Source organism: Ambystoma mexicanum, chromosome 11 (assembly GCF_040938575.1).
Source record: "Ambystoma mexicanum isolate Mex_15411 chromosome 11, UKY_AmexF1_1, whole genome shotgun sequence".
Classification (NCBI taxonomy): Eukaryota; Metazoa; Chordata; class Amphibia; order Caudata; family Ambystomatidae; genus Ambystoma; species Ambystoma mexicanum.
In genome coordinates, this window is record NC_090934.1 from 28,972,796 (window position 1) to 29,541,810 (window position 569,015).

At 51.8% G+C, this 569,015-nt stretch overlaps 1 protein-coding gene across 2 annotated transcripts; it reads left to right on the forward strand.

Annotated features, from left to right (window-relative positions):
• The first annotated feature begins 178,879 nt into the window (after positions 1-178,879).
• SYNC (syncoilin, intermediate filament protein) lies at positions 178,880-419,816 on the forward strand. 2 transcript variants are annotated; one of them, XM_069622460.1, is made up of 4 exons: positions 178,880-178,914; positions 320,757-321,540; positions 397,782-397,906; positions 418,998-419,816. In XM_069622460.1, the coding sequence occupies exons 2-4, from the start codon at positions 320,764-320,766 to the stop codon at positions 419,050-419,052; spliced, it is 957 nt and encodes a 318-aa protein (XP_069478561.1). In that variant the 5' UTR covers positions 178,880-178,914; positions 320,757-320,763; the 3' UTR covers positions 419,053-419,816. The 2 variants fall into 2 exon arrangements, with proteins under 2 accessions (XP_069478561.1, XP_069478560.1); XM_069622459.1 differs by lacking the exon at positions 178,880-178,914 and adding an exon at positions 305,132-305,297.
• The last annotated feature ends 149,199 nt before the right edge of the window (positions 419,817-569,015 follow it).

Sequence of the window (569,015 nt, forward strand, 5' to 3'; positions counted from 1 at the left end):
TAAGCGGCATGATGTTGATGCTGGTGCCGATCCCCTTCTTAAATCCAGTCCTTGCTTTCAGGATGCTAGGCGGCATGATGTGATGTTGATGCTGGTGCCGATCCCATTCTTAAATCCAGTCCTTGCTTTCAGGATGCTAGGCGGCATGATGTTGATGCTGGTGCCGATCCCCTTCTTAAATCCAGTCCTTGCTTTCAGGATGCTGAGCGGCATGATGCTGATGCTGGTGCCGATCCCCTTCTTAAATCCAGTCCTTGCTTTCAGGATGCTGAGCGGCATGCTGTTGATGCTGGTGCCGATCCCCTTCTTAAATCCAGTCCTTGCTTTCAGGATGCTGAGCGACATGATGTTGGTGCTGGTGCCGATCCCCTTCTTAAATCCAGTCCTTGCTTTCAGGATGCTAGGCGGCATGATGTGATGTTGATGCTGGTGCCGATCCCCTTCTTAAATCCAGTCCTTGCTTTCAGGATGCTAGGCGGTATGATGTTGATGCTGGTGCCGATCCCCTTCTTAAATCCAGTCCTTGCTTTCAGGATGCTAGGCGGTATGATGTGATGTTGATGCTGGTGCCGATCCCCTTCTTAAATCCAGTCCTTGCTTTCAGGATGCTAAGCGGCATGATGTGATGCTGATGCTGGTGCCGATCCCCTTCTTAAATCCAGTCCTTGCTTTCAGGATGCTAGGCGGCATGATGTTGATGCTGGTGCCGATCCCCTTCTTAAATCCAGTCCTTGCTTTCAGGATGCTAAGCGGCATGATGTTGATGCTGGTGCCGATCCCCTTCTTAAATCCAGTCCTTGCTTTCAGGATGCTAAGCGGCATGATGTGATGTTGATGCTGGTGCCGATCCCCTTCTTAAATCCAGTCCTTGCTTTCAGGATGCTAAGCGGCATGATGTGATGTTGATGCTGGTGCCGATCCCTTTCTTAAATCCAGTCCTTGCTTTCAGGATGCTAGGTGGCATGATATGATGTTGATGCTGGTGCCGATCCCCTTCTTAAATCCAGTCCTTGCTTTCAGGATGCTAGGCGGTATGATGTTGATGCTGGTGCCGATCCCCTTCTTAAATCCAGTCCTTGCTTTCTGGATGCTGAGCGGCATGATGTTGATGCTGGTGCCGATCCCCTTCTTAAATCCAGTCCTTGCTTTCAGGATGCTGAGCGGCATGATGTTGATGCTGGTGCCGATCCCCTTCTTAAATCCAGTCCTTGCTTTCAGGATGCTGAGCGGCATGATGTTGATGCTGGTGCCGATCCCCTTCTTAAATCCAGTCCTTGCTTTCTGGATGCTGAGCGGCATGATGTTGATGCTGGTGCCGATCCCCTTCTTAAATCCAGTCCTTGCTTTCAGGATGCTGAGCGGCATGATGTTGATGCTGGTGCCGATCCCCTTCTTAAATCCAGTCCTTGCTTTCAGGATGCTGAGCGGCATGATGTTGATGCTGGTGCCGATCCCCTTCTTAAATCCAGTCCTTGCTTTCTGGATGCTGAGCGGCATGATGTTGATGCTGGTGCCGATCCCCTTCTTAAATCCAGTCCTTGCTTTCAGGATGCTGAGCGGCATGATGTTGATGCTGGTGCAAATCCACTTCTTAAATCCAGTCCTTGCTTTCAGGATGCTAAGCGGCATAATGTTGATGCTGGTGCCGATCCCCTTCTTAAATCCAGTCCTTGCTTTCAGGATGCTAAGCGGCATGATGTTGATGCTGGTGCCGATCCCCTTCTTAAATCCAGTCCTTGCTTTCTGGATGCTGAGCGGCATGATGTTGATGCTGGTGCCGATCCCCTTCTTAAATCCAGTCCTTGCTTTCAGGATGCTGAGCGGCATGATGTTGATGCTGGTGCCGATCCCCTTCTTAAATCCAGTCCTTGCTTTCAGGATGCTGAGCGGCATGATGTTGATGCTGGTGCCGATCCCCTTCTTAAATCCAGTCCTTGCTTTCAGGATGCTGAGCGGCATGCTGTTGATGCTGGTGCCGATCCCCTTCTTAAATCCAGTCCTTGCTTTCAGGATGCTAAGCGGCATGATGTTGATGCTGGTGCCAATCCCCTTCTTAAATCCAGTCCTTGCTTTCAGGATGCTAGGCGGCATGATGTTGATGCTGGTGCCGATCCCCTTCTTAAATCCAGTCCTTGCTTTCAGGATGCTAGGCGGCATGATGTGATGTTGATGCTGGTCCTGATCCCCTTCTTAAATCCAGTCCTTGCTTTCAGGATGCTGAGCGGCATGATGTTGATGCTGGTGCCGATCCCCTTCTTAAATCCAGTCCTTGCTTTCCAGATGCTAAGCGGCATGATGTGATGTTGATGCTGGTGCCGATCCCCTTCTTAAATCCAGTCCTTGCTTTCAGGATGCTAAGCGGCATGATGTTGATGCTGGTGCCGATCCCCTTCTTAAATCCAGTCCTTGCTTTCAGGATGCTAAGCGGCATGATGTTGATGCTGGTGCCGATCCCCTTCTTAAATCCAGTCCTTGCTTTCAGGATGCTAGGCGGCATGATGTGATGTTGATGCTGGTGCCGATCCCATTCTTAAATCCAGTCCTTGCTTTCAGGATGCTAGGCGGCATGATGTTGATGCTGGTGCCGATCCCCTTCTTAAATCCAGTCCTTGCTTTCAGGATGCTGAGCGGCATGATGCTGATGCTGGTGCCGATCCCCTTCTTAAATCCAGTCCTTGCTTTCAGGATGCTGAGCGGCATGCTGTTGATGCTGGTGCCGATCCCCTTCTTAAATCCAGTCCTTGCTTTCAGGATGCTGAGCGACATGATGTTGATGCTGGTGCCGATCCCCTTCTTAAATCCAGTCCTTGCTTTCAGGATGCTAGGCGGCATGATGTGATGTTGATGCTGGTGCCGATCCCCTTCTTAAATCCAGTCCTTGCTTTCAGGATGCTAGGCGGTATGATGTTGATGCTGGTGCCGATCCCCTTCTTAAATCCAGTCCTTGCTTTCAGGATGCTAGGCGGTATGATGTGATGTTGATGCTGGTGCCGATCCCCTTCTTAAATCCAGTCCTTGCTTTCAGGATGCTAGGCGGCATGATGTGATGTTGATGCTGGTGCCGATCCCCTTCTTAAATCCAGTCCTTGCTTTCAGGATGCTAGGCGGTATGATGTTGATGCTGGTGCCGATCCCCTTCTTAAATCCAGTCCTTGCTTTCAGGATGCTAAGCGGCATGATGTTGATGCTGGCGCCGATCCCCTTCTTAAATCCAGTCCTTGCTTTCAGGATGCTAAGCGGCATGATGTGATGTTGATGCTGGTGCTGATCCCCTTCTTAAATCCAGTCCTTGCTTTCAGGATGCTGAGCGGCATGATGTTGATGCCGGTGCCGATCCCCTTCTTAAATCCAGTCCTTGCTTTCAGGATGCTGAGCGACATGATGTTGATGCTTGTGCCGATCCCCTTCTTAAATCCAGTCCTTGCTTTCAGGATGCTAAGCGGCATGATGTTGATGCTGGTGCCGATCCCCTTCTTAAATCCAGTCCTTGCTTTCAGGATGCTGAGCGGCATGATGTTGATGCTGGTGCCGATCCCCTTCTTAAATCCAGTCCTTGCTTTCAGGATGCTAGGCGGCATGATGTGATGTTGATGCTGGTGCCGATCCCCTTCTTAAATCCAGTCCTTGCTTTCAGGATGCTGAGCGGCATGATGTTGATGCTGGTGCCGATCCCCTTCTTAAATCCAGTCCTTGCTTTCAGGATGCTGAGCGGCATGCTGTTGATGCTGGTGCCGATCCCCTTCTTAAATCCAGTCCTTGCTTTCAGGATGCTAAGCGGCATGATGTTGATGCTGGTGCCGATCCCCTTCTTAAATCCAGTCCTTGCTTTCAGGATGCTGAGCGGCATGATGTTGATGCTGGTGCCGATCCCCTTCTTAAATCCAGTCCTTGCTTTCAGGATGCTGAGCGGCATGATGTTGATGCTGGTGCCGATCCCCTTCTTAAATCCAGTCCTTGCTTTCAGGATGCTGAGCGGCATGATGCTGATGCTGGTGCCGATCCCCTTCTTAAATCCAGTCCTTGCTTTCAGGATGCTAAGCGGCATGATGTTGATGCTGGTGCTGATCCCCTTCTTAAATCCAGTCCTTGCTTTCAGGATGCTGAGCGGCATGATGTTGATGCCGGTGCCGATCCCCTTCTTAAATCCAGTCCTTGCTTTCAGGATGCTGAGCGGCATGATGTTGATGCTTGTGCCGATCCCCTTCTTAAATCCAGTCCTCGCTTTCAGGATGCTAAGCGGCATGATGTTGATGCTGGTGCCGATCCCCTTCTTAAATCCAGTCCTTGCTTTCAGGATGCTAAGCGGCATGATGTGATGTTGATGCTGGTGCCGATCCCCTTCTTAAATCCAGTCCTTGCTTTCAGGATGCTAAGCGGCATGATATGATGTTGATGCTGTTGCCAATCCCCTTCTTAAATCCAGTCCTTGCTTTCAGGATGCTGAGCGGCATGATGTTGATGCTGGTGCCGATCCCCTTCTTAAATCCAGTCCTTGCTTTCAGGATGCTAAGCGGCATGATGTTGATGCTGGTGGCGATCCCCTTCTTAAATCCAGTCCTTGCTTTCAGGATGCTTGGCGGTATGATGTTGATGCTGGTGCCGATCCCCTTCTTAAATCCAGTCCTTGCTTTCAGGATGCTAAGTGGCATGATGTTGATGCTGGTGCCGATCCCCTTCTTAAATCCAGTCCTTGCTTTCAGGATGCTAAACGGCATGATGTTGATGCTGGTGGCGATCCCCTTCTTAAATCCAGTCCTTGCTTTCAGGATGCTGAGCGGCATGATGTTGATGCTGGTGCCGATCCCCTTCTTAAATCCAGTCCTTGCTTTCAGGATGCTAAGCGGCATGATGCTGATGCTGGTGCCGATCCCCTTCTTAAATCCAGTCCTTGCTTTCAGGATGCTGAGCGGCATGATGTTGATGCTGGTGGCGATCCCCTTCTTAAATCCAGTCCTTGCTTTCAGGATGCTGAGCGGCATGATGTTGATGCTGGTGCCGATCCCTTTCTTAAATCCAGTCCTTGCTTTCAGGATGCTGAGCGGCATGATGTTGATGCTGGTGGCGATCCCCTTCTTAAATCCAGTCCTTGCTTTCAGGATGCTAGGCGGCATGATGTGATGTTGATGCTGGTGCCGATCCCCTTCTTAAATCCAGTCCTTGCTTTCAGGATGCTAAGCGGCATGATGTTGATGCTGGTGGCGATCCCCTTCTTAAATCCAGTCCTTGCTTTCAGGATGCTAAGCGGTATGATGTTGATGCTGGTGCCGATCCCCTTCTTAAATCCAGTCCTTGCTTTCAGGATGCTAAGCGGCATGATGTTGATGCTGGTGGCGATCCCCTTCTTAAATCCAGTCCTTGCTTTCAGGATGCTAGGCGGCATGATGTGATGTTGATGCTGGTGCCGATCCCCTTCTTAAATCCAGTCCTTGCTTTCAGGATGCTAAGCGGCATGATGTTGATGCTGGTGGCGATCCCCTTCTTAAATCCAGTCCTTGCTTTCAGGATGCTAGGCGGTATGATGTTGATGCTGGTGCCGATCCCCTTCTTAAATCCAGTCCTTGCTTTCAGGATGCTAGGCGGCATGATGTTGATGCTGGTGCCAATCCCCTTCTTAAATCCAGTCCTTGCTTTCAGGATGCTAAGCGGCATGATGTTGATGCTGGTGCCGATCCCCTTCTTAAATCCAGTCCTTGCTTTCAGGATGCTAGGCGGCATGATGTTGATGCTGGTGCCGATCCCCTTCTCAAATCCAGTCCTTGCTTTCAGGATGCTAAGCAGCATGATGTGGATGATGGTGCCGATCCCCTTCTTAAATCCAGTCCTTGCTTTCAGGATGCTAAACGGCATGATGTTGATGCAGGTGCCGATCCCCTTCTTAAATCCAGTTTGAAAATGATCGTCACATGGAGATTGTTTTGCCCAGAGCAGACTCCCATAGACCTTGCCAATGACATCAAGCAGTGCCACGGGGCAGAAGTTCTTCGGGTCATCTTTACATCCCTTCTTATAGATAGGTACGATCACCCATGTGCTCCATGATGGCGGGATTTTCCTTAGCTTGCCACATCTTTCAAAAATTTGACTCAGCAATTCGGCCCATTCAGCTGTGGAAGATTATAAGATTTTGTTGGTTAGGCCCCGGAGCCCTTGAGTTTTTCAACTTTGATATTGTTGAGAATATGTCAGTGGTGTCATGTAGGTTGACCTAAGGGCCTGTTACTGTACCTATTAGAGGCGTTTGCTTCGGCTCAGGCGATTTGAACAAGTTTAGCTGGAATTGTGTCCATGTAGCCTCCCCAATGCTGTTGGTCAGGGTTGAATCAGTAGCTCTGCCCAGAGGTCTTATCAGCTTCCAGAATTCTCGAGAATTGTGATTGTTGACTTGAATTAACTTAATCTCCGAATCCTGTTGGTAGAGGGTCTGGCGGTATGATCTTAGCCATGACTTGTAACTCTTGGTGGCCTCTTCTGCGCACATTCTATTAAGTTCTGTGTTATGACGTGATGCTGTTCTTGTTGCTTTGTGGACCATGTTACGATTTGACGTCAAAAGGACGTCAAAACTGTGAATATGGCCAGACTCCTTCGTGGCCTTCCTTGCGCAGCAAACGTTGGCCTTTCTAAAAGGATCGAGTAGAAGACGATAGTCCACTGTGGAAGGATTTTTCAAATTCCTGTAAGCTTTTGTTAAAGCTTGAATATTATTTTGAGACAGCTGTAGGCGATTTCTGTTGCCTGCTGGTTCGACTGCCAGATAGTAAGAGTTTAATGGCGTTGTAGCTGACCATTCTAGATGGAGAAGATTATGGTCACTTTGCGAAGTGTGGATGACCTTTAATCCCTTAAGGATGGGAAGCAGAGATTGAGGCGCAAAGATGTAATCAATCGTTGAATGTGATGCACCTCTCTTCCATGTCGTTGTGTTGCACATTGGCATCATGAATGTGGCTGTGTTAAACAGGTTTCTAGCTTCTAGCTCTTCCCACGTAAACTAGCCTGAGTGGCTGAACAGTCTTTTTGGTCATTCGGGCCTATGACATAGGTGATATTTAAGTCGCCACATATCAAGATGTCCACGCTCTTCAGGTCAGATTGTACATCTAGTACAGAAATCACCAGGTCGAGCAACACTTCAGAATGCATTCCCTTAGGGTTCCAGTAGATGTTAATGATCACGAGGAGCGAGGATTGAGGAAAGTTAGATCTCTGAGATCGGCAGGGCCATGAAAGGAGAGCAGCTAGAACAAATGTTGATTCCAGGAGAACTTTTTCCAGCTGAAGACCACTTCCCAGTCGAACTGCAATAACCAGGCCAGAAATAGGTCGGCCTTTGTCACCCGGCAGTGCCGGTGAAAAGGCCAGTCCAAAGCCATCCAAAAGTGGTTTCTCTTTGAGTCAGAGCTCCTGCAGGCATAGTATATCATACTGTCCTAGATTGATGTCTCCCGGAACTGTTAAATGAAGAAAGCATCTGGTGTTCCAGCATGCTAGCGAAAGGGACAACAACGGCGAGTCGTTGGAAGCCTGCATTGGTGGCTATTTGTGGAGTCTTGATTTCAGAGATTTTGGCAGCCACGACCACGATAGTTGCTGTAGATCAGGATTGTGCCGATCGGGTTTGACTGGAACTGTTAAGTCACCTAATACTTCCACAGAATCTTTTGAACTTTTGGCTGTATTTGTTTGACGAGGAGATGGCTCTTTCCTTGTGGTCGATAGATGGCCTGGATCCATTCTAAGACTGCGTGGAGATCCTGCTTGAGGACTGTCCTCTTCAACGTTTACCACCTCTCTGTTTCACCGTAAGGGGGCAACTACCCCGGGGGAGAATCGTCTTCTTCGCTCATGAGGGCGGCTTCGATATTGGTCCTGATCTGAAGACCCCAAATTGTTCTTTTTTTAGGTATATCAGCTCAAAGACTTGCTTGTACAGGTGGTCAGAGGCCTTTCTTAGCAAGATGCCTACCCCGTTAGGCTTTGTATACAAGAGGCACGTTGCTTTTTTCCCCTCGTGAGCCGGTTCAACTGTAGTAAAATCATCTGAATTGATGGATCTGAGCGATGAAAGGCTGTGCATCAGGGTCAGTACTGTTTGTCTATTTAGCACGTTGTATTTTAAGTTTCCTGTTCTCTGCCTTAAACTAAAGGTGGGAGCTGACTTGAACTTATCTCGCTCATGGTGATTAGAGTACCTTTTATGTGTTTTTGATGGAGAAGACCCATGGTAATGCTGGTGGGTACGGCTTTGAGCATTTTGAGATTTAGAGGGTACTTGGCCGTTTTCAGCCCTGGAGTTGGTCAAGTGGACCCTCAATGAATATTTTGCTGATGTGTGTTTAGGTCTGGATTCCATCAACAAGGCAGTTTGGTTGTGCACCATTCTGAGAGACCTGGAGCCATCTGTTGGAGAATCTGGCAGGTTTTTAAATCGATCATTCAACGATTGAAAACTGGAGGGGTCTACTGTAACAGATAGCTCCTGCCGGCGATCACGACTCAGTGATTGCGCCTTGGCTTCTATATGGCTGTCATCAAGACTGTCCAGGTTTTGACTCAAGTCCATCGAATCCTTATGTGCAAGGAATGTGTCCACTGTGTGAGGTGAACGTTGTGTGAAGCAAACAGTAGCCTGAAGCTTCGGGGTTTCTTTAGTTTGTGCGGCAAATAGTTGATCATCACCAGCTTTGATTTTTTGGATGCTCTCTAACGAAGGAGCCACCACCTGCTTAAAGCCTAGGGGGCTGATTTGGTCCCTGTGGCAGTTTTTAAACAGACTTGTGGCGAAATTTTTTTGGCGGTTCCTGAGGGAGTCAACGTTGCACTGCTATTCGTAACTCGTTTTGTCAATGTCGTTTTTTTTGTGTTGAGCTTACTCTCCAATTTTATTTTAGCTGGAAACAGTGGAAAGTCGTCCACACACAGCACCTCGTTGTCCGGGGATGAGATGGGAGAGTGTGATGACTTCTTGACTGGCTGCTCCGCCACACCCCTGTGAGGGCTCTGGAAATCCAATGTCGACCCATCCTTCCTAATCGGGGGGTTTGCATTTTGATTCAACGGCCAAGCTCTGTTTGGGTGCTTATGTCAGTGGATGGCCGCACTCCTCAATATAATTCTTTTGCGGCGTTTCCGCCAGCATCCGTCGCAAGGCTCATTTGCGCCAAGGGGCACGAGTCAGATTTGCGCCGTTCCAGGCGATTTATATACCCCTCCAGGTAAATAAGCTTGGAGTTCATCATTGCGAATATGGAGGTGTGGTCTTTGAGTGAATCGTTGATAGCTTCATATAACTTGTAGAATGGCTCCATGGCTATGGTGATTGATGACATAATAGAAAAGCGGTGTCTTTGACAGTACTGTATGATAACTCGCTCAACCTTCTATGATTGGTGGTTCGCGGGGGCGAAGTTAACAAAGGGGGACAAGAAGAAGATAGCAAAGTCGAGCGCGCGTGGCCAATGGAGGGTACAGCCACTCTAGGTTCTTCAAGAGGCGGATCCAAGATAATGTTAGGAAACCAGGTAGCAGCATCAGAAGAGGTAGAACCATTTATGCGAGGCTGAAGGACCTCCTGGTGCCTAGGACTTGATGCAAATGTGCCTAGAAGCTCCGTACTCTGAGGATTGCTCTCCGGGGGGGAGCTCGTTTGCGATGTTTGAGCTTTCCTCTGGAGCTTCCAGATTAGCTGCATCACCTCTCAGGTCAAGTGGTGGACTAAAGGAGCTCGATAGGTTGGAAGACGGAATATTTCCTATCGACGAATTGGGGGGCTCCTGCCCCTTTGAGAGGTGAGGTGGAGATTTTTGAAGACCTAACAAGGCACAGTACCCCGTCGGCAAAGGTGATTGAAAACCTGGAGGCCGACCAAACTGCCATCTTTGACTCCCCGGCGGCTCTTGAAGTGGGCTTGCACTAATTCTACAGGCTGAAAGGTTGAACTTGAGACCAAAGTGTCAAATAAAACTTCCAGTAGATCAGCGTCTGAGATCTCACCAGGCCCATAATGCCTACACTTAGTTTGTCTTTGAAAAAAGCTTTTGAGAGAATTCTCAAGTAAAGCGGAGGTTGCGTATTACAAAAGGAGACCTTTCTTCTGATGTTTTTTTGTGTATGGTCTTTTGCACTGTGTCGGTTGGTCTTTCCTTGTTAAAGAAGAACCTGAAGAGATGGCATTAAGATTGCGAGTTGGCACACCTCGCTTACCTCCTGTAGTGCCAGTTTTCTTTGCTCCGGGGAATACCTCTCGGGTCGCTGGTCGGCATGGCCAGGATTGAGTGGCTGGAATGGGGTCGCATGAGACTAACTCCGTTAATAGGGGGACCAAGGTCACAGTCAACAATTTGTTAGCAAGTGGTGGAGATTGCACATGGGACTGTGCTCGGTGTTTCGTTCCAGTGCTTGCACTTCCAGCTAGAGCCACCTCCCATGCAGGCTTCGTCGCTCCTGCACTGGCGTCCGCTCTCTGAGCACTCTGAGCGGGTTGTCGGAGTCGATGGTAGGCTCCTGATCCGGGCCGCGGGGCTTGATGAGGTTGCGCCCTCACGACCAGAATCTGCTCTAGTCTCCCTCGATGCAGCCCCCAGCGTTCCAATGGCTGGAGGGGCCGGAGGTCCACTCTCCTTCACATGCATCATGCTTGACTCAGAGGCGCAGATCTCCCCCCTCCTCCGAGGGCTGAGCGCTCTATGCCGACAGCGAGGTGTGGCGCGGCCGCCGGCGCCAGCTCCCAAGACTCCGCTTCCAGAGGATTCGCCTGGATGTTAGGCAGGATGGGCTCCAAGATGATCTCCCGAGGTAAGGGGCCAGCGCGGGGAGGGCAAGTGCCATTTTGCTCAGATGGACCTTTCAGGGACACAGTCTGTGGCAAGATGGTAGCAGGCTGTTTGGGCTTATGTTTGAGTTTATCTGTTTTTCTATAAAAAGCGTTTTCAAGGCTTGGGATTGAGGTACCCCCACTGGGCGTTTGGACGAAGTAGCAGATCCCAAGTGGGGTGAAGATGAGAAAGTCATTGATGTAGTGCCTGACGTACCCGAAGCAACCATAGTAGCTGAGTCAGGACGAGAACTGCGAAGTATTCGCCGATCTTCCTGGAGGGAAGGCAAGGAGGGCATGGGCTCCGGGGGCTCTTGACCGACCACCCCGTCCGCCATTAGACTGCCTCAGACTGCCCACTCTCACGCCACTTTGCATTGGCACCTAGTACAGCTTGATCCTCATCTAACTAAATGTACACAGCATGGGCCACAAATCGTTGTTTACAAGAGCACAAACATTAAGGAACCATCTAAGTCCTTCGCTTCTCCCACATGTAACCGAGAAGCAACCTACTAATTGGCTGACACAAGATAACTTTGGATTCAGGAAGTGTGGCACTTGCTCCATGTGTCAGTATGCACACGAAAAATCAACTAACCTTCGAGAGAATTATGGAAATCAAACAATGATCAGACAGAATATTAATTGCAGAACCAAACATGTGGTGCATGCCATAATCTGTATTTGTCATACAATGCATATTGCAAGCACTATTCGCCAGCTCCGGACACGTATCCGTGAACACTTGTCTGGGATTGGCAGCCCAAATCTGACCTTGCCATTAGCTACACATTGGCAGCAGGAGCACCAATTTGGAGATAAAAAAGACATCCGATTAATTGGATTAAAGCATGTGAGTCTTGGTGGAAGAGGCGGCAATCTTAAAGGTTTATTACAGCTCGGTTAATCTGCCATTATAGAGCCCTCAAGTCGATCTTAACACGGACAGTCAAATGTATTGTTTCTTGTACGTATGTCAATCAGTTCATGATATTGATACATTGGGACGATATGAATTTGCACATATATGTTCGAGACATAACTTTAAAACAATGCACATGGAAAGGAGCCACATACAGTATTACATTTCCCTCAAACGCACATTTGCCAATCTTTCCCACAAACCTGTCAGACCATCAGATGCACTTATGCATGGGTAAAAACTGTAGTTCTGCACCTCTATACGTATGACACATAGGTTAAGTCGAGACAAAATCCAAAATATTCATAATGTGTGATCGCTGGTTTCGAGATCACGTAACTCACACTCTTACATTTTTTCGTTGTTTCAATTTTTCGTAGGTCAGAACGTTCCAGTTGCCAAAATCCCTTTCAACACTAATTGAATGTCTGGCACCAGTGCGCCCGTTTTTTGGTTTTATTGAATTTTGCCCAGGTACGAACTGTGATGGGCACTAAGATATTTCAATCAGGATATGGCTTTGCTGATCTACGTTGTTACAGATCCTACTGTACACATCTATGCGGTCAGGGCACAGGTATGTCTTTGACCTTAATAACATAATATGGCCGACAGGTTCATGGCAACTAGGGAAGGGCAAAACCAGTTGCAATGCCCCCATCTAACACCACCAGCTCCCCGTGCCCATGCATGTAATGGCTGCAATCGGCACGCGAAGCAGCCTAGCAGGCGTGGGAGAGGGGCTGCGTTAAGATGCTTAGGGTCTGGCATGGAATGCATGGAGTATTTGCTTCAGGCGAGCCCCTGCATTACGGGGGGGAGCGCTGTCTTTTTCCAGTTCGTGTATTTAATCATTTCTGACATGTTTACTAACATGAGGTCAGAGCAAGTGAACGTTTAACATGAATGTGACCTTTCCATCGGGCAAGTCCGCGTATTTGCAGTAGGGCATTTAGTGCTATATCACGGGGCGATGTTAGTTAATTGAAGTTATGTTGTATTTAGGGATGTAACCCGGTTATTACTACTTCAACAGACCGCATAACATAAACACGGTTGTCACAGAATACAGGTAAATTAACAATTCAATTCTATGCTTTTCAATGCTAATAGAATGTTTACAATGGAGAAATGGTGGTTCATGTTGGTGCCAATTAACAAAATAGATTAAATGTATCTATACATTTTGACAAAGTCAGCAGGAGTGCATTTAGGATTTTTGAAATGACTATAATCACAGTGGCCAGTAAATTGAAATGTTCCCTGGGGCTTTGATTTCAGCAACAGTTCATTATGCAATGACGCTTTGCCAATGCAGTTGTCATGTATTCTGAATTTAATGTAATGTTTGTGCTTTTCTTTCATTGGCCACAACCATGTCTTGTGACCTTATTATCCCTCACCTTCAGCCATCCTTCTCTTCTCTGCCTCACAATTATGTTCTAATGCATTATATTATCTGACTGTATTTGCTAATGTCTTTTGGTTTTGCATATGTTGCTGATATCCATGGGATTTAAATGTGTTTTGTTTTTGATTTATATATGCTATGTACAGCCCTGGTTTGAGAAAGGCATTTTTAGTTTCTGAAACACATGTTACCATAGAGGGCAATTTGCCAAGACAACTCTAGAATTGAATGTGGCAATAAACTACAGTTCTGGAATCACAGAACCTTACGTGTGGCGCATTTACATGCAGGAGGGTGTTCTATGTTCATTGCATTTTAGAGGTGGGGTCTTAGTGTGACGCGGTCATTGCTATCCAAAACTTTCTAAAGGATCGCAGTGTGTCACGAGTTGGCTTACACTAACCGCCATTTTCCACTTGTATGTAAATACGTTCTCTGTAAAGCGCTTTGGAGTAAAGCGCTATATAAAAATACACATCATTATCATGATACTCTTTTTAAAAGCTTAGCCGTTCCAGCACAGGCTGTCCTGTGCCAGAAGAGGGCGTCTGTTATCTTGCCGAGACTGCCGGGGCTGGCTAGTCCTGGCCCACTTAAGCCCTGGGTGCCCACGACCAGGGGCAGGTGTTTTATTGGAAAGCAAGAGTGTGGTGCTCCTTCTTTTCTCCACCCGCTCTAAGGGAATGGGGAGAGTCAAAGCTCTGCGTGAGTAGACACAGAAGGCGCAGGGATTTCCAGAAGAGGCACACCCTCCAAGATCTCTTCCACCCACCCTTAAGCTTGCCTGCCAAACAGCTGCATACATTCCAAAATGGCCCATTCCATTCGGGAGATGCTAGTCCAGTCCTGGTTTCAACTTTGCCTGCTGTTACCTGTAGTCCTGGATTTCCCCACTATACACCCAGGACTACAAGTCCCAGAATGCAATGTTACAAAAGATAGTCGCATCAGTGGGCACGAGAAAAGTAATCAGCACTCATCCGTCAATACTTGTCTTTAGTTGGCACTGCGCAGCAGCACTGCAAGGGTGACATGACCGCTCCAGCATCTTCTGAGCGGAGGCTGCTGCCGGCACCCGCAGAACAGTGTGGCTCCCTCCACGAAGAACATGGGAGAGCCCATTAGACTGCATGTCCTGACCCTTCCGGGTGCCTTCAGGCCTTAGAGAGGGGTTGAGAATGGGGGGAGGTCGATTTTTAGGTCTGCTGCTCTCCAGATGTTTTGCACTACGACTCCCATGATCCCTCACCATTGACTAGGCTGCCCAATGTTATGGCATGGTGACTTATACCGGGCACAGTTACCATATACGTGGTCTCCAGGTGCGCGCGTGGCTCTGTAAGAAAGAGGGTGGTGGGGGCAGGATAGAGGTTGCGCTCGTCTGTTGATGTGTGCAGAACCAGGAGAAGCTGGCATCTGTGCGTGAAGCTGGCGCCTGTGCGCGAAGCTGGCGCCTGTGCGTGAAACTGGCGCCTGTGCGTGAAGTTGGCGTCTGTGCGTGTGCCAGCTAAGTGTGCTTTGATTGTGTGCACTGACCTTGTTGTGTCCGGAGGGGTATGGTGCAGTGTCTGGGATGTGTGTTGTGGAGGAGGTGTGGTTTGTGCTTTCCGTGTGGTGTGCGCAGGACCCTTGAGGGCGTGTGTGGTACTTGGGAGGTGAGGCAGGGCTCGGAGGGCAGCAGCGCCCTGGTGTCAATACTCAGAAATACAGGTGCAGCGCGAGTCATCTGGGGACCCAGACGTTGAAGGCCCTCCCATGCGTCGCGCCTGTAGAATGTTAGCCTGCCTGTGCAGTGGAAAGGCTGACCATACAGCTGTTTCCCCATCTGGCCGGAGGACCTTCCACGCTCTCCCGTCACCCAGGCAGACCCAAACAGTCTGCAAACACCGGGCTGGGGTGGTTTTTTGGCCACACAGGGGAATCCCAGCTGTGGGACACCCATCCCGTGTCATCCCGTAGAGACTCCTCGCACCATAGATTTCAGGCACCTGAGGTGTTGCCCCCAGAGTCAGCTTTGCCTCACAATCCGGAAGGCAACCTTCCCCCTACAGCCCAAACACATCTCTTTTGTGTGCGGAGTAAATGAAGTCACTCGGATGATGAGTAACTTTCCTTGGGGGAGAGGCCCCTGGCATCGCGCCCTTATTCGCGCTGCCCGCGGGGCCTCCGCAGCGATGTCTAAACCCATTCAGCTGCCATGTCTCTGGGGCCTGCCCTGCAGCTGTCCTGCTCTGCGGATGAAGGTCAGGGCAGCGCTATCCTCAGGGTTTAGGGGAGTGGGGGCGGAGAGAAGGGCATGGGGGCATGTGGGGGGCGGGGGGCGGGCTTTCTGGAGCACTCCAGAATGCTGACAATAGTATGATGAGCTATTCCTGGACACAGCAGTCAGAAGTGGTCCCAAGCCCACCCCAGCTGCACACCCGTGCTGGGAAGGCAGGGATAGCCTGCTAGCCAAGGCAATGGTGCGGGGCGCCCCGCTATCACAGCCGGGGCAGGGACCCCTGTGCCCCTGGCAGGCAGCTGGCGGAAGGCTACGGAGTGGCCTCTGCAGGCAGTGCAGTAACTTTGCTGAAAATGTTGGGGGGGACATGACATCTGATGAAAAGGTGCCCCAGCCAAATGAATGTGGACAAAATGGTGTGCCATGAAAGTTTGGGGGACAAACACCCCTGTGCCCCCTAAAATTACGCCCACGTCTGCAGGGTCCTACGATGGGCTTTGCAGCGCTCTCACGTCCCCATGAGAAAGTTACGCGTCCCTGCTTTTTGTATTGAAATGATGGATCTTTACTAATCCGCGCTGTGTCTTGGGTCTCATCACGAGTTGCGTTCCCGTCCAACCGTCTGGTGGTATTCCTGCCGGATCACGGGTTGGTCGGTAACTGTAAATCCCCATTCCCCATTGTTAGGCGCGATTACCGCTGGAGGTATTAACGCGCAGTAATTGCACTGAAAATCTGCATTTTTCAGGCACTTTTAACCCCAGTTTGGAGCTGGGGGGTAAATGCTGCCAGACTCATGTTTGGACGGACCCTTAAATGGGGTGATCATATAGTTACAGCCGCCTTTAAGCGTTACCTCCCAACTCGTGATGAGCCCCGTTCTTTATAAAGCGGGGGCTGCATCAGAAGACGCCCGTCTTGGTGTTAAATCAGGTGTGGGTGGCGGACGCTATTCTTGGACCAGTTGCAGCTTCCATGGAGTGTTTATGTTTGGTGATTGACACTGCAAGCGAGACACATGCGTTTCAACGACCGAATTTGCTCCCTAGAACGACAAGTGAATCAGAAAGTAAACTTTTATTTTTTTTACTTTGGAATGTTGGGTAGACCAGGATATTTGCTCGTTAAATGCAGGAAAATGTGCTCACCTTTTTGTGGCACTGTACATTTCTTTTCCATCATGCATTGTGACAAGTTGCAAGTCTGTGTCGATCAATGACCAATAGCAGCTGACTTTATTACACTGACTCTTCTGGGCTGTGTCTTTATATCGTAAAAGTTCAAAAACTCATAGGGAGGTTCACAGCCTGTTCTTATGTTATGTTGATTTACACCGCACACTGCTGCCACCCACGCGCAGCCTCCAGAAGAGGGTGTGGTGTTTTAGTGAGGATAGGGTGATAGGATAGGTTCAGAATCAGCAGTAACTGGAGTCTGAGCGTTGTCTTGCATGTGGGGGTTGGTTCGAGAAGCCCCGCGTGTTGCAACCTTAACCGTAGGACTCAGTGCCTCGGATGTGTGCCAGTGTTTGTGTTGGGTGCGTGTGTCATATGATGTTAGAGTGTGGTTTGCGGTCGTGGGCACTGGTTGGTTGTATCCATACGGGTCCAGAGATGCTGATGACTCTTAGGTGTTTGATTGTGTTGTATTGGCGTGCATTTGTGCAGTGTTGCTGGATTTATGGACTATCTGCAAGGGTGTGTTCCTCTAATGTCCTTCCAGAGTCTCAGAGTTGGTTGAGTGCGACGATTAGATTAGTTCTCGGTGTGTCTATGTGCAGTGCAGCTAGCCCCTAGTCATGTATATTGGTGTTGGTTATGTTGGGAGAGCAGGAAAGGGGGGGAAGTAGGTTAGCGAATCGGTTCGTTTGATGATGCCTATTGTGTGGGTCTTCGATTGCCGCTCGATGGTGCCTTCTAATGTTCTTGGTTGTGGTCCATCAGCCAGTCTCGCCTCCTGTCTCCAAGCATGGTGGCTGACGAGTTTGGGGACATTGGGTTGGTTGTACCTAATGTGCTCCTTCTTACTTGGCCAGGTTTAGTCGTAGTGGTTGGGATTGGACCCATTTTTCGATTGACTGCTGAATGGGTGCACAGCTGGTGTTATAATAAATTGAGCAAGTGGTGCTCGACCCGGGCAGCCGTACTTATGTGGGTGGGCAAATGTTCGGGGGATGCTTGGGTTTTGATGCTTTACCTGTCTGGGCTTTTCTGGGTGTATACAATTCCGCATGGGTGTTTTCCCTGAGTCTGCCTGTTGATTGGGCGACTTTTCTTCGTCGATTACTCTCGTACTACGGTAAGGCTGGGGGGCGGGGAATGTGGGCAGTGGGATATTCTGGTCCTCCTTGGTTTTGCCACTGTTAACTGTCACTGTGTCCCTTAGTGTGATTCTTTTGGCCCGCAATGTTTTTGCTGTTGATGTCCCATTGTGCTTGTCATTGTCTGTTGAATAGCCAGGTTTTTAGTCATTTTCAGGCGGCGAGGTGGTCTTCTGTGGTTCTAATTTCCTTGGGCACGGTGTTTCATGGGTTAGCAATTGGGTGTGAGAATACTGTTCCTCCCAATTGCCTCTTTTTGTACTGTTTTGTCTCTATTTGTAGGTCCTCACTTGACCTTAGGTCCCTTCTTGGCTCGTAGCGGCTGATCTTGGCTTGGAGGAATTTGGCTCCTTGTCTGTGTAAGGCCTTGCGGGCGATGCACAGGGCTTTGAATGTGATGCCGTTTTTCTACTGGCAGACAGTGAAGGATTTTCAGAGCTGGAGTGGTAGTTTTTTGACCCGTTGGAGTTTCTTGGTGAGTCTTTCCGGCATTCTTAGGTAGAGGCTGTTGTCGAAGTCAACTCTTGTTAGTATCAGGGATATGACTGTGAGGGTTCTGTGAAGAAAGGAGAGGTATAGAAGCAATCCACTGAGTAGCCTTAGGAGGTAGAAGCACTTTTTAGGGATTGTGTTGACTTGCAGTTCCAGGGATAGTCTGTTGTGCATGAGTATTCCATGGTTATTTAACACGTTGGAAGTGTCCGGTTGTGTTCCCATACCAACCGGCCAGTCCATTTGTGGGTTGGTTGCATTGTATTCTGTGGATGAGAACATTATTTTCTTTTTTGCCCGAGTTCAGTTTGAGGTTGTTTGTTTTCATCAAGTTGTAGATTTCAGTGAGACAGTTGTTGAGGCAGTTGTTTGGTTCCTGAGTCATTGTCGTCTTCACAATCAGTTATGTGTCGTCTGCGTATTTGCAGGTGGTTAGTCTATGGGTTTGAATGATTTTCATTAGGGGGCCATGTAGATGTTGAAGAGCAGGGGAGAGATGCTGGATGCCTGTGGAACTCTGCAGGTGATGTTTTTGGTGTTTGAGATGAAAGGTGGTGGGTAGGTTCTTTTGGTTCGATTTGTGAGGAATGAGGTAAGCCATGTTAGTGCAGATTCCTGTATGCAACATTCCATAAGACTTTTTAGTGCTGTTACATGCCTAATTGTGTGGAAATCCACAAATATGTCCAATAGTATCAGGGCAGATTGGGCGCTGTTATCTGCTTTTATTTTCAGGTCGTCCCATATCGATAGAAGTGCTGATTCTGTTCCTCTAATTAGTCTGAAGCCCACTTGCGAGTGATCGAGTTTTCCGTTTGTTTCAACGTATTTAAGTAGGATCTTGTACACATGGTTCTCCAGGATCTTTGCTGGGTAGGGCAAGTTGGATATGGGTCTGTAGTTGCATGAGTCTTCTGCACTTTCTAATTCCTTTTTTACAAGTGGTTTAATGGTAAAAAAAGATGATTTGAAGGCGGTTGGTACAATTCCTGTTTTAAGTGACGGGTTCATTAGGTTCCAGAAGTGTGTTGCTGGGGTTCTGTGGTTGAGGATTTCTTTAAAGAAGTCCGGGGGCAAGAGTCCATTGGAGATCCTGCAAGGTTGGTGTTCTTGATCAGTGTGGAGAAGATTTCTTCAGTGATTGGTTCCAGGCAGGTGAGTCTTGCTGTGGATGGTATTTCGCCTGTTGTCTGTGGTACAGCGGTTGTGATTGTATTAGCGCGGATGTTGTTGGCGTAGTATTTTATTTTTGCTTTGAGTATTGTATTTATATAGTCTGAGCTGTCGTTGGTATTTTATTTTGTCCCATCTGTTAAACTGTTCGCTCCAGGATTTTTCAATTTTACGGTTGGATTTTTTTAGTTCTTTCAGCTCTTCTATGAACCATTTAGCGACACGTTTTTTTGGTGCGTGTTTGAAAGGTTTTGCTGATTCCAGCTGGTCTAGTGCCTCAGTAATCCAAATGTTGAATGTGTTTTCCGCTACGTCTGGTGTTGTTTCAGCTGGCTCTGTGGTGCTAGGTAGGGTCGAGTCTAGTAAGTTTCTTAAGGACTCCAGATCAAAGCTCTTCCCGTTTATTTTCTTGCTGGCGTGGAGTATTTCCTTTCCGGCCAGTAGGTTGGTTTGTAGTTTGATGTAGAAGTGTATCAGGTAGTGGTAGCTCTATACCATCAGTGTTGGTGGCGCGGACGCGCATAGTGCTTCTGTGCAGAAGATTGCGTCCAGGATATGTCCGGCGTTGTGGGTGGATCCATTTACTATTTGCCTAAAGTGCAGTGGTTCCAGGAATGTGCAGAGTGAGTTCGCTGAGATTTCATTTTCTTTTTCAAACCAGAGGGTGAAGTCTCCCAGTATGACTAGGTTGTCGTGGTAGGTTGATAAAATGGTGATGGAGTCTGCTAGCTTCGTCTCGAAGTTCGGGTTATAGGATGGTGGTCTGTTGATCAGGGGGAACACTATGTTGGTTTGGTCAGTGATTTCGATCTTGATGAGGAGGGATTCACAGTCTTTGCCATCGCTTGAGGTGAGTAGTACAGCACAGATATGCTCTTTGTGTATGATGCGATTCCGCCTCCTCTTTGGTTTTCTCTGTTAGCGTGTATTCATTTGAAATTGTCTGGTATAGCTTCATTCGCGTTGGCTTTGTAGTTCTCAGATAACCAGCTTTCTGTAAGAAAGAGCATGTCTCTGCCTCCTTTGCGTCCTGGGTCATGGATTTCTGTTGAGCCTTTTGCCATGGATCTGACGTTGATCAGGCTGCAGTGTAGTTTGTGTAATTTCCCTTGTCAGCTGTTGGTTGTTCTTTAGTCAGGCAGTGTCGGTGTGTTGTCGGTTGGGTTTCCATTGCTCGTGGTTCTCTCCTGGTTGTGCCTGTTGGGAGGAGTTGTTCTTGAGTGGTCCATCTCTTCCATCTGATTAGAACTGTTCAAAGTAATTAGGAGGAATGGCCATGTGGTTGCGTGGAGGTAATAGGAGGTGCTGCCACTTAGGACATATGGTTTCATGGATGGAGGAAAGGCAGGCAGGGCAAATGGCGGGGGGCAGTACAGTAAAGACGTTGGGTACAGGGTTGGGAACACACCGAGGTAAGGGTATGGGGCCTGAGAGTGGGATATCAGAAGTGCAGCTGAAGAAAAAGCACCTTACATGTTCTATAATACACACAAATGAAATGCACCAAGAAAATCATTACTTTCAAACTTAGGTTTACAGCAGCGAAAAGTATAGAAAATGCGTATTTCACAACTTTCGTTTTTTAGATTTATCTTTCAAACTTTGGTGTATGGACCTTTACGTTTTTAAAATAAACTATTCCCAATATTGATATTCATATTCATATTTCATTTATATTGCGCTCGTACACAAGTGTTTCAAAGTGCGACAAGGCAAAGGGAGGGGAACAGGGGAGAACAAAACAGCGATCATACTAGGCCCAGTGACATTGAGAACGCACAAGTGCATGGGAGAGGGGAGGGGAAAAGTGCATGGGCGAGGAGGAGAAGTGGAAAGTGTGGAGCAAAGGAGAAAACAGATAAACAATAATAAATAAATAATAAAGGCAACAAACCGTGGCAGTGCAGCCAGCAAGTGGCAACTACTGGGTCAAAGGCAGCAGACAGGTTATGTCTGATAAGTGCAGGAAGCAAAAAAAAGGGGAGGGGCTATAAGGGTACATATACAGTCCCTAGTGCAAGGGGAGGCCCAAAGGCAGTGCGGGAGGGTGGCAGGGTGAGCAGGTGCCTGTGCCCGGAGGACAGAGGGTGGCCAGGTGCACAGTGCCGAGAGAGAACAGATCAGCAGGGGAGAGAAGGGGTGCGAAGGCAGAAGCAAAGAGGAAGGTCTTTAGGTTCTTCCGGAACTGGGGATGGTTCTACTCAAGTTTCAGAGTGGCAGGGAGGCTGTTCCAGAGGGGGGTCCCAGCCAAAGATAGAGATCTACCCCAGCTCGTTTCTTTGAAAAACAACTGACCCTGAAGGAGTTAGAGGTAGAAGAGCCAAGAGGTCGAGAGGGAAGGTATTTGCGGAGGGATAGCTGAAAATATATTGTACCCAGTCCCCAGAAGGCCTTGTGGGCAATGCAGAGGGTTTTGAATTTAAACCTTGCATCCACTTGGAGCCAATGAAAAGATTTCAGAGCTGGAGAGATACGATCCCAGGGCTTGAGCCAAGGACAAGTCTCACAGTCCTGTTCTGGATTAGTTGTAAAGGGCGGAGAGTAGTGGCAGGAAGATTTAGAAAGAGGCTGTTACAATACTCCAACTTAGAGAGAACCAGAGCTTGGGAGACAGTGAGCTTCTAGGGGAAGGAGAGGAAAGGAAGAGTGCCTCTGAGGAGGTGCAGTAGGAAGTTTGACTTCTTAGAAACATCAGAGATGTGGGCGGAGAAGGAAAGTGTGGAGATTGAGGGGAAAGGATGCTGAAGGTGTGCCGATGAGGAGGATCTCCGTCTTGCTGGCATTTAGACAAAGATTGTTGGCAGCACACCAATCTTGAATGGCAGTTAGGCAATCAGAGATGAGAGAAGGAGAGGAGGTGGCAGCCTGAAAATGAGTTGAGTGTCTTCAGCGTAGCACTGGAAAATGGAGCAGAAAATGGCAATGCCGTGGGCAAGGGTTGCCAGGTATTGGTAGAATAATCGAAAAATATAGGCTCTGATTCCAAATTAAATTCGACATATGAAATATTGATTTTCACTTTACAGTGGCTGTAATATTTCACGGGGTACAAGAGACCCCAAGAATCTGCCAAGCAGCATGTGGCAATCAAAGGGGTCTCTCCCTTCCTAGGCAGCATCACACATCGCCTCCTGGGGTGGGTGGGGGGGTCCTTGTCCAGGCTGCAGGACCAACCCTTGCTCAGATAGCCTGGCCCGGGATGTACAGAGGAGCGGTCCCTCCATATGGGGCGCGCCTCAACACCCATTGCGTCTTACCGGCACAGTCAGTGGGGAAGGATCTTGGGAGTTGTAGGCTAAAACATCAGCAGTGACTGGACAAGACAGGCCTAGGGTTGGAGATTTGAGTCCCTGGCTTTGCAGATTTTGCACTCCAAGTTATGTTATGACCCAAGCCCTTCAGAGCAGGTGCCCATGCCATTGGTATGACCTTCTAAGGCCACTTTGGGCACAGCGTGCCAGCATGCACCACACTTGGTTTCCGAGTCGGACACAGCATAATAAATGACATTGGGGATGCAATGAAACCTACATTTCGGGGTTGAGGAGGCAAACTGATGATCGGAGGGGCCACTTCAAAAACTGGGTGGGGTTAACTCGGAGGGTCCACCCCCTCTATTCAATCGCAAGGGTTGTGTCAGACAGGCATGGTATCAAGAAAGACACAGACTCATAGCATTAATTTTAAACCCTTTATTTACTAAGTTCAGGGGTGGTGGAATGCCCGACCGGCCCTAACTCTAAAGGGATGGTTCCCTTAACCGATGGTTCTAAAGGCCGTCATTGTCTAATAGTCCAAAATAAAAGTCTGTCTGTGTCGAAACCTATGCTTGCCCTAACACTGTACAAAAATGTGATAGGAAGTCTCTTTAAAAGGAAAAATGGTGGTTCAACAAAAATGGCAGACAACCGAGTTGATTTCGGTTGGTTCTCTTACCAGGCTCAGTTTGGTCAATGTCAAAAATATGATTCCTCAATATGCCCCTCAGGGTTCCCTTCCTGAGGCCCAGCCCTCTTCTAGCTTTCATCACAAAATACAAAGTCAGATTCCTTGATAGGCCTCTCAGGGATCCCTTCCCCCAAGCTCAGGCCTCTTCTAGCTTTCACCACAAAATACAAAGTCAGATTCCTTGATAGGCCTCTCAGGGATCCCTTCCCCCAAGCTCAGGCCTCTTCCAGGTTTCAACACAAAAATACAAAGTCAGACTCCTTGATAGGCCTCTCAGGGTTCCCTTCCCCAAGCTCAGGCCTCTTCCAGGTTTCAACACAAAAATACAAAGTCAGACTCCTTGATAGGCCTCTCAGGGTTCCCTTCCCCAAGCTCAGTCCTCTTCCAGGCTTCAACACAAAAGTACAAAGTCAGATTCCTTGATAGGCCTCACAGGGTTCCCTTCCCCAAGCCCAGGCCTCTTCTAGCTTTCACCACAAAATACAAAGCCAGACTCCTTGATATGCCTCCCACGGTTGGTTCTCACAATTTTCTTGATTATCCCCTCCTCCTCCTCCTCCTCACCGGAATGTCCTTCTTCAGATGATTCGTCCGTGGGAATGTCTCTTCTTTCTCTCCAAGCTGTAGCAGGCTTTTTATTGAGGAATTTAGGAAGGGCTTGTCCGAAGGCCACCTTTGCCTTATGCAATTGCTCGGCAGTGGGGACCTCCAGGGAGACCACACCACAAGCAGGGAAAAGCTTTGCCGAAAAACCCTGTTATTTGTAGAACGATGTTGTTGAGTCTGGAGTTAACTTGAATGAATCCGATTAAGTAGAAAAGTGGTGGAAGTCTTGTTTGTGGAGACTGCAATGACCAGCATGCACTGCAGTGATCTTCGTTCCGGGTAGGTATTGGGGTTTTAGGTGATTCAACATATGATTGAGTGCTCCTTCGGAAAGGCGGAGAGATGGAAGGTAAGTACCAATACCAGGAGGAAACCAAGCAACAGGCACGTCCCCGGTTCCGGGACGTGACTGCCTTGGCAACAAGGGTAAACCGCGAGAAGCGCGGAAAGTTGCTCGTAAACCAGAGAGGCAAAGAGAAAACAAACGTGGAAGGAGGCGTTCCGAGGAGCAGAACCGAAGGACAGCAGGGAAGGGGAAGAAACAGGAGCAGGGAGGAAAAAAACTAGGAAAGGGGCACGAGAGTACGAGGAGTAGCACTCGAACAGTGTGTAAATCCGAAAGCAATGAGGGTTGCAACACGCTGTCGAAAAATGCTGACGCGTGTAAATACACGTCACAATCAGGAAGTAAAAACACTAGAGTGCTGCACCTGCTTCTGCCGTGTAGTAATACGGCTCAACCCTTCCTCCATTGATTCCACAACTTCCAGGGTCTGCGGCTCATGACATGGTTCCCTTCCCCAGGCTCAGGCCTTTTCCAGCCTTCAAAACAAAACACCATGTATCACAGTTCCTTTTGGTTTCACAGGGTGCCTTTCCTCCAGCGTGGGCCCCTCTAGTTCCAAACACCAATTCAGCTGGTCAGGATATGTCTTTTAATTTACACAAAGTCTCTTTTACACATCATTCTCTCATGGGGTAGAATCAGAGGCTATTGAACACACCAGGCTATTTGCTTTTCAGTTCAGATGGCTTTTATTCGATACAAATGGCATCATGCCACAATTACATATATTTAAAAAACGAAGTTACCATGTATTAATACCGTGTAAACACTACAATCACAAGACAATTCATAAATACCAATATTAGAATAACACTTGCTGGAATTCATTATTACAACCTTCGATAACAGTCATACACCAAGAAAAACCATGAAAAGTTCACAATTTTATCTTTTATTTTCCCTTCCTTTATTCTCCCTTCTCCTTCTTCTTCTGTTGTACGATGTGATTACTCATGCATCTTTGCTTTTCCGCAGCGTGACCACTCTGACGGTTACATGTGATTTTACAGAATGAAAAAATAACGAAAAACTTTTTGAAGTAAACATTTGTAATGAAAAAAATACCTAATTTTTAAATATTTTATTGGGGGTCCCCCCAAAACCCCTGTTTCACTTTGTTTATAATCCCACCCTAACCCCCTCCCCATCTGTTTTAACCCCTTAACCCACCCCATATATATATATTTGTTTTAAATGTATATTTTGTTCGTTAAAAATGTTTAGTTAAAAATGTTGTTTGTTAGTTTCCATTTGGCTAAATCACTGCATACCCACTCTGACCCCTCTGCCCCTCTCTCCGTTTATTACATCTTAAGCGTTTTTTATCTTTCGGTGCTTCCTGCACCCCTTTCATGCATTTATTTCCTTTTCTCGTGCTCACTAGCACTGCCTTTTAACCCTCCTCTTGGTCGTGCCTCGTGCACACTTCTCCACAGGCTTCTGGCCCCTTTTTCACGTCCTTTTGCATTCATGCCTCTTGCACCTTTTTCATGGGTTATTTGCCCCTCCTTACACTTTTGTGCCTCTTGAGCCTTTTCCGTGGGCTTCTGGTCCCTTTTACAGTTCAATGTCTGACTTTATCTTACCTATTGCTTCACACACGCACGTCTTTCGAGCTTCACACCGACACTGTTACTTTCATATCGTTGAAGTCTTCCATTTAACTTCACTTAAATACTTAAGCAAATGTGGTCCTCTTTCTTACGCATTTCACATGCTTTGTATCACGTTCTCCACAACCGGCTCTGCAATGCTCTCAGACTCACCGGGCTATCTTTTGCACTTCGGCTTCTCAACAGTTCTTCGTTTCAAGGTCAGGGTCTCACCGCCTGACCCTCGGACACTCCCGGGCTGTCTCACCGGTCCAGGGGAACTTTCATCCACAGTTGCTGCAGGAGACCCGCACGCCCCTCGGCTCACATACGCAGACACTCCTGGGCTCCCAGGAGACACAGCTCCCTCACCACACTTCTGCACTTACGAACAGCAGCTCCTCAGCGTCTCGGCATCCCGGCCTCTGGCCTCTGGTCCTTGGCAGCTCTGGCATCTCGGCTCTCCTCCCAACTCGTTCTTCTGCTTGCTCTCCTGCTCGCTGATCATTTTGTGTGAGACAACACCTTTTATAGCAAAAAGACCAGAGAAGTGGAGTCAGGTATGAATAGTTACTAGTGAATGCCTTTCCCCCATGTTATTCCTATGGGTAATCTTTACTGATCTTAGTTGCCTCTTCCCCGTCTCTGTATTTGTTGGAAGGGGGAGGGGGAGTTGGAGTTAGATTGGATTTGACATTGACAGGCTATACCAGGTGATGTGTAATGAATAGGGGAAGACCCATTAGCCCTAATTTGGTAGACACAAGGGGAATCCTTTTGTATTAAAGAATTCCCAATGTTACATGCCTGCATATACGAGTACTGGTCGGTATAACCCTTCCCATGATCTGAATGGGGGAAAAGACAAACAAATGTTGGAATTCAGATTCTGGGTTTGTCTCTTTCTTGGGTTCTGGTTAACCTACAAAGGATTCTGGGATTTCTCTGCCTATCATCCCATTGGAATACAACCTCTCGCCTAGGGTATTCTCCTGAGGGTTGCCCCAGTCTCCCCTACCCAGGTGATCCTCCCTCGCATGTCCACACCCAGGGTTGGCATCCAAAAGCGATGACCCCCACCCCCCGGGCACCTCAATAGAGGATTCTCGTGGTCCAAATGGGGGAATACCTCTAGGTTTGTCACAGTTGTCTGGCGTGGAGCCCAAGTAAGCGCAATATGCAAGTGAGAATGACCAAGTGATTGGATCCAGAGATAACCTGCACATTTAGTTGCTTTAACAATGTTTATATCTAAAGCCCAGGCATCCAATCAGACATCACCCGTTAAGCAAAAGCGACCAGCAGTGGGCCAGACAGTATTACCGTGTGCCACCTCCTTCTTTCCCCCACAGACCCCCCACATCACCCCAACTCCTACCCTCTATCTGGCAACATCAGCTCCTCGGCCCAGCATTACACATAAGTGCACACACACACATTCACTCACTCATTTAAATATGCCATTCACTTGCGCCACCCATGTCCCACACACTCGCTCATTCACACATTCACCCAGCCCCCATTCATCATGCACTCCTTCACACAATTATATAACACATCTACACACTCCTTGCACACATGCATACATACATGTTGAGCTAACATCCAACAATACTTCCCTCACCTCTCTGCTTAACAAAAAGCAGGTGCGCACATCAGCCCCCTCCCCTTGGATGTGAAGGAGCACACATGAGCCCCCTCCCCTCGGATGTGAAAGAGCACATCAGCCCCCTCCCCTCGGATGTGAAAGAGCACATCAGCCCCCTCCCCTCAGATGTGAAAGAGCACACATCAGCCCCCTCCCCTCGGATGTGAAAGAGCACACATCAGCCCCCTCCCCTCGGATGTGAAAGAGCACACATCAGCCCCCTCCCCTCGGATGTGAAAGAGCACATATCAGCCCCCTCCCCTCGGATGTGAAAGAGCACATCAGCCCCCTCCCCTCGGATGTGAAAGAGCACATCAGCCCCCTCCCCTCAGATGTGAAAGAGCACACATCAGCCCCCTCCCCTCAGATGTGAAAGAGCACACATCAGCCCCCTCCCCTCAGATGTGAAAGAGCACATACATTCCTATATGTTGGCTCACATCTGTGGGGAGGGGTCTGATGTAGGCACTTGGTTTTTGTTAGGCAGAGAGCTGAAGGAAGCCTTTCCTGGAACTAGCAGCTTTCAAGTTTTACTGCATTTGTGCAAATACATTTTTCTGCACAAACACAGTAACACTTTAACGCTGCCAGTATTGGAAAGGCTTCCCTCCCCTCTCTGCTTAACAGAAACCAAGCGCGTACATCGGCAGCACCCTCCCCACTTTTGCTAGCTAACATATAACAATGTTATGTGTTCTTTCCCATCCGAGGGGGCTGGTGTGGGAACTTCAGGGTTCGAAATTAAGATTGGATAAACAGGAGCTAAACGCAGCTCCTGGGCATCCAGCATTAACCTGTGACCAGGAACTACCACTGGGAAACGAGGAGCTAGCACATAGCGTTCCGCAAATCTATCCTCCATCTAAAATGCACATATATAATTGTGTCCATTATCTATGACCCCATATGCTTTAAATGTCATACAGATGTGCCCTAAAGTTGATTTATATGTTGTCGCAAATGCACAGAGGTAAATTCACATAGGTGTGTTTGTTCGGCATCCGTTGGCCTGGGGAGCCAAAAGTAGCTCCTGGTAGATGTTGGGGTCAAGCCAACCTGGCTCTATTAGGCAACAAGCAGGAGCTAAACAGATCCCTGCTCCTCTCCATTTCGAACCATGCACTTGCTTTTTCTTAAGCAGAGAGGTGAGGGAAGCCTGGAAAGCTGCAAGTTTCAGTAAAGGCTCCCCGCCCTGCCCCTCTCTGCACAACAAAAAGAAAGCGTGGAAGCCCCGCCCGTCAACTCACATTTCAGGTGGGGGTGGGTACTGGAGCCCGATTAGCTCAATGGCGTTGCGCCACTGAAGGGCATTGAGTAAAAGAGCGGCCTGCAGCCTGTGGCTCTCCAGAGGTTTTTCACTCCAATTCCCATGGTTCCTCACCATTGACTATGCTGGCTAGGGCTGATGGAAGTTGTAGTCCAAAATATCTGGCTAGCTGAAGGTTGCAGAAGCCTGGAGTTAACCGTTTGTTGTGCCCCTCCCTACACCTTGTAGTTGTGTATGGGAGTTATTTTTACAGAAAGTGAGAGCAGAATGGGTGGGTCTTGGGGAGGCTATGCAGTGCTGCAATGCCTTAGGCTTGGTGACTGTGGGTGAGGGCGCACAGGGTGGCATACACACCTACCCCACCGAAATTTACAAGATTAGGGCCTGGCAATGTACATCTACAAAAAGTGAGGGGGTGGGGGGTGGTGAATGTCATCAGCCTAGAAGGAAAGTACAGAAAGGGGTCTGCGCCTCGCCATGCCATCTCTAGACGCATGTGTGCACACATGTTAACATATTTTGCATGAATGACTTGCTTTCCTTTTCCAGGAAATGTCTTAAATCAAGCCATATTCGCATTTTTTAAAGTTGTTCACTTTGGTTAAAACTATCTTTTATAGAAATATGAAAACACATTTAACATTCATCACATCACACATCCATGCACACTAGATGAATAAATTATCACTAGTTTGCAAATATTCCTAAATTATTAGGTGCTTTCCTAACTGCATATCACATCCACATCCCAGTAAACATGTTAGCCACGCCCTCGCCCATCATTAAGGCCCCCCTGTTGCCACAAGCACTTTTTTTTGTCAAAATCTTTTTATTGAAACATTGATAAACATTGAATTCATTCAAAAGAAAAAGGACAAATCGATAGCAATGCGCAATATCACTTAGTCCCAGGAGTAATTAGCTTCTAAAGTTATTATGCAAAAATTACTTACTCCCAAGCCTAATTAGATAATCAGCTTCACATGTTCATAAGTTCAGCATTTGTCATTATTCTTACAACTCCAACCAATCGTCAAACAATGCATCAACATTTCATTTTAACGTCTTTGTAATTTCTCTTGTGAATCCATTTTGTAATCAACCCTTGGAGGTATAGTATTGCTTTACGTTCTGTAGCGTTCCTAGAAAGGCAAAAAGTGTAAGGAGGAGGGGAAAAAAAACTTTAAAAAAAAAAAACACTCACCATATTTATCCTTGGTTCGCAACTTTGCCCTCAGGGGCCCTGCAGCGTCTCTCCATTTTAAATTCATGCAGGTGGGTGTTTCTATGTTTCAAAGGCTTATCAGGGTTGGAGCAGGTATTTGTCCAGTCTAGGCTGGAAGAACATGTGTTCCTTCTCTGCTACGTGGTCCAGGAAAGGACCCCAGATGTTTTGGAATTTAGCTGTCCGGTTTTCTATTGCAGCCGTCAATTTCTCTACTCCGAGAAGTTCCCAGACCTTGACCCACCAATACGCAATCTGAGGGCCTTCCCTCTCTTTCCAAAATCGAGCTCGCGTGATGCGTGCTGCCATAAGTAGTTGTGTGATTAGTCTCGCTCTGGGACCATATTGAGGATAGGCCCCGTTTTCTGGGGTGTCTCCCAATAGCAGCACTAGGGGGTCCATGGGGAGGAGGGTTCCACAAATATCTTTAATCTTGGACCTGATCTCCAGCAAAAAGGATTGGATGGTCGGGCAATGCCACCACAGGTGCCCCAAGTCTCCTTTCGCTCCACAGCCATGCCAACACACCTCAGGGTATTCTACATTCCTTGCATGCAGTCTATGTGACGAGAAGTACCATCAGTAACATATCTTAAGGGTGCATTCCCTGACCGTAGTGCATCTAGAGGCCTTATGTGCCCTGTCCCAAATTCTCTGCCAAGACTCTGGGGGTATCTCCTTCCCTAGTTCTCTTTCCCATGCTAACATGTAAGGGAGTTTCTCCCCCTCTGGGACATTTTCCAGAAGGCGACAACTTGTCGCCACTCTGTGTGAGCGGTGTCCTTCTGAGACCGTTAACTCTAAGCCTGTGGGGGTCCTAATGGCAGCCTTTGTTACTGTCGGGTTAGAGGCCCAGTGCCCGAGTTGAATGTATCTAAATCTCTCCGTCTACGAGAGGTCAAATTTCTCCTTACATTGAATGAAGGTCAAAGGGCTGCTATCGGCATAAAGCTCTTGTAGTCTTAAGGTCTCCGTTTTTGACCAGTTGCAGTATGATCTGTGTTGGAGTCCCGGAGTGAAGGCTGTGTTCTGGGTGATTGGGGTCAGAGGGCCTAATCCTGGGTGATCCCCTTAGCGTGTAGTGTCTGTCCCAGCAGTGGGGTGTAGCTCCTGTAGTTGGGAGAAGGGGTCTCCGGGAGCCTCGTGTTTCTCGCGGCATAAAGGGGAGGTGGGAAAGGGGAGCATCTGCGAACAGTTGATCAATATCCCGCCATTTGATGGGGGGTCAGATCCGATAGCCCAGTCCAGGATGGGGGCAATTTGGGATGCCCGATAGTATCTCAAGATGGAGGGGAGCCCCACTCCTCCCAGGTGCCTGCGTCTCATGAGGATGTTACGCTGAATTATGGGCGTTTATGCTGCCAAATAAAGCGGCATATTTCTTTCTGTAAGACATGTAGGTCCCGCTCTAAAATTTGGACCGGAAGGGCTTGGAATGTGTAAAGAAGCCGGGGCTGCAAGGTCATTTTAATGGCGTTTATGCGCCTTAACCATGATATTTCTTGGAGGGCCCATTTTTGCAGGGATTCCTTCGCGTCTTTTTTCAGCGAGGGAATGTTGGCTTTCACCAGGCCCGAGTATGTCGGAGTTAAGTTTACGCCCAGGTAAGTGATTTTTGAATTTCCCCAGCTAAGGGCGAAGGTGTTCTGTAGGGAGTTTAGAACCTGTGATGATTCGGATAAGTTCAGGCTCTTTGAATTGGCCTTGTTTATTGTGAAACCCGAGATCTGTGCAAAACGGCCAAGCAGGCTCAAAAGCGGGGGGGGCCGAGGTTTGAGCCGCCTTTAAGAAGCAGAGCACATCATCTGCATAGAGCGCTACTTTGTGACTCTGGTCTTCTACTTCAAACCCCTGGATTTCGGGGTGGAGGCGGATGTGTTGGGCTAATGGCTCCATTGCCAAGGCAAAGACCAATGGCGACACGGGACACCCTTGCCTGGTCCCCCTGCCGAGGGGTATTTGTGGTGTCCAGTGTGCGTTGATTCGTACCCTGGTGGAGGGAATTTGAAAATTGGACAGAACCAGCTTAGAGAATTGTGGGCCAAAGCCAAAACCCTCCAGGACCAGTTGCAGATAGTCCCACGACATGCTATCGAAGGCCCAATGGGCGTCTAGGGAGAGCAGTGAAAAGGGGCCTGGTAGGACGGGGGCTAGAGATATTAAATCAATTGCTCTCCGGATGTTGTCCTGGGCTGCCCGGCCCTGGATAAAGCCTGTCTGGTCCCTATCTATTATTGTAGGTAGCACTTCCCCCAGTCACTGCGCTATGATTTTGCTAAACAGCTTGGCATCCGTGTTAAGTAAGGCTATGTGCTGATAGGATGCACAATCCTCCGGATCTTTCCCCGGTTTTAGGATTAGGGTAGTGTTTGATTCCGCCATGGATTGAGTGACCGACCCGGAATCCCATACAACGTTAAATAATCTTGTGAGACGCGGTATGAGTTCCTTGGCGAAGGTTTTGTAAAACTTGTTTGGAAATCCGTCTGGGCCCGGAGCCTTGCCAACAGGGAGGGCTTTGATAACGCATTCGACTTCTTCCGCGGATATTGGGGCTTCTAAGGGTTCTAATAGCGCCTGTGGCAGCCGGGGCAGGTCTGCCTTAGTTATGAACTCTTTGGCAGACTGTGGGTCTCCTTTATGCGGGGTTGTATGTTCCCTAAAAAATTCTTCTATAATACAGCGTTTACCCTCTTCAGAATAGGTGCTTTTGCCTGATGTGTCCCGCAGAGAATCTATTCTCTTTTGCTTAGTTTGTTTACCCAATTTGGCTGCTAAAAGTTTGTTAGCCTTATTTCCCTTCATATAAAAGAATTGCTTGGTGCGCATCATCCCATAGGCCGCCCTCCCCATGTGATGTGTTTTGAGGGCTTTTTTCGCCATCCTCGGGTCTCGCAGTGCCCGCCGAGAGGGTTTCTTTTTATGCGCTTCCTCTAGTCTCCGGGCTTCCCGCTCTAACTGCTCCTGCAGTAAACCCCAAGCTCTCCCTCATTGTGCTGCTTGTTCTATTAAATGGCCCCTAAGCACTGCCTTGCTTGCGTCCCAGATCATGCCCCAGTTCACCTCCCCGGTGTCATTCACTGCATAGTACAGCTCTAACGTTTCTCTGATGTGGGTGCACACCGCTGGATCGTCTAATAGGAAATCATTCAGTCTCCAGGGGGGTTTTGTATGGGAGAGAGGTTGAGGGGGGGTTATGGACAGTAGGACCGGGGAGTGGTCTGCCAGCGCTTCCGGGAGAATGTCCACCTCTAATACATTTTCAATGAGCGTGTCTGCAATCAAAAACATGTCCAGCCTCGAGAACCCCCCATGAACTGCTGAGAAGTATGTGTAGTTCCTTTCATCTCGATGACAGAATCTCCACACCTCAATCAGGGAATGGTCTTTCAGTAGTGCGATAAGAGCCCTAAAGTTGTTCCTGTCATGGGGTGTTGGGGGCAGTGTTTTATCGACCAAGGGGTTGATCACTGCATTAAAATCCCCCCCTAGTATTACTTCCCCTTCTGCGTGATCAAATATAGCTTTCGAGAGTTTCATGAAAAATCGGTCTTGGTTAGTGTTTGGAGCATAAATAGAGACCAATGTTACCCTTAGGCCATCTAAAGTTGCATTCACCAACAAAAACCTTCCCTCTTCATCTCGGACTGTTCCCAAGGTCTTGAATGCGATCCCCTTGCGGTCCAGGATGGGAACCCCTCATTTTTTCAGCCCACTAGAGGCAAAGAATTTAGTGGGATATGACTTATCATTTAGGTAGAATTCATCCTCCGGTTTTAAGTGGGTCTCTTGGAGGAACAGGAAGGATGTGTCTAGGGATTTCAGTCTGTGGAGGAGAAATTTGCGTTTCAGAGGGGAATTCAGGCCTTGTACATTAAGTGATATGAATTTGTAGTTAAGGGCTGCCATAATGTGGTTGCTCGGGTTTTCGCCTCAAAGCAGTAGGAAACTGCATTAGATCAGTCATTGCGGTCCAGCATGAAAAAGGATTGTGGTGAGTCAAACCATAACATCCCCTCCGAGGCTCCCCGGTAGGGTCATAGACAGTAGATATAAAGAATAAGTAGGATAAGAACAGAAAAAAACAAGTAGATTTGCTACTATCAACCAAAATTGCATATTTTTTCGTCCCTTTGGTAATTTAACCAGATTCAAAGTCTGAAGGGCGCCATCCATTCCGGCGCCCAAGTCAGTTATTAACAACAGAATTTTCTAATACCCAACTCAAACTCAACAAGAGGTGAAGAGCAGCGGGGGTTATCCTAAATTCCCGCGTATTTCCCTTAAGGTGTGGTGGTCCCCCTCTGACCCCTCGGGCCGGGTTACAAAAGAGGCATTCCCGGAGCAACTACCTGGAGGTCCAAAAAGGCGACCATCCACCCTCAGTAAAGAATGTACCTCTCGAGCTCGGGCCACTCAGGTCGCCGCACAACTTTCTCCTTCTGTCGATGCTGGAGTGGAGGTTTCCTCCGAAGCCTCGGTTATTTTCTTGGAACTGGAATCTAGAGGAGATGGGTTTCCTGTGGTTTGTGATCATCGTCGGGATCTCCCCCGTCCCGTTTTTGCTGGAGGGCGTAGGATAGAGCCTTTCACCTCTTGGGGTTGGGGACCAGAATCCGTTTCCTCGGGTGAGTCGGCCATCAAGCTTTTAGCTTCTTCCTCTGAGGAGATTGTATGGTGTTGGTTGTGAAGCTCGAACATCAGCTTGCAGGGGAACCCCCAACGGTAGCGAATCTTTCGGGCTCTCAGCCAAGATCGTACCCTCTGTAGATGCCGTCTGCACGCCAAAGTGTAGGGGGCCAGGTCCTGAAAGAGTTGTATCTTCGCTCCCTGGAATGTTATGGAGTCTGAATCCCTGGCTGCCGCCATGATGTCTTCTTTCTGTCGATAAAAGTGTACGCGGGTAAGCACATCTGGGAGTAGGTTTTTGCTCATTTGGGCTGAAGAATACACACAGTGGGTTCTATCTAATTTTAACTCTTCATTCGGAGGGAGGGCCAGGAGAGCCCTAAACATAGTTTCTACATATTCTGCCAGGTCTCAGTCAGCTATCTGCTGGGGGATCCCTTGAAGACGCACGTTGTTCCGCCTCGACCTGTTTTCTAGGTCGGCCTGTTTCGCCCAAATGTCCTCAAGATGCTCCTCGATGTCCTTTACCCTTCCTGCCAGGGCTTCATTATCATGGGATTGTACACAGGTTACATTTTCAAGGTCATTGACTCTAGATTCCAAACCCCCAAAGTGGGACGTAAGGTCTGCCAGTGATTGAACCAGGGAGTCTTTGGAGGTTTTCATTTCTTTTTTGATTTCCTGGGTGATGCCACGTTTAAACGTCTTTAGCATACCCTCCAGGTCCTCTCTGGACATTGCCATCTTGGAGGTCAGCTTCGGGGTCGGGCCGGGTGGATTTCAGCCGTGGCAATGCGAGCAGAGGGTGGATTCCCCGGCTGTGTTGTTAGATAGGACTGGATGCCGCGTGCTTTCTTTCTCGCCTCTGTTTTGGGCATCCCTTGGTGATATAGAAGGTGTCGCCCACTTGATTATGCTGGATTCCGGGAGTTTCCAAGGTGAGGGGCGTGCAGGGGCTCGCAGTGGCTAAGCGCTGTGGAGTATGGGGAGCCTCAGTGGATTGGATGTTTGGAAAGGCTATTGTGGTCCCATTCCCCGCTCCAGGGTTCTCCTATAATGATCTGGCACCTCTTTGGACGCACTACTCTCGCTCCATGCCCCCAGGCTCAGACACTCACCGGGCTTTGGGTAGGTGCCACTGGGTCTTCTGCCTCGCCTTCAGCGCCTCGCTTTCGGAGTGCCTTCTCCTCGCATGGACCCCCTCCTTCAGGGGGATTTGGTGTTCAATTTGCTGGTGCCCTACGCCCCTCGGGACCTGCTTCACAGTGTGCCGGGGCCCGCAAAGCCACAGAGGTTTTCTCCCTCCCCGGCGTTCCAAGCGGGCCGCTCAACTGATCTCTGGGTCGACGGTGCTCCGAGGGTTGTCGTTTCCTCTGTGTGTTAGGCCGACGGGCTCCTCTTGATCCGCCTGTAGTCAGCACGCTTTCCGTTTCGCTCAAGGGGCTTCCCGTCGCCTCAGTCAGGAGTACTTCGCCGCTGCCCATGACAAACATGACATTTCACTGTCCTTCATACTAAGGAGTGGGAGCTGACTTCAGGTTGACAGAGATGCATATAAAAAATGTGTTGGGTTTCCTGTCCCCTTTGTCAGCCCTCCCCTGATGCCCCTGGGCCGGACGGTGCACGTTATAAATAAACAAAATACAAAATACAAATAATAAAGAGAACCAATAGGCTGGGAGACAAAAACACAGGTAAACATGGAAAATCCCCAATCAATGTGGGGGGTTTCAAGTCAGTTCTGGATACATATCCAGACAGAAACATCAGCCAGATAATTGAGAGGGGCTTCAAAGAGGATTTCTACATTCCATTTAAGGGGAAAGGGCCTTCCAAAATCCCAAAGAACCTAAAATCAGCAAGAGAAATCCCCAAATTATTAGAGAGAAAACTGAGAAAGAGTTGAAATTAGGCAGAATTGGGGGACCTTGGGAACAAATGCCTTTCAAAGAGTACATATCCTCCCTTCTGGGACTGGCGCCCAAGAAAGAACCAGGCAAAATGAGAATGATGCATCATATATCATACCCACAAGGGCAGTCGGTAAATGATGGAGTCCCAGACACAGAAACTGCAGTGACGTACCTGCACTTCCAAGAGGCACTCAGACTAGTCAAGAAATGCGGGAAGCGGTTCTAATGGCCAAACTAGATATCTAGTCAGCCTTCAGACTCTTACCAGAGCACCCAAAATCTCAGCCCTGGTTAGGTTTCTCTTTTGAAGAAAAATGGTATGTGGACAGGTGTATACCCATGGGATGTGCAGTATCATGTGCCTTATCCGAGCAATTCAGCTCATTCTTTCAATGGGCTTTTTAAAACAGTCGCCAAAAGCACAGGTAGTACCCTACCTGGACAATTTCATCTTGATAGGACACCCAGGCACGGGGGAATGCCAGAATGCACTAACAGGAATGGTAGAAATGGCAGCACAATGGGCCATACCATTGGCAGAGGAAAAAACGACCAAACCAGCAACAAGCATAATTTTCTAGGAATAGAAATAGACACCAAGGTGGGAGTCTGCAGGATACCCACCCATGAAGGTAGAGGGCTACTAGAAACAATCAGGGGGCTAAGCAAGAAAGGATAAGGCACAGTGAGAGAAATACCATCTTTGGCTGGGAGTCTACATTTTGCAGCCAGGGCCATACCATAGGGATAGCATTTGCAAGAAGCCTGGAGCTAAGGGCAAGAGGCTGCCAGAAGCCACACTTGCACATTAGACTGGGAGAGGAAGTTAAAAAAGACCTGCTAATATGGGAGGATTTCCTCACAAAGTTCAACAGTACAACCATTTTGGCGTACGCCATTGAACACAATCGATAGAAGAGTGCTCTTTACCGATGCAGCAGGTAGTAAAGGCTTTGGGGCCATTCTGGGAGCTGATTGGTTCGCTGCAGAATGGCCAGACACATGGCATATGGTAGGCTGGACCAGAAATATCACGCTTTTGGAAATCATACCAATCTGGCTAGCACTACACATCTGGGGTGGGCAATTGGCAAACACAGAACTAACCGCTTGGTCAGACAACATGGCGGTGGTGGGGATTATTAATGGAAGAACCACCAACTGCCAGCTAGTATTAAGAATGTTAAGGGCAATAACCAAGATCACACTGTTTGAAAACATTGTGGTAAGAGCGAAACACATCGCAGGAGCCAAATGGCTCCAAATGTGCAGAAAGATATGATGAGTATTCCAAAGGACTGCTGGGATATTCTGACAAACATATAAGAGGGGCATCAATGCCAACCCCGAACGGCCGGGGCCGGGATGCACAGCCATCAACATCACACACCTCAGACACGGGTGAATGCAAGCGGGCACTGCTTGTTAAACCATGTTTGCATAATACCGTCTGATAATGAACATTGGCCTAAGCACATTCGCATTGTGCAGAAAACCGCATCTAAAATGCCCTGAATAGAATTGACTAAAGCCGCCATTTCTGTCCAGAAATGATTAACTGTGTTATCAGCTGTCAATGAGCAGAGTAACCTTTGAGCCTATGTCAACATAAGGACTGCCAAGAGCTGAATGTTTGTTCTGTGCGAAGACCTTGTAATCAAGATGAACTGCCATTCAAAGTGTTATCTGTGTCTACAGCCTCATCTTCATTTAAACAATGGCACGCAATGCAAAGTAACTAAAGCTGTGTGCTTTGGGATGAATCTTTTGTGCACATCTCTTGGAACAGGGCTTACCCTAAAGCTCAGTGAACAAGGAAAGATCCATGCAGCTGACTGCAACAAAGTTTGCCAGCATTGTATCTTTAAGGGCAAGACAACATGGCAGATTTCATTTTTGGTGGTACTAAGCCTCGATATTCCTTGCTGATCTATCATGCCAACGAAAACCACAGACCCTGGAACGGGGTTACTTTTAGAGCTGGCCAAGAAGGCACTGGCGAGCAACACCACAGCACAATTTAGTACGTGTCTGAAAACGGTACTGAATGTTACAGGGTTAACACATGTTGAGTTGATAACGACAAAAGATATCAACACATTCTTGGTTTGGGCTTTCAATCAGGGGGTAAAGAAGGAATGGGCAAAAGGACCTCTGACAGCTGTCGCTTATTTTGCCAATATACAGCGAGGGCCGGACCCGACCCAGTGTGCGTTAATTTTCTTATGCCCTAAAAGGGTGGGGAACATTGTAAGGGCTGCATAAAGATAAAAGGCGCCTGTTAGATTTTCAGAAGTTAGCAATGTTCACAGGACTGTTCGAAAAGATATGCTCACATCCCTTTCAAGACATTATTATTTAAAACAGATTTTTCCTTAGCATTTTTGGGGGCTTTTAGGGTGAGTGAGCTCATAGCATCGAGCACGAAAGCCACCGATTGGCTTAAGGATGATGGACATGAGGGTAAAATCAGACAGAATCACCATTGAAGTCCAGAAATCCAAGACAGGCTGCAAGAGGGTAATAAATATCTATTGTATAGATGATACCATTAATTCCCCAGTGTGCACCGCCAACAAATACATGGTAGAGCGCTCACTAGTGGGGGGCCGGCTTTTGATTCATAGGGACTCATCCACCCTAAGCCAATTCCAATTCAAAGCGGTCCTGATGAAGGCCAGAGGAAAAGCCGGGTGGGAACTTAAAGAATTTGGGACCCAAACTTTTAGAATAGGCGCAGCAACAACCGCCTGGCAAATCGGGCCTTGGGCACAGCGGGTAAAGGAAATAGGGGGATGGAAATAGTGAATATTACAAACGATACATAAGACCGGAAATAATCTGAATTTTTCTTCACAATGAGATTGCGACGGCCCCTCAGATCAGCCTGGATATTACGACATTCTTTCGTGTTCAGAATGGGGAGATGGTCAGAGGAAACAAAGGAGGAAACAGCCTTCCAAAGCACATCACCTCATGGTGGGGCTACTGGGGGCTAACATGGCCCTACATTCATGACAGGCTGGCTGACCTGGTAGCCTACAGGGACCCGCCAGAGTTCCTGATTATACACCTGGGGGGTAACGATTTAGTCACAATGGGAAATAAACAAGTTATTGGCAGAGGCATGCTCTTCCCCAGCGGGCATAGCCCACAACGGGAAAGATACAGAAATGATTTACTCAGCAGTTCTACCCAGGAAAACATGGATAGGGGCAAGAAAGGAAGACATTGAATAGAGGAGTAGAAACATTCTGCACAAGCAGAGGGTTCCATTTCATCATTCACAGCGCAATATCCCAAACAAACCCAGAGCTTTTTCACAAGGATGGGAAGGATCTGTCGAAAAAGGAATGGAACATTTTTACAGAGAAATATCTGACAGTTTAGCGGCAAGGGGTTGTCAGAAGCAACTTTTGGGGGGAACCGGGAAGGCCGGCAACCCATCCAGGTGTGGTGGCACGGGCCAGAGGGTGGAACCTCTGGACCTCGTGCGCAAAAGTATGCATTATGTGTTTTTACAATGATTATGACTGTTTGGTGTATTACTACATAATGTAAAATAAAAAAAAAACAGAGTCCTTTATTGCCAACACTTACACAATGTTTTGTGTGGTACATGGGGGATGATGGGGGCAGTCACGAACCTCTTGGGTCCACTGGTTACAGTCAAGCACAATACTGCCCCCCGAGAATGGCTCAGAAGCAGCCTGTGCCATAATTCCTGCTAGTCTGTGTGACCCTGTGCCCATTTCACTGTGCCTCTAATAATACCATGTTCCACTTGCTGGTGAGCCACCCCCACAACCGCCCCCAGAGGGACTGTCGAGGGAAGCTCTCGTCTCGTGTTCTAGAAAAGTCAAGTGCCAACTGTTGTGAGATTTCCGGGGTGGGGGTGTGGGTGTGGGTGTGGGGCATTGGCCTTACTGCCACAATAAAAACCTGGTAGATGATATTACCCTGAGTGGGAAGGCCATTAAGGGTGCAACAAAGCATGCACTTTTGGTAGAGCATATCATCCCCAGTGAGAAGGGCCTTAACATCAGAATAAAGCCTGAACTTCTGATCGATGAAATCGCCCCAAGTAACAACTGCTTTAATGTCGGGATAAGGCATGTGCTTCTGCTAAAAAATATTGCCCCAGGTGAGAAGGCCTTAACCTTGGAATAAAGCATGTCCTTCTGGTAGAGTATATTATCCCAAGGGTTAAGGGTCTTAATGGCAGGATAAAGCATGTCACATGTCCTAGTGGATGATATTTGCCCGGGAGCTCTAAGGCTTGAATAAAGATGATATCACCTATGGTGAGAAGGGCCTTAGCGGGGGAATGAAGCATGCACTTGTGGTAGACGATATCACCCATGTTGAGAAGGGCCTTAGCGGGGGAATGAAGCATGCACTTGTGGTAGACGATATCTCCCATGATGAGAAGGGCCTTAGTGGGGGAATGAAGCATTTACTTGTGATAGACGATATCACCCATGGTGAGAAGGGCCTTAGCGGGGGAATAAAGCATTTACTTGTGATAGACGATATCACCCATGGTGAGAAGGGCCTTAGCGGGGGAATAAAGCATGCACTTGTAATAGATGATATCACCCATGTTGAGAAGGGGCTTAGCAGGGGAATAAAGCATGCACTTGTGGTAGACGATATCACCCATGGTGAGAAGGGCCTTAGCAGTGGAAAAAAGCATGCACTTGTGGTAGACGATATCACCCATGGTGAGAAGGGCCTTAGTGGGGGAATAAAGCATGCACTTGTGGTAGACGATATCACCCATGGTGAGAAGGGCCTTAGCGAAGGAATAAAGCAGATACTTGTGGTAGACAATATCACCCATGGTGAGAAGGGCCTTAGCAGCAGAATAAAGCATGCACTTGTGGTAGACGATATCACCCATGGTGAGGAGGGCCTTAGTGGGGGAATAAAGCATGCACTTGTGATAGACGATATCACCCATGGTGAGAAGGGCCTTAGCAGCAGAATAAATCATGCACTTGTGGTAGACGATATCACCCATGGTGAGAAGGGCCTTAGTGGGGGAATAAAGCATGCACTTGTAATAGATGATATCACCCATGTTGAGAAGGGGCTTAGCAGGGGAATAAAGCATGCACTTGTGGTAGACGATATCACCCATGGTGAGAAGGGCCTTAGCAGTGGAAAAAAGCATGCACTTGTGGTAGACGATATCACCCATGGTGAGAAGGGCCTTAGCAGCGGAATAAAGCATGCACTTGTGGTAGACGATATCACCCATGGTGAGAAGGGCCTTAGCAGCGGAATAAAGCATGCACTTGTGGTAGACGATATCACCCATGGTGAGAAGGGCCTTAGTGGGGGAATAAAGCATGCACTTGTGGTAGACGATATCACCCATGGTGAGAAGGGCCTTAGCGAAGGAATAAAGCAGATACTTGTGGTAGACAATATCACCCATGGTGAGAAGGGCCTTAGCAGCAGAATAAAGCATGCACTTGTGGTAGACGATATCACCCATGGTGAGGAGGGCCTTAGTGGGGGAATAAAGCATGCACTTGTGATAGACGATATCACCCATGGTGAGAAGGGCCTTAGCAGCAGAATAAATCATGCACTTGTGGTAGACGATATCACCCATGGTGAGAAGGGCCTTAGTGGGGGAATAAAGCATGCACTTGTGGTAGACGATATCACCCATGGTGAGAAGGGCCTTAGCGGAGGAATAAAGCATGCACTTGTGGTAGATGATATCACCCATGGTGAGAAGGGCATTAACGGGGGAATAAAGCATGTACTTCTGATAGACAATATCTCACATGATGAGAAGGGTCTTAGCGGTGGAATAAAGCATGCACTTGTGGTAGATGATATCACCCATGGTGAGAAGGGCCTCAGCGGGGGAATGAAGCATGCACTTGTGGTAGACGATATCACCCATGGTGAGAAGGGCCTTAGCGGGGGAATGAAGCATGCACTTGTGGTAGACGATATCACCCATGGTGAGAAGGGCCTTAGCAGCGGAATAAAGCATGCACTTGTGGTAGACGATATCACCCATGGTGAGAAGGGCCTTAGCGGGGGAATGAAGCATGCACTTGTGGTAGACGATATCACCCATGGTGAGAAGGGCCTTAGCGGAGGAATAAAGCATGCACTTGTGGTAGATGATATCACCCATGGTGAGAAGGGCATTAACGGGGGAATAAAGCATGTACTTCTGATAGACAATATCTCACATGATGAGAAGGGTCTTAGCGGTGGAATAAAGCATGCACTTGTGGTAGATGATATCACCCATGGTGAGAAGGGCCTCAGCGGGGGAATGAAGCATGCACTTGTGGTAGACGATATCACCCATGGTGAGAAGGGCCTTAGCGGGGGAATGAAGCATGCACTTGTGGTAGACGATATCACCCATGGTGAGAAGGGCCTTAGCAGCGGAATAAAGCATGCACTTGTGGTAGACGATATCACCCATGGTGAGAAGGGCCTTAGCAGCGGAATAAAGCATGCACTTGTGGTAGATGATATCACCCATGGTGAGAAGGGCCTCAGCGGGGGAATGAAGCATGCACTTGTGGTAGACGATATCACCCATGGTGAGAAGGGCCTTAGCGGGGGAATGAAGCATGCACTTGTGGTAGACGATATCACCCATGGTGAGAAGGGCCTTAGCGGGGGAATGAAGCATGCACTTGTGGTAGACGATATCACCCATGGTGAGAAGGGCCTTAGCGGAGGAATAAAGCATGCACTTGTGGTAGATGATATCACCCATGGTGAGAAGGGCATTAACGGGGGAATAAAGCATGTACTTCTGATAGACAATATCTCACATGATGAGAAGGGTCTTAGCGGTGGAATAAAGCATGCACTTGTGGTAGATTATATCACCCATGGTGAGAAGGGCCTCAGCGGGGGAATGAAGCATGCACTTGTGGTAGACGATATCACCCATGGTGAGAAGGGCCTTAGCGGGGGAATGAAGCATGCACTTGTGGTAGACGATATCACCCATGGTGAGAAGGGCCTTAGCGGGGGAATGAAGCATGCACTTGTGGTAGACGATATCACCCATGGTGAGAAGGGCCTTAGCGGAGGAATAAAGCATGCACTTGTGGTAGATGATATCACCCATGGTGAGAAGGGCATTAACGGGGGAATAAAGCATGTACTTCTGATAGACAATATCTCACATGATGAGAAGGGTCTTAGCGGTGGAATAAAGCATGCACTTGTGGTAGATGATATCACCCATGGTGAGAAGGGCCTCAGCGGGGGAATGAAGCATGCACTTGTGGTAGACGATATCACCCATGGTGAGAAGGGCCTTAGCGGGGGAATGAAGCATGCACTTGTGGTAGACGATATCACCCATGGTGAGAAGGGCCTTAGCAGCGGAATAAAGCATGCACTTGTGGTAGACGATATCACCCATGGTGAGAAGGGCCTTAGCAGCGGAATAAAGCATGCACTTGTGGTAGATGATATCACCCATGGTGAGAAGGGCCTCAGCGGGGGAATGAAGCATGCACTTGTGGTAGACGATATCACCCATGGTGAGAAGGGCCTTAGCGGGGGAATGAAGCATGCACTTGTGGTAGACGATATCACCCATGGTGAGAAGGGCCTGAGCGGAGGAATAAAGCATGCACTTGTGGTAGACGATATCACCCATGGTGAGAAGGGTCTTAGCGGGGGATTAAAGCATGCACTTGTGGTAGACGATATCACCCAAGGTGAGAAGGGCCTCAGCGGAGGATTAAAGCATGCACTTGTGGTAGACGATATCACCCATGGTGAGAAGGGTCTTAGCGGGGGATTAAAGCATGCACTTGTGGTAGACGATATCACCCAAGGTGAGAAGGGCCTTAGAGGGGAAATGAAGCATGCACTTGTGGTAGATGATATCACCCATGGTGAGAAGGGCCTCAGCGGGGGAATGAAGCATGCACTTGTGGTAGACGATATCACCCATGGTGAGAAGGGCCTTAGCGGGGGAATGAAGCATGCACTTGTGGTAGACGATATCACCCATGGTGAGAAGGGCCTTAGCGGGGGAATGAAGCATGCACTTGTGGTAGACGATATCACCCATGGTGAGAAGGGCCTTAGCGGAGGAATAAAGCATGCACTTGTGGTAGATGATATCACCCATGGTGAGAAGGGCATTAACGGGGGAATAAAGCATGTACTTCTGATAGACAATATCTCACATGATGAGAAGGGTCTTAGCGGTGGAATAAAGCATGCACTTGTGGTAGATGATATCACCCATGGTGAGAAGGGCCTCAGCGGGGGAATGAAGCATGCACTTGTGGTAGACGATATCACTCATGGTGAGAAGGGCCTTAGCGGGGGAATGAAGCATGCACTTGTGGTAGACGATATCACCCATGGTGAGAAGGGCCTTAGCAGCGGAATAAAGCATGCACTTGTGGAAGACGATATCACCCATGGTGAGAAGGGCCTTAGCAGCGGAATAAAGCATGCACTTGTGGTAGATGATATCACCCATGGTGAGAAGGGCCTCAGCGGGGGAATGAAGCATGCACTTGTGGTAGACGATATCACCCATGGTGAGAAGGGCCTTAGCGGGGGAATGAAGCATGCACTTGTGGTAGACGATATCACCCATGGTGAGAAGGGCCTGAGCGGAGGAATAAAGCATGCACTTGTGGTAGACGATATCACCCATGGTGAGAAGGGTCTTAGCGGGGGATTAAAGCATGCACTTGTGGTAGACGATATCACCCAAGGTGAGAAGGGCCTCAGCGGAGGATTAAAGCATGCACTTGTGGTAGACGATATCACCCATGGTGAGAAGGGTCTTAGCGGGGGATTAAAGCATGCACTTGTGGTAGATGATATCACCCATGGTGAGAAGGGCATTAACGGGGGAATAAAGCATGTACTTCTGATAGACAATATCTCACATGATGAGAAGGGTCTTAGCGGTGGAATAAAGCATGCACTTGTGGTAGATGATATCACCCATGGTGAGAAGGGCCTCAGCGGGGGAATGAAGCATGCACTTGTGGTAGACGATATCACCCATGGTGAGAAGGGCCTTAGCGGGGGAATGAAGCATGCACTTGTGGTAGACGATATCACCCATGGTGAGAAGGGCCTTAGCAGCGGAATAAAGCATGCACTTGTGGTAGACGATATCACCCATGGTGAGAAGGGCCTTAGCAGCGGAATAAAGCATGCACTTGTGGTAGATGATATCACCCATGGTGAGAAGGGCCTCAGCGGGGGAATGAAGCATGCACTTGTGGTAGACGATATCACCCATGGTGAGAAGGGCCTTAGCGGGGGAATGAAGCATGCACTTGTGGTAGACGATATCACCCATGGTGAGAAGGGCCTGAGCGGAGGAATAAAGCATGCACTTGTGGTAGACGATATCACCCATGGTGAGAAGGGTCTTAGCGGGGGATTAAAGCATGCACTTGTGGTAGACGATATCACCCAAGGTGAGAAGGGCCTCAGCGGAGGATTAAAGCATGCACTTGTGGTAGACGATATCACCCATGGTGAGAAGGGTCTTAGCGGGGGATTAAAGCATGCACTTGTGGTAGACGATATCACCCAAGGTGAGAAGGGCCTTAGAGGGGAAATAAAGCATGCACTTGTGGTAGACCATATCACCCAAGGTGAGAAGGGCCTTAGAGGGGGAATAAAGCATGCACTTGTGCAACACCATTGAACTAATCAGAGTCCAGTCCCCCCCCAAATGTGAGTTGAGGGCGGGGCATCCACACTTTCTTTTTGTTGTGCAGAGAGGGGTGGGGCGGGGAGCCTTTACTGAAACTTGCAGCTTTCCAGGCTTCCCCCACCTCTCTGCTTAACAAAAAGCAAGTGCATGGTTCGAAATGGAGAGGAGCAGGGATCTGTTTAGCTCCTGCTTGTTGCCTAATAGAGCCAGGTTGGCTTGACCCCAACATCTACCAGGAGCTACTTTTGGCTCCCCAGGCCAACGGATGCCGAACAAACACACCTATGTGAATTTACCTCTGTGCATTTGCGACAACATATAAATCAACTTTAGGCACATCTGTATGACATTTAAAGCATATGGGGTCATAGATAATGGACACAATTATATATGTGCATTTTAGGTGGAGGATAGATTTGCGGAACGCTATGTACTAGCTCCTCGTTTCCCAGTGGTCGTTCCTGGTCACAGGTTAATGCTGGATGCCCAGGAGCTGCGTTTAGCTCGTGCTCCCCTAATCTTAATTTCAAACCCTGACGTGCCCACACCAGCCCCCCCGGATGGGAAAGAACACATAACATTGTTAAATGTTAGCTCGCATCAGTGGGGAGGGGGCTGCCGATGCACGCGCTTGGTTTCTGTTAAGCAGAGAGGGGAGGGAAGCCTTGCCTAAAACTGGCAGCGTTAAAGTGTCACTGTGTTCGTGCAGAAAAATGTATTTGCACAAATGCAGTAAAACCTGAAACCTGCTAGTTTCAGGAAAGGCTTCCCTCACCTCTCTGCCTAACAAAAACCAAGTGCACACAGCCCCTGACCCCCACGGATGTGAGCCAACATATGGGAATGTATGTGCTCTTAAACATCCGAGGGCAGGGGGGGCTGTGGGGAGAGGGGGCTGATGTGTGCTCTTTCACGTTGAGGGGAGGGGGCTGATGTGTGCTCTTTCACATCCGAGGGGAGGGGGCTGATGTGTGCCCTTTCACGTTGAGGGGAGGGGGCTGATGTGTGCTCTTTCACATCCGAGGGGAGGGGGCTGATGTGTGCTCTTTTACATCCGAGGGGAGGGGGCAGATGTGTGCTCTTTCACATCCGAGGGGAGGGTGCTGATGTGTGCTCTTTCACATCCGAGGGGAAGGGGCTGATGTGTGCTCCTTCACATCCGAGGGGAGGGGGCTGATGTGTGCTCTTTCACATCCGAGGGGAGGGGGCTGATGTGTGCTCTTTCACATCCGAGGGGAGGGGGCTGATGTGTGCCCTTTCACATCCGAGGGGAGGGGGCTGATGTGTGCTCCTTCACATCCGAGGGGAGGGGCTGATGTGTGCCCTTTCACATCCGAGGGGAGGGGGCTGATGTGTGCCCTTTCACATCCGAGGGGAGGGTGCTGATGTGTGCTCTTTCACATCCGAGGGGAAGGGGCTGATGTGTGCTCTTTCACATCCCATGGGAGGGGGCTGATGTGTGCTCCTTCACATCCAAGGGGAGGGGGCTGATGTGTGCTCTTACACATCCGAGGGGAGGGGGCTGATGTGTGCTCTTTCACATCCAAGGGTAGTGGGCTGATGTGTGATCTTTCACATTTGAGGGTAGAGGGCTGATGTGTGCTCTTCCACATCCCAGGGGAGGGGGCTGATGTGTGATCTTTCACATCCCATGGTAGGGGGCTGATGTGTGCTCCTTCACATCCGATGGGAGGGGGCTGATGTGTGCTCTTTCACATCCCAGGGGAGGGGGCTGATGTGTGCTCTTTCACATCCGAGGGGAGGGGGCTGATGTGTGCTCCTTCACATCCGAGGGGAGGGGGGTGATGTGTGCTCTTTCACATCCGAGGGGAGGGGGTGATGTGTGCTCTTTCACATCCGAGGGGAGGGGGCTGATGTGTGCTCTTTCACATCCGAGGGAAGGGGGCTGATGTGTGCTCTTTCACATCCGAGGGGAGGGGGGTGATGTGTGCTCCTTCACATCCGAGGGGAGGGGGGTGATGTGTGCTCTTTCACATCCTTCACATCCGAGGGGAGGGGGCTCATGTGTGCTCTTCCACATCCCAGGGGAGGGGGCTGATGTGTGCGCCTGCTTTTTGTTAAGCACAGAGGTGAGGGAAGTATTGTTGTATGTTAGCTCAATATGTATGCATTCATGTGTGCAAGGAGTGTGTAGATGTATTATGTAATTGTGTGAAGGAGTGCATGATGAATGGGGGCTGGGTGCACGTGTGAATGAGCGAGTGTCTGGGCATGGGGGCACACGTGCATAGCATGTTTAAATGAGTGAATGTGTGTGCATGCACTTATGTGTAATGCTGGGCCAAGGAGCTGATTTTCGCCTGTAGAGGGTAGGAGTGGATGGGGGCTGGGTGGGACAGGAGAGGGGGTGGCACACTGTTCTACAGCCAGGTCCCCTGGTGTCGCTTTTGCTTATAGGGTGACGCCTGATTAGATGCCTGGGCTTTAGATATAAACATTATCAAAGCAACTAAATGTGCAGGTTATCTTTGAGTCCACTCACTTGGCCATTCTCCCTCCATCCACGCAGGGCAGCCCTGGGATTGAATAGAGGGGAAGGGGTCTCCAAGTTACCCCCTCACCCCCCATTGAAATGTAGGGTTTGGTGCTCCTCTGCTACTGGTAGATGATATTGCCCCAGAGAAGGCCCTTAATGCCCAAATAAAGCTTGTTCTGTTAGATGATATCGCCCTCGGAAAGAAGGGGCTTAAGGGGCCAAAGACAATGGCCTCCCCTCCCTCCTCCTACCGTTGGACCTCTCTGTGGCCTTCGACTTAGTTGACCACAGCATCCTAACTTCACACCTCACATCAGCTTCCTTCTCACCCAACGCAGCCAAATGGATCCAATCCTTCCTACATGAAACATCCATGAGGGTCTTCTCGGACCCTGCAGCAGCAGACCCATCACCCATTACTTGCAGAGTACCCCAAGGCTCCTGCGTTTCCCCCACACTTTCTAACATCTTTACCAAGATGTTATTTAACCTCCTAGATGAGATGAATGTCCGATAAACCAACTACGCTGATGATACTCAGATCCTCATCACGCTCTCTGCCACCTACGAGACTGACTCTTTCTGTCTCAATGAAATCTACAGCAAAATCCAAGACTGGGTGGCCAAGCACGGGTTGTGTCTCAACAACGACAAAACCGAGCTTCTACTTATTGGCTCCAGGCAACGCCTTTACAAACTCAACCCACAATGCAACTCATTCAATATAAACGGAAATGTCATCAATGTCTCCAAAAACGCAAAAACTTTAGGTGTCTACCTCGATTCCACCCTGTCACTCTCAAGACAAGTAAAGGCCACAGCCTCTTCTTCTGTGCACACCACTAAACTAATAACTGCCTGCAGACTATTCCTGTTCACACTAAAGCTGTATCACACTGGCCAGAGCACTGATACTATCAAAAATCGACTACTGGAGCTCCCTCTATCTAGGTACCAGTAAACAAAATATCCACGAGCTCCAAATCCTGCAAAATAACGCTCTCAGAGCAGCCCTCAATATCCCAGGCTCCTATCACATATCTTATGCCAGACAGACGGCCAACTGGCTCCCCATAAAAGACAGAATCACCTTCAGAACTCTCATGATCACCCATAAGTGTCTCAATAATACCACCCTTAAATACCTGAACGACAAATTCTGTTGGAGGACTACATCGAGACCCACCAGAGACAACTATGCCCACTGCCTTAGCATTCCCAAATTCAGACTCCAAAAAGCAGGTGGGTCCAGCTTCCCGGTGATAGCTGCCAAAACGTGGAACTCACTGCCCCTGCGCTTAGAGATGAACACTCCTTCCGGGCATTCCCTTTCAAAGAGAAATCCTGGCTCCTCACCCCAACCACCTCCTCCTGAGCCACAGCTTCACTACTTCACACTGCTGGTATACTTGTATCCTCCTCCTTAGCCACAGCTTCACTACTTCACACTGCTTGTATCCTCCTCCTGAGCCACAGCTTCACTACTTCACACTGCGTGTATACTTGTATCCTCCTCCTGAGCCACAGCTTCACTGCTTTGTATCCTCCTCCTGAGCCACTGCTTCACTGCTTCACACTGCTGGTATACTTGTATCCTCCTCCTGAGCCACAGCTTCACTGCTTTGTATCCTCCTCCTGTGCCACAGCTTCACTGCTTCACACTGCTGGTATACTTGTATCCTCCTCCTGAGCCCAGCTTCACTGCTTCACACTGCTTGTATACTTGTATCCTCCTCCTGAGCCACAGCTTCACTGCTTCACACTGCTTGTGCACTTGTATCCTCCTCCTGAGCCACAGCTTCACTGCTTCACACTGCTTGTATACTTGTATCCTCCTCCTGAGCCACACCTTCACTGCTTCACACTGCTTGTGTACTTGTATCCTCCTCCTGGGCCACAGCTTCACTGCTTCACACTGCTTGTATACTTGTATCCTCCTCCTGAGCCACAGTTTCACTGCTTCACACTGCTTGTATACTTGTATCCTCCTCCTGAGCCACAGCGTCACTGCTTCACACTGCTTGTATACTTGTCCTCCTCCTGAGCCACAGCTTCACTGCTTCACACTGCTTGTACACTTGTATCCTCCTCCTGAGCCACAGCTTCACTGCTTTGTATCCTCCTCCTGAGCCACAGCTTCACTGCTTCACACTGCTTGTATACTTGTATCCTCCTCCTGAGCCACAGTCTCACTACTTCACACTGCTTGTATACTTGTATCCTCCTCCTGAGCCACAGCTTCACTGCTTCACACTGCTTGTGTACTTGTATGCTCCTCCTGAGCCACACCTTCACTGCTTCACACTGCGTGTGTACTTGTATCCTCCTCCTGAACCCAGCTTCACTGCTTCACACTGCTTGTGTACTTGTATCCTCCTCCTGAGCCACAGCTTCACTGCTTCACACTGCTTGTATACTTGTATCCTCCTCCTGAGCCACAGCTTCACTGCTTCACACTGCTTGTATACTTGTATCCTCCTCCTGAGCCACAGCTTCACTGCTTCACACTGCTTGTATACTTGTATCCTCCTCCTGAGCCACAGCTTCACTGCTTTGTATCCTCCTCCTGAGCCACAGCTTCACTGCTTCACACTGCTTGTATACTTGTATCCACAGCTGCACTGCTTCACACTGCTTGTATACTTGTATCCTCCTCCTGAGCCACAGCTTCACTGCTTCACACTGCTTGTATACTTGTATCCACAGCTTCACTGCTTCACACTGCTTGTATTCTTGTATCCTCCTCCTGAGCCACAGCTTCACTGCTTCACACTGCTTGTATACTTGTATCCACAGCTTCACTGCTTCACACTGCTTGTATACTTGTATCCTCCTCCTGAGCCACAGCTTCACTACTTCACACTGCTTGTATACTTGTATCCTCCTCCTGAGCCCAGCTTCACTACTTCACACTGCTTGTATACTTGTATGCTCCTCCTGAGCCACACCTTCACTGCTTCACACTGCTTGTGTACTTGTATCCTCCTCCTGAGCCCAGCTTCACTACTTCACACTGCTTGTGTACTTGTATCCTCCTCCTGAGCCACAGCTTCACTGCTTCACACTGCTTGTATACTTGTATCCTCCTCCTGAGCCACAGCTTCACTGCTTCACACTGCTTGTATACTTGTATCCTCCTCCTGAGCCACAGCGTCACTAATTCACACTGCTTGTATACTTGTATCCTCCTCCTGAGCCACAGCTTCACTGCTTCACACTGCTTGTATACTTGTATCCTCCTCCTGAGCCACAGCTTCACTACTTCACACTGCTTGTATACTTGTATCCTCCTCCTGAGCCACAGCTTCACTGCTTCACACTGCTTGTATACTTGTATCCTCCTCCTGAGCCACAGCTTCACTGCTTTGTATCCTCCTCCTGAGCCACAGCTTCACTGCTTCACACTGCTTGTATACTTGTATCCACAGCTTCACTGCTTCACACTGCTTGTATACTTGTATCCTCCCCCTGAGCCACAGCTTTACTGCTTCACACTGCTTGTATACTTGTATCCACAGCTTCACTGCTTCACACTGCTTGTATACTTGTATCCTCCTCCTGAGCCACAGCTTCCCTGCTTCACACTGCTTGTATACTTGTATCCACAGCTTCACTGCTTGTATACTTGTATCCTCCTCCTGAGCCACAGCTTCACTACTTCACACTGCTTGTATACTCCTCCTGAGCCACAGCTTCACTGCTTCACACTGCTTGTATACTTGTATCCTCCTCCTGAGCCACAGCTTCACTGCTTCACACTGCTTGTATACTTGTATCCTCCTCCTGAGCCACAGCTTCACTGCTTCACACTGCTTGTATACTTGTATCCTCCTCCTGAGCCACAGCTTCACTGCTTCACACTGCTGGTATACTTGTATCCTCCTCCTGAGCCCAGCTTCACTACTTCACCCTGCTTATATACTTGTATCCTCCTCCTGAGCCACAGCTTCACTGCTTCACACTGCTTGTATACTTGTATCCTCCTCCTGAGCCACAGCTTCACTGCTTCACACTGCTTGTATACTTGTATCCTCCTCCTGAGCCACAGCTTCACTGCTTCACACTGCTTGTATACTTGTATCCTCCTCCTGAGCCACAGCTTCACTGCTTCACACTGCTTGTATACTTGTATCCTCCTCCTGAGCGACAGCTTCACTGCTTCACACTGCTTGTGTACTTGTATCCTCCTCCTGAGCCACAGATTCACTGCTTCACACTGCTTGTATACTTGTATCCTCCTCCTGAGCCACAGCTTCACTGCTTCACACTGCTTGTATACTTGTATCCTCCTCCTGAGCCCAGCTTCACTACTTCACACTGCTTGTATACTTGTATCCTCCTCCTGAGCCACAGCTTCACTACTTCACACTGCTTGTATGCTTGTATCCTCCTCCTGAGCCACAGCTTCACTGCTTCACACTGCTTGTATACTCCTCCTGAGCCACAGCTTCACTGCTTCACACTGCTTGTATACTTGTATCCTCCTCCCGAGCCACAGCTTCACTGCTTCACACTGCTTGTGTACTTGTATCCTCCTCCTGAGCCCAGCTTCACTGCTTCACACTGCTTGTATACTTGTATCCTCCTCCTGAGCCACAGCTTCACTGCTTTGTATCCTCCTCCTGAGCCACAGCTTCACTGCTTCACACTGCTTGTATACTTGTATCCACAGCTGCACTGCTTCACACTGCTTGTATACTTGTATCCTCCTCCTGAGCCACAGCTTCACTGCTTCACACTGCTTGTATACTTGTATCCACAGCTTCACTGCTTCACACTGCTTGTATTCTTGTATCCTCCTCCTGAGCCACAGCTTCACTGCTTCACACTGCTTGTATACTTGTATCCACAGCTTCACTGCTTCACACTGCTTGTATACTTGTATCCTCCTCCTGAGCCACAGCTTCACTACTTCACACTGCTTGTATACTTGTATCCTCCTCCTGAGCCCAGCTTCACTACTTCACACTGCTTGTATACTTGTATGCTCCTCCTGAGCCACACCTTCACTGCTTCACACTGCTTGTGTACTTGTATCCTCCTCCTGAGCCCAGCTTCACTACTTCACACTGCTTGTGTACTTGTATCCTCCTCCTGAGCCACAGCTTCACTGCTTCACACTGCTTGTATACTTGTATCCTCCTCCTGAGCCACAGCTTCACTGCTTCACACTGCTTGTATACTTGTATCCTCCTCCTGAGCCACAGCGTCACTAATTCACACTGCTTGTATACTTGTATCCTCCTCCTGAGCCACAGCTTCACTGCTTCACACTGCTTGTATACTTGTATCCTCCTCCTGAGCCACAGCTTCACTACTTCACACTGCTTGTATACTTGTATCCTCCTCCTGAGCCACAGCTTCACTGCTTCACACTGCTTGTATACTTGTATCCTCCTCCTGAGCCACAGCTTCACTGCTTTGTATCCTCCTCCTGAGCCACAGCTTCACTGCTTCACACTGCTTGTATACTTGTATCCACAGCTTCACTGCTTCACACTGCTTGTATACTTGTATCCTCCCCCTGAGCCACAGCTTTACTGCTTCACACTGCTTGTATACTTGTATCCACAGCTTCACTGCTTCACACTGCTTGTATACTTGTATCCTCCTCCTGAGCCACAGCTTCCCTGCTTCACACTGCTTGTATACTTGTATCCACAGCTTCACTGCTTGTATACTTGTATCCTCCTCCTGAGCCACAGCTTCACTACTTCACACTGCTTGTATACTCCTCCTGAGCCACAGCTTCACTGCTTCACACTGCTTGTATACTTGTATCCTCCTCCTGAGCCACAGCTTCACTGCTTCACACTGCTTGTATACTTGTATCCTCCTCCTGAGCCACAGCTTCACTGCTTCACACTGCTTGTATACTTGTATCCTCCTCCTGAGCCACAGCTTCACTGCTTCACACTGCTGGTATACTTGTATCCTCCTCCTGAGCCCAGCTTCACTACTTCACCCTGCTTATATACTTGTATCCTCCTCCTGAGCCACAGCTTCACTGCTTCACACTGCTTGTATACTTGTATCCTCCTCCTGAGCCACAGCTTCACTGCTTCACACTGCTTGTATACTTGTATCCTCCTCCTGAGCCACAGCTTCACTGCTTCACACTGCTTGTATACTTGTATCCTCCTCCTGAGCCACAGCTTCACTGCTTCACACTGCTTGTATACTTGTATCCTCCTCCTGAGCGACAGCTTCACTGCTTCACACTGCTTGTGTACTTGTATCCTCCTCCTGAGCCACAGATTCACTGCTTCACACTGCTTGTATACTTGTATCCTCCTCCTGAGCCACAGCTTCACTGCTTCACACTGCTTGTATACTTGTATCCTCCTCCTGAGCCCAGCTTCACTACTTCACACTGCTTGTATACTTGTATCCTCCTCCTGAGCCACAGCTTCACTACTTCACACTGCTTGTATGCTTGTATCCTCCTCCTGAGCCACAGCTTCACTGCTTCACACTGCTTGTATACTCCTCCTGAGCCACAGCTTCACTGCTTCACACTGCTTGTATACTTGTATCCTCCTCCCGAGCCACAGCTTCACTGCTTCACACTGCTTGTGTACTTGTATCCTCCTCCTGAGCCCAGCTTCACTGCTTCACACTGCTTGTATACTTGTATCCTCCTCCTGAGCCACAGCTTCACTGCTTTGTATCCTCCTCCTGAGCCACAGCTTCACTGCTTCACACTGCTTGTATACTTGTATCCTCCTCCTGAGCCACAGCTTCACTGCTTCACACTGCTTGTGTACTTGTATGCTCCTCCTGAGCCACACCTTCACTGCTTCACACTGCTTGTGTACTTGTATCCTCCTGAGCCCAGCTTCACTACTTCACACTGCTTGTGTACTTGTATGCTCCTCCTGAGCCACACCTTCACTGCTTCACACTGCTTGTGTACTTGTATCCTCCTCCTGAGCCCAGCTGCACTACTTCACACTGCTTGTGTACTTGTATCCTCCTCCTGAGCCACAGCTTCACTGCTTTGTATCCTCCTCCTGAGCCACAGCTTCACTGCTTTGTATCCTCCTCCTGAGCCACAGCTTCACTGCTTCACACTGCTGGTATACTTGTATCCTCCTCCTGAGCCACAGCTTCACTGCTTCACACTGCTGGTATACTTGTATCCTCCTCCTGAGCCACAGATTCACTGCTTCACACTGCTTGTATACTTGTATGCTCCTCCTGAGCCACACCTTCACTGCTTCACACTGCTTGTATACTTGTATCCTCCTCCTGAGCCACAGCTTCACTGCTTCACACTGCTTGTATACTTGTATCCTCCTCCTGAGTCACAGCTTCACTGCTTGCTTCACACTGCGTGTATACTTGTATCCTCCTCCTGAGCCACAGCTTCACTGCTTCACACTGCTTGTATACTTGTATCCACAGCTTCACTGCTTCACACTGCTTGTATACTTGTATCCTCCTCCTGAGCCACAGCTTCACTACTTCACACTGCTTGTATACTTGTATCCTCCTCCTGAGCCACAGCTTCACTGCTTCACACTGCTTGTATACTTGTATCCTCCTCCTGAGCCACAGCTTCACTGCTTCACACTGCTTGTATACTTGTATCCTCCTCCTGAGCCACAGCTTCACTGCTTCACACTGCTGGTACACTTGTATCCTCCTCCTGAGCCCAGCTTCACTACTTCACCCTGCTTGTATACTTGTATCCTCCTCCTGAGCCACAGCTTCACTACTTCACACTGCTTGTATACTTGTATCCTCCTCCTGAGCCACAGCTTCACTGCTTCACACTGCTTGTATACTTGTATCCTCCTCCTGAGCCACAGCTTCACTGCTTCACACTGCTTGTATACTTGTATCCTCCTCCTGAGCCACAGCTTCACTACTTCACACTGCTTGTGTACTTGTATCCTCCTCCTGAGCGACAGCTTCACTGCTTCACACTGCTTGTGTACTTGTATCCTTCTCCTGAGCCACAGATTCACTGCTTCACACTGCTTGTATACGTGTATCCTCCTCCTGAGCCACAGCTTCACTGCTTCACACTGCTTGTATACTTGTATCCTCCTCCTGAGCCCAGCTTCACTACTTCACACTGCTTGTATACTTGTATCCTCCTCCTGAGCCACAGCTTCACTACCTCACACTGCTTGTATGCTTGTATCCTCCTCCTGAGCCACAGCTTCACTGCTTCACACTGCTTGTATACTCCTCCTGAGCCACAGCTTCACTGCTTCACACTGCTTGTATACTTGTATCCTCCTCCCGAGCCACAGCTTCACTGCTTCACACTGCTTGTGTACCTGTATCCTCCTCCTGAGCCCAGCTTCACTGCTTCACACTGCTTGTATATTTGTATCCTCCTCCTGAGCCACAGCTTCACTGCTTTGTATCCTCCTCCTGAGCCACAGCTTCACTGCTTCACACTGCTTGTATACTTGTATCCTCCTCCTGAGCCACAGCTTCACTGCTTCACACTGCTTGTGTACTTGTATGCTCCTCCTGAGCCACACCTTCACTGCTTCACACTGCTTGTGTACTTGTATCCTCCTCCTGAGCCCAGCTTCACTACTTCATACTGCTTGTGTACTTGTATGCTCCTCCTGAGCCACACCTTCACTGCTTCACACTGCTTGTGTACTTGTATCCTCCTCCTGAGCCCAGCTTCACTACTTCACACTGCTTGTGTACTTGTATCCTCCTCCTGAGCCACAGCTTCACTGCTTTGTATCCTCCTCCTGAGCCACAGCTTCACTGCTTTGTATCCTCCTCCTGAGCCACAGCTTCACTGCTTCACACTGCTGGTATACTTGTATCCTCCTCCTGAGCCACAGCTTCACTGCTTCACACTGCTGGTATACTTGTATCCTCCTCCTGAGCCACAGATTCACTGCTTCACACTGCTTGTATACTTGTATGCTCCTCCTGAGCCACACCTTCACTGCTTCACACTGCTTGTATACTTGTATCCTCCTCCTGAGCCACAGCTTCACTGCTTCACACTGCTTGTATACTTTATCCTCCTCCTGAGTCACAGCTTCACTGCTTCACACTGCGTGTATACTTGTATCCTCCTCCTGAGCCACAGCTTCACTGCTTCACACTGCTTGTATACTTGTATCCACAGCTTCACTGCTTCACACTGCTTGTATACTTGTATCCTCCTCCTGAGCCACAGCTTCACTACTTCACACTGCTTGTATACTTGTATGCTCCTCCTGAGCCACACCTTCACTGCTTCACACTGCTTGTGTACTTGTATCCTCCTCCTGAGCCCAGCTTCACTACTTCACACTGCTTGTGTACTTGTATCCTCCTCCTGAGCCACAGCTTCACTGCTTCACACTGCTTGTATACTTGTATCCTCCTCCTGAGCCACAGCTTCACTGCTTCACACAGCTTGTATACTTGTATCCTCCTCCTGAGCCACATCTTCACTGCTTTGTATCCTCCTCCTGAGCCACAGCTTCACTGCTTTGTATCCTCCTCCTGAGCCACAGCTTCACTGCTTCACACTGCTGGTATACTTGTATCCTCCTCCTGAGCCACAGCTTCACTGCTTCACACTGCTGGTATACTTGTATCCTCCTCCTGAGCCACAGCTTCACTGCTTCACACTGCTTGTATACTTGTATGCTCCTCCTGAGCCACACCTTCACTGCTTCACACTGCTTGTATACTTGTATCCTCCTCCTGAGCCACAGCTTTACTGCTTCACACTGCTTGTATACTTGTATCCTCCTCTTGAGCCACAGCTTCACTGCTTCACACTGCTTGTATACTTGTATCCACAGCTTCACTGCTTCGCACTGCTTGTATACTTGTATCCTCCTCCTGAGCCACAGCTTCACTGCTTCGCACTGCTTGTATGTTTGTATCCTCCTCCTGAGCCACAGCTTCACTGCTTCGCACTGCTTGTATACTTGAATCCTCCTCCTGAGCCACAGCTTCACTGCTTCACACTGCTTGTATACTTGTATCCTCCTCCTGAGCCTAGCTTCACTACTTCACACTGCTTGTATACTTGTATCCTCCTCCTGAGCCACAGCCTCACTGCTTCACACTGCTTGTATACTTGTATCCTCCTCCTGAGCCTAGCTTCACTACTTCACACTGCTTGTATACTTGTATCCTCCTCCTGAGCCACAGCTTCACTGCTTCACACTGCTTGTATACTTGTATCCTCCTCCGGAGCCACAGCGTCACTACTTTACACTGCTTGTATACTTGTATCCACAGCTTCACTGCTTCACACTGCTTGTATACTTGTATCCTCCTCCTGAGCCACAGCTTCACTGCTTTGTATCCTCCTCCTGAGCCACAGCTTCACTGCTTCACACTGCTTGTATACTTGTATCCTCCTCCTGACCCCAGCTTCACTGCTTCACACTGCTTGTATACTTGTATCCTCCTCCTGAGCCACAGCTTCACTGCTTCAAACTGCTTGTATACTTGTATCCTCCTCCTGAGCCCAGCTTCACTGCTTCGCACTGCTTGTATACTTGTATCCTCCTCCTGAGCCACAGCTTCACTGCTTCGCACTGCTTGTATGTTTGTATCCTCCTCCTGAGCCACAGCTTCACTGCTTCGCACTGCTTTTATACTTGTATCCTCCTCCTGAGCCACAGCTTCACTGCTTCACACTGCTTGTATACTTGTATCCTCCTCCTGAGCCTAGCTTCACTACTTCACACTGCTTGTATACTTGTATCCTCCTCCTGAGCCACAGCTTCACTGCTTCACACTGCTTGTATACTTGTATCCTCCTCCTGAGCCTAGCTTCACTACTTCACACTGCTTGTATACTTGTATCCTCCTCCTGAGCCACAGCTTCACTGCTTCACACTGCTTGTATACTTGTATCCTCCTCCTGAGCCACAGCTTCACTGCTTCACACTGCTTGTATCCTCCTCCTGAGCCACAGCTTCACTGCTTCACACTGCTTGTATACTTGTGTCCTCCTCCTGAGCCACAGCTTCACTGCTTCACACTGCTTGTATACTTGTGTCCTCCTCCTGAGCCACAGCTTCACTGCTTCACACTGCTTGTATACTTGTATCCTCCTCCTGAGCCACAGCTTCACTGCTTCACACTGCTTGTATACTTGTATGGATATTGTAAAAAGGCCCACCTCATGATCTTCCACTGCCTTCGACCTGTACATTGCAAAACACCTCGCCGTCTTCCTTTTATTTACTGTAACTTCACCCTGTACTGTCCCATTTCTGGATATTCGCCTGTAACTCTTGTACCTCATTATCGTACCTCATCATGTATAACCTGTATGTAACTCCTCCTCAAGTCAAGCGCCTAGCTACCTCAGGGTCTAGCACGCTATATAAGCAAATAAAATAAAAAAAATCAATATTGGAATAAAGCACGTGTCCCGGCAGGCAAAGGAGGGGAGTGTCATTATGTGGAAGCGGGGGCCAGCCCGTCCGTCCAGCACAGAACATGCTGCCTGGTGGGGTGCAGCATCCAGGGCTTGGGGACCCAAGAGACCCATGGTGTGTGCTGGGCCTGAGAGGTGCAGCATCCAGGGCTTGGGGACCCGAGAGACCCATTCTAAGGCCCATGGTGTGTGCGGGGCCTGGTGGGGTGTGGCGTCCAGGGCTTGGGGATCCCAGAGGCCCATTCAAAGGCCTATGGTGTGTGCAGGGCCTGGTGGGGTGTGGCGTCCAGGGCTTGGGGATCCCAGAGGCCCATTCTAAGGCCCATGGTGTGTGCTGGGCCTGAGAGGTGCGGCATCAAGGGCTTGGGGACCCAAGAGACCCATTCTAAGGCCCCTGGTGTGTGCTGGTCCTGAGAGGTGCAGCATCCAGGGCTTGGGGATTCGAGAGGCCCATTCTAAGGCCCATGGTGTGTGCTGGGCCTGAGAGGTGCGGCATCCAGGGCTTGGGGACCCAAGAGACCCATTCTAAGGCCCATGGTGTGTGCTGGGCCTGAGAGCTGCGGCATCCAGGGCTTGGGTATCCGAGAGGCCTATTCTAAGGCCCATGGTGTGCGCTGGGCCGGACCGGTGCGGCGTCCAAGGCTTGGGGATCCGAGAGGCCCATTCTAAGGCCCAGGGTGTGCACTGGGCCTGAGAGGTGCGGCATCCAGCGCTTGGGGATCCGAGAGGCCCATCCTAAGGCCCATGGGTGTGCTGGGCCTGAGAGGTGCGGCATACATGGCTCGGGGATCCGAGAGGCCCATTCTAAGGCCCATGTTGTGTGCTGGGCCTTAGAGGTGTGACATCCAGGGATTGGGGATCCGAGAGGACCATTCTAAGGCCCATGATGTGTGCTGGGTCTGGTGGGGTGCGGCATGCAGGGCTTGGGGATCACAGAGGCCCATTCGAAGGCCCATGGTGTGTGCTGGGCCTGAGAGGTGCGGCATCCAGTGCTTGGGGATCCGAGAGGCCCATTCTAAGGCCCATGGTGTTCGCTGGGCTTGAGAGGTGCGGCATCCAGGATTTGGTGATCCGAGAGGCCCATTGAAAGGCCCAAGGTGTGCGCGGGGCATGAGCAGTGGGGCATCCAGGGCTTGGGGATCCAAGAGGCCCATTCTAGTGCCCGTGGTATGCGCTGGGCCTGAGAGGTGCGGCATCCAGGGGTTGGGGATCTGAGAGGCCCATTCTAAGGCCCATTTTGTGTGCTGGGCCTGAGAGGTGCGGCATCCAGGGCTTGGGGATCGGAGAGGCCCATTCTAAGGCCCATGGTGTGCGCTGGGCCTGAGAGGTGCGGCATCCAGGGCTTGGGGATCCGAGAGGCCCATTCTAAGGCCCATGATGTGTGCTGGGCCTGGTGGGGTGGGGCATGCAGGGCTTGGGGATCCGAGAGGCCCATTCTAAGGCCATGGTGTGTGCTGGGCCTGAGAGGTACGGCGTCCAGGGCTTGGGGATCCGAGAGACCCATTCTACGGCCCACGGTGTGCGCTGGGCCGGAGCAGTGCAGCGTCCAGGGCTTGGGGATCCGAGAGGCCCATTGTAAGGCCCATGGTGTGCGCTGGGCCTGAGAGGTGCGGCATCCTGGGTTTGGGGATTCGAGAGGCCATTGTAAGGCCCATGGTGTGCGCTGGGCCTGAGAGGTGCGGGGTCCAGAGCTTGGGGATCCAAGAGGCCCATTCTAAGGCCCATGGCGTGTGCTGGGCCTAAGAGGTGCGGCATCCAGGGCTTGGGGATCCGAGAGGACCATTCTAAGGCCAATTGTGTGTGCTGGGCCTGATGAGATGTGGCATCCAGGGCTTGGGGATCAGAGAGGCCCATTCTAAGGCCCATTTTGTGTGCTGGGCCTGAGAGGTGTGGCATACAGTGCTTGGGGATCCGAGAGGCCCATTCTAAGGCCCATGGTGTGCACTAGGCCTGAGAGGTGCGGCATCCAGGATTTGGGGATCCGAGAGGCCCATTGTAAGGCCCAAGGTGTGCGCGGGGCATGAGAAGTGGGGCATCCAGGGCTTGGAGATCCAAGAGGCCCATTCTAGGGCCCGTGGTGTGCGCTGGGCCTGAGAGGTGCGGCATCCAGGGCTTGGGGATCCGAGAGACCCATTCTAAGTCCTGTGGTGTGCGCTGGGCCTGGGAGGTGCGGCAACCAGGGCATGGGGATCCGACAGGCCCATTCTAAGGCCCGTGGTGTGCGCTGGCCCTGAGAGGTGCGGCATCCAGTGCTTGGGGATCAGAGAGGCCCATTCTAAGGCCCATGGTGTGCGCTGGGCCTGAGAGGTGTGGCATCCAGGGCTTGGGGATCTGAGAGGCCCATTCTAAGGCCCATGGTGTGCTCTGGGCCTGAGAGGTGTAGCATCCAGGGCTTGGGGATCCGAGAGCCCATTCTAAGGCCCATGGTGTGTGCTGGGCCTGGTGGGGTGCGGCATCCAGGGCTTGGGGATCCGAGAGGCCCATTCTAAGGCCCATGGTGTGCACTTGGCCTTAAAGGTGCGGCATCTGGGGCTTGGGGACCCGAGAGGCCCATTCTAAGGCCCATGGTGTGTGCTGGGCCTGGTGGGGTGTTGCATCCAGGGCTTGGGGATCCGAGAGGCCCATTCTAAGGCCCATGGCGTGTGCTGGGCCTAAGAGGTGCGACATTCCATGGCTTGGGGATCCTAGAGGCCCATTATACGGCCAGTGCTGTGTGCTGGGCCTAAGAGGTGCGGCATCCATGGCTTGGGGATCCGAGAGGCCCATTCTAAGGCCCATGGTGTGTGCTGGGCCTGATGAGGTGCGGCATCCAGTGCTTGGGGATCCGAAAAGGGCCATTCTAAGGCCCATGGTGTGTGCTGGTCCTGATGAGGTGCGGCATACAGGGCTTGGGTATCAGAGAGGCCCATTCTAAGGCCCATGGTGTGTGCTGGGCATGATGATGTGCGGCATCCATTGCTTGGGGATCCGAGAGGCCCTTTCTAAGGCCCATGGTATGTGTTGGGCCTGAGAGGTGCGGCATCGGGGGCTTGGGGATCCGAGAGGCCCATTCTTAGGCCCATGGTGTGCACTCGGCCTAATAGATGCGGCATCCAGGGCGTGGGGATCCGAGAGGCCCATTCTAAGGCCTATGGTGTGTGCTGGCCCTGAGGGGTGCGGCATTCAGTGCTTGGGGATCCGAGAGGCCCATTCTAAGGCCCATGGTGTGCGCTGGGCCTGAGAGGTGCGGCATCCAGGGCTTGGGGATCAGAGAGGCCCATTCTAAGGCCCGTGGTGTGCGCTGGGCCTGAGAGGTGCGGCATCCAGGGCTTGGGGATCCGAGAGGCCCATTGTAAGGCCTGTGGTGTGCGCTAGGCCTGAGAGGTGCTGAGGCCAGGGCTTGGGGATCCGAGAGGCCCATTCTAAGGCCTGTGGTGTGCACTGGGCCTGAGAGGTGCGGCGTCCAGGGCTTGGGGATCTGAGAGACCCATTCTAAGGCCCATGGTGTGCGCTGGGCCTGAGAGGTGCGGCATCCAGGGCTTGGGGATCCGAGAGGCCCATTCTAAGGCTCATGGTATGCGCTGGGCCTGAGAGGTGCGGCGTCCAGGGCTTGGGGTCTGAGAGGCCCATTCTAAGGCCCATGGTGTGGGCTGGTCCTGAGAGGTGCAGCATCCAGGGCTTGGGGATTCAAGAGGCCCATTCTAAGGCCCATGGTGTGTGCTGGGCCTGAGAGGTGCGGCATCCAGGGCTTGGGGACCCAAGAGACCCATTCTAAGGCCCATGGTGTGTGCTGGGCCTGAGAGGTGCGGCATCAAGGGCGTGGGGATCACAGAGGCCAATTCTAAGGCCCATGGTGTGTGCTGGGCCTTGAGAGGTGCGGCATCCAGGGCTTGGTGACCCAAGAGACCCATTCTAAGGCCCATGGTGTGTGCTGGGCCTGAGAGTTGCGGCGTCCAGGGCTTGGGTATCCGAGAGGCCCATTCTAAGGCCCATGGTGTGCGCTGGGCCGGACCGGTGCGGCGTCCAAGGCTTGGGAATCCGAGAGGCCCATTCTAAGGCCCATGGTGTGCACTGGGCCTGAGAGGTGCGGCATCGAGCGCTTGGGGATCCGAGAGGCCCATCCTAAGGCCCATGGCATGTGCTGGGCCTGAGAGGTGCGGCATACATGGCTCGGGATCCGAGAGGCCCATTCTAAGGCCCATGTTGTGTTTTGGGCCTTAGAGGTGTGACATCCAGGGATTGGGGATCCGAGAGGACCATTCTAAGGCCCATGATGTGTGCTGGGCCTGGTGGGGTGCGGCATGCAGGGCTTGGGGATCACAGAGGCCCATTCGAAGGCCCATGGTGTGTGCTGGGCCTGAGAGGTGCGGCATCCAGTGCTTGGGGATCCGAGAGGCCCATTCTAAGGCCCATGGTGTTCGCTGGGCTTGAGAGGTGCGGCATCCAGGATTTGGTAATCCGAGAGGCCCATTGTAAGGCCCAAGGTGTGCGCGGGGCATGAGAAGTGGGGCATCCAGTACTTGGGGATCCAAGAGGCCCATTCTAAGGCCCATGGTGTGTGCTGGGCCTGAGAGTTGCAGCGTCCAGGGCTTGGGTATCCGAGAGGCCCATTCTAAGGCCCATGGTGTGCGCTGGGCCGGACCGGTGTGGCGTCCAAGGCTTGGGAATCCGAGAGGCCCATTCTAAGGCCCATGGTGTGCACTGGGCCTGAGAGGTGCGGCATCCAGCGCTTGGGGATCCGAGAGGCCCATCCTAAGGCCCATGGCGTGTGCTGGGCCTGAGAGGTGCGGCATACATGACTCGGGGATCCGAGAGGCCCATTCTAAGGCCCATGGTGTGTGCTGGGCCTTAGAGGTGTGACATCCAGGGATTGGGGATCCGAGAGGACCATTCTAAGGCCCATGATGTGTGCTGGGCCTGGTGGGGTGCGGCATGCTGGGCTTGGGGATCACAGAGGCCCATTCGAAGGCCCATGGTGTGTGCTGGGCCTGAGAGGTGCGGCATCCAGTGCTTGGGGATCCGAGAGGCCCATTCTAAGGCCCATGGTGTTCGCTGGGCTTGAGAGGTGCGGCATCCAGGATTTGGTGATCCGAGAGGCCCATTGTAAGGCCCAAGGTGTGCGCGGGGCATGAGAAGTGGGGCATCCAGGGCTTGGGGATCCAAGAGGCCCATTCTAGTGCCCGTGGTATGCGCTGGTCTGAGAGGTGCGGCAGCCAGGGCTTGGGGATCCGAGAGGCCCATTCTAAGGCCTGTGGTGTGCGCTGGCCCTGAGAGGTGCGGCGTCCAGTGCTTGGGGATCCGAGAGGCCCATTCTAAGGCCCATGGTGTGCGCTGGGCCTGAGAGGTGCGGCATCCAGGGGTTGGGGATCCGAGAGGCCCATTCTAAGGCCCATGGTGTGCGCTGGGCCTGAGAGGTGCGGCATCCAGGGATTGGGGATCTGAGAGGCCCATTCTAAGGCCCATTTTGTGCGCTGGGCCTAAGAGGTGCGGCATCCAGGGCTTGGGGATCCGAGAGGACCATTCTAAGGCCCAGGGTGTGCGCTGGGCCAGAGCAGTGCAGCGTCCAGGGCTTGGGGATCCGAGAGGCCCATTGTAAGGCCCATGGTGTGCGCTGGGCCTGAGAGGTGCGGGGTCCAGGGCTTGGGGATCCAAGAGGCCCATTCTAAGGCCCATGGCGTGTGCTGGGCCTAAGACGTGCGGCATCCAGGGCTTGGGGATCCGAGAGGACCATTCTAAGGCCAATGGTGTGTGCTGGGCCTGATGAGATGTGGCATCCAGGGCTTGGGGATCACAGAGGCCCATTCTAAGGCCCATGGTGTGTGCTGGGCCTGAGAGGTGCGGCATACAGTGCTTGGGGATCCGAGAGGCCCATTCTAAGGCCCATGGTGTGCACTAGGCCTGAGAGGTGCGGCATCCAGGATTTGGGGATCCGAGAGGCCCATTGTAAGGTCCAAGGTGTGCGCGGGGCATGAGAAGTGGGGCATCCAGGGCTTGGAGATCCAAGAGGCCCATTCTAGGGCCCGTGGTGTGCGCTGGGCCTGAGAGGTGCGGCAACCAGGGCATGGGGATCCGAGAGATCCATTCTAAGGCCCGTGGTGTGCGCTGGCCCTGAAAGGTGCGGCATCCAGTGCTTGGGGATCAGAGAGGCCCATTCTAAGGCCCATGGTGTGCGCTGGGCCTGAGAGGTGCGGCATCCAGGGCTTGGGGATCTGAGAGGCCCATTCTAAGGCCCATGGTGTGCGCTGGGCCTGAGAGGTGTAGCATCCAGGGCTTGGGGATCCGAGAGCCCATTCTAAGGCCCATGGTGTGTGCTGGGCCTGGTGGGGTGCGGCATCCAGGGCTTGGGGATCCGAGAGGCCCATTCTAAGGCCCATGGTGTGCGCTTGGCCTTAAAGGCGCGGCATCCGGGGCTTGGGGACCCGAGAGGCCCATTCTAAGGCCCATGGTGTGTGCTGGGCCTGGTGGGGTGTTGCATCCAGGGCTTGGGGATCCGAGAGGCCCATTCTAAGGCCCATGGCGTGCGCTGGGCCTAAGAGGTGCGACATTCCATGGCTTGGGGATCCTAGAGGCCCATTATAAGGCCCATGTTGTGTGCTGGGCCTGAGAGGTGCGGCATCCATGGCTTGGGGATCCGAGAGGCCCATTCTAAGGCCCATGGTGTGTGCTGGTCCTGATGATGTGCGGCATCCAGGGCTTGGGGATCCGAGAGGCCCTTTCTAAGGCCCATGGTATGTGTTGGGCCTGAGAGGTGCGGCATCGGGGGCTTGGGGATCCGAGAGGCCCATTGTTAGGCCCATGGTGTGCACTCGGCCTGAGAGATGCGGCATCCAGGGCGTGGGGATCCGAGAGGCCCATTCTAAGGCCCATGGTGTGCGCTGGGCCTGAGAGGTGCGGCGTCCAGGGCTTGGGGATCTCAGAGACCCATTCTAAGGCCCATGGTGTGCGCTGGGCCTGAGAGGTGCAGCATCCAGGGCTTGTGGATCCAAGAGGCCCATTATAAGGACCATGGTGTGCGCTGGCCCTGAGAGGTGCGGCATCCAGGGCTTGGGCATCCGAGAGGCCCATTGTAAGGCCTGTGGTGTGCGCTAGGCCTGAGAGGTGCTGCAGCCAGGGCTTGGGGATCCGAGAGGCCCATACTAAGGCCCATGGTGTGCGCTGGGCCTGAGAGGTGCGGCGTCCAGGGCCTGGGGATCCGAGAGGCCCATTCTAAGGCTCATGGTATGCGCTGGGCCTGAGAGGTGCGGCGTCCAGGGCTTGGGGTCTGAGAGGCCCATTCTGAGGTCCATGGTGTGTGCTGGGTATCAGAGGTGCGACATCCAGTGCTTGGGGAACCGAGTGGCCCATTCTAAGGCCCATGGTGTGCGCTGGGCCTGAGAGGTGCAGCATCCAGGGCTTGGGGATCCGAGAGGCCCATTATAAGGCCCATGGTGTGCGCTGGGTCTGAGAGGTGGGGCATCCAGGGCTTTGGGATCTGAGAGGCCCATTCTAAGGCCCATGGTGTGCGCTGGGCCTGAGAGGTGCGGCATCCAGGGCTTGGGGATCCGAGAGGGCCATTCTAAGGCCCATGGTGTGCACTGGCCTGAGAGGTGCGGCATCCAGGGCTTGAGGATCCAAGAGGCCCATTCGAAGGCCCATGGCGTGCGCTGGCCTGAGAGGTGCGGCATCCAGGGCTTGGGGATCCGAGAGGCCCATTCTAAGAACTATGGTGTGTGTGCTGGTCCTGAGAGGTGCGGCATCCAGGGTTTAGGGATTCAAGAGGCCCATTCTAAAGCCCATGGTGTGTGCTGGGTCTGAGAGGTGCGGCTTCCAGGGCGTGGGGATCCAAGAAATCCATTCTAAGTCCCATGGTGTGCGCTGGGCCTGAGAGGTGCGGCGTCCACGGCCTGGGTATCCGAGAGGCCCATTCTAATGCCCATGGTATGCGCTGGGCCTGAGAGGTGCGGCGTCCAGGGCTTGGGGATCCGAGAGGCCCATTCTAAGGCCCATGGTGTGCGCTGGGTCTGAGAGGTGGGGCATCCAGGGCTTTGGGATCTGAGAGGCCCATTCTAAGGCCCATGGTGTGCGCTGGGCCTGAGAGGTGCGGCATCCAGGGCTTGGGGGTGCGGCATGCAGGGCTTGGGGATCCGAGAGGCCCATTCTTACGCCCATGGTGTGCACTCGGCCTGAGAGATGCGGCATCCAGGGCGTGGGGATCCGAGAGGCCCATTCTAAGGCCCATGGTGTGCGCTGGGCCTGAGAGGTGCGGCGTCCAGGGCTTGGGGATCTCAGAGACCCATTCTAAGGCCCATGGTGTGCGCTGGGCCTGAGAGGTGCAGCATCCAGGGCTTGTGGATCCAAGAGGCCCATTATAAGGACCATGGTGTGCGCTGGCCCTGAGAGGTGCGGCATCCAGGGCTTGGGCATCCGAGAGGCCCATTGTAAGGCCTGTGGTGTGCGCTAGGCCTGAGAGGTGCTGCAGCCAGGGCTTGGGGATCCGAGAGGCCCATACTAAGGCCCATGGTGTGCGCTGGGCCTGAGAGGTGCGGCGTCCAGGGCCTGGGGATCCGAGAGGCCCATTCTAAGGCTCATGGTATGCGCTGGGCCTGAGAGGTGCGGCGTCCAGGGCTTGGGGTCTGAGAGGCCCATTCTGAGGCCCATGGTGTGTGCTGGGTATCAGAAGTGCGGCATCCAGTGCTTGGGGAACCGAGTGGCCCATTCTAAGGCCCATGGTGTGCGCTGGGCCTGAGAGGTGCAGCATCCAGGGCTTGGGGATCCGAGAGGCCCATTATAAGGCCCATGGTGTGCGCTGGGTCTGAGAGGTGGGGCATCCAGGGCTTTGGGATCTGAGAGGCCCATTCTAAGGCCCATGGTGTGCGCTGGGCCTGAGAGGTGCGGCATCCAGGGCTTGGGGATCCGAGAGGGCCATTCTAAGGCCCATGGTGTGCACTGGCCTGAGAGGTGCGGCATCCAGGGCTTGAGGATCCAAGAGGCCCATTCGAAGGCCCATGGCGTGCGCTGGCCTGAGAGGTGCGGCATCTAGGGCTTGGGGATCCGAGAGGCCCATTCTAAGAACTATGGTGTGTGTGCTGGTCCTGAGAGGTGCGGCATCCAGGGTTTAGGGATTCAAGAGGCCCATACTAAAGCCCAGGATGTGTGCTGGGTCTGAGAGGTGCGGCTTCCAGGGCGTGGGGATCCAAGAAATCCATTCTAAGTCCCATGGTGTGCGCTGGGCCTGAGAGGTGCGGCGTCCACGGCCTGGGTATCCGAGAGGCCCATTCTAATGCCCATGGTATGCGCTGGGCCTGAGAGGTGTGGCGTCCAGGGCTTGGGGATCCGAGAGGCCCATTCTAAGGCCCATGGTGTGCGCTGGGTCTGAGAGGTGGGGCATCCAGGGCTTTGGGATCTGAGAGGCCCATTCTAAGGCCCATGGTGTGCGCTGGGCCTGAGAGGTGCGGCATCCAGGGCTTGGGGGTGCGGCATGCAGGGCTTGGGGATCACAGAGGCCCATTCGAAGGCCCATGGTGTGTGCTGGGCCTGAGAGGTGCGGCAGCCAGAGCTTGGGGATCCGAGAGGCCCATTCTAAGGCCTGTGGTGTGCGCTGGCCCTGAGAGGTGCGGCGTCCAGTGCTTGGGGATCCGAGAGGCCCATTCTAAGGCCCATTTTGTGGGCCTGAGAGGTGCGGCATCCAGGGCTTGGGGATCTGAGAGGCCCATTCTAAGGCCAATTTTGTGTGCTGGGCCTGAGAGGTGCGGCATCCAGGGCTTGGGGATCGGAGGGGCCCATTCTAAGGCCCATGGTGTGCGCTGGGCCTGAGAGGTGCGGCATCCAGGGCTTGGGGATCCGAGAGGCCCATGATGTGTGCTGGGCCTGGTGGGGTGGGGCATGCAGGGCTTGGGGATCCGAGAGGCCCTTTCTAAGGCCCATGGTATGTGTTGGGCCTGACAGGTGCGGCATCGGGGGCTTGGGGATCCGAGAGGCCCATTCTTAGGCCCATGGTGTGCACTCGGCCTGAGAGATGCGGCATCCAGGGCGTGGGGATCCGAGAGGCCCATTCTAAGGCCCATGGTGTGCGCTGGGCCTGAGAGGTGCGGCGTCCAGGGCTTGGGGATCTCAGAGACCCATTCTAAGGCCCATGGTGTGCGCTGGGCCTGAGAGGTGCAGCATCCAGGGCTTGTGGATCCAAGAGGCCCATTATAAGGACCATGGTGTGCGCTGGCCCTGAGAGGTGCGGCATCCAGGGCTTGGGCATCCGAGAGGCCCATTGTAAGGCCTGTGGTGTGCGCTAGGCCTGAGAGGTGCTGCAGCCAGGGCTTGGGGATCCGAGAGGCCCATACTAAGGCCCATGGTGTGCGCTGGGCCTGAGAGGTGCGGCGTCCAGGGCCTGGGGATCCGAGAGGCCCATTCTAAGGCTCATGGTATGCGCTGGGCCTGAGAGGTGCGGCGTCCAGGGCTTGGGGTCTGAGAGGCCCATTCTGAGGTCCATGGTGTGTGCTGGGTATCAGAGGTGCGACATCCAGTGCTTGGGGAACCGAGTGGCCCATTCTAAGGCCCATGGTGTGCGCTGGGCCTGAGAGGTGCAGCATCCAGGGCTTGGGGATCCGAGAGGCCCATTATAAGGCCCATGGTGTGCGCTGGGTCTGAGAGGTGGGGCATCCAGGGCTTTGGGATCTGAGAGGCCCATTCTAAGGCCCATGGTGTGCGCTGGGCCTGAGAGGTGCGGCATCCAGGGCTTGGGGATCCGAGAGGGCCATTCTAAGGCCCATGGTGTGCACTGGCCTGAGAGGTGCGGCATCCAGGGCTTGAGGATCCAAGAGGCCCATTCGAAGGCCCATGGCATGCGCTGGCCTGAGAGGTGCGGCATCCAGGGCTTGGGGATCCGAGAGGCCCATTCTAAGAACTATGGTGTGTGTGCTGGTCCTGAGAGGTGCGGCATCCAGGGTTTAGGGATTCAAGAGGCCCATTCTAAAGCCCATGGTGTGTGCTGGGTCTGAGAGGTGCGGCTTCCAGGGCGTGGGGATCCAAGAAATCCATTCTAAGTCCCATGGTGTGCGCTGGGCCTGAGAGGTGCGGCGTCCACGGCCTGGGTATCCGAGAGGCCCATTCTAATGCCCATGGTATGCGCTGGGCCTGAGAGGTGCGGCGTCCAGGGCTTGGGGATCCGAGAGGCCCATTCTAAGGCCCATGGTGTGCGCTGGGTCTGAGAGGTGGGGCATCCAGGGCTTTGGGATCTGAGAGGCCCATTCTAAGGCCCATGGTGTGCGCTGGGCCTGAGAGGTGCGGCATCCAGGGCTTGGGGGTGCGGCATGCAGGGCTTGGGGATCCGAGAGGCCCATTCTTACGCCCATGGTGTGCACTCGGCCTGAGAGATGCGGCATCCAGGGCGTGGGGATCCGAGAGGCCCATTCTAAGGCCCATGGTGTGCGCTGGGCCTGAGAGGTGCGGCGTCCAGGGCTTGGGGATCTCAGAGACCCATTCTAAGGCCCATGGTGTGCGCTGGGCCTGAGAGGTGCAGCATCCAGGGCTTGTGGATCCAAGAGGCCCATTATAAGGACCATGGTGTGCGCTGGCCCTGAGAGGTGCGGCATCCAGGGCTTGGGCATCCGAGAGGCCCATTGTAAGGCCTGTGGTGTGCGCTAGGCCTGAGAGGTGCTGCAGCCAGGGCTTGGGGATCCGAGAGGCCCATACTAAGGCCCATGGTGTGCGCTGGGCCTGAGAGGTGCGGCGTCCAGGGCCTGGGGATCCGAGAGGCCCATTCTAAGGCTCATGGTATGCGCTGGGCCTGAGAGGTGCGGCGTCCAGGGCTTGGGGTCTGAGAGGCCCATTCTGAGGCCCATGGTGTGTGCTGGGTATCAGAAGTGCGGCATCCAGTGCTTGGGGAACCGAGTGGCCCATTCTAAGGCCCATGGTGTGCGCTGGGCCTGAGAGGTGCAGCATCCAGGGCTTGGGGATCCGAGAGGCCCATTATAAGGCCCATGGTGTGCGCTGGGTCTGAGAGGTGGGGCATCCAGGGCTTTGGGATCTGAGAGGCCCATTCTAAGGCCCATGGTGTGCGCTGGGCCTGAGAGGTGCGGCATCCAGGGCTTGGGGATCCGAGAGGGCCATTCTAAGGCCCATGGTGTGCACTGGCATGAGAGGTGCGGCATCCAGGGCTTGAGGATCCAAGAGGCCCATTCGAAGGCCCATGGCGTGCGCTGGCCTGAGAGGTGCGGCATCTAGGGCTTGGGGATCCGAGAGGCCCATTCTAAGAACTATGGTGTGTGTGCTGGTCCTGAGAGGTGCGGCATCCAGGGTTTAGGGATTCAAGAGGCCCATACTAAAGCCCAGGGTGTGTGCTGGGTCTGAGAGGTGCGGCTTCCAGGGCGTGGGGATCCAAGAAATCCATTCTAAGTCCCATGGTGTGCGCTGGGCCTGAGAGGTGCGGCGTCCACGGCCTGGGTATCCGAGAGGCCCATTCTAATGCCCATGGTATGCGCTGGGCCTGAGAGGTGTGGCGTCCAGGGCTTGGGGATCCGAGAGGCCCATTCTAAGGCCCATGGTGTGCGCTGGGTCTGAGAGGTGGGGCATCCAGGGCTTTGGGATCTGAGAGGCCCATTCTAAGGCCCATGGTGTGCGCTGGGCCTGAGAGGTGCGGCATCCAGGGCTTGGGGGTGCGGCATGCAGGGCTTGGGGATCACAGAGGCCCATTCGAAGGCCCATGGTGTGTGCTGGGCCTGAGAGGTGCGGCAGCCAGAGCTTGGGGATCCGAGAGGCCCATTCTAAGGCCTGTGGTGTGCGCTGGCCCTGAGAGGTGCGGCGTCCAGTGCTTGGGGATCCGAGAGGCCCATTCTAAGGCCCATTTTGTGGGCCTGAGAGGTGCGGCATCCAGGGCTTGGGGATCTGAGAGGCCCATTCTAAGGCCAATTTTGTGTGCTGGGCCTGAGAGGTGCGGCATCCAGGGCTTGGGGATCGGAGGGGCCCATTCTAAGGCCCATGGTGTGCGCTGGGCCTGAGAGGTGCGGCATCCAGGGCTTGGGGATCCGAGAGGCCCATGATGTGTGCTGGGCCTGGTGGGGTGGGGCATGCAGGGCTTGGGGATCCGAGAGGCCCATTCTAAGGCCATGGTGTGTGCTGGGCCTGAGAGGTGCGGCGTCCAGGGCTTGGGGATCCGAGAGACCCATTCTAAGGCCCAGGGTGTGCGCTGGTCCGGAGCAGTGCAGCGTCCAGGGCTTGGGGATCCGAGAGGCCCATTGTAAGGCCCATGGTGTGCGCTGGGCCTGAGAGGTGCGGGGTCCAGGGCTTGGGGATCCAAGAGGCCCATTCTAAGGCCCATGGCGTGTGCTGGGCCTAAGAGGTGCGGCATCCAGGGCTTGGGGATCCGAGAGGACCATTCTAAGGCCAATGGTGTGTGCTGGGCCTGATGAGATGTGGCATCCAGGGCTTGGGGATCACAGAGGCCCATTCTAAGGCCCATGGTGTGTGCTGGGCCTGAGAGGTGCGGCATACAGTGCTTGGGGATCCGAGAGGCCCATTCTAAGGCCCATGGTGTGCACTAGGCCTGAGAGGTGCGGCATCCAGGATTTGGGGATCCAAGAGGCCCATTGTAAGGCCCAAGATTGTGCGCGGGGCATGAGAAGTGGGGCATCCAGGGCTTGGAGATCCAAGAGGCCCATTCTAGGGCCCGTGGTGTGCGCTGGGCCTGAGAGGTGCGGCATCCAGGGCTTGGGGATCCGAGAGACCCATTCTAAGTCCTGTGGTGTGCGCTGGGTCTGAGAGGTGCGGCATCCAGTGCTTGGGGATCTGAGAGGCCCATTCTAAGACCCATGGTGTGTGCTGGGCCTGAGAGGTGTAGCATCCAGGGCTTGGGGATCCGAGAGCCCATTCTAAGGCCCATGGTGTGTGCTGGGCCTGGTGGGGTGCGGCATCCAGGGCTTGGGGATCTGAGAGGCCCATTCTAAGACCCATGGTGTGTGCTGGGCCTGAGAGGTGTAGCATCCAGGGCTTGGGGATCCGAGAGCCCATTCTAAGGCCCATGGTGTGTGCTGGGCCTGGTGGGGTGCGGCATCCAGGGCTTGGGGATCCGAGAGGCCCATTCGAAGGCCCATGGTATGCGCTTGGCCTTAAAGGCGCGGCATCCGGGGCTTGGGGACCCGAGAGGCCCATTCTAAGGCCCATGGTGTGTGCTGGGCCTGGTGGGGTGTTGCATCCAGGGCTTGGGGATCCGAGAGGCCATTCTAAGGCCCATGGCGTGTGCTGGGCCTAAGAGGTGCGACATTCCATGGCTTGGGGATCCTAGAGGCCCATTATAAGGCCCATGTTGTGTGCTGGGCCTGAGATGTGCGGCATCCATGGCTTGGGGATCCGAGAGGCCCATTCTAAGGCCCATGGTGTGTGCTGGGCCTGATGAGGTGCGGCATCCAGGGCTTGGGGATCTGAGAGGCCCATTCTTAGGCCCATGGTATGTGTTGGGCCTGAGAGGTGCGGCATCGGGGGCTTGGGGATCCGAGAGGCCCATTCTTAGGCCTATGGTGTGCACTCGGCCTGAGAGATGCGGCATCCAGGGCGTGGGGATCCGAGAGGCCCATTCTAAGGCCTATGGTGTGTGCTGGCCCTGAGGGGTGCGGCATCCAGTGCTTGGGGATCCGAGAGGCCCATTCTAAGGCCCATGGTGTGCGCTGGGCCTGAGAGGTGTGGCATCCAGGGCTTGGGGATCAGAGAGGCCCATTCTAAGGCCCGTGGTGTGCGCTGGGCCTGAGAGGTGCGGCATCCAGGGCTTGGGGATCCGAGAGGCCCATTGTAAGGCCTGTGGTGTGCGCTAGGCCTGAGAGGTGCTGCAGCCAGTGCTTGGGGATCCGAGAAGCCCATTCTAAGGCCCATGGTGTGCACTGGGCCTGAGAGGTGCAGCATCCAGGGCTTGGGGATCTGAGAGGCCCATTATAAGGCCCATGGTGTGCGCTGGGTATGAGAGGTGGGGCATCCAGGGCTTTGGGATCTGAGAGGCCCATTCTAAGGCCCATGGTGTGTGCTGGGCCTGAGAGGTGCGGCTTCCAGGGCGTGGGAATCCAAGAAATCCATTCTAAGTCCCATGGTGTGCGCTGGGCCTGAGAGGTGCGGCGTCAACGGCCTGGGTATCCGAGAGGCCCATTCTAATGCCCATGGTATGCGCTGGGCCTGAGAGGTGCGGCGTCCAGGGCTTGGGGATCCGAGAGGCCCATTCTAAGGCCCATGGTGTGCGCTGGGTCTGAGAGGTGGGGCATCCAGGGCTTTGGGATCTGAGAGGCCCATTCTAAGGCCCATGGTGTGCGCTGGGCCTGAGAGGTGCGGCATCCAGGGCTTGGGGGTGCGGCATGCAGGGCTTGGGTATCCGAGAGGCCCATTCTAAGGCCCATGGTGTGCGCTGGGCCTGAGAGGTGCGGCGTCCAGGGCTTGGGGATCTCAGAGACCCATTCTAAGGCCCATGGTGTGCGCTGGGCCTGAGAGGTGCAGCATCCAGGGCTTGTGGATCCAAGAGGCCCATTATAAGGACCATGTTGTGCGCTGGCCCTGAGAGGTGCGGCATCCAGGGCTTGGGCATCCGAGAGGCCCATTGTAAGGCCTGTGGTGTGCGCTAGGCCTGAGAGGTGCTGCAGCCAGGGCTTGGGGATCCGAGAGGCCCATACTAAGGCCCATGGTGTGCGCTGGGCCTGAGAGGTGCGGCGTCCAGGGCCTGGGGATCCGAGAGGCCCATTCTAAGGCTCATGGTATGCGCTGGGCCTGAGAGGTGCGGCGTCCAGGGCTTGGGGTCTGAGAGGCCCATTCTGAGGCCCATGGTGTGTGCTGGGTATCAGAGGTGCGGCATCCAGTGCTTGGGGAACCGAGTGGCCCATTCTAAGGCCCATGGTGTGCGCTGGGCCTGAGAGGTGCAGCATCCAGGGCTTGGGGATCCGAGAGGCCCATTCTAAGGCCCATGGTGTGCGCTGGGTCTGAGAGGTGGGGCATCCAGGGCTTTGGGATCTGAGAGGCCCATTCTAAGGCCCATGGTGTGCGCTGGGCCTGAGAGGTGCGGCATCCAGGGCTTGGGGATCCGAGAGGGCCATTCTAAGGCCCATGGTGTGCACTGGCCTGAGAGGTGCGGCATCCAGGGCTTGAGGATCCAAGAGGCCCATTCGAAGGCCCATGGCGTGCGCTGGCCTGAGAGGTGCGGCATCCAGGGCTTGGGGATCCGAGAGGCCCATTCTAATAACTATGGTGTGTGTGCTGGTCCTGAGAGGTGCGGCATCCAGGGTTTAGGGATTCAAGAGGCCCATTCTAAAGCCCATGGTGTGTGCTGGGTCTGAGAGGTGCGGCTTCCAGGGCGTGGGGATCCAAGAAATCCATTCTAAGTCCCATGGTGTGCGCTGGGCCTGAGAGGTGCGGCGTCCACGGCCTGGGTATCCGAGAGGCCCATTCTAATGCCCATGGTATGCGCTGGGCCTGAGAGGTGCGGCGTCCAGGGCTTGGGGATCCGAGAGGCCCATTCTAAGGCCCATGGTGTGCGCTGGGTCTGAGAGGTGGGGCATCCAGGGCTTTGGGATCTGAGAGGCCCATTCTAAGGCCCATGGTGTGCGCTGGGCCTGAGAGGTGCGGCATCCAGGGCTTGGGGGTGCGGCATGCAGGGCTTGGGGATCACAGAGGCCCATTCGAAGGCCCATGGTGTGTGCTGGGCCTGAGAGGTGCGGCAGCCAGAGCTTGGGGATCCGAGAGGCCCATTCTAAGGCCTGTGGTGTGCGCTGGCCCTGAGAGGTGCGGCGTCCAGTGCTTGGGGATCCGAGAGGCCCATTCTAAGGCCCATTTTGTGGGCCTGAGAGGTGCGGCATCCAGGGCTTGGGGATCTGAGAGGCCCATTCTAAGGCCCATTTTGTGTGCTGGGCCTGAGAGGTGCGGCATCCAGGGCTTGGGGATCGGAGGGGCCCATTCTAAGGCCCATGGTGTGCGCTGGGCCTGAGAGGTGCGGCATCCAGGGCTTGGGGATCCGAGAGGCCCATGATGTGTGCTGGGCCTGGTGGGGTGGGGCATGCAGGGCTTGGGGATCCGAGAGGCCCATTCTAAGGCCATGGTGTGTGCTGGGCCTGAGAGGTGCGGCGTCCAGGGCTTGGGGATCCGAGAGACCCATTCTAAGGCCCAGGGTGTGCGCTGGGCCTGAGAGGTGCGGGTTCCAGGGCTTGGGGATCCAAGAGGCCCATTCTAAGGCCCATGGCGTGTGCTGGGCCTAAGAGGTGCGGCATCCAGGGCTTGGGGATCCGAGAGGACCATTCTAAGGCCAATGGTGTGTGCTGGGCCTGATGAGATGTGGCATCCAGGGCTTGGGGATCACAGAGGCCCATTCTAAGGCCCATGGTGTGTGCTGGGCCTGAGAGGTGCGGCATACAGTGCTTGGGGATCCGAGAGGCCCATTCTAAGGCCCATGGTGTGCACTAGGCCTGAGAGGTGCGGCATCCAGGATTTGGGGATCCGAGAGGCCCATTGTAAGGCCCAAGATTGTGCGCGGGGCATGAGAAGTGGGGCATCCAGGGCTTGGAGATCCAAGAGGCCCATTCTAGGGCCCGTGGTGTGCGCTGGGCCTGAGAGGTGCGGCATCCAGGGCTTGGGGATCCGAGAGACCCATTCTAAGTCCTGTGGTGTGCGCTGGGTCTGAGAGGTGCGGCATCCAGTGCTTGGGGATCTGAGAGGCCCATTCTAAGACCCATGGTGTGTGCTGGGCCTGAGAGGTGTAGCATCCAGGGCTTGGGGATCCGAGAGCCCATTCTAAGGCCCATGGTGTGTGCTGGGCCTGGTGGGGTGCGGCATCCAGGGCTTGGGGATCTGAGAGGCCCATTCTAAGACCCATGGTGTGGGCTGGGCCTGAGAGGTGTAGCATCCAGGGCTTGGGGATCCGAGAGCCCATTCTAAGGCCCATGGTGTGTGCTGGGCCTGGTGGGGTGCGGCATCCAGGGCTTGGGGATCCGAGAGGCCCATTCGAAGGCCCATGGTATGCGCTTGGCCTTAAAGGCGCGGCATCCGGGGCTTGGGGACCCGAGAGGCCCATTCTAAGGCCCATGGTGTGTGCTGGGCCTGGTGGGGTGTTGCATCCAGGGCTTGGGGATCCGAGAGGCCATTCTAAGGCCCATGGCGTGTGCTGGGCCTAAGAGGTGCGACATTCCATGGCTTGGGGATCCTAGAGGCCCATTATAAGGCCCATGTTGTGTGCTGGGCCTGAGATGTGCGGCATCCATGGCTTGGGGATCCGAGAGGCCCATTCTAAGGCCCATGGTGTGTGCTGGGCCTGATGAGGTGCGGCATCCAGGGCTTGGGGATCCGAGAGGCCCATTCTTAGGCCCATGGTATGTGTTGGGCCTGAGAGGTGCGGCATCAGGGGCTTGGGGATCCGAGAGGCCCATTCTTAGGCCTATGGTGTGCACTCGGCCTGAGAGATGCGGCATCCAGGGCGTGGGGATCCGAGAGGCCCATTCTAAGGCCTATGGTGTGTGCTGGCCCTGAGGGGTGCGGCATCCAGTGCTTGGGGATCCGAGAGGCCCATTCTAAGGCCCATGGTGTGCGCTGGGCCTGAGAGGTGTGGCATCCAGGGCTTGGGGATCAGAGAGGCCCATTCTAAGGCCCGTAGTGTGCGCTGGGCCTGAGAGGTGCGGCATCCAGGGCTTGGGGATCCGAGAGGCCCATTGTAAGGCCTGTGGTGTGCGCTAGGCCTGAGAGGTGCTGCAGCCAGTGCTTGGGGATCCGAGAGGCCCATTCTAAGGCCCATGGTGTGCACTGGGCCTGAGAGGTGCAGCATCCAGGGCTTGGGGATCTGAGAGGCCCATTATAAGGCCCATGGTGTGCGCTGGGTATGAGAGGTGGGGCATCCAGGGCTTTGGGATCTGAGAGGCCCATTCTAAGGCCCATGGTGTGTGCTGGGCCTGAGAGGTGCGGCTTCCAGGGCGTGGGAATCCAAGAAATCCATTCTAAGTCCCATGGTGTGCGCTGGGCCTGAGAGGTGCGGCGTCCACGGCCTGGGTATCCGAGAGGCCCATTCTAATGCCCATGGTATGCGCTGGGCCTGAGAGGTGCGGCGTCCAGGGCTTGGGGATCCGAGAGGCCCATTCTAAGGCCCATGGTGTGCGCTGGGTCTGAGAGGTGGGGCATCCAGGGCTTTGGGATCTGAGAGGCCCATTCTAAGGCCCATGGTGTGCGCTGGGCCTGAGAGGTGCGGCATCCAGGGCTTGGGGGTGCGGCATGCAGGGCTTGGGTAGACGAGAGGCCCATTCTAATGCCCATGGTATGCGCTGGGCCTGAGAGGTGCGGCATCCAGTGCTTGGGGATCCGAGAGGTGCGGCGTCCAGGGCTTGGGGATCCGAGAGGCCCATTCTAGTGCCCGTGGTATGCGCTGGGTCTGAGAGGTGCGGCAGCCAGGGCTTGGGGATCCGAGAGGCCCATTCTAAGGCCTGTGGTGTGCGCTGGCCCTGAGAGGTGCGGCGTCCAGTGCTTGGGGATCCGAGAGACCCATTCTAAGGCCCAGGGTGTGCGCTGGGCCAGAGCAGTGCAGCGTCCAGGGCTTGGGGATCCGAGAGGCCCATTCTAAGGCCCATGGTGTGCGCTGGATCTGAGAGGTGGGGCATCCAGGGCTTTGGGATCTGAGAGGCCCATTCTAAGGCCCATGGTGTGCGCTGGGCCTGAGAGGTGCGGCATCCAGGGCTTGGAGGTGCGGCATGCAGGGCTTGGGTATCCGAGAGGCCCATTCTAATGCCCATGGTATGCGCTGGGCCTGAGAGGTGCGGCATCCAGTGCTTGGGGATCCGAGAGGTGCGGCGTCCAGGGCTTGGGGATCCGAGAGGCCCATTCTAGTGCCCGTGGTATGCGCTGGGTCTGAGAGGTGCGGCAGCCAGGGCTTGGGGATCCGAGAGGCCCATTCTAAGGCCTGTGGTGTGCGCTGGCCCTGAGAGGTGCGGCGTCCAGTGCTTGGGGATCCGAGAGGCCCATTCTAAGGCCCATTTTGTGGGCCTGAGAGGTGCGGCATCCAGGGCTTGGGGATCTGAGAGGCCCATTCTAAGGCCCATTTTGTGTGCTGGGCCTGAGAGGTGCGGCATCCAGGGCTTGGGGATCGGAGGGGCCCATTCTAAGGCCCATGGTGTGCGCTGGGCCTGAGAGGTGCGGCATCCAGGGCTTGGGGATCCGAGAGGCCCATTCTAAGGCCCATGATGTGTGCTGGGCCTGATGGGGTAGGGCATGCAGGGCTTGGGGATCCGAGAGGCCCATTCTAAGGCCATGGTGTGTGCTGGGCCTGAGAGGTGCGGCGTCCAGGGATTGGGGATCCGAGAGACCCATTCTAAGGCCCAGGGTGTGCGCTGGGCCGGAGCAGTGCAGCGTCCAGGGCTTGGGGATCCGAGAGGCCCATTGTAAGGCCCATGGTGTGCGCTGGGCCTGAGAGGTGCGGGGTCCAGGGCTTGGGGATCCAAGAGGCCCATTCTAAGGCCCATGGCGTGTGCTGGGCCTAAGAGGTGCGGCATCCAGGGCTTGGGGATCCGAGAGGACCATTCTAAGGCCAATGGTGTGTGCTGGGCCTGATGAGATGTGGCATCCAGGGCTTGGGGATCCGAGAGGCCCATTCTAAGGCCCATGATGTGTGCTGGGCCTGGTGGGGTAGGGCATGCAGGGCTTGGGGATCCGAGAGGCCCATTCTAAGGCCATGGTGTGTGCTGGGCCTGAGAGGTGCGGCGTCCAGGGATTGGGGATCCGAGAGACCCATTCTAAGGCCCAGGGTGTGCGCTGGGCCGGAGCAGTGCAGCGTCCAGGGCTTGGGGATCCGAGAGGCCCATTGTAAGGCCCATGGTGTGCGCTGGGCCTGAGAGGTGCGGGGTCCAGGGCTTGGGGATCCAAGAGGCCCATTCTAAGGCCCATGGCGTGTGCTGGGCCTAAGAGGTGCGGCATCCAGGGCTTGGGGATCCGAGAGGACCATTCTAAGGCCAATGGTGTGTGCTGGGCCTGATGAGATGTGGCATCCAGGGCTTGGGGATCACAGAGGCCCATTCTAAGGCCCATTGTGTGTGCTGGGCCTGAGAGGTGCGGCATACAGTGCTTGGGGATCCGAGAGGCCCATTCTAAGGCCCATGGTGTGCACTAGGCCTGAGAGGTGCGGCATCCAGGATTTGGGGATCCGAGAGGCCCATTGTAAGGCCCAAGATTGTGCGCGGGGCATGAGAAGTGGGGCATCCAGGGCTTGGAGATCCAAGAGGCCCATTCTAGGGCCCGTGGTGTGCGCTGGGCCTGAGAGGTGCGGCATCCAGGGCCTGGGGATCCGAGAGACTGATTCTAAGTCCTGTGGTGTGCGCTGGGTCTGAGAGGTGCGGCAACCAGGGCATGGGGATCCGAGAGGCCCATTCTAAGGCCCGTGGTGTGCGCTGGCCCTGAGAGGTGCGGCATCCAGTGCTTGGGGATCAGAGAGGCCGATTCTAAGGCCCATGGTGTGCGCTGGGCCTGAGAGGTGCGAGATCCAGGGTTGGGGATCTGAGAGGCCCATTCTAAGGCCCATGGTGTGCGCTGGGCCTGAGAGGTGTAGCATCCAGGGCTTGGGGATCCGAGAGCCCATTCTAAGGCCCATGGTGTGTGCTGGGCCTGGTGGGGTGCGGCATCCAGGGCTTGGGGATCCGAGAGGCCCATTCCAAGGCCCATGGTGTGCGCTTGGCCTTAAAGGCGCGGCATCCGGGGCTTGGGGACCCGAGAGGCCCATTCTAAGGCCCATGGTGTGTGCTGGGCCTGGTGGGGTGTTGCATCCAGGGCTTGGGGATCCGAGAGGCCCATTCTAAGGCCCATGGCGTGTGCTGGGCCTAAGAGGTGCGACATTCCATGGCTTGGGGATCCTAGAGGCCCATTATAAGGCCCATGGTGTGCGCTGGGCCTGAGAGGTGCGGCGTCCAGGGCCTGGGGATCCGAGAGGCCCATTCTAAGGCTCATGGTATGCGCTGGGCCTGAGAGGTGCGGCGTCCAGGGCTTGGGGTCCGAGAGGCCCATTCTGAGGCCCATGGTGTGTGCTGGGTATCAGAGGTGCGGCATCCAGTGCTTGGGGAACCGAGAGGCCCATTCTAAGGCCCATGGTGTGCGCTTGGCCTTAAAGGCGCGGCATCCGGGGCTTGGGGACCCGAGAGGCCCATTCTAAGGCCCATGGTGTGTGCTGGGCCTGGTGGGGTGTTGCATCCAGGGCTTGGGGATCCGAGAGGCCCATTCTAAGGCCCATGGCGTGTGCTGGGCCTAAGAGGTGCGACATTCCATGGCTTGGGGATCCGAGAGGCCCATTGTAAGGCCTGTGGTGTGCGCTAGGCCTGAGAGGTGCTGCAGCCAGGGCTTGGGGATCCGAGAGGCCCATTCTAAGGCCCGTGGTGTGCGCTGGGCCTGAGAGGTGCGGCATCCAGGGCTTGGGCATCCGAGAGGCCCATTGTAAGGCCTGTGGTGTACGCTAGGCCTGAGAGGTTCTGCAGCCAGGGCTTGGGGATCCGAGAGGCCCATACTAAGGCCCATGGTGTGCACTGGGCCTGAGAGGTGCAGCGTCCAGGTCTTGGGGATCCGAGATGCCCATTCTAAGGCCCGTGTTTTACGCTGGGCCTGAGAGGTGCGGCGTCCAGGGCTTGGGGATCTGAGAGACCCATTCTAAGGCCCATGGTGTGTGCTGGGCCTGAGAGGTGCGGCGTCCAGGGCCTGGGGATCCGAGAGGCCCATTCTAAGGCTCATGGTGTGCGCTGGGCCTGAGAGGTGCGGCGTCCAGGGCTTGGGGTCTGAGAGGCCCATTCTGAGGCCCATGGTGTGTGCTGGGTATCAGAGGTGCGGCATCCAGTGCTTGGGGAACCAAGTGGCCCATTCTAAGGCACATGGTGTGCCCTGGGCCTGAGAGGTGCAGCATCCAGGGCTTTGGGATCTGAGAGGCCCATTCTAAGGCCCATGGTGTGCGCTGGGCCTGAGATGAGCTGCAGCCAGGGCTTGGGGATCCGAGAGGGCCATTCTAAGGCCCATGGTGTGCACTGGCCTGAGAGGTGCGGCATCCAGGGCTTGTGGATCCGAGAGGCCCATTCTAAGAACTATGGTGTGTGTGATGGTCCTGAGAGGTGCGGCATCCAGGGTTTAGGGATTCAAGAGGCCCATTCTAAGGACTGTGGTGTGCGCTGGGCCTGAGAGGTGCGGGGTCCAGGGCTTGGGGATCCAAGAGGCCCATTCTAAGGCCCATGGCGTGTGCTGGGCCTAAGAGGTGCGGCATCCAGGGCTTGGGGATCCGAGAGGACCATTCTAAGGCCAATGGTGTGTGCTGGGCCTGGTGGGGTGTTGCATCCAGGGCTTGGGGATCACAGAGGCCCAGTCTAAGGCCCATGGTGTGTGCTGGGCCTGAGAGGTGCGGCATACAGTGCTTGGGGATCCGAGAGGCCCATTCTAAGGCCCATGGTGTGCACTAGGCCTGAGAGGTGCGGCATCCAGGATTTGGGGATCCGATGGCCCATTGTAAGGCCCAGGATTGTGCGCGGGGCATGAGAAGTGGGGCATCCAGGGCTTGGAGATCCAAGAGGCCCATTCTAGGGCCCGTGGTGTGCGCTGGGCCTGAGAGGTGCGGCATCCAGGGCTTGGGGATCCGAGAGACCCATTCTAAGTCCTGTGGTGTGCGCTGGGTCTGAGAGGTGCGGCATCCAGTGCTTGGGGATCAGAGAGGCCCATTCTAAGGCCCATGGTGTGCGCTGGGCCTGGTGGGGTGCGGCATCCAGGGCTTGGGGATCCGAGAGGCCCTTTCTAAGGCCCATGGTATGTGTTGGGCCTGAGAGGTGCGGCATCGGGGGCTTGGGGATCCGAGAGGCCCATTCTTAGGCCCATGGTGTGCACTCGGCCTGAGAGATGCGGCATCCAGGGCGTGGGGATCCGAGAGGCCCATTCTAAGGCCCATGGTGTGCGCTGGGCCTGAGAGGTGCGGCGTCCAGGGCTTGGGGATCTCAGAGACCCATTCTAAGGCCCATGGTGTGCGCTGGGCCTGAGAGGTGCAGCATCCAGGGCTTGTGGATCCAAGAGGCCCATTATAAGGACCATGGTGTGCGCTGGCCCTGAGAGGTGCGGCATCCAGGGCTTGGGCATCCGAGAGGCCCATTGTAAGGCCTGTGGTGTGCGCTAGGCCTGAGAGGTGCTGCAGCCAGGGCTTGGGGATCCGAGAGGCCCATACTAAGGCCCATGGTGTGCGCTGGGCCTGAGAGGTGCGGCGTCCAGGGCCTGGGGATCCGAGAGGCCCATTCTAAGGCTCATGGTATGCGCTGGGCCTGAGAGGTGCGGCGTCCAGGGCTTGGGGTCTGAGAGGCCCATTCTGAGGTCCATGGTGTGTGCTGGGTATCAGAGGTGCGACATCCAGTGCTTGGGGAACCGAGTGGCCCATTCTAAGGCCCATGGTGTGCGCTGGGCCTGAGAGGTGCAGCATCCAGGGCTTGGGGATCCGAGAGGCCCATTATAAGGCCCATGGTGTGCGCTGGGTCTGAGAGGTGGGGCATCCAGGGCTTTGGGATCTGAGAGGCCCATTCTAAGGCCCATGGTGTGCGCTGGGCCTGAGAGGTGCGGCATCCAGGGCTTGGGGATCCGAGAGGGCCATTCTAAGGCCCATGGTGTGCACTGGCCTGAGAGGTGCGGCATCCAGGGCTTGAGGATCCAAGAGGCCCATTCGAAGGCCCATGGCGTGCGCTGGCCTGAGAGGTGCGGCATCCAGGGCTTGGGGATCCGAGAGGCCCATTCTAAGAACTATGGTGTGTGTGCTGGTCCTGAGAGGTGCGGCATCCAGGGTTTAGGGATTCAAGAGGCCCATTCTAAAGCCCATGGTGTGTGCTGGGTCTGAGAGGTGCGGCTTCCAGGGCGTGGGGATCCAAGAAATCCATTCTAAGTCCCATGGTGTGCGCTGGGCCTGAGAGGTGCGGCGTCCACGGCCTGGGTATCCGAGAGGCCCATTCTAATGCCCATGGTATGCGCTGGGCCTGAGAGGTGCGGCGTCCAGGGCTTGGGGATCCGAGAGGCCCATTCTAAGGCCCATGGTGTGCGCTGGGTCTGAGAGGTGGGGCATCCAGGGCTTTGGGATCTGAGAGGCCCATTCTAAGGCCCATGGTGTGCGCTGGGCCTGAGAGGTGCGGCATCCAGGGCTTGGGGGTGCGGCATGCAGGGCTTGGGGATCCGAGAGGCCCATTCTTAGGCCCATGGTGTGCACTCGGCCTGAGAGATGCGGCATCCAGGGCGTGGGGATCCGAGAGGCCCATTCTAAGGCCCATGGTGTGCGCTGGGCCTGAGAGGTGCGGCGTCCAGGGCTTGGGGATCTCAGAGACCCATTCTAAGGCCCATGGTGTGCGCTGGGCCTGAGAGGTGCAGCATCCAGGGCTTGTGGATCCAAGAGGCCCATTATAAGGACCATGGTGTGCGCTGGCCCTGAGAGGTGCGGCATCCAGGGCTTGGGCATCCGAGAGGCCCATTGTAAGGCCTGTGGTGTGCGCTAGGCCTGAGAGGTGCTGCAGCCAGGGCTTGGGGATCCGAGAGGCCCATACTAAGGCCCATGGTGTGCGCTGGGCCTGAGAGGTGCGGCGTCCAGGGCCTGGGGATCCGAGAGGCCCATTCTAAGGCTCATGGTATGCGCTGGGCCTGAGAGGTGCGGCGTCCAGGGCTTGGGGTCTGAGAGGCCCATTCTGAGGCCCATGGTGTGTGCTGGGTATCAGAAGTGCGGCATCCAGTGCTTGGGGAACCGAGTGGCCCATTCTAAGGCCCATGGTGTGCGCTGGGCCTGAGAGGTGCAGCATCCAGGGCTTGGGGATCCGAGAGGCCCATTATAAGGCCCATGGTGTGCGCTGGGTCTGAGAGGTGGGGCATCCAGGGCTTTGGGATCTGAGAGGCCCATTCTAAGGCCCATGGTGTGCGCTGGGCCTGAGAGGTGCGGCATCCAGGGCTTGGGGATCCGAGAGGGCCATTCTAAGGCCCATGGTGTGCACTGGCCTGAGAGGTGCGGCATCCAGGGCTTGAGGATCCAAGAGGCCCATTCGAAGGCCCATGGCGTGCGCTGGCCTGAGAGGTGCGGCATCTAGGGCTTGGGGATCCGAGAGGCCCATTCTAAGAACTATGGTGTGTGTGCTGGTCCTGAGAGGTGCGGCATCCAGGGTTTAGGGATTCAAGAGGCCCATACTAAAGCCCAGGGTGTGTGCTGGGTCTGAGAGGTGCGGCTTCCAGGGCGTGGGGATCCAAGAAATCCATTCTAAGTCCCATGGTGTGCGCTGGGCCTGAGAGGTGCGGCGTCCACGGCCTGGGTATCCGAGAGGCCCATTCTAATGCCCATGGTATGCGCTGGGCCTGAGAGGTGTGGCGTCCAGGGCTTGGGGATCCGAGAGGCCCATTCTAAGGCCCATGGTGTGCGCTGGGTCTGAGAGGTGGGGCATCCAGGGCTTTGGGATCTGAGAGGCCCATTCTAAGGCCCATGGTGTGCGCTGGGCCTGAGAGGTGCGGCATCCAGGGCTTGGGGGTGCGGCATGCAGGGCTTGGGGATCACAGAGGCCCATTCGAAGGCCCATGGTGTGTGCTGGGCCTGAGAGGTGCGGCAGCCAGAGCTTGGGGATCCGAGAGGCCCATTCTAAGGCCTGTGGTGTGCGCTGGCCCTGAGAGGTGCGGCGTCCAGTGCTTGGGGATCCGAGAGGCCCATTCTAAGGCCCATTTTGTGGGCCTGAGAGGTGCGGCATCCAGGGCTTGGGGATCTGAGAGGCCCATTCTAAGGCCAATTTTGTGTGCTGGGCCTGAGAGGTGCGGCATCCAGGGCTTGGGGATCGGAGGGGCCCATTCTAAGGCCCATGGTGTGCGCTGGGCCTGAGAGGTGCGGCATCCAGGGCTTGGGGATCCGAGAGGCCCATGATGTGTGCTGGGCCTGGTGGGGTGGGGCATGCAGGGCTTGGGGATCCGAGAGGCCCATTCTAAGGCCATGGTGTGTGCTGGGCCTGAGAGGTGCGGCGTCCAGGGCTTGGGGATCCGAGAGACCCATTCTAAGGCCCAGGGTGTGCGCTGGGCCGGAGCAGTGCAGCGTCCAGGGCTTGGGGATCCGAGAGGCCCATTGTAAGGCCCATGGTGTGCGCTGGGCCTGAGAGGTGCGGGGTCCAGGGCTTGGGGATCCAAGAGGCCCATTCTAAGGCCCATGGCGTGTGCTGGGCCTAAGAGGTGCGGCATCCAGGGCTTGGGGATCCGAGAGGACCATTCTAAGGCCAATGGTGTGTGCTGGGCCTGATGAGATGTGGCATCCAGGGCTTGGGGATCACAGAGGCCCATTCTAAGGCCCATGGTGTGTGCTGGGCCTGAGAGGTGCGGCATACAGTGCTTGGGGATCCGAGAGGCCCATTCTAAGGCCCATGGTGTGCACTAGGCCTGAGAGGTGCGGCATCCAGGATTTGGGGATCCAAGAGGCCCATTGTAAGGCCCAAGATTGTGCGCGGGGCATGAGAAGTGGGGCATCCAGGGCTTGGAGATCCAAGAGGCCCATTCTAGGGCCCGTGGTGTGCGCTGGGCCTGAGAGGTGCGGCATCCAGGGCTTGGGGATCCGAGAGACCCATTCTAAGTCCTGTGGTGTGCGCTGGGTCTGAGAGGTGCGGCATCCAGTGCTTGGGGATCTGAGAGGCCCATTCTAAGACCCATGGTGTGTGCTGGGCCTGAGAGGTGTAGCATCCAGGGCTTGGGGATCCGAGAGCCCATTCTAAGGCCCATGGTGTGTGCTGGGCCTGGTGGGGTGCGGCATCCAGGGCTTGGGGATCTGAGAGGCCCATTCTAAGACCCATGGTGTGTGCTGGGCCTGAGAGGTGTAGCATCCAGGGCTTGGGGATCCGAGAGCCCATTCTAAGGCCCATGGTGTGTGCTGGGCCTGGTGGGGTGCGGCATCCAGGGCTTGGGGATCCGAGAGGCCCATTCGAAGGCCCATGGTATGCGCTTGGCCTTAAAGGCGCGGCATCCGGGGCTTGGGGACCCGAGAGGCCCATTCTAAGGCCCATGGTGTGTGCTGGGCCTGGTGGGGTGTTGCATCCAGGGCTTGGGGATCCGAGAGGCCATTCTAAGGCCCATGGCGTGTGCTGGGCCTAAGAGGTGCGACATTCCATGGCTTGGGGATCCTAGAGGCCCATTATAAGGCCCATGTTGTGTGCTGGGCCTGAGATGTGCGGCATCCAGGGCTTGGGGATCTGAGAGGCCCATTCTTAGGCCCATGGTATGTGTTGGGCCTGAGAGGTGCGGCATCGGGGGCTTGGGGATCCGAGAGGCCCATTCTTAGGCCTATGGTGTGCACTCGGCCTGAGAGATGCGGCATCCAGGGCGTGGGGATCCGAGAGGCCCATTCTAAGGCCTATGGTGTGTGCTGGCCCTGAGGGGTGCGGCATCCAGTGCTTGGGGATCCGAGAGGCCCATTCTAAGGCCCATGGTGTGCGCTGGGCCTGAGAGGTGTGGCATCCAGGGCTTGGGGATCAGAGAGGCCCATTCTAAGGCCCGTGGTGTGCGCTGGGCCTGAGAGGTGCGGCATCCAGGGCTTGGGGATCCGAGAGGCCCATTGTAAGGCCTGTGGTGTGCGCTAGGCCTGAGAGGTGCTGCAGCCAGTGCTTGGGGATCCGAGAGGCCCATTCTAAGGCCCATGGTGTGCACTGGGCCTGAGAGGTGCAGCATCCAGGGCTTGGGGATCTGAGAGGCCCATTATAAGGCCCATGGTGTGCGCTGGGTATGAGAGGTGGGGCATCCAGGGCTTTGGGATCTGAGAGGCCCATTCTAAGGCCCATGGTGTGTGCTGGGCCTGAGAGGTGCGGCTTCCAGGGCGTGGGAATCCAAGAAATCCATTCTAAGTCCCATGGTGTGCGCTGGGCCTGAGAGGTGCGGCGTCAACGGCCTGGGTATCCGAGAGGCCCATTCTAATGCCCATGGTATGCGCTGGGCCTGAGAGGTGCGGCGTCCAGGGCTTGGGGATCCGAGAGGCCCATTCTAAGGCCCATGGTGTGCGCTGGGTCTGAGAGGTGGGGCATCCAGGGCTTTGGGATCTGAGAGGCCCATTCTAAGGCCCATGGTGTGCGCTGGGCCTGAGAGGTGCGGCATCCAGGGCTTGGGGGTGCGGCATGCAGGGCTTGGGTATCCGAGAGGCCCATTCTAAGGCCCATGGTGTGCGCTGGGCCTGAGAGGTGCGGCGTCCAGGGCTTGGGGATCTCAGAGACCCATTCTAAGGCCCATGGTGTGCGCTGGGCCTGAGAGGTGCAGCATCCAGGGCTTGTGGATCCAAGAGGCCCATTATAAGGACCATGTTGTGCGCTGGCCCTGAGAGGTGCGGCATCCAGGGCTTGGGCATCCGAGAGGCCCATTGTAAGGCCTGTGGTGTGCGCTAGGCCTGAGAGGTGCTGCAGCCAGGGCTTGGGGATCCGAGAGGCCCATACTAAGGCCCATGGTGTGCGCTGGGCCTGAGAGGTGCGGCGTCCAGGGCCTGGGGATCCGAGAGGCCCATTCTAAGGCTCATGGTATGCGCTGGGCCTGAGAGGTGCGGCGTCCAGGGCTTGGGGTCTGAGAGGCCCATTCTGAGGCCCATGGTGTGTGCTGGGTATCAGAGGTGCGGCATCCAGTGCTTGGGGAACCGAGTGGCCCATTCTAAGGCCCATGGTGTGCGCTGGGCCTGAGAGGTGCAGCATCCAGGGCTTGGGGATCCGAGAGGCCCATTCTAAGGCCCATGGTGTGCGCTGGGTCTGAGAGGTGGGGCATCCAGGGCTTTGGGATCTGAGAGGCCCATTCTAAGGCCCATGGTGTGCGCTGGGCCTGAGAGGTGCGGCATCCAGGGCTTGGGGATCCGAGAGGGCCATTCTAAGGCCCATGGTGTGCACTGGCCTGAGAGGTGCGGCATCCAGGGCTTGAGGATCCAAGAGGCCCATTCGAAGGCCCATGGCGTGCGCTGGCCTGAGAGGTGCGGCATCCAGGGCTTGGGGATCCAAGAGGCCCATTCTAATAACTATGGTGTGTGTGCTGGTCCTGAGAGGTGCGGCATCCAGGGTTTAGGGATTCAAGAGGCCCATTCTAAAGCCCATGGTGTGTGCTGGGTCTGAGAGGTGCGGCTTCCAGGGCGTGGGGATCCAAGAAATCCATTCTAAGTCCCATGGTGTGCGCTGGGCCTGAGAGGTGCGGCGTCCACGGCCTGGGTATCCGAGAGGCCCATTCTAATGCCCATGGTATGCGCTGGGCCTGAGAGGTGCGGCGTCCAGGGCTTGGGGATCCGAGAGGCCCATTCTAAGGCCCATGGTGTGCGCTGGGTCTGAGAGGTGGGGCATCCAGGGCTTTGGGATCTGAGAGGCCCATTCTAAGGCCCATGGTGTGCGCTGGGCCTGAGAGGTGCGGCATCCAGGGCTTGGGGGTTCGGCATGCACGGCTTGGGGATCACAGAGGCCCATTCGAAGGCCCATGGTGTGTGCTGGGCCTGAGAGGTGCGGCGTCCAGTGCTTGGGGATCCGAGAGGCCCATTCTAAGGCCCATTTTGTGGGCCTGAGAGGTGCGGCATCCAGGGCTTGGGGATCTGAGAGGCCCATTCTAAGGCCCATTTTGTGTGCTGGGCCTGAGAGGTGCGGCATCCAGGGCTTGGGGATCGGAGGGGCCCATTCTAAGGCCCATGGTGTGCGCTGGGCCTGAGAGGTGCGGCATCCAGGGCTTGGGGATCCGAGAGGCCCATGATGTGTGCTGGGCCTGGTGGGGTGGGGCATGCAGGGCTTGGGGATCCGAGAGGCCCATTCTAAGGCCATGGTGTGTGCTGGGCCTGAGAGGTGCGGCGTCCAGGGCTTGGGGATCCGAGAGACCCATTCTAAGGCCCAGGGTGTGCGCTGGGCCGGAGCAGTGCAGCGTCCAGGGCTTGGGGATCCGAGAGGCCCATTGTAAGGCCCATGGTGTGCGCTGGGCCTGAGAGGTGCGGGTTCCAGGGCTTGGGGATCCAAGAGGCCCATTCTAAGGCCCATGGCGTGTGCTGGGCCTAAGAGGTGCGGCATCCAGGGCTTGGGGATCCGAGAGGACCATTCTAAGGCCAATGGTGTGTGCTGGGCCTGATGAGATGTGGCATCCAGGGCTTGGGGATCACAGAGGCCCATTCTAAGGCCCATGGTGTGTGCTGGGCCTGAGAGGTGCGGCATACAGTGCTTGGGGATCCGAGAGGCCCATTCTAAGGCCCATGGTGTGTGCTGGGCCTGAGAGGTGCGGCATCCAGGATTTGGGGATCCGAGAGGCCCATTGTAAGGCCCAAGATTGTGCGCGGGGCATGAGAAGTGGGGCATCCAGGGCTTGGAGATCCAAGAGGCCCATTCTGGGGCCCGTGGTGTGCGCTGGGCCTGAGAGGTGCGGCATCCAGGGCTTGGGGATCCGAGAGACCCATTCTAAGTCCTGTGGTGTGCGCTGGGTCTGAGAGGTGCGGCATCCAGTGCTTGGGGATCTGAGAGGCCCATTCTAAGACCCATGGTGTGTGCTGGGCCTGAGAGGTGTAGCATCCAGGGCTTGGGGATCCGAGAGCCCATTCTAAGGCCCATGGTGTGTGCTGGGCCTGGTGGGGTGCGGCATCCAGGGCTTGGGGATCTGAGAGGCCCATTCTAAGACCCATGGTGTGGGCTGGGCCTGAGAGGTGTAGCATCCAGGGCTTGGGGATCCGAGAGCCCATTCTAAGGCCCATGGTGTGTGCTGGGCCTGGTGGGGTGCGGCATCCAGGGCTTGGGGATCCGAGAGGCCCATTCGAAGGCCCATGGTATGCGCTTGGCCTTAAAGGCGCGGCATCCGGGGCTTGGGGACCCGAGAGGCCCATTCTAAGGCCCATGGTGTGTGCTGGGCCTGGTGGGGTGTTGCATCCAGGGCTTGGGGATCCGAGAGGCCATTCTAAGGCCCATGGCGTGTGCTGGGCCTAAGAGGTGCGACATTCCATGGCTTGGGGATCCTAGAGGCCCATTATAAGGCCCATGTTGTGTGCTGGGCCTGAGATGTGCGGCATCCATGGCTTGGGGATCCGAGAGGCCCATTCTAAGGCCCATGGTGTGTGCTGGGCCTGATGAGGTGCGGCATCCAGGGCTTGGGGATCCGAGAGGCCCATTCTTAGGCCCATGGTATGTGTTGGGCCTGAGAGGTGCGGCATCAGGGGCTTGGGGATCCGAGAGGCCCATTCTTAGGCCTATGGTGTGCACTCGGCCTGAGAGATGCGGCATCCAGGGCGTGGGGATCCGAGAGGCCCATTCTAAGGCCTATGGTGTGTGCTGGCCCTGAGGGGTGCGGCATCCAGTGCTTGGGGATCCGAGAGGCCCATTCTAAGGCCCATGGTGTGCGCTGGGCCTGAGAGGTGTGGCATCCAGGGCTTGGGGATCAGAGAGGCCCATTCTAAGGCCCGTGGTGTGCGCTGGGCCTGAGAGGTGCGGCATCCAGGGCTTGGGGATCCGAGAGGCCCATTGTAAGGCCTGTGGTGTGCGCTAGGCCTGAGAGGTGCTGCAGCCAGTGCTTGGGGATCCGAGAGGCCCATTCTAAGGCCCATGGTGTGCACTGGGCCTGAGAGGTGCAGCATCCAGGGCTTGGGGATCTGAGAGGCCCATTATAAGGCCCATGGTGTGCGCTGGGTATGAGAGGTGGGGCATCCAGGGCTTTGGGATCTGAGAGGCCCATTCTAAGGCCCATGGTGTGTGCTGGGCCTGAGAGGTGCGGCTTCCAGGGCGTGGGAATCCAAGAAATCCATTCTAAGTCCCATGGTGTGCGCTGGGCCTGAGAGGTGCGGCGTCCACGGCCTGGGTATCCGAGAGGCCCATTCTAATGCCCATGGTATGCGCTGGGCCTGAGAGGTGCGGCGTCCAGGGCTTGGGGATCCGAGAGGCCCATTCTAAGGCCCATGGTGTGCGCTGGGTCTGAGAGGTGGGGCATCCAGGGCTTTGGGATCTGAGAGGCCCATTCTAAGGCCCATGGTGTGCGCTGGGCCTGAGAGGTGCGGCATCCAGGGCTTGGGGGTGCGGCATGCAGGGCTTGGGTAGACGAGAGGCCAATTCTAATGCCCATGGTATGCGCTGGGCCTGAGAGGTGCGGCATCCAGTGCTTGGGGATCCGAGAGGTGCGGCGTCCAGGGCTTGGGGATCCGAGAGGCCCATTCTAGTGCCCGTGGTATGCGCTGGGTCTGAGAGGTGCGGCAGCCAGGGCTTGGGGATCCGAGAGGCCCATTCTAAGGCCTGTGGTGTGCGCTGGCCCTGAGAGGTGCGGCGTCCAGTGCTTGGGGATCCGAGAGACCCATTCTAAGGCCCAGGGTGTGCGCTGGGCCGGAGCAGTGCAGCGTCCAGGGCTTGGGGATCCGAGAGGCCCATTCTAAGGCCCATGGTGTGCGCTGGGTCTGAGAGGTGGGGCATCCAGGGCTTTGGGATCTGAGAGGCCCATTCTAAGGCCCATGGTGTGCGCTGGGCCTGAGAGGTGCGGCATCCAGGGCTTGGGGGTGCGGCATGCAGGGCTTGGGTATCCGAGAGGCCCATTCTAATGCCCATGGTATGCGCTGGGCCTGAGAGGTGCGGCATCCAGTGCTTGGGGATCCGAGAGGTGCGGCGTCCAGGGCTTGGGGATCCGAGAGGCCCATTCTAGTGCCCGTGGTATGCGCTGGGTCTGAGAGGTGCGGCAGCCAGGGCTTGGGGATCCGAGAGGCCCATTCTAAGGCCTGTGGTGTGCGCTGGCCCTGAGAGGTGCGGCGTCCAGTGCTTGGGGATCCGAGAGGCCCATTCTAAGGCCCATTTTGTGGGCCTGAGAGGTGCGGCATCCAGGGCTTGGGGATCTGAGAGGCCCATTCTAAGGCCCATTTTGTGTGCTGGGCCTGAGAGGTGCGGCATCCAGGGCTTGGGGATCGGAGGGGCCCATTCTAAGGCCCATGGTGTGCGCTGGGCCTGAGAGGTGCGGCATCCAGGGCTTGGGGATCCGAGAGGCCCATTCTAAGGCCCATGATGTGTGCTGGGCCTGATGGGGTAGGGCATGCAGGGCTTGGGGATCCGAGAGGCCCATTCTAAGGCCATGGTGTGTGCTGGGCCTGAGAGGTGCGGCGTCCAGGGATTGGGGATCCGAGAGACCCATTCTAAGGCCCAGGGTGTGCGCTGGGCCGGAGCAGTGCAGCGTCCAGGGCTTGGGGATCCGAGAGGCCCATTGTAAGGCCCATGGTGTGCGCTGGGCCTGAGAGGTGCGGGGTCCAGGGCTTGGGGATCCAAGAGGCCCATTCTAAGGCCCATGGCGTGTGCTGGGCCTAAGAGGTGCGGCATCCAGGGCTTGGGGATCCGAGAGGACCATTCTAAGGCCAATGGTGTGTGCTGGGCCTGATGAGATGTGGCATCCAGGGCTTGGGGATCCGAGAGGCCCATTCTAAGGCCCATGATGTGTGCTGGGCCTGGTGGGGTAGGGCATGCAGGGCTTGGGGATCCGAGAGGCCCATTCTAAGGCCATGGTGTGTGCTGGGCCTGAGAGGTGCGGCGTCCAGGGATTGGGGATCCGAGAGACCCATTCTAAGGCCCAGGGTGTGCGCTGGGCCGGAGCAGTGCAGCGTCCAGGGCTTGGGGATCCGAGAGGCCCATTGTAAGGCCCATGGTGTGCGCTGGGCCTGAGAGGTGCGGGGTCCAGGGCTTGGGGATCCAAGAGGCCCATTCTAAGGCCCATGGCGTGTGCTGGGCCTAAGAGGTGCGGCATCCAGGGCTTGGGGATCCGAGAGGACCATTCTAAGGCCAATGGTGTGTGCTGGGCCTGATGAGATGTGGCATCCAGGGCTTGGGGATCACAGAGGCCCATTCTAAGGCCCATTGTGTGTGCTGGGCCTGAGAGGTGCGGCATACAGTGCTTGGGGATCCGAGAGGCCCATTCTAAGGCCCATGGTGTGCACTAGGCCTGAGAGGTGCGGCATCCAGGATTTGGGGATCCGAGAGGCCCATTGTAAGGCCCAAGATTGTGCGCGGGGCATGAGAAGTGGGGCATCCAGGGCTTGGAGATCCAAGAGGCCCATTTTAGGGCCCGTGGTGTGCGCTGGGCCTGAGAGGTGCGGCATCCAGGGCCTGGGGATCCGAGAGACTGATTCTAAGTCCTGTGGTGTGCGCTGGGTCTGAGAGGTGCGGCAACCAGGGCATGGGGATCCGAGAGGCCCATTCTAAGGCCCGTGGTGTGCGCTGGCCCTGAGAGGTGCGGCATCCAGTGCTTGGGGATCAGAGAGGCCGATTCTAAGGCCCATGGTGTGCGCTGGGCCTGAGAGGTGCGAGATCCAGGGTTGGGGATCTGAGAGGCCCATTCTAAGGCCCATGGTGTGCGCTGGGCCTGAGAGGTGTAGCATCCAGGGCTTGGGGATCCGAGAGCCCATTCTAAGGCCCATGGTGTGTGCTGGGCCTGGTGGGGTGCGGCATCCAGGGCTTGGGGATCCGAGAGGCCCATTCTAAGGCCCATGGTGTGCGCTTGGCCTTAAAGGCGCGGCATCCGGGGCTTGGGGACCCGAGAGGCCCATTCTAAGGCCCATGGTGTGTGCTGGGCCTGGTGGGGTGTTGCATCCAGGGCTTGGGGATCCGAGAGGCCCATTCTAAGGCCCATGGCGTGTGCTGGGCCTAAGAGGTGCGACATTCCATGGCTTGGGGATCCTAGAGGCCCATTATAAGGCCCATGGTGTGCGCTGGGCCTGAGAGGTGCGGCGTCCAGGGCCTGGGGATCCGAGAGGCCCATTCTAAGGCTCATGGTATGCGCTGGGCCTGAGAGGTGCGGCGTCCAGGGCTTGGGGTCCGAGAGGCCCATTCTGAGGCCCATGGTGTGTGCTGGGTATCAGAGGTGCGGCATCCAGTGCTTGGGGAACCGAGAGGCCCATTCTAAGGCCCATGGTGTGCGCTTGGCCTTAAAGGCGCGGCATCCGGGGCTTGGGGACCCGAGAGGCCCATTCTAAGGCCCATTGTGTGTGCTGGGCCTGGTGGGGTGTTGCATCCAGGGCTTGGGGATCACAGAGGCCCATTCTAAGGCCCATTGTGTGTGCTGGGCCTGAGAGGTGCGGCATACAGTGCTTGGGGATCCGAGAGGCCCATTCTAAGGCCCATGGTGTGCACTAGGCCTGAGAGGTGCGGCATCCAGGATTTGGGGATCCGAGAGGCCCATTGTAAGGCCCAAGATTGTGCGCGGGGCATGAGAAGTGGGGCATCCAGGGCTTGGAGATCCAAGAGGCCCATTTTAGGGCCCGTGGTGTGCGCTGGGCCTGAGAGGTGCGGCATCCAGGGCCTGGGGATCCGAGAGACTGATTCTAAGTCCTGTGGTGTGCGCTGGGTCTGAGAGGTGCGGCAACCAGGGCATGGGGATCCGAGAGGCCCATTCTAAGGCCCGTGGTGTGCGCTGGCCCTGAGAGGTGCGGCATCCAGTGCTTGGGGATCAGAGAGGCCGATTCTAAGGCCCATGGTGTGCGCTGGGCCTGAGAGGTGCGAGATCCAGGGTTGGGGATCTGAGAGGCCCATTCTAAGGCCCATGGTGTGCGCTGGGCCTGAGAGGTGTAGCATCCAGGGCTTGGGGATCCGAGAGCCCATTCTAAGGCCCATGGTGTGTGCTGGGCCTGGTGGGGTGCGGCATCCAGGGCTTGGGGATCCGAGAGGCCCATTCTAAGGCCCATGGTGTGCGCTTGGCCTTAAAGGCGCGGCATCCGGGGCTTGGGGACCCGAGAGGCCCATTCTAAGGCCCATGGTGTGTGCTGGGCCTGGTGGGGTGTTGCATCCAGGGCTTGGGGATCCGAGAGGCCCATTCTAAGGCCCATGGCGTGTGCTGGGCCTAAGAGGTGCGACATTCCATGGCTTGGGGATCCTAGAGGCCCATTATAAGGCCCATGGTGTGCGCTGGGCCTGAGAGGTGCGGCGTCCAGGGCCTGGGGATCCGAGAGGCCCATTCTAAGGCTCATGGTATGCGCTGGGCCTGAGAGGTGCGGCGTCCAGGGCTTGGGGTCCGAGAGGCCCATTCTGAGGCCCATGGTGTGTGCTGGGTATCAGAGGTGCGGCATCCAGTGCTTGGGGAACCGAGAGGCCCATTCTAAGGCCCATGGTGTGCGCTTGGCCTTAAAGGCGCGGCATCCGGGGCTTGGGGACCCGAGAGGCCCATTCTAAGGCCCATTGTGTGTGCTGGGCCTGGTGGGGTGTTGCATCCAGGGCTTGGGGATCCGAGAGGCCCATTCTAAGGCCCATGGCGTGTGCTGGGCCTAAGAGGTGCGACATTCCATGGCTTGGGGATCCGAGAGGCCCATTGTAAGGCCTGTGGTGTGCGCTAGGCCTGAGAGGTGCTGCAGCCAGGGCTTGGGGATCCGAGAGGCCCATTCTAAGGCCCGTGGTGTGCGCTGGGCCTGAGAGGTGCGGCATCCAGGGCTTGGGCATCCGAGAGGCCCATTGTAAGGCCTGTGGTGTACGCTAGGCCTGAGAGGTTCTGCAGCCAGGGCTTGGGGATCCGAGAGGCCCATACTAAGGCCCATGGTGTGCACTGGGCCTGAGAGGTGCAGCGTCCAGGTCTTGGGGATCCGAGATGCCCATTCTAAGGCCCGTGTTTTACGCTGGGCCTGAGAGGTGCGGCGTCCAGGGCTTGGGGATCTGAGAGACCCATTCTAAGGCCCATGGTGTGTGCTGGGCCTGAGAGGTGCGGCGTCCAGGGCCTGGGGATCCGAGAGGCCCATTCTAAGGCTCATGGTGTGCGCTGGGCCTGAGAGGTGCGGCGTCCAGGGCTTGGGGTCTGAGAGGCCCATTCTGAGGCCCATGGTGTGTGCTGGGTATCAGAGGTGCGGCATCCAGTGCTTGGGGAACCAAGTGGCCCATTCTAAGGCACATGGTGTGCCCTGGGCCTGAGAGGTGCAGCATCCAGGGCTTTGGGATCTGAGAGGCCCATTCTAAGGCCCATGGTGTGCGCTGGGCCTGAGAGGAGCTGCAGCCAGGGCTTGGGGATCCGAGAGGGCCATTCTAAGGCCCATGGTGTGCACTGGCCTGAGAGGTGCGGCATCCAGGGCTTGTGGATCCGAGAGGCCCATTCTAAGAACTATGGTGTGTGTGATGGTCCTGAGAGGTGCGGCATCCAGGGTTTAGGGATTCAAGAGGCCCATTCTAAGGACTGTGGTGTGCGCTGGGCCTGAGAGGTGCGGGGTCCAGGGCTTGGGGATCCAAGAGGCCCATTCTAAGGCCCATGGCGTGTGCTGGGCCTAAGAGGTGCGGCATCCAGGGCTTGGGGATCCGAGAGGACCATTCTAAGGCCAATGGTGTGTGCTGGGCCTGGTGGGGTGTTGCATCCAGGGCTTGGGGATCACAGAGGCCCAGTCTAAGGCCCATGGTGTGTGCTGGGCCTGAGAGGTGCGGCATACAGTGCTTGGGGATCCGAGAGGCCCATTCTAAGGCCCATGGTGTGCACTAGGCCTGAGAGGTGCGGCATCCAGGATTTGGGGATCCGATGGCCCATTGTAAGGCCCAGGATTGTGCGCGGGGCATGAGAAGTGGGGCATCCAGGGCTTGGAGATCCAAGAGGCCCATTCTAGGGCCCGTGGTGTGCGCTGGGCCTGAGAGGTGCGGCATCCAGGGCTTGGGGATCCGAGAGACCCATTCTAAGTCCTGTGGTGTGCGCTGGGTCTGAGAGGTGCGGCATCCAGTGCTTGGGGATCAGAGAGGCCCATTCTAAGGCCCATGGTGTGCGCTGGGCCTGGTGGGGTGCGGCATCCAGGGCTTGGGGATTTGAGAGGCCCATTCTAAGGCCCATGGTGTGCGCTGGGCCTGAGAGGTGTAGCATCCAGGGCTTGGGGATCCGAGAGCCTATTCTAAGGCCCATGGTGTGCGCTTGGCCTTAAAGGCGCGGCATCCGGGGCTTGGGGACCCGAGAGGCCCATTCTAAGGCCCATGGTGTGTGCTGGGCCTGAGAGGTGCGGCGTCCAGGGCTTGGGGATCCGAGAGACCCATTCTAAGGCCCAGGGTGTGCGCTGGGCCGGAGCAGTGCAGCGTCCAGGGCTTGGGGATCCGAGAGGCCCATTGTAAGGCCCATGGTGTGCGCTGGGCCTGAGAGGTGCGGGGTCCAGGGCTTGGGGATCCAAGAGGCCCATTCTAAGGCCCATGGCGTGTGCTGGGCCTAAGAGGTGCGGCATCCAGGGCTTGGGGATCCGAGAGGACCATTCTAAGGCCAATGGTGTGTGCTGGGCCTGATGAGATGTGGCATCCAGGGCTTGGGGATCACAGAGGCCCATTCTAAGGCCCATGGTGTGTGCTGGGCCTGAGAGGTGCGGCATACAGTGCTTGGGGATCCGAGAGGCCCATTCTAAGGCCCATGGTGTGCACTAGGCCTGAGAGGTGCGGCATCCAGGATTTGGGGATCCGAGAGGCCCATTGTAAGGCCCAAGATTGTGCGCGGGGCATGAGAAGTGGGGCATCCAGGGCTTGGAGATCCAAGAGGCCAATTCTAGGGCCCGTGGTGTCCGCTGGGCCTGAGAGGTGCGGCATCCAGGGCTTGGGGATCCGAGAGACCCATTCTAAGTCCTGTGGTGTGCGCTGGGTCTGAGAGGTGCGGCATCCAGTGCTTGGGGATCTGAGAGGCCCATTCTAAGACCCATGGTGTGTGCTGGGCCTGAGAGGTGTAGCATCCAGGGCTTGGGGATCCGAGAGCCCATTCTAAGGCCCATGGTGTGTGCTGGGCCTGGTGGGGTGCGGCATCCAGGGCTTGGGGATCTGAGAGGCCCATTCTAAGACCCATGGTGTGTGCTGGGCCTGAGAGGTGTAGCATCTAGGGCTTGGGGATCCGAGAGCCCATTCTAAGGCCCATGGTGTGTGCTGGGCCTGGTGGGGTGCGGCATCCAGGGCTTGGGGATCCGAGAGGCCCATTCGAAGGCCCATGGTATGCGCTTGGCCTTAAAGGCGCGGCATCCGGGGCTTGGGGACCCGAGAGGCCCATTCTAAGGCCCATGGTGTGTGCTGGGCCTGGTGGGGTGTTGCATCCAGGGCTTGGGGATCCGAGAGGCCATTCTAAGGCCCATGGCGTGTGCTGGGCCTAAGAGGTGCGACATTCCATGGCTTGGGGATCCTAGAGGCCCATTATAAGGCCCATGTTGTGTGCTGGGCCTGAGATGTGCGGCATCCATGGCTTGGGGATCCGAGAGGCCCATTCTAAGGCCCATGGTGTGTGCTGGGCCTGATGAGGTGCGGCATCCAGGGCTTGGGGATCCGAGTGGCCCATTCTTAGGCCCATGGTATGTGTTGGGCCTGAGAGGTGCGGCATCGGGGGCTTGGGGATCCGAGAGGCCCATTCTTAGGCCTATGGTGTGCACTCGGCCTGAGAGATGCGGCATCCAGGGCGTGGGGATCCGAGAGGCCCATTCTAAGGCCTATGGTGTGTGCTGGCCCTGAGGGGTGCGGCATCCAGTGCTTGGGGATCCGAGAGGCCCATTCTAAGGCTCATGGTGTGCGCTGGGCCTGAGAGGTGTGGCATCCAGGGCTTGGGGATCAGAGAGGCCCATTCTAAGGCCCGTGGTGTGCGCTGGGCCTGAGAGGTGCGGCATCCAGGGCTTGGGGATCCGAGAGGCCCATTGTAAGGCCTGTGGTGTGCGCTAGGCCTGAGAGGTGCTGCAGCCAGTGCTTGGGGATCCGAGAGGCCCATTCTAAGGCCCATGGTGTGCACTGGGCCTGAGAGGTGCAGCATCCAGGGCTTGGGGATCTGAGAGGCCCATTATAAGGCCCATGGTGTGCGCTGGGTATGAGAGGTGGGGCATCCAGGGCTTTGGGATCTGAGAGGCCAATTCTAAGGCCCATGGTGTGTGCTGGGCCTGAGAGGTGCGGCTTCCAGGGCGTGGGAATCCAAGAAATCCATTCTAAGTCCCATGGTGTGCGCTGGGCCTGAGAGGTGCGGCGTCCACGGCCTGGGTATCCGAGAGGCCCATTCTAATGCCCATGGTATGCGCTGGGCCTGAGAGGTGCGGCGTCCAGGGCTTGGGGATCCGAGAGGCCCATTCTAAGGCCCATGGTGTGCGCTGGGTCTGAGAGGTGGGGCATCCAGGGCTTTGGGATCTGAGAGGCCCATTCTAAGGCCCATGGTGTGCGCTGGGCCTGAGAGGTGCGGCATCCAGGGCTTGGGGGTGCGGCATGCAGGGCTTGGGTATCCGAGAGGCCCATTCTAAGGCCCATGGTGTGCGCTGGGCCTGAGAGGTGCGGCGTCCAGGGCTTGGGGATCTCAGAGACCCATTCTAAGGCCCATGGTGTGCGCTGGGCCTGAGAGGTGCAGCATCCAGGGCTTGTGGATCCAAGAGGCCCATTATAAGGACCATGTTGTGCGCTGGCCCTGAGAGGTGCGGAATCCAGGGCTTGGGCATCCGAGAGGCCCATTGTAAGGCCTGTGGTGTGCGCTAGGCCTGAGAGGTGCTGCAGCCAGGGCTTGGGGATCCGAGAGGCCCATACTAAGGCCCATGGTGTGCGCTGGGCCTGAGAAGTGCGGCGTCCAGGGCCTGGGATCCGAGAGGCCCATTCTAAGGCTCATGGTATGCGCTGGGCCTGAGAGGTGCGGCGTCCAGGGCTTGGGGTCTGAGAGGCCCATTCTGAGGCCCATGGTGTGTGCTGGGTATCAGAGGTGCGGCATCCAGTGCTTGGGGAACCGAGTGGCCCATTCTAAGGCCCATGGTGTGCGCTGGGCCTGAGAGGTGCAGCATCCAGGGCTTGGGGATCCGAGAGGCCCATTCTAAGGCCCATGGTGTGCGCTGGGTCTGAGAGGTGGGGCATCCAGGGCTTTGGGATCTGAGAGGCCCATTCTAAGGCCCATGGTGTGTGCTGGGCCTGAGAGGTGCGGCATCCAGGGCTTGGGGATCCGAGAGGGCCATTCTAAGGCCCATGGTGTGCACTGGCCTGAGAGGTGCGGCATCCAGGGCTTGAGGATCCAAGAGGCCCATTCGAAGGCCCATGGCGTGCGCTGGCCTGAGAGGTGCGGCATCCAGGGCTTGGGGATCCGAGAGGCCCATTCTAATAACTATGGTGTGTGTGCTGGTCCTGAGAGGTGCGGCATCCAGGGTTTAGGGATTCAAGAGGCCCATTCTAAAGCCCATGGTGTGTGCTGGGTCTGAGAGGTGCGGCTTCCAGGGCGTGGGGATCCAAGAAATCCATTCTAAGTCCCATGGTGTGCGCTGGGCCTGAGAGGTGCGGCGTCCACGGCCTGGGTATCCGAGAGGCCCATTCTAATGCCCATGGTATGCGCTGGGCCTGAGAGGTGCGGCGTCCAGGGCTTGGGGATCCGAGAGGCCCATTCTAAGGCCCATGGTGTGCGCTGGGTCTGAGAGGTGGGGCATCCAGGGCTTTGGGATCTGAGAGGCCCATTCTAAGGCCCATGGTGTGCGCTGGGCCTGAGAGGTGCGGCATCCAGGGCTTGGGGGTGCGGCATGCAGGGCTTGGGGATCACAGAGGCCCATTCGAAGGCCCATGGTGTGTGCTGGGCCTGAGAGGTGCGGCAGCCAGAGCTTGGGGATCCGAGAGGCCCATTCTAAGGCCTGTGGTGTGCGCTGGCCCTGAGAGGTGCGGCGTCCAGTGCTTGGGGATCCGAGAGGCCCATTCTAAGGCCCATTTTGTGGGCCTGAGAGGTGCGGCATCCAGGGCTTGGGGATCTGAGAGGCCCATTCTAAGGCCCATTTTGTGTGCTGGGCCTGAGAGGTGCGGCATCCAGGGCTTGGGGATCGGAGGGGCCCATTCTAAGGCCCATGGTGTGCGCTGGGCCTGAGAGGTGCGGCATCCAGGGCTTGGGGATCCGAGAGGCCCATGATGTGTGCTGGGCCTGGTGGGGTGGGGCATGCAGGGCTTGGGGATCCGAGAGGCCCATTCTAAGGCCATGGTGTGTGCTGGGCCTGAGAGGTGCGGCGTCCAGGGCTTGGGGATCCGAGAGACCCATTCTAAGGCCCAGGGTGTGCGCTGGGCCGGAGCAGTGCAGCGTCCAGGGCTTGGGGATCCGAGAGGCCCATTGTAAGGCCCATGGTGTGCGCTGGGCCTGAGAGGTGCGGGGTCCAGGGCTTGGGGATCCAAGAGGCCCATTCTAAGGCCCATGGCGTGTGCTGGGCCTAAGAGGTGCGGCATCCAGGGCTTGGGGATCCGAGAGGACCATTCTAAGGCCAATGGTGTGTGCTGGGCCTGATGAGATGTGGCATCCAGGGCTTGGGGATCACAGAGGCCCATTCTAAGGCCCATGGTGTGTGCTGGGCCTGAGAGGTGTGGCATACAGTGCTTGGGGATCCGAGAGGCCCATTCTAAGGCCCATGGTGTGCACTAGGCCTGAGAGGTGCGGCATCCAGGATTTGGGGATCCGAGAGGCCCATTGTAAGGCCCAAGATTGTGCGCGGGGCATGAGAAGTGGGGCATCCAGGGCTTGGAGATCCAAGAGGCCCATTCTAGGGCCCGTGGTGTGCGCTGGGCCTGAGAGGTGCGGCATCCAGGGCTTGGGGATCCGAGAGACCCATTCTAAGTCCTGTGGTGTGCGCTGGGTCTGAGAGGTGCGGCATCCAGTGCTTGGGGATCTGAGAGGCCCATTCTAAGACCCATGGTGTGTGCTGGGCCTGAGAGGTGTAGCATCCAGGGCTTGGGGATCCGAGAGCCCATTCTAAGGCCCATGGTGTGTGCTGGGCCTGGTGGGGTGCGGCATCCAGGGCTTGGGGATCTGAGAGGCCCATTCTAAGACCCATGGTGTGTGCTGGGCCTGAGAGGTGTAGCATCCAGGGCTTGGGGATCCGAGAGCCCATTCTAAGGCCCATGGTGTGTGCTGGTGCTGGTGGGGTGCGGCATCCAGGGCTTGGGGATCCGAGAGGCCCATTCGAAGGCCCATGGTATGCGCTTGGCCTTAAAGGCGCGGCATCCGGGGCTTGGGGACCCGAGAGGCCCATTCTAAGGCCCATGGTGTGTGCTGGGCCTGGTGGGGTGTTGCATCCAGGGCTTGGGGATCCGAGAGGCCATTCTAAGGCCCATGGCGTGTGCTGGGCCTAAGAGGTGCGACATTCCATGGCTTGGGGATCCTAGAGGCCCATTATAAGGCCCATGTTGTGTGCTGGGCCTGAGATGTGCGGCATCCATGGCTTGGGGATCCGAGAGGCCCATTCTAAGGCCCATGGTGTGTGCTGGGCCTGATGAGGTGCGGCATCCAGGGCTTGGGGATCCGAGAGGCCCATTCTTAGGCCCATGGTATGTGTTGGGCCTGAGAGGTGCGGCATCGGGGGCTTGGGGATCCGAGAGGCCCATTCTTAGGCCTATGGTGTGCACTCGGCCTGAGAGATGCGGCATCCAGGGCGTGGGGATCCGAGAGGCCCATTCTAAGGCCTATGGTGTGTGCTGGCCCTGAGGGGTGCGGCATCCAGTGCTTGGGGATCCGAGAGGCCCATTCTAAGGCCCATGGTGTGCGCTGGGCCTGAGAGGTGTGGCATCCAGGGCTTGGGGATCAGAGAGGCCCATTCTAAGGCCCGTGGTGTGCGCTGGGCCTGAGAGGTGCGGCATCCAGGGCTTGGGGATCCGAGAGGCCCATTGTAAGGCCTGTGGTGTGCGCTAGGCCTGAGAGGTGCTGCAGCCAGTGCTTGGGGATCCGAGAGGCCCATTCTAAGGCCCATGGTGTGCACTGGGCCTGAGAGGAGCAGCATCCAGGGCTTGGGGATCTGAGAGGCCCATTATAAGGCCCATGGTGTGCGCTGGGTATGAGAGGTGGGGCATCCAGGGCTTTGGGATCTGAGAGGCCCATTCTAAGGCCCATGGTGTGTGCTGGGCCTGAGAGGTGCGGCTTCCAGGGTGTGGGAATCCAAGAAATCCATTCTAAGTCCCATGGTGTGCGCTGGGCCTGAGAGGTGCGGCGTCCACGGCCTGGGTATCCGAGAGGCCCATTCTAATGCCCATGGTATGCGCTGGGCCTGAGAGGTGCGGCGTCCAGGGCTTGGGGATCCGAGAGGCCCATTCTAAGGCCCATGGTATGCGCTGGGCCTGAGAGGTGCGGCGTCCAGGGCTTGGGGATCCGAGAGGCCCATTCTAAGGCCCATGGTGTGCGCTGGGTCTGAGAGGTGGGGCATCCAGGGCTTTGGGATCTGAGAGGCCCATTCTAAGGCCCATGGTGTGCGCTGGGCCTGAGAGGTGCGGCATCCAGGGCTTGGGGGTGCGGCATGCAGGGCTTGGGGATCACAGAGGCCCATTCGAAGGCCCATGGTGTGTGCTGGGCCTGAGAGGTGCGGCAGCCAGAGCTTGGGGATCCGAGAGGCCCATTCTAAGGCCTGTGGTGTGCGCTGGCCCTGAGAGGTGCGGCGTCCAGTGCTTGGGGATCCGAGAGGCCCATTCTAAGGCCCATTTTGTGGGCCTGAGAGGTGCGGCATCCAGGGCTTGGGGATCTGAGAGGCCCATTCTAAGGCCCATTTTGTGTGCTGGGCCTGAGAGGTGCGGCATCCAGGGCTTGGGGATCGGAGGGGCCCATTCTAAGGCCCATGGTGTGCGCTGGGCCTGAGAGGTGCGGCATCCAGGGCTTGGGGATCCGAGAGGCCCATGATGTGTGCTGGGCCTGGTGGGGTGGGGCATGCAGGGCTTGGGGATCCGAGAGGCCCATTCTAAGGCCATGGTGTGTGCTGGGCCTGAGAGGTGCGGCGTCCAGGGCTTGGGGATCCGAGAGACCCATTCTAAGGCCCAGGGTGTGCGCTGGGCCGGAGCAGTGCAGCGTCCAGGGCTTGGGGATCCGAGAGGCCCATTGTAAGGCCCATGGTGTGCGCTGGGCCTGAGAGGTGCGGGGTCCAGGGCTTGGGGATCCAAGAGGCCCATTCTAAGGCCCATGGCGTGTGCTGGGCCTAAGAGGTGCGGCATCCAGGGCTTGGGGATCCGAGAGGACCATTCTAAGGCCAATGGTGTGTGCTGGGCCTGATGAGATGTGGCATCCAGGGCTTGGGGATCACAGAGGCCCATTCTAAGGCCCATGGTGTGTGCTGGGCCTGAGAGGTGTGGCATACAGTGCTTGGGGATCCGAGAGGCCCATTCTAAGGCCCATGGTGTGCACTAGGCCTGAGAGGTGCGGCATCCAGGATTTGGGGATCCGAGAGGCCCATTGTAAGGCCCAAGATTGTGCGCGGGGCATGAGAAGTGGGGCATCCAGGGCTTGGAGATCCAAGAGGCCCATTCTAGGGCCCGTGGTGTGCGCTGGGCCTGAGAGGTGCGGCATCCAGGGCTTGGGGATCCGAGAGACCCATTCTAAGTCCTGTGGTGTGCGCTGGGTCTGAGAGGTGCGGCATCCAGTGCTTGGGGATCTGAGAGGCCCATTCTAAGACCCATGGTGTGTGCTGGGCCTGAGAGGTGTAGCATCCAGGGCTTGGGGATCCGAGAGCCCATTCTAAGGCCCATGGTGTGTGCTGGGCCTGGTGGGGTGCGGCATCCAGGGCTTGGGGATCTGAGAGGCCCATTCTAAGACCCATGGTGTGTGCTGGGCCTGAGAGGTGTAGCATCCAGGGCTTGGGGATCCGAGAGCCCATTCTAAGGCCCATGGTGTGTGCTGGTGCTGGTGGGGTGCGGCATCCAGGGCTTGGGGATCCGAGAGGCCCATTCGAAGGCCCATGGTATGCGCTTGGCCTTAAAGGCGCGGCATCCGGGGCTTGGGGACCCGAGAGGCCCATTCTAAGGCCCATGGTGTGTGCTGGGCCTGGTGGGGTGTTGCATCCAGGGCTTGGGGATCCGAGAGGCCATTCTAAGGCCCATGGCGTGTGCTGGGCCTAAGAGGTGCGACATTCCATGGCTTGGGGATCCTAGAGGCCCATTATAAGGCCCATGTTGTGTGCTGGGCCTGAGATGTGCGGCATCCATGGCTTGGGGATCCGAGAGGCCCATTCTAAGGCCCATGGTGTGTGCTGGGCCTGATGAGGTGCGGCATCCAGGGCTTGGGGATCCGAGAGGCCCATTCTTAGGCCCATGGTATGTGTTGGGCCTGAGAGGTGCGGCATCGGGGGCTTGGGGATCCGAGAGGCCCATTCTTAGGCCTATGGTGTGCACTCGGCCTGAGAGATGCGGCATCCAGGGCGTGGGGATCCGAGAGGCCCATTCTAAGGCCTATGGTGTGTGCTGGCCCTGAGGGGTGCGGCATCCAGTGCTTGGGGATCCGAGAGGCCCATTCTAAGGCCCATGGTGTGCGCTGGGCCTGAGAGGTGTGGCATCCAGGGCTTGGGGATCAGAGAGGCCCATTCTAAGGCCCGTGGTGTGCGCTGGGCCTGAGAGGTGCGGCATCCAGGGCTTGGGGATCCGAGAGGCCCATTGTAAGGCCTGTGGTGTGCGCTAGGCCTGAGAGGTGCTGCAGCCAGTGCTTGGGGATCCGAGAGGCCCATTCTAAGGCCCATGGTGTGCACTGGGCCTGAGAGGAGCAGCATCCAGGGCTTGGGGATCTGAGAGGCCCATTATAAGGCCCATGGTGTGCGCTGGGTATGAGAGGTGGGGCATCCAGGGCTTTGGGATCTGAGAGGCCCATTCTAAGGCCCATGGTGTGTGCTGGGCCTGAGAGGTGCGGCTTCCAGGGTGTGGGAATCCAAGAAATCCATTCTAAGTCCCATGGTGTGCGCTGGGCCTGAGAGGTGCGGCGTCCACGGCCTGGGTATCCGAGAGGCCCATTCTAATGCCCATGGTATGCGCTGGGCCTGAGAGGTGCGGCGTCCAGGGCTTGGGGATCCGAGAGGCCCATTCTAAGGCCCATGGTGTGCGCTGGGTCTGAGAGGTGGGGCATCCAGGGCTTTGGGATCTGAGAGGCCCATTCTAAGGCCCATGGTGTGCGCTGGGCCTGAGAGGTGCGGCATCCAGGGCTTGGGGGTGCGGCATGCAGGGCTTGGGTATCCGAGAGGCCCATTCTAATGCCCATGGTATGCGCTGGGCCTGAGAGGTGCGGCATCCAGTGCTTAGGGATCCGAGAGGTACGGCGTCCAGGGCTTGGGGATCCGAGAGGCCCATTCTAGTGCCCGTGGTATGCGCTGGGTCTGAGAGGTGCGGCAGCCAGGGCTTGGGGATCCGAGAGGCCCATTCTAAGGCCTGTGGTGTGCGCTGGCCCTGAGAGGTGCGGCGTCCAGTGCTTGGGGATCCGAGAGGCCCATTCTAAGGCCCATCTTGTGGGCCTGAGAGGTGCGGCATCCAGGGCTTGGGGATCTGAGAGGCCCATTCTAAGGCCCATTTTGTGTGCTGGGCCTGAGAGGTGCGGCATCCAGGGCTTGGGGATCGGAGGGGCCCATTCTAAGGCCCATGGTGTGCGCTGGGCCTGAGAGGTGCGGCATCCAGGGCTTGGGGATCCGAGAGGCCCATTCTAAGGCCCATGATGTGTGCTGGGCCTGGTGGGGTAGGGCATGCAGGGCTTGGGGATCCGAGAGGCCCATTCTAAGGCCATGGTGTGTGCTGGGCCTGAGAGGTGCGGCGTCCAGGGATTGGGGATCCAAGAGACCCATTCTAAGGCCCAGGGTGTGCGCTGGGCCGGAGCAGTGCAGCGTCCAGGGCTTGGGGATCCGAGAGGCCCATTGTAAGGCCCATGGTGTGCGCTGGGCCTGAGAGGTGCGGGGTCCAGGGCTTGGGGATCCAAGAGGCCCATTCTAAGGCCCATGGCGTGTGCTGGGCCTAAGAGGTGCGGCATCCAGGGCTTGGGGATCCGAGAGGACCATTCTAAGGCCAATGGTGTGTGCTGGGCCTGATGAGATGTGGCATCCAGGGCTTGGGGATCACAGAGGCCCATTCTAAGGCCCATTGTGTGTGCTGGGCCTGAGAGGTGCGGCATACAGTGCTTGGGGATCCGAGAGGCCCATTCTAAGGCCCATGGTGTGCACTAGGCCTGAGAGGTGCGGCATCCAGGATTTGGGGATCCGAGAGGCCCATTGTAAGGCCCAAGATTGTGCGCGGGGCATGAGAAGTGGGGCATCCAGGGCTTGGAGATCCAAGAGGCCCATTCTAGGGCCCGTGGTGTGCGCTGGGCCTGAGAGGTGCGGCATCCAGGGCCTGGGGATCCGAGAGACTGATTCTAAGTCCTGTGGTGTGCGCTGGGTCTGAGAGGTGCGGCAACCAGGGCATGGGGATCCGAGAGGCCCATTCTAAGGCCCGTGGTGTGCGCTGGCCCTGAGAGGTGCGGCATCCAGTGCTTGGGGATCAGAGAGGCCCATTCTAAGGCCCATGGTGTGCGCTGGGCCTGAGAGGTGCGGCATCCAGGGTTGGGGATCTGAGAGGCCCATTCTAAGGCCCATGGTGTGCGCTGGGCCTGAGAGGTGTAGCATCCAGGGCTTGGGGATCCGAGAGCCCATTCTAAGGCCCATGGTGTGTGCTGGGCCTGGTGGGGTGCGGCATCCAGGGCTTGGGGATCCGAGAGGCCCATTCTAAGGCCCATGGTGTGCGCTTGGCCTTAAAGGCGCGGCATCCGGGGCTTGGGGACCCGAGAGGCCCATTCTAAGGCCCATGGTGTGTGCTGGGCCTGGTGGGGTGTTGCATCCAGGGCTTGGGGATCCGAGAGGCCCATTCTAAGGCCCATGGCGTGTGCTGGGCCTAAGAGGTGCGACATTCCATGGCTTGGGGATCCTAGAGGCCCATTATAAGGCCCATGGTGTGCGCTGGGCCTGAGAGGTGCGGCGTCCAGGGCCTGGGGATCCGAGAGGCCCATTCTAAGGCTCATGGTATGCGCTGGGCCTGAGAGGTGCGGCGTCCAGGGCTTGGGGTCCGAGAGGCCCATTCTGAGGCCCATGGTGTGTGCTGGGTATCAGAGGTGCGGCATCCAGTGCTTGGGGAACCGAGAGGCCCATTCTAAGGCCCATGGTGTGCGCTTGGCCTTAAAGGCGCGGCATCCGGGGCTTGGGGACCCGAGAGGCCCATTCTAAGGCCCATGGTGTGTGCTGGGCCTGGTGGGGTGTTGCATCCAGGGCTTGGGAATCCGAGAGGCCCATTCTAAGGCCCATGGCGTTTGCTGGGCCTAAGAGGTGCGACATTCCATGGCTTTGGGATCCGAGAGGCCCATTGTAAGGCCTGTGGTGTGCGCTAGGCCTGAGAGGTGCTGCAGCCAGGGCTTGGGGATCCGAGAGGCCCATTCTAAGGCCCGTGGTGTGCGCTGGGCCTGAGAGGTGCGGCATCCAGGGCTTGGGCATCCGAGAGGCCCATTGTAAGGCCTGTGGTGTGCGCTAGGCCTGAGAGGTTCTGCAGCCAGGGCTTGGGGATCCGAGAGGCCCATACTAAGGCCCATGGTGTGCACTGGGCCTGAGAGGTGCAGCGTCCAGGTCTTGGGGATCCAGGATGCCCATTCTGAGGCCCATGGTGTGTGCTGGGTATCAGAGGTGCGGCATCCAGTGCTTGGGGAACCAAGTGGCCCATTCTAAGGCCCATGGTGTGCCCTGGGCCTGAGAGGTGCAGCATCCAGGGCTTTGGGATCTGAGAGGCCCATTCTAAGGCCCATGGTGTGCGCTGGGCCTGAGAGGAGCTGCAGCCAGGGCTTGGGGATCCGAGAGGGCCATTCTAAGGCCCATGGTGTGCACTGGCCTGAGAGGTGCGGCATCCAGGGCTTGTGGATCCGAGAGGCCCATTCTAAGAACTATGGTGTGTGTGATGGTCCTGAGAGGTGCGGCATCCAGGGTTTAGGGATTCAAGAGGCCCATTCTAAGGACTGTGGTGTGCGCTGGGCCTGAGAGGTGCGGGGTCCAGGGCTTGGGGATCCAAGAGGCCCATTCTAAGGCCCATGGCGTGTGCTGGGCCTAAGAGGTGCGGCATCCAGGGCTTGGGGATCCGAGAGGACCATTCTAAGGCCAATGGTGTGTGCTGGGCCTGGTGGGGTGTTGCATCCAGGGCTTGGGGATCACAGAGGCCCAGTCTAAGGCCCATGGTGTGTGCTGGGCCTGAGAGGTGCGGCATACAGTGCTTGGGGATCCGAGAGGCCCATTCTAAGGCCCATGGTGTGCACTAGGCCTGAGAGGTGCGGCATCCAGGATTTGGGGATCCGAGAGGCCCATTGTAAGGCCCAGGATTGTGCGCGGGGCATGAGAAGTGGGGCATCCAGGGCTTGGAGATCCAAGAGGCCCATTCTAGGGCCCGTGGTGTGCGCTGGGCCTGAGAGGTGCGGCATCCAGGGCTTGGGGATCCGAGAGACCCATTCTAAGTCCTGTGGTGTGCGCTGGGTCTGAGAGGTGCGGCATCCAGTGCTTGGGGATCAGAGAGGCCCATTCTAAGGCCCATGGTGTGCGCTGGGCCTGGTGGGGTGCGGCATCCAGGGCTTGGGGATCTGAGAGGCCCATTCTAAGGCCCATGGTGTGCGCTGGGCCTGAGAGGTGTAGCATCCAGGGCTTGGGGATCCGAGAGCCTATTCTAAGGCCCATGGTGTGTGCTGGGCCTGGTGGGGTGCGGCATCCAGGGCTTGGGGATCCGAGAGGCCCATTCTAAGGCCCATGGTGTGCGCTTGGCCTTAAAGGCGCGGCATCCGGGGCTTGGGGACCCGAGAGGCCCATTCTAAGGCCCATGGTGTGTGCTGGGCCTGGTGGGGTGTTGCATCCAGGGCTTGGGGATCCGAGAGGCCCATTCTAAGGCCCATGGCGTGTGCTGGGCCTGAGAGGTGCAACATTCCATGGCTTGGGGATCCTAGAGGCCCATTATAAGGCCCATGTTGTGTGCTGGGCCTGAGAGGTGCGGCATCCAGGGCTTTGGGATCCGAGAGGCCCATTCTAATGCCCATGGTACGCGCTGGGCCTGAGAGGTGCGGCGTCCAGGGCTTGGGGATCCGAGAGGCCCATTCTAAGGCCCATGGTGTGCGCTGGGCCTGAGAGGTGCAGCATCCAGGGCTTGGGGGTGCGGCATGCAGGGCTTGGGGATCACAGAGGCCCATTCGAAGGCCCATGGTGTGTGCTGGGCCTGAGAGGTGCGGCATCCAGTGCTTGGGGATCCGAGAGGTGCGGCGTCCAGGGCTTGTCGATCTGAGAGGCCCATTCTAGTGCCCGTGGTATGCGCTGGGTCTGAGAGGTGCGGCGTCCAGTGCTTGGGGATCCGAGAGGCCCATTCTAAGGCCTGTGGTGTGGGCCTGAGAGGTGCGGCATCCAGGGCTTGGGGATCTGAGAGGCCCATTCTAAGGCCCATGGTGTGCGCTGGGCCTGAGAGGTGCGGCATCCAGGGCTTGGGGATCCGAGGGGCCCATTCTAAGGCCCATGGTGTGCGCTGGGCCTGAGAGGTGCGGCATCCAGGGCTTGGGGATCCGAGAGGCCCATTCTAAGGCCCATGATGTGTGCTGGGCCTGTTGGGGTGGGGCATGCAGGGCTTGGGGATCCGAGAGGCCCATTCTAAGGCCATGGTGTGTGCTGGGCCTGAGAGGTGCGGCGTCCAGGGCTTGGGGATCCGAGAGACCCATTCTAAGGCCCAGGGTGTGCGCTGGGCCGGAGCAGTGCAGCGTCCAGGGCCTGGGGATCCGAGAGGCCCATTGTAAGGCCCATGGTGTGCGCTGGGCCTGAGAGGTGCGGGGTCCAGGGCTTGGGGATCCAAGAGGCCCATTCTAAGGCCCATGGCGTGTGCTGGGCCTAAGAGGTGCGGCATCCAGGGCTTGGGGATCCGAGAGGACCATTCTAAGGCCAATGGTGTGTGCTGGGCCTGATGAGATGTGGCATCCAGGGCTTGGGGATCACAGAGGCCCATTCAAAGGCCCATGGTGTGTGCTGGGCCTGAGAGGTGCGGCATACAGTGCTTGGGGATCCGAGAGGCCCATTCTAAGGCCCATGGTGTGCACTAGGCCTGAGAGGTGCGGCATCCAGGGCTTGGGGATCCGAGAGACCCATTCTAAGTCCTGTGGTGTGCGCTGGGTCTGAGAGGTGCGGCAACCAGGGCATGGGGATCCGAGAGGCCCATTCTAAGGCCCGTGGTGTGCGCTGGCCCTGAGAGGTGCGGCATCCAGTGCTTGGGGATCAGAGAGGCCCATTCTAAGGCCCATGGTGTGCGCTGGGCCTGAGAGGTGCGGCATCCAGGGCTTGGGGATCTGAGAGGCCCATTCTAAGGCCCATGGTGTGCGCTGGGCCTGAGAGGTGTAGCATCCAGGGCTTGGGGATCCGAGAGCCCATTCTAAGACCCATGGTGTGTGCTGGGCCTGGTGGGGTGCGGCATCCAGGGCTTGGGGATCCGAGAGGCCCATTCTAAGGCCCATGGTGTGTGCTTGGCCTTAAAGGCGCGGCATCCGGGGCTTGGGGACCCGAGAGGCCCATTCTAAGGCCCATGGTGTGTGCTGGGCCTGGTGGGGTGTTGCATCCAGGGCTTGGGGATCCGAGAGGCCCATTCTAAGGCCCATGGCGTGTGCTGGGCCTAAGAGGTGCGACATTCCATGGCTTGGGGATCCTAGAGGCCCATTATAAGGCCCATGTTGTGTGCTGGGCCTGAGAGGTGCGGCATCCATGGCTTGGGGATCCGAGAGGCCCATTCTAAGGCCCATGGTGTGTGCTGGGCCTGATGAGGTGCGGCATCCAGGGCTTGGGGATCCGAGAGGCCCTTTCTAAGGCCCATGGTATGTGTTGGGCCTGAGAGGTGCGGCATCGGGGGCTTGGGGATCCGAGAGGCCCATTCTTAGGCCCATGGTGTGCACTCGGCCTGAGAGATGCGGCATCCAGGGCGTGGGGATCCGAGAGGCCCATTCTAAGGCCTATGGTGTGTGCTGGCCCTGAGGGGTGCGGCATCCAGTGCTTGGGGATCCGAGAGGCCCATTCTAAGGCCCATGGTGTGCGCTGGGCCTGAGAGGTGTGGCATCCAGGGCTTGGGGATCAGAGAGGCCCATTCTAAGGCCCGTGGTGTGCGCTGGGCCTGAGAGGTGCGGCATCCAGGGCTTGGGGATCCGAGAGGCCCATTGTAAGGCCTGTGGTGTGCGCTAGGCCTGGGAGGTGCTGCAGCCAGGGCTTGGGGATCCGAGAGGCCCATTCTAAGGCCCATGGTGTGCGCTGGGCCTGAGAGGTGCGGCGTCCAGGTCTTGGGGATCCGAGATGCCCATTCTAAGGCCCGTGTTTTACGCTGGGCCTGAGAGGTGCGGCGTCCAGGGCTTGGGGATCTGAGAGACCCATTCTAAGGCCCATGGTGTGCGCTGGGCCTGAGAGGTGCGGCGTCCAGGGCTTGAGGTCCGAGAGGCCCATTCTGAGGCCCATGGTGTGTGCTGGGTATCAGAGGTGCGGCATCCAGTGCTTGGGGAACCGAGAGACCCATTCTAAGGCCCATGGTGTGCGCTGGGCCTGAGAGGTGCGGCGTCCAGGGCTTGGGGTCCGAGAGGCCCATTCTGAGGCCCATGGTGTGTGCTGGGTATCAGAGGTGCGGCGTCCGGGGCCTGGGGATCCGAGAGGCCCATTCTAAGGCTCATGGTATGCGCTGGGCCTGAGAGGTGCGGCGTCCAGGGCTTGGGGTCTGAGAGGCCCATTCTGAGGCCCATGGTGTGTGCTGGGTCTGAGAGGTGGGGCATCCAGGGCTTTGGGATCTGAGAGGCCCATTCTAAGGCCCATGGTGTGTGCTGGGCCTGAGAGGTGCGGCTTCCAGGGCGTGGGAATCCAAGAAATCCATTCTAAGTCCCATGGTGTGCGCTGGGCCTGAGAGGTGCGGCGTCCACGGCCTGGGTATCCGAGAGGCCCATTCTTTTTCCCATGGTGTGCGCTGGGCCTGAGAGGTGCGGCATCCAGGGCTTGGGGATCCGAGAGGGCCATTCTAAGGCCCATGCTGTGCGCTCGGCCTGAGAAGTGCAGCCTCCAGGGCTTGGGAATCCTGGAGGCCCATTCTAAGGCCCATGGTGTGCGCTGGCCTGAGAGGTGCGGCATCCAGGGCTTGAGGATCCAAGAGGCCCATTCTAAGGCCCATGGCGTGCGCTGGCCTGAGAGGTGCGGCGTCCAGGGCTTGGGGATCCGAGAGGTCATTCTAAGGCCCATGGTGTGTGCAGGGCCTGGTAGGGTGCGGCATCTAGGGCTTAAGGATCCGAGAGGCCGATTCTAAGGCCCATGGTGAGTGCTGGGCCTGAGAGGTGCCATCTAGGCTTGGGGATCCGAGAGGCCCATTATAGGGCCCATGGTGTGCGCTGGGCCTGAGAGGTGCGGCATTCAGGCTTGGGGATCCGAGAGGCCCATTCTAGGGCCTGAGAACACACGTGAAAGGCCCGAGGGACCACAAAAAGGAAGACAGCCGTGGCCTGATCGTAATCTAGAGAACATTCTGGAAGACAGCGCTTACTGCGTTATTATGGGGTGTTCTTTTGGGCGCTAGAAAGCAGTACATCGTTGGAACACGTGCAACACGTGCGTAAGGAAGTGTGTGCGAGACAGTGGACTCTCCGAAGGTGTCCAAGATGACACGTGTGTCTGTAAAGAGCTGCGACCTGGGATACGCCCACTGCTCATCGAGGCCCAGAAAGCTGGACACGGCCTGGGTGTTGGTCCGCCCGAGATTAGCCCCGGTGGTCACTGTGTACATATTGCCTGGCAGCGAGAAATGCGCACAGAAGAAAATACACAGGGTGGGGCCGCAGCACATGCAGCAGGCCAGCAACTGAGCCACAAAGGGCAGAAGTGGGGGTGGCGCCCAGCCCCAGGCCACCAGCTGCTGAGGCCAGAGGGCGCTCATTACACGAATGCCGGGAGTGGGGCGCGGCGGAGAGGAGGTGAGGGGATACAAAGGCAGGCGAGGGGTAGAGAACCACAGGTGCATAAAGTGGTAGAACCTTAAGGGGGTAAGGGGCCTGGCATTGGTGCATGGGCACAGAAAAAAAAGATCCATAGGGTGAGGCTACTCTTGGTGCATGGGAAGAAAGATCAAGAGAATGGGGGAACTATGGGTGCATGGAAACACAGATCCATAGGGTGAGGGAACTATAGGTGCATGGGACCAAAGATCCATATGGTGGGGGAACCATAGGTGCATGGGAACAAAGATCCATAGGTTGAGGGAACTATAGGTGCATGGGAAGAAAGATCAATAGAGTGAGGGAACTATGGGTGCATGGGTACACAGATCCATAGTGTGAGGGAACTATAGGTGCACAGAGTGGTGGAACTATAAGGGGGCAAGGGTCCAGGCATAGGTGCATGGCCACAGAAAATGATCCATAGGGTGAGGCTACTCTTGGTGCATGGGAAGAAAGATCAAGATAATGGGGGAACTATGGGTGCATGGAAACACAGATCCATAGGGTGAGGGAACTATAGGTGCATGGGACCAAAGATCCATATGGTGGGGGAACCATAGGTGCATGGGAACAAAGATCCATAGGTTGAGGGAACTATAGGTGCATGGGAAGAAAGATCAATAGAGTGAGGGAACTATGGGTGCATGGGTACACAGATCCATAGTGTGAGGGAACTATAGGTGCACAGAGTGGTGGAACTATAAGGGGGCAAGGGTCCAGGCATAGGTGCATGGCCACAGAAAATGATCCATAGGGTGAGGCTACTCTTGGTGCATGGGAAGAAAGATCAAGATAATGGGGGAACTATGGGTGCATGGAAACACAGATCCATAGGGTGAGGGAACTATAGGTGCATGGGACCAAAGATCCATATGGTGGGGGAACCATAGGTGCATGGGAACAAAGATCCATAGGTTGAGGGAACTATAGGTGCATGGGAAGGAAGATCAATAGAGTGAGGGAACTATGGGTGCATGGGTACACAGATCCATAGTGTGAGGGAACTATAGGTGCACAGAGTGGTGGAACTATAAGGGGGCAAGGGTCCAGGCATAGGTGCATGGGCACAGAAAAAGATCCATAGGGTGAGGCTACTCTTGGTGCATGGGAAGAAAGATCAAGAGAATGGGGGAACTATGGGTGCATGGAAACACAGATCCATATGGTGGGGGAACCATAGGTGCATGGGAACAACGATCCATAGGGTGAGGGAACTATAGGTGCATGGGAAGAAAGATTAATAGAGTGAGGGAACTATGGGTGCATGGGTACACAGATCCATAGAGTGAGGGAACTATAGGTGCATGGGAAGAAAGATCCATAGGGTTGGGGAACTATAGGTACATGGGGAACAACAATCCATAGGGTGAGGGAACTGTAGGTGCATGGGAACAAAGATCCATACGGTGGGGGAACTATAGGTGCATGGGAACACAGATCCATAGGGTGAGGGAACTATAGGTGCATGGGAAGAAATATCAATAGAATGGGGGAACTATGGGTGCATGGAAACACAGATCCATTGGGTGAGGGAACTATAGGAGCATGGGAACAAAGATCCATAGGGTGAGGGAACTATAGGTGCATGGGAAGAAAGATCAATAGAGTGGGGGAACTATGGGTGCATGGGAACAACGATCCATAGGGCGAGGGAACTATAGGTGCATGGGAACAAAGATCCATATGGTGGGGAACCATAGGTGCATGGGAAGAAAGATCCATAGGGTGAGGCTACTATAGGTGCATGGGAAGGAAGATCAAGAGAATGGGGGAACTATGGGTGCATGGAAACACAGATCGATAGGGTGAGGGAACTATAAGTGCATGGGAACAAAGATCCATATGGTGGGGGAACTATAGGTGCATGGGAACAAAGATCCATAGGGTGAGGGAACTATAGGTGCATGGGAAGAAAGATCAATAGAGTGGGGGGAACTATGGGTGCATGGGAACAAAGATCCATAGGGTGGGGGAACTATGGGTGCATGGGAAAAAAGATCCATAGGGTTGGGGAACTATAGGTACATGGGTCCACAGATCCATAGAGTGAGGGAACTATAGGTGCATGGGAACAAAGATCCATAGGGCGAGGAAGCTATAGGTGCATGGGAACCAAGATCCATAGGGTGAGGGAACTATAGGTGCACGGGAACAAAGATCCACAGGGTGAGGGAACTATAGGTGCATGGGAACATATATCCATATAGTGAGGACACTATATGTGCATTGGTACACAGATCCATAGTGTGAGGAGGGAACTATAGGTGCATGGCCTACAGATCCATAGAGTGAGAGAACTATCAGTGCATGGGTACAAAGATCCATAGGGTGAGGGAACTATAGGTGCATGGGAACAAAGATCCATAGGGCGAGGAAGCTATAGGTGCATGGGAACCAAGATCCATAGGGTGAGGGAACTATAGGTGCACGGGAACAAAGATCCACAGGGTGAGGGAACTATAGGTGCATGGGAACATATATCCATATAGTGAGGACACTATATGTGCATTGGTACACAGATCCATAGTGTGAGGAGGGAACTATAGGTGCATGGCCTACAGATCCATAGAGTGAGAGAACTATCAGTGCATGGGTACAAAGATCCATAGGGTGAGGGAACTATAGGTGCATGGGAACACATATCCATAGTGTGAGGAGGGAACTATAGGTGCATGGGCCAACATATTCATAGAGTGAGGGAACTATAGGTGCATGGGAACAAAGATCCATAGAGGGGGAACTATAGGTGCATGAGAACAAACATCCATAGAATGAGGGAACTGTGTGTGCATGGGAACAAAGACCCATAGAGTGAGCGAACTATAGGTGCATGGGTACACAGATCCACAGGGTGAGGGAACTATAGGTGCATGGGAAGAAAGTTCAAAAGAGTAGGGGAACTATGGGTGCATGGGGACAATGATCCATCCATAGGGTGAGGGAACTATAGGTGTATGGGAACACAGATCCATATGGTGGGGGAACTATAGGTGCTTGGGAAGCAAGATCCATAGGGTGATGGAACTATAGGTGCATGGGAACAAAGATCCATAGGGTGAGGGAACTATAGGTGCATGGGAAGAAAGTTCAAAAGAGCAGGGGAACTATGGGTGCATGGGGACAATGATCCATCCATAGGGTGAGGGAACTATAGGTGCATGGGAAGAAAGATCAATAGAATGGGGGAATTATAGGTGCATGTTGTTAAGACGGATTTCTGAACTCTGTCCTGGTGGCGCAGATGTTCAGAAGGCCAACCTAATTACTTGGAACAGGGTAACCTCTGGACAAGCCAGACCAATCAAGGTAGCGATCGCGGCGGTCAAGACTAGGTCTCAAGAGGGCTGAGGGTGACTGAAAGCCCGCAATGAGCACACAAAGCAAGGACACTTACAAACTACTCCAAACAGGTGCTATATTAAAAATATATACACATTTATTCCAAGGCCTTTAAAACAATGACCATAGCTAGAAAATCACAATATAACAATAGTAAACCAACACATACCATACCAATACAATATATATACAAATACAACAAGTCTCAAGCGTTATATGCACGAAATGTGTAGTCCACCTAAAAGGGAAGGAAAACAGGCAGTGCGAGATAATGCTTAGACCCAGTCCGCCTTCAGAGGCACCTAACTAAAAGGAAGTCCGAGCCCTGCGAAGAGTGGAGCCTTGTGCTCAAAAGTACCTGCACACGCTGGTGCCAACGGGCAAAAGGGGAGTCTCTTCGAAGGAAATCAGGCAGTTCAGTTTAGTGCACAAATGAAGAAGAACAAGATCCGCGACTCAAGCGCAGCCTCCACTGTGGGCAGAAGCAGAGCGCGAGTACGGAAAAGGGTGCTGTTTTGACACAGCGGGGAAAAGCTATGGGCTCCTGCAGGAGAGCGACCAGTTCCTAGCTATGCTACTCACCGGTCCCCGATGCAAGCAGACCCAGGCTTCTCTGCGTGAGTTTCAGTAGCTGGCAGGTTCAGAAGAGCAGGGAACGTCTCGTCGTCGTGTTGAGTAAAAAGACGTCCCAATCGAAGAAACCCGCACAGTTTGTTACCACAGCAGGGCAACGGAGCGGCCGTGTGTATCTGAGCCAAATATACACTACTCACTTCAGACCTGGGAACGCCAAGTGTACGAAGCGTGTGAGAGTGACAAGGACTCAAAATACTACACAACCTGGCGGCGGTTACAGAGCAAAACTCCCGTGTAAGCTGGTCAGTCAGCTGGATGGCCCAGAGACGCTTCCGAAGGCTTACTGGCAGGAGATGGTGAAGATGCCGAGAATAGCCGTTCCCGCTATTCCAAGGGTGGAAGTACCAGTACAGGCCTTCTGGTTCGATCAAAGGTGAAAAGGGTTTCACAAGGCGACAGCAGTGCAGAGGAGCAGTCCTTCAGCGGGTCACCAGAGATTCCTCGGTCCAGCCTCTTGGTTGCAGGATACTTGGCTCCTGTATTCCTTCGTTCGTGAGATCTCAGGAGATCGACATGGTAGTGGTGTTTCCAGCCCCCTCTTATCCACGGTTCCCTTCGCGCCAAAACGGAGGGGACCCAATGGGAGATCCGCTCATCAACACTCACACCATTCGTGGACCAATCACGGACCACGGTGGTCCCAGGCATTCACACCACCCTAGACTCTCTGGCACCCAGGATGTGTATTGGGACCAGACATCCCAGCCCACATCCTGGAGGCACACATACGGCATGTAGAAACCCGCGAAAGCATCCGTGTTTCACGGGAAAGTACATGCCCAAATAAGGAAGGCCCCGGGTCGGCTAGACCTGGGGAAGGTGAAGGGAGCAAGACGGTCAGTGGACAGGACAAAGGAGCCTCGTGGTCTGGCCATTTTGGGAGCCAGGCCACCATTTTGGGTTAAGCACGAGAAACGCGCTTAGAACGCCAAAAGGAGCTCAAAACACAAGAAACGATCGCTGCCACCATTCCCGTCCCTGAATCACTTGCACCGATCAGATACAATCCTAAACGAGTATCTAGGGCCTGTAGAAGGCTAGAGACCCAAGAGAGCTGTAACTTAGCTTACAGTGCCCTCTTGTGTCATGTTGCACGAAAGCCGCAACATGATGAAAGAAACTACAGAAAACAGCGTTTCCCGGTACTGACTGTCTTAAGGGCATGTCAGTTTCCCCGTAAGAAAGGAGCGAAAGCCCAGAGGAGTGCGGCAGAAGGCTGCACTTCTCTGGCAAAGTCGAGAACAAGGTGAAAAACAACAGCAAAAAGTTTAGGGGTTGCCACATGGAAGGAAAATTACCTACAATTACGAAATCTTTCCTAACACATGTGAACACAGATCCATAGGGTGAGGGAACTATAGGTGCATGGGAACAAAGATCCATAGGGTGAGGGAACTATAGGTGCATGGGAAGAAAGTTCAAAAGAGTAGGGGAACTATGGGTGCATGGGGACAATGATCCATCCATAGGGTGAGGGAACTATAGGTGTATGGGAACAAAGATCCATATGGTGGGGGAATTATAGGTGCTTGGGAAGCAAGTTCCATAGGGTGATGGAACTATAGGTGCATGGGAAGAAAGATCAATAGAATTGGGGAACTATGGGTGCATGGAACACAGGTACATGGGGTGAGGGAACTATAGGTGCATGGGAACAAAGATCCATGGGTTGAGGGAACTATAGGTGCATGGGAATAAAGATCAATAGAGTGAGGGAACTATAGGTGCATGGGAAGAAAGATCAATAGAGTGGGGGAACTATGGGTGCATGGGAACAAAGATCCATAGGGTGAGGGAACTATAGGTGCATGGGAACATATATACATATAGTGAGGGAACTATAGGTGCATTGGTACACAGATCCATAGTGTGAGAAGGGAACTATAGGTGCATGGGCCCACAGATCCAGAGCGTGAGGGAACTATTGATGCATGGGAACAAAGATCCATAGGGTGAGGGAACTATAGGTGCATGGGAACAAAGATCCATAGGGTGAGGAAACTATGGGTGCATGGGAACAAAGATCCATAGGGTTAGGGAACTATAGTTACATGGGTCCACAGATCCATAGAGTGAGGGAACTATAGGTCCATGGGAACAATGATCCATAGAGTGAGGGAACTATCAGTGCATGGGAACAAAGATCCATAGGGTGAGGGAACTATAGGTGCATGGGAACAAAGATCCATAGGGTGAGGGAACTATGGGTGCATGGGAACGTATATCCATATAGTGAGAGAACTATAGGTGCATTGGTAGGCAGATCCATAGTGTGAGGATGTAACTATAGGTGCATGGCCTACAGATCCATAGAGTGAGGGAACTATCAGTGCATGGGTACAAAGATCCATAGGGTGAGGGAACTATAGGTACATGGGAACAAAGATCCATAGGGTGAGGGAACAATAGGCGCATGGGAACACAGATCCATATAGTGAGGGAACTGTGTGTGCATGGGAACAAAGACCCATAGAGTGAGGGAACTATCGGTGCATGGGAACAAAGAGCCATAGGGTGAGGGAACTATAGGTGCATGGGAACAAAGATCCATAGGTTGAGGGAACTATAGGTGCATGGGAACATATATCCATATAGTGAGGGGACTATACGTGCATTGGTACACAGATCCATAGTGTGAGGAGTGAACTATAGGTGCATGGGCCCACAGATCCATAGAGTGAGGGAACTATTGGTGCATGGGTACAAAGATCCATAGGGTGAGGGAACTATAGGTGCATGGGAACAAAGACCCATATAGTGAGGGAACTATAGGTGCATGGGTACACAGAAACATAGAGTGGGGGGAACTTTAAGTGCATGGGAACAAAGTTCCATAGAGGGGGAACTATAGGTGCATGAGAACAAATATCCATAGAATGAGGGAACTATAGGTGCATGGGTACACAGATCCATAGTATGAGGAGGGAACTACTGGTGCATGGGCACACAGGTCCATAGAGTGAGGGAACTATAGGTGCATGGGAACAAAGACCCATGTAGTGAGGGAACTATAGGTGCATGGGTACACAGATCCATATAGTGAGGGAACTTTAGGTGCATGGGAACAAAGATCCATAGAGGGGGAATCTATAGGTGCATGAGAACAAACATCCATAGAATGAGGGAACTATAGGTGTATGGGAACAAACATCCATAGAATGAGGGAACTATAGGTGCATGGGAACAAAGATCTATAGAGTGAGGGAACTGTGTGTGTGTGGGAACAAAGATCCATAGAGTTGGAGGAACTATAGGTGCATGGGCACACAGATCCATAGGGTGAGGGAACTATAGGTGCATGGGCACACAGATCATAGTGTGAGGGAACTATACGTGCATGGGTACACATATCCATAGAGTAGGGGGAACTATGGGCTATGGGTGCATGGGCACACAAGTCCATGCAGTGAGGAAACTATAGATGCCTGGAAACAAAGATCCATAGAGTGAGGGAAGTATAGGTGCATGGGAACAAACATCCATAGAGTGAGGGAACTATAGGTGCATGGGCACACAGATCCATAGAGTGAGGGAACTATAGGTGCATGGGCACACAGATCCATAGAGTGGGGGAACTAAAGGTGCATGGGAACAACGATCCATAGAGTGAGGGAACTATGGATGCATGGGAAGATCCATGGGGTGAGGGAACTATGGGTGCATGGGCACAGATATCCATAGAGTCAGGGGAACTATAGGTGCATGGGCACACATATACATAGAGTGAAGTAAAGAGCACGTGAATGGGCACAGAGATCCATAGAGTGAGGGGACCATAGGTGCATGGGCACAGATATCCATAGAGTGAGGGGAACTATAGGTGCATGAGCACACAGATACATAGAGTGAAGTAAAGAGCACGTGAATGGGCACAGAGATCCATAGAGTGAGGGCACTATAGGTGCATGGGCACAGATATCCATAGAGTGAGGGGACTATAGGTGCATGGGCATAGAGATCCATAGAGTAGGGGTTACTATAGATGCATGGGCACAGTGATCCATAGAGTCGGGGGAACTCTAAGTGATTGGGCACAGAGATATTTAAGCCTCAGGGGGCAATGGATGATAAGGGCTGGGATAACGTAACCATAGGCTGCGAGAGTGTCAAGGTGAAGAAAACCATAGGGTGCGGGGGCAGAGGTGCATAGGGTGCAAGTAGCAGATTTATAGTGTGCAAGAACAGGGGGCAGGAACCTGTAGGGTGTGGGGGACTTGGTCAATGGGGTGCAACCGTCCAAGTAGGAGATCCATGGTGTGCAAGCAGAGCATACAGAAATCCATGAGGTCTGGGTGGGATGGTTCCGAGGGGAGGATTGACAGTTATATAGTGTGCGAGAAGAGGGGACAGAGATCCACAGGATGAGGGCAGACATAGGTCAAAGGAGAGCAAGTGGAAGAGCCAGGGGCGCAAGGAAACCTACATTTCAAGGGGGTGGGGAGGCGCTAACCCTTCATATGCTGGGAGAGGCGCTAACTTCTTTACACATGTTGATGAAACTATTCTAGTGCAGCTTCAATGTTACAATCAGTTAACTCTCTCCTTCACGTCTGAAATCACCCACTTAAGGACTGCTGTGAGAATGATCGGTCTCCTGCCCCCTCTCTATCCTTCCAATTACTCCCCTGGCATGCAAGGACTAACCCCACATCATGATTTCAATTGCCTAAAAAGTATGCAAATGAATGCAGCTGCTAACAGTGAAATGCTTTGTTAGTACCTACAGGGCCTTTGTGCCACCATTTCGGTGGGAGTGATGGGGGGGGTTGGCTGAAGCCCGGTAAGCTTCATGGTGTTGCGCCACTGGGAAGAGCCATAGGGTGCAAGGGGAGGGAACGCCAAATCCAGAGTGCCAAGGCAAAGAACAGAATAGGACATTGCCATTCAATAGGGAGCAAACAGGGACTGGGGGAGAAATCAAAGGACCAAGAGGAACAGGGATCCATGGGGTGTAAATGGACAGAGTTGGGGGCAGGGCGGAGGGAACTGAAGAAGGGGCTAGGAATGCCCCCACAGTTCTCCAATTTCACAAATCTCTCAAAGCATGGCTCTTTCAACAGCACCTGACCAAGGACTCATTCCGATGGATGCACAGTCCTCACAGTACTGTGCTACTGTTAAAAGATGCCAACCCAGTGCTCGCTACCCACATGCTGTGCTCCACTGCTCGCGAGCTAGGAAAGCGCTTTAAACAATAACATTTAATTACATTAAAAAAGTGGGGTGGGGTAGAATGATAGGAGTGGGCTGGAGGGGAGAAGCCAGGTGCAAAATATTTTGCAAGGGATCCAGAGCAATGATATATGATATGAAATGTTAGGTTATTTGTAACGCGCTTAATACCCAGAGGTTTCTAAGCGCGGATGCAGGGATCAAACCTGTGTTGGTCTGCGTCGTCTTGCTTCCAAGGCGAGCACGTTGCCTCTGAGCTATCCTCCAGTGTCAGTCCTTCATTAAGTGCCAACCTCCCTCTAAGTGCCAATCTTGCATTGTATACTAGTATTGCTTTAAGTGCCAGTCTTGTATTGAGTGCAAACCTTGCTCTAAGTGCGAGTCCTGCAATGAGGGCTGCAAAGCAAAGGAGACAATGGCTGGAAAGTTTAGAATGATTCAGTCATTCTTGTCTGATAGGTCGACTAGGGTCTTCGCCCCCTCAGCTGCTGCTGACCCTGTCCCAATCCATTGTGGAGTCCCCAAAGGTTCTCGCATTTCTCCCACACTTTACAACATCTTCACTAAGCTTCTCTTTGGCCGTCTTGACGATCTGGGTGTCAGTTACACTAATTACGCAGACGACACCCAGGGCCTCATCACACTCACTGGGCGCTATGATGAAGACGTTGCTAAACTTAATGAAATTTACTTAGAAATCCAAGCTTGGATGGCTACACATAGCCTCTGTCTTAACGATGACAAGACAGAACTGCTCATCGTAGGCTCGCAAGCACGCCTCAACAAATTGGACACCAGATACCAATCCTTCATCATCGATGGCAACATCATAAAAGTCTCTAAAGAGGTCAAAGCACTAGGTGTATACCTAGATTCCACCCTATCACTGAAAAGACAAATAAAGGCCACCATCTCATCTACCACCTACACCAACAAACGTATGAATGCCTGTAGGCCATTCCTATCCTCCACAAGCTGTCTAACCTTATCCAGAGCATTCATTTTATCCAAGTTAGACTATTGCAACACACTCTACCTTGGCACCACCACCAAAAATCTGAACAGACTCCAGATCTTGCAAAATAACGCCCTTAGATGCGCCCTCAACCTCCCATGCAAAGCTGACATCTCCACAGCCAGTAAGGAAGCCCACTGGCTCCCTATCCGAGACAGAATCAAACTAAGATCCCTTGTAATTACACACAAATGCCTGTCTCTGACTGCCCCTCGATACTTATCTGACAAATTCGCCAGACATATTTCATCCAGACCTACCAGAACACTGTACCTGCACCAACTGCAGATTCCCAAATTCAACCTACAAACGGCTGGAGGTTCTAGCTTCCCAGTTCTAGCCGCCCAATGTTGGAACACTCTCCCTCTGTCTATCAGAGCGGAAACCTCCTTCTGGCCCTTCAGAGCCATGGTGAAATCATGGCTCTCTGTCTAATTCACTTCTAAGCGCCTGCTCGCTGATCTGATCTCTGCAGATCCCCACAGCACATACTAGACTATAAATGATCCGGACTACCCTGTAACCTGGTCCTATACTGCCTATTGCACGCGTATTACTGTTATTCTATGTACCTTTGAATGTATGCACCTTTGTCGCGAAACGATATGTAACTATGTTGTCCACAAGTTTTTTGCACCCAGCTACCTGAGGGTTCGGCCGCGCACTACAAATAAACAATCAATCAATCAATCAATCAATCAATCAATCTTAACCCTTGCATTGCTCTGGGAAACCCTCCAGACCATCGTTCTTAGCCTGGCAAGCCATTACAAAAGGGGAAAACCATATGCAAATCGGTCTTGGTGCCCCCCCAAAAGGGGAGGTCTTCTGCACGAGATCACAAGAATCCCCAAACATGTTTCGCTCTCGTTAAGCCTCATCAGTGAGGAGTAGCTTAGGTCTGTAGGCGCAGCACCCGTCCCACTCGGGGTGACCAAAGCAAAACAAAAGAGGTGATGGCTAGAAGGTTTAGAATAAATCTTAACCTATGCCATTGCTCTGGGCAACCCCCCAGACCATTGGTTTTCGCCTGCCAAGCCATTACAAAAGGGTAAAGACCATATGCAAAGCAGTCTTGATCCCACCCCAAAAGGGGAGGTCCAGACCAAACTGCTTGGTTGCATCTCTTCTGCACCAGACCACAAGCTTCCCCAGACATGTTTCGGCCTCGTTGGTCCTCATCAGTGAGGAGTAGCTTGGGTTTCTAGGCCCAGAAGGCCCGGTACCCATGTCTGGGCATACCCGTTCCACTCGGGGTGACTATAGCAAAAACTCAAGAGGTGATGGCTGGGAGGTTTAGAATGAATCTTAACCGCATTGCTCTGGGCAGCCCTCCAGAGCATAGTTCTTCACCTGCCCAGCCATTACAAAAGGGGCAAGACAATATGCAAATCAAGCTTGGTCCCACCCCAAAAGGGGAAGTCCAGCCCAAACTGTTTGGCCACATCCCTTCTGCACGAGACCACAAGCATCCCTAGACATGTTTCAGTCTTGTTGGTCCTCATCAGTGAGGAGTAGCTTGTGTCTCTAGGAGCGGGGTGGAGGAGGGCAGCCAGGTGCCACATGTTTTGCAAGGGGTCCAGAGCCAGACTTGCTTTAAATGTCAGCCCTGCAACGAGGGCCAGCCTTGCTCTAAGTGCCAGTCCTGCAACGAGGGCCAGCCTTGCTCTAAGTGTCTGTCCTGCAACGAGGGCCAGTCTTGCTCTAAGTGCCCGTCCTGCACCGAGGGCCAGCCTTGCTCTAAGTGCCAGTCTTGCATGCAGTGTCACATCTGCTTTAAGTGCCAGTCCTTGTATAAGCGGTACTCATGTTTTAAAACACTGCCTGTTCTTTAAGTGATAGTCCTGTACTGAGTGCTAACCTTGCTTTACGTGCCAGTCCTGCACTGAGTGCTAACCTTGCTTTAAGTGCCAGGGCTCCATTAAGTGCGAAACGTGCTCTAAGAGCCAGTCCTGCACCGAGAGCCAGCCTTACTCTAAGTGTCAGTGCTGCATGGAGTACCAGCCTTGCTCTAAGTGCCAGTCCTGCATTAAGTGCAAATCTTGCTCTAAGTATCAGAGCTTCATGGAGTACCAGCTGTAGAGGAGGTCCGAGATATGGCCTGCACTCCAGCCACCCATTCTGAAGTACCAGGAACGTACACACCGAGATTTGTGACGTATGATGAGCAAATAAACCAGCAGAGAGCCGCACTAGGGCTCTGCCCAGTGCCCCTCGGAAGAGCAATACCTGTTGAAGTGCCACTAATCAGACAACCATGGGCAGTAGGGTACCCATTGAGACAACTGTACCAGCAGCTGACACGAAATGATGACTACTTACAAACTGTCCCCGAAGAAACCCAAAGGCGAATGGTGACGACACAAAGGCCCGGACAGACTTACAGATGAACGAAACGACAACCAAAAGATGACACGCAAAGACGAAATGTTATGAATAAAGATGTCATGGACTTAGAAGAAGAGGCGATGTTGAAATATAAAGAAACGTAACCATAAAGCAGGATGAAAATATGCAACTAGCTAACGCCTGTAAACAGGCTTGGAACGCAAGAAGCTAAGGAAACAGTACTGCTTGCCATGCTTAGTAGAAGAATAGAGCGGCAAGCGCCAACTATATATCTACCTCAATGAAGCACATTATATAAGTGCAAAGCCACTTTATACAAAAGCAGAATTAACCCAGGTTGCTAGGGGTCAAACAGGCCAGGATTCGTATACCAGCACAAAGCCAGATGAAAGAGTGGAATCAAAACTTAGCAAGAAGCAGCTCATGCCTGGGAATTCGAGGTCAACCCAAGGAAGGGAGGAGAGCAGCAACTTCGAAGAATCGAAACTGAAGAGCATAGCAGCCTGCCCCGTGAAGGTCGCGATAAGGAGGCCCAGGCAGGTGTCAAGGCCGAAGAGAGAATCAAATACGCAAATAGAAGGAAAATGAAACAGATTCACGGTGTACTAACACGTGACCAGCCAGGCCCGGAGAGGTAACAACGTCTGATGTCACCCAAAACCAGAGGATGCCATAACTTTTCCTGATAAGAAGCTACAGTTTCGAGGCCATCCTCTGCCAACGAATTGACACATAGCCCTAAAGTACTGATTGATGGAAGTGAGGCAGGTGAATCTTGGGGCATACAGCATCTGGGTGACCATTCTGCATGCTGCAAATTAAAGTGGAGATTTATGCCTAGGTGTGTAACCAACCCAATCACAATGTATCAAATAATCTTGGGCCCTATAGCTAGTAGAACCAATGAGACGTCGTACTTTTAGTGATGTCTGGCACGAGTGATGTAGAGGGAATGGTGGGTGTCCAGTCAACTCGTCGAAAAAAAACTGGTCGACTGCAATTTGGTCGACGCAATTTGGTCGAAAACCAAATGGTCGAATTTTTTTTTTATTTATATATTTATTTTTCGGGTTTTCGTTTAGTTAAAAAAGGGGTTTTTAGAGAAAAAAAGGGGGTTGGGGGGACTCCCCCAAAAAAAAAAAAAAAAGGGTTAAAATAAAAAAATAATAATTTTCGTCCATTTGGTTTTCGACCAAATTGGTTCGACCATTTGTCTGGTCGACCAATTTTTTTCGACAAAATGTCTGGCAACCGATGGGTGTAGACGGCCACCCGATAAGAGTTATCCAATTCTCACACCCCATTACCATATACAGATATAGCACCTATACTTAGTTACCTTTTCCAACCAATAGAATTGATTGACAAACTTTTGAGTGTTACATGTCAATGATGACACATTTTGACTATAATTATTGCTGTTTGAATGAAGATTGCGAGAGTTGAAGCGAGACAGGCGATCGCATCACTGTTGATTTCTATGTTTCCCTGTTTTTTGTACTTGTCATTAAACGGACTTCCCTTTGCCAAATGATTGAGTTGTCCTTATTGATTGGTGTTGGAGTAAGAGAATCCCGCACCCCATCCACCTCAAGGTGCAGCTATCTCGTCCTAAAGTACTCGAGGGTGAGCTCTGATCCTATGGGCCCATCAGAGGTCACTCCGCCCTCCTGTACACTTGGTAGCGGAGAGGATGGTTTTAACTATCAATTATTGATTATTGAATAAAATAAGACACCTATTGACCATCGACACAAAGTAACTCTAGGTCTTCAGCAATATCACGAGTCCTTCGCCGTTCGGCTGAGTAGACTGTGAAGCTTCCTGTGGACAATGATAGTTTAAATTGATCTAAAACTGCAGTGGGCCTGAAGGGACCCATTTTAAAAACATAACCCTTCCATTCCTACGGGCAGCGGATCAGGTGAAAGACTGAAGGAGGCGGTAACGGAGGCGATGATCCCGAGGGTCCAGAGAGGAACGATGCGAGCGGTGAGTGAAACAAAAATGTTATGCTTTGGCAAATGTCATAGGCATTAAAACAATTAAGGGAAAAGGTAACAGAGGGAGGTGGGAAAAAAATAAAAAAATAATCAGAAGTAGAGAAGACTGTATATATATAAGGGGATAATGACTCGAGAACAATTGAATAAATAGCGGTTACCGGGGTAGACATCCGAGAAGAGAGAGGATGCCGGGGCAGACACCTGAGAAGAGATGGATTACCAGGGCGGACACCTGAGAAGAGAGAGGATACCAGGTCGGACAACTGAGAAAGAGAGAGGATATGCCTTATTCCTGTGCTTTAATATAGCGGTCAGAAGAAACGTGAACTCAGAGCCCCACATACTAGGGAACGACTAGGCTACCACCACGTTTAAAGACGTCGTGAACGGAGTTTGTTTAAACTCCATGTCGGGGTACAAATTAGAGGTAGAGATATTTGTGCCCAGCTGGTGTCTGTCTAGTATGTCAAGTGTCTGTCGTGCGTGTTCTGTTGTGTGTCACATGTAAGGAATTTTGTTGTTTGTTGTTTAGAACTGATTAGGATTTTATGCGATTCTATAGTCAAGAGGGAATTGCACACAAATTGATGTTTTGAGTAAATTGGTGATATAAAAGTTTTGGCGGGAAAAAAAATGGATTGGAGCTTGCAGTGTTTGATGCTCGCTCATATTGTTGACAGTGTTAAAGTTGCATGAGAGCATTGAAAAGTGTTGTATAAGAGGAGAGTAGAACAGATTTAAGCATGGAAGAAATTATACCATTAGCACACTTATGTAAGCAACTGCCGAAAATGCACCCAAGCTTAAGAAATATAGCACTGAGACTGAGTGGGTTACGGGTATTGCCCACAAGATGTTTATGCCATGGCCACAAAATGGGTCCTTATCTAAAGTCGTCTTACAGCATATGATGACTTACTTGCATGCGACATATACAGGCAAGAAGCTAGAGAAACGCCTTGCTGTTCTAGAACTTTGGAAAATGTTCGAAAAGTCAAAGGAGGAAGAGCCACCTGCAGACTGGATATTAAATGTATGCACGGAGGGGGGTGAGACCCCTACCGCACCACCTGCCCCGCCTGAAACAGAAACCGAGAGAAGTAAGCCTGAGAGACTCTACCCGTTAAGGGAGCTTAAAGCAGCTACAGAGTACAGCAACCCCGCATATGAGTCTCCTACATACAGTAGTGATGAAAATCGAGGGAAGGACCAGGACAATAATTTTACCTCTGCAGTCCCAAGGGACAAGGAGAGACGCGATGATGAAAGAAAGGATCAGGCACAGTCAAGTGCATCTCTCGATAAGGAGAGAGAGGGAAAGAAATGGAAAGGAAGTGAAAGCAGAACTGATGAGATGGCATTCGCAAAAGACGAATGGATGGGAGGACAAATATTATTGAAACTCGATGGAAAAGGAAGTGATGACGTTAGACCTAAAGAGAGGTTAGAAGAGGCACAGAGAAAGAAGAAAGAAAAGGAGTTAAGGGACGAAAGGATAAGAAAGAAAGATAGGTTGAGGCGAGAACAGCTATATCGAGAAGAGCAAAAAAAGAAGCTCGACCGCAAACAGAGAGGAGACGGAGTGCGAGACAAAAGTAGAAGGGAGACTGCGCAAAGAGCAGCTCCCAAGGGACAAAGGGGTGCGATGGTCAGACGCTAGTGAGTCCATACCGCGGACATCAGAGTCTGCTGCACAGTCTGACCGGCATGAAGGAACACCCCATGGTCAGAGGGGGGTGTCAGCATCCGCCTATATAGACAGATTGAGGACATTGCCAGGCAGACGGCGATGCGGGAATATTACAACTGCGATAGACAGGAGAGCTATGAGAGAATAGAAAGAAGGCTGCGCATTCCAATTTCCGTTACTAGAAAAGGGAGCATCAAGACGGCAATATATTCCATGGCCACACATGGATCGCGAAAACCTGAAAAATAAGCTTCCAATGCTGACATCGGGAGCCGGGAAGTGGATACATGAGTTAGAAAATATGACGGGGGAGTCACGCTCGCAATAGGGGACATTAAAGGTCTCCTGATCGCCATACTTGGTGAGAGAGCAGACGATATGTGGAAACAGGCAGGGTACCCTGGTGTAACCACAATTAACACTGAACACGACGGAGCGCCATTTAACGATTGCAGAGCAGCAGTATGGAAAGCGCTACGAGTGCTATACCCAGACACTTCCGATATGGGAGCTATAATGACTCAAAAAATGAAGGAGTCAGAAGATCCGTTAATTTATATCCAGAATTTCCAAGACGCGTGGATACTCGAAACGCATGAATCTTGGACGAAATCTATACCTGCGTTTTACTACATATCGTGCCAAGGGTTGCCAGAACCAGTGCAAAAACAGCTCAAGAAATTTGTAGGAGTTGAGGCTAAACCTTGGGCTGAAATACAGTTGACTATCGCACATTACTGTAGATTGTTGCAAGAAAAAAATCGAAAAAAGGAGGCAACTCGAAAGGGCGAGGAAGTGAAGCTGATACAAAAGAAATTGTCAAAGTATGCTCTTGAAAGAGCCATGCTAACTAACCCAGCGGAACAGAACATTCAACAGGTGGCTAATCCACAGCATAACAACCAGGGTAACGTAGGACTGTACCCGAGGGGAAGAGAATTTAGAGGAAGAGGATGGCAGAGTAATGAAGGAGGTTTCCAAAGTAATCAATGAGGCTTTCAAAATGGGCAACCCAGATATGTCAAATGGACAAATAATATGACCACCGTCAGTATGTTGGCTGTGTGGAATGACAGGGCATTTGGCGCGCACGTGCAGAAGTCAAGGCGTGTGGTAGAATAGCCAAGGAATGGGAGCAGGTGCATCGAATCACCCTGCAGTCTCACAGGGCGGTGCACAGAATCACACGGTGCAGCAGCAAGTGGCAGGTGAGCAGCAGGGTGCGCAACAAGGGGTTCAACCACCAAACATGGGAAATTCACCACAAGGGCAATCCAAACAGGCACCGCCGCAAACGTTTCAGGGCACAAACTCCGGAAGGGGAGGCAACCCTTGGAATGGAGAAAACAGACAAGTGTACAGTGGACCGAACTTATATATGAACTAGAACAGCTCACTGGGAACCCTGATGTGCTTTATCCTATCAGTGACACCAGACCCTAATAGGGAACCTAGGGTGAATGTCATCATAGGCGGTAAAGAATATTCCTTCCTAATGGACACGGGTGCAACACGCTCGTACATACGTGGAGGCAAATTTTCCTTGTCCGCCGTGGACATAGATACTCAGAGTTTTACAGGAGCCCACAGTCGAGTTCCCTTTACAGACGCACTCCCAGTCTACGTAAGAGAGTGTGAAATTAATGTACCTTTGTTGTATTCACGGCAGACCCCAGTAAACATTTTGGGTCGAGACTTAATGACAAAATTGAACATGACAATCTCGTCCACGGAGTAGGGCATAGTATGCTCCACTCCAAGAATGCATTATCCAAACGTGTGCGAAATGATTAGAGCATATTCAGGACACATAGCCATGAGAGCTATACCGCTGGAGCCAGATATTTTCGCATATGGCATGCGTGTACTTATGGCGGGATTGCCAGGCCTTGCAGACAAGGTCATGAGAACCCCTGATGAGTTTTTATTCAGACCAAGAATAATGATGGCGCCGAGTTCCCTATAGTCCCTAACCCGTCTACAATCCTATGTAATTTACCCATCGAGGCAAAATATTGCACTGTGACTCACAAGATCTGACGTCATTTACATTCAGACAAATGCGCCTGAAAAGCATGAGGTTGCCACAGGGGTACTGTGAGTCCCCGTCCATTTTCAACAGAGGAGCAATGCAGGCGCGATTCTGTTCAGCTATTGACTATACTGGCTGAGAAAGGTTATAAGGTTGACAAGGAAAAACTACAATATTGTCAACAGGAGGTGCTATACATAGGCCAGCTGATCTCACATGAAGGCAAGAAGGTGACCCCAGAAAGGGCTGAAGCCATATTGAACACGGCTAAGCCACACACGATAAAGCAAATGCAGAGCTTTCTATGCCTGTGCAACTATGTTAGAGCATGGGTTTTCGATTACAGTTCATATGCCAAGCCCTTGCTCCAGGCCCTAAAGAAGGCCAGGTGACAAAGGAAAAGATGGAATGGTCTGAAGCGATGGAAAAAGGGTTTGCAGAACTCAACAGAGCGATTTGTACGGCTCCAGTTCTCGGGATTCCCAATTATGCAGAGGAATTCTACCTGTTTTCACACACAGATGGCAGCGTTATGACGGCAGTACTCGCCCAGAAAACCTTGTTGGGGTACAAGCCCCTGGCATATTACAGTGGGAACCTGGACCCAGTAATGAAAGGCCAATTCCCATGCGAACAAAGTTTAGCTGCTGCAGCGTTCGCCATTGAGAAGGCGACAACCATTGTAATGGGATGTTCCATGACGTTATACGTCAAGCACTCATAATTTGCCATTTTAGAGAAACCAAAGGGCACAGTGACATCCCAGAGAACTTCTGCATATGAAGTGATCATATCTAATTCATCGATCAAAATAGTTCGATGTAAAACAGGGAACCCAGCTACGTTCATAGCAGAGCCAGTAACTGAAGGAGAGCCAATACATGACTGTGCAAACTATGAAGAATTCTATGATGAAATCCCCAGGGTGAAAGAAAATGCCCTGGCGGGACGGGAGATTGTTTTTATGGACGGTTCTTCAAGAATCGATCAAGAAGACGGACAAAGATATACAAGCGCTGCTGTAATGAAACACTTGGCAAACGGAGAATTTCGAGTATGCATCAGTGCACGAATACTATCTCACTATTCAGCGCAGGCTGCAGAATTATTGGCATTGATACTCGCCATTGAGAAACACGCAGACCTGGAAGTAACGGTGTACAGTGACTCCGCCTATGTGACGTCCACAGTGCACGCAGGACTAACGCACTGGAAAAGGAGGAGCTATCTCCGAGCAGGTGTCATGCCAGTGCAGCACGCAGCCTTATTGGACATGCTGATTAAGGCACTACAGCTCCCAGTGGGCATAGCGGTCGTGAAATGCGCCGCCCACACGAAAGGGACAGATTTTGTGTAATGCGGAAATCATGCAGCGGACACGGAAGCCAAGCGTATGGCATCCAAAAGTGAGACGGTCATGGAAGTGGAAGTGGCGTGCACCCATGAGAGAATGATGGTGGCACAAACCACACCTGAAGCCTATAGCAATCTGGGGCAGACACAACTAATGGAGCATCAAGGGGAGGCACCGCAGGACGAGGAGAACTTGTGGAAATGTTGAGGGTGTTCTTTAAACCTATCTGACAGATTGCGGCGGCAAGACAGCACTGGTAAACCAGTAATGCCTGTAGCCCTACTAAAAATAGCATTGGAACAGCTACACTACCCGATACACATGTCAAAAGAAAATCTAGCAGCAACGCTCGCAGAAGACTGGTTTATACCGGATTTAGTAGAGCATGTTGCATTCTTTATGGTGAACTGCATAATCTGCCAGCAATTCACTGCTCGGCACACATTAAAAGTAGTGAGAGGAGTCATCCCCCGGCCAAATGGGCCTTTTCAGCATCTGCGTGTCGATTACGTCGACATGATTCAAGTATGCAACGGGTACAGATACTTCATTGTAGTGGTGTGTCCATTCTCTAAATGGATAGAAGCAGGTCCATGTACACACCCAGACTCTACCTGTGCGGCCAAATTCCTAGTGAGGGAAGTGTTCCCTAGGTGGGGGGTGTGTGAAGTGATGAGATCAGATAATGGGGCTCATTTTGTAAATGCAATCTTTGAAGAGATTAGCTTGTTGCTTGGTATAAAGCACTCGTTCTCATCAGCGTATCATCCAGAAGGTAATGGCATTTGTGAGAGGCTCAACAGCTTGTTAAAGAAAAGGATAGCCAAGTTGAAGCTTACTCTAAAGAAGGGATGGTTGCACTGCCTTCCATTGGCATTGTATGCTCTTCAGAACCAACCCGGCTCCGTCCATCATCTTACGCCGCACAAGATAGTCACAGTGTAAAGGACCAGTAGGGGGTGGTATGTACTTCTGCTCTCTATATGGTAGAGGGGAGGCACAGAGGACCCCAGCCTAGATTCTCTATTCGGTAGCTATGGTCGAGCAATCAAGGCCTAGCTTCTCAGGAGGTGATGCAGGCTGGTTCTTAAGTACAGTGTAGTCCCCAAGCCCCCACAAAGGAATGTCCACACACTGTATTGGTTAGACACAGTCTTTATATAATCAATATTCAAGGTTATGTACACTTATCATAATAACTCACTTTGTACTTGGGAAAATCACTTAGGAAAATCAACAATGGCAAATATATACAATTCTAAAGTGGTACCACCCTTTGTATTAGATATCATTAAAGTGCATCAACAATACTGTAACAATGTCACACAGATCAATAGAGTGAAACCAGCAATAGAGAGAGGAGAGAAAATAAGATGGTTGAGCAATAGGCAGAATACTGGCCCCTACCACTAGACACAGTTCTGTGTGGAGATCCCCCACCTGGGCAACCTGTAAAATAAAGATATAGCACAAGCCCAGTTCATATATTGTTCTGCAAGTCTTATTCCCTCCTATAATGTTTTTACCCCCCCAATGTACCTGGTGGAGTTGAGTTCTTCGAAGAGGCGTCGACAGATCCTTCTTGAGCGACCCCCTTTCAAGCGGGAGTCACGGATCGTCGAGAGGCGTCGAGAAGCGTCGAGGAACTCGGCGTTCGGCGGCGGGGAATCGACGGCCCTTCTTGGATGCCTTTCCTTTCAAGCGGGAGACACGGGGCGTCGAACGTCCGTCGAGGAACTCGGCGTTCGGCGTCGGGGAATCGACGGCCCTTCTTGAATGCCTGCCCTTTAAAGCGGGAGACACAGGTCGTCGAACGTCCGACGGAGAACACGGGTGAACGGCGTCGATGCGGCGGCAGCTTCGTCCGAGCAGTGCTCGTCAGCGTCAGAGCGTCGGCGTCCAGCAAGGAAGAGGCGTGCGGGGCACCTCGACGACAATTGTTCTGGACCGCAAAGATTCGTGAAGACGGGGGCCCAGCAAGGGCGTCGAGTCGTTCGAGTCTTTGTAGTCTTCGGGTGGCGGGAAACCCACTGGCAGGTTTCTCCTCGGCACGTTGGTCATCCTCGACTTTCTCCGGCAGGATAAAGCGGTCGACGATGCGGGCGAGGGAGTCCTTCGATTCGAATGTTCTTAGGCAAGGAGCGGACGGCTCCGGTCGTCGGCGGCACGGCGTCAAGTGGTTCCCACGGCTGGGCAACACAACTTCGACGGGCCTCCAGCGGTTACACAAACCTGCGAACCCTGGTCGACAGCAATGGACTTCGACAGCGGCGATGTCCGGGTGCTTCACTTCGATCTCCTCGGCGGTCCCGTCTCGGGTCGGCAGCCTTTCGAGGGTCTGATTTCCAGGGCGCTTCGGCGAAGATGGAGCGGTGCTTGATGGTCCCTCGGAGCACGGGAAGAGGGCGCCTTACCAGGTCCTCTCTCGGGTCAGTCTTCGACGATTTTCACCAGTGGTGAGAGGTCCCCAGATGTACTATTCTGTCTCTCATCCACACTGCTGGCACACACTCAGCAGCCAATCATACAGAAGGGCATTCATGCAGTCAGTCAGCCAATCAGGCACACAGTGCATTCAGGCCACACTCCTCCCTTTCAGACACTCACAACAAGGAATGTGGATATGGACAAGTACCCAGCCATTCAACACTACACACTGCATTCAGGCCAGTTTCGGGCAGGGCTGTCTCAGTCTTTGTCTCTCATGCCAGAAACCAGACAACCACAACAAGGAGTGTATATTGGTCACACACTCCATTCACCCAGGTCCCACCCACAGGAGGTACCCACAACATACAGTCACTGGGAAGGCTCCAGTCAGTCTAGCTGGGCCTTCACAACAACACCATATATGGAACATCCACCCAACAGCCAGTCAGGGGGAAGGGACAGAGTCAGGGCTTCCCAGGACTTTGGGAAAACAAGGTAACAGGCAATAGAAGGCAAGAGGCCACAGGGGCCATCTTGTTTCCTATCAGGAATCAACTGATCCCAATGGCAGGGCCTGGGTATCCCAAAATGGAGGACACCCAGAGCACCTGTCAAATTCAGCATGGAGCTGCCACCAGCCCATACCCTGCTCTGTGGGCCACCCACAGGTGCCCAAAAACATACACAAGGGGCACAGGGTTGTACCCCTACCCAGGGGTGCCATAAGGGTATCCCATGGGTCTGTTCACCAAACCAAAAGAAAGAGCTGCACTGCCAGGAGTCCCACATTGACTCCTGGGCAGAAAACACAACAGAACACACGATAAAAACAGTAAAGGACAAGGATTCAGAGGCCCTGTCCCTCGGATGCATTTCCAGCATCACAGTCACCCCCCCCCAGACTGAGGTGGAGGGTGTCTAATCTCCCACGGGTTAGACACCCTCATCCAGACGGTCAACATACCTTCTGGAAAGGCCATCTGCATTATCGTGACTCTTCCCTGGTCTGTGCTCTATGGTGAAGTCTAGCCCTTGCAGGCTAATGGACCACCTGAGCAATTTCGGATTCTCACCCTTCATTTGCATAAGCCACTTCAGGGGCTTATGATCTGTTTGGACCTTGAAGGTAGACCCCGTAAGGTAGGGCCTAAAACGCCTAAGGCTCCAAACTATGCTAAAACACTCCTTTTCAACAGTAGCCCACCTAAGTTCTCTACCCTTGAGTTGTCTACTGATGAATATGATAGGATGTTCTCTCCCTTTGTCATCTAACTGGGACAAGACAGCTCCAATTCCGGTGTCGCAGGCATCCGTCTGGACGATAAAGGGTCGGCTGTAGTCAGGCGCACACAACACAGGTGCCCTACACAGACTTTCTTTCAAGCCATCAAAGGCCCACTGACAGTCTTCGGTCCAATTAACCTTCCTAGGCTGTTTGGGTGAAGTTAGAGCTGTCAGTGGTGCAGCTATGGTTCCATAGTCTGCCATGAAATTGCGATAGTACCCAGTGAGGCCCAAAAAGGCTCTCACCTGGGTTTGAGTAGTGGGAGTCTCCCAGTTCTGTACATCCTGTACTTTACTGGAGAGAGGTTGGATTTGACCCCCTCCAACCTCATGACCAAGATAGGTAACTTTCCCCAGAGCTATCTGGCACTTGGTGGCCTTGATAGTGAGGTTAGCCCTTTTCAAGGCCTGCAACACCTTATCCAGATGTGTCAAATGCTCTTCCCAGGTGGAACTGTAGACGGCAATGTCGTCTAAGTAAGCCACACAAAAGGCTTCCAGCCCACTGAGCGCATGGTGGACCAATCTCTGGAAGGTGGCAGGGGCATTCTTCAACCCAAAAGGCATGACCCTAAACTGGTAGAGTCCCTCAGATGTTGAGAAGGCAGTCTTTTCCTTGGCATGGTCCGTCAGAGCTATTTGCCAATAGCCTGAGGTAAGGTCAAAGGTGCTCACAAATTTGGCAGCACCTATGGTGTCCACGAGCTCATCAGCCCTGGGCAATGGGTGCGCGTCAGTTTTGGTGACGGCATTGACTCCTCGGTAGTCCACACAGAACCTCCAATCCTTGGTACCCGCCTGGGAACTTGCCTTGGGGACAAGGACCACTGGACTGGACCAGGGACTGGTTGAGGGTTCAATAACACCCAGATCCAACATCTTGGCGACCTCAGCCTGGATGTGGTTCTTGACGGTATCTGACATACGGTAGCACCTGCTTTTGACAGGCACACTGTCACCAGTGTCAATTTCATGCCTACACCACGGTGTAAGGCCTGGCGTCAGTGAAAACAGAGAGGCATACTGTTGGAGCAAAGCCCTGCAGGCCCTCTGTTGCTCTGTTGTCAAATCCGGAGAGAGATGTACTCCCTCCACTGAGCCATCCTGAGGGTTGCTATGCAGCAAATCAGGAAGGGGCTCACTCTCATCCTCTTCTTGCCCTGAAGCTAGCAAGAGACATGAGACTTCTGCTCGCCGGTGGAAAGGCTTGAGCCGGTTGACATGGAATACCTGAGGGGCTACCCCAGAGGCTCCCATGTCAACCAGATAATTGACTTCGCCCATCTTGGAGATGATCCTGAAGGGTCCAGTCCACTTGTCTGCCAAAGCTCTAGGCTTGGTAGGCTCCATCGCAAGGATTTCCTGTCCCGGAGTCCAATCCACTTGCGAGGCTTTAAGGTCATGCCAGTACTTATTCAATTCCTGGCTGGCCTTGAGATTTGCTGTTGCCTGACCCATCATCTGTGTCATCCTCCGTCTGAGGCCTAACACATAGTCCCCCACTGGCTTGGCGGGACCTGGAGGGGTGGCTTCCAAGCCTTCTCTGATCAAGGCGAGGGGCCCCCTCACAGGATGTCCAAAGAGTAACTCAAAGGGGCTGAAACCAACACCCTCTTGAGGTACCTCTCTGTAAGCAAACAGCAGACATGGCAGGAGGAGATCCCATTTCCTCCTTAGGGGTTCTTCTAAAGCCCCTAGCATGCCCTGGAGAGTTTTATTAAATCTCTCAACCAGACCATTGGTCTGGGGGTGGTAAGAGGTGGAGAACTTGTAGGTTACCCCGCACTCTTTCCACATGGTTTTCATGTAACTAGACATGAAGTTGGATCCTCTGTCAGAGACAACCTCCTTGGGGAATCCAACATGGGTGAAAATGCCCAGGAGAGCCCTGGCAACCACCTTGGCAGTAACAGTCCGAAGGGGTATTGCCTCAGGGTACCTGGTGGCATGATCTACCAAGACCAGGATGAACCGATGTCCACCTGAAGTGGGAGAGTCAAGGGGACCGACGATGTCCATGCCCACCCTCTCAAATGGTGTGCCAACCACTGGCAATGGCTGCAGTGGGGCAATGACCCTGCCTCCAGTCTTGCCAGACAACTGACAAGTTGGGCAGGTCCTGCAGTGGGACTCCACCTCTACTCCCATCCGTGGCCAGTAGAAATGGGCAGAGAGCCTCTGCTTAGTCTTCTTGGTCCCAAGATGACCAGCCAAGGGCACCTCATGCGCCAACTGCAGTAGGAAGGGCCTGTAAACCTGGGGTACCACCAACCTCTTGAGGGCACCAGGTTCAGGCTTAGTGGGCTCACTAACAAGGAGCTCATCCTCCCAATAAATCCGGAATGTCCTAGGCACTTCTCCTTGTGCCTGGGACAGGGCCTGTTTCCTCAGTCCCTCGAGAGAGTGGCACTCTCTCTGTCCCTTACAGAAGTCTGCCCGGGAGGGTCCCCCTTCAGCTAACAAGCATTGAAGGTCGGGATGATCCTCCGGGTTGAGAACCTCTCCCACAGGAGAGTCTTCTGTCTCTTCTCCCACAGGAGTTGAGTTTGGGTTTTCCACTGGACCCAGCCCGACCGGAGCATGGATCCCAATGGGTGCTGTCGGAACAGCAGGAAGAGAAGGTGTTCCCTCCACAGAGGTGGCCTTCTTGGTCTTCCTTCTTCTTGTCTTAGGCCTTGCCTTTGGCTCGGGTACCTGACTCACAGCCAGACCCGGTGTCACCTGGGACCTAGTGACTGCAGCAGCAGTCATGGGAAGACCATCCGAGATCAACCCCAAATCTACTAGATCATTTCCTAACAGAATGTTAGCAGGGACATTGTCCTGAACCAGGACAGGAAGCTTTGCTGTCTTGTCTCCAATCATGAGTGTGACTAAGGCTTCAGGCGATAATTTGGTAGGCCCACCAGCTAACCTGGTGGTTCTCAGAGGAGCACCTACATAGTCCTCTGGCTTGAGCAGGGTCCTGTCCACCACTGTCATGCTTGCCCCAGTGTCTCTCAAACCAGTAGAAGGCTGGCCATTCAAGAGGACACTTCTCAAAAACCCACGGGTGTTCTGTGGGATAGTCGCCAGTACTTCTGCATACTGGTCCCAGGCCCCAAGGGACACTAAGGAAATCTCTACCGGAGCACCAAATGTGATCCCGGTAGAGGAGGGGAGGACAGTGGCCTCCACCTCAGACACGGGGTGAGGGTAGGTCAGGCTGACAGCCTGTACTCCAAGTGCCTTACCTTTACACTTGGAGTCACCCCTTTTGTGATCCAGAGCCCCACAGTCCCAACAAGCGCCAGGAGTGCGGGGTACGGTACTGGAACCACTGGGAGCCTGCTTTGCAGCAGGTGGACCACTACTCTTATTCCCACCCACAGATGACTTATCCCCACTAGATTTTTGGGTCTTGGGAGAGGAAGGTTTAGGTTTACTGCTTGTGGGACTCCTCAGCTTTCTGAGAGGCCCCCTTTTCTTTGTCCTTGTCCTTCCCAATGGAGTCCTTAGGGGACACCCGGTGGGAGACCCACTTGTCAGTCAACCTAGCCAGCTTAAAGGGGTCCAAAATGTTCTGGTCTGCCACATACTGACGCAGCTCTGGTGAACAGGCTTCAGAAAAATGCTCAAAAAACAAGAGGTGGGACAATTCAACAAAAGTCTTAACCTTGTACCCATCGATCCACCCCATCATGTTCATGTGCGCAGCACTCACCCAGTCAACCCAAGACACATTCTCTCTTTTCTTAAAATCCCTGAACCTTCTAAGGTATTGGGTAGGTGTCTTGCCAAACTTGGCAATCAAAGCAGACTTCATGCACTCATACTGACCCCTTTCTTCCACACTCAGCTTCAGAATACAGTCATATCCAGTTTGAGGCACTCTGCTTAACAAACACTTAGCCCAATCTCTTTTATCAACATCGTGAATCGCACAAGCCATTTCAAACGCTTCAATCCATTGGAGGATATCTGAACCCTCCACAAATACACCAACCAAATCTCTCATAAACTTGGTGGCTGGGGACCTGACACTCTCACTGGTTTTAGCTGAAGTCTCCACTCTAGCTTTCTCTAGCTGGATTCTCTGACATTCAGTGTCCTGGCTCTTGAGTTCAAGGTCCTTATTTCTGAGTTCAAGATCCCTATTCTTGAGCTCCACTTGTTGAGCCAACTCCTCTTTCTTAAGTTCAGCATCTATTTCCAACTTGCGGTATTCAAAGGCCAATTTCATCCTTAATAACTCAAGCTCCAAGGAATTGCTGGGGTTTGGAACAGAGGCAGCAGGAATGGCGGCATTCCCAGAAACAGATTCAGCAGAAACCCCAGGGGCAGAGTCCTCATTGGTTGCATTCCCCCCCTCATCAAGAGTTTCACTATCAGTCTGGTAGTCCACCAGGGCAGCTATCAGCTCAGCCCTAGACTTATCCACAAAGTCTAACTCCCTGGCTTCACAAGCACTCTGGAGAGCCTCCAAGCTCATCCGAGTCAATTTGCCATTTGCAATAGACTCCATTGTTTGTAATGCAGTTATCTTGTACACAACTAAACCTTAATTTAATAAAGTGCAGATATTTTGTAAGTGGCACGGTTATACACTGATTCTTAAAACCATAAGCATCCCACCGCTGCCACCAGTGTAAAGACTGGTAGGGGGTGGTCTGTACTTCTGCTCTCTATATGGTAGAGGGGAGGCACAGAGGACCCCAGCCTAGATTCTCTATTCGGTAGCTATGGTCGAGCAATCAAGGCCTAGCTTCTCAGGAGGTGATGCAGGCTGGTTCCTAAGTACAGTGTAGTCCCCAAGCCCCCACAAAGGAATGTCCACACACTGTATTGGTTAGAACACAGTCTTTATATAATCAATATTCAAGGTTATGTACACTTATCATAATAACTCACTTTGTACTTAGGAAAATCAACAATGGCAAATATATACAATTCTAAAGTGGTACCACCCTTTGTATTAGATCTCATTAAAGTGCATCAACAATACTGTAACAATGTCACACAGATCAATAGAGTGAAACCAGCAATAGAGAGAGGAGAGAAAATAAGATGGTTGAGCAATAGGCAGAATACTGGCCCCTATCACTAGACACAGTTCTGTGTGGAGATCCCCTCACCTGGGCAACCTGTAAAATAAAGATATAGCACAAGCCCAGTCCATATATTGTTCTGCAAGTCTTATTCCCTCCTATAATGTTTTTACCCCCCCAATGTACCTGGTGGAGTCGAGTTCTTCGAAGAGGCGTCGGCAGATCCTTCTTGAGCGACCCCCTTTCAAGCGGGAGTCACGGATCGTCGAGAGGCGTCGAGAAGCGTCGAGGAACTCGGCGTTCGGCGGCAGGGAATCGACGGCCCTTCTTGGATGCCTTCCCTTTCAAGCGGGAGACACGGGGCGTCCAACGTCCGTCGAGGAACTCGGCGTTCGGCGTCGGGGAATCGACGGCCCTTCTTGAATGCCTTCCCTTTCAAGCGGGAGACTCGGGGCGAGAACGGCGTTGATGAGGCGGCAGCTTCGATCCAAGCGGTGCTCGTCAGACAGAGGCGTGCGGGGCACCTCGATGACAATTGTTCTGGACTGCAAAGATTGTGAAGACGGGGGCCCAGCAAGGGCGTCTAGTCGTTTGAGTCTTTGTGGTCTTCGGGTGGCGGGAAACCCACCGGCAGGGTTCTCGTCGGCGCGTTGGTCGTCCTCGACTTTCTCTGGCAGGATAAAGCGGTCGACGGTGCGGACGAGGGAGTCCTTCGATTCAAATGTTCTTAGGCAAGGAGCGGACGGCTCCGGTCGTTGGCGGCACGGCTTCAAGTGGTTCCCACGGCTGGGCAACACAACTTCGACGGGCCTCCAGTGGTTACACAGACCTGCGAACCCTGGTCGACGGCAATGGACTTCGACGGCGGCGATGTCCGGGTGCTTCACTTCGATCTCCTCGGCGGTCCCGTCTCGGGTCGGCAGCCTTTCGAGGGTCTGACTTCCAGGGGGCTTCGGCAAAGATGTAGCGGTGCTCGATGATCCCTCGGAGCACGGGAAGAGGGCGCCTTACCAGGTCCTCTCTCGGGTCAGTCCTCGACGAATTCGGCAGCTTTCAGATCGGTCGAACCAAGTGCAACAGCAAGTCTTCTTCTTCCAGCTGGGCGTCGAGGATCAGCAGTTCCAGTTACTCTTAGAGTGGAGACTCAGCTTCTGAACGCTTCTGAACAATTACCAGTGGTGAGAAGTCCCCAGATATACTATTCTGTCTCTCATCCACACTGCTGGCACACACTCAGCAGCCAATCATACAGAAGGGTATTCATGCAGTCAGTCAGCCAATTAGGCACACAGTGCATTCAGGCCACACTCCTCCCTTTCAGACACTCACAACAAGGAATGTGGATTGGGACAAGTACCCAGCCATTCAACACTCCACACTGCATTCAGGCCAGTTTCGGGCAGGGCTGTCTCAGTCTTTGTCTCTCATGCCAGAAACCAGACAACCACAACAAGGAGTGTATATTGGTCACACACTCCATTCACCCAGGTCCCACCCACAGGAGGTACCCACAACATACAGTCACTGGGAAGGCTCCAGTCAGTCTAGCTGGGCCTTCACAACAACACCATATATGGAACTTCCACCCAACAGCCAGTCAGGGGGAAGGGACAGAGTCAGGGCTTCCCAGGACTTTGGGAAAACAAGGTAACAGGCACTAGAAAGCAAGAGGCCACAGGGGCCATCTTGTTTCCTATCAGGAATCAACTGATCCCAATGGCAGGGCCTGTGTATCCCAAAATGGAGGACACCCAGAGCACCTGTCAAATTCAGCATGGAGCTGCCACCAGCCCATACTCTGCTCTGTGGGCCACCCACAGGTGCCCAAAAACATACACTAGGGGCACAGCGTTGTACCCCTGCCCATGGGTGCCATAAGGGTATCCCATGGGTCTGTTCACCAAACCAAAAGAGAGAGCTGCACTGCCAGGAGTCCCACATGGACCCCTGGGCAGAAAACACGACAGAACACACGATAAAAAGCAGTAAAGGACAAGGATTCAGAGGCCCTGTCCCTCTGATGCATTTCCAGCATCACAATCATTCCAAACAGGAATCGTCCCAAACAATCTCAAGGAAGCATGGGTGCAGCCTCTACTAAAAAAGCCCACACTTGACCCAGCGCAACCCAACAACTACAGACCAATAACGACTGTCCCGTTCCTCTTGAAAAGCCTGGACAAAGCAGCTCACAACCAGATCCAGTCATACATAAAAGCTAATTCCATACTAGGTTAAAGGCAATCTGGCTTCCGTGTCGGGCACGGAACAGAATCAGCCTTACTAGACCTAAAAAACAAATCTCACATATCATGGACAAAGGCAAACCTGCCCTGCTCCTCCTTCTCAATCTATCAGCAGCCTTCGACCTGGTAGATCAGCAAACACTCACCACCCACCTCACTCATGCAGCCCATTTCTCTAAACAAGCAGCATCCTGGATCACATCCTTCCTCGAAGGAAGAGCCATGAAGGTCTACTCCGACACAGCTAACGCAGATCCTATCACTATAAACAGCAGTATCCCCCAAGGTTCATGTACAGCCCCCACTCTCTATAACCTCTTCACGAAACCCCTCTTCGACCTACTTGACTCCATGGGTGTTGCATATACCAACTATGCAGACGGTACTCAAGTACTTATTCCCCTATCTGTACTCTATCACCAAGACGCCAAGGCCCTCCACAACATCTATGCCACTATCGAAGCTTGGATGGCAATCAATGGCCTCTGTCTTAAAGGGGAGAAGAATGAAATTCTCATCCTGGGCCAGACAAACACATTATCGAAACTAATCCCCCAATACAACAACTTCAACATAGACAACTCAACCATCTCCGTATCATCCTCTGTCAAGACTCTAGGTGTTCACATTGATGCAAATCTATAAATGAACAGAAAAGTCAGCGCCATAGCCTCTGCATCAGCGTTCAGCGCCAAACTCATCAATGCCATTAAACCCTACTTATCCACCCCCAACCGCTTGGCCATAGCTAGAGCAACTATAGGAGCCAAACTCGATTATTGCAACGACCTCCTAGCTGGCACCTCTGCCAAAAAACATTCACAGACTGCAAACCACACAAAACAATGCCCTCAGAGCCGCCATGAGCATCCCTAGAAGAGACCATATATCCCACGCCAGACGTGAAGCACGGTGGCTCCGGGTCAAAGACCGTATTACTCTGAAAATCCTCACCATCACTCACAGGTGCATCAACAAATCCGCTCCAGCATACCTATCTGAAGCAGTATCAAGGACCACATCCACTCGCCCCACCAGAGCTCAGTACACCAACCAGCTACACATACCACGCATTAAGAGAGCCACAGCGGGAGGTCTAGGCTTCTCCTATGTTGCACCAAAACTCTGGAACTCACTACCTGCCACCCTTAGAGCTGAAACTTCCATCTCTGTCTTCCGCAACAACCTCAAGGCCACTCTCCTCAACTAGCAAGTGGGGGACTGCCTCCTCCACTTCTGCCATGTATACTGTAATATAACAATATTATAACCAGTATATATACTGCTAATGACTATGTAACTATATTGTAACCTGTATATATATTGCTAATGACCATGTAACTAAGCTTTGTACTGTAACAAGTGCCACGATGTCCTCGGGCTATTGTGCGCTATATAAATACGAATAAAACAAACCTTGCTCTAAGTGCCAGTCCTATATTAAGTGTGAACCTTGGTCTAAGTGCCAGTCCTATATTAAGTGTGAACCTTGGTCTAAGTGCCAGTCCTATATTAAGTGTGCACCTTGGTCTAAGTGCCAGTCCTATATTAAGTGTGAACCTTGCTCTAAGTGCCAGTCCTGCATTGAGAGTCAGCTTTGCTCTAAGTGCGCCCTGCCGCCCCCCTCGCCCCTCGGTGGTGGCAGACTCCCAGAGCTGCAGCTCTCGGAGCGCCTATTTCTTAAACCCCTTACAAGGCATGTTGGCCCAGCAGGTTTGACCCCAGCTTTAAGCCTCTGCCAGGCGGGAGCGTTCCCATCCCAGCGCCCCTTCGTGAAAGGGCGGGCATTCCTGCGACGCTGAGTCAAGGGCTTTAATCAAACAGGAGCTCCGGGTGTCCAGAAGAATGCACCGGGTGGCAAAAGAGCTGGTTTTTGGAGAAAAAAAAACACTGACTTTCTTTCCACTCCTTTTAAAGCTGAGCAGGCGGCGGTGTTCCCTTGCAGCAGGGGGCTGGGGGGGAGCGGGCTTAGACTGGGGGAATGGTAACCGGACCCTGGTGCCAATGATGGGGCAAGGTCACTGCCACCCTGACCATCTCCCAGCCAGGCTGGGGGTCCGCCACACTCACACGGGCCGCCTCCGACTCCCAAACTCAGAGAGGCTGCCTCTCTGCCCCCACCCCGGAGGCCCCCGCCACCACATTGTGTCGGGCAAACACAACTTTATAGTTGTCTCCAGTATCCTGCCATAGGAGACACGCCACCATCCATCCGGGTGGTCTCTGCCACCTCCACCCAGGGGGTCTCCAGTACCCCCCACAATCTGCTGACTAACCTGGGGCGCATTCTGCTCTTTATCATGGCCCGTATGTGGGCGGTGGGCACTGACAGAAGGGTGCTGTTCGCAGCTGCTGGCACCGGGGCGCATTCTCACAGCGGGGGCCGAGGGCTGCTTCTTTGAAATGTTGGTGGTTTTCTTGCATGGAAACAGTTTCTTCGTCTTTAACATGTTTGATGTGTTGGTGAGATATTGTAAAGGCATGCAGAGCATGCTACCCCACATACGTCTTGGTTGATGTGGGGTGGTGTGGTGCTGTCCCCAGCCCAGAAGACCTGTTTCATACCCACCCAATGACCCCCTCACGCCCTCACCCATGGAGCGCAGGGGATGGGCAGCAGCAGAGCTGGCATTTAGCCGCGCTCCAGCTGGCAGAGGACCCTGCCAGGAAACGCAGCGCCACCTGGCAGCCGCGGGGGAAGCGTGTCATCACCTAGTAACCACAGGGTGTGGCGTGTGCCACCCACAGTGAGCACAGAGACATGTGCAAATCCGCAGCAGCATGCCACAGAGCACACACAATCATGTGCACTACCGCAGTGACATCCCACAGAAAATACGCAGAGCTGCACTGCACACCCACAGAAACATCCTACAGGTCACACACAGACAGGTGCACTACTGCAGCGACAGCCTACACAACACATACACACACAGACATGTGCACTACTGCAGTGACATCCCACAGAGAACACGCAGAACTGCACACCCACGGAAACATCCTACAGGTCACACACAGACATGTGCACTACTGCAGCAACAGCCTACACAACACATACACACACAGACATGTGCACTACCGCAGTGACATCCCACAGAAAATATGCAGAGCTGCACTGCACACCCACAGAAACATCCTACAGGTCACACACAGACATGTGCACTACTGCAGCGACAGCCTACACAACACATACACACACAGACATGTGCACTACCGCAGTGACATCCCACAGAAAATATGCAGAGCTGCACTGCACACCCACAGAAACATCCTGCAGGTCACACACAGACATGTGCACTACCGCAGTGACATCCCACATAAAATACGCAGAGCTGCACTGCACACCCACAGAAACATCCTGCAGGTCACACACAGACATGCGCAATACCGCAGTGACATCCCACAGAAAATATGCAGAGCTGCACTGCACACCCACAGAAACATCCTGCAGGTCACACACAGACAGGTGCACTACTGCAGCGACAGCCTACACAACACATACACACACAGACATGTGCACTACTGCAGTGACATCCCACAGAGAACACGCAGAACTGCACACCCACGGAAACATCCTACAGGTCACACACAGACATGTGCACTACTGCAGCGACAGCCTACACAACACATACACACACAGACATGTGCACTACCGCAGTGACATCCCACAGAAAATATGCAGAGCTGCACTGCACACCCACAGAAACATCCTACAGGTCACACACAGACGTGCACTACTGCAGCGACAGCCTACACAACACATACACACACAGACATGTGCACTACCGCAGTGACATCCCACAGAAAATATGCAGAGCTGCACTGCACACCCACAGAAACATCCTGCAGGTCACACACAGACATGTGCACTACCGCAGTGACATCCCACATAAAATACGCAGAGCTGCACTGCACACCCACAGAAACATCCTGCAGGTCACACACAGACATGCGCAATACCGCAGTGACATCCCACAGAAAATATGCAGAGCTGCACTGCACACCCACAGAAACATCCTGCAGGTCACACACAGACATGCGCAATACCGCAGTGACATCCCACAGAAAATATGCAGAGCTGCACTGCACACCCACAGAAACATCCTGCAGGCCACACACAGACAGGTGCACTACTGCAGCGACACCCTACACAACACATACATACACAGACATGTGCACTACCGCAGTGACACCCTACACAAGACATACACACACAGACATGTGCACTACTGCAGTGACATCCCACAGAGAACACGCAGAACCGCACACCCACGGAAACATCCTACAGGTCACAGGCAGACAAGTGCACTAGTGCAGTGACATCCCACAAAGAATGCGCAGAACTGCACACCCACGGAAACATCCTACAGGTCACACGCAGACAAGTGCACTAGTGCAGTGACACCCTACACAAGACATACACACACAGACATGTGCACTACCGCAGTGACATCCCACAGAAAATATGCAGAGCTGCACTGCACACCCACAGAAACATCCTACAGGTCACACACAGACATGCGCAATACCGCAGTGACATCCCACAGAAAATTCGCAGAGCTGCACTGCACACCCACAGAAGCATCCTGCAGGTCACACACAGACATGTGCACTACCGCAGTGACATCCCACAGAAAATACGCAGAGTTGCACTGCACACCCACAGAAACATCCTACAGGTCACACACAGACAGGTGCACTACCGCAGTGACATCCCACAGAAAATACGCAGAGTTGCACTGCACACCCACAGAAACATCCTACAGGTCACACACAGACAGGTGCACTACTGCAGCGACACCCTACACAACACATACACACACAGACATGTGCACTACTGCAGTGACATCCTACAGAGAATACGCAGAACTGCACACCCACAGAAACATCCTACAGGTCACAAACAGACGGGTGCACTACTGCAGTGACACCCTACACAACACATACACACACAGACATGTGCACTACTGCAGTGACATCCCACAGAGAACACGCAGAACTGCACACCCACGGAAACATCCTACAGGTCACACACAGACAGGTGCACTACTGCAGCGACAGCCTACACAACACATACACACACAGACATGTGCACTACCGCAGTGACATCCCACAGAAAATACGCAGAGCTGCACTGCACACCCACAGAAACATCCTGCAGGTCACACACAGACATGTGCACTACCGCAGTGACATCCCACATAAAATACGCAGAGCTGCACTGCACACCCACAGAAACATCCTGCAGGTCACACACAGACATGCGCAATACCGCAGTGACATCCCACAGAAAATATGCAGAGCTGCACTGCACACCCACAGAAACATCCTGCAGGTCACACACAGACATGCGCAATACCGCAGTGACATCCCACAGAAAATATGCAGAGCTGCACTGCACACCAACAGAAACATCCTACAGGTCACACACAGACAGGTGCACTACTGCAGCGACACCCTACACAAGACATACACACACAGACATGTGCACTACTGCAGTGACATCCCACAGAGAACACGCAGAACAGCACACCCACGGAAACATCCTACAGGTCACACGCAGACAAGTGCACTAGTGCAGTGACATCCCACAAAGAATGCGCAGAACTGCACACCCACGGAAACATCCTACAGGTCACACGCAGACAAGTGCACTAGTACAGTGACACCCTACACAAGACATACACACACAGACATGTGCACTACCGCAGTGACATCCCACAGAAAATATGCAGAGCTGCACTGCACACCCACAGAAACATCCTACAGGTCACACACAGACATGCGCAATACCGCAGTGACATCCCACAGAAAATTCGCAGAGCTGCACTGCACACCCACAGAAGCATCCTGCAGGTCACACACAGACATGTGCACTACCGCAGTGACATCCCACAGAAAATACGCAGAGTTGCACTGCACACCCACAGAAACATCCTACAGGTCACACACAGACAGGTGCACTACCGCAGTGACATCCCACAGAAAATACGCAGAGTTGCACTGCACACCCACAGAAACATCCTACAGGTCACACACAGACAGGTGCACTACTGCAGCGACTCCCTACACAACACATACACACACAGACATGTGCACTACTGCAGTGACATCCTACAGAGAATACGCAGAACTGCACACCCACAGAAACATCCTACAGGTCACAAACAGACGGGTGCACTACTGCAGTGACACCCTACACAACACATACACACACAGACATGTGCACTACTGCAGTGACATCCCACAGAGAACACGCAGAACTGCACACCCACGGAAACATCCTACAGGTCACACACGGACAGGTGCACTACTGCAGCGACAGCCTACACAACACATACACACACAGACATGTGCACTACTGCAGTGACATCCCACAAAGAATGCGCAGAACTGCACACCCACGGAAACATCCTACAGGTCACACGCAGACAAGTGCACTAGTGCAGTGACGCCCTACACAAGACATACACACACAGACATGTGCACTACCTCAGTGACATCCCACAGAAAATATGCAGAGCTGCACTGCACACCCACAGAAACATCCTACAGGTCACACACAGACATGCGCAATACCGCAGTGACATCCCACAGAAAATTCGCAGAGCTGCACTGCACACCCACAGAAGCATCCTGCAGGTCACACACAGACATGTGCACTACCGCAGTGACATCCCACAGAAAATACGCAGAGTTGCACTGCACACCCACAGAAACATCCTACAGGTCACACACAGACAGGTGCACTACTGCAGCGACACCCTACACAACACATACACACACAGACATGTGCACTACTGCAGTGACATCCTACAGAGAATACGCAGAACTGCACACCCACAGAAACATCCTACAGGTCACAAACAGACGGGTGCACTACTGCAGTGACACCCTACACAACACATACACACACAGACATGTGCACTACTGCAGTGACATCCCACAGAGAACACGCAGAACTGCACACCCACGGAAACATCCTACAGGTCACACACAGACAGGTGCACTACTGCAGCGACAGCCTACACAACACATACACACACAGACATGTGCACTACTGCAGTGACATCCCACAAAGAATGCGCAGAACTGCACACCCTCGGAAACATCCTACAGGTCACACGCAGACAAGTGCACTAGTGCAGTGACACCCTACACAAGACATACACACACAGACATGTGCACTACCGCAGTGACATCCCACAGAAAATATGCAGAGCTGCACTGCACACCCACAGAAACATCCTACAGGTCACACACAGACATGCGCAATTCCGCAGTGACATCCCACAGCAAATTCGCAGAGCTGCACTGCACACCCACAGAAGCATCCTGCAGGTCACACACAGACATGTGCACTACCGCAGTGACATCCCACAGAAAATACGCAGAGTTGCACTGCACACCCACAGAAACATCCTACAGGTCACACACAGACAGGTGCACTAGTGCAGCGACACCCTACACAACACATACACACACAGACATGTGCACTACTGCAGTGACATCCTACAGAGAATACGCAGAACTGCACACCCACAGAAACATCCTACAGGTCACACACAGACGGGTGCACTACTGCAGTGACACCCTACACAACACATACACACACAGACATGTGCACTACTGCAGTGACATCCCACAGAGAACACGCAGAACTGCACACCCACGGAAACATCCTACAGGTCACACACAGACAGGTGCACTACTGCAGCGACACCCTACACAACACATACACACACAGACATGTGCACTACTGCAGTGACATCCTACAGAGAATACGCAGAACTGCACACCCACAGAAACATCCTACAGGTCACAAACAGACGGGTGCACTACTGCAGTGACACCCTACACAACACATACACACACAGACATGTGCACTACTGCAGTGACATCCCACAGAGAACACGCAGAACTGCACACCCACGGAAACATCCGTGTCTGGTCCGGTACCGGTCCGGTACCGGTAAATCCCTACCGCCTTACTACGAGGTCCCTTTGCGGGTTGGGGGATTTAACGCCTGCTTTTTGCAGGCGTTAAAATCCAACCCGCTAAGGGACCTCGGAGCTAATTACAGCACCGCAAAATTGCGGTGCCGTAATTAGCGCCTTCCCCATTCCCATAGAGCCCTATGGGGCAGAAATGGGAATGGGGAAGGGCAATGGCGGAAGGGGGATTTACCGCCCCTCCAACCTTGGAATGGGGCGGTAAATCCCCTTTCCGCCAAGGCGGTGCCGGTATTTTACCGGCATGAGCCATGGCGCTAATAGCGCCACGGCTCACCGCCTACCGTGTAATGAGGCCCTTTGTGTTGTTTTCTATTAAGTGTTAGGGTCAAGAATAGTTTAGTTTCAAGGACGGAGGACAGATCATATTGTTTTGACTTGGATCCTGATGACGAGCACCCTAGTTCGTTTTGGTTAGAGAGGGGAACCCTTAGAATAGGGATGGACAGGAATTATTCCTTAATATTTAAATACTTTCTGAAAATGATGAAAACCGGCCTGTCTCCTTCTTCTGACCTACCAGGCATCCCAAAGATAATATACAGAGATGTTACCTTCACAGTGACATCACAGACAGATCACACAGACATGTGCTGTGAGGAATTCCCCTGACTACTCTTGTTGGTGGTTGGTAAAGTCACTGTGAGGAATTCGACCATCCGCAACGGTGGGTGTTGGCTCGCCTGGGCTTTTTGGAAATTCTAAATGAATTTGAATGATGGTTGATCAACCTCCGGAAAACGTATGGAGCTATCCTGCACACATTTTCCTATGCTCACTGCAGAACATACTGTTGGGAAGGGAGTAAGCCCATCCCACCCCCACCCCCCAGGTGCGACCCATTGAATGAATTGCAATAAACCAGGGGGTCGTCCTAAAAGTCCCTACACAATCATAATATTGTAAGCAAATTAAACATTTAGACATAATGCACGTATATAAGCAAATGCCATTTATGTAGATATTCCTAGCCATAATTAAAGCACAGGGCCTGCGTGGTCATGCAGTATTCAGTGTGTTCAATACAGGCCACGAGCCTGAAGGGGAAATCTGGATAGGCCCAGGTGCTGATGAGAGAGGCCCACGCCACCAACTTCCACAGAAACCCTACTTAGTTTTAAGATTGTTGCCAATTTGTTTTGTCCAAAAATAATGTGCCCTGCAAGGCCACGAGACAGAACTGGTCTCTTTGGTGTAGGTGTTATCACAAACAGGCCAAAGCTGGCCTCTGACCCCCACCCAGCTAACCATGAGTTATAGCCTCTACAACTGCCACAGTCCCGAGGGCCGTCACTTCCAAGCTACCAGTTGACCACAGACCACCAATCATAAACCAATCAACCATAAAGATCTGAGAGTATGGTAGCCACACCTTTATTTCATATTGACATGGTTTGCAGTGTGAGGTACAGGGAGGGATTAATTACAGTTGAAAAGCGATGCTGGAAGCCTTGGGTACGGATGTCATGATCAGGAGTGAGTGAAGGATGTGTGGGTCGGTTTGACCTTCAGATTCCTCCTGTGCCAGTCTTCGAGCCTGCCAGGTGCACCGTATAATGTAGAGTAGTATTGTTCACAAAAGTAGATAATTGCTTCTTCTGTCTTGGTTCCCTTGAGACGATGAGCCCAGCAGAATCCACGTGATGGAAGACGGACTGACTGGGCTGGGACCAATGACCTGGCATTCCTATGGAGCAGGCTAACCATATATCGGGTTTCACCAACCAGTCACGCAGGTTTTTACTGTAGATGATGATGTCATCTATGACGCTGTGTCTTCTTATAAGATTCTCCATGTACCCTTTTTGGAAGAATGTTCCATGACAGCACATTCCTTTGCGAAAGCACCTATTTTTGTAGAAAATAACACTTGTTATCCTTGCAAGAGCTTCTTTGGCATTTTTCCCTAGCGGGTTGTATATTTTCTGGTGGGAGGGTTTAGGAGCGTGCCTTCAAACGGTGACCACGACGTGATACCAGTACCCCCGTTCCCGCAGAGGTCTCCAGGATGCTTCTCCGCAGGGGCAGCACCCACCGACAGCGACCAGTCCTGAAAAAACATGTATTATTGAATGATTTTACAGGAGCCGTCTTTGCAGAATTCCTGTCTGCTCTTTGGAGCGGGGTACTGCTACGAGGAGAATGCAGGCTGGTATTATTGGGACGTCATGACAGAGGAGTTCGGGTGAACACACGCATGTGAGTATACCCTTGCAAGTGATAACTGGAAGGGGACAGATATATGGGAAAGTGTGAAAGTTGTGAACACGCGGAAAGTGAGATTGTTGGTGTGGTGTGGATGTGGTTTGTTTTATTTTTTATCACTATTGATTTTTGTAAGGAGAATATTAAGGAAAAGAAAATGGAATGTTATGGAGCCTTCCCGAGATTGGGGCGAATGTGGCGCCACTCATACTGTGCAACAGAGGAAAAAGGAAACAAGTAGGAGCCCTGCATAATTAGTGTGCTTGGAAATATTAGTTGATGCGGCGAGCTAACAAAGGCTTAAGGGTAGTAAGGTGCAAGGATCATTATAATGGGAGTGGAAACACCCATAGAGTATACGTATGAGGTCCTGCCACATGACAGAATTGAGAAATATCACAAGCAATGGGTGGCGGAGACAAGAGAATGGGGGATACCCCGTCGTGACCAGAGCTGGGCTCCCATAATAAGACTATCCTGAAACACATGCCCATATTTTAACAGCCAAATATAAGAGTAAACAGTTGCAAAAGAGTAGAGAAATATTAGAACTCTGGAAAATGTTTGAAGATATAGAAGATTCTGAGGGAGGAGAAGCAACGCAGAATGATAGCAGAGGCAACTGTTCAGAAAACGAGTGCAGAGTTCCAGGGGAACCTGTGGGAATATATCCATTGACAGCTCACCCGCAGTAGGTTATACTAACCCGACTTGTGGGTCCACCATGGCGCCAGCCCTTCCAAACCCGTATGCATCCCCTTCAGATGTCCTAGTGCATGCCAATATCAATAAAAGAGACCTAGAAGTAGCATTGGCATTGGCACAAACAGAACTAGCCAGATTGTGGGCAGTACAGAGTGGGGTAAAGACAAACAAACCAGCAGAGAAAAGGAGTAGATCAGTGGAAAACAAGAGACTTTTTCTTCAGAATTGATTTCACAGCCATAAAGAATGTGCGTATGGAGAAGGAAGGAGAAGGGCGTGAGCAGGCAGACAGCTTAGGCTACAGGAATTTAGGATCTCACAGAGGAGAGGAAGATGGGTGGAGAAAATTAGATAAGTTTGAGGACGATACAGAAGAGGAAGCAGAGCAAGCACCTGAACAAACTCCCTGGATGGCGAGTTAATGGGGTGGTAGGTTAAGGAGCAGGTTTGGCCGGATGGCAGTATCAAAGAAAAAAGAAAGCAGGAAAAAGAGTGTGATAGGAGTAGGGCACAGATGCAGATGCCCCTTATACACAAGGGGACCGGCAGGCCACAGTATGTGCCATGGGCACGGATGGATCCATATAATTTCATAAAAGTGCTCCCACCCCTCACAGCATGTGCAGGCAAGTGGATTTATGCATTCGAAAAGCATACAGCCGGGGTATGAAATGTTTACTGGTAGCGACTATTGGAGACCAGGCTGGGGACATGTGGGTAAAAGCAGGATATTTGGGAGTCACTTTGGGAAATGATGCACATGATGGAGCATTGTTTAATAAGTTTCGGGCACAAATATGGGACGTGCTGCGGCAAGCGTTGCCGGAAACACCTGACCTACAATCGATAATGCATTGTACTATGAGCGATGATGAAGACCCCTCTCAGTTTATTCTTAAAGTTCAGGAGATGTGGAGAGCAGAGACGGGTGGGTTGTGGGACCAATCAATACCTTTTTTTTACTTTATTGTTAAAAAGGGCATGCTAAAAGAGGTGCAAAAAGCACTAGACAAAATTGTGGGCATCGAGGCGAAGGGGTGGGCCGAGATACAGAGCATAATAATACACCATTGTAAGAGGATAAAAGAGCATGACAAGGAAATGGCCCGGACGCGGAAAGCAGAGGAAGCAAAACTGGTACAGAATAAATTAGCTAAAATTGCTGTCGAAGCGTCAATGTCCACGTCAGTGCAGATTGAGGTGGCAGGAAACGCCCAAGAGTTTGCAAACAATAGAACAGCTGCAGTTTGGTCAGAAGGAGGGCAACGACAGTGCAGCGGGGGTCCACAGTAGCCTGCCAACAGTGGCAACAAGGAGCACAGCAGCAAGGAAGAGGTGGATTTCGAGGAGCAAGGGGAGGAGGTTTGGTGGGAATGGGGCGCAGAGGGGGAGGAATGGGGCCTTTACAATGTTGGAACTATGGGAAGTGGGGGCATTTCTCAAGAGAATGCAGGAGCTGACAAAGGATGGGGTATAACTAAGGCCCATCACCCCAGGCGACCCCACAAGGGGCGATACCCAGAATGACTTCTATACCCTATACCCTACGAGATACACCAGGGCTACACCCAGTTACCCCGACAGATCCCTTGTCCACCAACGCAACAGCACCAAACAGTATAAAAGCACACACCCCAGTACACCTAACAGCAAGGAGGTGGTGCAACCCTGTTCAACGGTGCACCAAATGGTATAGTTGCCTCCTTTCGGGGCACAGCCATGGTAGTGGGAAAACCCTTTTCATTCCCAAAGACAAATACATATCCTGACTAGGACAGCCCACAGAGAACTCTTGCATGTCCGGTCCTGTCAATGACCCTCAACCGCGAAGAGGAACCCTTGCTGGGGGCAGATATAGGAAACAAGCAATTCATGTTTATGGTCAATTCGGGTGCAACAAAATCATGCATCAGTGAGGGGGATTTCCCACTATCGGGAAAAACTCTCCACACGCAGGGTTTCTCTGGGGCTACTTCTGCAGTTCCATACACTGAAGAGCTGGATGTAAAGGTGGGAGACAAGGTGGTGTGTGTTCCCTTATTGTATTCTGAAAGTTCTCCTGTGAACTCGTTGGGCAGAGACCTGCTCAACAAGCTGAACATGACAAGCTCATTCACGGATCAAGGCATTGTTTGTGCCATGCCAGGAATGTGCGCAATGAGAGCAATGGTGGTTATACATGCCATGGCAGTGGAGGTAGTGGTCCGAGCGATACCCGTAGACCCAGATATGTTTATCTACAGAATAACAGTACTTGTGGAGGCAGTGCCACAAATTGCCAAGAACTGTTGGAGAGTTCCGAGAGATTTAATCTTTCGCCCCATGATGTCCCCAGAGTCGGTGGCAGGCACAATACTGTCCCTAAATCTGCAGGGTTTGTTGGTGTCAGCGAAGAGAGTGGTCATACTAGGAACAGACAGTGTTGTGTTTGAGTGGTGCACAGTGCTTTGCATTGACCCTGCTGTACCTCTGAAGGAGGTGACAGATGCAGACTTGTTCAGAAATAATGACAGTGATGGAAAAATAATACTAGAGATTTGCATCCGTTGCAAAATTATGGTGCAGTACCGAAGAGTGCAATGCCCCTGATGGCCATTGGGTCCCCGCACCCCTTCATTGAAGCAGACTTAAAATATGTACCTGAGCGGTTATTGACCACCAATCCACACGATTTCCGGCTTTCACGGGAAGTGATCCCAGTACACATAACGCTGAAAGTAGGGGCAGTGCTACCCCGGGTGAAACAGTACCCACCATCAAGAGAAGCAGAGGAGGGAATTAGAGACACGGTACAGGCCCTGCTCGATCAAGGTATAATGGTGCCACCCACATCCCTAAATAACACGGCTATCTACCCTGTGGAAAAGGCAACAGGGGCAATTGGAGGATGATCCAGGTCTTACAGCCCCTAAATGATATGGTACAGAAGGAATTTCCTGTGGCCCCTAACCACCACCATTCTATGCAGTATCCCCAAGTCGACCACCCACTTTACAGTGGTGGATCTGAAAAACGTCTTCTGTTCAATACCTTTGCCCCCCGATTTGCAGTATCTTACAGCATTTACCCATAGTGGAATGCACTTCGAACACACTAGTTTGCCCCAGGGGTACTGCGCAAGACCAAGCATTTTCAACAGAATATTGCATTCTGATTTAGGAAACATTCAAGTTACCAGTATGATCATCCAGTACGTGGACGATTTGCTTGTATGTAATGACAGTGAGCCTCACTGCTGGAGGAACTCTATCACACTCCTACAACTAGTGGCACGGAAGGGGTATGAGGTTGACAAGGCCAAACTACAGTACTGCCAACAGGAAGTGCTGTATCTAGGTCAGTTAATATCAGTAAACGGCAAAAGGATTATACCAGATCGAGTTGCATCCATGTGCGCCACCCCCGACCCACCACAGTTAAAGACATGCAGATATTTTTAGGGCTATGCAACTACTGCATAGCATGGATTTTAGACTATGCAGTATATACCAGGCAGTTCCTGCAGGCCCTCAAGGAAGCACAAAATAGCAATAACTAGGTTGAATGGACAGCAAATCATGACTGTGTCACATATGAAGGGGAGGAAGATGACATCCCCAAGGTATCTCCAAGGCAAGAGACAGCCCATTGGAGGAGGGGGAGGTTCTCTTTGTTTACAAGTCAGCAACAATTGACCAGGAGATGGGACATGAACATACAGGCACTGCAGTGGTGCATCTTGAGGGAGGTGAATATGAGACATTGGGGGTCATTACGAGTTTGGAGGTAGCCATAGTGCTAATAGCACCATGGCTGCCTCCAAACCTGTGTCCGGGTCCGTGGTGTCGGAATGGGGACTTACCGGGACATCATTCCGACCCATGCGGACCCGGTAAATCCCCATTCCGAATACCATTCCCCATTCCCATTCGAGCCCTCATAAGGCTCAATGGGATTGGGGAAGGAGCTAATAACGGGCCCGTTATTAGCTCCCTGGTACCTTAACGGGTCCTGCTAAGGGCAGCTGGTAAAACCAGCCGGCCCTAGTGGGACCCGTTATGGCACCTCGAAATGCGGCAGTAGGGGGTTAATGGCACCGGCATCCTTACCGGTGCCGTTAACCCCCTACCGCCGTACTCGGAATGGCCCCTATTGATTATAAAAATATTGCTGATGCATTATTTGGCCCATGCAGAGGAGCTCACAGCACTCATTGAAGCATTGTAGGCATCACAGGGGTGGCACGACGTGACCATTTATTCTGACTCGGCATATGTCACGACAATAGTGCATGCTGTCTGTCACAATGGAAAAGGAGGGGCTTCCGGAAAGCGGAAGGCACCCCAGTACAACCTGCTGCACTGCTAGATGTATTGATCTCTGCATTGTCCCAACATGCTGTAGTGGCGGTCGTTAAATGCACCACCCACACCAATAACACAGATGACATTTCACTGGGAAATGCTACTGTGGACACAGCGGCCAAAATAACGGCTTATCTCCTGATACCTACGCCTGCAAATAATCAAGAGAACACCCCATATACAGCAGTACCTATTGCACAACTCATTGAATTGCAGGGTAAAGCACCAAATAAAGAGAAGGAACTATGGGTAAAAAGAGGGTGAAAACAATACCCGACTGATTTGTTGTGGAGATAGGAGTGCACTGGAAAAGCAGTAATACCTCATGAACTGTTGACGATAGCTTTCGACCAACTCCACCACCCCTCTCACGGCTCAAAGCAACACATTGCTGCTGACATACAAGAGGACTGGTTTGTGCCCAATATTCAGGAACACCTCACTAAAATGATCATACACTGCACCATGTGTCAAAATTTCAGCACAGGCATGGTGCTACTAACTTTAAGAGGCACCCTGCCCCCCCCTTCTGGGCCATTCAACGATGTGCACATAGATTACACGGACATGGGGGAAAAGATGCAATGGGTCCCGATATTTGATGGTTGTTGTCTGCCCTTTTTCACAGTGGGTCAAAGCAGGGCCTTGTGCACACACGGATGCCAAATGTGCAGTCAAATTTCTTGTCAGTGAGGTCCGATTACTAATGCAATACTTGGTATTAAGCACTGGTTGTGCTCAATTCATCACCCTCAGCCCAATAGCGTTGTGGAGAGGATCAACGGGCCCCTTAAAAGCAAACTATCTAAGCATTGCACCACATTGAAAAATAATTGGGTGCACTGCTTACCTTGGCCCTCTTCAGCTTACGCACATAACCCAGCAAAGACCACCACTTATCACCCCATGAGGTGGTTACTGGTCGATGCATGAACACACCCATATCCCCCTATCAGGAGAGCATCAGATGCCCACAGGGCAGCAGAATTTTTAGGTGAAGAATTCAAAGAATATTTGTCAACCCTAACATGTGCAATTAAAGGTGTCTCCCGACATATTGCACTGCCCGACCACAGGACACACCAGACACTACAGATCGAACAGCAACAGGCTCCCCACCCACCCAACCGCTGCTGCATGGAGAACTCATTTACGTAAGGAGCTCTGTTAGTAAATAGAATAACCCCAGGTTTCAAGGTCCCTATGAAGTGGTGTTTTCAACCCCTCTCGCAGTAAAAGTGAAGGGGCTTTGCCATTGGATACACCTTTCTGATGGCCACAGGGCACCCCATAACAGTACACAATAGCCTTAGAGGCACCTAACACTGTTAATAAATTTCAGCATTAGTTATATGCTCAGATTGTCCAATTATTTTCGGCCCTTATTTCCTTAGTGTACACTCACAGTTGCTTAAACATAAATATTTTATAAGACTTCTTTCGCTCTGTCTTTTTTTCTCTCACTCCTTTCCCTTTTTCTCATCCCTCTTATTATTTTTACTCTCTCTCTCTCTCTTTTTCCTTCTTCTCTCCTTTTCTCTCTCATTTTCTCTCTATCTCTTTGTGTGCATTATTTCATCTTCCCCTTTTAGGTGCGAAGACGATGGAACCGGCAGCTTCAAATACATCAGTTTATATTAGAAAAGGTGTTATCTATGAGATTGCCCCTAGATGTTCATATTCATATTTGTTTGGTGTGAGAAACCTGAAGGTGTCTCACCCACTAGTCCCCGGGAATATATGATATCCAGGTGGCCAGAACAAGGCCATAGCTTTTGGATCCAGTTCCAGGGGGTGGACAAGTACGGGAGGATCACCTGGGTGAGGGGTCTTCGGGGAGTGGGAGTCGGACACCGGATGGCGAGATGCGGTATCCCCATCCCTGTAACATCTTTACCCCTTCTTACCAGGTAGGATACTTAGGAACTCAGCCCTCCCCCCGCTTACAACACAAACACTTTCCCACGGACAGCTCACTATGAGAGAAAATGGACTAACACCCGAGCTGTGTACCTGACATGTCCCAATACAATGGTTGGCAGGGTCAGGCAATTAGTGACCCTCATATACACCTGACTTCCATTACACTTCCCCACATGGATAAAATGCGGAGCAGAGCACAAGAGCACACTCTGAGCAAGGCAAAACCCACGAGGAAGCAGCAGTTCCAAGATGGCAGTTCAACACGAGGCGAAAGACGGCAAAACAGAAGGGGACCGCAAGGAGGGGAGTGCTCTTGACCTTTATGGCGAGGAACCATTACTATAACGAACCCTTGAGCATAGAAAGCGTAAGACCAGGAAACCAGGCTGAAGAACCCTGTATAGTGCGTTGGAGGTCCCCGGGGCCCTCCCACATCCATAATCAAGGCTGAGCTACTGTCCTTGGCTTCTACAACAAAGCAGTACCAGTGAAATCAACTCAGCCGGTGAGTTGGTGAGACATACCAGACCGGTCTGTGCTGAAGCCAATGTTGCAAGCAGCAACATTGTATGGTGATTGCTGAAGCGAACAGTGTGCTAAAACGCATGTGACAGGAGCTCCTTGCTAGAGTGGAAGCAACCTGTGCACAAATTTTGACAGAGCATATTACAAAGTTGACATGGATTGCAGCAATGAAAAAACCAGTAAAAGGGCACCAAGAGGAAACATATGAACTTTACTTCCACAGTGAAGGAACTATTTTATTTTTGATTTTGATTTTGAGAGATTTATAAAGCGCACCAGACAGAATGAACGTATTCGGGCGCAGATGTTAACTACTGTTGAAGTGTTGGAATACACAGTAAGAGCCGAAGTAGAATTCTAATTCTACCACTTTCCTCCTTATTTAAATAGGAAGGTTTTCAGTTTCTTCATAAATATATCCAGTGTTTCACACATTCTAATTTCAAGTGGGAGTTCATTCAAAACTTTTTAGCCAAAGGCTCCAAAGCTTCTGTCTCCTCTTGATACACATTTAGTTCGAGGAGTACAGATCCGGAGTTTCTCCTTTGAACTTAGGTTCCTTTTAGGATGATATTATGTGATCTTGTCAGCCAAATACGCGGGTGCAAGCCCTTTCAAACATTTAAAATCTAGGCATGCCGTCTTAAACTTAATTCTGTCCTCCACCATCAACCAGTGGATGGATCTCCGCATTGCTGATACATGATCTCGTTTTCTAAGGTTCCTGATTACTATAACTGCTGCATTCTGCGCTTTTTGCAGTCTGTCCATCTGTTTTTGCGGGATTCCCGCTAGCAGGCTGTTACAGTAATCTAGGTGGGGGTTAGTCACTGCCCCTACCACAGCTGCCCTGTCTTCCATTGGAATATAAAGCAGTATACTCCGCAGAGATTGCAATGCAAAGTGTATTGCTTTTACCTTTGCTCCCACCTGACTCTCACTTCCCAAATTTTCCTGCCACCAACAGCCTAAGTTTTTAACTTTTTTAGCATACTGCAGTTGTTCCCCTAAAATCAATGGAGGAAGATTTTGTCTTTCTTGTGATATTTTATTCTTTGGACCAAATAGTATGATTTCTGTTTTTGCTGCATTTAGCTGTAGGTGGTAATCAGTCATCCACTCCTTGAGTTCTTCCATACATTGATTAATTCTTTCGAAGGTATCCTCACTATTCTGGAGTTCCATATAAAGTTGTGTGTCATCTGCATATGAATGAAACAACAAACCATATTTTTTAAATATTCGAAAGACTGGACGGAAGTACAGATTGAAAATGAGAGGAGATAAAGAGGAACCCTGGGGAACCCCGCATTCCAACTCAACCATCTGGGAGATAAATCCATCCAATATAACCTTCTGTGATCTATCTTGAAGAAATGATTCAAAGCATCTCACCACTTCTTTGGATGCTTTTCCCACTTGCCCTATTTATTGTGCCATTATCTTATGATTCACGGTTTCGCCTTTACCAAATCGTCTTGTACGGCCAGCAATGATGACTCCGTACCTTGATTTGGCTGAAAACCCGACTGAAGGTTGTCCAACAGTTCTTCCTTGTCTACAAATGCTTGGAATTGGCAACAAACTACTTTTTCCAATACTTTTGTTGGCCACTTCAAATTTGCCACTGGTCGATAATTCTTCATTATTTCCGGGTCTGAATTGGATTTTTTTAAGAGTGGATTTATTAATGCTTTTTTTAAAGCTTTAGGGACTTGGGAGTCTTGTAAAGACTTCTTCACGAAAGTCCTAATAAATAGTGCCAATTCATTTGCTAAATTTTTTGCCACGTATGCTGGTAATGACAAATCATTAGTGGGTTTTAGTTGGCTCAAGAGCGTGCAGATCGTCTTTTCGTCCACCATTTGGAACTGGAAGACTGTTTCTTCTTGTTTTGTTTCCTCTTGTTCTCTATCTTTCTCAACTTTTTTCTCACATCTGGTGGTCCTTCCTTGTTCTATATTCTCTGAGATGGTAATTATATTTTCTTTAAAATAAGTATTACATTTATCTGCCTGCTCCTGAGAGGCAGCTGTATTAATATCCATTCAGGTTGGTTTACTAAATCTTGAAACCACCTCAGAAATAGCCTTTGATTAGTTACCAGCTTGCTTAATCTCTTTATGCAAGTGGTCCCGTTTTGCCAGAAATAAGGTCGTTTTGTATATTTTTAGGACTGCCTTTGCTCTATCAGCATCATTATTTGTCTTGGTGTGTCTCCAGGTATCGTTAGCCTTACGGAGTTGTTTTCGCAACAAGGCAAGTTCTGGACTGAACCAGGGTTTGGATTTCTTATTTTATTTTTGTTTCGGAGGTGCATATTTGTTGCAGATTTCCTCTAAAATCTCAAAATATTCATCACATGTCAGTGAACAGTCGATTACATTCAGTTTATCCTGCACTTCTCCGCCTGGGATTTTATCCAGGTCGGTAGCAGCGCGTTTCCAGATTAATGGCATTTCTTTCCTTACACCTTTTTGTGACTCCGAGCTGGAGAACGTGAACAGATGGACATGATGGTCTGACCATAATATTGGGCAAATTTCTTTAAAGGTTACAACTTGTCCCCTAGTGGCCTGCATATCCAGACAATGGCCCTCATTACGACCCTGGCGGAAAGTGACTGACCGGACCGCAACAGCGTAAATAGCGTTTCCGCCATTGCACGAAGGAGCAAAGTGCGGCCCATTCCGACCCATCGGGCACGAGCACCACGGCATGGCGGAAGTGCAAAGTCCGCGATGGCGGAAATGACCCCAAAACGGCCCACACCGCCGCCGTACGTCGCCCTAGGTGCAATACCGCCACCCATCACAGCGGACACCGCAGAGTGCGCCTACCGGAAAGTACGGTGACCGGAAATATACGGAAACGGAAGTAAAAACATGGGCCCGGAACGGGAAACATCCCGCCGTACACCTATAAAACCACAAAAACCACACAACCACTAAAAACACTACCCCGAGACACACCCCAACCCGTCATCCACCCTAGCGAAACCAAGAAAAATGGGAAAAGTAGCGAAGAAAGCGTGCGACCGCAAGCGGCAGGTCCACTTCTCCCGTGAGGAACTCACCGTGCTAACAGAGACCCTCCAGGAGAATGCTGCCGTCGTCTTCTCCACGCAAATGACCAGGACGGCACTTGCGAACAAGAAGGCCATATGGGCTCTGGTGGCACAGCGGGTAAGTGCGGTGGGGACCGCACCCACGCAACCCACAGCAATGCCGAAAGCGATGGGACGACCTGCGGATACGCGTCCGCAGCATACTCTCTGCCAACCGCAACATTGCCACAGCCACCGGGGGAGGTCCAGAATCACCCATCAAGTTGACCCCCTGGGAAGAAATCTGTGCCTCCACCATCGGAATGGAGAGCATAGAGGGAGTCGGAGGGATGGAGAAAGGAGTGCAGACATCCGAAGATTCAGGTAGGTGGGCCATATAAAACAATGCTAAATCCACAATGTCCAATCATGTGAACTACCATGTGTCCACATAGTGCAACAGAAACACATGTCCAGGAGAACGTCCACACACATCGCCCTGATAGCGCACTTTAAAACTCACAATAAATACATAAATAATTAAAAACACCTAAAACACCCACTACACGTGCAGCAGGCACACCCTAACTGCAGGCTGCCAAACAACTGCACCCTCACTCCACACACAAATGAAAGCACCTCCAAGGCCCCGACCCAAATCACCCTCAGGTACCACCCCAATGCATGTGATACAATGCCATTCCAATACCCACAGACCCATTATTAACCCTCGCCCTCCTTTACTCCACCACAGGGTCTGATCCAAACGACGAGCATCAGGACACCCCTACCAGCGCACCTGCAAAGAGGGCCAAGACCAACGGCCAAAGACCCTCCACCTCAGCTGCACGCATCAAGACACGGCAGCAGCACACATCAGGTGGCAGCACACAGGAGGGAACATCAACAGGCACCCCAGCAGCCAGCATGCCCACAACACCACCACCACAGGTCCCCCCAACGGATGCCACAGAAGGCACTGCCTCTGGTGGCAGCAGCACCATAGGTGACACCCCATTGATGGCAGCATGCTCCGACACAGAAGACGGGGATGTCGAAGTCAGATCCATCCATGACCTGTCCCATTCCCCCTGTCTGTCCCATCCCATACAACATGAGGATACCACGCAGGGGCACCCACAAGACGACGACTGGCCATCCCCCACAAGCCCTGTGGCAAGGCAACATGAGGTCAACAGCCCCTCTGTGACACCCCCGCAAATGGCCATGGCCCAGCAGAGGCAACAGTCCCTCGAGCAGTTAATCGTGCAACAGCAGCAACTGGCCACGCTCCTCAAGGACCATGCCGATGAATGTGGGCGCACTAAGGCAGACATAGAAACATCAACTGAGACACTCAGGGCAGAAATGGAGAGAAGTACAGAGACACTAAGGGCACAAATGGAGAGTAGCACCGAGAGCCTGAGAGTCCAAATGGAGAGAAGCACCGAGAGCCTGAGGGGGGAACTGCATGCGACGTCCAAAGACGTATGTGCCGAACTTGCCGCAGTGCGCCGTGTGCTCACTGAGCTCTCACAAACCCTTAGGGACATGCATGGACGTGAGCAGGCAGAGACATCATCCGTTGCAAGTTCCGTCCAGGGCAGCCCCCAACGTAGATCTGGGAGGAACCTGCGCTCCACAGGCAGGGGTGCCCCTGACACCCGCAGAGGGGGCTTGCAATAGCGACAGCCCACTGACAATGAGCATCTTTGGACACTGGTGTTCGGGGGGGAGGTAGGAGGGTGGAGGGGGTGTGTTGGGCTCACTTGGGTGGCGGGTCGATAGGGTGTTCAACATGATATCACATATGCCATAAACAGTGCACGATCAACCAATGAGATGTGTGGACAATGATCTTTGTGTACTAGGCCATCATAGGCGTACAGTCCATATTGTGCATGTACCAGACACACACAGTGCCACGAGTCCCATGTCCATGTATCAGCCACCAGGCGTGAGTGCTAGAAGCATGCATCAATGACATGCTGATGAATGTCACGGCCCTCCGGTGCCTCGCAGACTCCTTGAGGTGCTGCCACATCCCCACCCTCATCATGACCATCATCAGGTGCTTGCAGTTCTGCGTCAGGGGGCATGGGCACATTTCTACGTACGCACATGTTGTGGAGCATGACACATGCCATGACCATCTTTGCAACCTTCTCATGGCGGTACAGGAGTGCCCCGCCAGACCTGCTGAGGCAGCGGAAACGAGTCTTCAGTAGGCCGAATGCCTGTTCAATGACTACACGGGTACGTGAGTGGGCATGGTTGTAGTCCTCCTCATGCTGGTCCCGTGGGTTCCGGACTGGTGTGAGGAGCCATCTCTTCAGTGGATATCCAGCATCACCTGTATGTGGACGATAAACGTATGATGTGGAATGCCATTGCTACGTACGCACACCCCCCCCCCTTCCTGCCAGGTCATTGCCGAATGACATACCCCACATCATCATGCATGAAATGAGACTCACCGAGTAGCCAGGATCTGTTCCCTGCGTGTCGCTCCACGTAGCGTGGTATAGTAGAGTTCCTCAAGACCATAGAATCATGGGTTGATCCAGGGAATCTGGCACAACAATGTGTAATGATCCTGTTGGAGTCACACACCATCTGTACATTCAGGGAATGAAATTGTTTTCGGTTGCGGTACTGGGCCTCCATGGCATGCGGGACGACCAATTCAACATGGGTGCAGTCGATGGCACCAATGCAACCCGGTATGCCGGCAAGTGCATGGAATCCCACTTTTGTGTTGGTAATTTCCTGCTCCGAGCGTGGTAGAGAGATGTAGTCGTCTGCGTGCTGCAGGAGGGCATCGAGCACTTGCAATAGTGTCCGTGAGAACAGTGGCTGAGAAATGCCATGCAACTGTCCGACTGTGTGCTGGTAGGTGCCTGTGGCCAGGAAGTGTAGTACAGACACCACCTTAAGTAGGGGTGGGATGGCGGTTGGGCTATCTATCATGCTGACAAGGTCAGCCTGTGTCATGTCCACTATTGCGGCTATGGTGTCCCGGTCCAAACGGTAGAGGGTGTGGATCTGCTCATCAGTGAGGTTGAACGGATGTGCTCGGAGGCGTGGGATTGCGGGCTGCCTGCGTGGTGGTAGTGGCTGTGCTGGCGGCCCTTGCGGGCCCTGCCTTGGCCTCCTCCTCCTCCTGCGTCTCCTCCGTGCGGCCGGTTGTAGTTGGTGTTCGTCTTCTTCTTGGAGTTGGAGTACTTGCAGTGCTATCAGGTCCCCCAGAGCCAACATCGCGAGTCCTGCCGGTAGCATTTCGGAGTGGGTGTGGTTGTGGGAGGAGACTGGGTGTGCACTTTATGTGTTTTCAGGCTGTATGGCCTCCACCTGTGGTGATTCATTCCACCTGTGCAAGCTGCTCTCCCCTTTGGGCGAGCACGTCCCGCACACAACGCTGCTATTCGAGGAATGGCATCTTGCTATTGCAATCATGTATTTGTACCCGATGGCCGTGTAACATTTGTTGATATGTACATTCGGCTATGGTCCCATTGTTTCACATACAATCTTTGCAGTCGCGAACAGACTTGTGATGGGTCAGTTGAACGTAGTACTCGAGTAACGGTGGGCCCTCATGCATCACTGTACCGAGTTGCAACGACGGGCGGGGCGTCCCATTAGTGGGTGATGGCAGTTGCCATTTTCACACACAGCCGCACTAGATGGATTAATTTGTGATTTCAAACGGCCACAGATGCCTTTTCGACGTGATGTTGCAAATGAGGAATTCGAAGGCCGGCGCTTTCGGTTTTCAGCTAGCGGAGAGGAGATGCCCACAGGTCTGACTGCAAATATAACGTTCTATTGTTCAATGTCCTTGAGACAGAGGCCATGGCGAGGAAGCAATGATTGATATGAATAGTTTGGGATGCGCAATAGTGACGTGGCCGATGAGGCCGGACGTTCCCAAATACATGTAACTTCACAACACTGGAATTACGGGCTGGGGCACTGTGGATTTTGCAGGCTGCATAACGCACAGACTCAATGGAAATTTCGAATGTTTTGTGAGTAAATATTCAGGCGTTTTTACAACAGGATGAGGGAATGATGAATGGATGCATGGGCAGGTGATTTGATACAGGGTTTGCCATGTACAGTGCTTCTTGGAATCTATCCGCCTCCCCTGCGCTATGTGATGCAGGGCTGCCATAGTGGGACCATCGTCTATCTGGCCTTGTTGAGCCCTCCCTGTCTCGACGCGCCTTCAGACACTTGTGTCCATGCACGTTAACATTCCCATCTGATGGAATCTGTTTTGACAGACGCATGCACAGGTACACTCGTTTGTGATGGTGTTTACACCTCGATATGGATAGTTATGAGTCGCAAGTGGTTTTGGGGTGGTGATGATCCTTTGGAGTGGGCTAGCATGCATATGGCTGTGGATTTAGTGTGATCATTGAAGTGAGTTGTTTGAATGTAGTTCTGATGGCCATTCTGTTCTTTTTCTTTTCTTTTGGTTGACAGGTATCTCCTCCCCTTTTGCCACTGCCATCTGTATGCCACTCCTGCAGATGGCGTTTACTCCCGACACCTGCTGCTTCGTGTTAATCAGTGGAGCAGCATTACGATCTTATGGGACGATCGCCAATGGGCCACATGCCCTTACGCAGTACTAGTGGCTCGGAGCAACATTTCGGCCTTTCAGTTGGACTAGTGCCTCCCCATTGGGACGGGCCTGCGGTTCTGTGCGCTTCCATGTTGCCTTTTCGTACGTGAATGTGGCTCTGTGTACCATGATGGAACAGGGCGTCACACAAGTAGTAGCTGGTCATTCCTTGCGGATGCAGCCCACAATGGTGATATGTGTTTTGGAGTTCATGGACTAATGGCTGTATGAGCTTGGTGATTTAGTTGTGCATTAAATTTCTATTCTGATATGGGCCGTGTAGCGTTCTTCTTTGCGAGTGATGTGGCATATTCCTATTTGGGGAGCAATGTATTGTGAGGAGATCTGCATTGGGTTCCGGTTTCGGAGTATAGTCACGTGGTACTGTGCTGGGGGCGTTTGCCTACGGAGCCCAGTGAGGTCAGGGATGGGGGCTGCCAATATGACTGTTTGGATGTTGTCATGCTCAGGGGCGGGGGATTGGGTTTTGTGTAACAGACGCCGGTCAGCCAGGTGGACTGGTGGAATGATGTGATTTTCGGAATATTGCTGGTCACAGGTGCCTGTGTTTGCGTGCGTTTCGGGGGGGGGGACTGTGGTCATGTCCATTGGAATGGCTTCTGTATTCGTGCCATCTGTGCCCTGCAGCTCCCATTGGCCCCTCTTGTGAATCTTTTGTTCGTTGGCATGCATGGGTGACTTGTACATTTCACTGGTTGCATTGTGACTTCATTGCACCTACGGGGAGTTGTACTTTGTGGGCAGGGAGCGGTGTACAGGCACTCAGTGGGGCCGTTTACGGTTGATTCGCGATGCCGTACTTCTCACCATGGCGGAATGGTGCTTTCCGCCATGCTTGATGGCGTTAGGTACATGTCCGCTAGGGTCGGAATTCGCGTACCCTTGCGCCATGGTGGTATTTACGGTTTGGCATGGCGCGCGCGCGCGTACTTGGTGCAGTTAGCGTTGGCGTTCACTACGGTGTCGCTAATGGCTTCGTACTTTGCGGTGGCGGGTCATAGTCGCACCGAGCGCTATTCGATGGCGGTATTGCATTTCCGCCATCGTTTTCCGATTTCCGCCAGGGTCGTAATGAGGGCCAATGTCCTTTATAATGAGATGGTGCAGTTGTCAACATTGCCAGTCCATGATTACCCAACATTTCTTTCAAAGCCATTGCATCTGGATTGGTCAGACTTTATCGGCTCAGACAAACGCTGCAATAAGGCCCTCCTGATTCCAGACCTGAAGAGAGGAACGGCGGCTGTGATGGCTTACTACTGAGTCTGCGGCCAACAAGCGTACTTGCCCTGCCCACCATCATGGAGGGGATACTGTCCACTGGCAATGCTGCAATCAGCACTATTAGCAATACCAGAAGATCCAGTACCCAATACAGCCCTGACCATTTCTCCCGCGTTTGAAGAACAGAACCCGTTACCACTGCCAGAGTTTTGCATCCTACCTGGACAAGGGCAATATGAAAAGTTGCGGAGGAAGAAAAGATCAAACTACCTATCTAGAGACTCATCTGCGTTTGCTCGCTGAAATCCCTGATGAATATAGACTTTTCAGCTCAGGGAAAAAGTTCTTCGCTTCACTATTGTTACCCTGCATGCAGGCAGCAGCCAATCCAAAATGGCTGCAAATTGTACGCTGGGAGCTGGTCCAGTTGGCAAATGACACAGAGTATGGGTTCAACATCATAAAGGTGGAGCTGCATACCCTGAGACTGATAACGATGCATAACCGCTACATCCCCGATATGTTGACAGCAATGGAAGGAGGTGTGCCAAAATAAATTGGAGATTCCTGCTGCACATTTGTACCTCCCAACGACGTGGAGAATGGGTCATTGTCTCACATAATTGCAGCTGTACATAGTCTAGGAGTTTGCATAAAGAAAGAAGGAGGAATACAAGGAAATGACTGGTTTGAGGTCACATTCAATTGGGCTCCGTACTGGTTGGGCGCCATCGTGAAGATGCTGGTGCCTGTCATTCTGTTTATCTTGGTCGTCTTCTGCACCTGTCAAATGGGCCTCTGGTGTTGTGCCAGAGCAGTGCCTAATAGCGTAATGGTGATGGTGTCAATTGTGGTTTCAAAGATACCTCACAATACAAAAGACAGTGAAATAGAGACTGACCACCCCATCCCTCACATGATCCCCATCCCCTATGGAGACGAAGTAGACAGATTGTATCACACCATCATTGTTCAACACCTTGACCCTGAGACTTATAACGAAGTATGGGTGGATCTTGCAGGCATTCGGGGATGTGTTTATATGACATGCACACCTGAGGAGTATGCACGCTCAGGGGAGAGTTTACGGTCCTTGTGAAGGGCATGGGTACCAGAAAAGGGAACCCCACCATATGAAGATATGTGAAATGGGAGAATGAGTGAATTATGTGGTGGGGGTTTGTTACTGTAGAAGTAACAAAAGGGGAATGTTGAGAAGGGAGTAAGCCCATCCCATTCCCCTAGGTGCTTTAAGGTGAGGCAAGCCCCATTGAAAGAACTGTAATAGACCAGGGGGGAGGGGGGCGTCCTAAAAGTCCCCACACGATCATAATATTGTATGCAAATTAGACATTTAGACATAGTGCACGTATATAAGCAAAAACCATTTTGTAGATATTAGTATCCATACTGAAAGCACAGGGCCTGCATGGCCATGCAATACTTAGTGTGTTCAACACAGGCCAAGAGTCTGATGGGGTAATCTGGATAGGCCCAGGTGCTGATGAGAGAGGCCCACAGCGCCAACTTCCACAGAAACCCTTCTTTGTTTTAAGATTGTTGCCAATATGTTTGTTTTCTAAAGAATGTGTCCCACAAGGCAACGTGGCAGAACTGGACACCTTGGTGTACGTGTTATCACAAATAGGCCAAAGCAGGCCACCGACCCCCCCACCCAGCTAACCATGAGTTATAGCCTCTACAACTGCCCTCGTCCCTAGACCCCTGAATTCTAAGATCCCAGTTGACCCCAGGCCACCGACCATAAACCAATCAACCATGAAGATCTGAGAGTATGGTCCTCCCACCTTTATTTCATATTGACATTATATGGTAAGTCATTTATAACGCGCCTGTTCACAAGTGTTTCTAGGCATGACAAAACAAGGGAGGGCAGACAGAGGGAGGACAAGGCCAACAATATTACTAGGCCTTGTGACATTCAGATCATGCAAGTGCAAGGGGAAAGGGAGGGGGGAAGTGCAAGGGAGAGGGGAGGAGAAAACAGGGCAGCTATGCTCTGAGTAGGTGCTGCCAGGTCAACACAGCTCTGGGTAGTGCAAGGAGAACAAGGGACTGTGGGGTTACAGTTACAGCCCCTAAGTGTGTGGTAGGCCCAGAGGCATCGCAAAGGTGACTGATCAAGAAAGAGCCTAGTACCCAGTGAGTTTCTGAGTGTAGCCAAGCAACCAGTCGGTACAGCAGACAGGTAGGTCATGTTGGTCAGCAGGGGAGGGAGAGAAAGAAAGCAGAGAAGAGAAATGTTTTGAGCTGCTTCCTGAACTTAAGGTGGTCCGGCTCAGGTTTGAGAGGGGCAGGGAGGACATTCCAGAGGGATGAAGAGGAGGGAGATCTACCCCCCACTCTCTGACTGGAGAAGCATCTAACCCTTAGAGAGTTGGAGGTAGCTAATCGAAGGGCTTGAGAAGAAAGGTATTTTGGAAGAGAGTGCTGGATGTGGTTCTGGCCCCGGCCCAGAAGGCCTTGTGGACAATGCAAAGGGGCATGAACTTGATCCTTGCAGCCACCGGGAACCAGTGGAGAGATTTCAGAGCTGGAGAGATATGGTCCCAGGGCTTGAAGCCAACGATAAATCTCACAGTCCTGTACTGGATTAGTTGCAGAGGGCGGAGAGTAGAGGAAGGCAGATTGAGAAAGAGACTGTTGCAGTAGTTCAGCCTAGAGAGAACCAGGGAAAGTGAGAAAGGGAAGAGTCCCTTTGAGGAGGTGCAGCTTGTAGTGGGACTTCTTAGCAACGTCTGAGATGTGATGAGGAAAGAGAAAATGGAGTCGAAGATTACACCATGTTTTTATGCCTCGCAGGAAGGCGAAGGAAGAGGGCCCAAGGTGGGCGGCCAGAGTGATAGAGGGTAGCAGGGGTCTCAATGAGAAAGATCTCTGTCTTACTGGAATTAAGGCAGAGATCGTTGGAGGCGCACCAACCCTGAATCTCAGATAGACAGTCAGGAATGTGCGAGAGTGGAGAGGAGGCCGAGGGGAGCCCGAAGGAAAGCTGAGTGGCATCTGCATAACACTGAACATTAGAGGAGAGGGTAGAGATCAGGTGGGCCAAAGGGGCCAAGTAGAGGTTGAAATGAAAAACCAGGGTAAGTGGATAGAGCCCTTGGGAATGCCATGGGTAGAGAAAGAGGTGGCAGAGAAAAAGGAACCAAGTTGGACCTGGGAGAGGCGGTCCTAGAGGTAGGAGGTCAGCCACTCCAGGGCCTGATCCGTGATGTCCAGGTTCTCACAGAGTCGATTGATCAGGATTGCATGGTTGACTTTGTTCGAAAACAGAGGAAAGATCAAGGAGGATATGGACAGAAGGAATGCTGGAGTCAAGGTTAGAGAGCAGATCTACACTGTGTTCAGGAGAGCAGTTTCCGTGCCTATGGCAGCTCTGAAGCCAGACTGATGGTCATGGAGACAGCCAACAGATTCGGTGTGGAGAGTAAGCTGGGTAAATTTTGGTAAATACTGTGGTTTCCAATTTGCCAGATTTGGTATAGACATCGACATCTAGAAATTCTATCGATGTTTTACTGGTCTTAGATGTACATTTTATTCTTGTGGCCATTGTGTTCATGTGATCAAAACATTCTGCCATTGCATCTTGGGATCCGTTCCATATGCCAAATAAATCTATGAACCTTACCAGGAATTTTTTTTACTTGTCTAATTTTCAGAAATCTTTGAATTGTCCATACCTGATGAAGGGCAAGTAAGCCCGAAACAAATTGTATAGAGGCAAAGAGATATACTTTGGAATTACCCATTTGTATATTTGGACTTTTCTCACATGATTGGACTCTGAACATTCATGTTCTCACAGAATACAATTTGATTGAGATATGTATGTGAATTCTTGTTTTGAACACAAGCACTGTTTTTTCAGAAGTGTACAATTTACTAAGAAGTGTCGACTGATTTTATGAATTTCATTACTTTTACGTTTATGAATATGTTTACTTAACCATTTATTTATTTAATCCTTTTACTTTATTACACACTATATCCTTTACCATATTGAACTTCTTTTAGCATTTCCTTTTTGTTTTAAAGTGTGCACAGAGCTTTAGTTCCACCGGATATGGTGGCACTCATTTCTTCTTTGTAATTCGTCACTTATCCCCATAGTGGAGCCCTTCCCTGTGAGGCTAGGAAGGTGAGCCCGCTATGCAACATTCCCCCTAGGGGTGGCGGTAAGTGGGACCTCACAGGGAGAGACACCTATCTTGGGAACAGGGAATCCTCTTTCCTGTGAGACCCTGAAGCCCTCAATGTTACAAGTAATCCAACCTGAAGACCCTACTATATGATGTCTTCTTTTGCTCAACCAAGATCTAAAACCACTGAGAAGAGGAAGAGTAAAAGAGGTATGAAGAATAATAATAGGTTGGATCCCAATAGTACTGGGAAGAAGAAGAGGGAAGGAGTAATAAAACAACTCTTTAAATGGAGATAGCCAGTACTGGGAAGAGTTGGCCCCAAGGAGGCATAAAGAATACCTCTTGGAAACAAAGAAAGGACTCTGATCCTCTGCTGGGGAGGTCCCAGCAACACGGGATAAAAAGGACTTGTTGAAAAGAAAAGCCAGCATGAAGCCATCGGAGCCGGGAAACTCAAACCTGGGCAATAGAAGTCCACGGAAGAACGTTCGTCCTCTGTCCAGAGGATGCTGTAGAGTTGACAGAGGAGCAATCCAGGAGCTGCTGAAAGGCCATATCACTCAAAATAATCCTGATGGTGGCGTGTCCTCAAGGAGATGAACTGTGTGGTCCATAAACAGTGCCGGAACCACCAAACCAGGGGATCGGCAGAGCCGCAGAACGAGATGAAAATCTGGGAAGAGAAAAAGGCGTCTACAGGAGACAAGCCAGTCCGCCACCCCAGGGGGTAACGCTGACGTGCATCCGCCGAGTTAGAGGTAGCAGAAGCAGCACGATACCCTGGAGGGGTCTGGGCAATTGTGAAAACCTTAAGAGAAGTCAAGATAACTACAGCAGTAATCCCCCTCATCACAGTGATTGTGAAACACCTAAGAAAAGTCAAACGTGCTGTGAAAGTAATCTCCCTCATCGCATTAATTGTGAAAGCCATAAGAAAACCAAGAGAACTACAGAAGTAATCTTCATCATCAGAGTGAGTGGGGAAACCCTAAGAAAAATCAAGAGAACTACAGAAGTAATCTTCATCATCAGAGTGAGTGGGAAAGCCCTAAGAAAAGTCAAGAGTACTACGGAAGCAAAACCCTGTGTCACAGTGATAGTGAAACCTCTAAGAAAAATCAAAAGTACTACAGGAGTAATCGACCTCATGAGAGTAATTGTGAAAGCCATAAGAAAAACCAAGAGATCTATGGGAGTAATCTCCCTCATCATCGTGAGTGGGGAAACCATAAGAAAAGCCTAGAGTACTACGGGAATAGTCTCCCTTATCATAATAGTCGGAAGAACTGTTTGGTAAACCAGAATGAAGAAACCAGAAGAGAGAGAATATATGAACAACAGTTAAGGCCGGGAGGATAGCTTGTCACTTCTCGTTGACAACGCATAGCAACACAGGTTCGAATCCCGGGTTCGCACTTAGAAACTCGTCACCGGCATAAAGCGTTTTATAAATGAACATTTATAATTATAAGGAAAGGACCACTCTGGGCATTGCGAGCCAATAGTCATTAGACACTTGAGAAAGACTCAAGAAGCCCCCTTGAGGATTTGCAGGAGCTAATCAGAATTAGAATACCCTAGTGCTGTTTACACAAATCTGATTGGCTAATTTGCGGGGTTTACAAACTGGTATAGCCTGCAGATTGAATATAGCCAGGCAACATGCATTGCTGCATACCTCTGCCGCCCGTTATAACCCGCAAACTCATTGCCGCAGTTGCCGCTTTCCTAATCTGCCTGTGTACAATTTTGCACCTGCACCGCCAAGTGTTAACTTTTTGCCTTGCTGTGTGGGCGTACCTAACGTATCCTTCATCCCTGCCCCCTGACGGAAGCGATCGGAAGGAAAGCTTCCTTATCGTAAACTTCACAAGGGGAAGAAACACTGCAACGAGCAGAATTCAAAGCTCCATTAACAAAGGTAAATACACCTTACAAAACGTTTAATCCGAACAGCGCCCATTTACTAAATGTCATTGAAGCACTTGTTTATATTTTTGTATAAATACACGTTATATTCTATTTTTAAAATTCCAACTTTACCCCTGCATTCCCCTGGCTGATTATAACAACAAATAATTACTGACACATGCATTTACTTTCCCATTTAAAAAATCCATTCCCCAATACTAATAAGCTACCTGATTAAAACAAAAAACAACTACTCACACCTGCATTTACTTTACCCATTTGGATACTCCACCCACCCTAATGCTAATACATCTGTGAGAAACCAGAAGGTGTTTCACCCGCTAGTCCCTGGGATCTGTCATCCAGGTGGCCAGGACACAGCCATCACTTTTGGATCCAGTTCCTGGGGCCGGACCAGTGCGGGAGGATCACCTCAGTGAGGGGTTTGGGGGGTGAAAGTGAGATGTGGTATCCCCTTCCCTGTAACACCTTTTCCCCACCCTACCAGGTAGGATACCTAGGAACTCAACTCCCCTTCCCCCCTTTCCCGACACAAACACTTTCTCACGGACAGCTCACCATGAGCGAAAACTGACTAACACCCGAGCCGTATACCTGACATATCCCAATACAATGGTCAGGCAACGTCAGGCAATTACTGATCATTGCAAACACCTGATTTCCATCACAGTTCCCCAAATGGATAAAAGGCAGAACACAAGAGTACACACTGAGCAAGGCAAAGCACACGAGGACACAGCAGTTCCAAGATGGCAGTTTCAATTTAATCCATGTCGCTCCTGCTCTAGGTTCCCCCGTGTCATGTAACGTCAGGGTTTGTGACTTCCAGATACTCAGGCCCCACTTGGTCTTATTCTTCCACGCTCTGATGTTCAGCGCCCTATGTTTCTCTGTCGCTTTCCCTTATCTACTCCTTCTCTCCTCCCTCTTACCTGTCTCCCTGACACTTCCCTTTCTAACCCTCCGGCGTTCCTCTCTACTACCTCCACCCTGTTCTACACACTACTACCCTCCTCTTGTCACACTACTACTACTCTCATCTCGTCTCTCACTACACCCCTCTTCCCTATCCACACCTTACCATACTTCCACCTCTCCTCCCGCTTTACTCCAAATACCAAATACATACCCAGTTTGTTTTCTGATTCTATGCCCTCCCCCCAACCCCCAGCTTTGCCTGGGGTCCAGTCGAGTGCTGGGTATCTCCTTTCTGTTTGGCACAGACAGTCCAAGTCCACTTTCTGGCTGCTCTTAATCCCATTTTCCTGGCTCCGGTTCAGGTTTTCCCAGTTGTTTCCAATTGCTCTGTGGGAATTGTTCTGAAATGGAAAGGAGAAAACAATGCGAGAAACTTTACTGGGAGGTATTCAGTGATAAATAGCGGTACCAGTGGAGACATTTGTGGCACATGGGGCGTGTTCAGATACTGCCCCTCAACCCCGCATGTGGATGGGACAGGGCTGGCTCTGACTTTGGTCCTAGTGAGCCTCCTGCTCAGGTAGCAAAAAGTCCCTATCCCCGCCCTTCCCCTTGACAGGGTCATGAACCGGCCGTGTCCCACTAGGTACCGAACTCCATTTCCATATCTGCTTCAAATTATTCTAATCCTCTTTCATCGTCTCCATTAGACTTCGGCTGGGTACTGGACTTCATTTCCCAGAATGCATTAAATGATTCGAGGCCTATTTCATGGTCAACGTCGGAGTTTGTCTAGGTATTGAACTTTTTTCCCATGGGGTTTTTTTGGACACTGACCCTCATCCCCACATCTGGCTGGGACAGGGCTGGCTCAGGCTTTGGTCCCAGTGAGCCTCCTGCTCAGATAGCAAGCAGTCCCTATCCCCTGCCCTTCAATCCTCGTCATAGCTCGCAGAATATGATGTGCAATCAGGAAGGGAAGACCAGTACGGACTGGGGTACCTCACTTGCTATTTAAAATTGTGGAGGCTCTGTGAGCTACATGTCTGCATTTGTGGCAGTCCCGGGGAAGAGGGAGACAAAACTCCAACCCTAATACATGGGAGGCTCTGAGAGCCAGCTTCTCTTAGAGAGAGCAGCTACCAGTCCTTCCAAGAAACTCCATAGAACACACAGAGGAAGCAGTTGAGCAGCAGTGTTCCTGTTCAGCACCATGCAGGAGTCAGGCAGCTGTACCGCGACTCTGGCTGACTTCAAGATGGCGGATAGACTGTTTATGCCTCCAGTGTCAGATGCCAAAGTGGTCGCGGGACAGAATCACATGTGGGAATTGCAGGCTTCTTCAGTCAGGGCCATTACGAAAACATGCTTCTAATTTGTGCACAGTTGCCTGTACCCATCACAAGCACATGTACACCCACAGTATAAAAAGAAGGTGTAATTGAGAGGGAAGGGTGGGAGGTTGGGGGGCAGGGTAAAAAGCAGAGAGGCCAAGGCGAGGTGAAGGAGAGGTCAGAGTGGAACAAGGATGGGCAGCACCTGCGTTTGGGCTTGGGAGGGCTGAAGTCTTCCCATTTTGAGGCAGAAGGCGTCACTCTGATGCCCGCTCTGACGACAAGAGCCTATCACATTTATCACCTCAGTGTATCTTAACACTCATTAAAGTGATGGCCTGGCGGCAGCAGCAAACACTACAGCAGAGGACAGAAGCATGCTGAGGCAATATCAATAGACCCCAGAGAAGTAACTTTGCTTAAAATGTGTGGGGGACATGAAATCTAAAGGAAAGGGGCCCCTCCCAAATGAGGTGGACAAAATAGTGTGCCACAAATGTTGGGGGGGACAAACACCCTTGCCCCCTCTAAAATTACACTCTTTATGTTCACCCACTGGTCTTGAAAGTGTGGGGGTTGTGATGCTGCCCCTTTAAGGAATTCAGCACGCGGCAGAGTGACGTTGCACTCCGCTGTGTGCCTTTAAATAAAAGGGGCATTTCCCGGCCAGCAGAGCGACCAGGGAGCCCGAACGATACAGACGTGTTCGGAGTGAGTCTGTGGAAGGAGGGGGCTCACAGAACATTGCTGGGCCTCACAGTGCCCCACAACAGTGGCGATGAGACCGGAGTCACGTCTGGGCCCCGACGGTGATGTTGAAAATAATTTTTCACTTCGAACGAGGTGTTGGAACGTCTCGTTCTATGCCGCGGAAAGGGTGTGGACCACGCGGCTGACGGCCATTTTGATGACGAAGGCCTAGGTGGGTCGAGGCACTCTGGGAGGTTTCCTACATGCCATCCAAGCCTAATTTTTGGAAATATTAACAGCGGACAGCTGTTTCTGCAGACACAGCACATCAGATGTGGAAATGTTCGATTTTGATGGCCATTTTCGTCAAATAGAGGTGAGGTGCTGGGGGTGGCCTGCTGTTTATCTGTTGGTCCCCTAGGCCTGGGGGAGGGCCTGGCACCTTCTCAAGGGGGTATGAAGCCCACAGCATGAAGAGCCACCTAAACCATTTAGGCGTATCTGCATTTCAACTGAGGCTCTGTGCATGTTACCCTCAGCGAATGGGCACAAGAATGGAAATAAGCACAGCCTGAAATAAAGTTTCAGGTTCTGTTTATTTCTCAGTTACTGAAGTCCACAGCAGAGTCCCCTGAAAGGAGCACGCTGCTACAACTGATGCTGTTACTAACAGAGTAGAATAACAGTGAAGGGACAGAGGCACCGCAGATGACTCAGAAGCACAGACAGCTGAAGGGAGAAGCAGAACCAATAGGGGGAAGCGTGACAGCCACATACATGTAAGGGGTGAAGGACAGGGGCGAGGGAGATCGAGACAGACGGAAAGAGACAGGATAAGAGGTCAAGGGATACAGAGAGCACTACTGAGAAAGAAGTGAAAGAGCGAGTAACAGAGAGAGAGAGAGGGAGAGAGAGAGAGAGAGAGAGAGAGAGGGAGAGAGGGAGAGAGAGGGAGAGAGAGAGAGAGAGAGAGAGAGAGAGGGAGAGAGAGAGAGAGAGAGAGGGAGAGAGAGAGAGAGAGAGAGAGATGAAACGGAAAAGGTGGGAAATTAGGAATGATAGAGGAGCTATAATGAGTAAGAGCGAGCACAAGGCAAGAGAATGTGAGGGAAGCAAGAGATTGAATGAGCGAAGGGGAGGATGATGGGAGATAGAGACGAAGGGAGTGGGAGAGAGAGAGAGGTATATAGCAGGATGGGTATCTAGAGAGAGAGAGGGAGGGAGAGAGAGAGAGAGAGAGAGAGAGAGAGAGAGAGAGAGAGAGAGAGAGAGAGAGAGAGGGAGAGAGAGGGAGAGAGAGGGGGAGAGAGAGAGAGAGAGAGAGAGAGAGAGAGAGAGTGGGTGAGAGAGAAAGTGGTATATAGCAGGATGGGTATCTAGAGAGGGAGAAAGAGAAAGAGAGAGAGAGAGAGAGGGAAACAGACACAGAGCTATAGAATACGCATGTTCAAGGTCAATGAACCCTAAGTAGATTTTGGACTTTGAGTCCAATACTCGCTGTTTTAGCAGGTTCAGAATAAACAAATTGAGTGATGTTCCCACTCCACTTATGAATCCCGCTTGCCGGGGATCAAGTATACCTGCGTTCATTGCCCAAAATTTTAAGTCCCTCAGTAGTAATGATGCAAATAATTTGCCTATCGAGTCTAATCCCACAATCTCCTTTCTTATAGATCAGTACTATTATTTTGCGTCTTTCCAGGACGATGGCACAGACTGTGTTTTTAGTATCTGAGTAAATAATAGGGTGATGAAATCTCCCCAACTTTCCTTATTTAACTTCAGCATGTAGTTTGATATGCCATCTGGGCCTGCGCCCTTGAAGAGCTTAGCATGTTGATCATCCATATAATTTCATTACGATCACATTTTATCTCCCATCATTTTGATTGTTTGCTACACTCAGATTAGTGGCCTGTTTACTCTTGAAGAGTTTTGTGTAATGATCTATCCAATGCTCTTCTGATACTTGAGCCATGGCGACTACTACGTGGAAATCCTCTCCACCATTAATGATGTCCCATAGATACCTCGGGTTACATGTGCAGACTGCCGCCAGCATTTTTTCAGAATCACATTGGACTCTTTTAGCCCTGGTAGCCCGGAGCCAGTTCTTATAATTTTGTTTACATTGTCTTATCATCTCTAACTTATTGGGGCAGTCTGTTGTTCTTAATGTTCTTAGATTTGCTCTATATGTTTTCCCTCTCGCCACCAATTCCTTGTTGTAGGCGTGTTTCCTTATCACTGTTACTTTTCCGCTGGAATCATTTTTAATTTCAAACACTTTTAATAGCCATCTATATTCCACTATATCTGGATTATCACAGACTTGTCTGTCATGTCTCACAGCCAGATTCTCTGTTTCTTTCTGCCTTATTCTTAATTTGTTTCTCCCCCGGGTTACTTCCACCTGGTCCATATTCGGCCCATCTTTCTTTGTTCCCAACAGTTTCATTTCGATTCTTAATAGGTCATGGTTGCTTGCTTTTTGGTTTTTGATTTCAAATGACTTAATCAATTGTAGAGTATTCCTGGATACAAAACAATAGTCCAAGCACGCACGACTGGTCCCCCTGGCCCAAGTATCAACACCTTGTAAATCTCCCTTAGTCAGACCATTTAACATCCTCATTGCTCTAATTTCCATTTCGTTTGTCCATCTTAGAGCTCTTCCCTCCAGTTGTGATTCAGATTTGGGAGTACCATCTTCGTTTAGCAGTTTGATGTTTAGGTCTCCACAGATCAAAGAAAGTTGGTTATTTTCCTCTAACATCGACCTAGCCACTTCATCCATTATATATTTGATGTATTTCTCCATTGGGCACTTGTTAACATACCAATATGTGTTAATTATTAATATTTTTAAGTCCCGCTTCTCCAGTCGCTTGCGATTCTTATAATCGATACAAATGGATTGGGAATACGATGTTCTACAACCTCCAGGTCACTGTTGATTTTGATCAAGGTTGCTAGACCCACTTAGGGCCTTCCCTTTACTCCTTTTCTTGCTGGGTTAACATATACTTCATAACCTTTGCATATTGGTTTTTGCCTTAACCATGTTTCTTGCAGGCATGGCTCTTCATATTCCACAAGAGAGTTATCCTCATTTGTCTACAGATGTTTGAATCCTCGTGTGTTCCAAGATACACACTCGAGGCTCCCTTTATCCTCCTTCCTTTCATTCTAATATTTCTTATTTCCATCAAGCGCTCCTACCATCCATGACCAATCTAGGTTCTTCTCATCCGTTTGTTGCATAGGTTGTAACACTTTCAATTGATTTCTAGAACTGTCAATAGTAAATTTGAGGGATTTCCCCAGATCTTCAGTGGGTAGTTGGGCAGCTTGGTCCACCTCTTTACTCCTCGTTATTTTTATTCTTTCCCTTTGTTTGATGGGGGACTTCATCTGTTCTTTTCCTTTGGTCTTTGTCTCAAACCTCTATTGGGACCCCTTTTCTTTGTCAAAGGTTTTATTGTCTGACTTTCATGGTTTTCACTTTTTTCAATTGACCCATTTCCTTCACTACGTTAGAGAGACTTTAGGAGTGTCTGGCCTGATCCTTCACATCACTCATCTCATAACCCAACAAGGCAAATGTATCTACCACCTCCATAAATGATTTTTTTTAACCACCAGCAATTTCAGATGGAGGATCACCCAATCCAGCCTTTCTTCATTGATGAATTCTACTATTAGAGGATATACATCTAGTCACAGGGATCTCCTGAAGAAGCTTCACCACTTTCTCTTTGATTAGAATAGACCCTTTCCAGGCTTTGTCCGTTCTCTCCAGTTTTACCTTGTGGACACATTCTTCTCTCTGTTTGTTTGTTTATTAAAACTGCTCTTTCTCGTCGGCTATGAATCAATCTTTATCTTTTTTAATCCCTTTATCGTCTTTTAAAGCCATTTCCTGAACTTTCCTTTTTCGTTCCATAATTCTTTGTGGACTCTTTTCTACTTTCTTTGATAAAGTTTTCAAATGCTCAAATTTATTTTATATTATATATATAATTCTTTAAAGATTCTATTCTTCTTTCTTCCAGTGTTTTAAAGTGTTCTGAATTTTTTTCCTTCCCTAATAAGGCTTGACGATTCTCGTTGATCATATCCTTCTCTCTAGCGTTTTTAGTATTCATCTCCTTTTTCTTATTTGTGGGAGTCGGCTCACTATTTTATTTTGGTGAGAGGTTCTGCACCTGCTTTTCTATTTCTTCCCACTCTGAGGAACTTAAATTGTCCCGTTAATCTTTCTCTTGGTCCTCTTCAATGCATTCTATCACATCACTCAGTCCTGCTTCTGAATTTATGTCCTGAGGATTACAGAAAACCAGGCTTTCCGTTGAAGAGCAAGAGTCATCTAGTACTTATACTTCCACAATCATCATTTCTCTTCTGCCCTTCTTTGCACATTGCTTCATGTCGAGTCTTGGTGGGGTTCTTATATTTCTTAAAAAAGATCTAGATCCATTTACTTTCCTTTTCGGCAATTGTCTCATATCTTTTGATTTTTTTCCCCTCTTTTTTCCTCGTCTGTGGTGGGAGAGAACTCTTCTCGCCCATGTCTTTGATTTTATCCAGTGGCCCTGATCCCTGGAATATTGAGAAACTCGTTTTGTCCAGGTCTTTTATATTTTCCTGCTGTTGAGTTTTCCGTCCTTCTGATTCTTTTGACTTTTTCTTTGGCATGTCAATCGTCTGTAGTTTCTTATTGGCCTTCTCTGTTGATTGTTGAGAGATATCCTTTAGATTTATCGACTTACTTCCTAGGGCCGTTACCGTTGCATTATCCTTGGACACAGAGTTTGCATTCATATTGACTTTATCCGTTGAGTCTGTCAAAGGAACTATCCTCTTTTCTTGTCTGGTGATGCCTACTTCCTTTTTGTGTAGCGATCTCATCCATTTACAGTCCTCTATGATCGCGCCCATCAGTAGCGATTTATCATTCGACTCTCTTCTAGCCAGGTCACATAGACGGTTTTGCCATACCTTAGACGTTTCCGCTTCTTTATCTATTCGCTTTTCAATTTTGTTCAAAAAAAGGCTCTAAACCTTGCATCTGAGCATTATTTCTATGAGACGCAGTTTAGAGGTCTTGTAAGGAGGAGTTAATATTCTCATATACATTTTAAAAGGGTGTGACGGCGACTTTTAATGCTGCCATCACCGTGTTTTAAATATGTGCAAGGTCATCCAATCTATCTTTTTTGGCCTCTTCACATTGTCTTCTTTCCAAATCCCCCTCCACTCTCTTTATTTGGGGAGTAGAACTCATAACTGAAGTTACAGCAACCGAGGGGGGGTCAGCGTTCCCAAACTTATGCAAAAAGACCTGATTCTGGTCTAATGTTAGGTTGGCGAATTAGACCTCGTCTATTCTCCATTTTTTTTTTTCGGCTCCTTTTGCAATGGAGGCAGGACTTTATCTTAAGCCGCATCTTCTCTTTTATAAACGACAGACTGTTGTTTTTCTCCCGGAGAATTTTTCCTGTCAGGGCAAATATGTCCTGTATTCATTTTTGTGCCAGCTCAGATTAGTTGAATTCCTCCATTTTAGCAACATAGTCTTCACGTTAGAGGTGTTAGAAGCCCTTATTATTATTTCCTCATTCACCTCCTGAGCCCGTTTTACCAGAGGGATTTTTCCCCCCTGGAATTTGATTTTCTGCTCATCCTCAAAGTCGTCCTTGCAGTTCGTTGACTCTTGATCATATATGGCTATAGTCGGATTTAAATGAGGCAGGCTAGAACTTTCCTGCCCCACTATTACATCAGGGGATCTCTGTACAACCTCTGTTTCCTCTATTTCATCCATTTCAGCCCGGTAAGGCCTGCCCAAACCTTGTAAGTCACTTGAGCCCTTCACTAAGCTCTCTATTTCTTGTAGGCTAATCTCCTCAGTGAATTTGGATTGAATTTTGATTATCTGGGCAAGCGGTACCCTATGTTTTGAGTTTCTCCAGTGGATCATAGCATCTATCGCTGACAATTGTCTCCCCTTACCGCTTTCCATCAGAATCGGTTGTGTAAGGTGGGTTTCTGTTTTCTTTTCAAATCCGCTGCCTTTGGTGCTTCCCTCGGGTTAGTTAGTCTTTCATCGTTGGTAGCACTGACAACTCCTCTCCTCTCTTCAAGAACAGGACAATTCCCTGTTTCTAACCCAGAGATGACGCTTTGAGGTTGCATTGGCAGGAATACCTCATCACTCTTTGTTGCCGGATCATCCGGTTTCAAGGGATCAACTCCCACTAGATTAGCTGTGAGGCTCTTCATGTTAGCTGGCAGCGATTCCTCCATCAAAGTCTGACTTCCCACGGCTGTTTTGCATATTTCATTCAACTGCCATGGATCAGCTGAATCCCCGTCGTCTGGAGCATCTCAGATGGAGAAAGACCTGCTTGCTGCTCCTTCAACCGATAGAGAGGTACGTTATTTATGCTTGGTCCTATCCCTTCCAGTGGATGCGCTGCAATTTCACTCCTCTGAGCAGCTTCTAGACCGGCAAACGGCTGTTTGACTTCCATCCCTTTGCTCCAAGCTTACAAATGGGAGCATGGCGCTCTCTAGGCCCTCTGCTCTATTTCGGGTCCTATCAGTCTTTGCGACCCTCCCGCAATCTCCTGGACAAGACGCGAGCTAGAATCGCTGTTGCAGCCGTCCATTAACACCGTGCATACGGGGAGGGAGCGGGGGGCGGGAGGGGTGCATGGCATTCTCCTTCCTCTGCTCACTGTCCATGCTGTTATTTTTGTTTTCACTCAAAATCGGAAATAGAATCTTCTCCTGAGACGGGGGGGGCTCACGAGCACTAAATGTCAGACGTGACTGCTTTAAGGTCGAGTTAGCAGACTCTGGGGGCGTTTGAGCTGGAAGAGAGTCACAGGCCGATTCATGGAATAATTAGCGCGGCGCAAGTGGCCAAAAACGTGCGAATCGCAGTGGAATAGCGAAAATCGCAGTGCAAGTGCGAAAATCGCACGAAAAGCAGCGCACATCGATTCATGGAAGGCCGTGCGCGAGAAAACCATCGGATGTGCGATAAAAAAGTGCGCGGCGCACGTTGGCGCACAGGCCATCTAACTGCGTGCGCCAGGTCACAGCGAAAATCGCACAGGTCACAGCGAAAATCGCACATAGCGCGGCGCACGCAACAAAAGTAGGCAGAACACGGGGCGTAACACTCGGAATGGGGAACAACTTGCCAAAATGTGGGCGTCACGGGGGAAGTACAGGGTACAAGAGCGCGGAACGCCCACACGCTCGCCTACAACACGTATTAATGGAATAGAATAGGGCAAAAAAGCGCACGCTCAAACCAGCGCACAGGCACAAACACGACCGCCACAAGAAAGCAGGCGGTAGCGTCTCTGCGCCTGGAAGAAATGTGCGCCAAAAGGTGCGCCAACAAATAGCACCTATATACAGCCATGATGAATGTCCTATACTGTGGCCCTCCAGGCCAAATGACGTGCAAAGGGGTACCCACAAACACGGACACCCGCTGACAAAAAATACGTGTGCGTGTATACCGGGGTGCGCGGGAAGTCCCACACGCGATTTGGCAGGGTATGTGGATTTCAGGGGTGCGCGGGAAGTTCCACACGCGATTTGGCCGGGTACGTGCGCGGGAATTTCCACACGCGATTTGGCTGGGTACGTGGATCTCAGGGGTGTGCGCAAAGACCCACACGCGATTTGGCAGGGTACGTGGATTTCAGGGGTGCGCGGGAAGTAGCACACGCGATTTGGCAGGGTACGTGCGCAGGAATTTCCACATGCGATTTGGCTGGGTACGTGGATCTCAGGGGTGTGCGGGAAGTCCCACACGCGATTTGGCAGGATACGTGGATTTCAGGGGTGCGCGGGAAGTAGCACACGCGATTTGGAAGGGTACGTGCGCGGGAATTTCCACACGCGATTTGGCTGGGTACGTGGATCTCAGGGGTGCGCGGGAAGTCTCACACGCGATTTGGAAGGGTACGTGGATCTCAGGGGTGTGCGGGAAGTCTCACACGCGATTTGGCAGGGTACGTGGATCTCAGGGGTGCGCGGGAAGTAGCACACGCGATTTGGCAGGGTACGTGCGCAGGAATTTCCACACACGATTTGGCTAGGTACGTGGATCTCAGGGGTGCGCGGGAAGTCCCACACGCGATTTGGCAGGGTACGTGGATTTCAGGGGTGCGCAGGAAGTTGCCCACGCGATTTGGCCGGGTACGTGTGCGGGAATTTCCACACGCGATTTGGCTGGGTACGTGGATCTCAGGGGTGCGCGGGAAGTGTCACACGCGATTTGGAAGGGTACGTGGATTTCAGGTGTGCGCGGGAAGTTCCACACGCGATTTGGCCGGGTACGTGCGCGGGAATTTCCACACGCGATTTGGCTGGGTACGTGGATCTCAGGGGTGTGCGGGAAGTCCCACACGCGATTTGGCAGGGTACGTGGATTTCAGGGGTGCGCGGGAAGTAGCACACGTGATTTGGCAGGGTACGTGCGCGGGAATTTCGACACGCGATTTGGCTGGGTACGTGGATCTCAGGGGTGCGCGGGAAGTCTCACACGCGATTTGGAAGGGTACGTGGATCTCAGGGGTGCGCGGGAAGTCTCACACGCGATTTGGCTGGGTACGTGGATCTCAGGGGTGCGCGGGAAGTCTCACACGCGATTTGGAAGGGTACGTGGATCTCAGGGGTGCGCGGGAAGTTCCACACGCGATTTGGCCGGGTACGTGCGCGGGAATTTGCACACGCGACTTGGCTGGGTACGTGGATCTCAGGGGTGCGCGGGAAGTCCCACACGCGATTTGGCCGGGTACGTGCGCGGGAATTTCCACACGCGATTTGGCTGGGTACGTGTATTTCAGGGGTACGCGGGAAATTCTTCACGCGATTTGGCTGTGTGCTCCCAGGTATTCCCTGTACACCCTCCACGGCCCCTGCAGGCAGCCGACACCACAGGGGACTACCCTGCACACCTGCTCATGTCACCCAGCACCCCCACCCCCCAGCAGTGTGGGTCACCCTCCACCAGGCCCCCACTCATGGCCCCTATCACCCGAACCCCCCAGCAGTGCAGGGGCAGCACCACCAGGCCCCCACTCATGTCCACCTGCACCCCCACCCCCCAGCATCCAGGGGCACCCTCCACCAGGCCCCCACACATGGCCCCTATCACCCCCACCCCCCAGCATCCAGGGGCACCCTCCACCAGGCCCCGACTCATGTTTCCCACCACCCCCACCCCCCAGCAGTGTGGGGCACCCTCCACCAGGCCCCCACCCATGTCTCCCACCACCCCCACCCCCCAGCCACCATGGGCATCCCCCACCAGGCCCCCACTCATGTCTCCCACCACCCCCACCCCCCAGCAGTGTGGGGCACCCTCCACCAGGCCCCCACCCATGTCTACCACCACCCCCACCCCCCAGCCACCATGGGCACCCTCCACCAGGCCTCCACTCATGTCTCCCACCCACCCCCACCCCCCAGCCACCATGGGCACCCTCCACCAGGCCCCTACTCATGTCTCCCACCACCCCCACCCCCCAGCCACCATGGGCAGCCCCCACCAGGCCCCCACTCATGTCTCCCACCCACCCCCACCCCCCAGCCACCATGGGCAGCCCCCACCAGGCCCCCACTCGTGTCTCCCACCACCCCCACCCCCCAGCAGTGTGGGGCACCCTCCACCAGGCCCCCACCCATGTCTCCCATCCACCCCCACCCCCCAGCCACCGTGGGCACCCTCCACCAGGCCCCCACTCATGTCTCCCACCACCCCCACCCCCCAGCCACCATGGGCACCCTCCACCAGGCCTCCACTCATGTCTCCCACCCACCACCACCCCCCAGCCACCATGGGCACCCTCCACCAGGCCCCCACTCATGTCTCCCACCACCCCCACCCCCAGCCACCATGGGCAGCCCCCACCAGGCCCCCACTCATGTCTCCCACCACCCCCACCCCCCAGCAGTGTGGGGCACCCTCCGCCAGGCCCCCACCCATGTCTCCCACCCACCCCCACCCCCCAGCCACCATGGGCACCCTCCACCAGGCCCCCACTCATGTCTCCCACCACCCCCACCCCCCAGCAGTGCAGGGGCAGCACCACCAGGCCCCCACTCATGTCCAACTCATGTCTCCCAGCACCCCCAGCCCCCAGCAGTGTAGGGGCACCCTCCACCAGGCCCCCACCCATGTCTCCCACCACCCCACCCCCCAGCAGTGCGGGGGCACCCTCCACCAGGCCCCCACCCATGTCTACCACCACCCCCACCCCCCTGCCACAATGGGCAGCCCCCACCAGGCCCCCACTCATGTCTCCCACTCACCCCCACCCCCCAGCCACCATGGGCAGCCCCCACCAGGCCCCCACTCATGTCTCCCACCACCCCCACCCCCCAGCAGTGCAGGGGCACCCTCCACCAGGCCCCCACCCATGTCTACCACCACCCCCACCCCCCAGCCACAATGGGCAGCCCCCACCAGGCCCCCACTCATGTCTCCCACCCACCCCCACCCCCCAGCCACCATGGGCAGCCCCCACCAGGCCCCCACTCATGTCTCCCACGCACCCCCACCCCCCAGCCACCATGGACAGCCCCCACCAGACCCCCACTCATGTCTACCACCACCTCCATCCCACAGCAGTCAGGGGCACCCTCCACCAGGCCCCCACTCATGTCTACCACCACCCCCACCCCCCAGCATCCAGGGGCACCCTCCACCAGGCCCCCACTCATGTCTACCACCACCCCCACCCCCCAGCATCCAGGGGCACCCTCCACCAGGCCCCCACTCATGTCTCCCACCCACCCCCACCCCCCAGCCACCATGGGCACCCTCCACCAAGCCTCCACTCATGTCTCCCACCCACCCCCACCCCCCAAGCCACCATGGGCACCCTCCACCAGGCCTCCACTCATGTCTCCCACCCACCCCCACCCCCCAGCCACCATGGGCACCCTCCACCAGGCCCCCACTCATGTCTCCCACCACCCCCACCCCCCAGCCACCATGGGCAGCCCCCACCAGGCCCCCACTCATGTCTCCCACCCACCCCCACCCCCCAGCCACCATGGGCAGCCCCCACTAGGCCCCCACTCATGTCTCCCACCACCCCCACCCCCCAGCAGTGCAGGGGCACCCTCCACCAGGCCCCCACTCATGTCTCCCACCACCCCCACCCCCCAGCATCCAGGGGCACCCTCCACCAGGCCCCCACTCATGTCTCCCACCACCCCCACCCCCCAGCAGTGTGGGGCACCCTCCACCAGGCCCCCACTCATGTCTCCTACCACCCCCACCCCCCAGCAGTGTGGGGCACCCTCCACCAGGCCCCCACCTATGTCTCCCACCACCCCCACCCCCCAGCCACCATGGGCACCCTCCACCAGGCCCCCACTCATGTCTCCCACCACCCCCACCCCCCAGCCACCATGGACAGCCCCCACCAGGCCCCCATTCATGTCTCCCACCACCCCCACCCCCCAGCAGTGCAGGGGCACCCTCCACCAGGCCCCCACTCATGTCTCCCACCCACACCCACCCCCCAGCCACCATGGGCACCCTCCACCAGGCCCCCACTCATGTCTCCCACCACCCCCACCCCCCAGCATCCAGGGGCACCCTCCACCAGGCCCCCACTCATGTCTCCCACCACCCCCACCCCCCAGCAGTGTGGGGCACCCTCCACCAGGCCCCCACCCATGCCTCCCACCACCCCCAGCCACCATGGGCATCCCCCACCAGGCCCCCACTCATGTCTCACACGACCCCCACCCCCCCAGCAGTGTGGGGCACCCTCCACCAGGCCCCCACTCATGGCCCCTATCGCCCCTACCCCCCAGCATCCAGGGGCACCCTCCACCAGGCCCCACTCATGTCTCCCACCCACCCCCACCCCCCAGCCACCATGGACAGCCCCCACCAGGCCCCCACTCATGTCTACCACCACCTCCATCCCACAACAGTCAGGGGCACCCTCCACCAGGCCCCACTCATGTCTACCACCACCCCCACCCCCCAGCATCCAGGGGCACCCTCCACCAGGCCCCCACTCATGTCTACCACCACCCCCACCCCCCAGCATCCAGGGGCACCCTCCACCAGGCCCCCACTCATGTCTCCCACCCACCCCCACCCCCCAGCCACCATGGGCGCCTTCACCAGGCCTCCACTCATGTCTCCCACCCATCCCCACCCCCCAGCCACCATGGGCACCCTCCACCAGGCCTCCACTCATGTCTCCCCCACCCCCACCCCCCCAGCCCCATGGGCACCCTCCACCAGGCCCCCACTCATGTCTCCCACCACCCCCACCCCACAGCCACCATGGGCAGCCCCCACCAGGCCCCCACTCATGTCTCCCACCACCCCACCCCCCAGCAGTGCAGGGGCACCCTCCACCAGGCCCCACTCATGTCTCCCACCACCACCACCCCCCAGCATCCAGGGGCACCCTCCACCAGGCCCCCACTCATGTCTCCCACCACCCCCACCCCCCAGCAGTGTGGGGCACCCTCCACCAGGCCCCCACTCATGTCTCCCACCCACCCCCACCCCCCAGCCACCATGGGCAGCCCCCACCAGGCCCCCACTCATGTCTCCCACCACCCCCACCCCCCAGCAGTGCAGGGGCACCCTCCACCAGGCCCCCACTCATGTCTCCCACCACCCCCATAGCTCTCAACTCACCCGCTTTTGGCGGGTGTCACCCGCCCTGTAAAGGGCTGACTCACCCGCCAAGCCTCCTGCACGCCCATTCATTCTAATGGGCGTCTCACCCGCCAAAAACAAAATCGGGTGATTTCACCCGCCTTTGCAACACAAATGGTTGAGAGCTATGCACCCCCACCCCCCAGCAGTGCAGGGGCAGCACCACCAGGCCCCCACTCATGTCCAACTCATGTCTCCCAGCACCCCCACCCCCCAGCAGTGCAGGGGCACCCTCCACCAGGCCCCCATCCATGTCTCCCACCACCCCCACCCCCCAGCAGTGCAGGGGCACCCTCCACCAGGCCCCTACCCATGTCTACCACCACCCCCACCCCCCAGCCACCAGGGGCAGCCTCCACCAGGTCCTCACAATCCCCAATCATGTGCGTTATGGTCAGCCTGCACAGCCAAAAAGCCCTACCAAGTAACCCATTCACCCACATGGAAATGGAAATTACATGTTACACCCCCAATGTTCATAAAGCTAATGAACCCATGTCCGTCACACACAATGGTTGCAATTGAATGGGAAAACACCCAACATGACATGCATGAAACCAATGAGATGATACCACACAGTGAAGTATGAAAACAAAATTGTATTAAAAAAAAAGAATGCAAAAGAAATGAAACAAACTACAATGGCAATGAAAAAAAGATAAGCTGCATGTCTGTTTAAAAAAATAAAAACAGCAAATCCTAATCCAAAAAAATGTTGTCCAAAGTCAAATGAAAAATAAAATCAATCCAATGAAGAACTATGTACAAAACATCCAAGGGTCCATGAGCCCAACTGAACAAAGGAAACCTACAAAAAACCCTAACTAAAATGCAACTATATACAAAAAGTGGAGCAGTGTCCGTCGACTCCAAATCATAAGAACAAACAAAGGAAACCTAAAACTAAAGAACTATATACAAAGGCGGCGGGCAAGTCCAGCGGCTCACTCCGTGGTGTTCCGGGCCAGGGCATCATCGAACTCCTGTTCGATGTCCCGGAGGCGGTCCTGTTCCATGGCCCCGAGGGTCCGCAGGGACGATGCCGTGTCCTCCTCCAACCCCCTGCGGATTGCCTCGAGGCACTCGGCCCGCCTCAGGGCCCTCCGCATGGAGTTCTCCGCCCTGACCATTGTGAGCCGCGCCTCTTCCGCCCGCCGCCGCTCCGCACCTATCTGCTGGCCCAACCGCTGCCACACAGAAGACACACCCCGTCCTGGGTCAACCTGCCCTCCGGCCGATGCCTGCCCCTCCGATGTTGAAGGCCCCGAGCCTTCATGGCTCCCACCACGTTGCTGCTGCTGCTGTGCCTCTGCCCGTGCACTGCCTCCTGCTGCCTGCACATCCTCCGCCGGCTGGGGTGCAGTTGTTGATGTGGCCACCCCTGCTGGACGTCGGACTCCCGACTGTGGCAGGGATGCCTCCTCCACCAGCCTGGCCGCACCGTCAGAGGCAGCTCCACAGGGCACCCAGGTGCGTTATGGTCAGCCTCCCACCCACCTCGTCGGGGAGTGAGGAGTCCGGTGCCGCGTCCCAGGCCGCAGCTGCCGGGGGGAGGTCCAAGAGGCGGAGGTTGGAGTTGGACTCCTCGGCAGCAGAAGGGGCAGCTGGGACCCCACAGGGCCCAACAGGGGAAGATGGCACGGAGTCATCCAGGTTGGTGGGGGTTTGGTGGAGGAGGAGGCCGTGCAAGCACCCGAGACGGGGTCTGGAGGTGGGGATCCCACTGGTGCTAGTGGTGCAGTGCAGGACCAGGGACAGGAGGCAGCACAGGCCGCCGCGGAGGTGCCTGTGTGCAATCCTGTCCCCGATCCTGTCCCTGCATCATCTTGCACCAGCAGGGATGCCTACGTCCAGACCCGTTTTCAGGCAGGGGATGAGCTGACGTCAACTGGCCTTCCTCTGCCTGCGGACGTGGCTATCCAGGTCCGGGTTGAGCCTGTCCTGGCTGGTGTGGCGTTGCGTCAACGGGCCATGCGAGGTGACCTGCAGTCTTTTCATGGAGAGACTGCACGTCATCTCGAATGGCTCGTTGACCACGTCAGCCTGCTGGGACAGGTCACCCAGGCCGGATTCCTCCGTCTGATGGGGCTTGCTCCGACCCCCTCCTCAACTGGACCCCCTACGCGCCAGTCGTCCTCTGTGCCATCTTCCCACCCATCAGTCACCTGGGTGCCCTGTGGAGCTGCCTCTGACGGTGCGGCCAGGCTGGTGGAGGAGGCATCCCTGCCACAGTCGGGAGTCGGACGTCCAGCAGGGGTGGCCACATCAACAACTGCACCCCAGCCGGCGGAGGATGTGCAGGCAGCAGGAGGCAGTGCACGGGCAGAGGCACAGCAGCAGCAGCAACGTGGTGGGAGCCATGAAGGCTCGGGGCCTTCAACATCGGAGGGGCAGGCATCGGCCGGAGGGCAGGTTGACCCAGGACGGGGTGTGTCTTCTGTGTGGCAGCGGTTGGGCCAGCAGATAGGTGCGGAGCGGCGGCGGGCGGAAGAGGCGCGGCTCACAATGGTCAGGGCGGAGAACTCCATGCGGAGGGCCCTGAGGCGGGCCGAGTGCCTCGAGGCAATCAGCAGGGGGTTGGAGGAGGACACAGCGTCGTCCCTGCGGACCCTCGGGGCCATGGAACAGGACCGCCTCCGGGACATCGAACAGGAGTTCGATGATGCCCTGGCCCGGAACACCACGGAGTGAGCCGCTGGACTTGCCCGCCGCCTTTGTATATAGTTCTTTAGTTTTAGGTTTCCTTTGTTTGTTCTTATGATTTGGAGTCGAGGGACACTGCTCCACTTTTTGTATATAGTTGCATTTTAGTTAGGGTTTTTTGTAGGTTTCCTTTGTTCAGTTGGGCTCATGGACCCTTGGATGTTTTGCACATAGTTCTTCATTGGATTGATTTTATTTTTCATTTGACTTTGGACAACATTTTTTTGGATTAGGATTTGGTGTTTTTATTTTTTTAAACGGACATGCAGCTTATCTTTTTTTCATTGCCAGTGTAGTTTGTTTCATTTCTTTTGCATTCTCTTTTTTTTTAATACAATTTTGTTTTCATACTTCACTGTGTGGTATCATCTCATTGGTTTCATGCATGTCATGTTGGGTGTTTTCCCATTCAATTGCAACCATTGTGTGTGACGGACATGGGTTCATTAGCTTTATGAACATTGGGGGTGTAACATGTAATTTCCATTTCCATGTGGGTGAATGGGTTACTTGGTAGGGCTTTTTGGCTGTGCAGGCTGACCATAACACACATGATTGGGGATTGTGAGGACCTGGTGGAGGCTGCCCCTGGTGGCTGGGGGGTGGGGGTGGTGGTAGACATAGGTGGGGGCCTGGTGGAGGGTGCCCCTGCACTGCTGGGGGGTGGGGGTGGTGGGAGACATGAGTTGGACATGAGTGGGGGCCTGGTGGTGCTGCCCCTGCACTGCTGGGGGGTGGGGGTGCTGGGAGACATGAGTTGGACATGAGTGGGGGCCTGGTGGTGCTGCCCCTGCACTGCTGGGGGGTGGGGGTGCTGGGAGACATGGGTGGGGGCCTGGTGGAGGGTGCCCCTGCACTGCTGGGGGGTGGGGGTGGTGGGAGACATGAGTTGGACATGAGTGGGGGCCTGGTGGTGCTGCCCCTGCACTGCTGGGGGGTGGGAGTGCTGGGAGACATGAGTTGGACATGAGTGGGGGCCTGGTGGTGCTGCCCCTGCACTGCTGGGGGGTGGGGGTGCTGGGAGACATGGGTGGGGGCCTGGTGGAGGGTGCCCCTGCACTGCTGGGGGGTGGGGGTGCTGGGAGACATGAGTTGGACATGAGTGGGGGCCTGGTGGTGCTGCCCCTGCACTGCTGGGGGGTGGGGGTGGTGGTAGACATGGGTGGGGGCCTGGTGGAGGGTGCCCCTGCACTGCTGGGGGGTGGGGGTGGTGGGAGACATGAGTTGGACATGAGTGGGGGCCTGGTGGTGCTGCCCCTGCACTGCTGGGGGGTGGGGGTGCTGGGAGACATGGGTGGGGGCCTGGTGGAGGGTGCCCCTGCACTGCTGGGGGGTGGGGGTGCTGGGAGACATGGGTGGGGGCCTGGTGGAGGGTGCCCCTGCACTGCTGGGGGGTGGGGGTGGTGGGAGACATGAGTGGGGGCCTGGTGGGGGATGCCCATGGTGGCTGGGGGGTGGGGGTGGTGGGAGACATGAGTGGGGGCCTGGTGGAGGGTGTCCATGGTGGCTGGGGGGTGGGGGTGGTGGGAGACATGAGTGGGGGCCTGGTGGGGGATGCCCATGGTGGCTGGGGGGTGGGGGTGGTGGGAGACATGAGTGGGGGCCTGGTGGGGGCTGTCCATGGTGGCTGGGGGGTGGGGGTGGTGGGAGACATGAGTGGGGGCCTGGTGGAGGGTGCCCATGGTGGCTGGGTAGTGGGGGTGGTGGGAGACATAGGTGGGGGCCTGGTGGGGGGTGCCCCACACTGTTGGGGGGTGGGGGTGGTGGGAGACATGAGTGGGGGCCTGGTGGAGGGTGCCCCACACTGCTGGGGGGTGGGGGTGGTGGGAGACATGAGTGGGGGCCTGGTGGAGGGTGCCCCTGGATGCTGGGGGGTGGGGGTGGTGGGAGACATGAGTGGGGCCTGGTGGAGTGTGCCCCTGGATGCTGGGGGGTGGGGGTGGTGGGAGACATGAGTGGGGGCCTGCCCATGGTGGCTGGGGGGTGGAGGTGGTGGGAGACATGGGTGGGGGCCTGGTGGAGGGTGCCCCACACTGCTGGGGGGTGGTGGGAGACATGAGTGGGGGCCTGGTGGAGGGTGCCCATGGTCTCTGGGGGGTGGGGGTGGGTGGGAGACATGAGTGGGGGCCTGGTGGAGGGTGCCCCTGCACTGCTGGGGGGTGGGGGTGGTGGGAGACATGAGTGGGGGCCTGGTGGGGGCTGTCCATGGTGGCTGGGGGGTGGGGGTGGTGGGAGACATGAGTGGGGGCCTGGTGGAGGGTGCCCATGGTGGCTGGGGGGTGGGGGTGGTGGGAGACATGGGTGGGGGCCTGGTGGAGGGTGCCCCTGCACTGCTGGGGGGTGGGGGTGCTGGGAGACATGGGTGGGGGCCTGGTGGAGGGTGCCCCTGCACTGCTGGGGGGTGGGGGTGGTGGGAGACATGAGTTGGACATGGGTGGGGGCCTGGTGGAGGGTGCCCCTGCACTGCTGGGGGGTGGGGGTGCTGGGAGACATGGGTGGGGGCCTGGTGGAGGTTGCCCCTGCACTGCTGGGGGGTGGGGGTGCTGGGAGACATGGGTGGGGGCCTGGTGGAGGGTGCCGCTACACTGCTGGGGGGTGGGGGTGGTGGGAGACATGAGTTGGACATGGGTGGGGGCCTGGTGGAGGGTGCCCCTGCACTGCTGGGGGGTGGGGGTGCTGGGAGACATGGGTGGGGGCCTGGTGGAGGGTGCCCCTGCACTGCTGGGGTTGGGGGTGCTGGGAGACATGGGTGGGGGCCTGGTGGAGGGTGCCCCACACTGCTGGGGGGTGGGGGTGGTGGGAGACATGAGTGGGGGCCTGGTGGGGGATGCCCATGGTGGCTGGGGGGTGGGGGTGGTGGGAGACATGGGTGGGGGCCTGGTGGAGGGTGCCCCACACTGCTGGGGGGTGGGGGTGGTGGGAGACATGAGTGGGGGCCTGGTGGAGGGTGCCCCAGGATGCTGGGGGGTGGGGGTGGTGGGAGACATGAGTGGGGGCCTGGTGGAGGGTGCCCATGGTGTCTGGGGGGTGGGGGTGGGTGGGAGACATGAGTGGGGGCCCGGTGGAGGGTGCCCCTGGATGCTGGGGGGTGGGGGTGGTGGGAGACATGAGTGGGGGCCTGGTGGAGGGTGCCCATGGTGGCTGGGGGGTGGGGGTGGTGGGAGACATGGGTGGGGGCCTGGTGGAGGGTGCCCCACACTGCTGGGGGGTGGGGGGGTTGGGAGTCATGAGTGGGGGCCTGGTGGAGGGTGCCCCTGGATGCTGGGGGGTGGGGGTGGTGGGAGACATGAGTGGGGGCCTGGTGGAGGGTGCCCATGGTGGCTGGGGGGTGGGGGTGGGTGGGAGACATGAGTGGGGGCCTGGTGGAGGGTGCCCCTGCACTGCTGGGGGGTGGGAGACATGAGTGGGGGCCTGGTGGGGGCTGTCCATGGTGGCTGGGGGGTGGGGGTGGTGGGAGACATGAGTGGGGGCCTGGTGGAAGGGGGTGGGGGTGGTGGGAGACATGGGTTGGGGCCTGGTGGAGGGTGCCCCACACTGCTGGGGGGTGGGGGGGGTGGGAGACATGAGTGGGGGCCTGGTGGAGGGCTCCCCTGGATGCTGGGGGGTGGGGGTGGTGGGAGACATGAGTGGGGGCCTGGTGGAGGGTGCCCATGGTGGCTTGGGGGTGGGGGTGGTGGGAGACATGAGTGGGGGCCTGGTGGAGGGTGCCCCTGGATGCTGGGTGATGGGGGTGGGTGGGAGACATGAGTGGGGGCCTGGTGGAGGGTGCCCCTGGATGCTGAGGGGTGGGGGTGGGTGGGAGACATGAGTGGGGGCCTGGTGGAGGGTGCCCCTGCACTGCTGGGGGGTGGGGGTGGTGGGAGACATGAGTTGGACATGAGTGGGGGCCTGGTGGTGCTGCCCCTGCACTGCTGGGGGGTGGGGGTGCTGGGAGACATGAGTGAAGGCCTGGTGGGGGCTGCCCATGGTGGCTGGGGGGTGGGGGTGGGTGGGAGACATGAGTGGGGGCCTGGTGGGGGATGCCCATGGTGGCTGGGGGGTGGGGGTGGTGGGAGACATGGGTGGGGGCCTGGTGGAGGGTGCCCCACACTGCTGGGGGGTGGGGGTGGTGGGAGACATGAGTGGGGCCTGGTGGAGGGTGCCCCTGCACTGCTGGGGGGTGGGGGTGGTGGTAGACATGGGTGGGGGCCTTGTGGAGGGTGCCCCTGCACTGCTGGGGGGTGGGGGTGGTGGGAGACATGAGTTGGACATGAGTGGGGGCCTGGTGGTGCTGCCCCTGCACTGCTGAGGGGTGGGGGTGCTGGGAGACATGGGTGGGGGCCTGGTGGAGGGTGCCCCTGCACTGCTGGGGGGTGGGGGTGGTGGGAGACATGAGTTGGACATGGGTGGGGGCCTGGTGGAGGGTGCCCCTGCACTGCTGGGGGGCGGGGGTGCTGGGAGACATGGGTGGGGGCCTGGTGAGGGTGCCCCTGCACTGCTGGGGGGTGGGGGTGCTGGGAGACATGGGTGGGGGCCTGGTGGAGGGTGCCCCTGCACTGCTGGGGGGTGGGAGGGTGGGAGACATGAGTGGGGGCCTGGTGGGGGCTGCCCATGGTGGCTGGGGGGTGGGGGTGGGTGGGAGACATGAGTGGGGGCCTGGTGGGGGCTGCCCATGGTGGCTGGGGGGTGGGGGTGGTGGAAGACATGAGTGGGGGCCTGGTGGAGGGTGCCCATGCTGGCTGGGGGGTGGGGGTGGGTGGGAGACATGAGTGGGGGCCTGGTGGGGGCTGCCCATGGTGGCTGGGGAGTGGGGGTGGTGGGGACATGGGAGGGGGCCTGGTGGAGGGTGCCCCTGCACTGCTGGGGGGTGGGGGTGGTGGTAGACATGGGTGGGGGCCTGGTGGAGGGTGCCCCTGCACTGCTGGGGGGTGGGGGTGGTGGGAGACATGGGTGGGGGCCTGGTGGAGGGTGCCCCTGCACTGTTGGGGGGTGGGGGTGATAGGGGACATGGGTGGGGGCCTGGTGGAGGCTGCCCCTGGTGGCTGGTGGGTGGGGGTGGTGGTAGACATGAGTGGGGGCCTGGTGGAGGGTGCCCCTGGTGGCTGGGGGTGGTGGTAGACATGAGTGGGGGCCTGGTGAAGGCTGCCCCTGCACTGCTGGGGGGTGGGGGGGGGGGTGGGAGACATGAGTGGGGGCCTGGTGGAGGGTGCCCCTGGTGGCTGGGGGGTGGGGGTGCTGGGAGACATGGGTGGGGGCCTGGTGGAGGCTGCCCCTGCACTGCTGGGGGGTGGGGCTGGTGGGAGACATGGGTGGGGGCCTGGTGGAGGCTGCCCCTGGTGGCTGGGGGGTGGGGGTGGTGGTAGACATGAGTGGGGGCCTGGTGGAGGGTGCCCCTGGATGCTGGGGGGTGGGGGTGATAGGGGACATGGGTGGGGGCCTGGTGGAGGCTGCCCCTGCACTGCTGGGGGGTGGGGGTGGTGGGAGACATGGGTGGGGGCCTGGTGGAGGCTGCCCCTGGTGGCTGGGGGGTGGGGGTGGTGGGAGACATGGGTGGGGGCCTGGTGGAGGCTGCCCCTGGTGGCTGGGGGGTGGGGGTGGTGGTAGACATGAGTGGGGGCCTGGTGGAGGGTGCCCCTGGATGCTGGGGGGTGGGGGTGCAGGGAGACATGAGTTGGACATGGGTGGGGGCCTGGTGGAGGGTGCCCCTGCACTGCTGGGGGGTGGGGGTGGTGGGAGACATGGGTGGGGGCCTGGTGGAGGCTGCCCCTGGTGGCTGGGGGGTGGGGGTGGTGGGAGACATGGGTGGGGGCCTGGTGGAGGGTGCCCCTGCACTGCTGGGGGGTGGGGGTGGTGGGAGACATGGGTGGGGGCCTGGTGGAGGGTGCCCCTGGTGGCTGGGGGGTGGGGGTGGTGGGTTTCATGGGTGGGGGCCTGGTGGAGGCTGCCCCTGCACTGCTGGGGGGTGGGGGTGGTGGGAGACATGGGTGGGGGCCTGGTGGAGGCTGCCCCTGCACTGCTGGGGGGTGGGGGTGGTGGGAGACATGGGTGGGGGCCTGGTGGAGGCTGCCCCTGGTGCCTGGGGGGTGGGGGTGGTGGGAGACATGAGTGTGGGCCTGGTGGAGGCTGCCCCTGGTGGCTGGGGGGTGGGAGACATGGGTGGGGGCCTGGTGCAGGGTGCCCCTGGATGCTGGGGGGTGGGGGTGGTGGGAGACATGAGTGGGGGCCTGGTGGAGGGTGCCCCTGCACTGCTGGGGGGTGGGGGTGCAGGGGGACATGAGCAGGTGTGCAGGGTAGTCCCCTGTTTTGTGGGCTGCCTGCAGGGGCCGTGGAGGGTGTACAGGGAACACCTGTGAGGACCCACCCAGCCTAATCTCGTGTGTAACTTCCCACGCACCCCTGTAATACACGTACCAAGCCAAATCGCGTGTGATAATTCCCGCGCACCCCTGTAATACACGTACCTGGCCAAATCGCATGTGAGAATTCCCGCACACCCCTGTAATACACGTACCCAGCCGAATCGCGTGTAAAACTTCCCGTGTACCCCTGTAATACACGTACCCAGCCAAATCGCGTGTGATAATTCCCGCGTACCCCTGTGATACACGTGCCCTGGCTAATCGCGTGTAAAACTTCACGAGTACCCCTGTAGTACACGTACCCTGGCCATTCGCGTGTTAAACTGTCCACGTACCCCTGTAATACACGTACCTGGCCAAATCGCATGTGAGAATTCCCGCGCACCCCTGTAATACACGTACCCAGCCAAATCGCGTGTAAAACTTCCCCTGTACCCCTGTAATACACGTACCCAGCCAAATCGCGTCTGATAATTCCCGCGTACCCCTGTGATACACGTGCCCTGGCTAATCGCGTGTATGACTTCACGCGTACCCCTGATATGCACGTTACCCGCTTTGCGTTCCTTGTTTGGCAGCCCTGTAAACTGGTCCAGGGTTAGCGCAGCCCTTTGCGATGATTTTGCGATTTTGATGGCTTTTCCTTGCGCGAGGCCGTTCTTGGGGGCGTTACTCGCGCTGCTGCAGGGTCGCTGCGATACTCTGCGCCACGGCTGGTTTGGGAGCCTAGAATCCATGAATACGCTGTGCGCGGAAATCGGTTTTAGCGCACGTGCCTGGCGCAGACAATCGCATGCGGACACTCTGCGCCAGCCGCTTGCGACACTTTTCTGCGAAATTCTATGAATTACCCTGTTAATCTGTTGTCTCACCTGCAGTCTGGTTCTCGTTCCCGACAGCTCTCCCTTTGTTTGATGTACAGCACCTTCCAGTCTCTTCATCGTCGTGCAGCTCCTCTAGACTCCAGCAGAAACCGGCAAACACGGTACAACACTACTTGCACACCGCTTTCGGTCCGCTTTCACTGAGGGTTGTGTATTTAAGTGGTTGCTTCAAGCCAGGTCACACGGTCCGGGACACCTCCTCCTCCAGCAGTTAAAGGGCAAGTAGCACAGCCCAATGCCAGACACCGGACAACACCACTAGCATACCGCTTTCATAAACAAAATATGAATCGTGTCACGTGAATCGTGTCACGGTGGCCTCAAGGATACCCTAACTCTCAAAGACGGTTCAAAGGTTTTTAATTTGCAGGATAGTAAAGGACCTCGCTAAGGGCAATTCTTGTCTAGTGCAGGCCATTCCCTCCATAGCCCAGATGTCCTTCAACCCAAGGCTACTATCTAAGAAGCTGCCTGACTGGTTGTGAGGGCCTAAAGGCAAACACATTCTCTCTTTGACTCCCTCTGGGAGTAATCTGTGTGACACTCAGGCCCCACTTGGTCCTTTCCTTCAACACCCCTCTATTCCACTCTCTGTGTCTCTCCTCCCGCTCCATCACACCCTCTTTGCTATCCCTCTGTTGTTTCTCTCTCTACTGCCTTCCTCCATCCAGCAATGTTACCATATAATATGCATGCTTTCTACACAGCAATACTACTCTCCCCTCTCCACATTACAACTAGACCTCTTCTCTCCACTACACTACGACCCTCCCCTTCTACTCTCTACTACTCTCCACCCACACCTCCTTTTGCAATCTGTGGTGGGTCAGAAGAACGGCATGGACTCAGACTTTCCATCTCACAGAGGTTTTATATTAATTGAACAGAAGAAATGCCTATCTCTCCATGCACTAAGGGTTTTGTCACACTCACCTGGGTCTCTGCGGGAGCGATGAAGCGTCCGGACCCCTTCCCTATTTTCCCGGGTTTAGTAGAGTGGTACTATAGGTACCTGTCAAGAGAGAGAGGTGAGATGCTTAGTTTACCTGGATTTGGGCCCCGAACCCTTTTTCTCCCCCTCCCCTTGTGTGTACTGTGATGGTGAAGTGTAGGAGTATGGCTCACCTTTAGGAATGATTAGGTGAACTCTCCATCCTGAACTAGGCAGGGGCGCTGTGTCTCTGGGACCCTCGGATCGGTACTTCGTTAGACCCTGGGTAATTCTCTGTTCTGCCACTCACTGTGTTCCTTCACCCAGTGATGATGTAACTGATAAGTTCGGATTCCAGTTGCTTCACTGGTGCTGTTTGCAGGTAAATTCTGATTTCCAGTTGCTTCACTGAATCCGGTACATTTGCAGGTAAATTCTGGTTATTCTGCGTGTTCGCTGCGAATTCTTACAATGCGGAAGGAAATTGCAAATACTAATTCTAATCCTGTTCTTTCTCCACAGGTTGTTTTCAGAAGAGTCCGCCGAAACAAGACGTGCGTGAGAACTCTGAATGTTGCTTTGAAGTTTCCAAGAAGATCTGGTAAGTGATGCTGCAGATTGCTTGTGCGCTTGCAAGAAGAAGTTGGTTTTCAGCGCAAGCGCTTACTGTCAGGATCCAAGATTGGAAACATTGGAATGGCTGGCGGTTCCGGCGGTGAGTGGTCGAGTCCTCACCCAACATGGCGCCGGAGCTTATATAATCTGGCTCCGCCCACTTCTCGGCACGTTGTATCTGTTGTTTCACCCTCTCAACGCTCCGACTTTTGGATTATCGCCATCCCGTGTATTACTCTTCTAGTCGTTATTCCCCCTGTTCCTTCCCTGTATCTCTTTTCCTTTACCTTTACTGTTGTCTTCGTGCTCGCTAACTTTCTACTTTTTGTTCGAGGTTGCCGCCGCTAATTCTGGTACGGTGCCTCTCCGCTTCCCTGTTCTTCCCTCGCTCTAACTTTCAATCTACCTTTTTTCTTAACGCCACTGCTGCCTGGTCTACATTCTTACTCCGGCCGCGAGGGTGCTTCTTCGCACTGTGCTCCGCGTCCGTGAACAGGAGCTTCCCAGCCGGTCTCGCTATCGGCTGTTCTCTCAGCCTTTCTGTCTGGTGTCTTCTTTCTTTAACGGGCGCGGAGGCGCTGCGCTTTGCCGCTTCTGCGTTCCCTTGAGCCCCTGTTGCTAATCCTACCTTCCTGTCTTTCGACGTGCTGCCTTCCGGCGGGTTGTTCCTTTCTGCTCCGCCGTGGTGGTTCAGCGCTGCTTCTGACTACTTGGGGCATTCCTGCTTTCCTCTCCCTGACTTGGCACAGTAGTCCCTTCCTGTTGTATCTAACTCCTGTGTATCTTTTCTTTACTATACCTTCCCTTACCTACCTTTCTCCCAGGGTCTGATACCCTTCCACTCCGTATCTTGCCATTTGCTTCTTGGATTCCTGCCTTCAGCTACACTGAGTACGTCATCACACCTGGTATCTTGGAACTGCAACCTAAAGATCTGTACCATCTAAAGGACCTATCTTCTGAACCCATCTACGGACTAGGGTTTTTTCTGCCTTTGGGCTTTTTCCCTAGAGCTGAGGCTGGCCCCCTGGGGTTCCCCGGTGACAGGTCCACTCCTCTGTCAAGGTGGCCTCCGGAGGGGCCAGACCTTACCTTCACGAAAAGAAGACCAGAACACCGAAAGGCAAGGGGCCAAGGAGAAGCCCGGCAAGATTGAGACGGACCCTTGCGAACTTACCTCGGAGGAGTCAGGTGAGGAGAAAGGAGAGGTGGACTCGGATCTTGACACTTCCAGGTACTGACTTTCTTGTGATTTCTTTTTCTCTCAGATGCTGAGTTCAGGAAGGTGCGCGCAGAGGTAACCAAGGTAGATGCAGGTCGAGGATCGCAGCGAGCATGTTGCTCGAAGCCACAGATGCAACACGAAGCACGGGTCTGCCTTTGGGCGTGGCTTATATAACCAACCACGCCCAGAGGCTAGAATGCGCTACTGTATTCACAGGGAGGCTGCCAGGGGCCATCTTGAGTGTATAGGAAGTGTTGCTGAACAAATCAGATTCCCCCAAGGGGGCCGGGGCCAACTGTGACGTGTACCTGATTGTGAGAGTGTGGGAAGGAGTGTTGGATGCCTGCAAGGCGTGTTTAGTCTGCCAGTCTCTAACCCATCTTGCCCCTGCCTGCTCTCCAGTATATGTGACAAGTGTTCCCTACCTAACAGAACAAACTAAGGTGCTGATCAGTCGTCAGTGAGGGTCCAAATCAGGATCTGTCCACTGTCCAGACTAACCTATTCTAACACTACCACTATTATAACAAACCCTGGAGAATGACTCCTTTCTCCTATATACTGGTTCTTCACCAAGTTCCGTTTAGTAAGGTATTCTCAAGTAGTTCTGGATAATTACTTTTATCGCGTCCCGCAGTTCTGATACGAGGTTTCTCAGGTTTGTAGTGCTCTCTCCTTATATGAACACTCTTATCTTGTTCGCTTCTTGTTTTATTTTGTGTGCATTTATCCTTTTCCTTTCATAGGGCAATTTTATCCAATACTTCAAATGTTTCCCTTGACTTCTTGGGTTTTCAATCTTTATTTCAGACTTTGGTTTCACTTTGGGTTTGGCGCCTTATTCTCTATTTCAATCTGTTCCTCAAGTTTTCCCCTTTCACAGTGTTTCCATTTCTGTAATATCCTAGGGTCTTCTCCTTCACCTCTTGGAGGGTAAACCTTCCAGTAAGGATTATCAGTTGTCTTATCTTGTCTGGGACAAGTATAAGTGTTCCAGTAATGAGTCTATTTTGCTCTATTTAATGTCAACACTTTGCCTTCATTCACTCTCGATACTTCTCTCGACTGGGACGAGTATGAGTGTTCCAGTAATCATTATTTCTCTTCCTTCAATGCCGATATCTTATCTCGACTCGGACGAGTGTGAGCGTTCCAGTAACAATTTGCTTTCTCTTCATTCAATGTCAATATCTTATCTCAACTGGGACGAGTATGAGCATTCCAGTAATGATTCTCTTTCTCTTCCTTCAATGCCGATATCCTATCTCGACTCAGACAAGTGTGAGCGTTCCACTAATGATTTGCTTTCTCTTCATTCAATGGCAATATCTTATCTCGACTGGGCAAACATGAAAGTTCCAGTAATTATTCTCAGTCTCTTTCCATGGTCTCTCGCTTTCCCCATTACTTGTCGTGCTTAGCGATCGTGTCACCAGGGTTCTTGCCTGTTTGGGACATTCTCGTCCACTCGTCAGGTTGGCCTCTCGTAATTCCTGTGGTTTGGCACAAAATCTCTCTGGCCTCTCATTTGCTGGCATGTTCCATGTTGAAAAGGGATCGGTATCTGCATCATTTCCTGACCCAGCACTGTTCACTGACCCACTAGTCCACCTCTGCTTGATTACGATCACACCCCCACTTATCTTTTGCTCGGGGTGAGGATGCCTTGCATCCACGTTGGCTTCTCTCCTATCTTCATGATGCTGCATGCCTGAACATTCACTCGGGTTCCTCTTTGGCATATGACACGGTACGCCCCGCTTTCCTTCAGCATATGTCTCTGAGCAAGTTCCTAACTCGCGAGTTCTCTCTCTCATTTCCCAGTCTTTTATTACGTTACCATGGGGCTTCCCTGGTGCAGTGTTACAGTCCTTTCTCTCTGTTTGTTTTACACTCTGTATTCCTCTACTGGTTGCACTACAGGTAACCTGGGCGGTGGGATCTCTCTGCTACGATGACAGAAATACTATTAAAATCAATGCCAAGCACGAAAAGATGGGGAGACCGGAGGTAGGAGGACTTAGTATTAGTGTAACCAAATTTTAATAACTACGACAGATATGGTGGAATTAAATCATGTATTGCCGGACTGAGCACAGGATCGTTGTTGGGGTGCTGTAATGAAGTCTTAATTATTAATTTATCTGATCCCCCTGGGCTAGATCGGAATGGGGAAATCATGAGCTGTTTGGAGGCTCTTTTTCGAGGCAACTATCATAGAGATATTCCTGTCAGTATTCTAGGTGACTTTAACACCAGAATTCCCCTTCAGCACTCCTCGCCTCAGCGCCCCTCGCCTCAGCACTCCTCGCCTCAGCACTCCTCACCTCAGTGCTCCTTGCCTCAGTGTGCCTCACCAGTGCGCCTCGCCTCAGCGCTCCTCGCAATAGCGTTCCTCGCCTCAGTGCTCGCCTCAGCGCTCCTCACCTCAGCACTCCTCGCCTCAGTGCTCCTTGCAATAGCGTTCCTCGCCTCAGCACTCCTCGCCTCAGCGCTCCTCGCCTCAGCGCTCCTCGCCTCAGCACTCCTCGCCTCAGCGCTCCTCGTCTCAGCGCTCCTCGCCTCAGTGCTCCTCGCAATAGTGCTCCTCGCCTCATCACTCATCGCCTCAACGCTCCTCACCATCTCTGGGATGATGAGTTTGAACCTGCCTGTAATATTCCTCCGGCCCAATTGAGGCAAACTTCATATAACTCCAAAGGGAAGAAGTGGCAACTCTTCCTTGGTGGCCATGGCTTCATCATGATGAATGGCAGATGTGCCAGAGACATACCAGGCTGCTGCTACACAAGTGCCTCGACACTGGATAATGGCTTCCTTCAGGGCAAGCTTTTTCCATTTAATTGTGGGACTGTGTGTTAAAAGTGGAGCGGGGAGCGTTCACTTTCTTTTGATTCTTTCTTGTAAGAGCCACACTTAAAGGCAATATTTTGACCATTTTGGGACTGTTGCCATTACCTCTGATTCTGACTGAAGTGCATGAGGACCTCCAAAACTAGAAAGAGCCTGTGCTTTATTCGGTGCTCTTTACCCCCACATTGCCAGATTACTTGGTTATTCAGTGCTCTTTACCACCACATTTCTAGATTACTTGCCTTATTCAGTGCTCTTTACCCCGACATTGCCAGATTACTTGCTTATTCGGTACTCTTTACCCCCACATTGCCAGATTACTTGGTTATTCAGTGCTCTTTACCACCGCATTGCCAGATTACTTGCTTTGTTTGGTGCTCTTTATCCCCACATTGCCAGATTACTTGCCTTATTCGGTGCTCTTTACCCCCACATTGCCAGGTTACTTGGTTATCAGTGCTCTTTACCACCACATTGCCAGATTACTTGCCTTATTCTGTGCTCTTTACCCCCACATTGCTAGATTACTTGGTTATTCAGTGTTCTTTACCCTCACATTGCCAGATTACTTAGTTATTCAGTACTCTTTACCACCACATTGCCAGAATACCTGCTTTATTCGGTGCTCTTTACCCCCACATTGCCAGATTACTTGCTTATTCGGTGCTCTTTACCACCACATTGCCAGATTACTTGGTTATTCAGTGCTCTTTACCACCACATTGCCAGCTTACCTGCTTTATTCGGTGCTCTTTACCCCCACATTGCCAGATTACTTGCTTATTCGGTGCTCTTTACCACCATATTGCCAGATTACTTGGTTATTCAGTGCTCTTTACCACCACATTGCCAGATTACCCCCACATTGCCAGATTACTTGCCTTATTTGGTGCTCTTTACCCCCACATTGACAGATTACTTGGTTATTCGGTGCTCTTTCCCACCACATTGCCAGATTACTTGCTCTTTACCACCACATTACCACATTACTTGGTTATTCAGCGCTCTTTACCACCACATTGCCAGATTACTTGGTTATTCAGTGCTGTTTAGCACTACATTGCCAGATTACTTGCTTTATTCAGTGCTCTTTACCCCCACATTGCCAGATTACTTGGTTATTCGGTGCTCTTTACCCCCACATCACCAGATTAAATGTTTATACGGTGCTCTTTACCACCACATTGCCAGCTTACTTGATTATTCAGTGGTATTTACCACATTTCCTGATTACTTGCCTTATTCGGTACTCTTTACCCCCACATTGCCAGATTACTTGGTTATTCAGTGCTCTTTACCCCCAAATTGCCAGATTACTTGGTTATTCGGTGCTGTTTAGCAGACCATTGCCAGATTACTTGCATTTGAGCACAGAATTTGTTTTGGGTTTTCTGGAAAGATCTGGGAGTCTCAGAGAGAATTTCATGCGACAGACTTTGCGTTTTACTCCAAGGAGAGCTAGAAGATTACTCAATCCTCTGGATAACAGAAAACACTCTGCCTCGTTGCATGCGCCTATCAGAGATCGCAAAAGGGAGCTGCGGAAGAAAATCCGTAGAGCTTTGCTGGTAGACACTGGGAGGCCGATGTAGCCTGGCAATGTAAAGAGGCACGAGCTGAATATCATTCCCAAACACATTCCCGAATATCTTTCCCGAATATCATTCCTGAATATCTTTCCTGAATATCATTCCCGAATATCTTTCCTGAATATCTTTCCTGAATATCATTCCTGAATATCATTCCCGAATATCTTTCCCGAATATCACTCCATATTGCATGGCTCCTATAGCTGGGGAATTGCAGAACACCATGTATTCTTCACTACCAACCTTACTGGTCTTTTCCCTGAGACCTGGGCTCAGAGAATCATCACCCCGATGTATAACCAGGGACCTGGAGAGGAGCCTAAAAGCTGCCGAGTACTTACAAAGCTGGACGAACCGGCTAAGATTTCTGCAAGAGTATAGTTCACCGATGAGTGGGTGTCCCAGAAGGACATTTGGCCAACCAATCAAGCAAGCTTTACAATATCCAATTCCAGCCTGGATAATGTCATGGCAGAGGCTGCGCCAGGACTCTGCCTGGATAATATCATGACATAGTCTGCGGCAGGACTCTGCCTGGATAATATCATGGCATAGACCATGCCAGGACTCTGCCTGGATAATATCATGGCAGATGCTGCGCCAGGACTCTGCCTGGATAATATTATGGCTGTCTCAACCTAAGTCTTAACTTGGCCCCCCACAGCACTTTGCCTAACCGTACCAGAATCCTACCCAAACCAACCCACAATACACAAACTCTCACGCACCCTATGCCTCTCCACCTGAGAAATCAAAGGCTAGGCTGCTGCTCTCTCCATCTCTCAGCCCCCACTAGGGCGCACCCTGTAAAGCAGTCCCCTTACCAACCGTCATGAACTGCTACCCCTAAGTCTAAAACATCCAGCAATACCAACACTCTTAAGAGCATCAATGCAACAACCAAATCAGGGAACATCCAGAAAACACAGTCCCAATGTGCTCTTATTAACACTCGCTCGCTGCCAGCACATGCCGCTGAGATTCATGATCTCATTACGGATCTAGACTTGGACATACTAGCCATCACCGAGACCTGGCTACATGAAGCTTCTGGTCCAGCCATCTGCCAAACTTTACCACCAGGGTGCATCATCCTTCGCCAAGACAGAACCTCCAGTAAAGGAGGAGGGGTCACTCTAATCCTCAAGGAAACCCTCAACGCTAGGCAGCTAAAGACTAATCAAGCCGATAACTTTGACACACTATCAGCTAAAATATCTCCCTCACCTAATGACGCCATGACAATACACATCGTCTACCGCCCGCCAGGCCCAACTCTCGACTTCCAATCCAACATCACCCACATTTTAGGGGACAACCTTAAAACAAATTCAAGAGTCATCTTACTAGGAGACCTCAACTTGGGTTTCAAGGATCCAAAAAAAAAGAAAAGCAAAGCCCTCGCCAAAGCCCTCCAAGACTTAGGATTCACCCAGTTAGTGAACGACCCGACCCACACAAAAGGTTGTATATTAGACTGGATTGCGGACCACAACTGTGCGGCCGACATCAGCTCTAACACCCCCCGCCCATGTACTGCCCACCATCTATTACACTTCGTCATAGCCTTAAAATCAGGAGGAAACCCAAACCCACCCAAGCCAGCAACAATGGCAAGATGTCATGATTCCTGCCCCTCATGTCCCCAGCCCTCCAAGATGTCAGGCTGGAGCCAGGCCACGATCACCTACATGGCCCACAAGGGCCTCTCCATCCCTCCAAAGACCCACTTGGAGTCAGACGTGGCGCTTGTGGCACCAGACTCACTCATTCCCATAGGATAACATTGGGGATTGGACTTGTAGTGCATTGATGGGGACAAGATGGATGCCCCCACATATTTCGGTTCCCAGAACTGCATGTGCAGTCTAGTCTTTTGGGTGTGGTTCAGCCCAGAAACACCTGGGATACCCAGAGACTATTTAAGCCACACCCAGGCTGAGAAACATGCTTTGTGTTTTCTGCACCTGCAGCATGACACTCACCGTGTTCGAATCGGTCTCCAGTAGGCCTGCATCTTTCTTCTGCGCTCAGCTCCTGCAAGAACAAGAACACTGTTAGGAACAGCCTTACCTTTCGGCGCCTCTGCCCATCATTCATCGCTTCTTCTGTTCTGCGGGCATCTTCGGCAGTGTCATTCCCATCCTGGCACGCCGCTTCCTAAGGAAGAGGGAAAAGAACAGAAAAAAGGCATTAGTAAGCATTGAGCAAATCTTCGCTTATTTTTAAAGACTGTACGAGCTTCAAACGCTTAACTGAATCTAAGCCGCTCTGGGGGAACTCTGTCTCCAGAACCTCTCATCCATCTGCAAGATGGAAAAAACACTCCAGGTTAGCGTGGAAACATCTAGAGGCGCTGCATGCCGCGCTTACTCACCGCATTTCTTCTTCATAACCGGCATCCATGCTGAAAACGTTGCGGCACCTAAAAGACACAGAAAAAGAACTCAGTTCAATACAAATACGAAAGGGTTGCATCGCGCCCTCACTCACCTTCAGTGCTACTTATCTCAGCAGCACGTCGCCATCCCCAGACGCCGCCCATCATCTAAGGAAGGAAAGGAACGAAGTTAGAGAACTGTTTAAAAGACTCATTATACTTGCTTGTCGGACTCTTGCCAGTGAAGTAAATAGGCAGCAACGAGCCTGCATCAATCAACACGCCCCTGCACTGAAAGCAGGACGGAGAGCACACTTTCCAAGAAAACAAGGTGAGCTGTGGATCAAAGGGAAGGGTTGGACCCCGGGTAAGAAGGGGTTCAAGCACACAGAGGCAATAGGGAGTTAAACTCTACCAATCCTGTGTTTCAGGCCCAGTCTCCAGTCGAGTAGACTCCAGGGAAGGGTTCAAGGTTGTAAGAGGTCGGAACAGGCTGAGTAATGGCTTGGCAGGCGAGAACGATGGTCTGGAGGGTTGCCCCGAGCAATGCCAGTGGTTAAGATTCAGTCTAAACCTTCCAGCTATCACCCCTTTGTTTTTGCTTTGTCACCCCGAGTGGGACGGGTATGCCCAGACGTGGGTCCCGGTCCTGCTGGGCCTAGAGACCCAAGCTACTCCTCACTGATGAGCCCCAACAAGGGCGAAACATGTTTGGGGATGCTTGTGGTCTCGTGCAGAAGGGATGTGACCTAGCAGTTCGGGCTGGACTGCCCCTTTTGAGGTGGGCCATGCCTGATTTGCATATGGTCTTTCCCCTTCTGTAATGGCTTGGCAGGCGAAGAACGATGGTCTGGAGGGTTGCCCCGAGCAATGCCAGTGGTTAAGATTCAGTCTAAACCTTCCAGCCATCACCCCTTTGTTTTTGCTTTGTCACCCCGAGTGGGACGGGTATGCCCAGACGTGGGTCCCGGTCCTGCTGGGCCTAGAGACCCAAGATGCTCCTCACTGATGAGCCCCAACAAGGGCGAAATATGTTTGGGGATGCTTGTGGTCTCATGCAGAAGGGATGTGACCTAGCAGTTCGGGCTGGACTGCCCCTTTTGGGGTGGCCCATGCCTGATTTGCATATGGTCTTTCCCCTTCTTTAATGGCTTGGCAGGCGAAGAACGATGATCTGGAGGGTTGCCCCGAGCAATGCCATTGGTTAAGATTCAGTCTAAACCTTCTAGCCATCACCCCTTTGTTTTTGCTTTGTCACCCCGAGTGGGACGGGTATGCCCAGAAGTGGGTCCCGGTCCTGCTGGGCCTAGAGACCCAAGATACCCCTCACTGATGAGTCCCAACAAGGGCGAAACATGTTTGGGGATGCTTGTGGTCTCGTGCAGAAGGGATGTGACCTAGCAGTTCGGGCTGGACTGCCCCTTTCGGGGTGGGCCATGCCTGATTTGCATATGGTCTTTCCCCTTCTGTAATGGCTTGGCAGGCGAAGAACGATGGTCTGGAGGGTTGCTCCGAGCAATGCCAGTGGTTAAGATTCAGTCTAAACCTTCCAGCCATCACCCCTTTGTTTTTGCTTTGTCACCCACAGTGGGACGGGTATGCCCAGACGTGGGTCCCGGTCCTGCTGGGCCTAGAGACCCAAGCTACTCTCACTGATGAGCCCCAACAAGGGCGAAACATGTTTGGGGATGCTTGTGGTCTCGTGCAGAAGGGATGTGACCTAGCAGTTCGGGCTGGACTGCCCCTTTTGGGGTGGGCCATGCCTGATTTGCATGTGGTCTTTCCCCTTCTGTAATGGCTTGGCAGGCGAAGAATGATGGTCTGGAGGGTTGCCCCGAGCAATGCCAGTGGTTAAGATTCAGTCTAAACCTTCCAGCCATCACCCCTTTGTTTTTGCTTTGTCACCCCGAGTGGGACGGGTATGCCCAGACGTGGGTCCCGGTCCTGCTGGGCCTAGAGACCCAAGCTACTCCTCACTGATGAGCCCCAACAAGGGCGAAACATGTTTGGGGATGCTTGTGGTCTCGTGCAGAAGGGATGTGACCTAGCAGTTCGGGCTGGACTGCCCCTTTTGGGGTGGGCCATACCTGATTTGCATATGGTCTTTCCCCTTCTGTAATGGCTTGGCAGGCGAAGAACGATGGTCTGGAGGGTTGCCCCGAGCAATGCCAGTGGTTAAGATTCAGTCTAAACCTTCCAGCCATCACCCCTTTGTTTTTGCTTTGTCGCCCCGAGTGGGATGGGTATGCCCAGACGTGGGTCCCGGTCCTGCTGGGCCTAGAGACCCAAGCTACTCCTCACTGATGAGCCCCAACAAGGGCGAAACATGTTTGGGGATGCTTGTGGTCTCGTGCAGAAGGGATGTGACCTAGCAGTTCGGGCTGGACTGCCCCTTTTGGGGTGGGCCATGCCTGATTTGCATTTGGTCTTTCCCCTTCTGTAATGGCTTGGCAGGCAAAGAACGATGGTCTGGAGGGTTGCCCCGAGCAATGCCAGTGGTTAAGATTCAGTCTAAACCTTCCAGCCATCACCCCTTTGTTTTTGCTTTGTCACCCAGAGTGGGACGGGTATGCCCAGACGTGGGTCCCGGTCCTGCTGGGCCTAGAGACCCAAGCTACTCCTCACTGATGAACCCCAACAAGGGCGAAACATGTTTGGGGATGCTTGTGGTCTCGTGCAGAAGGGATGTGACCTAGCAGTTCGGGCTGGACTGCCCCTTTTGGGGTGGGCCATGCCTGATTTGCATATGGTCTTTCCCCTTCTGTAATGGCTTGGCAGGCGAAGAACGATGGTCTGGAGGGTTGCCCCGAGCAATGCCAGTGGTTAAGATTCAGTCTAAACCTTCCAGCCATCACCCCTTTGTTTTTTCTTTGTCACCCCAAGTGGGACGTGTATGCCCAGACGTGGGTCCCGGTCCTGCTGGGCCTAGAGACCCAAGCTACTCCTCACTGATGAGCCCCAACAAGGGCGAAACATGTTTGGGGATGCTTGTGGTCTCGTGCAGAAGGGATGTGACCTAGCAGTTCGGGCTGGACAGCCCCTTTTGGGGTGGGCCATGCCTGATTTGCATATGGTCTTTCCCCTTCTGTAATGGCTTGGCAGGCGAAGAACGATGGTCTGGAGGGTTGCCCCGAGCAATGCCAGTGGTTAAGATTCAGTCTAAACCTTCCAGCCATCACCCCTTTGTTTTTGCTTTGTCACCCCGAGTGGGACGGGTATGCCCAGACGTGGGTCCCGGTCCTGCTGGGCCTAGAGACCCAAGCTACTCCTCACTGATGAGCCCCAACAAGGGCGAAACATGTTTGAGGATGCTTGTGGTCTCGTGCAGAAGGGATGTGACCTAGCAGTTCGGGCTGGACTGCCCCTTTTGGGGTGGGCCATGCCTGATTTGCATATGGTCTTTCCCCTTCTGTAATGGCTTGGCAGGCGAAGAACGATGGTCTGGAGGGTTGCCCCGAGGAATGCCAGTGGTTAAGATTCAGTCTAAACCTTCCAGCCATCACCCCTTTGTTTTTGCTTTGTCAACCCGAGTGGGACGGGTATGCCCAGACGTGGGTCCCGGTCCTGCTGGGCCTAGAGACCCAAGCTACTCCTCACTGATGAGCCCCAACAAGGGCGAAACATGTTTGGGGATGCTTGTGGTCTCGTGCAGAAGGGATGTGACCTAGCAGTTCGGGCTGGACTGCCCCTTTTGGGGTGGGCCATGCCTGATTTGCATATGGTCTTTCCTCTTCTGTAATGGCTTGGCAGGCGAAGAACGATGGTCTGGAGGGTTGCTCCGAGCAATGCCAGTGGTTAAGATTCAGTCTAAACCTTCCAGCCATCACCCCTTTGTTTTTGCTTTGTCACCCCGAGTGGGACGGGTATGCCCAGACGTGGGTCCCGGTCCTGCTGGGCCTAGAGACCCAAGCTACTCCTCACTGATGAGCCCCAACAAGGGCGAAACATGTTTGGGGATGCTTGTGGTCTCGTGCAGAAGGGATGTGACCTAGCAGTTCGGGCTGGACTGCCCCTTTTGGGGTGGGCCATGCCTGATTTGCATATGGTCTTTCCCATTCTGTAATGGCTTGGCAGGCAAAGAACGATGGTCTGGAGGGTTGCCCCGAGCAATGCCAGTGGTTAAGATTCAGTCTAAACCTTCCAGCCATCACCCCTTTGTTTTTGCTTTGTCACCCCGAGTGGGACGGGTATGCCCAGACGTGAGACCCGGTCCTGCTGGGCCTAGAGACCCAAGCTACTCCTCACTGATGAGCCCCAACAAGGGCGAAACATGTTTGGGGATGCTTGTGGTCTCGTGCAGAAGGGATGTGACCTAGCAGTTCGGGCTGGACTGCCCCTTTTGGGGTGGGCCATGCCTGATTTGCATATGGTCTTTCCCCTTCTGTAATGGCTTGGCAGGCGAAGAACGATGGTCTGGAGGGTTGCCCCGAGCAATGCCAGTGGTTAAGATTCAGTCTAAACCTTCCAGCCATCACCCCTTTGTTGTTGCTTGGTTCAAGCACACAGAGACAATAGGGAGTTAAACTCTACCAATCCTGTGTTTCAGGCCCAGTCTCCAGTCGAGTAGACTCCAGGGAAGGGTTCAAGGTTGTAAGAGGTCGGAACAGGCTGAGTGACGTCCCCGTGGATACCAGGTGAGCGTTACACAAGATCCAAAAAACTGTTTACTGCAGACAGGATACTCCCCCCTCCTCGAAACCTCTACACTGGCCCGTCCCACATCTAACGACCCAACCATACTAGTCGAGATCTACAACACCACTCTTAAAAATGCACTCGAGGCCATGGACAAAGGCAAGTCCTCACTCACTCCTATTCTTAGATCTCTCAGCGACCTTTGACTTGGTTGACCACAAGATTCTATGTAAACATCTTACTGATACAGCCCACTTCTCCCAAGAAGCTACTACTGGGATAACATCCTTCCTGGACGGTCGCGCCATCAGAGTCTTTTCTTATCAGGCATCTGCCTCTCCATCACCCACAGGTGGTAGAGTCCCACAGGGTTCGTGCACCTCCCCTACCCTCTATAATCTACTCACTCTCCCCTTATTCAGCGACCTAGAAGATTTCGGCATAGCCTTTACCAACTATGCCGACGACACACAAATTCTTCTCCTGCTAACAGGGAACTATGAGCAGGACCTCAACACCCTCCAAGACACATATGCACGCATCCAGGTCTGGATGGCAGCCAATGGCCTATGTCTAAATGGGGAAAAAAAACGAAATACTACTGGTAGGACCCAAAGAATCCCTAAAAAAACTGGACGACAAATACAGCTCCTTCAACATAGAGAACACTGTCATTACTACCTCTGCTGCAGTGAAAACCCTTGGGGTCTACCTGGACTCCACCCTATCAATGGACAGGCAAGTCAATGCCATATCATCATCAGCAGCTCTCACTACTAAAATCATAAATGCTGTGAAAACCCCACCTATCACTAGAGAACAGCCTCAACATCGCGAGAGCCTCAATTGGCGCAAAATTGGATTACTGCAACATCCTACTCCTGGGCACATCCGCAAATAACATCAACAAACTGCAAACTGCACAAAACAGCGCCCTTAGAGCTGCCCTCAGCATCCCCAGGAGAGAGCACATCTCCCAGGCAAGGAAAGATGCCCACTGGCTCCCGGCCAAAGAGCGCATTACATACAAAGCCCTCACAATCATGCACAGATGCCTTGCCCAGACCGCAACAGCCTATCCAGCGGAAAGTACACACAGGATTCTGCCTGGATAATGTCATGGCAGAGGCTGCGCCAGGACTCTGCCTGGATAATGTCATGTCAGAGGCTGCGCCAGGACTCTCTGCCTGGATAAGGACATGGCAGAGACTGCAACAGGACTCTGCCTGGATAATGTCACGGCAGAGGCTGCGCCAGGACTCTGGGGCCAGCCCATGTACATGACAGAGGAGAGGCTGCGCCAGGACTCTGCCTGGATAATGTCACGGCAGAGGCTGCGCCAGGACTCTGGGGCCAGCCCATGTACATGGCAGAGGAGAGGCTGCGCCAGGACTCTGCCTGGATAATGTCATGGCAGAGACTGCACCAGGATTCTGCCTGTATAATGTCATGACATAGCAGAGGCTGCGCCGGGACTCTGCCTGGATAATGTCATGGTATAGACTGCGCCAGGATTCTGCCTGGATAATGTCATGGCAGAGACTGCGCCAGGACTCTGCCTGTGCGCCAGGACTCTGCCTGGATAATGTCATGGTATAGACTGCGCCAGGACTCTGCCTGTATAATGTCATGGCAGCGGCTGCGCCAGGACTCTGCCTGTGCGCCAGGACTCTGCCTGGATAATGTCATGGCAGAGGCTGCGCAAGGACTCTGCCTGGATAATGTCATGGCAGAGGCTGCGCCAGGACTCTGCCTGGATAATGTCATGGCAGAGACTGCGCCAGGGCTCTGCCTGTATAATGTCATGACGTAGGCTGTGGCAGGACTCTGCCTGTGCGCCAGGACTCTGCCTGGATAATGTCATGGCAGAGACTGCGCCAGGACTCTGCCTGGATAATGTGATATCAGAGACTGCGCCAGGACTCTGCCTGGATAATGTCATGGCAGAGACTGCGCCAGGACTCTGCCTGTATAATGTCATGACATGGCAGAGGCTGCGCCAGGACTCTGCCTGTATAATGTCATGACGTAGGCTGTGGAAGGACTCTGCCTGTGCGCCAGGACTCTGCATTGATAATGTCACGGCAGAGACTGCACCAGGACTCTGCCTGTATAATGTCATGACGTAGGCTGTGGCAGGACTCTGCCTGGATAATGTCATGGCAGAGGCTGCGCCAGGACTCTGCCTGTATAATGTCATGGCAGAGACTGCGCCAGGACCCTGCCTGTATAATTTCATGACGTAGGCTGTGGCAGGACTCTGCCTGGATAAGGACATGGCAGAGACTGCAACAGGACTCTGCCTGGATAATGTCACGGCAGAGGCTGCGCCAGGACTCTGCCTGGCTAATGTCACGGCAGAGGCTGCGCCAGGACTCTGGGGCCAGCCCATGTACATGGCAGAGGAGAGGCTGCGCCAGGACTCTGCCTGGATAATGTCACGGCAGAGGCTGCGCCAGGACTCTGCCTGGATAATGTCATGGCAGAGACTGTGCCAGGACTCTGCATTGATAATGTCACGACAGAGGCCGCGCCGGGACTCTGCCTGGATAATGTCATGGCAGAGACTGCGCCACGACTCTGCCTGGATAATGTCATGGCAGAGGCTACGCCAAGACTCTGCCTGGATAAGGTCATGGCAGAGGCTGCGCCAGGACTCTGCCTGGATAATATCATAGTAGAGACTGTGCCAGCCTGGATATTGTCATGGCAGAGACTGCGCCACGACTCTGCCTGGATAATATCATGGTAGAGACTGTGCCAGCCTGGATAATGTCATGGCAGAGACTGTGCCAGGACTATGTCTGGATAATGTCATGGCAGAGACTGCGCCAGGACGCTGCCAGGATAATATCATGGTAGAGACTGTGCCAGCCTGGATAATGTCATGGCAGAGACTGTGCCATGACTCTGCCTGTGCGCCATGTCATGGCAGAGGCTGCGCCAGGACTCTGCCTGTGCGCCATGTCATGGCAGAGGCTGCGCCAGGACTCTGCCTGGATAATGTCATGGCAGAGGCTGCGCCAGGACTCTGCCTGTGCGCCATGTCATGGCAGAGGCTGCGCCAGGACTCTGCCTGGATAATGTCATGGCAGAGGCTACGCCAAGACTCTGCCTGGATGAGGTCATGGCAGAGGCTGCGCCAGGACTCTGCCTGGATAATATCATGGTAGAGACTGTGCCAGCCTGGATAATGTCATGGCAGAGACTGCGCCACGACTCTGCCTGGATAATATCATGGTAGAGACTGTGCCAGCCTGGATAATGTCATGGCAGAGACTGCGCCAGGACTCTGTCTGGATAATGTCATGGCAGAGACTGCGTCAGGACTCTGCCTGGATAATGTCATTGCATGGTAGAGACTGCGCCAGGACTCTGCCTGGATAATATCAGGGTAGAGACTGCGCCAGCCTGGATAATGTCATGGCAGAGGCTGCGCCAAGACTCTGCCTGGATGATGTCATGGCATGGCAGAGGCTGCGCCAGGACTCTGCCTGGATAATGTCATGGCAGAGACTGCGCCAGGACTCTGCATTGATAATGTCACGGCAGAGGCTGCGCCAGGACTCTGCATGGATAATGTCATGGTATAGACTGACTCTGCCTGGATAATGTCATGGCAGAGGCTGCACCAGGACTCTGCCTGGATAATGTCATGGCAGTGGCTGTGCCAGGACTCTGCCTGTGCGCCAGGACTCTGCCTGGATAAAATCATGGCAGAGGCTATGCCAAGACTCTGCCTGAATAAGGTCATGGCAGAGGCTGCGCCAGGACTCTGCCTGGATAATGTCCTGGCAGAGACTGTGCCAGGACTCTGCATTGATAATGTCAAGGCAGAGGCTGCGCCGGGACTCTGCCTGGATAATATCATGGTAGAGACTGTGCCAGCCTGGATAATGTCATGGCAGAGACTGCGCCAGGACTCTGCCTGGATAATGTCATGGCAGAGACTGCACCAGGACGCTGCCAGGATAATATTATGGTAGAGACTGTGCCAGACTGGATAATGTCATGGCAGAGACTGCGCCAGGACTCTGCCTGGATAATGTCATGGCAGAGGCTGCACCAGGACTCTGCCTGGATAAGGTCATGGCAGAGACTGCAACAGGACTCTGCCTGGATAATCTCATGGCAGAGGCTGCGGCAGGACTCTGCCTGGATAATGTCACGGCAGAGGCTGCGGCAGGACTCTGCCTGGATAAGGTCACGGCAGAGGCTGCGCCAGGACTCTGCCTGGATAATGTCACGGCAGAGGCTGCGTCAGGACTCCGCCTGGATAATTTCACGGCAGAGGCTGCGCCAGGACCCTGCCTGGATAATGTCATGGCAGAGGCTGTGCCAGGACTCTGCCTGGATAATGTCACAGCAGAGGCTGCGCCAGGACTCTGGGGCCAGCCCATATACATGGCAGAGGAGAGGCTGCGCCAGGACTCTGCCTGGATAATGTCACGGCAGAGGCTGCGCCAGGACTCTGCCTGGATAATGTCCTGGCAGAGACTGTGCCAGGACTCTGCATTGATAATGTCAAGGCAGAGGCTGCGCCGGGACTCTGCCTGGATAATATCATGGTAGAGACTGTGCCAGCCTGGATAATGTCATGGCAGAGACTGCGCCACGACTCTGCCTGGATAATGTCATGGTAGAGACTGCGCCAGGACTATGCCTGTGCGCCATGTCATGGCAGAGGCTGCGCCAGGACTATGCCTGGATAATGTCATGGCAGAGGCTACGCCAAGACTCTGCCTGGATAATGTCATGGCAGAGACTGTGCCAGGACTCTGTATTGATAATGTCAAGGCAGAGGCTGCGCCGGGACTCTACCTGGATAATATCATGGTAGAGACTGTGCCAGCCTGTATAATGTCATGGCAGAGGCTGCGCCACGACTCTGCCTGGATAATGTCATGGTAGAGACTGCGCCAGGACTCTGCCTGTGCGCCATGTCATGGCAGAGGCTGCGCCAGGACTATGCCTGGATAATTTCATGGCAGAGGCTACGCCAAGACTCTGCCTGGATAATGTCATGGTAGAGACTGTGCCAGCCTGGATAATGTCATGGCAGAGACTGCGCCAGGACTCTGTCTGGATAATGTCATGGCAGAGACTGCGCCAGGACGCTGCCAGGATAATATCATGGTAGAGACTGTGCCAGCCTGGATAATGTCATGGCAGAGACTGCGCCAGGACTCTGCCTGTGCGCCATGTCATGGCAGAGGCTGCGCCAGGACTCTGCCTATGCGCCATGTCATGGCAGAGGCTGCACCAGGACTCTGCCTGGATAATGTCATGGCAGAGACTGCGCCAGGACTCTGCCTGTGCGCCATGTCATGGCAGAGGCTGCGCCAGGACTCTGCCTGGATAATGTCATGGCAGAGGCTACGCCAAGACTCTGCCTGGATAAGGTCATGGCAGAGGCTGCGCCAGGACTATGCCTGGATAATGTCATGGCAGAGACTGCGCCATGACTCTGCCTGGATAATATCATGGTAGAGACTGTGCCAGCCTGGATAATGTCATGGCAGAGACCGCGCCAGGACTCTGTCTGGATAATGTCATGGCAGAGACTGCGCCAGGACGCTGCCAGGATAATATCATGGTAGAGACTGTGCCAGCCTGGATATGTCATGGCAGAGACTGCGCCAGGACTCTGCCTGTGCGCCATGTCATGGCAGAGGCTGCGCCAGGACTCTGCCTATGCGCCATGTCATGGCACAGGCTGCACCAGGACTCTGCCTGGATAATGTCATGGCAGAGACTGCGCCAGGACTCTGCCTGTGCGCCATGTCATGGCAGAGGCTGCGCCAGGACTCTGCCTGGATAATGTCATGGCAGAGGCTACGCCAAGACTCTGCCTGGATAAGGTCATGGCAGAGGCTGCGCCAGGACTCTGCCTGGACAATATAATGGTAGAGACTGTGCCAGCCTGGATAATGTCATGGCAGAGACTGTGCCAGGACTCTGTCTGGATAATGTCATGGCAGAGACTGCGCCAGGACGCTGCCAGGATAATATCATGGTAGAGACTGTGCCAGCCTGGATAATGTCATGGCAGAGACTGAGCAAGGACTCTGCCTGGATAATGTCATGGCATGGCAGAGGCTGGCCAAGACTCTGCCTGGATAATGTCATGGCAGAGACTGCGCCAGGACTCTGCATTGATAATGTCACGGCAGAGGCTGTGCCAGGACTCTGCCTGGATAATGTCATGGTATAGACTGACTCTGCCTGGATAATGTCATGGTAGAGACTGCGCCAGGACTCTGCCTGGATAATGTCATGGCAGTGGCTGTGCCAGGACTCTGCCTGTGCACCAGGACTCTGCCTGGATAATGTCATGGCAGAGGCTATGCCAAGACTCTGCCTGAATAAGGTCATGGCAGAGACTGTGCCAGGACTCTGCCTGGATAATATCATGGTAGAGACTGTGCCAGCCTGGATAATGTCATGGCAGAGACTGCGCCAGGACTCTGCCTGGATAATATCATGGAAGAGACTGCGCTAGGACGCTGCCAGGATAATATTATGGTAGAGACTGTGCCAGCCTGGATAATGTCATGGCAGAGACTGCGCCAGGACTCTGCCTGGATAATGTCATGGCAGAGACTGCGCCAGGACTCTGCCTGGATAATATCATGGTAGAGACTGTGCCAGCCTGGATAATGTCATGGCAGAGACTGCGCCAGGACTCTGCCTGGATAATGTCATGGCAGAGACTGCGCCAGGACGCTGCCAGGATAATATTATGGTAGAGACTGTGCCAGCCTGGATAATGTCATGGCAGAGACTGCGCCAGGACTCTGCCTGGATAATGTCATGGCAGAGACTGCGCCAGGACTCTGCCTGGATAATATCATGGTAGAGACTGTGCCAGCCTGGATAATGTCATGGCAGAGACTGCGCCAGGACTCTGCCTGGATAATATCATGGTAGAGACTGCGCCAGGACTCTGCCTGGATAATGTCATGGCAGAGACTGCGCCAGGACGCTGCCAGGATAATATCATGAAAGAGACACTGCCAGCCTGGATAATGTCATGGCAGAGACTGCGCCAGGACTCTGCCTGGATAATGTCATGGCAGAGACTGCGCCAGGACGCTACCAGGATAATATCATGGTAGAGACTGTGCCAGCCTGGATAATGTCATGGTAGAGACTGCGCCAGGACTCTGCCTGGATAATGTCATGGCAGTGGCTGTGCCAGGACTCTGCCTGTGCACCAGGATTCTGCCTGGATAATGTCATAGCAGAGACTCCGCCAGGAATCTGCATTGATAATGTCACAACAGAGGCTGCGCCAGGACTCTGCCTGGATAATGTCATAGCAGAGACTCCGCCAGGACTCTGCATTGATAATGTCACGGCAGAGGCTGCGCCAGGACTCTGCCTGGATAATGTCATGGCAGAGGCTGCGCCGGGACTCTGCCTGGATAATGTCATGGTATAGACTGCGCCAGGACTCAGCCTGGATAATGTCATGGCATGGCAGAGACTGCGCCAGGACTCTGCCTGTGCACCAGGATTCTGCCTGGATAATGTCATGGCAGAGGCTATGCCAAGACTCTGCCTGAATAAGGTCATGGCAGAGACTGCGGCAGGACGCTGCCAGGATAATATTATGGTACAGACTGTGCCAGCCTGGATAATGTCATGGCAGAGACTGCGCCAGGACTCTGCCTGGATAATGTCATGGCAGAGACTGTGCCAGGACTCTGCCTGGATAATATCATGGTAGAGACTGTGCCAGCCTGGATAATGTCATGGCAGAGACTGCGCCACGACTCTGCCTGGATAATATCATGAAAGAGACTGTGCCAGGACTCTGCCTGGATAATGTCACGGCAGAGGCTGCGCCAGGACTCTGCCTGGATAATGTCATGGCAGAGACTGCGCCAGGACTCTGACTGGATAATGTCATGGCAGAGACTGCGCCAGGACGCTACCAGGATAATATCATGGTAGCGACTGTGCCAGCCTGGATAATGTCATGGCAGAGACTGCGCCAGGACTCTGCCTGGATAATGTCATGGCATGGCAGAGGCTGCGCCAGGACTCTGCCTGGATAATATCATGGTAGAGACTGTGCCAGCCTGGATAATGTCATGGCAGAGGCTGCGCCAGGACTCTGCCTGGATGATGTCATGGCAGAGGCTGCGCCAGGACTCTGCCTGGATAATGTCATAGCAGAGACTCCGCCAGGACTCTGCATTGATAATGTCACGACAGAGGCTGCGCCAGGACTCTGCCTGGATAATGTCATAGCAGAGACTCCGCCAGGACTCTGCATTGATAATGTCACGGCAGAGGCTGCGCCAGGACTCTGCCTGGATAATGTCATGGCAGAGGCTGCGCCGGGACTCTGCCTGGATAATGTCATGGTATAGACTGCGCCAGGACTCAGCCTGGATAATGTCATGGTATAGACTGCGCCAGGCCTCTGCCTAGATAATGTCATAGCAGAGGCTGCGCCAGGACTCTGCCTGTGCGCCAGGACTCTGCCTGGATAATGTCATGGCAGAGGCTGCGCCAGGACTCTTCCTGGATAATTCATGGCAGAGGCTGCGCCAGAATTCTGCCTGGATAATATCATGGCAGAGGCTGCGCCAGGACTCTGCCTGGATAATGTCATAGCAGAGGCTGCGCCAGGACTCTGCCTGTGCCCCAGGACTCTGCCTGGATAATGTCATGGCAGAGGCTGCGCCAGGACTCTGCCTGGATAATATCATGGCAGAGGCTGCGCCAGGACTCTGCCTGGATAATGTCATGGCAAAGGCTGCGCCAGGACTCTGCCTGTGCGCCAGAACTCTGCCTGGATAATGTCATGGCAGAGGCTGCGCCAGGACTCTGCCTGGATAATATCATGGCAGAGGCTGCGCCAGGACTCTGCCTGGATAATGTCATGGCAGAAGCTGCGCCAGGACTCTGCCTGGATAATGTCATGGCATGGCAGAGGCTGCGCCAGGACTCTGCCTGGATAAGAGCATGGTAGAGACTGTGCCAGCCTGGATAATGTCATGGCAGAGGCTGCGCCAGGACTCTGCCTGGATGATGTCATGGCAGAGGCTGCGCCAGGACTCTGCCTGGATAATGTCATAGCAGAGACTCCGCCAGGACTCTGCATTGATAATGTCACGACAGAGGCTGCGCCAGGACTCTGCCTGGATAATGTCATGGCAGAGACTGCGCCAGGACGCTACCAGGATAATATCATGGTAGAGACTGTGCCAGCCTGGATAATGTCATGGCAGAGACTGTGCCAGGACTCTGCCTGGATAATGTCATGGCATGGCAGAGGCTGCGCCAGGACTCTGCCTGGATAATATCATGGTAGAGACTGTGCCAGCCTATATAATGTCATGGCAGAGGCTGCGCCAGGACTCTGCCTGGATGATGTCATGGCAGAGGCTGCGCCAGGACTCTGCCTGGATAATGTCATAGCAGAGACTCCGCCAGGACTCTGCATTGATAATGTCACGACAGAGGCTGCACCAGGACTCTGCCTGGATAATGTCAATAGCAGAGACTCCGCCAGGACTCTGCATTGATAATGTCACGGCAGAGGCTGCGCCAGGACTCTGCCTGGATAATGTCATGGCAGAGGCTGCGCCGGGACTCTGCCTGGATAATGTCATGGTATAGACTGCGCCAGGACTCAGCCTGGATAATGTCATGGTATAGACTGCGCCAGGACTCTGCCTGGATAATGTCATAGCAGAGGCTGCGCCAGGACTCTGCCTGTGCGCCAGGACTCTGCCTGGATAATGTCACGGCAGAGGCTGCGCCAGGACTCTGCCTGGATAATGTCATGGTATAGACTGTGCCAGGACTCAGCCTGGATAATGTCATGGCAGAGGCTGTGCCAGGACTCTGCCTGGATAATATCATGGCAGAGGCTGCGCCAGGACTCTGCCTGGATAATGTCATGGCAGAGGCTGCGCCAGGACTCTGCCTGTGCGCCAGGACTCTGCCTGGATAATGTCACGGCAGAGGCTGCGCCAGAACCCTGCCTGGATAATGTCACGGCAGAGGCTGTGCCAGGACTCTGCCTGGATAATGTCACGGCAGAGGCTGCGCCAGGATTCTGCCTGGATAATGTCATGGCAGAGGCTGTGCCAGGACTCTGCCTGGATAATATCATGGCAGAGGCTGTGCCAGGCCTCTGCCTGTGCGCCATGTCATGGCAGAGGCTGCGCCAGGACTCTGCCTGGATAATGTCATGGCAGAGGCTACGCCAAGACTCTGCCTGGATAAGGTCATGGCAGAGGCTGCGCCAGGACTCTGCCTGGATAATGTCATGGCAGAGACTGCGCCAGGACTCTGCCTGGATAATATCATGGTAGAGACTGTGCCAGCCTGGATAATGTGATATCAGAGACGGCGCCAGGACTCTTTCTGGATAATGTCATGACAGAGACTGCGCCAGGACGCTGCCAGGATAATATCATGGTAGACACTGTGCCAGCCTGGATAATGTCATGGCAGAGACTGCGCCAGGACTCTGCCTGTGCGCCATGTCATGGCAGAGGCTGCACCAGGACTCTGTCTGGATAATGTCATGGCAGAGACTGCGCCAGGACGCTGCCAGGATAATATCATGGTAGAGACTGTGCCAGCCTGGATATGTCATGGCAGAGACTGCGCCAGGACTCTGCCTGTGCGCCATGTCATGGCAGAGGCTGCGCCAGGACTCTGCCTATGCGCCATGTCATGGCACAGGCTGCACCAGGACTCTGCCTGGATAATGTCACGGCAGAGGCTGCGCTAGGACTCTGCCTGGATAATGTCATGGTATAGACTGTGCCAGGACTCAGCCTGGATAATGTCATGGCAGAGGCTGCGCCAGGACTCTGCCTGGATAATGTCATAGCAGAGACTCCGCCAGTACTCTGCATTGATAATGTCACGACAGAGGCTGCACCAGGACTCTGCCTGGATAATGTCATAGCAGAGACTCCGCCAGGACTCTGCATTGATAATGTCACGGCAGAGGCTGCGCCAGGACTCTGCCTGGATAATGTCATGGCAGAGGCTGCGCCGGGACTCTGCCTGGATAATGTCATGGTATAGACTGCGCCAGGACTCAGCCTGGATAATGTCATGGTATAGACTGCGCCAGGACTCTGCCTGGATAATGTCATAGCAGAGGCTGCGCCAGGACTCTGCCTGTGCGCCAGGACTCTGCCTGGATAATGTCATGGCAGAGGCTGTGCCAGGACTCTGCCTGGATAATATCATGGCAGAGGCTGCGCCAGGACTCTGCCTGGATAATGTCATGGCAGAGGCTGCGCCAGGACTCTGCCTGTGCGCCAGGACTCTGCCTGGATAATGTCACGGCAGAGACTGCGCCAGAACCCTGCCTGGATAATGTCACGGCAGAGGCTGCGCCAGGACTCTGTCTGGATAATGTCATGGAAGAGGCTGCGCCAGGATTCTGCCTGGATAATGTCATGGCAGAGGCTGTGCCAGGACTCTGCCTGGATAATATCATGGCAGAGGCTGTGCCAGGCCTCTGCCTGTGCGCCATGTCATGGCAGAGGCTGCGCCAGGACTCTGCCTGGATAATGTCATGGCAGAGGCTACGCCAAGACTCTGCCTGGATAAGGTCATGGCAGAGGCTGCGCCAGGACTCTGCCTGGATAATGTCATGGCAGAGACTGCGCCAGGACTCTGCCTGGATAATATCATGGTAGAGACTGTGCCAGCCTGGATAATGTGATATCAGAGACTGCGCCAGGACTCTTTCTGGATAATGTCATGGCAGAGACTGCGCCAGGACTCTGCCTGGATAATGTCATGGCAGAGACTGCGCCAGGACGCTACCAGGATAATATCATGGTAGAGACTGTGCCAGCCTGGATAATGTCATGGCAGAGACTGTGCCAGGACTCTGCCTGGATAATGTCATGGCATGGCAGAGGCTGCGCCAGGACTCTGCCTGGATAATATCATGGTAGAGACTGTGCCAGCCTATATAATGTCATGGCAGAGGCTGCGCCAGGACTCTGCCTGGATGATGTCATGGCAGAGGCTGCGCCAGGACTCTGCCTGGATAATGTCATAGCAGAGACTCCGCCAGGACTCTGCATTGATAATGTCACGACAGAGGCTGCACCAGGACTCTGCCTGGATAATGTCATAGCAGAGACTCCGCCAGGACTCTGCATTGATAATGTCACGGCAGAGGCTGCGCCAGGACTCTGCCTGGATAATGTCATGGCAGAGGCTGCGCCGGGACTCTGCCTGGATAATGTCATGGTATAGACTGCGCCAGGACTCAGCCTGGATAATGTCATGGTATAGACTGCGCCAGGACTCTGCCTGGATAATGTCATAGCAGAGGCTGCGCCAGGACTCTGCCTGTGCGCCAGGACTCTGCCTGGATAATGTCACGGCAGAGGCTGCGCCAGGACTCTGCCTGGATAATGTCATGGTATAGACTGTGCCAGGACTCTGCCTGGATAATGTCATGGCAGAGGCTGCGCCAGGACTCTGCCTGTGCGCCAGGACTCTGCCTGGATAATGTCACGACAGAGGCTGCGCCAGAACCCTGCCTGGATAATGTCACGGCAGAGGCTGCGCCAGGACTCTGCCTGGATAATGTCATGGCAGAGGCTGCGCCAGGATTCTGCCTGGATAATGTCATGGCAGAGGCTGTGCCAGGACTCTGCCTGGATAATATCATGGCAGAGGCTGTGCCAGGCCTCTGCCTGTGCGCCATGTCATGGCAGAGGCTGCGCCAGGACTCTGCCTGGATAATGTCATGGCAGAGGCTACGCCAAGACTCTGCCTGGATAAGGTCATGGCAGAGGCTGCGCCAGGACTCTGCCTGGATAATGTCATGGCAGAGACTGCGCCAGGACTCTGCCTGGATAATATCATGGTAGAGACTGTGCCAGCCTGGATAATGTGATATCAGAGACTGCGCCAGGACTCTTTCTGGATAATGTCATGACAGAGACTGCGCCAGGACGCTGCCAGGATAATATCATGGTAGAGACTGTGCCAGCCTGGATAATGTCATGGCAGAGACTGCGCCAGGACTCTGCCTGTGCGCCATGTCATGGCAGAGGCTGCACCAGGACTCTGTCTGGATAATGTCATGGCAGAGACTGCGCCAGGACGCTGCCAGGATAATATCATGGTAGAGACTGTGCCAGCCTGGATATGTCATGGCAGAGACTGCGCCAGGACTCTGCCTGTGCGCCATGTCATGGCAGAGGCTGCGCCAGGACTCTGCCTATGCGCCATGTCATGGCACAGGCTGCACCAGAACTCTGCCTGGATAATGTCATGGCAGAGACTGCGCCAGGACTCTGCCTGTGCGCCATGTCATGGCAGAGGCTGCGCCGGGACTCTGCCTGGATAATGTCATGGCAGAGGCTACGCCAAGACTCTGCCTGGATAAGGTCATGGCAGAGGCTGCGCCAGGACTCTGCCTGGACAATATAATGGTAGAGACTGTGCCAGCCTGGATAATGTCATGGCAGAGACTGTGCCAGGACTCTGTCTGGATAATGTCATGGCAGAGGCTACGCCAAGACTCTGCCTGGATAAGGTCATGGCAGAGGCTGCGCCAGGACGCTGCCAGGATAATATCATGGTAGAGACTGTGCCAGCCTGGATAATGTCATGGCAGAGACTGAGCAAGGACTCTGCATTGATAATGTCACGGCAGAGGCTGTGCCAGGACTCTGCCTGGATAATGTCATGGTATAGACTGACTCTGCCTGGATAATGTCATGGTAGAGACTGCGCCAGGACTCTGCCTGGATAATGTCATGGCAGTGGCTGTGCCAGGACTCTGCCTGTGCACCAGGACTCTGCCTGGATAATGTCATGGCAGAGGCTATGCCAAGACTCTGCCTGAATAAGGTCATGGCAGAGACTGTGCCAGGACTCTGCCTGGATAATATCATGGTAGAGACTGTGCCAGCCTGGATAATGCCATGGCAGAGACTGCGCCAGGACTCTGCCTGGATAATATCATGGAAGAGACTGCGCTAGGACGCTGCCAGGATAATATTATGGTAGAGACTGTGCCAGCCTGGATAATGTCATGGCAGAGACTGCGCCAGGACTCTGACTGGATAATGTCATGGCAGAGACTGCGCCAGGACTCTGCCTGGATAATATCATGGTAGAGACTGTGCCAGCCTGGATAATGTCATGGCAGAGACTGCGCCAGGACTCTGCCTGGATAATGTCATGGCAGAGACTGCGCCAGGACGCTGCCAGGATAATATTATGGTAGAGACTGTGCCAGCCTGGATAATGTCATGGCAGAGACTGCGCCAGGACTCTGCCTGGATAATGTCATGGCAGAGACTGCGCCAGGACTCTGCCTGGATAATATCATGGTAGAGACTGCGCCAGCCTGGATAATGTCATGGCAGAGACTGCGCCAGGACTCTGCCTGGATAATATCATGGTAGAGACTGCGCCAGGACTCTGCCTGGATAATGTCATGGCAGAGACTGCGCCAGGACGCTGCCAGGATAATATCATGAAAGAGACACTGCCAGCCTGGATAATGTCATGGCAGAGACTGCGCCAGGACTCTGCCTGGATAATGTCATGGCAGAGACTGCGCCAGGACGCTACCAGGATAATATCATGGTAGAGACTGTGCCAGCCTGGATAATGTCATGGCAGAGACTGCGCCAGGACTCTGCCTGGATAATGTCATGGCAGTGGCTGTGCCAGGACTCTGCCTGTGCACCAGGATTCTGCCTGGATAATGTCATAGCAGAGACTCCGCCAGGAATCTGCATTGATAATGTCACAACAGAGGCTGCGCCAGGACTCTGCCTGGATAATGTCATAGCAGAGACTCCGCCAGGACTCTGCATTGATAATGTCACGGCAGAGGCTGCGCCAGGACTCTGCCTGGATAATGTCATGGCAGAGGCTGCGCCGGGACTCTGCCTGGATAATTTCATGGTATAGACTGCGCCAGGACTCAGCCTGGATAATGTCATGGCATGGCAGAGACTGCGCCAGGACTCTGCCTGTGCACCAGGATTCTGCCTGGATAATGTTATGGCAGAGGCTATGCCAAGACTCTGCCTGAATAAGGTCATGGCAGAGACTGCGCCAGGACTCTGCCTGGATAATATCATGGTACAGACTGTGCCAGCCTGGATAATGTCATGGCAGAGACTGCGCCAGGACTCTGCCTGGATAATGTCATGGCAGAGACTGCGGCAGGACGCTGCCAGGATAATATTATGGTACAGACTGTGCCAGCCTGGATAATGTCATGGCAGAGACTGCGCCAGGACTCTGCCTGGATAATGTCATGGCAGAGACTGTGCCAGGACTCTGCCTGGATAATATCATGGTAGAGACTGTGCCAGCCTGGATAATGTCATGGCAGAGACTGCGCCACGACTCTGCCTGGATAATATCATGAAAGAGACTGTGCCAGGACTCTGCCTGGATAATGTCACGGCAGAGGCTGCGCCAGGACTCTGCCTGGATAATGTCATGGCAGAGACTGCGCCAGGACTCTGACTGGATAATGTCATGGCAGAGACTGCGCCAGGACGCTACCAGGATAATATCATGGTAGCGACTGTGCCAGCCTGGATAATGTCATGGCAGAGACTGCGCCAGGACTCTGCCTGGATAATGTCATGGCATGGCAGAGGCTGCGTCAGGACTCTGCCTGGATAATATCATGGTAGAGACTGTGCCAGCCTGGATAATGTCATGGCAGAGGCTGCGCCAGGACTCTGCCTGGATGATGTCATGGCAGAGGCTGCGCCAGGACTCTGCCTGGATAATGTCATAGCAGAGACTCCGCCAGGACTCTGCATTGATAATGTCACGACAGAGGCTGCGCCAGGACTCTGCCTGGATAATGTCATAGCAGAGACTCCGCCAGGACTCTGCATTGATAATGTCACGGCAGAGGCTGCGCCAGGACTCTGCCTGGATAATGTCATGGCAGAGGCTGCGCCGGGACTCTGCCTGGATAATGTCATGGTATAGACTGCGCCAGGACTCAGCCTGGATAATGTCATGGTATAGACTGCGCCAGGCCTCTGCCTAGATAATGTCATAGCAGAGGCTGCGCCAGGACTCTGCCTGTGCGCCAGGACTCTGCCTGGATAATGTCATGGCAGAGGCTGCGCCAGGACTCTTCCTGGATAATTCATGGCAGAGGCTGCGCCAGGATTCTGCCTGGATAATATCATGGCAGAGGCTGCGCCAGGACTCTGCCTGGATAATGTCATAGCAGAGGCTGCGCCAGGACTCTGCCTGTGCCCCAGGACTCTGCCTGGATAATGTCATGGCAGAGGCTGCGCCAGGACTCTGCCTGGATAATATCATGGCAGAGGCTGCGCCAGGACTCTGCCTGGATAATGTCATGGCAAAGGCTGCGCCAGGACTCTGCCTGTGCGCCAGAACTCTGCCTGGATAATGTCATGGCAGAGGCTGCGCCAGGACTCTGCCTGGATAATGTCATGGCAGAAGCTGCGCCAGGACTCTGCCTGGATAATGTCATGGCATGGCAGAGGCTGCGCCAGGACTCTGCCTGGATAATATCATGGTAGAGACTGTGCCAGCCTGGATAATGTCATGGCAGAGGCTGCGCCAGGACTCTGCCTGGATGATGTCATGGCAGAGGCTGCGCCAGGACTCTGCCTGGATAATGTCATAGCAGAGACTCCGCCAGGACTCTGCATTGATAATGTCACGACAGAGGCTGCGCCAGGACTCTGCCTGGATAATGTCATGGCAGAGACTGCGCCAGGACGCTACCAGGATAATATCATGGTAGAGACTGTGCCAGCCTGGATAATGTCATGGCAGAGACTGTGCCAGGACTCTGCCTGGATAATGTCATGGCATGGCAGAGGCTGCGCCAGGACTCTGCCTGGATAATATCATGGTAGAGACTGTGCCAGCCTGGATAATGTCATGGCAGAGGCTGCGCCAGGACTCTGCCTGGATGATGTCATGGCAGAGGCTGCGCCAGGACTCTGCCTGGATAATGTCATAGCAGAGACTCCGCCAGGACTCTGCATTGATAATGTCACGACAGAGGCTGCACCAGGACTCTGCCTGGATAATGTCATAGCAGAGACTCCGCCAGGACTCTGCATTGATAATGTCACGGCAGAGGCTGCGCCAGGACTCTGCCTGGATAATGTCATGGCAGAGGCTGCGCCGGGACTCTGCCTGGATAATGTCATGGTATAGACTGCGCCAGGACTCAGCCTGGATAATGTCATGGTATAGACTGCGCCAGGACTCTGCCTGGATAATGTCATAGCAGAGGCTGCGCCAGGACTCTGCCTGTGCGCCAGGACTCTGCCTGGATAATGTCACGGCAGAGGCTGCGCCAGGACTCTGCCTGGATAATGTCATGGTATAGACTGTGCCAGGACTCAGCCTGGATAATGTCATGGCAGAGGCTGTGCCAGGACTCTGCCTGGATAATATCATGGCAGAGGCTGCGCCAGGACTCTGCCTGGATAATGTCATGGCAGAGGCTGCGCCAGGACTCTGCCTGTGCGCCAGGACTCTGCCTGGATAATGTCACGGCAGAGGCTGCGCCAGAACCCTGCCTGGATAATGTCACGGCAGAGGCTGCGCCAGGACTCTGCCTGGATAATGTCATGGCAGAGGCTGCGCCAGGATTCTGCCTGGATAATGTCATGGCAGAGGCTGTGCCAGGACTCTGCCTGGATAATATCATGGCAGAGGCTGTGCCAGGCCTCTGCCTGTGCGCCATGTCATGGCAGAGGCTGCGCCAGGACTCTGCCTGGATAATGTCATGGCAGAGGCTACGCCAAGACTCTGCCTGGATAAGGTCATGGCAGAGGCTGCGCCAGGACTCTGCCTGGATAATGTCATGGCAGAGACTGCGCCAGGACTCTGCCTGGATAATATCATGGTAGAGACTGTGCCAGCCTGGATAATGTGATATCAGAGACTGCGCCAGGACTCTTTCTGGATAATGTCATGACAGAGACTGCGCCAGGACGCTTTCAGGATAATATCATGGTAGAGACTGTGCCAGCCTGGATAATGTCATGGCAGAGACTGCGCCAGGACTCTGCCTGTGCGCCATGTCATGGCCGAGGCTGCACCAGGACTCTGTCTGGATAATGTCATGGCAGAGACTGCGCCAGGACGCTGCCAGGATAATATCATGGTAGAGACTGTGCCAGCCTGGATATGTCATGGCAGAGACTGCGCCAGGACTCTGCCTGTGCGCCATGTCATGGCAGAGGCTGCGCCAGGACTCTGCCTATGCGCCATGTCATGGCACAGGCTGCACCAGGACTCTGCCTGGATAATGTCATGGCAGAGACTGCGCCAGGACTCTGCCTATGCGCCATGTCATGGCAGAGGCTGCGCCAGGACTCTGCCTGGATAATGTCATGGCAGAGGCTACGCCAAGACTCTGCCTGGATAAGGTCATGGCAGAGGCTGCGCCAGGACTCTGCCTGGACAATATAATGGTAGAGACTGTGCCAGCCTGGATAATGTCATGGCAGAGACTGTGCCAGGACTCTGTCTGGATAATGTCATGGCAGAGACTGCGCCAGGACGCTGCCAGGATAATATCATGGTAGAGACTGTGCCAGCCTGGATAATGTCATGGCAGAGACTGAGCATGGACTCTGCCTGGATAATGTCATGGCATGGCAGAGGCTGCACCAGGACTCTGCCTGTGCGCCATGTCATGGCCGAGGCTGCACCAGGACTCTGTCTGGATAATGTCATGGCAGAGACTGCGCCAGGACGCTGCCAGGATAATATCATGGTAGAGACTGTGCCAGCCTGGATATGTCATGGCAGAGACTGCGCCAGGACTCTGCCTGTGCGCCATGTCATGGCAGAGGCTGCGCCAGGACTCTGCCTATGCACCATGTCATGGCACAGGCTGCACCAGGACTCTGCCTGGATAATGTCATGGCAGAGACTGCACCAGGACTCTGCCTGTGCGCCATGTCATGGCAGAGGCTGCGCCAGGACTCTGCTTGGATAATGTCATGGCAGAGGCTACGCCAAGACTCTGCCTGGATAAGGTCATGGCAGAGGCTGCGCCAGGACTCTGCCTGGACAATATAATGGTAGAGACTGTGCCAGCCTGGATAATGTCATGGCAGAGACTGTGCCAGGACTCTGTCTGGATAATGTCATGGCAGAGACTGCGCCAGGACGCTGCCAGGATAATATCATGGTAGAGACTGTGCCAGCCTGGATAATGTCATGGCAGAGACTGAGCATGGACTCTGCCTGGATAATGTCATGGCATGGCAGAGGCTGGCCAAGACTCTGCCTGGATAATGTCATGGCAGAGACTGCGCCAGGACTCTGCATTGATAATGTCACGGCAGAGGCTGTGCCAGGACTCTGCCTGGATAATGTCATGGTATAGACTGACTCTGCCTGGATAATGTCATGGTAGAGACTGCGCCAGGACTCTGCCTGGATAATGTCATGGCAGTGGCTGTGCCAGGACTCTGCCTGTGCACCAGGACTCTGCCTGGATAATGTCATGGCAGAGGCTATGCCAAGACTCTGCCTGAATAAGGTCATGGCAGAGACTGTGCCAGGACTCTGCCTGGATAATATCATGGTAGAGACTGTGCCAGCCTGGATAATGTCATGGCAGAGACTGCGCCAGGACTCTGCCTGGATAATATCATGGAAGAGACTGCGCTAGGACGCTGCCAGGATAATATTATGGTAGAGACTGTGCCAGCCTGGATAATGTCATGGCAGAGACTGCGCCAGGACTCTGCCTGGATAATGTCATGGCAGAGACTGCGCCAGGACTCTGCCTGGATAATATCATGGTAGGGACTGTGCCAGCCTGGATAATGTCATGGCAGAGACTGCGCCAGGACTCTGCCTGGATAATGTCATGGCAGAGACTGCGCCAGGACGCTGCCAGGATAATATTATGGTAGAGACTGTGCCAGCCTGGATAATGTCATGGCAGAGACTGCGCCAGGACTCTGCCTGGATAATGTCATGGCAGAGACTGCGCCAGGACTCTGCCTGGATAATATCATGGTAGAGACTGTGCCAGCCTGGATAATGTCATGGCAGAGACTGCGCCAGGACTCTGCCTGGATAATATCATGGTAGAGACTGCGCCAGGACTCTGCCTGGATAATGTCATGGCAGAGACTGCGCCAGGACGCTGCCAGGATAATATCATGAAAGAGACACTGCCAGCCTGGATAATGTCATGGCAGAGACTGCGCCAGGACTCTGCCTGGATAATGTCATGGCAGAGACAGCGCCAGGACGCTACCAGGATAATATCATGGTAGAGACTGTGCCAGCCTGGATAATGTCATGGCAGAGACTGCGCCAGGACTCTGCCTGGATAATGTCATGGCAGTGGCTGTTCCAGGACTCTGCCTGTGCACCAGGATTCTGCCTGGATAATGTCATAGCAGAGACTCCGCCAGGAATCTGCATTGATAATGTCACAACAGAGGCTGCGCCAGGACTCTGCCTGGATAATGTCATAGCAGAGACTCCGCCAGGACTCTGCATTGATAATGTCACGGCAGAGGCTGCGCCAGGACTCTGCCTGGATAATGTCATGGCAGAGGCTGCGCCGGGACTCTGCCTGGATAATGTCATGGTATAGACTGCGCCAGGACTCAGCCTGGATAATGTCATGGCATGGCAGAGACTGCGCCAGGACTCTGCCTGTGCACCAGGATTCTGCCTGGATAATGTCATGGCAGAGGCTATGTCACGGCTCGCTCCCTTCGCTCCCGTTCCCGCCACTTGGGGGCATGTTTTGGGGTTTATTCGCTACTGGACATTTCCTTCGAACCCTATGCTACAGTGTTCTGATGAATTGGGAACGTTAAACCCTTATATTCCAAGTTACTTCCCTTCCGGATCCATTCCAGGTTTTTGGCAGCCAGCATGTTACTTACATCAAATGACTATGTTTCCCGGAATGCCTTGGCTCACTGCTTCACCTCCTGCTTCCCAGAATGCCTGGCTCACTGCTTCATCTCCTCTCTGGCAGCCAGCATGTTACTTAAATCAAATGACTATGTTTCCCAGAATGCCTTGGCTCACTGCTTCACCTCCTGCTTCCCAGAATGCCTGGCTCACTGCTTCGTCTCCTCCCTTGCAGCACAAGGCTGGGTGGAGGATAGGCAACACCTGTGGCTGCAGGTGCAGCAGGCGGCACGCCTGAGGGGTGTGCTCGTTTAGCAGCTTTAAAAGCCTCAGTTTGCTTCAGTCCGGCGCTGGTCATTGTAGCAGTGTTTCTGTTGTGACTAGTCTCCTGTTCCTTGTTCCTTGTTCCTGGTTTCTGTGCCTTGTACCTAGTTCCAGTCCCTAGCTTTTGTGCCCAGTTCCTTAGCTCCTGTATCTTGTTCCTCTGCCCTGGATTTCGGATTATGTGCTATTTGATTTATGCTTTCTGAATTTCCCTTTCTGTCTTCCTCTGTCTGCAGACAGCCTTTCTCTGTGCTTAACTCTTAGTTGCAGCCCAGGTTTCCGGTGCGTTCTGTCTCTTTATGCTGTCCTGGTTACTGAAAAGCTTGATGCATTAATCTTACCTTAGTAGTATTTATTTACTACCTTTTTCCCTTGGTTGGGTGGGATAGGTTTCCTTTTGTAATAGCGTTTCCCCTGCTCCTGATCCTACTTCATTCAGAGTCCATTCCATATCTTCCATTGCACCTCTGCATTTACTTTCCATCGAATATTAGGTGTGGGTGTTGTTGTAACATGTTCCAGTGTGTATCCCCCTTTGTTTTCCTCACAAGTTAACATCACAATTCATACTTTCCCCTGACTAAGGTTTTATGTATTTTGTTATCTTTAACCCTTTGCTTTTACAGCCTTCTGGGTTCCTGTTTGATCTACAGGGTTCGTGATATTACTGACATTCTAGTGGTCTTTCCGGTCCTCGTGAGTACTGTTTGAATGTTCCTTATTCAGTATTTTACAGAGTGTCAGTTCACAGAATCTGTCCTTGCTTGCCCGCTACGTGGGTTTAGCGCTGTCAGTATCTGTAAGAGCATAGTGGGTAAAGAGTTTGCAGACTTTCCTTTCAGTTATAAGGAGGTCTTAAGTGTTTACCCTACATTCCTTTATTGTATATTGGTAATACTTTATTTGCACTCCTGGGTTATACATACACACGCCTTGGGTATTTTATGCACGTTGTTAGATCCTAAGTTGTTCCCTGTGCAATTCTGTGCACTTTACCCCTTGCCATAGGCAAGGCCTTCTTCCTTTCTTAACAGAATGACCAGCCATTATTCCCGTCTGAATAGGGCCAGTTTAAGAAAGAAAGGCAGCAAGGTCACTAACAAGTTAGTACAGAAGGTTTCCCCTAAGTCTTCCTGTGACAATCAAATCATTGATCCTGACTTAAAGGAACTCCTTGATACAAATGGGTATTTACGTGCTGAGTATTTTTTCCATAGGATGGCCCATCGTACATTGCCTGATTCTAGTTCTGTCTTTAATTTCGATCCAGATATGTCCGCACAAGCCTTAGCAGCGGAAAATAAAACACTGTTAGATTTACTAAATACGAGTACATCTGTTGTTGAACCCCATGATTCCGGTTGTGCTTTACCTCAGATTGAACAGTTTCATGATTCAAACATAAAGAATGAAGGGGTTCATTACATATCTTCTGTTTTCAGCCCTCAGTCAACTGCTTACTCCTCTGCACAAGTACTTACTGTAGTCCCTAATGTCAAGAGGTCTGATGTCAGTAGTTTACTTAAGGGTAACACAGACCAAGTCGGTAGGAGAGAGTATAGATCACAAGACTTGCAAGCAGTAAATGACAATGTACAATCAATAAACGTCCGTATGACGAGGGTAGGATCCAGCCCTGATGTCACCATGCCTTCCCTTGTGCCTACTGATAGGGATGTACAGTTAAGCCTGGGCATGCTAAAAGCTGAATTTGAGGAGTTAAAACGAGAATACATCAGTTTACTAGAGGAGAATAAAACTTTACGATTTTTTCTGACTACACCTCAAACTTTATCCGTTGATGAAGTGAAGACTGTTCCATCTCTGAGTGAGGGGGTTTTAGTAGGTCATGATACTTGTCAATACGAAAAATCTATTGGAAGTGAAAGTCCTCTTTCTTGCACAGCACTTATTCAGAGCACAGACTCTGACAATTGTTCTACCGTTTGTCAGGAATTGCTATCAGTTGAGGATTTACAAGTCACTCCTTTACCTAAGATTTCCTCTGTAGCAGTCAGTCATAATTCAGAGTTTGAACACATACATGCTTCTGGTTCCCAAACATTATCCACAATGGTGGCATACACAGAATCAGTCACTACCGTAGGCTTAGGTTCTGCCCTTGATCTAGCTGCTGAGACTGAAGTAAACATTCAAGCTGATGTGGAAAACGATGCTACCTCTGTGTTCATTCCTTCTTCTGCCAAATTATGTCACAATGAACAATCAAAGACAGTACATAATTCTTGTTTTGATGAACTCATTCCACAGTATACTAAAACAAAGACCCGGCAGGCGATTCCTGAACTGTTGATTGATAATCTGCCACCTTCAGAAGTTGAGACAAAGCAATGGACATTCGACGAAATCCTGATTAACAGAGACTTTACTATGGTGATCCCTCTGGTTGATTTTGATTCTTACAAAGGAAGAGACTCTGTGTCATCCACTAAGGAGAGGGACGGCATGGTTACAGCTCAGTCTTTTGTTATTGGTGCCAAGGAGTCAACCGCCCTAGAGGTGCATTCCATTCCTGAGCCACAAATGTGTTTGTTGACTTCTGGGACTTCTGTTTGTCCTCCTACAACCATTGACTCTTCGATTATCCAGTCCACGGCTCTGCAGTCATCTTTGTCTAACGTGTCTTCAATCAATGAACAATTGCTATGTCTGCCAATCACTCAAGAGCCTTCACCATGTACGTGGTCAGAGTCAAAGACTTTGACAAGTTTGTCATCAGCTAACGTGACGGCTCCAGCTTGCATGCCCTCAGCCTCTGAATTTCCTCTGGCATGCCTGTTTTCGGCTACAGTGACTCATCCAGCAGATTATCCTTCAGCCACGGAGCCTCCGGTAGCACATCCTGAGTGCCTGTCTTCGGTCCCTGAGCCTACTGCTAGTTTGGCTCCAGCTCATGAAAAACCTGTATCCTGTTCAGCCTCGCTGCCAACATCGGAGGTGCACCTGTCTGCTCTGTTTGATCGTGTTGCAGATTCATCTACTTCAGAGCTACCTCCTAAATCACAACCATTTTCGGATGAACGTCCAATCTGCCCTTCTTATGCTTCAGGAGGATCACCAGAAGGTCTGCCTCTTACACAAGTTAATACTCCCAACTGCTTGACTGTAGAATCAGCACCTCCCGCATATGCTACATCTGAGTCTGAATCTTCTGCCAGAAACATCAAGCTGGATCACGACTCGGGAGGGTCTTACATACAAGGCCGTTGGTCTTGCCTGGAGTGTTACAATTGGGAGACGGATACCATCCGCCATGGCCCAGACATCGAACAAGTAGCCAACCAGGATAACGGGCTGGACGGTTCACATTTGGGGACCGGTTTGGATCAGCCGCTTGACAGCCTTTTTGTTGCCGGATCACACATGAGCCTGAAGGAAGGGACGGGCACGGCCCCCCAACTGCTGCACCATTCGGGTGCTAGCAGCCAAAGGAAGGACATTACTGCTGCAGTTCAAGACGTGCCCGTTATTACTCCTGCTGCGAATGTGCCTGATGTGCCAAGTACTGCGTCTATCACTCCTATCGGTATGCCAAACGTTCCTGCGGTTGTGTTCCATGAGCAACAAGGTGGCTACATGACTGACATCAGGAGTGCCAACCTCGTACAACCCATTGGACTTCCAGGTCCCCAAGGCGTGGGACAGATGCAGTCGAACCTTGGTCACCCTCAACCACAGGCCTTTACTCAAATGGATGATGGGAGAAGATCCGAACCTCTACCTCGGCCGCCACCTTCTTTGTCTGAACATGAACGTTTCCTGAAACCTGCTGATTTCTAACCTCCTGTGTGTCCGCTCACAGCAGGGGGGCTACCAGAGCATCAATCATTGTCCAAAGCATGTCGCACCAGCCTGCCTCCCTCCTCAATGTGGTATAAGTGTTCGCTTCCAGAGACTGAGCTTCCTGGACCTTCCAAATCTGCTTCAGGTCCTGCAAGTCCTTCGTGTCTTTCTTCGATCCATGAGTCTCTTCCTCACCGAAAATCTGCCTATGGCTCTTATAGACTGCGGCCTGATTCTATTCACTCCAGTCCTTCTGCTTCTGCCCGTGGGTCATCGTCTCCGTCAGTGCCACTTCTGAAGCCGAAGCGCTCCTGTCGTGGAAAGAGGACGTTTTGTGCGAGTAACGGCTGCCTGGAGTCGGCCGTGGGAGGGGGTGTAGTGTCACGGCTCGCTCCCTTCGCTCCCGCCACTTGGGGGCATGTTTTGGGGTTTATTCCCTACTGGACATTTCCTTCGAACCCTATGCTACAGTGTTCTGATGAATTGGGAACGTTAAACCCTTATATTCCAAGTTACTTCCCTTCCGGATCCATTCCAGGTTTTTGGCAGCCAGCATGTTACTTACATCAAATGACTATGTTTCCCGGAATGCCTTGGCTCACTGCTTCACCTCCTGCTTCCCAGAATGCCTGGCTCACTGCTTCATCTCCTCTCTGGCAGCCAGCATGTTACTTAAATCAAATGACTATGTTTCCCAGAATGCCTTGGCTCACTGCTTCACCTCCTGCTTCCCAGAATGCCTGGCTCACTGCTTCGTCTCCTCCCTTGCAGCACAAGGCTGGGTGGAGGATAGGCAACACCTGTGGCTGCAGGTGCAGCAGGCGGCACGCCTGAGGGGTGTGCTCGTTTAGCAGCTTTAAAAGCCTCAGTTTGCTTCAGTCTGGCGCTGGTCATTGTAGCAGTGTTTCTGTTGTGACTAGTCTCCTGTTCCTTGTTCCTTGTTCCTTGTTCCTGGTTTCTGTGCCTTGTACCTAGTTCCAGTCCCTAGCTTTTGTGCCCAGTTCCTTAGCTCCTGTATCTTGTTCCTCTGCCCTGGATTTCGGATTATGTGCTAATTGATTTATGCTTTCTGAATTTCCCTTTCTGTCTTCCTCTGTCTGCAGACAGCCTTTCTCTGTGCTTAACTCTTAGTTGCAGCCCAGGTTTCCGGTGCGTTCTGTCTCTTTATGCTGTCCTGGTTACTGAAAAGCTTGATGCATTAATCTTACCTTAGTAGTATTTATTTACTACCTTTTTCCCTTGGTTGGGTGGGATAGGTTTCCTTTTGTAATAGCGTTTCCCCTGCTCCTGATCCTACTTCATTCAGAGTCCATTCCATATTTTCCATTGCACCTCTGCATTTACTTTCCATCGAATATTAGGTGTGGGTGTTGTTGTAACATGTTCCAGTGTGTATCACCTTTTGTTTTCCTCACAAGTTAACATCACAATTCATACTTTCCCCTGACTAAGGTTTTATGTATTTTGTTATCTTTAACCCTTTGCTTTTACAGCCTTCTGGGTTCCTGTTTGATCTACAGGGTTCGTGATATTACTGACATTCTAGTGGTCTTTCCGGTCCTCGTGAGTACTGTTTGAATGTTCCTTATTCAGTATTTTACAGAGTGTCAGTTCACAGAATCTGTCCTTGCTTGCCCGCTACGTGGGTTTAGCGCTGTCAGTATCTGTAAGAGCATAGTGGGTAAAGAGTTTGCAGACTTTCCTTTCAGTTATAAGGAGGTCTTAAGTGTTTACCCTACATTCCTTTATTGTATATTGGTAATACTTTATTTGCACTCCTGGGTTATACATACACACGCCTTGGGTATTTTATGCACGTTGTTAGATCCTAAGTTGTTCCCTGTGCAATTCTGTGCACTTTACCCCTTGCCATAGGCAAGGCCTTCTTCCTTTCTTAACAGGCTATGCCAAGACTCTGCCTGAATAAGGTCATGGCAGAGACTGCGCCAGGACTCTGCCTGGATAATATCATGGTACAGACTGTGCCAGCCTGGATAATGTCATGGCAGAGACTGCGCCAGGACTCTGCCTGGATAATGTCATGGCAGAGACTGCGGCAGGACGCTGCCAGGATAATATTATGGTAGAGACTGTGCCAGCCTGGATAATGTCATGGCAGAGACTGCGCCAGGACTCTGCCTGGATAATGTCATGGCAGAGACTGTGCCAGGACTCTGCCTGGATAATATCATGGTGGAGACTGTGCCAGCCTGGATAATGTCATGGCAGAGACTGCGCCACGACTCTGCCTGGATAATATCATGAAAGAGACTGTGCCAGGACTCTGCCTGGATAATGTCACGGCAGAGGCTGCGCCAGGACTCTGCCTGGATAATGTCATGGCAGAGACTGCGCCAGGACTCTGACTGGATAATGTCATGGCAGAGACTGCGCCAGGACGCTACCAGGATAATATCATGGTAGCGACTGTGCCAGCCTGGATAATGTCATGGCAGAGACTGCGCCAGGACTCTGCCTGGATAATGTCATGGCATGGCAGAGGCTGCGCCAGGACTCTGCCTGGATAATATCATGGTAGAGACTGTGCCAGCCTGGATAATGTCATGGCAGAGGCTGCGCCAGGACTCTGCCTGGATAAGGTCATGGCAGAGGCTATGCCAAGACTCTGCCTGAATAAGGTCATGGCAGAGACTGCGCCAGGACTCTGCCTGGATAATGTCATGGTACAGACTGTGCCAGCCTGGATAATGTCATGGCAGAGACTGCGCCAGGACTCTGCCTGGATAATGTCATGGCAGAGACTGCGCCAGGACTCTGCCTGGATAATATCATGGTAGAGACTGTGCCAGCCTGGATAATGTCATGGCAGAGACTGCACCACGACTCTGCCTGGATAATATCATGAAAGAGACTGTGCCAGGACTCTGCCTGGATAATGTCACGGCAGAGGCTGCGCCAGGACTCTGCCTGGATAATGTCATGGCAGAGACTGCGCCAGGACTCTGACTGGATAATGTCATGGCAGAGACTGCGCCAGGACGCTACCAGGATAATATCATGGTAGCGACTGTGCCAGCCTGGATAATGTCATGGCAGAGACTGCGCCAGGACTCTGCCTGGATAATATCATGGTAGAGACTGTGCCAGCCTGGATAATGTCATGGCCGAGGCTGCGCCAGGACTCTGCCTGGATGATGTCATGGCAGAGGCTGCGCCAGGACTCTGCCTGGATAATGTCATAGCAGAGACTCCGCCAGGACTCTGCATTGATAATGTCACGACAGAGGCTGCGCCAGGACTCTGCCTGGATAATGTCATAGCAGAGACTCCGCCAGGACTCTGCATTGATAATGTCACGGCAGAGGCTGCGCCAGGACTCTGCCTGGATAATGTCATGGCAGAGGCTGCGCCGGGACTCTGCCTGGATAATGTCATGGTATAGACTGCGCCAGGACTCAGCCTGGATAATGTCATGGTATAGACTGCGCCAGGCCTCTGCCTAGATAATGTCATAGCAGAGGCTGCGCCAGGACTCTGCCTGTGCGCCAGGACTCTGCCTGGATAATGTCATGGCAGAGGCTGCGCCAGGACTCTGCCTGGATAATGTCATGGCAGAGGCTGCGCCAGGACTCTGCCTGGATAATATCATGGCAGAGGCTGCGCCAGGACTCTGCCTGGATAATGTCATGGCAAAGGCTGCGCCAGGACTCTGCCTGTGCGCCAGAACTCTGCCTGGATAATGTCATGGCAGAGGCTGCGCCAGGACTCTGCCTGGATAATATCATGGCAGAGGCTGCGCCAGGACTCTGCCTGGATAATGTCATGGCAGAAGCTGCGCCAGGACTCTGCCTGGATAATGTCATGGCATGGCAGAGGCTGCGCCAGGACTCTGCCTGGATAATATCATGGTAGAGACTTTGCCAGCCTGGATAATGTCATGGCAGAGGCTGCGCCAGGACTCTGCCTGGATGATGTCATGGCAGAGGCTGCGCCAGGACTCTGCCTGGATAATGTCATAGCAGAGACTCTGCCAGGACTCTGCATTGATAATGTCACGACAGAGGCTGCGCCAGGACTCTGCCTGGATAATGTCATGGCAGAGACTGCGCCAGGACGCTACCAGGATAATATCATGGTAGAGACTGTGCCAGCCTGGATAATGTCATGGCAGAGACTGTGCCAGGACTCTGCCTGGATAATGTCATGGCATGGCAGAGGCTGCGCCAGGACTCTGCCTGGATAATATCATGGTAGAGACTGTGCCAGCCTGGATAATGTCATGGCAGAGGCTGCGCCAGGACTCTGCCTGGATGATGTCATGGCAGAGGCTGCGCCAGGACTCTGCCTGGATAATGTCATAGCAGAGACTCCGCCAGGACTCTGCATTGATAATGTCACGACAGAGGCTGCACCAGGACTCTGCCTGGATAATGTCATAGCAGAGACTCCGCCAGGACTCTGCATTGATAATGTCACGGCAGAGGCTGCGCCAGGACTCTGCCTGGATAATGTCATGGCAGAGGCTGCGCCGGGACTCTGCCTGGATAATGTCATGGTATAGACTGCGCCAGGACTCAGCCTGGATAATGTCATGGTATAGACTGCTCCAGGACTCTGCCTGGATAATGTCATAGCAGAGGCTGCGCCAGGACTCTGCCTGTGCGCCAGGACTCTGCCTGGATAATGTCACGGCAGAGGCTGCGCCAGGACTCTGCCTGGATAATGTCATGGTATAGACTGTGCCAGGACTCAGCCTGGATATGTCATGGCAGAGGCTGTGCCAGGACTCTGCCTGGATAATATCATGGCAGAGGCTGCGCCAGGACTCTGCCTGGATAATGTCATGGCAGAGGCTGCGCCAGGACTCTGCCTGTGCGCCAGGACTCTGCCTGGATAATGTCACGGCAGAGGCTGCGCCAGAACCCTGCCTGGATAATGTCACGGCAGAGGCTGCGCCAGGACTCTGCCTGGATAATGTCATGGCAGAGGCTGCGCCAGGATTCTGCCTGGATAATGTCATGGCAGAGGCTGTGCCAGGACTCTGCCTGGATAATATCATGGCAGAGGCTGTGCCAGGCCTCTGCCTGTGCGCCATGTCATGGCAGAGGCTGCGCCAGGACTCTGCCTGGATAATGTCATGGCAGAGGCTACGCCAAGACTCTGCCTGGATAAGGTCATGGCAGAGGCTGCGCCAGGACTCTGCCTGGATAATGTCATGGCAGAGACTGCACCAGGACTCTGCCTGGATAATATCATGGTAGAGACTGTGCCAGCCTGGATAATGTGATATCAGAGACTGCGCCAGGACTCTTTCTGGATAATGTCATGACAGAGACTGCGCCAGGACGCTGCCAGGATAATATCATGGTAGAGACTGTGCCAGCCTGGATAATGTCATGGCAGAGACTGCGCCAGGACTCTGCCTGTGCGCCATGTCATGGCAGAGGCTGCACCAGGACTCTGCCTGTGCGCCATGTCATGGCCGAGGCTGCACCAGGACTCTGTCTGGATAATGTCATGGCAGAGACTGCGCCAGGACGCTGCCAGGATAATATCATGGTAGAGACTGTGCCAGCCTGGATAATGTCATGGCAGAGACTGTGCCAGGACTCTGCCTGTGCGCCATGTCATGGCAGAGGCTGCACCAGGACTCTGCCTGGATAATGTCATGGTAGAGACTGCGCCAGGACTCTGCCTGGATAATGTCATGGCAGTGGCTGTGCCAGGACTCTGCCTGTGCACCAGGACTCTGCCTGGATAATGTCATGGCAGAGGCTATGCCAAGACTCTGCCTGAATAAGGTCATGGCAGAGACTGCGCCAGGACTCTGCCTGGATAATATCATGGTAGAGACTGTGCCAGCCTGGATAATGTCATGGCAGAGACTGCGCCAGGACTCTGCCTGGATAATGTCATGGCAGAGACTGCGCCAGGACGCTACCAGGATAATATTATGGTAGAGACTGTGCCAGCCTGGATAATGTCATGGCAGAGACTGCGCCAGGACTCTGCCTGGATAATGTCAAGGCAGAGACTGCGCCAGGACTCTGCCTGGATAATATCATGGTAGAGACTGTACCAGCCTGGATAATGTCATGGCAGAGACTGCGCCAGGACTCTGCCTGGATAATGTCATGGCAGAGACTGCGCCAGGACGCTGCCAGGATAATATTATGGTAGAGACTGTGCCAGCCTGGATAATGTCATGGCAGAGACTACGCCAGGACTCTGCCTGGATAATGTCATGGCAGAGACTGCGCCAGGACGCTGCCAGGATAATATCATGAAAGAGACTGTGCCAGCCTGGATAATGTCATGGCAGAGACTGCGCCAGGACTCTGCCTGGATAATGTCATGGCAGAGACTGAGCCAGGACGCTACCAGGATAATATCATGGTAGAGACTGTGCCAGCCTGGATAATGTCAAGGCAGAGACTGCGCCAGGACTCTGCCTTTATAATATCATGGTAGAGACTGTGCCAGCCTGGATAATGTCATGGTAGAGACTGCGGCAGGACTCTGCCTGGATAATGTCATGGCAGTGGCTGTGCCAGGACTCTGCCTGTGCACCAGGATTCTGCCTGGATAATTTCATGGCAGAGGCTATGCCAAGACTCTGCCTGAATAAGGTCATGGCAGAGACTGCGCCAGGACTCTGCCTGGATAATATCATGGTAGAGACTGTGCCAGCCTGGATAATGTCATGGCAGAGTCTGCGCCAGGACTCTGCCTGGATAATGTCATGGCAGAGACTGCTGCAGGACGCTGCCAGGATAATATTATGGTAGAGACTGTGCCAGCCTGGATAATGTCATGGCAGAGACTGCGCCAGGACTCTGCCTGGATAATATCATGGTAGAGACTGTACCAGCCTGGATAATGTCATGGCAGAGAATGCGCCACGACTCTGCCTGGATAATATCATGAAAGAGACTGTGCCAGGACTCTGCCTGGATAAAGTCACGGCAGAGGCTGCGCCAGGACTCTGCCTGGATAATGTCACGGCAGAGGCTGCGCCAGGACTCTGCCTGGATAATGTCATGGCAGAGACTGCGCCAGGACCCTACCAGGATAATATCATGGTAGAGACTGTGCCAGCCTGGATAATGTCATGGCAGAGACTGCACCAGGACTCTGCCTGGATAATGTCATGGCATGGCAGAGGCTGCGCCAGGACTCTGCCTGGATAATATCATGGTAGAGACTGTGCCAGCCTGGATAATGTCATGGCAGAGGCTGCGCCAGGACTCTGCCTGGATGATGTCATGGCAGAGGCTGCGCCAGGACTCTGCCTGGATAATGTCATAGCAGAGACTCCGCCAGGACTCTGCATTGATAATGTCACGACAGAGGCTGCGCCAGGACTCTGCCTGGATAATGTCATAGCAGAGACTCCGCCAGGACTCTGCATTGATAATGTCATGGCAGAGGCTGCGCCAGGACTCTGCCTGGATAATGACATGGCAGAGGCTGCGCCGGGACTCTGCCTGGATAATGTCATGGTATAGACTGTGCCAGGACTCAGCCTGGATAATGTCATGGTATAGACTGCGCCAGGACTCTGTCTAGATAATGTCATAGCAGAGGCTGCGACAGGACTCGGCCTGTGCGCCAGGACTCTGCCTGGATAATGTCATGGCAGAGGCTGCGCCAGGACTCTGCCTGGATAATTCATGGCAGAGGCTGCGCCAGGATTCTGCCTGGATAATATCATGGCAAAGGCTGCGCCAGGACTCTGCCTGGATAATGTCATAGCAGAGGCTGCGCCAGGACTCTGCCTGTGCGCCAGGACTCTGCCTGGATAATGTCATGGCAGAGGCTGCGCCAGGACTCTGCCTTGATAATATCATGGCAGAGGCTGCGCCAGGACTCTGCCTGGATAATGTCATGGCAGAGGCTGCACCAGGACTCTGCCTGTGCACCAGACCTCTGCCTGCATAATGTCATGGCAGAGGCTGCGCCAGGACTCTGCCTGGATAATGTCATGGCAGAAGCTGCGCCAGGACTCTGCCTGGATAATGTCATGGCATGGCAGAGGCTGCGCCAGGACTCTGCCTGGATAATATCATGGTAGAGACTGTGCCAGCCTGGATAATGTCATGGCAGAGGTTGCGCCAGGACTCTGCCTGGATGATGTCATGGCAGAGGCTGCGCCAGGACTCTGCCTGGATAATGTCATAGCAGAGACTCCGCCTGGACTCTGCATTGATAATGTCACGACAGAGGCTGCGCCAGGACTCTGCCTGGATAATGTCATGGCAGAGACTGCGCCAGGACGCTACCAGGATAATATCATGGTAGAGACTGTGCCAGCCTGGATAATGTACTGGCAGAGACTGCGCCAGGATTCTGCCTGGATAATGTCATGGCATGGCAGAGGCTGCGCCAGGACTCTGCCTGGATAATATCATGGTAGAGACTGTGCCAGCCTGGATAATGTCATGGCAGAGGCTGCGCCAGGACTCTGCCTGGATGATGTCATGGCAGAGACTGCGCCAGGACTCTGCCTGGATAATGTCATAGCAGAGACTCCGCCAGGACTCTGCATTGATAATGTCACGACAGAGGCTGCACCAGGACTCTGCCTGGATAATTTCATAGCAGAGACTCCGCCAGGACTCTGCATTGATAATGTCACGGCAGAGGCTGCGCCAGGACTTTGCCTGGATAATGTCATGGCAGAGGCTGCGCCGGGACTCTGCCTGGATAATGTCATGGTATAGACTGCGCCAGGACTCTGCCTGGATAATGTCATAGCAGAGGCTGCGCCAGGACTCTGCCTGTGCGCCAGGACTCTGCCTGGATAATGTCACGGCAGAGGCTGCGCCAGGGCTCTGCCTGGATAATGTCATGGTATAGACTGCGCCAGGACTCAGCCTGGATAATGTCATGGCAGAGGCTGTGCCAGGACTCTGCCTGGATAATAGCATGGCAGAGGCTGCGCCAGGACTCTGCCTGGATAATGTCATGGCAGAGGCTGCGCCAGGACTCTACCTGTGCGCCAGGACTCTGCCTGGATAATGTCACGGCAGAGGCTGCGCCAGGACTCTGCCTGGATAATGTCACGGCAGAGGCGGCGCCAGGACTCTGCCTGGATAATGTCATGGCAGAGGCTGCGCCAGGATTCTGCCTGGATAATGTCATGGCAGAGGCTGTGCCAGGACTCTGCCTGGATAATATCATGGCAGAGGCTGCGCCAGGCCTCTGCCTGTGCGCCATGTCATGGCAGAGGCTGCGCCAGGACTCTGCCTGGATAATGTCATGGCAGAGGCTACGCCAAGACTCTGCCTGGATAAGGTCATGGCAGAGGCTGCGCCAGGACTCTGCCTGGATAATGTCATGGCAGAGACTGCGCCAGGACTCTGCCTGGATAATATCATGGTAGAGACTGTGCCAGCCTGGATAATGTGATATCAGAGACTGCGCCAGGACTCTGCCTGGATAATGTCATGGCAGAGACTGCGCCAGGACGCTGCCAGGATAATATCATGGTAGAGACTGTGCCAGCCTGGATAATGTCATGGCAGAGACTGCGCCAGGACTCTGCCTGTGCGCCATGTCATGGCAGAGGCTGCGCCAGGACTCTGCCTGTGCGCCATGTCATGGCAGAGGCTGCACCAGGACTCTGCCTGGATAATGTCATGGCAGAGACTGCGCCAGGACTCTGCCTGGATAATATCATGGTAGAGACTGTGCCAGCCTGGATAATGTGATATCAGAGACTGCGCCAGGACTCTGCCTGGATAATGTCATGGCAGAGACTGCGCCAGGACGCTGCCAGGATAATATCATGGTAGAGACTGTGCCAGCCTGGATAATGTCATGGCAGAGACTGCGCCAGGACTCTGCCTGTGCGCCATGTCATGGCAGAGGCTGCGCCAGGACTCTGCCTGTGCGCCATGTCATGGCAGAGGCTGCACCAGGACTCTGTCTGGATAATGTCATGGCAGAGACTGCGCCAGGACGCTGCCATGATAATATCATGGTAGAGACTGTGCCAGCCTGGATAATGTCATGGCAGAGACTGCGCCAGGACTCTGCCTGTGCGCCATGTCATGGCAGAGGCTGCACCAGGACTCTGCCTGGATAATGTCATGGCAGAGACTGCGCCAGGACTCTGTGGCCAGCCCATGTACATGGCAGAGGAGAGGCTGCGCCAGGACTCTGCTGGATAATGTCATGGCAGAGGCTGCGCCAGGACTCTGCCTGGATAATGTCACGGCAGAGGCTGCGCCAGGACTCTGCCTGGATAATGTCACGGCAGAGGCTGCGCCAGGACTCTTCCTGGATAATTCATGGCAGAGGCTGCGCCAGGATTCTGCCTGGATAATATCATGGCAGAGGCTGCGCCAGGACTCTGCCTGGATAATGTCATAGCAGAGGCTGCGCCAGGACTCTGCCTGTGCGCCAGGACTCTGCCTGGATAATGTCATGGCAGAGGCTGCGCCAGGACTCTGCCTGGATAATATCATGGCAGAGGCTGCGCCAGGACTCTGCCTGGATAATGTCATGGCAAAGGCTGCGCCAGGACTCTGCCTGTGCGCCAGAACTCTGCCTGGATAATGTCATGGCAGAGGCTGCGCCAGGACTCTGCCTGGATAATATCATGGCAGAGGCTGCGCCAGGACTCTGCCTGGATAATGTCATGGCAGAAGCTGCGCCAGGACTCTGCCTGGATAATGTCATGGCATGGCAGAGGCTGCGCCAGGACTCTGCCTGGATAATATCATGGTAGAGACTTTGCCAGCCTGGATAATGTCATGGCAGAGGCTGCGCCAGGACTCTGCCTGGATGATGTCATGGCAGAGGCTGCGCCAGGACTCTGCCTGGATAATGTCATAGCAGAGACTCTGCCAGGACTCTGCATTGATAATGTCACGACAGAGGCTGCGCCAGGACTCTGCCTGGATAATGTCATGGCAGAGACTGCGCCAGGACGCTACCAGGATAATATCATGGTAGAGACTGTGCCAGCCTGGATAATGTCATGGCAGAGACTGTGCCAGGACTCTGCCTGGATAATGTCATGGCATGGCAGAGGCTGCGCCAGGACTCTGCCTGGATAATATCATGGTAGAGACTGTGCCAGCCTGGATAATGTCATGGCAGAGGCTGCGCCAGGACTCTGCCTGGATGATGTCATGGCAGAGGCTGCGCCAGGACTCTGCCTGGATAATGTCATAGCAGAGACTCCGCCAGGACTCTGCATTGATAATGTCACGACAGAGGCTGCACCAGGACTCTGCCTGGATAATGTCATAGCAGAGACTCCGCCAGGACTCTGCATTGATAATGTCACGGCAGAGGCTGCGCCAGGACTCTGCCTGGATAATGTCATGGCAGAGGCTGCGCCGGGACTCTGCCTGGATAATGTCATGGTATAGACTGCGCCAGGACTCAGCCTGGATAATGTCATGGTATAGACTGCTCCAGGACTCTGCCTGGATAATGTCATAGCAGAGGCTGCGCCAGGACTCTGCCTGTGCGCCAGGACTCTGCCTGGATAATGTCACGGCAGAGGCTGCGCCAGGACTCTGCCTGGATAATGTCATGGTATAGACTGTGCCAGGACTCAGCCTGGATAATGTCATGGCAGAGGCTGTGCCAGGACGCTGCCTGGATAATGTCATGGCAGAGACTGCGCCAGGACGCTGCCAGGATAATATCATGGTAGAGACTGTGCCAGCCTGGATAATGTCATGGCAGAGACTGCGCCAGGACTCTGCCTGTGCGCCATGTCATGGCAGAGGCTGCACCAGGACTCTGCCTGTGCGCCATGTCATGGCCGAGGCTGCACCAGGACTCTGTCTGGATAATGTCATGGCAGAGACTGCGCCAGGACGCTGCCAGGATAATATCATGGTAGAGACTGTGCCAGCCTGGATAATGTCATGGCAGAGACTGTGCCAGGACTCTGCCTGTGCGCCATGTCATGGCAGAGGCTGCACCAGGACTCTGCCTGGATAATGTCATGGTAGAGACTGCGCCAGGACTCTGCCTGGATAATGTCATGGCAGTGGCTGTGCCAGGACTCTGCCTGTGCACCAGGACTCTGCCTGGATAATGTCATGGCAGAGGCTATGCCAAGACTCTGCCTGAATAAGGTCATGGCAGAGACTGCGCCAGGACTCTGCCTGGATAATATCATGGTAGAGACTGTGCCAGCCTGGATAATGTCATGGCAGAGACTGCGCCAGGACTCTGCCTGGATAATGTCATGGCAGAGACTGCGCCAGGACGCTACCAGGATAATATTATGGTAGAGACTGTGCCAGCCTGGATAATGTCATGGCAGAGACTGCGCCAGGACTCTGCCTGGATAATGTCAAGGCAGAGACTGCGCCAGGACTCTGCCTGGATAATATCATGGTAGAGACTGTACCAGCCTGGATAATGTCATGGCAGAGACTGCGCCAGGACTCTGCCTGGATAATGTCATGGCAGAGACTGCGCCAGGACGCTGCCAGGATAATATTATGGTAGAGACTGTGCCAGCCTGGATAATGTCATGGCAGAGACTACGCCAGGACTCTGCCTGGATAATGTCATGGCAGAGACTGCGCCAGGACGCTGCCAGGATAATATCATGAAAGAGACTGTGCCAGCCTGGATAATGTCATGGCAGAGACTGCGCCAGGACTCTGCCTGGATAATGTCATGGCAGAGACTGAGCCAGGACGCTACCAGGATAATATCATGGTAGAGACTGTGCCAGCCTGGATAATGTCAAGGCAGAGACTGCGCCAGGACTCTGCCTTTATAATATCATGGTAGAGACTGTGCCAGCCTGGATAATGTCATGGTAGAGACTGCGCCAGGACTCTGCCTGGATAATGTCATGGCAGTGGCTGTGCCAGGACTCTGCCTGTGCACCAGGATTCTGCCTGGATAATTTCATGGCAGAGGCTATGCCAAGACTCTGCCTGAATAAGGTCATGGCAGAGACTGCGCCAGGACTCTGCCTGGATAATATCATGGTAGAGACTGTGCCAGCCTGGATAATGTCATGGCAGAGTCTGCGCCAGGACTCTGCCTGGATAATGTCATGGCAGAGACTGCTGCAGGACGCTGCCAGGATAATATTATGGTAGAGACTGTGCCAGCCTGGATAATGTCATGGCAGAGACTGCGCCAGGACTCTGCCTGGATAATATCATGGTAGAGACTGTACCAGCCTGGATAATGTCATGGCAGAGAATGCGCCACGACTCTGCCTGGATAATATCATGAAAGAGACTGTGCCAGGACTCTGCCTGGATAAAGTCACGGCAGAGGCTGCGCCAGGACTCTGCCTGGATAATGTCACGGCAGAGGCTGCGCCAGGACTCTGCCTGGATAATGTCATGGCAGAGACTGCGCCAGGACCCTACCAGGATAATATCATGGTAGAGACTGTGCCAGCCTGGATAATGTCATGGCAGAGACTGCACCAGGACTCTGCCTGGATAATGTCATGGCATGGCAGAGGCTGCGCCAGGACTCTGCCTGGATAATATCATGGTAGAGACTGTGCCAGCCTGGATAATGTCATGGCAGAGGCTGCGCCAGGACTCTGCCTGGATGATGTCATGGCAGAGGCTGCGCCAGGACTCTGCCTGGATAATGTCATAGCAGAGACTCCGCCAGGACTCTGCATTGATAATGTCACGACAGAGGCTGCGCCAGGACTCTGCCTGGATAATGTCATAGCAGAGACTCCGCCAGGACTCTGCATTGATAATGTCATGGCAGAGGCTGCGCCAGGACTCTGCCTGGATAATGACATGGCAGAGGCTGCGCCGGGACTCTGCCTGGATAATGTCATGGTATAGACTGTGCCAGGACTCAGCCTGGATAATGTCATGGTATAGACTGCGCCAGGACTCTGTCTAGATAATGTCATAGCAGAGGCTGCGACAGGACTCGGCCTGTGCGCCAGGACTCTGCCTGGATAATGTCATGGCAGAGGCTGCGCCAGGACTCTGCCTGGATAATTCATGGCAGAGGCTGCGCCAGGATTCTGCCTGGATAATATCATGGCAAAGGCTGCGCCAGGACTCTGCCTGGATAATGTCATAGCAGAGGCTGCGCCAGGACTCTGCCTGTGCGCCAGGACTCTGCCTGGATAATGTCATGGCAGAGGCTGCGCCAGGACTCTGCCTTGATAATATCATGGCAGAGGCTGCGCCAGGACTCTGCCTGGATAATGTCATGGCAGAGGCTGCACCAGGACTCTGCCTGTGCACCAGACCTCTGCCTGGATAATGTCATGGCAGAGGCTGCGCCAGGACTCTGCCTGGATAATGTCATGGCAGAAGCTGCGCCAGGACTCTGCCTGGATAATGTCATGGCATGGCAGAGGCTGCGCCAGGACTCTGCCTGGATAATATCATGGTAGAGACTGTGCCAGCCTGGATAATGTCATGGCAGAGGTTGCGCCAGGACTCTGCCTGGATGATGTCATGGCAGAGGCTGCGCCAGGACTCTGCCTGGATAATGTCATAGCAGAGACTCCGCCTGGACTCTGCATTGATAATGTCACGACAGAGGCTGCGCCAGGACTCTGCCTGGATAATGTCATGGCAGAGACTGCGCCAGGACGCTACCAGGATAATATCATGGTAGAGACTGTGCCAGCCTGGATAATGTACTGGCAGAGACTGCGCCAGGATTCTGCCTGGATAATGTCATGGCATGGCAGAGGCTGCGCCAGGACTCTGCCTGGATAATATCATGGTAGAGACTGTGCCAGCCTGGATAATGTCATGGCAGAGGCTGCGCCAGGACTCTGCCTGGATGATGTCATGGCAGAGACTGCGCCAGGACTCTGCCTGGATAATGTCATAGCAGAGACTCCGCCAGGACTCTGCATTGATAATGTCACGACAGAGGCTGCACCAGGACTCTGCCTGGATAATTTCATAGCAGAGACTCCGCCAGGACTCTGCATTGATAATGTCACGGCAGAGGCTGCGCCAGGACTTTGCCTGGATAATGTCATGGCAGAGGCTGCGCCGGGACTCTGCCTGGATAATGTCATGGTATAGACTGCGCCAGGACTCTGCCTGGATAATGTCATAGCAGAGGCTGCGCCAGGACTCTGCCTGTGCGCCAGGACTCTGCCTGGATAATGTCACGGCAGAGGCTGCGCCAGGGCTCTGCCTGGATAATGTCATGGTATAGACTGCGCCAGGACTCAGCCTGGATAATGTCATGGCAGAGGCTGTGCCAGGACTCTGCCTGGATAATAGCATGGCAGAGGCTGCGCCAGGACTCTGCCTGGATAATGTCATGGCAGAGGCTGCGCCAGGACTCTACCTGTGCGCCAGGACTCTGCCTGGATAATGTCACGGCAGAGGCTGCGCCAGGACTCTGCCTGGATAATGTCACGGCAGAGGCGGCGCCAGGACTCTGCCTGGATAATGTCATGGCAGAGGCTGCGCCAGGATTCTGCCTGGATAATGTCATGGCAGAGGCTGTGCCAGGACTCTGCCTGGATAATATCATGGCAGAGGCTGCGCCAGGCCTCTGCCTGTGCGCCATGTCATGGCAGAGGCTGCGCCAGGACTCTGCCTGGATAATGTCATGGCAGAGGCTACGCCAAGACTCTGCCTGGATAAGGTCATGGCAGAGGCTGCGCCAGGACTCTGCCTGGATAATGTCATGGCAGAGACTGCGCCAGGACTCTGCCTGGATAATATCATGGTAGAGACTGTGCCAGCCTGGATAATGTGATATCAGAGACTGCGCCAGGACTCTGCCTGGATAATGTCATGGCAGAGACTGCGCCAGGACGCTGCCAGGATAATATCATGGTAGAGACTGTGCCAGCCTGGATAATGTCATGGCAGAGACTGCGCCAGGACTCTGCCTGTGCGCCATGTCATGGCAGAGGCTGCGCCAGGACTCTGCCTGTGCGCCATGTCATGGCAGAGGCTGCACCAGGACTCTGCCTGGATAATGTCATGGCAGAGACTGCGCCAGGACTCTGCCTGGATAATATCATGGTAGAGACTGTGCCAGCCTGGATAATGTGATATCAGAGACTGCGCCACGACTCTGCCTGGATAATGTCATGGCAGAGACTGCGCCAGGACGCTGCCAGGATAATATCATGGTAGAGACTGTGCCAGCCTGGATAATGTCATGGCAGAGACTGCGCCAGGACTCTGCCTGTGCGCCATGTCATGGCAGAGGCTGCGCCAGGACTCTGCCTGTGCGCCATGTCATGGCAGAGGCTGCACCAGGACTCTGTCTGGATAATGTCATGGCAGAGACTGCGCCAGGACGCTGCCATGATAATATCATGGTAGAGACTGTGCCAGCCTGGATAATGTCATGGCAGAGACTGCGCCAGGACTCTGCCTGTGCGCCATGTCATGGCAGAGGCTGCACCAGGACTCTGCCTGGATAATGTCATGGCAGAGACTGCGCCAGGACTCTGTGGCCAGCCCATGTACATGGCAGAGGAGAGGCTGCGCCAGGACTCTGCTGGATAATGTCATGGCAGAGGCTGCGCCAGGACTCTGCCTGGATAATGTCACGGCAGAGGCTGCGCCAGGACTCTGCCTGGATAATGTCACGGCAGAGGCTGCGCCAGGACTCTTCCTGGATAATTCATGGCAGAGGCTGCGCCAGGATTCTGCCTGGATAATATCATGGCAGAGGCTGCGCCAGGACTCTGCCTGGATAATGTCATAGCAGAGGCTGCGCCAGGACTCTGCCTGTGCGCCAGGACTCTGCCTGGATAATGTCATGGCAGAGGCTGCGCCAGGACTCTGCCTGGATAATATCATGGCAGAGGCTGCGCCAGGACTCTGCCTGGATAATGTCATGGCAAAGGCTGCGCCAGGACTCTGCCTGTGCGCCAGAACTCTGCCTGGATAATGTCATGGCAGAGGCTGCGCCAGGACTCTGCCTGGATAATATCATGGCAGAGGCTGCGCCAGGACTCTGCCTGGATAATGTCATGGCAGAAGCTGCGCCAGGACTCTGCCTGGATAATGTCATGGCATGGCAGAGGCTGCGCCAGGACTCTGCCTGGATAATATCATGGTAGAGACTTTGCCAGCCTGGATAATGTCATGGCAGAGGCTGCGCCAGGACTCTGCCTGGATGATGTCATGGCAGAGGCTGCGCCAGGACTCTGCCTGGATAATGTCATAGCAGAGACTCTGCCAGGACTCTGCATTGATAATGTCACGACAGAGGCTGCGCCAGGACTCTGCCTGGATAATGTCATGGCAGAGACTGCGCCAGGACGCTACCAGGATAATATCATGGTAGAGACTGTGCCAGCCTGGATAATGTCATGGCAGAGACTGTGCCAGGACTCTGCCTGGATAATGTCATGGCATGGCAGAGGCTGCGCCAGGACTCTGCCTGGATAATATCATGGTAGAGACTGTGCCAGCCTGGATAATGTCATGGCAGAGGCTGCGCCAGGACTCTGCCTGGATGATGTCATGGCAGAGGCTGCGCCAGGACTCTGCCTGGATAATGTCATAGCAGAGACTCCGCCAGGACTCTGCATTGATAATGTCACGACAGAGGCTGCACCAGGACTCTGCCTGGATAATGTCATAGCAGAGACTCCGCCAGGACTCTGCATTGATAATGTCACGGCAGAGGCTGCGCCAGGACTCTGCCTGGATAATGTCATGGCAGAGGCTGCGCCGGGACTCTGCCTGGATAATGTCATGGTATAGACTGCGCCAGGACTCAGCCTGGATAATGTCATGGTATAGACTGCTCCAGGACTCTGCCTGGATAATGTCATAGCAGAGGCTGCGCCAGGACTCTGCCTGTGCGCCAGGACTCTGCCTGGATAATGTCACGGCAGAGGCTGCGCCAGGACTCTGCCTGGATAATGTCATGGTATAGACTGTGCCAGGACTCAGCCTGGATAATGTCATGGCAGAGGCTGTGCCAGGACGCTGCCTGGATAATATCATGGCAGAGGCTGCGCCAGGACTCTGCCTGGATAATGTCATGGCAGAGGCTGCGCCAGGACTCTGCCTGTGCGCCAGGACTCTGCCTGGATAATGTCACGGCAGAGGCTGCGCCAGAACCCTGCCTGGATAATGTCACGGCAGAGGCTGCGCAAGGACTCTGCCTGGATAATGTCATGGCAGAGGCTGCGCCAGGATTCTGCCTGGATAATGTCATGGCAGAGGCTGTGCCAGGACTCTGCCTGGATAATATCATGGCAGAGGCTGTGCCAGGCCTCTGCCTGTGCGCCATGTCATGGCAGAGGCTGCGCCAGGACTCTGCCTGGATAATGTCATGGCAGAGGCTACGCCAAGACTCTGCCTGGATAAGGTCATGGCAGAGGCTGCGCCAGGACTCTGCCTGGATAATGTCATGGCAGAGACTGCACCAGGACTCTGCCTGGATAATATCATGGTAGAGACTGTGCCAGCCTGGATAATGTGATATCAGAGACTGCGCCAGGACTCTTTCTGGATAATGTCATGACAGAGACTGCGCCAGGACGCTGCCAGGATAATATCATGGTAGAGACTGTGCCAGCCTGGATAATGTCATAGCAGAGACTGCGCCAGGACTCTGCCTGTGCGCCATGTCATGGCAGAGGCTGCACCAGGACTCTGCCTGTGCGCCATGTCATGGCCGAGGCTGCACCAGGACTCTGTCTGGATAATGTCATGGCAGAGACTGCGCCAGGACGCTGCCAGGATAATATCATGGTAGAGACTGTGCCAGCCTGGATAATGTCATGGCAGAGACTGTGCCAGGACTCTGCCTGTGCGCCATGTCATGGCAGAGGCTGCGCCAAGACTCTGCCTGTGCGCCATGTCATGGCAGAGGCTGCACCAGGACTCTGCCTGGATAATGTCATGGTAGAGACTGCGCCAGGACTCTGCCTGGATAATGTCATGGCAGTGGCTGTGCCAGGACTCTGCCTGTGCACCAGGACTCTGCCTGGATAATGTCATGGCAGAGGCTATGCCAAGACTCTGCCTGAATAAGGTCATGGCAGAGACTGCGCCAGGACTCTGCCTGGATAATATCATGGTAGAGACTGTGCCAGCCTGGATAATGTCATGGCAGAGACTGCGCCAGGACTCTGCCTGGATAATGTCATGGCAGAGACTGCGCCAGGACGCTACCAGGATAATATTATGGTAGAGACTGTGCCAGCCTGGATAATGTCATGGCAGAGACTGCGCCAGGACTCTGCCTGGATAATGTCAAGGCAGAGACTGCGCCAGGACTCTGCCTGGATAATATCATGGTAGAGACTGTACCAGCCTGGATAATGTCATGGCAGAGACTGCGCCAGGACTCTGCCTGGATAATGTCATGGCAGAGACTGCGCCAGGACGCTGCCAGGATAATATTATGGTAGAGACTGTGCCAGCCTGGATAATGTCATGGCAGAGACTGCGCCAGGACTCTGCCTGGATAATGTCATGGCAGAGACTGCGCCAGGACGCTGCCAGGATAATATCATGAAAGAGACTGTGCCAGCCTGGATAATGTCATGGCAGAGACTGCGCCAGGACTCTGCCTGGATAATGTCATGGCAGAGACTGAGCCAGGACGCTACCAGGATAATATCATGGTAGAGACTGTGCCAGCCTGGATAATGTCAAGGCAGAGACTGCGCCAGGACTCTGCCTTTATAATATCATGGTAGAGACTGTGCCAGCCTGGATAATGTCATGGTAGAGACTGCGCCAGGACTCTGCCTGGATAATGTCATGGCAGTGGCTGTGCCAGGACTCTGCCTGTGCACCAGGATTCTGCCTGGATAATTTCATGGCAGAGGCTATGCCAAGACTCTGCCTGAATAAGGTCATGGCAGAGACTGCGCCAGGACTCTGCCTGGATAATATCATGGTAGAGACTGTGCCAGCCTGGATAATGTCATGGCAGAGACTGCGCCAGGACTCTGCCTGGATAATGTCATGGCAGAGACTGCTGCAGGACGCTGCCAGGATAATATTATGGTAGAGACTGTGCCAGCCTGGATAATGTCATGGCAGAGACTGCGCCAGGACTCTGCCTGGATAATGTCATGGCAGAGACTGCGCCAGGACTCTGCCTGGATAATATCATGGTAGAGACTGTACCAGCCTGGATAATGTCATGGCAGAGAATGCGCCACGACTCTGCCTGGATAATATCATGAAAGAGACTGTGCCAGGACTCTGCCTGGATAAAGTCACGGCAGAGGCTGCGCCAGGACTCTGCCTGGATAATGTCACGGCAGAGGCTGCGCCAGGACTCTGCCTGGATAATGTCATGGCAGAGACTGCGCCAGGACCCTACCAGGATAATATCATGGTAGAGACTGTGCCAGCCTGGATAATGTCATGGCAGAGACTGCACCAGGACTCTGCCTGGATAATGTCATGGCATGGCAGAGGCTGCGCCAGGACTCTGCCTGGATAATATCATGGTAGAGACTGTGCCAGCCTGGATAATGTCATGGCAGAGGCTGCGCCAGGACTCTGCCTGGATGATGTCATGGCAGAGGCTGCGCCAGGACTCTGCCTGGATAATGTCATAGCAGAGACTCCGCCAGGACTCTGCATTGATAATGTCACGACAGAGGCTGCGCCAGGACTCTGCCTGGATAATGTCATAGCAGAGACTCCGCCAGGACTCTGCATTGACAATGTCATGGCAGAGGCTGCGCCAGGACTCTGCCTGGATAATGACATGGCAGAGGCTGCGCCGGGACTCTGCCTGGATAATGTCATGGTATAGACTGTGCCAGGACTCAGCCTGGATAATGTCATGGTATAGACTGCGCCAGGACTCTGTCTAGATAATGTCATAGCAGAGGCTGCGACAGGACTCGGCCTGTGCGCCAGGACTCTGCCTGGATAATGTCATGGCAGAGGCTGCGCCAGGACTCTGCCTGGATAATTCATGGCAGAGGCTGCGCCAGGATTCTGCCTGGATAATATCATGGCAAAGGCTGCGTCAGGACTCTGCCTGGATAATGTCATAGCAGAGGCTGCGCCAGGACTCTGCCTGTGCGCCAGGACTCTGCCTGGATAATGTCATGGCAGAGGCTGCGCCAGGACTCTGCCTTGATAATATCATGGCAGAGGCTGCGCCAGGACTCTGCCTGGATAATGTCATGGCAGAGGCTGCACCAGGACTCTGCCTGTGCACCAGACCTCTGCCTGGATAATGTCATGGCAGAGGCTGCGCCAGGACTCTGCCTGGATAATATCATGGCAGAGGCTGCGCCAGGACTCTGCCTGGATAATGTCATGGCAGAAGCTGCGCCAGGACTCTGCCTGGATAATGTCATGGCATGGCAGAGGCTGCGCCAGGACTCTGCCTGGATAATATCATGGTAGAGACTGTGCCAGCCTGGATAATGTCATGGCAGAGGTTGCGCCAGGACTCTGCCTGGATGATGTCATGGCAGAGGCTGCGCCAGGACTCTGCCTGGATAATGCCATAGCAGAGACTCCGCCTGGACTCTGCATTGATAATGTCACGACAGAGGCTGCGCCAGGACTCTGCCTGGATAATGTCATGGCAGAGACTGCGCCAGGACGCTACCAGGATAATATCATGGTAGAGACTGTGCCAGCCTGGATAATGTACTGGCAGAGACTGCGCCAGGATTCTGCCTGGATAATGTCATGGCATGGCAGAGGCTGCACCAGGACTCTGCCTGGATAATATCATGGTAGAGACTGTGCCAGCCTGGATAATGTCATGGCAGAGGCTGCGCCAGGACTCTGCCTGGATGATGTCATGGCAGAGACTGCGCCAGGACTCTGCCTGGATAATGTCATAGCAGAGACTCCGCCAGGACTCTGCATTGATAATGTCACGACAGAGGCTGCACCAGGACTCTGCCTGGATAATGTCATAGCAGAGACTCCGCCAGGACTCTGCATTGATAATGTCACGGCAGAGGCTGCGCCAGGACTCTGCCTGGATAATGTCATGGCAGAGGCTGTGCCGGGACTCTGCCTGGATAATGTCATGGTATAGACTGCGCCAGGACTCTGCCTGGATAATGTCATAGCAGAGGCTGCGCCAGGACTCTGCCTGTGCGCCAGGACTCTGCCTGGATAATGTCACGGCAGAGGCTGCGCCAGGGCTCTGCCTGGATAATGTCATGGTATAGACTGCGCCAGGACTCAGCCTGGATAATGTCATGGCAGAGGCTGTGCCAGGACTCTGCCTGGATAATAGCATGGCAGAGGCTGCGCCAGGACTCTGCCTGGATAATGTCATGGCAGAGGCTGCGCCAGGACTCTACCTGTGCGCCAGGACTCTGCCTGGATAATGTCACGGCAGAGGCTGCGCCAGGACTCTGCCTGGATAATGTCACGGCAGAGGCGGCGCCAGGACTCTGCCTGGATAATGTCATGGCAGAGGCTGCGCCAGGATTCTGCCTGGATAATGTCATGGCAGAGGCTGTGCCAGGACTCTGCCTGGATAATATCATGGCAGAGGCTGCGCCAGGCCTCTGCCTGTGCGCCATGTCATGGCAGAGGCTGCGCCAGGACTCTGCCTGGATAATGTCATGGCAGAGGCTACGCCAAGACTCTGCCTGGATAAGGTCATGGCAGAGGCTGCGCCAGGACTCTGCCTGGATAATGTCATGGCAGAGACTGCGCCAGGACTCTGCCTGGATAATATCATGGTAGAGACTGTGCCAGCCTGGATAATGTGATATCAGAGACTGCGCCAGGACTCTGCCTGGATAATGTCATGGCAGAGACTGCGCCAGGACGTTGCCAGGATAATATCATGGTAGAGACTGTGCCAGCCTGGATAATGTCATGGCAGAGACTGCGCCAGGACTCTGCCTGTGCGCCATGTCATGGCAGAGGCTGCGCCAGGACTCTGCCTGTGCGCCATGTCATGGCAGAGGCTGCACCAGGACTCTGTCTGGATAATGTCATGGCAGAGACTGCGCCAGGACGCTGCCATGATAATATCATGGTAGAGACTGTGCCAGCCTGATTAATGTCATGGCAGAGACTGCGCCAGGACTCTGCCTGTGCGCCATGTCATGGCAGAGGCTGCACCAGGACTCTGCCTGGATAATGTCATGGCAGAGACTGCGCCAGGACTCTGTGGCCAGCCCATGTACATGGCAGAGGAGAGGCTGCGCCAGGACTCTGCTGGATAATGTCATGGCAGAGGCTGCGCCAGGACTCTGCCTGGATAATGTCACGGCAGAGGCTGCGCCAGGACTCTGCCTGGATAATGTCACGGCAGAGGCTGCGCCAGGACTCTGCCTGGATAATGTCATGGCAGAGGCTGCGCCAGGATTCTGCCTGGATAATGTCAAGGCAGAGGCTCTGCCTGGATAATGTCATGGCAGAGGCTGTGCCAGGACTCTGCCTGTGCGCCATGTCATGGCAGAGGCTGCGCCAGGACTCTGCCTGGATAATGTCATGGCAGAGGCTACGCCTAGACTCTGCCTGGATAAGGTCATGGCAGAGGCTGCGCCAGGACTCTGCCTGGATAATGTCATGGCAGAGACTGCGCCAGGACTCTGCCTGGATAATATCATGGTAGAGATTGTGCCAGCCTGGATAATGTCATGGCAGAGACTGCGCCAGGACGCTGCCAGGATAATATCATGGTAGAGACTGTGCCAGCCTGGATAATGTCATGGCAGAGACTGCGCCAGGACTCTGCCTGTGCGCCATGTCATGGCAGAGGCTGCGCCAGGACTCTGCCTGTGCGCCATGTCATGGCAGAGACTGCGCCAGGACTCTGGGGCCAGCCCATGTACATGGCAGAGGAGAGGCTGCGCCAGGACTCTGCCTGTATAATGTCATGGCAGAGGCTGCGCCAGGACTCTCGGGCCAGCTGATCTGCCCCGCTCCCCAAAAATGCCATCACTGCGCCCCCTCCCACACACATTCGAAACACTGAAACAAGCACACCTGCTATTTATGGGAATGTGCGGTGCAGTGCACTGACCTGCAAGCTTCAACTTCTTCCTACACTTATTTTAAAAACGAAACCATTCCAGAACGGTGTCTTTTTAAAAGAAAAGTATAGGAACAATTAAACTTAAAAATACAAAGTATGGGAGCACCGCTCCCGACCGCTCCCCTCCCCCCTGACCTCTGAGAGACTACGCCAGGACTCTGCGGTCGGCCTAATCGAGATATGCCACAAATTGGACGAGTGGAGCCTGCCCAGTGCCGTATTAAAGAGGGGTGTTGATTCCTTGCCCGCCGGTACAGGCATGAACCAGGCGTGCAGACTGGCACCGCGGCGAGACAGATCTCTCACCCTAGTGGGCCTCACATCAATCTAATCCGCCTAAATTAGGCGCTACCAAATCATCGTGGCTGAGCTACGCAGACGATCTCATTATTACCTGTGCATCTGGCGAGCCCTGACAAGTAGCTGCATCTGCTGACACCTGAGCAACTGGTGAACCCCACAAGTAGCTGCAGCTGCTGACCTGTGCATCTGGCGAGCCCTGACAAGTAGCTGCGTCTGCTGACACCTGAGCAACTGGTGAACCCAACGAGTAGCTGCAGCTGCTGACACCTGTGCATCTGGCGAGCCCTGACAAGTAGCTGCGTCTGCTGACACCTGAGCAACTGGTGAACCCCACAAGTAGCTGCAGCTGCTGACAACTGTGCATCTGGCGAGCCCTGACAAGTAGCTGCGTCTGCTGACACCTGAGCAACTGGTGAACCCCACAAGTAGCTGCAGCTGCTGACCCCTGTGCATCTGGCGAGCCCTGACAAGTAGCTGTGTCTGCTGACACCTGAGCAACTCGTGAACCCCACAAGTAGCTGCAGCTGCAGCTGCTGACACCTGAGCATCTGGCGAGCCCTGACAAGTAGCTGCGTCTGCTGACACCTGAGCAACTGGTGAGCCCCCACAAGTAGCTGCAGCTGCTGACACCTGTGCAACTGGCGAGCCCTGACAAGTAACTGCGTCTGCTGACACCTGAGCAACTGGTGAACCCCACAAGTAGCTGCAGCTGCTGACACCTGTGCATCTGGCGAGCCCTGACAAGTAGCTGCACCTGCTAACAAGTGTGCAACTGGTGAACCCACACAAGTATCTGCAGCTGCTGACACCTGTGCATCTGGCGAGCCCCGACAAGTAGCTGCACCTGCTGACACCTGTGCATCTGGGGAGCCCCGCAAGTCGCCTGTAGCTGCTGACACCTGTGAAACTGGTGAACCCCCACTAGTAGCTACACCTGTGCAACTGGGGAGCCCTGACAAGTAGCTGCACCTGCTGACACCTCTGCAACTGGGGAGCCCTGACTAGTAGCTGCACCTGCGGACACCTGTGCAACTTGGGAGCCCTGACAAGTAGCTGCACCTGCTGACACCTGTGCAACTGGGGAGCCCTGACAAGTAGCTGCAACTGCTGACACCTCTGCAACTGGGGAGCCCTGACAAGTAGCTGCACCTGCTGACACCTGAGCAACTGGGGAGCCCCCACAAGTAGCTGCACCTGCTAACACCTATGCAACTGGGGAGCCCCCACAAGTAGCTGCAGCTGCTGACACCCGTGCATCTGGCGAGCCCTGACAAGTAGCTGCGTCTGCTGACACTTGAGCAACTGGTGAGACCCCACAAGTAGCTGCAGCTGCTGACACCCGTGCATCTGGCGAGCCCTGACAAGTAGCTGGGTCTGCTTACACCTGAGCAACTGGTGAGCACCCACAAGTAGCTGCAGCTGCTGACACCCGTGCATCTGGCGAGCCCTGACAAGTAGCTGCACCTGCTGACACCTCTGCAACTGGGGAGCCCTGACTAGTAGCTGCACCTGCGGACACCTGTGCAACTGGGGAGCCCTGACAAGTAGCTGCACCTGCTGACACCTGTGCAACTGGGGAGCCCTGACAAGTAGCTGCACCTGCTGACACCTCTGCAACTGGGGAGCCCTGACAAGTAGCTGCACCTGCTGACACCTGAGCAACTGGGGAGCCCCCACAAGTAGCTGCACCTGCTAACACCTATGCAACTGGGGAGCCCCCACAAGTAGCTGCAGCTGCTGACACCCGTGCATCTGGCGAGCCCTGACAAGTAGCTGCGTCTGCTGACACTTGAGCAACTGGTGAGACCCCACAAGTAGCTGCAGCTGCTGAAACCCGTGCATCTGGCGAGCCCTGACAAGTAGCTGGGTCTGCTTACACCTGAGCAACTGGTGAGCACCCACAAGTAGCTGCAGCTGCTGACACCTGAGCATCTGGTGAGCCCTGACAAGTAGCTGCGTCTGCTGACACCTGAGCAACTAGTGAGCCCCCACAAGTAGCTGCAGCTGCTGACACCTGTGCAACTGGCGAGCCCTGACAAGTAGCTGCATCTGCTGACACCTGAGCAACGGGTGAACCCCACAAGTAGCTGCAGCTGCTGAAACCTGTGCATCTGGCGAGCCCTGACAAGTAGCTGCGTCTGCTGACACCTGAGCAACTGGTGAGTCCCCACAAGTAGCTGCAGCTGCTGACACCTGTGCAACTGGTGAGCCCTGACAAGTAGCTGCGTCTGCTGACACCTGAGCAACTGGTGAGCCCCCACAAGTAGCTGCAGCTGCTGACACCTGTGCATCTGGCGAGCCCTGACAAGTAGCTGCGTCTGCTGACACCTGTGCAACTGGTAAACCCCCACAAGTCGCTGCAGCTGCTGACACCTGTGCATCTGGCGAGCCCTGACAAGCAGCTGCGTCTGCTGACACTTGAGCAACTGGTGAGCCCCCACAAGTAGCTGCAGATGCTGACACCCGTGCATCTGGCGAGCCCCGACAAGTAGCTGCACCTGCTGAAACCTGTGCATCTGGGGAGCCCCTTAAGTCGCCTGTAGCTGCTGACACCTGTGAAACTGGTGAACCCCCACTAGTAGCTGCACCTGTGCAACTGGGGAGCCCTGACAAGTAGCTGCACCTGCTGACACCTCTGCAACTGGGGAGCCCTGACTAGTAGCTGCACCTGCGGACACCTGTGCAACTGGGGAGCCCTGACAAGTAGCTGCACCTGCTGACACCTGTGCAACTGGGGAGCCCTGACAAGTAGCTGCACCTGCTGACACCTCTGCAACTGGGGAGCCCTGACAAGTAGCTGCACCTGCTTACACCTGAGCAACTGGGGAGCCCCCACAAGTAGCTGCACCTGCTAACACCTATGCAACTGGGGAGCCCCCACAAGTAGCTGCAGCTGCTGACACCCATGCATCTGGCGAGCCCTGACAAGTAGCTGCGTCTGCTGACACTTGAGCAACTGGTGAGACCCCACAAGTAGCTGCAGCTGCTGACACCCGTGCATCTGGCGAGCCCTGACAAGTAGCTGGGTCTGCTTACACCTGAGCAACTGGTGAGCACCCACAAGTAGTTGCAGCTGCTGACAACCGTGCACCTGGCGAGCCCTGACAAGTAGCTACACCTGCTGACACCTGTGCAACTGGTGAACCCCCCACTAGTAGCTCCACCTGCTGACACCTGAGCAAATGGGGAGCCCTGACAAGTAGCTGCACCTGCTGACACCTCTGCAACTGGGGAGCCCTGACAAGTATTTGCACCTGCTGACACCTGAGCAACTGGGGAGCCCCCACAAGTAGCTGCACCTGCTAACACCTGTGCAACTGGGGAGCGCCCACAAGTAGCTGCAGCTGCTGACACATGTGCATCTGGTGAGCCCAGACAAGAAGCTGCACCTGCTGACACCTGTGCAACTGGTGAGCAAGCACAAGTAGTTGCAGCTGCTGACCTGTGCATCTGGCGAGCCCTGACAAGTAGCTGCACCTGCTGACACCTGTGCAACTGGTGAGCCCCCACAAGTATCTGCAGCTGCTGACACCTGTGCATCTGGTGAGCCCTGACAAGTAGCTGCATCTGCTGATATGTGTGCAACTGGTGAGCCCCCACAAGTAGCTGCAACTGCTGACACCTGTGCATCTGGCAAGCCCTGACAAGTAGCTGTGTCTGCTGACACCTGTGCAACTGGTAAACCCCAAGTAGCTGCAGCTGCAGACACCTGTGCATCTGGCGAGCCCTGACAAGTAGCTGCGTCTGCTGAAACTTGAGCAACTGGTGAGCCCCCACAAGTAGCTGCAGCTGCTGACACCCGTGCATCTGGCGAGCCCTGACAAGTAGCTGCACCTGCTGACACCTGTGCATCTGGGGAGCCCCGCAAGTCGCCTGTAGCTGCTGACACCTGTGCAACTGGTGAACCCCCACTAGTAGCTGCACCTGCTGACACCTGTGCAACTGGGGAGCCCTGACAAGTAGATGCACCTGCTGACACCTCTGCAACTGGGGAGCCCTGACAGGTAGCTGCACCTGTTGACACCTGTAAAACTGGAGAGCCCCCTCAAGTAGCCTGTAGCTGATGACACCTGTGCAACTGGTGAACCCCCACTAGTAGCTGCACCTGCTGACACCTGTGCAACTTGGGAGCCCTGACAAGTAGCTGCACCTGCTGACACCTGTGCAACTGGGGAGCCCTGACAAGTAGCTGCACCTGCTGACACCTCTGCAACTGGGGAGCCCTGACAAGTAGCTGCACCTGCTGACACCTGAGCAACTGGGGAGCCCCCACAAGTAGCTGCACCTGCTAACACCTATGCAACTGGGGAGCCCCACAAGTAGCTGAAGCTGCTGACACCCGTGCATCTGGCGAGCCCTGACAAGTAGCTGCGTCTGCTGACACTTGAGCAACTGGCGAGACCCCACAAGTAGCTGCAGCTGCTGACACCCGTGCATCTGGCGAGCCCTGACAAGTAGCTGCGTCTGCTGACACCTGAGCAACTGGTGAGCACCCACAAGTAGCTGCACCTGCTGACACCTGAGCAAATGGGGAGCCCTGACAAGTAGCTGCACCTGCTGACACCTCTGCAACTGGGGAGCCCTGACAAGTAGCTGCACCTGCTGACACCTGAGCAACTGGGGAGCCCTGACAAGTAGCTGCACCTGCTAACACCTGTGCAACTGGGGAGCGCCCACAAGTAGCTGCAGCTGCTGACACATGTGCATCTGGCGAGCCCTAACAAGAAGCTGCACCTGCTGACACCTGTGCAACTGGTGAGCACGCACAAGTAGCTGCAGCTGCTGACCTTGTGCATCTGGTGAGCCCTGACAAGTAGCTGCACCTGCTGACATGTGTGCAACTGGTGAGCCCCCACAAGTAGCTGCAGCTGCTGACACCTGTGCATCTGACGAGCCCTGACAAGTAGCTGCGTCTGCTGACACCTGTGCAACTGGTAAACCCCAAGTAGCTGCAGCTGCAGACACCTGTGCATCTGGCGAGCCCTGACAAGCAGCTGCGTCTGCTGACACCTGAGCAACTGGTGAGCACGCACAAGTAGCTGCAGCTGCTGACCTTGTGCATCTGGCAAGCTCTGACAAGTAGCTGCACCTGCTGACACCTGTGCAACTGGTGAGCCCCCACAAGTATCTGCAGCTGCTGACACCTGTGCATCTGGTGAGCCCTGACAAGTAGCTGCACCTGCTGACATGTGTGCAACTGGTGAGCCCCCACAAGTAGCTGCAGCTGCTGACACCTGTGCATCTGGTGAGCCCTGACAAGTAGCTGCACCTGCTGACATGTGTGCAACTGGTGAGCCCCCACGAGTAGCTGCAGCTGCTGACACCTGTGCATCTGGCGAACACTGACAAGTAGCTGCACCTGCTGACACCTGTGCATCTGGGGAGCCCCGCAAGTCGCCTGTAGCTGCTGACACCTGTGCAACTGGTGAACCCCCACTAGTAGCTGCACCTGCTGACACCTGTGCAACTGGGGAGCCCTGACAAGTAGCTGCACCTGCTGACACCTGTGCAACTTGGGAGCCCTGACAAGTAGCTGCACCTGCTGACACCTGTGCAACTGGGGAGCCCTGACAAGTAGCTGCACCTGCTGACCCCTGAGCAACTGGGGAGCCCCCACAAGTAGCTGCACCTGCTAACACCTATGCAACTGGGGAGCCCCCACAAGTAGCTGCATCTGCTGACACTTGAGCAACTGGTGAACCCCACAAGTAGCTGCGTCTGACACCTGAGCAACTGGGGAGGCCCCACAAGTAGCTGCAGCTGCTGACACCCGTGCATCTGGCGAGCCCTGACAAGTAGCTGCGTCTGCTGACACTTGAGCAACTGGTGAGACCCCACAAGTAGCTGCAGCTGCTGACACCCGTGCATCTGGCGAGCCCTGACAAGTAGCTGGGTCTGCTTACACCTGAGCAACTGGTGAGCACCCACAAGTAGCTGCAGCTGCTGACACCCGTGCATCTGGCGAGCCCTGACAAGTAGCTGCACCTGCTGAAACCTCTGCAACTGGGGAGCCCTGACTAGTAGCTGCACCTGCGGACACCTGTGCAACTGGGGAGCCCTGACAAGTAGCTGCACCTGCTGACACCTGTGCAACTGGGGAGCCCTGACAAGTAGCTGCACCTGCTGACACCTCTGCAACTGGGGAGCCCTGACAAGTAGCTGCACCTGCTGACACCTGAGCAACTGGGGAGCCCCCACAAGTAGCTGCACCTGCTAACACCTATGCAACTGGGGAGCCCCCACAAGTAGCTGCAGCTGCTGACACCCGTGCATCTGGCGAGCCCTGACAAGTAGCTGCGTCTGCTGACACTTGAGCAACTGGTGAGACCCCACAAGTAGCTGCAGCTGCTGACACCCGTGCATCTGGCGAGCCCTGACAAGTAGCTGGGTCTGCTTACACCTGAGCAACTGGTGAGCACCCACAAGTAGCTGCAGCTGCTGACACCTGAGCATCTGGTGAGCCCTGACAAGTAGCTGCGTCTGCTGACACCTGAGCAACTAGTGAGGCCCCACAAGTAGCTGTAGCTGCTGACACCTGTGCAACTGGCAAGCCCTGACAAGTAGCTGCATCTGCTGACACCTGAGCAACTGGTGAACCCCACAAGTAGCTGCAGCTGCTGACACCTGTGCATCTGGCGAGCCCTGACAAGTAGCTGCGTCTGCTGACACCTGAGCAACTGGTGAGTCCCCACAAGTAGCTGCAGCTGCTGACACCTGTGCAACTGGTGAGCCCTGACAAGTAGCTGCGTCTGCTGACACCTGAGCAACTGGTGAGCCCCCACAAGTAGCTGCAGCTGCTGACACCTGTGCATCTGGCGAGCCCTGACAAGTAGCTGCGTCTGCTGACACCTGTGCAACTGGTAAACCCCCACAAGTAGCTGCAGCTGCTGACACCTGTGCATCTGGCGAGCCCTGACAAGCAGCTGCGTCTGCTGACACTTGAGCAACTGGTGAGCCCCCACAAGTAGCTGCAGCTGCTGACACCCGTGCATCTGGCGAGCCCCGACAAGTAGCTGCACCTGCTGAAACCTGTGCATCTGGGGAGCCCCGTAAGTCGCCTGTAGCTGCTGACACCTGTGAAACTGGTGAACCCCCACTAGTAGCTGCACCTGGCAAACTGGGGAGCCCTGACAAGTAGCTGCACCTGCTGACACCTCTGCAACTGGGGAGCCCTGACTAGTAGCTGCACCTGCGGACACCTGTGCAACTGGGGAGCCCTGACAAGTAGCTGCACCTGCTGACACCTGTGCAACTGGGGAGCCCTGACAAGTAGCTGCACCTGCTGACACCTCTGCAACTGGGGAGCCCTGACAAGTAGCTGCACCTGCTTACACCTGAGCAACTGGGGAGCCCCCACAAGTAGCTGCACCTGCTAACACCTATGCAACTGGGGAGCCCCCACAAGTAGCTGCAGCTGCTGACACCCGTGCATCTGGCGAGCCCTGACAAGTAGCTGCGTCTGCTGACACTTGAGCAACTGGTGAGACCCCACAAGTAGCTGCAGCTGCTGACACCCGTGCATCTGGCGAGCCCTGACAAGTAGCTGGGTCTGCTTACACCTGAGCAACTGGTGAGCACCCACAAGTAGCTGCAGCTGCTGACAACCGTGCACCTGGCGAGCCCTGACAAGTAGCTACACCTGCTGACACCTGTGCAACTGGTGAACCCCCCACTAGTAGCTCCACCTGCTGACACCTGAGCAAATGGGGAGCCCTGACAAGTAGCTGCACCTGCTGACACCTCTGCAACTGGGGAGCCCTGACAAGTATCTGCACCTGCTGACACCGGAGCAACTGGGGAGCCCCCACAAGTAGCTGCACCTGCTAACACCTGTGCAACTGGGGAGCGCCCACAAGTAGCTGCAGCTGCTGACACATGTGCATCTGGTGAGCCCAGACAAGAAGCTGCACCTGCTGACACCTGTGCAACTGGTGAGCAAGCACAAGTAGTTGCAGCTGCGGACCTGTGCATCTGGCGAGCCCTGACAAGTAGCTGCACCTGCTGACACCTGTGCAACTGGTGAGCCCCCACAAGTATCTGCAGCTGCTGACACCTGTGCATCTGGTGAGCCCTGACAAGTAGCTGCATCTGCTGATATGTGTGCAACTGGTGAGCCCCCACAAGTAGCTGCAACTGCTGACACCTGTGCATCTGGCAAGCCCTGACAAGTAGCTGTGTCTGCTGACACCTGTGCAACTGGTAAACCCCAAGTAGCTGCAGCTGCAGACACCCGTGCATCTGGCGAGCCCTGACAAGTAGCTGCGTCTGCTGACACTTGAGCAACTGGTGAGCCCCCACAAGTAGCTGCAGCTGCTGACACCCGTGCATCTGGCGAGCCCTGACAAGTAGCTGCACCTGCTGACACCTGTGCATCTGGGGAGCCCCGCAAGTCGCCTGTAGCTGCTGACACCTGTGCAACTGGTGAACCCCCACTAGTAGCTGCACCTGCTGACACCTGTGCAACTGGGGAGCCCTGACAAGTAGATGCACCTGCTGACACCTCTGCAACTGGGGAGCCCTGACAGGTAGCTGCACCTGTTGACACCTGTGCAACTGGAGAGCCCCCTCAAGTAGCCTGTAGCTGATGACACCTGTGCAACTGGTGAACCCCCACTAGTAGCTGCACCTGCTGACACCTGTGCAACTTGGGAGCCCTGACAAGTAGCTGCACCTGCTGACACCTGTGCAACTGGGGAGCCCTGACAAGTAGCTGCACCTGCTGACACCTCTGCAACTGGGGAGCCCTGACAAGTAGCTGCACCTGCTGACACCTGAGCAACTGGGGAGCCCCCACAAGTAGCTGCACCTGCTAACACCTATGCAACTGGGGAGCCCCACAAGTAGCTGAAGCTGCTGACACCCGTGCATCTGGCGAGCCCTGACAAGTAGCTGCGTCTGCTGACACTTGAGCAACTGGCGAGACCCCACAAGTAGCTGCAGCTGCTGACACCCGTGCATCTGGCGAGCCCTGACAAGTAGCTGCGTCTGCTGACACCTGAGCAACTGATGAGCACCCACAAGTAGCTGCACCTGCTGACACCTGAGCAAATGGGGAGCCCTGACAAGTAGCTACACCTGCTGACACCTCTGCAACTGGGGAGCCCTGACAAGTAGCTGCACCTGCTGACACCTGAGCAACTGGGGAGCCCTGACAAGTAGCTGCACCTGCTAACACCTGTGCAACTGGGGAGCGCCCACAAGTAGCTGCAGCTGCTGACACATGTGCATCTGGCGAGCCCTAACAAGAAGCTGCACCTGCTGACACCTGTGCAACTGGTGAGCACGCACAAGTAGCTGCAGCTGCTGACCTTGTGCATCTGGTGAGCCCTGACAAGTAGCTGCACCTGCTGACATGTGTGCAACTGGTGAGCCCCCACAAGTAGCTGCAGCTGCTGACACCTGTGCATCTAGTGAGCCCTGACAAGTAGCTGCACCTGCTGACACATGTGCAACTGGTGAGCCCCCACAAGTAGCTGCAGCTGCTGACACCTGTGCATCTGACGAGCCCTGACAAGTAGCTGCGTCTGCTGACACCTGTGCAACTGGTAAACCCCAAGTAGCTGCAGCTGCAGACACCTGTGCATCTGGCGAGCCCTGACAAGCAGCTGCGTCTGCTGACACCTGAGCAACTGGTGAGCACGCACAAGTAGCTGCAGCTGCTGACCTTGTGCATCTGGCAAGCTCTGACAAGTATCTGCAGCTGCTGACACCTGTGCATCTGGTGAGCCCTGACAAGTAGCTGCACCTGCTGACATGTGTGCAACTGGTGAGCCCCCACAAGTAGCTGCAGCTGCTGACACCTGTGCATCTGGTGAGCCCTGACAAGTAGCTGCACCTGCTGACATGTGTGCAACTGGTGAGCCCCCACAAGTAGCTGCAGCTGCTGACACCTGTGCATCTGGCGAACCCTGACAAGTAGCTGCACCTGCTGACACCTGTGCATCTGGGGAGCCCCGCAAGTCGCCTGTAGCTGCTGACACCTGTGCAACTGGTGAACCCCCACTTGTAGCTGCACCTGCTGACACCTGTGCAACTGGGGAGCCCTGACAAGTAGCTGCACCTGCTGACACCTGTGCAACTTGGGAGCCCTGACAAGTAGCTGCACCTGCTGATACCTGTGCAACTGGGGAGCCCTGACAAGTAGCTGCACCTGCTGGCACCTCTGCAACTGGGGAGCCCTGACAAGTAGCTGCACCTGCTGACACCTCTGCAACTGGGGAGCCCTGACAAGTAGCTGCAACTGCTGACACCTCTGCAACTGGGGAGCCCCCACAAGTAGCTGCAGCTACTGACACCTGTGCATCTGACGAGCCCTGACAAGTAGCTACACCTGCTGACACCTGTGCATCTGGTGAACCCCCCACTAGTAGCTGCACCTGCTGACACCTGAGCAAATGGGGAGCCCTGACAAGTAGCTGCACCTGCTGACACCTGAGCAACTGGGGAGCCCCCACAAGTAGCTGCACCTGCTAACACCTGTACAACTGTGGAGCCCCCACAAGTAGCCTGTAGCTGCTGACACCAGTGCAACTGGTGAACTCCCACTAGTACCTGCACCTGATGACACCTGAGTGTTATAGAGTGCGTCACGAGGACGTTGCGTACCTGTTCGTCTGGTTGAAGACCTTGATGATGATGCCAGGCTGTCAGGAGACCTGCGTGGATGTGGTTGATGACGCGAGAAGCCAGCCCAGCTCCCGCCCGAATGGAACCGGGTTGGAGATGAACCAGCTCCCAACGCCACGAGTCTGCTCACCCCTGATTAACGTGGCGTCAGGACAGTGCAAGCACTGACAGGGGGAGCCTTTCCAGATGACGATACTGAGTCCCAAGGAAGACTGGATCCGGAAGATGGAAGTCCCAAGGAAGACTGGATCCGGAAGACGGAAGTCCCAAGGAAGACTGGATCCGGAAGATGGAAGTACCAAGGGAGAGGACACAGTGGAGATTGGTAGGAGACAGGATCCGGGAAGGAAGGTAGAAGAATGGCTCACAAGGTTGAAAGTGCAGGCAGACAAGGTACAAGGGCAAGGACCAACTAATAACCTCAGGGGAACCACCCAACTCAGAAGGGGGGAAAAGGGAACCACCCTACCACAGGACAAGGGAAGGAAGGACAAGGCAAGGCAACTGCAGATGTACCCGAGGGTACCAGGAACAAGGAGGACAGGAGTCAGGTAACAGGTAAGGACCCGAGGGTACCAGGAACAAGGAGGACAGGAGTCAGGTAACAGGTAAGGACCCGAGGGTACCAGGAACAAGGAGGACAGGAGTCAGGTAACAGGTAAGATAGGCACAAGGAACCGGCGAGGAAACACGATCCTCATCAAACCGCGTTGAGACGCAGTTTGAATGAACGACCCGGCTCCTTAAATAGGACTGCCAACCCCTAGGAGGCTTGGAACGCAAGCCGAGCCGATTCCCAAGCGTTGGTTGGCTCGGAGAGAGGCGTGGACCGCAAGGTCCGCCAAAGCGAGTACTCCGTGCAGCGCGCATGCGCGAAGAGCGCGGAATGGCCGCCCGCGCATGCGCTGACCAACCTGCCCAGGAAACCCGGAAGCGCGCGATGACCAGAACAACCCAGGAACCCCTAAGCGAAAGCGCGGGTACAGCCTCCAGGACGGGGCGCGCCGCTTCAAGTAAGTGGACCCCAATACGGGCGGCGTGACACTATGCCCCCTCCCAGAAAGACCCGGAGCCCCCGGCTTCCAGGGACAACGAAGGAAAAAGTCACGAACCAGACGGGGCGCATGCACATGACAGCGGGGCTCCCAAGTGCGATCACAAGCAGGGTAACCTTTCCAGTCAACAAGGAATTGGAGCACGCCCCGACGAATCCGTGAGTCACATATTTCCTGTACCTCAAATTCAGGGACCCCCCGTACTTGAATGGAGGAAGGCCGAGGACTGGAACGCCCAAAGACGTCCTTCACAAAGGGTTTCAAAAGGGAGACATGAAACACTGGATGCACTCGCCAAGATTGGGGTAACACCAGTCGAAAAGCAACTGAGGACAAACGTTTGGAAATCCTGAAAGGCCCATAGAATCGGGGTGCCAATTTGGTGGGCAGATTGCGTACTGGCAGGTTCTTAGAGGACAACCAAACCAGATCGCCCACCTGGAGATCCGGCTCCGTAGTCCGACACTTGTCTGCCTGCTCCTTCATGCGCTTCCGTGTCTCAACCAGGGTACCCCGGGCCAGGTCGTGCTGCTTTTGGATGTCAGAAACCAATTGATCCGCCGAAGGAACAGCACTAGGTAGTATTGGAGTAAAAGGAACCAACTTGGGATGTAGTCCAGTAGAGCAAAAGAAAGGGCTGATACCCGTAGCAGTATGCGTTGCGTTGTTATAGGATACCTCAGCCAAATCAAGATTCTTCACCCAGTTGGATTGTGTAGCATTGGAATAACAGCGTAGGTACTGCTCTAGGGTTTGGTTAGTTCTCTCCGTCTGTCCGTTTGTGTGCGGATGATAACCAGAACTCAAGGCTCTGCGGATACCAAGATGATTGCACAATTGATGCCAAAACGAAGAGAGAAACTGCGAGCCACGATCAGAGATGATCTTCTCCGGTAACCCATGTAGCCGGTAAATGTTGTGTAGAAATGCCAGAGCCATCTGAGAGGAGGTAGGTATCTTAGAAAAAGGGATAAAGTGAGCATACTTCGTGAAACAGTCCACTACTACCATAATGCAAGTATTGCCCTCAGAAGGCGGAAGCTCGACAATAAAGTCAGTGGCGATGGTGTGCCATGGGTAAGGCGGTGTTTCAGTAGGCTGAAGCAATCCCAAAGGTTTTCTTCTTGGCGTCTTAGTTTGAGCGCAAACTGGACAACTCTCCACATACCGCTTGACCTCCTTGGCCCAACCCGGCCACCAGAATTGTCTGGAAATCAGCTCTTGAGTGGCCTTGACGCCACGATGACCACCAACATGTGAATCGTGTAAACCTTGAAGGATGTCTAACCGGAGTGAACACGTCGGTAAGTACAGACGTTTCAAAAAGAACAAAAGACCGTTGTGTTCAGTGATCTGTGGTCGCTTCAGAATGTCGGCTCGATCAGGGTCCACCGATGTTTCTTGTACTATTCTCTGCAGATGAGGAGAAATCGTCAATAGAAAATGCTTAGGAGAAATCAATGGAGTGTTCCGACTGCAATCCATCTCTTCCTTCTCCAGAGAGCGCGATAAGGCGTCAGCCTTCAGGTTCTGAGAGCTGGGGATGTAAGTAATGTTGAAGTCGTAGTGAGAAAAGAAAAAAGCCCACCTGGCCTGGCGAGCGGTGCGACACTGCAAGGATCGCAAATATTGCAGGTTACGGTGATCAGTGCGGACTTCTACAGAAAAACGACCTCCCAGCAAGTGGTGCCTCCACTCCTCGAACGCAGTCTTTATGGCCAAGAGTTCCTTCTCTATGACAGCGTAGTTCTGTTCGCTCGGAGCGAGCTTTCGTGAGAAATAGGCCACCGGGTGTTCTTCGTTAGATATAGGATGCTTCTGTAGGAGAACAGCGCCAACAGCGAAGTTGGAAGCATCAGCCTCAACGATGTAAGGCATCTCGTCGTTGGGATGACGTAAAACAGGAGCTGTACTGAACGCCGTCTTCAAACGGTTGAAGGCTGCTAATGCCTCTGAATCCCAAAGGAACGGAGTCTTAACGCTGGTCAAACGTGTCAACGAGGCCGTGATACGGGAAAACTGAGGAATGAAGCGCCGATAAAAATTGGCGAATCCCAGGAATCTTTGGAGGGACTTCAAGTCATGAGGTTGTTTCCAGTCTCGGATTGCTTGTACTTTATCAGAATCCATGTGGATTCCAGCCTCGCTGATTACATACCCCAGGAACTCCATCTTGTTCCGATGAAATGAACATTTTCCAGCTTTGGCGAACAATTGATACTGTGATAAACGTAGAAGGACCTCTCGTACATGTGAAACGTGTTCCTCCGGATTTCCTGAGAAGATCAGGATATCATCCATATAAACCCAAACCGAGATGCCAATCAAGTCGCTGAAGATGTGATCCATGAACCGCTGGAAGACGGCCGGGGCATTACACAACCCGAAGGGCATTACCCTGTATTCGTAATGCCCAAATGGAGTCTTAAAGGCCGTCTTCCACTCGTCGCCCTCCTTGATTCTGACCAAATGGTAGGCTCCGCGAAGGTCTAGTTTGGTGAACTCCCTGGCTGACCGTAATGACTCCATGATGTTTCGAATCAAAGGTAACGGGTACCTGTCTTTAAGGGTGATGTCATTCAATTGACGATAATCGATACATGGCCGTAGAGTGCCCTCCTTCTTCTTCACGAAAAACAGCGGGAATCCCGCGGGGGATTTAGAAGGTACGATGTATCCTTTCTTGACACATTCATCCAAGTAGTTCCGAAGTACCAGTCTTTCGGTCTGGGTCAAGGAATAAACCTTCCCATGTGGGATCACCGCACCCGGGATCAGGTCAATGGAGCAATCAAAAGTTCTGTGAGGTGGAAGGGGTATGTCTCCAGGTTCAGAAAATACTGTCCTCAGGTCAGCATACGCATGTGGAATCAGGGACAAGGAGCACAAACCAAGCGGGTTCTTACCGGTGGTAAGAGAGGTTGAGGTAGGTGGCTTCAATGACGTGCCGGAACCACAACATTCCTGAATACAAAGAGCAGAGGTAAACACTAGAATACGAGACTCCCAATTGATCGAGGGATTGTGTCGCTGAAGCCAAGGTAATCCCAACACCACTTGATATGAAGGCGATTTGATGACATCGAGAGCGATCTCCTCCTCATGAGCCTCGATTCGCAATAGCATGCCAACAGTATGCAATCGAATAGGTCCGGAAGACAAAGGTGTACCATCAATGACCTCCACAGGTATCGCATTTCTTCTGGTGAGCAATGGTATGCCGTTGTTGATGGCGAATTCCTTGTCGATATAATTACCGGAAGCCCCACAGTCCAATAATCCATGGACATCAATTGTCTTCTCCTGCCACTTCAGACTGATTTGCAAAATCATCAAGACGGCTGGCTGCATAGGCGGAAACGCCGTACTGGCACAAGAAAGGACTTGTAGCAAAGAAGAACCTGTCGTGGCCTTTCCAATAGACGACAGGCCTCCTAGTTTCCCCCTTTCTTGATAGGGCGCAAAGGACAGGTACTCAGATAGTGACCGGCAGCTCCACAGTATAGACACAATCGCAGTCTTCTTCTGCGCTTCTTCTCTTCTTCTGATAAGGGACCCCTTACTGCGCCTAATTGCATTGGTTCGGTAGAGGAATCCGAAGGTACTGGCAATCCAGTCGGTAGGGTTGATGGCCTGGGGAACACCTTCTCAAACCGACGTCTCTCACCCTTTCTCTCGGCCAATCTCTGGTCTATCCTCAAAACCTGTTCAATAAGTTTCTGTAGATCTTCGGGTTCAGGAATGTGCAACAACTCGTCCTTGTATTCCTCTCTTAATCCCCGGCGAAACAAGGTCTTCTGTGTTATCTCTGGCCATAGGGAATCAGTCGCTAGTTGACGAAAACAGCTGATATAAGTTATTATATCGGAATTTGCCTGTTGAAAGTCCATCAATAGATTCTGTGCTGTGGAAGCCAGATTAGGAGACTGAAAAACATCCAAGAACGCTTTTTCAAAGGCCAAGAAATCGCCAAGAATGGGGCTATTAGTCACAACCAGGGGTGTAGCCCAAGCAAGAGCATTCCCAGATAAATTGCCCAAAATGTAGCCGATCTTGGCTTTATCATTGTTGAAATGAGTCGAACGGTAGAGGAAATGTATCCGACAATGATTGCAGAATTCACCCACACGTCTGGGGTCTCCATCGAACTTGATGGGTGCGGTGTGGGCCATGGTGTTTTCAGACTGTGGAGATGCCCCTATGTTCTGTGTCACCATTTGACGTAAAGCCACGTTCTCCTGACGGAGTGCTGTCATCTCAGCACGAAGAGCTTGTACTTCAATACGAAGACCTGGGTCCTCTTCCATCTCAGTGTCCGAAGTATCCGAAGGCAGGCGTCTCAATCTGTTATAGAGTGCGTCACGAGGACGTTGCGTACCTGTTCGTCTGGTTGAAGACCTTGATGATGATGCCAGGCTGTCAGGAGACCTGCGTGAATGTGGTTGATGACGCGAGAAGCCAGCCCAGCTCCCGCCCGAATGGAACCGGGTTGGAGATGAACCAGCTCCCAACGCCACGAGTCTGCTCACCCCTGATTAACGTGGCGTCAGGACAGTGCACGCACTGACAGGGGGAGCCTTTCCAGATGACGATACTGAGTCCCAAGGAAGACTGGATCCGGAAGATGGAAGTCCCAAGGAAGACTGGATCCGGAAGACGGAAGTCCCAAGGAAGACTGGATCCGGAAGATGGAAGTACCAAGGGAGAGGACACAGTGGAGATTGGTAGGAGACAGGATCCGGGAAGGAAGGTAGAAGAATGGCTCACAAGGTTGAAAGTGCAGGCAGACAAGGTACAAGGGCAAGGACCAACTAATAACCTCAGGGGAACCACCCAACTCAGAAGGGGGGAAAAGGGAACCACCCTACCACAGGACAAGGGAAGGAAGGACAAGGCAAGGCAACTGCAGATGTACCCGAGGGTACCAGGAACAAGGAGGACAGGAGTCAGGTAACAGGTAAGGACCCGAGGGTACCAGGAACAAGGAGGACAGGAGTCAGGTAACAGGTAAGATAGGCACAAGGAACCGGCGAGGAAACACGATCCTCATCAAACCGCGTTGAGACGCAGTTTGAATGAACGACCCGGCTCCTTAAATAGGACTGCCAACCCCTAGGAGGCTTGGAACGCAAGCCGAGCCGATTCCCAAGCGTTGGTTGGCTCGGAGAGAGGCGTGGACCGCAAGGTCCGCCAAAGCGAGTACTCCGTGCAGCGCGCATGCGCGAAGAGCGCGGAATGGCCGCCCGCGCATGCGCTGACCAACCTGCCCAGGAAACCCGGAAGCGCGCGATGACCAGAACAACCCAGGAACCCCTAAGCGAAAGCGCGGGTACAGCCTCCAGGACGGGGCGCGCCGCTTCAAGTAAGTGGACCCCAATACGGGCGGCGTGACACTGAGCAACTGGGAAGCCCCCACAAGTAGCTCCACCTGCTGACACCTGTGCAACTGGTGAGCCCCCACAAGTAGCTGCAGCTGCTGACACCTGAGCAACTGGGGAGCCCAGACAAGTAGCTGCACCTGCTGACACCTCTGCAACTGGGGAGCCCTGACAAGTAGCTGCACCTGCTGACACCTCTGCAACTGGGGAGCCCAGACAAGTAGCCCACCTGCTAACACCTGTGCAACTGGGGAGCCCCCACAAGTAGCCTGTAGCTGCTGACACCTATGCAACTGGTGAACCCCCACTAGTAGCTGCACCACCTGAGCAACTGGGTAGCCCTCACAAGTAGCTGCAGCTGCGGACACCTGGGCAACTGGCGAGCCCTGACAAGTAGCTGCACCTGCTGACAATTGAGCAACTGGGAAGCCCCCACAAGTAGCTGCACCTGCTGATACCTGAGCAACTGGGGAGCCCCCACAAGTAGCTGCAGCTGCTGACACCCATGCCTCTGGTGAGCCCTGACAAGTAGCTGCATCTGCTGACACTTGAGCAACTGGTGAACCCCACAAGTAGCTGCACCTGACACCTGAGCAACTGGGGAGGCCCCACAAGTAGCTGCACCTGCTGACACCTGTCCATCTGGCGAGCCCTGACAAGTAGCTGCGTCTGCTGACACCTGAGCAACTGGTGAGACCCCTCAAGTAGCTGCAGCTGCTGACACCCGTGCATCTGGAGAGCCCTGACAAGTAGCTGCGTCTGCTGACACCTGAGCAACTGGTGAGACCCCTCAAGTAGCTGCAGCTACTGACACCCGTGCATCTGGCGAGCCCTGACAAGTAGCTACATCTGCTGACACCTGTGCATCTGGTGAACCCCCCACTAGTAGCTGCACCTGCTGACACCTGAGCAAATGGGGAGCCCTGACAAGTAGCTGCACCTGCTGACACCTGTGCAACTGGTGAGCCCCCACAAGTAGCTGCAGCTGCTGACACCTGAGCAACTGGGGAGCCCAGACAAGTAGCCCACCTGCTGACACCTGGGCAACTGGCGAGCCCTGACAAGTAGCCCACCTGCTAACACCTGTGCAACTGGGGAGCCCCCACAAGTAGCCTGTAGCTGCTGACACCAGTGCAACTGGTGAACTCCCACTAGTACCTGCACCTGCTGACACCTGAGCAACTGGGGAGTCCCTCCCCCACAAGTAGCTGCACCTGCTGACACCTGTGCAACTGGTGAGCCCCCACAAGTAGCTGCAGCTGCTGACAACTGAGCAACTGGGGAGCCCAGACAAGTAGCCCACCTGCTGACACCTGGACACTGGCGAGCCCTGACAAGTAGCCCACCTGCTAACACCTGTGCAACTGGGGAGCCCCCACAAGTAGCCTGTAGCTGCTGACACCTGTGCAACTGGTGAACCCCCACTAGTAGCTGCACCACCTGAGCAACTGGGGAGCCCTCACAAGTAGCTGCAGCTGCGGACACCTGGGCAACTGGCGAGCCCTTACAAGTAGCTGCACCTGCTGACACTTGAGCAACTGGGAAGCCCCCACAAGTAGCTGCAGCTGCTGATACCTGAGCAACTGGGGAGCCCCCACAAGTAGCCTGTAGCTGCTGACACCAGTGCAACTGGTGAACTCCCACTAGTAGCTGCACCTGCTGACACCTGAGCAACTGGGAAGCCCCCATAAGTAGCTGCACCTGCTGATACCTGAGCAACTGGGGAGCCCCCACAAGCAGCCTGTAGCTGCTGACACCAGTGCAACTGGTGAACTCCCACTAGTAGCTGCACCTGCTGACACTTGAGCAACTGGTGAACCCCACAAGTCGCCTGTAACTGCCGACACCTGTGCAACTGGTGAACCCCCACTAGTAGCTGCACCTGCTGACACCTGAGCAACTGGGGAGCCCCCACAACTAGCTGCACCTGCTGACACCTCTGCAACCGGTGAGCCCCCACAAGTAGCTGCAGCTACTGACACCCATGCATCTGGTGAGCCCCACAAATCGCCTGTAGCTGCTGACACCTGTGCAACTGATGAACCCCCAATAGTAGCTGCAGCTGCTGACACCTGAGTAACTGGTGAGCCCCCACAAGTAGCTGCAGCTGCTGACACCCCGTGCATATGGGGAGCCCCACAAGTCGCCTGTAGCTGCTGACACCTGAGCAACTGGGGAGCCCCCACAAGTAGCTGCACCTGCTGACACCTGTGCAACTCGGGAGCCCCCACGAGTAGCCTGTAGCTGCTGACACCAGTGCAACTGGTGAACTCCCACTAGTACCTGCACCTGCTGACACCTGAGCAAATGGGGAGCCCCCACAAGTAGCTGCACCTGCTGACACCTGTGCAACTGGTGAGCCCCCACAAGTAGCTGCAGCTGCTGACACCTGAGCAACTGGGGAGCCCAGACAAGTAGCCCACCTGCTGACACCTGGGCAACTGGCGAGCCCTGACAAGTACCCCACCTGCTAACACCTGTGCAACTGGGGAGCCCCCACAAGTAGCCTGTAGCTGCTGACACCTGTGCAACTGGTGAACCCCCACTAGTAGCTGCACCACCTGAGCAACTGGGGAGCCCTCACAAGTAGCTGCAGCTGCGGATACGTGGACTCGTGCTGTGCCTTATAGTCGCCAATAGACTACAATTGACCTGTTCCTCAATCTGTGCTGTACCCTATGGTTGCCATTAGACTTTACCTGATTTGTGCCTCAATTTGTGTTGTGCCTTATAGTCGCCAATAGACTACAATTGACCTGTGCCTCAATCTGTGCTGTGCCCTATGGTTGCCATCAGACTTTACCTGATTTGTGCCTCAATTTGTGTTGTGCCTTATAGTCGCCAATAGACTACAATTGACCTGTGCCTCAATCTGTGCTGTACCCTATGGTTGCCATCAGACTTTACCTGATTTGTGCCTCAATTTGTGTTGTGCCTTATAGTCGCCAATAGACTACAATTGACCTGTGCCTCAATCTGTGCTGTGCCCTATGGTTGCCATCAGACTTTACCTGATTTGTGCCTCAATTTGTGTTGTGCCTTATGGTCGCCAATAGACTACAGTTGACCTTTGCCTTAATCTGTGCTGCTGCAGATAGTACTTCACCTGACTTGTGCCCCTGCCCTATGGTTGTCATTAGGTATAACACTGCCCTAGCCACTTTATATACTTCAATGTGCTTCTAGTCGCCCTGACACACTTAGGTGACACACTACCTAGCTAGCCTTCTACACTTGCCTATTTTGCCACTGCTTTGCCCACATAGAACCTAGCCTGGTTCTCGCCTAGATCACCTAACTGCCAATATACAGGTCTCTTTACAGACTGCTCAGACCTCTCTGGCACCGAACCACCAGCTACACGCCCTTGCATGCAACCTAGTCCACGCCCTTAGTTTGAACCTGGACTTTCCCACCCTCTCATCCCTGTCCACTACCAGAATGAAAATCACCCATTACCAATCTCTACACATTGCTCTGAGCCTCCTTACCACCATGGCATTTGCAACCGCGGACTCACACCCTGCTAAAGACAGAAACATGAGACTGAGGGCAAGACTGTCCTGTCTTCATGAACCATCTTCCTACCACAATCACAGAGGATATATCGATCTAGCAAACAAACGTTCGCAATACCCCAAACCTACCACCCCTCGCCCTGTTCCTATATCTACTAACCAGCCACCGTCACAAAGAGTTGCCCCCACTAAAAATAAACAACCCCCCTCGACTCAACCAACTAGTACCTTATCAATAATTGGATCTCTCATTAATGCAAGATCCATGGTCGCCCATGCTACTGAGATCTCGGACACCCTAACTAATGAAAACTTAGACCTATTAGTCATAACCGAAACATGGCTCCATGACGCGGCTGGCCCTGCCATCATGCTAGCTATACCAGACGGCTACCAACTACTAAGAGTCGATAGACCTAACACTAAAGGTGGCGGCCTAGCCATCATTCATAAAGCTACCTTACCTATCAAACTAGCTACTACCCTGATATTCTCATCTTGTGAACTCCTTACTGCCAAATTGCACCTCTCTTGCAACCGGACTCTCACCTTGCATGTTATCTACAGACCTCCTGGACCATTGGGAACCTTTGAAGACGACATAACCAGTATCATAACCAACAATACTAAAGACCATGCTCAAATACTATTACTGGGAGACTTTAACCTGGGCTTTAATGACAGCAACGACAAACATGCCCTATCTGTCGCCTCACTCCTGAATGACTACGCCCTATCTCAAAAAGTCTCCTCTCCTACTCATGCCAAAGGTAGAACCCTAGACTGGGTTGCTGATCGGAACTGTAACATCAGCATTACCAACATAATACCACAATCCTGGACCGACCACCACTTAATTGTATTCAATGCCTCACTAGACCTTATCCGGCCCAAACCTATACTCATGGCCCCGCCACTTCCCACCAGAAGTAAAAAAGACATCACATCAGAACAACTCCTACCCCACCTTCTCCCTACTCTCAATAACTTAGACAACATCACAGACCCTACGTCGCTTGTAGAAGCTTACAACAGCTCTATGATCAAGGCACTTGACTCGATTGCCCCTACCAAGCTGCGCAAAAGCAAACAACTCTGTCACCTTAACAACTGGTTCACGCCATACCTGAAAGACCTTAGAATCCAAAAAAGAAAGTTGCAGTCTATCTGGCAACACTCACCCACTGAGGAGAACAAAACCAAATTAGCCACCCTCGCCAAACAGTATAAAAAGGAAATCAAAAGCACTAAAAGAAACACCTTCAATGACAGAATCTCCAAAGCCAAATCAGACACTAAGGAGCTATTTTCCATCCTCCGTGAAATGGAAACACCCATAACCCCACCTGACAACATTCCTAAAAACAAGCCCTGGTGCACTAATATACAAAATGCCCTGGCGGATAAAATCAGCCTGCTCCAATCTAAAATTGCTAACAAAAAAGCTTCCTTGCTACTGCCTACAGAACCCATATTGCAACCTCAGCTCCTCCCAAACCAATCTAACACCCCTCACCCATTTAGCTTCAGAAAAATATCCATATTGGAGACAGAAAAAATCATACTATCTCTAAAACCCTCCAACTGTAAAGGTGACAACTGTCCGGCCCAAATTATAAAAGATGCAGCTCGAGACCTAGCACCCTTCATTTCGAAACTCATTAATGCATCCTTTAAGTCTAATCTAGTACCTAACAACCTCAAACAATCCTGGGTGCTTCCCTTGCTAAAAAAACAAACACTTGACCCTGCTATACCAACTAACTACAGACCCATCACTACTGTCCCTTTCTTACTTAAAATTATAGACAGAGTAGCATACCTGCAAATCCAGGACTACTTAGAAACTAACAATTTACTAGGATCACGGCAATCTGGCTTCCGTCCCCTTCATGGCACTGAAACAGCCTTGATTGACCTCAAGACCCAAATTGACGAGTTGAAGGACAATGGTAAAACAGCGATGCTACTCCTCCTTGACCTATCTGCGGCCTTCGACTTGGTAGATCATGCAGTCTTATGCAATCACCTAAGCTCAGCCGCTCATTTCTCAAGTGATGCCATAACCTGGGTACAATCCTTCCTTGCAAACCGGACAATGAGAGTCTTCTCCCCCTCAGCAGCCGCTGATCCCATACAAGTTTCATGCGGTGTCCCCCAAGGATCATGTGTTTCTCCGACGTTGTATAACATCTTTACTAAGCCCCTGTTTGATAAGCTGGACAGACTGGGTGTTGTCTACACTAATTACGCAGATGACACTCAGATTCTAATCCCCCTTTCGGGTAACTTCTTGGAAGACACAGACTTAGTAAATAAGATATATCTCCTCATTCAGGCTTGGATGGCATCCCATGGCCTCTGCCTGAACGACGACAAGACTGAGCTACTGATCATTGGCTCAGCGTTGGCTATCAAAAAACTTGACCCTAACTATGCCTCATTTAACATCGACAATAACGTCATCAAAGTGATGCCTGCAGTCAAAACCCTCGGGGTTTATCTTGACTCAACGCTCACCTTCAAAAAACAAACAAACTCTCTAGCATCCTCCACGGCATATACTTGCAAATTGATCCGAGCATGTAGACCTTTTCTAACTGAGACTAGCTGCATCACATTAGCCAATGCTCTCATCATATCCAAGCTGGATTACTGCAATGCCCTCTATGCAGGCTCTAACAAGTATATCCTTGACAAACTACAAACTCTCCAAAATAACGCTATCAGAGTAGCTTTAAATATTCCTAACAGAGCCCACATCTCCACCTTTAGGAAAAATATCCATTGGCTAAAAATCAAAGACAGGATCACCCTCAAAATACTCTCCCTCACATCCAAATGTCTTAACAACATTGCCCCCCTTATCTGGCCAATAGAATCCACAGGAGAACCTCAAACCATCCCACTAGACTGACCAACACCTTCACCTTAGTGATGCCTAGATACAAAAAGAGTACAGCCGGCGGCTCTAGTTTCCCAATCATAGCTGCGCAAACTTGGAACAAACTCCCTTTGGATCTCAGAATGGACCAACCTTACTCTAGTTTCAGGCGAAAAGTCCTCACTTGGATCCATGCCAATGACACTTAGCTTGACCTTCCCCCCCCACATAGACACTAGACGTCTGCAACCAGCTGAATGACATCCGATCAACTAGACTGAACCGTAGTTCCGCATTTTTTCTTCTTTTCCTTCTGCTTTCCTTCTATACTTACCTTTGATCTAACGTGAACTGTATAAACTGCACTTTTCTTGATTTAACTGCGAACTGCATAAATTGTATTTCTCCTGTAACTAAGTTCTTAAGTAATCTTGTACTGTTTGCGCCCAGCTACCCCTTCGGGTTTGGTTCTGCGCTATACCAAATAAACAAACAAACAAACAAACAAACTGGCGAGCCCAGACAAGTAGCTGCACCTGCTGACACTTGAGCAACTGGGAAGCCCCCACACGTAGCTGCACCTGCTGATATCTGAGCAACTGGGGAGCCCCCACGAGTAGCCTGTAGCTGCTGACACCAGTGCAACTGGTGAACTCCCACTAGTACCTGCACCTGCTGACACCTGAGCAAATGGGGAGCCCCCACAAGTAGCTGCAGCTGCTGACACCTGAGCAACTGGGGAGCCCAGACAAGTAGCCCATCTGCTGACACCTGGGCAAATGGCGAGCCCTGACAAGTACCCCACCTGCTAACACCTGTGCAACTGGGGAGCCCCCACAAGTAGCCTGTAGCTGCTGACACCTGTGCAACTGGTGAACCCCCACTAGTAGCTGCACCACCTGAGCAACTGGGGAGCCCCCACAAGTAGCTGCAGCTGCGGACAACTGGGCAACTGGGGAGCCCAGACAAGTAGCCCACCTGCTGACACCTGGACAACTGGCGAGCCCTGACAAGTAGCCCACCTGCTAACACCTGTGCAACTGGGGAGCCCCCACAAGTAGCCTGTAGCTGCTGACACCTGTGCAACTGGTGAACCCCCATTAGTAGCTGCACCACCTGAGCAACTGGGGAGCCCTCACAAGTAGCTGCAGCTGCGGACACCTGGGCAACTGGCGAGCCCTTACAAGTAGCTGCACCTGCTGACACTTGAGCAACTGGGAAGCCCCCACAAGTAGCTGCACCTGCTGATACCTGAGCAACTGGGGAGCCCCCACAAGTAGCCTGTAGCTGCTGACACCAGTGCAACTGGTGAACTCCCACTAGTAGCTGCACCTGCTGACACCTGAGCAACTGGGAAGCCCCCACAAGTAGCTGCACCTGCTGATACCTGAGCAACTGGGGAGCCCCCACAAGTAGCCTGTAGCTGCTGACACCAGTGCAACTGGTGAACTCCCACTAGTAGCTGCACCTGCTGACACTTGAGCAACTGGTGAACCCCACAAGTCGCCTGTAACTGCAGACACCTGTGCAACTGGTGAACCCCCACTAGTAGCTGCACCTGCTGACACCTGAGCAATCGGGGAGCCCCCACAACTAGCTGCACCTGCTGACACCTCTGCAACTGGTGAGCCCCCACAAGTAGCTGCAGCTACTGACACCCATGCATCTGGTGAGCCCCACAAGTCGCCTGTAGCTGCTGACACCTGTGCAACTGATGAACCCCCAATAGTAGCTGCAGCTGCTGACACCTGAGTAACTGGTGAGCCCCCACAAGTAGCTGCAGCTGCTGACACCCCGTGCATTTGGGGAGCCCCACAAGTCGCCTGTAGCTGCTGACACCTGAGCAACTGGGGAGCCCCCACAAGTAGCTGCACCTGCTGACACATGTGCAACTGGGGAGCCCCCACGAGTAGCCTGTAGCTGCTGACACCAGTGCAACTGGTGAACTCCCACTAGTACCTGCACCTGCTGACACCTGAGCAAATGGGGAGCCCCCACAAGTAGCTGCAGCTGCTGACACCTGAGCAACTGGGGAGCCCAGACAAGTAGCCCACCTGCTGACACCTGGACAACTGGCGAGCCCTGACAAGTAGCCCACCTGCTAACACCTGTGCAACTGGGGAGCCCCCACAAGTAGCCTGTAGCTGCTGACACCTGTGCAACTGGTGAACCCCCACTAGTAGCTGCACCACCTGAGCAACTGGGGAGCCCTCACAAGTAGCTGCAGCTGCGGACACGTGGGCAACTGGCGAGCCCTGACAAGTAGCTGCACCTGCTGACACTTGAGCAACTGGGAAGCCCCCACAAGTAGCTGCACCTGCTAACACCTATGCAACTGGGGAGCCCCACAAGTAGCTGAAGCTGCTGACACCCGTGCATCTGGCTAGCCCTGACAAGTAGCTGCGTCTGCTGACACTTGAGCAACTGGCGAGACCCCACAAGTAGCTGCAGCTGCTGACACCCGTGCATCTGGCGAGCCCTGACAAGTAGCTGCGTCTGCTGACACCTGAGCAACTGGTGAGCACCCACAAGTAGCTGCACCTGCTGACACCTGAGCAAATGGGGAGCCCTGACAAGTAGCTGCACCTGCTGACACCTCTGCAACTGGGGAGCCCTGACAAGAAGCTGCACCTGCTGACACCTGAGCAACTGGGGAGCCCTGACAAGTAGCTGCACCTGCTAACACCTGTGCAACTGGGGAGCGCCCACAAGTAGCTGCAGCTGCTGACACATGTGCATCTGGCGAGCCCTAACAAGAAGCTGCACCTGCTGACACCTGTGCAACTGGTGAGCACGCACAAGTAGCTGCAGCTGCTGACCTTGTGCATCTGGTGAGCCCTGACAAGTAGCTGCACCTGCTGACATGTGTGCAACTGGTGAGCCCCCACAAGTAGCTGCAGCTGCTGACACCTGTGCATCTGGTGAGCCCTGACAAGTAGCTGCACCTGCTGACACATGTGCAACTGGTGAGCCCCCACAAGTAGCTGCAGCTGCTGACACCTGTGCATCTGACGAGCCCTGACAAGTAGCTGCGTCTGCTGACACCTGTGCAACTGGTAAACCCCAAGTAGCTGCAGCTGCAGACACCTGTGCATCTGGTGAGCCCTGACAAGCAGCTGCGTCTGCTGACACCTGAGCAACTGGTGAGCACGCACAAGTAGCTGCAGCTGCTGACCTTGTGCATCTGGCAAGCTCTGACAAGTAGCTGCACCTGCTGACACCTGTGCAACTGGTGAGCCCCCACAAGTATCTGCAGCTGCTGACACCTGTGCATCTGGTGAGCCCTGACAAGTAGCTGCACCTGCTGACATGTGTGCAACTGGTGAGCCCCCACAAGTAGCTGCAGCTGCTGACACCTGTGCATCTGGTGAGCCCTGACAAGTAGCTGCACCTGCTGGCATGTGTGCAACTGGTGAGCCCCCACAAGTAGCTGCAGCTGCTGACACCTGTGCATCTGGCAAACCCTGACAAGTAGCTGCACCTGCTGACAACTGTGCATCTGGGGAGCCCCGCAAGTCGCCTGTAGCTGCTGACACCTGTGCAACTGGTGAACCCCCACTAGTAGCTGCACCTGCTGACACCTGTGCAACTGGGGAGCCCTGACAAGTAGCTGCACCTGCTGACACCTGTGCAACTTGGGAGCCCTGACAAGTAGCTGCACCTGCTGACACCTGTGCAACTGGGGAGCCCTGACAAGTAGCTGCACCTGCTGGCACCTCTGCAACTGGGGAGCCCTGACAAGTAGCTGCACCTGCTGACCCCTGAGCAACTGGGGAGCCCCCACAAGTAGCTGCACCTGCTAACACCTATGCAACTGGGGAGCCCCCACAAGTAGCTGCAGCTGCTGACACCTGTGCATCTGGCAAGCCCTGACAAGTAGCTGCGTCTGCTGACACCTGAGCAACTGGTGAGCCCCCACAAGTAGCTGCAGCTGCTGACACCCGTGCATCTGGCGAGCCCTGACAAGTAGCTGTGTCTGCTGACACCTGAGCAACTGGGGAGACCCCACAAGCAGCTGCAGGTGCTGACACCCATGCATCTGACGAGCCCTGACAAGTAGCTGCGTCTGCTGACACCTGAGCAACTGGTGAGCACCCACAAGTAGCTGCAGCTGCTGACACCCGTGCATCTGGCGAGCCCTGACAAGTAGCTACACCTGCTGACACCTGTGCAACTGGGGAGCCCCCACAAGTAGCCTGTAGCTGCTGACACCAGTGCAACTGGTGAACTCCCACTAGTACCTGCACCTGCTGACACCTGAGCAAATGGGGAGCCCCCACAAGTAGCTGCAGCTGCTGACACCTGAGCAACTGGGGAGCCCAGACAAGTAGCCCACCTGCTGACACCTGGGCAACTGGCGAGCCCTGACAAGTACCCCACCTGCTAACACCTGTGCAACTGGGGAGCCCCCACAAGTAGCCTGTAGCTGCTGACACCAGTGCAACTGGTGAAATCCCACTAGTAGCTGCACCTGCTGACACCTGAGCAAATGGGGAGCCCCCACAAGTAGCTGCACCTGCTGACACCTGTGCAACTGGTGAGCCCCCACAAGTAGCTGCAGCTGCTGACACCTGAGCAACTGGGGAGCCCAGACAAGTAGCCCACCTGCTGACACCTGGGCAACTGGCGAGCCCTGACAAGTACCCCACCTGCTAACACCTGTGCAACTGGGGAGCCCCCACAAGTAGCCTGTAGCTGCTGACACCTGTGCAACTGGTGAACCCCCACTAGTAGCTGCACCACCTGAGCAACTGGGGAGCCCTCACAAGTAGCTGCAGCTGCGGACACCTGGGCAACTGGCGAGCCCAGACAAGTAGCTGCACCTGCTGACAATTGAGCAACTGGGAAGCCCCCACAAGTAGCTGCACCTGCTGATATCTGAGCAACTGGGGAGCACCCACAAGTAGCCTGTAGCTGCTGACACCAGTGCAACTGGTGAACTCCCACTAGTAGCTGCACCTGCTGACACCTGAGCAACTGGTGAGACCCCACAAGTAGCTGCAGCTGCTGACACCCATGCATCTGGCGAGCCCTGAGAAGTAGCTGCGTCTGCTGACACCTGAGCAACTGGTGAGACCCCACAAGTAGCTGCAGCTGCTGACACCCGTGCATCTGGCGAGCCCTGACAAGTAGCTACACCTGCTGACACCTGTGCATCTGGTGAACCCCCCACTAGTAGCTGCACCTGCTGACACCTGAGCAAATGGGGAGCCCTGACAAGTAGCTGCACCTGCTGACACCTGAGCAACTGGGGAGCCCCCACAAGTAGCTGCACCTGCTAACACCTGTACAACTGTGGAGCCCCCACAAGTAGCCTGTAGCTGCTGACACCAGTGCAACTGGTGAACTCCCACTAGTACCTGCACCTGATGACACCTGAGCAACTGGGAAGCCCCCACAAGTAGCTCCACCTGCTGACACCTGTGCAACTGGTGAGCTCCCACAAGTAGCTGCAGCTGCTGACACCTGAGCAACTGGGGAGCCCAGACAAGTAGCTGCACCTGCTGACACCTCTGCAACTGGGGAGCCCTGACAAGTAGCTGCACCTGCTGACACCTCTGCAACTGGGGAGCCCAGACAAGTAGCCCACCTGCTGATACCTGGGCAACTGGCGAGCCCTGACAAGTAGCCCACCTGCTAACACCTGTGCAACTGGGGAGCCCCCACAAGTAGCCTGTAGCTGCTGACACCTATGCAACTGGTGAACCCCCACTAGTAGCTGCACCACCTGAGCAACTGGGTAGCCCTCACAAGTAGCTGCAGCTGCGGACACCTGGGCAACTGGCGAGCCCTGACAAGTAGCTGCACCTGCTGACAATTGAGCAACTGGGAAGCCCCCACAAGTAGCTGCACCTGCTGATACCTGAGCAACTGGGGAGCCCCCACAAGTAGCTGCAGCTGCTGACACCCATGCCTCTGGCGAGCCCTGACAAGTAGCTGCATCTGCTGACACTTGAGCAACTGGTGAACCCCACAAGTAGCTGCACCTGACACCTGAGCAACTGGGGAGGCCCCACAAGTAGCTGCACCTGCTGATACCTGTCCATCTGGCGAGCCCTGACAAGTAGCTGCGTCTGCTGACACCTGAGCAACTGGTGAGACCCCTCAAGTAGCTGCAGCTGCTGACACCCGTGCATCTGGCGAGCCCTGACAAGTAGCTGCGTCTGCTGACACCTGAGCAACTGGTGAGACCCCTCAAGTAGCTGCAGCTACTGACACCCGTGCATCTGGCGAGCCCTGACAAGTAGCTACATCTGCTGACACCTGTGCATCTGGTGAACCCCCCACTAGTAGCTGCACCTGCTGACACCTGAGCAAATGGGGAGCCCTGACAAGTAGCTGCACCTGCTGACACCTGTGCAACTGGTGAGCCCCCACAAGTAGCTGCAGCTGCTGACACCTGAGCAACTGGGGAGCCCAGACAAGTAGCCCACCTGCTGACACCTGGGCAACTGGCGAGCCCTGACAAGTAGCCCACCTGCTAACACCTGTGCAACTGGGGAGCCCCCACAAGTAGCCTGTAGCTGCTGACACCAGTGCAACTGGTGAACTCCCACTAGTACCTGCACCTGCTGACACCTGAGCAACTGGGGAGTCCCTCCCCCACAAGTAGCTGCACCTGCTGACACCTGTGCAACTGGTGAGCCCCCACAAGTAGCTGCAGCTGCTGACACCTGAGCAACTGGGGAGCCCAGACAAGTAGCCCACCTGCTGACACCTGGACAACTGGCGAGCCCTGACAAGTAGCCCACCTGCTAACACCTGTGCAACTGGGGAGCCCCCACAAGTAGCCTGTAGCTGCTGACACCTGTGCAACTGGTGAACCCCCACTAGTAGCTGCACCACCTGAGCAACTGGGGAGCCCACACAAGTAGCTGCAGCTGCGGACACCTGGGCAACTGGCGAGCCCTTACAAGTAGCTGCACCTGCTGACACTTGAGCAACTGGGAAGCCCCCACAAGTAGCTGCAGCTGCTGATACCTGAGCAACTGGGGAGCCCCCACAAGTAGCCTGTAGCTGCTGACACCAGTGCAACTGGTGAACTCCCACTAGTAGCTGCACCTGCTGACACCTGAGCAACTGGGAAGCCCCCACAAGTAGCTGCACCTGCTGATACCTGAGCAACTGGGGAGCCCCCACAAGTAGCCTGTAGCTGCTGACACCAGTGCAACTGGTGAACTCCCACTAGTAGCTGCACCTGCTGACACTTGAGCAACTGGTGAACCCCACAAGTCGCCTGTAACTGCCGACACCTGTGCAACTGGTGAACCCCCACTAGTAGCTGCACCTGCTGACACCTGAGCAACTGGGGAGCCCCCACAACTAGCTGCACCTGCTGACACCTCTGCAACTGGTGAGCCCCCACAAGTAGCTGCAGCTACTGACACCCATGCATCTGGTGAGCCCCACAAGTCGCCTGTAGCTGCTGACACCTGTGCAACTGATGAACCCCCAATAGTAGCTGCAGCTGCTGACACCTGAGTAACTGGTGAGCCCCCACAAGTAGCTGCAGCTGCTGACACCCCGTGCATATGGGGAGCCCCACAAGTCGCCTGTAGCTGCTGACACCTGAGCAACTGGGGAGCCCCCACAAGTAGCTGCACCTGCTGACACCTGTGCAACTCGGGAGCCCCCACGAGTAGCCTGTAGCTGCTGACACCAGTGCAACTGGTGAACTCCCACTAGTACCTGCACCTGCTGACACCTGAGCAAATGGGGAGCCCCCACAAGTAGCTGCACATGCTGACACCTGTGCAACTGGTGAGCCCCCACAAGTAGCTGCAGCTGCTGACACCTGAGCAACTGGGGAGCCCAGACAAGTAGCCCACCTGCTGACACCTGGGCAACTGGCGAGCCCTGACAAGTACCCCACCTGCTAACACCTGTGCAACTGGGGAGCCCCCACAAGTAGCCTGTAGCTGCTGACACCTGTGCAACTGGTGAACCCCCACTAGTAGCTGCACCACCTGAGCAACTGGGGAGCCCTCACAAGTAGCTGCAGCTGCGGACACGTGGGCAACTGGCGAGCCCAGACAAGTAGCTGCACCTGCTGACACTTGAGCAACTGGGAAGCCCCCACAAGTAGCTGCACCTGCTGATATCTGAGCAACTGGGGAGCCCCCACAAGTAGCCTGTAGCTGCTGACACCAGTGCAACTGGTGAACTCCCACTAGTAGCTGCACCTGCTGACACCTGAGCAAATGGGGAGCCCCCACAAGTAGCTGCACCTGCTGACACCTGTGCAACTGGTGAGCCCCCCACAAGTAGCTGCAGCTGCTGACACCTGAGCAACTGGGGAGCCTAGACAAGTAGCCCATCTGCTGACACCTGGGCAAATGGCGAGCCCTGATAAGTACCCCACCTGCTAACACCTGTGCAACTGGGGAGCCCCCACAAGTAGCCTGTAGCTGCTGACACCTGTGCAACTGGTGAACCCCCACTAGTAGCTGCACCACCTGAGCAACTGGGGAGCCCTCACAAGTAGCTGAAGCTGCGGACACCTGGGCAACTGGGGAGCCCAGACAAGTAGCCCACCTGCTAACACCTGTGCAACTGGGGAGCCCCCACAAGTAGCCTGTAGCTGCTGACACCTGTGCAACTGGTGAACCCCCACTAGTAGCTGCACCACCTGAGCAACTGGGGAGCCCTCACAAGTAGCTGCAGCTGCGGACACCTGGGCAACTGGCGAGCCCTTACAAGTAGCTGCACCTGCTGACACTTGAGCAACTGGGAAGCCCCGACAAGTAGCTGTACCTGCTGATACCTGAGCAACTGGGGAGCCCCCACAAGTAGCTGCACCTGCTGATACCTGAGCAACTGGGGAGCCCCCACAAGTAGCCTGTAGCTGCTGACACCAGTGCAACTGGTGAACTCCCACTAGTAGCTGCACCTGCTGACACTTGAGCAACTGGTGAACCCCACAAGTCGCCTGTAACTGCCGACACCTGTGCAACTGGTGAACCCCCACTAGTAGCTGCACCTGCTGACACTTGAGCAACTGGTGAACCCCACAAGTCGCCTGTAACTGCCGACACCTGTGCAACTGGTGAACCCCCACTAGTAGCTGCACCTGCTGACACCTGAGCAACTGGGGAGCCCCCACAACTAGCTGCACCTGCTGACACCTCTGCAACTGGTGAGCCCCCACAAGTAGCTGCAGCTACTGACACCCGTGCATCTGGTGAGCCCCACAAGTCGCCTGTAGCTGCTGACACCTGTGCAACTGATGAACCCCCAATAGTAGCTGCAGCTGCTGACACCTGAGTAACTGGTGAGCCCCCACAAGTAGCTGCAGCTGCTGACACCCCGTGCATATGGGGAGCCCCACAAGTCGCCTGTAGCTGCTGACACCTGAGCAACTGGGGAGCCCCCACAAGTAGCTGCACCTGCTGACACATGTGCAACTGGGGAGCCCCCACAAGTAGCCTGCAGCTGCTGACACCCGTGCATCTGGCGAACCATAACAAGTAGCTGCACCTGCTGACACTTGAGCAACTGGTGAACCCCACAAGTCGCCTGTAACTGCCGACACCTGTGCAACTGGTGAACCCCCACTAGTAGCTGCACCTGCTGACACCTGAGCAACTGGGGAGCCCCCACAACTAGCTGCACCTGCTGACACCTCTGCAACTGGTGAGTCCCCACAAGTAGCTGCAGCTACTGACACCCATGCATCTGGTGAGCCCCACAAGTCGCCTGTAGCTGCTGACACCTGTGCAACTGATGAACCCCCAATAGTAGCTGCAGCTGCTGACACCTGAGTAACTGGTGAGCCCCCACAAGTAGCTGCAGCTGCTGACACCCCATGCATATGGGGAGCCCCACAAGTCGCCTGTAGCTGCTGACACCTGAGCAACTGGGGAGCCCCCACAAGTAGCTGCACCTGCTGACACCTGTGCAACTGGGGAGCCCCCACGAGTAGCCTGTAGCTGCTGACACCAGTGCAACTGGTGAACTCCCACTAGTACCTGCACCTGCTGACACCTGAGCAAATGGGGAGCCCCCACAAGTAGCTGCACCTGCTGACACCTGTGCAACTGGTGAGCCCCCATAAGTAGCTGCAGCTGCTGACACCTGAGCAACTGGGGAGCCCAGACAAGTAGCCCACCTGCTGACACCTGGGCAACTGGCGAGCCCTGACAAGTACCCCACCTACTAACACCTGTGCAACTGGGGAGCCCCCACAAGTAGCCTGTAGCTGCTGACACCTGTGCAACTGGTGAACCCCACTAGTAGCTGCACCACCTGAGCAACTGGGGAGCCCTCACAAGTAGCTGCAGCTGCGGACACGTGGGCAACTGGCGAGCCCAGACAAGTAGCTGCACCTGCTGACACTTGAGCAACTGGGAAGCCCCCACAAGTAGCTGCACCTGCTGATATCTGAGCAACTGGGGAGCCCCCACAAGTAGCCTGTAGCTGCTGACACCAGTGCAACTGGTGAACTCCCACTAGTAGCTGCACCTTCTGACACCTGAGCAAATGGGGAGCCCCCACAAGTAGCTGCACCTGCTGACACCTGTGCAACTGGTGAGCCCCCACAAGTAGCTGCAGCTGCTGACACCTGAGCAACTGGGGAGCCCAGACAAGTAGCCCACCTGCTGACACCTGGGCAACTGGCGAGCCCTGACAAGTACCCACCTGCTAACACCTGTGCAACTGGGGAGCCCCCACAAGTAGCCTGTAGCTGCTGACACCTGTGCAACTGGTGAACCCCCACTAGTAGCTGCACCACCTGAGCAACTGGGGAGCCCTCACAAGTAGCTGCAGCTGCGGACACCTGGGCAACTGGCGAGCCCAGACAAGTAGCTGCACCTGCTGACACTTGAGCAACTGGGATCCCCACAAGTAGCTGCACCTGCTGATATCTGAGCAACTGGGGAGCCCCCACAAGTAGCCTGTAGCTGCTGACACCAGTGCAACTGGTGAACTCCCACTAGTAGCTGCACCTGCTGACACCTGAGCAACTGGTGAGACCCCACAAGTAGCTGCAGCTGCTGACACCCGTGCATCTGGCGAGCCCTGACAAGTAGCTGCGTCTGCTGACACCTGAGCAACTGGTGAGACCCCACAAGTAGCTGCAGCTGCTGACACCCGTGCATCTGGCGAGCCCTGACAAGTAGCTACACCTGCTGACACCTGTGCATCTGGTGAACCCCCCACTAGTAGCTGCACCTGCTGACACCTGAGCAAATGGGGAGCCCTGACAAGTAGCTGCACCTGCTGACACCTGAGCAACTGGGGAGCCCCCACAAGTAGCTGCACCTGCTAACACCTGTACAACTGGGGAGCCCCCACAAGTAGCCTGTAGCTGCTGACACCAGTGCAACTGGTGAACTCCCACTAGTACCTGCACCTGATGACACCTGAGCAACTGGGAAGCCCCCACAAGTAGCTCCACCTGCTGACACCTGTGCAACTGGTGAGCCCCCACAAGTAGCTGCAGCTGCTGACACCTGAGCAACTGGGGAGCCCAGACAAGTAGCTGCACCTGCTGACACCTCTGCAACTGGGGAGCCCTGACAAGTAGCTGCACCTGCTGACACCTCTGCAACTGGGGAGCCCAGACAAGTAGCCCACCTGCTGATACCTGGGCAACTGGCGAGCCCTGACAAGTAGCCCACCTGCTAACACCTGTGCAACTGGGGAGCCCCCACAAGTAGCCTGTAGCTGCTGACACCTATGCAACTGGTGAACCCCCACTAGTACCTGCACCACCTGAGCAACTGGGTAGCCCTCACAAGTAGCTGCAGCTGTGGACACCTGGGCAACTGGCGAGCCCTGACAAGTAGCTGCACCTGCTGACAATTGAGCAACAGGGAAGCCCCCACAAGTAGCTGCACCTGCTGATACCTGAGCAACTGGGGAGCCCCCACAAGTAGCTGCAGCTGCTGACACCCATGCCTCTGGTGAGCCCCCACAAGTAGCTGCAGCTGCTGACACCTGTGCAACTGGGGAGCCCTGACAAGTAGCTGCACCTGCTGACACCTGTGCAACTGGGGAGCCCTGACAAGTAGCCGCACCTGCTGACACCTGAGCAGCTGGGGAGCCCCCACAAGTAGCTGCAGCTGCTGACACCCGTGCATCTGGCGAGCCATGACAAGTAGCTGTGTCTGCTGATACCTGTGCATCTGGCGAGCCCTGACAAGTAGCTGCACCTGCTGACACCTGAGCATCTGGCGAGCCCTGACAAGTAGCTGCACCTGCTGCTGACACCTGGGAAACTGGTGAGCCCCCACAAGTAGCTGCAGCTGCTGACACCTGTGCAACTGGGGAGCCCTGACAAGTAGCTGCACCTGCTGACACCTGTGCAACTGGGGAGCCCTGACAAGTAGCCGTAAATGCTGACACCTGAGCAGCTGGGGAGCCCCCACAAGTAGCTGCAGCTGCTGACACCCGTGCATCTGGCGAGCCCTGACATGTAGCTGCGTCTGCTGATACCTGTGCATCTGGCGAGCCCTGACAAGTAGCTGCACCTGCTGACACCTGTGCAACTGGGGAGCCCTGACAAGTAGCTGCACCTGCTGACACCTGTGCAACTGGGGAGCCCTGACAAGTAGCCGTAAATGCTGACACCTGAGCAGCTGGGGAGCCCCCACAAGTAGCTGCAGCTGCTGACACCCGTGCATCTGGCGAGCCCTGACATGTAGCTGCGTCTGCTGATACCTGTGCATCTGGCGAGCCCTGACAAGTAGCTGCACCTGCTGACACCTGTGCAACTGGGGAGCCCTGACAAGTAGCTGCACCTGCTGACACCTGTGCAACTGGGGAGCCCTGACAAGTAGCCGTAAATGCTGACACCTGAGCAGCTGGGGAGCCCCCACAAGTAGCTGCAGCTGCTGACACCCGTGCATCTGGCGAGCCCTGACATGTAGCTGCGTCTGCTGATACCTGTGCATCTGGCGAGCCCTGACAAGTAGCTGCACCTGCTGACACCTCTGCAACTGGGGAGCCCTGACAAGTAGCTGCACCTGCTGACACCTCTGCAACTGGGGAGCCCAGACAAGTAGCTGCACCTGCTGACACCTGGGCATCTGGTGAACCCCCACAAGTACCTGCACCACCTGGGCAACTGGTGAGCCCCCAGATGTAGCCGCACCTGCTGACACCTGAGCAGCTGGGGAGCCCCCACAAGTAGCTTTACTAGTGCTTAACTGTGCCACTGGGGGGCTTTGCGAGTAACTGGGGGGCCCCTTGCAACTGGACGTTTCTTGTGTAACTGGAAGCCCACTCCCCCCCCCTTGGAAATGGGGGCATTCTTATATAACTGCATTAGGTCTCCGGAGACCCCCCCCCCCAGGTAAATAAATAAAGGGCCCTATTATGTAGAGGGAGGCCACCAGGATGGGTAGACTGAGACCCCCCCGCCCCCCTAATTAAATAGTATGATGAAATATGATATGGCATTTATAACGCGCCTGGACACAAGTGTTTCTAGGCGCGAAATGTGCTGGGGGTGGAGGGGGGCACCGTTGGAGCGTATTCTCGTGTTGCTTGGGCACCCACTTGTGTGATTGGGGGGCTACGATGAAACCCGAGACCCCTCTCCTGTAAGTGAAGCCCCCCCCCCCAGGGCCCCCGTGTAACTGGAGCCGCTGTGAAATCCGCTCGCCGGTCCCCGCTCCCCGGGGGCTTCGCCCCCCCCCTAAGCTGCGCGTGGCTGAGGGGCACCAGGTTTCTATAAATGATCCGATGAGGCAGGATCTGGGCCCTGGCCGGGGAGGGGCCCGGGGACAGCTGGCACCGCAGCTGGCCCAGGGCCCGGGGAGGGCTCCAGTTACTCGCGGTCCTTATTAGTTCCAGCGGCCCAGCCGGGGAGCCAGCATGTCCGGGCCGGAGCAGGGCGCCGAGGGGCCCGGGGGGCAGAGGTAAGGGGGATCAGGGGGCCTGGGGGGGGCAGAAGAAAGGGAGACGGGGGACGGCAGAGGTAAGAGGGGCCCAGGGGTGTGGGGGGCAGAAGAAAGGGGGGCCCGGGGGGCAGAGGTAAGGGGGATCGGGGGCCTGGGGGGGGGCAGAGGAAAGGGAGATCTGGGGGGCAGAGGCAAGGGGGATCAGGGGGCCTGGGGGGGCAGAGGGAAGGGATATCGGGTGGCAGAGGTAAGGGGGATCAGGGAGCCTGGGGGGGCAGAGGTAAGGAGGCTTCGAGGGTATGGGGGCAGAGGAAAGGGAGACCGGGAGGGGCAGAGGAAAGGGGGACGGGGGAGCTGAGGTAAGGGGGGCTGGGGGGGGCAGAGGCAAGGGGGGCCCGGGGGTGTATGGGGGCCGAGGAAAGGGAGACGGGGACGGCAGAGGTAAGAGGGGCCCAGGGGTGTGGGGGGCAGAAGAAAGGGGGGTCCGAGGGTGTGGGGGGCAGAGGAAAGGGGAACGGGGGAGCTGAGGTAAGGGGATCTGGGGGCAAGAGGTAAGGGGGATCGGGGGAGAGAGGTAAGGGGGATCAGGGGCAGAGGTAAAGGGGGGGCAGAGGTAAGAGGGGGACGGGGGAGCTGAGGTAAGTGGGACCAGGGGTCTGGGGGCAGAGGAAAGGGGGATCAGGGGCCAAGACGTTGACACTCAGAAGCGTGAGTGTGTGTGTGTGGGGGGGGGGGTGATGGAGACCCGCGGGATGGGAAAGAGGCCCGCCTGATTGGTGTTTGTGGAGGAGAACCCGCGGTAGATGGGGGAGGGGTGAGGGGGTAAAGGGATGGGTCGAGATAGTCCCAATTGATGGGACCCTGCACACTGGAGGGCAGAGAGAGAGCGGGGGGGGGCTATGTAGGCATGGGGATCACTGGGCGGGGGCGCCTGCAGAAGTAGCACTTGTGGGAGAGAATGCCATCAACATTACTGGGCGAACGGCCGGCTGGCCAGTGGCATACATGCTTCCGGGGGCGGGCACCCGGTAATTTAGGTCGATTTCACTGCTGTGATGATGGGAACCCCACTACCCCCTCCCCCCACACACCTGCACACGAGTGTGCCCAGCAGAGAAGGTCCCCGACTGCGTGTGCCACTCCACAGCACCCCAGAGCTGGTGGGGGGGCAGGAAGAACGGCCTAGCGAGTGCCCCCAAGGCTGGGTGAAGAAGGGGGGGGGGCAGGGAGCCTGGGGGTGAGACGCGTGGAGACCAGGCAATGCAATAAGCGAGGGTGTGTATATAATGCCAGGAATAGGGGGGGGGGGGGGTTCTTCTTCTTAGTCCGATTGGCTTGGACTACCAACCTCAGCAACTAACACCAGGCACCAGGATCCAGGGAGTCTAATATAATAGGAGCGGGTGCAGGTGAAGAAGGAATAGTGCATCTTGGGTAATGCCATGAAGAGCACTTCCGGGTATGATCACCGAGGCAAGAGGCAGTGATGGGTCAAGCATAGTCTTCATCTTCTCCATCCGGGTCAAAGCTATTGAATGACCTCGGACCTCGGAGTAAATGTTCTCACACCATTTGAGCAAGGAGGACAGCTCTGAGCTAAGGGCTGCACGTGAGTGAGGGCCCTGTTCCCTGAAATCTGGCGAGGAGTCTAACATTTCACTCAGTGGACCACCCTGTAGCGGAGGAGAAAGACCATGCTTCAGGGACCTCTTACAGCTGATTTACCCCCTCTACACATTCGACCAGTTATAGGGTGATAGAGGCAGAGTTCAAAATGGAGCCGCCTAAATGTTCAGACAAAGTGGAGGTTTGGTGAGGACCAGGTGGCGCAGCCAATGGTGATCCAGGAGATACATTGTTGAGTGATTTAGGTGGTTCATTGGCACCATCACAAGGTCTCTCCACCGATCACCCTTTGCATTCACAGTGGAAAAAGTCAGTGACGTTGGCTCGGCCCTCCTTGTAGACTGGTGGTGAGGAGCGGAGGAAGTCTGCAGTTCAGCGGAAGTGTGAGGGTGATGAGAGGGGAGGTGGTATAAGGAGGTGCTGCGACGTCCGCATGATATGTTCATTAGATCGTGAATTGTTCAAGCAACAGACAATTACTTCCCCTTCATACACCACGATTATAAAGGTAGCGAAAGGCAAACCCAAGACGCGGGCTAACGGCTATAACAATAGAAAGGCACTCACACGATATCTACGCCTACCTGTCAATATTGGTGGCAGGTCAAAGTCAGGCTAAATGTTGAACCGAAGATGTTTTAGAGCACAGATGCTTCCCCTCCACCGCAGCAGCCGCAGACTGCCACCGACTGCATTTGAGACCACACTTTGTCCACATAGGGACGGGTGTTTTAAACACACAATTCTCCAAACACAGCAGAGGTGATGGCTCTGACACACAGGGCCTCATTACGAGATGGATGGTAGCCATGGTGCTACTAGCACCATGGCTGCCTCCCAAGTCCGGTCTTGTTCAATGGGGACTTACCGGTGCATTCCGATCATGGAGGGACTGGTAAGTCCCCATTGAACAAACCATTCCCATTTGAGCCCCCATAGGGCTCAATGGGAATGGGGAGGGCGCAAATAACAGGCTAGCGAATGGCAAGCCTGTTATTTGCGCCCTGGTCCCTTAGCGGGACCCGTAAAGTATGTGTTTTCCGACCACACGTCCCTTACGGTTCCCGCTAAGGGACCTCGGAATTGGGCAGTAGGGGATTACTGGCACTGGTCTCCTTACCGGTGCCGGTAATCCCGTACTGCCCACTTTGTAATGACCCCCCCAGTCTCTGAAATACCTCCCAAAGACTGCCGCTGACTGTGTCCACACTTTGTCCGTGGAAATTCATTTGCAGCTGACAGGTGTTTCGCGCACACCTACACTTTCCCAAGGCTGTGTGTCTCTTTTACGACTTCTTGGATCTTGAGCCTTGGGTGTCTGTGGGGGTGTAGTGATATTAAATAGTAGGATTAAGGCCTATCTGACACTAGTAGTGGGTATTCCCTACCTGTATGAATAACTAAGGTGCTGGTCAATTGTCAGGAAATGTCCAAAATGTCCAAAATAAAGTCCGCCGTCCGAGTTCTAACCCTAACTGACCTACCATTAATCTAAAACACTAAGGTCCAGAGACTGACTCCCTTCTCCTGAAGGTGTAATGATAATCTTTCACTTTCAGAGTTCCTCTCGATATCCAATCTTTAAATAGTCTCTAGTCACCTTCCGTACCAACACTTGTCATTCTCTCAGAATATATTTTTTTTTTCGCTTTATCTTTACGTACTGTTGTGAGGTGTCAGCAATGAGAGCGGACAACTTTTGGATGATTGTGCAAAATATGTCATTTTGTTAAATTATAAATGTTATTGAACGCCTCACTATCCCAGCTCTGACGAGGATTTCCCTGCCTAAAAAAACTAGAGGGAAGCACTCTGACACAGGATGTCTGGCCCTCACACTTCTTGATAACCTCTCAATAACCAAGGTGAGCTCCCCTTCCCGAGGATCAAAGGTAAATCCAACTTCAGTGGTCAGCAAAAAGAAACAAGGAAATCCGCCCGAGCCCTATGGGGGCTCAAATGGGAATGGGGAATGGATTTTTCAATGGGGACTTACCGGTCCTGCAAAGGTCGGATTACACCGGTAAATCCCCATTGAACCAAGTCGGAGTCGGTACTGGTATGGGAGGTAGTCATGGCGCAAATAGCGCCATGACTACCTCCATACTCAGAATGAGGCCCAATGTCTCCAGAGCTCTGCTCCTCTCTGGGCTGGACTACGACAACAGACTCTTCTCTTCCTCAATCTTCCTAAATCTTCCCTTTGCCCCCTTCAACTATTCCAGAATATGACTGCAAGACTTATCCTTGGCCTCAAGCCCAGGGACCACATCTCTCCAGCCCTAAAATCTCTCCACTGGCTCCTGGTTGCTGCAAGGATCAAATTCAAGAACCTCTACATCACCTATAAGGCTTTCTGGTGGCTGGGACCCCGCTACATCCAACTCTCTCTCCCTAAATACCTCCCCGCTAGAGACCTTTGGTCTTCTAGCTCCAACTCTCTGCAGATCAGACGCTTCTCTAAGCAGAGAGTGGGGGGTAGATCCCTCTCCGCCACAGGAGCCTCCCTCTGGAATGGTCTCCCTGCCCCTCTCAGGCTTGAGCCGGATCTCCTTAAGTTCCGGAAGTTCCTCAAGACCCTCCTTTTCTCTTCTTTCTTCCCTCTCCCCTCCAGTACTAACACCCCCATCTGCCTCAGTGACTGGCTGCCTGGTTCCTTCTGAGTTCTACAGGCCACCGGCCCCCATCCTCGCACTTAGCATGTGGACCCTCACCACATGCACCCCATGCAATTTCCTAGCACTCGCCTAGCCCGTTGCCCTTCCCCCTCATTCTCCCCCCCTCTCCTGCACGCTCTCCTATTTACCCTGCACTTCCCTTCCCACCCTAGCACTTTGTGTTCATGCAGACTGGCACTTCCCCCAGCCCCCTCTCCCTCGCACTTCTTGTTACCGCACTTGCACAATCTGCATGCCACAAGGTCAGGTAGCACTGTTGTTATCTTTCTCCCTTGCAGCCCCCTTTTCTCTTGTGGCGCCTTGAAACACCATTTGTTGTATAGGCACCTTACAAAAATCCAATACATGAATACATGTATGTAATACAGTCGCAATCCAGTTCTTGATGGTTCAATGTCAAAGTAGAGTTTCATTAACCAAAGTTCCAACAACAGAACATCTTCTCCTCTTGGTGATACGACTTTCCACTTCATCAAAATAGCATCAATGTCATTCCCAGCCGCGATGCTTTGCCACCACTTCCAGTTTTCCAAGGAGAATTGGCACAGTTCAAAGGGAAGACACCTTCTGTAAATGTTAGTGAAACACAGACCTTGTTTAACAGTCTATGTCTCTCTTTAGAAGATTAAGATTCACAGTAAATATCTTTGTGAGGATGACTTTGCAGCACTTCAACTTCCACTTCAACTTCTACAAAATTTTACCATGAGAGCATATTCTCTTTGCCTCATAGTATTCCACCTTCATTTGTGCTACTGATGTCTTAAATCTACTAACAACCAAATATACTACCACAGATTCAGTACTTTGTGACAGCACTACAGCTTCAGTACTTTGTGACACCACTACAGCTTCAGTGACTTTAAATAGATTTTGGTTTTGACAAGGTTCGCTTTCGGGTACTGCAACATCTTCAAGTAGACAAGGTACTCTTCCTCTCAATATCCCTTTTTCCAAAGATGCAGCCTCTTTGGTCATTCTGCAACCAACAAAAACCTAGAATTGCCTTTGTGACACACGTCTCTATTTCTCCTAGTCTTTGGCAATGTAGGTTGTGACAACTTCCAGGAATGTTTATCAGTAGCAGGTTTCCCTTCTCCAACCTTGCCTTAATCCTTCTGGCCACTGTTAGCTAGGAATAATACCCAGAAGCTTGGTTGCCACTCTGTTGGCTTCAGGTAATGCTTGCACACTTTTATCTTGGGCAATGCTGCAGTTCTATTTGTGTCACAGTGCTGTTTCAACTGTTTTCTGGCTTTGGGAAAGGCTGGGTTCTGTCTTAACTGGGGAATACTTTGTTCACTCTTGGCTTGGGCAATGCCTGCTCTCTTCTAACTAAATTAACCATGTTTCAACTCTTGACTTCTCTTTGTCAGCAATTGTTGACTGTTTTCATAAAGATTCAGAAGTCACTATTCTCTGAATCAAAATTAGGCACACACGACCACTTCTTCAAGTACTTGATAAAGTTGTAGGTTTAACAATTGCTTTTCGCAGTGTTTGCTCTTCACGTGAGTGAAAGAGACTACCCAATCACACGCGAGTGCAACATTTCAAGTGTCCCATTGTTAAAGACTCAATGAACAACTTAATCTTGCTTCTACTCTTACGCAAGTGATTGATTATTAAGCTGGATACTGTTGCCCGCAGTACACGCACAAGGAATCAGAACGCCTTGTTTAACGCACCGGCGTCTGTGTTCCTTTCTCCATGTGTTGCACAACTTCTGGCTTCACTTGGGACCCACAACCTTCCTCGCTGAAGATGTCTCCAGTCTGGCCACTCAATCAAGGAGCTCTTTCCGCTCTTTTCCAAACCACTGCTTCATGATGGCTGCTCACCACGGTCTCCGACACGCTTCCTGCTACACAATCACTGCAATTAGGCCCATGTGGGGTAGGTAGACCTCCTGCACACCTGCTGCTGCACAGCCTCTGCACACCAGAGTTTGGGGAAACAGGAGATCTCTGCTGCATCAGAGTCCAGGCATCGTATTGGTTCTCCCACTTCTAGCTGGATTGGCAACACTGTGCCTTCCTCCTTCTGCTACTAGTGCATACACTGCAGCCACAGTTCCAGCTCCCTCCCATTGCCAGTACCTCAGGAGGCCTTTTAAGCCTCTCAGCTTTCCTCTGCTGTGGACCTTCAGGCTTAATTGCCTGACATTTACTAGAGCATGAATCTTCAGCCCTCTTCCTCGTCCCATTACTTATGCAATTATGGGAGTTGTAGTCCCCAACACCAATCAGCTCTTTTTAGTACCTTCTTGGTTTTAAGGGTAGATTTATTTCCCTTAGAGTCATTTAAGGATGAACCATAAGAATTTGTTGTTACAGAGGAAGATCATTTATTTAGGGCAATATTTCTAAATTACTTTCCATAATACCTTTGGGAGTAGGGAGGATTTTTATCCTGAAGTACTTTGAATGGTCTTTCTGTTGCTAAGGCTTGTTCAGGTTTTATGTTTTTTGCAACGAGAGCCAGAGATCTTATATGTGGTTCAGACATATCATAATGACAATCGGCAATTAACTGTTTTGGCCGCTCTGATAGGTAGTCCCATTTAGAGGACAAATAGTGTGTCCCCTCACCACCCTGGGCCTTGCTCCTCCCAGGTGATCCTCCCACAGCATACCACTCCTAAGGTCAGGATCAGGAAGCGTCTGCTTTTCTCTGGCCACCCGGAGCAGACTTAAGGCTGGGGTTTAGTGAGGGATCTGTAGGATTCGTGACACTGTCCTCTATAAGTCCTTTCTTGGACTTTGGGCCATTCTTGGTTCCAGTCTATTTGGTCTTCTGTATTTTGGCAAGATATTCTCTCCTAGGTGATGTACCTTTTCTTGTTTCTTTTATGTCATAGGCTTCTCTTGCCTCCACTTTGTAGTATTCTCTCTGCCATAGGCTATACTCAGACGTTCTTGCAAAGGCTATACTCAGATGTTCTTGCAAAGGCTATACTCAGATGTTCTTGCTTAGGCGGGTCTCAGCCCCTTTTAACTCGCAGATGCTTGTTTCTCTTCCACGTGGAATACAATGCATCTATTTGAGGCAGAGAGAGATAGAAAGAGACAGATAGTTGAATTGACATGTGGTATTGTGAGCCCGAGAAATGCAACCTCTCTGCAAACTGCCAGGGATAGGAGTGCAGGATTGCAGACTGTTTTGACTTTTAAGGCCCACTTCCTCCTTTCCCCAACTCACAGACTCGCCTCTAAGATCTCCTACCACCTTATACTACTTACACAATCCCCACATCCCCACAGAAGGCTGACACATGCCTAGCCATAGCGCATCAACACATACCCCAAATCAGGACTAAGCTCTCCTCTGTAGCCCCATCACACTCCCTCACATCAGCGGCTACTCGGACCCAAAGCGCTGCAGTCTATCCGATCTTGGGCTCTTCCCTCTGGATAACATACTCTACTTTTATTCGATGTTCTGTTGTTGTACTATTGTTATATGTGATGTGTGTGCATTTATGGATAGGAGTTGGTTATCATAATGAAGCTAATTCTGATCAGATACTTCCAAGCTTCTCGGACAAACCCACAGAAAGAAGATGGGAACTCAGGAACCGGGTGCTTCCGACCTGCACCCCTCAACACCACACGTTTTGCATTTGCCTCTTCCACTGTTCCACTAATGCCCTGCACTCTCCTTCATTCTTACAGAGCCATGCTCAGTGAGACTGCCAATAGTGGCAAAGGGCGCTATACAAGACCCCTTACAATAGATTCCATCTCACGATATCGCACCTGCACCCACCCGAGTCGCGGCCACTGAACCTAACCGTCCACTCTGTGCTCTCTCGCAATATAATTTCGTCACCCTCCTGGCTCCTCACCGCTGGAACGCCCTTCCCTAAAGATGAAGAATAGATCAACAGTGACTGGCTTCAAGTTCGCTCTTAAGAATCACCTGTTTCCCATGAGGGGGTCCCAGAGTCTTGTAGAGCCATCACCCACTACCCCATTTAAAGTCCTTCTTGTGCGCTCCGCTTCATGGTCTCCAGCTCCTTTCCCACCAGCAGGGGGCTTAATATATCATCTGCTTCCTCAAACCCACCAATGGGACACTCCAGCAATCCATGTGCCCCTGGTCCAGCGCTTGCGGGCAGACATTTTATTTCCAACAGATAAAAATATCAATTTCACTATCAATTTTCAATAGATACAAACAAATACAAATCCTAACTCCTGCCCCCGCTGGCCAGGTTTCCATGAGGGACGCGCTACAGTGTAATAGAAAGGCAGATATTGGGCCTCACTCCGAATATGGTGGTAGTCATGGCGCTATTTGCGCCATGACTACCTCCCATACCGGTACCGACTCGGGTTTGGTGAGATGGGGATTTACCGGTCCAGTCCGACCTTGGCGGGACCGGTAAATCCCCATTCACCAAACCATTCCCCATTCCCATTTAAGCCCCCATAGGGCTCAATGGGAAGGGGGAAGTAGCTAATAACGGTACCGCAATTTGCGGTACCATTATTGGCTCTGATTTCCCTTAGCGGGTCCCGTCCTTAACACCTGGTAAAACCTGGTAAAATGAGGCGGTAAGGGAGGGACCCTCTAAGGGAAATCGTAGTAGGGCAAAAAGGGATTACCGGCACCAATGTCCTTAACAGTGCCCGGTATCCCTTTGCGCCCTACTCGGAATGTGGCCCATTGACTTGCCGTCAGCGAGTCATTAGCTGCAGTCCTGGTTCCCCAAAGACTGTACTGAGGATGTGCAGAGGGGGCCCTGGCCACTGTTACACATTAAATATAGAAAGGACGCGACACCGGGCTAGAGCAGGACCTTCAATTTACTCCTCTCCTTGCCGTACCATAAAGGAACTGAGTCTTGACCTATCCCTCTAACCCCAACTTCTCCCTTTCCTCCCACTTCCCGCCTGGTCTCCTCCCTGTGCCTTAAAGGCACAGAGTCGTGTAACAGCCACCAGAACGAAAATGGAGAAATGGTGCAAAAATAAAGGGCCGAGGATACATCAAAGATGTAACCCAGACAACTCGCTGGAAAGAAGAGCCCAGGCGGCTTCTGCACTCCAACCTCAGCGACCCAAAAGACTAAGCAAGAGATGATGTCATTTGAGGAAAGATCAGGGCCACATGCGTGCCGACCTGCCACTACAGGAGTAACATGCTACAGGGAAATCAAAGGGACACATTAGACAAACAAATGAACAGTTCAGCAGAGAACAGAGACAGGCCAGGCAGGCACCAGGGAAGTCAGCCAGTTAATTAGAGGTGTTTAAGAAGTTAAAGAAAATATCTGGACAAAAAGCAAACCAGCAAGGAGGTGAAAGGGCACCAAGGAGCAACTCTAGAGGATTAAGGATTTCCGGCCCACAGGGCATAATCAGGGACTCAATCTGAGGCAGTAGCAGGCAGTGCCCAGGGGGAGCAGGAACACAGCATTACGGCATGACCAGGCAGATGGTCAATTCTCAGGATGCGCCAGCCACATGGAATATCTGGGAGAGGGACATGCTTGCTAAAGGACAGCTAAGGCAAGGCTGGGGAACTTCATAATCACCAAGAAGACCTGAAGGAGAACAGAGAAGGCAGCTCAGGCAAGGCTGGGGAACTTCATAATCACCAAGAAGACCTGAAGGAGAACAGAGAAGGAAGCTCAGGCAAGGCTGGGGAACTTCATAATCACCAAGAAGACCTGAAGGAGAACAGAGAAGGAAGCTTAGGCAAGGCTGGGGAACTTCATAATCACCAAGAAGACCTGAAGGAGAACAGAGAAGGAAGCTCAGGCAAGGCTGGGGAACTTCATAATCACCAAGAAGACCTGAAGGAGAACAGAGAAGGAAGCTCAGGCAAGGCTGGGGAACTTCATAATCACCAAGAAGACCTGAAGGAGAACAGAGAAGGAAGCTCAGGCAAGGCTGGGGAACTTCATAATCACCAAGAAGACCTGAAGGAGAACAGAGAAGGAAGCTCAGGCAAGGCTGGGGAACTTCATAATCACCAAGAAGACCTGAAGGAGAACAGAGAAGGAAGCTCAGGCAAGGCTGGGGAACTTCATAATCACCAAGAAGACCTGAAGGAGAACAGATAAGGAAGCTCAGGAAAGGCCGGGGAACTTCATAATCACCAAGAAGACCTGAAGGAGAACAGAGAAGGAAGCTCAGGCAAGGCCGGGGAACTTCATAATCACCAAGAAGACCTGAAGGAGAACAGAGAAGGAAGCTCAGGCAAGGCCGGGGAACTTCATAATCACCAAGAAGACCTGAAGGAGAACAGATAAGGAAGCTCAGGAAAGGCCGGGGAACTTCATAATCACCAAGAAGACCTGAAGGAGAACAGAGAAGGAAGCTCAGGCAAGGCCGGGGAACTTCATAATCACCAAGAAGACCTGAAGGAGAACAGAGAAGGAAGCTCAGGAAAGGCCGGGGAACTTCATAATCACCAAGAAGACCTGAAGGAGAACAGAGAAGGAAGCTCAGGCAAGGCCAGGGAACTTCATAATCACCAAGAAGACCTGAAGGAGAACAGAGAAGGAAGCTCAGGCAAGGCTGGGGAACTTCATAATCACCAAGAAGACCTGAAGGAGAACAGAGAAGGAAGCTCAGGCAAGGCTGAGGAACTTCATAATCACCAAGAAGACCTGAGTGAGAACAGAGAAGGAAGCTCAGGAAAGGCTGGGGAACTTCATAATCACCAAGAAGACCTGAAGGAGAACAGAGAAGGAAGCTCAGGCTAGGCTGGGGAACTTCATAATCACCAAGAAGACCTGAAGGAGAACAGAGAAGGAAGCTCAGGCAAGGCTGGGGAACTTCATAATCACCAAGAAGACCTGAAGGAGAACAGAGAAGGAAGCTCAGGAAAGGCTGGGGAACTTCATAATCACCAAGAAGACCTGAAGGAGAACAGATAAGGAAGCTCAGGAAAGGCTGGGGAACTTCATAATCACCAAGAAGACCTGAAGGAGAACAGAGAAGGAAGCTCAGGCAAGGCTGGGGAACTTCATAATCACCAAGAAGACCTGAAGGAGAACAGAGAAGGAAGCTCAGGAAAGGCTGGGGAACTTCATAATCACCAAGAAGACCTGAAGGAGAACAGAGAAGGAAGTTCAGGCAAGGCTGGGGAACTTCATAATCACCAAGAAGACCTGAAGGAGAACAGAGAAGGAAGCTCAGGCAAGGCTGGGGAACTTCATAATCACCAAGAAGACCTGAAGGAGAACAGAGAAGGAAGCTCAGGCAAGGCTGGGGAACTTCATAATCACCAAGAAGACCTGAAGGAGAACAGAGAAGGAAGCTCAGGCAAGGCTGGGGAACTTCATAATCACCAAGAAGACCTGAAGGAGAACAGAGAAGGAAGCTCAGGAAAGGCTGGGGAACTTCATAATCACCAAGAAGACCTGAAGGAGAACAGAGAAGGAAGCTCAGGCAAGGCCGGGGAACTTCATAATCACCAAGAAGACCTGAAGGAGAACAGAGAAGGAAGCTCAGGCAAGGCCGGGGAACTTCATAATCACCAAGAAGACCTGAAGGAGAACAGATAAGGAAGCTCAGGAAAGGCCGGGGAACTTCATAATCACCAAGAAGACCTGAAGGAGAACAGAGAAGGAAGCTCAGGCAAGGCCGGGGAACTTCATAATCACCAAGAAGACCTGAAGGAGAACAGAGAAGGAAGCTCAGGAAAGGCCGGGGAACTTCATAATCACCAAGAAGACCTGAAGGAGAACAGAGAAGGAAGCTCAGGCAAGGCTGGGGAACTTCATAATCACCAAGAAGACCTGAAGGAGAACAGAGAAGGAAGCTCAGGCAAGGCTGGGGAACTTCATAATCACCAAGAAGACCTGAGTGAGAACAGAGAAGGAAGCTCAGGCAAGGCTGGGGAACTTCATAATCACCAAGAAGACCTGAAGGAGAACAGAGAAGGAAGCTCAGGCAAGGCTGGGGAACTTCATAATCACCAAGAAGACCTGAAGGAGAACAGAGAAGGAAGCTCAGGAAAGGCTGGGGAACTTCATAATCACCAAGAAGACCTGAAGGAGAGCAGAGAAGGAAGTTCAGGCAAGGCTGGGGAACTTCATAATCACCAAGAAGACCTGAAGGAGAACAGAGAAGGAAGCTCAGGCAAGGCTGGGGAACTTCATAATCACCAAGAAGACCTGAAGGAGAACAGAGAAGGAAGCTCAGGCTAGGCTGGGGAACTTCATAATCACCAAGAAGACCTGAAGGAGAACAGAGAAGGAAGCTCAGGCAAGGCTGGGGAACTTCATAATCACCAAGAAGACCTGAAGGAGAACAGAGAAGGAAGCTCAGGAAAGGCTGGGGAACTTCATAATCACCAAGAAGACCTGAAGGAGAACAGATAAGGAAGCTCAGGAAAGGCTGGGGAACTTCATAATCACCAAGAAGACCTGAAGGAGAACAGAGAAGGAAGCTCAGGAAAGGCTGGGGAACTTCATAATCACCAAGAAGACCTGAAGGAGAACAGAGAAGGAAGCGCAGGCAAGGCTGGGGAACTTCATAACCACCAAGAAGACCTGAAGGAGAACAGAGAAGGAAGCTCAGGCAAGGCTGGGGAACTTCATAACCACCAAGAAGACCTGAAGGAGAACAGAGAAGGAAGCTCAGGCAAGGCTGGGGAACTTCATAATCACCAAGAAGACCTGAAGGAGAACAGAGAAGGAAGCTCAGGCAAGGCTGGGGAACTTCATAATCACCAAGAAGACCTGAAGGAGAACAGAGAAGGAAGCTCAGGAAAGGCTGGGGAACTTCATAATCACCAAGAAGACCTGAAGGAGAACAGATAAGGAAGCTCAGGAAAGGCTGGGGAACTTCATAATCACCAAGAAGACCTGAAGGAGAACAGAGAAGGAAGCTCAGGAAAGGCTGTGGAACTTCATAATCACCAAGAAGACCTGAAGGAGAACAGAGAAGGAAGCTCAGGCAAGGCTGGGGAACTTCATAATCACCAAGAAGACCTGAAGGAGAACAGAGAAGGAAGCTCAGGCAAGGCTGGGGAACTTCATAATCACCAAGAAGACCTGAAGGAGAACGGAGAAGGAAGCTCAGGCAAGGCTGGGGAACTTCATAATCACCAAGAAGACCTGAAGGAGAACGGAGAAGGAAGCTCAGCCGAGGCTGGGGAACTTCATAATCACCAAGAAGACCTGAAGGAGAACAGAGAAGGAAGCTCAGGAGAGGCTGGGGAACTTCATAATCACCAAGAAGACCTGGAGGAGAACAGAGAAGGAAGCTCAGGAAAGGCTGGGGAACTTCATAATCACCAAGAAGACCTGAAGGAGAACAGAGAAGGAAGCTCAGGCAAGGCTGGGGAACTTCATAACCACCAAGAAGACCTGAAGGAGAACAGAGAAGGAAGCTCAGGCAAGGCTGGGGAACTTCATAACCACCAAGAAGACCTGAAGGAGAACAGAGAAGGAAGCTCAGGCAAGGCTGGGGAACTTCATAATCACCAAGAAGACCTGAAGGAGAACAGAGAAGGAAGCTCAGGAAAGGCTGGGGAACTTCATAATCACCAAGAAGACCTGAAGGAGAACAGATAAGGAAGCTCAGGAAAGGCTGGGGAACTTCATAATCACCAAGAAGACCTGAAGGAGAACAGAGAAGGAAGCTCAGGAAAGGCTGTGGAACTTCATAATCACCAAGAAGACCTGAAGGAGAACAGAGAAGGAAGCTCAGGCAAGGCTGGGGAACTTCATAATCACCAAGAAGACCTGAAGGAGAACAGAGAAGGAAGCTCAGGCAAGGCTGGGGAACTTCATAATCACCAAGAAGACCTGAAGGAGAACGGAGAAGGAAGCTCAGGCAAGGCTGGGGAACTTCATAATCACCAAGAAGACCTGAAGGAGAACGGAGAAGGAAGCTCAGCCGAGGCTGGGGAACTTCATAATCACCAAGAAGACCTGAAGGAGAACAGAGAAGGAAGCTCAGGAGAGGCTGGGGAACTTCATAATCACCAAGAAGACCTGGAGGAGAACAGAGAAGGAAGCTCAGGAAAGGCTGGGGAACTTCATAATCACCAAGAAGACCTGAAGGAGAACAGAGAAGGAAGCTCAGGCAAGGCTGGGGAACTTCATAACCACCAAGAAGACCTGAAGGAGAACAGAGAAGGAAGCTCAGGCAAGGCTGGGGAACTTCATAACCACCAAGAAGACCTGAAGGAGAACAGAGAAGGAAGTTCAGGAAAGTCTGAGGAAGTCAGTAATCGCTAAGAAGATCTGAAGGGGAGCAGAAAAATAAGCTCATCAAAGTCTGAGGAAGTTAGTAATCGCCAAGAAGACCTGAAGGGGAGCAGAAAAAGAAGCTCAGGAAAGATTGCGGGACTTAGTAATCATCAGGAAAATCTGAGGGGATCAGAAAAGGAAGCTCAGGAAAGATTGAGGGACTTAGTAATCATCAGGAAGATCTGAAGGGATCAGAAAAGGAAGCTCAGGAAAGTCCGAGGAACTTAGCAATCACCAAAAAGTTCTAAAGGGGAGCAGAAACTGAAGCTCAGAGAAATGTGAAGAACCTTGCCAAGAAGTTTTAAAGGGGAGCAGAAAAGGAAGCTCAGGAAAGTCTGAGGAACGAAGGTCTAAAGTGAGCAGAGCTGCGGTCTAAATGCAAATAAAGGCTTGTGATCAGTTTTGGCCTTAAATAGCAGAAGCAGCTTGACAACAACAGGGTATATCAAATGAGCAGGCTCTGGTGCTCTGCCACAGGTGCTACAGTGCTACCAGCTTCTTGAGGTGTGGATTACAGCTGACCAAAAGAGCCTGTGGGATTCTCCTTATAGTAGTTTTGCACAGAGTATATAGAAATGGATAATTTCTGGGACAGGACTATGTAGGAGACCGAAGCAAATCTACGAAGAGGGCTCCCATGAATTCTCCCTGTCTTTCAAATCCTGGCCCAGGAGTATTTAGTGGTAGTGTTTAGGGGTGAAGTAAAATAAACACATATTGACAGTCTGATATATCAACATTTCAAGGTAGGCTAAAAAGAGTGCATGTGAGGAATTCTGTGTGCCCATAGTGTGTATCCGGTGCAGCGGGTGTGTGGCCCATCCAGGCGAGGTATAACTTTCATGCACAGCTCTTGGCACCACAGGGTCAAGGGTACAAGGACCTATGGGAAAGTGGTGCCTTTCTTGGGGTTTGGTTTAGCCTCATTCTCAACCAACTGCTCTCTCTTTGCAGGAACCAAATGATGTCGGACGATGGTGCAGACCCGCATCCAGAGGATGGTGCGCAGAGCCCGGGCCTGGAGGACCTGGGGGACCGCTTTGAGTTCTGCATACAGGCTGTGGAGGAGCTTGAGGCAGAGAGGGAGGAACTCATCCGGGAGATGAGCCTGCTGACCGAGCCCAAGCTGGAAGAGGTTCGAGGCGCCCACGAGGACATCCTGAAGGCCTACAGGCTGGAAGCCCAGGTGATGGTGGAGCGGAACAGCCTGAGGCAGGAGATCAGGGCCGTGAAGCGCAAGCTCTTCCAGGTCACTAGGGAGTGCGTCGCTTGCCAGTACCAGCTGGAGAACCAGCGCCACGATGTAGCCCAGTTTGCCATCAGCAAGGAGGAGCTGCAGAGCAAGGCCACTCAACTCTCAGAAGAACTGTCCAGCCTGAGAGAAACCTGTGCCCAGAGGAAGCAGGCACTCCTACAGTGCCTGGAGGCGCCGCAAAGCCGGCGGGGCAGTCGCTACCTCCAAGAGAGCAGGCGTCTCTCTGCAGAGTTTGAGAACTTTATGTTTGAAAGCCGGCACTTCCTGGATGCGGAGTACGAGCCAGTGTTTGTGCGGCTGCTGGAGAGGGGAGCGGCGACGGTCAAGGCGCTACAGCAGACTCAGGAGGAGGTGAACAGGCAGAAGGAGGTGCTGCGTCCCCTGCAGGCCCAGGCCAGCGGGCTACAAATGACCAAGAGGATGATGGAGCAACACATCGAACTCATAAAGCAGAAACGGGACGAGGAGGTGCTCCAGTTTCGGGTATTGTTGACCACTTCATATCCCTTTTTTCCATGGAGGGGGTGTGGGACGCTAAGGGCAGCCACTGACTGAGTCACGGGATATAAGTATCTAGTGCAGGAAACCTACACTTCTTCCATTGCAACGGTTCTATTTAATTCCAGCGCCAGGTTCTCTTTCACTGAGTTTTTTGCCCGAAATAAAATGTATCGCATTGTTTTATTTCGGGATTCCCCCAATCTACCCTTCTTAGTTTTTTACTATTCCCCACACCACCTTCCCCTTATATCCTTTTACCCATCAAACCCATATGTTTCGATTCATTTGATTCCGCCAAAAAATCGGCGCCAAAAAAACAGCGAAAAAAACCCTGGCAATGAATGAAAGTTGTACCATTGCAACCTAAAGGAAGCCATGTACATATCAAGCAGCACAAAGCCACATGCAGTGTGGAGCCAGAGCCACCCACAGGCTTCTTCCTGAGAGTCAGTGCATGCATCCTGACACATGCATGCGCCCTGCCCCAGTGGAGAAACACCTTTGATCAGTGGAGGAAGCTCCCACTGAGCCATGCCCACACTTTGCTCCCACAGTCAAACACAACCTATTATAAGAGAATGCACCTACTGAGTCATGCATTGCTCACACTGTGCACCAAACAGAGTCATGCTCACACTATGCACCCACTGAGTCATGCACAAACTGCCAAAGCACCAAACGACCCATTATCAGAGGAGTATGCATCTGCTGAGTCATGCTCACACTATACACCTGCTAAGTCACGCAAACAACCAAAGCACCACACATGACTAATTATCAGAGAAGAATGCATCTACTGAGTCATGCTCACACTATGCACCCACTGAGTCATGCACAAACTGCCAAAGCACCAAACGACCCATTATCAGAGGAGTATGCATCTGCTGAGTCATGCTCACACTATACACCTGCTAAGTCACGCACACTACCAAAGCACCACACATGACTAATTATCAGAGAAGAATGCATCTACTAAGTCATGTTCACACTATGCACCCACTGAGTCATGCTCACACTATGCACCCACTGATTCATGCACAAACTGCCAAAGCACCAAACGACCCATTATCAGAGGAGTATGCATCTGCTGAGTCATGCTCACACTATAACCTGCTAAATCACGCAAACTACCAAAGCACCACACATGACTAATTATCAGAGAAGAATGCATCTACTGAGTCATGCTCACACTATGCACCTGCCGAGTCATGCACAAACTGCCAAATCACTATGCCACATTATCAGAGTAAATTGCACCCGAGTTATGCACACAGTTATTCACAAACTGCCCCGCACCAAAGACGACCCATTATCAGAGGAGAATGCAGCTGCCGAGTCATGCTCAAACTGCCACAGCACCAAACATGTTGCATACTCAGAGTAAAATGCACCGGACATCATGCATTATCACTGAGCTATGCACCTAGTGAGTCATGCAGACACGCTGCCAATTGCTAATGTAGGTTGCATCTGCTAATACATGCACACATTTCTGCAGTGCCACACACTACACATGAATAAGATATGCAGAGTCCTGTACACCATGCTCCTACTGTCTCCAGAGCACACTATCCGCGCTGCCGCAAACTTCGATCTCCCGCTAATCACGCTACTTACGTCTCCTATCACACTCTCTACGACAACTGCATTAACTCTGCTAAAAGCTCCTATTTCTCAGATCTTCTCCATAGTCAATCCACTCACCCTTCCCTGCTTTATGAACAAACACACACTCTGGAGGACTACATGCCATGCTTTATGTACAGACACTCACACTCTGTAGGACTACATGCCATGCTTTACGTACAGGCACACACACTCTTGATGAATACATGCCATGCTTCATGTACAGGCACACACACATTCAGTAGGACTACATGCCATGCATTATGTACAGGCAGACATACTCTTGAAGACTACATGCCATGCTTTATGTACAGACACACACACTCTGGAGGACTACATGCCATGCCTTATGTACAGGCACACACACTCTTGAGGACTACATGACATGCTTTATGTACAGGCACACACACTCGGGAGGACTATGTGCCATTCTTTACGTACAGACACACACACTCTGGAGGACTGCATGCCATGCTATATGAACAGGCACACACTCTGGAGGACTACATGCCAGGCCTTATGTACAGACACACACATTCTGGAGGACTACACTTCATGTTTTATGTACAGGCACACACACCCTGGCGGACTACATCCCATGCTTTATGGACAGACACACACACTCTAGAGGCCTACATGCCATGCTTTATGTACAGGCACACACACACTTGAGGACTACATGCTATGTTTTATGTATAGACACACACACTCTTGAAAACGACCTGCCATGCTTTATGTACAGCCTCACCCATATCATGGAGGACTACATGCAATGCTTTATGTACAGACCCGCCCATGTCATGGAGGACTATATGCAATGCTTTATGTACAAACACACACACTCTGGAAGAAAACATGCCATGCTTTAAGTACAGGCACACACACTCTTGAGGAATACATGCCATGCTTTATGTACAGGCACACACACTCTGGAGGACTACATGCCATTCTTTATGATCAGGCAAACACACTCTGGCAGACTACATGCCAGGCTTTATGTACAGACACACACACTCTGGAGGACTACATGCCATGCTTTATGTACAGGCACGCACACTCTTGAGGACTACATGCCATGCTTTATGTAGATACACACACTCTGGAGGCCTGCCTACATGCCATGCTTTATGCACAGACACACACACTCTGGAGGACCATGTGTCATGCTTTTTTTACAGACACACACACACTGGAGGACTACATGCCATGATTTATGACACACACACACACACTCGGGGGACTGCATGCATTGATATATCAACAGACACACACTCTGGAGGACTACATGCCATGATTTATGTACAGACACACGGACTCTGGAAGGACTACATGCCATGCTTTATGTACAGACACACACACTCTGGAGGACTACATGCCAGGCTTTATGTACAGACACACTCTGGAGGACTGCATGCCATTCTTTATGTACAGACACACACACTCTGGAGGACTACATGCCAGGCCTTATGTACAGACACACTCTGGAGGACTGCATGCCATTTTATATGTACAAACACACACTCTGGAGGACTACATGCCAGGCTTTATGTGCAGACACACACACTCTGGAGGACTGCATGTCATTCTTTATGTACAGACACACTCTGGAGGACTACATGCCAGGCTTTATGTGCAGACACACACACTCTGGAGGACTGCATGCCATTCTTTATGTACAGACACACACTCTGGAGGACTACATGCCAGGCTTTATGTACAGACACACACACTCTGGAGGACTACATGCCATGCTTTATGTACAGGCACACACACTCTTGAGGACTAGATGCCATGCTTTGTATACAGGCGCACACACTCTTGAGGACTACATGTCATGCTTTATGTACAGACACACACACTCTGGAGGACTGCATGTCATTCTTTATGTACAGACACACTCTGGAGGACTACATGCCAGGCTTTATGTGCAGACACACACACTCTGGAGGACTGCATGCCATTCTTTATGTACAGACACACACTCTGGAGGACTACATGCCAGGCTTTATGTACAGACACACACACTCTGGAGGACTACATGCCATGCTTTATGTACAGGCACACACACTCTTGAGGACTAGATGCCATGCTTTGTATACAGGCGCACACACTCTTGAGGACTACATGTCATGCTTTATGTACAGACACACACACTCTGGAGGACTACATGCCATGCCTTATGTACAGGCACACACACTCTTGAGGACTACATGACATACTTTATGTACAGGCACACACACTCGGGAGGACTATGTGCCATTCTTTACGTACAGACACACACACTCTGGAGGACTGCATGCCATGCTATATGAACAGGCACACACTCTGGAGGACTACATGCCAGGCCTTATGTACAGACACACACATTCTGGAGGACTACACTCCATGTTTTATGTACAGGCACACACACCCTGGCGGACTACATCCCATGCTTTATGGACAGACACACACACTCTAGAGGCCTACATGGCATGCTGTATGTACAGGCACACACACACTTGAGGACTACATGCTATGTTTTATGTATAGACACACACACTCTTGAAAACGACCTGCCATGCTTTATGTACAGCCTCACCCATATCATGGAGGACTACATGCCAGGCTTTATGTACAGACACACACACTCTGGAGGACTACATGCCATGCTTTAAGTACAGGCACACACACTCTGGAGGACTACATGCCATTCTTTATGATCAGGCACACACACTCTGGCAGACTACATGCCAGGCTTTATGTACAGACACACACACTCTGGAGGACTACATGCCATGCTTTATGTACAGGCACGCACACTCTTGAGGACTACATGCCATGCTTTATGTAGATACACACACTCTGGAGGCCTGCCTACATGCCATGCTTTATGCACAGACACACACACTCTGGAGGACTACATGCCATGATTTATGACAGACACACACACACACTCGGGGGACTGCATGCATTGCTATATCAACAGACACACACTCTGGAGGACTACATGCCATGATTTATGTACAGACACACAGACTCTGGAAGGACTACATGCCATGCTTTATGTACAGACACACACACTCTGGAGGACTACATGCCAGGCTTTATGTACAGACACACTCTGGAGGACTGCATGCCATTTTATATGTACAGACACACACTCTGGAGGACTACATGCCAGGCTTTATGTGCAGACACACACACTCTGGAGGACTGCATGTCATTCTTTCTGTACAGACACACACTCTGGAGGACTACATGCCAGGCTTTATGTACAGACACACACACTCTGGAGGACTACATGCCATTCTTTATGTACAGACACACACACTCTTGAGGAATACATGCCATGCTTTATGTACAGGCACACACACTCTGTAGGACTACATGCCATGCTTTATGTACAGACCCACCCATGTCACGGAGGACTATATGCAATGCTTTACGTACAGGCACACACACTCTTGAGGAATACATGCCATGCTTTATGATCAGGCACACACACTCTGGCAGACTACATGCCAGGCTTTATGTACAGACACACACACTCTGGAGCACTACATGCCATGCTTTATGTAGATACACACACTCTGGAGGCCTGCCTACATGGCATGCTTTATGCACAGACACACACACTCTGGAGGACCATGTGTCATGCTTTTTTTACAGACACACACACACACTGGAGGACTACATGCCATGATTTATGACAGACACACACACACACACACACTCGGGGGACTGCATGCATTGCTATATCAACAGACACACACTCTGGAGGACTACATGCCATGATTTATGTACAGACACACGGACTCTGGAAGGACTACATGCCATGCTTTATGTACAGACACACACACTCTGGAGGACTACATGCCATGCTTTATGTATAGACACACACTCTGGAGGACTGCATGCCATGCTTTATGTATAGACACACACACTCTGGAAGACTACATGCCAAGCTTTATGTACAGACACACACACACTCTGGAGGACTGCATGCCATGCTTTATGTATAGACACACACACTCTGGAAGACTACATGCCAGGCTTTATGTACAGACACACACACATTCAGTAGGACTTCATGCCATGCTTTATGAACAGGCACACACACTATTGAGGACTACATGCCATTCTTTATGTATAGGCACACACACTCTTGAGGACTACATGCCATGCTTTATGTTCAGACACACACACTCTGGAGGACTACATGCCATGCCTTATGTACAGGCACACACACTCTTGAGGACTACATGACATGCTTTATGTACAGACACACACACTCTTGAGGACTACATGCCAGAGGACAACATGCCATGCTTTATGTACAGACAGATACACTCCTGAGGACTACATGCCATGCTTTATTTACAGACACACACACCCTGGAGGACTACATGCCATGCTTTATGTACAGCCACATACACTCTTGAGGACTACATGCCAAGCTTTATGTACAGGCACACACACTCTTATGGACTACATGCCATGCTTTATGTTCGGACCCACCCATACCATGGAGGACTACATGCCATGCTTTATGTACAGACACACATACTCTGGAGTACTGCATGCCATGCATTACGTACAGACACATACACTTGGGAGGACTACATACCATGCATTATGTACAGACAAACATGCTCAGGAGGACTGCATGCCATACTTTAGGTACAGACACACACACCCTCTTGAGGACTACATGCCATGCTTTATGTACAGACACACACACCCTTGCGGACTGTATGCCATAGGTTATGTATAGACACAAACACTCCAGAGAACTACATATCATGCATTATGCACAGACCCAACCATATCATGAAGGACTACATGCCATGCTTTATGTACATACATACACACTCTGGGGGACAACATGCATAGTTTATGTACATGCACACACACACTCAGAAAGACTACATGCCATGCTTTATGTACAGACACACACACTCTGGGGGACTACATGCATAGTTTATGTACATGCACACGCACTCTTGAGCACAAAGTGCCATGCTTTATGCACAGACCCACCCATATCATGGAGGACTACATGCCATGCTTTAGGTACAGACACACTCCCTCTGGAGGACTGCATGCCATACTTTATGTACAGACACACACCATGGAGGACTACATGGCATGCTTTATGAACAGACAGACACACCATGGAGGACTAAATGCCATGATTTATGATTGTAGGCTCCTTGCTGGTGAGTGGTCAGCTGCTGGCAGTGCTTGCCTAATGGTTCTGCGTTTGGGCTTCATCTCTGGGGATGGTGGATCTGCAGGCTCCTTGCTGGTGAGCGGTCAGCTGCTGGCAGTGCTTGCCTAAGGGTTTTGCGTTTGGACTTCATCTCTGGGGTCGACGGATCTGCAGGCTCCTTGCTGGTGAGCACTCAGCTGCTGGCAGTGCTTGCCTAAGGGTTCTGCTTTTGTACGTCATCTCTGGGGATGGCAGATCTGCAGGTTCCTTGCTGGTGAGCGGTTAGCTGCTGGCAGTGCTTGCCTTAGGGTTCTGAGTTTGGTTTTCATCTCTAGTGATGGCGGATCGGAACAGTCCTTGCTGGTGAGCGGTCAGCTGCTGGCAGTGCTTGCCAAGGGTTCTGCGTTTGGACTTTATCTCTGGGGATGGTGGATCTGCAGGCTCCTTACAGGCACGCACACTCTGGAGGACTACATGCCATGATTTATGTATAGACTTGCTGGTGAGCGGTCAGGTGCTGGCAGTGCTTGCCTAAGGGTTCTGCCTTTGGACTTCATCTCTGGGGATGGCCCATCTGCAGGCTCCTTGCTGGTGAGCGGTCAGCTTCTGGCAGTGCTTGCCTATGGGTTCTACATTTGGACTACATCTCCGGAGATGGCAGATCTGCAGGCTCCTTAAATGTGAGTGGTCAGCTGCTGGCAGTGCTTGCCTAAGGGTTCTGCATTTGGACTTCATCCCTGGGGCTGGTGGATCTGCAGGCTCCTTGCTGGTGCAGAGCCTGCTTACGCAGGTTCGAATCCCGGCGGGGCCAAACTCAGCCTTTCATCCTTCCGAGGTCGATAAATGAGTACCACACACCGTGGGTAATAATAAGAGGCGCTCAGATACCTGAGGGTTCGTAGCGCTATATAAATGCCAAATTATTATTATTATTATGGTGGATCTGCAGGCTCCTTGCTGGTAAGCGTTCAGCTACTGGCAGTGCTTGCCTAAGTGTTCTGCGTTTGGACTTCATCCCTGGGGATGGTGGATCTGCAGGCTCCTTGCTGGTGAGTGGTCAGCTGCTGGCAGTGCTTGCCTAAGGGTTCTGCATTTGTACTTCATATCTGGAGATGGCAGATCTGCAGGCTCCTTGCTGGTGAGCGGCAGCTGCTGGCAGTGTTTGCTTAATGGTTCTGCGTTTGGACTTCATCTCTGGGATGGTGAATCTGCAGGCTCCTTGCTGGTGAGCGGTCAGCTGCTGGCAATGCTTGCCTAAGCTTCTGCATTTGGATTTCATCTCTGGGGATGACTGATCTGCAGGCTCCTTGCTGGTGAGCGGTCAGCTGCTGGCAGTACTTGCATAAGGGTTCTCCATTTGGACTTCATCTCTGATGATGGCAGATCTGCAAGCTCCTTGCTGGTGAACAGTCTGCTTCTGGCAGTGCTTGCCTAAGGGTTATGCGTTTGGACTTCATCTCTGGGAATGACTGATCTGCAGGCTCCTTGCTGGTGAGCGATCAGCTGCTGGCAGTGGTTGCCTAAGGGTTCTGCGTTTGGACTTCATCTCTGGGGATTGGGGATCTGCAGGCTTCTTGCCGGTGAGTGGTTGGCTGCTGGCAATGCTTGCCTAAGGGTTCTGCATTTGGACTTCATCTCTGGGAATGGTGGGTCTGCATGCTCCTTGCTAGTGAGCACTCAGCTGCTGGCAGTGCTTGAATAAGGGTTCTGCGTTTGGAATTCATCTCTGGGATGACTGATCTGCAGGCTCCTTGCTGGTGAGCGATCAGCTGCTGGCAGTGGTTGCCTAAGGGTTCTGCATTTGGACTTCATCCCTGGGGATGGGGTATCTGCAGGGTCCTTGCTAGTGAGCGGCAGCTGCTGGCAGTGTTTGCCTAAGGGTTCTCCATTTGGACTTCATCTCTGAGGATGGCGGATCTACAGGCTTCTTGCTGGTGAGCACTCAGCTTCTGGCAGTGCTTGCCTAAGGGTTCTGCGTTTGTTCTTCATCTCTGGGGATGGCAAATCTGCAGGCTCCTTGCTGGTGAGCGGGCAGCTGCTGGCAGTGCTTGCGTAAGGGTTCTGCATTTTCACTTCATCTCTGGGGATGACGGATCTGCAAGCTCCTTGCTGGTGAGCGGTCAGCTGCTCGCAGTGCTTGCCTAAGGGTTCTGCATTTTCACTTCATCTCTGGGGATGACGGATCTGCAGACTCCTTGCTGGTGAGCGGTCAGCTGCTGGCATTGCTTGCGTAAGGGTTCTGCATTTTCACTTCATCTCTGGGGATGGCAAATCTGCAGGCTCCTTGCTGGTGAGCGGTCGGCTGCTGGCAGTACTTGCATAAGGGTTCTCCATTTGGACTTCATCTCTGATGATGGCGGATCTGCAGGCTCCTTGCTTGTGAACAGTCTGCTGCTGGCAGTGCTTTCTGCGTTTGGACTTCATCTCTGGGGATGACTGATCTGCAGGCTCCTTGCTGGTGAGCGGTCAGCTGCTGGCAGTGGTTGCCTAAGGGTTCTGCGTTTGGACTTCATCCCTGGGGATGGGGGATCTGCAGGCTCCTTGCTAGTGAGTGATCAGCTGCTGGCAGTGCTTGCCTAAGGGTTCTGCATTTGGACTTCAGCTTTGGGGATGGCAGATCTGCAGGCTCCTCTTGGTGAGCGGGCAGCTGCTGACAGTGCTTGCCTAAGGGTTCTGCATTTCTACTTCATCTCTGAGGATGGCAGAACTGCAGGCTCCTTGCTGGTGAGTGGTCAGCTGCTGGCAGTGCTTGAATAAGGGTTCTGCGTTTTGAATTCATCTCTGGGATGACTGATCTGCAGGCTCCTTACTGGTGAGCCGTCAGCTGCTGACAGTGCTTGCCTAAGGGTTCTGCGTTTGGACTTCATCCCTGGGGATGGGGGATCTGCAGGCTCCTTGCTGGTGAGTGGTCAGCTGCTGGCAGTGCTTGAATAAGGGTTCTGCGTTTTGAATTCATCTCTGGGATGACTGATCTGCAGGCTCCTTACTGGTGAGCGGTCAGCTGCTGGCAGTGCTTGCTTAAGGGTTCTGCGTTTGGACTTCATCCCTGGGGATGGGGGATCTGCAGGCTCCTTGCCGGTGAGCGGTCAGCTGCTGGCAGTGCTTCCCTAAGGGTTCTGCATTTGGACTTCATCTCTGGGGATGGCGGATCTGCACGATCCTTGCTGGTGAGCGGTCAGCTGCTGGCAGTGCTTGCCTAAGGGTTCTGCGTTTGGACTTCATCTCCGGGAATGGCGGATCTGCACGATCCTTGCTGGTGAGCGGTCAGCTGCTGGCCGTGCTTGCCTAAGGGTTCTGCGTTTGGACTTCATCTCTGTGGATGGTGGAACTGCAGGCTCCTTGCTGGTGAGCGGGCAGCTGCTGGCAGTGCTTGCCTAAGGGTTCTCCGTTTGTACTTCATCTCTGGGGGTGGCAGATTTGCAGGCTCCTTTCTCATCATAAATATCACTGGACAGTGACATTGCGATGATGCTTGTGATGCGGGAGACTCCCAGATGCCAGCCCCCGGTTCTAGGGCTTGCATCTCAGCCATACACTGAGCATTAATTGGATCTTAAACGGGAGCTTACTTCTGAACTGGATTTACCTGGAGTAATCGCCCTTTGGTCCACTGACCAGTAGCACTGTAGACCCAAGGGGAAAGGCCCAGGACAGCCGCTGCATCAGTGATTCCAAGTGGGAGCTTCCTCACAACCGAAACCAGACATGAGAAGACATCCAAGCAGACCAGTCTGTGCAGGAAATTCCTGTCTGTTCATCTAGGGTGTGAGCAAGGCGGCATGCCCCTCTTTCCTGCTCTGCAAGCACGCTGATGCTACTCTCTGCCCTTTGGCCACATCAGAGCTGCATGCCACTGTTAGGTGACCTTGGAGCTCACCGGGGCTACATACCTCTTTTTGGTAGCTTTAGCCCATAAACATGCTACAGATGGCTGTTTAGCAACCTTGAAGCATACCAGGTCAATAGGCTATGCTTTGGCAGGTTGGGATCACACCAGGGCCACAGGCCACTCTTTGCCAGACCCAGAGTACACCAGGGCTACAGCATTGGAATACACCAGAGTTACAGGCCGTTTTCTGGTAACCTCTTGGACACTGAGTCACAGGCTGCTCTAATTGGCAACCTCTGAGGACACCAGAGTTACAGGCTGCTCTTTGAAAGGGGTGTATTCTGTTAGCATGGGCGTTCTCCAAGTGTACAACTATGGTTAAGAGGTATTTGACTGGGCTGTTAGGGAGAATTCTAATTTCTGTGCTAATTCCCTTCAACCTTAGAGACACTCTGCTCTTTTGCTGGACATTAGAATTTTTAAATTTTAACCCTTGAGTGAGTTAGCCCTTTTTCTCACTCTGTCATGTTATTTTGACCTGATTTGGATTATGAGTTTCCTCTGTTTTTGGAATCTGACAAACTCCATAGGCACCTGCTTTTTGTATGGTGATACACAGCAACTTCAGTGCAGTGTCACAGATAAATCCTTTAGATTTCTCAGAAGGTTTAAATATCTTTTCTTGTGAGAACTACAGTTCCAAAGAATAGTAAAGTGAAATTGACTTTACTTACCTTTCCTCTTTGTAGGTCCAGCACCCACCATCTTATGTGGAGTGCTGGGGATGTTACCTCGTAGCCCCTAATCCTGCATTCTCGTGTAAAAAAAATGTATGTTACTCTCACTGGTTTAAATGGGTGGAGGCAGTGGTTTAATGTTCCTACTATTGTGCTTTTCTACCACAGGCTGAATCCTCAGCTGCAGTACAGCACGCATGGGTGACCATTTTGTCAAAATGGCCACGGTTTTCTTTTTTCGATATTTTCTGTTTGCGCTGTCTTTCTTGGGTTTTACTCTGCACGTTGAGCCAGGTTTGAGCCCTTTGTTCATTTGGCCTTTGGCGGGCTTCATCCCTGAAGCCCGCCTCTGGCTCCAGTGTGTCTGGAAAGGCAGGATGTGAGGGAGGTTCCCAAAACTCCCCTGTCCTTTATCTATAGGAGTGCCTGAATGCAACTAGTCCTGATTGGCTGGCTGGCTATCCTTTCCGGACAGTTATCCTGCTGTGTGATTGACAGCCTAGGCTGTGCATGAATGGGAGAAAACTGCTGAATGCAAAGGGTTTTAGGACTAGAGACACAGTCGACCACTGGGAGAAAGACCAGACGAAGAAACCTTGAAAAAAGCTTGCTGCATCCTCCTGGACCTTTGAATTGCCCGGTGAAGCCCTGCTGCTGTGGTGAAACTCCTTTTTCTGATCGTCAAGAGTAGCTCCAGAAGGGACGACTTCTTCCCTTGGGTTAGTGGGACCAACTAACCCTGAGACCAACTCCACTGGACCATCTTCCCCAACTGGCTGTACTTCTTCGCTGCTGCAGGAACCGAGTGCCAGGGGTTGAGAAATCTGTAGTCGAGTGCAACGCCTGAAATCCATCCAGAAGCTCCAGGAGTCTCCTAAGGACCCTCCAGAAGCAGGACCACCAGAGCTCGAGTCCCATCACCAGAGTGCAGGACTCGAGGAGTGAAGCAAGCTCGCTAATCCAAAAGAGTCCATAGCTGCCGATGACCTTCAAACTGCCGCTGCAGGCGTCCCTCAGACGTATTCCATCTTGTCCCCAGGACTGAGACTGAGGAACGCTGAGGCTCAGGAACCCTGGGTCTGCATCGCTGCAACAGGACAGAATCCAGCTGGACCACTCTTCTTTAAACCAGAGGTACTGTTTAGACTTGGGGTACTTACCTCAGTGTCTTTGCGCTGTGCTCTTCTCATTTGAGACTTGCAGTGGCTTACCCTTAGAGCTGATTCCAACTCTGCTTTTCACAGGCTTTACAGCTCGTGACCCTACAAGTGATTTCTACAAAACACTTGAACTTTGTGCAAGACTTTTCTATGGACTAAGTGCCTCAGCTCCATTGACTGTGCTCCAATTGACTTTGGCTGTCCTGGCTCCCTGCAGACTCTTATAGCCCATTGACTTTGATATTTCTGTCCCTCATAGGTGGTAACTTATTTAAGACTGTTATTGCTGGGAAAGGCTTGTCTAGACTTCATCAGAAGATTTAATTGTCCGCACCTATACTGAGAACCTGTTCAACCTTTTTCCTTCCTTTAACGTTTCCTTTCTGCATCCTCAGAATCATCAAAGTGTACTAGTGATATATAAACGGCATTACTGTCCTTGTGAATGAAGTCGCCTAAGGGTGTAGGAAGTGTGTAAAAAGCATCTCTACTTGTGCAGACCCTGAAAAGTAGTTTAAAGTATATTTGATTGCTACATACATTGCCCTTTTTAAAGAATGCGTATTTAAAAATTGGGGTTGAGAAGCAACCCTATGTCTTTGTGAATAATTCAGAAGCATAAACTGAAGCCATCGTTGCAGTTAAAAGGATAACAATGGTGGTGAAACTCCAAGGAGAGCAGTCGCTCAAGCGCCCATTTCATATAGAACGGGTTGGTCCCCCAAAGACTTGTGTAGTGCCCCTACCAGGCCTGGCCACACCAGGACATGGGAATGTGGGACAAGAGAAAAGAATTGGATTTTACTCCTAAGCATTTGTGGTGTTCTTGGAAGGAATTCACCCACATTAAATGATGTTCCGTAAGTCAGGTATGAGTATCACCAAGGAAGTTTCTTTATATCATCAAGATTATTTTCCCAAATAATAGTAATGAGTTGCTGAGGCTCATGGCTTTTGTGGTTATGGGTTCCTTCTGATTGGTCAAGTGGCTCCCGGCCTTGTTCCTCGTGGGTCTGAATTAATTTCCTGTTGGATTCCCGTTCTTCATTACGCTGGAGTGTAGCTATGCTTTTTACGTTTCATCTCTTTCCATCTTCAGTGACTATATAGCCAGTGCCACTCTGTCTGCTCATACTGGCTGCTTACTGTGCTTGGAGAGAGCCACTCTGTCGGCTCATACTGGCTGCTTACTGTGCTTGGAGAGTGTCACTCTGTCGGATCATACTGGTTGCTTACTGTGCTTGGAGAGTGCCACTCTGTCGGCACGTACTGGCTGCTTACTGTGCTTGGAGAGTGCCACTCTGTGAGCTCGTACTGGTTGCTTACTGTACTTGGAGAGTGCCGTTCTGTCGACTTGTACTTGGAGTGCCGCCCTGTTGACTCGTACTGGCTGCTTACTGTGCTTTGAGAGTGCTGCTCTATCGGCTTGTACTGGCTGCTTACTGTGCTTGGAGAGTGCCACTCGGTCGGCTCATACTGGCTGCTTACTGTGCTTTGAGAGTGCCGCTCTGTCGGCTTGTACTGGCTGCTTACTGTGCTTGGAGAGTGCCGTTCTGTCGGCTTGTACTGGCTGCTTACTGTGCTTGGAGAGTGCCGCTCTGTCGGCTTGTACTGGCTGCTTACTGTGCTTGGAGAGTGCCGCTCTGTCGGCTTGTACTGGCTGCTTACTGTGCTTGGAGAGTGCCGCTCTGTCGTGCTTGGAGAGTGCCACTCTGTTGACTCGTACTGGCTGCTTACTGTACTTGGAGAGTGCCACTCTGTCGGCTCATACTGGCTGCTTACTGTGTTTGGAGAGTGCCACTCTGTCGGCTTGTACTGGCTGCTTACTGTGCTTGGAGAGTGCCGCTCTGTCGTGCTTGGAGAGTGCCACTCTGTTGACTCGTACTGGCTGCTTACTGTGCTTGGAGAGTGCCACTCAGTTGGCTCGTACTGGCTGCTTACTGTACTTGGAGAGTGCCACTCTGTCGGCTCATACTGGCTGCTTACTGTGCTTGGAGAGTGCCACTCAGTTGGCTCGTACTGGCTGCTTACTGTGCTTGGAGAGTGCCACTCTGCTTACTGTGCTTGGAGAATGCCACTCAGTTGGCTCGTACTGGCTGCTTACTGTGCTTGGAGAGTGCCGTTCTGTCGGCTCGTACTGGCTGCTTACTGTGCTTGGAGAGTGCCGCTCTGTCGGCTTGTACTGGCTGCTTACTGTGCTTGGAGAGTGCCGCTCTGTCGGCTTGTACTGGCTGCTTACTGTGCTTGGAGAGTGCCGCTCTGTCGTGCTTGGAGAGTGCCACTCTGTTGACTCGTACTGGCTGCTTACTGTACTTGGGAGTGCCACTCTGTCGGCTCATACTGGCTGCTTACTGTGCTTGGAGAGTGCCACTCGGTCGGCTCGTACTGGCTGCTTACTGTGCTTGGAGAGTGCCACTCGGTCGGCTCGTACTGGCTGCTTACTGTGCTTGGAGAGTGCCGCTCTGTCGGCTCGTACTGGCTGCTTATTGATCTGGATTTTGATTAGGTCTTCTGGCTGGAAGCCACTGTGGTGTTACTGGCATCATCCTTCTTTTCTCCTGGCCTGCTTCTTGGCATCTCCTGGTACAACCTGTGTGGTATATCTTTCATGTCTGAGAGCCACGTTGGCATGTGTTGTTTACCTTTCTCCCTCTCATTAATTCAAATGGAGATGCCCGTGAAGCTGTTGGGAGTGACCCTATGAGCAGGCATTTCTTACCTTTCATTCCGGAGGCAGCACCTAGCTGTAGGCTTTCCTTTATACGTCGGTTTGCCCTCTCCACCTGCCCATTGGCCTGCGGCTGATGGCATTCTGCGTTGCATGTCTTGCGTTGTCAGTTGAACTCCATTGGCGGTTACTAAGTGAGAGGGACAACCCGCTCTCCCAAACAGCTCATAGAAGAACTCTATAGTGGACTTCAAGGTGATATTAGAAACTAACTTCACCTCGATCCATTTAGACAAGTATTCCACCACAACAAGGCCATATTTATTGTCGTCATCCATTGTCTCAAGGGGACTGATGAAGTCCAACCCCGCTCTCTTCTATGCTTGCTCTGCGAGATCAATGTCCCTCAATATCACCTGTCTCATGTCCAGGCGTGTGTCCTTATTCCCCATACGGGACTTCCAGATTGGCTTGTGGGGATAAGCACCTTGCAGCATCTTGGCACAGTGTTGGCCACTAGGGTGCCAGAATCTGCGACAGGGCAGCCATTTTGAATTTCTCCAGCTAGAGTTGTTGCTAGGGGAAGCATGCTTGCAAAGTCAGTGTGGTTGAGAAGCAGCCCTGACGCACCTGCCCTCTTTAGATGCCACAGACATATTACAAGCATGTCTTAGAACTAGGATAAATACTCTAAAACAGCGGACACTGAGAACAGAAGTACAAAAGGGCGATGGGCGATTTGAGGGAAAGAGGAAGCAAACTGAATCCAGCATGGAAGACTGTTACAAACACAGTAGGGCTTGGCTGTGAACCCACGACTATACACACAACCACGAAGAGTCCTAACCCACGACTACATACTCAGCCCTACTGTGACAAGTCCACACAGACCATGCACAATCCAAACCTACGACTACGCACTCAACCCGAGAGGATGGGGTAATGAGGCTCAACCGGAGAGGATGGAGTAATGAGGCTCAAGTCTCAGTAGAGAGAATGCAGTAATGAGGCGCAACACTCAACCCGAGAGGGTGTAGAAATGTGGCTTAACACTCAACCGAGAGGATGGAGCAATGAGGCTCAAGCCCCAGCCCGAGAGGACGGAGAAATGAGGCACACCACTCAACCTGAGAGGATGGACCCGAGAGGATGGAGTAATGAGGCTCAACCCGAGAGGATGGAGTAATGAGACTCAACAGTCAACCCAAGAGGATGGAACAATGAGGCTCAAGCCTCATCCTGAGAGGATGGAGTAATGAGGTTCAACACTGCACCCGATAGGATGGAGCAATGAGGCTCAAGCCTCATCCTGAGAGGATGGAGTAATGAGGCTCCAACCTCAGTAGAGAGGATGGAGTAATGAGGCTCAACACTCACCACCCCGAGAGGATGGAGCAATGAGGCCCAAGCCACAGCCCGAAAGAATGGAGTAATGAGGCTCAACACTCAACCGAGAGGATGGAGCAATGAAGCTTAACACTCAACCAGAGAGGATGGAGTAATCAGGCGCAACACTCAACCTGAGAGGATGGAGTAATGAGGCTCAACACTCAACCCAAGAGGATGAAGTAATGAGGCTCCAGCCTCAACCCAAGGGGATGGAGTAATGAGGCTCAACACTCAACCCGAAAAGATGCCGTAATGAGGCTCAACACTCAACCCGAGAGGATGGAGTAATGAGGCTCAACTTTCAACCCGAGAGCATGGAGTAATGAGGCTCAACACTCAAACCGAGAGGATGGACCCGAGAGGATGGAGTGATGAGGCTCAACAGTCAACCCAAGAGGATGGAGCAATGAGGCTCAAGCCTCAACCCGAGAGGATGGAGCAATGAGGCTCAAGCCTCATCCTGAGAGGATGGAGTAATGAGGCTCCAACCTCAGCAGAGAGGATGGAGTAATGAGGCTCAAGCCTCATCCGAGAGGATGGAGCAATGAGGCTCAAGCCACAGTCCGAGAGGATGGAGTAATGAGGCTCAACACTCAACCCGAGAGGATGGACCCGAGAGGATGGAGTAATCAGGCTCAAGCCTCAACCCAAGGGGATGGAGTAATGAGGCTCAACAGTCAACCAGAGATGATGGAGTAATGAGGCTCAACACTCAAACCGAGAGGATGGACCCGAGAGGATGGAGTAATGAGGCCCAACACTCAACCCGAGAGGATGGAGTAATGAGGCTCAAGCATCATCCTGAGGGGATGGAGTAATGAGGTTCAACACTCAACCCGAGAGGATGGAGCAATGAGGCTCAGGGCTCATCCTGAGAGGATGGAGTAATGAGGCTCCAACCTCAGTAGAGAGGATGGAGTAATGAGGCTCAACACTCAACCAGAGAGGATGGAGTGATGAGGCTCAAGCCTCAGTAGAGAGGATGGAGTAATGAGGCTCACGTTTCAGTAGAGAGGATGGAGTAATGAGGCTCAACACTCAACCCGAGAGGATGGAGTAATGAGGCTCAGCACTCAACACGAGAGGATGGAGCAATGAGGCTCAAGCCTCATCCCTGGGGGATGGAGCAATGAGGCTCAACACTCAACCCGAGAGGATGGAGGCTCAACACTCAACCCGAGAGGATGGAGCAATGAGGCTCAACTCTCAACCCGAGAGGATGGAGCAATGAGGCTCAAGCCTCAGCAGAGAGGATGGAGTAATGAGGTTCAACGTTCAACCCAAGAGGATGGAGTGATGATGTTGGAGTAATGAGGCTCACCCTTTGGTAGAGAGGATGGAGTAATGCTGTTCAAGCCTCAGTAGAGAGGATGGAATAATGAGGCTCAAGCCTTGGTAGAGAGGATGGAGTAATGAGGTTGGAGTAATGAGGCTCAAGCCTTGGTAGAGAGGATGGAATAATGAGGCTCAAGCCGCAGTAGAGAGGATGGAGTAATGAGGCTCAAGCCTCGGTAGAGAGGATGGAATAATGAGGCTCAAGCCTCGGTAGAGAGGATGGAGCAATGAGGCTCAAGACTCAACCCGAGAGGATGGAGTAATGAGGCTGAACACTCAACCCGAGAGGATGGAGTAATGAGGCTCAAGCCTCAGTAGAGAGGGTGGAGTAATGAGGCTCAACCCGAGAGGATGGAGTAATGAGGCTCAAGTCTCGGTAGAGAGGATGGAGTCATGAGGCGCAACACTCAACCCGAGAGGACAGAGCAATGAGGCTGAACACTCAACCCGAGAGGATGGAGCAATGAGGCTCAAGCCTCATCCCAAGAGGATGGAGCAATGAGGCTGAACACTCAACCTGAGAGGATGGAGCAATGGGGCTCAAGCCTCATCCCGAGAGGAAGGAGTAATGAGGCTCAAGCCTCAGTAGAGAGGATGGAGTAATGAGGCTCAACTCGAGAGGATGGAGTAATGAGGCTCACGCCTCGGTATCAGGGCTGCCCTGTGCACTTTATAGAGAATTTGAGTTGGAAGCCGAGGCAGCAGGAAGGGGGTCATTTCCTCGGTGAATCGGGGCTGCTGTGACCCTTTCCTGGACCTCCGCTCCACCTCATTTCTGGGAATTATCAACTGAGCCCCTTAATATAGTGCCCGCCCCTCAAATTCCCTCCACCCCAGGCTTTGGGAATCATAGGGACGTTTAGGGAAGTTTCCACGTGACTCCAGGCTGATAGCGCTCGCACGAGTAGAAATGTAAGTGGAGTTGAGAGCAGCCGTCCTTAAAGACAGGTGCCCGGCCTCAGCCCCCTCCCTAGCAACGCCTCCGAGCTGCCCCCAAACATCCGACCCCGTGGCTCCAAGTTCAACAGGTCAAAGCAACAGTGGGAAGGAAGGAGTGTTTAGTTTAGGTCCTGGAAAGATGGGTGGCAAGAACACAGCCATGATTAATCACCTGCAGTAGGCATTAGCAGGGCCCCCGCCCCCTGTGCCAAGCCACACCACTAAAGAATACACGATGACACTGCTTTTAGGCCTGCCCCAGGGAGTGAACCCCCCACCCACCTCACACCCTGGCCCTGCTGGGTGCAGCCTCTGCTTTGCTCGTGGCCACGTGTCTTTAGCAATCATGGCCACGTGGCTTCCAGCCTTGGAGCGAAGGGTCGTTTCTGTGAACGGTTATAGCCCCCTGTCCTTGCTAGAAGGGTGTATTCAGGCCCTCGCTAGCAAGCCTCATCTAGATCCTGATGTGGGCCAACCTGGAAGGGTGCACCACTTGTGTTGAATGCCAGACACGTCACAACAAACCCATAGAGGCCATTCAGACAGGTCTCATGGGCTGAGCTTTGAGTCAGCGGGGGCCTGTGCCCAGAGCATCATGGGACCACATTATAAAGGCATCAACATCTGCCCTCCATGAGTGAAAGGAACACATGCGTTGATGAAGCAAGGAACGTAGCCCCCTGTGCCCTAGGGGCAGCCTGCCAACCCCTTTGGGACAAGGGAGGTGAGCCCACTCAGCTTAATACCCCCGAGGAGATAAGACAAGCAGGATCCCACTGGAGGTGACCCCTGCTCCCCTTCGATTACAGGAGATCACTAGAAAGAGAAACGACTTACCCCCCACCCCTGCCCCCATATCCCCAATGCCTCTTTGTTGGCTACACAGGATTTAAAATGTATAACTGGAAACTTCCTGTAAGGATGGTTGCTGTGGTCTGTAAGCCTCTGTGTGCACAGGGTCAGCTGGGATTGAGAGAGCCGTGGAAAGTTCCACCCCCCAACAGAGGGATGAGTCAATCAATGTTAGAATGAGGAGAGTGACATCCACAGAGTTTGAGAATTGTGGAGCCTCCCCCCTGGGGAGGTGTGGCATGAAGAGTAAAGCGTACGTCAAGCGTGGCAGCCCTGACCGAGGCCCAGCCCGCGGAACGCTCACAGCCCCGCCAGAGGAACCAGGAACGACCGGCCAAGAGCACCAGTGCAGAACTCCAGCCATGCAACGACATGCAGGTTGAAGAACGGACACCGGAGAGCAACCGAAAGCCCGCTGCAGAGAGGCACAATCTCTGCCTGAAGAGGAGAACCCAGAAGACGCTGAGGAGCCTGCGACACCTACACCAATCTCCCTCATCCTCCCGAGGTGCACTGCAACCAAAGGGAGGCGGTAGCTCCGGGGGACCAGAAAGGCAAGGCCCAGTCATCCCCCAGGGGCAGGATGAGAGCAACCATAGCCCACCCCAGAGAAGCAAGAAAAAAGCAAGACTCCAAGGTGGGGTGTGAGAAACCATACCCCAGGGGCAGGATGAGAGCAACCATACAAGGGGGGGGGGGGAGCACATAAACCACATCCCTTAGGCAGGATGCTATAAACCAGACTCCAAGATAGGGTGAAATCCAAGAGCTGCCTCAAGAACAAGAAAGCAAGGAACTTCCTTGGTAAAGAATACACTGGGGATACCCGCATTGCAAGGGCGGAAGGACACGGGCCAGACAGTCCCTAGAAGGGAGAAAAGATAAACAGAGGCTTTTGTGGAGTTGTTGGAACTGCATAAAAGAAAGTCCGACTGAAAAGACATTCAGCCTTAGACTGTGTGACAGGGGTAAGGAGCCCTATTGAGAAAGACATACCAGGGTGGCGGTCTGAAACAAGTCGCCATTCCATTGCAAAGGCCAAAAGGTCTAAGTGTATCTTTAGTTAAGACGGACCAGGAACGTCCCAAATTACCCAGAGAACTTGGAGTCAATCCAAACCGGGCTCAAAGACGAAGTAGGCAAAGTGCACGGCAAAATCCAGCTTTATTACCATCCAGATAATGTAGGGACAGCAGACAAGCATTCAAGTCTTGTTTCTCTCAGCGCGTCCATTACAAACAACAATTTATGTAATAAAACTTCATTATAAATGACATAGTCACATGTTACCAGTTTACAAAAACCCACGGGTAATGGGGATTGGTTAGTGGCAGTGGCTACATATACACTCTATAGGGTTCAAACATCGAATTGGGTTATGCTTGTCTGATGGCTCCCCCTGAGACCAGCCCTATATAGATCAAGTTAAAACTATGTCATCTCTACAACAGGAAATTGGTTGGCACCTTGCTTCATGGGCGGTTTAACATTGGGGTTTCTAATTGGTTGGCTTCTTGCTAACCAATCTTGGACACTTGACAGGCCGTCAAGACAGGAGCCGGACAAGGGAGAGATACTATGGGCTGTTCATTGACCATTAAAGAAGTTACCATCCCTCATTCCTAGGCCATGAGACCAGGCAATCTCTGTGTGTTTGACCTTGTGTGCTGTTGGTGGCTTCAGTTTGATATACATCGTGGGCTGAGCTTTGGTGTGAGTATCGGACCGGGCGAGACCATGTGCGCTGTTGGTGCTGTTCATGTGTTGTTTGTTTGTTGATGATGCGGTTTGGTAAAGTGCGTGCAGTTTGCTGGGAGAGAGATGGTTGTGTGAATTTTTGGGTGGGTTACGTTTGCAGAGATTTGAAAGTTGGGTTAGTGGGGTGTGTATCCTGGTTCTAGTACATCTTGTTCCATTTAAATTGTATTCCTATGGGTGGGGTTATTGCTGCTTTCCTTTATTGGTCATCTGACTGTTGTGTGTGGTGGTGTGGCGTGCTCCCAGTTGTATTCTAATGAACATTGTATAATGTGATTGGGTATGTCTATTTCTCCCCCTCTGGTGTAGGAGCTGAGGGTAGGATGCTCCCTATTCCCTTGCCATCTATTGTGACATAGGTCTGTTGGAGCTTGGGTGGGGTTTGGGGTCAGGGTGCTATTGATGGATCGTCCTAGTCCTTCCGTCTTGTTCTGCCTATGTATTCGGTCGTTTGTGTCCTCCTATCATGGCTATCTATTAGTTATTATTTCGGTATGTCGTGGAGTGTCTTCCTTAGATTCTATTTTTATATGATTGTTGCGAATCTGGATCTGTGTCTTCATTCATCATTGTTTTAGTTGTGTGTGTGTCCCTGTGGGCGGTCTTCTAGTTACGAAGTGTAGAGCCAGGATTTGAGCAGTTTCCTGAATAGTAGGTGGTTTCTTGTGTTGCGTATGTTCTTTGGTAGGTCGTTCCAAGTTTTCGGTGCCTGGTAGGAGAAAGAAGATCCTCAGAGTTTTCTTTTATTGTAGGGTTTAGGTTCCAGGTGGATGTTGTTGCTTGATCTGAGAGTTCTTGTTGGTTGATGTAGGCGTAATTTGTCTCTCAGGAACTCTGCGCCTTGGTTGTGTATATCTCTGTGCGTGATGCACATTGTTTTGAATTTTATTTGTTGTTTTATTGGTAGCCAATGTAGTGTTTTTAGAAGAGGAGTGATATGTTCTCTTTGGGGTAGTTTGAGAAGCAATCTGGCTGCCGCATTTTGTATGCGTTGTAGTTTTTTTTTAAGCCGTTCAGGCATACCCAGGTATAGGCTATTGGCGTAATCCACTCTGGACATGTCGAGAGCGATGATGGTGAATGACAGGAACGGAAGGATCCTTTTTGCTGCTCGCAGGAGAAAGAAACATTTCTTGAGTAGAGTGTTTACTTGTGGCTCTAGAGTAAGATTGTTGTCCATCAGGACCCCCAGGTTTCTTACAATTGACAATGGATCTGGGGTTGTACCGAGTTCCCTTGGCCAAGGGATGTAGTGGTTGTCTCCTCTGTTTTTGTGACGATTATTATTTCTGTTTTGCTTGGGTTGACTTTAAGGTAGTTCGAGTACATCCAGTTGAATACATCACAAAGGCAGTTCTCTAGTGTTGAGTTTTCTTCTTGAGTGTCTTATATTTTGAAGATTATTTGTGTGTCGTCAGCATAGTTGTAGCAGGCGAGGCCGTGTCTTTTGATGATTTTAATTAGTAGAGATAGGTAGATGTTGAATTATAGTGGGGAGAAGGATGATCCTCGTGGTACTCTCCATGCAGAGTCTCTTGGGTTGGATTTGAAAGGTTTCATCCATATGGTTTCCGTTCTGTTTGTTAGGAAGGATTTTATCCATAGTAGGGAGGTGTCTGTTATTCCTAGTCCTTCCAGTTTCTTTATGAGGATGTCGTGGTTGACCGTGTCGAAAGCTGCGGCTAGATCAAGGAGAATCAGGGCGGTACTGTTGTCCGAGTCTGCGTTTGTTTTTAGGTCGTCCCATATTGACAGGAGAGCTGATTCCGTTCCTCTCATTAGTCTGAAACCAACTTGTGCCTGGTCTAGTAGGCAGTGCTTTTCTATGAATTCTTGGGTTGTTTTGTATATGTACGTTTCAAGCAGTTTGACTGGTTACGGGATGTTAGAGATGGGTCTGTAGTTGGAGAGGTCCTATACGGTTCCCGCTGTATCTTTGAGTAGTGGCCTGATGTACGCCGATTTGAAGGAATGTGGCACTTTCACTGTCGCGATTGAAATGTTGAGAACATTCCTCTGATATTCCATGGGAGTTACTTGTTTAAGAATTGATTTGTAAATGTCTGGGTGGCAGGGGTCCTGAGTTTTTGCTTTCATTTACCAGTTTGATGAAAGTCTCCACTGATTGTTAGGCAGAATCCTATGCAGTTCCCTTTGGGAGCACTACAGAAGATTAAGACTACAGGTATATGGAATAAATCCCCTTTGGCATCAGTCTGTACTACAAAGATTTAGTTGGTAGCTGTGGCTGAGCAGTCAGACTTATCTCAAGAGGGAGATGAGCAGTATTCAGGGTTTACACAATAGGACTACAATACTAGGGAACAAGGAAACACTGACCAAAGCTTTGTATCAAAAAGAATATATATTTATTTTACACACTCTGATGTTCTCACACAAATCACTATTACTAAAGTAAATTAAAACAGTCAGGAAAAGTATACACAACTCCCTATTTAACTTGTAGACAAGTTTGAGCAAGAGTGAAAACTGAGCAAAACGGCAATGTTAAACCAAGCAGAAATGGCACTCTAACAATTTCTTCAGAGGGAGGGAAAGAACAAGTTATATAGGGTTAGACTCCTCAACACACCAGCAACACTTCCCAATTGGATTGTGAACAAGTTAAGCAAAGCAGTACTTTAGCATCAGCAATACTTGGGTGAAAACCAAGCAAAATGGCACTTCAGCAATATATAAAGGGGAAGGAAATGTGGTTATAAGCGTTTAGGTGCACCAACACATTTCTTGATGAGAAACAATCTAGAGAAGGCAGTTGTAACAGATGCCGCCAAGAACTCCAGATTTGCTCCAGGTTTTGGCTTTGTGAATCCAGTCTAGGTGCAGTAGGTGTAAATCGGAGATGCTCACGGGCATTTGTGATTTGCTCCAGGGAAAATGTTTGAGAATCAGACCCATTGTTTTCAAGTTGGAGCAAGAAAATCTGTTCAATATATATTCCTTAAAGGTTCCACTCTTCCTATTGGTCTTCACATTAGGTCTGACTGCTTGAATGCCATATCTCCTCTATTTGATGGAATCTCCAGGCAGGGGGTGCAAACATCCATTGCCCTCCTCCCCTTTGAGTCCAGCCCAGTCAGGCTGTAAATGGGCTTCTAATACTGAATGCCAATGTCCCAAGGGGCACACCGCTAGGACCATTAGTAATGGTCGCCATTCTTCAGGGAATAATTGTGACCAGTAGAGTTATGAAAGACCAAAGGGAAAGGTCTCTCAAGAGGTACCTCAACTACCCACACAATACTGATTAACTGGTCGTGCATTAAATGATCTCATAACAGAATTATTGATGAAAAACAAATTAGACAGGAAAAATTGGAACAATTACATAAAAAAGCACGAGGAGAATTGCAGGGAATTCTGGGAGGAGTTTCAGAAAGTTCGAGCTGAGCCAAAACCGTACCCAGTTGCAGCATCTGACTAGTCCTAAAAGGAAAAGGTTACTCCCTGTGGCAACTAATGTAGCCCTAGTCCAATGTCCCATTCCCCCCATACAAGCCCAAGCACGCATCCCCTTTCAAAAAGTAGAAAGAGTGCAGATGAAGGGTGCATGCGTGTAACGCAACTATGCCCTGAACCCAGTCTCTGATCCACCAAGAAGACTGGGACAACTTGTGTAGCTAGGTTTAGGTGGAGGGCAGGTGTATGGAGGAAAGGGGCATTGGACTAGGAGTACAGTAGCTACTATGGTGAGTAACTTTTCCTTACTCCTACATCCCGCCCCCTTTCCTCCATGCTTATGGAAAGAGTATAGAACACTACTCTGTCCCAGCGAGGATGGCATTAAACTGTTGCAAAAATATTTCTGAGGACTGCCGGTCCGAATTGGGCATCAGCCGTGAAGATGGAGTCCAGCACGTAATGTTTGCAAAAAGCCCAGGGAGAGGCCCATGTGACAGCCATGCATAAGGCTCGTAGTCCGGTATGAGATGAAAGACCCTCAGGAACAGTGTCCCTGGTGCAAGCCTTGTCAGGAACTGAAATCCCCTCGGGCAGGAGCCCGGTATCGGACTCTTGCGAGTACTTGCCCAAGGAGCCGGTAGAAGTCTCCCGAGAGGCTTCAAGGTGGCTAACTGCAACAGGCCCCGTAGGCGCTCTCCTGCTTTGCTTAACCCCAGGAAGAGAGTCCCTGGAGCGGTGTTCGAAAGTAAAAAAAAAGCTATACTCACCCTTTTGGACATGATGTAATTCTTAAGGTGATCTGGAGCAGTTGTCCGAAAGATGTGCCCCCCCCAACATGTCCGTCGACTCCCGAGTGCTTTGAAATAGAGTGCATCACAGAGCGCACAGGCATCCCAGCGATGAAGCAGGCCCAAACGCTCTAAACAAACAGTGAGGGTCTGCCACCGAGAATGACCTTTAACACCCAGTGCACACTGAAAGCTCTGCTTTGTCCGGCATGGAATGGGAGGGAGCAACAGAGAAGCAGTAAATATAGAAATGTAAGTTACCGCAGGGAATTAGTGAACAGAAGGAATACGTTACCTACCCATGACTCCTGTTCTCCAGCATTGGTATCTTTGATAGATTCACATGCTGTGAATATTCCCTGTCGTCAGGCTGGGAATCCTCGGTAACATTAAAGCAGTTTACACTTAAACTGAAACTTTCAGTCACGTTTATGCTCTACCTTAGTCACTTATGGGTCATAATGCCCACAGCCAATAGGGACACCTCCCCTCCCCTGTCGGCCATCTCCTGATTTGGCAGCGCACGTGAGTGACAGTAACAGCCAAAAGATGAGCCATGCAAGGTGGGTGGAAGGATCGCATGTGAATCTATGAAAGATACCAATGCTGGAGAACAGGGGCTAAAGTTAGGTAACTTATTCCTTCCCCAGCATTGAATCTTTCATAGATTCATATGCTGTGAATAGATTACAAAGCAGTATTACAATACCCATGGGTGGAGGCAAGCTCCCAGCATAACTAACCACTGGAGACTTACACACCTCACGCAAAACGGTTCCGCAGAACCGATTGGCCGACTCTAGATTCTTCTGCAGAATGTCTGTCGACACAATAGAAACTGGTGAACGTATGCACCGATCTCCAGGTGGCTGCACTGCAGGTGTCAGGCAGCGGAATTCTGGAGAAAAAAGCTGTGGTTGCATACACCGCTCTGGTAGAATAAGCCGGGGGCCTGCCGGGAAGTGGTTTGCCGGCTTGCTGATGGCAGAACGAGATACAGGTAGCAATGGAGGACTTCGAGAGAGCCTTCCCAGGATCAGACAGTCCAAATGAAACAAACAACTGATCTGTTGTGCAGAAAGATTTTGTTTGTTCCTCGCAGTACATGAGGGCATGCTCCACATCCAGCGTGTGTAGAATATGTTCCGCTGGAGACGTTGGTGTGGCAAAGAATACAGGCAAAACCACCTGCTGGTTTAGGCGGAAAGCAGATGGCACCTTCGGCACAAATGTTTGGTTGTTACGTAGAATCGCCTTGTCCTTATGAAACTTTAGAAAGGGCGGTTTCACAGAAAACACCCGGATTTCACTCACTCATCTGGCTGGGGTTATAGCCACCAAGAATGCAGTTTTCCAGGAAAGGTGTTTACTAGATGCTTGGTGCATGGGCTCGAAGGGTGGCTTCATATGTCTTGTGAGTAGCTTTTCCAAGCTGGTGCCGGGCGCCGGACCGTTGGAAAAGACCAGAAGAGCCCCCATAAAAAACCCTTAACTAACCAGTGAGACCACAGGGAAGGCACACGCGCCAGTACCTAGAATTCGCTGCTAGGTGCACCTTTATGGAGGAATGCATTAACCCAGATTGAGCCAGGGACAGTAGATATGGCAAGAGCTTGTCCGGTCAGATGGTTTGAGGTTGCTGTCATTGGCTTCTGCACCATACTTGAAATCGTTTCCACTTGCTTTTGTAACATTTTAAGGTGGACGGGGCTCTAGCCTTGGCCAGGACAGCTTGGTAGTCTTGCGGAAGGGACAGGGCCCCGAAATCTAAGAAGACAGGAGTCATGCCATCAGATTGAGAGAGGCCAGGTAATGGTCCCTGATTCCTGGACAGGTGTGCTTGGTGAGAAAGCAGCTTGATCGGTGGGGCTGACGTGAGGGCAAGGAGGTCTGAGTACCAAAACTGTCTCAGCCACGCAGGGGCCACTAATATCAGTTTGCATCGTTGCAGTCGGAAGGTGTGCAGGACTCGAAGGACCAGAGGAATGGGGGGGGGACACGTATAAGGAAATGTACCTCCCCATGGAATTGCAAAGGCGTTGCCCCCGCTTTCCGGATGGGGAAAGTGGCTGGCAAATGTCTTGCAGTGCCTCTTCTCATGGGTTGCAAAGGGGCCAATCTCCGAAGTGCCCCACGTCTGAAACAACAGGTGTAGCTGGTCATTGTGCAGTTCCCACTCATGGCAGGAGCGTAACTCCCTGCAAGAGAGTCTGCCAGAGTGTTCTGAAACCCCGGTAGATGGAGGGGAATGAGAAACATACAATGGTGTAGGGTCCATCGCCAGAGGGATTGGGCCTGCTTGGAAAGCTGTGGGGACCATGTTCCTCCTTGCTTGCAGGCAATTAAACATTGACAGTGTGTTGTAGTGTAAATGTGCACCACCTTCCCCTTCAGGAGGTGGAGAGAAGACTTCAGGGTTCACAGTGGGCACCCCAGCCCTCCAGTGAAGCATCCGTCGTGACGGTTGCCTGGTGGTCCGGCAGTCTGAAGGGGGAGCCCTGCACCGGGTGTTCCCTTACGGACTACTAGCAAAGGCTTTGTCTGAAAACTGGAGCTAGGGTAATGCGGTTGTCCCAGGAATCCGAGGACTGGACCCCGTGGGCATCCAGGAATTCCAGAACCAGTCTCAATGACGACTGGTGCCTGAATATTCAGAATGCCATGGCCAATAAACTTAATGGTATCTGAGAAATCATAGCCACCAAAAAAAGTGCACTTGACACACAGGACACCCACATGGCCAATAACACCTTTACCAGGGATCCAGACATCCCCATCTTTGACTTTGTTGCCATATCAGAGGTGGAGCATGCCTCCATTATCGACAAACTCAAAGCAACTAATTGCACAGGTGATCCATGTGCCTCTACTATCATTAAAACGTGCCCCCCTACTCTGGTACAGGCTATATGTAAATGTGTTAATGCTTCACTTCGGAGTTGTACGGTTCCAGATGACCTGAAACAAGCCTGGGTTACTCCATTATTGAAAAAAATCTAATTTAGATCAAGGAATACCCACTAATTACAGGCCAATAACTAATACCCCGTTCCTATTAAAGATATTGGATCGGGTTACTTATATTCAGTTGGCTCAACACCTTAGCTCGCACCCTATTCTCAATTCCTTCCAGTCAGGGTTTAGACAAGGTTTCAGCACCGAAACCTCATTATTGGATCTCAAGTCACAACTGCTCCAAAGAATGGACAATCAGAAGGTCTCCCTTCTCATCTCTTTGGACCAATCGGCAGCGTTCGACCTTGTCGACCATATCATACTGGCAGAAAGGCTTATGTCAGTAGCCAACTACTCATGGTCTGCCACTAATTGGTTACTCTCCTTTCTATCTAATAGATCTAGTAGAGTATGCGCTCATGATGCCAAGGCTCCTGCTATTAAGATACACTTTGGTGTACCTCAAGGAGCCAGCTTTTCACCTTGCATATATAATATTTTCATGACTCCCTTCTTTGCTCACCTAGCCCAGGAGGGCATTTTATTCTCCAATTACGCAGATGACACACAATGTGTCATCCCCCTCACTGGTCAGCACAATCAGGACGAAAGAGAACTAAATTGCATATTCACATCATCGAACACTAGATGATGCTGAATAATCTCGCCTTAAACCGAGGAAAGACGGAACTCATGATTGTGGGATCTGACAGCATTTTGTCTAAACTAGACCCAGTGTATAAACATTTTCAGCTGGGAGATGCTCTCATTCCCTCTCTTTCCAAAGTTAAGATCCTGGGGGTGGTTCTGGACCAATCGCTTACTATGAAATTTTATGTGGCTAGCACTGTGTCCTCGCCCACCTACTATATTAAACTGTTATCCCACATGCAACCATTTATTTCTCAACCCAATGCAGATTCCATTGCTCGTGCCATCATAGGTTCTAAATTGGACTATTGCTGCAGTCTCTTAGCAGGTGCTAGCAAAAAGACCGCCAGTCGCCCTCAGGTGGTGCAGAACGGAGCGGTCAGAGTTATTTCCAGTCTGGCCCATAGAGCACATGTTTCTGAGGCACGTCGCGCTTAGCACTGGCTGCCCGTGGATGCGCGTATTACCTTCAGACTCATGGTTATTACCTTTAATGTCTCAAGGGCACCATGCCCACTTACCTTCAAAGGTATATAGGAATAAAATCCAATCGCAGAAATCTTCGCTTCAACAATCAGAACCTGCTTCACCAGCCCAAAGTTAAAACCAAAAAAGCACAATGGGGTGCCTTCGCCTTTGTGGCACCAGCTATCTGGAACACCCTACCAGTTCAGTTGAGATTCTCTGTAGCCCTGAGCAACTTCAAGAAGGATTTAAAAACCTTCCTTTTTAAGTAGTAGTACACGATCCTCAGTCTCTCCTCCTGCTTCCGGATCTACTAGTATTTTTGAACTTTTTGTGTTGTCTGCGCCCTCACACCTATGGGTTTATGTTTGCACAATATAAATGTAGTAAAGTAAAAGTAAAATGTGTAATTGGCAGTTGGAGTCTAACGGGATTCATGATGACAACATCCCCAGCAGGGATTTGTAGTTGCCGACTGGCGTCACTCAGACCCGTTCATCCGAGGTTTCTGGCATTGCAGGTTTGGGTGTCGAGTGTTGCTCTGAGATAGAGCGTCTACTGCGATGGAACCAGGCATGACTTTGGGAAGTTGATGGAAAACCCCACTTACCTTAGACACCGGATGGTGACAGCGGTGTTGGTTTCTGCAAGTGAAAAGGAGGGGGCCCTTACCAGCCAGTTGTCCAGGTACGGGTAGACGTGGACGCCCATCTGCCGCAGTTGAGCCACCACTAGTACAAGACACTTGGTAAATACTTGCAGGGCAGACTGCAGGCCGAATGGAAGAGCTTTGAACTGATAATGTACACCTGACACCACGAAGCATAGGTATTGCCGGTGTGAGAGTCAAATAGAGATGTGGAAGTAGGCGTTGTCTAGGGACGCCAAGAAATCTCCCTGTTGTAACACCTGCTGTAGCGTGACCATGCAGAATGTTTGTGACTTTAGGAACTTGTTGAGCACCCTTAGTTCTAGTATGGGTCTCCAACCCCCTGGTTTGTTGTGCAGTGCCTTTTACCTTACCAGGAAGCAGCGGGAGTAAACTCCTGTGCCCTGCTCGCTTCTGGGAACCTTCTACACTGCGCCCTTCTGCTGCAGCGATTGCACTTCTTGAAGCAAGAGGTGTCGTAGTCTTTCTGGTTTCTGTTTGGTTGGAATGTCTGGTGATTCCACGTATTCCAGCAAGTGGCCCTGCTGGAGAAGGGATAGCACCCATTTGTCGGTTGTGATTAGTGTCCATTCGTCAACAAACTTTAACAGGCATCCACCCACTGGGGTGCCTAAGCGGGAGGGCCTGACCCTGGGCTGGTCATGCTTGCTTGCCGGACTGGCCCCTTGACTGGGCTGAGCCACAGCGTCACTGTGAACCCTTGTAAGACTGGGATTGTTTCCTGTACTGATCGCCTGATGAATATGGGGTCTTGTAAGACGAGAAAGACTAATACGTGGTGCGGTTATCCCACAAAGTCCTGCCATAGCAACCTATTCCCGAACGAAAGGACTAGCACCTTTGTTGAAGCGTGCCCAATGAGCGAGTGGTTTGTGTGTACATTTTTATGGACTGCAGGGCCTCATCCAACTTTTTCCCCAGAGAGGTCAGATCCATCGAAAGGGCATATCTACGGCCCTAGACTGGACGTCTGGTCAAAAATCTGTCACCTTGAGCCAACCCTGCCGGCGCAGGACCACTCCATTCCCTAGCTGGCAAAAACAAGATGTCTGCGATGTCTACAGAGACCGTAATGGCATGGTCGGAAGCCAACTCGCCTTGATGGAAAATATCTAAGGCTTCTTGTCGTCTGGTAGGAACTGCAGCAAGGGACCCAATTTGTACCACAGCTCGCAATCGTAGCGTGCAAGTATGGCCATTGCATTTTCTGCCCTGATAGTCGCTGCAGTGGTGATGACTTTCTCACCAACGGTGTCAAGGCGTTTTCCTTCCTTGTCTGGGGGGACAGAGAAGCATGAGGATGAAATAGCCGACCTTTTCCTGACAGCAGCTGAGACAACCGATTCTTGTGTGGGTTGAGTACGGAGGCCACGCTCTCCGGGGCTCTGTATTTCTTGTTGAACCGGCCTTTTTTCGCCAGTGCAGTTGCATGATGTGGTAAGGTGATTAGGCCATCGTCCCAGGCATCTTCCAACAGCGGGATAGACATGATGGATTTCCTTTGCTGTTGTCTGTGCTGGTACAGAACACTTTCCTTTCGCTGTTCCTCCGGCACAAAGCCGATCATTGTGGTCGCCCTGGACATGAGAGCGTGGAAGGCTCCTACCTCATCCAGGGGTGAGTCTTTGAGTGGAACGTCATTGGCTCCCATTCGGCTGCGATGAAATCATCAAATTCATCTGTCTGGGTCGTGAGTGTGGAGGCCACATGGCGGGTTCTCTGTCCGTCCCAGTATCCAAAAGCCACTGTGACACAGGCTGGTGCTTACCCCCTTGGTGTTTATCCCTCCTTGGGGGGATGTTGTCCATCTCCCTCGAAGGGCCAGGGTTATCAGTGTGAGGTTTCCTGACCAGAGCTGTAACCAGGGCTGGTGCAGGCAGATGTTGCTGTAGGGTTGCCACTAGAGTGGTGAGAGTAGATAAAATGTCTAAAGACATGTCTCTTTGTGTAGGAGGAGTGATGGCTTTGTCTGAATGCAGAGTGGGTAAAGGTAGTAGCCGAATTCGGCTTGCCTCCCCTGCCTTCTGGAAGGTGAGGACCTCTGCTCAGGAGAGGACGGCAGTAATATGATGGCCCCTTCCTCTTCCTCCTCCGCTCCGATTGGGAAGAGCTGGCACTGACACAACAATGCCACCCAGCACCAAGGCTACCCCAAGGTTAGGAAAAGATGCTCTTGGACAGGCAGTCAATGAAGACACTGTACTGCTGTCTGAAACACCAGTGACGATGGCCGTGGTTACAATGGCCTGCTGGTCATTTTTGTACGTCGAGGAAGTCGAAGAGGTTGTGGTCGACGATTGTGTGCCAGCCGTGGACGAAGATACCGTCTACGGGATTGCTTGTGGTCTGGGTAGTAGTTGACAAAATGGTAGTCATAGCCGATGACGGCTTAGCTGATGATGAGGTAGTCGTGGTCGTTGACGGCTTCATTGATGGGTATGATGAGGCAGTCCTGGTCCTCAACAGTTTAGTTGACTATTGCGATGAGGTAGTCATGGTTGTGGCCGTAGACGGTTTAGTTGACGGTCGCTGCGAGGCAATCGTGGTTCCACACGGTGTGGAAGGCCTCGGGGTAGACGAGCTTGAGTGAGGCTTGTTCATCAACAATGGCGTTTTCATCGCAGATTTAGAGAACAAAGAGCTTGTCTTTGACCCTGAAGATGAATAGTGGCCACCAGATTTGGATGTGGACTTAGGGGAAGTTACGTCCTTGGGCCGATGGAAGAAACTTTGGCTCTCATCCCCTGTTGACACCCCTTGGGCACTGACCTTTGTCGAAGAACGGACCTTGTGCGAAGATCCGGGCTCGTTGGTTGAGGAATCCTTGTGAGTGGCCCCCAGATTTGGACATGGATTTAGGGGAAGTTATGTCCTTGGGGCGATGGAAGAAGCTTCGCCTCTCATCCCCTGTTGATACCCTTTGGGCACTGACCTTTGTCGAAGAACGGACCTTGTGCGAAGATCCGGGCACGTTGTTTGAGGAATCCTTGTGCCTCTTCTTGGAGGCCTGGACTTTATGCAAACCTAGAGGTGGTTCGCTGGGCCGACCTGCCTCGGCCTAACGAAGCATGACACTGTACTGAAGCAGAGTCAGAGGCCCCGCCAGCATCCTCGAGCCAAGCGACAAGACAGCGATAACGATTACTCAGCGTCTTGTTGGAGAGCGACTGGTACATTTCACAGTCCTTGGTGACATGGTGTGGATGAAGGCAGTAGAGGCAGTCGTCGTGGTTATCCTCTATGTAGAAATTCTTCAGTCCATCGAGTGCACCGGTCTTGAGCAGGATTTTCCCTCATGGATTCTACACAAACAAAGCATCATCGAACAATACCGGTGGTTGAGCGGTCAATGTTTGCTGTCACTGCTAACACTGGTCATCGAGTAGATGGCGAAAAATATCTATTTTTCGTGACAAAGATGTTCATTTTATAATTTTATCGTTGAAAAGTTGAAGAGATGATTATTGAGGACTCCCTACACTAAGGTGCAGTAATAAATCTGAAGATGGCCAACAGGGGAGGAGTTAAGGGGGGGGTTTCTATTGGCTGTGGGCAGTATGACCCAAAAATGACTATGATAGAGCATAAAAGTTACTGAAAGTTTCAGTTTAAGTGTAAACTGCTCTATGTTACTGAGGATTCCCAGTCTGATGACGGGGAATATTAACAACATGTGAATATATGAAAGATCCAATGCTGGAGAAAAAGAAAGAATTAAGAGAAGACTTTGTCTGGCGTCCGACCCCAGGAACAGGACTGGTGAGTGAGTTGGTGGGTGGGAGGCATGGGAGAAGCAGCACGAGAGGCAGAGTTTAAGGAATGGTCCCACTACGCATACATGTCTCGCTACCGCACGCTCTAAATTCTTAAAAGGAAAGCATGCTTGGGCTTGCCATAGATTCAGTCCCAACCCTGCTCTACAACAGCTCCCATAGGCATGGAGGAAAGTGAACAGGACAACGGAGTACATTGGTTCTTTGCATTAGCTTTCACCCTTTCCAGTTTGGCCTGTGAGAAAAACGGTATCCCTACAAACTAAAGAGACTAGTATTATTTGTCAGATTTTACTACTGAAGCAGTGGAGGGCAATTTTGGATCTCAATCCATCCCGGGCTCCAAGCCCAATGGCTTGGCCACAGCTGACATTAAGGTGACTCTTTTATGGTTGACAGCCACCTATAGCCCTGTGTGCCTGAGCCCACCATTGGCAGCATTCCAGACTCATGGAATGGCGGCATTCCAGACTCATGGAATGGCGGCATTGCAGTCTCATGGAATGGCAGCATTCCAGACTCATGGAATGGCAGTGTTGCAGACTCATGGAATGGCGGCGTTGAAGACTCATGGAATGACAGCAATGCAGACTCATGGAATGGCAGCGTTGCAGACTCGTGGAATGGCGGCGTTGCAGACTCGTTGAATGGCGGCGTTGCAGACTCATGGAATGGCAGCATTCTGATACACGGTCACGGCACAGACTGGTTGCCTGGGAAAGACACAGGAATTCAGTACGCTTGCAAAGGTGAAATGGAAGCAATTAAAAGCTTGGGCTGAGAAATCTACTTTGATCACACACCCCTCCCTGAGTTTCCAAAGATAACAGCTGCCTTATTCTTATTCTAAGAATACTTGTCAATATTGCTTTATCTTAGATTAAGTCTATTGTCGTTATTGACTGCTTTTGATTCTGTGAATCACGCTCCACAGCGGCACTAACTACATCAATGTTGGGACACATTGCATGGAATATTTCAGAAATGTTGATTTACGTTTATGCCAATACCTCGATTAGACTCTAGGCCCAAACGGACAATGTACACATTAGGTCCACTGAGCGAGGATTAAAAGCAGGCCTGCATCCTGTTTTCAATGCCTTTTAATATAGGCATTACAGAGCTTCATGATATCGTTGAGAAACCTCTCTGATTTCTGACAAAATTAGGATATTTCAAATTACAGTGAGGATCCAGCCTTGATGGAGCAAACCCTGAATGGTCATGCGGGGATGAGCCCTCGACTTCAGAAGGTGTGTGTGGACCTCCATGTAGCAGCCCTGCAGATGTCCAGCAGGGGCACACCAGACAGGAACACAGTCATTGCAGCGATCGCTCTGGTGGAATGGGCTCTGGGACGGCCGGGCAGCGGTCGGTTGGCCATCCGGGCAATGGAAGCCTTGGACAATGCCTTTCCATGGTTCACAGGATCAAAGTTCACAAACAGTTGAGACGTCTTCCGTAAACTCTTGGTGAGTGCCACATAGAACTTCAGGGCACAAGCAACATCCAGCGAGTGCAAGGCCCTTTCAGCCGGTGACAAAGGCTTTGGAAAAAACACAAGTAACACCAAAGGCTTGTTGAGGTGGAATTCCGACGGAACCTTTGGCATGAAGGAGGGGTGTGTCCGTAGCACCACCCTGGATTTGTGGAAAGTCAGATATGACTGTCTGCAGCACAGGGCCTTGATCTCTCCCACCCTCCTGGCAGAGGTGATGCCCACAAGGAATGCCATTTTCCACAAGAGGAACTTGAGAGGGGCCTGATGCATAGGCTCGAAGAGAGTTCCCATGAGCCTCGTCGGCACCACATTGAGTTCCCACGCCTGGGTTGGCGCCTTCACCGGTGACAAAGATCGAAACAGTCCTTTGAGGAACTCCTTGACGAGACAATGGGACCAAAGAGAAGATCTTCCAGGAGACCTGGTGGAGTGGGAGATAGCCGCCAGATGCACCTTGACATAGGCATGTGCCAGCCCCACCTTGGCCAAGGACAAGTATGGAAGGATCTGCGGGGCCGTGACCCTCAGAAGGGTGATCTTCTGCGACTGGCACCACATAGCAAAACGTTTCCACTTGTGACCGTAGCATTAAAGAGTTGATGAAGCGCTGGCCACCTTGCAGTCCGCCGGCCACTCGTATCCAAAGGATTACGCCTCCTTCTCTGGTGAGCAGATCCGCGACCACTGGTAGCTTGATCGGAGGCTATGCTGACAGGCTGAGAAGGTCCAGGTACGAAATCTGCCTCGGCCAGGCCGGGGCGAACGAGTATCATCCTGCATCGGCACTGTTTGAGTTGACTGATGACCTGCAGCAGGAGCAGCAACGGAGGAAATGCATACAGAAACAGGCCTTCTCGCAGAAAGGAGAACACGTCTCCCATGCGCCTCGGCTGGTGGAACCTGCTGGTGAATCTCTAGCATTTGGAGTTTGCCGCCATCGCAAACAGATTGATCTGCGGGCCTGCACACTGATGAGGATGCGGTCCACCTGGTTCTGCCGAAGATCCCAGTCATGGCAGGAGCACAAATCACTGCTGAGGGAGTCGGCAATGGTGTTCTTGATTCCCGCCAGGTGAAAGGGGATGAGGAATATCTCTTGTCCGACAGCCCAGTGCCACAAGATCTGCAGAGCGCTGGAGATCGGGTGCCCCCCTGCTTCCTGATGCTTCCTGATGTAGAACATTGTGGTGCTGTTGTCCGTGAAGATCCTCACCACCTTGCCCTTCAGGGACATAAGGAATGACTTGACGGCCCAGAACACTGCCCGCAGCTCCGGGATATCTATGTGGAGATCCTTCTCCTCCGGCAGCTACAGGGCTCTGGCGTGCAGCCGTCCAGTGTGGGCACCCCAGCCCTCCAGGAAAGCATCCATGGTGACCTTCTCCTTGTATGGGGGGTTTTGAAATCCTGTACCCTGGGCGATGTTGAGGTGTACGCCGCACCAACTCACCACCTGACGGAACTCCTCCTCAAGTGGGATCTTGTCCGTGAAGCTTCCAGACACTTGTATTCATTGTGAGGAACTCATGGTGGCAACAAGTAAGACAGACACAAGTGATCACAGTTCAAGGGTGTTTATTGAACAATTAATGCGGTATGCAGGTTGGAAAAACACCTAATCTAAACCTATATCTAAGAGGCGCGCAAGTGTCGATCATCAAATGAAAAATAAGGCAGTCATAGTGGCGATGTGTCAAAATAAAAAGGGCCTATACTAAGAAACCTATTGCCAAACCTCACAACTAATACAAACAGGGGTGTGGGATAGTTATCAAGAAAACAAAGAAGCATTCTCAAATAATATGTTAGGATGCAGTAGCCTGGATCTCCCTTACCCACCTTTTGGACACTGGGTCAGATGGGAGCTTGGAGCACAGTACAATCTTGGGCTTCTTCAGCACGAGACTACAGTCCCAATGGCAGCATTCAGGACACACTCTCGAGCTTTTCTAGCATGATATGACAGTTCAGCTTTTAACTCTCAAGCTTTTCTAGCATGAGATGACAGTTCAGATTTTAACTCTCGAGCTTTCAGCTATCAGGGCCGTCGATGGCCAAGTCCCGTTCCACTTGAAAGTCTCTTGCCTTCGAGAACCTGACTTGTTAACAATACCAAAATTCCTTTAACAAATGAAAAGTTTGTTTCCAATGTTCGCTAGGTAATGGGTTCACCCCTTGGTCCCCCTCTTCTGGGCACTGACCCTCCTCAATTGTTTATCACTCAATTTATATGTCAGTTCTTGGGTGAGGCTTCACCCCTGGATCTCCCTCGGTCGTGCTCGGATCCCTCTTGACTTTATTTCTTGGGTTATGGCTTCACCCCTGGAACTCCCTCTGTCGGGCTCGGACCCCTCTTGCCTTTTGAAGGATTTCTCCTCCCTCAATTTCTCAATTTTTACCCTCACTGTGGGATTCACTTCCCTTTCTCTCACACTGCTTGTAGATCCAAGTCTTTCAATTGCACAGGGATTTTGCTTGACCCTCTGTATGACCACTTTGACCTATTTTTCTGGCCCTGCTACGGCCTTCTGGTATCTGTAGTTTCTCTCATATGGGGCTCCACCACAGTCCCTTGAGTTAGCACCCACGTGGTGCCAGTTTCCCTCTGCACCTGGTCTCCCCTTCACACTTTTCACAGTTCAAAGTTCATCAGCTTTGGTACAAAACTTGCCACTTTGCGATTCTCCCTCAACACAGCCCGTTTCTTATCGGTTCTCCCCTCGACTCACTGGCTGTGATTAACCACTTGGCCTTTGGCTTCTCTGCAGTCAAGGCCGGAACCACGGTCGCAGGAGCTTCCTCCGCTCTTGCTTATCGGCATAGGTTTGCCCTGTGTACTGTTGACATCTGCTGCAGGACACTTGTGATATTGTTCGCAGTCTTAGGCTCTCTTCCACAAAGGTTCTGTGAGTCTGGGATGAAAAGGGCAAGGTCACTTCTCTCCTGCCGTGCCTGATTAGCCGTCTCGTCGTGCTGTCTGTCGTGCTCGCCTTGCTCGTACTGTGCTCTTTTGTCCACCTTTTATCCCTATTGGGAGAGGAAAGAGCGGTCAGGTGTGTGTGTGTGTGCGATTTTGATTGATTGCCTGACTTTGCCTGCCCCTTGTATTGGGGCATGTCAGGTAAACGGCTATGGTGTTAGTCCGTTGTCCTTTGTGTTGTGCGAAATTGCTAGAGATGTAAAAGGGGAAAGTTTGAATTCAGAGCACCCTACAGAGTCGGAAGGGAAAGAGGTGTTGTATGGCGTCATATTCTTTGGATTTGGGGTGCTCTCTGAAAGGTAGGTTTTGGAGGGTTTGTTAAATGGACGAGAATGACCGGGATGGAGAACAGAACAGAGGGGATTGTGGGAACGGTAGTGTTCTATCATAGAGGATTGGGTATTCGGAAAATGGCAATCATATGGACGGGATTGGTAGGGTTTGTGGGGCAAATGGGAATAGCTGGGATTGTGAATTAAACAAGGGGGATTGTGGGAACTGTAGTTTTCTATCTGAGCAGGTTGGGAGTGCGGAAGATAGCAGTCAGAGGGACGGGAAGAAGGATGTGGAGTATTCAAATGGAGACTGGTGAAACAAGGATTCTGGGGGTTATGCTTTTTGGAAGAATAAAGGAATTTGGGATCCTAGGGAATTAGCTATATATGGGAGGGTTGTATATAGGATTTGGTACAGCCTATAAAGGCACCATAGACCTCGTCTTCCTCGTCCCTCTTGCCAGTATAATACCACGTCTCACCTGGGGTATCCCCCACCCCCAAGTATGACCCTGGGTTCCTTTACCCAGGTGATCCTCCCTCGCTCATCCACCCCCAGGGTTGGGATCTGAGAGCACCAGCCCTCCCCTGGCCACCTGAATAAGGGCTTCCCAAGGTCTACCTGGGAGAATACCCTCAGGTTTCTCACACCAGTGAGCCGCCAGGAACTCCTGAAAAGGCTGCATCCGCAACCTGCATATCGGGATAAGGTAGATGCACAACGGCATCATGCCGAGCAGCGACCTGATGGTCCGCACTGTGGCGGTCTTCAGTGACAACAACCATTGCACCTTGCCCACCAGGGCCGCTATCCTCTCATCTGAGAGCGCCGCTGACCGTGTTGAGCCTGGCTCCCAGAAACAGTGCGTTCTGCAATGGTATCAAGCAGGACTCTGGATAATTGACAGAGAATCCCAGATCCGTCAGCAGCTGGACGGTCCTCTCCGTTTGTTCGACGGCTACCTCTCTTGAGTCGGCCCAGATGAGCCAGTCGTCGAGGTACGGGTACACATGTATCCCTCGTAGACGTAGATGGGTCGCCACTGGTGCCAGGCACTTTGTGAACACCCTCAAAGCAGACTTTAGGCCGAAAAGAAGGGCCTTCAATTGGTAGTGCCTTCCCTGCACCACAAAGTGTAGGAATTTTCGGTGCTTCCTGTGAATGGGGACGTGGAAGTAGGCATCCTCCAGATCCAGTAACGTCAAGAAGTCTCCTTCCTTCAGTTGGCTGAGCATGTGCTGCAACATGCCCATCCTGAATTTCTCAGACTTACGGTACTTGTTGAGATGCCACAGGTCTAGAATGGGCCTCCAGCCCCCAGTCTTCTTTTTGACTAAGAAGTATTGGGAGTAGACTCCGGAGCCCCAGAGTCATCTTGGGACTAGCTCTATTGCCCCCGTCCATAGCATGGCCCATACCTCCTGCTGGAGCTGAGGGATGTGCTGCTCCAGCCGGGACCCGCTGACACTTTTGTTGACACTCCAGGATATGTCTGTGGGCAAGAGCATCCAGCACCCATCTGTCAGTGGAGATCTATTTCCACTCGCTGATGAACTCTGTCAGCCGGCCTTCCACCGGGGTGCATGGGTGGGGGCCCAACATCCTGGCTGGTTCAGTCCTGCTTTGGCACCTGGGTTCCTGCCTTGGTGGCGACGACCGCGCTGACCACCTCCACCGAAAGCCTTGGAACAGCCTCTGTAGGCCTCCTGGGTCATGGACTGGGAGGGTTGATGGTACAACGAGGAGCCGCCACTAAAACCTTTCGTTTATATGCTCGACGTGCTATTGGAGAGTACTCAGCGCAAGAACCGGCTCCGTATCCGTCTTGATGGCCTGCAAGGACTTGTTGACAGCCTTCCCGAAGAGGTTATCCCCATCAAAGGGCATGTCCAGTACCCTCATCTGGACCTTCTGACGGTAATTGGTGGCCTTCAGACAGCCACAACAATGAAGACAGACACCGTTACCCATCTGTCGGAAACCCGTGTCAGCGATGTCCATGGTCACCGTGATGGCATGGTCCGAAGCTTCTTCCCCCTCCTGAAGGAGTGCGACCGCCTCCACCCGCTTGTCATCGGGGCAGGAACTCCAGAATCGAGGCCAGTTTGTACCACAGTTCCGTCGTACCTGGCCAGGATTGCCAGCGCATTGGCCACTTTGATAGTTGACACTGCAGAGTTGATGACCTTTCTCCCCATGGTGTCCAACTTTTCCCCTTGCTGTCTGGAGTCCGACGAAGGTTGCGACCATAGGCACCGGGGAGCGGACTCCGATACCCATTACTTTTTCTCTAGCCTATCCCTCTTGGCTGTGCTGTGGCAGGATTCTTCAGCAGGGCAGGCCTTCCTCCCACACCTCGTCCAGTAGGGGCACCATCATGATGGTCTTCCTCTTGGCCTCACGCCACTGGTAGAGGAAGCCTTCATTTCTTCCTTTTTGGTCTCCTCGGGTGTCAATTGGAAGAGCTCCAACAATGGCATTAAACGATCCCACCTCATCCTTTGGGGATGCCCTTGTCTGCGGCGAACCACATGCTATGACGATGTGATTGTCATTGTCACTGTGGCCGTGTTTGTCCCTGTGTCCGGGTCCCTATGGGGGAGGGCTGTGGGTGTGGAGGTTGAAGCGGTGGCGTTGTATGGTGGTTCCTATTTTTCAGAGAAGGTTGATCCGGGGCCACCGGAGCAGGGCCGGCGGCATCCTTTTCTGGATTGCAGACACCAACGTGTATAGGGTTGAAAGGATGTCCAGAGATACATCTCTCGGCAGGGTCGGACGGTAGGCATACTAGGCCCTGCGCTGTCGTCGCCATCAGCGTTTACGCCGTAGTCATCCACATCCTCGTGAATCGTGTGTACAGACTCCTGGTCCTCCTCATCGAGGAATAAACATCCATGTCTTGCGGTAAACAGCCTGTGGCTGGCCTGGGACCTCATCGCCCCCACCCCCTTTTTTGCACCCTGAGGGGTATCCGCCGGGCTAAGCAACGGCATCCTCTTTTCTGCTGTCTTCGCCCCCGCCCCAGCCGAGGCCTCCCGCCTTGGGGGTAGGGACACAGTGGGCACAGTCAGGGCTATCTTGACAGGGTCAGCCCCTTTGTCCTTCGAGAGAGCGGCCGCAACCATCTCAATCATCGACAATGATTTTTCCTGCGCCGCCTGAGCTTTCTTGGGCAGGTCGGCAGCCTTTTCTTCCATCCTAGGCTTCTCGGGCTTCTCCCGCAGTTTAGCCGGGTTGGTCAATTTCCTTTTTGAAGAGGAACTAATTTTATTGAACAAAAGCCGTCCTTGAATCCAGAGGTTTTGTTTCACTTCCACTCTATTTCCCAAGCACATGACATTCTGCAGCAATAGAAAGCGGTTTTCCACCCTGCCAAAGGGAACACAGTGGGCCTCATTACATGTTAGGCGGTAGGGGGTTAACGGGCTGGTAGAGCTGCTGGCCCTGTTAACCCCCTACCACCTCATTACGAGGTCTCCTCGCGGGACCCGCTAAGGACGCCTGGTAAAACCAGTGGCCTTAGCGGGTCCGGCAAGCAGACCAGGATGCAAACAACGGGTCCATCATTAACGGGCCCGTTGTTTGCATCCTCCCCATTCCCATTGAGCCCTATGGGGGCTCGAATGGGAATGAAGATGTACCGGGTCCTGGTTCCCTGAATTGGGAAATACCGGGCCCTCCAAGGTCAGAATGGCCTGGTATTTCCCCATTCAGGGAACCAGTACCCAGCTTGGGGGTAGCCATGCCGCAAAAAGCAGCATAGTTACCTACAGGGTCGTAATGAGGCACAGTGAGTCCTCGTTAGCATCCTGGATCACTTGCAGGAAAATGCTGATGCAGATGGGACGCCAGAACTGATCCTTCGGGACGTGTTAGCGGGTTTCAAAATGGTGAACGACTGTCTTGTCCTGGACATAGACTCCATCAGCAGGGTCTTAGTAACACAGTACCAAAATGGAGTTGAACCATGTGCAGTGCATGGCTGTGGGCCAATAAGAATACATAAAGTCTGTCTGACCTGTGGTGTCCCCCAGGGCCTGGCAAGGTTGCTGCTATTTAACCTTTTTGTGACACCACTGGTCGAATTCCTTTACAGTCCAAAGGTGCCGGGTTTTACACTCACTGAGATCTTCTTTTGCTTGGAAAATAACAGCAGTGAGATAGCTCAAAGGTTTACATTTTGTCTGGTAGCCATCAACAGTTTTTTATGAAAGACACCATAAGTTCAACGGAAATTGGACAGCTAACTGGTAAACAGTTCTTTCGCTGGTGGACAAAAAGAAGTAGGGAGCTGGAATTGAGCACCTCTCTGGTCCTTAGCAGGGACTCTCCGCCAATAGAAAGTCCTCTGCAGGAGAGAGCAAGAGAGTGGCTTCCTGGTTCTGAGTGCGAGAGTGACTTCCTGGTTCTGAGCGAGAGTACTTCCTGGTCCTGAGCGAGTGACTTCCTGGTACTGAGCGAGAGTGACTTCCTGGTTCTGAGCGAGAGAGTGACTTCCTGGTTCTGAGCGAGAGAGTACTTCCTGGTTCTGAGTGAGCGAGTACTTCCTGGTTCTGAGCGAGTGACTTCCTGGTACTGAGCGAGAGTGACTTCCTGGTTCTGAGCGAGAGAGTGACTTCCTGGTTCTGAGCGAGAGAGTACTTCCTGGTTCTGAGTGAGCGAGTACTTCCTGGTTCTGAGCGAGTGACTTCCTGGTACTGAGCGAGAGTGACTTCCTGGTACTGAGCGAGAGTGACTTCCTGGTTCTGAGCGAGAGAGTGACTTCCTGGTTCTGAGTGAGAGAGTGACTTCCTGGTTCTGAGCAAGAGTACTTCCTGGTACTGAGTGAGCGAGTACTTCCTGGTTCTGAGTGAGCGAGTACTTCCTGGTTCTGAGCGAGTGACTTCCTGGTTCTGAGCGAGAGAGTGACTTCCTGGTTCTACGCCTTGATGGTACCTGTGGGCATGAAGCCTTAGATGACTATGATGGTAACTTAAATGTAGTACGCCCAGCAGAGCTCAGCAACCGGTGGCGTGCTTCTGCAACCGCTGAGACCACCAGACAGAATTGAGGCGAATGCACTGAAAACAAACGCTTCCTTACTTAGGTCTGTGAAGTGGGGTGCTCTGTGGCTTTCTCAGCAGTGAAGAAGTGCTCTTTGACTCACCACTGAAAGGAAAGTATGTGTGTAATATCCTGTCACACGTGGTACCCCAGAATGAACCATAAGCAAGAGGCAAGCATGGATCCGGGGAGGATGACCACAGCAGCAGGCCAAGAGCCAAATACATGGTGTGATGGGAACGGTTCCGGGTGAAAATAGCTGAAACCTAAAGAGCAGCTCTCCAAATAGCACAAGTCCATTAACAGATCTCAAAATAGCTCAAGAAAACGCTAATGTTTACAGTCGCTGCTCCGCGTGAACCGACTCCATCGCCAAGCCTTCTAATGCTGTCTGCACACTCCCTTCCGGGCATGAAACTATTCCATGGAGGAACTACAGAGCCTGTGAGGCACTATCGTGACGTCAACAATATGTTCCTCTCCACACCCAGTTCTTCTCAGGGGGCCCCCGGACCCAGAACTTCACCTGAGCATCTGCATTACACTGCCCTGCCCTGCTGCACCAGTGCAGGGCAGCCTTGCCATGGTGGCTGTGCTGAAAAGGCCAGCAGCCCCAAAGATGGCGGCACAAAGAGGGGAGAAGGAAAGCGCAGGGGGAATCAGAGTACTGTCAGTAATGTGTTCCTCTCCACACTCGGTTCTTCTCAGGGGGCCCCCGGACCCAGAACTTCACCTGAGCATCTGCATTACACTGCCCTGCCCTGCTGCACCAGTGCAGGGCAGCCTTGCCATGGTGGCTGTGCTGAAAAGGCCAGCAGCCCCAAAGATGGCGGCACAATAGAAAGAGGGGAGAAGGAAAGCGCGCGGGGGGAATCAGAGTACTGTCAGTAATGTGTTCCTCTCCACACTCGGTTCTTCTCAGGGGGCCCCCAGACCCAGAACTTCACCCCAGTATCTGCATTACGCAGCCCTGCTGCTGTGCACAGCAGCCGTGCCATGGAGGCTGTGCTGAAAAGGCCAGCAGCCCCAAAGATGGCGGCACAATAGAAAGAGGGGAGAAGGAAAGCGCGCGGGGGGAAGGGGGGCTCAGAGTACTGTCTCCTAAAGGTAAAAGCAGCATATGAACGCGCAGAAAACTAAAATAAAATGCATTTTTCAGTCACTGATTTTTTACATAATTAGAAAGTGGCTCAAAGGTGACATTTTAAAAAAAACGATTACAAACATTGTATTAATATAAAAAGTCTCTTTAATGTTTCTATGGGTTACATCCACACATTGCAAACAGCGAGGGGTGTGTAGCATCGGGGGGGGAGGCTAAACTTAGGCGGGTTTCTGCCGTCATTGGCTGCCTCTCCACACTCAGAGAGTGTTCACACAGGTGTCCTCTCTACTGACAGCAGCAGCTGCAGTGTTTGGCAACCAGGAGGGGCAGGAGCATTCCCGAGACACCTGCTGGAATCCAACTCATTCCAAGAGCCACGGGTTGCCATCAGCAGTGGGTATGCACGAGTCAAACAATACCAACAGCATGCCGTCATAGCAACACTTTGCTGAAATATAAAACTATATCTACTTCGATACCGTGGCATGGGAGGAAATGCAGTTACAACGGACGCCCCTTGAGCAGCAAAGCCACTTGTGTGCTGTTTGGAGGCACACCCAGAACAGAGGATGGACCCGCTCAAGATGGGGTGTATTCTCAGCTGCGAAGGCTTGACACCTTCTTGGCAAAGAAGCACACAGCTCCTCCAGGGGTAGGGAAGAGGGCTGGGAGCTACAAAGGCCCCTTTGCAACACAATCGGGAAGTCACACTGGGGAGCTAATAAAGATGACCCCTGCTAACTGCGCAGGGAGTATTAATTCTATTAAAGACTGGAGGCGAGCATTATGCTTCAATTCTTTCATTACTACTCCTCAGCAGTTCAACATATATTTAACAACACAGAAATGTTAAAAGTGCTCCACTGTAACTTTTCCATCTTAAAACTACAATCCCCATAGTCTCTGTAGTCCAACTCTCTCTAACCCCTCTATGACACACTTCCTGTCCCTGGGCTCCTCCTCTGCTTTTACGTGCTCTGAACTGTCTTTAAGATCCATAACTTGTCCCGCCAGCTGTGCAAAGACTCTGAAACTTGTGCGCTTAACAGGCGATGTGCTCTCGGTTCTTTAGGCTAACTTGCTCCTTCCTTCTGCCGTCAGCTATTCTTCTGTTCATCTCCAATGAAACACACAATAGAGACATTCAGGGTGGTGGCCATGTACGTTTCCAAATCCATACATTACACTACTTATTAGACACTACATGATCGGGTGGGAATGTAATGCTCGCCTCCTAGACTTTAATAGAATTAATACTCCCTGTGCAGTTAGCAGGGGTCATCTTTATTCTATGACAAGACTGGAGACGAGCATTATGCTTGTTCAAAGCTTCTCAAATAATGTTCCTGCCAAACTTTCAGTAGGTTTAAAGTAAAGCTCTTTAAATACACGATCACTCGACCAATCTGCTGCTAGCATAATCTCTCTCGGGGCACTCCTGTCATAAGGGCCTTGGAGGCCATTGCTTCTCTCACTGAATGCGCTCCCACATTCACACCTGCTGCGAGCATCACTTCTTTAACCCATCCTGCAATGGTGGCTGTCGCAACTGCGTGAAAAGGTTTCCTACATGCTATTAATAACTGTGTCGTACCTGCTGGCCTACTTTCTGCTGTTCTCCCCTCATATTCCTTAATACATTCTACTACACACCAATTAGCCTTTCTCGTCCCTGTCTTAGTCCTCTTAGCTATCGAGAAGGTTACACCTTCTGGCCCAAAAGATTGCCTGTTAATCTCTAATGCTCCAACATCCGCTACTCGTTTGCAAGGTACAAGACATAACAGCATTGCTAGTTTGTCTGACAGCTGTTTCAGGGATAGGTATCTATTTGATGGCCAGTCTTCTAACAAACGGAGAACCGTTGTCACATTCCACATAGTATTATACATCGGTTCTGGTGGTACTTTGTTCTTTGCTCCTTTGATGAGCCTCACTACTGCTGGGTGTTCCCCAGCTGGGATTCCCTCTATTGGCAGATGTCCTGCAGAAATTGCTGATCTGTACACTCCTATTTTAGAAATGCTTTGCGGTCTTGCAATAAATGTGCTAGAAAATGTAATATTGCTACTACAGGAGCTGAAACGGGATCAAAACTTCTCCGTTTAGACCAGTTAGTCCACTTCGCCCAAACCGCGTCGTAGCTCCTCCTAGTGGAAGGTGCCCAGGAATCCGCGATAAGCTCTGCAGCTTCCGTTGTAATTCCTGGCAGAAACCAGCGTCTCCTGATATCCTGCACGCGACTAGCGGGAGCGTCCCTCTCACTCTCAGAGGATGACACAACCTATCTGGGTCCGTGAGCAGTTTGTCTCCTTCGGGGTGGACTCTCGGGAGGTCTATTGACAGTTCCATCAGTGTCGGGAAGCACACTTGCGATTTCCATAATGGTGCTACTAAGATCAATTCTGCCTTCTCCCTCCGACATTTTGCTAGAACTCTGCTCAACATCACGAAGGGGGGAAATGCATAATGTGGACCGCCGGACCAATCTGGTAAGAAAGCATTGGTCCCCTGTGCTCCCTTGTCTAGTCTCCAACTGAAGTACTCCTTTGCCTGAGCATTGTGCCCGGATGCAAAGAAATCTATGTGCACTGGGCCCCATCTCGTGTTCAGAACCTGAAACACTGCTGGATCCAGTCTCCAGTCGCTGGAGTCCGTAAGGTATCGCGAGTTCCAGTCTGCTACTACATTCAAGGTTCCGGGCAGGTATTCTGCTGTCACCGATGTCTCCGATTGCAGGCAGAAGTGCCATAAGTCCTTCATTAGCTCCGCTAACAATTTGGACTTTGTCCCTCCGAGATGGTTTATGTATCGGACTGCTGATATGTTGTCCATTTTCAACAGTACGCATAACTTCATCTTTCCTCTTGTAAATGCCTTGATTGCAAAAGAGTCTACTAGGAGCTCCAGGCAGTTTATATGAAGGCGAAGCTCTTCTTTGCTCCATTTCCCTCCGTCTCCAGAGTCCCACATCTTGCTCCCCTGCCTTTGCGGCTGGCGTCTGACTCGATTACCGATCTGGTTGGGGTCCAAAAATGGCTTGCCCATTCCAGGCGTCCATATTCTTCAACCACCATTGCAGTTCTGTAATGGATTCCTGATCGGTGTCCAGTTAAATGATCGAATACTAAAGGATCGAATGCCAAAGGGTCGACGCAATTTGACCTAAAACCAAAGGGTCGAATTTTTTTTTTTAAATATTTATTTTTTGGGTTTTCGTTTTGTAAAAAAAAGTGGTTTTTACCAAAAATAAATGGGGGTTTAGGGGGAGACCCCTCAAAAAAACTTTTAAAAAAAACTTAAAAAAAAAAAAAAATATTTCGACCCATTGGTTTTAGGTCCTTTTGATCCGACCCTTTTGGCATTCGATCCTATGTTTTTGATCCTTTGACCTATAACCTTCCTGATCCAGTGGAACTAGCTGGTGGTAGCTCAGACCTTGCTGTAGGTGCCTTATCTTCAGTCTCTGGAGGGCTCGGTAGTGCAAAGGACCTGGGAATATGGCTTGAATGGATGCCGCTAACAATCCCACTATTCTTGCTAACACTCTGAACGAGACTTGCTATTTGCTTAAGCACGCTCTGATCTCTCTCTTGATATCCCTTATCTTTCGAGCAGGAAGTTCTAATGTAGCTTTCTTGGTGTCTAACACAAATCCTAGAAAATCTAGTCTCTGTGCTGGCGTGGTATCTGACTTTTCTGTACTCACTAGAAACCCCAGTGACTGTAGCAGGCTTTGCACCCAACTCGTCTGATAGACTAACGCCTCTCGGTCTTCTGCTAGGAACAGTAGATTGTCTAGGTCAGCCTGATGCCCTTCTCCCGAATCGCTGCAGCTACTGGCTTCATCAATTTCGCGAACGCCCAGGGAGCCGATGCAAGACCGAAGGGCATTGTCCTGAATTGCCAGAGCTTTCTGTTCCAGCAAAAAGCTAGGAACGTCTTGTATTCCTCTTGTATAGGAATCGTAAGGTATGCATCTTTCAGATCTAAACGTGTCAGCCAGTCCCCCTCCCTCAGGGAGTCTCTGAGCTGATGGATGCCCTCCATCTTGAAGTGTCGGCACACAATCCACCCATTCAGCTCCTTGAGATTTATAACTGGCGTACTTTCTCCTTCCTGCGTACTAGGAACATATTGCTCACAAATCTGGGGGTCGCTGTGCATCTTTCTCTTGCGCCTTTCTGTTCTAGCTGTGCTAGCTCGCTGTCTAAGCATTTCTGCTCTGCTAGTGCTAATCTCTGCTGGTGTGCCCAATACTGTTGGGTCGGTGCCTCAACAAAATCTAGTTGCAGACCTCTGACGGTCTGCAATATCCAAGTGTTGCTGGAAAGCGCGCGCCTATTGCTCCAAAACATGCGCGTTCTCCCCCCAACCGGAGGGTATACTATTGCTCTCACCTGAGGTGAATCCTTGACCTCGTCCCGATCCTCTGGGTCTGCAACCTCTGGGGAAACGTCCTCTGGAAGAGAAGAACGTGTCCTGCTGTTTATTTTCCCAGTATTGTGCTCTGGGATTAGAGGGTCTTCTTCTTCCCTGGTCTCGACCGGCTGCACGACCCCTGAAGCGGCCGGTCCCACCAAAAACTCTGCTCAGAAAGATCTTTCGAATGCATGCCTGTACTTTTTCTAAGGAGGTATATGTGCCAACAAATCGGCCCATCTCTTTCCCAAAGGTCTCCACGAAGAGGAGCCCTTGCGCTGCTTCTCCGGCCTGGTAGGATGCTAAGTCGCTCAATTTTGGGTCGATCTTTAGAAGCAGGCCTCTCCTTCTTTCTGATGCTATTGCGCAGTTTGCGTTTCCCAAAAGCCATACTGCTCTTTGCGCCCAGCCGGCTAGTGCGTTGGGGTCCACTTCCTCCCCTGTGTCTTTCGCCCTCTCTGCTAGGTCCATGATCTTAGCGAGGTGCCCAGCTAAGTCTAGCACCTTTTCCCGGCAACTCCTCCATGACCTGTCGATTCCTTTGTGGGGCTCCTTGCTGGTTTTCCCTACGAATGTTAGCATCTTGGAGTCTAGCTTGGGGGTCTCTGCCACCTTTCCTGGGAGGTCTGGACGCGGGCATTCCGCCCGTAGGCGCTGCCTCACTTCCTTGTCGAGGGCCTTACTTAGTCTTATTGTCATGTATAGTGTTACCCTCAGGGATAGTTTCCACTCCGTGGACCTTGGGTTCCTGATACTCTCAGGATCAAACATGTCCTCCTAAATTATTACAAACCTGTGTCCTGTCTCGTCCTAACTATTGCGTCTTCCAGCCAAGGTTCTTCTTCCGCTACATTCTGTTCCTCATTCAGCAGACTGATTATTGTTTAAATCACCATACTCCCCCAAATATCTCCCCTCCCTGATTCAACGCCGCTGGCTCTCAATTACATCCAGACTTGAGCTTCACTTTTATTGTTTAGTGTTTCAACGTGTTCATGCCTTGGCTCTACACATTTTTTATCTCCTTAAATCGACCTCTTTGAGTTCTTCTCAATTTCTTCTTTCTGTTCCTCACCCCCACACCCCATGCCTCTTCTCGCTTTCGTTCTTTTCAATTACTTGCTGCTAATCTATGGAATTCTCTTTCGCTTGGCATTCCTTCTTGCTCTGATCTTCTTCAATGTAAGAACAATCTCAAGACTCATCTTTTGTAGTCTGCCTTTCCCCATCACATGTCCTCATGACTTTCCTCTACCCTTTCGTGCTTTAAATCGTCATACTGCATTATTTGTTTCACTATGTAATGGATAAAGGCGTTAAATAAATAACAAATAAATAGCCCTGCTTGAGCTAGGAGTGGATGCCCAAGCTACATTATAGGCTGGTGGATTGTCAAAATGAACGTGTGGAAGCAGGAAAAAGCTTAAGACGCGGATAGAAAACACGATTATCCATGAAATAACTGGAAAAAAAAAAAGACCTAATTAGAAATTACAAATTTCTTTGGGTCGAACAACAAGTTACTTTGGGGCTTTTTGCCCCTTTATTTTTAATAATGCGGGGGGAGAACCCCACACCTCCCCCACCTAGACTTACACCCTTAGCCCATTTTATAAAACAGTACACAAATCCCTAACAAATTCGACCACAAAAATGTTGCCATTTCTTCTCAGGTATTTTCGCATTCGATTTTTTCTAGGGGTACCAGTAAACACTAGCCATGACGAGGTGCGCACCTAAACCCCCATCATCCAGAGTCCAGGAAAGCGTTGGGAATTAAATGGACGTGTGTACCCTGCACCCGTCCGAAGGGGGAGCCAGAAGGTTTAGGCGGATACTTGTGTGAGCTTGTGAACAGCAAGGTGCCCTGGCTCCAAAGAATTCAATCCAAGAAGTTCATGCTTGGGGAGACGGAGGCTGGCGTGTTGCTTATGTCATGCGAGCCCGGGAATGCAAAGCAATTAGCTTTGCGGGGAGAAGGAAAGGAAGGGGGGAGGGAGTCAGCCAGATCCACATCATGGGGGCAGAAGAAAAAACTGCCACGTGTTGAAAATGGGAGGAGAGATATTGGGGGGTGAGATTTAAGGCGAAACAGGTTGAAGTAAGGGAGGTGCTCTTGCGTCGAGTAAGGGAAAATGGTAGGAAGTGTGGCCTAAGGAGAAGGTTGGATAAAAACAGGAGTAAACATTAAAAAAAAGGTTTGGGATGAAAAGGTGTTAGGGAGAATTCTGAAGAATGTGCTACTTTCCCTTACCTTTCCCTTACCTTTTGAGACCCTCAGCAACTTTGCTGGATTTCTAGGATTTGATTTTTTTACCTGGATTTAGTGTGAGCCTTTTTTTCCCCACTCTTCCATGTATTTTGATGTGTGTTTTACTTTTGTGTTCTTTGGTTATGGAGTTTTAAAACAACTCCATAGGCATAACTTTTTTTCTGTGTGTCACACAGCACTTTCAGTGCAGTGACACAGGTGTGTCTTTCAGACTCCCCAGGTTTAAATACCTTCTCTGGGGCTGACTTCTGTCTCCCAGTGCATGTACAGTTAAATTGACTTTACTAGTCTCTTTAAATTTACAGACCCAGCACACACCATCTTCCTATAGAGTGCTGGAGGGGTTGCCTAGCATCCCCTGAGTCAAAACACTCATGTAACAGTCAAATGTTACCCTTTCCTACTTTAAATGGCTGGTGGCAGTGGTTTAGATCAAACTACCATGATTTTTCCCGACCGCGAACAACGGTAGCTAAAAATCGGTTCAGCCATGTTTTCCAATATGGCGCCCAAGACCTATCTGTAAAAACAGACTCTGGTCAACTTTTTTCACCATTTCTTTTAGGAAAGGTCCTTCTTGTGTTTGTCTCTGCACGCCAAACCAGGTTTGGTCCTTTTGTTTGTTGGCCTTTGGCGAGCTTCAGTGCTGAAGCCCTCCTCTGGTGCCTGAGTGTCTGGGATGGACAGGATGTGAGGGAGGTGCCTGAAACTCCCTGTGCTTAGTGTCCTAGGAGAGCTGAATGCGTGCGTGATTGGCTGACTAGCAAGGACAGCCACCCTGCTGTGTGAGTGACATCCAGCCTGGAATGAATGGGGGAAAACTGTTTAAAAGCAGGTCTCTGGGACTTGGAAAGGAAGGTCGACCACTGGAACAAAAGAACCGAAGACGAGCTGAAGGAAGAGGACTGCTGCAACTCCTGGACGACCGGTGAAGCCCTGTTGCAGGTCCGAATTGCCTGAAACTTCATCGACAGAGAAGCCCTTCAAGGTTAACTTCTTCTCTTGAGTTTGGTGGGAACAACCAACTCGCAAGCCACCTGGATACCGTCCCCATCCTGGTCAAATTTACTTCAGAGTGCTGTTGAAAACCGGACAGCCAGGGGGAAGGAAACCAGCTTGTGGACTTTAAGGCACTCACACCTTAAACCAACATTTTGCCAAGATTGTGGCCTCTTCCCTGGGCAGTGCAGGAACCTCCTTCTTGTCCCCATGACTGAAGCTCAGGAACAGCAAGATCTGCTCGAACTGCCAGGAACAACTGCCTCAGATAGAGCTCTTCTTCACTTTAAAGATACTGTGCAAACGCGGTCCGGAAATCTTTTTGGCCACAGGGAAAGTTTGTGAAACTTTCCCGACTTCGAAGGCTTGTCCTTTCCTAAACATTTGTCTAAGTTTTCGCCTGACCAAATTCTTCTAAGATCCATGGTAAAGACTTAACCGTTTACTACCAGAACTGTGCTATCCTATACAAAGACTCTGAACCAATGACTCTGGCCCAGGCCCATGAACTGAATTGCTGGTTGTAGTTAACTGAAACCCTTTGCCCTGCCTATGAAAGTATTTGTGCTGTTGATTTTTATAACCTTGTCTTTTTATCCCTTTTTAAAGTATCGGAAGTGCCATTTTGCTCCCACTTCAGGGGAGCTAAACTTGTTCAGTAACTTATTGGTTTTGTATTTGTAGTATTTTAGTACATGATATTGAACTGCTCTTGCTAGTGTAATGTTTTCAAACTGACTGTGTAAATAAATGTATATTCTTTTACCAAGAAACCTTGAGTAAATGTTTGTTTGAATCACTATATTTGTTGGTCCTTTGTGTAACCTGTTCGACTGCTCACTTTACTCTTGAGATAAGTCTGGCTGCTCAGCCACTGCTACCACATTACCGTGTAGTACAGGCTTGTACCAAAGGTGAAATTGTACTGACACTTGTAGTCTTAATTGTATGTAGTGTTCCCAAAGGGTACTGCATGTGATTCTGCCCAACAAAAGGTGATTTAGCCCAAAGGATAAAAGCTGTGGGATAGGGGCTGGGGTGAAGGGAATGTGGAATAAGGTAGAAGGATAAAAGCTGTGGGATAGGGGCTGGGGTGAAGGGAATGTGGAATAAGGTAGAAGGATAAAAGCTGTGGGATAGGGGCTGGGGTGAAGGGAATGTGGAATAAGGTACAAGGATAAAAGCTGTGGGATAGGGGCTGGGGTGAAGGGAATGTGGAATAAGCTACAAGGATAAAAGCTGTGGGATAGGGGCTGGGGTGAAGGGAATGTGGAATAAGGTACAAGGATAAAAGCTGTGGGATAGGGGCTGCGGTGAAGGGAATGTGGAATAAGGTACAAGGATAAAAGCTGTGGGATAGGGGCTGGGGTGAAGGGAATGTGGAATAAGGTACAAGGATATAAGCTGTGGGATAGGGGCTGGGGTGAAGGGAATGTGGAATAAGGTACAAGGATAAAAGCTGTGGGATAGGGGCTGGGGTGAAAGGAATGTGGAATAAGCTACAAGGATAAAAGCTGTGGGATAGGGGCTGGGGTGAAGGGAATGTGGAATAAGCTACAAGGATAAAAGCTGTGGGATAGGGGCTGGGGTGAAGGGAATGTGGAATAAGGTAGAAGGATGAAAGCTGTGGGATAGGGGCTGGGGTGAAGGCAATGTGGTATAAGGTACAAGGATAAAAGCTGTGGGATAGGGGCTGCGGTGAAGGGAATGTGGAATAAGGTACAAGGATAAAAGCTGTGGGATAGGGGCTGGGGTGAAGGGAATGTGGAATAAGGTAGAAGGATAAAAGCTGTGGGATAGGGGCTGGGGTGAAGGGAATGTGGAATAAGCTACAAGGATAAAAGCTGTGGGATAGGGGCTGCGGTGAAGGGAATGTGGAATAAGCTACAAGGATAAAAGCTGTGGGATAGGGGCTGGGGTGAAGGGAATGTGGAATAAGGTACAAGGATAAAAGCTGTGGGATAGGGGCTGCGGTGAAGGGAATGTGGAATAAGGTACAAGGATAAAAGCTGTGGGATAGGGGCTGGGGTGAAAGGAATGTGGAATAAGGTACAAGGATAAAAGCTGTGGGATAGGGGCTGGGGTGAAGGGAATGTGGAATAAGCTACAAGGATAAAAGCTGTGGGATAGGGGCTGTGGTGAAGGGAATGTGGAATAAGCTACAAGGATAAAAGCTGTGGGATAGGGGCTGCGGTGAAGGGAATGTGGAATAAGGTAGAAGGATAAAAGCTGTGGGATAGGGGCTGCGGTGAAGGGAATGTGGAATAAGCTACAAGGATAAAAGCTGTGGGATAGGGGCTGCGGTGAAGGGAATGTGGAATAAGCTACAAGGATAAAAGCTGTGGGATAGGGGCTGGGGTGAAGGGAATGTGGAATAAGGTAGAAGGATAAAAGCTGTGGGATAGGGGCTGGGGTGAAGGGAATGTGGAATAAGGTACAAGGATAAAAGCTGTGGGATAGGGGCTGCGGTGAAGGGAATGTGGAATAAGGTACAAGGATAAAAGCTGTGGGATAGGGGCTGGGGTGAAGGGAATGTGGAATAAGGTAGAAGGATAAAAGCTGTGGGATAGGGGCTGCGGTGAAGGGAATGTGGAATAAGCTACAAGGATAAAAGCTGTGGGATAGGGGCTGCGGTGAAGGGAATGTGGAATAAGCTACAAGGATAAAAGCTGTGGGATAGGGGCTGCGTTGAAGGGAATGTGGAATAAGCTACAAGGATAAAAGCTGTGGGATAGGGGCTGGGGTGAAGGGAATGTGGAATAAGGTACAAGGATAAAAGCTGTGGGATAGGGGCTGCGGTGAAGGGAATGTGGAATAAGCTACAAGGATAAAAGCTGTGGGATAGGGGCTGGGGTGAAGGGAATGTGGAATAAGGTACAAGGATAAAAGCTGTGGGATAGGGGCTGGGTGAAAGGAATGTGGAATAAGCTACAAGGATAAAAGCTGTGGGATAGGGGCTGGGGTGAAGGGAATGTGGAATAAGCTACAAGGATAAAAGCTGTGGGTTAGGGGCTGGGGTGAAAGGAATGTGGAATAAGCTACAAGGATAAAAGCTGTGGGATAGGGGCTGGGGTGAAGGGAATGTGGAATAAGGTGGAAGGATAAAAGCTGTGGGATAGGGGCTTGGGTGAAGGGAATGTGGAATAAGGTAGAAGGATAAAAGCTATGGGATAGGGGCTGGGGTGAAGGGAATGTGGAATAAGCTACAGGATAAAAGCTGTGGGATAGGGGCTGGGGTGAAGGGAATGTGGAATAAGCTACAAGGATAAAAGCTGTGGGATAGGGGCTGGGGTGAAGGGAATGTGGAATAAGGTAGAAGGATAAAAGCTGTGGGATAGGTGCTGGGCTGAAAGGAATGTGGAATAAGCTACAAGGTTAAAAGCTGTGGGATAGGGGCTGGGGTGAAGGGAATGTGGAATAAGCTACAAGGATAAAAGCTGTGGGATAGGGGCTGGGGTGAAGGGAATGTGGAATAAGGTAGAAGGATAAAAGCTGTGGGATGGGGGCTGCGGTGAAGGTAATGTGGAATAAGCTACAAGGATAAAAGCTGTGGGAGAGGGGCTGGGGTGAAGGGAATGTGGAATAAGCTACAAGGATAAAAGCTGTGGGATAGGGGCTGGGGTGAAAGGAATGTGGAATAAGCTAGAAGGATAAAAGCTGTGGGATAGGGGCTGGGGTGAAGGGAATGTGGAATAAGGTACAAGGATAAAAGCTGTGGGATAGGGGCTGGGGTGAAGGGAATGTGGAATAAGGTAGAAGGATAAAAGCTGTGGGATAGGGGCTGGGGTGAAGGGAATGTGGAATAAGCTACAAGGATAAAAGCTGTGGGATAGGGGCTGGGGTGAAGGGAATGTGGAATAAGGTAGAAGGATAAAAGCTGTGGGATAGGGGCTGGGGTGAAGGGAATGTGGAATAAGCTACAAGGATAAAAGCTGTGGGTTAGGGGCTGGGGTGAAGGGAATGTGGAATAAGCTACAAGGATAAAAGCTGTGGGATAGGGGCTGGGGTGAAGGGAATGTGGAATAAGGTAGAAGGATAAAAGCTGTGGGATAGGTGCTGGGGTGAAAGGAATGTGGAATAAGCTACAAGGATAAAAGCTGTGGGATAGGGGCTGGGGTGAAGGGAATGTGGAATAAGCTACAAGGATAAAAGCTGTGGGATAGGGGTGGGATGGGGTGAAGGGAATGTGGAATAAGGTAGAAGGATAAAAGCTGTGGGATAGGGGCTGGGGTGAAGGGAATGTGGAATAAGGCAGAAGGATAAAAGCTGCGGGATAGGGGCTGGGGTGAAGGGAATGTGGAATAAGGTAGAAGGATAAAAGCTGCGGGATAGGGGCTGCGGTGAAGGGAATGTGGAATAAGCTACAAGGATAAAAGCTGTGGGATAGGGGCTGGGGTGAAGGGAATGTGGAATAAGGTACAAGGATAAAAGATGTGGGATAGGGGCTGGGGTGAAGGGAATGTGGAATAAGGTACAAGGACAAAAGCTGTGGGATAGGGGCTGTGGTGAAGGGAATGTGGAATAAGCTACAAGGATAAAAGCTGTGGGATAGGGGCTGCAGTGAAGGGAATGTGGAATAAGCTACAAGGATAAAAGCTGTGGGATAGGGGCTGGGGTGAAGGGAATGTGGAATAAGGTACAAGGATAAAAGCTGTGGGATAGGGGCTGCGGTGAAGGGAATGTGGAATAAGGTACAAGGATAAAAGCTGTGGGATAGGGGCTGGGGTGAAAGGAATGTGGAATAAGGTACAAGGATAAAAGCTGTGGGATAGGGGCTGGGGTGAAGGGAATGTGGAATAAGCTACAAGGATAAAAGCTGTGGGATAGGGGCTATGGTGAAGGGAATGTGGAATAAGCTACAAGGATAAAAGCTGTGGGATAGGGGCTGCGGTGAAGGGAATGTGGAATAAGCTACAAGGATAAAAGCTGTGGGATAGGGGCTGGGGTGAAGGGAATGTGGAATAAGGTACAAGGATAAAAGCTGTGGGATAGGGGCTGCGGTGAAGGGAATGTGGAATAAGGTACAAGGATAAAAGCTGTGGGATAGGGGCTGGGGTGAAGGGAATGTGGAATAAGGTAGAAGGATAAAAGCTGTGGGATAGGGGCTGCGGTGAAGGGAATGTGGAATAAGCTACAAGGATAAAAGCTGTGGGATAGGGGCTGGGGTGAAGGGAATGTGGAATAAGGTAGAAGGATAAAAGCTGTGGGATAGGGGCTGGGGTGAAGGGAATGTGGAATAAGGTACAAGGATAAAAGCTGTGGGATAGGGGCTGCGGTGAAGGGAATGTGGAATAAGCTACAAGGATAAAAGCTGTGGGATAGGGGCTGGGGTGAAGGGAATGTGGAATAAGGTACAAGGATAAAAGCTGTGGGATAGGGGCTGCGGTGAAGGGAATGTGGAATAAGGTAGAAGGATAAAAGCTGTGGGATAGGGGCTGCGGTGAAGGGAATGTGGAATAAGCTACAAGGATAAAAGCTGTGGGATAGGGGCTGGGGTGAAGGGAATGTGGAATAAGGTAGAAGGATAAAAGCTGTGGGATAGGGGCTGGGGTGAAGGGAATGTGGAATAAGGTACAAGGATAAAAGCTGTGGGATAGGGGCTGCGGTGAAGGGAATGTGGAATAAGCTACAAGGATAAAAGCTGTGGGATAGGGGCTGCGGTGAAGGGAATGTGGAATAAGCTACAAGGATAAAAGCTGTGGGATAGGGGCTGGGGTGAAGGGAATGTGGAATAAGGTACAAGGATAAAAGCTGTGGGATAGGGGCTGCGGTGAAGGGAATGTGGAATAAGCTACAAGGATAAAAGCTGTGGGATAGGGGCTGCGGTGAAGGGAATGTGGAATAAGCTACAAGGATAAAAGCTGTGGGATAGGGGCTGGGGTGAAGGGAATGTGGAATAAGGTAGAAGGATAAAAGCTGTGGGATAGGGGCTGGGGTGAAGGGAATGTGGAATAAGGTACAAGGATAAAAGCTGTGGGATAGGGGCTGCGGTGAAGGGAATGTGGAATAAGCTACAAGGATAAAAGCTGTGGGATAGGGGCTGGGGTGAAGGGAATGTGCAATAAGCTACAAGGATAAAAGCTGTGGGATAGGGGCTATGGTGAAGGGAATGTGGAATAAGCTACAAGGATAAAAGCTGTGGGATAGGGGCTGCAGTGAAGGGAATGTGGAATAAGGTACAAGGATAAAAGCTGTGGGATAGGGGCTGGGGTGAAGGGAATGTGGAATAAGGTAGAAGGATAAAAGCTGTGGGATAGGGGCTGCGGTGAAGGGAATGTGGAATAAGCTACAGGGATAAAAGCTGTGGGATAGGGGCTGGGGTGAAGGGAATGTGGAATAAGGTAGAAGGATAAAAGCTGTGGGATAGGGGCTGGGGTGAAGGGAATGTGGAATAAGGTAGAAGGATAAAAGCTGTGGGATAGGGGCTGCGGTGAAGGGAATGTGGAATAAGGTACAAGGATAAAAGCTGTGGGATAGGGGCTGCGGTGAAGGGAATGTGGAATAAGGTACAAGGATAAAAGCTGTGGGATAGGGGCTGGGGTGAAGGGAATGTGGAATAAGGTAGAAGGATAAAAGCTGTGGGATAGGGGCTGCGGTGAAGGGAATGTGGAATAAGCTACAAGGATAAAAGCTGTGGGATAGGGGCTGCGGTGAAGGGAATGTGGAATAAGCTACAAGGATAAAAGCTGTGGGATAGGGGCTGGGGTGAAGGGAATGTGGAATAAGGTAGAAGGATAAAAGCTGTGGGATAGGGGCTGCGGTGAAGGGAATGTGGAATAAGGTAGAAGGATAAAAGCTGTGGGATAGGGGCTGCGGTGAAGGGAATGTGGAATAAGGTACAAGGATAAAAGCTGTGGGATAGGGGCTGGGGTGAAGGGAATGTGGAATAAGCTACAAGGATAAAAGCTGTGGGATAGGGGCTGGGGTGAAGGGAATGTGGAATAAGGTAGAAGGATAAAAGCTGTGGGATAGGGACTGGGGTGAAGGGAATGTGGAATAAGGTAGAAGGATAAAAGCTGTGGGATAGGGGCTGCGGTGAAGGGAATGTGGAATAAGCTACAAGGATAAAAGCTGTGGGATAGGGGCTGGGGTGAAGGGAATGTGGAATAAGGTAGAAGGATAAAAGCTGTGGGATAGGGGCTGGGGTGCAGGGAATGTGGAATAAGGTAGAAGAATAAAAGCTGTGGGATAGGGGCTGCGGTGAAGGGAATGTGGAATAAGCTACAAGGATAAAAGCTGTGGGATAGGGGCTGCGGTGAAGGGAATGTGGAATAAGCTACAAGGATAAAAGCTGTGGGATAGGGGCTGGGGTGAAGGGAATGTGGAATAAGGTAGAAGGATAAAAGCTGTGGGATAGGGGCTGCGGTGAAGGGAATGTGGAATAAGCTACAAGGATAAAAGCTGTGGGATAGGGGCTGGGGTGAAGGGAATGTGGAATAAGGTAGAAGGATAAAAGCTGTGGGATAGGGGCTGGGGTGAAGGGAATGTGGAATAAGGTACAAGGATAAAAGCTGTGGGATAGGGGCTGCGGTGAAGGGAATGTGGAATAAGGTACAAGGATAAAAGCTGTGGGATGGGGGCTGGGGTGAAAGGAATGTGGAATAAGCTACAAGGATAAAAGCTGTGGGATAGGGGCTGGGGTGAAGGGAATGTGGAATAAGGTAGAAGGATAAAAGCTGTGGGATAGGGGCTGGGGTGAAGGGAATGTGGAATAAGGTACAAGGATAAAAGCTGTGGGATAGGGGCTGCGGTGAAGGGAATGTGGAATAAGCTACAAGGATAAAAGCTGTGGGATAGGGGCTGCGGTGAAGGGAATGTGGAATAAGCTACAAGGATAAAAGCTGTGGGATAGGGGCTGCGGTGAAGGGAATGTGGAATAAGCTACAAGGATAAAAGCTGTGGGATAGGGGCTGGGGTGAAGGGAATGTGGAATAAGGTACAAGGATAAAAGCTGTGGGTTAGGGGCTGGGGTGAAGGGAATGTGGAATAAGCTACAAGGATAAAAGCTGTGGGATAGGGGCTGGGGTGAAGGGAATGTGGAATAAGGTAGAAGGATAAAAGCTGTGGGATAGGTGCTGGGGTGAAAGGAATGTGGAATAAGCTACAAGGATAAAAGCTGTGGGATAGGGGCTGGGGTGAAGGGAATGTGGAATAAGCTACAAGGATAAAAGCTGTGGGATAGGGGTGGGATGGGGTGAAGGGAATGTGGAATAAGGTAGAAGGATAAAAGCTGTGGGATAGGGGCTGGGGTGAAGGGAATGTGGAATAAGGCAGAAGGATAAAAGCTGCGGGATAGGGGCTGGGGTGAAGGGAATGTGGAATAAGGTAGAAGGATAAAAGCTGCGGGATAGGGGCTGCGGCGAAGGGAATGTGGAATAAGCTACAAGGATAAAAGCTGTGGGATATTGGCTGGGGTGAAGGGAATGTGGAATAAGGTACAAGGATAAAAGATGTGGGATAGGGGCTGGGGTGAAGGGAATGTGGAATAAGGTACAAGGATAAAAGCTGTGGGATAGGGGCTGTGGTGAAGGGAATGTGGAATAAGCTACAAGGATAAAAGCTGTGGGATAGGGGCTGCAGTGAAGGGAATGTGGAATAAGCTACAAGGATAAAAGCTGTGGGATAGGGGCTGGGGTGAAGGGAATGTGGAATAAGGTACAAGGATAAAAGCTGTGGGATAGGGGCTGCGGTGAAGGGAATGTGGAATAAGGTACAAGGATAAAAGCTGTGGGATAGGGGCTGGGGTGAAAGGAATGTGGAATAAGGTACAAGGATAAAAGCTGTGGGATAGGGGCTGGGGTGAAGGGAATGTGGAATAAGCTACAAGGATAAAAGCTGTGGGATAGGGGCTATGGTGAAGGGAATGTGGAATAAGCTACAAGGATAAAAGCTGTGGGATAGGGGCTGCGGTGAAGGGAATGTGGAATAAGCTACAAGGATAAAAGCTGTGGGATAGGGGCTGGGGTGAAGGGAATGTGGAATAAGGTACAAGGATAAAAGCTGTGGGATAGGGGCTGCGGTGAAGGGAATGTGGAATAAGGTACAAGGATAAAAGCTGTGGGATAGGGGCTGGGGTGAAGGGAATGTGGAATAAGGTAGAAGGATAAAAGCTGTGGGATAGGGGCTGCGGTGAAGGGAATGTGGAATAAGCTACAAGGATAAAAGCTGTGGGATAGGGGCTGCGGTGAAGGGAATGTGGAATAAGCTACAAGGATAAAAGCTGTGGGATAGGGGCTGGGGTGAAGGGAATGTGGAATAAGGTAGAAGGATAAAAGCTGTGGGATAGGGGCTGGGGTAAAGGGAATGTGGAATAAGGTACAAGGATAAAAGCTGTGGGATAGGGGCTGCGGTGAAGGGAATGTGGAATAAGCTACAAGGATAAAAGCTGTGGGATAGGGGCTGCGGTGAAGGGAATGTGGAATAAGCTACAAGGATAAAAGCTGTGGGATAGGGGCTGGGGTGAAGGGAATGTGGAATAAGGTACAAGGATAAAAGCTGTGGGATAGGGGCTGCGGTGAAGGGAATGTGGAATAAGCTACAAGGATAAAAGCTGTGGGATAGGGGCTGCGGTGAAGGGAATGTGGAATAAGCTACAAGGATAAAAGCTGTGGGATAGGGGCTGGGGTGAAGGGAATGTGGAATAAGGTAGAAGGATAAAAGCTGTGGGATAGGGGCTGGGGTGAAGGGAATGTGGAATAAGGTACAAGGATAAAAGCTGTGGGATAGGGGCTGCGGTGAAGGGAATGTGGAATAAGCTACAAGGATAAAAGCTGTGGGATAGGGGCTGGGGTGAAGGGAATGTGGAATAAGCTACAAGGATAAAAGCTGTGGGATAGGGGCTATGGTGAAGGGAATGTGGAATAAGCTACAAGGATAAAAGCTGTGGGATAGGGGCTGCGGTGAAGGGAATGTGGAATAAGGTACAAGGATAAAAGCTGTGGGATAGGGGCTGGGGTGAAGGGAATGTGGAATAAGGTAGAAGGATAAAAGCTGTGGGATAGGGGCTGCGGTGAAGGGAATGTGGAATAAGCTACAGGGATAAAAGCTGTGGGATAGGGGCTGGGGTGAAGGGAATGTGGAATAAGGTAGAAGGATAAAAGCTGTGGGATAGGGGCTGGGGTGAAGGGAATGTGGAATAAGGTAGAAGGATAAAAGCTGTGGGATAGGGGCTGCGGTGAAGGGAATGTGGAATAAGGTACAAGGATAAAAGCTGTGGGATAGGGGCTGCGGTGAAGGGAATGTGGAATAAGGTACAAGGATAAAAGCTGTGGGATAGGGGCTGGGGTGAAGGGAATGTGGAATAAGGTAGAAGGATAAAAGCTGTGGGATAGGGGCTGCGGTGAAGGGAATGTGGAATAAGCTACAAGGATAAAAGCTGTGGGATAGGGGCTGCGGTGAAGGGAATGTGGAATAAGCTACAAGGATAAAAGCTGTGGGATAGGGGCTGGGGTGAAGGGAATGTGGAATAAGGTAGAAGGATAAAAGCTGTGGGATAGGGGCTGCGGTGAAGGGAATGTGGAATAAGGTAGAAGGATAAAAGCTGTGGGATAGGGGCTGCGGTGAAGGGAATGTGGAATAAGGTACAAGGATAAAAGCTGTGGGATAGGGGCTGGGGTGAAGGGAATGTGGAATAAGCTACAAGGATAAAAGCTGTGGGATAGGGGCTGGGGTGAAGGGAATGTGGAATAAGGTAGAAGGATAAAAGCTGTGGGATAGGGACTGGGGTGAAGGGAATGTGGAATAAGGTAGAAGGATAAAAGCTGTGGGATAGGGGCTGCGGTGAAGGGAATGTGGAATAAGCTACAAGGATAAAAGCTGTGGGATAGGGGCTGGGGTGAAGGGAATGTGGAATAAGGTAGAAGGATAAAAGCTGTGGGATAGGGGCTGGGGTGCAGGGAATGTGGAATAAGGTAGAAGAATAAAAGCTGTGGGATAGGGGCTGCGGTGAAGGGAATGTGGAATAAGCTACAAGGATAAAAGCTGTGGGATAGGGGCTGCGGTGAAGGGAATGTGGAATAAGCTACAAGGATAAAAGCTGTGGGATAGGGGCTGGGGTGAAGGGAATGTGGAATAAGGTAGAAGGATAAAAGCTGTGGGATAGGGGCTGCGGTGAAGGGAATGTGGAATAAGCTACAAGGATAAAAGCTGTGGGATAGGGGCTGGGGTGAAGGGAATGTGGAATAAGGTAGAAGGATAAAAGCTGTGGGATAGGGGCTGGGGTGAAGGGAATGTGGAATAAGGTACAAGGATAAAAGCTGTGGGATAGGGGCTGCGGTGAAGGGAATGTGGAATAAGGTACAAGGATAAAAGCTGTGGGATGGGGGCTGGGGTGAAAGGAATGTGGAATAAGCTACAAGGATAAAAGCTGTGGGATAGGGGCTGGGGTGAAGGGAATGTGAAATAAGGTAGAAGGATAAAAGCTGTGGGATAGGGGCTGGGGTGAAGGGAATGTGGAATAAGGTAGAAGGATAAAAGCTGTGGGATAGGGGCTGGGGTGAAGGGAATGTGGAATAAGGTAGAAGGATAAAAGCTGTGGGATAGGGGCTGCGGTGAAGGGAATGTGGAATAAGCTACAAGGATAAAAGCTGTGGGATAGGGGCTGCGGTGAAGGGAATGTGGAATAAGCTACAAGGATAAAAGCTGTGGGATAGGGGCTGGGGTGAAGGGAATGTGGAATAAGGTACAAGGATAAAAGCTGTGGGATAGGGGCTGCGGTGAAGGGAATGTGGAATAAGCTACAAGGATAAAAGCTGTGGGATAGGGGCTGGGGTGAAGGGAATGTGGAATAAGGTACAAGGATAAAAGCTGTGGGATAGGGGCTGGGTGAAAGGAATGTGGAATAAGCTACAAGGATAAAAGCTGTGGGATAGGGGCTGGGGTGAAGGGAATGTGGAATAAGCTACAAGGATAAAAGCTGTGGGATAGGGGCTGGGGTGAAAGGAATGTGGAATAAGCTACAAGGATAAAAGCTGTGGGATAGGGGCTGGGGTGAAGGGAATGTGGAATAAGGTAGAAGGATAAAAGCTGTGGGATAGGGGCTGGGGTGAAGGGAATGTGGAATAAGCTACAAGGATAAAAGCTGTGGGATAGGGGCTGGGGTGAAGGGAATGTGGAATACGGTAGAAGGATAAAAGCTGTGGGATAGGGGCTGGGGTGAAGGGAATGTGGAATAAGCTACAAGGATAAAAGCTGTGGGATAGGGGCTGGGGTGAAGGGAATGTGGAATAAGGTAGAAGGATAAAAGCTGTGGGATAGGTGCTGGGGTGAAAGGAATGTGGAATAAGCTACAAGGATAAAAGCTGTGGGATAGGGGCTGGGGTGAAGGGAATGTGGAATAAGGCACAAGGATAAAAGCTGTGGGATAGGGGCTGCGGTGAAGGGAATGTGGAATAAGGTACAAGGATAAAAGCTGTGGGATAGGGGCTGGGGTGAAGGGAATGTGGAATAAGGTAGAAGGATAAAAGCTGTGGGATAGGGGCTGCGGTGAAGGGAATGTGGAATAAGCTACAAGGATAAAAGCTGTGGGATAGGGGCTGGGGTGAAGGGAATGTGGAATAAGCTACAAGGATAAAAGCTGTGGGATAGGGGCTGGGGTGAAGGGAATGTGGAATAAGGTAGAAGGATAAAAGCTGTGGGATAGGTGCTGGGGTGAAAGGAATGTGGAATAAGCTACAAGGATAAAAGCTGTGGGATAGGGGCTGGGGTGAAGGGAATGTGGAATAAGCTACAAGGATAAAAGCTGTGGGATAGGGGCTGGGGTGAAGGGAATGTGGAATAAGGTAGAAGGATAAAGGCTGTGGGATAGGGGCTGCGGTGAAGGGAATGTGGAATAAGCTACAAGGATAAAAGCTGTGGGATAGGGGCTGGGGTGAAGGGAATGTGGAATAAGCTACAAGGATAAAAGCTGTGGGATAGGGGCTGGGGTGAAAGGAATGTGGAATAAGCTACAAGGATAAAAGTTGTGGGATAGGGGCTGGGGTGAAGGGAATGTGGAATAAGGTAGAAGGATAAAAGCTGTGGGATAGGGGCTGGGGTGAAGGGAATGTGGAATAAGCTACAAGGATAAAAGCTGTGGGATAGGGGCTGGGGTGAAGGGAATGTGGAATAAGGTAGAAGGATAAAAGCTGTGGGATAGGGGCTGGGGTGAAGGGAATGTGGAATAAGCTACAAGGATAAAAGCTGTGGGTTAGGGGCTGGGGTGAAGGGAATGTGGAATAAGCTACAAGGATAAAAGCTGTGGGATAGGGGCTGGGGTGAAGGGAATGTGGAATAAGGTAGAAGGATAAAAGCTGTGGGATAGGTGCTGGGGTTAAAGGAATGTGGAATAAGCTACAAGGATAAAAGCTGTGGGATAGGGGCTGGGGTGAAGGGAATGTGGAATAAGGTACAAGGATAAAAGCTGTGGGATAGGGGCTGCGGTGAAGGGAATGTGGAATAAGTTAGAAGGATAAAAGCTGTGGGATAGGGGCTGGGGTGAAGGGAATGTGGAATAAGGTAGAAGGATAAAAGCTGTGGGATAGGGGCTGGGGTGAAGGGAATGTGGAATAAGGTAGAAGGATAAAAGCTGTGGGATAGGGGCTGGGGTGAAGGGAATGTGGAATAAGGCACAAGGATAAAAGCTGTGGGATAGGGGCTGCGGTGAAGGGAATGTGGAATAAGGTACAAGGATAAAAGCTGTGGGATAGGGGCTGGGGTGAAGGGAATGTGGAATAAGGTAGAAGGATAAAAGCTGTGGGATAGGGGCTGCGGTGAAGGGAATGTGGAATAAGCTACAAGGATAAAAGCTGTGGGATAGGGGCTGCGGTGAAGGGAATGTGGAATAAGCTACAAGGATAAAAGCTGTGGGATAGGGGCTGGGGTGAAGGGAATGTGGAATAAGGTAGAAGGATAAAAGCTGTGGGATAGGGGCTGGGGTGAAGGGAATGTGGAATAAGGTAGAAGGATAAAAGCTGTGGGATAGGGGCTGCGGTGAAGGGAATGTGGAATAAGCTACAAGGATAAAAGCTGTGGGATAGGGGCTGCGGTGAAGGGTGAAGGGAATGTGGAATAAGGTACAAGGATAAAAGCTGTGGGATAGGGGCTGCGGTGAAGGGAATGTGGAATAAGCTACAAGGATAAAAGCTGTGGGATAGGGGCTGGGGTGAAGGGAATGTGGAATAAGGTACAAGGATAAAAGCTGTGGGATAGGGGCTGGGTGAAAGGAATGTGGAATAAGCTACAAGGATAAAAGCTGTGGGATAGGGGCTGGGGTGAAGGGAATGTGGAATAAGCTACAAGGATAAAAGCTGTGGGATAGGGGCTGGGGTGAAAGGAATGTGGAATAAGCTACAAGGATAAAAGCTGTGGGATAGGGGCTGGGGTGAAGGGAATGTGGAATAAGGTAGAAGGATAAAAGCTGTGGGATAGGGGCTGGGGTGAAGGGAATGTGGAATAAGCTACAAGGATAAAAGCTGTGGGATAGGGGCTGGGGTGAAGGGAATGTGGAATAAGGTAGAAGGATAAAAGCTGTGGGATAGGGGCTGCGGTGAAGGGAATGTGGAATAAGGTAGAAGGATAAAAGCTATGGGATAGGGGCTGGGGTGAAGGGAATGTGGAATAAGCTACAAGGATAAAAGCTGTGGGATAGGGGCTGGGGTGAAGGGAATGTGGAATAAGGTAGAAGGATAAAAGCTGTGGGATAGGTGCTGGGGTGAAAGGAATGTGGAATAAGCTACAAGGATAAAAGCTGTGGGATAGGGGCTGGGGTGAAGGGAATGTGGAATAAGCTACAAGGATAAAAGCTGTGGGATAGGGGCTGGGGTGAAGGGAATGTGGAATAAGGTAGAAGGATAAAAGCTGTGGGATAGGGGCTGCGGTGAAGGGAATGTGGAATAAGCTACAAGCATAAAAGCTGTGGGATAGGGGCTGGGGAGAAGGGAATGTGGAATAAGCTACAAGGATAAAAGCTGTGGGATAGGGGCTGGGGTGAAGGGAATGTGGAATAAGCTACAAGGATAAAAGCTGTGGGATAGGGGCTGGGGTGAAGGGAATGTGGAATAAGGTAGAAGGATAAAAGCTGTGGGATGGGGGCTGGGGTGAAAGGAATGTGGAATAAGCTACAAGAATAAAAGCTGTGGGATAGGGGCTGGGGTGAAGGGAATGTGGAATAAGGTAGAAGGATAAAAGCTGTGGGATGGGGGCTGGGGTGAAGGGAATGTGGAATAAGCTACAAGGATAAAAGCTGTGGGATAGGGGCTGGGGTGAAGGGAATGTGGAATAAGGTACAAGGATAAAAGCTGTGGGATAGGGGCTGGGGTGAAGGGAATGTGGAATAAGGTAGAAGGATAAAAGCTGTGGGATAGGGGCTGGGGTGAAGGGAATGTGGAATAAGGTACAAGGATAAAAGCTGTGGGATAGGGGCTGGGGTGAAGGGAATGTGGAATAAGCTACAAGGATAAAAGCTGTGGGATAGGGGCTGGGGTGAAGGGAATGTGGAATAAGGTAGAAGGATAAAAGCTGTGGGATAGGGGCTGGGGTGAAGGGAATGTGGAATAAGCTACAAGGATAAAAGCTGTGGGATAGGGGCTGGGGTGAAGGGAATGTGGAATAAGGTACAAGGATAAAAGCTGTGGGATAGGGGCTGGGGTGAAGGGAATGTGGAATAAGCTACAAGGATAAAAGCTGTGGGATAGGGGCTGGGATGAAGGGAATGTGGAATAAGGTAGAAGGATAAAAGCTGTGGGATAGGGGCTGGGGTGAAGGGAATGTGGAATAAGCTAAAAGGATAAAAGCTGTGGGATAGGGGCTGCGGTGAAGGGAATGTGGAATAAGCTACAAGGATAAAAGCTGTGGGATAGGGGCTGGGGTGAAGGGAATGTGGAATAAGCTACAAGGATAAAAGCTGTGGGATAGGGGCTGGGGTGAAGGGAATGTGGAATAAGGTACAAGGATAAAAGCTGTGGGATAGGGGCTGGGGTGAAGGGAATGTGGAATAAGCTACAAGGATAAAAGCTGTGGGATAGGGGCTGGGGTGAAGGGAATGTGGAATAAGGTACAAGGATAAAAGCTGTGGGATAGGGGCTGGGGTGAAGGGAATGTGGAATAAGGTACAAGTATAAAAGCTGTGGGATAGGGGCTGGGGTGAAGGGAATGTGGAATAAGCTACAAGGATAAAAGCTGTGGGATAGGGGCTGGGGTGAAGGGAATGTGGAATAAGGTACAAGGATAAAAGCTGTGGGATAGGGGCTGGGGTGAAGGGAATGTGGAATAAGGTACAAGGATAAAAGCTGTGGGATAGGGGCTGGGGTGAAGGGAATGTGGAATAAGCTACAAGGATAAAAGCTGTGGGATAGGGGCTGGGGTGAAGGGAATGTGGAATAAGCTACAAGGATAAAAGCTGTGGGATAGGGGCTGGGGTGAAAGGAATGTGGAATAAGGTACAAGGATAAAAGCTGTGGGATAGGGGCTGGGGTGAAGGGAATGTGGAATAAGCTACAAGGATAAAAGCTGTGGGATAGGGGCTGGGGTGAAGGGAATGTGGAATAAGGTACAAGGATAAAAGCTGTGGGATAGGGGCTGGGGTGAAGGGAATGTGGAATAAGGTACAAGGATAAAAGCTGTGGGATAGGGGCTGGGGTGAAGGGAATGTGGAATAAGCTACAAGGATAAAAGCTGTGGGATGGGGGCTGGGGTGAAGGGAATGTGGAATAAGGTAGAAGGATAAAAGCTGTGGGATGGGGGCTGCGGTGAAGGGAATGTGGAATAAGGTACAAGGATAAAAGCTGTGGGATAGGGGCTGGGGTGAAGGGAATGTGGAATAAGGTACAAGGATAAAAGCTGTGGGATAGGGGCTGGGGTGAAAGGAATGTGGAATAAGCTACAAGGATAAAAGCTGTGGGAGAGGGGCTGGGGTGAAGGGAATGTGGAATAAGCTACAAGGATAAAAGCTGTGGGATAGGGGCTGGGGTGAAGGGAATGTGGAATAAGGTACAAGGATAAAAGCTGTGGGATAGGGGCTGGGATGAAGGGAATGTGGAATAAGGTAGAAGGATAAAAGCTGTGGGATAGGGGCTGGGGTGAAGGGAATGTGGAATAAGCTACAAGGATAAAAGCTGTGGGATAGGGGCTGGGATGAAGGGAATGTGGAATAAGGTAGAAGGATAAAAGCTGTGGGATAGGGGCTGGGGTGAAGGGAATGTGGAATAAGCTACAAGGATAAAAGCTGTGGGATAGGGGCTGCGGTGAAGGGAATGTGGAATAAGCTAGAAGGATAAAAGCTGTGGGATAGGGGCTGGGGTGAAGGGAATGTGGAATAAGGTAGAAGGATAAAAGCTGTGGGATAGGGGCTGGGGTGAAGGGAATGTGGAATAAGCTACAAGGATAAAAGCTGTGGGATAGGGGCTGGGATGAAGGGAATGTGGAATAAGGTAGAAGGATAAAAGCTGTGGGATAGGGGCTGGGGTGAAGGGAATGTGGAATAAGCTACAAGGATAAAAGCTGTGGGATAGGGGCTGCGGTGAAGGGAATGTGGAATAAGCTAGAAGGATAAAAGCTGTGGGATAGGGGCTGGGGTGAAGGGAATGTGGAATAAGCTACAAGGATAAAAGCTGTGGAATAGGGGCTGGGGTGAAGGGAATGTGGAATAAGCTACAAGGATAAAAGCTGTGGGATAGGGGCTGGGGTGAAGGGAATGTGGAATAAGCTACAAGGATAAAAGCTGTGGGATAGGGGCTGCGGTGAAGGGAATGTGGAATAAGCTAGAAGGATAAAAGCTGTGGGATAGGGGCTGGGGTGAAGGGAATGTGGAATAAGGTAGAAGGATAAAAGCTGTGGGATAGGGGCTGGGGTGAAGGGAATGTGGAATAAGCTACAAGGATAAAAGCTGTGGGATAGGGGCTGGGGTGAAGGGAATGTGGAATAAGGTAGAAGGATAAAAGCTGTGGGATAGGGGCTGCGGTGAAGGGAATGTGGAATAAGGTAGAAGGATAAAAGCTGTGGGATAGGGGCTGGGGTGAAGGGAATGTGGAATAAGCTACAAGGATAAAAGCTGTGGGATAGGGGCTGGGGTGAAGGGAATGTGGAATAAGGTAGAAGGATAAAAGCTGTGGGATAGGGGCTGGGGTGAAGGGAATGTGGAATAAGGTACAAGGATAAAAGCTGTGGGATAGGTTCGTGGATTGGACCTTCTCTTTCAGGGAAAGTATAATGCATCTTCAGCCCGGCTGTGTAGTGAACTGTAAGGTTTATTTTCAGCCTATAGATGGTTGTCGGCCCTTTTAAGCACATACTTTAATGTGGATGTGAACATTGACTATATGAGTTAGGGCTCCTGTGCTCATGCGGTTGCAGCGAGTGTTTGGCATATGTCCCCTTCTTATGGCGTGGGTTTGTGTTCGGTGGAAAGTCCTCTTTTTACCTGCTGTGGAGTTCTCTGTATTTTTGTTGTGGCCTTTCTTTAGGACACCTTGATATCCATAGATAAAGCTGGTTGCAGCTTTTCTTTATGCAAAAGACCTACCCCTGTAGAACCAGTTACTCTAGGCGGGGTCCTTTTTGAACCACTCCTCCGGGTCGCCAAATGTTTCAATGTAGCTTGGTGTGGCCTCCCACGGCCCCTCATGGCCTGCTGCTACTACATAAACCTGCACACATGGAAGGCCTGCTGCTCTAGGAAGGGGCCACGCTCTGCAGCAGCCTCTCAAGCACTCCAGGAAATGAGAGTGCGAAGCTCAGAGCAGATTGCGATGCTCCTTCCCTCTGATTCGCTATGGACAGCGGATTACCTAAGCAGCATCGGCCTGGAGCTCCAGGCCTTCCCTTCTTCATGTGTACCTGCAGCAGGCGCCTCTTTGCTGGTCCTCTCCAGCCTACACTGCAGGAAGGGCCTGAAGCCCCTACTCCTCAAAGAACACCCTGCTGCTCAGTTCTAGATCCTCATCTCTGGGTCCAAGGGTGTGCCATCCTTTCAACCCACTTGAAAGAATGGGGACACAACTGGTAGGGATTTTCACAACCCAACACGCTTTACTGCTCGCCTTGACCACTCTCCCCTTTGGTTTCCAGTGAACTAGATTTTCCTTCACTTTCTGGAAAGTTAGGAACCCATAAATGTGTTTCTCTAGCCCTGAAAAGCTCTGTACCGGACTACCCAGGTTTTAGGCACTTGCCATTGGTAAATTTCCGCTTTCCCTTGACGGGAAAGATGACATTTGTGTAAGAATATATTGTTTAGAGCATCTTTAGTGTGGGTCTATTCGAGTGCCTTTTTACCAAGCTGTTGGCCTCCAGCTCGGCCGCACTACCCCTGGAGGAGCCGGTTGTACACAAAGCCTGTGACCTAGGTGAACTAAATGCATCTGGGCCCTGGAAACGGGGCCCAAGGAAAATACACAAACATTGTGTCCACACAAAAAGTCTCTCTTTATGGAGGCTGATGCGCAATCTATAGGGGAATCTTGCGTTGAAATAATTTTTAACTGTTTCCCATCATCTAGTTTCCCAATATCAAGTTTTTCAGCAGCTGAAGTTTCAGGGCCAGATTCGATGGCACTGACTGCCTTCCTGGCGTGTTTCAGGCATGCTCTTGCTTTTCATAGGTTCTTCACTGATGTGTAAATTAGCACCCTTTCTCCTAGAAGTAGTGTTCCCCTCCCTTCCTGTGGCCCTCCCTTCTTTTTCCTCAAGGTAGTGTTCCCCTCCATTCCTGTGGCCCTTTTTCATAGAGGTGGTGGTCCCTCCATTCCTCTGGCCCTTCTTTTACCTAGAGGTAGTGTTCCCCTCCACTCATGTGGCCCTTTTTCCTAGAGGTACTGTTCCCCTCCATTCTTGTGGCACTTCTTTTTTCCTAGAGGTAGTGTTCCCCTGCATTGCTGTGGCCCTTTTCCCTAGAGGTAGTGTTCCCCTCCACTCCTTTAGCCCTTTTTCCTAGAGGTAGTGTTCCCCTCCATTCCTGTGGCCCTTCTTTTTTCCTAGAAGTAGCATTCCCCTCCATTCCTGGGTCCCTTCATCCTAGAGATGGTGTGCCACTCCAGTGCTGCGGCCTTCCCTTTTTCATAGAGGTAGTGTTCCCCTCCGCTCCTGTGGCCCTTTTTCCTAGAGGTAGTGGTCCCCTCCATTCCTGTGGCCCTTTTTCATAGAGGTAGTGGTCCCCTCCATTCCTGCGGCCCTTCTTCCTAGAGATAGCATTCCCCTCCATTCCCGTGGGCCTTCTTTTTCCTAAAGGTAGTGTTCCCCTCCGCTCCTGTGGCCCTTTTTCATAGAGGTAATGGTCCCCTCCATTCCTGCGGCCCTTCTTCCTAGAGGTAGCATTCCCCTCCATTCCCGTGGGCCTTCTTTTTCCTAAAGGTAGTGTTCCCCTCCATTCCTGTGGCCCTTTTTCATAGAGGTGGTGGTACCCCCTGCACTCCTGTGGCCCTTCTCTGCATGTGTGCACTGCACACTGCCCTGCTTGCTACCCTTCAGTGTGAATTTGGCAGCTTCTCTGTGATCTGGATCTTTGGGTGCCCTCTAACTTGAGAGTCTGGTCCGATTCAGCGTCTTCTTGGTTTGGTACTTTCCTGTCTCCCGACCACTTGATATCCCCTGCAGCCCCCACAGTACAAACCGCCCCGCATTATTGCCCTCTGCTCTAGGATTGGGTCTAAACCATAGGCAGGCTTTACACAGTTCCATATGCCAATGGCATACAATGGGTGCACACATGATGGATGTCTGCAATGGTCCCCATATCAGCTGGCAGGTTTCTTTCTGCCCCTCAATTCCTGTAGCTGAAGCAACACAAAACAAATTTGAGGGCTTTGAGGCTACCCCTAAATCAGTGGTCTTCAAACTGTTGCACTGCCCCCGCCCCACTTATGTCAAATATGTCAACAACGGCGCAAGTCTCTAAGACAGGAGAACACCGACTGCCATTAATAGAAAATATAAGCAGTTCTGGATTGTGCAGGAATGGGGCTGGAAACAAATTCTTTGCATACCACTGCCATAAATGTGGGCAAGGTATAGTAGGAAAGGAACTCACCCGTTGACAGGTATCTTTTATTTTACAGTAAACAACTTGCAATACTCCAAATCACCCACTGGATGGCGAACTATGCATAGCCCTAAACAGATACAAACACCAGAAAGACCATTACCTACCAGTAACGTTATGTATTACATACAATGGCTGCTCTCTGAAGTGGTTTTCAAAAAGAACATTATTCCCTTGAGTTCTTCTTTAAACAACTGTCCCCCTGCACTCCCCCCGCGCCCCTGAAAGGAGGAACCTACAAGTTAGATTCTACTTGCACAGTGCAATCAGCAGGCACAGCATAGGGCTCTAAACAGACCCACAACCCGAATAAATAAATGCATCTGCATGAAAAGAAAAGGTATTGACCCCTGAAAAGGGAATTATGAACAATGCACTTGGCTTTCTTCAGGTGATCCCGAGCCTAGCCACATGACACATTCTGCATGTATTCACCTAAAGGGAAACATTGCATCTAGTGACATTGTGCCCGAATGTCTTGTAGTTAAAACAGAGCTCACACACATATTGTGCAATTTACATTAACCTGTTTCCTTCTTTCGCTTGTTCATTGAATTTATTTCCCACACATTCACTTGTTTGCCGTCACATTATCTTGGTCTCTTTTTTAACACTTTGCTCCTTTTTCATAGCGGTGCACCTTACTTTAATCGCTTTTTCGCAAAGAATATTTAAATTGCATTAGCTTGGAAGGCCTGATGGCGCTCGTTTTCACTTCTCTTTTCGGAAGGGAATTCAGAGGCGTTATGGAGTCTCACACTGGGGGGAACCTGCTAAAATAATTGTGTTTGGGCCACTGGGGTGAGCACATGTTGGAAGTCTAAGGGATTGGATCGCTTCACGCATGTTCTAGAAGCACTAGTGCTATCCCAGAAGACCTCACTTCCCTAAATGCTGGTGAGAGACCCCAAAGACCAGCCTGGCCTTGCTCCTCAGCAGATCTTTATAAGAAGACGGAGGGAAAACTACACCTTCCAAAAGGGTGTTGGAGGTCAAAGTCCCCCTGCCTGGAGAGAGCCACACTGGACCATGTGAAACAAAAGCACCATTACTAAGTGGCTGTAGGTATTGCAGGGAAGGAAACATCAAACGCAACTCTTTCAATATAAGAAAGTACCTCTACGATCGGTCCTTCCCTGACATGCTTGTGTTTGGGTACCCAAACCGGGGCCAATTGCATCTTCAGACATCAATGGCATATTTGCTAAGTGGCTGTAACACTGTAGACCCAATTCCCATTTCCCGCAGTCTGATGTCAGCACATCTGCCCCCATGCTTTTCAAGAGTGGCTGTAACACTGTAGACCCAATTCCCATTTCCCGCAGTCTGATGTCAGCACATCTGCCCCCATGCTTTTCAAGAGTGGCTGTAACACTGTAGACCCAATTCCCATTTCCCGCAGTCTGATGTCAGCACATCTGCCCCCATGCTTTTCAAGAGTGACTGTAACACCGTAAACGCCATTCCCATTTCCCGCAGGCTTTGATTTCAGCACATCTGCCCCCATGCTTTTCAAGATCAGCTGTAACACTGTAGACGCCATTCCCATTTCCCGCAGTCTTTGATTTCAGCGCATCTGCCCCCATGCTCTTCAAGAGTGGCTGTAACACTGTAGACCCATTTCCCGCAGTCTTTGATTTCAGCGCATCTGCCCCCATGCTCTTCAAGAGTGGCTGTAACACTGTAGACCCATTTCCCGCAGTCTTTGATTTCAGCGCATCTGCCCCCATGCTCTTCAAGAGTGGCTGTAACACTGTAGACCCATTTCCCGCAGTCTTTGATTTCAGCGCATCTGCCCCCATGCTCTTCAAGAGTGGCTGTAACACTGTAGACCCATTTCCCGCAGTCTTTGATTTCAGCGCATCTGCCCCCATGCTCTTCAAGAGTGGCTGTAACACTGTAGACCCATTTCCCGCAGTCTTTGATTTCAGCGCATCTGCCCCCATGCTCTTCAAGAGTGGCTGTAACACTGTAGACCCATTTCCCGCAGTCTTTGATTTCAGCGCATCTGCCCCCATGCTTTTCAAGAGTGGCTGTAACACTGTAGACCCATTTCCCGCAGGCTTTGATTTCAGCACATCTGCCCCCATGCTTTTCAAGATCAGCTGTAACACTGTAGACCCTATCCACATTCCCAGCTTTTCAAGCAGACTTAAAAATGCACGTTCTCTTTCTAGCTGAGCAATCTGTCAGAAAAGTCCAATTTATCAGTTCTATTTGGGGGCTCCAGGACATACCCACAGGCAAGGTCTGTCCCATGAAAGTCAGGGTACCCGCAGGTAATTGACTTACCACAGATAAAGCACCACTTGCACCCAGTCTGTGAATCGCTGCCATTCCTGCCCTCATAGGCCACATGGCCCAATATGTTTTACTATTTAACCTATATATTTTTTTTGTCCACAGACAAAGGTAGACGAGTTGGAAACCAATATCCGTGAAATGAAGATTGAGGTGCAGCTCCAGCAACGAAGGAATCACGAGCTAGAAGAGTTGCGGACCAGCCTCGCACACGAACTCGCCATTTATAAGTACATAACACGGCTCTTTATGGTTCCTCCTAATAAGTGAGGGGTTACCCAGCCGAGGGGGCATACTCTGAGGGGAAGGGAGGAAGGGGGTGGGTATCCAGGGGGCAGTATCCAGGGTACAGAGGACATAAAATGAGTCACGGCATGAAGAGCACAGAGGGCAGTGCAGGGGGTGCAGGGTACCAAGGGGGTAAGGAGGACATACAGGGGGAAGGGGCGTTAAGGGCAGGTAATCCAGAGAGGGCAAGAAGCACCTACCAGAGGCACAGTGTCCTGGGAGGGTATACTTAAGTGGGGGTAGGAAGGGTATTCTAGAGGCGGAAGGGTATTCTAGAGGCGGAGTATCCAGGGAGGGCAGATAATGTCTTAATCCAACTACAATAAACTTAAAATAAAAGGTCCCGGACCAAAGTCTTTGATTAGAAGCATTTCCATGACCCTACTTAAGTGACCAGGTGACATCCAGATTGTGCCCCAATGCATAGAATAAGGTTACACATGTTTATGTCCAACTATCTAAACACTGTTTATCATAACATTGGGGAACTTGCGCACTTGCCTTGAAAGGGAGACACATCAGAAGTCTGCACCCTGGTTCTAGTCAGAACTTAAAGATGAGCCAATGGCCTTCATGATTCTTAAAGGAACTGGCGACACAATTCCTCCCACGCCTTCAAGCCCTCTGGGCTGCATGCAAACAAAAGTGCAAAGGGAACATAATAGATGCAACAGCGGCCCACGTTGGCATTCCCAAGAACAGTCCCAGGAAAATGAGGTGGTAAAACATATCACCACCCATATACTGCAAGCGGTACTCTGCCAGCGAAAAAGGCCAGTATTTCACAAATATGTAGAATTGGGATTGAAATCGAAGCTAGCAGAAGCCACAATGAGATCAGTTCTGCCATGCCCAAAACTCAGACAAATTGCGTAAAGAAACAAACTCTACGGTGTCCTGAGACGCAGGTAGAATGGATTTCTAAACTCTGGCCTGGTGGACAGGTGATTAGGAGGCCACCCTACTTCTAGTGTACAAGGAGCACTTCTGGGAGTGTAGCCAAACCAATCAAGGTAACATGGCAGTGGTCAAGGCTAAGTTTCAGGAGAGGGGAGGGTGGTCAGCGGTCCACAATGAGTCCACACAGTGAAATGCACAAGGATTACACTTAGTAAGTATCAAAAATACTCCATTTATGATAGGCCCCAAAACACCAGGAAAATGAATGGAACAGGCAATGCTATCACACAATACCACTACTATAAAACATATACCTCTCTGCCTCAATGCCAGTAAGACTGATATTCTCCTCATCGGCACACCTGCTACCTCGTTTCCTGTTGCTCTCTGGCCGGCCTCTCTTGGCCCTCTTTCTTCTCCCACTTGTGAGGCCAAAAACCTCGGTGTCATCTTCGACTCCACTCTCTCCTTCTCTCCTCACCTCTCTGATGTCTCTAAAAAGTCACACTACCAGCTGCACCTCCTCAGAGGTATTCTTCCTTTCCTCTCCTTCCCCCAGAAGCTCATTGTCTCCAGAGCTCTGGTTCTCTCTAGGCTGGACTACTGCAACATCCTCTGTAGCCATGCAGAGCATCACAGGACTGCAGCAAGAGTTGGTCACCAGGCCTTTTCGGGACGCTTCCACAGATCGTCCTTCTCCATGGATACACATGATACTTGGCTCCCCTTTAGATCTGCTGGAATGGCTACATGACCCCTCTTATCCAAACTCAGTACAACCAATAGAAGATCTATAATGCCATGCAGTCCGCCTCATCTCGACACTCAAGCAGAGGCCCCTGCTGGCTGTGTCGATATGGAAGACCGTAGACTCCATCAGAACATGCACAACCATGCAAAACCATGCTCGTCTCCGCTAGGCCCGCTTTGAAGGAGGCCTGATGCTCCACAGGGAGCGAGGAAGGAATTCCACCAACTTGAGCCATAACGTCTGGTTTGCCACCGCGAGGATGGAGTCAGTGTTGGCCTGGCATAGACGATTGCTGGCATTGAGGTGACTTTTCCAAAAGAGGAAGACTGAGTAAAAAGGAGCCACGACTTAAGAATGTGGTTGAGGGCGTGACATCAGTAGGACAAGCTCCCCATCCAGGATCCGAAAATGGCCATCCATCTTGTTAATCTGGGCGCTGGAACATGGTTTCTCCCAAATCCTCTTAGCCACAGAGCGCATATCCTTTTGTTAGGGAATGTCTGAGCGTGTCTTGGCTTGCAAAGCCAGAACTTCCACCAGAATGCCTGGGGGGCCTGCTCCAGGTTGGGCACCCCTAGGAACTCTGCTAGTCCCTGAAGCGGATTGTGAAACGCCTTGACGAACCACTCCTCATCCTGTGCGTCGTCATCCTCCACCCCCCAGCCCCTATTCTGTCAGGCGGGGAGGTTGGAGGGGGGTCTGGGAGACCAGGTCCTGCTGAGGCAGAGGCAGATGGGACCCTCCCAGGGTCTGCCACTGGAGAAGGCAGCAGAACAACCAGTGTCTGCGAAGGGGTGGAGGAGGTGGAAGAGGCGGAGGGGCTGCTAGAGCCTGAGGAGTTGGAGGAGGAGGGATCCGGACCAGAGCTATGACAGGTTGTGGAACCAGGACCCCCCAGCAGGATGGGAGGGGGGCCCAAAGGGGGAGGGCCATGTGGGCACCACCTCCTTAATGAGATCCTTGAGGAACCCCACCATCTGCGGAGAGCACATCAGCAAGAGCAAGCGCTCGAAAAAACGATCCACACAGGCGGCCGAGTCGTGATGGAGCACAGCCCTCTGATGCACTGGGCCTCTTGTCCTGCTCGAAGTGCCGAGGAACCTGTGAAGGGTATGCGTATGGTTGGGTAGCATAGATAGAACCATGTGGGGACCACCTTGGGGCCCGACCACTCCCCAAAGGAAGAGGGCTGGAACCCCGCTGTGCTGCCCATTCTGATGGCGATGGGACCGTAGGAGGCCGAACGTTGGAATCCAAAATGGCCACCGACCATACAGACTCAGTCATGTGCCTATCTGCCATATTGGGAGCCTGCGCTGCGCCCTGTGAGGGAGGGCGCGACGGCACTGAACCCCGAGCTATGTCGGACATAGGTGAGGACGGTTTGTGCCTCAATCCTGAAGCAGAAGCGCCGATCTCGGAGAGGGCTCCGGTAGGCCTGGGACCCTCAGCCAGCGGGCTGGAAGTGGAAGGGCCCCCTCACCCCCTGTGTTACAACCTCGGAGTGGGTTCTGAAAGGCTTCTCACCCTCAGCCGCCAGACTGGTAGTCGTACTGTGGAAACAGAAAAATAATATGAGGCCGGGAAGCCCAGAAAGAAACACACCAACACAGGTTACAAAGAACATACAAATGCTTTATTTAAAAGCTACAACAGTTACCAAGTCAATTGACAAACGGATAGCTATTCGGCTCTCAGAGTAACATAAAGAACTTCAACGAGGGTTTGATGTGTTAGTGAGAGAGACCGCACATTGAAATACCTGGGTCTTTTATACAGTTTGTCCAGCCCTTAGCCAACCCTCTCGTGGGTTAACCATTCTATGAGCCGGGCCTATGGGTTCCTTGCCAGGTCAATCCTGTAATATATGCATTTCGATTAGTTTCACTGATATAGTTGTACATTTACATATTGGTCAACGGTAGGACAAGGTCTCAGTTCGCGACCCCGACAAGTGGCCTGCAGGCATATTAATTATTCATGTGTACGGAGGTCACAACGGCCAGAATCTTACTCCGAATGTCATTCGGCCTCCATTTTGATGTTCAGGGTGACTTCCATATAACAAGAGAACCTAAAATGGCGGCTTAATCCAAGATGGCGACTTACATTACTTTCTCTAAGGTCAAGACCTTGCCGTGGAGTTTGTTCGCATATGATGTTTAGACAACTTGGCGTAGGCCAATATACATACAATTGGTGCGATAGGAGGCATAATATTGTTTCAATTCCGACAAACCCTCCTTTTGGCCTATGCCAAGTGCTAATATCATTTCTAATATCTTTGTAAATAACTCCATGCATTGTCGTTCATACATCCTGAATCACTATCTGTAATATCTATAGCCATTAGGTCGTTCATCAGAACCTCTTGTAACACAAACTCTTTAGATGCTGTATCTGGGGCATACATTTTGTGCCCTATTGTGCTCACTGCTTGAGCACAACATCCCCCTAGAATTGCACATATACTAGGTAGACATTGGAAACAGCAGCAAAGGAATAGCAGGATTCCCAAAATAACCAGTATAACAGAAAGCACCTTCCAACCCCAGGATCGTAGAGAATCCCAGAACCAAGCACTAATACTCCAATCTCCCACAGGAACATGCACTTCTGAACTAAGGATGTGCAAGTTCTGAATTGCTTTGAAAATTGTCGGTGAGGAATCTGGTACGAAAACACAGCAAGCGGACCCCACTAATTTGCATACTCCACCACGTTCTGCCAGGATGACATCTAATGCCATCCGATTTTGGAGTGCTACCAATCTTATTGCTTTCTGTTCTAGTGTCATATTGTAGAGTATATCCGTGGTCCGATTGATGGTTCTCTCCAGTACCCTTGCTAGCCCCCTAATATTTTCAGAATTTGCTATCTGTCCCCAAAATGGCACAACTGATTTTGCTATATCTCCCAATACTTGCCCAGGGGTATCTCCGTTCTCGTCCCGCCGTGGGAGAGCCTTAGAAACTTCCAATGTACTAGTTTAGTTTAGTTTAGTTTATTATTTGTATAGCGCCGCCTGGCCCTAGGGCATCCAGGCGCTTGCGATGAATACAGCAAGAGTAATACAACAGAAATGTACAAACCGATTACATATTTACAAATTTACAGTCTTGGTGCATGCTAGTAAGGTAGGGCTAGGCAGTTTACGTTTCTTTGGATAGAAGCCAGATTTTGGTGTTGTGTCTAAATCTGTGAAAGGAAGGTTCTGATCTCAGCTCGAGTGGAAGTGAATTCCAAAGTTTGGAGGCAAGCACGGGGAAGCTGGAGCCACCTGCTTTTTGGAGCTTAAATCTTGGGATATTTAAGCAATGTGTTTGAGCTGATCTGGTAGGGCGCGCTGGGGTGTGGTGATTGAGATTGTCGGATAGGTATCTGGGTGCTTGGTTAGCTAGGCATTTGTGTGTGAGTGAGATGGTTTTATATTCAATTCTTTGTGGTATGGATAGCCAATGGCAGGTGCGTCTGGCGTCCGAAATGTGTTCATGTTTGGGTATGTTCAGGGCTGCTCGCAAGGCATTGTTTTGTATGACTTGTAGTTTGTTGATGTTTTTCTGACTGGTTCCCAAGTATAACGCATTGCAGTAGTCAACTTTGGAAAGGACTAGCGCTCTGGCTAAGGTGATGCAGTTGGATGGTGAGAGGAAAGGTCTGCTGGCATTGATGAGTTTACAGGTGTAAGCAGTGGCTGATGATATGGAATTGATCTGTCTTGTCAGTGTGAGGGAGGAGTCGAGGTAGATTCCTAGGGTTTTGACGCTGTTAGAGACGATGATGTTATTGCCGTCTATAGTGAATGCTTGATAGAGTTTGTCGAGTTTATTAAGTCTGGGTTGGGAACCTAGGAGAAGAAGTTCGGTCTTGTCGTCATTGAGGCATAGGCCATGCTTGGCCATCCATTCTTGGATAATGGAATAAATGTTGTTGAGAGCAGTGAGGTCGGTGGAGTAGTCGCCTGTTAAAGGGATCAGTATTTGGGTGTCATCTGCGTAGTTGGTGTAGATGACACCCAAGCGGTCCAATATGTCAAAGAGGGGTTTCGTGAACACATTATATAGAGTGGGGGAGACGCAGGAGCCCTGGGGGACACCGCAAGTGACTGGGGCTGGGATGGCAGAGGCTGTGGGTGCGTAGACTCTCATGGATCTGTTGTTAAGGAAGGAATGGATCCATGCGTTGGCGTTATCTGAAAATTTGGCTGCTGAGGATAGATGTTTGCAGAGGATGTCGTGGTTGACCAGGTCGAAGGCGGCCGATAAGTCAAGAAGGAGAAGGATGGCTAGTTTACCATTGTCTTTAATGTTGTCCATCTGTATCTTAAGGTCAATCAAGGCGGTCTCAGTGCCGTGTTTGGGGCGGAATCCTGATTGTCTGAGTCCTAGTAAGTTATTTTTCTCAAGGTGGTTCTGTATCTGAAGATAGGCAGCTCTGTCGAGGATTTTTAGTAGGAAGGGTACGGTCGTAATGGGTCTGTAGTTGGTGGGGACATTAGGGTCAAGGGTGGGCTTCTTAAGTAAAGGAAGAACCCAGGAGTCCTTGAGGTTGTTGGGCACTATGTTGGAGGTGAAAGATGAGTTGATGAGGGAAGTGATGAAGGGGGCAAGTTGTTTGGCTGCATCTTTAATGACTGGGGCTGGGCAGGTATCGCCTTGGCATTTGGACGGTTTAAGAGAGTAGATTATTTCTTCAACCTCTTTGATGGTTATGGTGGAAAACTCAAAGAGGTTATTGTCATCATTTTGGGGGGTGGTGTGGGTGTGTGTAGAGGGGGTGATGTTATCAGTGAGGGTGAGGCTTTCTTTCTTTGTCAGGATTTTGGCTTGTAGTGTGGCAATTTTGCCTAGGAGTGCTTCCTGGATGCTCGTGCACCAGTGGATGTCTTTGTTACAAGTGTCTGGAGTGGGGGAGGGTGATTCGAGTTCTCTCAGGATATTGAAGAGCTCTTTGGTATTAGATTTGGCGTTGCTGATTCTATCATTGTACATGTTTTTTTTAGACTGGATGATGGCTGATTTATAGATGTTCGATGCCAGTGCGTAAGATGTCTTATTAATAGTGGATGGTGACTGTTTCCATGCTAATTCAGCTTGTCTTTTGGATTTGCGGAGTGTTTTTAGTTTGGGGGTGAACCAAGAATTGAGCTATAAGAATATAAGAATACTAGCTATAAATACCCCAGGTAACAGGATTCCCAAATAACAGGTTCCCTGCCAATCCTTGGGCAATCAGGGAAATGCTGTACTACCACAAACGAAATAGACAGGCCCCCCCACATACAGAGGCCTGTTCTCCCCGGTCAAATTTACAATGTTCACACAACCTTCAAAGTTTCCCATTGACCGAGTGCCATTTCTTTGTACACAAAAGGGGACTGAATCGGGGCTATGATTAATAGAGTGGGAAGGAGGCACAGCGTCCTTATTGCCTATCAGAGCCATTTTAAAGGAAATTAGAGTTTGAAAAGGAAGAGATAGTTTATCAGATGGCCTAATAGAAGCAACATTAGGTTTACTTCTATTTGCAAAAAGCGAGCATCCCAGGGGAGTCAATTCACATTTCTCAAAATCATTTAAATTAGTTCCATCAAAGTTCCCTGAGATGCTATCATTCCAAAGGCCAAAGAATAGTGCTCTAAGAGAGGCACAGCAAGCAGTCGTTAAAGGTAAAGGGTGAATATACCATCCTAGCCCCTTCTTCCCATGTTGCGGTAAATGGGTGCAAATCCAGCAATTACTCTTATTTAAAATGGCATGCGTTGAATTCATTATTATCATTAAAGTGTTATTATGGTACTTTCGTCTATGCTGGGAGTCTCTAGGTGACAAAGTATGAAGGTGTACAGAGGGAGTCAAAGCAGTAGGTACAATCTCAATTGGCAGTAGAGGTTTTAGAGGGTAAATTTCTTCGAAGTACCAAAGTCCCACAGCAGTAACTATACAAATTCCAATTATTATTAACACAACACAGCAATACGTTTTCGGGGCCCAGGCACATTGTTCGTTGTCCGAGTTCGTCACCCCCTTATTTACAAGTCCAATGCGAGCAGCAGCGATGGAGGTGGCAGGCATCGTAGTTTCTCAATCGACGACCCCAATGTTCGTTGCTTGCGACGCTACGGTCGCGCGACTTCTTAGTCCTTCCCCAACCCTAGCCAGCAGAATCCCTTTTTTCCTTTTTTTTCAAAAAACTTCCTTTTGCAAGAGAAAAACTCTCAATAACTTTCTTTCCAGATGCACAGGAAAAACCCGTGCCGTAGTTCTATTTTCTTCGTCGAAGGTCGTACCTGGTGGTACCCAGTACTTTTTGATCCGGAAATGGGGTAACGTCACTTTCTGAGGGAAGCAACGTATCAGAGGCAACGGAAGTCGCAGAACTTGAAACAGTGTTTTCCGGAAAAGACCTTTTCAAAGAGTGCGGAGACGAAATGGACTGCTCCCCAAGCTCCACGGGCTCAGAGAAATTCTCCGACACACTCACAGCGCTGTTTGCAAATCCAGGATCAGAGATTGTAGCATCAGCGAGGGGTTCTGCTTCTTCTGTAACGTGTGGTGTCGGGTGAGGAAGTTTCTTGATATGCGTCGCGTGGATACAATGCTTCTTTCCAGCCACCCGCACTGCTGTCTGGGTGACCAACAGCAGCTGATAGGGTCCCCGCCAGCGAGGCGCGAGACAGGAAGACCTTTCGTAGGCCTTCACTAGGACCCAATTTCCAGGCTGAATGTTGTGTCCTGGCCCCGTAAACCGTACAGGTAAAGCTGATTGGACCTGATGATAAATGAGATACATATTTTTAGTCAACTGGTTACAGTAGTCTACAAGCAATACATTTTCGACCTCCCTCCGAGTTTTGGGCTTCGGAAGGCCCCAAATGTTAGCAGGTCTCCCCATCACTACCTCAAATGGAGAGAGCCCAGTCTTAGTTTGAGATGTGGTACGCATGGCTAACAATACAATAGGTAAGGCATCTGGCCATTTCAGTTTGGTGCCGGCACATGTTTTTGCAAGCTTATTCTTTAGGATACCGTTATGTCTCTCTACCAACCCAGCACTTTGAGGATGTCTAGCCGAGTGAAATCGCTTTTCAATGTGTAACGCTGTGCATATCTGCAAAATTACTGCTGCAACGAAATGGGGACCGTTGTCCGACCAAAATACCCTAGGTAGCCCAAATCGTGGAAAGAATTCCTTTACCATAGTCTTTGCAGTGGTCATGGCAGTAGCATCCTTAACAGGGAAAGCCTCAACCCATTTACTAAAGGCACAAATAATCACAAGAACATATTTTAGATTGTTACACCGTTCCATCTCAATAAAATCAAAGTGGATGACCTCGAAGGGAACAGAAGGGGGCCCAAAGCTACCCCTTTGAGTTACTGTCCCCTTCCCCACATTGTGCTGTAAGCAAATCATACAATTCTGAACATGTCGCTGTGCAATCTATCTTCAAAATTTTATCATTCACCCAGACTTGTTCTAACATTTTCGTGATCTGTTGAGCACACACATGCGTAGGACTGTGTGCCATCGTAACCATTGCCAGCACATATGAATCAGGTAGCAACCATTTCCCTTCAGATGTATCCACCCAACACCCATCGGCCTCCAGTTTCCCCATCCCTTCGGCCCACCTTTTAGATTCTTCTATTGTGGCATCAGTTTGGATATCTCGCACAGACCCAATACCCTCATCCATTACATAGGCATCTTTTGTTTCCTTTAGAGCATACATGTCTGCGCTAAGGTCTGTGGCCGTTTGCCTGGCTATCTGGTCAGCAAAAGCGTTCCCTTTTCCCACATCATCTATGACCTTACGATGTGCTGCACATTTCATGATCGCTAACTGCCTAGGGAGTGAGAGTGCCGAGAGCAATTGCACTATCAGGGGACCATGCTGAATCTTGGTCCCATGTGAGGTTAGGAACCCTCTTTCCGACCAGAGCCTCCCAAAGTTGTGAGCCACCCCAAAGGCGTACTGGCTATCAGTATATATGTTTACTGTATGCCCTTCGGAGAGTTCACAAGCTCGGGTCAACGCTATAATCTCTGCGGCCTGCGCGGAGTTATGCGGAATTCTCTTCGTTTCAACAACCATACTCAACGTAGTAACTGCGTAGGCAGCTGTAGATGTACCATCTGGGAGTTTAAAGCAGGAGCCATCACAAAACAGCTCCCCTTCCGCATTGCCCAAAGGAGTATCTATAAGGTCTATCCTGCCCTTCGTTTCCTGCTCAGTAGTATACAGGCAGTCATGTAATTCTTCGTCACCGCAAACAGTATTTTGCGGGAGAGGTAGGAGTTCAGCCGGATTAAGAACACAACACCTCTTAATTTGAATGTGAGGGGCAAACAGAATTAATTCATACCTTGTCAGCCGTGCAGAGGTGAGGTGTTGCGTTTGGGTTTTATTCAATAGGACATCTACAGAGTGAAGTACCATCAAAATTAAATCATGGCCTAGGACCAATCCCTCACTCTGTTTTACAGACGCGGCAGCAGCAGAGACAGCTCGCAAACATCTTGGCAAAGCGCATGCGACAGGATCAAGGGCGGAAGAGTAGTAGCCGCACGGCCTATTCTTCCCTCCGTGTTCCTGTGTTAACACAGCCAAAGCACATCCATCACATTCATGCACAAACAACACAAAGGCCTTGTCATAATTTGGAGTACCCAGAACCGGTGCAGAGCATAACGCAGTTTTGAGAAGCTCAAATGATCGTTGATGTTCCGATTTCCATGGCAGCGGCGAAGAAATGCCCTTCTTTGTCAAAGCCAACATCGGTTTTATCACTAGTGAGAAGTTCGGGATCCACAACCTACAGTAAGAAGCCATACCTATTAAGGCTCTGACTTCCTTCTGTGTATTTGGAACAGACATGCCAGAAATGTGTTTTATTCTTTCAGGTGTCAATCTTCTCCCCTCCTTTGACAGGAGGTAGCCTAAACAGGCGACCTCCTGACAACAATATTGACATTTTTTGAGCGAAGCTTTATGACCGTTTTCAGCCAGATGAATAAGCAACAATACAGTGCCTTCTTTACAAGCACTTTCAGAATCTGCAGCTAAAAGTAAGTCATCGACCTACTGAAGCAATGTACAAGTAGGTGGCAATTCAAGGGTATCAAGCTGCTCTTTCAAAGCCCTACTATAAATGCTTGGACTTTCAGTATACCCTTGAGGTGCACGAGTAAATGTGAACGAACGTCCCCCCAAAGTGAACGCAAACATATCTACTCTCCTTGTGTATAGGAATACTAAAGAAAGCATTCTTTAGATCCACAACACTAAAGTGCGTAGCTGTAGCAGGGATCATTGTTAGTATCGTTGTTACATCAGGCACAATTGGAAATTGTGGGGCGACAACTTTGTTAATAGCACGTAGATCAATTATGAAACGGTATGGGATTGCATTGTCGCCTTTCTTGTATACAGGCAAAATCGGGCTGTTACATAAACTACCTGCAATCTCTTCAATCACTCCTCGATGCACAAAATCGGAGACAATGCACTTCAAAGCACGTTCGCCCTCAACTGATATTTTATATTGCGGAATGCGTGGTAGTTTAACTCCATGTTTCAAAACTATTTTAACGGGTTTGATCTGTAGCACCCCGACATCAATATCGTCAACCGCCCACAAACATTCCGGAACAACACTAAACTCAGGAGGCAATGGTCGAGTCAAAAACTGAGAATTGGGAAGTTGCTGTGGTGAAACCGTCAGTCGCACTCCGTCAGAGGAACAATGAATTACTACATTCAGTTTCTTCAACAAATTTAACCCCAGCAAATTCTCTCCACAGTTCGAAGTGAGGAGGAAGGGACAGTGGTCCATGAAGGGACCCAAAGAAACAGACACCGGCGAAGAAACCGGGCAAGCAATTGGTATGCCAGAAAACCCTACAGAAACATTTGTTTGCCATGACAGTGGAATGTTTGGAACCCGGGAATGATCAATGGAGCACTTCTGTGCTCCAGTGTCTATCAAAAACTGATGTTTCCTATTCCCCACTAACAATTCAACGTAGGGACCTTTCTGATTAACGGGAATAGGTGAAGGTTCCAAACCCTGCTTCGGGCAGTCCTAACGAAATAAAATGTCGTCGGAAGGAAGCTCTTCAGAAAGGTAGGCAGCAGAAGGGTGATCAAATATGTTTCTCATGTCCACACTCGAAGTCTGATTTTCCAGTGAAAAAGGTTGCTGAGGATCTTGCGAGAACTGACTTCTATCAGGGCCCCCCGCTCCGGGGCGACCTCTATGTCGTCTACTCATACTCCTAAATACATTGTTTGACCTTTGGCGAAGGACGGGGCACTGTGCTCGCCAATGACCTTCCTGGCGGCAATATGCACATTGGTTAACATTCACAGGACCCAAAGGAGCGTTTCCTTTTGGGACATACTGACCTCTGGTCTGTGAAGTACCTCCTCTGGGATTTCTAACAATTTGTTGTAACAATACTTTAGTCTTCAAATCTCCTTTCCTCTTCTCTATTTTCTCTTTTTCATTATTAACACGGTTCCCATAATACTGAGCCATGTGCAAAACTTCAGATTGGGATTTCGCCTGCCAAGCGCTCTCAGAGGACATAATCTGGGACAGGATGTCGGGCAACAATCCACGTACAAATTTGTCCACAAACAACCTTTTCCCAGACTCTGTGCCCAAGTCCTGTCCACTGAGGTCAGAGAATACTTGTTCGAATCTATTAAAGAACTCGGTGGCACCTTCAGTTTTTCCTTGAACACAGGCCGTAAGCTTGTCCCAAATAATTCTTTTCTCAGGAATTATGGTTTTCAATTTTGTGACAATTCTATCAGGCAAAGTAAGTATTACCTGAGGTGGTTTCTCACCAGCTGGTCTTTCCCCATCAAACCTAGTCATGTTAGCCCACGTATCTCCCAACCCTGGCACATCGTCTATTGTTCGAACCTGCTTCCATAAATCTACGGGCAGGAGTACAAGGAATAGCAAGTCAATATCACTTAAGGTGAACACAGAGGACTGCAAAACTGACTCTATCTCTTTGTAGAATCCGGTCGGGTTTTTCCTAATATCAGGAATTAATTGTCTACTAGTGTTCACTTCCTGTCGTGAAAACGGGACGTGAACAAATTGCGATACATAATGTGCAGGGATGTCCACAGCAGGTGCACCAGTCCCAGCGTTAGCGGGAATCTCAACCTTTGGGACAAATGTCGGAGGAACCTCTCTCATAGGCAACTGAGATATAGGTAACTGACCGCTTACTAAGCAACAGAGCCAGGTCGAGCGCTAAGGCAGCTGAAGAAGTGTCGGGCGAAAAAGCCCTCTTACAAATACCCAATAACTCTATAGGACAACTAACCTTCTTCCTTACACATTCATCCTGCAGGTACTGTACCATTACCTGAATCACCTTCCTCTGCATTTCTACTGTATACTGACTATACGTGTCATATACTTCATCCGGCGGTATCGATGAATCCGAGATCCATCGAATCGCATCTTTGGTACAAATTCGTACTTCCTCAGATGCCGATCTACGACACGGAAGGAACTGTTTCTGCACATACATACTGTCGTCTTCACCATCCTCATCCCGTAATTTTTCAAAGTCCCTCCTATACTCAAATAACCTCTCAACATGACCATGTACTTTCTCCTCTGTGTCCCTCGAAAGCGCCAAAGTATTTAGATCCCTCACCCCTTGTGGGAGATCCGTATTATGTAATCTACCCCACATTACACATAAATGAGTCCCCAAACCTTCGATAAAAACATTTTTCTCGGGAAAATTGCCCATAATTGATAATGTGGAAAAAACGTTAGCTTGATCACCTCTCTCCATACAGTGCTTAGCCCATGCAAATAATTCCCGTTTCTTGTCTGCAGAAACAGTATTTCGAGTGACAATCTTTGACCCCGCACCCCGATCAACTTCAGTCAATACAGAACCACTCGGGAGCGGAGGTGTGGGCAAATTCAATGAGGGTGCAACTATCGGCGCAAGAGGAAGGGGTGGTTGGATAGGTGGAGGAACAACAACTGGAGGAATAGGAACAGTAGGTTGTACAGGGGGAACAGGAATAACAGCAGGAATAACAACAGGAATGGGCAGAGCACCAGGGAGAGGATCATACGGAGGTGGCGCAGAGGCACCAGGCCTGCGTTCGTTTAACAATTTTTCAATAAATTCTTCAGAAGCATGGAAATCTTCAGAGGGATACATTTTCTGGATACCGAGTGAGAAAGCCCTATCCATATTTTTTACTGACTCCGAATGTTTTTCCTTATCATATAACACCGCCTTTTCGGCATTTGTTTTATGACGGCGTGCAGGTTTATCCCTACTTTTAAGCTGCTGCAACGCTTCTTTTTTCCAATTCTGCAAAACATCAAATGCTGCAGGTCTGGCCGCCTTTTTTAGCAAGACCGATTCTAGGTATTCAATACGGGGGATCTCGAAACTACCATTGATTGGCCACTGAAAGTCTGAGGCGTGTCTGGTTTGTCTGTGCCAAATATCATTAAATACTATACTTCCAATGCCATACTTACAGTACATAGTACATGCCGGCGACCCCTCCTGTGGTGCCGGGCGGCTAAATTCCAAAGATTGTCGATCGCTGCAGAACAGAGCCCTAAGGCAGCTAGACAATTTCCCAGGCATTTCACAAAAAAATGGTGTTACCTGGTCAATAATTGTGTCTGCAGATACAATACGCCAAATTCAAATTGTCAGGGTTAAATTAAGAGTCGGGTCACGACTGCACCTGACCAAACCTAAGGAGGACCGTACGGTTTACCAAAGAACTTACCTAACGAATTTTACCTTGTGTTTGGTGGTTTCGACAAATCTGCCCGCCTCGAAAATGGACCCTCGTCAAGATGCCGTGTCAGACCACACAACTATCGTCCAAGGATCGGATCGTGCAGCGCTGCCGAGGTATCGCGTCTCGTTCGGTCGGGCCCACAGTATCACACCGTCCGATCCCGGTTCGATAGTCTGCGTCAACCTTCAATGATCCGGCATCAATCTTGAGGGTCCCTATTCGGGCGCCAACTGTGGAAACAGAAAAATAATATGAGGCCGGGAAGCCCAGAAAGAAACACACCAACACAGGTTACAAAGAACATACAAATGCTTTATTTAAAAGCTACAACAGTTACCAAGTCAATTGACAAACGGATAGCTATTCGGCTCTCAGAGTAACAAAGAACTTCAATGAGGGTTCGATGTGTTAGTGAGAGAGACCGCACATTGAAATACCTGGGTCTTTTATACAGTTTGTCCAGCCCTTGGCCAACCCTCTCGCGGGTTAACCATTCTATGAGCCGGGCCTATGGGTTCCTTGCCAGGTCAATCCTGTAATATATGCATTTCGATTAGTTTCACTGATATAGTTGTACATTTACATATAGGTCAACGGTAGGACAAGGTCTCAGTTCGCGACCCCGACAAGTGGCCTGCAGGCATATTCATTATTCATGTGTACGGAGGTCACAACGGCCAGAATCTTACTCAGAATGTCATTCGGCCTCCATTTTGATGTTCAGGGTGACTTCCATATAACAAGAGAACCTAAAATGGCGGCTTAATCCAAGATGGCGACTTACATTACTTCCTCTAAGGTCAAGACCTTGCCGTGGAGTTTGTCCGCATATGATGTTTAGACAACTTGGTGTAGGCCAATATACATACAATTGGTGCGATAGGAGGCATAATATTGTTTCAATTCCGACAGTACGGACATCGCTTGTGCCTGGAACTAGAGTTCGAAAGCTCCTCGAACCCTGGTGCGGAAGAGCTGGATCGCCCCCTTGGTGGCCTGCCGGTAAGAGCACCTGGACCCCTCGGCTAGGGAACCGGTAGAGCTGATATGATATATGATATGATATGGCATTTGTAACGCGCCTATACACAAGTGTTTCAAGGCGCGACAAGGCAGGGAGGGGGGAACAAGGGGAAGACAGACAACGATTCTACTAGGCCAGGTATCATTCAGACCGCGCAAGTGCAGGGGTAGGGGTAGGGGAAGGGAAAAGTGCAAGGGGAAGGGGAGGGGGAAGTGCAGTACAAGTAAGTAGAATAAAAATAAATAAATAAATAGGGCCAGCTGGTGCCAAGTGCAAGGTAAGTGCAGACAAGTGCTGGGAAGGGGGGGGGGCTGTAGGGATACAGAGACAGTCCCACAGTGCAGGGGATGCGAGGGTGGCAGTGCAAGTGGAGAGTGGCTGGGCCCAGGACCGAGATCGGTGAGAGTGGCCCAGTTGCAGATTCAGTGCAATTTCAGTGTAGAATTTAGCAGGGGAGAGGGACAGAGAAAGCAGAAGCAAAGAGGAAGGTTTTGAGGTGCTTCCGGAACCGGAGATGGTGCTCCTCAAGTTTCAGGGAGGCAGGAAGGCTGTTCCAGAGGGAGGCCCCTGCCGCGGAGAGAGATCTACCCCCAGCTCGTTGCTTTGAGGAGCGGCTGACCCTGAGGGAGTTGGAGACGGATGAGCGAAGGGCTCGGGAAGGAAGATATTTAGGAAGAGAGAGTTGAAGGTATTTTGGCCCCAGGCCCCAGAAGGCCTTGTGGATAATGCAGAGGGTTTTGAACTTAATCCTCGCAGCCACTGGGAGCCAGTGTAGAGATTTCAGTCCTGGAGAGATACAGTCCCTGGGCTTGAGGCCAAGGACAAGTCTCGCAGTTCTGTTCTGGATGAGTTGCAGAGGGCGGAGAGTGGAGGCAGGCAGATTAAGATGGAGGCTGTTACAGTAGTCCAGCTTCGAGAGAACCAGGGCTCGGGAGACAGTGAGCTTCTGGGGGAAGGAGAGGAAGGGAAGAATACCTCTGAGGAGGTGCAGCTGGTAGTGTGACTTCTTAGAGACGTCAGATATGTGAGGGGAGAAGGAGAGTGTAGAGTCGAAGATGACCCCGAGGTTTTTAGCATTGCAGGTGGGAGCAGGAAGAGGGCCAAGAGAGGCCGGCCAGAGAGCTGTAGGGAAGGAGGGAGTGGGTGTGCCGATGAGTAGAATCTCAGTCTTACTGGCATTAAGGCAGAGGTCATTGGCGGCACACCATTCCTGGATAGCAGACAGACAGAGATGAGGGAAGGAGAGGAGGAGGCCGAGGGTAGCCTGAAAATGAGCTGGGTATCGTCCGCATAGCACTGAAAGTTGGGGCAGAGGGCGGCGATGCAGTGGGCAAGGATTGACAGATACTGGTTGAAAAGCCAGGGAGAGAGATTAGATCCCTGGGGAACACCACAGGTGGAGAAGAAGACGTCAGAGAGGAAGGACCCAAGTTGGACTTGGGAGGGTCGATTGGAAAGGAAAGAAGTCAGCCACGCCAGAGCCTGACCAGTGATACCCAGGTTATCACGGAGACGGTTGAGCAGGATAGCATGGTTGACAGTATCAAAGGCAGAAGAGAGATCGGGCAAAATGAGAACACAAGGAGTGTTAGAGTCAAGGTTGGAGAGCAAGTCTTCACGGATGTTCAGGAGAGCAGTTTCCGTGCTTCTGGCAGCTCTGAAGCCAGACTGATGGTCATGAAGGCTACCAACAGATTCAGCATGGAGGTTAAGCTGCGAGATGGCCAGTTTCTCCAGGAGCTTGCCCAGGAAGGGAGTGATGGAGATTGGGCGATAGTTAGGCGGGCAGGAGGGGTCGGAAGAGGGTTTCTTAAGAAGAGGGTGCACAAGGGAGTGCTTGAGGGGGGATGGGAAGACTCCAGAGGTGAAGGAGTGGTTGCAAAAGTCAGCCAGGGCGGGAGCCAGGGAGTCGATGTGGTCCTTGATAGTTTTGGAGGAACAGGGGTGAACCTGTTTAGACGAGACTTTCATAGATCGGACTTGTCTGGAAACCTCGTCAGCAGAAAAAAGGGGAAAGGCAGAGAAGGAGGGAGGAGGGGTGGCTGCAGAAGGGCCAGAGGAAGAGCCGGGAAGAGAGGGAGGGAGGTGATAGGAGGAGAGTGAGGACAGGATGTCCTGAGTTTTAGAGATGAAGGGGGCCAGGCTCATTGGGCCCATCACCAGTGCCACAGTCCAAGGGACCCATCCACGCCAGAGCGCCCAGGAAGGACTCTCCGTGCTGGGGGGCCTTATTGAAGAGTGGGCCTACGTTGTCTTGACGCAAGGTCTTGGCTACGAAGTCCTTTAGATGACCGGGTGAAGAAGTGTGGAAGATCTCTCTCCAGCGGGGAAAGCTGATTCTTCAACAAACGATGACCGAGAGAGCTGCAAGCCATGCATGTGTCCCAACGGGGATCGGGCCCCAAGCACTGAAGGCAGAGCTCAAGGGGATCCGAGGCTGGAAACAACTGATCGCAGGATGCACATCTCGTGAAGCCTCCTGCTGCTGGCATGCGCCAGGGGAGGCAAGGCAAGGCACAGAAGGGAGGTAAAAAAAATGTGATAAGATAAGAGGAGCAAGAGCGCCGATCAAAAAAGTGACTGTGCTTAGCTGCTAGGTCCGACACCTGTGTGGAAAAAGGGATTGGGGTGAGGTGCCAGAGGGAGGGGCCTCAGGGGCGTTCCTACGACAGAGGACCACGTCCCTGTACATTATGCTAAATTTAAAGGGTTAGCTCACCTTTTAGCTGCCAACGGTTCTGGTACTGTGCCCTTGTGGAAGTCAGACACCAACAAGGATGGAGGAAAGGGGACGGGACATGAGAGTACTGCATTCATGACTTCCTGTCCGGGTCTCCAATGCCCGCATGAGCCTGGTCCACAATTAAGACTATGAAAGAAAATAAAGGGGTGGAGGGGGAGGAAGTCTACTGGAGGTGGGTTTCCGCCTCTTTCTCTAGGAAGTATGAAATACAGGCGTCTACAATGCACCTCATCATTACTAGAGACACAGCAAGCAGAGTCCTCCAGATGGGAGTGATAGGGGAAATAACAGCCAGGCGCATAAGGAAAGGGAGAATTTGTAGGGAGCCTTTCAAGATGGGTTAGTAATAAGAGTTGCCTGGTGTTAGGAGGAATCCTGGGCAGTGCCCTTAGGGACCACTACACACAATTACGACTACAAGTGGTAATACAAGTTCACCTTTGGTACAAGCCTGTACTACACTGTTAAAGTGGTAGCAGTAGCGGAGCAGCCAGGCTTATCTCAAGAGCAAATGAGCAGTAATAGAGATTAAACAAAGGACCACAATTACTGTGACTCAAGCAAACACTGACTCAAGGTTTTTGGTTACAAAAGTAAAAGTACATTTATTTTTTGACCATCTATTTGCAAAACACTTCACGGCTATTAAAATTAAAACCACACGTAAAATACACTACACACCCAATTCACTTTGGATAAGGCAACTCAAGGTAAGTAACTTAGGATTTGACGGACCGGTGTGCAACAAAGACGTTACCGAGAATACATATGCGATCACTTTTTGACAGTATTGACAGTTCGGTCTTACTAAAGATACTTGTACCCGTGGGAAGAAATGTTACCAGGGTAAAAACACACTTAGCACCTGAGTTAACCAAAGAGAGTTGGGGGCGAAAATCATCAACAATACTTTTGTCAAGGCAGACAGAATCAGAGAACACTTTCTAACCCACAGATAAAAGTCAATAGGCCTGCGCCAGTGTTAGGTGGAACAGGGTTCCTGTTGTCGAGGATCACACAGAAAGTTCACGGTTCAAGGATGCCAGGAGTACTTGGATATTGTCAAAAGAGGAAGCAAAAGTTATAAGAAGGAGAAAAGACAAGGACGAGCCTTGGATGAGGAGAAAAGGGGTTCACCCTAGTTCGTCGAAGTTGGACACAGTACCTTATTCTCTGATGAAGCTGGTGCCACGGCAGTTGTTCCTGGTAGTTTCCTTCAGACTCACAGTTCCTGGTTCTTCAGTCGTGGGGACAAGAAGGAGGACGTCTGGAGTGAGCTGCACTACCCAGGGATGAGGCCAGCAGCAGCGATGGAGGATAAAAGGTGCGCTCCTTTAAAACAGGAGAGGCTCTTCAGATGGCTATCCGGACCACTACATCAGTGTGCAGCGATTTCGACCACGAAGAGGATCCTCTGGCTGTGGAAGAGGAGCTGGTTGACCCAACCAGTCTCAAGGGAAGAAGACTCAGACTGGATCTTCTCTGGTCGTCGAAGGGTAGATAGTTTAGGACTGCAGCAGGGCTTCACCGGGACTTGGTAGTTGCAGCAGCCGTCTTCTTCTCCACTTCTCTTCGGTTCCTTGTAGTTCCAGTGGCGACTCTGACTTCCAGCCCAAGAGTCCTGCCTTTTATACGAAAATCCCCCATTCACTCAGCCTGGCTGTCAGTCATGCAGTAGGGGGGTTGTCCGGCCTGACAACCACCTCAGCCAATCATGACAAAGTGCAACTTGGGTTTCAAAAGATACCCTGTGCAGGGGGTGAGTACACCCCTCCCTCACATTCAGCCCACCTAGACACCCAGGCGCCAAGAGGTTTATATATAATATAATCGCGGTAGAAAAGTTAGGATAGATACCACTGCCACCAGCCAAGTTTAAATGTTAAAAGAGCAAAACAAAGCTCAGAGAGGCACAGACAAAAAGGGATAGGAATTCCAGTACTCCATGTAAGATGGTGTGTACTGGGTCTGTAGTTTTAAATGACTAAATAAAGTTAATGGCAACTTTACAGGTTTCTGGGGGACAGTAGTCAGCCCCACAAAAATGGAGTCAGAGGGAAGTCTCAAAGACGACCCTGTGTTACTGCACTAAAGGTGCTGTGTAACACACACAAAGTGGGGCTCTTGGAGTAGTGTGCTCCAGAGCCCAAGATCACACAAACAGTCGAAATACACATGGCAAAACACTGGTAAGAGTGAGAAAAAGACTCACACTCTCACCAAGTGGTAAAAATAAACTCCAGAAATCCAGCAAAGCTGCTGGGGGGCTCACTAGGCGAGGGGAATTAGCCATAGAATGAGAATTCTCACTAACACCTGGGGGTACACTACACGGGCCCCTGTAATTACTTGTAAATATGTAAATTTACATCTATACTCACCTGTATATACTTATCTATGCATTGTATATATTTCTCTATGTGCTTTAACCAAGCTATAAGTAACCTGTTAATACCCTGCAACTATGTTAATTGTAAACTAACCTGCACCTGAACGTATTCATTGCAACTAAGCTGTACATAATCTTGATATGTTGCGCGCCCAGCTACCCAAGGGTTTTAGGGCACCCTATAAATAAATAAACAGACACTGGGAGTAAAGGGGTAAGGCGTGAGTAGAAGTGGGTGAGTCATTCTTACAGCGGTCTTCACGCGTCTGGGTGGCCAGAGATTACCCAGGTGTTGAGCAATTGCGCTGCCGCGTTGCCGCGTTGCATGCCTCCATAGCCAATGAGAATGAACCAGCTACCTGCTGCTCTACAGACACTATGACCGTTTCCTTTCTTGCACCCACAGGAGCTGCCTGGAGCTATATGGACAGTTATGCACGACCGATGTCACATCCAGATGAGTGTCCAGTTGGGGCAGAGCTGCAGAGGTCAGAAGGGCTTGTGCAGGATACCAGATCCAGAGGGCACCAGGAGGGTCTCGGTCCCAGACCAGGACTATGCCATACAGGTCTTATGCTCTTTGAAGCATTATTTCAGTAGATTCCCTTACAGGTGACACCACCATAAAGGTAGTCAGGGAGAGGGCCTCTTCTAGGTCAGACATGGCACGTCACAGAACCCAGTCAGCCTTAAGCCAACCATCCCTTTAAAGACCCTGCCTTGGGGTAAACATCTGAATGCCTTGTGGGCAAGCCAAGGCACTAGCGCCCGCCCCTTTGCGGTGGTCTCATTACTGAAGGAATCTATCTGGGTTTGTGCTGGCACGGTTCGCCAGTGCCTCAGCAGGATTCAGTAGCCTGCCCTCTACTCTGCCCTCTACTCTACCTAATAGAACAAGCCTCTCTCCGTGGTCAAGAATCCATGAAAAATCGGCAGATCCAGAACCATCAATGGGAACAGATAGGTTTACCCCGCAATGCCAGGTGGTGCCCACAATGTTGACACAAGACATGCATGCGCCAGTCCACTGGGATTGAAAAAAGAATAATCCCAATGCCTAGTTTACAATTACCTGTAATTTTACTTGTTTCAAGATCCTGTTTAACTGCACATTCTATTCAGATTGTATTTTTGTAATTACTGTAGTGTTAGGTCAAATGTTTTTGTACTCATTTAAGGATTGCCTTAACATGAATAAAGGTTTTCTGGTGACAAATTATTAAAATGTGTGACTCAAAGTGCAGGACTCAAATATCACCAGGAATATGGAGACAATGTGTGTAGGAGCGTGCAGAGAGGACACGCAAAGTCCTACAAAACGAGCGAACACACCAACAGCGCCTTCCTGTCTGATCATGCAGAGAGGACATGCAAAGTCCTACAAAACGACCGAACACACCAACAGCGCCTTCCTGTCTGATCATGCAGAGAGGACATGCAAAGTCCTACAAAACGAGCCTACACACCAACAGCGCCTTCCTGTCTGATCATGCAGAGAGGACATGCAAAGTCCTACAAAACGAGCCTACACACCAACAGCGCCTTCCTGTCTGATCATGCAGAGAGGACATGCAAAGTCCTACAAAACGAGCAAACACACCAACAGCGCCTTCCTGTCTGATCATGCAGAGAGGACACGCAAAGTCCTACAAAACGAGGGAACACACCAACAGCGCCTTCCTGTCTGTGATCATGCAGAGAGGTCACGCAAAGTCCTACAAAACGAGCAAACACACCAACAGCGCCTTCCTGTCTGATCATGCAGAGAGGACACGCAAAGTCCTACAAAACGAGGGAACACACCAACAGCGCCTTCCTGTCTGTGATCATGCAGAGAGGTCACGCAAAGTCCTACAAAACGAACGAACACACCAACAGCGCCTTCCTGTCTGATCATGCACAGGACACGCAAAGTCCTACAAAACGAGCGAACACACCAACAGCGCCTTCCTGTCTGATCATGCACAGGACACGCAAAGTCCTACAAAACGAGCGAATAACACCAACAGCGCCTTCCTGTCTGTGATCATGCAGAGAGGTCACGCAAAGTCCTACAAAACGAGCAAACACACCAACAGCGCCTTCCTGTCTGATCATGCACAGGACACGCAAAGTCCTACAAAACGAGCGAACACACCAACAGCGCCTTCCTGTCTGTGATCATGCAGAGAGGACACGCAAAGTCGTACAAAACGAGTGAACACACCAACAGCTCTTTCCTGTCTGATCATGCACAGGACACGCAAAGTCCTACAAAACGAGCGAACACACCAACCTGTGTCCTGGCCCGAGTGCTCACACAAAGCAAATGCCTTTCGGGGCACGAAACACAGGAGGAGGAAGACCACTGTAGACCAGAGATAGCCGTGCATGATACTTCAATAAAGGGTATGCTCAAGGCCACATCCCTTCCATGGGACCCCAAGCACCCCATTACCCACATCCACTGATGCAGGACCTTAATGGCAGGTGCACCTTGCGCTATAGCCAATCGAGGGTCATAGCGTGACCCGGATCAGACTGCTGTCACACTCCCTCCAGACAGGGCCTTCCTGGCAAGTACTCCCTCCAGACAGGGCCTTCATGGCAAGCACGCTTCTACCTGCAGCTAGACCACAGATCATGCGCAACATGGCAGACACAGAACAGTACAGACAGCAGACAGGCTACTAGTATTACATGCCGTTTATTCTCATGTCCCCAATACACTATCGACTGCCCTGTGCAACATGATGCCCTTTCTAGCCTAGAGCCCGGAATTGGCATCACTGGTGATGCAGTCAAATAAAGACTTGGTTTTCTAACAGCCATTCAACATTCCCACTTATTTAGAGCAAGGGTACCCCGAAAGCTAAGAATATATTACTCACATCTTCTAACCCTGGTCAAGACAGGCCCCATTCCAGTCCAGGAGACACCAGGAGTGTATGGCCTCCACTCACTTCCTGGTGGACAGTCACTAGAATCACACATCAGCACAGCCTGGGCACCACCACCTAGAAGAGACCATCTGGGAAGATGGCAGATTTTGAGACGCTCATGAATAGAGCATTTCCGGCAGCCATGAGCGAGCACTGAGAACTCTACTACAGTCAGGCATTTTTCGACCAGAAGAAAAGGCTGGATCTTTTTTCACAAATCTAATTAGAAGAACGCAGATAGCGCTTTTTCCTCAAGATGGCCTTGAACGTGTGTATTGTGCTGATGAAGAAGCCTGAAGACGTGGCCCCCTTTGAGAAGATGAGCTGGAAGGAATTTCCAAGGGCATCGGCCAATCCTGAATGTCTCTGCGTCTTCCCTCCAGTAGGCATCAAGCTGAAGAGTGTCTTCAAGGGATTTGACAAGCCGGTGTCTCAGGTGGTGTATATATGTAGTAGTCTCTCATCCGTGTATGGAGACTCTACGACGACTACTCCCCTCCATGTGTCACCAGATCTCCGAGCAGCTCTACATGCAGGCTAAAAGCTACGGCAACAATATCGGATCCTGAGGCACCCCGCAGGTCACAGGTAGGGGGAGGGTGCCTATACGATTCCATGTGGACAAACCAAGTCCTGTAATATATTGCACCCTCCCACAGAGGAGCCATCTTGATAGATAAGCTGTTAACACACAGATTCAGAAGTGAGCATATTGTAGCTCAGAGCCGATCATCTCCAACCATCTGCACCCTAGTTTTCAGACAAGTCATTGCCACCCTATAAATGGATCACACTGGCCCCAATGACCTCATTACCCATGGGCACTTCTCAGGAATCCGCGATACTTTTTTTACTGCACAATCATGCCCAATCCTTGAGGATTTAACTGCTGCAGGGACTGCAATGCTAATATGTCCCCAACCAACCCACTCAATATGTGCAGTGTTTCGGGCGAGACACGACATGGAGCAATGCTGTTCCTTCCACTCAAATCCCAAGGCTCGCCAAGAACAGGATAAAAAATTGTGCATAGTACACCCTCCCTTAAAGTCCTACACCTGTCTCAATGAAGGGCTACAGATGAGGATCAAACTACTTGGGAGGGGAAAAAAAATCCCACTCACGTAGTGCATTGCATCAATTTTGTATTCTAAGCATGATTCCAAGCAAGAGTTGTAGGGGTTCTAAGGCTACGCCTTCGGCTTTGGAAACTGATGCAGGAACATGCTGAGCCCACTCTGACCTATAAAAGTGCTCTTTAAGGAAGAAGCCACATGCACACAACGGCTTTTCCCACTTCGGCAAAAGGCCACTTCCTGCCCTAAAAACTCTGCACTAACCTCAGCCCGTAGACTACAGACGATAGAGTGCGACGCCCCCAAGTTTAGGGCTCCATTTGTTTAGAGAGCATGAAATCCATTTTTGATGGCAGCAACCCTAAACACAACGCACCGCCAACACCACCTACCCCCCCCCATACCACTCACCTGGATAAGATCCTCACTCGATACTGGCCTTGTTGGCTTCAACAGATTTTATAGAGGACTAGGCAGATGTTCTGTACCCGGCAGCAGATTTGGGAGATCATTCGCCAAGTTTTGATATACACGAGGTAGCTCTCAATAGACACCCTAAAGCAAACGATCGTGCCCTTGGACACCACTCTGAAATATGATCTGATGGACATCCTGGGGAGGGGGCCACAGAGGGACACTGCCACATCGGCCTAATACTGTTGTAAAAAAAAGAAGCCATCACAACAGGATCACATTTTCCTCTTGAGGCACCCAACACCAGTTACCATTAAATCTTGCTAATACTTTCCAACACTGCCCCCCCCCATAGGGACAGTAAGAAGGAGGGATGCAAAAACATGGATTCAGACACTTTACCTCCTTCGCTCAGAGGAGGGGCAGAAGTTGCCTCTACCAACCGTGCCCAGTGAGGTTACATCCACCCCAGCAGGGAAGCACAGAACCAATCCCAGACCGCTTCGGTGCTTGTGGCACTGTCATCATCCAAGCCTCCAAGGTTCCACCCCTCATTCGGATCCTATTGGGGGTGCTCGCATAGCAAGGTTTGTTAGAAAGTAGCAGGCTACCACTTCCGACGCTTGGGTGCTACAATTAGCCAAGCAGGCTACTGCCTTCCTTACATCAAAGAACCTCCAAACATGTAATGCTACTGTTGGATTCAATGGCGGGTCTGGAGGCAGAGCTCCTAGAAGAACTAGCTTCTCTTCCAACCAAAGGAGGCGTGCAGCTGGTTCCTTCTTCCGCGACTGGAGCAGCATGGCATTCTCAATACTTCTTGGTTCGACAAAAAAGGGGACGGTTGCATCAGATCCTGCAACCCAGGGACTTGAACAAGTTTCTGAGGAAGGACAAATTCAAGATGTTAACGCTTTCCCCACATAAAACCTCTGGAGAGTGACAGTCAGTCCGACTAGCACAGACCGTCTTCATTCCCCGCGATATGGAGGGGGGGGGGGGCACAATCATGTATCAACAGAGTGGCCAGGTATTACATCAACAAGAGGGAGTGTTCGGTCCTCACCTCTGTGCAGGAAGATATGCAGCTATGGTTCTAGGCAATCAAGCACAGCATTTCTATCTCAGCGGCTCATCTGGTCAGGAAAGAGACTTCATTTTTATTGCATTTCATTTATTTGTAAAGCACCAAGAGGCCCGAAGGCATAAAGGCGCTAGCCCCCTAAGGGGCGCAAACAAGAGCATCATTACAAACAATGCTACACACAAATAATAGCAAGACAAAATACACTATAGGCCATGGCGTAGAATATAGCGCAGGACTCTGGTAAAGAGGCGCGCTTTCAAATTACGTTTCAGAAATCCCCAGTGATTCGATACTTCTACAATTCGGGGGCAGAGCGTTCCATGGCCTCGGTGCTGCAGCAAAAAAATGCACTTCTTTCTACTATAGTTTGTTTCGCCCTTGGGACCGTGAGCAGGCTGGGGTCATTGGTTCTTAATGACCTCTGTTTTTTTTTTAAACCCAGCTTTCGAGCAGCTACTCTGGGTAGTATTTATGAGTTATCGCAAGCAGACCATGTGTGATTCTGGATTCCACAGGCAGCCAATGGAGCTTTCTCCTGGCTCGAGACACGTGTTCTTTCCTGGTGAGCCCTTCTGCCACTCTCACCATGCTATTCTGGATTACCTGAGGTTTTGACAAGTCGCTCTTATTAATGCCCACCAGGAGACTGCTACAATAATCCATTTTTGAACCGATAATGGCCCTAGTTACGGTGATACAATGTGTCTTGGACAAGAATGGTCGAATCTGTGTCAGTAATTTGATATGTTAAGCGGACGTGGAAACTATGCTATAGAACCGGGAGCGCATAATTATGGTTTGATCCAGGTGGACCCCTAGTGTCTCAACCTTAGCTCACGTGTCGATCTTACAACCTGTTATCACCAAGTGCTGATATTCAGGACTCAGGCTACATAACCTGGCCCTGGTACCAGCAATCATGAGCTCTGTCCTGTCGTCATTAAGAGTGAGCCCAATCTTCACCATCCAGGCCTGGATCAGTAAATAAAACTCGTTCATATTTTGCAGGTCCTCTTGATGTACTCCAGACAAGGGAATTACGCACTGCGCATCATCTGTGTAGTTTGTAAATGCAATGCCCTTGTCCTCCAACAGATGACATAGTAGTAGGGTAAAGATCTTAAAGAGAGATGGAGAAAGATAGGCTCCTTGTGGAACCCCATACAGAACCCTAACTGGGGATGCCTCTGCGGTACCACTGCAAACTCTTGCTGACCAATTTTCCAAAATCTATTTTACCCAGGCAACCGATGAGTTAGAAAAACCAGCCACCTTCTGCAGTCTGTTAGTCAGCAGGGAATGGTCCAGCAGTGGACAGATCTAACATAAGTGATACCAACTGACCCCTGTCAAAAGATCACAAAAGTGATGGGTGGAAGGTTTCGAATGAATCTAAACCACTGGCAATTGCTCTGGGCAACCTTCCTCACCACCGTTTTATAGCCCGTCTGTGCCATTGCAAAAGGGGACCAGCCATGTGCAAATCAGTCAGCAGCTGCCGTCACCGAAGGTAGCAGCCCAGCCCGAACTGCTAGGCCAGGTCCCCTCTGCACAGAAAACCAAGCAACCCCAGACATGTTTCGGCCTTGTTGGACCGCCTTAGTGAGGTGCAGCGAGCAAGGGACCCACGTCTGGGCATACCCTCTCTCACAAGGAGAAACAAACTGACCACAAAAGTGATGGGTGGAAGGTTTCAAATGAATCTAAACCACTGGCAATTGCTCTGGGCAACCTTCCACACCACTGTTTTTTAGCCCGTCTGCATATTGCAAAAGGGGACGCTTGTGGTCTCGTGCAAAAGGGATGTGACCTAGCAGTTCGGGCTGGACTACCCCTTTGGGGGTGGGACCAAGCCTGATTTGCATATGGTTTTTCCCCTTTTGTAATGGCTTGGCAGGCGAAGAACGATGGTCTGGAAGGTTGACCAGACCAATGCCAGAGGTCAAGATTTATTCTAAACCTTCCAGCCATCACCTCTTTTGTTTTGCCCCTGTCAAAGGATTACAAAATATTCAGCTCCGAACGCGACAGGGCTGTCTCAGTACCATGGGCCGGTCTGAAGCCAGACTGTCACTTACTCAAAACGTTGTCACTCGCCAAGCGATCCAAAACTTGCAGCTATGCCTCCCGGTTGAGTATTTTTTAACAAGAATAGCATATTCGTGATAGGCCGGTAATTGGCTGGTAGTAGTGGGTCAAGATCTGTTTTTTTATTTTAAGTAGTGGTGCGATCCACGCATTCTTAATACATTCTGGCACCACGCACTCCTCAAATGACAGATGAACACATTTTGTTATAGTGGCAATCAAAGATGGCAGACAGGCCTTGACTGTAATAGCAGGATATGCATCTCCTCCACAACTAGCAGGCTTCAGTTTCGTGGTGAGAACCCCTCCCCATCTCCCCTTCTGTTACTGAGCTGAAGCTAACCTCATCTGGCTGGGCTCCCCAAGAATCTACGTTTTCACCTGGATCTCCCTCTATCCCATCCCCTGTATTTAGCAGGCTACTCTTGCTCGTTAAACCTTCTTTGCGTCTATGGAGTTTACAGAGTTTGGCGTCTTGAATTGAAGCACACAAGGCACGGTCCTTCACCCTTGCCGTTCTTTTGGGACATGGGTTCTCCAGCCCCTGTAGTATTTTGATCAGTTCCGGCGACTCGTGTCCTGCACTGGAGATCCTGGTCTTAAGCATAGATTGCCTCCTTGTATATCGTCTGCCCTTAAATAAGCTTCCTCATCTCCCAGTGCTTTAGATTCAAACCAGATGTTAAAAGGTTTCCTTTTGATTACTTTGAACCTCTGCAATTCCAACATGTACCATACATTCAATTTTATCTTTTACGGGAACTAGTCTGGTCTTGGATGCAGGAACAACATTAGATAGCACATCTTGATACAGAAGGGCTACATCCACGACTGAGTTTGCCTCAGTAATGTCCACCATCAGTGCCGATATAAAGCCCTCCATATCTGCAGGAGTACATTGCATAAGGGCTACATCCACGACCGAGTTTGCCTTAGTAATGACCACCATCAGGGGCGATATAAATTCCTCCATATCCGCAGGAGTACATTGCATAAGGGCTACATCCACGACCGAGTTTGCCTTAGTAATGACCACCATTAGGGGCGATACAAAGCCCTCCATATCCGCAGGAGTACATTGCATAAGGGCTACATCCACGACCGAGTTTGCCTCAGTAATGACCACCATCAGTGCCGATATAAAGCCCTCCATATCCGCAGGAGTACATTGCATAAGGGCTACATCCAGGACCGAGTTTGCCTTAGTAATGTCCACCATCAGTGCCGATATAAAGCCCTCCATATCCGCAGGAGTACATTGCATAAGGGCTACATCCAGGACCGAGTTTGCCTTAGTAATGACCACCATCAGTGCCAATATAAAGGCCTCCATATCCGCAGGAGTACATTGCATAAGGGCTACATCCAGGACCGAGTTTGCCTTAGTAATGTCCACCATCAGTGCCGATATAAAGCCCTCCATATCCGCAGGAGTGCATTGCATAAGGGCTACATCCAGGACCGAGTTTGCCTTAGTAATGACCACCATTAGGGGCGATATAAAGCCCTCCATATCCGCAGGAATACATTGCATAAGGGCTACATCCACGACCGAGTTTGCCTTAGTAATGACCACCATCAGTGCCGATATAAAGGCCTCCATATCCGCAGGAGTACATTGCATAAGGGCTACATCCAGGACCGAGTTTGCCTTAGTAATGTCCACCATCAGTGCCGATATAAAGCCCTCCATATCCGCAGGAGTACATTGCATAAGGGCTACATCCAGGACCGAGTTTGCCTTAGTAATGTCCACCATCAGTGCCGATATAAAGCCCTCCATATCCGCAGGAGTACATTGCATAAGGGCTACATCCAGGACCGAGTTTGCCTTAGTAATGTCCACCATCAGTGCCGATATAAAGCCCTCCATATCCGCAGGAGTACATTGCATAAGGGCTACATCCAGGACCGAGTTTGCCTTAGTAATGACCACCATCAGTGCCGATATAAAGCCCTCCATATCCGCAGGAGTACATTTTCTAAGATTACTTGTCGTCGTCATGATTCCGATTGTTTCAAGCCTAGTTAGTTGCTTGGGCAGTATTACGCAACAATGACAAAACAGCGCTCTGACCAGGGGCAGGGCAATGCATTGGGTTCAGTAATTGGTATGTTAAGTGTTCCAACCCAATCTAGTGTATGACCTTAAGAATGGGTGGCTTGATCTGTCTGCTGGTTAAAACCCAATTCATTAAGCAATGAATCGACTCCCACGGCGGAAGCATCGTCACTTATTAAAGTTACCCTTAAGAATGAGATTAAAAGTGGGTTTAAGCAGAGGGACCAGTCTATGGTTCCATGTCTTTACAACGACACCCTAAATAGCTACATACTTTTAAAATAACACCTGAATAAGGAAAAGTCGGTTTACTTTTTTTGGGGCGGGGGTATCCACCAACCCGCCATTTCTACTGCTTTAAAACGACCCCCACCCTATATATACTTTTACACAAAAAAATGACTTTGTCGTTATTTGGGTGTCGTTTAAAAAGTGCATACCCAATATATGGGTCAATTGATCTGCAAATTCTGGCATAAGCGTTGGTGGTCGTCCACTAGGGGGACGGAAGGTAGTGTTTGCCTCAGTACGGATGTTGTGCGCATCATCTCTCAGCCCTCCAGGCTGGACATTTCTGCTTCCCAAACTTGCAGGTCCGACTGGTACATGAAAGCTACTCCACCTCCTTTCCCACTTCCCACTGCGTCTGTCTGGAATAGATCACATCCTGCCAGGACTGCCAATGCCAGCAATGGACCAGCGGCTTTATGCCCTCCCTTTCCGGGAAACATGTATCGATCTCTATCGACATAATCCACTACTTCCGGCCCATGTTTCAACAATGATCTAGCATTGAGGAGCACGACTTCTTAATTGCCCCTTTTTACTTAGTCCAACTTACATGGTTTGCGATCCCATCTTCCTCTATGACCAGCACGTCACAAGTATTAGTGTCTCCCGGCTGCTGGCCACCTACGGGCAACACCCCATTTATTTCCAGGCGAGGTAAAACATTCTCCTTGGAGCTAGTATTACTAGGATCATTGACGACCTCCCCTAAGAGGTTCTCCTTCGTGAAGCCCCCCAATGAATCGGTTATTTGTACCATTTATTTATTGTGCACTTGTAAGGCGCTTATACAGCAAGTCATTTCTGATTCAAAGCGCCCACAGGGCAACGGGAATTGAAAAAACAATGAATACAGTGGAAGATAAAGACAGGCCTACTATGCCCTGTGAGCATCCAGAAGGTGCAAGTGCAGCAAGAAGCGGGGAAATGGGGGGGGGGGGGTGGGAGGAAGATGTATTGCCCCCGGGCTCGTTGCTGGAAGAGGGTCCATGTGCTTGGCATTATTCAGAGACCTGAAACATGGATGTTTGCCCACCATCCTCCGAACATCCCTGCTTAAGCTCGTGTTCTCTTCACAACATGATACCCCTCGCCAGTGAGAATATGACTGCTCTTTCCACCTGTGAGAAGGCAGGAAAGACGGGAGAATGTAACCTCTTCTATAATTCACCCCCCCACAGGTACACTCGCATGACTCCATGAGTGGACAGTCTCTGGGGTTCTCGTGGCCCCCTCTTGCCCCTTCCCAGTCCAGCTAAGCCCTCCTTCCAATCCTGCATTGGCGGTAGATTGTGCCGATGCCACTGATCGGTATTGTGGCAGTATTAGTGGTATCAAAAGGAACCTGTTGCCTTCTTTTCTTTGCACTCCCACTAACTCAGCAGTCTTGAAGAAAGGTTAGACACATGAAAGGCTTCGAGTCATGCGGCTAGGACATGCTCCTCCTGCCAGGACAAACCGAGCTTGCTTGACTTTGCTCAGGCTGATTGGGCAAAGTGGTTTCTCAGCACACCACCTCACGCCGCTACTGCTGCACATCGCAGAGTTCTATGATAAAGGAGGGACCACAAGGCCTGAGGACTCAATCTTCTAGAGTAGCAGCCTCACAGAAAGTGGAGGCTGACAGACATCTGTGCTGCTGCCAACATGGCAGTCTTTGCATGCATTTCCAAACATGACTGCTTGGGCTAGATTGCAGGAAGGACCCTAGATTTGGGAGGGAAGCACTTTAAGGTTTGTTTTGAAGGGACTCATGCTAGTTACCCTCCTCCAGTGTTGTGTACCGTTTTGCTGGTCTATTTAGATCAGGAATCAGTAGAAGGGTGCATCCGAAAGAAACATTATTTAACCCCTTAACTGCGGAGGGGTTAGCTCCCTTTGCAGAGCCCTTTTTTGTACATTTCAGTAGGTTGCATTCGATCCCTTGTAAAAATGTTATTACAAGTGCTATCCCAGCCAAATGTGCACCCTTTTCTTCCCACATATAGGTGGTCATGACGTTACCAAGGATTGCTAGTTTGCTGTAGGGGGTGTGAGAAAATAACAAAAGTATGACTACATTTTATGGTTTTTCAGAAAAGGCTAAAAGAAAATGAATATTGTGAGCAGTCTCTCTACTCTTTTCCTTGTGGGAGGACCCACTTATACCTGGTATACACCGCGGAGCGGTGAGCGGAGCCGTGTGCTGAGGCTTGTGCAGTCTGCAGCAGTCTCTCTACTCTTTTCCTTGTGGGAGGACCCACTTATACCTGGTATACACCGCGGAGCGGTGAGCGGAGCCGTGTGCTGAGGCTTGTGCAGTCTGCAGCAGTCTCTCTACTCTTTTCCTTGTGGGAGGACCCACTTATACCTGGTATACACCGCGGAGCGGTGAGCGGAGCCGTGTGCTGAGGCTTGTGCAGTCTGCAGCAGTCCGCAGCTGTCTGCGTGCCTGTCCATATGGAGCCTACGGAGCCTGTCGAAACTACAAACTCATTTCCTGAGTTCTCCGACCTGACGACTCCTGCTGAATCAGTTTTGGAAGTACGAAGACTTAGGAGCAACCGCAAGGTTTTGGAACCCCACGTACTCCTTGCACAGAAGTCTTTAACCAGAAAGGTGAAGGAGATAAGGACTGGTATCAACCCGCCTTCCACTATAAACATTTCACCAAACAAAGCGACAGAAATGGTAAGACCACAGTTTGACTTTGAAAACCCTTTCGATATTACTCGGCGCTCCCCATTTCTGTCCCCCATTAATTCCTCCATCGATCCGACCATGCCCCCGATCCTTCCCATTTCACCTGTATCGCGGGCCGTGGCGCTGGAGGCGTTGGAGACGTGCCCCTCCCCCGGGGGAGCATGCGAGCCGCGCCTGAATCCTGCGGCGCCGATTCTCTCTTCCTCCCCCTGTGCGACCTCTCCCGCCCAGCTTCGGCGCCAGCCCTCCGGGGTGGCGAGTGGAGCGGAGGCCGTGACTGTCGGAGGACGGCCGACCGCCGCCCTTGAGCTGGTCTCCGAGCTGGTCGCCCTGTCGGGGGAGCGACGTGACATCACGGCTGCCGGAGTACAAGTCTCGGGCCGGGAACCAACGAAGACCAGCGGTTGGAGGGCTCCGCCAAGGGAGGTGGATCTCCCCTCCCCCGCTGCAACTAAACCTAATCACCCCCACCAGCTACAAACCATGAAGGACTTGACTGAAGGCTTACAAAGCCGTCGCCAAAACGTCTCTCCTACCAGCAGTACTAACGTGGGACAAGTAAGCACGATGGTTACAGCACAAATCCATGTATCTAGAAGTCCCAGTACGGACTCGCAAAAGCAGAACAACGAAGGCCTGCAGATAGAAATCGAAAACATGGGCAACAATACACCATCGGGGAAGTCTTTGACCCCATCTCTGGAACCACATAGAAACAAGGAAATAAATGTCCACAATGTGCTAATACTCAAAGAGGTGCCTTCTACCAGACAACTATCGACAGAAAAAGAATCAAGCGATAATATAGAAGTAGATTGTTCGGTGATACAAAACATCAAAACTCCCAAAAAACAAAAGTTAAAAAAACTACCCTCTTGTGACAAAGTCGACAAAGCAGTAAAATCATCGCGTCAAAAATCGTCAAAAGAACTCAGTTTGAGTTCACAGAATAAACAAACTTCAAAACTCAAAAAAAAACCATTAACAAAAAAAACCCTCCCACAACCGCTTCTTTCAGTTGCACTTAAAGACTTCTTTAAAAATCAATGTAAAAGAAAACTGGACCAAGTACACGAACTTTCGGACGCCGAGATCCTCGAAACCATCCAAGATCTCCCCCCAGTGTCCAAAGTAAGGAAAGTGAGAGAAACAACAAAAGAAAAGTCATTTGGTTCATGCATAAACGAAAAACCTACATTGGAAAAAACGCTGGACTCTAAAGGAGTTTCAAGACCTTTGGACGCTCAAAACTCGTCCATAGTTAACCTTTCTAGAGAGACGATGGAATATGATTCACCAATAAAAACGATTCCAGGAGGATCGCCCAAAACAAATCTAACACAACCAGAATTGCAATCACAAACACTCAGTAGTATTAAAGCCACAGCAGACCAAGTCTTGAATGGTTCTGTGCAATCCCGAGCCGTGGAGAGCACATCAAAAGATACATCATCCTCAAGAGCAACTTTGGTATTGTTGCCACCCGCCATTCACCATCGACCTCCTGGCTGTCCATTTACTGACCACTCGGATCCTGATAAATCTATGCCACAACCAACATACTTGAAAAAAGCAGTTCAGACAGATGAATGTTTTGAAATATCTATGCCATCATCACCGCTCAGATTAAGGGATCGGTCACCACCTAAAAATAGGAGGCTTAGCGAAATATCTACGCCTTGTACTAAGGAAGCAACTCCGAAAAAACCTGACCTTACAACTATCATGTCCGCTATAACAATAGCATTGGCACCTTTTGGGAAACTGTACGAGAATATTAGCGATTCTTTAAAAGACCACATTACAGTTACAGCAATGATGCACACTAAATTGAGCTTTGTCGAAGGCTTTATAACTGCCCTGGACCAAAGGAACAAGATACATAGCGACACCTGGGACTTAAAACTGGCCATGCTAGACGAACAGATTAACTTTTTAAAATCTATTACCAGAGCTAAAAAAAGCTCGATTAATAAAGAAGCCCAGACAACGCTGCTCCCTACACCCATAGAACTCGCGCCGGTGTTTGCAAGACTAATTGACAAACACCCGCGCACACCAAATAAAGCACCTAATCTTGCTCCACCCAGTGAAGGGCCCCAAAAAGCGACACCCGTAGGGGAACATCATCCTGTGCTGAAACTTGCTCTGGGTGCCCAACAAGATAATTCCCATCTGAAAACAGTGTCTGCTCTTGACCTAGTGTTAGCATCAAAAAAATCGCCAAAAAACAAACGAAAAACGCTAGATGGAAACCTGGCTACACTACATCGGAGTGAAAACAACGCCAACATAGAGCCTGATTCTATGCCGTCCCCCAGGACCTGTGAGGAATTTATGTCTCGAAGTCCTCTGATCGATCTAACGCACATTGGGATACAATAGAAAACATAGAACAACAAGTAGAAAGTGTACCAAATTCTAAGAACGAAATATCAAATGCACTCCCTGGCTCTAAGAATGACAAATCCACGATGACATCAACTAATCTCAATTCGGAGAGTAGAGCTAAAATCACAACAGCATTCCCCTTACCTTCTCCGAACCTACACCAAAAGGAGATCTCAAAACACGGGGAAATCTTTTCTGAGCAAGGATACACAAAAAAACTAAAACTGTCAACTACAAAACTAGAGACGCTCCAAAGTTCCCATGTTTCCGTAACTAGAGCTACCCGCCTATTCAAAATTGAACAAAAAACCACAGACGACCGCTATATGATTTTGAATAGAAGAACAGTACTTAAGATCCTAAAACAAGTTGCTACTCTCCGGTCCTTAAAATCAGATGACTTCATCTTAATTGAGCCGTATCACAGGTCCAAGCAAGCAAAAGCATACCTCCACATTAAGTCATCGGCAATTCGTGAAATTTCAGAAGGTGTCTACATGGAGCTAGAACAGTCGGGATTTATACTTACTGAGATCCCGGTCCAGAACTCAAGTAATAAGGATGAAGAAAACTCCAAGATCTCACCCAGTAAAAAAAACAGATTTAAATCCCGCACGGAGGATTTATATGGCTCAGCAGGACGGAGAAAAACCTCACCCCATCGGAGAGAATTCAACTACAACCTTACTAGACCAAATAGGGATCGATCTAGTACTTGGGATAAGCCTAGACATGATGAATCGGAAAACGAAAGAACAAAAACTAAAAGAGAGCCTAGAAGCCATAATGACTATGGGAGGTTCCAAACTCGCCGATACTCCACTAGAGTACGACACCAAGATCGTCGACTCTCTCCACTCCAAGAAACTGAAAGCAGGAAAAACCCATCACACTCTTTGACAACTAACCTGGACAGTGTGCCAAAAAAGGGTCGCTGGTCTTGGATACGAGACGTCTTAACATCAGAACTCAAAAAATAGCAGCAAACGGGGGGGGCCACTCCATCTCTTCAACCCCCCCGGCTGAGCCAAAAGGATCTCCAAAACTCACTTTTGTCCATAGCATCATGGAACACCAGAGGCCACATGCACTTAACTGAACACGACAGCTACAACGTGGGAACCCACGACATCATTTGTCTTCAGGAAACCTGGCTATTGGACAAACCGGCTCTGGATGGTTACATCATAGAGATCTCTCCGGCCCATAAAGGCCCCCTCGGCCGCCCATCATCTGGCCTACTTACAGCCGTCCGTATAGGCTCAGGGATACATATCTCTAAGAAAATAGAAGCATCTTACGGACTGCTGGTAATTCTGGCTACATGGCCGGAGAAATCCTTGCCAAGAGGTAAAATCTCCTCTGAACCGCTCGCCATTATTAACACATACTGGAACCCCCAAAAAACATCACCAGAAACCTTTTGTGATGCCGCCTCTAACATCATCGATGAAATTAGAATTAAGCATCAGACTTCGAATATCGTTATCTGTGGGGACCTAAATGCAAACTGCGTGGCTTCAAATGTGCCAAAAACAAACGCACTATCCAGTACTATGGCAGAGAGAAGAGGTAAAATCTGGCTAACATTAATGAGCTCTAGAAATTTCCACAATGCTGCCAATGTAACACAGAGCCAAAATTTGATCCCTACTTGGGAACGCGACAACTCATCGGCCACCCTTGATTATATCTTTGTTTCTGAACAAATCTACCAGCGCATAACCACCTTTGAAATAATTAGAACCAAGGCGAGTGACCATAACCTTTTGAATCTTTTGTGCAAAACCGCTGCTCATGATCAGCAATTCTACAAACAATCGATCGAGACAAATTCCCAGGCAACCCGCCTTTGTATGTCTACCAAGGACATTAAATCATTGACTGCTAACTATAAAATGTTAACCTCCGCCATCGATATTGATGACGTCACTTTTAGAGACAGCTATATCCCACTACTTCGACCGTTCAAAAAACCACGGAAATTTCCTAATGATTCTGCGCTTCAATACAACCACGTCTACAATACTAATTTGGTAATTAAACGTAGGACGCTAAGGAAAGCAAAGAAAAAAGCCGCTGCTTTAAATACAACTACCTCATGGGAAATTTATCTTACAGAAAAGAGGAATTATAAACAATGGCTGAGACATGTTCGGAGTTCTCTCTATCAGTCTGATGCAGAAAATATGCTCAAGGTGTTAGCTTCGAAAAAATCGCGGGATTTCTGGACTATGATAAATCAAACAAACCATCATCCGAAAGCTGCTATGACCAACTCAGTCACAGAAAAAAATTGGGTCAAACACTTCTCTGTCCTTTTTGAGCCACCCCCCACAACCATCACTCTTCCAAAGCAATCATCAGCGAGAAACTGGGTGGACCTTTCTGACGAAGATGTGATAAAAAAAACCATCACAAGATTAAAATTATCCCGAGCCCCAGGTCCGGACGGACTAGCAAACTCGGACCTTAAACAAAACCCCGACGAGTGGGCAGCAGTAATGAGCTTAATCTTCAAAGACTGCAGAGATCAAAAGATAATACCAGACTCCTGGACTCAGGCGGTCATTGTTCCAATTTTTAAAAAGGGCATCAGGGAGGACCCCTCAAACTATCGTCCTATAGCCTTGTTGGACGTTATAGGCAAGGTCTTCGCTACTTTGCTTTTGAATTGCTTCCAGAGCTGGGTAAGGCTATCCCCCTCGGCAGACCCACTGCAAACTGGCTTTCAAAAAAACGCAAGTACGGCAGCTAACATAATGATCTTGAGCATCATCAAAGACAAAGTCTTGTCGGGAGCACCAAGAGTCTTCCTAGCTTTTGTTGACCTTTCCCAGGCGTTCGACCGAGTCGACAGGTCGAAATTGTGGAAAAAATTGAAAGCGTGGAAATGTCCCGAAGACATCCTGGACCCTATAATCGCCCTTCATTCGAACACCAGGGTGGCCGTCCGCCTGAACAACCAAGGACTCCTATCAGATCAAATTCCCTCTCATCGTGGGGTGAAACAGGGATGTCCGCTGGCCCCCGCACTCTTTATATCCTTCTTAGGCGACTTTAAAGATTCCCAGGATGCGATCAGGTCATTTCCACCTAAAGTCGGCAATGTAGGGGTCAGCCGGCTCCTATACGCCGACGATCTGATAATTTTGGACCACACGCAGGTTGGACTCCAGCGACAACTCGACAACCTTGCCCAATACACAAAGGATAATAACCTGGAGATAAACAAATCAAAAACTAAAATCCTGATCTTCCAAAAACAGGGGACTAAAAAAAAGAAAGAAAATCTCCAGTGGTTCCTTCACCAGACAAAAATTGAAGTTGTAACAACATTCAAATACTTGGGAGTTGAAATTGACAGTTCTAAGAACGCTAACACAATGCAACAAACTCTATGGACAAAGGCGAAACATCTAACATCTCAACTTCGGGCAGTTCATAGAAAATATGGCAAATTCAGCCTCCTACCTTCTATCCATTTCTATAAAGCTAAAGTAATCCCGTCTCTAACATACGGTATGGACGCAACACCAACTATCCCGTCGACCCTCTGGACCAAACTAGAAGGCCATATCTGGCGAACAGTACTTGGACTTCCTAAATCTACATCTTCTGCAGCAATAAGACGCGAACTAGGTCTGCTCTCTATAGCTGCAGTGGTGGCACAAAGTAGGATTCAGTTATTCAGAAAAATAAGACACCCAGAGAGCCTTCAAATATACCGTATGATCAACGAAGAAATCAGCAAGGGAAACAACAAGCTACTTAAAAACTGGGTTGAAACTCAGCAACAATCCCTGCAGGCGATAGCCTGCTCAGAAGATGAACTAATCGAGAATCCGTTAAGAATAAAATCAAAAATGGAGTGGTTAGATTGGACAAATACGAATGAAAAAGCAACATCAAACAAGCTGCTAACCCATCTACCACCCATCTTTAACAAACTTAAAGAGCCTATGGAATACTGTAAAAAATATCCCAGTAAGCTGTCAATGAAAACTCTACTGAAAGCTCGTCTTAATTTGTTTCCTACAAAAGAAATTCTAGCTATCCGAGCTGCTACTAATGAGAAATCATGTCTCTGTAAAAATTCTGAAATTACAGAATCCATAAGACATCTCCTGATGGTTTGCCCTGCGATCGCACAGGAAAGGGACGTTTTTTTTGGTCCCTTGTTTACAAACTCTTATATCAACGATGAAGATATGTGGTGGAACCGCCTAATTACAGGAGCCCAAACTAGATGGCTAATCCCGACGACAAAACTACTGAACATCATTATGGAAAAGATTAGCCATCTCTGACATTTCTGACATCTAACGAGAAAAGCCAATTAATCTTGATAAATTTTGGATGGTGTAAACACTAACACTAACAATCTTCTAAAACTTCTATTAGTACGTAACTTTCAACACTTTAACATTTCCTATGTCAGGGATACGAGAACTCCTTTTGTAAAAATCTAATATAGATTATATACAAAAAATAAAAAAAATAAAAAATAAAAGAAAATGTACAAAGAAGCCTGTTTTTTCTTTGTAAAGGCTAGGAACAAATGGTATGCTGTTTTGAATGGACAATTTTCCAGGATTTCAATAACAAGTTGAGTGTAAACAAATAAAATAAGGTTACAATTAGTTTTGTGAGAGGTAGACAATGTTTCCCTTTTCTTTTTCCAATAGGACATGCTTGGACCGAATGGAAGAGGAGGGTAGGAAAGCTGAATGGGGAAACAGAAAGGCATACATTTCTGAAAAGTAGACAGAATTCCAAGTTCAATAAAGGGTCATTTGTGCAGGTCAGGCAACAACTAGGTAGCTATGATTCCCATAGTTTGGGAATGAAAAATTGAAAATGTCAGGATAAAAAAGCTATGTGCTGGATAGGTTTGCACTTGTAGGTAAATTATAAGTTACTCACCATAGTGACTAACGTACTCTTAGTCCCCTTTCCTCCATACTGCATGGGCATCCCTTGCGAGATACGGGAGACGGAATCTTTTTCACCAGAAAAAACCTTCTTCCCCTTTAAATTTAGAGGCACGTAGGGGTGCAGCCTAGGGAGCATGTGCTGCCCTGACTCCGCCCTCCGGCGCCACACCTCAGTCCCCATTGACGCGTAGACAATAGATTTAACATTGCCTAATGACACCAGTATTATTAGGGGGGAGGTTGGTGGGACGTACAGAGGAAAGGGGACTATGGACTAGTAGTACGTTAGTCTCATACGGTGGATAATTTATAATTACTCTTACGTCCCATCCCCTTTCCTTCACACTGTATGGGTGATTACAACTGATTGTTGCCCCAGGGTGGAGAGGAGACCCTCCTTAAGTGAATAGGTTCCTGAGAACCACCTGTCCGAAAGCCCCATCAGATCTAGAGCCGGCATCCAAACAGTAATGCTTGCAGAAAGCCAAGGGAGAGGCCCAAGTAGCCGCCCTGCTTATGACTTGCCAAGGGACATAGCGCTGGAATGTGATGGCTGTTGCCTTGGCCCTGACTACGTGGGCATGCATGTTGCTCGGGAGCGGCTTGTGCTGGCCCTCTTACCCTTCTTTGATGGCAGAGACCATTCAATGGGATATGGAAGCCGTAGAGGCTGGATAGCCCGGTCTTGAGCCTCCACAAGTGACAAACAGGGAGTCCAATTTGCGGAAGCCCTTGGTCCTGTCAAAGTAGAATTTCAGGGCACGCCTGACATCCAGGCAGTTCAGCATTCTCTGTGCTTCATCCTTGGGATTGGGGAAAAACGTAGGACTATTTCCTCGTTCAAGTGGAAAGCAGACAGAACCTTGTGCAGAAATGCTGGGTGCGTCCGCAGGACTACATTGTCCATGTGAAACGTGGTATATGGCTCTGAGGCGACCAGCGCCTGGATCTCACAGACTCTACGAACCGAGGTAAGGCAGACTAGTAAGGCAGTCTTGATGGTGACCAGCCTGATGTCCACGGACGCCATTGGCTCGAACGGTTTGTGCGCCAGTGTGTCCAAGACTATGTTAAGGTCCCGCACCAGGTGCAGTCTCTTGACAGGGGGTAGGGGAGGGGTAAGAGCCTTGCAAGACCCGTCAGATGTTTCTTGACGATAGGGTTGGAGGAGGAGAAAATGCCTTCCTCTGAGTTCCTGTAAGCCCCAATGGCTGCAGGGTATGTGCGGCAGGTGTCCACCTGCCCGCCTGGATGAGCGAGGAGAGCCGAAAAGGAGAGCATGTCGTCCAAAGTGCACGCCAAGGGGTCGATTCCCTTGGAGTTTGCACAGTGGCACAATCTGGTCCATTTGCTTTTGTACTAGGCCCTGGTAGCTTTGCTCCTGGCGCCCTGTATGATCTCCAGATTGGCTTGTGAGAGGCTAAGGTGCTGAAACATTATCTGCTCATGTACCACACTGTGAGGGCTAGTTTCCCCGGTGCAGGGTGGATGACTCTGCCCCCCGAGCCAGAAGATGTGCTGGCCCCATCGGAAGATGGATTGGGGGAACCTCTGAGAGGCCGAGTAGTTCCGAAAACCATGGCCTGGCTGGCCACCATGGAGCTCTTGGAATGATGAGGAGTCGGCGAGACTCCTTGATCTTGCAAATTAGCCTGTGGATCAGGGGAGTGGGCGAAAAGGCATAGGCTTTCATGCCGGTCCACTGGGGGTGAAATGTGTCGCTCAGAGAGCCGGGCCCTGACCTTGCTAGGGTGCAAACTGTGGACACTTACTTATTGTGCCAGGTGGCAAAAGATATCCACATGGGGGTGACCCCACCTGTTGAAGATCTCCTGAATAACAAAGTTGTTTAGCTGGCACTCGTAATTGTCCACTCTCAGCCTGCTGAGACTGTCCGCTTCCAGTTTGGATTCACCAGGGAGGTGGACTGCCGTAAGGTAAATGTCATTTTCCAGGGCCCACTCCCACAAGCTGATCGCCAGTCTGCACAGAAGAAGGGATCTGGTGCCTCCCTGTTTGTTGACATAGTACATGCAGGTCGAGTTGTCTGTCTGGATGAGGACAACATTGCCCCTGAGAAATGGTAGGAATGCCCTGAGCGCTAGCCAGATGGCGTTCAGTTCTAGCCAATTGATGTGGCATTCCTGCTCCTGTCGAGTTCAGGTGCCGAGGACCGAGAGATCCTGCAGGGTGGCTCCCCAGCTCTCAAGCGAGGAATCTGTGGTGATGCTGGCCTGCGGAGTGGGCGGCCGGAAGGGCTTGCCTGTCCGCAGGTTGCAGTCTCTCGACCACCAAGTCGGGTCCGGGGCGGAGAGATGGAGGAACATTGATCACCTCGGAATGAGAGCCCCGTCCCTGGTTCCATGAGGCTGCGAAGTGCAGCTGAATCCTCCTCATCCTTGGTCTCGTGTGCAGCACTGCTAATGGACCGCTGCCAGAAGACCCAGGAGATGTTGGTACCACCATGCCGAGGTCACGTCTCTGCTGAGGAAGTGGCCGGTGGCCCTCTTGATGGCCGAGATTTTGTCCTTTGATGAAAATACCTTCTCGGAGCATGTGTCCCAGATGAGGCCCAGGAATGTCAGCGATGACTTCCTGAGATTGAGCGAGAAGCCCAGATTGTGCAGTGTGTTCATAAGGGCATGGGAAGAGTGGTGAACCGCTTCCGGAGATGTAGCCCTGACGAGCCATTCATCGAGGTATGGGTAGATGTGGAGGCCCTGACTTCTGAGGAGCGCCACCACTGCATTGGCTGGGATAGAGAGGTGGTACCCCGTGGAGACTACAGAGAGGATCTAGGGGTCAACGAAATTCTGCCACCAAAAATGTGCATGGAGAGCAAGCGTGCCCCTCACTGGAGACGTGTGGACCCAGAGGGGCGTGTCATGCCTTCTTTCCCTCTGAGGCTGCTGCGGGGGAGGGGGACTGGAAAAAGCCTTTTCTCCCCCCCTTTTTGTTGTTTGCACCGATGCTAGGACGGCAAACGGTCAGGCTGCCTGGACCTCCACTCTTGGAAGCTGCGGAAACTGCCATATGTACGCCCCTTCTCAGAACGTTGCTGTGACTGGGTGTACGGTTTGGGCCTGGTCTTTATAAGAATGGATAAAAGAATTGGCCGTTTGAGAGCGGTTTTTCTTTTTATCCAGCTCCTCGTCCCTTCGAACAGAAGATCCAGTATGCGTTCCTGGATATCTGGGTTGAATTTCATAGCACGGAGCCAGGCCGTTCTTCTCATGTCTGTGGCAATACAGATGGCACGGCCAGAGGTGTCAATGTGGGCCACTGAGGACTCCCATGATGTCCTGCGCCACGATCTTGGCCTCTGCCAATCCTGCCTTGAATCGTGATTGGCTCTGAGTCAGAAGTTCTGGGAAGAAATCCGCAATTTCCCACCAGAGCCTCTGGTTACCCACTGCCAGCATGGCATCCGCGTTGGCTTGACGTAGGTGCAAGGACGTGTTGGAATACAGCTTCTTCCCATACGCCTCCAAGATCTTTGCCTAGCAGCGCCGCAGAGGAGGAGGCTGAGGATGACTGAGGCTTAGAGTACAGTGATGCCGCAGCGATCACCAAGGAGTGTGGCTGAGGATAGGCCGATAGCAAGAGTGTATCCCCCTCCATCTGCCTGTACTTGGCGTGTATTCAGCAGCTGGGCTGAGTGGGGCTTGAGCCAACCCTTCTTGGCCAACGCAACGGTGTCCTTCTGCATCGGAATCCCCGTTCTGGCAAAGGGACGTAGGGTGAGGACTTCTGCGAGGACCCACTCTGCTGGTTGCTCAACCTTGGGCTGAGGAAGGCCCAAGTACACTGCCAGACGTTTGTGGAAGGCCTTGGCTGAAGACGGCGTGTCAGCATCCTCCTCCTCATCTTTGTCCACCTGCAGATCAAAACGGTCCGGCACCAGAGGGGGGAGTGCTAGGAGCCAGGGGCTGCGGTAGGGGGACCGAAGCCAGAGGCTGCGGCGGAGGCTGGTGTGGAACCGCCTGTGCAATCAGCTGGGGGGCCGGAGTGGGCTGCTGAGGCTGAACAGGGACGGGAAGAGCCTGTACTGGGGCCTGAGGCGCCAGCGTGACAATTGGAAGGGGCAAGTCCCTGTGGATGACCCCCCATCTGTGGAGATTTCATGAGCCTGAGGAATTTTTCAAAGATCCTGTCCTCACAGGTTGGATTGGTGGTAGGCAATATTGACGGGTAGCGGGCAGCTGCTGGAGCCGTTGCGTGCCCTACCCATATTGACGCAGCAGGAACCTGCCTTGTGCAAAGGAAGGATAAACTGTAGGCCACATACCTGCTTGACACCAGCACCACCTCGACACACGGTCCTCCGCCTGCCTTCCCTGGAGGGGCGTCGGCAGGATGTCTGGATTTTCTGGTGCTGCGGCAATGTTGTCGAGCTGCCTTCCACATGCCTGCGTCGTGTTGCTCGGCTCACGGGGCCCGCCCCATACAGGACTCTTGAGTGTGGATCATGGGGCCTACCCTGCTCCTCAGGCCTAGACCCGGTAGTCCTCATGCCCTCAGAGGATCTGCCGGTAAAACTGCGTGAAGGCACCCCCTCGGACATGATGCTGTTACAAGGACGTAGCCCCTCGGGTGAAGACCCGGTAGAAGGACCTTCTTATCCCTCAGCACCCTCACCAGGAGGAACTGCAGATCCCTCAGCCTCTTGGCCGGGAGCTGATACAGCCTAGGTACTTGTGCTGGTACGAGGAACTGGGCGGTCAATCCCATGCAGGCGAGTCCTTGGGAAGGAGTCTCCCTTGCGGGGTGTGCTGGAAAAGAGCAGACCTACCTTGGGCTTGGATCGATGATAGACGAAGTCCTTTAGGTCCTCTGAAGGCAATCTGTGGAAGAGCTCCCTCGACCTGGCCAGTATGTTCATCACGAGGAAAGAGCATTGCACGCGGTACAAGCTTGCCAGCCGTGGTCAGGGCCCAGGCACCGTAGGCAGAGGGCATAGGGTTCTTTAGTCGGGAAGACCCTGTTGCAGGATGGACACCTGCTGAACCCTGAAGTCAACATGCGCTGGGGAGGAGCGCGACACCTGAGGACCGAGTACCTGAATGATAAAAAGACAAAGAAGAAGTGTCCGCGCATAGAATTACATGGTCGAAGCCAAACCCAGGAGCGCTGGTGAATTCGGCCCGCTCCCGTCGACGTGGAAAAGGGGACTGGGGTGTGGCGCCGGAGGGCAGAGTCAAGGCAGAGCATGCTCCCAGGGCCGCGCAGCTCTAAATTTAAAGGGGAAGAAGGTTTTTTCTGGTGAAAATGGTTCCTTCTCCCGTCCCTCGCAAGGGACGCCCATGCGGTATAGAGAAGAGAGGACGGGACGTAAGAGTAAGACTTCTATGAACATTGAGAAAACCAATGTACTGCTACATTCCCTCCTCCCTGCAGACTCTTCCGGTTAGGAAATCACACATTATTTGTAATGTTTCACAAAACAAGCAATACCACAAGCTAAAAACAAAGCCATGGTACACAGGATTTTTTTGCTGACGGCCTAAACAGATGTAATTAGCATTTGAAAATGAATGTAGTAAAGAAGGGCAAGCATACATTTTTTCAAAGATCACAGGCAGACCTTTTGAAGGATAGGGAACATGTGCAGGTTACAAAAGCGTACAGTGCATAAAACAGAGACTAACTGTGGGTTACATTTGGGAAATAAAAGGGTTGTGTAACAAAGTACAGTAGGAAATGTATATAAACGTTATCCAAACCAAGTCAAAACAACAAATGTCCCACCTTCACATATTCCCATAGGTGTCCCGATAGAAATGGTACCTCACATGGGTCAGTGCACTGACCTGGGCGCAAAGGTAAAGGCTGTCGCAGGCTGTCTGTGGCTGTGTTGGCTGTTGCTGGATTCTCTGGAGCCCTCAGCCCGTTTGGCCATCCCCCCTTTTTGACATGAATTCGAGTGAGGAGGAAGAGGAGGGTACAAAAGCCACCAGTACTCACCCTTGCGGCAGAAGCCCACAGGTGAAGGGCACAGGCTGCCTGTGGCTGTCTGTGAAAGCATTGGACATATCACGGTGGGGCAGAGTCTCCTGAAGTCAACACAGTCTGTGCGGGAGGCAAAACAGTCCACCTCCCTGTGTTTGAACCCACGGTTACTGCCCTCGGAGTCACATTTAACACACTGCTGAATCTACAGGACTGGTTTTAACTCGGCTGGTGTGATTTTGATTTTTTTTTATTTTGATTCATTTCTTACGCGCACCGGGCAGATAACTGCATTCGGGCGCAGATGTTAACTAGAGGTTGACCATTTCACTGTGGGGAGTTTTAAGTGGTAGCGGCCCTAAGGCAGGGAATCATTTAGATAGGAAGGTTTTCAATTCCTTTCTGAATCTTCCCAGCGTGTTACAAGCTCGGGTGCTAAGGGGCAGCTGATTCCAGAGCTTAGGCCCAAATACAGAGAACCTTCGGTCTCCTTTTGAGATACATTTTGTCCTCGGGACACATAGCAGCAATTTATCTTCCGAACATGCCCCCAGCCCCCATGTTTTCTCCAAACACATGCTGCAAATACATTGGACTGGATTGGTGAATAATTGAGAAACCACCTTTCGGGGAGACTTCCTGCATAGCATTGAGGCAGTGTTGTTGCTGGAGACAAATAATAATAATAATAATTTGGCATTTATATAGCGCTACGAACCCTCGGGAATCTGAGCGCTGCTCATTACCACCCACGGTGTGTGGTGCTCATTTATCGACCTCGGAAGGATGAAAGGCTGAGTTAAACCTGCGTTAGCAGGCTCTGCACGGATGTCAAAGCGGGCGCTCTACCCGCTGTGCCACTTGACTTGACTACAAACCAAGTAGGTGGAGTATGTGACTTGAATTGACTAATTCGTCCACCTGTGGGCCTCACAATGTATACGGCTCTCACCGCGACGTCTCGCCTACATAGGCTGATCTTTTTATCCGTGCAGCTTTGAGCCGGGCACGGTCACTCTCTGGAATAGGGGGTTGTGGTTTCCATGTTGCGCAGCCGGTGCGTGGGGACTTTCCTGGGACACTTCGCGCCTGGGCTGGATTGGCTTCTATTGATTCATATTGGAACTTTCAGTTGAACTTGCTTATTGCTGCATTGGGGAGGAGGCGGAGACGGACTTTGGATGCCCCCTTAGCCTGTCAGGCGTTCCTCCACCTCACATCGTATGCCGGACTTACATACACATTGTAGGATAACGTGCAAATCATAGGCCAGCGTGCAATGGGGGCAAGATTGTCTCTTTGTACTGCCCGATTGTGCATCTGTTTGACTTTTAAAAGGCCACATGTTTAGTGTTTTAAACTTTTTTGTCTAATCTGCTTAACTGTTCAACTGTGTAGTGTTCTCTTATCTTTCGCATCAGTTGCAATCCACATGCTCATTGTTGAAGTGTGTAAAATAACTCATTTCATTGCTGTAAATTACAGAGTAATTTCTTGAGCGCTAACTGCTGGGAACCTAGCCACTAAGTAGGGCGGGGGGTGTGAATGGTGTAACACGAGAATAATTGCAACCTCCCACCATTATGCTGCAAATAAAGGCTACAACGGAGATTTTTCAGGGAGGTGGGCCAAAGAAAATGTTTAAAATATTTAAACCGATACGGGATGTTAATGTGCCGATTTCAGAAAACGAGGGGCTATTACATGATATAGGGGATGGCCCACCTGTTCTTAAAGCCAAATCTAACTGCGTGGTACAGGATCATGCAATAGTTATTACTGAGATCCCCGACTGGCCCCACAATTATTCCATCACAAAGTAATCCTATGGGGAAACCAATACCCCTTTCGCAGGAATCTCTGGATGCGTTTGTGGCTGAGAAAATGCCAGGTAAACAGGGGGGCAAATTGTATAGGCTGGTGGCAGGGAGCTGTGATTCAGGAAAAGGAATTGCACTTTGTGTAATTGAAGAGATTCCCTTCACGAAGAAGGGAGTATCTGGGGTGCCCAGACCTAGCCCCGCTAGGGCGGTAGAGCAGCTCCATCACCAGATGGCCAAGGGGAAGCTTGCACCCTCGGGGGGGGGGGGGGGGGAGAGGGAAGGAGAGGGGAGTGAGGGAGATGGAATCCTAGTTGGGCACATGCCTTACCAACAGGGGGTTTGTACTAGTAATAAATACGAGGTCCTGGCTAACTTGGGTCAAGTTATGACTACGAACCCGGGTGGGGCATTGTTGATGGGCCAGTATGACCTAGTCTCCCCCCCACCTCATGCCCCATCTTTGACAGGGGGGCCCCAGCTGATTGATATCATGGGTAAGGGCAATACGGCAAAGAGGGGCTGTGAGGGTTGGTTGTAAGCATGTCTTTTGGAGCTCATGTGGGAAGAATACGCATAGCTCAAGAGCGATATACGCAAGCTGGCTAAATTGGTGGAGGGTTTGATGCTACCAGTTCCCAATCCCCTGGGGCGCCCGAGGAAACAAGGGTTTGTAGGGGGGGGGGGGGAGTGAGGGAGGAGGAGGAGCAGGATGAGGGATTACGGGAGGCTAATGGTCTAAGCATTCCACCCAAAATACTTCTACATCCTGCAAATAGTGTGGTCTCTTCCTAGCCAAATAGAGCTCCTCCTCACTGTCAGGGTGGTGGAGGGCAGGGTGGGGTCGAAGGGAGCTCAGACCCCGCTCATAAGATTTTTGGTCCTGAGAACCGGGAATGGTTCCATCTTATGAATGTCCTGAAAAATCAGACCACCAGGCATGAACAGGGTGATAGCCTGCTGAATGTCAGTCACTGGCTAAGGCATAAGAAGGGTTGTCCATCGTTGATTCACAGTAGCCTAGCTTCCTGCGAGAGACTAGTAGGCCCAAAGGTGGTGGATTCCCGTTTCGTAAAGGGTCTCCTGGAAATGGAGCAGCAGGCCCTTCCCCCTGCTCACCAACAGATCTCTAGTCGAATGTCGCCCCACCAAGTGGTTATTGAGTTCCCAGCCGGGTGGGTTGAAGTATGTCCCTGGCGGCCCGATTGGACCTTATCGCATACCACAGTCTCGTCTTGGGAAGGCACCCACCACCTGGCCTTATGCCAGGAGCCCACTTGGATCCTATTGTACACCAGGAGTTCAGCACCAGTCTTGCAAGCTTACCACCCAGTCATGTATTGGGAGTCGCCCAGGGGGAATGGAATGCTGGAGAAGGCCTGCTAGTTAGGTCTGCCAGAACAATGTGAAGATAAAGCAGCGTCTCATTTGCATCAGTGTAAACCAGGGGTGGAGGGACAGCACTTGAAGTGTTGGGCACCCTGAGCACGGTTGGAGTTCTATTTCTTCTGCTCTTTAAGGGGCTCCTGAGGGACCCTCGAATGTGGAAACAAGGCACAATCACCCCACACGAACTGATAGGCCAGACACAAGGTTGTATTCCCAAAATCTAGGGTTCATTGCAAAAACAAATAGTCCCAGTTGGCCAAATGGTCCCACGCCCCGCGACGTGTGTCTAACAGACCTCGGGGGACGCAAGAGAGCGAAAGTTGTACATCAGTTACATATATACAAAATGAGCATCTTACAAACAGTAATGACACATTTGACACATTCGATGCCGCCCCTAATTCATTCCCTTTGAAGTGGAGGCGGTGATTGACAATGGTGATGAATATGACATTTTAGATCACCATATTTAGTAACAGTTTGCAATCTCGAATTTACAGACACTATTCTTTATTTGCGAGAACACAGCGCTTCTGTTTTCATGGACAAGCTGTGCGTAGGGGGACTGGCACATTCCAGGCCTTACTATCTCCTGGTTTCGATTCACGCTCTAGAGGTCAGCTTGCTTTCTGGGGCTCACAGTGCTCAAAAGGGGGGGCCGTAAAGAAGAACATAATTCAAACTCTTTAATATTAGTTTCGTGCATTGCTATTCTTTTAAGGAGACTCACTGGCATCCGTGTACTGATAAGAATGCCTTGCTCCCTGCTTCCAAGGATATGTGAAGGAGGGAAACAGGCTTTTCTGTCTGGCTCCTCGCGCAATGTTTTAACATGTCTTTAATAACCTTGGACCATTGAAGCGAAATAATATCTACAGCAAAGCAGTTTTACATGAGGCAAAAGTGGCGATGTTAAAGAGAAACATACAGAAAACAAAATGGCGATTCTGGTTACCTTAAAATGGCCGTACTCTACTTATTACGTAGCTATTGGTTTAACTAATGAGCATATATTCTTATACTTTAAATGAGGCGGTTGGTCTTTGGCCAACCAATTATCTTGCATAAGCCTTCTGTTGGAGGGTTGTCTACTTTTCTAGACTGACAAACCCTCCTTTTGGCTGTATGCCAAACGCCTCATCCATACATTGCATCTTCCTCCGACTAAGTGTTTAGATCAGGCTCGGAATCTGATCCGGACTCTGACTCATATACGCTCTCAGATTCCTCCTTTTCATCATCGATATTAATTGCCCTGAATTCTTTAATTGTTTTCGATTCATTATAATTGTGGGTATTTGGTCTAGTAATGTGTTTTCGTTCTACCATTTGAACACATTCCTCACTAATTTCTGTGCATACTATGGGGAGACAATGTATGCAACAACAACATGTCACGAATATTCCTAGGATTGCTACTAGGATTGTAAATAGTTTCCATCCCCAGGATCGCAACACTTCCTAGAACCAGGAGCTTATGTTCAATTCCCAACCGCCTTCAGGGGGGTGAAGATCAGAACTTAACACATGCAATTTACTTATCGCCTCAAAAATAGTGGGGGAGGAGTCACTTACAAATAGGCAACACGCTGATCCCACGATTTTGCAAACACTGCCGCGATCAACTAAGATTATATCCTGTGTCATTCTATTTTGTAGTGACATTAATCTAATTCCTTTTTCTTCAAGAGTTGTATTATATAACATATCAGTGGTTCCATGTATTGTTTCTTCTAATATCCTAGACAGTCGTCTTATGTTATAAGAGTTTATCGCCTGGCCCCAAAATGGTATGAATGATTTTGCTATCTCCCCTACAATCAACCCGTCTTCAATATTACGGCAAGGTTGTGACCTAGTCAATTTGGTTATATCTGATGTTTTTAAAAGAAACACCCCAGGAAACTTAAATCCCAAATAACACGTACCTCCCCAGTTCCTAGGTAACCAAGGATATGCTTTTTCTCCACATATGAAATACACAGGATCTCCCACATATATTGGTTCCACTTCTTTATCAAGAAATGCTATGTTCCTGCATCTGGTAAATGTTCCTACCTGGAAAGAACCCTTTTTCTTTAAACAGAATGAGGGTTATAATTCACTGTATATGAAGGGGGTTCCGCATCCTTATTCCTCTGTGGGTTCATGTGGAACGTGATCACAGAAGTTTTATAAGGTACAGACCTTATAAAATCATCTACAAAATCAAAGACACCGATGCCGACCACTCAACCCTAACCGACTGTCTAAAAGAAGTCTTCAACTGGATGGATGCCAACAACCTGAAAATCAACCCAGGAAAGACAGAAATTATGATCATATCCAAAGACCAAGAGAACGAAACTACCATCCCATGGCCCACGGAAATGGGAAACACACCAACACCATCGAAGGTAGTAAAAAATCTGGGATTCCTAATGGACAACACCCTAACCCTGGAACCACAAATAAATGCAACAGTGAAGAGATGCTATTTCCTCCTCCACATGGCGAGAAGAATTCTACCTTTCCTCTCCTTCACGCACAAAACACTCACTATTGTCGCCCTAATCATGTCAAAAATCGACTACGCAAACAGCCTCTACCTCGGAATACCAGAATACCTCTTGAAGAAACTGCAACGGACCCAAAACGCAGCAGCAAGACTACTCCTCAAACTATCCAGAAGAGAATACATCACTCCAGCGCTAAAAACACTACACTGGCTCACAGTAAAACATTGCATCACCTTCAAAACAATGTGCATAACGCACAGGGCAATCAGCGGACAAGGAGCAGAATTCCTACAAAAGAAAATAACAGTCTACAAGACCCCTCCGATCAAGCAACGAAATCCGCCTGGAACTAAAACCATACCTTAAGAAAAAACTTGGAGGCACCTCCTTCTACCACTTAGCTGCAAAAACCTGGAACAACATCCCAAAAGAAATAAACACTGAAGATCACCTAAAATTCAGGAAATCACTAAAAACCTGGCTCTTCAACACCACAGACTAAATCTGGAAACCAAAACCAAAAAAAGGGTGACTAAACCGGAAAGGAGACAGACATCCCCGACCGAGAGGATAACTCACACGACACCTGGACGGGTGACACCGGACAGACTGAAACACAGACGGCACGCACGGAGACTGAGTCAACTACCTCAGACAATCCCACCAACACCTCGTCTACCCTTAGTTACCGCCAGGTACCATAGTGGTATGGAATTGACGAGATATTGACAATCACCACACTACCTAAGAGGTTGACATTGGCAGATTCACTTCCCACAGGAGTATTAAAGGAGAATAAGGGGAGCACAGAGAGCATGTTAGAGGTGGGGGACTGAAGAGTAAGGAACCTTATATGCCAGTCGGATCCAGATCCGAACAGAGCCGCATCAGGGGAGACCACGCAAACCGAGCGCCTCAACTCAGGATAGAGACGCAAACTAACCAACCCTACTAACAATTTCCCTTTCTGCATACACCTCTCAAACGCCAAACCAAACACAACCAAACCTACAGCACAACAAACCGCACAAACTTCACTACAACAACGAAACTAAAACACACATAGTCGTGCACAACAGTACACAACGTCTACCAGCCGCAAACACCCCAGGCCCAGCCAACGGACCCACCGGGCTGAGGCTGCCAACAGCACATCACTGCTCTCTTGCACTTTTCCTGCTTCGTCCCACTAACTCATCCTCCCCTCCTTTTTCAGAACCGCCAGAGCGCCAGGGTACCACTCTGGTGGTGATAGTGCGCGGTACAAATGTCCTTTAACATTAACAATCTATCCTGTGGCATTATTGCTGGTGTAATTAATCGTCTTTTATGGAATATGGAGCAACCCACCGGTTTCATAATCACTTCCTCGAATTCATTCATGTTTGTTTTGTCTAATTGACCAGTTTCACTTTCGTTCCATTTCCCATAATATAAGGCACTTGGAGAAGCATAACATGAAGAAGCTAATGGCAGGGGCTGTACATACCATCCTATTCCCTAACCACCATGCTACGGCAGGTGGGCACAGACCCAACAGTTGTTCTTTCTTAGTATTGAGTGTGTCATATTCATTATCAATAGTAATGTGTTGTTTCCATATCCTTCCCTATGTCTCTCTTCCATTGGGGACAATGTATAGGAAATCACATGGACTGGACTTTCCGTCGTGGAAATGTTCACAGTAGGCAACAGTACTTCAAGGGGGTGCACTTCTTCTAGGTACCATAATACTGATATGGTCAATATTGGGGCTAATATACTCTTTATACACATTATTATCGTTAAACCCAACACAATTCTTTCGACCATGTCCCTTTTCACCTTTCTATGTACTGCGTTTAACTCGCTATCAGCACTGGTGCAGAAGGAGACGTTGGCTGGCTCCGGCATCTTCCCTCATTGTTCTACTCTCACCGTGTTCGTCGTGAATATCTCCTGCCGACGCGCTTGTTGGGATGTCAGAGTTCGATAAATGTTTACAGTCCTTCCATGCCAGTTCTCATTCAGCCTGGATTGCTTATCTGTTTGGTAAGATTCCCGTGCATTTGCACATTGATCTAGAGTTTCAGAGCAGCTGCCTTTGTACCATGTGCGCCCCGCTTGTCCACTCGGGTTCCGGACACATAGATTTAGCACCGAGGAGTTGCATTTATTGAGCTGTCTGGCTTGTACAACTCTCACACCACTCTCCTCTAGGCCTCCGGTTCCTACTTCATCCGAGAATAGGAAACAGAGGCAATAAAATAACAAAAAGCTGAAGATGTGATCACTCCTTTTTTCTGCTCCGCAGGTTATACCGATTTGCTCCCGGTATCGTGTGGTCGACAAATAGTGCGGGTGCACTTCCGGTCTCAAGCTTGGAGTCAGCCTGGGGCACAACGGCAGATGAATGCCCAGGCGACGATGCAGGCTACGACGCAACAGAAGAAGGTGGGCGCCACAGAGGTATACGCTTGATATCGGCCAGCAGTGATGCAGAATCTGCTGGACAACGTTGGGGCGCCCTTTGCCCTTCCTCTCTTATGGCAATCTCATCAGGTTTTATTTCAGGATCAGGCAGTTTTTGTGGCAAAGAACTGGCAATTGCATTTTACGTTTCTGGAGCCGCTGCTGTCTCTTTCCGGTCTTTGTCCCGATCAGTCGAAGTGTCAAATGGCGGTGGGACTTTCTTGGTGTGCGTGGCGTGAATCCACGCTTTCCGCCCATCCACGTGTATCGCTGTCTGCATGGTCAAAAGGATTTGGTAGGGCCCACACCACCTGGGTGCCAGCAATGTTTTCCATTCATAATTTCTGATCAGCACCCAGGTTCCTGGCTCCAATGCATGTCCTGGGCCAGTGTACCTCACCGGTAATGCCTCCTGCACCTGCTGATGAATCAAACTGTTTTTTTTACTAACAAATTACAATAAATGCTGAGTACAGGGTATTCTACCTCTCTCATTCTTTTCGGCTGGGGTGCACTCCACACATTCGCCGGTCTTCCCATTATGATTTCGTATGGGGAGAGACCAGTTCTGGCTTGCACCGATTTTCGCATACACAGTAACGCTATTGGCAATGCATCTACCCAACTTAGCTTGCTGCCTGCACAAATCTTACTTATTTTGGATTTCAGGATGCCGTTATGACGTTCAATAAGTCCGGCACTCATGGGATGCCTGGAGCAATGGAATCGCTTATCGATCTGGAGACCTGCACAAATCTGTGATATTACTGCACCTACAAAATGGGGACCATTGTCCGACCATATGACACGGGGCAGACCGAAGTGAGAGAAATACTCTTTTAGCATTACTTTCACTGTGCTCATGGCTGTGCAGTCTTTCAACGCATACACTTCCACCCATTTGCTGAATGCACATATGATCACCAGAATATACTTCAGGTTTTGGGATCTCTCCATTTCTATGAAGTCAAAGTGAATCACTTCGAATGGCATAGAGGGAGGTCCGAAACTTCCTGTTGGAGTCACCGTTCCCTTCCCCACATTGTGCTGTAGGCACGTTATGCAGTTCTGTACTAGCCTTTCGGCATTCTTTTTTATGAGGATTTTCCCAGACAGTGGCCAAATGTTGGACTATTTTCTTCGCACAGATGTGGGTGGGACTGTGAGCCATTGTTACCATCGCATTTACATAAGCATTCGGCAACATCCAATTCCCGCTCTTCTCGTCCACCCAACAACCCTCCAAGTCTAGTTCTGCAGAGCCCTTGGCCCATCCCTGTATTTCGTCGGTGGTAGCTTCCGCCTGCATCTCTCTAACAGTAACAATTCCATTTTCTATCATACAGGGTACTTCCTTCGATTGTGCTGTTAACATTTTTGTATTCAAATCAGTGGCAGTTTGTTTCGCAATTCTATCTGCAAATGCGTTTCCTTCTCCCACTTTGGATATCACCTTTTTATGCGCCTCGCATTTCACTATCGCCAGGTGCTTTAGACACGTAAGTGCAGACAGTAATCGTACAATCAAAGGGCCATTTTGAATTCTAGCCCCATGTGATGTTAGGAACCCTCTCTCGGCCCACAGTCGTCCGAAGTTATGAACCACGCCAAAGGCGTACTGGCTATCAGTGTAGATATTTACGTTCAAGTTCTCTGAAATTTCACAAGCCCTTGTTAAAGCAATTATCTCTGCTGCTTGGGCAGAGTTGTATGGGATTCTTTTACTCTCCACTATGCTTTTTAACGTGGTGATAGCATATGCGGCGGTTGAAGTGCCGTTAGGTAATTTAAAGCAAAAACCATCACAAAACAGTTCTCCATCTGGTTCGTTTAGTGGCGTATCGTGTAAATCAATTATCCCTTTTGTTTCTTTCTCAGTAACCATTAAGCAATCATGAGGAGGCGATTCAGTCTCATCAATGTTTTCCCCAGGCATTGGCATTAATTCTGCTGGATTCAAAGCGCTACACCTCATGATTTGGATGTGGGGGGCAAACAATACAATTTCAAATCTAGTCAATCTAGCAGAGGTGAGGTGTTGCGTCTGCGTTCTATTAAGTAGAACATCTACAGCATGTGGCACCATTAGAATTAAAGAGTGCCCCAATACCATCCTTTGTTTGTTTTACTGACGCAGCAGTTGCTGCAACAGCTCGCAAACATCGTGGCAGCGCTTGCGCTAAAGGGTCCAGCGCGGAAGATAACTGCACGGCCTATTTCTTCCACCTTGTTCCTGTGTTAGGACAGACAATGCACATCCTTCGCTCTCATGCACAAACAGCCTAAAAACCTTTTCATAATTAGGTGTGCCCAAAACTGGACCAGAACTCAAAATAGTTTTTAGCGAGTCAAATACTCTGACATTCTTCACTCCACTGCAAAGGCATCACAGCATCCTTTTTTGTCAATTCCACCATTGGTTTTACAATTAAGGCGAAGTTCACAATCCACTGACGGCAATATGAAGCCATGCCAATTATAGCTCTCACTTCCTTCTGCGTCTTTGGAATAGGCATACCAGAAATGCTCTCTATCCTTTCTGGCGTTAATCTTCTCCCTTCCTTTGAAAGTAAGTAACCTAAATAAGCCACTTCCTTCTGACAGTACTGGAATTTCTTTAAGCTCGCTTTATGGCCATGCATAGCTAGATGGGTCAATAATAAGACAGTGGGCCTCATTACAAGTACACTGGTCCGGAGTTAACGCCGCCGGTAAAACCATACCGGCACCGTTTCCACGTCCGCCCAATCATGACCCGTGGCCCTGGAAATAGCACCTCCCCCAACCGCCACCGTGGAGTTAAGGGTCCCGTAAAGTCCACCTGCACGGAAACCCCTCCGTTACCGGCAATACGAAACACCGCAAGCATCACAACTAGCGTGGACACGGAAACACCGCCAAAAAAATGGCGTTAAAACCGTGATCACGGTGCCGGTACCGCCGCCACCGCGAACATGACGTTAAACAGTGCCTGCTGAACTGAATCAGGGCACAGGTGCACCAAATCAGCCCAGCTGGACCCAGCAGCACACTAGGAGCCTACAAAAGGGCCACACCCAGCCCAACACAACACAGAACCATGCAGGCAGCAGCTCTAGTAGCACTTGGACTGGGCCTACTCAACCAACAGGCAGCACTGCACATGATGGCAGTAATGGTGCAGAGGAGGCGGAGGCGCCAACCAGCCAACCCTGCACCTATGGCAAACCCCATTGTCCAGCCGGCACAACCCCGCAGGCAGCCTGCAATACCACGCATCAGGGCCTCACCCTGGAACCTTACCCCAGGACAGATCCACACACTATACCGGCTGGACCGTCCAACAATCCTGTACATCACTGCTGCCATGATTGAGGACAACATCAGCAGCCACATAGACACCCCCACCGCCACCCCCCCCCCTCCTGAAGGTTGTGTCTGTGCTGCATTTCCTTGGCACTGGCACCTATCAGCACACGGTCGGTGAGCTGCACGGCATATCACAACCCTGTTTTTCAAAAATCCTGGTACAGGTACTGGATGCCTTGTTGCGCCATGTGTCGGAACACATAGCCCTACCCCCTACCCTCCCCGAGGTCATTGCCACCAAGTTGGCCTTCCATGCCATAGCAGGCATGCCAAATTGCATAGGTGCAGTTGACTGCACCCACATTGAGCTGACAGTACCGCGTGCAATTGAGATGTTGTTCCGCAATAGGAAACAGTATCACTCGTTGAATGTACAGATGGTATGTGATGCCACGCTACTGATTACACACTGCTGTGCACGTTTCCCAGGCTCAACCCATGACTCAATGGTACTGCGGAATTCCACGTTGCCAGGTACATGGAACGCTATGCTGGACAAACCACATGGCTATTAGGTGAGTACAGCTGACCTGCTCCAACCCTTTTGAAGTGGTGTGTGTCTCTCCAGGCCAATGAGCAGTGCGAGTGTTCCGCTGTGACCGCACATGCATCAATCCCCCATGCCATCAACCAAATAGACAGCGGATCCCAAACATCACAAAGGAAGACATGACAAGTCAACACAGTGTGCCCGTACACACCCTGCCACATGACACACACAGCCGATACGGTCACTGTCCCATACACCTTGTGCCACTGCAAACACCCACCCACAAATGGAACACTGCCCTCCCAATGCACATGATGCCTGTAAATGAGATGTCCTGCATTAACTACTTCATTACAGTGGAGTGACTCTGCCATGTGTGCACATCACTGCACTATGCCATACTCACAATCAAATGTCACCCACAGGGCAGAGTACACATGCACGTAAATGTGTAAGTCAATATCCATTTGGCTACATCCACTGTGATGGCCAATAAACACTTCCAACCACTACATGGCACACATGCATGAATGAACAATGATACAAAATAGCACAGCATCAGATGAAGACTGACATGTCCCCCCCATCTACATCCCATGTAGGTGATGCTGGATATGCACTCATGCCATGGATGATGACACCTGTACGGAGACCAAGGAACAGGCATGAAGAGGCGTACAATAGGGCACATGTCCGCACACGTGGAATGATCGAGAGGACATTCGGACTGCTGAAGGCCCGCTTCCGCTGTTTGAGCAGATCTGGCGGATCACTGCTGTACAGCCCAGTGAAGACGGGTAAAATCACGCTCGTATGTGCCATGATGCACATTCTCTGCCTGCGCAGGAACATCCCAATGCCCCCAGACGCAGATGTAGAAGACGGGGATGGGGATGGAGATGGGGATGGGATGGCACCACCTCCCCCTGGGGGTCCACTTGGTGGCCAAAGAGCACGGGATGAACTGGTTCGCATTTACTTTTTAGACACAGCACATTCACAGCAATGCATGGACATGGTGATGACAATAAATTATTTGTTGTACTGCAAATGAAATGATAGATGTCCACACATGTATGTTTGGATTTCAAATGATGATATATTGATGAATTAACAGGGAAGGAGGTGCAATGGTTAGGGAAGCTGTACAACCATGCCCACCCACCACCCAAACGTACCCACCCCCACCCAGGCCCCAATGTTCAAACACCTGAAACAACCTCCCCCACCACCCAAACGTAGCCACCCCTCACACCCTTCAAGTCCACGTGTGTCCTGCAGGGCCCCACACACTTGCCATCACTTCCGTGTGCGCTTCTGTGCCTGTGCATCCTTGCCCGAGAGCCCCATTAGCCGACTCGAGCGCCTCCTTGGACTGGCAGTAGTGGAGCTGGATGGGGTGGTGGTATTGGATGGCACAGAATCAGGTATAGGTGGCATACGTGCAATATTTGCCTGTTGCCCAATCAACATGGACTCTATGAGCCTGGAGGTGTTGTCATTACCCTCCCGCGCATGGTGTGCCAGGGTGACAATAGTGCTGGCAAAGCGCCCAATGGACCTTGATAGGCGATGCACTGACGTGCTGTAGCACTCCCTCTGCAGCCTAGATTCCTCGAGCTGCCTCTCCACCAGCTGGGTGAGGGTAGCCTGCTGCTCCTCCATCCGCTGCATGCGGGAATTAAGCTCTGCCATGGATGGGGTGGGTGATCTCATGGGACTTCGGAGTGATGTGGGTCTAAACTCCGGCTGACGGAAGGATCCCATGTCATCAAATGTGGGCATCTCCCCCTGTGGCCCAGTATCAGAGTGCTCTGCCGGGGCACTGTTGTCACTACAGGCCGCCTCCTCTGCAGTGCAGCTGCCTTCTGTGTTGGTTTGGGTGGGCATGATGGGTTCCCGTGGCACCTGTGTTAACTCAGGCAGCGTGGAGATGCTGGGGATGTTGGTGGTGGTGGCCGGCACATTTACTGCAGTTGGTACTGGGTGCAGAGATGCCGAACTGCTGGCAGCATCCTCTAGTGCAGGGGCGGTGGCTTGGACACGTGCCGATGCAGATTGCCTGGCCTGTTGTGCAGTATCACTGTCACTTGATACGGCTGTGGGGACACAGAGGACATGCAATCAGTGTTGTGGTGGTGGCTGATGGGTGCATCACATGCATCATACAGGTTGATCATTCAATAGTGTTAGTTAGATGCATCTGATTGTTGAGGGTATGCATTGTTGTGATATTGGTTGCCATACGGATCATGATGGGTCCTTTGGCCCAGTCATGCACTGCTTGGGGGGGTGGGGGGGTTGTTAACGGGTCCTTTGGCCCAGTCATGCACTGCTTGGGGGGGGGGGTTGTTAATGGGTCCTTTGGCCCAGTCATGCACTGCTTGGGGGGGGGTTGTTAATGGGTCCTTTCGCCCAGTCATTCAACACTTACCAGCATCTGCAGGTGGGCTCACTCCTGCCTCAGCCTCCCCGATCCCATGGATGCCCTCAAGGTGGAGGACACTGCTGCAACGCTCCTCCCATGCTTGCAGCCTCATTGGGGAAGGGGGTCCTCCACCTGTCCCACTGCTGCGTTGGCGGTGTGTGGAGATCAGGTTCCGAACCCTCAGCCTGAGGCCGTCCCACCGCTTGTGGCAGTCCTTGACGCTCCTCCCAGTCACGGCCACAGCAGTGCACTTGCGTGCTGCTTCCGCCCACACTTCCTTCCTCCGCTGCTGTGTGGCACACCGTTGATCGGCACTGAACAGCATCTCTGCATGCTCCACTATATGCTCCACCAGAACAGTTAGCTCCGCCTCACTAAAGCGCTGTTTGCGCTGCCTCCGAGCTGGAATCCTGGCAGACATGCTGGTGGTCCCTTTTGCCTTCTCACAGTGTGGATTCTGCTTGTGCTGACTCTGGATGGCAATGGATTGTGCTTTATATGATGGCCGCCTCTCCGTTTCCTGTTTTGGCGATCATGGTATTTCCGGTTCCGTGTCCGCGGCGACGGACACGGTTTTTGCGCTATTTGTGGCAGCGCTATGTCCATTTCTGTGGCTTTTTCCGTGATGGCGGTAACAACGTTTCCGCATCCGTGTGGTGCGCGCGACCGACAGCACGTAATCGGACAGTCTTTCCGCAACCTTGCGGACACAGAAACTTTGTTAATCCCGTCACGGAATCACCGCGGTCCAAGCCTGACAGGTTGTAATGAGGCCCAGTACCTTTTTTTACAAATTTCTTCTGAGTCAGCAGCGATTAACACATCGTCAATGTATTGCGACAAGACACAGTCTGCCGGTAATTCTAACATGTCTAGCTGTTCTTTCAATGCTCTACTGTATATGCTCGGACTTTCAGTATAGCCTTGTGGAATGCGTGTAAATGTGAATGATCGTGCTCCTAAAGTGAAAGCAAATAAATACCTGCTTTCTCTGTGTACTGGAATGCTAAAGAAAGCATTCTTCAAATCGATAACACTAAAATATTCTGCCGATGCAGGGATCATTGTCAATATCGTAGTGACATCTGGCACTAACGGAAATTGGGGATCTACTACTTTGTTTAGTGCACAGAGATCAATTATGAAACGGTACGGTACCTCATTACCCCCTTTCTTATACACATAGGAAGAAATGGGCTGTTGCATACACTGCCTGTAATTTCTTCAATCACTCCCAATTTCACCAAATCAGAAACAATACTTTTAAATCCTTTCTCTCCTTCTGCTGAAATTTTATACTGTGCAATACGTGGTAACGTCAGTCCTCCTTTCAAAACAATTTTCACTGGCACTATTTTCAAGCATCCCACATCATTGTCATTTACGGCCCGAATACAAGTTGGCACCTCGCTCAATTCCCCTGTTAAAGATTTCGTCACAAATCCAGAAGTCAGCTCAATATGAGGAGAAAGGGTCAAAAATACCCCATCTGGTGTGCAGTGAATAACCGCGCTTATCTTTTTCAATAGATTCAATCCTAGGAGGTTTTCCCCACAATTCTCTGTCAAAAGAAATGGACAATGTTCAGTAAAAGGCCCTATTGTCACTGCTACTGGTTTGGACTCAGGATTTATTACTGGGGTGCCTGCAAACCCTACTGAGATATTTTGTCACCCTGACAGAGGTATATCTGGAACCAAGTGATGATCTATCGAGCACCTCTGTGCCCCCGTGTCTACGAGGAATCTATGCTCTTCATTCCCAACTTTCATTTCTACATAGGGTCCTTACTGATTCACGGGAATGGATACTGGTTCTGACCCCTGTCCTGGGCTGTCCTATTGGGGTAACACATCATCCGAGGTGTAATCATTACTATTACTATAGTATGCACCTGTCTGAGCATCAAAAATATGTCCTCCTCTTCCTCTGTTTCCACTTTGTTTGGCCTGATGATTTTGACTCTGAGTAAAAGCATTTTGATTTGGCGCCTGGCCCCGATTTTGTGCACCATTCCCTTGACTATTCTGGTGCTGCTGCATATGGTTTCTATTATGGCCATTTGTTCCTGGATGCCCTCTGTGCTGTCTCCTCTGACCATATCCGCCTCTATTTTGCAAGTGTGGGCATCCTTCCTCTCTACAATATGCACATTGGTTTAACCCCAGAGGCCCTGCATGCATATTCAAATTGCCCCTGCTCCGCATATTTCCGCTTCCCCTGCTATGTCCTGCTACCTGCTGAAGTAACACTCCCACTATTGTTCGCAGGGCTTCTATTCTTATTTGTAAAGGGTACTCATTACATATCTCATTTATTTCACCCACAGAAATCCCTGGGCTTGACATCCATCTCATTGTTTCCCGCATACACACTCGCAATCTTTGCCTATCACCTATCTGTCCCGGTGGTGGCAAGGATTTCTGCATATAAAACCCTGTTGCTTTCTTCCTACTCCTCTCAATCTCTTTCCTCCTGTACCCCGGTGTGGCAAGTATTTCAGAATATTCTTCATCAAGTTCATTCTTTAATTCAAACAAACAGTCGCTTCACATGCTCTTCTATTTCCTCATCTCTCCCTCTACAACGGGCCAATGCATTCAAATCCAACAATCGCTGAGGTGGTAACTTCCAAACTAACTTTTTCCATTGCGCCAACAAATATTCCCCCATGCATTCCAACAATCCCTTTTTTTTCGTTGCTCTTCCTGAAGTCATTTATTGACGCTAATGTGGCCGTTCCATCGTTCTCGTCTATATACATTTCCGCCTGTTCTTGCAGCTCACGCTTTCTCTCCTTGCTAATCGCGCTGCGGGTCACTCTCATACACTCGCTTTGTTCTAATTCGCTTATGGGGGGCACTGTGGACACAGAAATACCCCCTTGAGTGGAAGGTGTGGAAGGGGCAGTGGGCACGGGAGAAATCGCTGGGGCTGTGATGGTTGTGAAACACTCGGGGCTGGCTGACTAGAGGGCGGTACCATTACTAACGCTGCCCGTGTCTGTATTGGAGTTGGGACAGGTTGAGCAATAGGAGGGGGTTGATGACAGCTACTGACGTAATCTTCTTAGTTTCACTTCTCAGGCCTTGTTTTGTCTCAGTTAGTATTTTGTTTATTAATTCGTCTGATGCATGTAACTCTCTCTGTGGATATATTTTTTCAATATTCAACTGGTCGCGTCTATTTGCCTTTCTCAAACTATTGCTCCAATCCTCCTCCTCTTTTTCCTCTGCTCTCTCTGCTTTTGGCTTATGCCTGCGCGCACGTTTCTCTCTACTTCTAAATCGGAGCATTGCTTCCCTTCTCCAATCCCTATGGATATCAAGTGCCGCAGGATGCGCTTTCTTACTTATCAAAACCTTTTCCAGGTTATCTATCCGATCCATCTCAAAACTACCATTCCTCAGCCACTGAAGGTCTTCCTGCTTTCTGGTTTGCTTATGCCAAATTTCACAAAACATTATCGCTCCCACACCATACTTGACATACATATAAGCCGGCGTTCACCCCAGAGGCGCAACCTGGCCAGTTTCCAAAGATTGTTCGCCGCAGCGGAAAATACCTGCTAAGGTGGACAATATCCCAGGCATGTTTTAACCTTACCCTTGGCTAATCAAACTTACTCTGGGCGTTTGATTTTGCAAAATCAACTCTCAACCAATATTAGGATCACTTTCGAATCGGGGCACGACTCACCTGATTAGACAATTTGTCTTTTCAAGACAATTCATCCGTATACTGATGCAACCAATGACGTTGTGTCTGCGTATCTCGGCACTGCCTCGTTTCGGGACCCTCGCCCCCTTGTTCGCTGACCAGGCACGCCTATCAGGGATCAGCTGTGTGCAGATCTGCAAAGGAGTCTCATCACTTTCGCAGGACGCCCCGGACACCTCTTGATCCCGGCTCGATCGCTCCCGTCCTAGCCGTTCTTGTCGCCTTCATAAGTTTGCAACGTACACGATGGAACAAGTGGGGGAGGGCGCCATCTTGAAGGGGCCCCTGAGGGACCCTCGGATGTGGAAACAAGGCACAATCACCACACACGAACTGATACGCCAGACACAAGGTTGTATTCCCAAAATCTAGGGTTTATTGCAAAAACAAGTAGTCCGAGTTGGGCAAATGGTCCCACGCCCCGTGACGTGTGTCTAACAGACCTCGGGGGACGCAAGAGAGCGAAAGTTGTACATCAGTTACATATATACAAAATGAGCATCTTACAATCAGTAATGACACATTTGATGCCGCCCCTAATTCATTCCCTTTGAAGTGGAGGCGCTGATTGACAATGGTGACGAATATGACATTTCAGATCACCATATTTAGTAACAGTTTGCAATCTCGAATTTTCAGACACTATTCTTTATTTGCGAAAACACAGCGCTTCTGTTTTCATGGACAAACTGCGCGTAGGGGGACTGGCACATTCCAGGTCTTACTATCTCCTGGTTTCGATTCACGCTCTAGAGGTCAGCTTGCTCTCCGGGGCTCACAGCACTCAAAAGGGGGGGGGGGCCATAAAGAAGAACATAATTCAAACCCTTTAATATTAGTTTCGTACATGGCTATTCTTTTAAGGAGACTCACTGGCATCCGTGTACTGATAAGAATGCCTTGCTCCCCGCTTCCATGGATATGTGAAGGAGGGAAACAGGCTTTTCTGTCTGGCTCCTCGCGCAATGTTTCAACACCTTGGACCATTGAAGCGAAATAATATCTACAGCAAAGCAGTTTTACATGAGGCAAAAGTGGCGATGTTAAAGAGAAACATACAGAAAACAAAATGGCGATTCTGGTTACCTTAAAAAGGCCGTACTCTAGTTAAACCAATAGCTACGTAATAAGTAATGAGCATATATTCTTATACTTTAAATGAGGCGGTTGGTCTTCGGCCAACCAATTATCCTGCATAAGCCTTCTGTTGGAGGGTGGTCTACTTTTCTAGACGGACGCTCTCACCCAGGAAGTGGACGACAGGGTGCTGCGAGCGAATCCAACCCAGGGTGTGGTAGAGTTTCCACCAGACACATTGGCCAGTGTGCAGGTCCTATCCTGGAACATAGCTGGGGTCGACAAACATCTTATTGACGAGGACTGGCATTTGTTCATTAGGGGGTTCGAGGTGGTTTCGCTGCAGGAAACCTGGGCCCTGAAATCAACAATTCTGGAGGGCTATGCAACCTTTTTTTTACCTGCACTCAAAGGACCAAGGGGACGCCCGTCCGGGGGCCTGGTGATATGGGTCAAGGACTCCCTTTGCATAGCTGTCACAGTGCTGGATATGAATTCTCCCTATGTATTAGCCCTGAACTTGGAATTGTGGTATAACACCCATGTCCTAGTTAATTTTTACAGCAGGGGCATTCCTGGGGGAGGGTTGTCATTCCTAGAGAAGATTACGAAGGAAGTTATGGCATGGAGGGGGCGCTCCTCCGGACTTCCAAAAATGTTGATTATGGGGGATCTCAATGCCCAGATTGAGCCGGTGTCCACTTTGTTTGATGCCACGACAGAGGAGGATGTCGTCTGCGGTGTGATTCCCCCACTTACTCGCCCCCAAGGAGGCAGTATGAGGCAGTGGATGAGATGGTTATCCTGTTAGCCTCGGTTAATCTTAGGGCATGTAATAACCGTTTTGCGGGCAACCACCCTGCGGCGCATACTTTTGACAATGGTCGGTCATTTAGCAAAATTGATTATATGTTTGTCAATCTGGAGATTTAATGAGGCATTTGCAATCACCAGGAGGGTGGAGAGTGACCACCACCCCCGATTTATGACGGTGAGTATGGATTTCTGGGGGAATATAGGAGGGAGTAAGGGCAGCCAAGATGACATAACACTTGCCCTGATTTATTGGACCAGGCGAGAAAGAAAGCTAGGTGGGGTCACTTGGACCTGGAAGGGGTTCTCCCACAGGTGCCTGCTGCAGTTTGCCCTGTTTGAGGACTTTGCAAGGTCAGACTCGAGAGATGTTGCAGCCTTGAAAAAGTTCCATGAGGAAATCTTGCAAGGTCAGACACGAGAGATGTTGCAGCCTTGAAAAAGTTCCATGAGGAAATCATGGGAACAGTAGGAGCCTTTTGTTCTAAACCTGCGACCAACACCTATAAACCTAGGGAGAAAGCAACACCCTGGTACAACAGGGAGTGTCGGGAAGCCAAGGGGTGCCTTATAGCTGCTTTCAAGTGTAAAGGGCCCCTGATACGTGTTGTGGTTAAACAGGCAAGATCTGCTTACCGCACACTGTTGAGCAAGAAGAAAAGGGGCTGGCACGAGGAGCTAAGGGGATAGGGGGGGGGGTCTCCTGGAAGCAATTACCCATGGAGATTCTAGGGGACTTTGGTCCAAGATGGGGGGTGTACACCAGGGGAGACAAACCCAGCTGTATGGTTCAATTCTGGAAACAGTATGGGCAGATTATTATGGTACCCTTTACCGCGAGGACCCTGCGACTTCGATGGAGTTCTGCACTGATGGCGATTGCCCTTTGCTGGCCCCTGGCTCTACCCCCATGTCCCTCACAGAGTCCCAGGTGGAGCGTGCGTTGGAGCCCCAGAAGCTGGGCAATGCCCCGGGCCTAGATAGAGTCCAGATAGATTTTTGTCAGGAAAGAGTCTTCAATATGGGTGCCCTATTTGACCAAGATATAGAACGCTGTGTTGGCCAGCACTATGGTTCCGGGGTCTTGGACTGGGGCTGAAATAGTCCCAATACATAAAAAAGGGCACGCGCATTGACCCTGTCAACTTTAGATCGATTACCTTGCTAGATGCTGGGGGAGAAGACGTTTGCCAGGGCACTTTTATTCAACTTGGATGAGTGGGTATTGAACTCCGGTGTAATTGATCATAGTCAGGCAGGATTCCGTGAGGGTCTTGGCACAATAGACCAAAGACTTCGGGTGCGCTTCATCTGTGAAAAGTGTTCTGTTCTGAGAAAGGTCAGCGTCTATGCTGTGATTTTGGACCTTCACATGGCTTTTGATACAGTTTCACGAGGATGTTTGTGGAAGGTCCTGGAAGACCTTGGGATCCCTGTGGCTCTGCTTTCAGCAATTCAAAGTCTTTACACAGAGAACTCGGCGGTGGTCTGCTGGAGCCAAGAAGGAAGCACTTCCTGTAGTATTGCTATACAGAAGGGAGTCTGCCAGGATTGTGTGTTTGTGCCAAGGCTGTTCTGCATTTATTAATGAAGTTTTAAAGAGGTTGTTGGCCGCCCAGACCAACGCTACTTTGCTAGCAGGCAACAAGTTTCCTGCATTATTGTTTGTCAATGATGCGGTGCTCCTCTCTCTTACGCTGGCCGGTGTGTACAAACAGATGGAGATTTTTGTGTCTTTCGCATAGAAGAATGGGCTTGCCATGAATATCAAAAACCCAAGGCTATGATCTTCAATGCCAATTCCAAGAAGAAGCACAAGCCCTTATCTCTCTTGGTAAAGGGGGGTGGAATTGAGCAGGTTCAGTCCTATGATTATCTAGGTCTGAGTTATGGCATCATGCAGTGGAAAATGCAAATTAAGGTCAACCTCACCTTGGCTAGATATAGGGGGCCCTCACTAGATTTGCCAACGAACATGGGAATGGTGCGGGTCTCGCTGGAGGCCTACAGAGCACAAGCACGCCAGGCAGCATTGTTTGGGGCAGAACTCCGGGGGCATGTGAAGACCAAGCCCCTTGCAGTGGCTGAGACCCAATTTCTGAAGAATATCCTTGGGTTGCCCACTGCAGCCCCAAACATCCCAGTGCTTTTGGAAACTGGATTGGAGGGGTTTGAGATGATCTGCAAGTTGCGCCCGGTCCTTTACTGGGCTCGCCTCTGGTCTAATCCTCACCTTCCTAAATATAAAGAGGCGGTTAGATGTTTTGTCCCAGCAGGGGGGCAGCTCCTTAAAGTGGGCTGCCCATGTGAAAGGATATCTGGGTTTGCTGGGTCTGGAGGAGTATTGGTCAAATCCCTCAATCATCACACCGGTTGCAAAGGAAGCAATCAAGAGCGCAACAGGGGCAAAGGCGTGGGAGGACACCCGGGGAAGATCCAGGGCTTCTGAGCAGCTGGCTGGATATCTTTCAATAAAGACAAGAGCAGGCTGCGAAGAATACCTGGACTATGTCTTGCCAGGTGGGAAAGAGCATTATATTTAAAAGTTCCATATTGGAATCTTACCGACTGCTGTATGTCGGCATAGATGGAATATTGCTGTCTGGCCACCATGCCTCAGAGGAAGCGCTCCCTGAAGCCTCTGTTCTTAAGTCGTGGATGTAGGTCCCTAGCTGATGCTATGGTAATTTGCCTGGACACCGCGTATACAGAGGTTGTGCTTGCCACTACAAGTTATCTGAAGTGGGCAAGAAAAATGTATATGAGGAAGGCTAAGTTGCCTAACAGTGCTATGGGGTAAAGACATTTCTGTATTAGCTGCTATTGTCTGTATAATATTGATATGTTTTTATTTGGTTTTACAGTAAAGCACCGATTATGTAATTTTAGTGGAGTAATTATTAGCTAAGTGATTGTGACAATGCAACTAATGTGTTTAACTTTTCTATGAACTGCTTTTATGACTATTCTGTTGAAATAAAGCAGTAAAAGTAAAGTAAGTAAAAGGCTAAACCACTGGTACATCAAACGCCCTGGGGGAATACTGGATTGGGCCGTCTGGACAACCCACAGATTTGTGCCTGCGGTGTCGCAGCGACCAAGGAAAACAGGGAACCCCATGCATTTCTAAAAATAAGACATCTGTGGGAATCCAAAGAAGTCTGACTTTCACAAATCGCCCTAGAATCTTTTACCCACAAGGCCCGACAAAATCCAAAACTTAGGGAAAGAAAACACAATTTGCAGACATTTTGCCACCAGCAAACCACTGAAACAGCCCCACAACTCCACATGTTCTATCTTGCCACGTTCCCGCAGACGTCCCAAGAAAAACAGTACCTCATACATGTGTGGGTGCACTGACCTGGGCGGAAAAGAAAACATGAACCTTCCAAGTCCAGCAGCAGTCCCAACAGGCCTGGAGGGAAAAGCTGTTATGCAGGCCAGCCAGAGCTGTGGGACAGCCGGGGGTGCAGCCTTCAAACTTGGACGCCTGGCTCCCTTGTTGGTCGACCATCCCCAAGTTCAGCGGTTGCAGAGAGCACTGGCAGGGTCCCCATCTCTACCCTGAGGGAAAAGCAGTAACGCAGTGCAGCTAGACCTCCACGACTGTCGTGGTGATGTCCCCAGCCATGAGTGCATGTCCCCCTTGTGGGTAGACCATCCGCAAGCCCAGCAGCAGTCCCAGGGAAGCCCAGCAGGGTCATCATCCCTACCCGGAGTGAAAAGCTCTAATGCAGCGTAGCTAGAGCTCCACAACAGTCGGGGTGATTATTCCCAGCCATGGGCACCTGTCTCCCATGTGGGTCGATCATCCCCAAGCTCAGCGCCAGTCCCAGGGAGCCCCGGCAGGGTCCCCATCCCAACCCGGAGGGAAAAGCTGCAATCATCAACCCACAAGCACCCATGGCCAGGGACAACACCCCCTCCCCAACCCCAACCCCACCTCCACACCCCCTCCTGGAGCTCTGGCTGCGCTTCATTAGAGCTTTTTCCCTCTGGGTAGGGATGGGGTTTTAGCATCGAGTTACCCACCAGGTAACTCAGAATTTAGTAGGGAAGGGCACAATATTAGTTTTCTTCAAGTTGATAGAGTCCAGCTTTGGTTAGGGCTGCAAATATTGGATACAGGTGGGTTTCCTAGCTAGAGAGCTGCACATTCCTATAGAATTTAAATAGGCCAAAGCATATGGATGTTGTTTCTGTAGTATTTTGTTCATGAGCTACTAAAAATGTGGCCAGCGCCCCGTTTAGGCCAAAAGGGAGTACCGTGAAATGGTATAAGCCTCATGGAGTGGCAAAGGATGTCTATCCTCTTCTTGTAAGGGGATTTGCCAATACCCTTCATCCAGCTCAAGGGGGTGATGCATCTGGCCTTTCCCAATCAGTCTAGCAGGCCCTCAATGCATGGCATGAAGTGCGCCTCAAAGCAGGAAATACAATGAAACTTCAGAATTCCATACCCAAAGCTGATGGTAGCATCTGGTTTTGTAAGACTATTGGAGACCGCCATTGGCTGGTGGATGGTTACATGAATCCCAGGGTTAAACTCCTTTACACTCTTACGTCCCGTCCCCTTTCCTCCATACTGTATGGGCGTCCCTTCCAAGGGACGGGAGACGGAACCATTTTCACCAGGAAAATCCTTCTTCCCCTTTAAATTTAGAGGTGCGCAGGAGTGCAGGCCAGGGAGCATGCGCTGCCCTGACTCCGCCATCCGACGCCACACCTCAGTCCCCTTTTCTGCACCGACGGGAACGGGCCGAATTCACCAGCACTCCTGGGTTTGGCTTCAGCCATGTAATTCCACGCGCGTATACTTCCTCTGTCTTTTTTTTTGTCTTAACTATCATTTAGGTACTGCCTCCCCGGCGCATGTCGACTTTTACAGGGCTCAGCAGGTGCCCATCCTGCAACGGGCTCTTCCCCACTTCAGACCCCCATGCCCTCTGCCTACGTTGCCTGGGCTCAGACCACGGTTGGCAATCATGTTCGGCGTTTGACTCGCTGTCCTCGAAGGTGCTGAATAGACTAGCCAGTTGGACGGAGCTCTTCCAGAAGTCGCCTCCAGAGAATCTTAAGAACTTCGTGAAGCATCGAACCAGGGCGAAGGTAGGGCCAATATTTTCTAGCGCACCCCACAAGGGAGACTCCTTCCCAGGGACTCTCCCGCGCAGGAGGGACCGGCCAGGCTCTTCTACCGGCACGTGCCCCGAGGCTGCTACAGCTACCAGCCTTCGGGTCGAGGGGTCCTTGGATCATCCCGGGCACAGTGTCGAGAGAGGGACCCGAAGGTTCTTGTACCGGGTCTATACCAGAGGGGCTACGCCCCGTTACCGGCATTATGGCAGAGGGGCTACACCCTGTTACCGGCAACACGTCTGAGGGACTATGCCCTATTACCGGCAGTACGTCCGAGGGGGCGCCTAAACACAGCTCTACCGACCCCCGGGTCAAGGGTGGCACACCTACCGGGTCGAAACCCGAGGAGCAGGGTAGGCCTCGTGATTCACACCCAAGAGTCTTGGACGAGGTCGGGCCCAGCAGGCCGAACAGCACCTCGCAGGCGCGTGGCAGGCAACTCGACAAAATGGCCGCCACACCAGAAAGGGGCACCCATCCGACACCATTCCACAAATTTGCCAAAGAACGAGTGTCGAGGTGGGACTGGCCTCAACCAGGTACGTGACCTACAGTCTACCCTTCATTTGCACAGGGCAGCTTTCCTTTGAGCCCATATGGACAGGGTATGCAGCAGCTCCAGCAGCCCCCTGCTACTCTGTCGGTACCCTCTACCACCTCTCTGGCCAGTGAGGAGGTGCTCTTCAAGATGTTTCTCAGCCTCATGTGGTCTCCGCAGATGGTGGGTCATCATCAAAGACGCAGTCAGGGAAGTCCTCCCCACCATGCTAGAGGCACCACAGACGCCTTCATCGGGCCCCCTGGACCCGGTGCAGCTGCCTCCTCTGGCTCCACAGCCAACTCTGCAACCTCCGCTGCCTCTTCAGCCTCCGACTGCGGTCCCTGTACCCCAGCCGCTGGCACCATCTACCCCTCCTCCTCCTCCTCAAAGATCTGTAGGATACAGACGAGGAGGAGGATCCAGACATGCCATCCTCAGCCAGGGCCTTCCATGAAAGACTTGCTGGCCTGGCGGAGCACCTCAGCCTCCCCCAACCCAAGGTCAAGTAGCCCGCAGAGGGGGTTCTGGCTGAAGTCCTCACTAGACGCTCCTCTGCCAACACGGGGATTCCACTGCAAACCGATGTCTCCCTGGCCAAGAAGGGCTGGCTCAAGCCCCACTCGGTCCAGCCGGTCAATGGACGCCTGGACGCCAAGTACAGGCAGATGGAAGGGGATACACTCTTGCTCTCGACCCATCCTCAGCCACGGCATAACTATACTCCAAGCCTCAGTCGGCCTCAGCCTCCTCCTATGCGGTGCTACTAGGCAAGGAGGAGAGGATCTTGGAGGCGTACGGCAAGAAGATCTACTCCAACGCCTCCCTGCACCTGCGTCAAGCCAATGCAGATTGCCACCAACCAACAGTTATGGTGGGAAATTGCAGACTTCCTCCCGAAACTCCCCACCCAATGCCAATCACACTTTAAGGCGGGGCTAGCGGAAGCCAAGCTCGTGGGGCTTGACCTCAAGGAATCCACAGTGGCTCATATCGAGACCTCAGGCCGTGCAATCTGAATTGCCACAGACGTGAGGAGGACAGCCTGGCTCCGGGCAACGAAGTTCAACACGGATGTCCAGGAGCGCATTCTAGATCTTCCGTTCAAGGGGGTGAGGGGGACCTCTTCCACTCCTCTACGGACAAAGAGCTGGACAAAAAGAAGAACAGCTCACAAACGGCAAAGTCTTTATCCATTCTTACTAAGACTACGCCCAGATCGTATACCCAATCTCAGCAGCGCTCGGAGAAGGGTCGTACCTATGGAGGGTTCCGCGACTTCCAGGAACACAGATCCAGGCACCCGGACCGCTCGTCGTGTCAGAACCAGCGCAAACAAAAAGGGGGTGGGGGAGAGAGTAAGGGCTTTTTCCAGTCCTCCTCCTCAGCCTCAGCGGGAAAGAAGGCCTGACACGCCACTTTGGGTCCACGTATCTCCGGCGGGTGGCAGGCTTGCTCTCTATGCACAATTCTGGCACCAGAAATGTGCGGACCCCTGGATCCTCTCTGTAGTATCCACGGGGTACCGCCTTCCTATCCCAGCCTCTCCTCTCTCCTCCCCTCCACTCCCACAAGTTGGGACAGCAACTCTTTTGGAGGAGATCCGGGTGCTCGTAGAGAGCCAGGCAGTGGAGGAAGTTCCAGCCTCCCAGCGAGGCTTCGGCTTTTACTTCAGGATTTTCGCCATTCAGAAGAAAAACCAGGCGGGCCTGAGAGTTGTGCTGGACCTTTCCACCCTCAACTTCTCCTTACCTCTGCAAAATTTCAAGCTGGTTATGCCAACTTTTATAGCAGAGACATTGGACAAGGGAGACTGGATGTTCTCCATGGACCTGAAGGACGCGTACCTACACGTCCCGATTTTGCAGCCCCACTGTTCTTTCCTACGGTTCAGCATCATGGGTTACCATTTTCAATACAAAGTAATTATTTTTGGCCTCAACTCAGGCCCCAGGGTCTTTACCAGACTCATGAACGCTGTAGCGGCCCTCCTCAGAGAGCAGGGCCTCCACATCTACCCATACCTCGATGACTGGCTCGTCAGGGCTACATCTCCAGAAGCGGTTCACCGTTCTTCCCATGCTCTTATGAACAAACGGCACGATCTGGGCTTCTCACTCAACCTCAAGAAGTCACAGCTGCTCCCTACGAAGACTGACATTCCTGGTACTCATTTGGGACACATGCTCCAAGAGGGTCCTTCCGTCGGAGGACAAGATCATGGCCATCAAGAGGGCCGCCGCCCACTTCCTCAGCAGAGAGGTGACCTCAGCATGTTGGTACCAACATCTCCTGGGTCTACAAGCGGCGGTTCTGTTACCTGTTCTGCACACAAGACTAAGGATGAGAAGGATTCAGCTGCACTTCGCAGCCTCATGGAATCCGGAGCGGGGCTCGCAATCCGAGACGATCAACGTTCCTCCATCTCTCCACCCGGACCCAACTTGGTGGTCCATGTACTGCAACCTGCGGACGGGCAAGCCCTTTTGGCCGAACCTCTACGCATTCCACCATCACCACAGACTCCTGGGTCAAGGGTTGGGGAGCCACCCTGGACGATCTCTCGGTCCATGGCACCTGGACTCGACAGGAGTAGGAATACCATAGCGCTCAAAGCATTCCTACCACTTCTCAAGGGCAAGGTTGTCCTCATCCAGACAGACAACTCGACCAGCATGTACGTCAACAAGCAGGGAGGCACCAGATCCCCTCTGTGCAGACTGGCGATCAGCATGTGGGAATGGGCCTTGGAAAACGAAATTTTCCTCTGCAGTCCACCTCACAGGGCAATCCAACCTGGAGGCAGACAGGCTCAGCAAGCTGGGAGCGGACAACTACGAGTGGCAGCTAAATGACCTCATTATTCAGATGATCTTCAACAGGTGGGGTCACCCCCAAGTAGGTCTCTTTGCCACCTGGCACAACAATAAGTGTCCACAGTTCACATCCTGGCAGGGAGAGGGACCCAGCTTTCTGGGCAATGCATTTTTACCTCCAGTGGACCCGGCATGAGGGCCATCGCCTTTCCACCCACTCCCCTGATCCACAGGGTAATTTGCAAAATCAAGGAGTCGCAGCGACTCATCATTCTGATTGCTCCATGGTGGCCGGCCAGATCATGGTTTTCAGAGCTCCTCAGCCTATCGGAGGTGCCCCCTATACACCTCCCGACAGGCTCAGCAAATCTTCTGGCACAGCAAGGGGGGGGGGGCAGAATCGTCCACCCCGCGCCAGGGAAACTAGCCCTCACAGCGTGGTACCTGAACAGGTAATGCTTCGGCACCTTAGTTCTCCCAGGCCAATCTGGAGATCATACAGGGCACTAGGAGCAAAGCCACCAGGGCCCAGTACAAGAGCAAATGGACCAGGTTCTGCCACTGGGCAGACTCCAAGGGAATTGACCCTTTGGCCTGCAATTTGAATGACGTGCTCTCCTTTTCGGGGCACCTCGCTCATTTTCAGCATACAGGTGGACACCTGCCGTACATACCTTGCAGCCATTGGGGCGTACAGGAACTCGGAGGAGGGCACTTGCTCCTCCTCCAACCCCATCGTCAAAAAACATCCGACTGATTTTGGTAGGCTCTACCCGCCCGTCAAGAGACCACACCCCATGTGGGATCTTAACATAGTCTTAGGCGCCCTGGCGCACAAACCATTCGAGCCCATGGCGTCCGTGGACCTCAGGCTGGTCACCATCAAGACGGCCTTACTAGTTGGTCTTACCTCGGCTGGCAGAGTCATCGAAATTCAGGCGCTGGTCGCCGCTGAACGGTATACCACCTTTCACAAGGACAAGGTAGTCATGCAGACGCACCCGACATTTCTGGCCAAGGTTCCATCTGCATTTCACTTGAATGAGGAAATAGTCCTTCCGACATTCTTTCCCAACCCCAAAGATGAAGCACAGAGTGCTGCACTGCCAGGACGTCAGGCGTGCCCCAAGATTCTAGTTGGACAGGACCAAGGGCTTCCGCAAGTCGGATGCCCGGTTTGTCACTATAGGCGGCTCGAAGTCAGGCTATCAGGCCTCTAAGGCTTCCATATCCCAGTCGATGGTCTCTGCCATCAAGGAAGCGTACGGGGGCCAGCATTAGCCGCTCCTGGCCAACATGCATGCCCACGCAGTCAGGGCCAAGGCAACGGCCATCACATTCAAGCACCATGTCCCTTGGCAAGTCATAAGCAGGGCGGCCACTTGGGCCTCTCTCTCGGCTTTCTGCAAGCATTACTGTTTGGATGCCGACTCTAGATCTGATGCGGCTTTCGGACAGGCAGTTCTCAGGAACCTACTTGCTTAGGGAGGGTCTCCTCTCCACCCTGGGGCTGCAATCAGTTATAATCGCCCATACAGTATGGAGTAAAGGGGACAGGACTTAAGAGTAATAAGTTACTCACCGTAGTGACTAACATACTCTTAGTCCAGTCCGCTTTCCTCCATACATCCCACCAACCTCCCCCTAATAATACTGGTGTCATTAGGCAATGTTAAAACTATTGTCGAGGCGTCAATGGGGACTGACGTGTAGTGCCAGAGAGCAGAGACAGGGCAGCGCATGCTACCTGGGCCACGCCCCCACGCGCCTCTAAATTCAAAGGGGAAGAAGGTTTTTTCTGGGGAAAAAGGTTCTGTCTCCCTCCGTTGGAAGGGACGCCCATACAGTATGGAGGAAAGGGGACTATGGACTAAGAGTACGTTAGTCACTATGGTGAGTAACTTATAATGATTTCCTCGACCACCTTGACTTGGGCCTCTGGAATCCTTCAAGGTCTCAACCAGACTATCCGACCCAGAAGGGTGTAGATGGCATGATGTGTTTTGCTAGTACGACCTGGGATGGAAGAAAAGGAGGACTCAAACTGGTGTACTAGCGTCTATGCCCTCTGAAAGTTCCAGGGTGCATTTCCGCACCATCTTGGGGATCTCTGGTGATCATGGTAAGGTCAACAGGAATTTCTTCCCATCCCTTCAGTAAATTAATGTGGTATGTCAGTTCTTGACACCTCCTGTTCACTTGGTGTACTGATATGAGACCTGCCTCATGCCTTTGGTATGGTATAGTGGCCTTTCCACAGTGCAAGCAACTTGTTTTCTGTTAAGGGGAGCAACACCAACACCTGATCTCCCAGCTGAAAAGTGATATGATACGATAGGTTATTTATAACGCGTTTAATACCCAGGAGGTTTCTAAGCGTGGACCAGGGGATCAAACCTGTGTTGCCCTGGGTCGTCTTGCTTCCAAGGCAAGCACATTGCCTCTGAGCCATCCTCCCGAGAGACATCACTTTGTTGTAGTACTTTTCCAGGACTCTTTGGGCATTTTGTAGGTTTTTCTTGGCAAACCTCTTTTAATATCTCTACATAGTGGGCCAGGCCCTAAGAATAATCCATCATGATTATCTCCGGAGAGGGTTGTTTCTCCCAGTCTTCCTTCAGTATATCCAACAAGGACCGGGTTCCCTTACAAATAACTGGTATCTAGCAAAACAATAGAAATGCACTGAAAACACATTACTAAAGACACAGAACCCAATAACTCAAAACAGAGTGCATATTTGTGGATGATTGTGGGGTGTTTCTCAAGTTAATTACCTTCAGGGGAAGAAGGCAATCACAATCCATTTTTTTAGGTTTGATGGTCTTCTGCAGCATTTGCTTGATCACCTGGTTATACTGCTCTACTAGAACATCTGTGTGAGTGATATACCACTGTTTTAGAGGTTTGATAAGTGGAGTTTGGTAGACTTGTCGGAAGTTTTAAGTCAAATTGGCTCACTGGTCTGTTACAATTTATCATTGTATGCCCCACTTTCACTGATAAGACCCCTTTAGAGGCAACACCTCAGGTTAACAGTTGGCAAAGTGCACTATAACCAGAAGGTAGCAATGGCCTCTGCTGGATGGATCTATGGGTCCAACTACATCCATCGCTATGCAACGGAACATCTCTTTTATGAAGGGCAGTTGGAGGAGTGGCCAGGGTAGGTTTGTTCAGTTCCAGAGCTGGCAACGGGAACGTTGTTCGCAGGACCGGGTGGTTTCACTTGTCCGTACTAAAAAAATAGAGCCCACATCCATGCCTGTGTCTCGCAGTCATCTAACAACTTGGCCGAACTCTTTAAAATCTGCATGGAGCAGACCAATCCTGCTGCAGTTTCTACCTATCCTGTCGCCTCCCAGGCCCTTTGTACGGCCCTTGCCTCTCACTTCAAATCTAAAACCCCGGACATCCTGTCCACCCTCTCTTCCTCGCCTCCTCTTCCCCCCTTTTCTCTCTCCACTACCTCTGGCCCTCCTGCAGCTGCCCCCTCCCTCTTTCTCTTACTTTCCTCTGTTCTCTCCTGACGAGATTTCCAGACAAGTCTGATCTATGAAAGTCTTATCAACACAGGTTCTTCCTTGTTCGTCCGAAACCATCAAGGACCACATTGACACCTTGCTCCTGCCCTGGCTGACCTTAGAAAACTCTTGTTCACCTTCCCTCTGAAGCACCCTCTTCTCAAGAAACCCACAGCTGACCCTTCTTGCCCAGCTAACTATGACCCAATCTCCATCACTCCTTTCCTGGGCAAACTCCTGGAAAAGTTAGCCATCTCGCAGCTTAACCTTCACACTGATTCTGTTGGTCGTCTCCATGACCATCAGTCTGGCTTTAGAGCTGCCAGAAGCACGGACATTGCTCTCCTGAACATCTGTGAAGACCTGCTCCCCAACCTTAACTCCAACATCCCTTCTGTCCTCATCCTACTCGATCTCGTTTCTGCCTTCGACACAGTCAACCATGCCAACCTGCTCATGACAACCTGGGTATCACTGATCAGGCTCTGGCCTGGTTGACTGCTTTCCTCTCTGATCAACCCTCCCAGGTCCAACTTGAGTCCTTTCTTTCTTCTATCTCTCTCTCTCTCTCTCTCTCTCTCTCTCTCTCTCTCTCTCTCTGTGGTGCTCCCCATGGGTCTAACCTCTCTCCCTGGCTTTTCAACCAATACCTGGCACCTCTCACCCACCGCATTGCCACTCTCTGCTCCAATTTTCTTTGCTATGCGGATGACAATTCATTTTCAGAATTCCCTCTGCCACCTCTTTTTCTCTCATCTCGGACTGTCTGTCTGCTATCCAGGAATGGCGTGTCGCCAATGATCTCTGCCTTAATGCCAGTAAAACAGAGATTCTCCTCATCAGCACACCTGCACCCTCCTTTTCCGTCACTCTCTGGCCAGCCTCCCTTAGCCCTCTTCCTACACCCACCTGCGGGGCTAAGAACCTCAGGGTCATCTTCGACTCCACGCTTGCTTTTCTGCCCACATCTCCGATGTCTCTAAAGAGTCAAACTTCAAACTGCACCTCCTTATAGGTATTCTGCCTTTCCTCTCCTTCCCCCAGAAGCCTACTCTCTCTCAAGCCCTGGTTCTCTCTAGTCTGGATTACTGCAACAGCCTCTTTCTAAATCTACCTGCTTCTACTCTCCGCCCTTTGCAACTCATCCAGAACAGGACTGCAAGACTTGTCCTTGTGCTCAAGCCTGGGATCGTATCTCTCCAGCCCTGAAATCTCTTAATTGGCTCGCAGTGACTGCAAGGATTAAATTCAAGACCCTTTGCATTGTCCACAAGGCTTTCTGGAGCCTGGGTCCAAAATACCTTCAACACTCCCTCCGTAAATACCTTCCCACTCAAGCTTTTCACTACACCGCCTCCAACTCCCTCGGGATCAGTAGTTTCTCCAAGCAACAAGCTGGCGGTAGATCTCCATTTTCTGCTGGAGCCCCTCCCTCTGGAACAGCCTCCCTGCCACTCCGAAACGTAAGGAGAACGATCTCCAGTTCCGGAAGCACCTCAAGACCTTCCTCTTTGCTTTTGCCTTCTCTCCTCCTCTCCCCTGCTGATCTGTCTGCGTCAGCACCGTGCACATGGTTACCCTCTGATTTCAGGCTGAGGTACATGTCCACCCTGCCACACACCCGCACTGTCTCCTGGAAACCCTCGCACTTGGGTCTGTATCTGTAACCCTACAGGCCCCTTCCCTGCACTTATCAGACACGCCCTGTCTAGCCTAAAACCTAGCATTTGACACCTTGCTGGCTGCACTACCACTTGTTTTTTATCATTGCTCAGCACTTTTCTCTTCTCACCTCCACCCCTGCACTTTCCTTCCCCCTCCCTCTCCCATGCACTTGCACGTTTTCAAAGTCACTGGGCCTAGTAAGATAGTTTTGTTCTCCCTTGTTCCCCTCCCTGGCCTCATCGCGCTCTGAAACACTTGTGTATGAGGGCAGTACAAATAAAATATCATAGCATCACTTTCGGGTTCCATTTCAGTTTGTCTTTGTTTCTCTTTCCTGCTTTGGTGGTACTCTTTGCTTGAGTCTGCCATAAAGAGCCTGACTTTGCCAACCTTCGATTTTCTGAATGACTTCAGTAAAGCAGGGGCCATCAGATTCCAGGATGTAAAGGTCCTCCTCACAATCTTTATATTAACATCTGTGAGGAGGTAGTGCTTGAAGCATCTCCATCTCCCCCATGTACATACCCGACCCTTACGATAGCCCCTGCTTTTTCTACATTCCCCAACAATAGGGCACATACAGCGGTTTGGATGTTGCCGGAATTATTCACTGCTCTTGTGGTCTTCTCCCTCTATGGCTTCACAGGTATAAGGATACATTGGGGTTGTTCGGTACTAAAGTTCTTTTCCCGGGATTCTCTCATAACCCTGCATCCATGGGTTCCAGCTTCATCCATTACATCATTTTTAGTGCAAAATTTGCTCCCAGTCCCAACACTCGATGCACTGTGGTTATTTCATTGGGAAGGTTGTGGTTTGCCCACCTCGTGGACTGCTGATCTCTTGGTCTATGTGAACAGGGAATGGGGTACTGCTTCAGGGTATCCCCAGTGGTGGGAAATACAGAGGTGCAGTCATACAGCCCTTCCCCTGCATTATAAATAGGCCATGGCAATAGACTAGGACTGTTGTGTTGTCTCGCCCATCTCTGTATTGGCGCATGGAGGACTTCCACAGAGTTGGATTCTGTCAGCCATTGGGTCACTGGTGGTCTGTAACCACTGCCAGTTAAGACTCTGTAAAACAGTTGTTGTATCAGATTAAATTCAGACTCCCCGACTCAAGATACCGCACCCTTTCAAGGACTGCTTTCTTAATATCAACAGAGGGCACATCTCCCGTTTGGTTTGAAACTTGGTAGCAACTTTGCAGGTCCCCCATCAAAGGAAGAATGTACTGACCCCATCTTTCTAGCAGCTACAGGGCATTGTAGGCTACTCTTAAAAGTTAACAGAAAAAGCAGCGACTTCTACAGTATATTTTTTGTTGGACTTGTGCTTGATGTCTGGCTGTTGTGGCATCCACCATCTGGCCGTTTTGCATATGTATACCTTTTTGGCATGCTAATCTATCAGCTTGGGCCTGCTAGCTCTCCAATTGGAGGGCATTGTTGCTGTCATTTAGTAAGGGCTTTGAGTAGGTTCTCCATGGCATTCATCACTCATCCCACTACTGCCACCACGTGAGACCATATACAACACTGGACCAACACAATTCAGTCATCAAGGTTACTTGTTTTCTTTTATCTTTAGCTTGTGGATTAGCAACGATTTCCCTTTATTGCTACTAGTCTCTTAAAGCGTGTTCATTTCCTAGGGAGTCTTCCAGTTGATCCCTCCTGAATTTCCCCCCCTCTTCCTCAGGGAAGGGGGGGGGTCCTTCTTGTCCGGTTAGTAAACCCAGGTGTATTCTCACTCCACAGCTCCCCCTTCTGATGCAGTCTGTAAGAATAAGGGGGAAAACTTAGCATGAACAGTTTTCTATTTCCCTAGTCCCCTCCTGATTTGTTCTCTGCGTGTCCCCTCCTCTCCCAGGCCTGTCTGCCCATCAGTTGTTGAAAGGGTTGCGTTCCCTTGCTGCTGTATTCATTCAGTCCCCTGGCTCGGACCCCAAGGGTCGCTCCTGCTATAGGTTTCTCCATCAATGGTGCCCAGACATTTGCTGCGGTTTGGAGGGATGCCGGAGTCGGCTCCGTTTCCTCTCATCCCATCTACTCCCAGACAAGATGGCCTCAGCCTCACCTTCCACTGGTTCCTTTGTCTAAGTCAGCGGTACTCTCCAAGCCCATCCTTGCTGTACCGCATCCAGTTTAAGTCCTCTTGGCACTGGTGGCCAGTATGGTCTCTACGGCAACACCCATCCCTCCACTGGGTACCTGTGGACCAACCGAGTGCAAACTCTACATTCATACACCTATCAGGGTAGTCCTTCCCACAGCTTCGCTGGGCTGTGTGTGCGCTCAGACTGCCTCATTTTTAAGAAGATCTAAGACAATTGAACCACAAAAAATGATCCATCCATCCATCCATTCTAAAAATGACTGTCGCAGCAAAGGACAACACTTATTTAGATAAAACAACCCCCTTTCGCATGGGTAATACACTGTTGAATATCTAAGGTCAACAATACTGTTTCCAACTGTTCTTTTAATTTCTAATGTGGTGATGGACTCCAATAAATTACAATCACTCAGTATTCTAGCGCACTGAACCCAAAGGTATCTAGGCACTTTTACTTAGATGAACAACAGTTGTTACATAGTGGCATTAATATTACAGGAACACACAGTGTTCTAATACAATTGACAAGATACATAGAATTTACAGTATTGGCAATAGCCATATGTTACAGGCCGAACTATGATCATTGCTGAGATCTGCGCTATTCTGCATCCAGCAGTGCCTTGTGCATTAAAGGCAGAGGAGGGAAGGCATAGAGTTTTGTTCAACCATTTTACCCTGAATGCATCTACTAGGGAATTGTGTACCCATCTTAAAAAGAGGCATCATCGAGACAGCCCATTGTACCGCATTGCAAGCCAATTCACCAATGGAAATCCACATTGAGATACAACATGTTTGCCAAAACTTAACAGTCAGAAAGATAGTTCTGGTGGGACAAGACCAAATTCGTTTTGCTAGAAAAATGATCAATTTAGACAAAAAGAATCCCCCTTAAGTACCTTGTATTTAGAATCCAGATATTATGAAACCACTGAATCTGGAGGAGGCCAGTGTCTGCATCGGAGACATGTCAGACTCTTTATTTTGAGTAATTGAAGTTATATCTTCACAAGTAGAGGACTCTGCTGGCGGAATAGCCTCTGGGCCCATTTCTCGTTAATCCTTTGTGCCAAAACCTAGAGAAAGGGCTCTGAAAGCATTGCGACCAAAACACCTGCAGTTATTTCCATTACCATAATGGAAGGCTCAACATGACCATCTTCTGACCACACAAGGGATGGGGGAAAACTCAACGGGAACCCGAGAGAGAAAATATCAAAAACACTGGGTATGGGGACCTGCATATTTATGGGGGGTACTCACTAGCTCATGAACCTGGCTTACATAGGGGAAATCTGCAGTTTTAGAACTAGCTGGAGTACTAAAAGGGTTCCTCATGTTTCTCCTGGATGCGTCTGTTAGGCGATCCAGAACTCTGAGCTGATCAAGAGTGAGACTAGTCTCTCGTGATGGGGAGACTGCCAGCTTTTTACAATACCCAGACATAGATGAAGCGGCACTAGCAACAGAATCACAGGCAATACCAGTACAGAGCACTGACCCTGCTGGAACTAAAGATGCATAGCTGTGCATGCCCGCTCGCTGATCCAAGGTAGCAGATACCCAGTAAGGAACAAGTTACTTACCCGTAACTATTGTTCCCCAGCATGGATTCACATGCTCAGGAATATTCCCGGTCGTCAGGCTGGGACTACTCTGTAAAAGAAAAAAAAAATAAAGCACTTACAAACTGTATTTCTCCTTTAGACCAATCACTGTCCTCTGGGTCATACTGCCCCCCAGCCAATGACTGCCCTCTACCTAAGCTCCTCCTCTGGCAGCCATCTTCAAATTTGGTAGCACGTAAAGTGGCAGTAGGACCAAGAGAAGAGCCGCAGAGGGGTAGGCGGGAGGGTTCGCATGTGAATCCATGCCAGACCCATGCTGGAGAATAACAGTTACAGGTAAGTAACTTGTTCCTTCTCCATCATGGGGTCTGGCATGGATTCACATGCTCATGAATAACAAATACCTAGCAGTACAACATTATACAACCACGGGAGGTGGCAAGGTTCAACAGAAGCGATTAACTGTTACCTCTGGAACAAACTCACCTCAGGCGAACAAGTCACGTAGCACTGTTTGGCCTCCTCCCTGGAATCCCCATCAACGCAGTAGAACTTCGTGAAGGTGTGCATGGAGCTCCACGTTGCAGCCCAGCTGATGTCCAGCAGGGGCACACCAGACAAGAACACCATCATTGTAGCGATCACTCAGGTGGAGTGGGCTCTCGGATGGCCAGGCAGCAGTCGGTTCACCAACCGATTACAGTGCATGTTGCAGCCAGAGATCCGCCTTGAGATGGAAGCCTTGGACAAGGCCTTCCCATGGTTCACAGGACCAACATTCACAAACAGTTGTGAAGTCTTCCGAAAACTCTTTGTGCGTGGAACGTCAGTGCACAAGCAACGTCCAGCAAGTACAAGGCCCTTTCAGCCGGTGACTAAGGCTTTGGAAAACAAAACCGGTAACACCCAAGGCTCGTTGAGGTGGAATTCCGATAGAACCTTCAGCATAAAGAGGGGTGCGTCTGCAGCACCACCCTCGAATCGTGCAAAGTCAGGTAGGGTTGCTTGCAGGATAGGGCCTGGATCACGCCTACTCTCCTGGCACAGCTGATGGCCCACACCAGGGCAGAAGCCAAACCATTCCTTTGAGAAACTCTTTGAAGAGTCAGTGAGACCAAAGTGAAGATCTCCTGGAGACCTGGTATAGCAGGAGATAGCCACCATATGTGCCTTGATGGAGGTGTGCACCAGTCCAGCCTTGGCCAAGGATGGCAAGTAAGAACTTGCTGGGCCGTGACCCTCCGAGGGATAATCTTCTGCGACCGGCACCACATAGCGAAACGCTTACACTTGTGACCATAGCACTTCTAAGTCAACAACGCCCTGGCCTTGGCAAGGACCTCCCAGCAGTACGCAGGCAACTCATATCCACCAAACTCTAGGGCTGCAAGAGCCAAGCCGTCAGGTTCAGCGATCCCAGGTCATGATGAAGGATTGAGCATCTTTCTCTGGCGAGAATATCCGGAACCAGCATTGACAGACTACGAAGGTCCAGATACCAAATCTGCCTCAGCCATGTAGGGGCAATGGTTATCACCTTGCACGGATGCCACCCGAGTGTGTCGATGACTTGTAGCAGGGGAGGTAAACAGGGGGCTGTGGGCGGTGGGGGGAGAACAGGACACGTTCAGGGACAGCCCTTGCCATGGGAAGGAGAACACCTCCCACAGGCTCCTCAGCTGGTGGAACCTGCTGGCAAATTTCCGGTGCTTGGAGTTCACCGCCATCGCAAACAGATCTATCTGGGGCACAGTTTCCTGCCAAATGAGTATGCAATGGTGTTCTTGACTCCTGCCAGGTGAAGAGGGACAAGGAACATCCCCTGTTCAACGGCCCATCGCCACAAGTGCTGCGCTTCCTTGGAGAGCACCGGAGATAGAGTGCCTCCTGCTTCCAGATGTAAAAAATTGTGACGGTGTTGTCCGTGAAGATCCTCACCATCTTGCCTTTCAGAGACAGGAGGAACAACCCGAAGGCCAACACTGCCCGTAGCTCCAGGATGTTGATATGAAGATCCTTCTTCTCTGGCAACCATATGCCTCGGAGACGTCCAGTATGCGCTCCCCATCCCTCTATGGAGGCGTCTGTAGTGACAGTCTCCTGGTATGGTGGGCTCTGGAATCCCGTGTCTTTGGCAATGTTGAAGCGAACGCCCCCACCATACGATCGCTCGACGGAACTTGTCATGGAGCAATATCTTGTCCGTGAAGCTTCCAGACACATTTATTCAGCGGCCGTCCAGGAACTCTTGGAAGGGTCGCATTTGCAGCCTGCAGAGCCAGATGAGGTAAATGCAAGACAACATCATGCCCAGTAACGACTTGATGGCCCGCACCGGAATGTCTTCGTCAACAACAGCCACTGCACCTTCCCCAGAACAGCTGCTATCCTCTCCTCCGAGGGAGACCACAAGCAAGACACTATTGAATCTGGTGCCCAGGAGCAGCGCGTTCTGTGATGGTGTTAAAGGAATAGTGCGCTCAAAAATGTCATTGTCCCGAGCTTTCAGGCATGTGGTTTTAAGCAAACTGATCGATCGTGAAAACATTTCCTATGCACCTTACCTTAGTTTTATTCACATTTACACATGCAAAAACAACAAGTCGGGTGCAGCCAATCTGTGGATCCATCACCCTAAGATCGATCACTCTGCACCACTAAATCATATCACCCGCCCCTGAAGTTGACATCACTATTCCGCAGAGTCCTTGGCGTCTGGGAAGCTCTGCCTGCGTGTTCCCTTGTGAGCGTCCCTGCAAGGGATTAACTTTTCTGCCTGGCGAGGAGGAGGTGGGTTCACCAGCACAAAAACCCCCGGAAGCGCGCGGAGCCCGCAGTCCTTGGTGTCTGGGAAGCTCTGCCTGTGTGTTTCTCTTGTGAGCGTCCCTGCAAGGGGTTAACTTGTCTGCCTGGTGAGAAGGAGGTGGGTTCACCAGCACAAAAACCCCCGGAAGCGCGCGGAGTCCGCAGAGTCCTTGGTGGCTTTGGGTGTGGGAGCAGTCCGCTCTTGTTGCCTGCGCTGCCATGCACTGATCTGCCCGCACTGATTTGCAACTTCAGCCCTCTGTCCACAGATTTTCGCTTTATTAAACCCGCACGCACGCAAGGTACGCTGTTTGCTGTAAGCTGTATGCTGTGACTTCCTACCATATATCGTGGTTCACTCGTCTACAATTAAGGCTTGCTGGAGGGGTGGGTGGGAGAGACGGACTACGGCAGCTCCTTAAGCTGTCGGGCGTTCCCCGCCCTCCAGCCCATGTGACTTTTTGTGCAGTGTGTCTGTGAGCCCCCTGGGCCTTTGAACGGCTCTGCAACCCTCGTCATTGTCTTTGAGTCTTGTTACTGCATTCACAAACCCTGTTCTTATATTTATCTGGAAACTTCTTTTGACTTTGTTGCGGAAGAAAAAGTTGTGCTTTAAGCCTCTGCCATTGACTCTTGTAAGGGTGGTAAAGCATTCTGCTAACCATACGTTTGGGTCCTTACTTGCCCTTACCTGCCTACGGTCTCTCCACCACCTATCTACTCAATTATTTATTCATGGTTTGGGGACCGTGAACCCCCTTGTTCTATTTAGTACTATCTTATTTTCCATCTAATGGTTTTAATCTTGTATAATATTTGCTCAATTGCACTTAATCCATTTTAATATTTATATATATATTTACATTTATTGCGTATTATTTGGGGTTTCAATAAGAGTGTAATTTTCTTCTTATAGTGTTTAGTACTTAGTGCTTACTTCTGAAGAGAGTGTGAGGGGGCTGCGAGATTTTCCTTTCTCTCCCCCTCTTCTCCAATTATTGCCTTATACTTGGCTTTTACTGGCTTATCCGGTTTTCAGCCTTTTTTAATTTTGTTTTTTTTTAGGAGCTGGCCACGGGGTGAGTTACCTTCCTAAATCTACCCATTTACCTATTCTATTCTATGGGGAAGAGAAAAGCAGGGGAGGGAGGGGTTGGGGTTGCTAGTAAAAGGGCGAAAAAAACCTAAAAATGTTACTTCTACCCAAAATCACCAAACCCCCAAAAGCAGCAACTAAAGCTAAAACCCTTCCAAACACTGGTGTAACCCCATCCCAGAGATCCTTGGACTTTTATTTGGATGCTATGGCAAACAAAATAGTTAACTGTATGAATGCGGTTGAACCCGCCTCTAGAGAGGTTGTTCCCCGGGGCGAGGGATTGGGCTTGGAGGATTTGGAGGGACAGGGGGATGTTGATAGTGGCGTTATGACTAGGGGGGATGCGACTGTCTCTAGTGTGGTGACGGGGAATTGCCCGACGCCTCCACAATTACTGTCACAACCTATGCACCCCGTGGAGGGGGCCCCCAGAATTAATGATAGGATCCTGGTAGAAAGGGAATCTGGGTTACTAGACTGCTCCACCGCCAGTGGGAGCGATAAAGAATGGTTGGAGGCCTTACTGGAGGAGAAGCTTAAGCCTTTACAGCTGTTAAACTCTTTGAAGGGGCTTAAAGAGGGGGTTTTAAACACCTTGGCCATTATGGATGATTCCATTAGGGCTGTATCTCTTAAACTGTCTGACCTGGCCGTTATTGTTGAGGAAAGGGGTTTAGAGGACAGGCGGTGTAAGTGCCCATTAACCGCCCCCTTATCTAGTGAAACCTCTTCCAATGGTAAGAAGGATTTACCTCCACAAGGGTGCTGCCATGAGGTGTTGATCATAGAAGCCCAGAACCACGTACCAGGGGCCAAAAGGAGGCCAAATGGGCCCATGAGGGATAGGGAGAGTGGTAAACAAGAAATAACTAAGTGAAAAGGGGCTGGGGAGTGGGTTGGGGACCAATATAATTCTGAACCAACCCTGGAAGCGGTCCCCTTTGTGGGGATTATTACTGGTCTGCCCGGGCTGCCAACGGGAAGTTTTGAATCCACTCTCTCTGATTAACAAGGCCTCGTACTGGATCAACTCGAATCTGATGGGGCCTAAGATTGACCCCAAAATGATTCGTATGGCCAGGCGAGTGGGATGGGTGGGGAATAGACCTAAGAATCTGAGTGGGGACTGTGTGGTAATCACCTTTTCTGATGCTCAGATTTCGGATTATCTTCTGAATACCAATTTAGCCCCGGGCCTTAAGCCCAATGGCAACAAACTGTCCAGTAAATTACTCCCTTTGGATTATTTCTACATCCCAGGCGGGGGAAGGAGGCTGCCGATTCAAATGTTGGGAAGTAGGCATGGTGGAGGTTTCGGAGATCTAAACACCAATACGAGTCGAAAGCTACCGATTAATATTGCCTTGGACGGTTGGAGTACAATCTCTTCCAACAAGGGCCAGCGTAATGCCCCGGTAAGGAACGTTCCAGCACCCTTGCCTCTGGAAAACCATTTTGAGATCTTGACATCCTGTAAGGATGTGGATTGACAAGAGGTTGTCATCGAGGCCGGGGTAATGGTGTCGACCCCTTTAGTATCCCACGGGAGTTTGGCCAAAGATAGTCTGCAATTGCGCCTGCTTTCTTGGAATATAGCCGGCGCAACGAGGAAACTAAAGCTGGGGCCAGTGATGGAACTCCTTCAAGCTAACTCTATAGTCCTACTTCAAGAAACCTGGGCTCTAGAACCCCCACACCTAGATGGCTTTATTTCGTTTCATATTCCAGCCAATAAAAAACCGAGAGGTAGATTCTATGGTGGTCTGTGTATTTTGATTAAGGCTGCTCAGGAATGTGGGATTGAGGTGATCCCAACAGGGCTGGACTTTTTGCAGGTAGTGTCTTTAACAACTAGGATGGGGAAGGTAATCTGTATCATCAACTTTTATAATAGCCCTCATATCTCTGATTTGGAGAGACAATCTAAGGTCAAAAGGTTTGAGAACCTGTTGTCCAAGGAAAGAAGGAAGTTCACCTCCTATATCTGGGGTGGGGATTTCAATTTAAAAATGGGGGGGGTTGGACCTGGTTGTTCTAGACCCCCTTGAGGATCAGGTAGAAAACATTCCGCCTAGGAGTATGAGAGATGGGAGAGTCTGTCCAAAGGGCCTTCAGTTTAACTCTTGGTTGCTGGAATGGGGGTTCCGTATTGTTAATGGCCGAAAGGCACCAGACATACCAGGGGAGGGGACGTTCAAGAATCATCAAGGCTGTTCAACAATTGATTACTTTTGCATCTCAGTAAACCTCTGGGAACGTGTAGTAAGCTTTGAGGTGCAGGCGGACACCCATAGCGACCATCTGCCCATCTGTCTTACTCTTAAGGGCTTGTTGGGGGAACGGGAATCGCTGGCCACAGCCCCCAGCCCACGGCTGGGAGTACCCTCTGGCTCTAGAAGAATTAAATGGGGCACTATCTTAGAGGAGGGGCGACACTATATCTCCTTAAGTGAGAATAATTTGCTCGTGATGGACATATTGGGCAATCATCAATCTGCATATGTAATTGTAGAGAAATTTGTAGAATCATTGGCTGCATTAACATCAAAATTCTCTAAAACCATAAAGGCCAATGGTAATGTACTAAAAAGAGGATGGTTTGATGAGGCTTGCAAAAATGCAAAGAAATCGCTGCTGAGAACCCTAAAGGACCCAATTAGCTGCAGATCGAAGATCGCACAAGACAGGAAAACCTACCAGCAGGAGATAAAGAGAAGGAAACTGGAGAAAGAACAGGTAGCCTGGGGAGGTTTTTTGAATGCCGCCATGAAGGGGGATCAGAAGGCTTTTTGGGCATTTGTAAAAAGCAGCCCGGAGGGGTGTTGGTCCAACGTGGGGAGTGGCACCCATGTGGAAGAAGGAGCATGGTTGGCGCATTTTGGTAGCCTGTGTGGGTCTGAACAATCAGAAGTCGAGTCAGACTTTAGTGGCCCCTGCCTGACGTTTGAGGTGGAGGAGATTGCTAAGGCAATCAGGCTTCAAGCGCATAACCGTGCCCCTGGCACGGACATGATACCCTCGGATCTGTTCCAGGACCCAGTTGATTTGTGGGGCCCACTTCTGACCGTGGTGTTTAACGCCTGTCTAAAAGCGAGGAAATATCCTCCCTCGTGGAAGAGGGCGATAATATTCCCTATCTTTAAAAAGGGAGACTTGTCCAGCCCTGGTGCATATAGGCCAATTTCTTTGCTAGACTCCTCGTTCAAAATGTTTGGGAGAATACTGCTGGCCCGAATTGAATCCTGGCTTTGGGAACAGTCAGTTCTTTCCTACATTCAATTTGGGTTCCGCCCTGGAGTGGGCACTACAGAACAGTCTTAACTTGTATTTGCTGGTGGCTAACTCTGTGTTTTGTCAGGGCGAGGCAGTTTATCTAGCTTTTAAGGACCTAAGCACTGCCTTTGATAAAGTAGATAGAGCTAAGCTCTGGGCAGTGCTTGGGTCCTTAGGGTGCCCAGGGGAAATTTTACAGGCTCTGGTTGACCTCCATACGGAAAACGAGGCCTGTGTACGCAGTGGCTCTGGGGGGCACTGCACGGCTTGCTTTCAGGTGGGGTGTGGTGTGAGGCAGGGTTGTGCACTGGCCCCCATTTGCTTCTGCCTCTACATTAATGGCCTCTCACAGGACCCGAATGGTGTATTGGCTGATTTTCTAGTTTTGGGAGGAAGGGGGTTCCCAGTATTGACCTTTGCTGACGACACTGTCCTTCTTGCAAGAACACCTAGGGCCCTACAGGTATTGATCAATGCCTATTCAACGTTCATGGACAATTTGGCCTAAAAATAAATTCTAAGAAATCTGCAGTAATGGCGTGCGTGGGTAGAAAACCTCCTGTGCCCATGAAACCCATGCTATGTGCAGGTGAAATCATCCCCAGAGTTAAGACCTTTGACTACCTTGGAATAGGTTTTTCGGAGGCCTTAAATGGCAAAGACCATGTGGCCAAACAATCTGTTAAGATGAGTCAACAGATAGGCAGAATCTTTCGGTTTATGTCGAAGTGTAGGGGCCGGCCTTTGGATGTGATCCTTAAGATTTATGGCACCCAAACTGCGGCTTCCACCCTGTACGGTGCAGCTATCTGGGGCTTCCAGAATGTGGCGGAAATCCAGAGTAAGGAGAGCAAATTCTTTAAAAACCTGCTCGGGCTCCCGTCCAGTGCATCTGGAATAGCCGTCCACAGGGAGTTGGGTGTGGAGTTTTGGGAAGATCAGTGGGCGCTGGCCCCTCTTTTATTCTGGGTCAGGCTGTGGGCTAATGAGCATGCTTCCTTGTGTCATACCATTATACGCACTGTGCTGGGCAAATGTGGCTAGCGTATGTCTTTTCAACTCTGGGTGAAGCCAACTTAGGTGCCCTTTTTCCGCCTGATACTCTCTTTTCTAAGAGTGAGGGGACTGTTTACAAAGCTATGTTGGGTGAAACCATAGTAAGAAAAAGAATTTTGCTAGAGTATGGCCATAGAAATGGCGAATTTCACTCAAGCATTAGCTGCCTAACTGGAATCCAATCTTACCTGCTTTGGAGCACGTTAAAAAAGGACAGGTGGATGAGCACAAGGGCACGGTTTGATTGCCTTCGGCTGCAAGGTAACACTCATAAGTGGAAGGGTTTTCCCGACACAGCTGGCTGCCCGGTTTGTGGACACTGTAGAGAGGATCTCTCTCATTTGCTTTTCTTCTGTACAGGGTATGTTGGTATACATAAAGCGACCCTGATTCTTGCCCTTAAGAAGACGATGATCCGCACACATAGGGCTGCTCTTGTGTTTCTTTTGAGTGCCGAAACAGTTTACACCGCATGGGCTCTTTTGACGTTCTTGAAAAGAGCGATGTATTTCAGAAATAGCATTCTGAAACTGCAAGGTGGTGAAGGTCTGTAATAAAGCATAATAGCACCCGTAATGGGTTAAAGGTTTTTGTACTGCTTTTTGTATGACCCCTCACTAAACTATCTTTTAATGTAGCCATGATGAGGTAACCATTCGACTGTTAATTGTACTTGTATGCTGCCTTTGGAAATGTTTATCGATTCTATTGTTATGGAAATGTAATTTTAAGAATTTGTAATTTGGATTTGTGCAATAATGTGTTTATTTGTTGTTTAATGGTTGTTTTTATACATCCGAATAAACTTGTTTGACTGACTGGCATATCACCCGCCCCTGAAGTTGACATCACTATTCCTAGCAATATTCTCCACCTATTCCCAGGACGTTAGTGGGCTGCGCAGCCAAACGCACCCAGTCATCACCTATGTCTTAACATCAGTTGACGCAGAATATCAACACACACATCCTTTCATAGAACAGCGCGCCCCGAATGGGAAAAGAAAACATTTTTAAAGGAAACAAATACTCTGCAACTTATAAGGGAGTAGTTTCTTACCTGTAACTCCATTTCTCCAGCGTTGGTATCTTTCATGGATTCACATGCTGTGAATATTTCCAGTCAGGCTCGGAAACCTCGGTAACTTTAACCTAGCGTTTTCCTATGGAAAACATTGACACCTTAGTGTCCTATCAATGTCTTTTTTCGGTGCTTTAGGCTACCCAATAGGACGTTTGGTATAAATAGCCCCGCCCCCGCAGCTTCCATTTAGATTTTAACCTCCAAATTAGAGTAAACCCGAAACACGGTTTGCCTGCAGAGGGGAGGCCGGCGGGCGCATGTGAATCCATGAAAGATACCAACGCTGAAGAATGTAGTTACAGGTAAGAAACTACTCCCTTCTCCAGCATTGATCTTTCAAGGATTCACATGCTGTGAATAGATTACACAGCAGTACAAACAACCCTTAGAGGTGCATGACAGGCAAACCAACCACATGCCCCCAGGCCATAACCACGAACATAATCGAATAACATCCAACATCATGCATGATAACAGAACCAGCAATTGATAGAGTAAAACACAAACCCCAGAAAATGCAGGACTTGCCTTATTGAAACAGGCATTGAAGTACCACCCATCCCACCTGTACATCTTCCACATGTTGCTAACCCAGACAATGTCTGGTGAAGGTATGGAGCACCGCCCAAGAAGCCTCCTGGCAAATGTCAATGAGCAGGATTCAAGCCCAGTGTGCCGCAGACAACGGCGTGGATCTTGTAAAACGGGCTTTAGGAGTGCGCCCCTCAAGGGCTTGCCATCCTTCTCATGGCAAAATCAAATTGTGGACGAGACCCAACAGGAAAGTACTTGCTTGGAAATGGATCGTTCCTTGCTGGAGGGACCAAACCGCTGTTTCGACTGCCTGAAGTCCTGAGTACGGGTCAGATAAAACTTTAGCGCCCTATTAACATCCAGAGACTGCAGGGCTCTTTCCGCCGGCGTGGACGCCTTAGCAAAGAACGAGGGCAATGTAACTGTAGCGTGTTTGTGAAACTCCAAAGGCACTTCCGTTATGAAGTGCAGATTAGTAGACAGGAGAACCCGGTCCCTCATGAATCGCGGGTACGGTGGGTCAATGACCAGCGCCTGAAGCTCGGAAATCCTCCTGGCAGATGTGAGTGCCAGTAGAAACCCGACTATCCATGAGAGGAACTTCAAGGACGCCTCAAAGGGCGGTTTCAGGAGAGCAGCGAGAACCACATTAAGAATCCATACCGGAGCCAACTTTCTCTCCGGGGGAACTGTCTGAAAAAAGACCTTTCAGAAAATGCTTAACCAATCTGTCACTAAACAGAGGAGTAGCATGGCGCTGTCAGGTGAATCTGGAAATGGCTGCCAAATGTACCCTGACTGAAGACAACGCCAGGCCCCCCTACACCAGATGCAGCAGGTATGGAAGAACCTGGGCTGGTGTAACCTCCAATGGCCGCACTCCCGGCTTCTGTTCACACCAGGCACAGAATCTCACCCATTGTCTACTGTAAGAGACATTCGTGGAAGGGGCCCTTGCAGCAATCCAGCATCCTACGGCACTCCTGTGAAATACTAAATGACCAAACTGGTCAGGAGCCATGCTCAGCGATCCCGGATCGTGATGCCATACTCCCTTCGTCCTGCGATAGGAGATCCTGTTCCGCCCCCAGACAAAGCGGTTCTTTCACCACTAGATGAAGGAGATCTGAGAAACACGTCTGCCTGGGGCAGAATGAGGGGACTAAGATTATTCTGCACGGGTATCTAAGCACCCACTGGATCGTCCCTCGAAGCAGCATGTAGAGGAGGTCCCAAGCACGACCCGCACTCCAGCCATCCATTTTGAAGTGCCAGAAATAATCATGCCGAAATATGTGACGTATGATGAACAAATAAACCAGCAGAGAGTCACAGTGGGGCTCTGTCCAGTACCTAACAGACTGACAGCACCGATTGAAATACCGACACCCATTGAGAAAACCACATCGACAAATGAGACAGAATGATGATTGTCAGAATGCAATACCCGAAGAAGCCAAAAAGATACTAAAAGACAAATGATGACATAAGAACCCGGACTGACTCACATATATAAGATATGACGACCTATGAATGATGAAAAGAGACGAAGCACCATGGATAAGTGACATCCTGAGTTTAAAGTAAAACAATTGATGTCAAATGTAAGAAACTTATGCCATAAGCGTGATGAAGATATTCAGCCAATTTACACGTGTACATATGCATGGAACCGCAAGAAGCTAAGAAAATCATGAGGCTTGCTAAAGCTTAGTAGTAAAATAGATTGCGGCAAGCGCCACCTATACATATCTGCAGGATAGCTGGGCAAGGTGAGTTCCCCCCAGAGCCCTGGCCCAGATGCCCCCCTAACTACCTAAAACACTGTAAAAGTGTTTAAAATGGCATTTGTCCAGCGCACTCGGCGCTCGAGTCCCCTTCCTCCTTCCCCCTCCCTCGGCAGCCCAATCCCACCTCCCAACCCTCCCCTCGCACCCTGATTGGTCCACGGGCCAAATAGAAAACTTACAGGAGCGTGGCATCCTCGCCGGCACCATCACTTGCAGGAAGCTGGGCAAGGCGAGTTCCCCCCCCCAGAGTCCTGGCCCAGATGCCTCTCCCTCCTTCACCCCCCCACCCCCCCAACTACCTAAAACACTGTAAAAGTGTTTAAAATGGCGTTTGTCACGTGCACTCGGCGCTCGAGTCCCCTTCCTCCTTCCCCCCTCCCTCGGAAGCCCGATTCCGCCTCCCAACCCTCCCCTTGCACCCTGATTGGTCCACGGGCCACATATCACCAGCCCTCTGCCCGGCAGCCCCTGTGGCTAAGGGCCCAAGGCCAAGGGCGGCTCCAACATTGGTGGTTCCAAGATGTGTCTGCAGGTGTCAGCAGGGGAAGTCAATGAAGCCACCAGACACCGACAAAACTAAGTGCTGGCATGGGCGGGGGGTAGAGCAATTACTCTGCTCCAGAAAGCTCCTGCCACTCTAACTTACCTTTCAATGGCCTAGACGGCTAGACCTACACCATGCATTATTAGAGAGATATGTGACCACCAGCCTAAACCCATTCATGGCTGGACAGCAAACACTGCCTGCAGTATAATGTTAACTAGTACCATACCCCGAGAGAACCACAAAGATTAGCCTGCGCCAAATCTAGACAGAAATTTGATTGCTAGCATATGCCACACCTAGATGGAATTTCAGAAATGTGATTGTTAGCATATGCCACACCTAGATGAATTCTCAAGTTTAGTCCGCGCCAAATCTAGACAGAAATATGATTGTTAGCATATGCCACACCTAGATGGAATTCTCAAGCTTAGCCCGCGTCGCATCTAGAGAGAAATGTGATTGTTAGCATATGTGATTCTTAGCAGGCACCACACTTAGAATTCTGAACCTAGCTTGCGTCGCATCTAGATAGAAAGGTGACCGTTAGCATGTGCCACACTAGTATGGAAATCTGAACTTAAGCTCGCGTCGAATCTAGATAGAAATGTGACTGTTAGCATGTGCCGCACTAGTATGGAATTCTGAACTTAAGCTGGCGCGGCATCTAGATAGAAATATGACTGTTAGATCAGATAATAAACACGATCGCCCCTCCCCTCCGGCCAAAATACTTTCCAAACTAATCCAACAGTTGCAACTCAGTGATCTATGGAGGGTCCAGCACCCGGAGCAACGCGAGTATTCCTTCTACTCCCCACCTCACGCCATACACACCAGGCTGAACTATATTTTTCTCAGCCTAACACAACAGTCCATATTTGTTGATGCGCGCTACCTGCCTAGGGTACTGTCTGATCACTCTCCCCTATTGGTGACCTGGGAGGTGTTCCTGCCTAAACCCCATGTACCCACATGGAGGCTGAGGGCTGAGGCCCTTCTTGACACTGCATTCCAGGAACGCATAAAAGATAGTACTGAGGAATATTGGCAAAATAACTTGCATAGCGTTAAATACTTGAGCACAACTTGGGAAGCATACAAGGTGGTCATGAGGGGCGAGATGACCGCAGCAGTTGGGGGTGCTCAAAGATCCATTACATCCTTGCTAGAGCGCGCAGAGAGAGACCCGAATATGCTCGAAGGCAGGGCTGACCCATCCCCTGACCAATTACAAAAAATGGCCGAACTTAGACAAACCTGCCTAACTCATTGGGAAACCCTCGGTACACTGAGCTACGTCAAGCACACAGAGAATCCATGCTCTGGGAGACAAGCCAGGGAAACTCTTAGCTTGGCTCTATAAAAGGGAGACCCCCAGGCAACCCATTTGCCACATACTCACACCCAACGGCACTGCCGTACATACCCAACAAGAAATTAATTCAGTTTTTACCGACTTCTACCGTAGCCTGTACTCCGAAGCCCAGCCCCCCTCCGACACCAGGATCGAGGACGCCCTTGACGTCATTGACCTACCTAAATTAGACTCTCAAATGGCTGAGACCCTTGACGAGCCCGTTACCCCGACGAGGTCAGGGTGGTAATTAGATCGCTACCAGCTGGGAAAACCCCAGGTTTGGATGGTCTCTCGGGGGAATTTTACAAGACCTATGATGAAACATTCGCCGCAATACTGGCCCAGGTCTTTAATGAGGCCTTCGAGCGTGGAACCCTCCCGGACTCCATGAGTGAGGCCGCGATTATACCCTTACTTAAACCAGGGAGGGACGGGGCAGTTTGTGGTTCATACAGGCCCCTCTCTATGCTAAACGTAGACTGCAAGATCCTTACTGCCCTGCTTGCTAATAGACTGTGCAGAGTAATCCCACTGTTGATCCATCAAGACCAAACTGGATACGTCCCGGGGTGTTCCATCACTGAGAACCTGCACAGATTACATCAGGTCATTTATAGTACTGAGGGAAGGCCACAGAAACTTGGAGCAGCGTCATTAGATGCCACCAAAGCATTTGATTCAGTGAGGTGGGACTGGTTATATGCCACCATGGCCAAAATTGGAATATGCCATGTATTTCTAAAGTGTACCCAGCTAGTTTATGCTAACCCCACCGCGAGAGTTTGCACCAACAAAATCTATTCCGCTAAATGGTCCCTACACAGGGCCATCCGCCAGTGGTGCCCTATGTCCCCCATGTTATACATTCTTGCCGCTGAACCAGTGGCGGCCTACCTGAGACAGGAATACGGGGTGGGAGGCATTAAGATAGACGGGGTGACCCACCTCATCTCCATATACGCTGACAACACCCTTTTGTACCTTCAAGATCCCGAACACCTCCTACCCTACATCTTGGAAACCCTGGACTGCTTCCACAAACTCACCGGGATCCAGATCAATAGGAGCAAATCTTGCCTTTACCCCATTGCAGCACTTTATAGTGATGAATACAGATCCCTCCCCCCTCTTGATCTCGAATGGCAGGCAACATCTTTCAAATACTTGGGGATAACCATACACCGTAACCCCGGCACAGAACATATCCTTAATACCGTAAGAGCCAAAGACTCACGAAATCCATGGAATTCTGGGGTCGGCTCCCACTTTCGATGGCCGGGAGGGCTGGTCTCCTTAAAATGGTCGCCCTTCCCAGCCTACTACATAATTTCACTAACATCCCCTTCAACACCCCCCCCTTATTCTTCAAAGATCTCAACAAACTCTGTAGGGGCTTCCTCTGGCAGGGAGGTAGGCACAGGGTGGTGTTGGAGACTCTCCAAAGACCATACGAAAGGGGCGGACTGAAGATCCCCAATTTTGAGCTTCATTTCCTTGCTAGCCAGCTGAGACATGTCACACAATGGATGGCCGATGAGAGCACGACGGACACTCGCCTCCGCCAAACGGCCCTTCCCCGGTTGTTACTAAGAGACATACTGTGGGCCGGGGAGGGTGCTATGAGACACTGCCCTTGCCTCGCTAAGCTCGGGATCCGGATTTGGAAAAGGTCCTGCAAGCTGGTTGGGTCGGATGACCCGTTCTCCCCACAGATTCCCATTGCTGCACTTATGGCTAATCACACTTGGGGGCAACTTGAAACACGCACACAATGGGAGCCCCTCGGGGTGGCCACACTTGGGGACTTGATTCAAGAACAGGAAATCTTAACTTTCTCGGAACTCTGAGGCCACGGGCCTTCCGGCAGGACAGTTCCTGTTGCACAGGGTGGTCGTACAGACTTTGAACAAGAGATGGCCGGTCGTTCGCCGACCTGACTGAGGAAAATGAATGCATTGAAACGATACTGAACTCTGCTGAGGGGGGGCCATGAAACCTCACAAATCTACGAGGCCCTGTTGTGGGGTACGACCAGGGGAGACCTTAAATGCAGGAGTAAGTGGGAAACTGAACTGGGCCTTGTTTTTGAAGACAAAGATCGGGGTGATATAACCCACTACCATAAGAAGGTTTCCAGAAACTCTAGGTGGACGAGCCTACGGCCTGTATCCTGGGCAGATATAGGCGAAACAGGAAGAACAAACCCCTAGCCAAGCTCACAGATCTTATATACATACCAAGCTCACAGATCTTATATACATAACGGCCAAAAGACGTATTGCCATGGGGTGGAAAAGCCCCAGAGGTCCACATATGTCCCTATGGTGGGGAGACCTTACGAAATGGATTACAGCTGAAACTGCGGCGTGGGAAACGGCTATCCATGTGCAAAGACTAGATTCCAGCGAGGAACTACACCGCTGGGTGGCCCTGACGGTGCCCTTGCTCCACCCCGAGGTGGAGGATATTGAGCGGAGTGGAGAGGGTTGCCCGGGCACGGACTAGAGAGAAACAGTGAACTAACCGTGGTCTCGGGGTGGGGTAGGGTTGTTATTATTACCTTGATATGTTATGCTTGACCAATCTCCAATGATATCAGCTTTTTGTTAACTCATGTTATTAAACCAATAAACAAATTTAAAGGAAAAAAGAAATACGACTTAGCATGTACCGCACCCAGATGGAATCCCACAATTGCAAGGACAGCAATGACAACTAACCAACCAACCAACAATTCCATCCCTCTGCATACACCTCTCAAACTATAACCAAACACAACCACAAGCCTAAAAAGCAGCAATCCGCACAAACTTCACAACAATGCAACAACAAAACAAACCACACAGACTTGAACAGCACACGACGACTACGGACCATAAAACACCCCAAGCCCAGCCAACGGACCCACCGGGCTGAGGCTGCCAACAGCACATCACTGCTCTCTTGCACTTTTCCAGCTTATTCCCACTAACCCACTCCTCTCCTCCCCTTTTTCAGAGCCGCCAGAGCCGCCAGGGGACCACTTCGGTGGTGATAGTGCACGGTACAAATGTCCTTCAACATTAACATCTACCTCAAGAACACACTATATAAGGAACAAGTTACTTACCTGTAACTTCTCCAGCATGGGTCTGGCATGGATTCACATGCTCATGAATATTCCCCGTTGTCAGGCTGTGAATCCTCAGTAAAGAAAAAATCAGTATCAGTTTTGTTTCTGATCTGTCTTTCTTAGTAGTAACCAATCACTGATCTCTGGGTCATACTGCCCCCAGCCAATGACTGCCCTCTTCCCAAGCCCCGCCTCTGGCAGCCATCCTCAGATTTGGTAGCACGTAAAGTGGCAGTATGACCAATGAAGAGCCGCAGAGGGGTAGGCGGGAGGGTTCGCATGTGAATCCATGCCAGACCCATGCTGGAGAACAACAGTTACAGGTAAGTAACTTGTTCCTTGTCCAGCACGGGGTCTGGCATTGATTCACATGCTCATGAATAAAAATACATAGCAGTACACACATGCACAACCACGGGAGGTGGCAACAGGCTCAACATTAAGAAATACAACAACTCAACATTAAGCATCTCTTACCTCCTCACCAGGCTCACCTTAAGCGAACAGGTTGTGCAGCACTGCTTGGCCGACCCTGGACTCCTCCCTGGAGTCCCGATCGACGCAGTAGAATCTTGTGAAGGTGTGCGTCGACCTCCACATAGCAGCCCTGCAGATGTCCAGCAGGGGCACACCAGACAGGAACGCCGTGGTAGCAGCGATCGCTCTGGTCAAATGGGCTCTCGGACGGCCGGGCAGTGATCGGTTTGCCAACCGGTGCCAGTGCATGATGCAGCCGGAGAGCAGTCTTCGAGAGAGCCTTCCCTTGATTCACAGTCCCCAAGTTCACAAACAATTGCAACGTCTTCCGAAAACTCTTCGTGCGGTCCACGTAGAACTTCAGCGCTCTAGCTACATCCAGCGAGTGCAAAGCCCTCTCGGCCGGCGTCGAAGGCGACGGGAAGAAAACTGGTAACACCAAGGGCTCGTTGAGGTGGAAGTCTGACGGCACCTTGGGCATGAAGGAGAGGTGCGTCCTCAGCACCACCCTCGTCTCGTGAAAAGTCAAGTATGGAGGCTTGCAAGATAGGGCCTGGATCTCTCCCACTCGTCGTGCGGAGGTGATGGCCACGAGGAAAGCCGTCTTCCACGACAGGAGCTTCAAAGGCGCCGAATGCATAGGCTCGAATGGGGCCCCCCATTGAGCCTGGTCAGCACCACATTAATCTCCCACGCCGGGGCAGGAGCCTTCACCGGCGGGAACGATCGGAATAGCCCCTTCATAAATTCCTTCACCAGGCGATGAGACCACAAGGATGCCCGTCCCGTAGTCCTGGTATATCGGGAGATGGCCGCCAGATGTATTTTGATGGAGGCGTGAGCCAGTCCAGCTTTGGCCAGCGACAGTAGGTACGGCAGCACTTGAGGGGCCGTAATCCGCAGAGGGTTAATCTTCTGTGCACGGCACCAGACAGAGACCCTCTTCCACTTATGTCCATAGCACTTGAGGTTGGAGGACGCCCTGGCCTTTGCAAGAACCTCTCTGCAATCAGCCGGGATATCGAAACCTCCAAACTCTAGTGCTGCAGGAGCCAGGCCTGCAAGTTCAGCGACTGCGGATCATGATGGAGAATGGTGCCTCCTTCTCTGGAGAGAAGATCCGCGTCCGCCGGCAGCTTGACTTGTGGGGACGTTGACAAGTCCAGAAGGTCCGGGAACCAGATCTGCCTCGGCCACGCCGGTGCGACGAAGATCATCCTGCACCTGGACTTCTTGAGCTGGTTGATGAGGCGGAGCAGCAAAGGCAATTGAGGGAATGCGTATAGAAACAGTCCGTCCCAAGGGAACGAGAAAGCATCGCCAATGCTCCTCGGCTGTGGGAACCTGCTGGCGAACCTCTGGCACTTGGATTTCGTCGCCGTCGCAAACAGGTCGATCTGGGGTTTGCCCCACCGTCGGAAGAGTCGATATGCTTGATCCTGGCGCAGTTCCCACTCGTGGCACGAGCGCAGCTCCCTGCTGAGTGAGTCGGCAATGGTGTTTTTTATTCCTGCCAGGTGGAAGGGAACCAGAAACATCCCCTGGGCGACTGCCCAGTGCCACAGATCCTGGGCCTCCTTGGATAGGATTGGGGATCTGGTGCCTCCTTGCTTCCGTATATAGAACATCGTGGTGGTGTTGTCGGTGAAGATCCTCACCACTTTGCCCTTGAGGGACGGAAGGAACGACTTGAGAGCCCAGAACACTGCTCAGAGCTCCAGAATGTTGATGTGGAGAGACCTCTCCTCTGTGAGCCAAAGGCCTCTTGCGTGGAGGTCTCCGGTGTGGGCCCCCCCAACCCTCCAGAGAGGCGTCCGTCGTCACCGTCTCCTGAAACGCCGGGATTTGAAATTCCGTGCCTGTTCGGTGAGCACAGATGCCCCACCATGATATCGCCCGACGGAACTCCTCATCGAGAGGGATCCTGTCCTCGAAACAGCCCCTCGCCTGAAGCCAGTGGGCGTCGAGGAACTCCTGTAGCGGACGCATCCGACGTCTGCAGAGGGGCACAAGATAGATGCATGAGGACATCATCCCAAGGAGGGACTTGATGGACCTCACCCCTGCCACGTCCGTGGCTAGCAGGCACCGCACCTTGCCCAGGATGGTCTTGGTCCTCTCCTCCGAAAGGGAGGCCAATTGCCCCACTGTATCGAGCTTCGCTCCCAGAAACAGTGCTATCTGCGATGGGGCCAGGTGGGATTTGGGGTAGTTGATGGCGAACCCCAGCTCCGTGAGCAACCGGACGGTCCTCGCCGTGTGCTCGACGGCGAGTTCCCTTGTCCTTGCCCGGATTAGCCAGTCGTCCAGGTAGGGGTAAACATGGATCCACTGCAGGCGCAGCCGCGCCGCCACTGGTGCCAGGCACTTGGTGAAAACCCTGGGTGCCGACTTTAATCCGAACGGTAGGGTTCTGAATTGGTAGTGGCGTCATTGAACCACGAACCTGAGGAACGTCCTGTGCCTTTTTAGAATAGGGATGGTGAAGTATGCATCCTCCAGGTCCAAAGACGACAGGAAGTCGCCTTCCTCCAGCTGTCCCAGCACGTGCTGGAGGGTGACCATCCTGAATTTCTGCGCCTTGATGTACTTGTTTAAGCGGCACAGGGCCAGGATGGGCCACCAAATGCCTGTCTTCTTCCTGACTAGGAAGTACCTTGAATACACCCCGGAGCCTTCTGGAGACGAGCTTGATGGCACCTTTCTTGAGCATCGCCCTTACCTCCAACAGCAGTTGAGGGACGCTATTTACCTTCCTGGCCACGGAAGGAATGCAAGGGCACTTCTTTAGGAATTCCAGCGAGTGCCCGTTGGCCAGGGTGTCCAACACCCAACGGTCGGTGGAGATGGACTCCCACGCGCTGACGAACTTCGTCAGCCGGCCTCCCACCGGGGTGCTTCGGTGGGGGCCCGACAACACGGCCGGGTCAGTCTTGCTGGGAGGCGGCCTTGCCGCCTTGGCCTCCTTGGTGACGACGGCAGGATCCCCCCTGCTTGCCGTGACCTCTGTAGGCCTCCTGGGAAGAGGAGCGGGCCGTCTGGCGGTAAGTGGAGGAGCCACCGCTGGAACCTTTGGAGGCACCCTGTCTGCCTCCGGAGCTCCGAAAGGGCTGTCGCTGTTGAAGCACCCCTAGGGCCCGGGCCGTCTCCGAGTCGGTCTTGATGGCCTGTAGAGACTCGTCCACCGCCTTACCAAAGAGGTTGTTGCCGTCGAACGGCATGTCCAACACTCTGGTCTGGACGTCCTGGCGAAAGTCTGTCGCCTTCAGCCATCCTTGTCGTCGGAGGCAAACTCCGTTGCCCAGTTGGCGAAAACCGGTATCGGCAATGTCCGTTGCCACCGTAATGGCATGATCCGACGCCACCTCGCCTTCCTGCAGAATTTCTAGGGCCTGTCGTCAGGTAGGAAGTCTAGCAGGGGAGCTATCTTGAACCAGAGCTCCCTGTCGTAGCGGGCCACGATCGCTAAGGCATTGGCCGCCTTAATCGTCCTCGCCGCCGACGAGATGACTCGTCGTCCCATGGAGTCCAACTTCTTGCCCTCGCTGTCTGGCGGGGAAGTGGAAGTTGAAGCTGCCGCCTTCTTAACCGCTGCCGAGACGACAGAGTCCGGCGTGGGCTGGGCCTTGAGGCATAAGGGGGTGGTGTCGGGGACTCTGTACTTCTTCTCGTACCTCTCCCTCTTGGCAGGTGCCGTGGAAGGGTTCCTGAGGACCACAAGCCCCTCGTTCCAGACGTCGTTGAACAAAGGCACCGCGAGGACCGTCTTCCTCTTGGCCTCTCGTAGTTGGTATAGAAACCCTTCCTTTTTTTGTTCCTCTGGGCAGAGCTGGAAGAGCTTGGATGCCCTGGTTATCATGGTGTGGAAAGAGCCAATTTCATCGGCTGGGGCACCCCGCGGGGGGGGGGGGATGATGACGGGATGTCTGCTGTGTCATCGGGCTTCCAAGTCCTGTGAGGGCGCCCCGGCGACGGGGGCCCAACAGAAGGCCAAGCACCGCGAGTCCGCAGGCACCGGGAGCGCCGAAAGGTCGGGCTCTTCGGCTGCCAGGCAGGGCGCTACTTCCCCAGCATGTTCGACCATGAGCCAGCGCTCTGGTTCGGGGAAGAGGAAGTCTGAGAACCCTGGTAAGCCGCTGGAGCGGACCCGGTCGATCTTGAAGGGGGAGCGAGGTGCTGACTCCCCCCCCCCCCCCAAGGTGAAGGCCCAGGACACACCTAAGGAGGTGATGGCTTTGATCCATCCGGCAAAGGCCTCTGCTGAAGTGGTCGCTGCGACCCTGGCAAAGCCGGATGAGACTACGCCAGTGGAAACGGCCTCTGGGCCCAGAGTATCCCTGCGACCGCGGAGGGAATCCTCTTTCCAGCCCATCGTTAAGACCCCTGTGAAGCCCCCGGCGGAAAAAGAGGGGGGGGGGGCGGTGACCATTACAGACTCAGAATCAGCCTCTGAGGAGGAGCTGGTAGAAACCGAGAAAGGCCTCAACGAGAGGTCCATAGGCCTCAACGAGAGCATAGGCCTCAAGGAGAGGTTCATAGGCCTCAACGAGAGGTTCGAGAGGGTTCGATCCCAGCGGGCGGCCCCTGCTGACATGATCGAGGATAGCGACGATGGCGACGTAGTGGGACCAGTGGAACGGCCATCCCGTCTGTCCGCAGCCATTACCCGAGCCACAGGATAGCTCGGCGGCCATTTTGTTGGCAATCCAATCCTTATGTACCGAGATAAGGACGAGATTACCATGGACCCCGATGGAGGATCCAGAACCGGGCCTGTCGGGAAACCCTCCGAACAAGCGGAGGAGAGTCCACCCCGCTCTGCCCTTTGTGCCTGCGAGACCTGTGGACCCCTCGTCCTTGCCAGACCCCAGAGAGGATACGGCGACGGACACAGCGACGGGGACCGTCTTCTCACCTGCTGTGCCCTTCTCCAGCAAGGCAGCGAGGCGGGAACAACGATGTGGTTTGGTCCGTTCCGAAAGGTTCTTGCAGAACGCACAGTCCTTTTCCACGTGCATCTTGTCCTCATAAAGACAGTAGAGACAACGCGAGTGCTCGTCCTCCTTGAAAACGTTCTGCAATCCGCATCCAGGGCAGAACCTGAACAGCTTGGATCCGGGCGTCAAGCTTCCCTTGTCCTGGGCCATGTCCGTTGAGGTAGGCCGCAGATCTTCCGGAATCCTCCAAGAAGTGTAAACTCGACGAAAACTTCACCCTTGAGGGGCATAGAAGAATTCCGAAACGTCTACCTGTTGTCGGAAGTAGAAACGGTGGAGCTTGAGGCTCGAATAAACCGAAAAAATGAGAAAATCTCCTGAAAAAGCGTGAAAACAGTAAAAAACTCGCAAGCTAAACACGAGGACTCCCAACACTTGAGCGTGCGGTAAAAATCTGAGGATGGCTGCCAGAGGAGGGGTTTAGGGAGAGGGCAGTCATTGGCTGGGGGCATTACGACCCAGAGATCAGTGATTGGTTACTACTAAGAAAGACAGACCAGAAACGAAACTGATACTGATTTTTTCTTTACCGAGGATTCCCAGCCTGACGGGGAATATTCATGAGCATGTGAATCCATGCCAGACCCCATGCTGGAGAAGTATACTTCTACTATGCACAAGAGCAGAAGCGACCAAAGATTACTTAAGGTCTCAAGAGGAGAGCTTCGCAGCAGGACAATCGAGAATTGAGGACAGAAAAAACTCAGACAAAGGCAAGTCATGCCAAGAAGCCAAGGTCGTATCAGATGAAATAGACCAACAGTGGATACAGTTAATTAAGAGAAGAACAGAGTATCCTATTCAGAAAGGTTAAGATAGGCCACAGAAGGCAAATGGCTGGCAAAATTAAATCAAATACACGAATTGCATGACGAATAAGACGATTTCACAGTGTCGAAATCACGCAACTGAGCAAGCAGAAGGGATGAAACTTTCACACCTACGCATGGATTTGTGCCATGCCCAGACGCCTTAACTTTTACAGACCAGGAAGCAGTCTCAAGGCCAAAATACAAAGTATTGACATACGACCACTGAAGTGATGATTGGTTGTTGCAATAATTGGAGGGAGGCTGGGGGTGCAGACACACTCCCTGCACCTGGCCAGCTATTCTGCACGCTGCTAAGCTAGTGGAAAAGTATGAGTGGGGTCATTGCCAACCCAATCATAGTGGAGCAAGTAATCTAGGGTCCTATAGTGAGTAGAACCAATGAGACATCATACTTTTAGTGATGTTTACACTAGCCATTTTGAAGGTAGGGCTTAGATGCCCCACCCTGACAGTGTTTATCCAATCCCCTCACTCCGTTATCATAGGATATAGTACCTATATTAAAGTTACCTTCCCATAACCAATAGAATTGCATGCAACATTTTAAGCGTTACACGTCAGTGACAACCAGTTTTTAGTATAAATTATGTTTTTATGAAGTTTGTTGGAGTTGTTGAAGCGAGAAGGAAGATCGAGCAATTGCTGATATTCATGAACTCCCTGTTTTTGGTACTTCAGACTCCCTTTGTCAAACTGTTGAGTTGTCATTATTGATTTGATGCTAGAGTATTAAACTGCATCCCCATCTATCTCATAGGTGCTGCTACTCATCTTAAAGTGCTATTGGGCAACCCCCAGCTTTATGGGCCAGTTGGGGTCCTAGGGCACAAGCGGAAACAGAGGGAATGCATACCCGAAGAAGCCCGCCCATGGGAACGAGAATGCATCGCCTTTTGACCCTGGATGAGCCACTCTCCTGGCAAACAATGGGCACCGCTTGTTCTCTGGCGTGGCAAACAAGTCGAGAAGGGGGGGACCCCCACTTCCTGAAGATCTTGGTCACCTGCTCCTCCTTCAGCATCCACTTCGTGCAACTGCACCCCGTTTCTGCTCAGAGCGTCTGCCTGCACATTCTGGACCCCCGGCAGATGGTAAGCCGCAATGTGAATGCCCTGAGCAATGGCCCAATGCCACACCTCCTAAGCCTCTCTTGACAGGAGTAGAGAATGTGTGCCCCCCCCCCCGCTTTCTCAAGTAGAACATTGTGGTGGTATTGTCCATCAACACTCGAACCACTGCGACCCCGGATGGGAGGGAGAAAGGATTTTAGGGCCCAGTGCACCGTTCGCAACTCCAGTACGTTGATGTGCAATCCTGCTTCCTCCCGAGACCACTGGCCTGGACCTGCGACTGGTTGAGGTGCAACCCGCAAACCACCTGGGAGGATTCTGCCACTATCGTGAACTGAAAATCCGGCTCCAGCAGGGGGATGCCTCATACCAAATTGTCTGTGCATGACCACCATCGCAGGGCTTCCACCAGTCCCTCAGAGATGACCACCTTGTCCGACCATAACCCTCGACTTTGGGACCACCTGTTGGAGAGAAATTCCTGTACCGGTCGCATGAACAAGCGACAGTTTGGGATAAGGGGTGGTGCAGGACGCCATGGACCCCAGCAGTGACATGTAACTGTGGACTGAGACCACTGTTCATCGGCCCCATTCAGCCGCTCTGGACTGCAACTTCACCGCTCTTTCTTCAGACGGCTTCACCAGATTGTCCTGTGTGAGAAAATGGGCAGCGAGAGAAACTAACTCCCTGGAAGGCATCAGTTATTGCTGAGTTTACTGCGAAGCCCAGCCGTTGTAACAGGTGCATGGCCGCCTGGAGAGACGCCAAAGATCTTTCAGGTGACAGCCCCCATACCAACCAGTCCAGATACGGGTACACATGATGCCCCTCCATGCGGTGGAAGGCGGCCGCTGGAGCCAGGCATTTTGTGAATATTCTGGGCGCCGACTTAAGCCCAAACGTTAGGACACGGATCTGGTAATGGTCGTCCCCGACCAGAAACCGCAGGAACTTGCGATGGTTTGCCCTCATAAGGATGTGTAAGTAAGCATCCTCCAAATCGAACGACAAACTCCCCCGGCTGCACCACCCGGATCACATCCTGCAGCGTCAGCATCTGTTCAGGTGTTGCAGATTCTTGTTCAATGGCCGAAGATTCAGAATAGGCCTCCACTTTCCATTGGGCTTTTTTTATGACAAAATACCGGGTGTACACACCCTGGCCCCGTTCAGACACTGGGACTGGTTCCATCGCCCCTTTCGCCAGCATAAGTTCGACCACCTGCCGCAAGACAGGCAAGTGCGGCTGCACCATGTGCCCAGGTGCAATTGGGAGTTGCGGACGCTGAAACTCTGAGTGGCCAAGACGTACCGTATCCAGTACCCAGCAGTCTGTAGTAATAAGATCGACACTCTTCCCAAGTTAACTGCCCACAAGCCAGTCATTGGTGAGACTTAGATTGCCGTCCCTTAGCCGCTGATGAGGCAGGACCCAGGACCCTTCTTACGTTGCGCCCGGTAGTCTTTGCTTTTCTGAGCTGCTTGGAACGAGCGCCTGAAACCATGGGAAGAGTAGCCTGGGCAACTGTAACCTCGGTCGCGGGAGGCTGCAAATCTGGCATTACCAGAGGCCCCTCGAAACGCGCAAAAAGAACTTCCTGTTTGCAGAGCCCCTAGGGACTTCACTGCTGGACTTTCGGATGAAAGTCAGTGCAGCGCAACCACGCCTGCCACCAGAGAACATCATTATTTGTTTCCGCCAAGTCCACCGCAATGTTGATGGTGTGGATTGAGGCCTCCTCCCCCTCTCGAACGAGCAGCATAGCCTCCTTGTGTTGTTGGTCCGGGAGATGTCCCAAGAGCGGGGCCAACCGGTGCACATCTCCCTGTCATACCTGGCCATAATAGCCAAGGAATTTGCCACCTTCACTGTCGTAGTGCCCACCGGGAGGACTTTCTTCTCAAAAGCGTCTTGTTTTTTACCCTCACTGCACGGTTGCGTAACACACTTGTGTTGGCTCCTCACCTTCCGACTCGCCACCGCCGAAACCACAGACTCTGCTGTGGGCTGAGACATGAGGCACTTTGGAGAGTAAGTTTAAGGCACATGATTCGACCCCAGACGTCCCTTCACGGCTGGTTCCGAAAAAGGATTGGCGCATCGTGCACAGGCCCTCCTGCCACGCATGGTCCAAAATGGGGACAGAGCAGACTGCCTTCCGTCTCTTCCCCAAGTGGTCAAAAAGAAAAAAAGAAAAAAAAAAGTCTTGCCGCTCCTCCTCAGTAGCAAAGCCAAATTCTTGGCATGCCTTCGCCATCATGGCATGAAACACCCCAATATCCTCCACCTGGGACTTCTGAGCAGGGCTGCTAGGCGGTTCCACCTCCGGGTCTGTATCCGACCTATCATCTCTCCTGGGCAACGAGGACACAGTCGACAACGTGTCATGAGGCCTGCTCTCCTGATCCGAATCGATCAGCTGTCCTTCCTCTGGATGACTTCTGGGAAGGCCCAACCCCACCGGTGATGGCACCGTCAGCCGCACCAGAGGCAAATTCCTGGGGAGGCTCGGGCAGGGGTCCTCAACAGGCATACTACGCACCACTAGAGGCATTGGGCTCAGAGCCGCTGAAAGACATGCAACTAATTGTTCCAACAGCGACTGGAGCATACTGAACACCTGCATAGGCCGCAGAGAGTGAGGGTTCACCAACGGGTACAGGGCCACCCGAGCCCCACTCGATGTAGACAGACCTGTTAGGCAGAATCATCTGCAGTACTCTTAGGGAACATTACAGACAATTAAGACTACAAATGATAGTACAATTTCACCTTTGGTACAAGCCTGTACTACACAGTAAAGTGGTAGCGATGGCTGAACAGCCAGACTTATCTCAAGACCAAATGAGCAGTAATTGGAATTACACAAAGGACTACAATTATTGTGACTCAAGCAAACACGGACTCAAGGTTTTTGGTTAAAAAATATAAGTACATCAATTTTTAAGCCATCTGTTCACAAAACACTTCACTTCTATTAAACAAAACCAGACTTTAAATATACTACACACAACCAATTCCTCTTGTTCAGGTCAATTCAAGGTAAGTACATTAGGATTTGACAGACCAGTGTTTTGAAACAAAGGCGTTGCCGTGGGATCTTACGCGATCACTTTTTGACAGTTCGGTCTTACAAAAGAAAAGCATACCCGCGGGGAGAAATGTAACCGTAGTCAAACACACTTGGCACAAAGATTTAAAACAAGGGAATAATGGATAAAAATCATCGGCAATACTTTTGTCAAGGCAATAGAATCAGAGGACGCGGTCTAAGAGGCAGATACAAGTCAATAGGCCTACGCCAGTGTGAAATGGAGCAGGGCTCTGTTGTCGAGGATCACACAGTGAGAACAGTTCAAGATTAACATTGCCAGGAGTACTTAGATATTGTCAAAGGGAGGCAAAAGTTATAAGACGGAAGGAAGAAAGGACAAGCCTTCGGAAAGGAAAAGGGTTCACCCCGATTCCTCAAGGTCAGACGGAGAGAATGACCAAATGGACACAGTACCTGATTCGGATGAAGAAAGCTGGTGCTACGGCAGTTGTTCCTGGTAGTTCCTGCAGACTCACGGTTCCTGAAGCTTCAGTCGTGGTGACAAGAAGGACGACGTCTGGAGCGATCTGCACTACCCAGGGATGAGGCCAGCAGCAGCAAAGCAACGATGAATTAAAGGTGCGCTCTTTAAAAACAGGAGAGGGCTCTTCTGATGGCTATCCGGACCACTGCAGCTCAGTGCAGCGATTTCGACCCAGAAGAGGATTCTCTGGATGTAGAAGGTGAGCTGGTTGATCCCACCAGGCTCAAGGGAAGACGACTCCGGACTGGATCTTCTCTGTCGTTGAAGGGTAGATAGCTCAGGACTGCAGCAGGGCTTCACAAGGATCCAAGAGTTGGTGCAGCTGTCTTCTCCACTTCTCATCGGTTCTTGTAGTTCTTGGCGACTGACTTCCAGCCCAAGAGTTCTGCCTTTTATGCCAAAATCCCCCATTCACACAGCCTGGCTGTCAATCACAAAGCAGGGGAGTTGTCCGGCCCAGACAACCACCTCAGCCAATCGACACAGAGTGCGACTTGGGTCTCCAGGGAGACCCTGTGCAGGGGGTTACTAAACCCCTCCCTCACATTCATCCCACCAAGACACCCAGACGCCAAAGGAGGGCTTCTGTGCAGAAGCCCACCAAAGGACGGCGAACCCAGAAACCAAACCTGGTTTGGTGCGAAAAGCAAACAAGAAGGACCTTTCCAACACGAAATGGCGAAAAACCACGCTAGGACCCACAATAAAAACGATATGGGGTAGCAGGTTTTATGTTCGTGTCGGTCACCACAGCCAGAACATTAAAACGAGAATCCGCGTAAAAATTATAGTTTTTTCCCCCCTTCCCGACTTGACATGGCTGCCACCAGCCATGTCGAGTCGGGAAGGGGGACACAAAGTGCCCCTTGAGTTACAGAAGGACAGGGGAAAGATATTACCCTCCAGTAATCCATTGTAAAATGGTTTGTACTGGATCTGTATTAAAAAAAAAAAAAAGACGAGTAAAGCCAATGGTGACTTTACATGTTTCTGGGGGACAGTAGTCATCCCCAGAAATGGAGTTCACAAGGGAAGTCTAAAAGACATCCCTGAGTCACTGTACTAAAAGGAGCTGTGTGAGACACAAGTAAAAAGATGATGCCTAGGCAGTTGATGACACTCCATAGCCCATGAGCACAAACAGAACAACACACAAAAAAGGCTCACACTCTTACCAGGTGGAAAGAATGAACCCCAGAAATCCAGCAAAGCTGTTGAGGGACTCACTAGGTAAGGGAAATTTGCCATAAATGAGAACTCTCCCTAACACCTGTCTCCCACAGACCCAGGGCCGATGGATGGAAACCTGGTTCATACCCCTACTCCAGACTCGATGAGACCGAATACGAAGCCGGATCCTGTTGGAGAATGTCCACCGGGAGCAACGGCCCAAAGCCGGCCCCAGACTGCCACAAATCTCCCATCGGTAACAAACCACCATCCGCTTACAGCTACTTCGTCGACAGCAATTGCGGACCACTGACAGTTACGGCCATAAACTGTGCTGATGACACCCCCGTCAACGAAGGGAGTGAGGATTGCACCACAATAGTCAACAACGGAACCTCAGTTGACGACCTAGTCGACGACACCAAGGCCTCCACTAGCCTGGCCTTCTCTGGCGACGGCGTGGTTGAAGTGCCGGAATGGTGTTTGGACGAGTCTCGGCTGGAAGAGGTCCTATGCCGGTCCTTCGACGAGTGCTTCGAAGAGAACTCTCCTTCTCCCCCGGTGCAGACTTATGCGCTGACTTCTCGGGCCGTTCACACAATCCCTTGCACTTGTCCGGTCTTGCCGACCGGGAGAGCTTAGAGCCGCTCGCACCTCTAGACCTTTTCCCACCGCAGATGCTGTAACCACTGTGCGTTGCTTCTTTGCAGGGGGTTCGACAGACATCACCCGCCAGAGCAGAGGACTTGCTTCTCCAGGACGAAACCTCTGAACCCTGGTAAGTGCCCTCGTTAAGCCAAGCAATCACCCGGCGGTTGCGGTCTTTCAGCGTTTTCTGAGAAAACCCACAACAGATTTCACAGGCATCCGCCGAATGATTTGGGTAAAGGCAATACAGGCAATCTGCAAGGCTGTCCCCCTCGAAAACATTCTTTAGGCCGCCGTTAGCACAAGGCCTAAACAGTGTTTTTTCTGGGCCACAGATGACATACTGGCCAATAGTACGAAAAGCACGTGTAGAACACGAAGGTGATGCCAACTGTTGGGAGACGGTTGAAATCTGAAGGGAAGCTGCAGGGGCGGGGCTATTTATACCGAACATCCTATTGGTTCCTAAAGCACCCTAAAAGGACATTGATAGGACACCAAGGTGTCGAAGTTTTCCATAGGAAAACGCTAGGTTAAAGTTACCGAGGTTTCCCAGCCTGATGACGGGAAATAGTCACAGCATGTCAATCCATGAAAGATCCAATGCGGATGAATGTGCTTTTATTTCACAAAAAAACGCTCCAAGAACATCCGCTGATTTTGATTAACCACCAATCTTTGAATGTCCTTGGGTTAGAGCAAACTTTATCATGAGGCACACAAGTGTTCCTTTCGGGAGAAGATGTACATTTGTCGCAGCTTGAATCGTATGGCTTCGGCATCAGCTTCTTGCTAGACCGTAAACTATGACAGGTTGCTCCTTGTCGCTGGTACTGCCAAAGGGCATATTAGTCCCAGGGAATCGTCCCACATCAGCGTAATGTAAATCCATCCGTTTAGGCGTATCTGCCACTGCTGGCTGAAGAAACCATCCGTCAGTATCTGGAAACTATGGCATTCGCAGAACGGCACAATGTAGCTGGTAGAAAATATATTTTAGTAGCCGTTCTTTATTCAAATTCATCCATTTACCCTGTAATTCTGCACCGGGTGAAACCTAATAACGAGCACAAACAAACAATGGAAACACACAGAAAACAATCGGGGAAAGGCTGAAACACGTGTATGGGGTTTGCTGTAGGTACTCTTGATTAGAAGGGAATTTCCATAGCATTTCAGTGCTGGACTGCCCATGTGGGCGGGACAAAGACCGATATGCAAATAGTAATATTTCCCCATCTGTAAAAGGTACATTGAACGAAAGGCAAAGGCTGCGGAAACTCAACATGTGGGAAAAAAAAAACACATACCAGGTTATCATGCCATGTTCTTTCGATAGAGGGGCGACTACTACCTGGTTTAAAAATGTTAACTGAACTGGCAACATTATATTTGGCCAAGTGAGCCAAGTCCCCTTGGAAAATGTTCTGCACCCGGCACACCCAACAATACAACATTCATAGCATACCCTGATATGCCATGGGACAAAGTGGTTTAGATATCACTAGCCTGCATACCGGTTGTATTAGCGGGTCGAATAATCGTCACAATATGGTCCAACTGAGAACCCATAACAATGTAAGCAAGCAAGCAATACTGGTCAGAAAATGAAACCTTTACTCATTTGTCTTTAAACTGTATACACATAAATTATTATTAGACTTATAAACAGCCCGAGAGTTACAGGATTGCTTTTTTAAATATGTTGTGTTATAAATATAATCTACAGAATAAATTGTGCATATTTTTTTCGTCAAATGGCATATTCACACGTCGTTGAATTGTTCCATAAGCATATAGCCTAAATGCTGTTTCGAATCGCAAAAAAAATATTTGGTAGTTACATACTCTTGGCGTAACGCAGTGTCCGCTCAGAACAACGGTTTGCATAGATTGAAAGTAAATGTTATAATGTCCAGTTTCAAAATAGTGAATGTCATCATTTCTGCCGGTATTCAACACCTTCTGTCCTTCAGGCCATGGCGATTCCTCCCTTTCGTCCAAGGTCGAATAACAATTGAACCTTGTCTAGAGCGTGTATGCCTGGTAGCTTTTGTTTCAGTGAAGGAAAGCCACAAAAGCTAAAATATACCATACAAGACGGGTCGGAGTGAACGCCCCACAAGCAACATCACACAAAGTGACCTTCACTCCATGGAGCGATGAGCCCAGCTGACCAACATTGCATTTGAAATATGCAAGAAAAATAAAACGAATGGATTGCTGGCATCCACCAATGCCGCGCGATCATGAATACTTTAACCATCAATAGTGCTAGTGATTGTTATTTTTGAACAACAGTTACATTGAAGGTAATGATATCTTATTTTGATTGATTGCATTTATAACGCGCCTATGCACAGGTGCATCAAGGCGCGACGAGGCAATGCAGGGGGACCAGAGGGAAGACAGAGACCGCACTCTTACTAGTGTTGGGAAGGAGATGATCCTTGCCCGCCCCTTCCCCTCTTTCGTCACTCTTGAAACATATGTAATTACCAAGGGGGGAGGCGTAGCCAACCCCCGCGACATTCCGTTACACCCCACCCCATCGCGAATAACACACTACAGTTTCTAGCCCAGTATTAGGAAACCATTTTGAAATAGCTTGAATGACATCTTTCTACTAGGCCCGAAAATCCACTCAGTACAAATGCAGCTCTCACATCCCCAGCACCTCACTCAGCCAGCCCACACCATCGCCACCTCTGCGCAAGCCCTGTTTTCATAGAAGCATGTGCTCTGTGGAGAACGTGAGACACTGACAAGTGATAAACCCAAGTGCCCATGCATCTCCACTAAACTTGCCGTGCAATCACAGCATCCACCCCGCCATGTTAGAACCCACCAGCTCAGACCCTGCAGTTACTTTCATGCTGATATTCATCTGACCCTCCCGTGCCCTGATCAGTCAAGGACCCACATCACAGTCCTAATCCCATGTAGTAATATATTCTCCCAAAAAGCAACACACGTCTACCTATATCCTGAGGACCCAAGCAGGACCGATGGCAGATCAAACCTTTAGGGTGTACACCTGGGTACAGAGTTTGTGGTATCAAATATATTCCAAAGGGTAGAGGTTAGAATTCCAAAATATTAGCTCATGTCACCGAAGTACCCCTATTCATGCAAGATTGGTCTGCCATTATTTATGCATTATAAGTTTGTTTAGTTTGATAGATGCATTGCTCCCTTGCCCCGACATTCACACCGCGTAGATGAGCCCAGCTGACCCACGTGTGCCAAGAGCAAAGGAGAGACCTTGAGATTGCGCAAGTCCAGTGGAAGGGGGAAAGTGCGTGTGTGGATGTGGTTTGTGTCTAGCAGAGGGATTTACAGACACCAAGCCTTAGTGTACCTTTGCCTGATGGCAAATATACATTTGTCGATCAATAATTCAGAAACCGAAACGGGCAGTGTTGCACCGATGTGCTAGTGAAATTCTATTTTGTAATGTATCACTAATAGCAACCACATACATGTGTCTTATCGATCGAGGACCAGTAATATAAATGAAGGGAATGCAAAAAGATATAAATAAATGAATCCTACACCGGATTAAATCAGCATAATTAAATACATCAATACTTTTTATAACATTGAAATTCAAGTTAAATAGCATTCGATTGTTGATGTACAAACATTGGGGAACATATAATGTTAAATTGAGCATATTAAGAACACTGCTGCAAACCATTTATACCGAGAAATCAACTGTTCAACAAGTTCAGCTTTAGGTGGACAGGGCTCGTTTGCAATGTTTTGTGGCATTGTATGTATCCTAGGAACAAAATCAGGATCAATTCCATGAGTATGCAAAATCAAATTCCATTTCCTAGTATACTGGCTTGGCTAGCCATTTTTTGCTTTTTTTTTGCAAAGGCCAAGGTGTAACGAAGCATACCAAAGTTTCCAACAGTTCTCCATTGTTCTCTCCCCAAGTTCTCGTTGTGTGCTAATACAGCCAGTAATGTTCAGGCCTGCATACAGTATATGCCGAAATGTACCCTTTTGGCCATGTACTTTAGGCATATATTGTGGAACATCTCCAAATCTCTAGTGTGACAGAATTCTTGTGTGTCCCTTTAGGTCTCTTGATAAGAGTTTTATCGTACATGATCTTCTCAAGAGCTTTGTGTGAAGTTGAACATAGCACCAACCACTTCTTCTTGCGTTCCTGCTCCTCCGATAAAGGTCCATGTGCACATTGTGAAAATGTTGGTTTTCTGTCCATGAGTGAACGTTGGAATAGTGGTGCATCAATGAGCGCCATTTTTCAAGTAGAATTTCCACAGACCCATCACAAGTTTTGGAGCTCCACCAAAGAGGGTTGCTGAAAGACAGACCACTGTAAAATATTTTCCGAACCTTTTTTTACCAGCAGCTGTAATTTCTTCGATTTGGCAACGTGCCATACATCAAATTTATGATGAATGTTTGGAAACTGCTCTTGCATGGCCTTGGCTAGTGAAACATGTCAGTCAGTGGCTATGAGGTCTATTTACATTCCCTTCAATTGAAGATGTTCGAGGGATTTGATGAAACTGTTTCTCAATGGCCACAGAAGAAGTACATTCAGACACCTGCACAATCTCCGAACTCACAATTATTTTACTTTCCATGTCTTGAAAGTGATATGTAGAGTACTTTGCTGAAAATACGGGGCTGTCACACTGTCTGTCGCCAGTTAGCCAGAAACGTTTGCCAGAGAATGTGCTTTCGATTAACATCTGTTCAAGTTTCCAGGCTTGACTAATAGCAGGGAATAAGCATTCCCTTTGATATTTGCAGTAATGGGTTTTTAGCAAGGAACTGAACTCCCACAAACTGATAGAAACTGCACATCTTACTGAAAGTTGTGCCACTAAAAAGTAAAGCTGCTGAACATAGATTTCCAGCTGGCACTTTGCCCAGCATCTGTTGAGCGGACCATTATCATGGAGGTTGACACAGCTAGCTTGGATTTTCAGGTTAGTGTCTTGTAATACATGAGACATATTCACCAATTGTTCCCCGCATATTTTCCCCTTATATGTATGGACACATTTCAGCATTAGTATAATCTCTACCAGGCAGCTATCAAATACAATGCATTTTGGCTCCTTTATTAGCCAATCATCCTGCATGAATGTGGTTTTTGACTGAACTGTGGTGGAGAAATCACCCAAACTAGGCATAGTGTAGTCGAGATCTTTGGCAAGTTCCTCAGTAAATTGCGTTGAAGCTTCAGTCTGTTAGTTTGTCTTGTTTTATTTGCACACAAATTGGAGAAACCGTCAATATCTAATGTTTATTGGGTGGACCTTTTTTTGTGAGTGTAGATTGTGTCACGTGGTCTGCGAGGAATTCAAATGCATCTTCATTACATTCAGTTTCATCTTGGAGAGTTATCACATTGTACCAATGGTCGAAGAACACTTTTCTGGCCTAGCCGGTCACATTCTATTTAGTTTCAAGCCATTGGGCATAAGCATCACAAGTCTGCTTATTGACTGGACCACGCTGCATCGCAAATAGTAGTTGCTCCATGGTGAAATCTGTTTGGCAAGCAACATCTTTGGTTTCATTTGTTGTCTGTGTCTTCCTTCTGGGCCTCTAGGAGACGTGTTGTAAAAACATGTTCAATGTACAGCACCCATACAGCAGAAAACACCAGCCCAAAACACTTTTAGAAAACGAAATTGTTACTTACCCTTGTTTACTTGATTTTCTGTGAAACCGTGGTCTTCTCTTTCACAACCACACCAGCAAGCTGAAAATAAAACCGTTTATATGGTTTAAATCAAGCACATTTCATTTACACACAAACATATTAAAATGTCTACAAGCAGAAACAATTTGATTGAATAAAAAAAACACACTACATAAAAATGTATTACAAATGCGATGTGATGTCCAATTGCATACAATAGTAGTTTGTTGACCTCTGATCCATGTGCCTACACTTCTGATTCCACACCTTGTTTAGATTTCTTGAATAGAAAATTAATTTAAAAAAGTCAATATTAGATATTAAAATCTATCACACAGCGCTTCTACACATACCCTCACACACAGTGTATGTTATTTAGTCAAAATATACATTTCAAATTTTACCTGACTGCCATCCAAGATGGCAAGTATACTTGATCAGAGATCACTGTGCAAAACATACTGATTGTAATGTTTCCCCCAAACATTTTGCAATGTATTCTGCATTATGGAGGAAGTGTAACGTTAGAAATGAAATCATAAAAGTTTGAAACACTGCATGTTTATATGCATGTCAGTGTCTAATAGTATCCTATTTAGGATTTACTTTCTTTCAAGGAACTGTAAATATGCATACCTCATACTCTGGACCAGCTGCAAAGGATGATTTAATTGTATTCGAAGTACCAGCATCCCACTGTAACACAGTACTTGCTTTGGTACGGATGAAAACAGCGAAATGGAACTGAGACCATGGGATGCAGACAATGGTACATATAAAGATAAATCAATTAATGCCACCTAGTGTAAACAACGGACAGGATACTGTGGGATGTATTTACCCATGCATCCTAGCCCTACCTCAAAACTGTGCAGTACTGACATGGAAAACCTCATGATGGCCAGAGCTTCCCAGAAAATGCACAGGGAAATGGGTTGCCAAAGGAAAAACAGTAGCGCCGGTTAGCTTCAAAGCGCTTTAAAATCACCATTGGACTACCCGCACAGTAGTCTGAAACCATTGGGAATGGCAATGCTGATTGCCAAATGCAACCTAGAATTGTTGGGAATTCATTTTCTTAAATCCCAAAAATGGGTGCAGTACCAGTACTCACCACTATCCAAAAGCCGGCAGTTTAAAACCACCCTGTGTTTTTCTGAAGGCAAGCAAAATGCCTATTTCAAACCTTGCAACATGTGCAAAATATTCACTGAACACCAGCAGACATTTGGCAGAATGGAGTTTTGTGTGCCTACAAAATCTGGGAAATGAAGAGCCCAAAAACAATGCTTATAACAAAAATGCTATGGAGTCAGCAGCTTAAGCCTAACTGCAACTGGATTTAAAACCACCAAAATCGAAAATGTTAAATTAAATGAGTGACCTATGTTTGGTGTCACATGCCTTTGTAACTGTTGAAATGTCATAGTTTTGCACTTAGAATCAGCATTCTAGCTGCATGTGTAAAATTACAAGTTATTTTAAAAGCAACAAAAAGTTAGCTGAAGGTCTGGCTTAAGGAACTTGATTTTGCCTAGCAACGGATCCCATCAGGAGTGAAACTTGAGTCACAACTATGTTCCCAGGCCAATGCTCCTTTTGCTGCCCATACTAAGGATATGCCATCTATCTGATAATTGAATTTCCTGTGCTCTGCCAGAGAGTGAACAAAGCCCTCTCCACTCAGGCAAAGGTTTTTATTACAGACGTCGTAAAAAGTGGCTTCCTCCGGGAGAAGCTGGGAGGGGCACTGCCTGTGAGAAGCAAGCTGGCTTGGCAGAAACTGGAAAGACTGGTTTCTGTACCATGTGACCTGAAAAGAGACACCCCTGCAGCAAGGATATGGTTTTATAAAAAGGGGGATAATTCATAGTGCGGACATGTGAAAATTTTATAAATGATACCATAATTCTTGTGATTTTTCTGCCCACAGTTTAAGACGTGGTAGGAACCGGTGGTATGTTCAGGGGGGTTTTAGCGGAAAAGTGGATATTACTCTAAATGTGTGCATGTTAAAAATCTGAAACTTCATCAGTTAATGTCCCTACCCCCTGCACACATGTATGTAAAGTTGGGTCCATGTCGGAAATTGAAAAAGCAGTTAAAAAGTCAATTATGTACACTCTTTGAATGCAAGCTCCGAGAATGAGCAGATTTGGACATAGACATGGCTAAATTCAGCCACACCATGTATATGTAATTTCAGACAACTGTGTAACTCTGAAGTATGGATTTTGATCATATATATATTTGGGTGCACAGATGATAAGGGAGGATGTTTCAAGAGATCATAAAATGACATCAATCTGACTCACAGTTCAGTTTGCCAATCAAGCGGAGGAATGGAAGCCTGACCAATGACGAATGAGAGGGGCAAGTCTAGTGATGCAACACACACACCCATTCTCAAGAAACAGATAAAAGCAGAGAGTCAGGACACATAGGGGGATTCAATTTCATCTGCCGCTGGAAGCCCTGCCGGAAAAATCCATACTTACCTCCATCAAATTCCAGAAAGCCAAACTAGAGACTTCAATCTATCCAGAGCAGAGACCAGACCAGAGAGAAAGCAGTGCTGTGCCTAGCAGAGACCAGACCAGAGAGAAAGCAGTGCTGTGCCTAGCAGAGACCAGACCAGAGAGAAAGCAGTGCTGTGCCTAGCAGAGACCAGACCAGAGAGAAAGCAGTGCTGTACCCAGAGAGACCTGACCAGACTGAAGTCCGTGACCAAGTCGCTTTCCTGTTTAAAATCTCTTGTGAGTACCGCCAAACTGTACCAAACCAATCTCTTAGTTTAAATTCATCTAATTCAATCTATTTAACCTAAGTAGAACTGCCTCCTAGCTGTCACCTGTCAATTCTAGTAAAATTTGTCCCTTGTCAAAGTGTGCGTTTAAAATTGGCAAAACCAAAAACGACCTTTACTAAATTGCTCATATCTCCGCAACCGTTTGGGCTAGAGACTTGCAATAACTTTCATTTGGAACCTGAGATCCTAGGCTTTCCTAGGACCCCAAAACGGTAGAGATAGTCCTTGCGGTTCCTCTGTAATAGCGCTCGGCGCATCCGCGAATTTTGCCGCGATTTGCAATTTCTTCACATGTAAAAAAACTGCTGCTGCCTGATTTCATTTGCCAGAAATTCGTTTAACCTGTTAACTATCCCTGCATCATTGCTAGTGTGAGCCTGGACTAATATTAACTAGATACCACTCACCCTGAACCTCTAAAAGGGAATTAAAAGCGTTTCCAGCATATTTCTCATTCATTGCCAGCACATATCAAAGCAATTTGGGCCGGTGATTTCAAAACTCCTACCTGTTTTCTGTTGTCTAATCTTGCGGGATTGAACTGATTACATTGATTGCATTTCTGAGAACTGTGTGCTTTCCTCCCATTCCCTTGCATTGCATAAAGAGGGGGGGAGTGAACAGCCAGAGAAAAGTGATTACATTGTTTGGTTGAAATCATATTGAGTATTTTCTGTACTGCATTCATTGAATATTGCATCCACCTGAGCTTACATAAAGCATCCTCTACCACATTATACTTTTGTTCCTATTTACCAGTGTGCTACCTTATCCATTTCATGTCAACTCATTAGTGATTAAAGAAGTGTGCTAGTGCCAGATTCTCCGTTGTTAATATTTACCATATCAGATTAAGTGTGATATTCAATTATTAATTTATTAAAAAGTGGGATATATATACCTATTGTTTAAATTATCAAATAAACCTTTTAAACTTGCAAAACAGAATTACTTCTTGGCTCAGTGGGGTCAGGGGGATTCCAAGAGAGGGGTGTTATACAAGGGTAGTCATCCAGAACGCATGAACTGGACCTAAAGATATATCAATAAGGGTTTTCATTCAGTATTCTAGACTAGGCGTTAACTTGGCTGTAGTGCTGAATTGAATCCTCTTACAATACATACAAGTTTGCATATTATTTGAAATTCCAAGCAGAATACATTCTCGTAAATGAAAAGTGAAATAAAATGACCTAATATGCGCTTGAAGTTGTTGACTACAAGAACAGAAATGGATGCAGATTCTTGCTCCTTCATTTTCAGTGCATTGTCATAAAGTGGTCCAAAGGAAAATTAGATTTGCATTAAATATTTGGGAAGATCAGACTGTCGAGAATATAAACTTCGGCATGTCTGTAGGGCTCACCATTCGTGTACTGGACGTGTCGGTGTCATCACTTTTGAGGGTCTGTGCTTCTGTCAGTACATTCTCCTAAAGAAGTGGACATGTCAAGCAACAGATTAGGAAAACCTTATGCTTCTTTTGAAGGCCACTATGGCATTGTTTCCTATGGTTATAATTACTTCATTTGAGGCTCCATAGACCAGGGACAGATGTATAGTAAAATGTGGTATACATAAAATTAATACAATCTGGTAAATATGCAAACTTTAGTAAGACACATTTACACCGAAAGCACCAAGTTACATGAAGTTACCTTTTCAGTACCACACCACCTACAGCTAATTCATCAACCGTGACTCACCTGAGGCCGCGTGTGCATCAAGAGTTGGAAATGCATTTGATAGCAATTTACGAGACATTCTAGGTCAACGCTTTGTGTACTTCGATTGGTCGTACATATCGTCTGTAAAGTACAGGCTGCGGAATCGATTGGACCTCACGTCATCCAAGACACATAGTGCTCTACTTTCAATCTCGTCTACTGCAAAACCTCAATATCGAATCCATCTTCTTATTAAATCAATATTCCTCGGTAATGTATGCAGGACTGTGCCCTGACTTTTGACATGGCTCCTAGAAGGGCAACGGAAAACCATACAAGCAGGCATTCTTGAAAGATCTTAAGATCTGTGAAAGTGAGCATCCCCCAAAAAGGCATCAACTCCCCAGAGATAGTCAATGATGGACACACCCCAGATGGGACTGAGACCAAGACCAAGTGTGGGTGGAGTCAAAAAGTAAAAGTTTATCCAAACCAATATAGAGCAAGCAGAGAACTCTGCAAACTGGGGCATGGCTTGGCAGCCATGGAATAGGCTGGAAACCCTGTGAGCTCTGTGATCCGACAACTTGATCCAACCAAGAAACGCATATTTTTTTGATCAACAGCAGCCCAAAAAGTATGTGCAGGTGTGGGAAGGCACAGAGCAGAGCATGAGCAGGCTGACTGCAAATTTACAGCGGAGGAACGGTCGTATTGTTACTTTGTACTTAGAGGCCGGCCGCGGACGGGACATCAAAATGGCCGCGGACGAGAACAAAGATCCCGAGGGGCGCACCCCTGAGACAGAGGAGCTGTCTCCGTTCGACAACAGCAGAGGAAGATCGCTAGTGATACGAAATAATCATCACATTGCCCAGTCTGGGTGGCCGCGGTGAAAAAAGCAATGGGAGAGATGCTGGTGGAGTGCCCGGAGCGGAGCGTGGACGATCGAAAGAACCAGCAGATATCATCGGCCCTTTGAGGATAGCAAGAACCCACTTTTGCTGGGACTGAGGACCACGGCTGAAAGGGCTGACCCACGACTCAGACACAGCGCCATGTCTAATAACCCCCCCAAGATTGAAGAGTAAGCAACCCACATTAGAGGAATACACTAAGACGCCACCCGGCCCGGAAGGACCCAGGAACAAAGACCAAGCCCAAGTTGGGAGCAGTGCCACCATGGGCGCGAATCAGGAGGTCCTTGAGGCGATCGCCGATCTGAAGGCGGATTGGGAGACCAAGCTCGAACTGGCGGTGACAGAACTAAAAACAGCGCTGGAGCTCCAGGTTGGGGAGCGCAAGAGGATGTGAATCTGCTACGGCAAGACGTTAGGTCTCTGGCAGAGCGCACAGAGAATCTCGAGAAGGCGATGGGCCCTAACACGGCGGACTGTGCTTCCCACCGGTCGGAGCTTCACGCCCTGGTACAAAGAGTAGGTAATCTGGAGAGCAGAGCGGAGGAAGCGGAAGGACGAGCCCGGAGAAATAATATCCGTATTGTTGGACTACCAGAAGGAGCAGAAGGCCATAACCCCACGGAATTCGTTGAACCAATGTTGCTACAAGGAATCACTGGAGGAGTGCTGTCTCAGGGGTTCACGGTGGAAAGGGAGCACAGGGCCCTAACGAGGAGACCGCCGCCAGGAGGCTCACCTAGGCCGGTGATCGCCAAGATACTCAACTACAGGGATTGAGAAAGGATCCTAGAACACTTCCGCAAAGGTGGGACAATACAAAGAGGGTCGGCAAACATAACGGCTTACCCGGATTATACCCTGACGGTGCAGCGGAGCAGAATGAACTTTGGGGCAGTCAAGAGAAGATTGCGAGAAGCGGGTCATAAGTACATGCTGCTTTACCCGGCTAAACTGAAGGTTTTTCACAAGCACAGAACTTTGTTTTTTGAAACTCCGGAAGAAGCTATGGGATGGCTCGACACGCAGGGATGCCCCCAGGAGTCGGACGTTCGGACAGGAGAAGGAGGTGATGCGGATAAGTAATGAACAAGAGGGGCACCGGGGGGTGTCAGAACTTAAGACTATGGGACTTGAATATAGTCACTAAAGTAGCTTGCGGAATGGTGTGATCAGGCTGGGAGAAACGCATGATCCGCAAATATTGCGATTAAGACTTTGACTAGGAGCCTTGCAGGACCAACCTGTACATCCCCCATTTAGAGTTTAGTTAGGTCGCTGATAGTGTGGTGACACCCTGCTGGGGTCTTGCCCGGGGTATCAGGGTAGGCCCAAACGCAGGGGAGCCTCTGATCCAGGGATGGAGCTGGGCAACTGTTGGGGTTGGGGGTAGGGTAGGGAGGAGGGAGTTAAGGGGTTGTGTGCTGTGGTTTGTTATAGTTGGGGAAGAGTTATGGGGTGAGCCTACACTTCACGGAAAACGAGATGAACCATGGGAGACCTTAAGATAGTCACTTGGAACGTTAAGGGGCTCAATAGTTATCTGAAGCGGAACAAGGTAATGATGTACCTACGCAGACAGAAAGTGGATATAGCCCTGTTACAAGGAACTTATTTAACGAAAGAAACTAGAAGTGGTACGGAAAAAATGGAGAGGGACAGTGGTGGGGGCAACATACACTGCCTATGCAAGAGGGGTAATCACATGGGTGGCCCCACATGTTCCGTTTCAGTTGCTGAGCTCGCAGGTAGAGGCGGATGGTAGGATGGTGATCATGAGAGGGATGGTGGAAAATAGAGAGATCTGCATTGTGAATACTTATGCCCCGAACCAAGATACAGCTGCGTATTTTAGGACCCTGTATAGTAAACTAAGTGGCAGCGTGGGGGGAGCTATATTGTGGGGGGGGGGGGGGAGACTTCAATTGTGTGTTGAACCCCACCATAGATAGATCAGACACTAAAATAGTTTGACCCACCACGGCTGCAAAGGCACTACATGCACTATTGGCGGATTATGGGCTGACAGATGCATTGAGAACACGTCATCCGCAGGATAGACACTATTCACATTATGCGGCCCCACAGGGCCTACATACAAGACTGGACTATGTATTTGTCATGCAGGAGTTACTGACCGAAATACCGCAGGCGGAATACAAAGCTAGAGTACTCTCAGACCACTTGCCACTGCTGCTAACATGGCAATACCGACCCCCCCAGGAGAAGGATACCCACATGGCGATTGCGTGCAGAAGCGCTTAAAGATAGCGTATTCAGATAAATACTGGCAGTGTCAAGACAGCGGGCACACTCTGGGAAGCCTTTAAAGTGGTAGTGAGAGGAATTGCCATAGCCAAGTCTAAAGGAATGCAGGATGGTATTCTGACCGAATTACAGGACTCTGAAAAGGAATTGGAGAGGGTATTGGAACGAGGCAGCAACACTAAGCCAGATACAGAAATGGCTCTGGGCCTGCAGCAGAAATGTGCAGGATATTGGGAGAGATTATGTAATCTTAATTATAAAAAGTACATAGAAAGACAACATGCTGGAGGCGACAAACCAGGAAGACTCCTTGTGTGGCTCTACAAAAATGAGACTCCCAGGCCACCAATCAGAACAATAGTGAAAGATAATGGCGACGTAGTGAATACGCAAGAGGGGGTTAATCAAGAATTTGCAGACTATTATAGACGCTTGTACGGAGCCGAGACGGGAAGCAAAAGGGGGGACATAGGAGACATACTGGAAGACATTGGGCTACCCCAAATTAGCGTGGAAGAGAGGGAGGAGCTAGATGCCCCGATCACTCTAGAAGAGCTAGAAGAAGTGGTGAGGCAGCTGCCCACGTGTAAAACCCCGGGAACTGACGGACTCCCAAGCGAATTTTATAAGGCATATAAAGCAGAGATTCTCCCCCCCACTGCTGGAAATGCTTAACGAAGCATATGAAGTTGGGAGACTACCGGAATCACTGCACGAAGTGGTTATTATACCACTCCCCAAGCTCAACAGGCCTGGTAGTGACTGCGGTTCCCATAGGCCCCTATCGATGTTAAACCAAGATAGTAAGATTCTAACAGCGGTTCTAGCAAACAGATTAAAGAAGGTCATAACCAAACTAATTCATCCTGATCAAACAGGATATGTCCCAAATAGGAATATCTCGAATAATTTGAGGCGACTCCATCGAGTGATCGAACATACTGAAGAGGACACTAGCGAAATGGCGATAGTGTCGCTGGATGCGATCAAGGCATTTGACTCGGTCAAGTGGCCCTGGCTGAAGGCGGCCCTAGCCAACTATGGTATGGGACCAGGATATCTTCACTGGGTAGAACTCCTATATAGTGAGCCATTAGCGAGAGTGAAGACAGGAACTGTGATCTCTGAAAGGTGGCAACTTGGTAGAGGGACTAGACAGGGATGCCCCTGGGTCCCCCATGTTGTATATTCTGGCTTTGGAGCCTCTGGCGATTTATTTAAGGCAGCAATATGACGCAATAGGCATTGTTGTTGGGGAAACATCACATTTAATTTCACTATACGCAGACAACATGTTATTGTATATGCGCTACCCAGAGAAGAATCTGCAGTATGTGTTAGAAGTGGTTGAGAGGTTTGCTGAACTCTCAGGTATAGCCGTGAACCCAAGTAAATCCTGTGCGTTCCCGCTGGGCAGATATAGAGGGCTCTTGGCAGAGAATTTGCCGGTACTCCAGATACCGTGGGAGGCCACAACCTTTAGGTATCTTGGGATAGATATATATCATACAGTAGAAGCCGAACATAGGCATAATACAGAAAGAACGGTTCAGAAACTGGAAAACAGCATGAAGCTCTGGGCGAAACTCCCCTTGGCAATGATGGGACGTGGGGCGATGCTCAAGATGGTGGCATTGCCCAGACTGTTGCATTGCTTCATGAACATCCCATACTCCATACCCCGGCAATTCTTTATTAAGCTGGACAGCATATGCAGGGAATTCCTATGGTACGGGATGAGGAACAGGGTATCCCTGTGGAAACTCCAAAACCCGCATGAGAAAGGAGGCATCACATTACCTAACTGGGAAGTATATTATGTAGCGAGCCAGTTGCAACATGTAGCCAAATGTCTCTCTGCGGAGCCTACCTTAGAGCATAGGCTGCATCACCGAGATTGCACCCCATATTTCTTTAGAGAAATTATATGGTTACCCAAGCGGGAGCTAAGAGGTCGTCTGGGGATGTTGGGTCTTGGGTGGGGGATGTGGCAGAGGGCGTGCCAGTTGATGGACAAGCCGGCCCTGTGCTCTACGCAAATCCCACTGGTCACAATGATGGGAACAGAAAAGCAACTAAGGTTAATGATTAGGAAGTATTGGGAACCGGTAGGAATAGCAACATTGGGGGATGTGTGGCAAGAGGGGAAAATATTGGAATTTGAGGAGCTGGTGGAACAAACGGGGTGGAGTACTGGGCAATATATTACGTATGATGGGATGGTGCAAAGAATTAAAGATACCTGGTCCGAGGTGGAACTTGCAGAGGAACCGGACACCACACTATATGTGATATATGATATAGCAGAAGAAGGGCATGAAACGTCTAGAGTGTACGAGATGATGATGACTCAAGTGGGCAAGGAAGTGGTGCAACTTAGACTGGACTGGGAGGAGGAAGTAGGGGATGTGATGAGTGACAGGATGTGGGAAAGGGCTCAGGGGTATCATACAAAAGTATTGAGAAATGCTAGGCTGCAACAAATACAGTTGTATACAACTCACAGAGCATATCTGACGCGACTAAAGATAGCCAAATTTAAGAACGCCGGAAGCCAAGTGTGTCCCAAATGCAATGAGGGAAATGCAGGAATGGTGCATATGTTCAAGGCATGTCCACTGATAGCGAAATATTGGAGAGATATAACACAGAAAATGGAAGACCAGGGAATCCGCATGAAGGTGGATACGGTGTGGGCTTGCTTGTTGGGAGGGTTCCCCAGACAGCGGAAGCTTAAACATGTCAGTAAATTGAAAGATCTGGCATATGTACTGGCGAAGAGAAGGTTTGCAATGGGATGGAAAGCGTTCCACAAGCCCAAAGTGGAGATGTGGTGGAAGGACTTGCAAAAGTAGGCGGAGGCAGAAACAGTGGCATGGCAGGAAACGTGTAAAGGGGACATAGAGGGTGAAGCCGGAGCCCTAGCGGGTTGGAGACAACTAATAGCAGAGCTATTTGGGCCTTCGTATGATGGACCAAGTGATGATGATGATGATTCAATAAGCGTGGCGGGAGAGGTCTCCCCACCACAAGAGGTGGAGACTAACAATGGGAGAAAGTAGGCTTGGGAGGGGGGTGGGCCGGGAAATGCAGTGGGCGAAAAAGTAACAATGTAAGTGCATTTATGAGCAATATATGAACCACTGTAAGTTGGGTTTGTTATTTGTTGTTTGAATAAAATTAATAAAATTGTTTAAAAAAAAAAAAGCAAACTCCCAGAACGCTCTGCCAAACATCAGCAAACATTCATTTTTTGTTACAAAACCACGTCACCCATGACGTGGGAGCGAAGGGATACATGAATCTATGAGATTGGGCAGTGGGGAAGGGCACATATAGATGTATAGGGGTGAAGCTTCATGATTGGCGAGGCTCCTTGCTGTGTCAGGGGGATGCTTGTAGGCCAGCTGAACTCGTCAGGTTGGAGCTCTGGTCAAACTATGGTTGATTGATGCATCTTGACTACTCTAACATTTGCCCTTGTGGCCACACATGCTCGTTCAGTGTTAATGGTAGTTCATGATGCCCTGCAAATCCTACACATCGTTATTCTATCATCACAAGACATAACATAACTCTAGTATGTTAGTACAAGAACATATATATGGTTTCTATGATCAGTCGGGGTTAGGGTGAACTGGGATACTATCTGGTCAGAGGGCACTTAGCTGGTACATCAAGGAGGAGGTAGGATGAGAAGCTTGTTGCCCATATTTCTTTCAATCCGAGTCTGGGAGCTTAGGAGGGTGCTCGCTAGGTGCAAGCACAAGGGAAGGGCGAGGGGTTACAATTATAGCATCACATCATCCGTAGGGCCAGGGCTTTATATCTGGTACCTAAGAAGGGAGAAAAAGGCTCTGTAGCCTGTTGGGCCATATATTGTTTATGTTGCAGAGGGCACACATGGAGCATACAAACGAGGTAGAACTAGGTTAGCGTGTATACTGGTACGTTTAAAACGTGTGCAAAGTCCTGCTTACAATATGGGGTGCATGGTTCAATGCTCAGGGGTTATACATGTTACAAAGGAAACTATCATACAGTCGACACGTCATAATTAACTATACATATTGTGGTACTATTTGAATACATTCAAAATCATACATTTTTAGAAAGTCATTGAATATATATTGATGTCATACATTTCTTTGTGTATTCTTTAACAACCAATAATCCTTGCTTGGTGATCAAAAAAGACTTAAACATACAATTCATGGCTCTGGTGTGGAAGATGGGATGGGTGAGGGTCACCTTATTTCAATTTTTTACAATCAATCTCGTGGCATACAACAGAAGTGAATTTATAGTCCCTTCAGAGGGATTAGCTGTGGCACACGGGCTATGTATGCGTATCTGGCACTTCAAACGGGGAACAGAGTTAGGGGGTTATCTACAGCATATGCCATAAATGTGGGATCTGCGAGGGGACAGGACAGGTTTTATGGAGATCGATTGTTTTTCTCAAACCCCAGCCTTGGCCCGGTCATCTGCGGGTCGATTATGGACTGAGGAAGGTGAAAGATAGTCTTTGTCCTGTAACTTGTTTGCGCCTAGTCTCCTGTGAGAACAGGCCCGCTGCAGGGACGCCGAGGGGAGGGCAAGGGAAGTGCCTTGCTCGCTGTGCGCCATCAGGAGGGGAGTCTGGTACCCTGCTGTTGGCTGAGTGTTGCAGCCACATGTGTCGATCCACAGCCATCCTGCATCCCTGGCCACAGGTGCATGGGTTGCTGCTAGACGAGTCATAGTCTGCACGTTGGTGAGAATGTAGGGGAGGGAGGTCCTTGAAGACCTTTCCATCCATACATCTGTATGAAAAAAATAGAAATTACAAAAGAAATTGTACTGTATGCATGAGATTGATGCAAGAAAGCAAAAAAGATTCCATTCTATTACAATGACATTGATTAAATAAGCTATACAGCGAGATCAAAACACTTGAAAGATTAGACAATGGTACAGTCATTGAGACGAATGAACATTACACTACCGGGTATGTTCAGTCAAAATAGATAGAACATTTGAGATCAGAAATAGATAAAATATAGAGACGTTAATAGGTGACCTGCCCTTACCCTGACTAACAAACAAGATTCAGAAAGCAGAGGATCGAGTAGCAGGAGAACAGGTAGCACGATAAAGAGTTGCCTTCCAGTGCTCAGACATTTTGTCCGGCAAAATATCAAGGGGTTTATAAAGGATTAGAAAAGTGGGTGTGTATGTGAATGTGTGACATGTTTCAGGCGTGGTCTGCTAGAGGGGAGCCTGGAGAGACTGGGTCTGCGGAGGCCATGTGAACAATGGCCCCTGTGTGGAAGATACCTTTGTAGTGTACATGGTATTTGGCACCTTGGCTGTTCCCATCCAACCACCCAGTACTGTAGTGGGTTATAATGGAGGGGGATAGATTGTTGTGGCGAACATGACGTCGGACTTGCGGGAGCCCTTGGTCCTGTCCAAGTAGAATTTTAGGGAACGCCGGACATCCAGGCAGTGCAGCACACTCTGTGCATCATCCTTGGGATCGGGAAAGAACGTAGGGAGGACTATTTCCTTGTTCAGGTGAAATGCAGTTGGAACCTTGGGCAGAAATGCCGGGTGCGTCTGACCACTTTGTCCTTGTGAAAGGTGGTATATGGTTCAGAGGTGACCAGTGCCTGAATTTCACTGACTCTGCGAGCTGAGGTAAGACCGACTAGTAAGCCCGTCTTGATGGTGACCAGCCTAATGTCCACGGACACCATTGGCTCGAATGGTTTGTGCGCCAGGGTGCCCAAGACTATATTAAAGGTCCCACACAGGGTGGGGCCTCTTGACGGGCAGGGTAGAGCCTAGCGAGACCCATCAGATATTTGACGATAGGGATGGAGGAGGAAAAAATGCCTTCCTCTGAGTTTCTGTATGCCCCATTGGCTGCAAGGTATGTACGGCAGGCGTCGACCTGTACTCCCGAATGAGCGAGGTGCGCTGAAAAGGAGAGCATGGGGTCAATTCCCTTAGAGTCTGCCCAGTGGCAGAACCTAGTCCATTTGCTCTTGTACTGGGCCCTTGGTGGCTTTGCTCCCGGCGCCCTGAATTTCACTGACTCTGCGAGCTGAGGTAAGACCGACTAGTAAGCCCGTGCTTATGATCACCAGATTGGCCTGGGAGAGGCTAAGGTGCCGAAGCGTTACCTGCTCAGGTACCACACTGAGAGCTAGTTTCCCTGGCGCGGGGTGGATGATTCTGCCCCTTGCTGTGCCAGAAGATGTGCTGGGCCCGTCGGAAGGTGTATTGATGGCACCTCCGAGAGGCTGAGTAGCTCCGAAAACCATGGCCTGGCCGGCCACCATGGAACTATCAGAATGATGCGGAGTCAGTGAGACTTCTTGATCTTGCAAATTACTCTGTGTACCAGAGGAGTGGCCGGAAAGGCGTAGGCTTTCATGCCGTTCCACTGCAGGTGAAATACGTCGCCCAGCGAGCCGGGGCCCTGCCCTTGCCAGGATGCGAACTGGGGGCACTTCTTGTTTGTTTGATTTGCTTATATAGCACGCTGAACCCTGGGATAGCTAGGCGCTTAGTTTTATGGATGGCTACATACATGTATATTTACAATAAATACAAGAATTTACAGGCATGTTTAGTGTGCAAAAATTACATACATGCGAATATCAAGATGATAGGAACAGTTATAATATTAAAACAGTAGGAACATTAAAGGATAAGCAATAATTATGTACACGAAAGTAAGGATATTTACAGATAGAAAGGGCTGAGATGGGCAGTGAAGCTGATTTTGTTCCGGAGCTTGCTGAATAGTGGTGGTTATATGGGAGGTAGTGTTGTTGTGCCAGGTGGCAAAGAGATACACGTGGGGATGACCCAAGCTGCTGAAGATCTGAGTAATTGTAACTCGTAATTGCCCGCACCCAGCCTGCTGAGTCTGTCCGCCTCCAGGTTGGATTCCCGTGGGCGGTGGTGGACTGCCGAGAGGCAAATTTCGTTTTCCAAGGCCCATTCCCACCTGCTGATCGCCATTCTGCACAGAGGAGGGGATCTGGTGCCTCCCCGCTTGTTGACGTAGTACATGCTGGTCGAGTTGTCTGCCTGGATGAGGACAATCTTGCCCTTGAAGTGTGGAAGGCATGCTCCAAGCGCTAGCCAGATGGCATTCAGCTCCAACCAATTGATGTGGAATTCCTGCTCCTGTCGAGTCCAGGTGACGTGGACCGAGCGATCGTCCAGGGTGGCTCTCCAGCCCTCGAGCGAGGCGTCTGTGGTGATGGTGGCCTGCGGAGGGGTCAGCCGAAAGGGCTTGCCTGTCCGTAGGTTGCAGTCCATGGACCACCAAGTTAGGTCCGGGTGGAGAGATGGAGGAACGTTGATCATCTCAGATTGTGAGCCCCACTCCTGATTCTATGAGGCCGTGAAGTACAGCTGAATCCTTCTCATCCTTAGGCTCGTGTGCAGTTACCTCCCCCCACCCCCTTTTTGTTGTTTGCGCCGGCTCTGGGACGGTGAGTGGACCGGCTGCCTGGATCTGCGTTCCTGCAAGCCACGGAACCCTCCATATATACGACCCTTCTCTGAGCGCTGGTGAGATTGGGTGTAAGATTTGGGCGTGGTCTTTGAAGGAATTGACAAGGACTTTGCCATTTGTGAGCTGTTCTTCTTGTCCAGCTCTTCGTCGATAGAGGAGTGGAAGAGAACCCTCTCCCCTCTCGAACGGCAGATCTAGGATGCGCTCCTGGACGTCCGGGTTGAATTTCATCGCCCGGAGCCAGGCCGTGCGCCTCATGTCCGTGGCAACGCAAATGGCACGGCCCGAGGTATCAATATGCGCTACTGTGGAGGTCGTGCGCCACAAGGTTGGCCTCCGCTAACCCCGCCTTAAAGCGAGATTGGCATTGGGAGGGGAGTTCCGGGAGGAAGGCTGCAATTTCCCACCATAACCGTTGGTTGGCGGCAGCCAGCATGGCATCTGCATTGGTCTGACGCAGGTGCAAGGAGTTGTTGGAGTAGATCTTCTTGCCGTAAGCCTCCAAGATCTTCTCCTCCTTGCCTAGCAGCGCCGCTGAGGAGCCGGAGGATGACTGAGGCTTTGGGTATAGTGATGCCGCAGCGATCGAGAGGAGGATGGGTCGAGAGCAAGAGTGTATCCCCCTCCATCTTCCTGCACTTGGCGTCCAGGCGTCAGTTGACCGGCTGGACTGAGTGGGGCATGAGCCAACCATTCTTGGCCAGGAAGACTACATCGGTTTACAGTGGAATCGCCGTGTTGGAAGAGGGGCGTCTTGTGAGGACTTCAGCCAGAGCCCACTCTGCCGGTTGTTCGACCTCAGGCTGAGGGAGGCCCCAGGTACTCCGTCAAGCCAGCAAGACGTTCATGGAAGTTCCTAGCTGAGGATGGCATGTCCGGATCTTCCTCCTCGTCCGTGTCCTGCAGATCCGGAGGATGAGGGGTAGATGGAGCCAGAGGCTGGGGTACAGAGACCGCAGCCGGAGGCTGAGAAGGTTGTGGAGTTGGCTGTGGAGCCGGCTGCACCGGGTCTGGGGGCCCAATGAAGGAGTCTGTGGTGCCTCTAGCATGGTGATAAGGACTTACGACTGCGTCCTCGATGATAGCCCCCATCTGCAGAGACCTCATGAGGGTGAGGAATTCATCGAATGACGTTGGACGGGCGTTCCAGATTGGTGAAGCGGCAATTTTGTCAAGCTGCCTGCCACGTGCCTGCGATGTGATGCCCAGCCCGCTGGGTCCAGCCTCGTCCCAGACTCTCGCATGTGGATCACTGGGCCTACCCTGCTCCTCGGGTCTCGGCCCAGGGGTCGATAGAGCTACGTATAGGCACCCCCCCTGACATATTGCCGGTATTAGGGCATAGCCCCTCAGATGTATTGCCGGTATTAGGGCGTAGCCCATCGGCCATCTCGCCGGTAAAAGGCAGAGCTCCTTCGGTGTAAGCCCGGTACAAGAACCTTCCGGTTCCCTCAACACCATCTGGGAGGATCCAAGGACCCCTCGACCCGAGGGCCGGTAGCTGTAGCAGCCTCAGTGCACATGCCGGTAGAAGGACCTGGCCGGTCCCTTCTATGCGGGATAGTCCCTGGGAAGGAGTCTACCTTGCGGGGTGCGCTGGGAAATATCGGCCCTACCTTGGACCTGGTACGATGCTTCACAAATTTCTTGAGATCCTCTGGAGGCGACTTCTGGAAGAGCTCCCTCCACCTGGCTAGTCTGTTCGTCAAAGCTTTCGAGGACAGAGAGTCACGGGCCAAACATGATTGCCAACCATGGTGTGGGCCAAGGCAACGTAGGCAGAAGGCGTGGGGGTCTGAAGCTGGGAAGAGCCCGTTGCAGGATGGACACCTGCTGAACCCTGTAGAAGTCGACTTTTGGCGGGGAGGAGAGCGACACCTGAGGATCGAGTACCTGAATGATAGATGAGACAAAAAAGGGAAGTATCCGTGTGTGGAATTACATGGCCAAAGACAAACCCAGGAGCGCTGGTGAATTCGGCCCGTTCCCTTTGACGCAGAAAAGGGGACTGGGGTGTGGCGCTGGAGGGCTGAGTCAGGGCAGTGCATGCTCCCTGGGACACGCCCCTGCACGCCTCTAAATTTATAGGGGAAGAAGGTTTTTTCTTGTGAAAAAGTTTCCGTCTCCCGTCCCTTGGAAGGGACGCCCCTACAGTATGGAGGAAAAGGGGAAGGGACTTAAGAGTAACGTAGACATTTTCATTTCTTGTGAATGGGGACATGGAAGTAGGCGTCCTCCAGGTCCTGAGACATCAAGAAGTCTCCTCTTTCCAGTTGGCCGAGCACATGTTGCAACGTGACCATCCTCCATTTTTGTGACTGGAGGTATTTGTTCAGACATCGCAGGTCTAGAATGAGCCTCCAACCCAGTCTTCTTGCTGACCAGAAAGTATCTAGAATGGACTCTGGTGTCGTTGGCGAACTAGCTGTATCACCCCTTTTCACAGCATGGCCCATACCTCTTCCAGGAGCAGATGGAAGTGCTGCTCCTGACGGGCAACCAGAGGGATCAGCGGGCACCTGTGTTGGAACTCCAGGGTATGTTCTTGGGCGAGAGCATCTAGCACCCATCTGTCAGTGATCTTTCTCCACTCACAAACCTAGCCAACCTCCCACTGGGATGCACAAGTAGGGGCCCGACGTCCTGGCCGGTTCAGACTTGCGTCGGCGCCAGCATCCTGCCCTGCGGGATGCTGTCCTCCGCTACCGTAGACCTGGGAACGTCCTCTTTAAGCTTCCTGAAACGTGGATCTAGAAGGCTGACGGTCTGACATGGAGAAGCCTTTTGAAGTCCTGTTTGACTTTCCCCCCAGAGGAGCATAAATAAGAGTGGTTTCTGCTGGAGGGTGTCCAGCAAATGGGCCGTCTCCATATCCTCTTTGATGGCCTGGTCGACGACCTTCCCAAATAGGTAATCTCTGTCGAAGGGCATGTCCACCACCTTCGCTTGGACATCATGGCAGAAATCTGTGGTCTTCATCCAGCCTTGGTGACAAAGCCAGACTCCGTTCACCATTACCCAGAACCCTGTGTCAGCGACATCCAGTCCCCACTGTGATGGCGTGATCAGACGCTACCGCCCCTTTCTGGAAGAGAGCGATTGCCTCCATCAACTTAAAAAATGATTACGTTTATTTAAATCTATTTCAAACACCATTATGTTTGTACAGATTTGGATTTAGAAATATCCTTGATTTCCCGGTCCTCTACACGTCAACAGTACGTAGAATGCTGGCTCATCAGGAGGAAATGGATGGATGGTAGAATTTGTAATGCTAATAGATTTCCGACTTGTTAGCAATTTCCCAAGAATCACTAAAAGAACAGATTCACCAACAAATCCCAGCTGTCGGAAGATAAAGCGCACACAGGATCCTTAGAAACAAAAATAGAACTTTTTTCCATATAAAACCACAAATAGCCTACAGTACAAATAGCTTAGAGTACAAACTCAATGACTTCCAACACTGATGCGTTCAGTAAAAATCTAAGATGGCTGCCAGAGGTGCACGAGGAGAATAAGGTCATTGGATGGGGCAGTATGACCCAGAGGACAGTGAATGGTTTTAAGTAGAACAACAAATTACTTACCAACTGGTAACGTTCTTTCGACTGGATGTTCCTCCAACGTATCCCTCATCTTTGACATGTAATGTCCAGCTTCAGAAAATGTATTCGGCAGAGGGCGCCCTCCGTCGAGCCGATGTCCCTCAAAGCCCTCCGTCGAGGGTGACATATGTTATAAGTAGCACGCACATCACCCGTTGGCCGCCGTTCTGTTTTTCCCCTCCTCGTGTTAACAAAAATGCCCATAATCACGGAAGGACAGCACTCAGCCTTGTTGGAACGAAAGCTGTAATAACACATGAAATTCTACTGAGGGGTAGGTTGGAAGGGCGATGAGGAATATGTTAGAGGAACATCCAGTTGAAAGAAAGTTACCAGTTGGAAAGTAACTTGCTCTTCAAATGGATTGTCCTCCAACCTATTCCTCATCTTTGACAGACTCCCAAAGCAGTATCCATGTTTGGAGGTGGGTGAAAAATTTAGATGTACAAAGAGTTAAAGGGCAGAGTAAAGCCGTGCCTTACCAAAAGGGACATTAGGAGCATGGGCAGTATCCACAGAATAATGCTTAGTAAACGTGTGGATTGATGACCACGTTGAGCGTCAGATGATTTTAATAGGTACACCCCTTTGCAGGGCTGTGGAAGAGGCCATAGAATGTGCACGCCTCAGGAGGGTCCTTTCCTGCCAGTCTGTAGCATTCAAAAATAGTGAGGATGATCCACCTAGACAAGGTCTGTTTGGAAACAGCCTGTCCTAACTTATGTCCAGTATATCCTACAAAGAGCTGGTCATCCACTCAACTTGGATATCATGGAAAAATACTTAATGCTCTACTAAGGTCCAAGCTATGGAGCCTTTCCTCTTCCTTACTGGGATGCGGAGGAGGATGTCAGCAGGACAATTTTCTGACTTAAGAGAAAGTCCGACACCACCATAGACAGGAAGTAGGGTCTAACCCTCAACACAACCCTGTCGTGGAATATAGTAAGGGTGGCATGGAAGAAAGTGCCTGCAACTCGCTCACTCTACGTGCAGATGTTAGAGCAACCAATAGTATTGTCTTAAAGGTTAACCTCAACAGACATGTGTGCAAGGGTACAAATGGCGCACACATTAGTAATTTTAACACCAGGTTGAGGTCCCAAACCCGAACCTGAAAAGCAGAATGTGGGAACACATTCATGAGACCTTTTCGAAATTGAGTCACCAGTAGGATTTTGAAAAAAGGAGCATTGCTCAGATGAGCGCTTGAAGATGGAAAGGGCTGCCAGGTAACCTTTAATGGTTCCAACCTGAAGACCTTTGTAAGCAGAAAGGATAGAACATCCTGATTTACACATTGAAAAGGATCAAAATTCCTTTCCCGGCACCAGTCGCAAAATGTATTCCAATGGCAACGGTACATAGACTTTGTTGCTGGCCTTCTGGCCGAAAGCAAAACCTTCATCATGTCATACAGGAGGTCCCAATCATTCTACCTCAACCTTTAAGAAACCAAGTGTATAGGTTGAGTGTGTGGACCTCTGGATGGAGAACCCAACCCTCCTCTTGTGACAGAAGATCCTCTCTTTGTGGAAGACTTATCGGAGGACAGATGGACATGTCCAGAAGGTCCAGGTACCATGTTCTCCTGGCACAATCCGGGGCAAAGAGGATCATGTGTCTCCCGAAACGTCTCAACCGCCCGATTACTTAAGGAATGACGGGGACTGGAGGAAACTAGTACAACAGTGGGAATTCCCAATCCACCACAAACTTGTCTCCTAGAGCTCCTCTCAGGGGAAATTGATTTGAGCCGTAGCGCTCGCACAGATCCACTTGAGGGTTTCTCCAAACGGGTGAAGATCTCTTGAAGGACTTCCTGAGCTAACTCTCACTCGTGGGAAACAGTCTTCTGCCTGTTCAGAGCATCTGCTGGTGCGTTCTCCTACCCAGCTAGGTGAACAGCCGACAGGGAGATTCCTTCTTGACTAGCCCAATACAATACCAGAGCTGCATTGCCTCTCTGCACAGTGGTAATGACCCTACGCCTCCTCATGTTGAGGTAGTGCATGGCCACCACAGTGTATTGTCTATCATCAGTCCATGCCTTCCCCACAAAGACGGCAGAAAAGCCTTCAGCGCCAGTCTGATTGCTCTAAGCTCCAAAAGATTGATGTGTAGTTTGGACTCCGATGGAGACCAACAACCACTGACTGTCAAATCATTGGCGTGAGCTCCCCACCCTGTGAGTGAGGCTTTCATCACTACAGTTATCTCCAGCCATGGTTGCCAAAAATGTTCTCCCTTCGGAGTATTTTCCTCACAGGCCCTCCACAGAAGATCCTGAGACACTCTGGTCGGGATCTGAAGTTGGTTCGACATCCGTCCCGAGAGCCCACTGAATCGACTTCATCCGCAGGCAGGCCTCTGGCACCAGAAAAATGCAGGATGCCAGGAGGCCGAGCAACCTCAAGAATTCGAAAGCCGGGAGACTGGGCATTCTGGAATTTTGTTACCATCTGGAGAATGTCTTCAGCCCTCACCTTGGGTGGCGAGTACTTTCCCAAGGACGTGTCCAAGACAGCCCTGATGTACTGGAGCTGTTGGGGAGGTGTCATCTGCGACTTCTTGAAATTGAGGGAGAAGCCCAGCCTGTGAAGGGAGTGGCAGGTAACATTGAGATGATCCAAAGCTTGTACCACAGAACGCGCCCTGATCAGACAACCGTCCAGGTAGGGATAGACGTGAATTCCCCCCTCTCTGGAAAAGCGTTGCCACTACCGCCATCAGTTTGGTGAACACCCTGGGGGCAGAGGTCAACCTGAATGGCAGGACTCGAAACTGAAAGTGTGAGCCGCCAACAGCAAAACCTCAGGTATTTCCTGTGGTTGAGATGGCTCGACACACGAAAATAAGCATCCTGAAGGTCCAATGACACCAACCAATCTTGCAATTGGAGGGCCTTAAGGATGTGAGAAAGAGCCACGATATGCCCTTCCTGAGGAACTTGTTCAAGTATCTCAAGTCCAAGAGGGGTCTCAGTCCTAAATATGGGGAATACCAGCCCTTGTTCCTCTCCGCTACAGGCACTGGTTCTACAAACGTTCAGATCAGCAGACACTGATGGCAAGGAGGCTGTAACTTGAGCTGGCTTGGCACCTCTAACTCGTCCACCACAAGGACATTTTTGTTGGCCTCTGACTAGCCATTCCTCCCGCCCTTCCAAATGAGGAGTAGTAACGAAAACATCAACCCATCCAATGTCTGCTGGGACGAAAAGGCTGAGGTTGCCTAACAGCGGCACCTAAAGACTTGGCTGCCACCTTAGAGGTCTGCAACCTCAAGGCCCTTGTCAGCCTTGCGGCCAAAATGAGATCCGTCAAATGGCAAGTTGAGTAGACAAGCCTGCACATCAGGTGCAAACCCAGACTTCTGCAACCAAGCAAACCTGTGCATCACAGTGCTCGTAGGCACACCAGACTGAAGGGGCTCACACATAGTTTCCTTGCCATCCTTAATAGCCAAGAAGCCATTCCTTTCATCCCCTTCTGGAATATGCTCCGCCGCCATAGATATGCACCCACAGAGTGTACGAAAATTTTGCCAAGGCACAGGTTGAGTTGGCCGACTTCAGCACCATCCTCCCTGCTGAAAATATCTTATGAGCCCATCCATCCACACACACACTTCTCGTCCCCATCAGAAGGGATGGTATGGTCTGCTGCCTTGTTAGAGGTAGCCGTAGCTGCCTGGACCACCACTCTCGGGAGTTGCGTGTTTGGACAGGTAGCCGGGGGTCGCTTCTGGAAGGGAGGAATTTTCTTGTAAGAGATTTGTCGACCGCCAGATTAGTCTCCGGGGTCTCCCAATTCCTGGCCACCCTTTTTTGAAGAGCCACATGGAAAGGTAACACGACCCAGGTCCAAAATGTAGGTGAGATCATCACAATCAAAATGCACTGAAGGTCTAGACCAGCCCAAATATTCAACAAGTTGCCGGTAGGAGGAGCCAGCATGCTCAGCTGGTTCCAGTTTGCCGAATTCCAGCTCAGGAGCGGTGTCAATACCACTAGCGTTATGCAAAGTGTCAAAGATCTTGCATCCTACTCTCCTCTGAAATGAGACATTCAGGCACATTAGGGGTCCCATAATGGAGACCGAAAGGGGCATCTTCCTCACCTGAATGCTGCTGCTCCTCAAAAATGGAAGCACAGGACTTAAAAAGGGGCAAACATTTTCTCTGGTGCGGAACCCAGAGGCTTTGAAACAGTCGAAGGTGTCGATGTTGACTTAGCCAGTGCCTTTTTTGGAGGCTCCACAGGCCCTGTGGGCTGTACTGACATAAATCGACCAAGCCGGCGTCAATGTCGATAATGGCATTGAAGGCCTGACAGGGGGTCAAGGACCCGATGGGTTCTATCGACTGTTTTGGCATCGACGACCGTGACCGTTCACCACATCTTGTGTGATCCTTGGACACCTTGTCCAATCGAGGCCTCGAGGGCTCTCGATGGGGATCACGCCATTTACTCAGGCTCAAGGACGTGAGTTTCTGGCTGAGACCGCTACTTGCCAGCTTCCACAGAAGGCACGGATGGAATACTGCGCCGTTTGTCAAAGATCTTAAGCATCTACACACGTAAAGCTTCCCACTCTGCCGGTGCCGACTTCTTGGACGGGCATGTCACCCTATTGGGGGTGCCGCCTGACGAAGAGGAAGGCGACCGGAAGTGCCTTCTACTCAAGCACTTCAACGAGGACGAAGAGTGGCCAGAACCACTACGAGACCTTGAACGCTTGGCCTTCTTCTGCCGAGGAGAGCCGCCTCTCGACTCGTCGGTCGAAGGCCCAGCAGGTCGGGACTTACAGGGTTTGGACAGCTTGCCTACTTGAAGCTTCCCCTTTCGTTCCCGTATGACCTTTCCTGTCATGGATTGACATTTGGAGCACGTATCCGTTTCGTGGCCTTCACCCAGGCACCACAGAGAGACTTGGTGCAGGCCTGTAATGGACATTTTGGAACCACAGTCCTTGCATTGAATTAACCCGGATCGGAGTGTCGGAGTGGAAGACGAAGACATGGCGAAAAAGACAACAAATACTTCACAAGTACAAGGCACGCCAAGTTCCATGAAGCAAACATGTTTGCTGGAAAACAGATCTGAGGCCAACAGGCACCATGCGTGCTACTTAGAACATCCAATGACGTCACCCTCGACGGAGGGCTTCGAGGGATATCGACGCAATGCCATCAACGCAGGGCGCCCTGTGCCGAAAATGTTTTTCCATTCGAAATACAGTTTGTAAGTGAAAATATTTTTTCTTTTACCGGCAGATTCCAAGCCTGACAGAATATTCATGAGCATGGGAATCCATGGTTGACCCCATGCTGGAGAACATTACCTCATGCTTGAAGAGGTCTTCTGGAACCAAGGCACCAGAATGCGGTTTAGCTACTTTCCCTTCACGGTTACTTGCACTTTACAACCAGGAGGTGGCAGCGTTCACTTCAAGGGGCACGCGTTAAGTGTAATAGTCTTCACCTCGGTACCAAAGTCAGGCCCTGAAACATGTACCCTACCTGCAGGTACAGTCTTCTTACCAAGATCTGCATCCTTCTGGGCCCTAACAGTCTTCAGCCTCCTTCAGAGCCTGTCCAAGTTCAGACATGGAAAGACATACAATCAGAAAGGATTACAGTGAGTAATGTATCTGCTTAGATTCACATGCTGTGCATACAGTCCGACATCTAGTGCTAGTATTGCGCAGTATTGCATCATTCCAAGCCCAAAAAGGGATGTCGACATGGGCGTGACTAACACTATCCCCAACGAGAGGTGTAGTGTACCCAAAATCCTTCACGCATCAAGGTCCAAACAGTTTTTGTTCTGCTGTGAGGGAGCCTTACAGAATGTATGAGAGCACAGAAGAAAAGGTGTAAGACGTCTATGTCCCTTCTACTCCAGGGGGGAAGGAAGGGTGGGCGCATATGATATACGATTGGTTATTTATAACGTGCTCAGTACCCAGAGGTTTCTAAGCCTGGACCCGGGGAATCGAACCTGTGTTGCTTTGTGTTGTCTTGCATGTGAATCTAAGCAGATCCAAACATCAGGAATACAATTACAGTGAGGAATGTAGGTCTTCTGATGCTTGTGAATCTGGTTAGAAACACATGCTGTGCATAAACCAGCAAACAGTACCAGGAGATGGTGGTGGGATGTGTGAAGGAACAGTAGCAAAGGAGGGTCTTTGCACAGCTTGTCCCGCCTGAGAATATGACTGAACGTGTTTCTAAGCAGGAGTGTTGCGTGAAAGTATGACCAGAACTCCAGGTTGCTGCTTTGCAAATGGAATCTAGAGGAACATTTGCAATGAATGCTATGGTAGCCCCCGTGCCGAGAGTAGTCAGCTCTAGGCGTAAAGGGTAGGTCTCTCTTGGCAAGACGAGTAACAGTGTGATGCATTTAACAATCTATTTGGAAATAGCCGATTTAGAGACAGGAGTCACCTTCTCCATCATCTACCACAAAGACAAAGAATTGGTTAGTCTTGCTCAGTGGCTTAGTCTTTTCAAGGTTGTGTATCACTGCTCTCCCAACATCCAATGTATGGGGTCTATGTGCCAAGTCAGTGGGGTTTTAAAAGAAAGCTGGAAGTTTGACTGACTGATTCACATGGAACTTGACTTTAGGCGTAAAGGTGCGTGCACAATACCACCTTATCTTTGTGAATGCTCACAAATGGGTCTTGAACCAAGAGGGCCAGCAGTTCACAAACTCTCCTTATCGAGGTAATGGCACACAGAAAGGTAAGTCTTACAGGGGAGGGCCTTGTGCATGGGTTCGAAAGAGGTCCCATTAATATTGTGAGAACATTCAGGTCCCACCCAGGAGTAGGATTGGAAATCTGAGGGTGAAGTCTCTTTACCCCTTCCATGAAGGCTTTAATCACAGGAATCTTCCAGCATGAAGCCTTGCTCTGAGATGTGGTTTACACAGAGAGAGCAGCAAGGTGGACCTTCAGGGAATTGAAAGCAAATCAAGTCTAAATAGTGTGTTAGATAAAGGACTAGATCTTTTGGAGAACAGTCAATAGGATTAATTATTGGATTAACAATGTCTGGTGTTGGGTTTCCATGCCTCTCCAAGTATGTCCTTACATCTCTGAGGAAGTTGGAGAAGCCCCAACTATGACTTCAGGAGCCAAGCTGCTAATTTAAGTGTTTGGGGGCACGGATGCAGTGCCCTCCCCACTCCCCCGGTCTTGCCACAGCGTGTTGTATAGGCACGGCTGTAGCCTGGGATAGGAGACTGACATTCTCATGAGATGGGAGAAACATGGCTACCGAGCCTGCACTGGTGTCACCAGGATCATTGTGACTTGTTCCTGGTGCATCTTGTGCACTATCCTGTTGAGAAGGGAATCAGGGCATGGGGGGGTTGGGGTAAAGCCTAAGCAAATATCCTGCACCAGGTAGCAACCTGGAGGTGTAATCTGGGAGTTGGGCGCTCAACAGTCATGAGTAAGTCGATGTCTGGAAAACCCCACTCTGCAAAGTCGTTGAGCAGAATGTGCTCTTGCAAGTGCCACTCTTGCTCTACGGGTAGGTGCAAGTCTCTGCTGAGCACGTTTGCCAGAGAATTGTTTTCCCCATGAACATGCGAGAAGGAACAGGTCATGTTGAGTGCCCACTTTCAGATGCAAGTTTGGATAGCCCAGGAGTGAGTGCCCCTGTTTGTTCAGGTAGGAACAAGTTACTTACCTGTAACTGTTGTTCTCCAGCATGGGTCTGGCATGGATTCACATGCTCATGAATATTCCCCGTCGTCAGGGTGGGAATCCTCGGTAAAGAAAAATCAGTATCGGTTTCGTTTCTGATCTGTCTTTCGTAGTTGGAACCAATCACTGATCTCTGCGTCATACTGACCACAGCCAATGACTGCCATCTCCCTAAGCCCCGCCTCTGGCAGCCATCTTCAGATTTGGTAGCACGTGAAGTGGCAGTATGACCAAGTGAAGAGCCGCAGAGGGGTAGGCGGGAGGGTTCGCATGTGAATCCATGCCAGACCCATGCTGGAGAACAACAGTTACAGGTAAGTAACTTGTTCCTTCTCCAGCATGGGATCTGGCATGGATTCACATGCTCATGAATAAAAGAATACATAGCAGTACACACATACGCAACCACGGGAGGTGGCAACAGGCTCAACATTAAGCAATACAACAACTCAACATTAAGCATCTCTTACCTTCTCACCAGGCTCACCTTAGGCGAACAGGTTGCGCAGCAATGCTTGGCCGACCCTGGACTCCTCCCTGGAATCCCGGTCGACGCAGTAGAATTTCGTGAAGGTGTGCGTCGACCTCCACGTAGCAGCCCTGCAGATGTCCAGCAGGGGCACACCAGATAGGAACGCCGTGGTAGCTGCGATCGCTCTGGTGGAATGGGCTCTCGGACGGCCGGGCAGAGGTCGGTTTGCCAACCGATGACAGTACATGATACAGCCGGAGAGCCATCTGGAAATGGAAGCCTTTGAGAGAGCCTTGTTGTTGCGACGTCTTCCGAAAACTCTTCGTGCGGTCCACGTAGAACTTCAGCGCTCTAGCCACATCCAGCGAGTGCAAAGTCCTTTCAGCCGGCGACGAAGGCGACGGGAAGAAAACAGGCAACACCAAGGGTTCGTTGAGGTGGAAGTCCGACGGCACCTTGGGCATGAAGGAGGGGTGCGTCCTGAGCACTACCCTCATGTTGTGAAAAGTCAAGTACGGGGGCTTGCAGGAAAGGGCCTGGATCTCTCCCACCCGTCGTGCGGAGGTGATGGCCACAAGAAACGCTGTTTTCGACAAGAACTTCAACGGAGCTGAGTGCAGAGGCTCGAACGGAGGTCCCATGAGCTTGGTCAGCACCACGTTGAGCTCCCACGCCGGGGCCTTCACCGGCGGGAACGATCTGAACAGTCCCTTCATGAATTCCTTCACCAGACAATGACACCACAAAGACGTCCGTCCCGTGGTTCTGGTGTATCGGGAGATCGCAGCAAGATGAATCTTGATGGAAGCGTGCGCCAGTCCAGCCTTGGCCAGCGTCAGTAGGTACGGCAGTACTTGAGGAGCCGTAATCCGTAGAGGGTCAATCTTCTGTGCGTGGCACCAGACAGAGAACCTCTTCCATTTGGGTCTGTAGCATTTACGAGTTGAGGCCGCCCTGGCCTTTGCAAGAACCTCTCTGCAGTCGGCCGGTATGTCGTAACCTCCAAACTAACGCTGCAGGAGCCAGGCCTGCAAGTTCAGCGACTTCGGGTCGTGATGGAGGATGGCGCCTCCTTCCCTGGAGAGAAGATCCGCGTCCACTGGCAGCTTGATTGACAGGGACGCTGACAAGTCCAGAAGGTCCGGGAACCATATCTGCCTCGGCCACGCAGGTGCGACGAGAATCATCCTGCACCGTGACCTCTTGAGCTGGTTGATGAGCCGGATCAGCAACGGCAATGGAGGGAACGCGTATAGAAACAGGCCCTCCCAGGGGAACTAGAAAGCATCGCCCATGCTCCTCGGATGGGGAAACCTGCTGGCGAACCTCTGGCACTTGGAGTTTGTCGCCGTCGCGAACAGATCGATCTGGGGTGTGCCCCACCGTCGGAAGAGGCGGTCCACTAGATCCTGTCGTAGTTCCCACTCGTGGCACGAGCGCAGCTCTCTGCTGAGCGAGTCGGCGATGGTGTTTTTTATTCCTGCCAGATGAAACGGCACCAGAAACATCCCTTGGGCGACGGCCGGTTCAGTCCTGCTTCGACGAGGCTTTGCCGCCTTGTCCTCCCTGGCGACGACGGCGGGGTCCGCCTGACTTACCTCGTCCCCTGTAGGCTTCCTGTGACGACGAACGGGCCGCTTGACGGTAGGTGGAATATCCGCCGCCGGAACCTTTGGAGTCACCCCGCTTGCCTCCGGTGCTCCGAAAGGGCGGCCGTCGTTGCTGGAGAACACCAAGAGCCCGGGCCGTCTCTGTGTCCGTCTTGATGGCTTGTAGGGAATCGTCCACTGTTTTCCCAAACAGGTTGCTCCCGTCGAACGGCATGTCCAAAACTCTGGTCTGCACGTCCTGCCAGAAGTCCGTTGCCTTGAGCCATCCACGCCATCTAAGGAACACGCCGTTGCCCAACTGGCGAAATCCAGTGTCAGCAATGTCCGTCGCTATCGTAATGGCGTGGTCCAACTCCACTTCTCCTTCCTGCAAGATCTCTAGGGCCTCCGCCCTCTTGTCGTCCGGTAGAAGTCCAGCAGGGGGGCGATCTTGTACCACAACTCCCTGTCGTAGCGGGCTACGATAGCCAAGGCGTTGGCAGCCTTAATCGTCGTCGCTGCCGAAGAGATGACTGCGTCCCATCGTGTCCAATTTCTTTCCCTCGCCGTCCGGGGGTGGAGGGGGAGGAGGTTGACGTAGAGGCCGAAGCCCCCCCCCCCCGCTTTCTTCCTGGCCGCCGCAGAGACGACCGATTCTGGGGTCGGCTGTGCCCGAAGGCACAAGGGGGCCGCGTCCGGGACCCGGTACTTCTTCTCGTAGCGATCCCTTCTCGCAGGCCTTGTGGATGGGTTCTTGAGGAGGGCGAGACCCTCATCCCAGATATCGTCCAGTAGAGGTACAGCAAGGACCGTCTTCCTCTTGGTCTCGCACTGTTGATAAAGGAAACCTTCCTTCTTCTCTTCCGGGTAGAGCTGGAAAAGCTTGGATGCCCTGGCGATCATGGCATGAAACGATCCAGTCTCGTCGGACGGGGAAGCCCGGGGAGGAGGTGACGATGGAAGATCCTTGTCGTAAACCTCGTCGTCTGTACCCGTCGCGGCCGTGTCCGTCCCCGTATCATCCCCACGGGTCGTGGACGGGGAGGAGAGCTGAGCAGGGCGCGATGGTTGAAAAGGAGGTGGAGGATGAATCCTTCTCTTAGGAGGAGTGCTCCCAGAAGGGCCTGGCTCCGGGTCCCCCGTCGGGAGCGGTTCCTCCGTTGGTGGTAACGGCAATCTCGTCCTTATCTCCGAACATAAGGACTGTATAGCCAACAAAATGGCCGCCGAGTTGTCTTGCGGCACTGGTTGAGGGGATTCCGACGGGCGGTCAGGAGCCTCGTCGGCAGCCTCGACGTTCTCGTCTCCTACGTCGGGGTCCCTCCCGACGGGCTGGTCTTCCACGCCAATGCCGTGGCTTAAGACTTCGATCAGCTCCTCTTCAGAGGTTGAGGCCGAATCCACGACCTCCTGACCCCCCTTTTTCTTCTCCGTCGGAGGTTTCACGGGGGTCCTGTCGATGGGCTTGAAAGAGGACTCCCTCCGCGGTGGCAGGGATACTCTGGGCCCTGAGGTCGCCTCCACTGGTGTAGCCTCCACAGGCTGAGCCAGGGCCGCCGCGACTGTCTCGATAGAGGCCTTGGCATGGTGGATCAAGGCGGATCAAGGCTTTCACCACCTTCGGTGCGCTCACCGCCTTCTCCTTGGGCGTAGGGTCACCGCCTCGCTCCCCCTCTCTGATGGGGCCTTCGAGCTCGACCGGGGTCTCTCCAGGAGCTTCGCCGGGTGCGCAGCCTTCCTCTTACCCGAGCCAGAGCGTTGGCTCGTGGTTGATGGCACCGGGGAAGATGCGCCCTGCCTGGCAACCGTAGAGCCCAACCGTTCGGCGCTCCCAGTGCCAGCGGACTCGCGGTGCTTGGCCTTCTGTTGGGCCCCAGTCACCATGGCGCCCTCAAAGGTCTTAGAAGACCGCTCGGACTTCTTTTTCTCGCCTGACGGGCTCTTCCCTTCCAGCCAGTTGGCGAGACGCAGATGGCTGTCCTTCATGGTCCACTCCGACATATTGCCGCAAAACGCACAGTCCTTCTCACGTGCGTCTTGTCCTCATGCAGGCAGTAGAGGCAAAGGGAGTGTTCGTCCTCCTTAAAGACATTCTGAAGCTGGCATCCAGGGCAGACCCTGAACAGCTTTCCGCGCGTCGAGCTTCCCTTCTCCTGGGCCATGTCCGAGATGGGCCTGAGAAACTTCTGGAGTCCTCCAAAAGCGTGGCTCGATGAAATCTTCACCCTTGAGGGGCGTAGAAGAATCTGACACGGGTCCCCGTTGATCGGATAAAGAAACGGTGGAGCTGGAGGCTCCTTTGACCGGAAAAAAGAGAATTTTCCTATGAAAAAGCGCGAAAATGCACTAAAGCTGAAGAGCAATAGCACGAGGATCCCAACACTTGAACGTGCGGTAAAAATCTGAAGATGGCTGCCAGAGGCGGGGCTTAGGGAGATGGCAGTCATTGGCTGTGGTCAGTATGACTCAGTGATTGGTTACTACTACAAAAGACAGATCAGAAACGAAACTGAGACTGATTTTTCTTTACCGAGGATTCCCAGCCTGACGACGGGGAATATTCATGAGCATGTGAATCCATGCCAGACCCCATGCTGGAGAAGTATATAGCCATGTTACAAGAACTGGCATGCCCTGTAGATGTGCTTAGAAGGATTTTAGGGCTTTGAACAAGCAGTTCCAACAGATTGATGCGAGTGGATGCTACTGATGGGGACCACACTGTGCGCTGTCTTTTGAAAAAGGTGAGCTCCCGACAGATGTGACCGTGGTGAGAGTGGTCTCTACTTTTGGGGTGGTAAAGGTTTTTTCCTGCAGAAGGGTTCCCCTTGACCACCACTGCTATACAAATAAACTATCAAATGCAGAGACTGAACGAGGGCTGTCGAGACAACCACTAGATCGTTCCACTGGCCTGTCACCATTGGCTCGAAAGCCATTCCTGCATGGGGAACAAACGTGTGGCGATAGGAAGACGCAGGATGCCATCAACCCAGTCGCCTGGCCTTTCGTACGTTTACCTGGTGACTGGCTACATAATAAAGGATCTGGAACAGCATGTTTTGAATCCTCTCGTTGGAGGGGGAAGACATACCAGTCTTCTGTCCAAATTAGGGCCCCCAGAAACCATTTGACCTGGCTGGGGAACCAATCTTGATTTCATCTTGTTGATGGAGAAACCTAGATTGAAAAGGAGATCTAGTATCTGCTAGATATTTCCCAGACATGTACCATACGAGTCTACAGTTCTGAGCAAGTCGTCGAGGTAAGGGTACACAGGGATGGACGCCTATGCAGGTCAGCTACCGCTAGTACCTTGGTAAACACCCTCAAGGCTGAGGCAATGTCAAAGGGGAGAACCTTTAACTGAAGAGTGTCCTCCATCTGAGGTACTTCCTGTGCATATTGAAATATGAAAGTATGCATCTTTCATGTCCAATATGGCCATGTAATCCCCTAACGCAGAGTCATCATCCTGAACTGTATGACATTTTTTTGCAGGACGCAGATCTAAGAAGAGGGTGCATAGTTGGATCCTTTTTGGGTACAAGGAACTATATTGAATAAATAGCCTTGCTTACCAGCAGATGAGGGTCTACTTCGATGGCGCTCTTTTCCAGCAGGACCTGGACCTCTTCTAACAGGAATGGCAGATGGTTTGATGACAGTCTGCTTCTGGGTGCATTATAGTGGGATTGCTGGAGGAATTCGATGCAGTACCCACAGCCAACGGTCTTGAGTACCTACTGATCTCATGTGATCCCCTCCCACGCATGGGTAAAGTTGTTAAACATCATCCGACTGGGGAAGTGTGGGAAGGGACCCCTTATCGCCGAGTCATTTGGAGGAGAAGGCTGGAGAGCCTCTGGACACAATGTTTCTACCTCTGCCTTTCCCTCGTCAAAACCATTTTGTTGTGGAGACTGGACACCAGAGGAGCCCCGTCCGGAAGCTCATTGGGTCACCACCCTCCCCCACATTCCTTGTAGAGGGCGGCAGAGAGACTGCCTGTGAAAGGGCCCGCAGGTATCGAGACCTCCCAGCTGGTTGAAGGGCTTGGCCAAGACCCGATTTAATGATTGTAAGGACTTGTGCTCCTTCTTGGCGGTTTCTAAAGCCTACTGACCGCCTTACCGAAAAGGGTGGCATCCTCTTAAACCCTGAATTCTTCGCCGAGGCGCGGCACTTGAGAAGAGCCCCCTGGGCAAGAACGTGTCCTGCAGTCTCTGCACTGTCTAAAGTACTCGTAAGAATATTTTGCATGACTTGTCCTTCGCAACTACGGCTAGAAGGCGGGTGCGGGCGGTTTCCAGAACAACTTGAAGGGTGTCTTGAACGAGTCCCCACTGAACGTCACTGTAGCTTGCCAGGAGTGTGCTGCTGTTTGCTGTCCGGGTGCAAAAGGCGGCAGAGGGCGGGGGGGGATAACATGTTTGTCAAGTGCATACAATTTCTTTGCAATCCTATAAAGGAGGGGAGTGGGCAGGGGGGTGTGCTCATCCACAGGGTTGCAGTCCAAGTCATAAGTAGTGTCCTGGCCGGCCTGGCTAGGGTCCTGGGCATAGAATACATCTTGGTTGGGTTCCTCTGGATCACCCAGAAAGACATCCACCTGGGGTTCCGGAGGATGGGATTCCTCTATGGTTGCAAATTGAGCACTTGGGGAGTGCAGTCGCGGTGACTCAAGAGGGACAGGAAAACGGGCCTATGGCGTTAAATGTCAAAATAGCGAGGGGGGGCACACTCGAGAGCCTTAGTAAAATGGCCACTGGCCAACGCTGCTCTTCACCCCATGGGAAGGCCCATGGAAATTAAGCCTGCTATGGATCGACTCAGTGCTCTGAACCTATCCAAGGGTTTGGCTCGCCCTGGGGACCATGCTGTCCGAATTTCAGGAAATCTGATACTGCACAGTACCAACAATTTTGAGCCGAGGGGAAGACTCCGAATGGAGGCATCGGCCATGCAAGGCGCATGCCTCCGAGCTGAGTGACTTCACTACGCGGGCAGAGTGAGGGGCAGCCAGGCGCTTGCTGTGGACAGCACTGCTCCGGTGCTTGGTTGCAGTGTATAGGCACACGGTCAGTAACCCTGTTAACCGCAAAGGAATACGGTGGTGGTGGCGAGAATATGTGCAGCCGGCAGCAGGCCTGGAGCAGGTCCAGGAGCTACCTCTCAGGGCTAAACAGAAGCACACAAGCGGGAGCATGGATCAAAAGGAAGTGTAACAGAGCGAGCCTCTCCGAGATGCCCACACATGGCAATGGCTACCACGTGAGGACAGCGCAATATGAATATGCAGCAGAACACCAACATGGCGCTGACCATCTCCAAGCTGGGGTGAGGGTACAAATGTGCTGCTGCACGCTTTGTGGTCCCTCCAGCATCTGCCATAACTAGCTTGTGCTTCACTTGTGGGTGGTGGTTCCTGCTGCTGACCACCGGCTGCAGCAGAGTGCTGCAGTCACTGTAATTTGTCTTGGCCAACAAAGTAGGATGCTATGAAGGCTGTGCAGGAAGCGTATGCCGGCTGCATGGGTGCACTTGAAAGGAGGAGTACAGCCAGCTGGCCCACAGCAATGGTGTTATTGAATGCACACAGTGCAGCCTCAGCCGGCTATCGGCCAAGGCATACAGGCTAAAGATCTTCTACATAGTAAAGCATTTTTTTGCATACAGCAAACTAGGCCTGCTGGGCTTTGGAGGGTTCCGCCACGCTGGGGGAGGCGCCATCACCCATCTGCTCGATCCGGCCCAAAGAACACAGCAGCTGCATGGACTGATTCAACTGATGGCCACCTGAAGCACCAAATCGAGCCCACCACATAAAGCATTCTCCAGTATGGGGGGGTCTGGCATGGATTTACATGCTCGTGAATATTCCCAGTCAGGCCGGGAATCCTCAGTAAAAGAAAAAACAGTTCACTTTCAAACTGTCTTTCTCCTATTAACCAATCACTGAGCTCTGGGTCATATTGCCCTGAGCCAATGATTGCTCTCTCCCCAAGACCACCCTCTGGCAGCCATCTTCAGATTTTACCACACGTCCCAGTGTTGGGAGTCCTCGTGGAAACTCCCAGTCCACCACAAACGCATCTCCTAGAGCTCCTCTCAGGGAAAATTCCATTGAGCAGTATTGTTCGCATTTCCTGTTGACACTCGTTGCGAACAGAACTACCTGAGGGGTTCCCCAAAGGGTGAAGATCTCTTGAAGGACTTCCTGAGCCAGTTCCCACTCGTGGGAGACTGGTCTGCCTGCTCAGAGCATCCAACGCTGTGTTCTTCTCTAGGGCTAGGTGAACTGCTGATAGAGATTCCTTCTTGAATTGCCCAGAACCAGAGCTGCATTGCCTCTCTGCACAGGGGCAGTGACCCCACGCCTCCTCTTTTGTTGAGGTAGTACATGGCCACTGTGTTGTCCGTCATTATCAGAACATGTTTTCCCTGTACTAATGGCAGAAAAGCTTTCAGTGCTAGTCGGATTACTCTCAGCTCTAATAGGTTGATGTGCAGTCTGGACTCCGATGGAGACCAACGACCGCTGATGGTTAAGTCATTGGTATGGGCTCCACACCCCGTGAGTGAGGCATCCGTGACTACGGTCATCTCTGGCCATGATTGCCAAAACGGTTCTCCTTTCAAGATGTTCTCCCGACAGGCACACCACTGTTGTGCTACACCGTTTGGGATTTGAAGATCCGATATCCTTCCTGAGAATTGCGACCATTGGGTTCTTAGTGCCCACTGGAGGGATCTCATTCTCAGTCAAGCCTCTGGCACTAGGAAGATGCAGGATGTCATGAGGCCTAGCAACCTCAAAAAGTCGAAGGCTGGTAGACGTTGGGCATTTTGAAACTTGTTGACCATCTCAAGAATATCTCGAGCCCTCAACTCTGTGGCAAGGCTTTTCCCATGGATGTGCCCAGGACTGCTGCAATGAACTCGAGTCTGATGGTATCATCTGTGACTTCGTTAAGTTGAGGGAGAAGCCCAGCTTGTGGAGGACGTGGCGAAAATGATCTCGATGGATCTGAGCTTGTTCCGGGGACACTGCTCTGATCAACCAGTCGTCCAGGTAGGGGTAGACATGAATCCCTCCCCTCCTTAGACTTGCTGCCACGACCGCCATTAACTTGGTGAAGACACTCTGGCGGAGGTCAGCCCAAATGGCAGAACCCAAAATTGATGGTGAGAGCTGCCAATTGCAAACCTCAGGTACTTTCTGTGCTTGAGTTGGATAGGCACATGAAAGTAAGCATCCTGAAGGTCCAGAGATACCAACCAACCATGAAACTGGAGGGCCTGAAGGATCTGAGAAAGGGTTACCATCTTGAACTTGTCCTTCCTGAGGAATTTGTGCAATTCTCGTAAGTCCATGTTACGCTCACCTTAGCTCTGCGGGGGCACCTGGAAACCTCCTTCTCCCTGGTATCTGTGTGGGGACCTTCTGAAATGGGACACAGGACCAGCGGTTAGGAAACGGTATGACCTGGCCCCTTCCCTACACCCTGCGCCCTTCCTTATTCCCCTAACCCCTTATGGGTTACGCTCTCCTTGTTTATATGGAAGGGAGGCTCCGTCCTGCTAGCTCTCTCGCAGGGGCGTGTGAGTGTGGAATCAGTTACTTCACTGGTTGGTAGTTCTTCCGCCCAGACTGAAAGGGGCCCCTGGGGTTCCCTCGTGCTATGGAAACAAGGCAATGACCATACACGAAAAGATGCGCCAGACACGAGGTTTCAAATTCCCAATGCTAGGGTTTATTGCAAGCAAAAGATAGTATCAATTGACCAATTCTGATCTCACGCCCCGCGACGTGAGTTTCCTAGACCTCGAGGGACGCAAGACAGCAAATTACGTACATCAGTTACATATATACAAAATTCAGATCATACAATCAGCAAAGTCATGTTCAACACCCCTCTGTATTAAGTTCCTTTGAACTCGGGATGACGATGGACATATCCGACGAGTATGACGATTATAATGCTTTCGATGTCTATTCTAGTAACAATGTGCAATTTAGAAAGTGCGGAGGCATCTTTTAGAACACGGTGGTTCTGTTCTTGGAAGCAATCTGTACACGGGGGGGGGGGAAGAGCCATATCCCAAGCTTTGCTATCTATGAGGTACTATTCGTGCCCTGGGAGCCGACACGTTCTAAAGGGTTTTGCGAAGGGGGGCCGTAAGAAAAGCATAATTCAAGCCTTTAACTGTATTATTCTAACATATTCTACCATCGTACGAGACTAGCTGGCAGCTGTGAAGTGATTAAATGCCCTGCAGCTTCCTCCCAAGGCTACAGAGAGGTAGCGTGGGCATTCCTCTCTGGGCTACTCATGAGGAGTTTCAGCAAACTCTTCAGTCCCGCGACCTTGCCCTTTCATATTCAGACAACAATGTTAACAGTTGTGCAGAGTAAGCAGAATCTGCAAAGCATTTTTTAGACAGAAAGCAATAAGCAATGGTTAACAAGCAAAATGGTGATTCTTGCTACATTTAACATGGCCGCTCCTTGGTCAAGCATAGCAGTTTATATTTCTATAATTCGGTGCATAAGACGGTTGGCCCACGGCCATCAAGTTACATCTATCTTTCAAATGAAGGGTATTCATTTTTCCAGATTGACAAACCCTCCTTTTGGCCGTGTGCCAAACGTCTTATTTATTCATTGTATCCTCCTCTTCTGAGGAGGAGTCTGGGGTATCTGCATCTGAGTCATCTCCATCATTAATGTCTATCGCCATGAATTGTTTTACTATTTTTGTTTCCTCAGTGTCTCGGTTATTCTGGCCATGCGTTTGTTTTCCTCTCAACACCATGTGCATACATCCCTTAGTACATCCATCAGTTATTTCAGTGCATATTATTGATAAGCATTGTATGCAACAGCAGCATGTTATGAATATCCCGAGTACCATCATTAGTATCAAAATTAACTTCCATCCCCAAGACAGCAATAATCCCCATAACCAGGATTCTATCCCCCAACCCCCTGCTTCAGTAGAGTGTGTGGAACTTATGACATGTAATTTCCGATCGCTTTAAATATCGTAGGGGAGTAGTCATCTATATACACAGCATGCAGCTTTTACGAGCTTGCAAACTCCCCCACGATCAACTAATATTATATCGAGAGCCATCCTATTTTGAAGTGCCAGTCTTATTCCTTTTTCTTCTAACGTCATATTCAATAAAATAACCATTGTGGAATCTATTGTTTTTTGTAATATTCCAGACAGATTTCTTATATTATAAGAGTTTTCTATTGGGGACAAGAACGGTATAAATTATTTGGCTATATCCATTGCTATCATTCCATCCTCACTACTCCTTTGAGTTCTACCTTTTGTTAGTCTGGCTACTTCTGCTGTCTCCAAGAGGAACACTCCTGGAAACAGTAAACCTAGGTAGCATGTACCTCCCCAGTTCCTAGGTAACCATGGATATGCTTTTTCTCCACATATAAATAAACAGGGTCTCCCACGTACACGGGTTCTATTTCATGTTTTAAAATCACTATGTTCAGGCAGTTGCTAAACGTTCCTACTTTATAGGAACCCTTTTTCTGTAGACATAGGGGAGCAGTTTTGGGGCTGTGATCCACTGCATAGGCAGGGGGCACAGCATCTTTGTTCCATTCATCCCTCATCCGAAATGTCATTACTGATGTTCTTTCTGCTGGCGAGGTTGGTCTATTCTGCCTATGTAATCTATCTAGTCTTGTTATTTTTCGTGTATTCTTTCTCACGGGTTCTAGTGCAAATACGCAAGTTTTTTGGAATATGGAACAACCCACAGGTCTCATGATTACTTCCTCAAATTCATTCATATTGGTCTCATCTAGCTGACCCGTATTACTCTTGTTCCATTTCCCAAAGAACATTGCACTTAACGTTACTTCACAGGAATAAATCAATGGCAATGGTTGTGCATACCAGCCTATCCCTTTCCCACCGTGCTGTGGTAAATGGGCGCAAACCCAGCAATCTTTTTTCTTTAACACTTCCAATGCATGGTCATAAGGCAAGTTTGAAGAAATTCCAGTATAATCAAAAGGAGGTGTCTTATTTGGGATACCTACTTTCGAAAGAAGGGAGAAGATTAACACCAGAACACACAAAATGTATTTCTAGTATGCCTATTCCAAAAACTCAAAAAGGAGTGAGCTGTAATAGGCATGGCCTCTTATTGTCGGCAGTGGATCGGTAATTTTGCGTTGATTGCGAAGCCGATGATAAAATTGACTAAAAAGGATGCAGAGATGCCTTTGCAGTGGGATGAGGAATGTCAAAGCGTTTGAGCAATTGAAAGTTGCATTGTGTGTTGCGCCAGTTTTAGGCACTCCTAACTATAAATAGATCTTCAGACTATTTGTGAGTGAGTGAAGGATGTGCATTGGCGGTTTTGAAACAGGAACAAGGTGGAAGAAATAGGCCGTGCAGCTATTTTTCTTGCTCGTTGGACCCTGTAGCGCGCTCAGTACCACGATGTTTGCGATCCGTCGCAGCGGCTGCTGCGTTAGTGAAACAAACAGAAGGAATGGTATTGGGGCACACTTTCATTCTGATGGTGCCACATGCTATAGACGTTCTATTAAATAGGACGCAGACGCAACTCCTCACCTCAGCTAGACTGACCAGATATGAGCTCATCTTGTTTGCACGCCACATCCAAATTATGAGGTCTAGCGCATTGAATCCTGCAGAATTAATGCCACTGCCCATAACAGAAATTGGTGACGACTCACCACCCCATGATTGTTTAATGAGCACTGAAGAAGAAACAAAGGGAAGGATTGATTTGAGCGATATCCCACAAAAAGAGCCAGATGGGGAGTTATTTTGCGATGGCTCTTGTTTTAAATTACCAAATGGCACATCAATGGCTGCATATGCAATTACTACCCTAAAGAGAGTTGTAAAGAGCAGAAGGATCCCCTACAATTTGGCACAAGCCGCAGAAATAATAGCACTGACCCGAGCCTGTGAACTCCGAGAATCTGAACGTAAATATTTATACTGACAGCCAGTACGCCTTTGGCGTGGTTCACAATTTTGGCCGACTTTGGGCTGAGAGGGGTTTGAGATCACATGGAGCCAGGATTCAGCATGGCCCTTTGATGGTGCGATAGTTGTCTGCGCTCACGTTTCCAAAGCGCCTAGCTAAGTGTGAGGCGCATAAGAAAGTAACATGCAGAGTGGGAGAGGGAAACGCATTTGCAGACAGGATTGCGAAGCAAACAGCCACAGATTTGGGGAATAAAATGATGACAGTACAGACTGAGGAAGTACCTTGTATGACAGAGAATGGAGTTGCCACAGTCAAAGAAATGCAGGCTGAGGCCACAACCGAAGAGATTCAGGGGTGGGCTAAGGGCTCTGCTGAGTTAGATTTGGAAGGATGTTGGGTGTACAAGGAAACAAAGAACTGGATGTTGCCAAATTGTTACGTAACTGCAATGGTTATAATGGCGCATAGCCCTACCCACATTTGCGCAAAGAAAATGGTACAGCATTTATCCACAGTATGGAAGAATGAGCACATAAAAAAGAATGCAGAAAGGCTAGTGCAGAATTGTATCACGTGCCTGCAACACAATGTAGGAGAGGGAACCATGACTCTAGCAGGTAGTTTCGGCCCATCCTCTATGCCGTTTGAGGTGGTCCATTTTGATTTCATAGAATTGGAAAGGTGCCAGAAGTACAAGTACGTGTTAGTGGTAATCTGTGCATTCAGCAAGTGGGTGGAGGCATATCCTTTAAAAGACTGTACTGCCATGTCCACAGCAAAAGTAATGCTGAATGAGTATTTCTCCCGGTTTGGGTTGCCTCGTGTCCTGTGGTCAGACAACGGCCCCCACTTTGTGGGCGCAGTAGTGCTACAGATCTGTGCAGGTCTGCAAATAGATAAGCGATTCCATATTTCCAGGCATCCCAGTTCTGCCGGCTTGTGGAGAGACACCAGAATCCTGAAGTCAAAGATAGCGAAAATTTGCTCTGGTAGCAAGTTGAGTTGGGTGGATGCATTACCCCTAGCGCTGTTGTTTATGTGCACGTCTGTGCAGGCTAAGACTGGGCTCTCCCCTTATGAGATTATAATGGGGAGACCAGCAAATGTATGGTGCGCACCGCAGCCCAGAAAATGTGAGGTCAAGCATCCTATGTTAAGCACTTACTGTGGACTTTTAATACAAAAGTTGCGTTTGATTCATCAGCAGGTGCAGGAGGCGTTGCTGATGCGATATACAGGACTGGGGCACTCACTGGAGCCTGGGAGCTGGGTGCTAATCAGAAACGTTGAACGGAAGACAGCATTAGCACCCAGGTGGCGCGGCCCCTATCAAGTACTTTTGGCAACATAGACGGCCATCCGAGTGGACGGACGCAAGGCATGGATCCATGCTACCCATGCCAAAAGGTTCCCAGTGTCACTGAAAACTTTGCCTGATCCAGACGACGAGAAAAAGACAACGGTCTCGGAAACAAAAGAAACTGTTGCCAGTCCAGTGCCACAGCATCAACCTGAGCGAGAAGTGAAAGTTGAAACAGAGCCTGAGGAGTCTGCCAGTAAGGGGGAAGGGCGAAAAGTGCCCCAACGTTGCTCAGCGGAAACATCACTGCCGAACGACACAAACCCTGCATGGCAAACACAAGCAGAAACAACGCGTGCACCCCTTTGGCGCCCACCAGTTCTCGCGAATGCACCAAAGCCCCCCATTCCAACACTACCTGTCTCTCGTTGCTTCTTCGGTACCCATACGATGAGGCCAATGCTGCCGTCTCATCATTTCCTTCTATGTACATTTCTGCCTCGTCGTAATTCAATCTTTCTCTTTGCTGATTGCGCTTAGAGTTACCCATCCAAATCCTGTTCCTTCATCCCCGCCTCTCGCCTCCCCAGTCTCAATCTCGATTTCGGGAGGGGCGGATGGTGCTGAATCTGTCTCTGGAGCGGGAGGTGCGGATGGGACAAGTGACACAGGTGGCATCTGTGAAGGGCCTTGCTGGGTGCTGGGAAATTGTGTGCCCGTGGTCTGCACTTGTGGGAGTGCTCGCGCTGTGGGTGGGGCTTGGGTTAACGCTTGCGTGAGGGGAAGTGCTTGGGCTACGGGAGGGGTATGAGAGCTAATGGTTGGGCCTGCACAGTCACTGCTGGCGTGTTTGGTTTCGATTCTGGTTTTGGGCCTCGACCCGTGTTAGTTAACAAATGTTCCATTAATTCATCTGCTATGTGTAGTTCCCGCTGCGGGTATATTCGGTCTATGTTCATCTGGTCACGTCTCCCTTCCAGTCTTAGACTCTCAGTCCACTCCTCCTCTTCTGCTATTCCAAGCTTCGTTTTATGCCTACGCGCATGCTTCTCTCTACTCCTTAGTCAGAGCATCGCTTCCCTCCTCCAATCTTTGACGGTCTCAAAAGCTGCAGGTCGCGCTTTCTTTCTAATCAGCACCCCCGCTAGGTTATCTATCCTCCCCATCTCAAAACTACCATTAATCGGCCACTGATGTTCGGGTTGCTTTCTAGTTTGCCTATGTGAAATTTCACAAAATATTATCGCACCTACACCATATTTCGCATACATATCATAAGCCGGCGTTCCTCCAGGCGGTGCACTTTGGCCACATTCCAAGGACTGTCTACCGCAGCTGAAAAGCCCCGCTAAAGTGGACAGTACTCCAGGCATGTTTCTTTAACCTTCCCCTTTGGTTAGCCACTTTTACCTGGACGTTTGAGTTTGCAAAATCAACACTCTACCAAAAATCAGGTTTCTCTCTGAATCGGGGCATGACTCACCTGATAAAACAAGTCGCCTGTTCTAACGCAACCTCTCCACACGTCGTGTCTGCGCTTCTCTGGCTTCTGCCTCGTCTAGGGACCCTCGCCTCCTTTGCCCTCTGGCCCGGTACGTCGATCAGGGATCAGATGTGTGCAGATCTGCGGAAGGAATCTCTCCTCACCTCTACAGGGCGCCCCGTACACTTCTTGATCCCGGCTCGACCGTCCCGTCCTCGCCGTTCTTCCACCTTTACTCCATTACAACGTATTCGATGGGGCAAGTGGGGGAGGGTCCCTATTCAGGCACCATCTTGAAGGGGCCCCTAGGGGTCCCTCGTGCTATGGAAACAAGGCAATGACCATACACGAAAAGATGCGCCAGACACAAGGTTTCAAATTCCCAATGCTAGGGTTTATTGCAAGCAAAAGATAGTATCAATTGGCCAATTCTGATCTCACGCCCCGCGACGTGAGTTTCCTAGACCCCAAGGGACGCAAGAGAGCGAATTACGTACATCAGTTACATATATACAAAATGCATATCATACAATCAGCAAAGTCATGTTCAACACCCCTCTGTATTAAGTTCCTTTGAACTCGGGATGACGATGGACATATCCGAGTATGATGATTATAATGCTTTCGATGTCTATTCTAGTAACAATGTGCAATTTAGAAAGTGCGGAGGCATCTTTTAGAACACAGTGGTTCTGTTCTTGGAAGCAATATGTACACGGGGGAAGAGCCACATTCCAAGCTTTGCTATCTATGAGGTACTATTCGTGTCCTGGGAGCCGACACGCTCTAAAGGGTTTTGCGAAGGGGGGGCCGTAAGAAAAGCATAATTCAAGCCATTATTCTAACATATTCTACCATCGTACAAGACTGACTGGCAGCTGTGAAGTGATTAAATGCCCTGCAGCTTCCTCCCAAGGCTACAGAGAGGGAGCATGGGCATTCCTCTCTGGGCTACTCATGAGTTTCAGCAAACTCTTCAGTCCCGCGACCTTGCCCTTTCATTTTCAGACAACACAGTTGAGCAGAGTAAGCAGAATCCGCAAGAATTGTAAGCTGCAAAGCAGTTTTTAGACAGAAAGCAATGTGCAATGGTTAACAAGCAAAATGGCGATTCTTGCTACATTTAAAATGGCCGCTCCTTGGTCAAGCATAGCAGTTTATATTTCTATAATTCGGTGCATAAGACGGTTGGCCCACGGCCATCAAGTTACGTCTATCATCCAAATGAAGGGTATTCATTTTTCCAGATTGACAAGACCTGCTGCGGCTTGGATTGCTGTTATCCTTAATGGGGAACCAGCTTGGTAGTGCTGTTTTCCTTGTTGTTGCTTGCTCAGCCGTTTTCTGTTAAGTGTCCTTTCATGCGTTGTTTTTCCTGAGCGTGCCGTTTGTACTCGCATCCACATGCTGCTTCTTTGGACTGAAGCACGTGGTTTCTTTTAGGTTCTCCAGCATGGGTCTGGCATGGATTCACATGCTCATGAATATTCCCCGGCATCAGGCTGGGAATCCTTGGTAAAGAAAAAAATCAGTATCAGTTTCATTTCTGATCTGTCTTTCTTAGTAGTAACCAATCACTGATCTCGGGGTCATACTGCCGCCAGCCAATGACTGCCCTCTACCTAAACCCCGCCTCTGGCGGCCATCCTCAGATTTGGTAGCATGCCAAGTGGCAGTATGACCAAGTGAAGAGCCGCAGAGGGCTAGGTGGGAGGGTTTGCATGTGAATCCATGCCAGACCCATGCTGGAGAACAACAGTTACAGGTAAGTAACTTGTTCCTCCTCCAGCATGGGGTCTGGCATGGATTCACATGCTCATGAATAAAAGAATACATAGCAGTATACACATGCACAAGCACGGAAGGTGGCAACAGGCTCAACATTAAGCAATACAACAACTCAACATTAAGCATCTCTTACCTCCTCACCAGGCTCACCTTAAGCGAACAGGTTGTGCAGCACTCCTTGGCCGACCCTGGACTCCTCCCTGGAGTCCCGATCGAGGCAGTAGAATCTTGTGAAGGTGTGCGTCGACCTCCACGTAGCAGCCCTGCAGCTGTCCAACAGGGGCACGCCAGACAGGAACGCCGTGGTAGCAGCGATCGCTCTGGTCGAATGGGCTCTCAGACGGCCGGTTTGCCAACCGGTGACAATGCATGATGCAGCCGGAGAGCCATCTGGAAATGGAAGTCTTCGAGAAAGCCTCCCCTTGATTCACAGACCCAAAGTTCACAAACAGTTGTGACGTCTTCCGAAAACTCTTCGAGCGGTCCACGTAGAACTTCAGCGTTCTAGCTACATCCAGCGAGTGCAAAGTCCTCTCGGCCGGCGTCGAAGGCGACGGGAAGAAAACTGGTAACACCAATGGCTCGTTGATGTGGAAATCCGACGGCACCTTGGGCATGAAGGAGGGGTACATCCTCAGCACTACCCTCGTGTCATGAAAAGTCAAGTATGGAGGCTTGCAAGATAGGGCCTGAATCTCTCCCACTCGTCGTACAGAGGTGATGGCCACGAGGAACGCTGTCTTCCATGAAAGGAACTTCAAAGGCGCCGAATGCATAGGCTCGAATGGGGCTCCCATGAGCCTGGTCAGCACCACATTAAGCTCCCACGTCGGGGCAGGGGCCTTCACCGGCAGGAATGATCGGAATAGTCCCTTCATAAATTCCTTTACCAGGCGATGAGACCACCAGGATGCCCGTTCCGTAGTCCTGGTACATCGGGATATGGCAGCCAGATGCATTTTTATGGAGGTGTGAGCCAGTCCAGCTTTGGCCAGCGACAGTAGGTACGGCAGCACTTGAGGGGCCGTAATCCGCAGAGGGTTAATCTTCTGTGCACGGCACCAGACAGAGAACCTCTTCCATTTATGACCGTAACACGAGAGTTGAGGACACCCTGGCCTTTGCAAGAACCTCTCTGCAATCAGCCGGGATATCATACCCTCCAAAATCTAGTGCTGCAGGAGCAAGGCCTGCAAGTTCAGCGACTGTGGGTCGTGATGGGGAATGGCGCCTCCTTCTCTGGAGAGAAGATCCGCGTCCGCCGGCAGCTTGACTGGTGGGGACGTTGACAAGTCCAGAAGGTCCGGGACCCAGATCTGCCTCGGCCACGCCGGTGCGACGAGGATCATCCTGCACTTGGACTTCTTGAGCTGGTTGATGAGGCGGAGCAGCAACGGCAACGGAGGGAACACGTATAGAAACAGGCCGTCCCAAGGGAACGAGAAAGCATCGCCCATGCTCCTCGGCTGTGGGAACCTGCTGGCGAACCTCTGGCACTTGGAGTTCGTCGCCGTCGCGAACAGGTCGATCTGGGGTTTGCCCCATCATTGAAAGAGTCGATCCACTTGGTCCTGGCGCAGTTCCCACTCGTGGCACGAGCGCAGCTCCCTGCTGAGTGAGTCCGCGATGGTGTTTTGTATTCCTGCCAGGTGGAAGGGAACCAGAAACATCCCCTGGGCGATGGCCCAGTGCCACAGATCCTGGGCCTCCTTGGATAGGGCTGAGGATCTGGTGCCTCCATGCTTCAGTATATAGAACATCGTGGTGGTGTTGTCGGTGAAGATCTTCACCACTTTGCCCTTGAGGGAGGGAAGGAGCGACTTGAGAGCCCAGAACACTGCTCGGAGCAGTTGATGTGGAGAGACCTCTCCTCCGGGAGCCAAAGGCCTCTTGCGTGGAGGTCCCTGGTGTGGCCACCCCCCCCAACCCTCCAGAGAGGAGTCCGTCGTCACCGTCTCCTGAAACGCCGGGATTTGAAATTCCATGCCTGCCGTGAGGCGAGCACGGATGCCCCACCATAAGATCGCCCGACGGAACTCCTCGTCGAGAGGGATCCTGTCCTCGAAACAGCCCTCGCCTGAAGCCAGTGGGCGTCGAGGAACTCCTGTAGCGGACGCATCCGAAGTCTGCAAAGGGGTACAAGATAGATGCATGAGGACATCGTCCCGAGGAGGGACTTGATGGACCTCACCCTGGCCACGTCCGTGGCTAGCAGGCGCCGCACCTTGCTCAGGATGGTCTTGTCCTCTCCTCTGAAGGGGAGGCCAATTGCCCCACTATCGAGCTTCGCTCCCAGAAACAGTGCTATCTGCGATGGAACCAGGTGGGATTTGGGGTAGTTGATGGCAAACCCCAGCTCTGTGAGCAACCGGACGGTCCTCGCCGTGTGTTCGACGGCGAGTTCCCTTGTCCTTGCCCGGATTAGCCAGTTGTCCAGGTAGGGGTAAACGTGGATCCCCTGCAGACGCAGCCGTGCTGCCACTGGTGCCCGGCACTTGGTGAAAACCCTGGGTGCCGACTTTAATCCGAACGGTAGGGCCCTGAATTGGTAGTGGCGTCCCTGAACCACAAACCTGAGGAACTTCCTGTGCCTTTTTAGAATAGGGATGTGGAAGCAAGCATCCTCCAGGTCCAAAGACAATAGGAAGTCGCCTTCCTCCAGCTGTCCCAGCACGTGCTGGAGGGTGACCATCCTGAATTTCTGCTCCTTGATGTACTTGTTTAAGCGACGCAGGTCCAGGATGGGGCACCAACCGCCTGTCTTCTTCTTGACAAGGAAGTACCTTGAGTACACTCGGAGCCCCGGACACCTCTGGGGACGAGCTTGATTGCACCTTTGAGCATCGCCTTTCCCTCCAACAGTAGTTGAGGGACGTGATTCTCCTTCCTGGGCACGGGAGGAATGCAAGGGCACTTCTTTTGGAATTCCGAGTGCCCGTTGGTCCGGGTGTCCAACACACAATGGTCGGTGGAGATGGACTCCCACACACTGACGAACTTCGTCAGCCGGCCTCCCACCGCGGTGCTTTGGTGGGGGCCCAACAACCTGGCCGGGTCAGTCTTGCTTGGAGGCGGCCTTGCCGCCTTGGTGACAGGACCCCCCCTTGCTTGCCGCAACCTCTGTAGGCCTCCTGGGAAGAGGAGCGGGCCGCCTGGCGGTAAGTGGAGGAGCCACCGCTGGTTCCTTTGCTGTTGAAGCACCCCCAGGGCCCAGGCCGTCTCCAAGTCGGTCTTGATGGCATGTAGGGACCACCGCCTTACCAAAAAGGTTGTTGCCGTCGAACGGCATGTCCAACACCCTGGTCTGGATGTCCTGGCGAAAGTCTGTCACCTTGAGCCATCCTCATCGTCGGAGGCAAACTCCGTTCCCCAGTTGGCGAAATCCGGTATCGGCAATGTCCATTGCCACCGTTATGGCGTGATCAGACACCACCTCGCCTTCCTGCAGAATTTCTAGGGCCTCTGCCCTTTTGTCATCAGGCAGGAAGTCTAGCAGGGGAGCCATCTTGAACCAGAGCTCCCTGTCGTAGTGTGCCATGATCGCTAAGGCATTGGCCGCCTTAATCGTCATCGTCGACGACGAAGGGATGCCCGCTGTGTCATCGCCACCGTCATAGTCCGTCCCGTCGCTGTGTCCGTCGCCGTATCCTCTCTAGGGTCCGGCGAGGGGGATGAGGGGTCCACCGGTCTCACAGGCACGAAGGGCGGAGTGGGGTGGACTCTCCTTCGCTTGTTCGGAGGGCTTCCCCGACGGGCCTGGTTCTGGATCCTCCATCAGGGTTTGTGGTAATCTCGTCATTATCTCGGTGCATAAGGATTGGATTGCTGACAAAATGGCCGCCGAGCTATCCTGGGGCTCGGGCAATGGCTGCGACGGACGGGATGGCCGCTCCACTGGGCCCTGTTCGTCATCATCGTTGCTATCTTCGATCGCGTCAGCAGGGACCGCCCACTGGGATCGAACCTCTCGTTGAGGCCTATGAACCTCTCGTTGAGGCCTATGAACCTCTCGTTGAGGCCTATGAACCTCTCGTTGAGGCCAAAGGACCCTTCGTTGAGGACTTTCTCGGTTTCCACCAGTTCCTCCTCAGAGGCTGATTCCGAGTCTGTAATGGCCACCGCCCCCCCACCCTCTTTCAGCTGGGGACTTCACAGGGGTCTTAGCGATGAGGTGGAAAGAGGAATCCCTCCGCGATGGCAGGGATACTCTGGGCCCGGAGGGCGTTTCCACGGGCGTAGTCTCAGCCGGCTTCGCCAGGGTCGCAGTGACCACTTCGGTAGAGGCCTTTGCCGGGTGTATCAAAGCCCTCACCACCTTAGGGGCGTCCTGGGCCTTCACCTTGGGGGAGGGTCAGCGCCTCGCTCCCCCTTCGAGATCGACCGGGTCCACTCCAGCGGCCTACCCGGGTTCTCGACTTCCTCTTCCCCGAACCAGAGCGCTGGCTCGTGGTTGAACGTGCCGGGGAAGTAGCGCCCTGCTTGGCAACCGAAGAGCCCAACCTTTCGGCGCTCCCAGTACCCGCGGACTCGCGGTGCTTGGCCTTTTGTTGGGCCCCCGTCGCCGGGGCGCCCTCACAGCACTTAGAAGCCAGCTCAGACTTCTTCGCCGTATCACCTGCTGTGCCCTTCTCCAGCCAGGAGAGGCGGGAACGACGATCTTGTTTGGTCCGTTCCGAAAGGTTCTTGCAGAACGCACAGTCTTTCTCCACATGCGTCTTGTCCTCATGAAGGCAGTAGAGACATCGCGAATGCTCATCCTTGAAAACGTTCTGTAATCCGCATCCAGGGCAGCACCTTAACAGCTTGGATCTGGGCGTCGAGCTTCCCTTGTCCTGGGCCATGTCCGTTGAGGTAGGCCGCAGATCTTCTGGAATCCTCCAAGAAGTATAAACTCGACGAAAACTTCACCCTTGAGGGGTGTAGAAGAGTTCCGAAACGGGTCCCCGTTCTCGGAAGTAGAAACGGTGGAGCTTGAGGCTCTATTAAACAGAAAAAATGAGAAAATCTCCTGAAAAAACGTGAAAACGCAGTAAAAAACGAGAGCTAAACACGAGGACTCCTACACTTGAGCGTGCAGTAAAAATCTGAGGATGGCTGCCAGAGGCGGGGCTTAGGGAGAGGGAAGTCATTGGCTGGGGGCAGTATGACCCAGAGATCAGTGATTGGTTACTACTAAGAAAGACAGATCAGAAATGAAACTGATTTTTTCTTTACTGAGGATTCCCAGCCTGACGGGGAATATTCTTGAGCATGTGAATCCATGCCAGGCCCCATGCTGGAGAAATGCCTTTTTTCAGTGCACGCAGCGTTTGTTACAAATGCCTTTATTTCCACTTGCTGTTCTTCTCTCGCAACAGGATCGCAGGACCGTGATGACCACTGGATTCTGAACCGGACCGTCAGGTGAGCGTTGCGAGGCTCAGGGATTTTGATCTATGGATCACCTCTGTAGGTTGCTGGAGCTAAGCCGGTGAGCGTCACGCTGCAGAGTCAGAGTAACGCAAAGCAAGGGCTGCATGCTTGGGTGTGGCTTATATAGCCAGCCACACCCAAAAGGCAGGACTGTAGTCATCAGTTTTGTCTATGCTAATCCCCCTCCATGTTGGAGGAACAGGAAGTGATGTGGATCCTTAATCATCCAGAGAGGAATGAAAATGGCGCCAGGCGCCCCAGGATTGGGCCCAACTAACCCTTCTCTTAATCCATTGGTATTTGAGGCCCACCTGTGCCTCGGGGAGGCCCTGAAATATGTGTGAATGTTGTCGAATTGAGGCTGGTGTAAGATGCACAGCCAGGAGTCGTGACAGTCCAAGATGGGTCTCAATCCTCCGTCCTTTTTTGGTATTAGGAAGTAAAAGGGAGTACCAACCCTTGTTCCTCTCCGTTACAGGTACCGGTTCTATGGCACCTTTCTCTAGCTTGTCTAAAATCTCATGCATAAGGAGCGGGTCTGGAAACTTGAAGAGTTGCTCCCCGGGGGATGACTCGGAGGAGTGTGTAGGAAAGGCAGGCAGTAACCCTGGGCAATTGTTTCCAATGCCCAAGCATCTGACGTAATAGCCTGCCATTCTGTCAGATGTTGAGTTAACCTGCCTCCTACTGGCGTTTTGTGAGGAGACGCATCAGAGGGGTTTTGAAGCAGCTGACGCAGATGCCGGGGGTAAGGCAGCACCTGCTGATGCAGACTTGGTACCTTTGACCCATCCACCACAGGGAAATCGTCTCTGGCCCCTTTGAGCTGGCTGCTCTCTGCTTTTTCCGAATGCAGAGAAAAAACGAAAGGGCTTTCCCCTCCAGGACGTACCTGAGGGGCGATTTGGAGTTTGACGAATTGCACCCCCAATGGATTTGGCTGCCACTTTGGAGGTTTGCAATTTCTCCAAACTGTCATCAGCTTTCTTGCCAAATAGAGAGGTACCGTCAAAGGGCATATTTAGAAGTCTGGCTTGTACATCATGAGCAAAACCAGACTTCTGCAACCACACAAATCTGCGGATTGTGGTACTGGCCGCCAATGCTCTGCTGATGCTGTCAGCAGAGTCGAGACCTGTTTGGAGGAACTCACACATTGCATCCTACCCATCGTTGATGACATTCAAGAATGCGTCTTGTTCCTCCCCTTCTGAAGCCCTCTCCCAAAGGGTGTGGCTGCATCTCGCTAGCATGCAAGTGGCGTTAACTGACTGAAGTGCCATGCTGCATGCCGAGAAGACCCTTTTGGCCATGGCATCAAATATCTTGTCATCCCCATCTTGTGATATTGTGGGGTACGCAGATTTACTGCTTGACGAAGTCGCAGCCTGTACTTACTACCAAGCTCTCTGGGGTCGGATGCTTAGTTAAGTACAGAGGATCTGAGGCCGACGTTCTGTACGTCGCAGAGAAGCTTTTTGTTTACTGCAGGGATAACCACCAGTATTTCCCAATTTGCAGTCATCTTTCGCTGTAATGCTGCATGAAAAGCAACTATAGGTTCTTCTTGAGGTCCTTTATGTAAGATGTGTTATGTCATCTTGTTGGAAAGAGGGTGCAGGCGCTGACCACACCATAAACTCCATAATTCTCGCCTTAAGAGATCTATAAGACATCTCTGCATGCTCCCCAGGTTCTGGTCTGCCAAAGTTAGCCTCTGGAGAAGTATCTATGCCTCTGGCATCCTGAAGATCTTTTAATCTGATTTCCTCTGATATTAGCTCCTCTGGAATAGAAACTCTTAGTTCGTAAGGCAAACAGCCTTTCATGATCAGTCTTCCCCCTTCCTCATAGAGGACAAAACTCTGAAGTAATCAGAGCGTGGGTAAGGGGTAAAACCCATTTCAAGTGATGGGGGAGCCAAATTGGTCGACACTGCTTGAGATAGGGTTGTAATTGTCGATGTAGACGGCATAGGTAACAAACTTACAAACTGCGTCGATATACTAGAGTATGGCCTCAATGTCATCGAGAGAAATTGGAATTCTACTCTATGTCGTCGATGTGACCGAAGCCCCTTGCGACACCTTCGAAGGATCCTTCGATGCCCAGAGTGCCTATGGTGCGGTCGGGGGATGAGGCTTCGATGGTCTCTCCTTCATTGGGGTTGAAGATGGCGCCAATGACGTTGTCTTATGTGTGGAAGGCGCCTTCGACGACGGCGATGACGCTGTCTTGTTCGAAGGGCCCTTGTCTCTACTCGAGGATTCATGACGCTCAAGGGTGTTTATTTGCTGAGGTTGACAACTCACTGCCTCTCTTTTTCGTCTTTCACCCGGGGTATCACCTCCAAACATCTCAGAGGGGGACAAGGCTGCATTCTCGAAGACCCTTAGCATTTTTTTGTCAAACTCCTCCCACGTAG

Coding starts and splice junctions, on each gene's coding strand:
- SYNC (XM_069622459.1), top strand. CDS start 305,254: ATGTCCGGGCCGGAGCAGGGCGCCGAGGGGCCCGGGGGGCAGAG. Junction 321,541..397,781: donor AGGAGGTGCTCCAGTTTCGG/GTATTGTTGACC, acceptor TTTTGTCCACAG/ACAAAGGTAGACGAGTTGGA. Junction 397,907..418,997: donor CACGAACTCGCCATTTATAA/GTACATAACACG, acceptor TTGCACCCACAG/GAGCTGCCTGGAGCTATATG.